This window comes from Pinus tabuliformis, chromosome X (genome assembly GCF_031772625.1).
Source record: "Pinus tabuliformis cultivar Carrire ecotype Pingquan chromosome X, CPIR1, whole genome shotgun sequence".
Lineage (NCBI taxonomy): Eukaryota > Viridiplantae > Streptophyta > Pinopsida > Pinales > Pinaceae > Pinus > Pinus tabuliformis.
In genome coordinates, this window is record NC_142308.1 from 730357002 (window position 1) to 730893902 (window position 536901).

Below are 536901 nucleotides of genomic sequence, written 5' to 3' on the forward strand. Positions count from 1 at the left end.
ACAGTTTTCCAGGTGAGCAGCTAGTTGGCTGACTGGTAACTAGCTCGGAAAACTACGCAATTTTTTGAGGGAGACAGGGATGCGCACTGGGTGTCTGTCCGGCCTGTCTGCACAATTTTCTCAGTCAGCAGAGCGAGCATTTTCTGTAGCCTCTGCATAATTTTCTCAGTCAGTGAAGCAAGCATTTTCTGCAGCCTCTGTACAATTTTTTATGGGAGTCAGTCCCGAGATGACCGCCTGGACAAACTCTCCGGTTGACTAGCAGGAGGGTTGATTGATGAGCTTGTGAGCAACGCAACTTGAAATGGTTTGTTGGATGCTTCTGCTCTGTTCTAAGTGACAGTCAGTGGAGTCGATGGCGGGGTGAAGGCCCGGTCGTTAGAGGGTGATCTGGTCGTCAGAACTTCAACAAAAATGACTAAGTGTGTGAGCGAGTGAATTTCTACATACACGACCTTGCAAACACACACTCACATGACAAGTTGCCTTAAACCATCAAGACACACATGCTCAACAATGACTGACCGACGATGCGAGCGACAAGCGCAATGCTTGTGATAAATCGTTGAACGACCACGATGACACTTGCGCGACAGTGCATACAACTTCGTGTGTGAGTGCGACAGATGTTTACATAGAAAACACAACATGTACACACAAAGTGAAGACCTTGTGCACGACTAGAACATGGTCGCAAGCGAGACATTGTTACCAACATGCAAAAGTTATCCGTTGAATGGTCAAGCAAGGTGGGTGAAAATACTCAACACGAGCCCACGGGGTGTGTTATCTCAAAATCAAGCCCTGATAGACTGCTGGTCAGGTTGACTCTAAGTAACTATTTCAAACCTACTTTAGGCTGAGGCTTAGCCTCCTCAACCTGAGAGGGCTCCCTCTTGATGGGTTAATGATTTTGATTAAAGATAAGATGGCTAACTCTTATAGAACAACTGTGAAAAATATGAATGGTGGAAACACATTAAACAACTATCCATTGGGCTTATGGAGTCAACAACACCTCAATATAACGATGAACTCAACCTTACATGGAAGTCAGGGCATTCAGCATTTAAACATTCAGAACATAAACTCATATGGGACCACACAGTTTATAAATGTATACAGGAATTCAGAGCACATTCAGTGAATTCTGAGTGATTATACATCCATACCACTGTAAAAATTAAGAAAAGGACAACATCACATATTCTGAACATAACAAATCCTTCATGAATCCTGAGAAGTAAAGTCAAGCATGTATTACTGAAAATGAGTCTTTACATAGGCCAAATACAAGTTTTTCATAAAATTTCCAACCCTGATTACATTGTTGTTTCAGCTATATATAGAGCTCTTATTCTAACTGATCGAGATTCCTCCTCCAGCATGAGGGGAATTCGAAAACTACTTCTATTACTGACATCTGTTTAGCTTTCAACTACCTATACTGCCTATTTAATGTAACAAACTTCCACTAGACCTGTCTAGACATCTAAATCAAGTAGGACTCTAATTCCATAACAGCCTTGGTCTATAATCATCCTCATTCTTTGACATCTGGTTCCCTTCTAGTTTAGCTGTGATGAGTCTTCAAGGTTCCATGTTTGTCTTCAATGTCACATGTTTTCCAATGCCCTGAAACATAGGAAACTACCCCTGTTTACTGGTCTTTAGTTTTCCTCAAAATATTTGAATCCAAAGAAGCATGTCCTTTATCCTTTAATTACCCAAAATGGAGCAGACTGCCACATCCTTGATGTGTTGTCCACCGTTTTCATGTACCTGTGTGATGACGAAACCTTTCAAAAATATTTGTCGCTTTGTCAATCATAATTGATTACTGAATTGTAACATGCAGTTACAGCAGTTTCGTAGCGCGCTACGAAACTGCTGTGTAATTTCAAAAACACAGTCTTAGACTCTACTCTGTTTGTATACCTTATCTTCAATTTCATTTCCTAAAAAAGGAGCACCAGATTTGTCTTGTCTTTTAATATCTGAATCAGAAGTGACACAGCTACCATTGCCAAAAACCTGTTCAAGTAGATTGAAAAGGTCCTTATCATGCTTGTTGAATTCTTGGATATCACTCTGCTTAATACTCAAGTAACTGTACTTCATGCTCCTAAACTTTTGAAACAGCTTATCTGTTGATAGATAGTGCCCAATCTCCTCTTTAAATTTTCTAGTCACTTCAGTCCAAAACGCTTGATGCTTGGAAAAAGACATTGCATCTTTTAAAGATGTCACACCATGTGCACCACGATTTATACCATCTTGTACAGCAGAAGCAATACAAATTTCATCTTTCAATCCCCACTTTACCCTCTTAACACGCCGCTTTACTGTCTTGACACCTGAACGAAGCACTAAATTATCCACATTAGCCTTACGTTCACACTTCTGGTCTTCACTCTGCCCCTTTACTCTCTTTCTGTCTTTTGCTGGAGACCTAACAGGTGAAAAACATGTGTTCAATAACATGTTGTGCCCTCCATTTTTAGAACAATCCTTTCCACCCTCTTGTATTGGAGTTTGATCACCAGGAAACCTTTCATTGCAATTTTGTGCAGGCCTCACCTCATTTAGATTTCTCAAATCAGTGCCAGTGGAAGGCTGAGATGGATAAGCTACAGTCGAGGGTTCCAATGATTTTCTTTCTGTAGATAACATTGTATCTACCAAAAGTGTGTCACCACCTGATGCTTCTCCCTTAACATCTGAACCAGTAGAGCCATGGTGGCCTGATCTTTGTTTCACATCATTGCCAAACATTTGCTCAAGTATGCCAAAAAGCTCCTTATCATGCTGGTTTAGCTGTTGAAGATAACTCTGCTTACCTACAACGTATTTACTCTTTATGCACTTGAACTTGGTAAACAATTTTACTGCTGAATTGTTTCTTTTTTTTTATATATATCATCCATTAACGCTGACCAGTCATTTGACTGCTTCAGTGCTGCAATCTGGTGTTCGTTTTGACTTTTGTTGAAAATGATTTGCTCAAACGAGAGCGCTTTAGCCAGCCGCAGCAGAGTAATCCCGCAATGACATATATGACACCACATGCAAGCAACATGTAGCTTGCAATCTCACGCAAAAGAATGATATATTTTTTACTCACTGTTCCTTCAGACAAAGCTCTTGTCATGACAGCAACAAATATTTGAAGCATTCCTCTTTCCACCCAATACTCCAGAATTCGCCAAAACTTCTGAATCCACTTCCATTCAGTCTCTGCGACCACCACAAATAACGCAATGAACACTGTATAACCCCGGAGGATGCCATCAAAGACATCTTCACCATTTTTGAATGAATGGCTGAGAGCACGTTTATAACAACGCAGAGGAGCGCGCTAAGGATGGTAACGACGCTGAAGCATCTGCAGACGACCAAGAAGGGATCCGTGTGGTTCACATTCTGAGAGTTTTAAATGCAGTTTTAGGCTCCATGAGCACCTGAACAAGTTGGTCTTCAGTCAATGTTGAGAGGCTAACAAGAACAGGAAATCGTCCAGTGGACTCTGGTATTAAACCATATGCAATAAGATCACTACTCTCAACCGACTCTAGCAAGGATGATGTCACCGCAGCATTTGTCAGGCCACTAGTCCTCATATTAGCTCGTATAGGCGTTCCAAAGCCAATAGAAGAATCTTGCCGTCTCTCAGAAATCGTTTTCTCTAGATCCACGAAAACCCTACCACATATAAAGGGAATATCCTTTGTATCGATCTGAATATGATCGCCACGAGGATGTTTGCGAGCTCCCTTTTCTGGAACATGTACAACTGTTCCTTCTAGCAATTTAAGTAATGCCTATTGAACAGCTTTAACATTGAAATCAGCGACCATGAGTAGTTTATACAAAATAGACTACACATCCTCCCCTTCATATGCTGCATGTGTTAAAGTTGTTGCATTTGCGATAACAAAGGGCACATTCACACAAACCTAAATAGGGTTTATGCACTGTGATCTTTGAAATGAGCTTCGACATACTAAAGCAGAGAATTGACCTTTTTAGACATACCAACAATACTCTTAACAAGACTCCTATTTAAACTGTTTAGACTCTAAAACCAGATGAAAAGACTGGACCCAAAATTGACACCAACCCTTTGACAAACAAAAAATTGATGTTCAGAATTTAAAATATTTTCCTTGAGTGATAACAGGGTGAACCAGAGTGTGTGCAAACATCAAGTAAAACTCTCAAAGGAGGCTCCGAAATTGGATGCGAGCCAAAATTTTGGAGGGTGTTGCAGCCACTACAACACTTGGCGACACACTGGTAGAACTCTAGCTTCTCTATTTAGGTTCATTGACAGCACAGGACCTTGGTCTTTTGGGGAGTATTGAATCATTGTGCGAGTTTCTTTGGTTTCCCCACTTACCCCATGGACATACATGATTCACCATTTGCCAACTCAGTCAAACACAACAAAAATTTCAGCTTGATCATAATGTTTCGAAATCGGGGAGGGTAGTTTGGATCACGAGTTGAAAACTTTCAGAGTATAAGTTTTCATCTCTGGTGTTTCTCTACAGGCCTGGACATTACCTCGGCAGAGTCACGTAGGAACAGACGCATTGCTCCACTGCCAGCGAGCTTGGTCAGTACCCCAGTGGAGTTGCATGCTTCACCTCTCTGCGCAAGAACCCTTTCTCTCCTTTCGCCTTTATATTTTTTCAAGAGGATTGTTCATTGGAACTTATTTGTTTTTGGGCGGAAGAGGAATCCTGACTTATTGAGAGAAGAAGAGGTTGTTCCTTCAGAGAAGCATATAAGACATATGACATAGGTTTGCTCGTTTAGATATTTCCCCTTCTCTGTTTCTACTAGTTGGATGAGCATGAATACACAGAGCAGAAGGTTGAGTACAAGCATGGAGTTTCCCAGAGTGGATACAGGATCATGGTTAGACCAAAGTTCCCCTTGCAGACGGCTTGTATTTTCCATCAAGACTTCATCAGCTAAAGGTTACAACCAAGCACAGAGAAGACGTACGCAAGACTGGCCAAGTGCTGTAGTGTCATAAGTCTCTTATATTTCAGCCACATACTCATTCAAAAGCCAGAACTCAATAGATGGCAGCACTTATTTCTGGAAAACAAAAATAGAAAGGTATTAATCAAACAAAACAAAACAAAACAAAAATAGTAAGCAAAGCCAACACAACAACAAGCAAGTAAAGCAAACAAGCAAACAAACTAAACCAAGTCAGCAAGCAAACAAACATGCAAACCACAAAGCAAAGACAAGCGAAAAAGAAAAGACTACTCCTAATCCTACGCTAAACGGTCGAGGTTACGTGAAATGAAATTTCTAGTGAAGCCACCATAGGCGTACCCGACCTGTAGTCACAAAGATACGAGCGATTAAAATAGATAAAAAATAGTGTGCAACAAAAAATGCAAAAACTTGACAAACTTGCACACGAGAGAGAAGGTATCGCCTGTGGGTGGAAGAATGTGTCACAACCACCCAACACACATGCTTACCTCTTCCATGACTACCATTTTTCAACAAACCTCGGAGGCCTCTTGCGAGTGTGTGTTGTTCTGCACCAAGTTTCTTATCAAGTGCGAGGAAGGAGTGAAGCTTGTTACATGCAAGAAAACTCGCCAAGTAAGATTGTTTCAACCATTCAGTGATTGGATCATAAAATTCATGATGGATGTTTTCAAAGATTCATGACCTTTGAGAAGATGGATTCCTGATTCGAGAGAGGGGATCATGATCAGAATCTGATACGAATAGATAGATCTGGTCATTCTCGTCGGTCATGTCAAGACAGTGAGGGCATGCCATAGCCATCAACGCAGGCCGAAGTTCCTCACTTGCTTGACAGAAGTCTAAGAAGAAAGATGTTACACGATGAATATCATAGTGCATGAAGCAACTGTCATTGGATGTACTGCTGGGAAAATGATAAACTACATGACAACCACCCAAGATAGAAGAAAAATCAGACCAGTCGGTCGAGATGTTGGATTCCCAGTTTGACATGAACAAAGAAAGTTTTTGAACAATCATACGAACGCTCTGAATGAGGGAACCAAGTTCTTTGTGCGCTAGACATGATAGAACACCCACCTACAACTGATGAAAAATTGTGTAGGAATCATGATCATCATAGAAATGTAGAAAGGATACCAGCATTGTGAATGTGTGAAACTAGTTGTGGTGTGGTGAAATGAGAGTAACGTGATTCGTGCGATAGGTTTTGTGCTCGTCACCACACAAGGTGATTTTTGGTGTGATGAGTGGGTAGATTTGATGTGAAAATTTTGTAAAAAGACTAAGGAGATGATTATGAGAGAGAACATCCAATAAGTATGATTTCGGATAAAGGTAGACTTTGAGATTATCAACTTCGTTGTCCCATGATTGCATGAGGGATGGACAATCCCAACCCGAATTGGATGTAAAAGAGGTGCATGAAAACAGACATGTTGTAACAGACTCGTGGATTCGATCATTAGTGAAAATCTGAAATTTTAAAATATCACACCTAGAATAGTAATTATGTTTTACATGAGGATCCACGTCGAGTGAAACCATGCAAATAGACGGATTGTACATGAGAAATGAGATCTAATTTGGTTTGACGGGCTTACCAGAGTCGCGAGGTCCTGACATAACCATCAACAGACGTTGAAGTGCCTCGACTCCCTGGCACGTCCCGAAACTTTCCAGAATTGAAAATTTGCATTTTGAGATGTGAATCAAATCATGCATGGGTTGAGGATGGCTGTTGTTACTGATTTCAAAACTTCTCTTAGGATGATAGCCATCTCTGTCACAGGCTTCAACAAAATTTTCAGCAAGCTGACTTAACGAGTTGTCTTCATGCAACACACAAGATGATGATGAGTGGGAAGAGTCATGTGTGTTGAGACTATTTTCATCATGGACAACCTCATTTCCTTGTGTCAATTGAGGAGATAACTCATAAGATGAAGAAGCAAGAGAACGCAGAGTATCTCCGATGCATTTTGATGTGCTGTGAATGATAGGACACACGGGCAAGTGAGGTGCAGAGGAAGCTTCGATATGGATGTTTTCTTTGACCAGTGCACATTCCAGATCTGACTTAGAGTGTACATGAGATGAAAGTAGATCATATGATGTGCTTGGGCATTTATCACAACATACGGAAGCGTGGGAGTGATGACAGCCCAAGACTAGAGGTTAATCAAAAGAATTGATTGTGCATGATGTTTCACCAAGATTCGCAGATTGAGAATCGATCAAGAATGGAAGCTCAATGTTTTGAGAGGAATTAATTGTGTCTTCACCGACCTGCTCCTCTGCTTGTATGATGAGACTTCCTTGCACATGACTGCAACTTGACCCAGCAACTCAAGAATCAAGAGAGTTCACGTAGCTATCTTGTGAAGTAGATCGCTCAAGTGAGTCATGGTGGAAGGAGTCATGGCTTGTAGATGATGGAGGATGGCAGAGATGCATATTAGACTCAAGACTTGGGTTATGAACAGTGATGTCCTCTTGCGGAATGGAGGGATGAGTTTTCGCCATAGGCTTTCTTAACCATTCTGGAATTTCCTTTGTTGGGGTGGGAGACAATTGTGCAGATGGGTTGGGAACATGCTGCGCAGATTTCTCTGCTTTGCAACCACTGCAAGGGGGTACCCGCTACGTAGATTTATTAGTTTTGCGGTCGCCGTGAGGGGGCACCCTCTTCAATACATGAGGTTTCTCATGATCCGCAAGAGTCGAGGAAGAAGGGAAATCAAGAGGTTCACCATTTCGGGAGACATGAACCAAGCATTTCAACTCTTGGCTCATGAAGTCAAGGTCCACCAACCGTTTAGGAATTTTGTGACAGAGGTGAAGGAATCAGGTAGCAAAGTCCTCAACTGATTTGTCAGGCTTCATTTTTAAACGAGATATTCTTTGACAGAAATCTTGGTGGTCACACTCATCGAAGGCTTGATGGAATTCCTTGAGGAAAGTGAGAAGGGAATGGACGGAAGCAGGTGGCAGGGTATGACACCACCGATTAGCATGACCTTCAAGAGTGAGGAAGAAGAGTATGCAAACAAGCTCATCACTATCGATTTCATGAGATTCGCAAAAATGAAGAAAATCATAAATGTGCTCGGTTATGGATGTTTTGTCCTCACCATCAAACTTTAACAAGGAAAAGTGAACGAGAAGCTCATTGGGGATTGACAATTGATTAAGGGAGAAATGAGAGAAACACCCCGGGAACATGAATTGTGTATTATTCATTGGGTAAGAGACTAAACCCAGATGTATGGGCTCATCTTGTCATCTGGCCCTCCTTCTAGCACCAAAATGTTGATGGTTCTGGACCCGCCAACATCAGGCGATATCCCTTGTATGAAATCCCAACTAGACCTCACACCATTTGGTGTACGATTCCCATCCGGTACGATGGCCCGGTTGTCATTATCTTAAAGATATGCCTTAGCTCTTGCTTGTTAGAATGTGAGAGTGGTCTGCTTTGTCTTTGAACGACGAGGTTCACGTGCCTGGTGAGTGTTAGTGTTACTTGTGTCAAGGCTCTTTCACCATAGAGAGAGAGGGCAGTAGTGAGTCTCAAGTCAGAAGGGAGGAAGTCCCAACTATGTGAGAGACACAAAACATAACAGGACATGTGTAGATTCCAGAGGATAAATCCACACGGATGCGGTAGTCACAACACACAAGGGAAGGTAGCACGTACAACACCCAGCGGACAATCCGCATGAGTGCGACGGTCGTTATAACAGGTTTATGTGAAATGTTATGTTTGATGTCCGAAGAGGTAACCAACATGAGCAGGACAACGTTAACAACTTATACAACACATTTTCATAAATATATGTATTAGAACAGCTAAATGAGTTCAACTGTTTAACACAGGTTAAAGAAACATGTATTGTAAGTGTTCAAGATAAATCTTACAAACAGTTACAATGCATGTGTGAAAATGTGTTGGCCTGTTAGCAGGCTTCTGAATTAAGCGAAAGTTCCAAGACACATTGGTACACCATTACATCACTAACCCCGTGGGTGGGGCATTGGAGCTACTGCTCGCTCCTCAAAGAAAATATTATAGGCTCTCAAGGCTATGTGGGAGGAGCCAAGGTGAAAAGTCTTTTGCATGTACAAATGAGGGTTATTTATAGCCAAGGGTAAAAATGAACCTTGTGATTGTTCAACTTCCCTCATGACTATTTGACTTTCATGACTTTTCAACTTTACATGACTCTTCAGATTACAAGTGGGTATCTTGGACTTCCACGTTACATTACATTGATTGACACATTATGGCCCACAGTAGTTATGTGTCCGAAATGACTCATGGCACGACTCGACATGACAGTGCTGGTATGTTCGTGCTGCTATTGGTGTGCATGTCAAACTGCAGTGTTGTTGAGCGGTGGATGTCCTCATGGTGTATCACAGATTCACCTCCGCATGGAAAGGTGTGCGGATTCTTCGATGGTCATTGGGTTTGCTTGATGTTGTGTTCACACATTTCTCCTTGCTTGTACTTTGGCATGCTTGACATGTTTTTCCATTCGCGAAAATTGCATGTTCATCTGTTCTTCCATCCCCGAACACATATTTGCATGATCATTCGTTTGTCTGTCCGCGAACACATCTTCGCATGGTCATCCATTTGCGAACACATTTCCTTGCATGGATCATTTGTTTGTCTATTCACGAACACGTCCTTTTGCATGTACTCTCCTTGTTCATCCCATCTGTCGTCGTGTCATGTCTATTCATGTACCTATATCTGCAATCACTCATGACGAGAAAAAATCAAATCCATAAACCTCCTAGTCTATCATGAAGCATGATCGTTTTTGGATGCAGGTGATCAGGAGAGACGACAAGGTTACGAAACCGTGTGAGGCAAGTTTCGAGCTGGGATGCGAGCTCAAGGCACTGCTGATGAAAATTGTGTAGAAGTGTGTGAGAGTGTAAATTTGTACATACGCGGCCTTGTAAACACACACTCACATGACAAGACACCTCAAACCATCAAGACACACATGCTCAACATGACTAACCGACAGTGTGAGCAACAAGCGCGACGCTTACGATAGATCATTGAATGACCGCGATGACGCTTGTGCGACAGTGCATAAAACTTCGTGTCTGAGTGCAACATATGTTTACATAGTGAACACAACATGTACACACGAAGCGAAGACCTTGTGCACGACCAGAACATGGTCGCAAGTGAGACATTGTTACCAACATGCAAAAGTTGTCTGTTGAAAGGTCAAGCAAGGTGGGTGCAAAGACTCAACACGAACCCACGGGGTGAACCCGAGTGCATGAAAACATCAAGTGAAACTCTCAAAGGAGTCTCCGAAATTGGATGCGGGCCAAAATTTTAGAGGGTGTTGCTGTAGCTACAACAATTTCATAGAACTAACACCCCGATCCTACAAAACATTATTTCCAGCCCCGGTGCATTATTGAAATTAACAACACCGATCCTTTTACAACTAACGTACTGATGCATTCATACAAACAATATGCATTGACTTTGCGAGTTTAAACAGAAGCACCGAGACTGAAATTATTTTTCTCATGCCTTGATGTCATTCCTTAAAAGAACGCCTTGGGGTTTTTTTTTATATATAAGCCCCAGGCCGATATACATTTCAGGCATTTGTGTTCTTTGCATTCAATGCCTTGGTGCTTTTAGTTATGCATGTTGCTCGGTGTGTTTATAGATTTAGTGCACCAGTGCTACTTGTTCCATGAAGCGTATCACAAAAAAAACATCTGCTAAATCCATCGACTGCCCAGATATTTTCACTTGTGATGAAGTTTTGTTATAATATCACTAAAACATATGCTATCACAAACATATATTTTAATGGATGTTTTTTTGACAATTTTTTCCAATTTTATAACACTAAAAACCTTTGTTATAACCTCTACTAGAAGGTATTTTCCTTGTAGTGTCTCCAACATAAATATCATGTGCTACCAGTAACATCTAACCTTAATTCCATACATGAAATTAGATACCAACCTCAATAGCATTGAACCCCATACCCTAAATATTTTCATTTCTCTGTGACTAAATATAAACTCATAATATTATTTCTTGTGAATGTATTCATTTTGATTGAGTCAAGTTTGTCCATAGATTGAAAATGTTTAAGACATTATCTAGGAACCAAGAAAAATTGCAAAACTAAAATAAACCTTCTACAAAAGAGAGAATGTGCTTGATCCATTAGATCTTATTTATGGAAAATACATAAGAGTAGCCCTATATATAGTAGTGGAAGAGGCCTATTATATAAGAAAGATATTTATCACACAAGGAAAAGTAGCGATGCTTACGTGAGATTACAACTAATACAAGTTGTATGCATTGGAAAATAACAACACTAACACCCCCCCTTAAGTGTGAAACATATGGAGTGAACAAAGAACATAGAAATGGGTCTCCACAATTAGGCCTATTAAGGTACCCATGTATAAACTCTCCAAAGTGGAGAAAAAGAGAAACACCAGTAGGGAAAACTCCTTCCTAAAAGAGAGAAAATAATAAAAAACAAAACAAAAAAATTGAAGGAAGAAGGACTCAAGATGACCCCACAAGGACTTCACCCTAAGAATCAATTGTAACTAAGTAAAATGAGGTGATGTCAATGATTCAATGAATATGTTTTCAACTTGCACTTCAGTAGGAAAATACTTCAAACTTAGAACACCATCCTAGGTGAGTTGCTAAATGAAGTCCATGTGGATATCAATCCATTTTTTCCTTTGTTGTTCCATTGGGTTGTGAAAAATGTGTAAGATGCTTTCATTATCTTACCAAAGTGTGGTAATATTATCTTTATGAATTCCAAACTCTTCCATCAGCCATTGAAGCCAAAACTCTTCTTAACTATCAAGAACTATAGCATGATACTTAGCTTTTGTAGAAGATAATGCAACGATTGATTACTTCTTACAAGACTAGGCAATGAGATATTATATAAGATGAAAGAAAAAGGCAGATATATGAGGACTTTTGATCATCAATTAAACCATTCCAATCAAAATCAATAAATCCCACAAACTAAGAAGCATAAGAGGTGTATTGAATGCCAAATTTTTTAGTACCCTAACTATACTTTAGAATGCACTTTGCAACCTTTTAGTGACAATCATGTAAATGTTGAGAGAATCAAAACATAAGGCCTATTGCAAAAGAGATGTCAGGATATGTATGGCTCAAATAATATAGAATCCTAACTGGTTGTTGATATAATGAAGGATTAACACGTGGTGTTAGGAAATTGGCAGAAAGGATAACACTTGAATAAAATGGAGTAAGATAAAACTTACAATTAACATACTTCAGCTGGAAAATGGAGATCCTTTCTAAATATTGGCAAACTTGCACACTGATAAAATAATGTAGAAGTCCAAGATTTATCGTATCAAACTATCCCATCAATGCTTCCTTAAGACATTGAAACATGAATGAAGAACTCCTTGAGAGAATCACATCATCCACATACAGAACTAGAATCAAGGGATCAATTCCTGTTATGAAACCAGCTCAAGAAAAGATAGAAAAGAAAGATCAACGCCTTATAATTCAGCCTCTTCGAGGGGGCAACCTCCTTTACATTACATAAATGAACAATTCTTGGATGATACAAATGACAAAACCTCCTTTCTATATATAGGAGTCTAAGGAGTCACAATATAATCCTGCCGACCTAACAATAATAATATAAAGCCACAAAAATAACAATAGAGGGATTCTATGGGGCACAGAAATAACAATATGGGGGTAATAGGGGCACAACAATATAAATAAGGGGTATAACTACAATAGTAATGGGGTAATCACTAGTATTATAGGGACCCAACATGCCCCTCTCCTTCAAAAAAGTGTTGTCCTCAACGCTTGAGCAGTTCTGGATACTTCTGCATAAAATTCTCATCCTCCCATGTGGAATCTTCAGCGGATAAGTTCTTCCACTTGATAAGATACTCTGAAATTGATCGATTTCGTAGCTGTCGAGTTCTTGTTTCTGTGACTGCTTCCGGTTCCAATATAATTTTTCCTTCCTCGTCAAGTTCTGGCAATATTGTTTGAACTGGGAGCTTGTCGCCTATAACCTTCTTTAAACATGAAACATGGAAAACTGGGTGCAATCGAGAAGCTGCAGGAAGCTCCAATTTGTATGCCATAGTACCAATCTTTTCCAACACCTTGTACGGACCATAATACTTTGGTGATAATTTATTATCCTTCTTAGCTTGCTTTAGGGACATTTGCTTATATGGTTGTAGCCGTAGGAATACCCAATCACCTACATCAAAACTTCTTTCACTGCGATGTTGATCTGCCTGTTGTTTCATTCTATTTTGTGCCAACACGAGGTTATCCTTTAAGAGTTGGAGGACTTGTTGTTGATGTTCGATGTGATGTTCCACTGCCTGAACCTTAGAATTTTCTCTTAAATATGATGTGATTGATGGTGGTTGGTACCCATAAAGTGCCATAAATGGGGTCATTTTTGTTGCTGTATGGAAGGAAGTGTTATACCACCATTCAGCCAGAGGCAACCATTTGACCCATTGTGTCTGTTTATCAGATACAAAGCAACGAAGATATCCTTCCAAACATTTGTTTACTATCTCAGTTTGCCCATCAGATTGAGGATGATAAGATGAGCTATGAGCTAACTGAGTACCAAGACAAGAAAATAATTCTGTCCAAAAATTTCCAGTGAAAATGGGATCTCTGTCACTTACAATAATCTTTGGGTTTCCATGTAGCTTTTGAACTGTTTCCATAAATGCAGTAGAAACTGTACTGGCTTTAAATGGATGTGATAATGCACAAAAGTGTGCATACTTGGTAAGTCTGTCAACTACCACCATGATGACACTCTTTCCCTCAGACTTGGGTAAACCTGTGATAAAATCCATTGAAACCTCCTCCCAACGTTGGCTTGGAATGGATAAAGGTTGTAATAGACCCGGTGTCTTAATTGTTTCAACTTTATTTTGTTGGCAAACCAAACATTCCGCCACAAACTTTTGAATATCTGATTTAAGGCCATCCCAAAAAAATTCCTTCTTAACCCTGTGGTAAGTTTTTAAAAATCCTGAGTGCCCTCCTAAGGGAGAAGTGTGCAATTCCATAAGAATCTTTTGTTTTAGCTGGGAATTCTTACAGAGGTATAAGCGATCTTTGTACCATAACGAATCATTTTGCCAGCTAAATGTATCAGAAGTACTGGAATCTTGTTGTAGCTTTCGAATAAGTGCCCACACTTCTTCGTCATTCTTCCATTCCTCCTTTGCTTCGTTTATCCAATCTGGTTGGATAATAGAAATGGCACACAACAATGCTTCCACATCCTCATCCTTTCTTGAGAGTGCATCTGCCACCACATTTTGCTTCCCTTTTTTGTAGATGATTTCAAAGTCATAACCCAACATCTTTGTGACCCACTTTTGTTGCTCTTCAGAGGATAATCTTTGTTCTAAAAAGTATTTAAGGCTATCATGATCCGTTTTTACCTTGAAGTGTCTTCCCATTAGGTAGGGTCGCCATTTCTTAAGTGCATGGAGTATTGCCAACATTTCCTTCTCATAAATAGCTTTGCTTAAAAACTTTCCCTTGATTGGACGACTTTCAAAAGCAATGGGTCTTTCATCTTGCATTAGAACAGCACCAATTCCATTTCCTGAAGCATCACATTCCACAATAAAGGTTTTTGTGAAGTCCGGTGTAGCTAAGACCGGTGCTTGGCACATTGCCTCTTTAAGATGTTTAAAGGCCTTTGTTGCTTCCGGAGTCCATGAAAATGAATCTTTCTTCAATAATGTTGTTAGAGGTGCTGCTATTCTCCCATAATTCTTAACAAACTTGCGATAATACCCTGTCAACCCAAGAAATCCTCGCAGATGCTTTATGGATGTGGGGATTTTCCATTCCTTAATGGCTTTAATTTTGCTAGGGTCTACCTTAACTCCTTCATGAGATACAATATGACCCAAATATTCCACCTCCTGGACTCCAAAGAAACATTTGGATCTTTTTGCATATAATTGTTTCTCCTCCAATAGTTGTAGCACCTTGTCAACATGTTCAACATGATCCTTCCAAGACTTGCTGTAGATTAGTATATCATCAAAAAATACTAACACAAATTTTCTAAGGAATGGTTTGAAAATTGAATTCATCAAACCTTGAAATGTTGAAGGTGCATTGGTAAGGCCAAAAGGCATGACCAAAAATTCATAATGACCCTCATGAGTTCTAAATGCCGTTTTCGGAATGTCTTCAATCTTCATTCTGATTTGATGATATCCCGAACGAAGATCCAACTTGGTGAAGTAAATTGATCCATGCAATTCATCCAGTAATTCATCAATGACAGGAATGGGGAACTTATCTTTAATAGTGAGCTTGTTGAGCTCCCTATAATCTGGACACATGCGCCATGATCCATCCTTCTTGTGCACCAATACTACTGGAGCTGAGAAAGAACTTTGACTCGGTTGAATTATACCAGCCTCTAGCATTTCTGCAACCATACGTTCAATTTCACTTTTTTGGACATATGGATATCTGTACGGCCTGATGTTTGGAGGAACACTTCCTGGAATCAGATGAATAGCATGATCATGATCACGCATAGGTGGGAGACCTTTGGGAGTCTCAAATACCTTGGAATGATTGTCCAGGACTTTTTGGAGATCTGGAGAAATAGATGATTCCAATGTGGAAACATCTAGCGAACATAATTGTGCAATTACACCTCTTTGCTCCTTTTTTAGAAGCTTTGTCATGCCATTAGAGCTGATTATCTTTCCTGGTTTCCCTGCAATACCCCTTAATTCAACTTCCTTTCCTTCCACAGAAAATTTCATGAAAAGTTCTTGAAAATTAAAAGCTATTGTACCCAAGGATTGTAGCCATTGGACTCCTAGTACAACATCAGCACCTCCCATTGGAATGGAAAGCATTGGGCTAGTCAATACATATTCTCCCATGGATAGCTTGATATTATGGCACTTTCCAGAACAATTTATTGTTCCTCCATTTGCAATCATCACTTGACACTCTGGTGCTGGATATAGGAAGCAATTCAATTCTTTTGCTACCCTACAATGAATAAAATTGTGGGTGCTTCCTGAATCAATCAACACTATTACCTTTTTCTTCTTGATTTGTCCTTCTATCTTGATGGTTTGAGGAGTGGTAATTCCCGCCAATGCATTACAAGATATGGTCGGATTTATTTGTTCTTCATCTAGGCTTTGTTCCTGGAATATATCCTCTTCTTTTGACCTTTCTTGCTCCTTTTCTTCTTCCTCTTCACAATCTATGTAGAATAATTTCTTCTCAGCACACTTATGACCTTTTGTGTATTTGCTATCACAATTGTAACAAAGCCCTTTTGCTCTTTTTTCTTCCAATTGTTGTGGTGTCAACCTTGTAGGTTGTGGAAGACTATGGGCAACAACACTTCCGTCTTTATAGTTGTGAATGGTATGCTTCCTAGTTGCCATAATTTTGCTTTCCATTTTTCTTGCTAACCTGAATGCCTTCTCTAATGAATCAGGTTCCCAAAGGCGCACATCATGTTGGATATTATCCTTTAAAGACCCTATGAACACATCAATCCTATGCTCCTCTGGAATATCTTTTACCCTTATGTTCAATTTTTGGAACTCCTCAATGTGCTCCATTATTGAACCCTTTTGTTTGAGACTTATCAATTGGCTAAAAAAAGTGTTGCTTTTTGTATCCTCATAATGTGCTATCAATTCTTCCGTAAAAATTGCCCAAGTGATAAATTGTTTACGAGAACAAAGCCATTGATACCATACAAACTGATTTGGTTCCAAATATAAAGTTGTCATACGTACCTTTTGTGTGTTTTGCACATTATTGAGATCGAAGAATTGCTCCATCTGTAATATCCATGTGGCGGGATCCTTGCCATCAAACTTCCTCATATCGATTTTTGGAACATGGTGAGTCTTCGATCCAACATTAGAGTCTATGGAATCATGATTAACATTTCTTTTGTTCTCATCATGAGTTTCCTTTAGTACTCTTTCACCCTTAGTGACCATTTCTTGTAGCAACTTATTCATATTTATCTTCAATTCTTCCATCTTATCATCCATGCCATCAATTTTAGCGTCCATGCCATTCACCTTAGCTTCCATGCCATCCATCTTAGCTTCTACGCCTTTCTTTAAACAGTCCATCTTAGCTTCTACACCTTTCTTTAAACCATCCATCTTAGCTTCTACATCTTTCTTTAAACCATCCATCTTAGATTTTGTTCCTTTTTGTGCAAGGGACAGTTGTTGCACTTGGTCTTGTAATTTTGATATATCATGTTGCATTTCTTCCTCTTCTTCATGAGTCATGCTAGAGCTTTCAGGTTCCTTACTAGGTGTTTGCATTTTCTTTCCTCGGGGCATCAGTTACCGATAATAATGCTCTACTATGCCCTTTGAATTCCTTCAAAATAAATTTTCAAACCAAGCTTAAGCAAAAAATTTAAAAAAATCTACACACCTTTTTTCACTTTGTAGGAGCTTGATATTGCCTCTGATGTATCTCTGTACTTTCCAATCATCTAGTTCTGAAATTGTGACCTATAGTAGCTCTCTCTGTCCTCTTTCCAATGCCACCAGTCTGATCCAAATTGGATTCTCCAAGAAAGAGTTATGCACAATCTCCCAAGATGACCTGATTATAGACCTTTCCTGAAGAGTGAACTTGTATGAAGTGCCACGTGTACAATTTTCGACCTTTGGTTCTGAAAAATATATAAAAGAAACTACAGTCCGTCCTCTTTCTGTACCTTCTTACGAAATTTCAATCTGATCCCCAGAGAGAAATTTATGACGATTTTCCCTAGGTCACCTGTTTTGAATGTAATTCAGGAGTCTGTAAAAAGACCAACTTCCTCAGAGCATATCTCCGCAAATATCGCGCGAAAAGATCTAAAATTCGGACCCAAGGTTCAGCGCGATTTCTTCTCAAATGGGTTTTTTTTGCGACTTCTGAAACATCACAGAAAAAAGTTATAGAGAAAATGCCACGATGACCTGTTTGGAGCAGCGAAACCCTAGAATCCAAAGCTCTGATACCAAATGTTATGAAACCAACTCAAGAAAAGATAGAAAAGAAAGATCAACGCCTTAGAATTCAGCCTCTTCGAGGGGGCAACCTCCTTTACATTACATAAATGAACAATTCTTGGATGATACAAATGACAAAACCTCCTTTCTGTATATAGGAGTCTAAGGAGTCACAATATAATCCAGTCGACCTAACAATAATAATATAAAGCCACAAAAATAACAATAGAGGGATTCTATGGGGCACAGAAATAACAATATGGGGGTAATAGGGGCACAACAATATAAATAAGGGGTATAACTACAATAGTAATGGGGTAATCACTAGTATTATAGGGACCCAACAATTCCCCACATGTGAGTGTAAACTATAGGATTATAATGAAAATGATCGAACCTTAAAGAAATAAAAAACTATCCATCTTATCATATTAAGATTGAGGAGCTTGTTTGAGACCATACAATGAATGTTGAAGTTTGTAAACAAGATAAGAATCCTACACAAAACCATGAGAATCTCCATGTATATTTCCTCATGTAGATCATTATGTGAAAAGCCACTCTTCACAACCATCCAATAGAAGAACCAACCTTGGGAGCTATCAAGATACAACAAAAAGTGTTTATAATTCATCATGGCAACATGGTCAAAGGTATACGAATAATTGATCCCTTTAATCTGTGAAAATATATTTTGCACAAGATGTGTCTTATGTTTATCAACATAGCCATTTGTTGCATATTTGGTTATGTGGATCCATTTACAACGAACCAACTTTTGTCCCTTAGGAAGAGGAATGAGATCCCATGTTTAATTCTTCATCAAGGAAGAATGATGGAAAATTTTAGGGGCTAATATTTGTAGGTGGGCTAATTTTCATGCTTTAAAAAAAAAAGATTCCCAATTTCCATTTTTTCTAAAATTGATTTGCCCAAATTTTATAGTATAAAATTATTTTACCTTAAAAATCTCCAAAGGTTTATAGATACTATATAAAATCATTATAAATTTGAATATCTTTACAAAAATATTGCTAAACATTTTATAGTTTGCATATTAGGGACTATTAATATTCGCCAAGGTTTCTAAACATTGAGATAAGTTTCCATCCTTAAAATTTTCACTGGGAAGAATACTCCTCTTTCATGGCAGCATCCCATCTAAGCAACCTAATTTCATCAAAAATATGTTTTGGATCATATGAAATGGCATGACACAAAAATAGACATTATTGGTTGGTGACTAAGTATGGAAAGGAATAAAGGCATAATAATTGAAATTAGTTTGATCATAACCACACATGTCAAGTCTCTTTTTCTTAAGAAATCTCATCCTCAAATTTTGTTCTTATTCAGGTTGCTCATGTTTTATTGGTGTCGAAGACTATTTTTCATAATTTTATCATCTTCTCATTCTACAAAAGAAAAATGTCAACAATATCTTACAATTATTAGTAGGACAATTTAGAGGAGGAGAAGGAGATAGTGTGCATCTAGAGTGCTCATCAAAATGGATAACCCTTTGAAACTAAATTTCTTTTGATATAGGATGAAATAACCTATATCCCTTCGTTTCCTCATAGTAACCAACAAATAGTAGTTCTTGGATCCTCTTCTCCATAGCTTTGTGCCTTTAATTTGGACTCAATGTCCATGCTAGGTTGCCAAATACTCTAAAGGTATGGACATCAGGCTTAACATGGCTTCATGCTTCCTCTAGATTCATTTTCAATATTTCCTTATGAGGAATCTGATTCTAAATGTAATTTGCACAATTCACTACTATAGCCCAGAAAGAACGTTCCAAGTTATTAGACTAAATCATGTAGTTTATAATTTTTAGTGTTTGGTTCTTTCTTTCAGGAATGTCATTTTTCTAAGGGTTGTATGGAATAGAGTGTTGATGTTGAATGCCATGTTTTCTACAAAAATCCTTGAATGCCTAATTGATCAACTCTTCCCAATTATTTGTGTGTAGTTTCTAGATAGAAATAGAGAGTTACTTCTCAACACAAGCTTTGAAGGCATTAAAAGTAGTGAAGACTTCATTCTTATACTTAAGAAAATACACCCAAGAATGACATGAGAATTCATCAATGAGAGTGAGTGCATACTAAGCTCCTAAAAATGAGTGAGGAAAAAATGACATGAGGTCACTATGTACCAACTTAAGAGTTACAATAGCACACAACAACTTTGAACCTTTAGGAAAAGGATATTGATATTGTTTTCCAAGAAAAAAATCTATACAAACTCCATTAGTGCAAGAAACTTTAGCAGGACCAAGTAGCAAATTTTGTTTTCTCCATTGCTACAAACAACTATAGTTAATATTGCTAGATATTTCATGCCAAAGTTTTCTCAATGATCATCAAGATCAATGAAAGAGGAAACAAAGAAAAGCTCAAAACAATCAAACCTATACCATTTAAAACCATGATCAACTCTTCCAGAAGCAACAATAATGTTTGGATTTTGTAGCTCTCGTACAACTACTACATTAGGTGAAAAATCTATTATGTTCTCTTTACCAAAATGACAAATATGATACTAATGGAGAGTAGATTGACAAAGAAGTCAAGAACGAGAAGAATATCATTGATGCACCAACCATCTAACTACATGGTGCATGATCTAAAACTTCAAGCTATGTAGAGCCTCCAATTTCAATATGTGAAATGTTATAGTCAGATGTGGAAGTTAACAACTCATGAGAATGTGTCATATGGTGTATTGCACCAAAATAAAAAATCTAGTTGTTGGAAAATGCAAATAGGGATTGACTTGATAAAACATGCCCTTTACTAGATGAACAAGCTTTGGGCATTTAAATCTTATGATATTGCACAGATTCATTCAAGGCTTCAAGTTTTTTCCAACATTTAGATTCAACATGTCCATCTATACCACAAAATCTATAGGTTTCGTTTGACTTCTTCTTTGTTGTATTCGAGCAATTTTTTTCAGATTTGGAAGATGGTGCAAAAGACTCTATTCTATGTTGAGGCTTGTAGTGAGACTCACTAGCTTAATAATATTTTTTCTTTTACTTATGTCGATTTTTATGGTTGCCCATGGAGTTTTGAGTCACAAGATCTTGATTCATAGATCTGAAAATAGAATCTAGTTGCATGTGTTTAGACTATTCCCTAGTAAGACACGCATAAAAGTTCAAAAGAGAGAATTTTAAAATCATCTCCTAGTGCATCCATAATTGAATAAAATGTAAAAGAAAATACTTGAAAAAGATATTTTAACTTGGACAAAATCAAGAAAATGCACTCTTCAATTTTTTCTTAATTTTTCCCACATCCTTTTAGCTATGCCACAAGTGACCTGAATTTGGAAAGGTAGTCTTCAATTGATACATCCTCATTAGATGCAAGTGATGGAAATTTTTATTCCAACTATAGGGCTCAAAATTCATTGGCTTTACCAAATAAGGAAGTCAACTTATTTCAACTTGCCTTTGTACTTCTATGTTCAACATTATAAAAAAATAAGTTATCATAAATGTGCAAGCAAATCACACCAATGGTTTCATCCACTTTGTTTCTATAGGAATATCTCTTAATTTCGTGAGTAAACATTGTTAAATTCTCAATTAATATCTACCAAATCCCTTTAGATTAGACTGATTGTTTTATTTTAAGTTTTCAAGTGTGATAACTATGGAGAATGAGGAGCTCAATAGTCTTTGACTCTATCATGTTATCAAAAAAATATAAATACCACTAGATCTATGTCTACTCATACCAAATTTTTTATATAGCCTCATATGTGATGTTAACATTTCAAAGAACCACTTTTATATTGTTATGTAACCAGATCACAAAACAGAAGAAGAGATAGATCAACGACTTGGAAATAAGCCTCTTCGAGGGGGAAACCTCCTTTTACATTACATAAATGAACAATTGTTGGATGATACAAATGACAAGACCTCCTTGGTATATATAGGAGTCTAAAGGGTCATAGTATAATCAGGGCCTACATAACAATAATAATGTAAGGGCACAAAAATAACAATAGTGGGCTTCTATGGGGAACAACAATAATAATATGGGGGCTACACTAGTATTATAGAGACCTAACATGCCCCTCTCCTTCAAAAAAGTGTTTCCCTCAACACTTGAGAAATTAGAGATGTTTCCGTACAAAATACTCATCCTCCCATGTGGAAGATTCAGCCAGTAAGCTCTTCTACTTAATGAGATACTCTGAAATTGATCAACTCTATAATTGTTGGGTTCTTGTTTCTGTGGCTGCTTTAGGTGCCAATATGATTTTTCCTTCCTCATCAAGTTCTAGCAATATTTTTTGAACTGGAAGCTTGTCACCTCTAACCTTCTTTAAGCATGAAACATGGAAAATTGGGTGTACTCAAGAAGATGTAGGAAGCTCCAATTTGTATGCCATAGTACGAATATGTGCAACACCTTGTAAGGACCATAGTACTTGCGTGATAATTTATTATCCTTCTTAGCTTGAATGAGGGACATTTTTTTGTATGGATGTAGTTGTAAAAATACCCAAACGCCTATGTCAAAACTTCCTTCACTCCGATGTTTATCTTCCTATTGTTTCATTCAATTCTGCACCAGATTCAAGTTATCCTTTAAGAGTTAGAGAAATTGTTGTTGATGCTCGAAGTGATCTTCCACTGCTTGAACCTTAGAATTTTCTTTAAAAAATGATGTAATGGATAGTGGATGATATCCATAAAGTGCCATAAATGGGGCCATTTTTGTTGTAGTATGGAAGGAAGTGTTATACCACCATTCTTCCGGATTTAACCACTTGACCTATTGTGTTTGTTTATTAGATACAAAGAAACAAAGATATCCTTCCAAACATTTGTTCACAATATCAGTTTTCCCATGAGATTGAGGATGATAAGATGAGCTATGAGCTAATTGAGTAACAAGACAAGAAAATAATTATGTCCAAAAATTTATAGTGAAAATGGGATATGTGTCAATTAGAATAGTCTTTGGGTTTCCATGTAGCTTTTGAACTATTTATATAAATGAAATAGCGACTGTACTAGTTTTTAAAGGATGCGATAATGCACAAAAGTGTGTATACTTGGTAAGTGTATCAACTACCACCATGATGACACTCTTTCCTTTGAACTTGGGTAAACCTGTGATAAAATCCATTGAGACCTCCTCCCAACACGGACTTGGAATGGATAAATGTTGTAACAGATATGGGGTTTTAATTCCCTCAATCTTATTTTGTTGGCAAACCAAACATCCTGCCACAAACTTCTGAATATCATATTTTAGGTCATCCCAAAAAAAATCCTTCTTGACACTATGATAAGTTCTTAAAAATTTTGAGTGCCCTCCTAAAGGAGAGGTGTGTAATTCCAAAAGAATATTTTGTTTGAGTTGGGAGTTCTTACATAGATATAAGTGATATTTGTACCATAATGAATCATTATTCTAGATAAATGTATTATATGTACTGGGATCTTGTTGCAATGTTTGAATGAGTGTCCACACCTCTTCATCATTCTTCCATTCATCCCTTGCTTCAATTATCCAATCAGGTTGTATAATATAAATGGAACAAAGTAATGCTTCCACATTCTCATCCCTTCTTGATAGTGCATCTGCAACAACATTTTGCTTCCCTTTTTTGTAGATGATTTCAAAGTCATAAACCAACATCTTTGTGACCCATTTTTGTTTCTCTTTTGAAGATAATATTTGTTTCAAACAGTACTTAAGAATATCATGATTTGTTTTTAACTTGACCTGTCTTCCCATTAGGTAAGGGCATCATTGCTTCAATACATGTAGTATTGCCAACATTTCCTTCTCATAAATACGTTTGTGTAAATACTTTCCCTTTTTTGGATGACTTTCAAAAGCATTGGATCTTCCTTCTTGCATTAAAACAACACCAATTCCATTTCCTAAGGCATCATATTCCACAATAAAGGTTTTTGTGAAGTCATGAATATCAAGTTTCTATAACGGTCCTAAGGTAGCGAAATTCCTTGTGGGGTAAGTTCCGACCCGCACGAAAGGCGTAACGATCTGGGCACTGTCTCGGAGAGAGACTCAGTGAAATAGACATGTCTGTGAAGATGCGGACTACCTGCACCTGGACAGAAAGACCCTATGAAGCTTTACTGTTCCCTGGGATTGTCTTTGGGTTCTTCTTGCGCAGCTTAGGTGGAGGGCGAAGAAGGCCCCCTTCCGGGGGGACCTGAGCCACCAGTGAGATACCTAGAACACTCGACTGTCAAGGAGAGGGACGGAGTCACTCACTATTCATATGGTGAGGGTCCTCTCCCTATGGTCGAGCCTGCTTACGCATCCTTAACAGTCGAGCACCTCTCCTCTCCTCTCCCTCTCCTCTCCTCTCCCTAATGGTCGAGCCCCCTAAAGGGTCCTCTCCTTAACAGTCGAACCTGCTTACGCATCCTAAATTGGGGGAATTTGCACCTACCCTACTTTTTCAGGGACATGCAAGAAACAATAAGAAATCTCGTCGTTAATTGAGAAAGACTTGTCATTCATTAGGGAGGATGGAGTTAATGGGAAATAATAGTCCAGGTCCAGAGATATGAGCTTTGGCGAGAAATATACGTATGTCTGGTCATAAAGCGCGTAGAGTAATTAATCCGAACCGACTGATGTTGAAAAATCAGCGGATGAGTTGTGGTTAGGGGTGAAATGCCACTCGAACCCAGAGCTAGCTGGTTCTCCCCGAAATGCGTTGAGGCGCAGCAGTTGACTGGACCATCTAGGGGTAAAGCACTGTTTTGGTACGGGCCATGAGAGCGGTACCAAATCGAGGCAAACTCTGAATACTAGATTACCCCAATAAAAGGGGGTAAGGGTCAACCAGTGAGACGAGTGGGGATTTTCCACTCTTTAATGGATTTAATTTTGTTAGGGTCTACCTTAACACCCTCATGAGATACAATATGACCCAAATATTCCACCTCCTATACCCAAAAGAAACATTTGGAGGGTTTTTCATACAATTGTTTCTCCTCCAATAATTTAAGCACCTTGTCAACATGTTGAAGATGATCATTCCAAGACTTGATGTAGATTAGTATATCATCAAAAAATACTAACACAAATTTTCTAAAAAAGGGTTTGAAAGTGGAATTCATCAAACCTTGAAATGTGAAAGGTGCATTAGTAAGGCCAAAAGGCATGACCAAAAATTCATAATGACCTTCATGAGTTCTGAATGTTGTTTTTGGAATGTCTTCCATCTTCCTCTAGCATTTATGCAACCATACGTTCAATTTCACTCTTTGGGGCATAAGGATATCTATCAGGTTTGATGTTTGGTGGAACGCTTCCTTGAATCGAGTGAATAGAATGATCATGATCACAAATAGGTGGGAGACCATTGGAAGTCTCAAATAGCTTGGAATGATTGTCTGTGACTTTTGGAGATTTGGAGAAATGGGTGATTTTGATGTTTGAAGATCGAGTGAGCATAATTGTGAAACTACGCCTTGTTGTCCTTTCTTCAAAATCTTAGTCATGCCATTAGAGCTAATTATCTTCCTTGGTTTCCCTATGATACTCTTCAATTGAATTTCCTTCCCTTCCTAGAAAAAAATCATGAAAATTTCTTGAAATTTAAAAGTTATCGCCCCCAAAGATTGTAACCATTGGACTCCTAATACAACATCAACAACACCCATTGGAATGGAAAGCAATGGATTGTTCAATATATATTCCCCCATGGTTAGCTTGATATAATGGAAGCTCCTTTAGCAATTTATAGTTCCTCCATTTTCAACCATCACTTGACACTTTGGTGCTTCCACAAGTACTAAGCCAAGATTCCTTTTTATTGGAATGTATTGAAGCGACATATATGGAAACCACATAAATTTATGTATTAAAGAATAAAATGCAATCCTATCAATCAATGAGATTGGAGCTGACAAAAGTGTCTTATAATGTTTAAAATAGAGATAACACTTCAACCATGTGTCATTTCTTGGTAGAAACTACTTGAAATAAACAACACATGGTGTGAGAAGTTGGTCCTTTAGCAAATGATAAGCTCCTTTCCAATGTATTGCTTATTATCATAATGGAGATTTACAACTATAGTCATATTAGGGGCAAGTTGGAGGTTAGGAGACCCTCCCACTAGGAGATTCATTTTGCACAAGATTGATAGTTTGATGTTTTGTCTTTGTAATGTATATTTTTAGGCAATTCATGAGGCAAGCTCTTAGGCGTTTAGTCTACTCAGTTTTCCTCCATTTCAATATAATGTTTTTCCCATTTAGATGCATGGTTCTAAAGTGCATACTTGATATAAAATGCTACAAGTGACCTCTTTCCTAAAGTTACTCACGCTCATGCTTTTTCCTTTTCTTTTAATGTCATGCTAGAACAATAATGGTGAGGGATATATTCTAGCATAATAATGAGTTTGTGCAATTAAGAGCTAGAGTGGGTCATGGTTATTGTCTTCTTGTTGTGATTCCTATGTTTTGAGAAGGAAAAAGATGTTAGGTAGGCATAACTTGTGTTCCCATAGCTACAACCACTTATTTATCTCTAAAGAATCTATATAACTAAGGGGCTCTAAGGGAGAAGGAAGAAATCATCAATATTAGGAGCAAGACCTTTTGTTACTGATTTCAATTTCTTGAGAACTAGATACCACTGCTTTAGACATTTTAGATTTTTTTGTCCAAGTAAGAGGGATATATGAGCAACTTACATATTTTTAAGATTCAAGCGGGCAATTGTAACTGGTTAGCTAGAGTAGGTAGTTGATTTTGTACATGTGCCAAGCTAAATTAATGCTCAATTCATTTTCCTATCAACTCTAGTTGCATAATAATATCCAACACTTTTTCTTATATCAAAATATTATATTGTGCTAAGGGAATTCAAAGAAGGAAACCAACAATAAGGAGACTACCTAGACTGACACATCTTAACATTACCAATGAAGCACATGTTGATGCACCCTTATTAGATTATGGCACCTACATGACCTAGCCTTCTGAGTGAACTAAAAGGGAAACTCCTATTATGCGTGCATGCCAACCTAGTAATACGTCTAGTAGCACCCACAACATTTCATCTATTTATAGCCACATCCATCTCTAGCTAAGTCCAAACCCGAGTTTTTATTTATAATAGGTGGTCTAAGGGGAAATACCACTATACATTTGTGATACATTCTAAGCTTCTACGAATTAGTGAGTCATGTTCCCATTCAACAGTGAAGATGGAGTGTAAGTTGCATAGAATGAACAAAAGCAGAGTGGGCAAAGAAAGATTGCTAAGGGATCAAGAGAGCTAGCAACAAGATTCTATGAAGGAATAGTGGGGAGGGGTTACTTTATTTTGTTCTTTGGGCAGGGGGTGGCATAGCAATCTCACAGACTAGACTAGAGCTACTTTCTTCTTTCACTCATCGAGCTTCTATCATTCATTTTTTAAGTCAATCATAGACTCGAATTCAAAAAGTTTAACCACTAGGGAAAATAGCAAAACATTGAATCGATAAAGTAAAGTGCTACAAGTTGAGAAAAAACACACTAGTTCTCTACCAAAGCATCCTTGCCAAAATTTTGGGCTTACCGATAATGTTCCTAGATGCACACACCTTGTACCAAACTAGCTGCTACACATTATTTGTGATTAGAATCCCACCTACATTCGAGGAATATGATCAATGAATCCCAAGTGTATCCATTACCATTAGATTTGCTAAAAATCTTCAATAGATAAATTAATGAATAGAAATCAAGAGAGAATATGGTTGTTTGTGTGAACATTCTTACTATTTAAAGGTGAAATCCTAAAAGCTTGGAGTTCGTTTGCTTGTTTGTATTGTTTATTTATTAAAAATGGAAAGTATAAACAAATAAGAATCATATCAATTTGTTTTTGAAAAAATAGAAACTAAAGTTTAATTCTTTTTGCCTTATTTATCGTTTCTTGTTGTGTTGTTTATTTCCCTTCCAATGCATGGCAAGACTAGTTGGGGAGGAAGGCTTATTAGATTCGAGATGAGAAAATGATTCCATCAAGATTTCCCTTATTTAGAAAGACTAGTAATTAATAGTCGTTGGATTATTATGTGTTGTGTTATGGGAATCAAGGCGAGGAGGAAGGCAAGGAGAAAGTAAGGGAAGATAGGATTGTGTTGTGGCCAGCAACAACCCCCCTTTTTATTTAGTGTTATTACTAATACTAAATAAGTGGGGACCCTTAGTCAAAATTTAAAAAATCAATTAGTGCTTGTATTTCCTTTTTCAATAAAACTTACCGTCAAAAACTTAGGAGAATACCCTTGAAAAATAAAAAAAGCCTAAGTTTTATGATAAAGTAGGATTATTCCTTAGGAAATATCGCATCGCAAAAAGAACATGGATACCTCCTTGCAAGCCGAATTCTAAGATTGTGAGATCGCGATACGGGACTACGGACATATATCGAATCGCATGCGTCAAACATCGCTTACGTTAAAAAACTTTAAACTGCCGATATGCGACGGCGCATATCGCAAATTGCATTTTGCAGGAAACAGATTAACAAAAATTGTCATATGTCACGCTCCTGCGATATTGCGATAGAGCGGCAATGCGATAGAACGATTATGCGATATTGCGGCATTGTGAGTTTGCGATATAGCGAGCAAGCGATGTCGCGATCTGTGATATTGCGAAGAAAATCGCAAAATCACTTCATCGCAGATCTTTTGGGCTCGTGGTTCGAAAAAGTATTTTCCATAAACCGAGACCTGGTTATGCGCTTTAATGCTAATTAATGAGTTTGTTGCCAGTCACTAATGGAATAGGGTTTCGTGCTTATCGAAAAGTCATTTCACGTAAGGTGGTGTATTTTATATGTCTTCGGCATTTAAAACTTTCCCGTCACCTTTCCTTATCATTATTCTCACTTCACTTGTAAATTGCAGGAACGAAGAACAGAGAAATATACGAAGCAGTACGCAGGATACTATGGGAAAGAAAGGCAAAGCCCCGAGCTCTGAAGAGAAAGAAATGGCGCCCTTGTATACAGACACCACCTGCAACCGAGACGCTGGTATTTCTACTTGGGAAGGCATGTATAATCTACTTGAAGAAGAGAATCCCAGAGTAATGGAGGTTGAGGCTACTGCAGGCTCACATGGTTCTTCTGAGGCATCCATTACAGAGCTAGCTTGTTCGTTCTTACACAGGATAGCGGCGAGGCCCAAAATTCTCCCATACACAGACATGGTTAAATGGATACTGGATAGCGCTGATATCAGGAATAGACAGTTTAAGACTCAGGGTCAAGAGCTTACGGAATCATTATTTTCACAAATTTTGAGCTTTATATCCGCTAAAATAAAAAGCACAAAAGGCGAAAAACGCACCAAGGAAGCCCGGATCAAGAAACGGAGGTAGTTTCCGATGCGCCTAGCGCTAATCGCGCATTGTTGAGAAAAACTTCTTGAAAAGGAAAGCTTCTAATTGCTTAGTCACCTGTAAGCTCAAGAATTTGTAAGAAAGCAACGATAGAGGTAAAAAGTAAGACCTGAATCCTAAAACCAGTGGTATTTGTTAGAAATATCTTCAAAATGGTATGTACATATGTACATCAACTACAAACAAACTGGAGATAGAAGGCTCAAGAAAAGGCAGAATCAATCCAAAGGTTAACCAAGTTGAATTGGGATTCTTACTAGATGTACTTGGTAAAACCACACAGCCAGTGCATGAATCTCAAGTGTATCATCAATTCTGTCGAGAAGATGGCGCCAGCTCTTGCCGATTCTGTTTTCTCAGCACAGCTAAAATCGGAAGTCGGCCAGCTGAATCTTCTCAAACAAATGCTGAACGCGTGCGATTTCAAGGAGCAGATGCAAAAATAGTTAGTTAGTAATTTTAATTTTAGATTCAGTTTTAATTTTAAATTTTGTTTTATTTTTTTCCTGAAATGAGGATGGTCATTTAAACCATATCCTACATTTTTGTAATAAGTTATTTTTAGATTTAGTTAGTAGTATTTAAACCCTTCTCATGCATTTAGAGAAGGGTCCGAAATTTGTCAAAAACTTATCCCCAGAACATGCACTTTTGTACCCTCTGAGGAGGTTTTGATGAATGAATGGAACAGGATTATTGATATCTGCATTTAATATCTGCTACTGATGTTGCACTTCTATACTCTTAGTGGATGTTGGATAAAGAAGAGATAAATCATTATCACTTGAAGCTCATGAGTAGGACTAGTTATAAATGGTACTTTTATCTCTTAACTATTTCTGCCTTTGTGTTAAAAGTGATATTCATGTTTAGTTGTTTATATATTGATGCGTGAATGCTTGAGTTATCATTTGGCACTTTTGTACGTGATAGCTATTTATTTATGCTTAATGTATGAATAGCTTATTATGCGATATGTTTTTCACAACTGTTTCGTCTAATTTTTTATACGAAGTGGTTCATCTCTATTGAATTATTTTCTCATAACTGTTGAATGATCTGTATTACAAATTGTTATTTGAAATCATTTTAGATCGCATAACAGAAGGATTACACCTTGGGTTAGTGTAGAATTAGATGTTTCTGTTTATTAGAATAAAATTTGCATGTTATTAGATTAGAGTTAGAATTAGAGCATCTCACTTAGGAACTTTTATAAAGGAAATATCAATTCTTCACACACACACACATAAATTGGGAAACTGGTCCCATATCCCCTGTCGGACCCACTATACCAAACGGAAAAGGAGCTGCCAACCAAGGTCCGGACCGGATGGGTATCCCCCTTGTTGTAGACCCGATTTTCAGGGCTTCAACATATTTGGCGCTAGAAGGAGGGCCCGAACTATGAATGGCAAGTAAGTCTAAATCTAAATACCATTCTAAGAGTAAATTGCCCTCACCATCTCCCTCGACTTCTCCATTGCATTTGGAATCTTTAAATCCAGAGTCAGAAGTCGTGAGAGCAACAGCCGCTGCTACAAACCCTGACATTTCAGAACAATCTACTATTGAACCTCCTGAAGTTGAATCTTTGATTCACAAACTTCAACGATTTTCTATATTTCCTCAAAAATCTGATAAATCTCAAGGCAACGTGACTTCACAATATAACCCTGCTCATCCTCTTACCAGATTAAAAAGTGAAAAGTTTGGTGTTAAGCCAACCGAGTTACCTCTACCTACAAGGAATAAAGCAAGGAAATCCCCTAAAGGGTCCGATAGCGAGACTCTTTCATCATCATCATCCATCTCAACCTCTCCACCGCGAAGTCAACCATCCACTCCTCCACTTCAGATCATTGTCCATCAGTCCACTGGAACTACCACATCTTCTTCTCAATCATCTAGAGTCGTAATATCCTCATCTTCTCAACCGCAGGAATCATCTTCTACACTTTCCTTTGTTAGTAGTTCAGCGATGGCCCAATCTCCATGGAATAACCCAGAGGCAGTCTTAATGCCTGCACCCTTGAGTCAATTACCGACCCATCCTGAAAAATGGTTGCCTAAGTTTAATCCTGAGGCAGGCATGCTAGCGGAAGAACATATAAATAACTTTATGCTATCCATAAATCTCAATGGAGTTACCAACGAAGACTCTGTTGTTCAACTGTTTCCTTATACTCTGCAAGGAACAGCCGGATCATGGTATTTCTCATTACCATCTGGATCTATTACTAGTTGGGATATTTTCCAAGAACAATTCCTTATTAAGTTTGGTGATGATAGGTCTACGGTGACATTGATCAACGACCTGTCTAACCTTAGGGTCGAGTCAAAAGAACCTATCAAAGATTTCAATTTACGTTTCAATAAAATCTTAAACAAAATTCCTACTGCTTCCAAGCCTAGTGAAGAAGTGCAAAGTGAATGGTACATCACTACTTTACCATCAAACATAGCAATCTTTGTTGATAGGGCTAACAAAACAACTTTAGTTGAAAATATGAAAGAAGCAATAGCAGTAGAGAAACGTATTATAGCCCTAGAAAAGAAAAACGCGATAGAAGAATGAAAATCTAAGAAGGTTACTTTCAAGGAAGATCCCAAGAAAAAACAATCGAAAGATCCATTCGATTTAGAAGGATTGAAAAAAGTTTTGAAGACCATGTCTAACGAGATGGTCGACATTAAGAAACAAGTGGTAGAAACTTCTTCTAAAAATCCATACAAACCTTTTAAAAGAAACCCTTCGACTGATTCCAAACCCCCTAACGCTATTACAAGTGCTGAATCCGAAGAAGAAGAAGAGGAAATCGCTACTAAGGACCATACCGATGAAGACGAAGTTGTAGAATTACAAGGTATGTGGGATTTCATCCTCCTAGATGAAGAGGATCAAGAGGCATCCCCGGTTAGTACTCGCAGTAGAAATCAACTTGATCCTCCTCAACCTACACCTAAGTCAAAGAGCGCAAGCTTGATGACTAAGGATAAAGTCATAGCCAAGAAAACGTCACCTAAAGCGACTCAAACCAGCCCAGTCCAAACAAACCCATCGACTCCATCTAAAACACTGATCATTTCGGATGAAATGGAGTATAATATCATAGAAGACATGAAAAAGACTAGGGCCAATATCACTTTTTACGAATTGAGCAAGTTAAAACACCAGCAAAAGGTACTTTTGAAAGAATTACATGTTGTACCAGTTGCACCTTTGCCCGTTGCTGTAATCTCTCAAGCTTCCCATGACATGGGAAGACCTCCAACTAATATGATGAATAAATTTGATCCAAACGATATCGCCTTAATGGGAGGAAGATCGAGATCTCATACTCCCCCATTTCTTCTTACTTATGAAATTTTCAATAAAAATTTGCATAATTGCTTAGTGGATTCTGGAGCTTCATCGAATATTTTACCAAAGTCAATATGTGCAAAATTGAACGTTCAACCACAAAAATCAGCTGTATGCATAGTTCAATTAGATCGATCACAATTCGAAGTGATTGGTGAATTAAATCAGGTTACCATAAGGCTGTCATCCAACCCAAAGATATGTGAAGTAATCGACATTTTAGTTGCTAATATTCCGGAATTTTATGGCTTAATTCTTAGCAGAGATTGGTCAGAAAAACTTCATGGATACTTTGCAACTGACTGGTCGCACATGTGGCTCCCTTACAAAGGTAAACCAAATCAAATAAAAGTTGAGCGAGAAAGACATCAGAGATACATAGTAACAGAACTGGAGGGAGAAAATGAACCAGTAGCATACAACAATAACATCATTGGCAACTACTCAGTAGATTCTTTCCTAGGAAATTTTAATGCTCATACCTCCCCTTACTTAGAACATTATGTTTTATCTCAAGTAGAAAATTTCTCTCAAACAGATAGTTCTAGATGTATTAATTTTATAGATAGTCCTGTAAATAAATCTTTTTTTTGGAAATTATTTTTTGATGGTTCTAAGTCTAACGAAAGAGCAGGAGCAGGATGTGTGTTAATAAGTCCAGAGGGAGATAAAACTATGTTAACTTGTAGACTCGAATTTGATTGCACCAACAATACCGCAGAATACGAGGCCTTAGTACAAGGGTTGTACAAAGCAATCAGATTAGACATCAAATACCTTCAAGTTTTCGGAGATTCTGAAATTGTAATCAGACAGGTACGTAATACTATACATTGTTTATCAGGTCATTTAAAACATTACCAATCTTTAGTTCAAGATCTGACTGAACACTTTATAGCATTTAATATTTCATCAATTCCCAGACTCCAGAATGCTAGTGCAGACCTCTTAGCTAACGTAGCTTCCAAGCTCATTCCTTCAAAAGATTTTAGCCCTGATCGATTTTCAATTGAATTAATTTTTAGACCATCTATTCCTGATAACATTACCAATTGGAGGATTTTCAACGACGATCCTGATATCGTGAGTTTCCTCACATCTGAAGGATCCTACACCAATCAAATAATTGACGAAGACCAACATGACCGACAATTGCAACAAGATAGCACTAACAATGCCATACCTAAGTCAGTAGTCAAGTTAGAAGACCTTTATGATTTGAAAGATCGGTTTAAAAGATCTACCAATTCAAAACTCCAAAGTTCAACTTTGAACTATGAATTCGTAAATCTAGGAATTGATACCAAACCACAAAATATCAATCTAGGCCTTGGTCTAGCTCCTGAAGAAAAATTAGTGTATATTCGTCTCTTGAGACAATACAAAAGTTTCTTTTCTTGGAATTACGATGAAACGAAAACATATGACACCTCCATCATCCAACATATTATTCCAATGATAGACGATGAAAAACCTGTCCAACAAAAGTTGAAAAAGATCCATCCCAATCTAGAAAACCAGATCAAATCTGAACTCAATAAGTTATTGAAAGCCAAAATAATTTTTCCTGTTCGAAATTCCAAATGGGTTTCCAATATGGTCCCTCTTAGAAAGAAAAACAGAGATATTAGAATCTGCATTGACTTTCGAAATCTTAACAAAGCCTGCCAAAAGGATAATTTTTCTTTGCCTCCCAGGGAACAAATACTGCAGGCAGTCGCGGGGTCAGAATTAATGTCATTCTTGGATGGATTCTCAGGATACAATCAAGTGTTGGTACATCCCGATGATCAATTAAAAACCACATTCATAACTAAATGGGGCACATACGCATATCAAAAGATGCCATTTGGTCTGATTAACGTTGGTGCCACATTTCAGAGAGCCATGGACATCGCATTCAAGGGGTTAGTTAATAAATCAGTGGTAATCTATTTGGATGATATAACTATATTCCAAGAAAAGAAACAATCATCTTAGAGATTTAAAACAAATCTTCCAACGATGTCAAAGGTATGGAATTTCACTTAACCCGAAAAAATCCTTTTTCGCATTAAGTGAAGGAAAACTTCTCGGATTCATAGTGTCAAAATTTGGAATTCACATTGATCTTGACAGAATCAAGGAGATTTCTGTAGTACCCCCACCTCACAACAAGAAAGCCATGCAATCTTTTCTTGGCCAGATTAACTTTGTAAAGATATTTGTTCCAGATTTTTCAAGAATCGTGTCTCCTTTACAAGCGATGATTAAAAAGAATTCAAACTTTAAATGGGGCCAAGATGAACATGAGGCATTCAATCTGATCAAACAAGCAATTGTTAATGATCCATCTTTAGCAACTCCAAATTTTTCCAATCCTTTTGTTTTATATACATTTGCCTCTGATAGATCATATGCTGCGATACTCACTCAAGCAAATCAAGAAAAGGCAGAAGCCCCAATTGCTTTTTTCAGTTCCAATTTACAAGGGGCTGAGTTGAACTATTCAGATGTGGAGAAACAAGCTTATGCTGTTTTCAAAGCAATTAAATATTTCAGACCTTTTTTACTCAAAACACATACGAAAATCATAGTGCCATTTTCGGCGGTAAGAAATCTTCTAGTACAGAAATATGTGGGTGAGAAAAGAGCCAATTGGGTTACTGTCTTACAGGGATATGATGTAGAAATCAAACCAGCAAATATTGTGAAAGGTCAAGGCTTTTTCAAAATGCTAGCCGGAGCATCGCTGATGTCCGAAATTCCATCTGCAGAGATACAAATGTACGAGGTAAGCCTAAACGATGTTGAGTCATTATATGCTGATATCATTTATTATTTAAAGAATGGATACGCTCCTTCAAACCTCAATCATACCAATAAAAGAGCTCTAAGGTTGAAAGCCAAACAATATCAGCTCGTGAACGATGTTCTTTTTAGAATAAATTATGATTTTGTTCTCCTTAGATGTCTTGAGAAATATGAAGCTAAAAAAGTCTTGCAGGAACTCCACGATGGGCCAGCAGGCGGACACTATGCTGGAGACGCTACTGCTCATAAAATCTTACGCGCAAGCTATTACTGGCCCACATTATTCAAAGACTCACATAACTACGTGAGGAAATGTCAAGTCTGTCAAATCGCTGCTGGGAGACAAAAGAAACCATCCTTTCCACTACAACCAGTTAACATTGAGCAGCCTTTCGATCAGTGGGGACTAGACGTAATAGGTGAGATCATTCCTCACTCTTCTAAACAGCATAGATATATCCTTACAGCAACAGATTACTTTACTAAATGGGTAGAAGCAGTTCCACTCAAGATGGCTAATGCTGAAAATATCATCGAGTTCATAGATCAATTCATAATCACCAGGTTTGGGTTGCCTTCTGCTTGTTTGATAATGCATCATATTTTTCTGGTAATGCAATGATTGAATTTGCACTCAAAAGAGGTTTCAAGCTTAAATGCTCTGCCAATTATTACCCACAAGGGAATGGGTTAGCTGATCTACAAATAAAAAATTAATTAGAATTATTAAGCGAACCATTGACCAAAATCATAAAAATTGGCATAAGTCTTTAATATATGCTTTATGGGCAGATCAAATAATGCAGAAAGCCTCCATCGGCACTTTTCCCTTTAATTTAGTTTATGGGAAAGAAGTGGTTCTTCCAACTCATTTGGCAATTCCCTCTTTAGCCTTGATTCAATATATTGATGAAGCACCAACTTCTTCCTTACAACTAAGGAAACTGGAAATAATTAAGTTAGAAGAACAACGAGAACAGGCTAAAATAACTCACACTCATCATCAAGCATTAGTAAAAGCCTCTTTTGATTCCAACATGATATCCAAAAAAGATTTTCAGATGGGAGATCTAGTTTTAAAATGGGACAAGGCTCATGAGGAAAAAGGGAAACATACAAAATTTCAACGAATGTGGCTTGGCCCTTTTCAAATCATAGAAGTCATAGGTCCGTCTACATTTATGTTACAGGATTTAACACGAAAAAGAGATTCTTTACCTGTTAACGGTCAGATCCTCAAAAAATATTTTCCATAGGAGATCATTCTTCTATTTTGTAGATTAGTTTTTTATTTTTTTCTTTTCATAATAAAACCAGTTGTAAATGGTTACATTCGGAATTCACGAAAAAGACATAAATTCTCTTTTAGATTTTGTTTTTTCACTTGTATAAATAGAATTCTTTTAGAAAATTGATCGTTATTATTGAAAGATACAGTTAAAGACTCTAGGCCTAGAAATGATACTAGTTTCAACTGTATAAACTTTGACAAAAAACAACTTTTAGTAAGAAATTGTTTTGTATCAATCTAATGAAAGGTATCAATAACAAAAATTAAGATTCTCTGTAGAAAAGCTCTTTCCAAAAACTCTATCACTATCGTCCAGAACTGTCTTAAGGAAACAATGACTTCCTCCCAACCTAGTAAACTACAATGTTCAGAGAATGATCCAAAGATACACTTTAACTTAAAGAGTAAGAGGTCTCATCACGAGCCGACTTATCATGATCATAGATATTATAGCTTGCTGACTTTGCCAATACTGCATACCACAACAGGGCAATGACTCAAGATTGTTGCAATCAAAAGACAAGGGGTCTCATCACGAGCCAGCTTGTTCAGCAAAGCTATAAATCAAGTGAATGACTGTGTCATAAATTGGCTACCAAACCAAGACATTGTTCTTTAAGGGTAAAAAAAAAGAAAAATAAAAGCAATAAGTGTGGATATGGATTTCTCTTTGAAAGTTGTAAATTTCTCTAAGTAGGATACAGGATCATTACTGGGTAACAGGTAACCCTATCGAGGCTATAAACGCCTGCTGGCAGCAGAGGCTCTACCTACGACAAATGAGCATATTCAAAACTGATTTATAGAGAAGGCTTTGTTTTTATCTTTATAAACCAAGTAATGACTGATGTAGATACAAGGACTAGCTTGAGGGAGTAAATAATCAAAGTTGAAAATAGAAGAAACAAAATATCATTGATAGGTAAAAGCATAATATACTTTGTCTTTCTATAATAAAGTTTAATTTCCTGGAAAATTCTTTGTTTTGGAAGTTTAGAAAATTCAAAAGAAAAGCAGAGATAACTGGTTCTTCCAAGTGAATCGCCAATTGTTGTGGTCAGCAACAACCCCCCTTTTTATTTAGTGTTATTACTAATACTAAATAAGTGGGGACCCTTAGTCAAAATTTAAAAAATCAATTAGTGCTTGTATTTCTTTTTTCAATAAAACTTACCGTCAAAAACTTAGGAGAATACCCTTGAAAAATCAAAAAAGCCTAAGTTTTATGATAAAGTAGGATTATTTCTTAGGAAATATCGCATCGCAAAAAGATCATGGATACCTCCTTGCAAGCCGAATTCTAAGATTGTGAGATCGCGATACGGGACTATGGACATATATCGCATCGCATGCGTCAAACACCGCTTACGTTAAAAAACTTTAAACTGCCGATATGCGACGACGCATATCGCAAATCGCATTTCGCAGGAAACAGATTAACAAAAATTGTCATATGTCACGCTCCTGCGATATTGCGATATTGTGATATTGCGATAGAACGATTATGCGATAATGCGATATTGCGATATTGCGACATTGTGAGTTTGCGATATAGCGAACAAGCAATGTTGTGATTCTGCGATCTTGCGATCTGCGATATTGCAAAGCAAATCGCAAAATCGCTTCATCGCAGATCTTTTGGGCTCGTGGTTTGAAAAAGTATTTTCCATAAACCGAGACCTGGTTATGCGCTTTAATACTAATTAATGAGTTAGTTGCAAGTCATTAATAGAATAGGGTTTCGTGCTTATCGAAAAGTCATTTCACATAAAGTGGTGTATTTTATATGTCTTCGGCATTTAAAACTTTCCCATCACCTTTCCTTATCATTATTCTCACTTCACTTGTAAATTGCAGGAACGAAGAACAGAGAAATATATGAAGCAGTACGCAGGATACTATGGGAAAGAAAGGAAAAGCCATGAACTCTGAAGAGAAAGAAATGGCGCCCTTATATATAGACACCACCTGCAACCGAGACGCTGGTATTTCTACTTGGGAAGGCATGTATAATCTACTTGAAGAAGAGAATCCCAGAGTAATGGAGGTTGAGGCTACCGCAGGCTCACATGGTTCTTCCGAGGCATCCATTACAGAGCTAGCTTGTTCGTTCTTACACAGGATAGCAGCGAGGCCCAAAATTCTCCCATACACAGACATGGTTAAATGGATACTGGACAGCGCTGATATCAGGAATAGACAGTTTAAGACTCAGGGTCAAGAGCTCACGGAATCATTATTTTCACAAATTTTGAGCTTTATATCCGCTAAAAGAAAAAGCGCAAAAGGCGAAAAACGCACCAAGGAAGCCCGGATCAAGAAACGGAGGCAGTTTCCGATGCGCGCCTAGCGCTAATTGCGCATCGCTGAGCAAAAATTCTTGAAAAGGAAAGCTTCTAATTGCTCAGTCACCTGTAAGCCCAAAAATTTGTAAGAAAGCAACGATAGAGGTAAAAAGTAAGACCTGAATCCTAAAACCAGTGGTATTTGTTAGAAATATCTTCAAAATGGTATGTACATATGTACATCAACTACAAACAAACTGGAGACAGAAGGCTCAAGAAAAGGCAGAATCAATCCAAAGGTTAACCAAGTTGAATTGGGATTCTTACTGGATGTACTTGGTAAAACCACACAGCCAGTGCATGACTCTCAAGTGTATCATCAATTCTGCCGAGAAGATGGCGCCAGCTCTTGCCGATTCTATTTTCTCAGCACAGCTAAAATCGGAAGTCAGCCAGTCGACTCTTCTCAAACAAATGCTGAACGCGTGCGATTTCAAGGAGCAGATGCAAAAACAGTTAGTTAGTAATTTTAATTTTAGATTCAGTTTTAGTTTTAAATTTTGTTTTATTTTTTTCCTGAAATTAGGACGGTCATTTAAACCGTATCCTACATTTTTGTAATAAGTTATTTTTAGATTTAGTTAGTAGTATTTAAACCCTTCTCATGCATTTAGAGAAGGGTCCTGAAATTTGTCAAAAACTTATCCCCAGAACATGCACTTTTATACCCTCTGAGGAGGTTTTGATGAATGAATGGAACAGGATTTATTGATATCTGCATTTAATATCTGCTAATGATGTTGCACTTCTGTACTCTTAGTGGATGTTGGATAAAGAAGAGATAAATCATTATCACTTGAAGCTCATGAGTAGGACTAGTTATAAATGGTACTTTTATCTCTTAACTATTTCTGCCTTTGTGTTAAAAGTGATATTCATGTTTAGTTGTTTATATATTGATGCGTGAATGCTTGAGTTATCATTTGGCACTTTTGTACGGTGATAGCTATTTATTTATGCTTAATGTATGAATAGATTATTATGCGATATGTTTTCACAACTGTTTCGTCTAATTTTTTATATGAAGTGGTTCATCTCTATTGAATTATTTTCTCATAACAGTTGAATGATCTTTATTACCAATTGTTATTTGAAATCATTTTAGATCGCATAACAGAAGGATTGCACCCCGGGTTAGTGTAGAATTAGATGTTTATGTTTATTAGAATAAAATTTGCATTTTATTAGATTAGAGTTAGAATTAGAGCATCTCACTTAGGAACTTTTAGAAAGGAAATATCGATTCTTCACACACGCACACATAAATTGGGAAACTAGTCCCATATCCCCAATTGGACCCACTATACCAAACGGAAAAGGAGCTGCCAACCAAGGTCCAGACCGGGTGGGTATCCCCCTTGTTGTAGACCCGATTTTCGAGGCTTCAACAGGTTGATAAGGAGTTCATAAAAGGTGGAACTAGAAAATAGTACATAAACATAAATATAGGTATGCCTCTACTTGCCCCCTAAAGGTGAGAGCACTAACTCTTGCATGGCGTTGTAAGCGGTGGCTCCATAGCAAATAGACTATATCCATAACAGATAAGTTATAAAACATGTATAAATAAAGTAAATAGAACAAATATTTAATATCATAAAATAATGGTAGACTTAATTTTAGCCAAATTACAATAATATACCTTGAGTTAATGACAAATATTAATCAAATATGCCATAGAAAATAGACTATATCCATAGCAAATGAGTTGTAAAACATGTATAAATAAAGTAAATAGAACAAATATTTAATATCATAAAATAATGGTAGACTTAATTTTAGGGAAATTACAATAATATACCTTGAGTTAATGACAAGTATTAATCAAATATGTGCTTAAAATATAGATGGAAAATATCTTGGAAAGAGGCCAAATCAAATTCCAAACTTAAAACCTAAATTAAAAAATAATATAAGTTTGCAAAATCTTTTAACTTAAAACAACAAAATATCAATTGTATACTAATTTATATATAAGATTAATACGTGAGAAACATATTTTAGACAAACAAGTACAATACAATTCATCTCTCTTGTAGGAATATTTCCATTTTAGATCAAACAACAAATTATAAATATAGATGGTCCTTACAAAAGTATTTTATAAAGGGGCTTATTTTATTATTTGTTTAGCCAAAAAATTGTAATCCATTTGTGTTGATATTTCGTCACTCTATTGGTCAATAAAGTTGACTCTTTAGATTCAAGCTTCAGGAGCGTTTTTGTCAAAAATGTTTCATTTTGCAGAGGCGGCAATAGCCTTGTTTGACGCATTAAAACTACTTTGGTAAAATCATTGTCCCTGTTTTAGGATGTTTCTGCCTTCTAGCTTTGTGAAACGTGTGCCGCATGGGACTAAACTCTATCTTGTTTAATGCATTAAAATTCCTTGGTAAGGTCGTTGTCATTGTCTTGGGATGTTGTTGCCTACTAACTCTCTGAATCCCGTGATGCATGGGATTATTCTTTTAAATAAGGCCACATAGTTGGAGACCGAGTGGTGTCCTTTCTCTTAGATTTGTCTAAGAAGCTCCAAGGTCTAGTTGTGATAGCAGCTATAGGAATTCAATTTATTTATGGCCTCCTCCGTGCAGGTGCATGAGAGGGATCACTATGAAAATGTGTTGGGAGGGAGTGAAACTATGTTACTATACACAAATTTTGCAGTAAAAAGAGCACCTGACATAAAATAGAAAGAAAGATGACCAAATGAGGAAGAGGGGTATGCATGATGATGTAACTCCGGTACCTTACAACCTTTTTGCGAAACTATCATGATCAAGCTTGAATGACAATTCCATAATAATGAATCATGATCTGTCAGCAAAGTCTTTTAGTGTTGATGTCATGTTTGCTACAGCTGGTGCTGCAATGGATGGTCGTATCTATGGTGGGCAGCTTTCTGCATAGCCTTGCCTATACAGCTTCGTTGAAAAGCCCGTCTATGATATAGAAAAGGAAGGACAGGACATCTATGGGGTTGTTGCGTCTATGAGGCTTCTTGTTTACATTAGACTATGCATTTCATAGTATGGTTGCTAGGCTCTAATGGCATATCTAGATTACGCATTTCATAGTATGGTTGTTGGGCTCTAATGGCATAGGTGATACCCCTATTGTGAGAACCCAAAGGCTAGGCCTTCTATTCTACAGTGCAATGTGAAAAGTAGCCTTAACACCTTCAATAAAGTAATGTAATGTGTGTGGGTGGGTAGTTGCATGTGGCCAAAGGGGACACTCCTTTAAGGATCTATAGTATAGTTTAGGGATGAAGGTTAAACTAAAATATGTGGGAAGGGGCGAAGGTAAAGCTAAAATATAAATGTGGGGCTGTGTGGAGAGAATTTATGCAAACTAATATTAAATAATGTGGGTTGTAAAGAGAGAATCTTTGCAAATTAACATAAAATTGTCATGTTAATAAAATTACAGTAATGTTATTAACATTTATAACTATTTTTGTAAAGCCTTGTGCTTGGTCATGACATCTTGCTAGTGCATTCCTCCTTCTAAATCATTGACTCTAAAGCATTCACTTTTTCACACAAATTTTCATCTTATTTTTTATATTTTTAAGTTGAAATTCAATGTTTGATTTAATTAAAATCATAGCTCTATCATACTTTGAAAATCACTTTAATTGCTATGCAAAAGCAATTACTAAAGTCTCTCTTTAGTTGTAGCCAGTGCACTTTCCATATTAGTATTCTTGCTCTTCAATTTCATAAAATCCTCTATATTTTATTTATGTGAAGCCATAGCTTCTATTTCATACTCTAATAACTAATTTGTTTCATGTGCAGAAGAAAGTTGCACTTGCAAAGGGTCACAAGCAAGGGAAGAAGACTAAGTGCGTGAAGGCCAAGTATCAGGACATTTCCCTTCGATTCGGTGAAGACATAAAGATGGGAGACGTGCTTGATACAAAAGACAGGGTCTTGGTTGGTTGTGTGTGTGGACGGACTTACTCAACGACCAGACTCAAATAGTGGACTTCCAAGATTTGGGGGCACATTTTGATAGACCTCCCGTTTGTTCAATCACTAGACCGACGCTAGTTCGTTGTTCGTTTTGCGAGGGTTGATTACACCACATGGATTCTATCAAAATTTTGGCATATAGAGCATACCCCATTTCTACTAAAAAGTTGGATCCCTCTATTCGATCCTGAGAGGGAGCAGCTTGGAGCAGGGCCACTATGGGTAAGACTCCCTGGTCTGCCCCTTCACTTCTGGTCTGAGGACATCTTCCGCCGTATAGGGAATGCCCTAGGAACCTATCTGGAAATATGTCTTTGGCACGGATTCTAGTACACCTTGACACCAGGGAAGGCCTAAAGGAGCATATTACTCTGCACTGGAAGCACTACATGTGCACACAGATTCTTGACTATGAGGGTATCCCATTCTGTTGTAGACATTGTCACAAGGTTGGGAATTTATTTAAGGAATGTCTACTGAACAAGAAATCCACAGCTTCGGAACACAAAACAGAGGATCCAGTCATAGAATCAGAGGTAGCTAATCATCGAGCGACCATTAGCAATGCCTTGAACAAGGTTGCCAAACAGACTCCGAAGAAGCACGACAATGCTCCCATTCGGCCTCCTTCACCTCCCATGACTAGGGCTCGGGCAGCTGCGCTCTCTTCAGGTAATTCTAACCTTTGTTCCTTTGTTTTTTCCTTTTCGTCCTGTGCATCTGCATTTGACTCATCTGGGCAGCATTTCTTTGTCTCATATGCTCCGTCTCCTCACTCCTTGGCTTGCCCTCTAAACCCTCCCCCTCCGACTATCTCCTGTACCCCTCCCTCGTTCCCTAGGCCGACCAATTCTGTTGATCAATCCACTGCTTCCAATTCTAGGAATCACTCACACCCTTACAACCTCCATTCTCTCAATTGGTCTTTGCCTTTGGACACCATAGGAATTGGGTTATTATCCCCCTCCATTCCCCCGAAACCTCCATGGGGTCGACCTTCTTCAATTTCCAAGGCCAAGATTCAGGCGGGCATGGATGTTATTGCAAGTCGTCAACTAGCCATTGACCAGGTTCTTAGAGCACAGAACACCCTGGTGTCCTCCCCCTCATGAAGCTGCTCTCTTTCAATTGCAGAGGGTTAGCTAGTCCCACTAAAAAACTAGCTTTCCGTAGGCTCTTGAACATTGAACGTGTGGATGTTATTTTCCTTCAGGAGACTCTGGGTTTAGCTGAGCCCATCTCACACCTTCTTGAATCCATGCTACCTGGATGGAATTTCCATGCCCTGGATGTTAATGGGAGGTCTGGTGGCATTGCACTGGGTTATAATCCCAGGCTGATCAAATTGATCAATATTTGGGGGGGAACAGGATTCATTGGGGCAGATTTCTTCACACCTGAACTTGGCATTGAAATCAGAATGATCAATGTTTATGGACCTTGTCAAAACCAGGTCTTTTTTTGGGATCAATTACTCAAATCCAGCCTCCTCCAAGTGGATAACCTTATTCTGGGAGGCAACCTTAATTTCTCTATTGGTTATTCAGAATCATGGGGACAAAAATGCAAATTGACTCATTATTGGACTACTTCAAGAATTTTTTGGAGGATCATGGATTAATTCATATTCCTTCGGCCAGACTCCAACCCACCTAGAGGAACAGAAGGACTGGGGATGCTATGTTTGCTAGAAGATTAGACCGTTTCCTCCTAAAATAATGATTGCTAGGACAAGGACGCATCTATCATCAGTGGGTTGGTTGGGGGGTCTATCGGACCACTCGCCCATTTACCTTGATCTCATTGGTCGAGTCAACAAGCCAAAAGCACCATTCAAGTTCAATGTTGCATGGTTAAAAGACCCAGATTACATCAAGCTTGTTATTGACTATTGGAAGACCCATCCACCTAGTGCAGGAGGAAATCTATCAGAAGGGTTTGCTCACAATTTAATCAACCTAAAGCACCTTTCCATGAGCTGGGCTCATAATAAGAGACTGAGCGATGATGAAACCCTGAGAAACATTGAAGCAGAGATTGCTAAAATGGAAGATGAACATGGGAGTGGATATCTGACTGCAAAGCACAAGGATCAACTCACATCCCTTGTCACTCAGAGGGATAATATCCTTAAAGACAAAGAAGAATCGTGGAGGCTCTGGAGTCGTGCTATTTGGCTACAAGAAGGAGACAATAATACTAAGTTCTACCATAAATTTTCTAATGGACACAAAGCAATCAATACCATATGGCAAATGACTAATGAGTAGGGCATCAGGGTACATTCCTTTCAGCATTTGGCCTCCCTCGGCACCTCACACTTCAGGAAACTCTACAAGGCCCCTCCCAATGCATCCCTTGCTGAAATCATTAGGGTTGCTCGACTTTTCCCCCGCTTTGTAAATCAGGAGGATGTTGAGGACCTCAATAAGCCTATTTCAATGGGGGAGCTAGAATCTACCCTGAAATGGTTCAAGAAGGACAAGAGTCCTGGACCAAATGGCTGGCCTGTAGAGTTCTATACCGCATTTTTTGAAATCCTTGGGGAGGACCTCCTCAAAATCATTGAAGATTGTCGCACTACAAGGCGCATGTACGAGGCCTTCAACTCCACATTCATTGCACTCATCCCTAAATCTGATAACCCAGACTCCTTCAATGATTTCCGCCCTATCTCACTTTGCAACTGTATATACAAAATCATTGCCAAAATCATTGCAAATCGCCTCTACCCCATTCTATCCTCCCACATCTCCTCTGAGAAATTTGCTTTCCTTCAGGATCATCAGATACATGAAGCTATTGGTACAACCCAGGAGGTCTTGCATTCCATCAAGACAAAAAAGCTGAAAGGTATGATCCTCAAGGTAGATCTCTCAAAAGCCTTTGATCGTGCTAGTTGGTTATATATAAGAATGCTTTTAACTCATTTAGGATTTCCTCTAGATTTCATCAATTGGATTATGTGTTGTATAACAAATGTATCTTTCAGTGTTCTCATAAATGGTTCGGCTTCTCCCTTTTTCCACTCGGAAAGGGGACTCAGACAAGGCTGCCCCCTCTCCCCTCTATTATTTCTACTAATTATGGAGGGTCTAAGTAGGCTCATCTTGGAAGATCATAGGCTGGGCCGCATACAGGGAATTAAGATCTCTAACAATTGCATACTGACTCATTTACTTTTTGTAGATGATGTCCTGCTTTTCCTTAATGGAGGTATTGGGGATCTGACTGGGCTACAATCTATCATGTCCATCTTCAGTATTGCAATGAGTATGGAGATTAACAACAATAAGTCTACCATCACTACATCGGGTTTCTCTCCTCATGAAATTCAATATGCCCTCCACAAGTTTCCCTTCACTCTACACACCCTGGATGATGGACTAAGATATCTTGGATACCAGCTAAAACCTCACTACTATAGAATTGTTGATTGGCTATGGTTGGTTGCCAAGATCGAGAGAAGACTCAGCATTTGGCATCACAAATATCTATCTAGAGTAGGTAGACTGGTCCTCATAAAAGTTGTTCTGGAGGCCACACCTGTCTACTGGATGTCCCTAGCATGGATCCCTAGGGGCATTCTCTCCAGAATACAAAACCTATGCTGCAAATTCCTTTGGAAAGGTAAACAGGAAGGAAGGATTTTTTCTTGGGCCCGATGGGATCTAATAGCTCTGCCCAAGAAGTGGGGTGGATGGGGTATTAAAAGTCTGGCACACTTCTCATCTTCTCTGGCTGCTAAATTGGGGTGGCAACTACTCACCACTTGCAACTTATGGACGAGGGTTGTCTCCATGAAATACATTCACCCCCTCAACACACTGGATTGGATCAGACACCCCACATGGAACAAAACATGTATATCTATTATATGGAAAGCAGTTCTCAACTCCTTGCCACTCATTAGGGAAGGGATTACCTGGAAAATTCACTCTGGCACTTTGGTGCGCATTGGCTTGGATCCTTGGATAGGAAGTGGCAACTTACACAGGCTCCCACAGGATTTAATCACGCTGCTCAACAACGCTGGCATCTCACATTTAGATCACATAGCGGATCCTGAGAGCACCACCCTCTTCCAACAAGCGTGGAAAACTGCTCATCAACTAAACCTTCCTCAAATATGGCATCAAAATTGGGAATCATATTTAATATCCCTCACAGAATCTCATATCAGGATCACAGACGGTGAAGATGAACTGATCTGGGCTTTGGAAAAACATGGATTGTATTCTCCCAAGGAAGGATACCTCAGCATCTTTGCAGACCATCGACCACCGGTTTTGGAGTAATGGTGGAGTTAGCTTTGGAAATTAAAGGCACCACCTAGATCGCGATTGTTCATGTGGACTGTGCTCAGGAACAAGGCCCCCACTGGGGACAATCTCATGAAACAAACTTTCCACGACCCATCATGGTGCTACTTATGCAGGAACAACACAGAATCCATAGACCACCTTTTCCTTCATTGTCTAGTCTCTGTGGATCTATAGCAATCGATCCTCTCCGCCACCCATATCCCCATCTGATGGCAGGGCATATCTGTTCGGGATGCATGGCACTCCTGGTGGGCACTAGTCAATCCGATCAAAGCCAGGAACATTCCTCTCCTCATCTGTTGGGCCATTTGGTTAGCCCAGAATCAACTCATTTTCTCGAATCATTTACCAAACTGGCACATTATCTCTGCCTGAGTATTGGCCACCTATCATCTTATCCCTGATGATGACACTTCACCTTCTTCTAGGCTTGTTATCCCTGAAGCCATAAACAAAAATTACCCTTGGGCATACTTCGACGGGTCTGCACAAGAAGGAGGTTGTGGGGGGGAGCTATCCTATACCTATCTGATACACATTTCTTTAAAATCCAAATGGGGCTGGGAATGGGTACTAATAATTTTTCTGAGCTCATTACTCTCAGACATCTACTTCAATTTGCATTAGAAAAACATTGTAGAAATATTCAAATATTTGGGGACTCAAAGATCATTATCAATTGGATCAACAATATTTCTATCTGTCATGCTTACTCACTGAGGCACATTTTGGAGGAGGCACAAAGACTCATAGCACATTTTGACTCCTTTGTTTGTCGTCATATATACAGGGAATGCAACCAGATTTTCGATCAGCTATCCAAGGAAGCTGCGATCCGGCCTAGAGGTGCATGGATGATACAGGAACAAAGGGATGGTGAACACTACCAATACTATCATAGACCATACATGGACTTCAGAGTTTAAGGGCCCGAGGGGCCTGTTTTTATATGGTTTATTTTTTGCTTATTTATCAGTACATATTTACTTGATGTATATAATGGTTGAACTAAAACTGTACTTCATGGTTGGAACATTTTTGTACTGTGATATTTTTTGATGGGCGAGTCGCCCCACCTTACAACATATGTTATATAGCATCTACAATATGTAATTTTCCTGCTATCAATGAAAATTACGATTTTTCCTTAGGGGAAAAAAGTTGCACTTGCAAGTTTGTAACATTTTTTCGAACTTAGTGAATTGGTTTTTCATGTGTTCAAGTTTCTTCCTTGTTGTAGTTGGGATAGGTTGACCTAAATTAGCTTTTTGTGTCTTCAATTGTGTAAGCTCCTCTTTTAAATCTGCATATCTACCAACAACTTCAACTTGGATTCATATACTATTTGTGTCTTCAAATGTATAAGTTCCTCTTCTAAATCTGCATATCTACATACAAGGGTCTTCAATTTGGATTCTAAATCTACATATCTACATATCTACATACACGAGTCTTCAACTTGGATTCATACGCTATTGTTTCAACTTGAATGTTGTTCAGCTTTGAAATTATGTAACAATTGTCATTTGGCATTGCTACAACATTATTTACTACAAACTTTGTTAAAGTATTCTATCCATTGACTTATATGTGAGTCACAAACTTATAAATTCTAGGGTTTTATTTATTAACTTATGTGTATTACTATAGTTTGGGTGAATTCAATTTGATATGGTTATTAATGAGTTGAGATTGAGATAAATCATAGTGTTGTCTAAAGTATTTTCATCTCATGTAAATTATTTTAAAGTTTGATAACTCCATGTAAAATGTTTTTGGCAAAAGAATAATAAATTTATTATTAGAAAATTATTTTTTAAGTAAATATTTCTAAAATAATTTATAATATCTATATCATTATTGTCTTTATATATTTCTATTTATATTTTTTTTCATAAAAAAATATAGAAATCACAATTTTCTTAGCAACCAAAGGAGAAAATAACGTGACATACAAAGTGTAATAAAACTAAAACCACTGAAGCGTTGATATTTCATGATAAAAGTAGATTGTGCAATACCAATTCCATAGTTGTACATTTTTCAGAAATGCACATCCTACTTGCTCACTTGGATGGGTTATCAAAGTTTGTATGTGCTTGGTACAAGTAAATATGTGTCCACTTATAAAAATAAATAAAACACACATGGAAAAATGCACATAGTACTTGCCTACTTGAATGGGTTATCAATCTCTTGATGTGCTTGGTACAAGTAAACATGTGTCCACTTGATTGAAAAAATTAGACATCATCTTCGCCTGACATATATTTTTCATTAAACACTTAAAAAAGATTATATTAGACAACATCTTCGCTTCACATAATCTTTTTCTTGAAACCACATAAAAATAATTTATATTAAATATAAATTTATTTTGACTTCTTATTCTAATATCACCTTCACCATAACGATTACACTGTGGGTCATTCAATTGGTTATCAAGCAAAAGGATCACATACTCCAGAGATACAATTAAAATATTTCAAAAATCCAATTCTTATACATTGCTAATTAATTAATTAACGATGCTTTCAGTGCATCCATTAGTAAGTTGATACCTTTTTACATACCATGCTCTCACCCTTTCTTTGAATTTCTAATTGCCACCCACTAAGGAATCTTCGTACAACAAAAAAACGAGACAATAGTAAGTTCGAAAAAATGCAATGCATAAACCTCATTAACCTAATTCAAAGACGTACAAACAAAAAGAAACATACAAACCATCAGATATGTATAATTTCTGCGAATAATTATAATTTAAAATAAAACTATAATTTAATTAGGATGGTTTGATGTTATTAATGTTAGATGTAGTGTATAGTAAATATTTTGGTGCTTATTATAAATTGACGTATGTTTTGATATTTAATAATAATTAATATTTATAATTTTTTATTAACAATTTAATTTATATACTTTCACTAGTTTATTAAAGTAATGAAGGTGAAGGTGAAGTTTAGGATGAGTGTGACTGCACCATATTATTGAGAATATATTTGATGGCCTCAAATCCAATGTATGGATAAATTATAATTATTTTATCATATAATAAGAGTAATATTTACAACTATACAGATAAAGTAGACTATATTTTTAAAAGGATAAAGTAAACTATTTTATCAAAATAAGAATAACATTTACGACAGCATAAGGATCGGGGACAGGATCAAGGTCAAAGAATTCACCCAAAGCCATGTGACACAATGCTATTATATTTTTGTTGAATATCAAAATGGTTGAAGAAGGAAAACCAAACTTATCCTTGTCACTTAAAAAATAGGTAACACATGCTTCCATATACAATTTAGAGAAGTGATCAAGAGAATTTACATATGTGATGAGGATGACAACAATAGTTCCATACACTAATGAGGGTCAATAAAAAGAATGATATTAAATGACTTGTACTAGGTTCTGTACGTTTTAAACCTATACAAAAATTACCTGCAAACCAATTCTTAAAACATAAAAATATACTGTGGCAAGAACATAAAACAAATATACAAAGAATTTCCCCTAGATCCCAAAACCGGGAATACCATATTGATTTTTTCATTATATCCATTTCAATGTTACAATACATATATATACATGTCGAAACAGGTATAAACCCCAATCCACTAACCCTGGATTAGAACATAATCGTAGTTCTCTTGACTGGATCTACAAATACCATGGGAAAAAAACCATTGTGCCCAAAAACCATACCAAAAACCATGCACAAAATGATGGGTAGGTCCGCCCACCATCCCGCCCATCTTTGGGTCCGCTCCCCATCGTTGGGTTCGCACAACTATTATTAGGTCCACATAAAATAAGTTTTTTCCCATGGGCGCTTCCCTGGACCCCATGACACATGGAAAGAATATAACACACACCCAATAGGTTATGTCGGAAAATTCTCATCCACAAGATTACGGGATCACATTGGTCATTCATACAAACGATCTGCCACGAGACGTTGAACAGAGAAAACGTTGATGTGTTACCTGCGGCCCTACAACCTATATGTGATCTATAAATAGGCAACAATGCCCACTGTAGAAGTCACACACAATTCTAACCCGATTTTAAACATATAGTTTTGATGTAGGCATTAAATGGAATTAATTATCACCCCTCCCAAAAGCAAAGGTTGCAGGACAAATTTTGTAATTCCCTCTAATCCATGCATGTGTCAAATCCAATTGGATAATTAATTTATAATTATTATTTTGGACACTTGGTGGTGTGAGAATTTTATTTTTATTTTTTTAAGTAATTTTAATTTCTGACAATTTAATTTAAAACCACATAAAATTAGTCCATTCATGTATATCCACCAATCAAAAAATAATAATTTGAATTTTAAAAAATCAAAATCAAATTTTAATTTTCAAAATAATAAATTTAATATTTAATTTTACAAAAACTTTAGTGGACTTTGTAAATTGTTTTTAAAAATTTACAAATTAATTAAGAGTCAATTTTTTTTACCATAAATAAAAAGGAAGGAATGTATAATAAAATATAGAAGTCCATGTTAAATGTGAAGGTGATTAAAAGGACTACGCAATGGAAGTTCATCGTTGAAAAGGTCAATTCTCAATGGATTAATGGTCATGAAAAAAAGGGTCAACAAGCAACCATGATGGATAGCGTACTTTTTCTACACAATTTATTATCTTTATATATTTTTTTAATTGTAATAATAATTAAAAGAAATTTTTATTATAAAAATTATATTTATTTTAAGTAAATATTTGGTAGTTTCTATAGTGGTGGTAGTTCATGTAATTTTGTAATAGTACCAATATAAGGCATAAATGTGTTTTCCTTAAACCTATTGTGAGAAAATTGTAATCTTAGTTCTTAAATAATAAAATATGAATACCCTATTCTTAGATGTTTTCTTGACATATTGTGAGTATTTTACCACATAAATATTTGTCTTGTTTGAATGATTTATTATCTTGTTTCATTATTTCTTTGCATCTAAATTTTATGTGGGCTCATGTATACCAACAAGTGGTATCATAGCACAAGTGAAAGGGGGTGTGAGAGGCTATAAGCGAAGCAGAGGTCGAGTGAGTGGTTGTGGCACTATCTAGGTGTTATATGGAAAATTCGCTTCTGTGGACAAAAATGAACTCCCTAGATCTAGTGGTGTGATCTAGAACAATAGAGGAAAAAATGATCTAAATTTTCCTTAGAGAGGTTAGAATATGGAAAAGAGACCTACATGTAATCCTTAGTAAGTCCTCCTCTTCTCTTTGCTTGTAAGCTCCAATCCTAGCTCCACGCACTATAAATGGAACCTGCAACAATGACTAAAACAAGCAAATGAACTACAATATCCACATAGAATAATCTAATCTCTCTATTCAATGAGTCAATGTGAAATTGAAATACATAAGCATCAACATGACACAAGTATAGGAAAACATAGTGCCTTTTGTATTAATAAATAAAGGAGAGAGTCACAACCATATATAAAAGTTGACTCTGTAGATGTATCCCCAGTTGTCTTGTCCTTTCTTGCTAGGAAAAAAATCTTCACACTCAACCCTAATGCATAAATGGATGGATTCATTAAGCTCAAAGAAGTAGCATGAGGGAACTAACAATCTCCAAAATCCAACCAAGACTCTATGGGAGGCAGTAAATTTAAAGGGTAAACATGGTAGTTTAAGATTTACCAATCTAGGCTTTAGATCCACTTATGAGGGAGGATGATCACAAGGGATAAGAGATACGATCACTAGAGTAGGATTAGATAGGAATTCAAGATCTCTATCCATGGTAAATGGTTAAAACCACCTTAGAAGCTTCTAGAAGGAGAAGATTCGAAAATATTTTTTAATTTTCCCGAAATTCTAGAATCAACGCACTTGCATAATGGAGCAGCTTGCGCTGATCAACGTTGATACTTAGTTATGAAACTTGCACCCAACACATGTGGGAAGGCATACAGGGTTCATTGGGGCTAAAACCATGACTTTTGAGCAGATAGAATCAAGAACTCAGAATTTTTGGAGAGATGATGCTTAGGAATTTTCAAAGGGATTATGACAAAGTGTTCAAGGATGTTGATTGATCTAGTTTTCAAGCCTTTTGGGTTGATGTGACAAAATATCCCGTAACAAATTCCCCCCTAAAGTACAAAGTCAAAAGCAATGGCTGAGGACTGAATTGCTTTACCTTGTGACAAGTTCGGATCAAGAACAAATTGGTTGAGATCGTCATCTGTTACAATGCATATTATCATCATGATATCATTTTTTAAGGAGGCATACCCATGCTCAACATATAAACCAATATTTCATGTAAATTGATAAAGAAGTATCATCGACTGATGATAGAGGGTGGACCCATGCTTGGATGATTGTCTATATGATCATAGCCATCACACTTTGTAATCATGTATGAATCCTAAAATCGCAGCCCGGATGGATGGAACTAGATCCGAGGTCTTCTACCTCAACACTCAATAGTACGAGTTTGACCATGCAAATGAGTAAGTTGAATTTGAACATGGTGGACACCATCTGATTACTGACCAATGATGTAATCCGTTAATAGATGCGAGAGAAACTAGTGATAATGATAATGGCTCTCAAGGTACTATAATACAATTTATGTGGTGTGAATGGATGAGTTGAAGCAGAACACCACACAAAATATTCCGGTTGAAGGCCAATGATGAGAACCTGTCACCAAGAGCAAGGAAACTTTTCATTGATGTATGAGAGCTCCAAGGTATCGAAAGGAGTTTCTAAGTCAACTTCCTGGATAATGAGCTAATGTCGACAGGAAGCGATTGTCGCAGGAGGGCCTTGATGTATCCCTCATCAACAACAAGAAATGTGTATCAAGATTTGAGACAAAATCATGTTGATGAAGAGTTGGTTTAGGAGCAGAAGACATGAATGAAGGCTTAAGAGTATCGTAGCAGATATCAATTGAAGGAATTATCTTGAACATATCAGAGACACTTTATGGAGTTGGCAGCATTGACCCAAAACTGATTATGGAGGCTTTTGACATGGTGTGATTAACCAAAGAGGAAATCATATTTCCCAACCCAATAGTCACAGAGATGAAGTGAAAGAGTGTCATGTCTAAGAGTGATTCACTGCCATTAATAGGTTAAGTACCTATTTTCCCAATTTCCCAACCATTTTTGGTCAGTACCTCTTTATTTTTGATAAGGTTGACAAGGATAACATATGCTTGATCTATAAGTGCATCCTTTATATGAATCTTTCTGAGTATTTTTAACAAACCCTAAGAAGGAGTGGTTCAGTCATGTCATATTCGATGAGTCAAATGTTGTTTGATGCTTTTACGAGTCCAACGAAGGTGTAAGTTGACTTTTTTTTCTTGTTTATAAAGTTTGAAAAAGAGGCGAATAAAAAAACTCCAAAGGTTCCTTTTCGTAAATTTAGTCTCTTGGGATTGACAAGGCATAAAATAATACTCAAGAGAACCTTTTAGCCATGTTCGACTAAAGTATTCTTTTTTCGTAAATAGTCTATCCTAGTACAGAAAAGGGTTAAACTTATACTGAGTAGATGTCTTTACATTTACTTTAAAGAGTTAAAATAGACTAGTGCTCAACAATATTTTCATGTTTAGGGAGTCTGAAAAGAGTTGAAAGAGGACTCCTCCTGGAGGAACGAGTGGTAAAAAGGGTGGCAACTGGTTCCAGTCATGATGGAACTGCTCAAAACACATAGAGGTCAAGAGGCTAGCTAATAAGACCACTCATCAAAGTGGTTCATCAGGAAAGGGTAAAACAACAAGTAAAAGCGTATGATCAACGAAGCAGATGGTGATGATGGAATGAGAAAAACAAGGCTCATATAGCAATAATAAGCTGATAAAAAATGGCAATCACGAGGGATAAGATGAGAATGGTTTCATGTTTACACAAAATTGAAACATGAGAAACTATGCTTGAAATTGGTTTCATTTTTACACAAGCTTGAGACAAGAAAAAACTATGCTTAAGAGTCGTTTCATTTTTACACAAGATTGAAACAAAGGAAAACTATGCTTGAGATTGGTTTTCATAACATAATTCTAGGCGCATGCCCCCCAAGCTTCATTTCATTCACCTAAGTAGACTATCAATTACTAATAAGCAGATGGATTGAAGGTTCATTTACGAGATGATGCTTAGGGATTTGCAAAGGGATTATGACAAAGTGTTCAAGGATGTTGATTGATATGGTTTTCAGGACTTTTGGGATAATGTGACAAAATGACTTGTAACATATTCCCCACTAAAGAACAAAGTCAGAAGAAATGGTTGAGGACCGAAGTGCTTTATCTTATGATAAGTCTGGATCAAGAACAAATTGATCGAGATCATCACCTATTACAATACATATTGTCATCATGATATCATTTTCGAGGGAGGCATATCTGTGCTCAACATATAAACCAATATTACATGTACAGTGATCAAGAAGTATCATCGACTGATGAAAGAAAGTGGACCCATGCTTGAATGACTATCTAGATTATCATAGCCATCACACTTTGTAATATTGTATGAATCCTGAAATCACAGCACAGATGGATGGAACTAGATTCGAGGTCTTCTACCTCATCACTTGATAGTACGAGTCTGTAGAAAATATTGTAGATTCACCAGCTCATGCAATGTACTAAAGCACAAGACAAGAATCTACTTCTACTTTCAACCAGCGAAAGCCAATAGATCGATGAAAACAATATGAACAAGAAGAAGATAAATCAATGGCACATAACACAAGATGTATCTGGAGAAAGCCACTACTCAAAACCCCGCTATCTGCATTGCATATATCACAAATATGAATGAATATTCAAAGCTTGTTCTCACTAGAACAATTCCACACAAGTATTCTCAACTCTCTCAACTCACAAGCTAGCTCTTGGCCAACACTTAGCCAATTATGTAGCTCTCCAAGCCCCTAATCTCTTGCGTAATTCCTAGGATGAATAGCCCATATTTAAAGGGAATTCATGCTTCCAAAATTGTGCAATCCAAACATAGGATCAATCTCTGATTGCATGCATGATATTTACAACTCAGTAAATCATACAACTGATAGTACATTATCCCTGCACTCTAGTCTCAATTGGGTCTTTCTCTGAATCGAAATGCATGAGTATCTTATGAGGGAATCTTCAGTTAACTATAGTGACACTTGTGGATGCACTAGTGCACCAACTGATTGTTAACTCTCTATTAGTTCCACAAACAGTTTGGAACTAATTTAACTAAACTTAACTTAGTAAACTGAGTGATCTAATTTCCAACATAATTTAAACTCATATCTGGATCCCTAAAATTTAGGGAGAACATATACATGACTACAGAAAGACTTCCAACTCGAAATTCCTAAGCTAATTAAGTTAATTAAACTTAATTAACTATTTACAAGTTGCTATGAGAATAAAATTTGATTTTAATTCTCTGTTTAATTCAAGGACAAATTAAACTGGAATTTCTTGTTTCCATTTCTCAATACTCCCTCTCAAAAGAAAAGGGATTATCAGCTACCCCGATCTTGTCTCTGTGAAACTCAAATTTACATATTGACAATGCCTTTGCCAAAATGTCAGCATCTTTCTCCTCCGTGGGAATGTACTCTAACAACATAATCTGCCTCAATACATAATCTCTGAGATGATGCTATCGGATATCAATATGCTTGGACCAATCATGAAAAACTAGATTTTCATAGAGTTTGATACAACTCTGATTATCGCAGTAAATCATAGTTGGATCCATCTGCTGACCAAATAAACCAACCAGGATCTTCCTCATCTCAATAGCCTCACATGTTGCCTGACTCGTAGCCATGTACTCTACCTCTTCTGAACTGAGTGAAACCGATCTTTGTTTCCTGTTGCACCAAGAAACTGTCGTTGACCCAATACTGAAGATCCCTCCTAATGTGCTCTTCTTGTCGGATGTACTCCCTACCCAATTTTCATTGGTGAAGCCTTGAAGCTTCACTCCCTCTGTCTGTCTATACCATAATTCATACTGAGAAGTACCCCTGAGGTATCTCAACACATGCTTTTTCACTTTCTAATATAGCTTGGTAGGCCCAACCATCGCTTGAATAAGTTGGTTAACTGCATAGCACATATCTGGTCATGTGTTCACCAAGTACATGAGTGAAACCACAAGCTGTTTGTAAATAGTAGCTTCCACTACTTCCCTTGAAGTAGCATCCTCCTTCCTCCAATTACCTGTTAGAGGAGTCTCCATGGGTTTGTTGCTCTCCATGCATAATCTCCTGAGTATTTCGTTGGCATACTTGCCCTGAGACACAAACAACTCCCCATCTCCCTGTCATACCTTCATACCAAGAAAGTAATGCATGATCCCCATGTCCTTCATCTCAAACTCTCTTGCAAGGTCCTCCTTGCAAGACTTTATCAATTGATCATCACATGTCAGTATGAGATCATCAACATAAAGTATAATGATCAACATTTTACCTTCCACGACTATGTGGTACAGGTTTGCATCCATTTGACTCTTCGTGAAGCCCAACCCAATGAAGTAGCTATCTATCCTGGTGTACCAAGCACGGGGTGCTTGCTTCAGCCCATACAACGCTTTCTTGAGCCGACACACATGTGACTCACGGTCAAAAGGTCTCAAAACCTTCAGGCTGCTCTATGTACACCTCTTCCTCAATCATGCCATTAAGGAAGGTTGTCTTCACATCCATCTGATCTATATTCCAACCCATATGTGTTGATAGTGCCAATATAGATATGATTGATGAGTACCTTGAAACAAGAGCAAAGGTATCATCATAGTCAATCCCCTCTACCTGCAAAAATCCACAGGCCACAAATCTAGTCTTATGCTTCTCCACACTACCATTTGCAGCTTTCTTTACCTTGTAAAGCCAACAGGAGCTCACCACTTACCTGTCCTCCAGTCTCGGTACCACATCCTAAACATTGTTACGAACTATGGAATCATACACCTCCACCATGGACTCAAACCAATTGTTGCACTGCTTCCTTAAAGGAATATGGCTCTATCACAACACATTCACCCATAAGAGCCATGTATCTAGTGTACCTCTCAGGTGACCTCCTCTACCTGCGCTGAGAAGTGGATGCTCTCACATTCTCCCATGCATCATCAAACAATCTGTCAACCTCTCTGGTGCGCTTTCTTCCCTCTCTAGAAGACTCTTCCTGAGTGGATGTCTCCACTCTTGGATCCTCAGTATATGGATGCTCCAAATCAATATGAGGATCCTAAACCTTAGTAGTTAAAATCTCATCATCTACATGTAGCTCAAGCTCCCTCTCAAGGGAAACTTGCATGGCCTTCTCCTCATCGAATCTGACATCCATGCGAACCAATGTCATCCTGCTGGTCAGAAAGTACACCCGATAGTTGTGAGGTGTATCAGTGTACCCCACAAATATCCCCAACTCTATTGTAGGCTCAAGCTTCTTCTGTGGATCTTTGGTCACATGACAATATGCCGATGACCTAAAAATCCTGAAGTGGCCAACATCTAGCCTCTTACCAAAATAAGCCTCCTCTAGTGTCTTCATCTCAAGTATCCGATGTGGGCTACGGTTCTGAACATAAATCGATGTGTTGCATGCCTCAGCCCACAAGTGTATTGGTAGGCCCTAATCATGCAACATTGCCCTCACTGCCCCTACTATGCTTTTGTTCTTCCTCTCGGCCACCCCATTTTGCTGAGAGTTATGGGGTGTTGTCAACTCCCATTTAATCCCTTCCAATGCACATAAGTTCTTAAACTCATTTGAGACATACTCACCACCATTATCAATCCATAGAGCTTTAACCTTCTTGTTCGACTCTTTCTCCACCAATTCTTTAAACTCACAAAAATTTGTGAAATTTTGATCCCTTTTCTACATGAAAAATATCTAGAATTTACGAGAATAGTCATCAACAAATATAACATAATACCTTTGTTTGGTCGTGGATGCTGTCGAGAATGGTCCACACACATCTGAATGGACTCCCTCTAGAATAGCCTCTATTCGACTGTCTCTGTCGTGAAAGGAAGGCTTGGTGTAGTTTCCCAAAGTACACCCCTTGCATGTATCAACTTACTCAAGTGTACCTTTGGGAAGACCAGTAGAGATTTGTTGCAATATCTTCAAAGCCCCATGATGCAAGTGGCCCAATCGCCTGTTCCACAATTTGCCAACATCTCAGCTCTACACCCTTTCTGCTTTATTTCTCAAAGAAACACACTCATCTACCTCTAGCTTATAGATATTTTTCACCTGAATCCCTATCTTCTTTACTTGACCCATGGCTATGTGTCGAAGGAACGTCTTTCCTTTCTATAAGATCACATCATAGCCTCTATCCTCAAGCATGGAAACAGATGCCAAGTTCTTCTTCAGCCTGGGCACATACATAAAATTCTTCAAGGTGACTGTAGCCCCATTCTCTCTCTGAAAAGTAATCGTGCCCAATCCAGTAACACTATACTTCCCGTCATCACCCATCTCGATATGCATCTGGAGATATTTCTCCTCCAGGTCACTGAATAACTATTTGTCACGAGCCATGTGGAATGAAGCTCCATTGTCTAAGTACCACACACTTCCCATCATTGATGACACCATGCATGCAATGAGGGAAAAGTCCAATTCGAATTAAGAGGCCAAAGCCTCACCCATCGCTCCTCCTAAGGACTTCTTCTTGGACTTCTTGAGTGTACAATTTGTAGCAAAATGGCCAAGCTCATGAAAATGAAAGCACTTAACTTTCGTCATGTCTTTCTTCTTACCTCCATTATAAGAATCTGATTTGGAATAGGAATCTTTCCCTTTCCCCTTTTTCACCTTAATTTCTAAGGCACAGGTCTCTTCATCATCAATCTTTGATGAAGAGCCATCCCTGGTGTTCCTCCTGCATCAAATCTGACCATAGGTGTTCCCAATCTGGTAGCTTCTCTCAACCACTAACAAAGTCTTGATAACTATGCCAACTCTTTGGGATTCAAAAAAGAGCAAGAATCACCATATCATCCTCAAAAACCATGATTCCAACACTTCCAAGTTCATCACGACATTGAGTGAACTTGGTCAAGTATTTTGGAATCATCTCGCCTTTCTCCATTTTGATTTTTTGAAGTTTGTCCTTCAGTGCCAATTTCCTTTGGTCACTATTGTTCTGATACAATTCTGTCAATGTTTTCCACATAGCATATGGAGTTTCTTTTCCATGGAGACTCGAGACAATGTGGTCTCGAACTCCCTCAAGGATTATCCGCCTCACCTTCACCACACACTTCTTCCATTCAGCCAAATTTTGTGCATCCGATGTTGTCTGCTTAGAAATTTCTTGATCAATGAATTCCTTCAATCCATTATCCTCTAGCACAGGCTCCATTTTGTCCCTCCAGGCTATAAAATTCAAGTTTCCTTCCAAGGCATACTCAAGCCGCAAACTGTAGAATGCCATCTGCCGATCCTGAAGTATGTATTGCAAATTCGAATTTCACCTGTAACCCAAAACTCAAAACTTCAAAATCTTCTCTAGTATACTATTCTCAGGTCCGATACCATGTAGAAAATCCTATAGATTGACAAGCTCATGAAATGTACTAAAGCACAAGACAAGAATCTACTTCTACTTTCAACCAGCGGAAGCCAATATATCGATGAAAACAATATGAACAAGAAAAAGATAAATAAATGGCACATAACAGAAGATGTATCTCGGGAAATCCATTGTTCAAAACCTCGCTACCTGCATTGCATATATCCGAAATATGATTGAAGATACAAAGCTTATTCTCACTAGAACAATTCTGCACAAGTATGCTCAACTCTCTTAGCTCACAAGATAGCTCTTGGCCAACACTTAGCCAATTCTACAGCTCTCCAAGCCCCTAAACTCTTGCATAATTCCTAGGATGAATAGCCCATATTTAAAGGGAATTGATGCTTCTAAAACTACACAATCCAAACATAGGATCAATCTCTGATTGCATGCATGATATTTACAGCTCAGTGAATCATACAACTGATAGTACATTGTCCTTGCACTCTAGTCTCAACTGGGTCTTTCTCAGAATCGACATGCATGAGTTTTTGATGAGGGAATATTCAGTTAACTAGAGTGACACCTGAGAATGAATAGTACACCAACTAACTGTTAACTCTCTATTAGTTCCACAAATAGTTTGTAACTAATTTAGCTGAACTTAACTCAGTAAACGGAGTGATCTAATTTCCAACTCAATTTAAACTCATAATGGACCCCTAAAATTTAGGGAGAACATATACATGACTACATAAATACTTCCAACTCAAAGTTCCTAAGCTAATTAAGTTAATTAAACTTAATTAACTATTTACAAGTTTCCATGAGAGTAGAATTCAATTTTAATTCTAAGTTTAATTCAAGGACAAATTAAACTGGAATTTCTTGTTTCCATTTCTCAATAGAGTTTGACCATGCGAATGAATGAGTTGGAGTTAAACATGGTGGACACCATCTGATTACCATCCAATGATGTAATTCAGTAATAGATGTGAGAGAAACCATCGATAATGATAATGGCTCTTAAGGTGCTATAGTACAATCTATGTGGTGTGAATGAATGAGTTGAAGCCGAACACCACACAAAATATTATGGTTGAAGGCCAATGATGAGGACTTATCACTGAGAGTGAGGAAACATTCCATTTATGTATGCAAGATCCAAGGTACCAAAAGGAGTTTCTAAGTCAACTTCCTGGATAATGAGCTAATGTCAATAGGAAGCGACCCATTGTATGAGGGCCTTGATGTATCCCTCATCAACGACACAAAACAGGTATCAAGAGTTGAGACATAATCATGTTGATGAAGAGTTGGTTAAGGAGTGGCATACATGAATGAAGGCTTAAGAGTATCATAGCAAATATCAACTGAAAGAATTCTCTTGAACATATCGGTGACACTTTATGGAGTTGGTGGCATTGACCCAACACCGATTATGGATGGTTTTGATATGGTGTGATTAACCAAAGAGGAAAGAAAATTTCCCACCCCAACAGTAACGAAGATGAAGTGAAAGAGTGTCATGTCCAAGAGTGACTCGCTGCCATTAATAGGTTAAATTACCCCATTTTCCCAATTTCCCAACCATTTCTAGTCATTACCTCTTTATTTTTGACAAGCTTGAGGAGGATAACATATGCTTGATATATGCATTCATCCTTCGGATGATTTGTTCTGAGTAATTTTAACGAACCCTATGAAGGAATGGTTCGGTGTCATCATATTCGACAATTCCAATGTTGTTTGATGCTTTTACGAGTCCAATAAAGGTGTAACTCGACCTCTTTTTCTTGTATAGAGAGTTTGAAAAATAAGCGGAAAAGAAAACTCCAAAGGTTCCTTTTCGTAAATTTGGTCTCTTGGGCCCAAAAAGGCATAAAATAATACCCAAGAGAACATTTTAATCATGATTGACTAAAGTATTCCTTTTTCCTAAATAGTTTATCCCAGTGTGGAAAAGGGTTAAACGTATACTGAGTAGATGTCTTTTCATTTACTTTAATGAGTTCGAAAAGACAAGTGCTTGACAATCTTTTCATGTCTAAGGAGTCTGAAAATAGCGGAAAGATGAATCCTCCTAGAGGAATAAGTGGTATAAAAGGTAGCAACTTTTTCCGATCAGACAGAACTACTCAAAACATGTAGAGGTCAAGAGGCTGACTAATAAGACCACTTATCATAGCGGTTCCTCAGGAAAGGGTAAAATAACAAGTGAAAGTGTATGATCAACCAAGCATATGGTGATGATGTAATGAGAAAACCAAGGCTCATCTGACAAAAATAGGATGATAAAAAATGGCAATCACGAGGGATATAATGAGAATGGTTTCATGTTTACACAAGCTTGAAACATGGGAAACTATGCTTGAAATTGGTTTCATTTTTACACAAGCTTGAAACAAGGAAAAACCATGCTTAAGAGTAGCTTCATTTTGTTGTAGTGGCTACAAAGCCCTCCAAAATTTTGGCCTGCATCTAATTTCAAAGGCTCCCTTGAGTTTTACTTGATGTTTTCAATCACTCGGGCTCACCCTATGGGCTCGATTTGAGTTTTTGCACCCTCTTTACTTGACCGTTCAATGAAAAACTTATTACATGTTGGTCACAATGTCACTCTTGCAACCATGTTCTAGTCATACACAAGTTCTTTGCTTTGTGTGTACATGTTGTGTTCGCTATGTAAACATCAGTCACACTGACACACGAAGTTGTATGCACTGCCACGTAAGCGTCATCGCGGTCGTTCAACAATCCATCACAAGTGTTGTGCTTGTCGCTCTCACCTTCGGTCCGTCATGTTGAGCATATGTTATCTTGATGGTTCGAGGCGTCTTGTTGTCAAGTTATGTTGAGTGTGTGTTCACAAGGTCGCGTATGCACAAATTCACTCGCTCACACACTTAGTCATTTTTCTGAAGTTATGACGACCGGATCACCCTCTAATAGCCAGAACTCCACCCTGCAAGCGACTTGACTGAATGTCACCCAGAACAGTGCAAAAGTGTCCAACAAGCCATTTCAATCCAGGTTGCCTGCAAGATGATCAACCAACCCTCTCACTGGTCAACCGGAGAGTTTGACTGAGCAGTGACCCCTAGATTCACTCCCATAAAAAATTGCGCAGAAGCTGTAGACCTTGCCTGCTCCGCTGACTGAGGAAACTGGATAGACAGGCCGGAAGAACACTAAGTGCCCATCCTTGTCTCCCCTAAAAAATTGTGCAGTTTTTCCAGCTAGCCACTTAGTGAGCCAACTGGTTTCTCACCCAAAAAACTACGCAGATTTCATGAGCAAGCCCCTCAACATCCCAACATCTCGCTCAGCTCAAAAACTGCACAGAGTGTTCAGCAAGTCGGCCTGCCAACAATTTCACAGTTTTTGTCTCTAGCAACCCCACAACTCGCTGCCAGCTCCCTCTAGGAATTGTGCAGTTTTTGCTACCAAGCCATCCCATAGCCTGCTGCTAGCTCCCTCCAGGAATTACACATTTTTTGTTGCCAAGCCTCCTGAAGGCCACAACCAACTCCCTCCAGGAATTGCGCAGTTTCTACTGCCACAGCCCTCTGCAGCCTGCATTGCCTCCCTCTAGAAATTGTGCAGATCTGCCCTCCAGCCGAGCTAGATCCCGTGGAGAGACACTGCTGATCCAAATTTTCCATCTCAATCTCCCAGTGACCTCTACGCAATTTTCACCAGCAATGCTCGGAGCTTGCATCCCATCTTGAAACTTTCCTTGCATAGTTTCGCAACCTTATCCTCTCTCCCAGTCACATGCATCTAAAAGCGAATGACCATGCATCATGGTAGAATAGGAGGTTTATGGATTTGATGTTGTCTTGTAATGAGTGAATGTAGATACAGGTACATGAATAGACATGACACGACAAAAAATGGGGATGAGCAAGGAGAGTACATGCAAGAGGATATGTTTATGAATGGAAGAACATGCAATTGTTGGGTTGTGTTATATTCTTTCCACGACTAGCCCATGTAGTTAACCGAGGGGTCAGAAGGGGGTCGGAGCCCCCCCTTCGTTGCACCGATTGTGTAGCGAGGGGAGTCACAGGGGGTTTGAGGGGTGCAGGTAACCCCATTCTATGGGGGGCAGACCTACCTATGGTTTTGTGCATGATTTTTCACACATGGTTTTGGACGCGATGGTTTTCGGTCCATGGTTTTGGACATGATGGTTTTCGGTCCATGATATTGGATGCTTCAGCATGTATAAATATGTATTGTAACATTGAAAGGAAAATAATGAAAAATCTAGCTGGTAGTCCCGGTTTTGGGATCCATGGGAAAATCTCTGTGTATATGTGTTTTATGTGTTATGCTCTTGCATTGTTTATTTTCTGTGTTTTAGAATTTGTATGCAGGTAATTTCTGTATGGGGTTAAAACCTACATTTGGTATTGAAGTTGTTTTGGCTTCAAGGGGATGCCTTTGTTGCTAAGGGGTTTCACTCGGGCCTGTGGTAGACCTTGTTCAGTGGGAGATCTGCGAGATCGATTCTGGTGGTGAAAGAAGATGGCGAGCAGTGGAAAGATAGAGATCAAGAAATTTAATGGTCAGAGTTTTGAGTTGTGGAAACTCAAGATGGAGGATCTGTTGGTGGATAAAGATCAGTGGATCACGGTAGATCTGGGTACTAAACCAATGAGAGTGTCCGATGAAGAATGGAAGAAGTTGGATCGGAAGGCAAAGAGAAAAATACGATTGTGTGTCTCAGATTCAGTATTGTTGAATGTGTCAGGGGAAGCTATGGCGAAGGCTTTATGGGACAAGTTAGGGACTTTGTACCAATCTAAGTCTCTGGTGAATAAACTGTTCCTACGGAAAACGCTGTATAACCTGAGGATGAAAGATGGAGACTTGGTGACAGAGCATCTGAATGCGTTTAATATTGTGGTAAGTCAGTTATCATCTATTGATATCAAAATTTCAGATGAAGATAAGTGCATTAGTTTGTTGTGTTCTCTACCAAATTCGTGGGATAGTCTAGTTATTGCAATAGGTAGCAATGCAACTGCCTTGAAGTTTGATGAAATAGTCTCATCCTTGCTAACGGAGGAGATGAGATGAAAAAATATGGAGAGTCAGAATGGTGATGCCTTGCCTATACGAGGATGGTCCTAGAACAGAAACAAAAATAAGTCATCGAGTGGGAGATCTAAATCTAGAGGGAGATCTAAATCTCCAAGAAAACCTGTAAAGGTGGTTTGCTAGAAATGTGGAAAGGAAGGGCACTACAAAAGGGACTGTAAATCTAAAGCTCCTGACAAAGGAAAGGGATCTGATGATGTTCCTTCTGCAGAGGCGAAAACCACCTCAGATGAAGGTGGGGATGTGTACTTGGCTTCTTTAAGTACACATGTAGATCATGAGGCATGGTTGATTGACTCAGGTGCATCCTTTCACTTCACTACCAATAGAGAGTTGTTTTGCGAGTATGAGAAATATGATGGTGGTGATGTCTTCTTGGGGGATGACAGGAAGGCTAGAATCATTGGTTGCTGAAAAGTAAAGTTGAAGTTGCAAGATGGAAGGGTTAGAACACTTCCGGGTGTTCTACATATTCCTGCATTGGCCAGAAATCTGATTTCCGTAAGCAAGTTGGATGATGCATGTGTAAAAACAGTGTTCGAGAAGGATACCTGCAAGATGGTTTAGGGAGCACTGGTATTGATGTGGGGAGGTAGCACTGTTGTTGATGGGTGCAACAGTTCTGTGGTTCCTGAAAGAGGAGCAGAAAATCTAGTGGTCTCTGGAGAGAAGACCATGCCATGGCATCAAAGGCTTGGACATATTAGAGAGAAGGGCCTTCGAATACTTCATGGTAAAGGTATGGTAGAAGGGATGAGTAATAGCTCTCTAGATTTTGATTTATGTGAAAATTGTGTATATGGGAAGCAGAATCGGGTGAGTTTCCCCTCTGGTGGTAAGAGGGTGAAACAGATATTAGAGCTTGTGCACAGTGATGTGTTTGGACCTGTGAAGGTTCTATCACTAGGTAAGTCTGTGTATTATGTATAATGTATAGATGACTTCTCAAGGAATACATGGATATATTTCCTTAAGAAGAAATATGAAGTCTTTGATAGGTTTAAAGAATTTAAGGCTCTGGTGGAAAACCAGACAGAGAAGAAGATAAAGGTGTTGAGGACAGATAACGGTGGAGATTTTTGCAGTAAAGCATTTGAAGAATTCTGTAAGAAGTGTGGTATAGCACGGCAGAAGACTACTCCATACAAACCTGAGCAAAATGGAGTTGCAGAAAGAATGAACAAAATGTTGATGGAAAGGGAAAGAAGCATGCTCAGTGGTGTCGAGTTAGGACAAGAATTCTGGGTAGAGGCGGTGGAGATAGCATGTTACCTGGTCAACAGATCACCTTCATCAGCGTTGGAGGATAAGACTCCACAAGAGGTATGGACTGGTAAGAAACCCTCTCTTTCACATCTGAGGGTATTTGGATGTGATGCATATGTACATGTTCCAAAGGAGAAAAGAACCAAGTTGGATAGTAAATCTGAAAAGTGCATCTTTATTGGGTATAAGGATGGTTTAAAGGGTTATAAGCTTTGGAACCCAGTAACAAGGAAGGTTGTGTACAACCAAGATGTGGTGTTCAGAGAGGTGAAAGATGTTATTAAACATGAAGTCCAACCAAAGGAACCTGAGAAGATAGAGTTTGAGCTAAACAAGGAAGAATCAGACTCTACAGCAGAGGAGGAATCAGAAGATGAAGAGCCACAAACTCCGAGTGTGAGAAGATCAATTCGAGAAAGAAGGCAGCCAGAAAGGTATAGTCCATCTGCTTTCTATTCAAATTTTGCTTCATCTATTACTGATGATGATCCCAGAACTGTGAAGGAAGCAGTATATTCAAAGGATGGAAAACTCTGGAAAGAGGCCATGGTTGATGAAATGGCATCTTTGGACAAAAATGAGGCTTGGGATCTGGTGGAGTTTCCAGCTAGAAGGAAACCCATTGGCAACAAATGGGTGTTTAAGAAGAAGACAAATGCAGAAGGAAAGGTGGAGAAATACAAAGCTCGGTTGGTAGCAAAAGGTTATTCCCAGGTGTCAGGAATTGATTTTGGTGATATTTTTTCTCTTGTTGCCAAGGTAGCTTTTATTAGATTACTTCTATTTGTTGTTGTTACTTTTGATTTTGAGGTAGAGTAGATGGATGTGAAGACAACATTTCTTCACGAGGATATGGAAGAGGAGATCTACATGAAGCAACTTGAAGGCTTTGCGGTGAAGGGTAATAAAGAACTGGTATGCAAGTTAAAGAAGTCTCCGTATGGGTTAAAATAGTCACCAAGGATGTGGTATCATAAATTTGATACATTTATATGGGGACTTGGCTTCACCAGAAGCAAAGCAAATCACTGTGTGTATTTTAAATTAATTGGTGACCGTGTTATTTATCTGGTCTTGTATGTGGATGATATGTTGCTGGTTGGAAATGACAAACAAATTATCCAGGATTTGAAGACCCATTTGTCCTCCAAATTCGACATGAAAGATCTTGTCGCTGTAATCTATATTTTGGGCATGGAAATTAAAAGAGATCGGACAAAGAGGAAGCTCTGGTTAAACCAGAGGAAGTATGTCGAGACAATATTGTAGAGGTTTAATATGCAGGATAGTAAACTGGTGAAGGTTCCTATTCCTGTAGGTGTAAAGTTATCTATTGAACAGTGTCCCAAGACACAAGAAGAGGAAGAGGACATGTCCCATGTTCCATATGCAAGTGCAGTCGGTAGCCTGATGTATGCGATGGTCTGTACTAGACTAGACATTGCACATGCAGTGGGAGTATTGAGCAGGTTTATGTCAAAACCAGTGAAGGAACACTGGACAACAATAAAGCAAGTTTTCAGGTATTTGCATGGCACTAGTGATTATGGTTTGTGCTACCAAGGAAGACCAGGATTGGACAGAGTGTTGGATATTCATGGCTTTGTTGATGCAGACTAGGCTGGAGATCTGGATCAGAGAAGATCTACAAGTGGGTATGTGTTTAACCTATTTGGAGGTTCAGTCAGTTGGATGAGTAAGAAACTATCTGTAGTGGCACTATCAACTACAGAGGCCAAATACATGGCAGCCACTCATGCAAGAAAGGAAGCAGTTTGGTTGCAGAGATTGTGTTCAAGTATGGGTGTAGTACAGGGAACTATAAGGATAGATTGTGACAGCCAACGTGCAATATTCTTGTCAAAGAACCCTGCATATCATTCAAAGACAAAGCACATTGATATTCAGTATCACTTCGTGAGGGATATGATAGAAGAAAAAAAGGTGTTGCTGGTAAAGGTGGACACTTTGAAGAATACAATGGGTGTTGCAGGGCTGGATAAATGACTAAGCTCTCTTGTGGCCCCCTGTGGAAAGAAAACAACAAGTGGGAGAATGTTGGGTTGTGTTGTATTCTTTCCACGACTAGCCCACATAGTTAACCGGGTGGTTAGAAGGGGGGCGGAGCCACCCCTTCGTTGCGCCGATTGCGTAGCAGGGGGAGTCACAGGGGGTTTGAGGGGTGTAGGTAACCCCACTTTATGGGGTCTGGGGCAGCGCCCCGGAATTATTTTTTTTTTGACTCTATATTAGGTTGGGCGGACCTACCTATGGTTTTGTGCATGATTTTTCGCACATGGGTTTGGACGCGATGGTTTTCAATCCATGGTTTTGGACATGATGGTTTTCGGTCCATGGTATTGGATGCTTCGAGATGTATAAATATGTATTGTAACATTGAAAGGAAAATAATGAAAAATCAAGCTAGTAGTCCCGGTTTTGGGATCTAGGGGAAAATCTCTGTGTATATGTGTTATGCTCTCGCATTGTTTATTTTCTGTGTTTTAGAATTCGTATGTAGGTAATTTCTGTACGGGGTTAAAACCTACAGCAATGATGTGTTCGTAGACAGACAAACAAATGAACATGCGGGGAGAAATTTTCGCGAACGGACGAACATGTCAAGCATGCCAAAATACAAGCAAAGGAGAAACGTGCACATGCAACATCAAGCGAACACCAATGACCATTGAAGACTCCGCACACCTCGCCATGTGGAGGTGAGGCTATGATACACCAAGAGGACATCCATCACTCAACAACACTGCAACTCGACATGCAGACTAGCAGCAGAATGAACATACCAGCACTGTCATGTCGAGTCGTGTCATGAGTCATGTCGTCCACATCACTATTGTGGGCCATACTATGTAAATCAATGTAATGTAACGTGGAAGTCCAAGAGACCCACATGTCATACGAAGAGTCAAATAATTCAAACAATCATGAGGGAAGTCGAATAGTCACAAGGGCCAATTTTACCCTTGGCTATAAATACCCCCTCATTTGTACATGTAATGGACTTTTCACCTTGGCTCCTCCCACATAGCCTTGAGAGTTTGTAGTATTTTCTTTGAGGAGCAAGTAGTGGCTCCAACACCCTGCCCACGAGGTTAGTGATGTATGGTGTACCGATGTGTCTTGGAACTTTTCGCTTAATTCAGATGCCTGATAACAGGCCAGCACGTTTTCACGCATGTGTTGTAACTATCTGTAAGATTAATCTTGAACACTTGTAATACATGTTGCTTTAACCTATGTTAAACATTTGAACTTATTCAGCTATTCTAATACATATATTTATGAAAATGTGTTGTATAAGTTGTTAACATTGTCCTTACGTGTTAGTTACCTCCCCAGACATCAGATAGAACCTTTCACGTAAACTTGTTATAACGACTGTCGTACTCGCGCGGACTGTCCCGTTGGGTGTTGTACATGCTATCTTCCCTTGTGTGTTGTGACTGCTGCATCTGTGTGGATTGATCCTTTAGAATATGTGCATGTCCTATTGTGTTGTGTGTCTTTGACAGAGTTGGGACTTCCTCTGTTCTGACTGGAGACTCACTCCCACCCTCTCTCTCTACTCTGCTGTGAAAGAACCTTGACACAAGTAACACTAGCACTCACTAGGAACGCAAACCTCGTTGTTCTAAGACAAAGTAGACCACTCTCTCGTGCTGACAAGCAAGAGCTAAGGAAAACATTTAATATAATGGTAACCAGACCATCATACCAGATGGGACTCATGTGCCAAACTGCGTCAGGTCTAGTTCGGACTTCATAATTTGGAGATCCCCTAAATGTTGGCGGGTCCAGCACTGTCAAAATTTATGGCGCTAGAAGGAGGGCCACCAGTTGTTTATGGTTGAATGTCCTCTCACCCCCACTCATCAATCATCTATTCAAGGCAGTAACTCGCACTCCCTTTCACCTACGCTTGACTCTGTAGTTGGTTACTCCTCACCTCCCAGGATTGTACAAGAAATTTCATATCAGTACCTTCGCTTTATCCATCCCATCACCCGATAGTTCGTGAAAGAAGTCAGACTGATCCCGGGAATACAAAATCTTCCATATGTGTCAAGAAAGCCAAAAGCCACTCCCACAGGGGTTGTTGTATAATCGGTGGAAGAAGAAGTTCTTGCCACACTTGAAGGTCTGGAAGAAGCTGTTGAGAATGGAAAGGAACATCTGGTCTTCCAACAGGGATAACAAGACACCCTCGTGATCTTGGGCTCAGACTCCGATACTGGGGGTGGAGGGGAAGGCAACAGAGGAGGTGGAGGCGGAGACCAACCAACAGACTCAAAACTAGAACCATCAGATTCTAAAGAAGAGGAGGAGGATGAAGAGAAAGAAGACACGGCTGACCAAAATCTAGAATGGTTGAATCGAGGACCATTGGCTCTCCCGGGTGCTTTGCACAAGATGTCCAAGTGGTCAGAGAGAATGAGCACAAAGTTCGACCCTGATAGCACAGTGAAGGCATAATATCATTTAAACAACTTCTACCTACAGCTGCAGACACTTGAGGTACACTACAATGATGTTGCATGTAGATTGTTCCCATGTACCTTGGATGGTCGTGCAGCTGCATGGTATCACAACCTTCCTGTCAACTCCATACATAACTAGGGTATGTTCAAATGTATGTTTCTAGAAAAATTTGCTGATGAAAAGACCCCAGTTATGATACTCAAAGAATTGGGAAGCCTAAAGGTGGAGGGGAAAGAAAAGGTAAAATATTTGAATCAAAGGTTTCTACGCATATTGAATAAGTTTGCAGCAGACATGAAACCTCATGACTCCATCATCATCGATTACTACACTTCCGCGCTGCGACCAGCATTACGTAATTCGTCAAGCGAGCTGCAAATCTAACACTATTATAAAATTGTGAAGAGGAAATCACTGTTGAAAAGGACCTGCATGTGATTAGAGTCATCAAGGATGACCAACCAATAAAGGACTCCAGAGATGCAAGCAGGAAGCCACAAGCTACGACGAGCAAGGGTAGAGACAAGGAAACAAGCGATATTGAAACCCTCACTCGCCTTGTTAATAACTTGACAACAGAAGTATCCGAGCTCAAACAATGAACAATGGACACATCTGCGAGCAACCGACCACCCAGACCAAGAAGAGGAAGCATGTCATCAGGCAACAATCGTATCCCACCTAAAACTGCACAGAGCTTAGTGTTCCAGCTCAAACAGCGTTTGAACAATGAATTTTGTTCATTTCACGAAGACAAGCACCCGAAAGGGTTTTGCTTGGACTGGAAACGAGTTGCAGGCTCCGTATGCAACCAATTGACAAAAATGTTGATCAACACGCAGGGACAGCCGGAAGATATGGACGATGATGAATATGCTGCATATGATGAGACATTAAGAACTGGGAGAGTGATTATCATGTATCAGTGCATGCAAGCAGCACAGAAGACAAACATCGAGAAGCAGCCCCCCAAGCAGAATGAGCGCTACAATCTCAGAAGTAAAGGGGCTTCCCCTACAATTGGAGAAATGAAGCAGAAACTTGAACTATTGAGGAGGGTTCATCCACCAGCCATCCAAAAGTAGAAAACTCAAAGCAAGCCTGGGAAGATAGTGGCGGACAAGAGTACGTCCATGAGTAGCAAACTGCAGAACACTCCGTTGGACAACACGAATACCAGTCTCATCCCGCACACCTTGATGATTCTACCCCCTATGGATTACAACAATGTGGAAGACATGAAGAAAACTCGTGCAAACATCAGTTTGTTCGAGTTGGCCAAGATTTAGAGTCAGCGGGAGATCCTGTCGCGTGCACTGGGACAAATATCAGCAGACATTGCAACCTCTACCAGCAAGGGAGAAAGAACACCTCCTGGATCACTTTTAATTGTGCTAAACACACTCTGGATGGAAGAAGCAAAATTTGTTTGCCCTCCATTCCTACTTTCATTCGAAATATTCAACTGTAATGTTCACAACTGTTTGGTTGATTCTGGCATGGTAGCTAACGTCATGCTGCTCTCCATTGCCAAAAGGATCAATGCACAGTGGAGCAAGACATCCGCTCAGATCATCCAACTTGATCGAATGTCTATACCATCCATTGGTGAACTTCACGATGTCATCATCAGACTATCTCATGAAACCGAGTTCACCAGTGGATAGACATGGTTGTTGTTGACATACTGACAACATATGGCATACTACTCAGCAGAGACTGGTCCAGCAAGTTGAATGGATACTTTGCTATAGACTGGTCGCACATGTGGCTTCCGTACAAGGGAAAAAAAAATCAAATCCGAGTGTTATCCGAGAGATATATGAGGCACAATGTCACTCCCATCAATGGTGAAAATGAACCATTGGCCTTCGCAGAGCTCATGTTCGACAACTGCCTCTTGGAAACAATGTTGGGGTGTTAACCCGCATAACTAGCTCCAACCCCACCAAACACATATTTGGGTCTCCTTCCTTGCCCAACTGATGGAAATGAAACATGTACAGTACATTGTAATAGTAGTAGCAGTAGCAATAGTGCAAGCGCATCAAACAGTCCATGTACAGACGAGTTGTGGACCATGTACTTCGATAGATCAAAGACACAGGATGGCTCAGGAGCCGGGTGTGTCTTGATCGACCCAAACAACAAGAAACATTTAATTTTGAGCCACTTGGAGTTTGAGTGCACGAACAACATTGCTGAATACGAAGCACTCGTGTTGGGCTTGCAAAAATCCATTAGCCTCAACGTGGTCGCGCTCAAAGTGGTAGGTGATTCAGAAATAGTGGTATGATAGGTACATAACACCATTCACTGTTTATCACCGCATCTCAAAAGTTATCAGCAAGAGGTATGGTTACCTCTCTCTAATTTCAAAGCATTTAATATCACTGTTGTACCAAGAACACGTAATGCAGTTGCCAATGCTTTGGCAAACGTAGCTTCTAGAATGTCACCGCTTAGTGATACATTTACTGTTGAAATTTTGTATAGACCATTTATCTCGGATAACATAAATAATTTACATGTATTTGATGATGAAGAACAGATATTGCATTTCATGGCCAACGTTGATACCTTCAAGGATCCAGCGATAGACGAAGACGAGCACAAGCGATCTTTGCAAGCCGGAGCGGATGTCAATAAAGCCCACCTCATCCCTAGGGGTGTGGCATCTTTGGAAAATCTCTATGACTTGCAAGAACGCTTTTAGGGGCCAAGGAAAATAAAAACCCAAAACTCTACCATGATGCATGAACTGATCAACTTGGGAATAGAACAAGATCCAGAGTTCGTCAATCTCAGTATGTGTTGCACGTAGTAGGAGCAGAAAGCCTTTGTCTGCTTGTTCAAACAGTATCGGGATGTGTTCGTGTGGACATATGATGATATGAAAACTTACGACACACGAATAATCCAACACATCATTCTGATCAAAGAAGGGGTCAAGCCATATCAGTAGAAGCTGAGGAAAGTACATCTGTCACTTCAACCCCTCATACAGAAAGAGCTCACTAAGATGTTGGATGCACGGATCATATACAGAGTTCGCCATTCTACTTGGGTTTCAAATCTTGTTCCTTTACGAAAGAAGTCTGGGGAAATCCGCTTATGTGTTGATTTCTGGAACTTGAACCGCGCCTCAAACAAAGACAACTACCCCGTGCCATCTATGGAACACATTTTGCAAATAGTATATGGGGCACACATGTTTTCTCTACTTGACGGGTTTTCAGGATATAATCAGGTTCTAGTAGTTGAACCTGATAAACTTAAGAATACCTTTCGTAACAAGTGGGGTACATTCGCATACAAACAAATGCCATTCGTGCTTGTGAATGAAGGCACAACCTTTCAGCATGCCATGGACATCGCCTTCTGTAGACTCATCAGATAGAGTGTAGTGGTGTACCTCAATGATGTGACTGTGTTTTCACAAAAACAGGAAGACCACATATGCCATCTGAAGAAAAATTTTGAGCGATGTCAAAAATATAGGATTTACTTGAATCCCAAAAAGAGCATATTTGCAGTGTCTGAGGGGAACCTCCTTGGACACATCGTTGCCAAGAGGGAGATCAAGTTTGACCCATACTGGGTCCGGACTATCACACAGATCCCTCACTCAGGCAACAAGAAAGTGATGCAGTCCTTCTTGGGAAAGATAAACTTCCTCTAGAAGTTCATCTCAGATTATGCGCAGATAGTCAAACCAATGCAAGCCATGATCAAGAAGGATGTAGTTTACAAATGGGGCAAGAGGGAAAAGTACACATTCACCATCAAGCGGGCTATTGCAGAAGTTCCTGCACTCTACAACCCAGATTTCAACAAAGACTTACTGTTATACACCTTCGCCTCCGACGACTCACTCATTGCAGTACTCACTCAGAAGGATGAAATGAACAACGAATGTCCCATCTCCTTCATGAGTGCAAGCATGCAGGGTACCAAACTCAACTACCCCGCCATTGACAACCAAGCATATGCAGTATACAAGGTGGTGAAACACTTCAAACCCTACTTGCTGAAAAACCATTGCATAGTATATGTGCCTCACCCAACAGTCCGCTCACTGCTTGTACAGCAAGAGATGGGTGAACGACGTGCAAACTGGATGACATGCTTGCAAGAGTATGATCTTGACATCAAGCCAATTCATATTGCCAAGCATCATGGTCTCTACAGACCAGAAACTGACGCAGTACACTCACAGGGGGAAGAAGAAGAACTCGCCGATTGGGAGTAGGAAATTGAAATGTATGATGTAGTGTGAGCACCACCCACTGAAAACAGAAACTCTTGGTACATAGATGTGCACCAGTACCTTGAGCAGGGCACCATACCCTCTCACTTTTCCATCAGACAAAAGAGGGAATTACGTCTCAAAGCTTTAGCTTATCATTTGGTGCATAGAGTGCTTTACAGAAAGCACAATAACAAAATCTTTCTCAGGTGCCTGGAGGCACATGAATCAGAGAAGGTTTTATAAGATCTGCATGACGGACTCGTCAGGGGTCACTTTGCGGGAAATACCACTGTGCACAAAGTTATGCGAGCCGGTTTCTACTGGCCCACATTATTCAAGGATGCACACGCTTACGCCCGCAAGTGCCCAGTTTGTCAACGATGCGCCGACAGAACACGAAGGTCAACAGCCACACTGCACCCTTGTTGTAGTGACTGAACCGTTCCAACAATGGGGCCTAGACATCATCGGGGATATTTTCTCACATTCTTCAAAACAACACCACTACATTCTGACAACAATTGATTACTTCACGTGGTGGACAAAAGCAGCTCCGCTCAAGAAAGTGAACGACTAGGAAGTCATCAGCTTCCTCCAACAGAGCATCATCTCATGTTTTGGCATTCCGGTATCACTTGTGTTTGATAATGCAACATATTTTTCATCTTTAAATATTTATGATTTTGCATTGCAAAATGGTATTGTGCTGAAACATTCATCTACCTACTACCCGTAGGGAAACGATCTCGTAGAATCCACGAACAAAAACTTTATCCATATAATCAAAAAGATTGTTTACTCTAAACAACGTAACTGGCACTCTGCCTTGATGAATGCTTTATGGGTTGACCACGTAACACCCAAACCCTCTATGAATACCTCCCCATACTTCCTAGTATATGGTAAAGAAGCCATCCTACCACCCAACATCTCCTTGCCTGTGCTGCAGTTGTCTCTAGAATCCCAAGGAAAGCCTTGCATGCTAGTTCAACATAGGATGGATACACTTCGCAAACTGCAGGAAGAAAGGATGAAAGCAAAAGAAAATTTTACACTCCACCAGAACCGTATCAAGAGATGGTTTGAAAGAAGTCTACAGGGAAATCTAAATTCGATGTTGGTGACTTAGTTTTGAAATGGGATAAACCCCATGAAGACAAAGGAAAGCATAAGAAGTTCCAGTCCCTGTGGATTGGTCTGTACACAATCCATGAGAAGCTTGGCCCACACACATACCATCTAAAGTCGCTTGACGGGAGGATTGACAACCTTCCTGTCAACATCCAATATCTCAAACACTATTTTCAGTAGGTCGGGCTGCGCCTCGCACCATGTACATAGTCTGCTTACTACTTGTTTTTTTTGTTTTGTTTTCTTTGCTTATTATTTCATTTTCGTTTGTTTAGTTTTCTTAGTGTCCTGCTATTTTTTATCTTTTGTAAATAAGTGTTTCCCTTTACTAGATTCTGGCTTTTGAATGAGTATGTGGTTGAGATCTGAAGAGACTTGTGACACTACAACACTTGGCCTGTCCTGCGTCCGTCTTCTTTGTGCTTGGTTATAACCATTGGCCAATGAAGTATTGATGGAAAATACGAGTCGTCTGCAAGGGAAGATTTGGTCCAACCATGAACCTATGTCCACACTGGGAAACCCCATGCCTGAACTTAGTCTTCTGTTCTGTGTGATCAATCTCATCCAACTATTAGAAATGAAGAAGGGGAAAATCTAAACAAGTAAACCATTGTCAGAGGTATTACATGCTTCTCTGAAGGAACAACCTCTTCTGCTATCAATAAGTTAGGATCCCTCTTTCACCCCAAAAATAAATAAGTGCCTATGCACAGTCCTCTTTAAAAAATACAAAGGTGAAAGAAGAGAAAGGTTTCCTGCGTAGAGAGGTGAAGCATGCAACTCCACTGGGGTACTGACCAAGCTCACTGGCAGTGGAGAAATGCGTGTGTCCCTGCATGAATTTTCCGGGCTACTGTCCAGGCCTGCTGGCAACGAAGCAACACTAGAGATGAAAACTTATACTTTGAAAATTTTAAACTTACAAGACAAACTACCCTCCTAATTTCGTAACGATGTGATCAAGTTGAAACTTTTGTTGTGTTCGACTGAGTTGGGAAAAGGTGAACCATGTATTTCAATGGGGTAAGTGGGAAATCCGAAATAACCCGCATAACGATTCAATACTCCCTAAAAGACCATGGCCCTATGTTGTCAATGAACCAAAATAGAGAAGCTGGAATTCTACTAGTGTGTCTCCAAGTGTTGTAGCGACTGCAAAACCCTCCAAAATTTTGGCCTGCATCCAATTTTGGAGCCTCCCTTGAGTTTTACTTGATGTTTGCAATCACTCAAGCTCACCTCGTGGGCTCGTGATTATTTTTTACACCCTCTTTTCTTAACCGTTCAACGGACATCTTGTTGCATGTTGGTCATAATGTCATGCTTGCAACCATGTTCTGGTCGTGCACCAGACCTCCACCCTGCAATTGACTCGACCAACTGTCACCCAGAATAGCGCAGAAGTGTCCAACAATCCATTTCCATCCACGCTCCCCGCAAGCTGATCAACCAACCCTCTCGCTGGTCAACCGGAGAGTTTGACCGGGCAATGACCTTGGGACTCACTCCCCTCAAAAATTGCGCAGAAGCTGCAAACCTTGCTCGCTCTGCTAACTGAGGAAACTGCGCAGATAGGCCAGACAGACACCAAGTGCCCGTCCCTATCTCCCCTCAAAAATTGCACAGTTTTTCCAGCCAGCCACCCAGTCAGCCGACCGACTGCTCACCCAAAAAACTACGCAGATTTCATGAGCAAGCCCCTCAGCAGCCCAACATCTCTCTCAGCTCAGAAATTGTGCAAAGGTGTTTAGTAGGTCAGCCTCCAAGCAATTGCACAGTTTTTGTCTCCAGCAACTCCCCAACCTGTTGCTAGCTCCCTCTAAGAATTGTGCAGTTTTTGCTGCCAAGCCATCCCGCAGCCCGCTTCCAGCTCCCTCTAGGAATTGCGTAGTTTTTGCTGCCAAGCCTCCTAAAGGCCACAACCATATCCCTCCAAGAATTGCACAGTTTCTCCTACCAAGGCCCTTTGCAGCCTGCACTGCCTCCCTCTAGAAATTGCGCAAATCTGCCCTCCAACCAAGCTAGATCCCACGAATAGTCACTGTTGATCTGGATTGTCCATCTGAGTCTCCCAATGACCTCTGCACAATTTTCACTAGCAGTGCCCAGAGCTCGCGTCCCATCTTGAAACTTTCCTCACGCATTTTCACTGCCTTGTCCTCTCTCCCGTTCACCTACATCCGAAAGCGAATGACCATGCATCATGGTAGACTAGGAAGTTTATGGATTTGATGTCATCTCGTCATGAGTGACTGCAGATATAGGTACATGAATAGACATGACACGAGAACAGATGGGGATGAAAAAGGAGAGTACATGAAAGAGGATGTGTTCGTGAATGGACGAATGGATGAACATGCAAGGATGTGTTCATGGACAGACAGACGAACGAACATGTGAGGAGCAATTTTCGTGAATAGATGAACATGTCATGCATGCCAAAATACAAGCAAAGGAGAAACATGCACATGCAACATCAAGCGAACACCAATGAACATCGTTGCACTCACACACAAAGTTGTATGCACTATCGCATAAGCGTCATCGCGGACGTTCAACGATCCATCACAAGTGTCGCGCTTGCCGCTCACACCGTTGGTCAGTCATGTTGAGCATATGTTGTCTTGATGGTTCGAGGCATCTTGTTGTCAAGTTATGTCGAGTATGTGTTCGCAAGGTCGTCTATGCACAAATTTACTCACTCACACACTTAGTCATTTTGCTGAACTTTTGATGACCAGATCATCCTCTAACAACTAGACCTCCACCCTACAATCGACTCGACCGACTGTCACCCAGAATAGCGCAAAAGTGTCCAACAATCCATTTCAATCCACGCTTCCCGCAAGATGATCAACTAACCCTCTTGCTGGTCAACCGGAAAGTTTGACCGGGCAGTGACCTCGGGACTCACTCCCCTAAAAAATTGCACAGAAGCTGCAGACCTTTCTCGCTCTGCTAACTGAGGAAACTGTGCAGACAGGCCGGACAGACACCAAGTTCCCATCCCTGTATCCCCTCAAAAATTGCGCAGTTTTTCCAGCCAGCCACCCAGTCAACCAACTGACTGCTCACCCAAAAAACTGCGCAGATTTCATGAGCAATCCCCTCAGCAACCCAACATCCCTCTCAGCTCAGAAATTGTGTAGAGGTGTTTAGTAGGTCAGCCTCCAAGTAATTGCATGGTTTTTATCTCTAGCAACCCCGCAGCCCGTTGGCAGCTCCCTCTAGGAATTGCACAGTTTTTGCTGCCAAGCCATCCCGCAACCTGCTTTCAGCTCCCTCTAGGAATTGCGTAGATTTTGCTGCCAAGCCTCCTAAAGGCCGCAACCATATCCATCCAAGAATTTCATGGTTTCTCATGCCAAGGCCCTTTGCATCCTGCACTGCCTCCCTCTAGAAATTGCGTAGATCTGCTCTCAAGCCGAGCTAGATCCCGCAGACAGTCACTGTTGATCCGGATTGTCCATCTCACTCTCCCAGTGACCTCTGCACAATTTTCACCAGCAGTGCCCAAAGCTCGCATCCCATCTTGAAACTTTCCTCATGCATTTTCACAGCCTTGTCCTCTCTCCCGTTCACCTACATCCGAAAGCAAACGACCATGCATCATGGTAGACTAGGAGGTTTATGGATTTGATGTCGTCTCGTCATGAGTGACAACAGATATAGGTAAATGAATAGACATGACACGACAACAAATGGGGATGAAAAAGGAGAGTACATGAAAGAGGATGTATTCGCGAACGGACGAATGGACGAACATGCAAGGATGTGTTCGTGGACAGACGGATGAACGAACATGTGAGGAGCAATTTTCGTGAACGGATGAACATGTCAAGCATGCCAAAATACAAGCAAAGGAGAAACATGCACATGCAACATCAAGCGAACACCAATGACCATCGAAGACTCCACACACCTCACCATGTGGAGGTGAGGCTGTGATACACTAAGAGGGCATTCATCACTCAGCAACACTGCAAATCAACATGCACACTAGCATTGTCATGTCGATTCGTGTCATGAGTCATGTCGGCCACATCACTATTGTGGGCCATACTGTGTAAATCAATGTAATGTAACATGGAATTCCAAGAGACCCACATGTCATTTGAAGAGTCATGTAAAGTTGAAGAGTCAAATAAGTCAAACAATCATGAGGGAAGTCGAACAATCACAAGGGCCAATTTTACCCTTGGCTATAAATACCCCCTCATTTGTACATGCAATGGAATTTTCACCTTGGCTCCTCCGACATAGCCTTGAGAGTCTATAATCTTTTCTTTGAGGAACGCGTAGTGGCTCCAACGCCCCGCCCATGGGGTTAGTGATGTATGGTGTACCGATGTGTCTTGGAACTTTTCACTTAATTCAGAAGCCTGATAATAGGCCAACACATTTTCACACATGTGTTGTAACTATTTGTAAGATTAATCTTGAACAATTGTAATACATGTTGCTTTAACCTGTGTTAAAAAATTGAACTCATTCAACTGTTCTAATACATATATTTATGAAAATGTGTTTTATAAGTTGTTAACAATGTCATGCCCGTGTTGGTTACCTCCCTGGACATCAGACAAAACCTTTCATGTAAACATGCTATAACGACCGTCACACTCGAGCGGATTGTCCCACTGGGTGTTGTATGTGCTATCTTCCCTTGTGTGTTGTGACTACCACATCCATGTGGATTTCTCCTTAGAAAGTTGTGCATGTCCTGTTGTGTTGTATGTCTCTGAAAGAGTTGGGACTTCCTCCCTTCCAACTAGATACTCACTCCCACTCTCTCTCTCTACTGTGAAAGAACCTTGACACAAGTAACACTAGCACTCACCAAGCACACGAACCTCGTTGTTTGAAGACAAAGCAGACCATTCTCTCGTGCTGACAAGCAATATCTAAGGAAACATTAGACAACCAAGCCATCAAACCAGATGGGACTCCTACACCAAACGGTGTGAGGTCTATTTGGGACATCACACTGGGGAGATCCCTTGAATGTTTGCGGGTCCAACACCGTCAACACATTTTTACACGAGCTTGAAACAAAGGAAAGCTATGCTTGAGATTGGTTTTCATGCACCCACCATAATAACACAATTCTAGGCACATGCCCCCCAAGCTTCATTTCATTCACCTGAGTATCGATTACTAATAGGCGGATGGAATGAAGGTTCATTTACGATTCCAAGTGAAAGACTCGACTCAACATTTAAGAGACTCTGCTCTAGGACTTTGTTTCATTTTTTAACGAGCTTGACATAAGACAAGGAAATATTCTTAGAGATCAGATCATGGCCCCCAAAAGGCCATAGCTTCCAAGAGGTTCTCATCATATGGGAGAAACATTCTCTTGAAAGTATCCAAAGATCCAATGGAAAAATCAAATTCCAATGCCCCCTAGTAAATGATTTACCACATCACCTACTGGATCTAGGTCAATAGAAGTTGAGAAAATAGTGAAAGGCTCATCTTCATCAATAAGTATGAGCATGGGATAGGTTGCCACATAATTTACCTATGGTGGGAGATATACCACTTTCATATTTGGAGCATTTAGGGAAAGCTTATATATAGTCACTATTTTTCCATCATGCGGGAAACACATCACTCAAAAGAGTGTGGATACGACAACTTTCATAGCATAAACATATTCTCACCCCAAGGGAAAATTGAAATCCAAGGGACCCATGATTACTATAAAATCAATATATACAGTCTTTCCTCCCAAAATAATAGGAAAATGAGGAAGGATCACTACAGGTTGAATGGTTATCTTGTTAAAAGCTAATAGATTCAAAGCGGCAGACACAAGCTGTGGGGAACCCAAATATTGCCAGGTAGTGGAGGATATAATGCTAACAAAGGCACCCTCATCAATAACAATGTGAAATATGTCTATATTATAAGCCTTCATCATGACCTAGAAGGGAATGTAAGAAGGGAGATGAGGTCCTACCAATAGGCCCCAATTAAAAGCAATAAACTCATTACTTGGAGGGGGTTCCTTGAAAATTGGAGAAATGACCCCTTGTTCGGTAGAATTAGAAGACACAAGAAGAACCTGAGTGGTATGATCCTCACTCTCTATAGGGAAAGTATAATCGACTTAAAGTGGAATTATGTCAACCAATTATTCAACCGATGGTTGGTTGGGAACAGACTCATGGGGTTCACATTCAGAGAGAGTAGTATTAACTGGATATGGATTTCAGTCAATTACTTCATCAACTAGTCGATGTTTGGGAGAAATTTTTCGGTAACCAACCAAAAGTCGTGGCTAAGAACATATAGGGTTTTCCAACACTTTTGAGGCTTCATCCATATAATGAAAAAGGTGATAAGGATGATTCCCTTCACTTAACCTACACGGAAACTTAACTTTACCAATTTCCCCGTGGACCTTACTAACACTACTTGACGTTTGTCACCAACATGATCTCTAGAGGCTGACGATAAAGGTTGATGTGAGCCTGTGGACCACACTTCTAATACCTGTGGAATACCAGGGAAATATCCTTCACTTTACGGGGCTTGATGGAAATTTTCTTGACATTAGTTACATCCATAGTAATGGTTGCTTGGTTTCCCCCTACTTACTTGGCTTCTTCTTCTTCTTATCTTCCTAGTTACTTGAATCAAGACTTCCACTAGGTGAGGAGGAAGAAAGGGATGAAGAAACAATTGGTGAAGAAGGCAAAGGGTCAACTTTAGGATCAACTTGAGGTTGATGTTGTTCAGGTGGAGGACTACTTGGTTGAGAAGTAGTTTGGACATTCAAAACCAAGGAGGTAAAAAATAACCAAATTGGTAAACCAATGGTAAATCCGAGAACGGACAACGTTTCCATATAAGGAGCACCAATATTTCCAAAAGAAGGAAAAGGACTAGGATTCCTGTTAGAGGGGCTTCCTGGATTGGTAGACTCATGAACTGTTTCCATTAGTCTCAACCTAAGATCCACTAAGGAGTTGTTCCATAGAGAGGATGTTGTTCCACGGTCAATTAATTGATTTTAGAAATTAAAGACACAAATAAAAACAAAGGGGTAACTAGGAAAAAGTGTTTACCAATCCAATGTGAACTACAGAATAACGTTTCCAGTGCGTGCAAGAAATCTCCCTGAATGTTGTGTTCGGTGTATCACAGAGAACAAGGCGGATGACTTGGTTACCTATGGCAAGATAACAACCTATAAGGGACTTCCAAAATATACCCGGAGGTACATGGAAGCACAGTCTGTGGTAGTGTTGTTTAATGCATCATGTACGATAGGAAGTGTTCCGATATACTTTTCATACGTGGAGCGCTATTTGATATACCCAAGGGCATGTGGAGAACAATCTGATATACTTATGTATGTGGAATAATGACTACCCCAAGAATGTAACACATACACGTAATGACAAGTCCTATGTTTAAAGACATCGAAACACGTCTCTAGCCTAGACCTCTATGTGTGTTTTTAATGTTCCAAATACTCCTTAGATTAATTGATAAAATTTGAAATTTGATCTTCAATTATATTTCAATTTCAAGGATCACGATATGATCTCACCTGAATTCCCAATGGTGCAACTAGTATGATAACAAGAACTCTTCCATTTCAATGAAGATATATCTACGAGAAGGAAGAAATAAAAAATGATGTAACAAACAAGAGCTTCCTAACTAGATATTTCAATTTCACTATTCTAATTCAATTCAAATCCTTTAGATGATGCCAAACCACGCAATGTAATCTATGCATAATTTCCTTTCATTTTGTGAAAATGAGGATTCTAACTATGCAAATGTAATCTATACAATATAATTCTTTCAAACAAACACAAGATGATTCCAAATCAGGGAAAGAACAATATAACAAGACTACTTATGGAAGCAATACCTTGCTTCACTAATGCAATGAAAGAACCAATCAAGTGTAAAGGAAATTCCCAATGAAATCAAATGTAATATGATATTTCATTAACAAAGGACTCAAACTGAAATTGGGTGAAAATTCCAAAGATCAAAAGAGATGACACTCAAAGGCAATTAACACTCCTAGACAGTTTTATCCCCCCGTGACGATTGAGAGGGGAATTTTTTTGCAAAAATACAAGCAAAAACACTCAAAATTTGTTAAGAAATTGATTTTTCTTTTCTTTTCCTTTCTATTTTCAAATGCAATGAAAATGAAAATGAAGCTAGATTGTTGACCAAAATAACTCACACATAATACAACTGCGATATGAAAATTACTTTTATCAAATCAACAATCAAGCTCAAGTGTTTACAACCGTGATGACAAAAAGAAAGAAAAAATCAAACAAACTCTCATCAAAGGCTAACAATATCAAATGTAAATGCTATGATGGCTTTACAGAAACACGAACAAATTCAAAGACTCAAGAAAACATTCTGGACCAAAGTGGAACAAAGCACAAGGCAAAGAAATGCATTTTTTTTGCATTCTACAGGTCCCTCAGCATAGGTACATTGTGGGCACCAGAGCACATCAACACACTTCCAGAGAAGAGAGACTGCTCTACCGTGCTCTATAATAGAACAAAGAGTGTTTTGGGGCTAATTTGGTCTAAATACAACACAAGAAGTCATTTTGAAAGGTGAAAAAATGCTAAGGCCAAGGAAAACACTAAGGGAAATCTCGATCTCTAGTGGAGCTGCCAATTTTTTGTATGGAAAATTCACTTCTGTGGACAAAAATGAACTCTCTAGATCTTGTGGTCTGATCTAGAACAACAAAGGACAAAAATATCTAATTTTTCCACAGAGAGATTAGAATACAAAAAAGATACCTACCTAGAATCTGTATTAATTCCTCCTCTTCTCTTCGCTTGTAAGCTCCAATCCTAGCTCCACATGATATAAATGGAACCTGTAACAATGACTAAAACAAGCAAATGAACTACAATATCCACATAGCATAATCCAATATCTTTATTCAATGATTCAACATGGAATTGAAATACTTAAGCAGCAACATGACACAAGTATATGAAACCAGAGTGTTTTTGTATTAATAAATAAAGGAGAGAGTTACAACCATATATAGAAGTTGACTTTGTAGATGTCTCCCCAATTGTCTTGTCCTTCCTTGCCACAAAGAAAATATTCAAACACAACCCTAATGCATAAATGGATGGATTCTGTAAGCTCAAAGAAACAACATGAGGGCACCAGCAATCTCCAAAAGACAACCTAATAATCTCCAAAAGACAACCAAGACTCTATGGGAGGTAGTAAATTTATAGGGTAAACATGTTAGTTTAGGATTTACCAATCTAGGCTTTAGCTCCACTTATTAGGGAGGATAAGCTCAAGGGATAAGACATAAGATCACAAGAGTAGGATCAGATAGGAATTTGAGATCTCTATCCATGGTAAATGGTTAAAACCAACTTAAAATATTCTGGATGGAGAAGATTCGAAAATATTTTTTAATGTTCCTGAAATTATAGAATCAACACACCTATAGAATGGAGCAACCCGAGTTGATACTTGCCCATGCAACTTTCACCCAACGCAGGTGGATAGGAATACTAGGTGTGCTGGGGCTAAAAACATGGTTTTTGAGTAGATAGACTAAGAAAATAAGTCTTTTTGGAGAGATGATGCTTAGGGATTTGCAAAGGGATTATGACAAAGTGTTCAAGGATGTTGATTGATCCAGTTTTCACGCCTTTTGGGATGATGTGAAAAAATTTCTTGTAATACCAAGTATATCTAAGGAGATTTCAAGTTGAGTTTCTTTCTCCATAGAAGTAAATTTATCAAGAGATTTTCTTTTGCATGTTTTTCCCTACAATGTATAAATAAAGTTGTGGAGGTTGTAGACAACATAATCCTTTCTAAGAAAGGTGAAGCCATGGGCATGAATTTGTTCACATATGGCAAAGTATGAGAGGTTGTTTTCACATAGAAAGGAAATTGCACACTATGTGCAGAAGATATTCCATGTGGAGAAGGCGCAGATAGTTGCTTAATTTGGCAAAGCCTATTTTATTTGTTTTTCTGGAGACCACGTAGAGAATTTCCAACTCAATGAATTCCATAGACCCCACTACTTTTGAACTAGCCCACAAATCCTTCCCAATTTGGTGGAGGTATATTTTAAATTCCAAATTCCAAATTGACATCTTAAAATGAAAATGTTCAATTCGGTGGGATCCTATGTTTAGAGTCAATGGTGAATATTTTAAATCCAAAGTTCAAGGTGGAGAACTTCAATAAAAAAATAATTTTGAGTTGTGGAAGCTCAAGATATGGGATTTTTTAATGCAACAAGGATTGTACAAGGCATTGTGTGGCAAGAGAAAGAAACCCGTGGGTATGACTAATGAAGTCTCGAAAGATCCAGATGCAAAATCTCTTAGTACTATTTGATTGTGTTTGGTGGATGATGTTATTTCTAATATTGTTGAAGAGAAAATAACAACAAGATTATGGAGCAAAATAAAGACTTTTTATATGACAAAATCCTTGATTGACCAAATATACTTGAAGAGAAAACTATACAACTTATGAATGAAAAATGGTACCAAAAATGTTAATCATTTAAATGTTTTCAATACTCTTATATGCCAATTAATTAGTATGTGTGCATAAATTGATTAAGAAAATAAGGTAGTGATGTTATTGTGTTCATTACTTAAACCATGTGACCACTCAGTTACTTGTATTATCTTTAAAACAACTAACATTCTTCATATGATTCTATTGTTGGAACATTGTTGTTCGAGGAGGTGTAGAGGAAATCTCATATAGAAACCTCCACACTAAAAGCCATGTTGGCTAGGGATTGAACCAAAGAAAAAGGGGAGAAGTCGAGAAATACATCAAGATCTAAGTCAAAGGATAAAAAGGATAAACTAAAATTTTGGTATTGCAATAAATCATGCCATCTTAAGAACATTGTTGGAAGAGGCAAGAATCCAAGGAAGACTCCACAAAGGAAGAAAATTCAATTGTGACAAGTCTAGGTATGGTTGATGAAGTCTTATCTATTTTTAATCTCCAAAAATACCATGAAGAATGGTTATTAGATTCTTCTGCTTCACATCAGATGTATCCACATTGGAGTTGGCATTCATCTTATGAAGTTGTTGATGATGGTATTATTCTTATGAAAAATAATATCCTTTGTAAGATCGTTGAAGTTGGGAGCATTCAAATTAAAATGTTTGATGATAACAAACATTAACAAAGGTAATAAATGTACCTAAACTCAAAGATAATTTGATTTCCATGGGAGTTCTAGATTCTAGAGTTTATAAATTTATAGGTCAAGCTAGAGCACTAATGGTGTCAAAGGGAATTTTCGTGGTTATGAAAGCTACAAAGATTGGGAACCTTTACAAGTTGGAAGGGAGTATTCAAATACATGAAGCAACGATGGTATCTAAGGAAGAAAATGAATCTACTCATTTATGGCACTAATGATTGGGTCCTATGATTAAGAAAGGGATAAAGGTACTAATAAACTGCAATTTATTTCTAGATTTAAAATCTTTGAATCCAAAGCATTGTAGACAAAAGTTTAAAACACGTAGCTATATAAGTAAAGGTATTCTATATTATAGCCATTCAAACATGTGAGGGTTGTTACAACAAAATCTAGCACCTAGTATAAGGTATCAATGGGTGACATGGACAATAAGCAATGTGCAAGAGTGATTCCCTTGTCACCTTAGCAATGAATCCACTCTCTTTAGAGAAGGACACATTCCAACACAAGGGAGGCTTCCTTTGTATGGGTTCGGGATCAAGTAACCCAAGGATCTTAATCTAAGTGTCCCCTAAGGATCCTACAACAAAAATGGATTGGATATTGATGATGGAAAACTAGGGTTTGTAGTGGATGTAAGAGAAACTTTAAGACTCATGTTTGAAAGGCGTGTGGGTCAATATAAAGGCTAGGGTTAGGATAAGGAATCTCAAATAAATTACTTGAACATAATGTATCAAGAAAAACTCAAGTTTTCTTTAAACTAGGGTTTTAAGGTAACACATTGTAGCAAAAAAAAGTTTATAACAACAACAAATTTAGTCGTTAAAATTGTGTACAAATTATATCAAGTGAAGGATAAATTCAAGATTAAAATAAGGAAAAAATTAAAACAAAGTTTGATGGTTAATATGACATATAATAGAAACTAGTAGAAAATATTTGTGGCTAATAATTCATTCTTTATTCGAGCCTCCCTCTTGGCTTCACCCCTCCCCAATCCATTTTTCTATCGTTCTAACCTACCACTTCCTTAAATGCCCAGAAAATGTGCAAAGAGTAGACAGGGCATTGCCTGTTATTGTGAGATGGGGTCTCAGGTATAGAAAATAATAGCAAATTGTATCACTAAATTCTGGTGAAAAATCCATATTGTCTATAAGTTAGACTACGCCTATATTTATTAATAGATTAAATTAATATATTTCTTAATAAATTAAATTAATATGTAATTTTAAGAATGAGGTTAATTGGTTGAATTATTTATTAAAAGTATTTGATTTATGGAAAGTTATATATTATATATTCAAATTTAAATGATCCTTGTTAGTTGTTAGTGTGACTAGTAGTAGAGTTACCTTTTATCTAAATATTTTAGTGAAGGGGAGGACTCGTGAGGTTTTTCTTTGATAAAAAAAGAGCATCCAATTTTAAAAGCTTAGTGGTTTAACATAATTGGTTTGAATGGATTGTTTCAAGGTGGAGTTCATTCTGAGGTCTTTAGTTCTAGTTCAATTTCTCCAACATAAAGATCACGTGATTATAAGTAACATCTAACCTTAATCCCATACATGCAATTAGTGTTATAGACATTTTTGTGCCTTGCATCACTGAGCATGAAATGTCAATAATCAAGGGATCCAAAGTCCCTAAACATGTTGTTCCTACCCCTAGAGGAACAAGGCCAAGTAACCACAGCAATTCACAAAAGTTCTCCACCTGAAAACACTCAAAACAAGGCAATTCTGGATCATGTCAACTGCTCCACTGAGCATCTGCGCTGAATGTCAACTGCTCCACTGTCTACCTGTGTTGAATGTCAACTGCAAAGAAGGCTACCTGCGCTGAGCGAGTTTGGACAAGTGGCAGAGTCATTCCTCAAGGTGTCAATGCCCAGGAAGCTTCCAAAATGACACTTGGATCAGGGAATTCGACTGGTGATGAGTAAGAGGTTCCAAATCTCCAAGTGGAAGCAAGAACCTCCAAGTGGACTCAAGAACTGAAGTGGGAGAGGACACTAGTCAGCTTCATACCAGCCTCAAGCTGACTCATCCTCTCTCAAAAACTCCTATATATAGATCTCTCTCATGAGGTCTAGGGAGGCTGGAATTTGGTATTTGCAAAGAATTGCTGTTGGTTTGTGGCTAGAAATATTGGGTGTGTTATGCTTTGAAAGGAGATGAAGAAGGAATTCCATTCTGCTGGGAAGGAGATGCTGGGTTGGAGCCCTATGGGTTGTATCTCTTCCTGAATCATGTTACTTTCAATAAAGCTATCTTGATTCTTTCCTATATGCTAGTGTATTTTGTATGATTGCATTAGTATATTTGATTTACTTCTAATCCTGAATCATTTATGAATATGTATATTTGCCTTTGTATTGTGTTCTTCTCTTGTCGCAAGTAGCTGTTCTCTTGTCACAGGTAGCTGTTCTCTTGTGATCTCGTGGGATTCAAGTAGCTGTTCTCTTGATCAAGCGAGGAGGCAAGTAGCTGTGGACACACAAAGAGAAGAGGATCTAGTTTGAGGGATAACCGCAAGACAACGGTAAGTTTGCCGATCTCCTCTCTTTCATATTTCATAAAGGAAGAAATCATGATAGCTGTATTCGTTTGTTGCTAAGGCGCTGTCACACCTTAGGTGGATAGGATTGTCCTAAATAGGCATTTTTCCCCACAACAAATTGGCGACTCCACTGGGGAAGAACTTGTTTATTCATTTCATTTGTGTTTCCGTCATTTGTTTACTTCATAGACTTGACAGCAATTCTTGAACTGCATCTTTCCCGGATGCAAAGTAAAAGTTGTTGCTTTGATCCAGTATGTTGGACTTGTCTATGATCTAAACTAGATCCACAAATGATTTGATTGATCCTTGTGATAGTCTTTAGTACCTTATCAAAGCATCCCTCTGTTTATACCTTGCTTGTGTTTCTGATTTGGCCTGAAACAGTGTATTTTTGAGCATTTTGTGACCCAGAAACCAAGAGAAACGAGAGTTTCTCTCTTCAGCACAGGCACTGTGAAGGCAGTCTGCATTTCAACGCAGGTCCCGAAGGGGCTACCTGCGCTGAATGTCAAACTGACAGTGTTGGACCTGCGCTGAACCAGTGTGGCCTTGTGCAGCTGGGGTTCTTTGTCCTTTGTTGCCCTGTTTTGATCTCTGTTTTTGCAGCCTTTAATCAGCATAGGTACTAGCCTGATAACCCTTTTCTTTGCCTGAATTCCGCCCCATTTTTGTACAAAAATATTGTGAATGTTTTTATGTGTTTGTGGCGTCATTTACAGTCTTCCTTTGCATGAGTAAAGTAGTCTTTCTGTAGCCTTTGATTCAGATCTGATTGAGAGTGATCTTAGAAGAGAGTTCATTGGCTGTTTGTTCAGATTGATTATAGTTTTACTTTTGCTTATGGGTTTGAATTTGTCTCTTTCAAAGTATCAAAACAAGTCTTTATTTCGAAAATCGCAAAGTGATTGTAATCTCTTCTACCCTTGTTTATTTTGATCATTGTAAAAGCAAATTCAAAGTTGTGCAAAAGCTTTCTTTGTAGGCATTTATACTAAGAAAGTGAAAACAAACACATGCATTGTGCATTTTGCATTTGATAAGTTTGCATGTTGGATTTAGGGAAAGTGCATTAGAGTGTGCTGATTGCTCTTTGAGAAAAGATAGTTGCTCTCTTTTCCCTTAGTAGCTAGGATTTTCAAAGTTGAAAGATTGTAAAGCTTGCTTATCATCTTAGACTGCATTTAGGAATTTGTATCATACATCTCGTGGTGAACCTTGAAAGGCAAACTTTAAAAAGATCAACCTAAAATAAACTGAATGAACCTAACAACGCTTTGTAACATAACGCACAACATAGAGGTCTAGGCTAGAGACGTGTTCCGGCGTCGTTAAGCCTAGTGACTGTCGATCTCTAAGAAGGTGGGTGATTCCTCCTGAGAGACGGTAGCGCTAGTACGGATTTGTGCTCCCACGTACCGTCGCGTATATATTGGAAGACCCCTATAGGCATATATCTTTTATCCTTAGGAAACCGTGTCGGCCGTCCTACTGATCGCAATGCAGTGAACACAGCATTCACGAAGATCGACCACCCGTACCGTAAAACGTATTCTGTGGTTTTGCGAAAAGTTTGGCACACCCTCTGCCTAGATCTCCAGAGCAGTTTCTTTTGGCCTTTTTCAGACTCTATAACAGAAAAAGTCCATCCGAGCATTTGTCACTTCGGGCTCGTTAAAACATCGAAGGAGACTAGAGTCATCTTTAGCTTTTTCTCGACTCTTTAAAACTGAAAAAGCAAGTTGTGTCTAAAAAGCGTCGTTAACAATTTATTTTAAACGGAACAATCACCCTTTAATCCTGCGTTGATCTTTAGGTTGAAAAGATGGAGCACACCAACCAAGGAGTTCCCTTGGGTGGAAATCCTAGTCCCTTCTCCTCTTGGGGAGATGTTGGTGCGCCCCACATGGCCACATTGTCGCTTCCAGGACTGACAATTGGCCTGCCAGTTTGGCTCTTTTCGACCAATGTCGTTCAGAATACCACCACTCCTGAACAGTCGAGTCAACAGTTAGATCAGACAAGAGTTGCCTCCCAGCCTTCCACTTCATCTTCCTCCCCTCCTTCCTCTTCGCTTGACGGAACTGGTCGATCAAAAAATCGGGTTCCTAAGTAGAAGAAGGAGAAGAAGAAGAAAGAAAAGAAGAAGAAGGAGCCTAAGGCGATTGGGGGCAAACAAGTGTCATCTAACAAAAATCCACACACCGCACTCATAAGGCCTAAATCGCCATGCGTCATATGCAGGGGGGACCATTTCCATAGAGATTGTCCCTGTATCCCACGGATACTAAGAGACTGGTCCCCCCGTTTGCACAATTCGGGAGCATCGACCTCTGATAGCCATGTCGACTGCTCACCGTCAACTAGTGGGAGTGAAGCTCCAGGACAGAATGGGAGAGTTAAATTTCCCTGCAGACTGTGTGAAGGCGATCACGCCATCCACCGTTGTCCCTTCTTAGACGAGGCAAAAAGAGTTCTGGAAGAACGCCCGATTTTACGAGCGAATCTTCCTCCTGGATATCAAAGACTCCTGCCAAGTCCCTCACTAGTTGAGAATCCGGCTGAGCCACTTAGATGGTCAGCCGAAGCACCTGTCATTGAAGAAGAACCGTCTGGATCCATGCCTGACGAAAGTCAAAAGGTTGATACGGCAGTTGACCCGGTTTTGCCTTCAGAGGCTCCATCTTCGAATGACACCATCACAGAGGAGAATACAGACGACACCGTCCAGGTTCTCTTCCTCAGCACCGACTCTGATGATCAAGGGGGCAATGCCACCATTCCTTTGTCGCAGGAAGGAAGTTCATCAGAGCGCTATCTGGCCGTATATTCGGTCCCACCACCAAGCAACCTGGTTGTGTCCTTTGATTGGAACCAACTACGCAGACCCCGGTTGCCAGCCAATATACCGTTCAGAATTATTTGTCAAATATACAGAATGGTAATGGCTGGCACTATCATTGATGAGGAGGCATCTGTGAGTATCCTTTCCTCTATTGCTTGGAAAGCGCTTGGTTCGCCAGCGCTTTTACCTGAGATGAGAAGTCTATCAGGTTTTGATAAAGGAACCAGTCGACCTTTAGGGATCCTCCCCAATGTGCCTATAACATTGAAAGGGAAGACCGTTCAAATGAACGTGATGGTCATTCAAGGACCCTTGGATTATAGCCTACTCCTTGGACGAGACTATATATATTGCATGGGAGTTGTAGTCTCCTCACTCTTTAGAGTAATGTGTTTTCCGCATGAAGGAAGAATGGTCAAGCTCGTAGACCAACTTTCGTTTCCCGGATCACGCATCGCAAATAGTCATGTGCCATCCCTAAATGGTCTATTCATGCAAGAAGTGTCTCAACCCACGGTCCGTCCTCCTGATGAGCGCGAGTAATCCGGGAGGATATGACTGGAACCCAGGGGGCATGCATCCTGGCTTGCTTCGGCAGGGAAACTTTGGGTATAGGGTAGGTTTCCGCGGGAGAATATGACTAGTCCGTACCCCGTCCGTGGATGGAAGAGGGGTTGTTCTGGAATAAGATTCTTTTGTCAAAGTTACGTGTTTGACAAAGGTCATTCACCCTTGTCTATTTCGGTAGACATTGCTGAGGAAGTGTTTTGTTGAAAGAATAACAGGACAATCTTTGGGTAACCTGAAAGAGGTAAGCCTCTCTCGATTAAAACAATTTTTTTGGCGGAGGGTAAGTAGAGGTAACCTTGAAACTCTGTTTTATACCTGGAGGCATGCAAACCTTTTGGAGTGTACGCAAAGAGCGGTTATTTATCTGTTTTTTGGGTTAGCCGTTTCCTAACTTACATAAAGAAAGGAGAGTGAGCATAGCTTTGGTAAGGCGCAAGCTCTATAAAAAATGGGATCTTTCATGAGACACTCTTATCTTATGACTGGGTAATCGAGCAGTTTTAGCATAAAGTTCATGCTCGTTAAAAAATAAACGCAAGATCCGAGCAGTTTTGACGCGGTCTTCATGCTCGTTAAAAAATAAATATAAGCAGTGAGCAATGTTTCCTCCAGAGTTTAAGCTCATTTTTATCTAAAAAATGAACCTATCCCGGTAAATAACCACTGTGATCGTAAATTTATCAGCCATAAAAGCCTTGGTCGTGTTTGCACCTGCCACCTCCACTTGTCATTTGGCCGATCGTTCACCTCCATATGATTGTTTACCCATTTTGAGGAACAGCTGCGAAGAGTGATTTCACCTAGCCATCCTTGTGACACTGCCGTGATTGGAAAATTCCAACCTGTACCTGGAATCAGTTGCTATCCCTGTTTATCACTCGTTCCTCAAAAGACGAGTCTTCTTTAAGCTCTTTTCAACTGACTCGTAAAATATGAAAAGATTGCCGAGTTTTGGCCTTCCAGCTCGTTAAAGGACCGGAAGAGCTATCCCTCCTCTAGATTTTAATCTTTTTGGACCTGAGGGATTATTGCACAAAAAGGTCGAGCGCTTGTTTTATTCGGCTCGTTAAAGTTATCGAAAACTCATCCCTTCTGTATTGTTTTATACTTTTTCGGACTTAAGGGATTAGATGACGAAAAAGGAATTTTGGAGTTAACTTTATGTACCTTTTCAGACTCTCTAAAAATGAAAAGGACCAAGTTATCCTTGTCGTTAGACTCGTTAAAATTATTAAATAGCAACAAACTTGTCTTTAGACGAGAACGAGTTTCACTATCGCTAAGCTCGTTAAAACATAGCGATGGGCTTGCCCGAAGGGCAGGTTATAGAACAAGCATATGTTATCCTCCTCAAGCTTGACAAAAATAAAGAGTACTGGTCAGCAATGACTGGGGAAAAATTGGGAAAAATCAAGAAAACTTTGATGGTAGCAGGTCGCTCTTGAACATGACACTTTTCCTCCGTACCACAATCGGGTTGGGTTGTTTCATTCACCGGTCACATCACCATGGTCTTGCCATACCATCCATATTTGGGGTAATGCTACCAATCCATCGCATCAGTGTCGCCATATGTTCAAGAGAAGTCATTCAGAAAGAGTCAACCGGGTCCCATCCACTGCCATACATTATCCTTCATCCATTCATGACCGCCACCCTGAATCATATGTCACAGATTGTTTTCACCTCCATTAAAATCATTAGCTCCGTTCCGTGTCACTGATGTGGGATTCATTAAGGCCCTCCTTTGACGGATCGCTCCTTGTCGACATCAGCTCATTATCCAAGGAGTTGATCTAGGAACAACCCCTTCAGTACTTTGAAGCTTGCATGCCTCAATGGCAAGTTTCTCACTTCCGGCGATAGGTATACATCAATGACCTTCGACCAGAAGATTTTGCGTGGTGTTCGACGCCAAGTCCTTTATTCACACCACGTGAATTGTACTGCAGTACCTTGAGGGTCATTATCATTATCGGTGATTCCTCTCGCGCTTGTTAACGGTTTACATCATTGACCGGTAATCAAGCGATGTCTTTCCATGTTCGACTTCAGCGCAATTCTCACATGGATCGACTTGTACTTAGAGTGAAGATCGAACGAGTTTGAAGACCCCGGATCTAGTTTCATCCATCCGGGCTGCGATATATATTCAGGAAAATATAAAGACATTTGACATGTACATCATTGCAGCAGATGATCATCCTACTCAAAGGATGATAATTTCACTAAAATTATCAGTCTACCATCAGACGATCGTATGTTCTATGTACAAAAATGAATTTATAAAGCTGAGCATGGGAATGCCCGCCTCAGCTAGATCATGAAAGCAGTATGAATCATAATGTATTGTATTGTAGTTTATTACAGGTCTCCTCCCAGCAGATGGATGAACTTCAGACCCTCCTGGATAAAGCATTTCACCCGATAAACGGCCTCATACTTTAGGGGGCAACTGTTATAGACATTTTTGTGCCTTGCATCACTGAGCATGAAATGTCAATAATCAAGGGATCCAAAGTCCCTAAACATGTTGTTCCTACCCCTAGAGGAACAAGGCCAAGTAACCACAGCAATTCACAAAAGTTCTCCACCTGAAAACACTCAAAACAAGGCAATTTTGGATCATGTCAACTGCTCCACTGAGCATCTGCGCTGAATGTCAACTGCTCCACTGTCTACCTGCGTTGAATGTCAACTGCAAAGAAGGCTACCTGCACTGAGCGAGTTTGGACAAGTGGCAGAGTCATTCCTCAAGGTGTCAATGCCCAGGAAGCTTCCAAAATGACACTTGGATCAGGGAATTCGACTGGTGATGAGTAAGAGGTTCCAAATCTCCAAGTGGAAGCAAGAACCTCCAAGTGGACTCAAGAACTGAAGTGGGAGAGGACACTAGTCAGCTTCATACCAGCCTCAAGCTGACTCATCCTCTCTCCAAAACTCCTATATATAGATCTCTCTCATGAGGTCTAGGGAGGCTGGAATTTGGTATTTGCAAAGAATTGCTGTTGGTTTGTGGCTAGAAATATTGGGTGTGTTATGCTTTGAAAGGAGCTGAAGAAGGAATTCCATTCTGCTGGGAAGGAGATGCTGGGTTGGAGCCCTATGGGTTGTATCTCTTCCTGAATCCTGTTACTTTCAATAAAGCTATCTTGATTCTTTCCTATATGCTGGTGTATTTTGTATGATTGCATTAGTATATTTGATTTACTTCTAATCCTGAATCATTTATGAATATGTATATTTGCCTTTGTATTGTGTTCTTCTCTTGTCGCAAGTAGCTGTTCTCTTGTCACAGGTAGCTGTTCTCTTGTGATCTCTTGGGATTCAAGTAGTTGTTCTCTTGATCAAGCGAGGAGGCAAGTAGCTGTGGACACACAAAGAGAAGAGGATCTATTTCGAGGGACAACCGCAAGACAATGGTAAGTCTGCCGATCTCCTCTCTTTCATATTTCATAAAGGAAGAAATCATGATAGCTGTATTCGTTTGTTGCTAAGGCGCTGTCACACCTTAGGTGGATAGGATTGTCCTAAATAGGCATTTTTCCCCACAACAAATTGGCGACTCCACTGGGGAAGAACTTGTTTATTCATTTCATTTGTGTTTCCGTCATTTGTTTACTTCATAGACTTGACAGCAATTCTTGAACTGCATCTTTCCCGGATGCAAAGTAAAAGTTGCTGCTTTGATCCAGTATGTTGGACTTGTCTATGATCTAAACTAGATCCACAAATGATTTGATTGATCCTTGTGATAGTCTTTAGTACCTTATCAAAGCATCCCTCTGTTTATACCTTGCTTGTGTTTTTGATTTGGCCTGAAACAGTGTATTTTTGAGCATTTTGTGACCCAGAAACCAAGAGAAACGAGAGTTTCTCTCTTCAGCGCAGGCACTGTGAAGGCAGTCTGCATTTCAACGCAGGTCCCAAAGGGGCTACCTGCGCTGAATGTCAAACTGACAGTGTTGGACCTGCACTGAACCAGTGTGGCCTTGTGCAGCTGGGGTTCTTTGTCCTTTGTTGCCCTGTTTTGATCTCTGTTTTTGCAGCCTTTAACCAGCATAGGTACTAGCCTGATAACCCTTTTCTTTGCCTGAATTCCGCCCCATTTTTGTACAAAAAGATTGTGAATGTTTTTATGTGTTTGTGGCGTCATTTACAGTCTTCCTTTGCATGAGTAAAGTAGTCTTTCTGTAGCCTTTGATTCAGATCTGATTGAGAGTGATCTTAGAAGAGAGTTCATTGGCTGTTTGTTCAGATTGATTATAGTTTTACTTTTGCTTATGGGTTTGAATTTGTCTCTTTCAAAGTATCAAAACAAGTCTTTATTTCGAAAATCGCAAAGTGATTGTAATCTCTTCTACCCTTGTTGATTTCGAGGAAAGTGAACTTGTTTATTTTGATCATTGTAAAAGCAAATTCAAAGTTGTGCAAAAGCTTTCTTTGTAGGCATTTATACTAAGAAAGTGAAAACAAACACATGCATTGTGCATTTTGCATTTGATAAGTTTGCATGTTGGATTTAGGGAAAGTGCATTAGAGTGTGCTGATTGCTCTTTGAGAAAAGATAGTCGCTCTCTTTTCCCTTAGTAGCTAGGATTTTCAAAGTTGAAAGATTGTAAAGCTTGCTTATCATCTTAGACTGCATTTAGGAATTTGTATCATACATCTCGTGGTGAACCTTGAAAGGCAAACTTTGAAAAGATCAACCTAAAATAAACTGAATGAACCTAACAACGCTTTGTAACATAACGCACAACATAGAGGTCTAGGCTAGAGACGTGTTCCGGCGTCGTTAAGCCTAGTGACTGTCGATCTCTAAGAAGGTGGGTGATTCCTCCTGAGAGACGGTAGCGCTAGTACGGATTTGTGCTCCCACGTACCATCGCGTATATATTGGGAGACCCCTATAGGCATATATCTTTTATCCTTAGGAAACCGTGTCGCCGCCCTACTGATCGCAATGCAGTGAACACATCATTCACGAAGATCGACCACCCGTACCGTAAAACGTATTCTGTGGTTTTGCGAAAAGTTTGGCACACCCTCTGCCTAGATCTCCAGAGCAGTTTCTTTTGGCCTTTTTCAGACTCTATAACAGAAAAAGTCCATCCGAGCATTTGTCACTTCGGGCTCGTTAAAACATCGAAGGAGACTAGAGTCATCTTTAGCTTTTTCTCGACTCTTTAAAACTGAAAAAGCAAGTTGTGTCTAAAAAGCGTCGTTAACAATTTATTTTAAACGGAACAATCACCCTTTAATCCTGCGTTGATCTTTAGGTTGAAAAGATGGAGCACACCAACCAAGGAGTTCCCTTGGGTGGAAATCCTAGTCCCTTCTCCTCTTGGGGAGATGTTGGTGCGCCCCACATGGCCACATTGTCGCTTCCAGGACTGACAATTGGCCTGCCAGTTTGGCTCTTTTCGACCAATGTCGTTCAGAATACCACCACTCCTGAACAGTCGAGTCAACAGTTAGATCAGACAAGAGTTTCCTCCCAGCCTTCCACTTCATCTTCCTCCCCTCCTTCCTCTTCGCTTGACGGAACTGGTCGATCAAAAAATCGGGTTCCTAAGTAGAAGAAGGAGAAGAAGAAGAAAGAAAAGAAGAAGAAGGAGCCTAAGGCGACTGGGGGCAAACAAGTGTCATCTAACAAAAATCCACACACCGCACTCATAAGGCCTAAATCGCCATGCGTCATATGCAGGGGGGACCATTTCCATAGAGATTGTCCCTGTATCCCACGGATACTAAGAGACTGGTCCCCCCGTTTGCACAATTCGGAGCATCGACCTCTGATAGCCATGTCGACTGCTCACCGTCAACTAGTGGGAGTGAAGCTCCAGGACAGAATGGGAGAGTTAAATTTCCCTGCAGACTGTGTGAAGGCGATCACGCCATCCACCGTTGTCCCTTCTTAGACGAGGCAAAAAGAGTTCTGGAAGAACGCCCGATTTTACGAGCGAATCTTCCTCCTGGATATCAAAGACTCCTGCCAAGTCCCTCACTAGTTGAGAATCCGGCTGAGCCACTTAGATGGTCAGCCGAAGCACCTGTCATTGAAGAAGAACCGTCTGGATCCATGCCTGACGAAAGTCAAAAGGTTGATACGGCAGTTGACCCGGTTTTGCCTTCAGAGGCTCCATCTTCGAATGACACCATCACAGAGGAGAATACAGACGACACCGTCCAGGTTCTCTTCCTCAGCACCGACTCTGATGATCAAGGGGGCAATGCCACCATTCCTTTGTCGCAGGAAGGAAGTTCATCAGAGCGCTATCTGGCCGTATATTCGGTCCCACCACCAAGCAACCTGGTTGTGTCCTTTGATTGGAACCAACTACGCAGACCCCGGTTGCCAGCCAATATACCGTTCAGAATTATTTGTCAAATATACAGAATGGTAATGGCTGGCACTATCATTGATGAGGAGGCATCTGTGAGTATCCTTTCCTCTATTGCTTGGAAAGCGCTTGGTTCGCCAGCGCTTTTACCTGAGATGAGAAGTCTATCAGGTTTTGATAAAGGAACCAGTCGACCTTTAGGGATCCTCCCCAATGTGCCTATAACATTGAAAGGGAAGACCGTTCAAATGAACGTGATGGTCGTTCAAGGACCCTTGGATTATAGCCTACTCCTTGGACGAGACTATATATATTGCATGGGAGTTGTAGTCTCCTCACTCTTTAGAGTAATGTGTTTTCCGCATGAAGGAAGAATGGTCAAGCTCGTAGACCAACTTTCGTTTCCCGGATCACGCATCGCAAATAGTCATGTCCATCCCTAAATGGTCTATTCATGCAAGAAGTGTCTCAACCCACGGTCCGTCCTCCTGATGAGCGCGAGTAATCCGGGAGGATATGACTGGAACCCAGGGGGCATGCATCCTGGCCTGCTTCGGCAGGGAAACTTTGGGTATAGGGTAGGTTTCCGCGGGAGAATATGACTAGTCCGTACCCCGTCCGTGGATGGAAGAGGGGTTGTTCTGGAATAAGATTCTTTTGTCAAAGTTACGTGTTTGACAAAGGTCATTCACCCTTGTCTATTTCGGTAGACATTGCTGAGGAAGTGTTTTGTTGAAAGAATAACAGGACAATCTTTGGGTAACCTGAAAGAGGTAAGCCTCTCTCGATTAAAACAAATGTTTTGGCGGAGGGTAAGTAGAGGTAACCTTGAAACTCTGTTTTATACCTGGGGGCATGCAAACCTTTTGGAGTGTAAGCAAAGAGCGGTTATTTATCTGTTTTTTGGGTTAGCCGTTTCCTAACTTACATAAAGAAAGGAGAGTGAGCATAGCTTTGGTAAGGCGCAAGCTCTATAAAAAATGGGATCTTTCATGAGACACTCTTATCTTATGACTGGGTAATCGAGCAGTTTTAGCATAAAGTTCATGCTCGTTAAAAAATAAACGCAAGATCCGAGCAGTTTTAACGCGGTCTTCATGCTCGTTAAAAAATAAATATAAGCAGTGAGCAATGTTTCCTCCAGAGTTTAAGCTCATTTTTATCTAAAAAATGAACCTATCCCGGTAAATAACCACTGTGATCGTAAATTTATCAGCCATAAAAGCCTTGGTCGTGTTTGCACCTGCCACCTCCACTTGTCATTTGGCCGATCGTTCACCTCCATATGATTGTTTACCCATTTTGAGGAACAGCTGCGAAGAGTGATTTCACCTAGCCATCCTTGTGACACTGCCGTGATTGGAAAATTCCAACCTGTACCTGGAATCAGTTGCTATCCCTGTTTATCACTCGTTCCTCAAAAGACGAGTCTTCTTTAAGCTCTTTTCAACTGACTCGTAAAATATGAAAAGATTGCCGAGTTTTGGCCTTCCAGCTCGTTAAAGGACCGGAAGAGCTATCCCTCCTCTAGATTTTAATCTTTTTGGACCTGAGGGATTATTGCACAAAAAGGTCGAGCGCTTGTTTTATTCGGCTCGTTAAAGTTATCGAAAACTCATCCCTTCTGTATTGTTTTATACTTTTTCGGACTTAAGGGATTAGATGACGAAAAAGGAATTTTGGAGTTAACTTTATGTACCTTTTCAGACTCTCTAAAAATGAAAAGGACCGAGTTATCCTTGTCGTTAGACTCGTTAAAATTATTAAATAGCGACAAACTTGTCTTTAGACGAGAACGAGTTTCACTATCGCTAAGCTCGTTAAAACATAGCGATGGGCTTGCCCAAAGGGCAGGTTATAGAACAAGCATATGTTATCCTCCTCAAGCTTGACAAAAATAAAGAGGTACTGGTCAGCAATGACTGGGGAAAAATTGGGAAAAATCAAGAAAACTTTGATGGTAGCAGGTCGCTCTTGAACATGACACTTTTCCTCCATACCACAATCGGGTTGGGTTGTTTCATTCACCGGTCACATCACCATGGTCTTGCCATACCATCCATATTTGGGGTAATGCTACCAATCCATCGCATCAGTGTCGCCATATGTTCAAGAGAAGTCATTCAGAAAGAGTCAACCGGGTCCCATCCACTGCCATACATTATCCTTCATCCATTCATGACCGCCACCCTGAATCATATGTCACAGATTGTTTTCACCTCCATTAAAATCATTAGCTCCGTTCCGTGTCACTGATGTGGGATTCATTAAGGCCCTCCTTTGACGGATCGCTCCTTGTCGACATCAGCTCATTATCCAAGGAGTTGATCTAGGAACAACCCCTTCAGTACTTTGAAGCTTGCATGCCTCAATGGCAAGTTTCTCACTTCCGGCGATAGGTATACATCAATGACCTTCGACCAGAAGATTTTGCGTGGTGTTCGACGCCAAGTCCTTTATTCACACCACGTGAATTGTACTGCAGTACCTTGAGGGTCATTATCATTATCGGTGATTCCTCTCGCGCTTTTTAACGGTTTACATCATTGACCGGTAATCAAGCGATGTCTTTCCATGTTCGACTTCAGCGCAATTCTCACATGGATCGACTTGTACTTAGAGTGAAGATCGAACGAGTTTGAAGACCCCGGATCTAGTTTCATCCATCCGGGCTGCGATATATATTCAGGAAAATATAAAGACATTTGACATGTACATCATTGCAGCAGATGATCATCCTACTCAAAGGATGATAATTTCACTAAAATTATCAGTCTACCATCAGACGATCGTCTGTTCTATGTACAAAAATGAATTTATAAAGCTGAGCATGGGAATGCCCGCCTCAGCTAGATCATGAAAGCAGTATGAATCATAATGTATTGTATTGTAGTTTATTACAGGTCTCCTCCCAGCAGATGGATGAACTTCGGACCCTCCTGGATAAAGCATTTCACCCGATAAATGGCCTCATACTTTAGGGGGCAACTGTTATAGACATTTTTGTGCCTTGCATCACTGAGCATGAAATGTCAATAATCAAGGTATCCAAAGTCCCTAAACATGTTGTTCCTACCCCTAGAGGAACAAGGCCAAGTAACCACAGCAATTCACAAAAGTTCTCCACCTGAAAACACTCAAAACAAGGCAATTCTGGATCATGTCAACTGCTCCACTGAGCATCTGCGCTGAATGTCAACTGCTCCACTGTCTACCTGCGTTGAATGTCAACTGCAAAGAAGGCTACCTGCGCTGAGCGAGTTTGGACAAGTGGCAGAGTCATTCCTCAAGGTGTCAATGCCCAGGAAGCTTCCAAAATGACACTTGGATCAGGGAATTCGACTGGTGATGAGTAAGAGGTTCCAAATCTCCAAGTGGAAGCAAGAAACTCCAAGTGGACTCAAGAACTGAAGTGGGAGAGGACACTAGTCAGCTTCATACCAGCCTCAAGCTGACTCATCCTCTCTCCAAAACTCCTATATATAGATCTCTCTCATGAGGTCTAGGGAGGCTGGAATTTGGTATTTGCAAAGAATTGTTGTTGGTTTGTGGCTAGAAATATTGGGTGTGTTATGCTTTGAAAGGAGCTGAAGAAGGAATTCCATTCTGCTGGGAAGGAGATGCTGGGTTGGAGCCCTATGGGTTGTATCTCTTCCTGAATCCTGTTACTTTCAATAAAGCTATCTTGATTCTTTCCTATATGCTGGTGTATTTTGTATGATTGCATTAGTATATTTGATTTACTTCTAATCTTGAATCATTTATGAATATGTATATTTGCCTTTGTATTGTGTTCTTCTCTTGTCGCAAGTAGTTGTTCTCTTGTCACAGGTAGCTGTTCTCTTGTGATCTCGTGGGATTCAAGTAGCTGTTCTCTTGATCAAGCGAGGAGGCAAGTAGCTGTGGACACACAAGGAGAAGAGAATCTAGTTCGAGGGACAACAACAAGACAACGGTAAGTCTACCGATCTCCTCTCTTTCATATTTCATAAAGGAATAAATCATGATAGCTGTATTCGTTTGTTGCTAAGGCGCTGTCACACCTTAGGTGGATAGGATCGTCCTAAATAGGCATTTTTCCCCACAACAATTAGATACCCTAAATAGAAATTTAACCTCATGCCCTAGATATTTTCATTTCTCTGTGACCAAACATAAGCTCATAATAATTATTTTCTTGTTAATGTATGTATTTTGATTGAGTCAAGTTTGTCCATAGATTGAAAATGTTTAAAACATTATCTCGGAACCAAAAAAAATTGTAAAACTAAAATAAACCTTCTACGAAAGAGAGAATGTGTTTGATCTATTAGATCTACTTTATGAAAAATACATAAGAGTAGCCCTATATATAGTAGCATAAGAGGCCTATTATATAACAAAGAGATAGTTATCACATATGGAAATGTAGTGATACCTACGTGAGCTTACAACTAATACAAGTTGTATGTGTTGGAAAAAGGTGCATTGGAAAATAAAAATGCATTGGAAAGTAACAACACTGACACCCCCCCTTAAATGTGAAACATAGAGAGTGAAAAAATAGCATAGAAATGGGTCTCCACAACTAGGCTTGTTAAGGTACCCATGTATAAAATATCCTAAGTGGAGCAAAGGAGAAACACTAATAGGGAAAACTCCTACCTAAAAGAGAGAAAACAATAATAAAAAAATGAAGGAAGAAGGAATCAAGATGACCCCCCAAGGATAACATCCTTCACATCAATTGTAAACAAATAAAATGAGGTGATACCAAAGGTTTAGTGAAGATGTTTTCAACTTGCACTTCAGTAAGAAAATACTTCAAGCTTCCTCATACCAATTTAACCTTATAGAAATTTAATTTCATAACCAACACAAGGGAGGCTTCCTTGGTATGGCTTCATGATCAAGTTACCCAAGGATATTAAGCTAAGTGTCCCTTAAGGATACTACAAAACTCCACTAGATATTGATGATGAAAAATAGGGTTTGTATTGGATGCAAGAGAAACTTTGAGACTCATGTTTGAAAGGCTTGTGGACCAATATAAAGGCTAGGGTTGACATAAGGAGTCTCAAATAAGTTACTTGAACACAATGAATCAAGAAAAACTCAAGGTTTCTTTAAAATAGGGTTTTAAGGTAGTGAATTGTAGCAAAGAAAAAGTTTATAACAACAACAAATTTAGTTGTTATAACATTGTAAAAATTATATGGAGTGAAGGATAAATTCAAGAGTCAAATAAGGACAAAATTAATACAAGTTTTGATGGTTAATATGACATATAACAACTGATAAAGTATGACATAAACCTTGGAACTAGAGTATACCCTAAAACTGTTTATGATTGGGTAAGAGATCGTCTTCCTCAAACATAGGGAAACATGTTAATGACCCAAGACCCAAAGGCATATGGCAAGAGTGAAAGCCTTCCCCCTTACATGCCACCAACGAGTAATTACATGTGGCATGGTTCTCCTTGAATAACAATGATGAGTAAACCTACATTTGGGGATAACAACCAGTGATGGTTGTCCCCACTATTGGTTTTACAATTGAGTTATGATAGGTTTTCCCATTGTTTGAAAAAAAAAGTATGACGTAAACCCTAGAAAATGATCGAAAAATTCATGAAAAATTTTGAATTATTTTCTCTAATGCACTTTAAAAAAAAACTAGCCCTAGGACATACATCAATAATTCATTAAGTATTAATAACACAAGATATTGTTGTAATTTAGCCCTAATTTACCATAAGAAAAATAATTCTAGTTTTAAAAGGAATGCCACAAAAGATAAGTACTAATGCCTTATCAATCTAGGGAAATTGGAGTCTAGGATACATATTATTATAGGGTTTCTTTTGGAGTGATTCTAAATCTAGACAAAACTATGGAAAATAAAATAAATTACCCTAGGGTTTGTGATTTAGGTTCTTAATTTTATATACGATTAAGGGAAAGAAAAACCTATCTTTATTCCTTAAATACTTGGAGGAAGGGATTAGCTCAAAAAGTGATAATGAAGAAAATATCAAATAAACCAACTTAACACAAGCGCATACATCCCATGGAATATAAAACAAATATAAATAAAATAAACTAACTTACCTCACTGTGCAACATCCAAGATCCACCATAAACATCCATGAAAAAGATCACATCACATCACATCATCCCCCCAAGAAAGACACTCAACTAGGTCTCCATTGTGTACTAGAGAGAAATAACACTAATGAACAAGTGTAATAATCCAAGTGTGACAATGATGTAAGGGAAATCAACTCCCCTCTCTATATATGAGGGTGGCCAAGTTGATTTTCCATAAATTGGACTAAAAATCCCTAACAAATGAATAAATCCATGATACAAAGTGGATATGTCACAAGTTGACCCCAAAAGATAACCAATCAATGAAATCACATAAAATTAAGCAAAGAGAAAATTTGAGGTCTAAAATGGGTCTTCTAAGGAATTTTATAAAATAATAGTGGAAATAATAAAACAAGATTAGATTACCAAATCAAATTTTGGAGTGAAAAAAGAAAAAAAACTATTTTTCAATTTGTATTTTCGACTTATCTTCCTACGATTTTACTCAAATTTCGAGTAGAAACATTCGTTGGATGTAGAATTTAATTTTACATCCAAGGAGTACCCATGTTGAATACTTTCGATGGATCCCGCTACACAAAAAATGAGAAACACATGAAAAAAACGTGATTGCAATCACATTTTTCATGTATTTCTCATTTTTCATATAGTGGGCTCTATCAAAAGTATTCGACATGGGTACTCCATGGATGAAAAATTAAATTATGCATCCAATGAGAGATCCTTCTTGAAATTTGAGTATAATGTTAGGGAGATACGTTGAAAATACCAATTGAAAAAGTAGTTTTTTATTTTTATTTTTAATTTTTTTATCATTTACCTTTTTACTCCAAAAATGGTGAATCATCTCCTATGGTTGACATCCTCATATTCAATTCTATTGGTTCTTATAAAGTTGATTTTGGTTGTACATTTTTGTTTTGAAGACCATTTTTGACCTCAAAATTTCTCTAATGCCTTAGTAGGCCCACACATGTGAGTTAAATGTCCTCCAAAAGTGACATCATCATCCAAAGGAGATGTCTCCCCATAAAAAGGTGCAAAAACAAACTTAAGGGATACGTCTTATCCCCTAAGTCATGGATCTCCATCCAAATGAGGCGAAACATCACCAAAATATCCCTCCAAAACCCACATCATCCTAAAAAAGGGTTCACGTCATCCATTAAGTGTCTTATGTCATCATGTAATGGGGTTGGAGGTGATCTACAATGTGATGGAGAAACATCATTTGTTCCCTAAGGGATCCTAGATTTACCCATAATAATCATCTAACACACACTCAAGGAATCAAGTGAGACCAACATCATGTGTACAAGAACCGTAAAAGCATCAAGGTGCACCATATTCAATTTTAAATCCATCAAAGTATTTCATACAAGTCTCATATTCAAATGTACTACTAGCTTATGATTGTGTACAAGTTACCTCACTTATTTATAGGAGGGTTATTATATGAACTTATTAGGTGCTTCCAACCACAAGAGTAGGAAAAAATCCTAAGTTGCGCCTTGCAAATGATAGGTGTCAGTGACAAGAATTATGGCTTGGGTTTTACTTCATGAAATATGTCATATTCTTCTACTAGGTGATGTAAACTATTTTCCATAAGAACTTTCATAGAGGGGGAACTTAGTTGCTTTAGTTAACTTCCCTTGCCTTTATTTTTCTAAGCATAAATAATTTCCTTTTTCTTCCTTTCTTTTATATCACTTATTTAACATGATTTATAGATTTAATAATAATAATCATCAGATAATCACCCTTTCATTATGGAAAATTTATTTCTTTATGAGGGTCATGATTTTCACTAAGAGTTCCTTTCACTTTGATAGACGTGACATATATTAATACTCTTCAGGACAAGTGCCTATATAAGAGGGGGTAGAGCTCAAGATGAAATTGGCTTTTGCTTGCTTTACATCCCTTGTCATTATTTTGCATTTTAACATTTGGTTCATGCTATTTTGTTTCTTATTGCTGCATCAACATCATGTATATTCAACCCCTTATTCTCATAGGTCAAGGACAATAGGGAACTAGTATGAACAATTGACAAAAACCAATCAAATTTGGGATAACCAACATTGGGGAATGATAACAACTATTAATTATGAATAACCTGGAGAGATAATATCATCAAAGCCTCCTATTTGTGTCCCTCCTAGACAATGAAAAAAAAGACCTTGACGAAGGTCACACTAGACTAGGGACACTAAATAACCACCAAGGTGAAGTAAGGGAACAAGTACATAGCCAATAGTGTTCAATAATCCAAATTCAACTTTTGATGCAAACTAGAATGTCTTAAACATTAAATGAAAGAAATTAAATGCAAAAATGGTTAAAGTACCTCGCAATAGATGATCCACCTTTATCATATGAGTGGGCTAGATCAAATAATTCACTAACCAAAATGGATGATATGCATTTGAGGTTGGATATAAAAAAATCATAGTAGGGCTATTGGATGGCAAGCTAAAACATAGAAGATAACTTTTCTACTAGGGTTACCCATGTATATGGATGGGTAACATGGGCCATCCCCTATAGTTTCTTTTGGAGAATCATCATATTTTGTAGAATTTATAAATGATTATTCTTGAAAGGTGTAGGTCTTTGTTCTTAAAATAAAAGATAGTGTAATTAATATATTTAAAAAAATTATATTTTTGTTTGAAAGAGAATTGGTAGGTCAATCAAGTGCTTAAGAAAAAATAATGGAGGCAAATTTACATTTGGAATTTGAAAAATATTTTAAGGAAGATATGATAAAAAGGCATAAAACCACAATATACAACTCCCCAACAAAATGGTGTGGCATAATGCACGAAAAAGACTATTCTAGAGAGGGAAATGAGGATGGCCAATAATGCCGATTTGCAACCAGAGTTGTGGGTAGAAGTGGTCACTACAACTTGCTATATAGTAAATTGGTCACCATCAATTGCAATAGACTGTAAGATTCCTAAAGAGGTATGGAAAATTCATTCCCATGATTACTCAAGTTTATTTTTTTAGTTGTGAAGCTTATGCTCTTAGTCCTAAAAACTAGCATTCTAAGTTAGACCCTAAATCAAAGAAGTATATCTTTGTTGCTTATGATTATGTAGTTACGAGATATAGCTTGTGGGATCCTACTACCCAAAAAACCATCATTAATAGAGATATAGTATTTGGTGAATCCCTTCTCATAAAAGAAAAATTTGTAAAATTTGAAATGAAACAAGAATAAGTACCACAAAATCAACAAATTTAATTGGAGACCCAACCATCTACAAAAACTAGGAAGTAAGAAATGTCTAATGATTGAGAAGATATGGATGCAGAAAACATATAAGAAAATTTAGAAATGCCATAACCAACACCAAGGAGATATACACGAGATATAAATCCTCCTAAGAGGTATCAAGATTATGTTTCATCTATTGATTTTATTATTAATGATGGAGAACCTTATTATCATTAGGAAGTGATAGATAATATTGAAAGTGCTAAATATAAAATAACATTCAAAGAAATGGATTGTTAGGTCCCTATAATACTAGTGATTCCCCCATTACTAATGTCATTGTAGCCCCTTATTGTTATTATTGTGCCCCTATTGTCCCCAAAGAAGCCCACTATTGTTATTGTTGTGCCCTTATATTATTATTGTTATGTCGGACCTGATTATATTGTGACCCCTTAGACTCCTATTATAGAAAGGAGGTTTTTGTTGGGTTGTGTTATATTCTTTCCACAACTAGCTTCCCTAGTTAACCGGGGGGTTAGAGGGGGGGCGGATCCCCCCCTTTGTTGCGCCGATTGTGTAGCGGGGGGGTCACAGGGGGTTTGAGGGGGACAGTTAGCCCCCCTCTATGGGGTCCAGGGCAATGCCCTGGAGAAAACTTTTTTGGACCCTATATTAGGTGGGCAGACCTACCTATGGTTTTATGCATGGTTTTCGCACATGGTTTTTGGCACGATGGTATTTCAATCCATGGTATTGGATGATTCAACATGTATATATATGTATTGTAACATCGAAAGGAAAATAGTGAAAAATCAAGCTGGTAGTCCCGGTTTTGGGATCCAGGGGAAAATCTCTGTGTATATGTGTTTTATGTGTTATGCTCTCGCATTGTTTATTTTCTGTGTTTTAGAATTCGTATGCAGGTAATTTTTGTACGGGTTTAAAATATACATTTGGTATCAGAGTTTTTTTGGCTTCAAGGGGATGCCTTTTTCATTGAGGGGTTTCACTCAGGCCTATGGTAGACCCTGTTTAGTGGGAGATCTGCGGGATCGATTTTGGTGGTGAAAGAAGATGGCGAGCAGTGGAAAGATAGAGATCGATAAATTTAATGGTCAGGGTTTTGAGATATGGATACTCAAGATGGAGGATCTATTGGTGGATAAAGATCAGTGGATCGCAGTAGATCCGGGTACTAAACCAACGGGAGTGTCTGATGAAGAATGGAAGAAGTTGGATCAGAAGGCAAAGAGAACAATACGATTGTGTGTCTCAGATTTAGTATTGCTGAATGTATCAGGGGAAGCTACAGCTAAGGCTTTGTGGGACAAGTTAGGGACTTTGTACCAATCTAAGTCTCTGGTGAATAAACTATTCCTACAGAAAAAGTTATATAACCTGAGGATGAAAGATGGAGACTCGACGACAGAGCATCTGAACACATTTAATACGGTGGTATGTCAGTTATTATCTGTTGATATTAAAATTTCAGATGAATATAAGTGCATCATTTTGTTGTGTTCTCTACCAGATTAGTGGGAGAGTTTGGTTATTGAAATAGGTAGCAATGCATCTGTCTTGCAGTTTGATGCAATAGTCTCATCCTTACTGATGGAGGAGATGACACAGAAAAATATGGAGAGCCAGAATGGTGATGCCTTGTCTATACGAGTATGGTCCAGGAACAGAAACAAAAATAAGTCATCGAGTGGGAGATCTAAATCTAGAGGGAGATCTAAATCTCTAGGAAAAATTGTAAAGGTGTGCTGGAAATGCGGAAAGGAAGGACACTACAAAAGGGACTGTAAATCTAACGCTCTTGACAAAGGAAAGGGATTTGATGATGCTCCTTCTGCAGAGGCGAGAACCACCTCAGTTGAAGGTGGGGATGTGTACTTGGCTTCTTTAACTACACATGTAGATCATGAGGCATGGTTGATTGACTCAGGTGCATCCTTTCACTTCACTCCCCATAGAGAGTGGTTCTGCGAGTATGAGAAATATGATGGAAGTGATGTCTTATTAGAGGCTGAAAGGAACGCTAAAATCATTGGTCGCGGAAAAGTCAAGTTGAAGTTGCAAGGTGTAAGTATTAGAACACTTCCAGGTGTTCTGCATATTCCTGCATTAGCCAGAAATATGATTTCTGTAAGCAAGTTGGATGATGCAGGTGTAAAAATTGTGTTCGAGAAAGATACCTGCAAGATGGTTCGGGGAGCACTGGTATTGATGCGGGGAGTTCGGATTGGAACTCTGTACAAGCTACAAGGTAGCACTGTTGTTGATGGGTGCAACAGTTTTGTGGTTCCTGAAAGTGGAGCAGAAAATCTAGTGGTCTCTGGAGAAAATACCATGTTATGGCATCAAAGGCTTGGACATATTGGAGAGAATGGCATTCAAATACTTCGTGGTAAAGGTATGGTAGAAGGTATGAGTAATAGCTCTCTGGATTTTGATTTCTGTGAAAATTGTGTATATGGGAAGTAGAATCGGGTGAGTTTCTCCTCTGGTGGTAAGAGGACGAAACAGATATTAGAGCTTGTGAACAGTGATGTGCTTGGACCTGTGAAGGTTCCATCACTGGGTAAGTCTGTGTACTATGTATCATTTATAGATGACTTCTCAAGGAATACATGGATATATTTCCTTAAGAAGAAATCTAAATTCTTTGACATGTTTAAAGAATTTAAGGCTCTAGTGGAAAACTACACAGAGAAGAAGATAAAGGTGCTGAGGAGAGATAACGGTGGAGTGTTTTGAAAGAAGGAATATGAATAATTATGTAAGAAGTGTGGTATAGCATGGAAAAATAATACTCCATACACACCTGAGAAAAATGGAGTTGCAAAAAGAATGAACACGACGTTGATGGAAAGGGCAAGAAGCATGCTCAATGGTGCCAGGTTAGGACAGGAATTCTGGGCAGGGGTGGTGGAGACAGCATGTTACCTAGTCAATAGATCACCTTCATCAACGTTGGAGGATAAGACTCCACAAGAGGTATGGACTGGTAAGAAACCCTCTCTTTCACATATGAGGGTATTTGGATGTGATGTATATGTACATGTTCCAAAGGAGAAAAGAACAAATTTGGATAGTAAATCTGAAAAATGAATCTTTATTGGGTATAAGGATGGTTTAAAAGGGTATAAGATTTGGAACCCAGTAACAAGAAAGGTTGTTTACAACCGAGATGTGGTGTTTATAGAGGTGAAAGATGTTATTAAACATGAAGTCCCATCAAAGGAACCTGAGAAGATATAGTTTGAGCTAAAGGAGGAAGAATAAGACTCTACAGTATGAAGAGCCACAAACTCCGGTTGTGAGAAGATCAGTTCGAGAAAGAAGGCAACTAGAAAGGTATAGTCCATCTCTTTCTGTTCAAATTTTGCTTTATCTATTACTAATGATGATCCCAGAAATGTGAAGGAAGCAGTAGATTCAGAGGATGGAAAACTCTGGAAAGAGGCCATGGTCAATGAAATGGCATCTTTGCACAAAAATGAGGCTTCGGATCTGGTGGAGTTGCCGGCTGGAAGGAAACCCATTGGCAGAAAATGGGTGTTCAAGAAGAAGAGAATGCAGAAGGAAAGGTGGAGAAATAAAAAGCTCGGTTGGTAGCAAAAGGTTATTCCCAGGTGCCGGGAATTGATTTTGGTGATATTTTTTCTCCTGTTGCCAAGGTAGCTTCTATTAGATTACGTTTATCTGCTGTTGTTGCTTTTGATTTTGAGGTAGAATAGATGGACATGAAGACAACATTTCTTCATGTGGATCTAGAAGAGGAGATCTACATGAAGCAACCTGAAGGCTTTGCGGTGAAGGGTAAGAAAGAATTGGTATGCAAGTTAAAAAAGTCTCTGTATGGGTTAAAATAGTCACCAAGGATGTGGTATCAGAAATTTGATACATTTATACGGGGATTTGGCTTCACCAGAAGCAAAGCAGATCACTGAGTGTAAAATAAATTGGTGACCGTGTTATTTATCTGGTCTTATATGTGGATGATACGTTGCTGGTTGGAAATGACAAAGAAATTATCCAGGATTTGAACACCCAATTGTCCTCCAAATTCGACATGAAAGATCTTGGTGCTGCAAACTATATTTTGGGCATGGAAATTAAAAGAGATCGGGCAAAGAGGAAGCTCTAGTTAAACCAGAGGAAGTATATCGAGACAATATTGCGGAGGTTTAGTATGCATGATAGTAAATTGGTGAAGGTTCCTATTCTTGTAGGTGTGAAGTTATCTACTGAACAGTGTCCCAAGACACAAGAAGAGGAAGAGGACATGTTCCATGTTCCATATGCAAGTACAGTCGGTAGCCTGATGTATGCAATGGTCTGTACTAGACCAAACATTGCACATGCAGTGGGAGTATTGAGCAGGTTTATGTCAAAACCAGGGAAGCAGCATTGGATAGCAGTGAAGTGGGTTTTTAGGTATTTGCATGGCACTAGTGATTACAGTTTGTGCTACCAAGGAAGATCAGGATTGGACAAAGTGTTGGCTATTCATGGCTTTGTTGATACAGACTAGGCTGGAGATCTGGATCAGAGAAGATCTACAAGTGGATATGTGTTTAATCTATTTCGAGGTGCAGTTAGTTGGATGAGTAAGAAACAATCTATAGTGGCACTATCAACTACAAAGGCAGAATACATGGCAACCACTCATGCAAGAAAGGAAGCAGTTTGGTTGCAGAGATTGTGTTCAAGTATGGGGTTAGTACAGGGAGCTATAAGGATAGATTGTGGCAGCCAAAGTGAAATTTTATTGGCAAAGAACCCTGCTTATCGTTCAAAGACAAAGCACATTGATGTTCAGTATCACTTTGTGAGGGATGTGATAGAAGACAAAAATGTGTTGCTGGTAAAGGTGGACACTTTGAACAATACTACAGATGCATTGACAAAATCTGTGATCTCTGAGAAGTTCTCTTGGTGTAGAGAAACAATGGGTGTTGTAGGGCTAGATAAATTACTAAGCTCCCCTATGGAAAGAAAAAAACAAGTGGGAGAATGTTGGGTTTTGTTATATTCTTTCCACGACTAGCTTCCCTAGTTAACCGGGGGGTTAGAGGGGGGTAGAGCCCCCCCTTCGTTGTGCCGATTGGGCAACAAGGGGGGTCACAGGGGGTTTGAGGGGGGCAGATAGCCCCCCTCTATGGGGTTTGGTGCAGTGCCCTGGGGAATTGTTTTTTGGACCCTATATTAGGTGGGCGGACCTACCTATGGTTTTGTGCATGGTTTTTGCACATGGTTTTGGGCGTGATGGTATTTCGGTCTATGGTATTGGATGCTTCAGCATGTATATATATATATATATATATATATATATATATATATATATATATATATATATATATATATATTGTAACATTGAAAGGAAAATAATGAAAAATCAAGCTGGTAGTCTCGATTTTTGGATCCAGGGGAAAATCTCTGTGTATATGTGTTTTATGTGTTATGCTCTCGCATTGTTTATTTTTTGTGTTTTAGAATTCGTATGCATGTAATTTCTGTACAGGGTTAAAATCTACAGTTTTGTCATTTTAATCATCCAAAAATTGTTCATTTGTGTAATGTAAAGGAGGTTTCCCCCTCTAAGAGGCTTATTTTGAAGTCGTTGATCTATCTTTTCTTCTATTTTGTGAGCTGGTTGCATAACATTTTCTATCAGAGGTTTGGATTCTAGGGTTTCGCTACTTCAAATAGGTCATCGTGGAACTTTCACTATAATATTTTTTATATGAAGCTTCAGAAGCTGAAAAAAACTCATTTGAGATGCAATCGCGATGAACGTCGTGGCCAAATTTCAGACCGTTTCTCGCTATATTTTCAGAGATATGAACCGCGGAAGTTAGGGTTTTTTCAGGATCCTGAATTCCATCTCAAACAGGTGGCCTTGAGGAAATCGTCATAAATTTATCTCTAAGAATCATATTCAAATTTTTTAAAAAGTGATAGAAAGAGGACAGACTGTAGTTGTTTGGGTATCATTTTTAGGGCATAAGGTCGAAATAGTGACATGTGTCACTTCGTACAAGTTCACTCTACTGAACCAATCTATAATCAGGTCATTGTGGGAGATTGGGCATAACTCTTTCTTGGAAAATCCAATCTTGATCATACTTGTGGCATTGGAAAGAGGACTCAAAGGGCTACCACAGGATGAAATTTCAGACCTTGGAAATCTGAAATTACGGACATAAAAGAGATTCAATATCGAGTTCCTACAAAGTGAAAAATGGTGTGTAGTCTTTTTAAAAATTTGTATAAGTTTTGTTTGAAAAAATAGTTTGAAGTGATTAAAAGGGAATAGTGAAGAAAATTATCATTAGTTGATGCCCTGAAGAAAGAAAATGACAACACCTAGTAAGCAACCCGAAATCTCTACTATGACACATGAATAAGAAGAATAAATGCAACATGATATATCAATATTACGAGACCAAGTGCAAAAAATTTCGCTCTCACAAAAAGTAACAGAAGCTAAGATGGATGGTTTGAAGAATGAAACTAATGGTAAGAAAGACAACATTGAATATTTGAAGAAATACATGGAAGGTTGGAAATAAGGTTTGACAAAGTTGCTAGAAAGACTTCCTAATGGCGAAAAGGTAGTAGAGGAAACTCATGATGAGAACAAAAGAAATGTTAATCATGATTTGAAGAATGACAACATTGAAGATTTGAAGAAATATGTGGAAGGTTTGAATGAAGGTTTGTTTTTGGGAAAACTAGTGTCTTTTCGATCTGCTAGCCCCGCTAAGATTCGCAGCTATCCTAGAAACAAACAATCAAAGCAATTTGCTATTTCCTCTATGTATGATAGATAAGAGAGAAGAAAAGGGACCAACCTGGATCTTCTGCTTGACTCCTTGCTTGATTTCTCTCCCCCTTGATAGAGCTTGCAACTCCTCTCCTACTTGTCTCGCTAGAGAATACTTGTGGAAACAAAGTAACAAAACACCATCAAAGAATCTCGATCTATTATATCATAAACAATGCAGAATCAGAAATACATTGAACATACAATGGCATTCACAAATAACAACATTCACAAATACATGATTGTATGGAGGAAAACTCAAAGAACTTTATTAAAATAGAAGGGAGAATTACAACCCAGCTGTCTGATCCAGCATCATCCTCCCAGCATCAAAGCCCTCTTCACCTCATGAAAAGCAAGATCACCCAACAATACAATGCTCTTTCTCAAAGACAAACTATCAGCACTTCCTTACAAATTACAAAATTCCAACCTCTAGATCTCTCAGATGAGGGATCCATTTATAGATGTCTGTAAGGTTGTGAGTCATCTCTAGGTTTTTGATTAGTGTCATTCCACTTGCTTATCTTAGTTCCACTTGGAGATTTCTTGGATCTCTTACTCATCCTTGGGCAAATTTAGAGAGGTAAGTGTCATAGGAGAAGTTTTTAGAAGATTCCATGAGCATCCACTTAGCAAACTATCTCGGACATTTTTCCATTCACGCTCATCACACCCCACATAAGGCCTCTTTAGTATGCATCGCACCTGGCTAGTGTAGGAGTCAGTATGCATCGCACCCTGACAGTGGAGCAGTTAGTATGGTCCATTTTTGGCCAGTTCTGAGTGGTTTTTTAGGTGGAACTTCTGGGGAATGATGTAATCAGTTGACCCTGATCCTTTAGGGTATGAAACAACACTTTTAGGGTTAAAGAGCCCTTGGTTTATTGACATATAAGATTGGGGTTACAGTGCCCAAATATGTCTATAACAGTTGCCCCCTAAAGCATGAAGTCGTAAATCTTTTGATGTCGGGTGAAATGCTTTATCATGAGGATCCGAGGTATTCGAACTAGAAGGTGAATTGTATAAGATACAATACAATACATCATCATCATATTATTTTCATGATCTAGCTGAGGCGGGCATTCCCATGCTCAGCTTTATAAATTCCTTTTCATGTACATAGGACAGATAATCGTTTGCAGTTGCAGACTGGTGATTCTTTATGTGTAGAGTCACAATCCCTAGCTTGGGTGAACATATGTGCAGCTTCTGTGTACATCTGATGTCTTTATATTCCTGAATATATCGCAGCTCGGATGGATGAAACTAGATCCGGGGTCTTCAAACTCGTTCAATCTTCGCCCGATGTACAAGTCGATCCATGTGAAAAGATGTCCTGAAGTCGAACATGGAAAGACATCGCCTGATTACCAGCAAATAATGTAAGTTGTTAACGGGCGCGAGAGGAATCACTGATAATGATAATGACCCTCAAGTTACTACGGTACAATTCACGTGGTGTGAGATCCGATGTCGAACACCACGCAAAATCTTTCGGTCGAAGGCCGTTGATGTAAACCTATCACCGGAAGTGAGAAACTTTCCATTGAGGCATGCAAGCTTTAAAGTACTGAAAGGTTTGTTTCTAATTCAACTTCTTGGATAATGAGTTGATGTCGACAATAAGTGACCCATTGTAGGAGGTCCTTAATGTATCCCACATCTACGACACGAAATGAAGCAAATGATTTTCTGGAGGTGAAAATGATATGATGATACAAGGTTCAGGAATGGCGGTCATGAAAAATGAAGGGTGAAGGTATTGCAGTGGATGAGGCATTAACTGGACGGTGAATTCTCTGAATGACTTCTCTTGAACATATCGGTGACACTGAGATGGATTGGTAGCGTTAACCCTGAAATATGGATGGTATGGAGGACCAATGGTGATATGACCGGTGAATGGAATAACCCAACCCGACTCAAGCATGGTGATGGAGTGAAAGTGTCATGTTCAAGAGAGACCTACTACCAATAAAATTCTTCAAGTTTTCTTCCCTTTTTCCCCAGTCATTGTTGACCAGTACCTCTTTATTTTTGTCAAGCTTGAGGAGGATAACATATGCTCGTTCTATAATTTGCCCTTCGGGCAAACCTGTCGCTATGTTTTAGCGAGCTTAGTGACAGTGAAACTCGTTCTTGTCTGGGTGGACAAGTTTGTCGCTATTGTTTTAACGAGTTTAACGACAAGGATAACTTGGTCCTTTTCATGTTTAGAGAGTTTGAAAAGGGATGAAAAGGAAACTCCAGCAGTTCTTTTTGGTAGCATAAGCCCTTAAGTCCGAAAAAGGATAAAATAATACAAAAGGATGAGTTTTTGATAACTTTAGCGAGCCGAAAAGACAAGCGCTCGAAGTTTTTCATGAGATAATCCCTCAAGTCCAAAAAAGTTTAAAATATACAAGAGGGATGGCACTTCCAATCACTTTAACGAGCTGGAAAGGCCAATAGCTCGACAATCTTTTCATATTTAACGAGTCTAAAAAGAGTTTAAAGGAGACTCGTTTTTTTGAGGAACGAGTGGCGTTTAGGGTAGCAACTGGTTCTGGGTAAGCTTGGAACTTCTCAAAACATGGTGATGTGAAGAGGGTGGCTAACAGGACCACTCGTCACAGCTGTTCCTCAAAAAGGTAAACAATCAAGTGGAAGCGTATGATCGGCCAAAAGAATGGAGGTGATGGCAGGAACACAACCAAGGCTCAAAAGGCTGATATTATGGAAATCACAAAGGTTATTTACCAAAGGTGGGTTCATTTTTTAACGAGCTTGAACTCTGGGGGAACATATGCTCAGTGGTAGGTTTATTTTTTAACGAGCTTGAACCATGCGATAACATTGCTCATAGCCTGGTTCATTTTTTAATGAGCTTGAACCATGTGACAACATATGCTCAGTACAGTGGTCAAAGATGTTCAATTCACCGTTTAACACATTAGATTCTTTCATCGGTCGTTCAACCTGCTCAATCACTCCATCAAATTGATTAGAAATACATATATATGCATGAAAAATGAATTAAAAACTAACATTTTACTTCAAGTACGTGAATAGTAACATAAAAAGTAGTTTTACCCCTCATTTTTATTATTTCATTTCAAATTAGGGATTTTGGAGCTCTAGAGTGGTTTTCCCCCTCAAATTTCACTAGCTGATTTCGGGAGATCCGGTGGACTACTCTCTGCACCGTCAAGACTAGGTAGGAGCTAACCCTGAGCTCTTCATTTTCATTCCATCTTTTCTTGATTTTGAGCAAGTTTTCCTTTCTTTCTGGGCCCCTGGGGTTTGAAGAAATCGTTCCCAAACCATTGCACCTAGCCTATATCGAAAGGTGCGATGCATACTGGGCTGTACACTGGCCAGTCAGTATGCATCTCACCTTGCTCAAAGGTAGGGTGCAATGGGCGTAGAAGGGAAACTTTGCACAGTGATTTCTCATGAAATTTTTGCCTGTTTTTGCTCAAATTTGGACCCTAATTCATCTTTTGTCTGTGCCTCAAATATTTGTTGGATCAATATGGTCGTCACATGGTGTGAACGTGAACATGAAGAAGAGCACATGATTTCCTTACACGATCAGGGCACAATTACTACATTACGAAATTGTGGCTTGCTCAAATTCTTTCGTATATCTAGCATGAGGCAACAAATCAGTTGTTGCAGTATTTTCTTGATGCTTGGGATCTGATCAACCAGGTATTCTAGATTAGAGGCAAATCTATTCCATTGACAGTCGAGGATATCTACTTTCTGACGGGGTTATCGAGGCGTGGTGCCCCTCTTTCACTATCAGGATCTGCCCGTGGGGGTGAATCTGTGAGAGATTATATTCGTCAATTCTGTAGAGATGGATCTCAGCCTAGCAGAGATGGCAAGATCAATATCTGAGATGTCACTGATCGGTCCTTGAGGACCATTTTATTTACCTTTGCTAGATTGGCTAGTAGCGCGACTCTTCATTTGGAAAATAGATCTTACATGCAGTACGCCCTGGAATGCCTGGAACCAAAGGTGTTCAACTGGTGTGAGGCGATACTTCTTGTCATAAAAGAACAACTCTCCAAGGTAAAGAATGGAAGATCCAAGAATTTTGGCTATGGTTCCATATTGACTGCTTTTGCCTTGGAGAGGATTCCACTGATGCAACCTCAGAACATTTCACTGGGATTGCCAGCACCGAGGGACCCACGGATGCAGAGATGGGTTGATCTTATGGCCAGACATGTTGGTCAGTCACAGATTTCCTTCTCTGATGCCTTTTTTGAGTGGTTTGACTGTCAGGAGATGGTCTTTGCGGAGTACCCATACGTCGGGATGGATTTCCGAGGTGACCCGGATTTGGCGTTACCAACTGGCGAGCAGTGGAGTGTTATGGGTAAAATGATTCGACCACATCTTTGTTTATCAATTTTATAATGTTTTTGTGTTTTTAAAAGTTATCAAGACTAATCAAACTCATATATTTGTGCAGATATTGGGCCAGTGTGACTAGCGGCACGCCCAAGGGTGGTAGCTGACGTTCCAGCAGGAGGCTGTAGGGAGGGCCATCCTTCACGATCTAGACATAGCGGAGACCCTGGCAGTGCTACAGGATCAGATCGAGGGTCTCACTCTTGGTATTCAGGATGTGAGGACCGACGAGTTACCTCTGAGGTTACAGCGCCATACTACTGGCGTGCCGAGTCGATGGACTAGGCTCTTGCGTATGATCGCATAGGCGGTGACATGTTATCACCAGCATCATTAGTCTAGGATGCTTTTCTGCATTCATTTTTGAGTTTCTTGGTCATATGACCAATTTTGTCTTGGACATAAAACATTTTGTAAAAACTATAAACAGTTATATATTTTTGATTTTCGAAGTTTTATTTTGGTTAAGTTATGCGATCCTGATGCAAATGTTAATGTGAAATGATTTTCTTTACAAATGCTGCAAATGTCTATCTAACACATAATTTTCTAATGAATCAGTTAATGTGTTTAATTTTATGAAAATGTGTTGATATTGAATGGAATCAAATTGTCTTTCCAAAATCCTGACTCTTAGTAACTTACGATAAATAGCTGAGTTCCGAACGGAATAGACGTCAGTAAGCTGTAGAATGACAAGTTGCGAATCTAGCCTGACAACAAGTCAGCATATGCCATGCGAAATGGCATCAGAAAGAAGCGCAATCAACGCGCTATACTCAATGATGTTGTTCATTGATCGACCAATACATATCCCCCTGAAACTCACTAACTCATCGCTTGGAGCAAAAATGGCCCAGGCTGCAGAAGATAGGTTCTGCGTACTACGACTAGCTCCGTCGGCATATCCAACAAATGGTTCCAAAAAGTTCGACATCTGCAACAAATGCAAAGTGGATTACCTAACCAAAATGACAACTCTAAAAGAAAACAAAAATGTAACAAAAGCATATATACAAAGAGATTACTACACTTAATCAAGCATAGTAACGCTTAAGATACAACCCGTTTCGGGGTTGCGACAGTGGAATCCCATCATAATCCACTAGCTCGTAGGCTCCTTTTTTCAATACTCGTTTAACAATGTAGGGGCCCATCCATAATGGTTCGAACTTACCTGCTCCCAATTTGTCAGAGTCCTGATCGTAAAGCAAGACCAGGTCACCTTCTGAGAAGACATGAGGCTTGACATTTTTGTCAAATTGTGCCTTGACACATTTCTTATGTGCTTCATTAGCCAACGTGGTGTCATGACGGGTTTCATCCAAGTGGATTAGTTCCAAGAAATGAGCCTCTTCCTCTGAAGTTTCGGGAAGCAGATCAATTGCGAGCTTGAGAGATGAAATTTCACACTGAATTGGTAAGACAGCTTCCAGACCATACACCAATTGAAAGGGCGTAAATCCGGTCGCATTTCTCACCAATGTCCTATATGCCCACAGAGCTGAGTACAGGATTAAATGAAAATTCCATTTATGGACTCCAATCATTGCAACATGTGCTTAAGGACTTTGTTGATTGCCTCAACCTGTCCGTTAGCCTGCGGATAATATGGAGTAGAACTATCGTGGGATAGTCCTAATTTGGTAGTCAATTCAACCATCATGTGATTGTGAAAATGCGATCCATGATCTGTGACTATAGCCTGTGGAACACCAAATCTAGAGACTACATGATTAAAAAAGAAAAGAGCAGCCGTTTCGCCGCTGTTGTTTAATGTAGGCATCGCCTCGGCCCATTTTGTAAAATAGTCGACAGCGACTATAATATACCCATGCCCCCCGGCCGAGGTGGGGTTACATGTCATGAAATCTATGCCCCATTTAGCAAATGGCCCAACAACAACTACTGGATGCAATGGTGCAGGTGGTAATCTAGTTTTGCGATAAAAAATCTGACAAGGATGTTAACTTCTGACTACAATTATGCAATCTTTGAATATAGTGGGCTAGAAGTAACCAACTCGTAAGATCTTTTATGCAGTAGCGTAACCAAATAGATGCCCCCCACACGCACCTGAATGATAGTCATTCAGCTCTTTTTCAGCCTCCTCATGCGTGAGGCACCTTCGCAGAACTGTATCGACACCACGACGGTAAAGTGTATCACTGATGATCATGTAGTCTTTGGCTTGGTATCGAATATGCCATTGTTTAGAGCGAGTGGTGTTAGGCCTAAAGGTTTGGGTTTGGAGATAGAATAATATATCTTCGTACCACGGATCGCTTGACGATATCAGAAACAGAGTCTCATCCACGATTGACGCTTTAGATGTTAAATCGTTGGATGACGATGGAAGGTCACAAAGTAACTCCACGAAGACGAGAGACTTCTTTGATTTGTATTTGGTGAATTCCAGATCAAACTCTTGCAAAATGGCTATCCATTTGGAATATTTTGCCCCCCAGTAATTGACGCGACAGAATGTAGGTCATAGGGTTGCAATCTGACACAATGGTAGTTTTCCGAAAGAGAATATAGTGTCGAAATCTTTGTACTGCTTGAACAACTACTAAAGCCAGCTTTTCAACATAGGAGTACTTGCTTTCTATATCATTTAAGTTGCGACTTAAGTAATATATAGGGTGTTCTATTCCATCATTTTCTTGTACTAAAACCATAGCGATGGTTGTATCTGCGCCGACGAGATACATGTTAAAGTCTTTCTGATAGTCAGGAGCATACATTAATGATGCTTTTATCAGGGAATCTTTTAAAGCATCAAAGGAAGCTTGCACAACATAATCCCAGTTGAAGGGTACTTCTTTTTTCAAAAGACGCGTATAACCTTTAGCGAGTTTGGCATAATGTGGAATGAACCTCCTCAGAAAGTTAGCTTTCCCTTGGAGTTTCTGAATCTGAAGAAAATTTGAAGGTGGAGGCATGTCAAGGATTGCCTGAACCTTACATGGGTCGAGTCGAATTCTGTCCTTAGAAACTACGAAACCAAGTAATCGACCAGAACCAACACAAAACACACACTTGTGCGGATTGAGTTGTATCTTGTAGTGTCGGCAACGTAGAAATATGGCTCTCAAATGTTGCGGATGATCAATCTGCTTTCACGAATGAGCCGGTAGATCGTCGAGATACAGTTGAATGATGTGCTTGATGTCATGGAAGGCGTAGTTCATTGCCCTCTGAAAAGTTGCCCCTGCGTTCTTCAAACTGAAAGGTAGTTTACGGTATGCGAATGTGCCCCATGGACATATAAATGCAGTCTTTGACTAGTCCTGTGGGCAGATATTGATTTGGTTGTACCTGGAAAATCCATCCATGAATGAAAAGATTTCGCATCCGGCACATTCATCAATTATCTGGTCAATGAAGGGTGTAGGGTAGTTGTCCTTTGGACACGCTTGATTTACATCCCTATAATCGACGCACACTCTAATCATTCCTTGCTTTTTCATCACAAGAACAATATTCGATACCCATTCAGTGAGAGGAACAGGGTAAATGAAACCAGCATGCAAAAGTTTTTCAACTTCTGCCTTAGTGGCAACGGCTTTCTTCGGGTGAACAGGTCTAAGCCATTGTTGTACCAGTTTGAAATCTGGATACATCTTCATTTCATGTTCAACAATTCTCGAGTCAATGCCTGGCATTTCTTCATATGACCATGCAAATACATCTCTGAATTCGCGAAAGAGAGCACAGTAAATTTCCAATTCTGATGAAGAACATGATTTGCCAACATGAATATTCTCTACAACATTAGGTTTGGTCGAGATATTAATGGCGATATTTTCTTCAATATTGGATAGATTTCGCTCAGAATCCACTGTATTTACAGTATTTGATAGAAAATCAAATACTGAAGGATGATTAAGGTTGCTTGAATAATCTGCATTGTTATCTTGAAGGTGAGAACAATGGTGGTAATCTTCCCACGGTGTCTCTCCTATCATCATCGACTGAGTGATTCCTTCATTTGTAGAATGTTTGCGAGACCAAGGATCGGAAGAGGTACCATACTAACCTATCTACCCAAACACTCGCTGAGTGTTGATTTTGGTTCACCGCCCAGGCCCAAAAAATTGATTGCTAAAATGATTCTATGGGGCTTGGGGGCAACACCTCGCGATGATCCACACTATCAAAATGGTCAGAGTTCTTCTAAATCTTTGATGATGTAGAAGATAACATATGACAGGTTTCCACTGTGGCCACTTCCGCCAGGTTACTTGGAGGCGAGAGGGAAAAAGTACCCATTAAGGAAGGGTCTTTTAGGAGACCTACTCCGACATTTTGAAGTGATTGAGAACTTCCATGGATCAATGGAATGCTTCCAGTAGCTTGTGAAATGTTGGGGAAAAAGGTTAGTTGGTCAACGATTGTAATTCCGCCTTGGAAGGGAAATGCAATCTTTCTAAAATACGCAAACACAACAGTAGGCATAGCATAAATCCATGGCCTTCCCAGTGAGATATTGTAGTCAAGGTTTCCATCAATGACCTCGACTTCAATTTCTAGTGTCTTGCCCCCCAGTTCAACTTGCAAGTTACTTAAAATCCCATATGGTGGGTATGTTCTTCCATCGAATGCTTTTAATGTCGTTGATGATCGTGACAAGGGTGGTGATCCTAAAGTTTTCCAGCAACTCATTGACATAATACAGGTAGATGCCCCCTCATCAATTATTGTTCGATGAACAGTTTTATTGAGGGCTTTTACCTGTATAAGGAAAACGAGTTGGGTCGGTAATTGAGGTTCGTATCCTTTATGGTTAAAGGCCACAATATTGGAATCCGTTGGATCAATCCAAACTATTGCTGATAACAAAGCCTGTTTTTGGGAGGGGAAATTCTGCAGTACTTCAAGTGTCGACATAGCAGATGGCGATTGAGCCAGATCCTCCACTATATTATAATTTTGTGCTACTCGGGCACGAGGATTAAATGTTGATTTATGTACTACTCCCTTTGGTGGCTTTATAGTTAATTCAGGAATGATGGGTGGAACAACCTCTGGAGAAGTTGTTGTCAAACTACTGGGTTGATCTGTAGCCTTGTTGTTCGATGACTGTGGATTCCCATAATCTTTGTTCCTTGTCGATATCAAAGCATTATTTTGCTGTTTCAAGATGGATAGCATAAGCACTTGGGATGTGGAAGCATGATCGATAGCAACGAGGTTAGCTTCTAGGTTTGGAAATAGATCAGTCAACACTGCTGAGGTAGTTGATGTCTTTAAAAATTTCGCAACCTCAGCTCGATGTGGACAATATTTCGTGAAATGCTCGTTGTTACATATTAAACATGGATAACGAGGTTTCTTTTGCCCAACAGGGTTCTCAGAAGATTTTTCAGGAGATGAATTTTCCTGTTTCTTCTTATTATTTTTTTTCTTCTTGCCCCCTGGTTGCTTTGGATTCTTGCCCTTGTCAGATGACACGACATTAATCTCCGAGGCAAGAGGTTTGTCATTTGCTTTTTGATAGAAACTGCAAGGGCTTTGCAAGATGGAACCTTTGCGGTTTGCGTACTTGAGGTACCGATCACGTCGTCACCGGCGTGAGAGTCCTTATTTGATTTAGGAGGGGGAGGAATGGAAAATTCTGGTCTAGGAGCGTCAGGAATTTTGTCGTAGAGCATGCCAGACTGAGTATAGATTAAATCTAAATATTGAGCACGAGCAATGACTTGCTCTTCAGTGACAACTCCTCCCTTCACCACATCCTCAGTAACAGAAGGCAATAATGACTTAAGAAACCACTCAGCTAGAAGCTTATCAGGAACATACGTCTTTACCATTTAACGATGACGTCGCCACTCATGAATATGATCAGATATGTGAGTGGTTGTTGTCTATTTAAAGTTGGTAAGGAGTTCTATCCCCGTTTCGTACCTTATGGGTAACTAAAAGTGGGTTAGAAAAGTAGTGGCAAGGGCACTGAAGTTGTCAAATGAAGCTCTAGGCAATTCAATATACCATTTCGCTGCTGGACCAGTGAGTGTTCTCTAAAAAAGGCGAAGCCTAATCGAATCATCATTTAGGGTGTTAGATGAGCACCACAAATGAAAAGTCATTACGTGATTCGATGGATCTTCACCTGGATTTCCATTGAATTTAGGAATATCGAAGGGAAGTTTATGAGGAATCGCTGGCCACCAAGGGGCGTATGCAATTGGATCATTCGTCAGCCGGTTCAAATCTGGTAATTCTAGAGTTGCTACAAAAGGCAACTGTTGATTCAGGTTTGGTGAAGCATACCCAGGATAAGATGGGATCGCTTGAGCAGTAGGTCTTTGCATACCAACATAATGTATCTGATGCTGGTAACTTTGATAAGGTTGTTGGACATAACCATTATAGTATGGTTGTTGATAACCGTTTTGAAAATGCAGTTGTCCATTACCTACAAAGCCTTGTTGCTCAGGTCCTTTGTAAGTTTGCTGGAATTGCAGTTGTTGATATTGCACTAGCCATGGTTGTTGGACCATTTGTTGTTGCCCAATACTGGATGATTGACCAAGATGCGGAGTGATAGTACCCGTTTGAGCCTGAGTCGTTCCAGGTAAGGAAGCACTAACCTGAGGTTGTGATTGAGCCATAGAGACAAGAGGCTGTTGTATTGCAACCTGAGAGACTTGAGGTTGACACACAACAGGCAGTGCTTGTACTTGCGACACAGTCACAATAGCAGGTGTAGTGGGAATATTCAACACAGGTTGGACCGGTTGCATTATATATACAACCCTTGGTTGTTGAGGCAGTATTGGTACCCAACCATTGGATGTAATTCCAGTTTGACATGAATTTTGTTGTGAACTCTCATATGGTTGTTCTCCAGGAGGGAACAATGAAAACGCATACTGCCCTCCATATGGCGGCAATCCAGTGTTCAAAGGATATATCGGCCTTTGAAGACTAGTCTACCCAAATTGCTACTGGCATGCAAGATCAATTTGCTGAGTTTCAACATAAGAAATACCAGATGGAATTCCAGATGAACAAATAGGAACAAACCATGTCGTCGAAACAGTCCCTGAGTGGACTCTAGCTAGTGATTGATAACTAGTTGGGACAGATGGTATACCAACACATTGTAGGAATGGCAGCAGGAAGCTCTGCCGTAGCTGTATCAAATGACACGGTCCTAGATGTTGATGGTTGCTCAAACATGTTTAGTCTATCCAAAATATTTCCTAGCGATTCGACAGGAACTTACGATGAAGGATGATTAAAAGAACTAACTTCAGGAGTAGAAGGATATAAGTGGATCCCAGTCCCAAAATGTAATGGGGCACTAGATGGAAGATCCTCTACTATCTCCTCTATAGCAATCAGTCTAGGTGGAAGAGGTAGACCGTCAAGTCCGTAAAATATTTCTGGAGCCGAAGAAGGTATAGCTTCTGCAGTGACAGATACTGGAGGGGTGACACCTTCTGAATTCTGGAACTCAACTTCTAGATGTTCAGGTAAGTGAACTTCAGTCTCTGGATCAACTCTAGATGGAGTTGTTTCAGGAATAGAAGTGTCTACCGTTACACTAGGATCAATTCTAATGTCCTCTTGCAACTGCGGAACTTCTTCTGTAAAGGTAGATGTACCAGAAATGATCGGAGCAACTGTAGTCTCTGACGATGTTGAAACACAAGTTTCAAATAAATCAAGTGAATTGGACTCAGTTAAACGAGACCGTTTTGCCTGGAATGGCTTCGTTTCTGGGGTCAAAGACGATTGACTCGCTAGTCTCCACGAACGACGGTGTTTTGATTGACTTTCTTCCAGGATTGCAGATTACTTGATCAACTCAAAATTAAAGGGAAAAAATTTATTCCGAATTAATAAATTTTAATGACGCTTTGGCACAACTTTGCTTTTTCAATTTTTAAGAGTCGAGAAAAAGCTAAAGATGACTCTAGTCCCCTTCGATTTTTAATGAGCCTGAAGTGACAAGTGCTCAGATGGACCTTTTCTTTTAAGGAGTCGAAAAGGAACGAAAGTGACTACTCTGGAAATCTAGACAGAAGGATTACCAAACCAATCGCAAAACTGCAATATACACCTTGGTGATAAATTAAAGAGAAATTACCAAGAACTTATGTACGGTAGTCAATCTTCCCGAATGTTGTGTTCAGTGCATTGCAATCGATAGGGCGGCAGACATGGCTTCCTAAGGATAAAGGATATAAGCCTATTGTGGTCTCCCAATATATACTCGACGGTATCGGGAGCACAAGTCCATGCTAGCACTTGTCGTATCAAAGAGGAGGAACCACCCAACCTTCGATTAAAATGATAGTTACTAGATTTTACGACGTCGGAACACGTCTCTAGCCTAGACCTCTAGATTTGTTGCGTTAGGTTCCAAAGAGTTATTAAGTTCATTGAAATTTATTTTAGAGTTGATCTTTTTTAGAAGTTTGCCTTTCAATGGTTCACCGCGTGATGTAGATGTAAAATTCCTAAATATGCAATCTACAATGATAAACAATCGTTGTTTATTTTTAGCAATGAAAATCCTAGCTACTAAGGAAAGAAGATTACGATTCTTTCAAACAAAGAGCAAAGAGCACACACTAAATGCACTTTTCCTAAATCATTTTTCGCACACAGTCTAAATGCAAATGCAAATGCATGTATTTTTTTTTCGTTCCCCTTAATGTGAAAAATTCCAAAAAGGAAAACTAAGTATAGATCTGAAATATTTTCTTCAAAGCGACATTTCGACAATTTCTTTTTCAAAATGAAAGGAAGACTTAAACGACACTTTTCAATTTTGAATAGAAGATGCTTTTGACACTTAAAATATCAACAAATCAAATCAAATACATGGCAAAAAGTTTGATCGACTATCCAAAGAAGGAAGAGTCAATGACACTTCTCTTTTTTGACACAAAACGACAGTTACGACACTTTTGTACCAAAACAATAGATAGATTCAAGCAACTTTTCGACAAAGGATTGTAAATGATGGAGAAATACATAAAAACATTTACTAATCCTAATAAATGGACGCTGAACTATGTAAAGCAAGCAGGCTTCAACAATGATATATTGTTCATAAGCAACAAAAAACAACTAAATAGAGCTGAAAACAAAGACAAAAAACCCCAAATTTCAAGGAGAGAAATAGGATTACTCAGTCATCGCACTTTTGCTTCACAAAAACAGGGATGCATCACACTTGCTACACTTGGGAAGTGTGATGCATACTGGCTTCCAGTGACAGACAGTGCGATGGGCCAGGGAGCGCAACTGAGATGGGTTTTGGCTCAAATTTGCAGCTGATTTCAGTGAGTTAAGCTGAGCTATTATGGACAGTAAAGAGAAAAGTACAGGGGTATGATCTTGGGAGGTTACTGAGCTACCAAAAGGGCATCTAGAATGCTTGTAAGTCAGATGTTTAAATCATAAACTAAACCGAAGATTGACTGAAGCAGCATTCATCTACTTTGCAATTGCAGAGCAAGAGAAGTTCGAAGGCTGTCTGGCTAACTTCAGGCTCCGTCTATAGTTTATAAAACAAACAACAAAAAAAAAGAAAACATCTATTCGATCCCCAGTGGAGTCGCCATTTTGTTTCCGGGAAAACTAGTGTCTTTTCGATCTGCTAGCCCCACTAGGATTCGCAGCTATCCTAGAAACAAACAATCAAAGCAATTTGTGATTTCCTCTATGTATGATAGATAAGAGAGAAGCAAAGGGACCAACCTGGATCTTCCGCTTGACTCCTTGCTTGATTTCTCTCCCCCTTGATAGAGCTTGCAACTCCTCTCGTACTTGTCCTGCTTAGAGAATACCTGTGGAAACAAAGTAACAAAACACCATCAAAGAATCTCGATCTATTATATCATAAACAGTGTAGAATCATAAATACATTGAACATACAATGGCATTCACAAATAACAACATTCACAAATACACAATTGTATGGAGGAAAACTCAAAGAACTTTATTAAAATAGAAGGGAGAATTACAACCTAGCTGTCTGATCCAGCATCATCCTCCCAACATCAAAGCCCTCTTCACCTCATGAAAAGCAAGATCACCCAACAATACAATGCTCTTTCTCAAAGACAAACTATCAACACTTCCTTACAAATTACAAAATTCCAGCCTCTAGATCTCTTAGATGAGGGATCCATTTATAGATGTCTGCAAGGTTGTGAGTCATCTCTGGGTTTTTGATTAGTTTCATTCCACTTGTTGTTCTTGCTTCCACTTGGAGATTTCTTGGATCTCTTACTCATCCCTGGGCGAATTCAAAGAGGTAAGTGTCATAGGAGAAGTTTCTAGAAGATTCCATGAGCATCCACTTAGCAAACTGTCTTAGACATTTGTCCATTCTCACTCATCGCACCCCATAGAAGGCCTCTTCAGTATGCATCGCACCTAGCTAGTGTAGGAGTCAGTATGCATTGCACCTTGACAATGGAGCAGTCAGTATGGTCCAATTTTGGCCAGTTTTGAGTGGTTTTTCAGGTGGAACTTCTAGGGAATGATGTAATCAGTTGACCATGATCCTTTAGGGTATGAAACAACACTTTTAGGGGTTAAAGAGCCCTTGGTTTATCAACATATAAGATTGGGGTTGCAGTGCCCAAATATTTCTATAACAAGGTTTGACAAAGTTGCTACAAGAAAGACTTCCTAATGGCAAAAAGGTAGTAAAGGAAACTCATGATGAGAACAAAAGAAATTTTAATCATGATTTCATAGACTCTAATGTTGGAAAGAAGAGCCACCACGTTCCAAATATTAATATGAGGAACTTGATGGCAAGGATCTCGTAACATGGATACTACTGATGGAACAATATTTGGATCTCCATAATGTGTAAAACACACAAAAGGTACGCATTGCAACTTTATATTTGGAACCCAATTAGTTTGTATGGTATCGATGGCTTTTCTCTCATAAACAAATTGTCACTTGGTCAATTTTTATGGAGAAAGTGATAGCACATTATGAAGATACAAAGAGAAACACCTTCTTTAGCCAATTGATAAATCTCAAACAAAAGGGTTCAATGGTGGAGCACATTGAGGACTTCCAAAAATTGAATATAAGGGTAAATGATCATCCAGAGGAGCATATGATTGACGTGTTCATAGAGATTTTAAAGGATAACATCCAACATGAGGTTCACCTTTGGGAAACCAATTCATTGGAGAAGACATTCAGGATGGCAAGAAAAATTGAAAGAAAAATTATGGCAACAAGGAAGCCTACCACTCACAACTATAAAGATGTAAGTGTTGTTGCCCCTAGTCTTGCACAACCTACAAGGTTGACACCAAAAAAATTGGAAGAAAAAAGAGCAAAAGGGATTTGTTATAGTTGTGATAGCAAATACACTAAAGGTCAGAAGTGTGCTGAGAAGAAATTATTTTACATAGATTGTGAAGAGGAGGAAGAAAAGGAACAAGAAACGTCCAAAGAAGAGGATATACACTAGGAATTAACCCTAGAGAAAGAAGAAATGAATATGACCATATCTTGTAATGCATTGGCAGGAATTAATACTCCTAAAACTCTCAAGATAGAAGGACATATCAAGAAGAAAAAGGTAATAGTGATATTTTGATTCGAGTAGTACCCATAATTTTATTCATTGTAAGATAGCCAAGGAATTGAATTGCTTCCTATATCTAGCACCAATGTGTCAAGTGATGGTCGCAAACGAAGGAACCATAAATGTCTCTGGAAAGTGCCATATTATCAAGTTATCCATGGGAGAATATGTATTGAATAGTCCTATGATTTCTATTCTAATGGGTGGTGTTGATGTTGTACTAGGATTCTAATGGCTACAATCTTTGGGTACGATATATTTTAATTTTCAAGAACTTTTCTTGAATTTTTTTGGGAAGGAAAGGAAGTTGAATTAAGGGGTATCATAGGGAAATCGAGAAAGATAATAAACTCTAATGGCATGACAAAGCTTCTAAATAAAGAACACTAGGGCGTAATTGCACAATTATGTTCACTAGAAGTTCCCACACTGAAATCATCTATTTCTACAGATCTCCAAAAAGTCTTGGATGTTCATTCCAAGGTGTTTGAGACTCCCAAAGGCCTCCCACCTATTCATGATCATGATCATGCTATTCATTTGATTCCAGGAAGTGTTCCTCCAAACATCAAGCCTTATAGATATCCCTATGCCCAAAAGAGTTAAATTGAACGTATGGTTGTAGAAGTGCTAGAGGCTGGTATAATTCAACCTAGTCAAAGTTCTTTCTCTGCTCCAGTAGTATTGGTGCACAAGAAGGATGATCATGGTGCATGTGTTTAGATTATAGGGAGCTCAACAAGCTCACTATTAAAGATAAATTTCCCATTCCTATCATTGATGAATTATTGGATGAATTACATGAAGCAATTTACTTAACCAAGTCAGATCTTCATTCAGGATATCATCAAATCAGAATGAAGATTGAAGGCATTTCAAAAACAACATTTAGAACTCATGAGGGTCATTATGGATTTTTGTTCATGCCTTTTGGCCTTACCATTGCACCTTCTACATTTCAAGGTTTGATGAATTCCATTTTCAAACCCTTAGAAAATTTGTGTTAGTATTTTTTGATGATATACTAATCTACAACAAGTATTGGCAGGATCATGTTCAACATGTTGACAGGCTGCTCAAACTATTGGAGGAGAAACAACTATATGCAAAAACCTCCAAATGCTTCTTTGGACGATAAGAGGTGGAATATCTGGGTCATATTGTATCTCATGAAGGTGTTAAGGTAGACCCTAGAAAAATTAAATCCATTAAGGAATGGAAAATCCCCACATCCATAAAGCATTTGTGATGATTTCTCGGATTGACAGGGTATTATCGCAAGTTTGTTAAGAATTATGGGAAAATAGCAGCACCTCTAACAACATTACTGAAGAAATATGCATTTTCTTGGACTCCAGAAGCAACAAAGACCTTTGAACATCTTAAAGAGGTAATGTGCCAAGCACGGATCTTAGCTACGCTAGACTTCACAAAAACCTTTATTGTGGAATGTGATGCCTCATGAAATGGAATTGGTGTTTTTTAATGCAAGAAGGAAGACCCATTTCTTTTGAAAGTCGTCCAATCAAAGGAAAGTATTTGCACAAAGCTATTTATGAGAAGGAAATGTTGGCAATACTACATGCACTTAAGAAATGGAGACCTTACCTAACGGGAAGACACTTCAAGGTAAAAACGGATCATGATAGTCTTAAATACTTTTTAGAACAAAGACTATCTTCAGAAGAGCAAAAAAAATGGGTCACAAAGATGTTGGGTTATGACCTTGAAATCATCTACAAAAAAGGGAAGCAAAATGTTGTTGTAGATTCACTCTCAAGAAAGGATGAGGATGCAAAAGCGTTTCTTTGTGCCATCTCTATCATCCAACCATTTTGGATAAACGAAGCAAAGGATGAATGGGAGAATGACGAAGAAGTGTAGGCACTCATTCAAAAGTTGCAGCAAGATCACAATACATCTAATACATTTAGTTGGAAAAATGATTCGTTATGGTACAAAGATCTCTTATACCTCTATAAGAATTCCCAACTCAAACAAAAGATTTTTCTGGAATTGCACACCTCTCCCTTAGGAGGGCAATCAAGATTTTTAAAAACTTACCACAGGGTTAAGAAGGAATTTTTTTGGGATGGCCTTAAATATGATATTCAAACGTTTGTGGTAGAATGTTTGGCTTGCCAACAAAATAAAGTTGAGACAGTTAAGACCCTGAAATTGTTACAACCTTTATCCATTCCAAGTCAACATCGGGAGGAGGTTTCAATGGATTTTATCACAGGTATACCCAAGTTCGAAGGAAAGAGTGTCATCATGGTGGTAGTTGATAGAATTACCAAGTATGCACACTTTTGTGCATTATCTCATCCATTTAAATCCAGTACAGTTGCTATTGCATTTATGGAAACAATTCAAAAGCTACATAGAAACTCAAAGATTATTGTAAGCGACAAAGATCCCATTTTCAATGGAAATTTTTGGACCGAATTATTTTCTTGTCTGGGTACTCAGTTATCTCATAGTTCATCTTATCATCCTCAATCTGATGGGAAAACTGAGATAGTGAACAAATGTTTGGAAGGATACCTTCGTTGCTTTGTATATGATAAACAAACACAATGGGTCAAGTGGTTGCCTCTGGTTGAATGGTGGTATAACACTCCTTCCATACTACAACAAAAATGGCTCCATTTATGGCACTTTATTGATATCATCCACCATTCATCACAACATCTTTAAGAGAAAATTATAAGGTTCAAGCAGTGGAAGATCACATCGAGCATCAACAACAGGTTCTCCAACTCTTAAAGGATAACCTCACTTTGGCGCAGAATAGAATGAAACAATAAATAGATCAACATCATAGTGAAAGAAGTTTTGATCTAGGTGACTGTGTATTTCTATGACTACAACCATACAAACAAATGTCCCTCAAGCAAGCTAAGAAGGATAAGAAATTATCACCAATGTATTATGGTTCGTACAAGGTGTTGAAAAATATTAGTAGTATGGCATACAAATCGTAGCTTCCTGCATCTTCCCGAGTGCACCCAATTTTCCATGTTTCATGCTTAAAGAAGGTTATACATGACAAGTTCCCAGTTCAAACAATATTTCTAGAACTTGACAAGGAAAAATCATATTGGAACCTGAAGTAGTCATATAAACAAGAACTTGACAGCTACGAAATTGATCAATTTTAGAGTATCTCATCAAGTGGGAGACGATATCCGCTAAAGATTCCACATGGGAGCATGAGAATTTTATATAGAAGCATCCATAACTACTCAATTGTTGAGGACAACACTTTTTTGAAGGAGAGGGGCATATGGGTCCCTATAATACTAGTGATTCCCCCATTACTATTGTCATTGTAGCCCCTTATTGTTATTGTTGTGCCCTGTTGTCTCCATATTGTTATTATTGTGCCCCATAGGAGCCCACTATTGTTATTGTTGTGCCCTTATATTATTATTGTTATCTAGGCTCTCATTATATTGTGACCCCTTAGACTCCTATATATAGAAAGGAGGTTTTGTCATTTGAATGATCAAAGAATTGTTCATTTGTGTAACGTAAAGGAGGTTTCCCCCTCGAACATGCTTATCTTGAAGTCGTTGATCTAAATTTTCTTCTATTTTGTGAGTTGGTTGCATAACATGGATACCTTGGGGAAGAACAAAACATAGGACTTGACTGAACTCCCAAAGGACTAAGGAAAATTTTAGGGGCTAAATTTTGTAGATGGTAAAATTTTTCATGCTTTTCCTAAAAAGCAAAAAAAAAAAAGGAATTCACCTATTTCCATTTTTATTGAAAATGATTTGCCAACATTTTATAAGATACACATATTTACATTAAAAATTGCTAGAACTTTATAGAGATTGTATAAAATCATTATAAATTTGAATGCTTTTATCAACACATCGTCAAACATTTTCCAATTTCTGTATTAGGGACTAGTAAGATTTTCCAAGGTTTCTACAGTTTAAGATAAATTTCCATCTTAAAATTTTACTTGCAAAGGACAAAACATTGATGGGTGCAAGTGGGTCGATAGATTGAAAAAGGGTGTTGACCATAAAGTTAAAATATACAAAGCAAAAATGATAACAAAAGGGTATTCTCAAATGGAAGGTATTGGTTTCCATGAAATGTTTTCATCAATTATTATTCTTGTTTCTATTCATATAGTATTAGCACTAGTTGCTTTACTTGATCTTAAATTAGAGTAGTTAGATGTGAAAACAACATTTTTACATGGATATCTAGATGATAAAATATATATGGAAAATCCAAAATGATTTGTTCAAGATTGCAAAAGAAGATTATTTGCGAGCTCAAGAAGTCATTGTATGGCATGAAGTAGTCTCCTAAGGAATGGTGGAAGAAGTTTCATTTCTTCTTGGTCAGCCAAAATTTTACTAGAAGTGAGTATGACCATTATGTTTACTTCAAAATTTTAAATGTTATATTCATTATTTTAGAGTTATATATTGATGATATGCTTGTTTCAAGCAAAAGCATAGTTGAGATCAACATGTTAAATACTTAGTTGGCTAGGACTTTTGATATGAAGGATCTAGAAGCAAAAACCAAGTTTTGGGCATAGAGATACGTAGAGATGGAGAAATTGGTAAGATTTGGTTATCACAATAGAAGTACATGGTGAGAATACTCATGAAATTCATTATGAATAATATGAAACCTATAAATACACATCAGGCTTCATATTTTAAGTTTTCTTCAAGTTTATTTCCTAATAGTAAAGAAGAAAAGGATAATATGTCTCGCGTAGCATATGCAGTAGGAAGTTAAATGTATATGATGGTATGTACTAGAATAGATATTTCATGTGCAATTGATATTGTCACTGAATACATGGAAAATCTAGGTAAAGACCATTGGGAAGCAGTGAAATGAGTATTTTGATATCTTAGAGACACAAGTGATTATTAAAACACCTTTTGTAACATAACTATTTTTTATAATTTAGATATTTATAAAAGAGGGTATAAAAAATGGAATAAAAGAATGAAAATATGAAAATATGAAAATTGTGGAAAATATGAAAAGAAACCCCATCAAAAGAAAAATAAGTGCACAAGTGAGCAAGCTCAAATTCCACTTGAAATATATCTTGTTTGAATCATATAGTATAATTATGATCAAACATGTTTAAATTTATGTTTTAAGATTAGAAAATAATTCAACCAAATTGTTTAATCTTGGTTGAAATTAGAAGATAGGATAGATTAGAGGAAAAAGTGACCAAAGCATTTAATCTTGGTCAATTGCATTTTATGCACTAGAATAGGGTTAAGAGTTACTTTAGGAAATAAAAAGGGCATGCTTGATCAAATGCGCCTTTAGAATTATTAATCATGCTTTGATTGATTTATTTTAGTTAAAAAATAAACTAATCATGTCATTTAAACATGATTAGCGCCATGTAATAAGCATTAAACTTGAGTTTTATTTTTACGTCGGAGATGATTTGATGTTTTGTCATTTTGTAATATCCAAAGGGCACGTTTCAACGGCCATGATTTTCCCCGCCCAGATCAACGATGGGGAAACCAATTCGCACCCCCTTGTCCCATTTCACGTTAACGCCAGGGAGGGTCTGAAAAGTGGTATTGTTTTTCCCAGGCCCCATGCAACGTGGCACTCTCTCATGAATTCGCACCTCCCTCGTCCTAAACCGCTCACCATCGCTCCCCCCCCCCTGAAATCCGCTTATCGCTCCTCTGCTCCCGCTAATGGTAACTACGTCACATTCTGTGCATTTCCCTCTGCTAATCACATCTCGCCACATGTCTATCTATCATTTGCCCACATATATTCCCGTCACCATTTTCTCGTTAAACGCTTACCCGTTAACATGTTCTCATTATCCATTAATGCACCTAAATCTCGTTTGGTAACAGTTCCATCACAACGGTAATCGATCAAGGCCTATAAAAGGACCTTGACTCATTTTGCACGATTCCCCTACCCACTTTGATTACTGTTTTCAAATTGCAGGTATTTTTTTAAGTTTCCGCACTCCTACTGATCAACACCTATCAATTTCGGATATTCAGAGCCCAGATACCCTTGACAGAGATTTATGCTTATCTAAGTACCTATTCAAGCCAAATTCTGCCCTCTAACATCATTCTTTCTCAAAATCCTCAGTCATGAAACCAAAGGGAAAATCCCAATCTTCTAGTAGCAAAACAAAAGCTGATGATAATCCTAAGACCTCTGTTGCCCTAGACCTAGATCACATGCCATTATTTGACCAATACTTCAAGATTTCTCACACCGAGTGTGAATTCGACCTGTTCGAATTACATCATTGGTTTAAGAAAAATTACCTAGACCAGCAGGATGACATTAATCTTTGGGAATCCTTGTTACCTATGTTTATCTTTCCATAGACACATTATTTCCTTGATTTGGTCATATGGTGTCAAGCCAGATATAATACTCTGCAAACAACCACTATGGCTTAGAATGGAGACATTCTAATCTCCATTACACCAGAAACCATAAACTAGATGATGTTGATTCCTAAGAATGACTCCCTTAGCCATTTTTCTACAGTTGTTCTAATGGACCTATATCATAAGTTAACCTTTCCCCAAAGAGCCCAGATTTTCGAGATTTTCCTTCCAGAAGACTCTCAGCTTCCTAAGAAAATCCTCCTTATCTAGCTTCTATGTTCCTTGAGAAATCCAAGTAGATAATTGCCTTAGTTTCTTGCCTATCTTAGGTTTTCTATCAATATTCTCCAATGAGCACAAGCCAACATTCATGTACAATTTCAGCCAATTTTTGGTTGATAATATACATGAAGAGATACTGAATATTACTACAGAAGGCATATTTAATTATGCATCTATACTAGTCTACGTGTTTCTATTTTAGCAAGGAGATAAGTTTCCAATAACTCTACACAGGCAACATGATCGGGGCACCAATCAAGCAGTGACACAGTGGGCTTCGTTAGTCAGGAGAAACTCAACAGAGTTTAAGTTTGAAGAATTCATTGAAAGTTTTGTTCATACAGTTGCAAGGCTTCTTAGAAGTCAAAATGAGCCAAGGATTAGTGCATAAATTAAAATGGTTTTACATTTGAGTGATCAAACAAAGAATGGAGACTAGTATTTATACCATAATTATACAAAAATAAGAGTATATTGATGTGAGCTAGCTCCCTATAAACTGCCTAAGTATGTTCCAATGGGGATTTTCTCTCTAGAATACATAAGGCAGATGATCAATATTGTTGAAATCGATTTTGTTTCAGGGAAACGAAAATCACAATTCAAGATCAAAACTCAAGTAGGACCATTCATATGCAATACTAGAATAGCAGGAGATGAGGGAGACTCATTCCACATGTAATTCAACTTTCAGCCTAGTTTCATCCGGTCATATGATCCATTCAACATTATTTCTAAGTTAAGGGTGGAACTCAAAACCACACCTTATAATCATACCCCCAGACCAGAGATCGAAAAGTTTATGAATCAAGACCAGTGGGAGGAGAATACATTACAGGAAGCAGAAGAGTAGATTTTATCTACAACTACCCTCCACACTCCACTACCTCAATATAAACAGGGAAAAATACCAAGAGAAGAAACTTCATCTCCAGAATGTACAAAAATAAGTGCTCAAGAATTCATTATTCAACAGAAGAAGCAGAAGACACAACTCAAAGATGTCACCATTCAAAATGAGGAAGAGTAGCAAACTATTGTTATGAGTGGTTTACAATTTTCCACAGGGTCAGAAGAACACCTCCTTGACACCCCATCCTCTTCGGCCTCACAGAATCCTTCAGACAAATCACAGTCAACAGAATTGGGTGAACTTGATGATCCCAATATCTTTAGCAAGTTTTTGCAGATTAAGAAGAAAAATGAAACAATAAAGGCCAACAAATATGCTCAATTTTGGAAGCGGACTTCTACCTCCCAACACAAGTTGTTAACAACATTTGATAGTGAAAAAGGAAGAATGCAAATGACATTCTTACAGGATCAAGCACCATCTCCAAAAACTTCTACAGATTATAAGAAGACTATTTTCTCATTTGATGCAAAGTTAATACATCTCATTGATCAAATGGATATGCATAGACAGTCTAGAGAAATGATTTTCTCCACCATGAAAAATATTGCCATAGAGCTTTCAAAGTTAAGGACATCTCTCACAAATGTCCAAACTCAGTTGAAATTGGAGAAAATTTCTTCATTATCAAAGGATACCAAAATCAAAACACTAGAAGATTTGGTGATCAAGATGGGTTATGATCCCAATGATGTCAAAGAAGTGGAGGAGATCATCAAGAAGAAGAATGCAGACATTGCAACACTTATGAAATAGTTGAAGTCACCTTCAACAGAAGATCCACTGGCAAAAGAGATTAAATAAAGTGAACGACATAAAGAAGACATGCTCAAACTGATCATTGAGCAAAATATATAGATGAAATCTCAAGCATATAGAAGCACAAAAGATAAAAAAATGATTCTCTTTTGGTGGAAGAGATGCATAAAGCTCACCAACTGGCCAACAAGATTGACCAATTGGAAAATCAGTCATTAATGGCTCACACCTTGGCGCAAGCCAAGGAAAGGATCTTGGTGGATATAAATCATGCCATAACTAGAGTTTTGGCCATATATCCAGATTATATTTGAGCAAGAAGAGTTAATCGATAGATATGTAAAAACTATTGAACAGGTTAGAACAACACTGGGACAAAAACTAGTAGAGGCTACTTCCATAATCAGAGTATTGAATTCAAAGTCTAGGTCAGAGTTAGAACAGATTCAAATTGCAGATAGAACAGAGACCATCCTGGAGATCAAAAAGGTATTACAAAAAAGGAATTTAATGACCCAATTGGAGACTAAGTCTCAAGCTCTGGAAAATGTTGTCCATAGATTTCATACTAAATTCAATTTGCTGAATCAAAGAGAGCTGCCAGGACTAGTAGCATCAAATAACAGACTAATTAGCTTGGAAGATTACTGTGAGAAGCCTTACAACATTTCCACAGATACATCCAAATTTGCAGGTATCAAAGGACATATCACAGGAAAAACTTTCTGTTGTAGCGGCTACAACCACCCTCCAAAATTTTTCCTTAGCCTCTTTTGGAGCCTCCCTACCAACCTTGCATAACACTTTGTCTTGCTTTGTCAACTACCCAAGCCTCATGAGTTTTCCTCGCACAAAGGCAGCCTATCGATCACAGTTGATCCATTCCCCTCATAGGCTTCTCACCAGGACTTGGTCCGGCTGCGGGCTAAGTAGCTTCCCCTTGAAAGTTGCGCATTTCTGGAGGGAAACTAGCCTTCCCTCCAGGAATTGCACAATCCTACCAGCCAACCCTCCCAGCAGGATTTGCGCAAATTATCCCAGCAATAGGCTGTTTAGCCCAGGATTTGCACAACTTTGGGCAGCAGTCAGCTGTTCTGCCCATAAATTGCGCAAACCTCCTGGGCAATCAACCCAACTCCCAGCAAGAAATGCGCATTTTTCTCCAGCAGTCGAGAAATCTCTTGCATGTGTAGCTGAGTTGACCAGTTCCCTCCAAGACTGAGAAAAAATAACTTGCATGCATAGGCTGCTTCTCCCAAGGTAGCATGCAAAGGCATCCCTTGTTTCAATGATCTATGTTTAGCAGTTGGAGGTTACATGCAAGGATCATTTCATAAACCTCCCACCAAGTGTAGCTTCCCCTAGATTTGTGGCATGCGCGTCCCAACCTCGATGTTATCAAAACTCATCAACCAGATGCTGCAGAGCTCATTCCTCACATCAACCTTGTAGATCTGACATCCCACATCACATCTAGGAGCAATCAGCACATTCAGCTCAATTGTTTTGGGGTAATCTCACTTCCCATGCCTTGTGATGCATTTTTGTCGCTTTTTGTGTTTTCGCTTGTGGGAGTATTGTTTTCTTGATTTCTTTGAATTCTTGCTATCATTTACATGTATACTAGCTTGTCCTAGCTCTGTTTCAGTTTTCATTGCTATCTCACTATTGTCGCATGCATGAAACTATTTTGCATGGACATTCGCCCAACCGGCGAACTACCTCACCCACATGCATGTTGATATTCTTGCTGAATCTTTCATACATGTTTTGCATGCATTGTTAATCACTCCTGCTATCACTTCGTGTCACCATGCATTCATTGACTTACTTGCTTTCAGTTGTCCATCGGCGAGTCGAGCCAACCTTAGCCCGGGCTCTACTTTCACCAAGGCTGCATTGCGCAATCTGGGAAAGGAAGGCTCACCTTCCTCTCTATATTTGTGCATTCCTACCCAACACTGGCTTCCAGGACTATTTTGAGCATTTCTGGAGGAGAGTGGTTGCTTGGCCCAAGAAATTGCACAAATCTATCCCTAGGCTAGTAGTCCTTCCCAGCTGGAATTGTGCAATGCGCAATCCCACTAGTCAGCAGCTAGAATGGACTATAGATTGCGCAGTTCCAGCAGCCAGTCAGTCTCTCAGCTACCCGAATTGTGCCTTTTGCAGTCTTGGCAGTCGGTCTCCCGACCTCTCAGCCGAAATTGCGCAAACTTCATGATCATTCACCCAAGTATGTTGCAAGTCAGTTATCATGTTCATTTTGGTTTTCAACTGACATATTGCTTGCTATGAGTGTTTCCATGTCTCCAGGTATCATAGGTTTTCATCTGCCTCTCAGCAGTACTGGTATAATGGTTTCCAGAAGAGCAGAGACAAACACACCGTTTAGAGCATGCTTGGGGATGCAGTCGATTAAGTGTCTATGAGCTTTCCTACTCACAAAGACAACAAGTTGTTCGTAGACAAGGACATCAAGCAGCAACATCACAAAAAGAAACATCATGAACAGTAGCTGAAGCAAGCATACCAAATGCAGCGAATGTAGCGAACCCAACAAATTCAAGAGGAAGGTTGTTGACAACATAGAAGTGGAGAAAAGTTGCAAGATCAAGTAGATCCACTGATAACAAAAGCAACTTTGGAGACTTAGGCTATGAAGTGACAGCGTGAAATGAATATTGAGCAAAGGCAGAAGATGGAACAAATAAGGAGTTGCATATGCTGAAGAAGCAACTCAGGAAGAACATGAATCTGCATAGACAATCCAATGAGTTGCAGCAGGAACATGAACAACAGTGGGCACAACATGCACTCACGGATGAAACTGTGCCAGTACAAGTTCAGGATATATCCCAACAACTAACACAGAGCAGACATGGTGAGAAGTGTTGTTGATCGCATGCAAGGGATTAAACAACATGCATGTCATTGAGCGCACGCATGCGATCCAGCCCATTCAACACAATCACCAAGGCGAAGATAAGAAGCAAGTCCAACTAGGGTTGAACATGTACTTCGGCAAGTTGATGCACATGACCACCAGCACACATTTGAAGATCAGCACAGACACTATACATCAGTGTGTTTCTAGTTCAACCATACCCAAGAAGACCATGTGCATGTTAGCAGACGAGTTGGATGAAGGGGGTGAACCAATGCACCAGTTGCAACGGAGGAAAGAGATCACTTCAGCAAGATGTCACCATGAGGTGCATGCACACCACCACAGACGACCAAGGTTGGGATCATCTCACCACCTTCACCATCACAAGCATGTCAAAGAGTTGGTCTCACCACAGCGGACCGAGTGTCAGTGATGTCTTGCTTAGCTTGCTCAAGCCATGTTGTCTCACATGAGTACATGTGCATTGTATTGTTGAGTCCTGTCAAGTGTAAGTCAAGTGTCAATAGTTGGATGTAACAGTCATAGAGTAGGTGAAGAGTCATGAGGGTAGTTAAACTGTCACAAAGGGGAATGTCAAGGGTCACCCCACCCTTTGCTATAAATAGTCCCTCATAACTCATTGTATAGGCTTTTGGTTAGCCAAGCTTCTACTAAGACTATCTTGAAAAAGGCTTGGACAGTATTGTAACGCGCCTTGGCTTCTCCACTGCACGGAGCTAGTACATCTCTTTGGAGGAGCAAGCAGATGTGGCTGTAATGTTCCATTGTTGGGGCTAGTAGGTTTACATGGTGTATTGTATGATTGTGACTTACACTTCTTTAATAATAAGAGCCAACACATTTTCATGCATATGTTGTTATTGTAGTTGGATTGTTCTGGTTGCCTTAATGATATATGTTGTTTAACTTACGTACTTGTATATGAACTGATTTGTATGCAATTATATGAATCTTGTTGTTAATTTGTTGCATATGTTGTTAATGATGTCATTGTCCGTGTCAACTGCTCTGCCGGACATCAGACAAACCTTTCTCATGAACCTTTCTATGTCAACCATCACACTCATCTTAGACTGATCCGTGAGTGTTGTTTGTGTTATCTTACCTTGTTGTTGTGACTGTCGCATCCGAGTGGACAGCTCTGCTGGAAGCTGTGCATGTCCTTTGTGTGGTGTGTTCCTAGCCTAGTTGGGACTGATCTCTTTCAACCTGGAACTCACCTTCACCTTCCTCTCCCTTCGAAGTATTGGAACCTCTCGTACACATTCTTTGAATCTCTACATCAGTCACACCCTTGCTACTGATAGAGTTATCTTACTTGCCTCTGTGCGACATCACGGTCAAGGCATTGCCTTACGACCCACTGTTGAGACTATTCCTACACCAAACAGTCTGAGGTCTAAATGGGACTTCTTACTGGGGAGATCCCCTTGACATGTTGGCGGGTCCAACACTGTCAACATTTCTGGCACTAGAAGGAGGGCCTGATGACAAGTAGTGTCCTCTCATCTAGTTTTGAGCCTTTGCATATCTGTCATGGAGTCTTGCATTCTTCTTCCCCCGAGCGGTTTTTCGAATTGTGAAGATGTCTCCATCTCGGGGAAGCTTTTCAATCTCTTGTCCACTCACACGTATGATGGTGAAGGTGAAGTGTCCTGGCCTGAGCACTTACATAACTTTCTTTCCATGATTTATGAGGAAGATGAGTTTACTGACGAACATGCCGAGTTGCTGCTCATATACACACTTTGTGCATCTCCATTTCATTGGGTGCTCAACCTACCAGCTGACACCGTGCACTCATGTAAGCACTTCTGTGATATTATTGAAGACACGTTCTATCATTTTGATCCAGACCATCTTGATCGGAAACTGTTACAACAATGGAGGGCTTCGCATGAATCCGTTATTGATTTTTGGCAGCACTTCCGTGACTTGCAATTTCAAGCTCCGAGGAGCCAGATGAAGTTCACTTATCTCTGGGACCGATTCGAGTACTGTCTTAAGAAATATGCCCATCCCAAGAGAAATATTGATGTCAAGCCTTGCTCAACCTTCTTCATTGATGGAACTACGCAATCCCATGTGGGAGCAGGCACTGTCTCAACGGATTGTCCGCCTCCCTCTCATTCAACAGTTCCACCATTGCCCAGTGATGCTAAGGATCATGTTCGCACATATGTTCATCCTTCACACCCTCCCAACATCACTCCACTCAATTTTCGCGCAGAGTTGGTTGTGAGTCCTTCGAGTTCCCATATGCATTCTTTTCTTCAACCTTCGTCTTTGCACTTAGGTGTTCCTTTGGATGATGTTGTCTTGTGTTCATCCATTCCGGACTCTTCACTTGTTGTGAACTAGGAACAACCCACTAACGGAGTTGGTGTTGGACAACCAACATGCGCTGTCATTCATGAAGAGTACAAGTGGGACCTTGAACATCAACACTCGGCAAAGGATGACTCCCTTCTGTCTGAGTCCCCTCCATTCTTTCCTAGCTTCTTTGGTGAACCTTCCATCCATGATTTTGCATGTGTTCTTCATCCACAGATGCACCCATTGTTGATCACTCGCAGGACTCACCGGATGTTATTCCATCATTCGACAACGGAGAGGATAAGTTATTCATCAAAAATCCACTTGATCCTTCATCTGTCTTTTCTAGAAATACAGAGGATGATTTCGTTCGATTTTCATCTACGCCTCTGTTTGATTCATCTGATCATGAGGATGCCAAAGAATTCATTGGTTTTTCTAATCATGGCGGTCGTGATCCATTTTCTTCCACTTTTTATCATGATCATGAATCTATCGCAGTTGATCTTTCGAAGCCACTGGTCTATGAAGATCCATCTATCAACGAAGTCGAAACCCCATAGACCGTTGAGGCACTTCAGCCCGAGTTGATGGTTATGTCAGGCCCTCGCTGTCCTGAGGTTGGTTTCGCTCCTGATCAGGAAATTGTTCAATCACCCAAGGCTCCTCATCACTCATATGTATGCATTGAAGATCCATCTCACACACAAATCACACTTCCTCCACTCGAACTGCATGATCCCACTGCTCATGCATTGGAGGAGTCTTACATTGCGAGCACGCATACATGACGCAAGTTATCTTTCTTTATTTCGTTTGCTTTCATGTCTCAGTAAAGAGTGTGCTTATGCTTCAAAGTTGCACATAGTGTCACACAACACCACGATAAGTCCGCAGATTGCCCGTCATGCACGTGCACTCACTTATGTCCCATGGACACTTTGAAACACGAAGTTTGGTTGTCTTCATTGTTATATCTTTCTTGGTTTCTAGTCCACACAACTGGGTTACTCACATACCAAGCCTTCACCAACATGGGTCTACCAATGTGCCAGTGGCTGCATTGGAAATATCACTTCATGTGATCAGGCCCATGCACTGTTAGTGTAGGATTAGGAGTAGTGTTTACTTTCAGTTGTTTGCTTGCATGCTTGTTTGCTTACATGATTTGTTTGCTTTTTTGTTGTCTTGCTTGTTTGTTTACTTGCTTCGCTTTCATTTTTGCTTCTGATTTTGCTTTTCTTTTTTGATAGATTAGTTCATTCTCTCATTTCATTCGTAGGTTAGTTGGCATGAAACCATGTATGACTCTTGAAACGAGCTTGGTGAAGTACAAGAGGGCTTGTACAACTATCACTAATTGGTTATTTGTCATCTTGCCTCTGTATGATGAGCTTGTTACTTTTAGTGCATGATAAATTGAAGGAAAATGCATACTGTTCGAAGCAAACCTTGGTGAAAACACAATGCTTGTGTGCTAACTAGTGCCACCTTCTCTAGTCGATTATTTTTTTGGGTTAACCCTTGTCAGCTCAGTCAAGTAGAGTAAGGTGAGGGGAAAACCTTAACAAGCATGACAGAGATACAATAAATTATTTCTCTGCTGGAACAACCTCTTCTGCTCTCAATAAGTCGGGATCCCTCTCCCACCTCTGAAATGAATAAGACTGTGCTATGCACAATGAAAAATGAAAAAAATGAAAAGTCAAAAAATGAAAAATGAAAAATGAATAAGGTGAAAGAAGAGAAAGGATTTGTGCGTAGGGAGGTGATGCAAGTAACTCCTCCAGGGTACTGACTAGACTCATTGGAAGAGGAGCCATGCTTGTGTTCCTATGTGACTCCACCGGGGTACTATCCAGGCCTGCTGGCAGTGGAGCAACACCAGAGATTAAACTAAGACTCTGACGACTATACTACTTGTGCACCTATATACCACTCAACCCTAATCGAAACAAGTATGTTTCCTTGGCTTGGAATGTGTGTCAATCGACCAAGAGTTGGGCAGATGCTACAACTTACATCAGGCTAGTGTGAAGATAAGATAAGTTGAGAGTTGAACAATACTTCTAGAGGTGTTAGACTCACTTTTCATGAACAAGGTCCATTCAGAGAGCTGGTGCTCTACCAGTGTGTCACAAAGTGTTGTAGCAGCTACAACCACCCTCCAAAATTTTTCCTTAGCCTATTTTGGAGCCTCCCTACCAACCTTGCATAACACTTTGTCTTTCTTCGTCAAGTACTCAAGCTTCATGAGTTTTCCTCGCACAAAGGCAGCCTGTCGATCATAGTTGATCCATTCCCCTCACAAGATTCTCACTAGGACATGGTTTAACTACGGGCTGAGTAGCCTCCCCTTGAAAATTGCGCATTTCTGGAGGGAAACTAGCCTTCCCTCCAGGAATTGCGCAATCCTTTCTAACAGCCTCCTGGGCTCCAGGATTGCGCAATCCTGCTAGCCAACCCTCCTAGCAGGATTTGCGCAAATTTTCCCAGCAGCAAGCTGTTCAGCCTAGGATTTGCACAAATCTAGGCAGTAGTCAGTTGCTCTACCCATAAATTGTGCAAACCTCTTGGGCAGTTAGCCCAGTTCCCAGCCAGAAATGTGCATTTTTCTCCAGCAGTTGAGCAATCTCTTGCATGTGCAGCTGAGTTGACCGGTTCCCTCTTAGACCTAGAAAAACTGACTTGCATGCATGGGCTACTTCTCCCAAGGCAGCATTGAAAGGCATCCATTGTTTTAGGGATCTATGTTTAGCAGTTGGAGGTTACATGCAAGGATCATTTCATAAACCTCCCACCAAGTATCGCTTCCCCTAGATTTGTGGCATGCGTGTCCCAACCTCGATGTTATCAAAACTCATCAACCGGACATTGTAGAGCTCATTCCTCAAATCAACCTTGTAGCTCTAACATCCCACATCACATCTAGGAGCAGTCGGCACATTCAACTAAGTTTTTTTGGGGTAAGCTTGCTTCCCATGCCTTGTGCTGCATTTCTGTCGCTTTTTGTGTTTTCGCTTGTGGGTGTATTGTTTGCTTGATTTCTTTGAATACTTGTTTTCATTTACATGTATACTATCTTGTCCTAGCTCTGTTTCAATTTTCGTTGCTATCTCACTGTTGTCGCATGCATGAAACTGTTTTGCACGGATGTTCGCCCAACCGGCGAACTGCCTCACCCACATGCATGTTGATTTTCTTGTTGAATCTTTCATACATGTTTTTCATGCACTGTTAATCACTTCTGCTATCACTTCGTGTCGCCATGCATTCATTGACTTACTTGCTTTCAGTTGCCTGTCGACGAGTCGAGCTAACCTTGGCCCAAGCTCTACTTTCACCAAGGCTGCATTGCACAATCTGGGAAAGGAAGGCTCACCTTCCTCTCCAAATTTGCACATTCCTGCCCAACACTGGCCTCTAGGACTGTTTTGCGCATTTCTAGAGGACAGTGGCTGCTTGGCCCAAGAAATTGCACAAATCTGTCCTTGGGCCAGCAGTCCTTCCCAGCTGGAATTGCGTAATGCGCAATCCCAGCAGTCAACAGCCAGACTAGATTGTGCATTGCGCAGTTCCAACAGTCAATCAGTCTCTGAGTTGCCTGGACTATGCCTTGTGCAGTCTTGGCAGTCGATCTCCGACCTCCCGGACGAAATTGCACAACCTTCATGATCATTCACCTAGATATGTTGCAAGTCATTTCTCATGTTCATTTTGGTTTTCAACTGACAGATTTCTTGCTATGAGTGTTTCCATGTCTCTAAGTATCGCAGGTGTTCATCTGCCTCTCAGCAGTACAGGTACAATGGTTTCCAGGAGAGAAAATATGAAGACACCATTCAGAGCATGCTTGGGGATGCAGTCGATCAAGTGTTTATGAGCTTGCCTACTCACGAAGACATCAAGTTGTTCGTAGACAAGGACATCAAGCAGTAGCATCACAACAAACAACATCATGAATAGAAGCATACCAAATGCAGTGAACACAGCGAATGCAAGAGGAAGGTTGTTGACAACATAGAAGTGGAGCAAAGTTGCAAGATCAAGAAAATCCCCTGATAACGAAAGCAACTTTGGAGACTTAGGCTATGAAGTGACGGCGTGACATGAAGATCGCGTGAAGGCAGAAGATGGAACAAAGAAGGAGTTGTATGTGTTGAAGCAACAACTCAGGAAGAACATGAAGCTACACAGATAGTCCAACGAGTTGCAACATGAACATGAAAAACAATGGGTGCAACATGCACTCACAGATGAAACTGTGCCAGTACAAGTTAAGGATATATCCCAGCAGTTGACACAGAACAGACATGGTGAGAAGTGTTGTTGATCGCATGCAATGGATTCAGCAACATGCATGTCATTGAGTGCACACATGTGATCTAGCCCATTCAACACACTCACCAAGGCGAAGATAGGAAGCAAGTCCAACTGGGAATGAACATGTACTACGGCAAGTTGATGTGCATGACCACCAGCACATACTTGAAGATCAACACGGACACTATACATCAGTGTGTTGCTAGTTCAACCATACCCAATAAGACCACGCGCATGTTAGTAGACGAGTTGGATGAAGGGGGCGAACCAATGCACTGGTTGCAATGGAGGCAAGAGTTCGCTTCAGCAAGATGTCACCATGAGGTGCATGAACACCACCACGGACGACCAAGCTTGGCATCAGCTCACCACCTTCACCATCAAAAGCATGTCAAAGAGTTGGTCTCACTACAGCAGACCGAGTATCAGTGATGTTTTGCTTGGCTTGCTCAAGCCATGTTTTCTCACATGGGTACATGTGCATTGTAATGTTGAGTCATGTCAAGTGTAAGTCAAGTGTCAACAGTGGGATGTAACAGTCATAGAGTAGGTGAAGAGTCATGAGGGTAGTTGAACTGTCACAAAGGGGAATGTCAAGGGTCACCCCACCCTTTGCTATAAATAGTCCCTCATAACTCATTGTATAGGCTTTTGGTCAGCCAAGCTTCTACTAAGACTATCTTGAAGAAGGCTTGGACAATATTGTAACGCACCTTGGCTTCTCCACTGCATGGAGCTAGTACATCTCTTTGGAGGAGCAGGCGGATGTGGTTGTAACGTTCCACTATTGGGGCTAGCAGGTTTACATGGTGTATTGTATGATTGTGACTTATACTTCTTTAATAATAAGAGCTAGGATATTTTCATGCATATGTTGTTATTGTAGTTGGACTGTTCTAGTTGCCTTAATGATATATGTTGTTTAACTTACGTACTTGTATATGAACTGATTTGTATGCAACTATATGAATCTTGTTGTTAATGTGTTGCATATGTTGTTAATGTTATCACCGTCCGTGTTGACTGCTCTATCGAACATCAGACAGACCTTTCTCATGAACCTTGTTATATCAACTGTCACACTCATCTCAGACTGATCCATGAGTGATGTTCATGTTATCTTACCTTGTTGTTGTGATTGTCGCATCCGAGTGGACTGCTCCGCCAGAAGTTGTGCATGTCCTTTGTGTGGTGTGTTCCTAACCGAGTTGGGACTGATCCCTTTCAACCTGGAACTCACCTTCACCTCCTCTCCCTTCGAAGTGTTGGAGCCTCTCGTACACATTCCTTGACTCTCTGTATCAGTCACACCCTTGCTATTGACAGAGTTATCTTACTTGCCTCTGTGCGGAATCGAAATCAAGGCGTTACCTTATGGCCCACTACTGGGACTCCTACATCAAACGGTATGAGGTCTAATTGGGACTTCTTACCGGGGAGATCCCCTTAACATGTTGGCGGGTCCAGCACCATAAACACTTTCATAGAAGCCTTGGAATTTGATTTAATTATCAAACATGAAATAACACATATTTTTATCAACAAAACCACTTTCAAGAAGTATACAGAGGTAGATGAAGTGTATAGAAAGCTAATAAATATTTCTATATCGAATGATGAAAGGTGGGATGAGTTATGTGATACCATTGAGTAAATTTTTTTACCTCCAACAGACAGACAAAAGTATAGCATTTAGGGACCAAGTCATCAATGATTTCCTTGAATATAATACCAGCAAACTCAGTAGTTTAAGCACCCCTAGAGTTTTGTACTATTTTTGTAATTAGTTAGATGTTTCTAGAACCTTATATTTTTTGTATAAATAAGCAGTGATTCGATGTATTAAGGGTTGAACCCTTGCATGAGTTTCTCTAGAGAATAATTGTATCAGACTGAAATTACTTCACATTAATGAAAGGATTTTGGATTTGCTTCAAACAACTTGTTACTTTGTGAGTTTGTCTTAATGTTTTCACTTCATTTTTGTTATTCTACATATATTTAAGTTTTATGAAGATAATTGGGTAAGAGAAAATTGAATATTAGTCTATCTTAAAGCCCCATGAAGTTATAATCTATTTTAGGGAATAATTTTTTGGATTGTTTGTCTTTATAAGCTCCTCTACATTTATAAATTGTCAACCATCTTCATAAGGTCAAATATATTTTGTTGGGATATAAACATTGTTTACTTGCATGCTTTCTTATGATTAACTAAAAATTCAGTCTGGATATTTAGGAAATCATAGCCTCTTACAATTCTTCCTTTCATACACTTTAAATCAAATTATTGTTCAGAAGTAAAGAATTAGCCCTTTCATAATACACAGTACTAATAAGGTTTAAGAACCTGCCTTAACCTACTCATCACATTGGTCATCCAAAAAACTTTTAAAACAACAAAACATTTTATATGCTTTGGCATAATTAATTAACCTAGAATTATCTCAAAGGACAACATCAGGTTGGCGCCGTTGTCGGGGATCGAAAAATGAATTATTTTTCCCTAGGGCAACGATAGAGCTTTTCCTTTAAGGTGAATAAAGGAATAGTAGGCTAAAATATTTCACCTGACGACTTCACAAATACAAATTGGCTCCTTCAAGACACACCAAGTATCATTCTGACTCTGAAATTGTTTCTCCATTACCTGATCCAGAGAGACTGGTAAGAGAAGCCTCTTTAAGAAGAAGACTTGAAGCTTCTTCCTCTTTTTCTGTACCACTACAACCTGAGGATATTTCAGCCTCTGATCCCTTTAGGTATGTTCCATCTCCATTAGATTTTCCTGATTTAACACCTAGGGTTTTAGAAATACTATCCAAAGGAGTTGATCTGCAGTCAACTCTTTTAGTCCATTCACTGGAATAATATCAAATTCTTGAAATACCTTCAAATTCCCCTAAGTCTGAAGAAGAATTGGACATACAATTACCTGAGTTAAAACCTACTGATTTTATCTCTCCCACTCATTATACTTTTCTATCTACTTCTTCCCAACCTGAGGAAACTTTTTTTGTATATTCAAATCCTTTGTTTGAAAACAAAGAAGAAGTTGAAATAGAGGTCCAAACGTTAGTCATCAAAACACCTTTTAAAACTTTAAGAAATCCTCCACCCTCTTTTCCTCCTCCACCTACTTTTACACCTCCATCTTCACGTACAACTTCATCATCCTCTACCACATCTTTTACTGATTCATCTTCATCTTCGAGTATGGTTTCTTTTCAACCTATTGTTCAAGCTAGGTATGCTACTTTACAGCGTCCTGATATACTCAATAATTTTCCTGATGGGTATTTAAAACACCTGTTAGTGTCCAATAGTCTCGATGATCAAATGTACTCTTTCCATGTGGTTGATAGAGTCTTAGGTCAAATTATTATATTTTCAAATAAAATTTGACATCTCTCCTAGTTTTCGAAAGGTCCCAAGTCATTGTCTAAGTACCATTGCTACTCCCTCCACTTGTTTAAATTCAACATCACCCATCATGGTCATGTCATCATTCCCTGTCCTACGTCATCAAAAGAGTTAGCGGGTCATTATATAGGTCATGGTCTAGGATATACATTTGATGGTCATCATTATATCAGTCATCAATTTCAAACAAGGGAGTCATGTCATCCATATTGTCATTATCATGGGAGTTAACAATTAGGGAATAAAAATAATCAAAGTAACATTTCCTTTTGAAGCAATAATGCCACAGCCAAATCAATCAATAGTCATTTTATAAAAAAGTACACATGTTGTCATTCAACCATCAAGCCAAAAAATCGAGTTTCTAAGATATAAAGGATAAATAAAGCATTTTGAAACCTCATTTTATCCTTCCAAAAGATCCAAGAGCTCCTCTCTTCCATTGTGACACTTGCCAAGGCCATCAGATTACGAATTTCATCACCAATTTCTAGTTTCATTAGTTTGTTGTGTTTCTAGCAGGGTTGCTACGCTTTTCATTTGGTAGTTAAAGGGAGCAAGAAATGGTTCAGTTCTCATCCCACAAGCTTCAAATGATATTTGAACAAGTTGTTAAAGGATTCACCAACTCTCTAATGCAGTCTTTTCCCTCAGAAATTGATTAAGATCCCTCTCCTAGGGTTTTGCTGCATTTTTCATTTTCATGGTATTTGCTCCATTTGATGAAGAAATTCCCTATTTTCTTAGTCCACTTATCCTTGTATAGCCCCATAAAACATTCCCCAATCATTTCCCACATCAAATTCCCTAATTCTACCATTTTTATCAAAAACCCAAACTGTTGTTGTGCTTTTGTTGGATTTCTGGGTTAGGACAGTGTTTTGTCCTTTTCACCCCTCTACCCTCACTCATTTTGAGAAATTCCACCACAAAATTCTTCCTAAAATCTACCCCTACCCCCTATAATTTCATTAAAAATTTTCCTATCCTTATTCCCCTCCATTCCCTTTCCTCAAGTTGTTGCACTTTAGCTCTGTGTTGTTATCCTATAGAAATGCAACAACTATTTGCTACACCAACTTCAAGCTTGGATTTTGAACAAATGGGAAAGTATTTTTAAAACCTAGAGGTTTTTTGTGTTCATAACATACCCAAACACAATAACCTATCTCATTTTTTTAATATACTTTATGATCTGGGAGATATGCCCAAAATACAAGTTGCTACAAGAGAGTCGTTGCGCTTTTGACTCTGTTTTTGGTCATCATTTTCAAAAGCAGTTTCTGACCAAATGAAGATGAATTTTGAAAAACAGAAGGACGTTTTGTTTAGGACAAACTCAATGAAAATAACCTCCATCATCTTCTACACATGTATAATATATTGGGAGATATGCAACTTTATTGGAGGCTTATTTCAGAAAATCAAATTCTCCAATTTTCTTGGTTGTTTTAGTCATTCTTTTGTGGCATGGATTCCGAGAACATGGGAACGAATTTTAAAAAATGGAGGGAAATTTTTCTCCAAAACAAACTTATCTACGAACCCCTCTCCCAGTTTTGTAAAAAGTATTATGGTTAAAGATATATCAGTTCGTCTTTGACCCCTATTTTTCGTTGCGCTTCTAGAGAATTTGTTGTGTTTCTGTGTGAGCAATTTGTTTTTACTACATGTAAAAGGTTAAAATGAAACAAGGTTAATGTAAATGGTAAATTAGATGTTTTGATGGAATTTTAAATGTAAATATCCTATGGTTAAATTGAACATTGGATACTCTTTTAGAGATAGGATCAGTTAGCTAAAAGGAGGAAAGTATGTTCTAACTCCTCCTAGGTCTTAGCAGAGATAGGATAGGTGCATGTACCTGCTTAGTTGACTTTTTGAAGATATAATTCGAGATTATTAGGAGGAATTAAACCTCATCTCCTATATGAGGCTGAAATTTAATGTAATCAAAGGTTTGATACTTGAAGCTCAGAATCTTGAACTAGTGTACTTGACTATTTGCCTAAATATGCCAGACAGTTGCAATTACTTTTATGGGATTCTTGTGTTGTGGTTAGTGGCTCTGTTTTCTTATGTTTTATTTTATATTTGATTATTAGACCTATATATAAGCCATCTACGTTTCACCTTATGATTTATCTCATAAGTTTTAAACATAAATCATCATCTGAATGCTCTGTTTTGTTTGGGATTAGCATTTCAATGTTTTCCTTCTAGATAAGTGAATTCATGATTTGATCACTTAACTCCTACTATATCATCCTCACCACACTACAATGAAAAATCATTTTGAGTCACTCGTTGCAGCTATGTTGCCCCATATTATGACTGCAACTGACCTTTAGGAATACTTTACCTAGTTCTTAGACCTAGTGCTCTTTATCTAGCAAACCCTAATCAAACCCTACTGAGTTGATTCCTAGCCTAAAATCCACATATTCTCCAGTCACTTTCATTAGCTGTGAGGTTGTTTAAGAGAGAGCCCTCTCTGATTTGGCAGGGCTAGCTACCAAGTCAAAAGTTTTTCTGAGGTTACCTCTTTGGTTTCCTTTCTTAGCCTTGGGAAACTGAGTGCTAACATTTTGGCGCCATTACCGGGGAGCGAAAGGTCACATTTTCCCTGGGTGTGAATGACAAGGATCAGATCTAATTGCTGATGGTGGAAAATGATCAGACACATGAAGGATGAAATCATTCACCGGCGACTCCAAATCAGTTTCAAATTTAACTTAAAGACTCCACTGGAGGATGAACCTTACCAACAAAAACATGAAAAGACAATATGGAAAGATCAGGTATTCAAGTTGGAATTTCATCCAAGACATAATATGCTTTATTGTTAATTATTTCTTCTCTTTTCTTGAGAATGTCAAGAAGGTTTTCCAAAGTATATTGTATTTGAGAAAAGATCACAAACCTGCATTTGATTCCTTTCCTTTGAAAATTGTGAATCCAAATTCTCCTTACGCTTTTGATCTTGGTCAAGACCCTTCTTCTGAAACTTATGTTGATCATATTCAACTTGATGAGCCTCAAGAGATCAAGACTAATCTTACAGCTTTTGTACATACTCCTATACCTTGTAAAATTCTAGATAGATACAAGCCACTCATCTTACCTCCTATACTCCATGATTTCCCTGAAAATTATTACAAATATCTTCCCAAGTTTGATGGAGAATATGGTAACATCACTGCTGAAAAATACATTTAGAGTTTTGAAAAATTTCTCGACCTTTTTGAGGTTGAAGAAGATGATGTCAGTATCAGGATTTTTGCTTTATCTTTGCAAGGTGAAGCCAAGAAATGGTTCAAAAACTTGCTAGCTGCAAGCATTTTCGATTTCCATCAATTTGTGAAAGTATTCCTTGATAAATGGGTGATAAAGAGGAATTATTTTCTAATTTTAGAAGAATATAATCATTTGAAAAGGCAGCCAGGAGAAACAATGCAACACTTTTCAGTGAGGTTCAATCAAGTATACCATTGAATGTCGACTGATATTAAACTGCCTCCTGGTTTAGCTCTCTTACACTACCTGAATGCCTTTGATCCGGAAATGGAGTTTCAATTGACAGAAAGGAACATTACAACACTCGAAGAAATGCAGGACAGTGAAATAGCTGTGGAAGCTAATCTACTTGTCAAAAGGTAAAAGTTGAAGGCAAAAGAGAGGGAGAACATAGAGAAGGAGTACTTGACATCTTCAGAAGTGAAGCTTGACATTTTGGTAAGTACAATGGAAGAAATGATGCAAAATATCACCATGAGAGATGAATTTGTTGTTCAAAAACACCATGTCCCACTTATTGCAGAAGAAGAAGAGGTTGCTGACCCTAACCATTTTCCTACTAATCCCAGTTACCATAGATTAGAAAATGATTGTTTTTTGTATTCATTTATGGACAGTCATGAAAATGGATTTGTAGATCAACCTGTGGAGAAGAAATCTGCTGATCCAATGTGTATGCTTGATGACATTCCTTATATTGATGATTTACCCAAGTATGATCAGTATGATGATGACTATGTTGTTGAAATCGAGGCTGACTCTTCAAAGAAATCAACGACATGTTTTTGGGAGGAGGAATTTCAATTATAGCAACTCAAATATAGCACTCAAACTATGCATATCAATCATGACATCAATTAAGAAAATGCAGAAAAATTTATAGTAGGCGAAAGGTTTTTCCTTTCTGGTTTATTTCATTTCAATTATTGAGAGAAAACTTTCCTAAGATTAGAAATAAAAAATCTTTCAGTTTTGATATTGAGAACGAAAAAGACAATGAACTTCTTGATTAGGGGTCATTACCTTTCTGTTTCTCCCCATTTGAAAAAATAAGAGAAAACTATAAGGTTTCCAAGGAAGAAAATAAGCAAGTTGACAACAATTGGCAACTTTCTCCTGAAGTTGTTGAGAATGTTGTTTGTAATATAGAGCCTTTTTGCAGTTCACAATCACAGTTACCAAGCAACATTCATTTTGAAAATGCAGCTGAAAGTGTGGAACATGAAGATTTTATACAAGATCATGCAGTTTCATCGGAACCGATCCACAACAGGTTATAACAACTTTCTCATATTTGCAATGATCCAAGTGGCAATTATATGGATGATATTTGTATTCAAAATTCTCATCCTTTAGCTAGCTGTGAGTTTGAAGATAGGGTTGATAAAGATTTAGTTTGGCATCGAGCTTCATTGTCTTGTTCAGCAAGAGTCTCATTACAAAGCTCATCCGAAAATTTGCAGTCATATTAGGACAATTACAAGTTAGAATTGCACAAGAGTAAGGATGAAAATGAAAGGTTATATTCATGGTATAAAGACCACCTAGAGCAGAATTACAATCTGTTGGATGAGCTAAACCTTAGTGCACATTTTTTTGAATCCCCTATTTCCAATTTGTTGCAGCCATATGGAAAGATGACCTTTCTTGTATTTATGGATCATGAGCGCATGTTTAGTGGACACTTGGAGTTGCCTATCTTTTGTTTTTTCTACTCACTCAAGGAAAATGTGAGCAGAATTCAAATAAGTAGCCATTTTCTGGATTGGTTACACTGGAGGGATCATATCGCATGATTTTATATATATCTTCAGCAGGTGTGTGGTTATCATCAGGATTTGAAGCCCGAGGTGAAGTTCCTAAGATCTCGATGATCTACCGCCATATGTAAGTCAAGTCAAGTCAGTTTTTGTTTTTCTCAGTTTAGTTAGTCAATCATTTGAGTGTCAAGTCTTTTGTATATGACTCCATTTCCCAATGGATAAGGCTACCTGGTCTACGGTGTTCTTGACACCTCCTAAAGGAGCTGCCATCCCCAGTTGGAGCCAATGTTAGTGTCCAATATTCATAGTGATCAAATGTACTCTTTCCGTGTGGTTGATAGAGTATTAGGTCAAATTATTATATTTTCAAATAAAATTTGACATCTCTCCTAGTTGTCAAAAGGTCCCAATTCATTGTCTAGGTACCATTGCTACTCCCTCCACTTGTTTAGATTCACCATCACCCATCATGGTCATGTCAGCATTCCCTGTCCTAGGTCATCAAAAGAGTTACTGGGTCATTATATAGGTCATGTTCTAGGATATACATTTGATGGTCATCATTATATCAGTCATCAATATCAAACAAGGGAGTCATGTCATCCATCTTGGTCATCATCATGGGAGTTAACAATTATGGAATAAAAATAATCAAAGTAACATTTCGTTTTGAAGAAATAATGTTGCAACCAAATTAATCCATAGTCATTTTATCAAAAAGTACACATGATGTCATTCAACCATCAAGCCAAAAAATTGAGTTTCTAAGCTATAAAGGAGAAATAAAGAATTTTGAAACCTCATTATATCCTTCCAAAAGCTCCAAGATCTCCTCTCTTCCATTGTGACACTTTCCAAGGCGATCAGATTACGAATTTCATCACCAATTGCTAGTTTCATCAGTCTGCTGCATTTCTGGCAGGGTTGCTGTGCTTTTCATTTTCATGGTCTTTGCTCCATTTAACGAAGAAATTCCCTAGTTTCTCAATCCAATTATCCTTGTATACCCTCATAAAAAATTCCCTAATAATTTCCCACATAAAATTACCTCATTCTACCATTTTTCTCAAAAACCCAAACTGTTGCTGCACTTTTGTTGCGTTTCTCGGTTAGGACTGTGTTTTGTCCTTTTCACCCGTATGCTCTCACTAATTTTGAGAATTCCACCACCAACCTCTTCCTAACATATACACATACCCCCTATATTTTCCTTAAAAAAATTTCCTATCCTCCTTCCCCTCCATTCCCTTTCCTCAAGTTGTTGCGCTTTTAGCTCTGTGTTGCTATCCTAGAGAAACGCAACAACTATTTGTTGCACCAACTTCAAGCTTTGATTTTGAACAAATGGGAAAGTATTTTTGAAAACTTGAGGAGGATTTTGTTCATAACATACCCAAAAACAATAAACTCTCTCATTGTTTGAATATACTTTATGATCTAGGAGATATTCCCAAAATACAAGTTTCTATAAGAGAGTCGTTGCGCTTTTGGCTCTATTTTTTGTCATCCTTTTCAAAAGTGATTTCTGACCAAATGAAGATGAATTTTGGAAAACCAAAGGAAATTTTTGTTAAGGACAGACGCAATCACAATAAACTCCTTCCGTTTATACATAGGTATCATATATTTCGAGATATTCAACTTTCTTGGAGGCCTATTTCAGAACATTAAATTGTCCAATTTTTCTTGGTTGTTTTAGTCATTCTTTTGTGGCATGGATTCCGCGAAGATGGGAACGAATTTAAAAAAAATGTGAGAGGGTTTTCTCCAAAACAACCTTATATACAATAACCTATCCCATTTTTGTAAAACGTATTATGGTTAAAGAGATATCAGTTCGTATTTGAACCCTATTTTTCGCTGCACTTCTGGAGAATTTGTTGTGTTCTTGTGTGAGCAATTTTTTTTTTACTACATGTAAAATGTTAAAGTGAAACAAGGTTAATGTAAATTGTAAATTAGATGTTTTGATGGAATTTTAAATGTAAATATCCTATGGTTAAATTGAAAATTGGATACTCTTTTAGAGATAGGATCAGTTAGCTGAAAGGAGGAAAGTTTGTTCTAACTCCTCCTAAGTCTTAGCAGAGATAGGATAGGTGCATGTACCTGCTTAGTTGACTTTTTGAAGATATATTTCGACCTTCTTAGGAGTAATTCGACCTCATATCCTATATGAGGCTGAAATTTAATGTAATCAAAGGTTGGATACTTGAAGCTCAGACTCTTGAACTAGTGTACTTGATTATTTGCAGAAATATGACAGACATTTGTAGCTATTTTTATGGGATTCTTGTGTTGTGGTTAGTGGCTCTGTTTTTCTTATGTTTTATTTTATATTTTATTATTAGACCTATATAGCAGCCATATACATTTCATCTTATGCTTTATCTCATAAGTTTTAAACATAAATCATCATCTGAATGCTCTGTTTTGTTTGGGATTAGCATTTCAATGTTTTCCTTCTAGATAAGTGAATTCATGCTTTGCTCACTTAACTCCTACTATATCATCCTCACCACACTACAATGAAAAATCATTTTGAGTCACTGATTGCACCTACCTTGCCCCATATTATGACTGCAACTGACCTTTAGGAATACTTGACCTAGTTCTTAAACCTAGTGCTCTTTATCCAACAAACCCTAATCAAACCCTACTGAGATGATACCTAGCCTAAAATCCACATATTCTCCAGTCACTTTCATTGGCTGTGAGGTTGTTTTAGAGAGATCCATCTCTAACTTGGCAGGGCTAGCTATGAAGTCAAAAGTTGGTCTGAGGTTACCTCTTTGGTTTCCTTTCTCACCCTTGGGAAACTAAGGAGTGCTAACAACACCTACCTAGGTTTAATGGAGAAACTAGTTTATCTGCTAAAGACCATTTAGCTGCCTTCTTGGACTTTGCTGATAACATGAACATTGAACATGAAAATGTGTATATGAGATTGTTTGTTCAATCACTAGAAGGCAATGTCATAATTTGGTTTAGACCACTGAGACCAAATTCTATCTGATCTTGGAATGAATTAACTACAATATTTAAGAATTAACGAGGGCTTAAGAAGAATCCTGTTTATTTTCTCACATAATTTGAACTAAAAAGAAACCATGGTGAACCAGTGGTTGATTTCATAAACAGATTTAATAAACTTTATCATAAAATTCCACCTAATTGTAAACCACGGGTAGCAGTAGTCAAAGTTAGATTTTCTAAATCATTTGAAGATGATTTTGTAGTTATGCTTAAGGAAAGGACATCTCATACCCTAGAAGACATGAAAACAAATGCCATATAAGTTGAAGCCAATAGGTCAGCATCAACTAAACTTAAAGCTACGGCAAAAAAAGCTGAAAGGAAAATAAAATCCAAGGAAGAAGGCTCTTCTTCAAAAACTAAAAATGAAGATGAAAAGATAGATGAAATCACTTCATTACTTAGAAACATTTCAAATAGAATTTCAAAAATAGAAGCTCAACTAGAACAATTCAACAAACTGCTGCTAGACCTCAAACTCAATTTAGGAGAGCTTCCCAACCCCAAATTTTGCAAAGACCAAATGATAATCAACAAATTCAACCATGATTAATGATTGATGATCAGAAACTTGAAGACACTATCCCTTTGATTACTGAGGATATAAATAATCTTGATCATTCATTTGTACAAAATGTTATTGTCTCTCTTCCTTTAAATTAGTCTTCTCAGCAAGATCAAGAAGACTCACAATTTTCAAAATATCATGCCTTCTCTGAGTTTTTAATTGCAGAAATGAATAGGAGATATGACTAAAGACCAAGGTCGGGCCCTGGTAGACCTCCCAAAAATCCCATTGTAAATGAACTACAAATTAAATCTACTGAATCTCAAACAACAATAATCCAACCATTGAATCAGTCAAATGAAACAACTTTAATTGATAAAATTGTTTTAACCACTTTCAATGTTGAAAAGGAATTAGAAAGAGTAAAAATACCCATTCCTTTATCTGAACTTTCAAAGAACCCAGGATATAAAAATCAGGTTTCTAAATGGATCGAGTCATCAAGTGTTGATGTTGAAGAGATGTAATAAGCTTACAAGATGAAAAAACTTCAGTAGTCTTTGGTCTGAGCTCAGATATGATTGATGAAAATGTACCACCTTTCTATGTTACTCTAAAAGTTCATGATTTCTTATTATACAACTGCATGTTAGATTATGGATCCTCTCATAAGTTGATGCTAAAGGTAATCATGGACCAAATTCAATTAGAGGTTACCCGAACTTATCATGATCTATATACTTTTGATTCCAAGAAAGCACCCTGTCTTGGACTTATAAAGGATCTAGTGGTCACTTTAGCTCAAATCCTTGTTAAGAGTGTGGTATTAGACATTGTTGTCATTGATACCCCCACTAAATTTTGCATGTTATTATCAAGATCATGTTGTGCCAAATTAGGAGGAAGTCTTCAAATGGACATGTCTTATGCTACCATTCCTGTATATGGGGGTGGGCATCTCAGATTATATACAGAAGTAAGATTCATGAATATTGTTTGCAAATCAGATCAAGCAAGAAATCATCCCATTTATGCAATAGATCAAGACTTTGGATGTTTCAAATTATCATCTAATAACTTAAAAAACACTCATCTTAGCATTGAAAACATTGTAGAAAAACCAAATACCATTAATACTGATATTTGGAGGTTATATTTCGATGGTTCTTGCTCAAAGGAAGGAGCTGGAGCTGGTATTGTACTAGTTTCACCAGAAAAAGAGAATATAACTCAATCCTATAAGCTTGAATTTGAAGTGACAAATAATGTAGCAAAATATGAAGCTTTCCTTCTAGGATTGGAATTAGCCAAAAGTCTTAAAGTGCAAAATCTAAGTGTATTCAGTGACTCAGAGCTCATTGTTAAACAAGTAAGGAATCTTTGTCAAACAAAACATCCTAGACTTAGATCTTATAGAAATGAGGTATGGGACTCAGTGGATAATTTCTTCCAAGCATTTAACATCACTACTATTCCAAGGGATGAAAATATTCATGTAGACTCTTTAGTTGTTTCAGCTATTTCTTTTAAAATTCCTGATCAAATGCTTGTGCAATATCAAATTCAAGTTAAATATAGGCCTTCAATTCCTAACAATCTTAAACATTGGAAAATATTTGATGATGATGAGCAGTTGAAATCCTTTTTGCAAGTAATTGATGAATTTTCAGCCTTACAAATTGAAGAAGAACAACTGGATAATAATGAGTTGAATAAGGAAAATCAAACTTCACAATTTGACTCAAGAATTGGTGATCATAGTATCATTCAGTTATATAACAATTTCATTCGTAAGGGCTTGGTCCCTCTTGAAAATTTGTTTGACCACAATGATGTTCCTTAAAAACCATTATCAAATTCACTAGAAGAAGATATAGAAGAATGTAATATTGGAACTTTAGAAGAAATAAAAAAAAAAAAATTAAAATCTCTACATCCTTGCCAATGGAAGTGAAAGATAAATATTTAGCTATCCTTAAAGCTTATAAATATGTCTTTGCTTGGTCCTATAGTGAGTTGAAGACATGTGATACAATGCTCATTGAGCATAAAATCCCTTTAAAACCAAAATCTAAAACCTTTAAGAAAAAGTTAAGGAGATCTTGTCCTTCTTCCTACCATTGAGAAAGAACTTAAAAAGCTACTTGATGCCAAAATCATAGTTCCATTGAGATATTCTGATTGGATTGCTAATTTAGTTCTAGTAAGAAGGAAAAATGGTGAAATCAGACTCTATGTAGATTTCGGGAACTTAAATAAATCATCTTTGAAAGATAATTATCCATTACCCAAGATGGACCAATTACTTCAAAATTTTTATGGTGCTAATATAATTTCTATGTTAGATGTTTTTTCTGGATATAATCATATCATGGTAAGCCCAGAAGATATAGAAAAGACAACATTCACAACTCCTTGGGGTACATTTATGTGTGCAAGGATGCCTTTCAGATTAACCAACATTGGAGCTACCTTTCAAAGAGCTATGGATTTAGCATTTGTGAGTAAGAAAAATAAATTTGTTGTCATTTATCTTGATGATCTAGCTGTATTTTCTAATTCTAATAAAAAACATTTAAAGCACTTGAGGAATTTTTTTGACAGATGTAGGAAGTTTGGGATTTCAATTAATCCCAAAAAGTCTCTATTTGCAATCAAAGAAGGAAAATTGCTTGGCCATATTATTTCTAAGGAGTGGTTATTGATCCCAAAAGAGTTTCAACTATCCAAGCACTTTCATTACCAAGGAATAAGAAGGAAATTCGGGATTTTCTTGGAAAAATCAACTTTTTAAGAAGATTTATACCTAATTATGCTGAAATAGTTAAGGATATCACTGATATGTTAAGGAAAGATCATGAAGTTAAATGGAAAAATCCAACAAGATATGCTTTTGACCAGATTAAAAAGGCTATTTCAAAAGCCCCCATACTGGCCAGTCCAAACTATTCTGAACCATTTAGCATCTTTTCCATGGAAAATTTTAGGGGCTAATATTTGCAAGTGGGCTAATTTTCCATGTTTTTTTCAAAAAAAATATTAGCCAATTTCCATTTTTTTCTAAAAATGATTTGCCCAAATTTTATAGTATAAAATTATTTTACCTTAAAAATTGCCAAAATTGTATAAAAGCTATACATAAAACTATTAGAAATTTGAATGTTTTTACAAATATATTAACAAACATTTTATAATTTGTAAATTGGGGACTAGTAAGATTCGCCAAGGTTTCTAAAATTTAAGACAAATTTTCATCCTTAAAATTTTCCCTGATCTTTTCCCTTACCTTTGAAACCACCTTAGTTGTTGTTCTTTTACAAAAGAACGAAAATGGAGATGACCAGCCTATTTCCTTTTTTAGTAAAGTTATGAGAGATGTTGAACTCAAATATGATATTATTGAAAAACAAACCTATTCTTTAGTTCAAGCCCTGAAATCTTTTAGATTCTATGTCCTTCATTCTTCCATTATTGCCTATGTTCCCAATAGTGTTGTTAAAACTGTGTTAACTCAACTTGATATCGATGGAAGAAGAGGAAGATGGATTACTAAGATATTAGAATTTGATCTCATTATCAAAACTACAAAATTGGTAAAAGGTTAAGGCTTGGCTAAACTCTTAGTTGAGTCAAATTGTAAAGTCTTGGGAATAAATTATGTTTTTGAAATTTCAGCAAAGAAGAATCCACAAGAACCTTCTCAATTTTCAGCAGAGAAGAATCCACAAGAACCTTCTCAATATTCAGCAGAGCATAATCCACAAGATCCTTCATCTTCAATCCAATCAACTCCTATTCATATTGATGATTTTTTTTTACCTAAATGGTACACTAATATTGTACATTTTCTTAGAAATTTTGAGTGTTGATCTAGATTTAAACAGGAACACAACAAATTACAGAGATAACCATAACACAGAGATGCAGCAGAAATAATACTTCATTTCATTAATGTAAAATACTGAAATATGCTTACAAACAGAAATGGAAATAAACCAGCTAGGGCGATGGCAGCTTATCTCTGAGAAGAGATGTGGCGGCTACATGCCTCTAAACTGTGTTACAATGAGGCTCAAAGGCCTATTTATTATTGAGAAACAACGGAAAACCCTTAACATCCCAAAACCTAACCCTAGAAGATGAAACGCCAAATTGTGGGCCCCGTTTTGGGTAAGTTGGTACATCAACTTCCCGAGGTCGTAACTTTGGCACCCAATTTTCGTTTGACACATAGAATAGCTCGTTAGAAAGATCTATCTGAGCACTGAAACTTTGGGAAGAGCAACATCCATCCATGGACCCATGTTGCTTCCATATTTCCCACAAAATGTCGTTTAGGGCCTCAAAACGGCTCCGGAAGTTCAGGACCCGAAAAACTGCTAAAAACAGTAAATTGTGCTACAATTAAGGAAACTGAAAAACTGAGACAGTTGTGGGGGTCCAAGTGGGATAGGTGGGTGGCCACCAACATCCACCTGGATCATTCCTCCCCCCTTAGGAATCAATGGTCCCCATTGCATTGAGTTCCTCCATCTGCTGAACTTGGTCCTTGGTGAGTTGTTCTGCAATCTCTGATGTGTCCAGTAATGGTGGGAAGCATGGTAGAGGGTGTTCCACATTGAACACTCAGTGCAAGCGAAGGAATGGAGGAATGTTGTGCTCTAAAGCATTGTTTCCCACAACCTTGGTAATGTTGTAAGGACCATGTCAGAGTGGTATGAGTTTCTGATGGGCTCTTGTAAGGCGTTCTTTCTGCAGATGTAACCAAACTTTGTTGCCCACCTGAAACTTGTGTAGTGCCCCTGTGGGTGAGGAGAAGTTGTTCCTGTGTTCTTTCATGACCATATCCCTCTGTTGCTGCATGGAGGAACCCTTCACGGGGGTCATGGATGTGGTGATGATCTTCCCCTTACTTTGGGAGCGAACCAAACAGAAAATGAATTTCCTAGTCTGGGAGATGAGCTTTATGCCTTTCTTAGCAGTGATCAAAGAGGTAGCGGTAGGTGGGGCTACCTCCAGTATCTTGTGTAATGAATTACACAAACAAATAATGACAGCGCGAGGCCTTGACTCATACACAACATGTCGCCTCCACAAGTATGGCTGGCCTAATAATACATTGCAAACATCTAGAGGTGAAACATCACACAATACCTCGTCTGTGAAGGGCTTGATGTTGTAGGGAAGGTGGCACTGCTAGCGAACTCGGAGATCTCGTCCTTGGTGAAACCACCCGATATTGTACGACTACGTGTGTGGTGTAGTCGGTAGGCCCAACCGCTTCACGACCTCTGCTAAAATGAGATTCTTTTGGCTCCCACTATCAACAATGAATTGCAGCGGCGAACCCTTCACCCACATCTGTGAGTGGAAAAGACGCTCCCTCTCCTCTGGATCTTCGGGCTCATTCTTCTAGATCTTGGTGGTGGCAACAGTGGCGTTGGGCTCTGCATCAATGATCTACTTCCCTTTGCCATTCCCCTTGTCGGGTTCTGACTCAGGGTCGGAACATGCATCTGAGTCTGAAGCCTTCAACTCATCCACTAGTGAATTCTTGGTCCGACACTCACTTGTGTTATGAGTGGGGCTCTTATGGAACTCACACCACTTTCCCGTGTCCTTCTTCGACTTTGTGGTGTTTTTCTTTTCTTGCGGCTTCAACAGGTTGTATTGGGTCACCCCGCCTTGGCTTTGTCCTTTGTTCTTCGGATTTGCAGATCCAAAGTCTCGCTTTTTTTGTTTCAACTTCTACTCAATTTTGACAACGTATCGGTACATCGTGCCGAGCGAGGAGATGTTCAGGAACTCCATCTCTTCCTGGATGTATCTGTGTAGGCAGCCGCGATATTTGAGTACTAAATGTAGCTCATAATCCTTTATACCCAACTGTGTGCGAAGGGTATGAAAAATGTTTGTGAACTCCAGCACATCTTGGCCCCTTCCCTGTCGCAGCGTGATCCACTTTATGTATTTGTCCTCGTAGCTTTTGACAGGGTAATACTACTCCTTGATGGCATCCCGGAAGGAATTCCAAGTGGGTGCGGCTGAAAATAGTGAGCCCGTACTTTCATCCTTCTACTCGCATTAGGTTTCCCACTAGTCCTTGACGTGGGGGGCTGCTTTGAGAAGACCGAAAATAATCTTTTCCCGACTGGAAAAATCATTAATAGAAAAATAACCTTCTAACAGATTTAACCAATTATCGATAGCATCTGCATCTATCTGACCCTCGAATATGGGGATTTCAAAATTAACTTGTACCTTAAATGGTGTGGCGTTTCCAGAGTAGTTGTTGGAAGCCGATGCGTCACCCCTGGGTAACCGCTGAAGGATCTGGGCAAAGTTGTCCATCATCTCGTTCCTTTGTTTCTCGAGGGCTTCTTCAAGCAAGATTTTGATAGGATCTCCTGCCCCCTCGTCTTTCTTTTCATTTGCCATGGGAAGCCATCGGGATTTGCAAGGCTGGTCTTGCAAAGGTTCGACCAGTTCAAGCCCTAACTCCTTATATCCCGACCTCGTTGGGGACATTCAAAGAAAAGCAGAGAAAGAGTAGACCGCTCTGATACCACTGATATGGATTTAAACAGGAATGCAACAAATTACAGAGATAACCATAAACACAGAGATGCAGCGGAAATAATACTTCATTTCATTAATGTAAAGCATTGAAATATGCTTACAACAGGAATGGAAATAAACCAGCTAGGGCGATGGTAGCTTATCATTGAGAAGAGATGTGGCGGCTACATGCCTCTAAACTGTGTTACAATGAGGCTCGAAGGCCTATTTATTATTGAGAAACAATGGAAAACCCTTAACATCCCAAAACCTAACCCTAGTAGATGAAACGCCAAATTGTGGGCCCCGTTTTGGGTAAGTTTGTACATCAACTTCCCGGGGTCGTAACTTTGGCACCCGATTTTTTTTTTACGCATCCAATAGCTTGTTAGAAAGATCTATCCGAGCACTACAACTTTGGGAAGAGCAACATCAGTACATGGACCCATGTTGCTCCTAGATTTCCCACAAAACGTCGTTTAGGGCCTCAAAATGGCTCTGGAAGTTCAGGACCCGAAAAACTTCTAAAAATAGTAAATTGTGCTACAATTAAGGAAACTAAAAAACTGAAAGAGATAGTTGTGGGGGTCCAAGTGGGATAGGTGAGTGGCCACCAACATCCACCTGGATCAAGTGTCCATCTGAATTTACAAAGAATCAATGCAAGACACTAAAATTGAAGGCCATAAAATACTGTATCATCAATGAAAATTTGTATTGGAAGGACCTACTCAACATCCTTTTACTCTACTTGACAGAAAGAAAGACAGAAGTAATTATTGATCAATTTCATGTAGGTATTTGTGGAGGACAATATGCTTGGAGAACTACAACATATAAGATTTTAAGAGGAAGATTTTATTGGCCCACATTGTTTTCACAAGAAGGAGAAAAGGTTAGAAGTTGTACCCAATGCCAACTATTTGCTGTAAAACAAAGATTAGCAGCACTTCTTCTAGTTCCAATACTAGTTCAAGCACCTTTCCTAATGGGGATTGGATTTCATTAGGTAAATTCATCCAACATCAAGCAGCCAGCAGAAATGGATATTGACTGCCATAAATTACTAAATGGGTAGAGACAATTCCAGATAGAAATGCAACTGACACTGTAGTTATTAAATTTATTGAAGAAAATATACTATCTAGGTTTCGATGCCCCCAACAGATAGTTACAGACAATGCAACAACACTAAACAATGTCAAATGATTGAATTTTGTTAGAAATACAAAATTTTGTTACATCATTCTACCCCATAGTATCCACAAGGAAATGGACTAGCAGAGTCTTCAAACAAGAGTCTGGTTAAAGTCATTAAGAAAACATTGGAAGACCATAAAAGGAGTTGGGACAACCATCTCATATATGAAGTTTGGGAAAATAGAATATCTCCAAAGATGTCAATAGGTAAATCTCCATTTTAGCTTGTTTATGGTAAGGAAGCCATATTTGCTTGATCAAATGTGTCTTTAGAATTATTAATCATGATTTGATTGATTTATTTTAGTTAAAAAATAAACTAATCATGTCATTTAAACATGATTAGCTCCATGTAATAAGCATCAAACTTGAGGAGATGATTTGATGTTTTGTCATTTTGTAATATCCAAAGGGCATGTTTCAACAGCCATGATTTTCCCCGTCTAGATCAATGACAGGGAAACCAATTCGCACTCCCTCGTCCCATTTCACATTAACGCCAGGGGGGTCTGAAAAGCGGTATTTCTTTTCTCGGGCCCTACGCAACGTGGCACTTTCTCATGAATTCACACCCCCCTCGTCCTAAACTACTTACCATCGCTCCCCCCCTTCGAAATCTGCTTATTGATCCTCTGCTACTGCCATCGGTAACTACATCACATCCTGCACATTTCCCTCCGTTAATCACATCTTGCCACATGTCTATCTGTCATTCACCCACATATATTCCCGCTACCATTTTCCTGTTACACGCTTATCCGTTACCATGTTCCCGTTATCCATTAGTGCACCTAAATCTCATTTGGTAATGGTTCCATTGCTATGGTAATCGATCAATGCCTATAAAAGGACCTTGACTCATTTCGCGTGATTCCCCTACCCACTTTGATTACTGTTTTCAAATTGCAAGTACTGTTTTAAGTTTCCGCACTCCTACTGATCAACACCTATCAATTTCGGCAATTCAGAGCCTAGATACCCTTGACAGAGATTTATTTGCTTATCCAAGTACCTATTCAAGCCAAATTTTGTCCTCTGACATCATTCTTTCTCAAAATCCTTAATCATGGCACCAAAGGGATAAACCCAATCTTCTAGCAGCAAAACACACATTGATGATAACCCTAAGACCTCTGTTGAGCTAGACCTGGATCACATGCCATTAGCTGACCAATACTTCAAGATTGTTGACATCGAATGTGAATTTGACCTATTCGAATTACATCACTGGTTAAAGAAAAAATATCTAGACGAGCAAGATGACATTAATCTTTGGGAACTCTTGTTACCTGTGTTTATCTTTCCACAAACACATTATTTCCCTGATTTGGTCATGTGGTGTCAAGCCAGATATAATCCTCTACAAAGGACCATTGTGGCTCATAATGGAGACATTCTAATCTCCATTACACCAGAAACCATAAACCGGATGATGATGATTCCTCATAATGATTCCCTTAGCCATTTTTCTGCAGTTGTTCTAATGGACCTGTATCATAAGTTAACATTTCCCCAAAGAGCCCAGATTTTTGAGATTTTCCTTCCAGAAGACTCTCAGCTTCCTAAGAAAATCCCCCTTATCCAGCTTCTATGTTACTTGAGAAATCCAAGCGGGTAATTGCCTTAGTTTCTTTCCTCTTAGGGTATCCATTAGACCAATGGGTAGATGAGCATATATTAGGTTTTCTATCAATTTTCTCCAATGAGCACAAGCCAACATTCATGTACAATTTCAATCAATTTTTGGCTGATAATATGCATGAATAGATGATGAATATTACGACAAAAGGCATATTTAATTATGCATCTATACTAGTCTACATGTTTCTTTTTCGATAGGGAGATAAGTTTCCAATAAATCTACACAGGCAAGATGATAAGGGTTTCAATCAAGAAGTGACACAGTGGACTTCATTAGTCAGGAGAAACTCAATCGAGTTTAAGTTTGCATAATTCATTGATAGTTTTGTTCATACAGTTGCAGGGCTTCTTAGTTTTCAGAACAATCCAAGAATTAGTGCAAAAATTTAAAGGGTTTTACATTTGAGTGATCAGACAAAGACTGGAGACTAGTATTTATACTAGAATTATACATAAATAAGAGTATATGGATGTGAGCTAGCTTCGTATAAAGTGCCTAAGTATGTTCCAATGAGGATTTTCTCTTTGGAATACATAAGGCAGATGATCAACATGGATGAAATCCATTTTGTTTCAGGGAAAAGGAAATCACAATTCAAGATCAAAACTCAAGTAGGACCATTCATATGTAATACTAGAACAACAGGAGATGAGGCAGACTCAATCCTCAGGCAATTCAACTTTCAACCTAGTTTCACCTGGTCATATGATCCATTCAGAATTATTTCTAAGTTAAGGGTGGAACTCAAAACCACACCTTATAATCATACCCCCAGACCAAAGATCAAAAAGTTTATGAATCAGGACCAGTAGGAGGAGAATACATTACAGGAAGTAGAAAAGAAGATTTTGTCTACAACTACCCTCCACACTTCACTACCTCAAGATAAGCAGGGAAAAGGGCCTAGAGAAGAAACTTCATCTCCAACTTGTACAGAAATAAGTGCTCAAGAATTCATTATTCAATAGAAGAAGCAGAAGACACAACTCAAAGATGTCACCATTCAAAATGAGCAAGAGTAGCAGACTATTGTTATGAGTGGTTTACAGTTTTCCATAGGGTTAAAAGAACACCTCTCTGACACCCCATCCTCTTCGGCCTCATAGAATCCTTCAGAGCAATCACGGTCAACCGAATTGGGTGAACTTGATGATCCCAATATCTTCAACAAGTTTTTGTAGATTAAGTAGAAAATGAAACACTAAAGGCCAACACCTATGCTCAGTTTTGGAATCATACTTCTACCTCCCAGCACAGGTTGTTAACAACATTTGACAGTGAAAAAGGAAGAATGAAAATGGCATTCTTACAGGCTCAAGTACCATCTCCAAAAACTTCTGCAGATTATAAGAAGACTATTTTCTCATTTGATGCAAAGTTAATACATCCCATTGATCAAATGGATATGCATAGACAGTCTGCATAAATGATTTTCTCCACCATGACAAATACGACCATAGAGCTTTCAAAGTTAAGGACATCTCGCAAAAATTTCCAAAATCAGCTGAAATTGGAGAAAATTTCTTCATTATCAAAGGATACCAAAATCAAAACACTAGATGATTTGGTGATCAAGCTGGGTTATGTTCCCAATGATGTCAAAGAAGTGGAGGATATCATCAAGAAGAATAATGCAGACATTGCATCACTTATGAAATAGTTGAAGTTACAGAATATCCATTGACAAAAGAGATTGAAGAAAGTGAACGGCATAAAGAAGACATGCTCAAACTGATCATTGAGAAAAAATATACAGATGAAAGAGATGGAGGAACAAATTGAGAAAATCCTTAAGGAAAAAGAAAAGGTTGCACAATTAATTATAGCTCCAACGACAACCATACTAATCACAGTTGTAGACACAATAAGAGGTTCAACATCAACACCTGATGATTTAAATAAATTAGTGCAGGACTTGTCTCTTCAGAGACAAGAAACTGATAGGCTCTAGCAAAAGCTCAAGCATATAGAAGCACAAAAGATAAAAAATTATTCTCTTTTGGTGGAAGAGATGCATAAATCTCACCAACTGGCCAAGAAGATTGACCAATTGGAAAATCAGTCACTAATGGCTCACACCTTGGCCCAAGCCAAGTAAAGGATGTGGGTGGATATAAATCATGCCATAACTAAGGTTTGGCCATCTATCCTAATTATATTTGAGAAAGAAGAGTTAATCAACAGATGCAAAACAACTATTGAACAAGTCAGAACAACATTGGGACAAAAACCAGCAGAGTCTACTTCCATCATCAGAGTATTGAAATCAAAGACTAGGTCAAAGTTAGAACAGATAGCAGATAGAACAAAAAGGTATTACAGAAAAGGAATTTAATGACCCAATTGGAGACTAAGTCTTAAGCTCTGGAAAATGTTGTCCAAAGATTTCATACTAAATTCAATTTGCTTAATCAAAGAGGGCTTCCAGGGCTAGTAGAACCAAATGATAGACTAATTAGCTTGGAATATTATTGTGAGAAGCTTTACAACATTGCCACAGATACATCAAAATTTGCAGGTATCAAAGGACATATCACAGGCAAAGCTTTCATAAAAGCCTTGGAATTTGATTTAATTATCAACCATGAAATAAAGCATATTGTCATCAACAAACCCACTTTTGAGAAGTATAATGAGGTATATGAAGTGTATAGAAAGCTAATAAATATTTCTATACCGAATGATGAAAGGTGGGATGAGTTATGTGTTACCATTGAGTAAAAAGTTTTATCTCCAACATATAGACAACAGGACAACATTTTGGGGCCCAATCATCAATGATTTCCTTGAAGATAGTGCCAACAAACTCAACCATTTAAGCACCCCTACATTTTTGTACTATTTTGGTAATTAGTTAGATGTTTCTAGAACCTTATGTTTTTTGTATAAATAAGTAGTGATTCAATGTATTAAGGTTGAACCCTTGCATGGGTTTCTCTAGAGAAGAATTTTATCAGATTGAAATTACTTCACATTAATGAAAGGATTCTAGATTTGCTTCAAACAACTTGTTACTTTGTGAGTTTGTCTTAATGTTTTCACTTCATTTTTATGATTATACATATATTTAAGTTTTATGAAGATAATTGGGTAAGAGACAATTGAATATCAGTCTATCTTAAAGCCCCCTAAAGTTATAATCTATTTTAGGGAATAGTTTATTGGAATGTTTGTCTTTATAAGCTCCTCTACATTTATAAATTTTCAACCATCTTCGTAAGGTTAAATATATTTTATTGGGTTGTAAACACTATTTACTTGCATGCTTTCATATGATGAACTAAAAATTCAGTTTGAATATTTAAGAAATCATAGCCTCTTACAATTCTGCATTTCCATACACTTTAAATCAAATTATTGTTCAGAGGTAAAGAATCAACCCTTTCATAATATGCAATACTAAAAAGGTTTAAGCACACGCCTTAACCTGCTTATCACATTGGTCATCCAAAAACTTTTAAAACAACAAAACATTTTAGATGCTCTAGCATAATTAATTAACCTAGAATTATCTCAGAGGACAACACCTTTAATGGTTGTAGTGATTCAATATGTGGTGGCGTTGATTAAAATTTTGCAAGTGATTTGGACAAGAGGAGATCTACTTCAACTTATGTCTTCACTATTACAGGAGGATCTATTAGTTGGATGTCAAAGCTTCAAGAAACAATTGTTTTATCTACTACTGAGGCATAATATATAACTGTCTCACAAGCATGCAAGGAGATAATTTGGTTAAAGGGTCTATTGGATGAGTTTGGAAAAGTGAAGGACAAGGTGAATGTATTTTATGATAGTCAAAGTGTTATTCATTTAGCTACCAATTCAAGTTATCACAATAAGACCAAGCATACTAATAATAAATAGCATTTTGTTACACATGATTGATAGGGGCACAATAGCTCTTAAGAAACTCTATACTCAAGAAAACTATGCACACATGGTTATAAAGTTAGTGTTGTTAGAAAAGTTGTGGTGGTGTTTGGCTTCTCTTGACTTGAAAAAGCGTGATTGATGGGCCTGGGAAAGGTATCAAGTAAATTATTTTCAAGGTGGCTATTATTAGAATTGTGACAACAATTAAAAGAATTTTTTATTGTAAAACCTATTAACAGTGCTGGACCCTCCAACATGTAAGGGGATCTCCTCGGTAAGAATTCCCAATTAGACCTCAGACCACTTGTTGTAGGAGTCCCAGCAGTGGGTCGTACGGTAATGCCTTGACCGCGATTTCGCACAGAGGCAAGTGAGATGTCACTGTTGGTAGTAAGGGTGTGACAGCGACAGTGAGTCAAGGAAGGTGCATAAGAGGTTCTAACACACTGAGGGTGAGGTGAGTGTGCCCCTTGGAAACTTGTAATAGTACACAGCTTGGAAGAGAACACACGAGCGAAGATGCATCACAAGATTGAAAGCAAGTTAGCGAGCAATTCAAAGTGATGGTTAAACCAACAACATATTTCAGAAAGATTCATACATACTTATACAAAATAATCCATACATGCATGCGTAGCAAACAAATACATATATCATTTAGAGTAAACCAGATAACATAGAATACATTACAACATATGCATGAAACGTGTTTTCTCTGTTATATTAAGAAGTGTAAGTTCCAGTCATACAATACATCCATGTCCAACCACTAGTTCTGATAGTGGAACGTTACAGCCACAACTGCCTGCTCCTCCAAAGAGATGTACTAGCTTTGTACAATGGAGAAGCCAAGGCTCGTTACAATACTGTCCAAGCTTTCTCTAAGATACTCCTATTAAAGCTTGGCTGACCAAAATCCCTTACAATGAGTTATGAGGTTTCTATTTATAGAAAAGGGTGGGGTGACCCTTGACATTCACCTTTGTGACAGTTTGTCTACCCTCATGACTCTTCATCTACTCTATGCCTGTTACATCCAACTATCGACACTTGAACTTCCACTTGACAAGATGTTACATTACAATGCACATGTGCCCATGTGAGACAAAATGGATTGAGCAAGCCATGTAAGACATCTCTAACACTGGGTCCATTGTGATGAGACCAACACTTTGACATGCTTGTGATGGTGAAGGTGGTGAGATGATGCCAAGCTTGGTTTTCCATGATGGTGTGCATGCGCTCCATGGTGACATCTTGCTGAAGTGAACTCTTGCCTCCGTTGCATCCTGGTGCATTGGTGTGGCTCCTCCATCCAACTCGTCTGCTAACATGCGCATGGTATTCTTTGGTGTGGCCAAACCAACAAAACACTGATGCATAGTGTCCGTGTTGATCTTCCAGTGTGTGTTGGTGGTCATGCACATCAACTGTCAACTGCATCTTCATCTCTAGTTGGACTTGCTTCTTGTCTTTGCCTTGGTGAGTGTGCTGAATGGGTGGGATCGCATGAGTGCGCACAATGACATGTATGTTGCTGAATTCCCTTGCATGCGATCAACAACACTTCTCACCATGTATGCTCTATGCCAGCTTCTGGGATGGATCTATAACTTGTATGGGCACAGTTTCATCCATGAGTGCATGTTGCACCCCCTGTTATACCTGTTCTTGCTACAACCCATTCTCTCGTCGATGCAGCTCTTGTTCTTCCTTGAGTTTCTACTTCAGCACATGCAACTACTTCTTTGTTTCGTTATTTGCCTTCACGCGACCTTCATGTCACACCGTCACCTCATAGCCTGAGTCTCCCAAGTTGCTTTCATCGCAAGTGGATATGCTTGAGCTTGCAACTTTGTTCCACCTTTGTGTTGTCAACAACCTTTTTCTTACGTTCGTTTCATCTGGTATGATGCCTTCAGCTGTTGTTCATGGTGCTGCTTTCTGTGATGTTGCTACCATCATATCTTGATGTCCTTGTCTACGAACAACTAGATGTCTTCGTGGGTAGGCAAGTTCATAGACACTTGATCGACTGTATCCCCAAATGTGCTCTAAACAGTGTCTTCGAATATGCTCTCCTAGAAACCATTATACCTGCATTGCTGAGAGGAAGATGAACACCTATGATACCTGGAGACATGGCAACAGTCATGGTAAGAAATATGTTAGCCGAAAACCAAAACGAACTTGAGAACTGACTTGCAACATACCTGTGTGACTTGTTAGCCTTGTTGGCATTTGGCCCAAAAAATGGATCCAAAACACTCCTGAAGTCTTCAAGAGTTGATTAAGATCCTCCCAAGACCGAAATAATCATATGCCAAAAGCCCTTAGAAGGGCATAAATACGCTATCGGGAGGCTAAAATACTCCAAAACAGTTAAAAAAAAAGAGTATTGCAGGCGTGAACAGAGCAACGCACAGCTGCTGCTAGATCTGGTTGATCAACAACCCAGATCTAATTGGCTCAATCGCAATCGGCCAAGCTGAAGGGACAGTGAATTCGCAAGTCACATCGGCAGTCGCGGCTGTGGAAAGCATAATATATAAAGCCCTAGCGTTGAGCGATCAGCAATTGTGATCGGATCACATCATTACATCACAGCGGAACATTACCAAGGATCGGGGGGCCCACATCACATCCAAGTTTGCAATCGGCAGGAACATATGCTGTGCTATATGAAGACCGTTGGCCGGAGCGATATGCGATTGTGATCAAATCGCATCGGAATATTGCGAAGGATTAGGGCCTCTATACAGGTGGTAACGCCGATTGTGATGAGTCCCGGACCCGAAAGGGTTCGGGAATGAAATCCATAAGATTTGAAGTCCAGAGGGAGGCCAATTTTCATGTATTTATCGTGTTTTTAAGTATTTCAAAATACAAGGGGAAAAAAGGACCAGGCCGACTGCGATACATGACAGCAACCCAAGGGCAGAACCAATGAGAGAATAGGCCATGTTTAAGGAATTTTGAGGTCCGAAAAGAATAGAGAAGGGCAGGATTTACGCAGTTGTATCATTTTATGTATGTAATAGAAAACATTCATGGTTATCATTTGAAAGGGACTATTGCAGGGATTTCATAGGCCTAATAGCCACTCCATTTGCAAGATCAGGTGGCCAACCATCCTGAGAAGCGTTGTGCAGAAATGTTACATGCCAGAAGAGGAAGCCGGCCGGGATACAGCAGCCGGCGGACAGATCCCAGAAAGGGAAAGAGAGGGGCCACAGCACGCTGCAACCCGAATCAAACGAGATCATGGAGCATCGACGGTCCTACCAGCGTAGCAGCCGTCATAACAAACATGATGGGGCATCTCTGGCACGAGAGAGCTCCCAGGCATCACAGCAGGCTGCCCAAAATATCTGAATATGGTTATTCCTCTGTCAAAAGAGGAAAACCACTGAGCCATGCTTGCCTATTGAGGGAATCAAACAGTTAAGGGACAGATCAGACAAGATTAAGACTCTGAGCCTTCTAGAGAGCTCAGGGGCATTGTAAAGGGCCTATAAAAGGCAGAAAACTAGATGTAACAAGGGTTAAACTTTTGGAGATTATTCCTCCTCTATTCCTTCAAGCTTCTCATCTGCATTCTTTAATAATACAAGCTTCTTTTGCTGTTATATGTTCAATTTCCATTTCTCTTCTGTTTTATGCTTGCACTTGAACAATTTGTTTAGGTTTTCTTTGTGTTTAAAGCGAGATAACTGTCATCTTATCTTTGCTTTGATGTATTAGATTTGCAAGCTTCTTTGCTGCTTGTAGCTAGCCATTTATATGTGTTATTATATATGCATCTGCCAGTATAGTCAGTAAGTTCATTTGCTGCCTGTAGCTAGCCATTCATATATGTTCATGTATGCAATCTGTTGGTATTTTCAGTATTCTCCATCTATCCATTAAATCTAAAAACTATTGAGCATTTATGGTCTAAAGCCTTGTGTTAATTACGGTGTTCATGCATGTCTTGAGTGAGAATAGAGCTGAAATGGTTATCTGACTTGATCCAAACCATCATCCATTCCAGTAGTTCCGAGAACAATACTGAAGATTATATGTTACCAGGCATCTCCGAGCTGCAACCTAAGAGAGTTTCCTGGAGTTCTAACATAATTGGCGCCGTTGCCGGGGAGAGGAAACTGAAGCTCAGCTTCCTTCGGAAATGACACAGACCCAACTTTGATGATAAAGTAAATCTGGGCACATTTTTGGTTGTAATCATCTATCTGGCGACTCTACTGGAGGCCGAACCTCTTGGCGACTCCACTTCATAATTCTGGCTCAATTCGTGAGGCACACTCGGAGAAATCCTCAGAAATCACAAGCTGATCCAATACCTGGCCCTAGAAATACCTTCAAAGAAAGAAAGATATTGCAGAAAGGAGCATCAGGTTCAAGTAAACCTAAACAATGTTCTATATCTCTTCAATAAAATCCTACAATAGAACAAATACATGTTGAGAGTACAGATTCTAATACTAGCAGTGAAGAAAAACTCTCAGAAATTCATAGAGCTCCTTATTCTTTAGGTTCTCCTTTTTCTTTAAGCCCAAAGGAAACCTCACCTCTTATCCATCATACTCCTTTGGTCTCATCAGTCACTCCTCAGCCTTCTGTCATTCAGACTTATAGTACTCTTTTAGTCACCACAGCTATGGCAGGTCCACAAGCACCCACCAAAATGGAAAGAATCATAGCTGCTAGATATGAACCTCTAATACTACCCACTCCTTTGAATGCTATGCCCACTGGAGAATATCAGAAGTATATGCCTAAGTTCACTGGGACTAAAGGTGTTACTGCTGAAGAACACCTTGAGTCATTTTATAGCTATGCCGATAATCTGGACATTAGTGAAGATGATATGTGGATGAGAGTCTTTTTCCAAAGCCTAGATGGGGAGGCTAGAAAATGGTTCAAAGAACAAGCCCCAAGATCCATAGCAGATATTGAAGCTTTAGATGATGCATTCCTAAAACATTGGGGGGATAAGAAGGATCTCCTCTACTACCACACTGAGTTTGGGAACTTGAAGAGAGAAAATGGTGAACTGTTGTCCGATTTTAATAAGAGATTTAACCGCATGTACAACAAGATACCAGCTGAAGTAAATCCCACTACTACCTCTGCTAAACTTACCTATGCTAATGCTTTTGATTCTGACTTCTAGCTACTGTTGAGAGAGAGGCGATGTGCTACTTTGGCTGACATGCAGGATGCAGCCTTGGAAGTAGAATCAAACATCATGGCTGCAGAAAAACTCAAGGGAAATGCTGATAGAAGAAGACAGAGGGGCGAGCCTTCGTCATCCTCTGATCCCATGATAGATAAAATGACCAAAATGATCGAGTCATTAGCCTTTGAAATTTCCAAATTAAAGGTTGAACAACACCCTGCGAAAGGGAGAGTTCCCAATACCTTTGCTCCTAGAAATCCAAATCCATATAGAAGAGCTAATGAGCAGTTGCAGATTTTGCAAAGAAACAAAAATACAAATGAAGACCAAAGGGTGAAGGCTCCTTTTCAGAATGCGGTCATGGAAGAAGAGCAGTTCGAAGAAGATGATGAGATTCATTGTCTAGAAGACAAAGGCAATTCTTCCTTTTTGACCTCAGCGGCATATGAAAAGTCATTATGCAATGACCAAATCAGCCAGGAATGGGATGATGAAGCTGTTATGCAAGCTGATGATCAGTGCAGATATAATCTGCGGTCGAAGATGAATAATGCCAAGGAAACTCCTGTTCAAAGAGCTGCTAACCCTGCAGCGCTGCAAGCTAATAAGCAAAAACAATTGGCAGTTGATCCTATCATCCTCAAAGCTCTAGCTCATGAGGTAAGAGGTCTTAACAAGTCACCTTCTCCTTTCAGTTTTCAATCAGAAATTCAAAAGCTAAGAATACCTATGCCTCTGATTGAACTAGTGAAAAGCGAGTCCTTCAAAAGATCCATCCTCGAAACCCTTGAGCCTAAAGCCATCCAAGCCTCCAATGATTGTGTAAATCTGCAAGATGACAAGCCAGCAATTATCCTCAGCCCAATGATTGAAAACTGTGAAGACAGCTCCCCATCATTCTATGTCTCTCTGACTATTCATGATAAAATCCTTCACAACTGCCTTTTGGACACCGGAGCTAGCCATAACTTAATGCCCAAGGCTGTCATGGACGAGTTGGGTCTCGACATCACTAAGCCTTATCATGATTTGTTTTCTTTCGACTCTAGAAAAGTGAAATGTCTAGGATTAATCAAGGACCTAGCCATCACTTTGTCTCAGCTACCTATGAAAAGCATGATGATAGATATTGTGGTAGCAGATGTACCTCCCAAATTTGGCATGTTACTTTCTAGAGGTTGGATCAAGAGACTAGGTGGATCATTACAACATGATCTGTCCTATGCTACTGTCCCAATTTTCGAAGGTGAGAGTAAGAGATTATACAGAGAGGCACAATTGGCTTATATCATCAGTGATGAGAAGAACCCTAAGAATCATCCCATCTATGCTGTGGATACTGATTTTGGAGCATGTATTCTTCACATCGAAGAATCTCAGTTGGCCTCCACGCAGCTCAAGAAATCAGTTTTCCAAATCACAGAGGATAGAAACCCACAGATTTGGGATATGTTCTTTGATGGGGCTTGCTCTAAAGAAGCTGTAGGGGCAAGTGTGGTCCTTGTGTCCCCAACACAGGAATACATTCATTTGTCTTTCAAATTAACCTTTCAGGTCACAAACAACATAGCAGAGTATGAAGCTTTGATTCTGGGCTTAAGCGCCGCTAAAGAAATGGGTATCAAAGGCCTACAAGTGTTTGGAGATGCAGACCTCATCATTCAGCAGGTAAATAAAATGTTCCAAGCAAAGCATCCAAGGCTGAAAGCACAGCGGGATGAGGTATGGAGGCTCAAATATTCTTTCAAAGATTTCAACATTTCTTATATTCCAAGAATGAAGAACCAACTTGTTGACTCCCTTGCTGTCTCTGCTAGCACGTTTGTTCCTCCTTTGCCTCCTAAATTGACATATGAAGTTTAGGTAAAATATAGATTGTCCCTGCTAGACAATGTCAAATATTGGAGAGCTTTTGAAGATGATGAGGAGATCAATAGGTTTTTACAAGTCATTGAGGAATTTGCTTAAATGCACATCGACCAAGAAAATGAAAACATGGAAGAATTCGGCCAGTCCAAGCTAAAAAGTGAAATTGACCGAGAAAGCATCGTCCAACTGCCCAATAATCACATACCAAAGGGATTGGTGCCTCTAGAGAAGCTTTTCGATCATAATGACGTGCCCTACAAGCTGGCCAAAACAGAGAAGGAGTCTGTTGTTTTAGAACATAATATAGGGAGCCCAGCCCATTCAAAATTCATCAATATTTCTACTCATTTGTCTTCTGCCCAAAATTCCGAGTATTGCACCCTCATGAAGCAATTCACTGATATTTTTGCCTGGGAATACAGCAATCTTAAAACCTATGACCCAGACATTATTCAGCATAGGATCCCACTGGAAAAGAACACGACCCCTTTTAAGCAGAAATTAAGACCTGTCAGCCCTCTCTTACTGCCTTTGATCGAGAAAGAAATCAAGAAGCTGTTGGATGCCAAAATCATAATTCCCCTAAGGTATTCGAAATGGATAGCCAACCTTGTGGTGGTAAGGAAGAAAAATGGAGAAATCAGGCTTTGCGTCGATTTCAGAAATTTGAACAAGTGCTCTAAAAAAGATAACTATCCCCTGCCCAAGATGGAACACTTGCTGCAAAAGGTTTCAGGGGCTAGAGTCATGTCTTTCTTAGATGGATTTTCAGGTTACAATCAGATTGTTGTACATCCTGAAGATCAGGAAAAGACCGCCTTCACTACTCCTTGGGGTACTTTCATGTACTCCAAGATGCCTTTCGGACTGATGAATGCTGGGGCCATGTTTCAGAGGGCCATGGACATAGCCTTCGTGGGAGAGAAGGACAAGTTTGTCCTTATTTATCTTGATGACATAACAGTCTTCTCCAACAGCCACAAAGACCATTTACAACATTTGAAGAAGGTCTTCCTAAAGTGCAGACAGTTCGGAATCTCAGTAAACCCAAAGAAGTCACAGTTTGCTCTAGAAGAAGGCAAACTTCTGGGACATATTGTTTCCGCTGAAGGTGTGAAGATTGATCCAGCAAGGGTTCAAGCCATTCAGACATTGTCCATCCCAAGGTCGAAAAGGGGCATCCAATCCTTCCTGGGTAAGATCAACTTTGTAAGGAGGTTCATTCCAAACTTTGCAGAGTTAGTAAAGCACATCACTTCCATGCTGAAGAAAGGATCGGAGATAAAATGGACGGGTGCTTCAAGAAGCTCTTTTGAGGCCATCAAGAAAGCTATCATGGAAGATCCCACTCTAATCAGCCCAGATTACACTAAGGGGTTTTGTATCTTCTCTTTTGCCTCTTATGATACACTGGCAGAAATTTTGTTGTAGAAAAATGATGAAGGCCTAGAGCACCCTGTGGCCTTTTTCAGGAGAACTCTAAGGGATGCTGAACTAAGGTATGACCTTATTGAGAAGCAAGCTTATGCTCTCATAAAATCTTTGAAAGCATTTAGGATTTATATTCTGCATTCCAAAGTAGTTGAATATGTGCCCTCAGCCTCAGTGAAAGATGTCTTAACTCAGCCAGATATTGATGGAAAGAGGGCAAAATGGATTGCAAAATTCATAGAATTCGACATAGAGGTGAAGCCCACTAAGATTGTCAAAGGCCAGGGCTTGGCTAAACTTATGGCTGAAGAAAATTGCAGCTTGTTAGATATAAATTCCATGGGTCTAAATTCAGATTATGAGCAGGCATAGGGAGCATCAAAAGAGCAAAAGCAGAATCAGTCCTTGGCTGAAAATCTAATCGCATGCGAATGGTATTCCAGCATAGTTCATTCCTTGCAGAAGTTGGAAGTTCCTCCAGGGCTTAGTTCAAGTCAATCTCGTACCACTAGACTCAGATCAACCAAATTCTACATTGACAGAAAACTGCTTTACTGGAAAGACCCATCAGGAATCCTCTTGAGGTGTCTAGATAAAGAACAATCTGTAGAGGTCATACACCAGTTCCATTCTAGCATCTATGGTGGGCATCATTATTGGAAAACCACAGCACACAAAATATTGAGAAGTGGGTATTATTGGTCTACGTTGTTCTCTGATGTGTTTTCTTTTGTAAAAGCTTGTGACAAGTGCTAGAGGTTTGCAGGAAGACAACAGCTAAAATCTCTACCTTTGAAGCCAATACATGTCAATGGTCCCTTCCAACAGTGGGGCTTGGACTTTATAGGTGAGATTAACCCACATTCTAGTGGCCAACACAAATGGATCTTAGTAGCCACTGATTATTTCACCAAGTGGATTGAGGCTATACCCACTAAGAATGCCAATCATCAAGTTGTCATAAAGTTCTTGAATGAGAATATTTTCACTAGATTTGGTTGCCCAACCAAACTAGTCACTGATAATGCAGCAGCTTTTAAGGCAAAAGAATTGATGGACATGATTGAATCCATGGGCATTCAAGTGGTGCATTCTACCTCATATAACCCTCAAGGTAATGGCCTGGCAGAATCATCTAACAAGAGTCTGGTAAGGATAATCGAAAAACTGTTAGAGGACAACAAAAATAGTTGCCATTCCAAGTTAAAGTTTGCACTATGGGCTGACAGAGTTTCCATCAAAAAGTCCATAGGGAACTCTCCATTTAAACTGGTTTATGGCATTGATGTTGTTTTCCCTATCCAAATGATCCTCCCTATGGCTAAGTTCTTGCAAGAAGAACAAGATGAAGAAAATGACATGGTAAGAAGAATGAATAACCTAGTTGAATTACAGCAGATCAGAGAGTAGCTGGTTGAGAAGTCACAAGTCCATCAGAAGAAAATCAAAGAAACCTTTGACAGGAAGGCAAAAGTGGATAATTTCCAAGTTGGTGTTGGGTGCTAAAATGGGATGCATTGAAGGAAAAGAAAGCTAACCATGGCAAGTTCAACTCCTTATGGACAGGTCCTTTTGTCATCGCTCAAGTTCAGCACACCAATACATTCATCCTACATGATCTGGAAGGAGGAGACACTTTTGGTAGCCCGGTAAATGGGCAGTTCCTGAAACTCTATTTCATTTAAGGCATTAAAACCTTATTATTGTACATATGTTTTTCTTTCAGCTTTTATGTTTATGCTAAAAAGACTCCATGCCCAATGGAACACTAGGGGGAAGATTTAATTTTTTTTACAAGAAAGGCATTGCTCTGTGATTCTTGAAACCTCACAGGAAGGATTTCATCCCCAGAAGGAGCTAGTGTTAGCCTTGTTGGCATTTGGCCCACAAAATGGATCCAAAACACTCTTGAAGTCTTCAAGAGTTGATTAAGATCCTCCCAAGACCGAAACAATCATATGCCAAAAGCCCTTAGAAGGGCGGAAATATGCTATCGGGAGGCTAAAATACTCCAAAGCAGTTAAAAAAACAGAGTATTGCAGGCATGAACAGAGCAGCGCACAGCTGCTGCTAGATCTGGCTGATCAACGGCCTAGATCTAACCAGCTCAATCACAATCGGCCAAGCTGAAGGGACAATTAATCGGCGAGTCACATCGGCAGTCGCAGTAGTGTAAAGCATAATCTATAAAGCCCCGACGTTGAGCGATCAATTATTGCAATCGGATCGCATCGTTACATCACAGCGGAACATTACCAAGGGTTAGGGGGCCCACATCGCATTGCAAGTTCGCAATCGGTAGGAACATACGCTGTGCTATATGAAGACCGTTGGCTGGAGCGATATGTGATTGCGATCAGATCGCATCGGAATATTGCGAAGGAGCAGGGCCTCTATACAGGTGGTAATGCCGATTGCGATGAGTCCCGAACCCGAAAGGGTTCGGGAATGAAATCCATAAGATTTGAAGTTCGGAGGGAGGCCAATTTTCATGTATTTCCCGTGTTTTTAAGTATTTCAAAATACAAGGGGAACAAAGGGACCAGGCTGGCTGCGATACACAACAGCGACCCAAGGGCGGAACCAATGAGAGAATAGGCCATGTTTAAGGAATTTTGAGGTCGGAAAAGAACAGAGAAGGGCGGTATTTACATAGTTGCATCGTTTTATGTATGAAACAGAAAACATTCATGGTTATCATTTGAAAGGGACTATTGCAGGGATTTCATAGGCCCGATAACCACTCCATTTGCAAGATCAGGTGGCCAACCATACTGAGAAGTGTTGCGCAGAAATGTTACATGCCAGAAGAGGAAGCCGGCGGGGAAACAGTAGCCGGCGGACAGATCCTGGAAAGGGAAAGAGAGGGGCCACAGCACGCTGCAACCCGAATCAAACGAGATCATAGAGCATGGACGGTCCTGCTAGCATAGCAGCCGTCATAAGAAACATGATGGGGCATCTCTGGCACGAGAGAGCTCCCAGGCATCACAGCAGGCTGCCCAAAATATCTGAATATGGTTATTCCTCTGTCAGAAGAGGAAAACCACCGAGCCATGCTTGCCTATTGAGGGAATCAAACAGTTAAGGGACAGATCAGACAAGATTAAGACTCCGAGCCTTCTAGAGAGCTCAGGGGCATTGTAAAGGGCCTATAAAAGGCAGAGAACTAGATGTAACAAGGGTTCAACTTTTGGAGATTATTCCTCCTCTGTTCCTTCAAGCTTCTCATCTGCATTCTTTAGTAATACAAGCTTCTTTTGTTGTTATATGTTTAATGTTCATTTCTCTTTTGTTCTATGCTTGCAATTGAACAATTTGTTTAGGTTTTCTTTGTGTTTAAAGCCAAATAATTGTCATCTTATCTCTGCTTTGATGTATTAGATTTGCAAGCTTCTTTGCTGATTGTAGCTAGCCATTTATATGTGTTATTATATATGCATCTGCCAGTATAGTTAGTAAGTTCATTTGCTGCCTGTAGCTAGCCATTCATATATGTTCATGTATGCGATCTGTTGGTATTGTCAATATTCTCCATCTATCCATTAAATCTACAAACTATTGAGTATTTGTGGTCTAAAGCCTTGTGTTAATGAGGGTGTTCATGCATGTCTTGAGTGAGAATAGAGCTGAAATGGTTATCTGACTTGATCCAAACTATCATCCATTCCAGTAGTTCCGAGAACAATACTAAAGATTATATGTTACCAGGCATCTCCCGAGCTGCAACCTAGGAGAGTTTCCTGGAGTGCTAACATGACTAATCTTGAAGGTCGCACAATTTCCGCTGGGAGGTCGGGAGACTGACTGCCAAAACTGCGCAAGGCATAGTCCGGGCTGTCAAGAGGTTGACTGACTACTGGAACTGCGCAATGCACAGTCCAGCCTAGCCTGCTGAGGACTGAAACTGCACAATGTGAAATTTCAATCAGCAGTGACATGCAACCAGCAAACTGCATTGCGCACTTTCTGGGGTCAACATGAAACTACCTCCAAGAATTTCATAATGCAAGCCTAGAGGTCAGTGACTGGCTAGACTTGCGCAATTTCGAAAGGGAGGGCAGATTCTTTGCTTCCAGAAATGCGTAGTGTTAGCCGGGCAAGGCACGGTTCGAGCCAAGGCAACCTTGTCTGACTGACGGGTGACTGAAAACATGAGAAGTTTGAATGCATGGTGAGATGGGTGAAAACGAGAGTGAATGATCATTCATGCAAACAACAAGTGAAGGATTCGGAAAATGGGAAAGCATGCATGTGTGTGAAGCAAGTCACCGCAACAGTGACCCTCCGTGCAAAACAGTGTCATGCATGCGACAAAAATGAGATGCAAACAAAAAATGAAACGATGCTAGTACAAGTTAGTATGCATGCAAACGAAAACAAGCACTCATTGAAATCAAGCAGAAAACATTTATACGAAGCGAAACACAAAAAGCGCCAAAAACACAGTGCAAGTCATGAGCAGCGAGCTTACCCCAAGATAGTTGAGCTGAATGTGCCGAAGACTCCTAGATGCAATGTGGGATGCTAGAGCTACAAGTTCAACGTGAGGAATGAGCTCTGCAATGCCCATTTGATGAGTTTTGATAAGATCAAGGTTGTGACACACATGCCACAAATCTAAGAAATGCGACACTTGGTGAGAAGTTTCTAAGATGATCCTTGCATGTAACCTCTAGCTGCTAAAAATAGATCCCTGAATCAAGGGATAACTTTGCATGCTGCCTTGGGAAGAGTAGCCCATGCATGCAAATCAGTTTTGCTCAGTCCCGGAGGGAACCGGTCAACTCAAATGCACATGCAACAATCTACTCAGCTAGGAGGAAAAAATGTGCATTTCTAGGAGGGAGTTGGGTTGGCTTCCCGGAGGGATTGTGCAATTTCTAGGCAGAGTAGCTGACTGCTTCCTAGAATTGCACAATTTCTGGGTTGAGCAACCCTGCTGGGAGGAATTGCGCAATTTTACCAGTGAACAGTGACAGGTAGAATTGCGCAATTCTGAAGCCCAGCCGGCTGCCAGACAGAATTACACAATTTCTGGAGGGAAGGCTGGTTGCCCTATAGAATTGCGCAATTTCTTGAGGGAGATTCTCAGCCTGCAACTGGACCAAGTTCGGTGAAACAACCTATGAGGGGGATGCAAAAAGCTTTGATGGACAGGGTTTCATTCTGCAAGAAAATCACTGAAGCTTGTGTACTTGACAATACAAGACATGCTGCTGCGAAAGGTTGGTAGGGAGGCTCCAAAATAAAGCTAAGGAAAAATTTTGGAGGGTGGTTGTAGCCGCTACAACACTTGGAAAACCACTGGTAGAACTCCAGCTCTCTGAATGGACCTTGTTCGTGAAAAGTAAGTCTAACACCTCCGAAAGTATTGTTCAGTTCTCAGTTCGTCTTCTTTTCCACACTTGCTTGATTGTAAGATGTAGCATCTGCCAAGCTATTGGTCGATTGAAACACATTCCAAGCCAAGTCAACATAGTTGTTTTGATTGGGGTTGAGGGGTATATTGGTGCACAAGTAGTATAGTCGTCAAAGCCTTAGTTTCATCTTTGGTGTTGCTCTACTTTCAGCAGGCCTGGACAGTACCCTGGCGGAGTCACGCAGGAACACAAGCATCGCTCCGCCACCAATGAGCCTGGTCAATACCCTGGCAAAGTTACTTGCATCACCTCTCTACGCAGGAAGCCTTTCTCTTCTTTCACCTTATTCATTTTCATTTTTTTTCAAACTTTTTTCACTTTTTCATCTTCATAACTATGCATAGAACTTATTTGTTTTAGAGGCAAAAGAGGGATCCCAACTTATCGAGAGCATAAGAGGTTGTTCCTTCATAGAAGTAGTTTATGTATACCTCTGACGTGCTTGTTAAGGTTTTCCCCTTCACCTTACTCTACTTGACTGAGATGACAAGGATTAACCCAAAAACAACCGACTAGAGTAGGTGATACTAGTTAGCACACAAGTGTTGTGTTTTCACCAAGGTTCACTTCAAACAATATGCATTTTCCATTGATGTATCATGGACTGAAGTCAACAACTTCTTACATAAGAGAGCAGACAATAGATAACCAAATGTTGATAGTTGTACAAGTCCTCTTGTACTTTACCTAGCTTGTTTCAAGAGTCACACATGGTCCATGCGAAACTAACCTATGGATAATAACAAGCACACAAACCAAAAAGCAAAGCTAGAAGCAAAAGAAATGTGGAAGCAAAGCGAGTAAGCAATCAAACAAGCAAACACACAAAGAAAGAATCAAACATGCATGCAAGCAAAAAGCCCAAAAGAAAACACTACTCCTACTCCTAAGCTAACAATGCATGGGTCATTTCACGTGAAGTGATACTTCCAATGCAGCCACCGGCGTATTGGTTGAACCATGTTGGTGAAGGCATGGTTTGCGAACATCACAGTTGTGCAAACCAACAAGCCTAAAAGATATAACGATGAAGACGGATACACTCTGAGCTTACAGGCGACCACAGAACAAAGATGAGTTAAAGCACATGACATGCACTCTGTGGAGTTGCCATGGTGTTGTGCTACACTGCGTGCAGATGTCGAGTGCATGCATTCTCTTAACTGCGTCATGCAAGCAAACGTGAGAAAGGTAGACTACTTATGTTTTGCATGTGTGCTTTCTATGTAAGATTCCTCTAATGCATGAGCGACGGGATCATGTAGTTCGAGTGGAGGAAGCGAAATATGGGTGTTTGGTTGATCTGCAATGCAAAGCAGAGAGTGATGAGGAGCCTTTAGTGTTTCAAAAATTTCATGACCAGAAGTGAACCCAGCCTCAGGACAGCAAGGGCCTGACATAACCATCAGCTCGGGCTGAAGTGCCTCGACAGTCTACGGGGTTTCGACTTCATTGACATATAGATCATTGTAGACCAGTGTCTTAGACAGATTAAGAACGATTGAATCAACATCGTGATCGGATGAGGAAGTGGAGAGATCACGAAAACCAAGATCAGAAAATTCAAGGTGTTTGTTGGCATCCTTATGATTTGATGAATCGTGTAGAGGGGTAGATGAGAAGCAAAGATTTTCACCCTCTGTATTTTCCAAAATGACAGATGACAGATTGGACAGATTTTTGGAGGAAAAAGTGTCCTCTCCGCACTATAATGATAGATTGACATCAGGCGTGTCTTGTGAATGATCGAAAGTAGAAACATCCGGAAATGGGTTTTCACAGGGGAAATCAGCAGTGGCAGAATCACAAGGGATGTCAAGATAAAGCGGATGAGGTGCGGCTAGAAGGGAGTCATCCTTCACCGCGGGTTCTTCTTTAGATTCCCGCACACACTCATCATGAATGATGGCGCAGGTTGGCTACATAACACCAACTTCGTCGACAACTTGATCCTCGTTCACAGTAGGTGAGGAGTTCGGAATGGAAGAACACAAGACAATACAATCCGGAGGATCAACAGAACGCGGGGACGGAGGTCGAGGGAATGAATCCACGTGACAACCAACAAGATTGCAAGCCAAATTTGCGCAGATCTCAAGAGCAGGTGGGGTGGGAGGATGTGACAATTCAACAGATGTGTGTGCATGATCTCCCACATCACTCTGCGGTGGTGGAGCTGTTTGATGAGGTGAAGGCGGACAGTCACTTGTGACAACAACTGTGCCTGCCTATGATTGCACAGCTCCATCACCGAAGTGTGCTGAGCGGGGTTCAGATATGCGAAGAAGATACTCAAATCTCCCATAAAGAAATTCCCAATCAATTTCATCTTCGGGAAATCGATATGCAAGATTACAAAAGCATGTGTAAAACTGATCAACAGATTCATCGGGTGCTTTTCGTAATTTCAGAATTTCTTGATTGAGTGCTTTATGGTTAAAGTGATTGAAAGCACGGTCTATCTCTGCAACCATATGAGCAAGAGAATGAATAGATTTTTCGAGCAGTGTGGCACACCAATGCATTGGGTGCCCTCGAAGCGTGTAGACGAACAACGCGCAAGTCATGTATTCTTCAAAGATTCCATGTCTTTCGCATGAGCCTACAACGCCGACCATGTGCCTAACCAAGGCTACGTGGCCTCCACCATCGTATGTTTTATGTGACAAGTTATCCGAGAGCTCTTTCGAGATTATGAAGTTGTTTCCATAAGACATACACTCCGGAAGAGCAACTATGTAGTTAGTCATGATAGATATGTAGAGATTCAAAACAGATGTGAGGACTCAGCTTGTCATCTGGCCCTCCTTCTAGCACCAAAAATGTTGACGGTGCTGGACCCACCAACATGTAAGGGGATCTCCCCGGTAAGAAGTCCCAATTACACCTCAGACCGTTTGGTGTAGGAGTCCCAGTAGTGGGTTGTACGATAATGCCTTGACCGCGATTTCTCACAGAGGCAAGTAAGATGTCCCTGTTGGTAGCAAGGGTGTGACAGCTGCAATAAGTCAAGGAAGGTGCATGAGAGGTTCTAACACATTGAGGATGAGGTGAGTGCGCCCCTTGGAAACTTGTAATAGTACGCGGCTTGGAAGGGAACACACGAGCGAAGATGCATCACAAGCTGGAAAGCAAGTTAGCGAGAAATCCAAAGTGATGGTTAAACCAACAACACATTTAAGAAAGATTCATACATACTTATACAGAATAGTCCATACATGCATGCGTAAGCAAACAAATACATATATCATTTAGAGTAAACCAGATAGCATAGAATACAATACAACATATGCATGAAACGTGTTGGCTCTGTTATATTAAGAAGTGTAAGTTCCAGTCATACAATACATCCATGTCCAACCACTAGTTCTGATAGCGGAACGTTACAGCCATAACCGCCTACTCCTTTAAAGAGATGTACTAGCTCTGTGCAGTGGAAAAGCCAAGGCTCGTTACAATACTGTCCAAGATTTCTCTAAGATACTCCTAACGAAGCTTAGTTGACCAAAAGCCCTTACAATGAGTTATGAGGTTTCTATTTATAGCAAAGGGTGGGGTGACCCTTGACATTCCCCTTTATGACAGTGCATCTACCCTCATGACTCTTCATATGCTCTATGACTGTTACATCCAACTATCGACACTTGAACTTCCACTTGACAAGACATTACATTACAATGCACATGTGCCCATGTGAGATAAAATGGCTTGAGAAAGCCATGAAAGACATCACTGACACTCGGTCCGTTGTGATGAGACCAACTCTTTGACATGCTTGTGATGGTGAAGGTGGTGATCTGATGCCAAGCTTGGTCGTCTGTGATGGTGTGCATGCGCTCCATGGTGACATCTTGTTGAAGCGAACTCTTGCCTCTGTTGCATCCCGGTGCATTGGTGTGGCTCCTCCATCCAACTCATCTGCTAACATGCACATGGTATTCTTGGGTGCAGACAAACCGACAACACACTTATGCGTAGTGTCCATGCTGATCTTCCAGTGTGTGCTGGTGGTCATGCGCATCAACTGTCAACTGCATGTTTAGCTCCATTCAGACTTGCTTCTTGTCTTTGCCTTGGTGAGTTTGTTGAATGGGTGGGATTGCATGAGTGCGCATAATGACATGCATGTTGCTAAATTCCCTTACATGCGATCAACAACACTGCTCACCATGTCTGCTCTGTGCTAGCTGTTGGGATGGATCTATAACTTGTACGAGAGAATTTTCATCTGTGAGTGCATGTTGCCCCCCCTATTGTACCTGTTCCTGTTGCAACTCATTCTCTCATCTATGCAACTCCTTTTCTTGAGTTTCTGCTTCAGCACGTGCAACTCCTTCTCTGTTCCATTCTCTACCTTCGCACGACCTTCATGTCGCGCCTTCACCTCATAACCTGAGTCTCCAAAGTTGCTTTCATCACAAGTGCATCTGCTTGAGCTTGCAACTTTGTTCTACCTTTGTGTTGTCAACAACCTTCCTCTTGCATTCGTTGCATCCGGTATGCTGCCTTCAGTTGTTGTTCATGGTGATGCTTGCTATGATGTTGTTGCCGTCATATCTTGATGTCCTTGTCTACGAACAACTTGATGTCTTCGTGGGTAGGCAAGTTCATAGACACTTGGTCGACTGCATCCCCAAGTGTGCTCTGAACGATGTCTTCGACTCTACTCTCCTGGAAACCATTGTACTTGTAGTGTTGAGAGGCATATGAACACATGCAATACTTGGAGACATGGAAACACTCATGGCAAGCAATCTGTTAGTCATAAACCAAAACGAACTTGAGCACTGACTTGCAACATACCTGTGTCACTGATCATGATGGTCGCGCAATTTCCACCGAGAGGTGGGGAGACTGACTACCAAAATTGTGCAAGGCATAGTCCGGGCTGTCAAGAGGCTCACTGACTACTGGAACTATGCAATGCATAGTCTAGCCTGGTTTGCTAAGCACTGAAACTGCGCAATGCGCAATTTCAGTCCGCAGTGACATGCAACCAGCAAACTGCATTGCACAGTTTCTGGGGCCAACAGGACACTGCCTCCAAGAATTGCACAATGCAAGAACGGAGGTCAGTGCCTGGATAAAATTGCGCATTTTTTGGAGGGAAGGCAGAGTTTTCGCTTCTGAAAATGCGCAGTGATAACCGAGCAAGGCACGGTCTGGGCCAAGGTAGCCCAATCCGGCTGACCGGTGACTGAAAACATGAGAAGTCTGAATGCATGGTGAGATGCATGCAAACGAGAGTGAATGATCATTCATGCAAACAACAAGTGCAGGATTTGAAAAACGGGAAAGCATGCATGTGTGTGAAGCAAGTCGCCGCAACGGTGACCCTCCGTGCAAAACAGTGTCATGCATGCGACAACAGTGAGATGCAAACGAAAACTGAAACAATGCTAGTACAAGCTAGTATGCATGCAAACGACAACAAGCACTCACTGAAATCAAGCAGACAACATTCATACAAAGCGAAACACAAAAAGCGCCAAAAATGCAGCGCAAGTCATGAGCAGCGGGCTTACCCCAAGACAACTGAGTTGAATGTGCCAACGACTCCTAGATGTAATGTGGGATGCTAGAGCTACAAGGTCGATGTGAGGAATGAGCTCTGCAGCGTCCAGTTGATGAGTTTTGATAAGATCAAGGTTGTGACGCGCATGCCACAAATCTAAGAAAAACGACACTTGATGGGAGGTTTCTGAGATGATCCTTGCATGTAACCTCCAGTTGCTAAAAATAGATCCGTGAATCAAGGGATGCCTTTACATGCTGCTTTAGGAGGAGCAGCGCATGCATGCAAATCAATTTTACTCGGTCTCGAAGGGAATCGGTCGACTCAATTGCACATGCAACAGTCTGCTCAACTAGGAGGAAAAAATGTGCATTTCTGGGAGGGAGCTGGGTTGGCTACCCAGAGGGATTGCGCAATTTCTGGGTAGAGCAGCTAACTGCTGCCCAAAATTGCGCAATTTCTAGGCTGAGAAGCCCTGCTGGGAGGAATTACACAATTTTCTCAGTGAACAATGACAAATAGAATTGCACAATTCTAGAGCCCGACAGGTTGCCAGACAGAATTGCGCAATTTCTGGAGGGAAGGCTGGTTTCCCTCCAGAATTGCACAATTTCTTAAGGCAGATGCTCAGCCTGTAGCTGGACCAAGTACGGTGAAACAGCCTGTGAGGGGGATGCAACAAGCTTTGATGGACAGACTGTCATTCTACAAGAAAACCATTGAAGCTTGTGTACTTGATAAGACAAGACATGCGGTTGTGAAAGGTTGGTAGGGGGGCTCCAAAAAGAAGCTAAGGCAAAATTTTGGAGGGTGGTTGTAGCCACTACAACAAAACCATATTTACTTCAAATAAATATTTGGTAATTTGTGTAACAATAGTGGTTTACGTAATAATGGTAGTTCATGTAACTCATGTAATGACACCAAGATAATTATATATATTGATGTATCCTAAGAGACATAAGTGTGGGTTTTTGTAATCCTGGTGTGAGAATATTGTAATCTTTATTATTGACCAATAAGAATACTGATAAATTTCGTTGTGGATGTTTCCTTGACATATTTTTAGGGTTTTTACCATGTAAATATTTGTCTTGTTTGAATCCATATGTAAAATACACCCTTCATGCTATGGAACTCATCTAAGCCAAGGTACCACCAAGTCACACCAATAACATGTCTAATCCTATTCAAGTGGTGACGAGAACATCATAAGCAAAATGGAATGTTGTGAAACACTCCTCTTAATAGAAAATAAATATATCAAGTATGTCATTGTAGTGCCAAGATATAATGTCATACAAAGATTGCTCCAATATCAACCATAATGCGTTAATAATCAATTTTTGGAAACCATAATGTGCTCCAAGGGCATGAATAAAGAATGTGCAAACAACTTCTTTCCTCTAAACACCACGCAACTACCATCGAAAATGGCCAACAAGGGAATCATTGAGGAAAGTATGTGCACCTGTAATAATCCCATTGATTTGTGAAGTAATCAATTAATGTGATCGTACAAGTATTTGTCATGTGATGAAATTCACAAGGTGAAACATCATACAATATGAGGTGTAACACACCTCTATTATTTGTTATCCCTTAATATATATAAGGTTTAAATAGATGGATAATATATAGATATTTTTATAATATTGAAATCATGGAACCATGAAAGTTTTTTATAATTTTGCAAGCATTGTTTATTGAAGCCATGAAATTGATTAGGGTATGAATCCTTACCTACAACAAAACCAATAACCAATACAAATGTCTACATTGTTGGATATTTCTCACTCCTTTTTCTCATTGAATATATTTGCAGTGGGTTTATCTAGTGATCTATTGAATTTGGTATTTTTTAAATGTAATCCATTTTGCAGTCATTTCTCTACAATAAATCTATCTATAAATGGGATCTTTTGAGAGGATCTATTGAAATGTGATCTAGTCATATATCTCTCGATGGGATCTCTTGAGAAGATTTACCAAAAAATGATATATTGAATCCAAGTATTGAACATGATCCTTTTTGAAGTTGGATCTATCCTTGCACTAAATCCCTCTCTCTTCGAATTATTAAGATATTTTCAATAAACACTATCTACTTTATATATCTGAATTGGTTGATTATAACTATCTATGTGGGTATTGAATCACTTCCATCTAGTAAATAGAACATCTAATCACCCAAGCACCCCTTAAGCTTTATTTAAGGGTTCTAACTTATTATATTAATAAATTCACAACAATATCTATTTTGCAATGGAGCTTCTTCATACTCTAGATTATTGATAAACCTTGAAGTAACTCTACTCTACTTGTAAGTTTTGAGCCTTTGTAGTATAATGATGCATACATATTGTTGATAAAAAAGAAAGCAAACAATACCATCGACAGATAGTACTTTGAGTTTTATCATGGAAATTCTTAATTGAAAAAACCAACAAAACATAAAGCCACACTAACTCTAATTATATTAACTTCACCATTTAAAATACAATATATAGGATCTTGTGGCATCCGAAATTCTAACCCATTAACCCATATTATACTACATTCGTAATTCCTTAACTTGAATAAAATTACAATGGATTGAAAACCATTCATTGAAAAGCACAAAAATAGAAAAACAAGAACATTTTTTTCTTTTGGTGGCAAAGGTTATAATGGGTAAAAAACCATTGGCCAAAAACCACCAAAAATCAACCAAAAAAGGCACAATTTTTTTGTTTTTCTTTTAGGGGATTTTCCCCTAAATCCTTGAGCATGGAGACCTATATCACCCCTCAATATGCCTAGTTCAATGTACATCATGCGAGCCTATTTGTACAAAGAATATAACACATTGCCAACATTCTCCCGCTTTTTTTTTTTTTGCATACAAGGGACTAGGGTTTTACATAATCAATAATTTAGGGAAACAATGCCCATTGTTTCTCTACACCAAGGGAAATTCTCAGTATTAACTAACTTTGTTAAGGAATTTGCATCATTCTTCAAAGTCTTAACCTTCACTACCAACACCTTCTTGTCTTCAACTATATCTATCATAAAGTGGTATTCAACATCAATATCTTTCATTTAGAATGATAAGTAGGGTTCTTTGCTAGAAAGTTTACACTCTACTTGTCACAATCTAACTTGACATCTTGATGTGCAAACCCAACACTTGAAAATTATCTCTATAACCATATATTATCTTTACATGCGTGAGTGGTTTCCATGTAGTCAACTTCTATAATTGAGAGTGAAACTACAAATGGTCTCTTTCTCATCTAGTTGATTGTTCCTCCAAATAAGGTTAAAACATAACCACTTGTAGACTTTCTAAAATCCAAATCTCCATCCCAATATGGCAACAAATCCATGTGCATATAACACTTTTTCCAGTCTAGGCCTTCCTTGATAGAAAAATGCATAATCTATAGTGACATGCAAATACCTAAAAACCCTATTTACAATTGTCCAATGCTCCTTCCTTGGTTTTGACATATACTTGATTAGTAATCAATGCATTTGCAATTCTCGACCTAATGCATAGCATTGCATACATCAAACTAGCAACAACACTAGCATAGGGAACACATGGCATGCCCTCTTCCTCTTCCTATATCTTGGGACATTGATCTGCAGATAAATTTACATCTACAAGAATATGAACCTTGACCTATTTACATTCATACATATTAAATCTATGCAAAATTGTATCGATACATTTTCTCTTATTAAATTGGAGTTTCTTGTTTGCCCGATCTCTTTTAATTTCCATGCTCAAAATAAAATTTATAACACTGATATTTAATATCAAATTTAGAAGACAACTAAATTTTGACATCCTTGATGATTTCCTTGTTGTTTCCAATGAGAAAAACATCATCAACATATAAGACCGAATAAATAAAATGATCACCAACTAACTTACAATACACACAGTGATCAACTTTGCTCATTGAGAAACTAAGTCCCAATATATGTATCAAACTTTTGATACCACATCCTTGGATATTGTTTTAACCCATGTAGAGACACTTTTGGCTTTGCAAACTAGCTCTTTCTTTCCCTTCACTGCAAAACCTTCAGTGGTTTTATGTCAAATTCTTCTTCAATATCCCTAGGTAGGAATATTTTTTTCATGTCCATGTACTCTAGTTCAAGATCAAAAGTAGAAACAACAGAAAAGAGAAATATAATAGAAGTTAATTTAGCAAAAGGAGAATCTTTTTCATCAATATCAATTTCCTATACTTTGAAATATCCTTTTTCTACTAAGCAAGCTTTGTACTTCCCCACATTACCTTCCACATTCAACTTCTTATTGAACACCCATTTTCTAACAAAAAGTTTTCTTCTAACCAACAATACAACTAGATCCCAAGCTTCATTCTTATACAAAGCACCCATTTCTTCAGAAACGACCGTCGTCCACGGCTTACAACCTCAAAATCTACTTCCTCCCTAATAGTTAAGGGATCATCATTAGCAATAAATAAAGTAAAATTAGAGTGAAAATCATGTGGATTATACATTTTTGGTTTCCTTCGTTCCTAAGCCAATATTCTCAATAACAAAGTATCATCTTCTTCTTCTTCTAATTCAAATTCTTCTTATGAGTCTAATTCTCATCCTTTAAATCAAGTCCTATTATCTCTAGTTTATTTTCCCTTGGTAGGACTTCATGTTTGAGAACATATCTAACCTCTTCAAAAACGACATCTTGATTGTAAATAGTTTTCTTAGTTACTAGGCTCCAATGTTTATAACCTATTATACAAACATTATAACCAATAAAGATACATTTTTAGCTTTTTTTTTTTTCGATGTGGTTCACGGGGCACCGAGGTTACGTCCACGTAGAGCTGCACGGCCATCAGGCCTACCCCCGAGGGCGTCGAGGAGATTTGACCCCGTGACCTCTCAAACCCGGAGAGTACTATCAACGGGAACTCGACCATTTGAGCTATCCCTCGATACATTTTTAGCTTTATTATCTAGATCACTCATATTTTCCTATGAAACATGTACATATGCATCACAACCAAAAAATATGAGACGTTTAAGAGAGGGATTGTTACCATTCCATGTCTCATGTGGAATTTTGTCTACCAACACTAATGAAAGTGATTGAATTATCAAGTAACATGCAATATCCACTTCCCTCGCTCATAATTATTGTCTTTACCTGACACAACATGCATGCTCGCTTTTTCTGTCAACATCTTATTCATCCTTTCTACAACTCGATTGTGTTGAGGTGTGCACATAATAATATTTTGTTTTTATGTTCCACACTTCCTACAAAATTCCTTGAACCTATTCTTGCATAACTCTCCACCATTATTTGTCCTCAACACCTTTATTTTCTTATCTATATGATTCTCCACAAGATCTTTAAACTCTTTAAATTTACCAATGACCTCAAATTTTATTTCATTGGAAATAAATCCATGTGTTCCTTGAGATATCATTTATGAATGCAACATAGTACACGTATTTGCCTAATGAAGGAACATGCATATTTCCAAACAAATCACTATGTACTAACTCTAATATTCCCTTTGCTCTTCTAACACTAGATGAAAAGCTTACCTAGTTTTATATTCCGTAATGCAATGTTAATAGAAATCAAAATCTAGCATGCAATTAAACATACCTTCAACCACACTTTTACCATGTAATTTTCAAAGGTCTTTCTCTCTAATTTGATGCCATAATATTTTGTTTTCTTCAAATATAGTAGGGGTTATATCTTCTTTACTTCCAACCTAAGGAAAAACAAAACTATTATACCCATTAGTGATAATGTTTCCCAACGACTTGTACAAAGTTCCATTTTGAACTGCCCTCTCATCAACACCATTGTCCTCAAACCATTTCAAACGTTTCCCTTTTAAACATAGTGTGCACACTTTCATCACTCATATGACTTACATATATCAAGTTTCTATCTGGATCTATATTGTGTAAAACCCCAAGGAGTGTTTCAATCCTTCTGTCCTTGAGCAACAACTTAACTTTTTCATGTCCTATGATTATGAATATCAAGTAATCTCTTAAATATCAATTAGTTAAAGATCATGATCTACATGTGTGCTTGAAGAAGCTAAGTACACATCCCCTCTATCTAAGGAGGCCTTTTCTTCCATGGAAGGAAGATCATCAAATGTCTTCCCTTTATCAATACATTTAGATCTACAACCCTTCTTGTAATGCCAAACTTTATCACATTTCTAGCATTTCCCTAAGCATTTTCTGAGGGATATAAATCTACCCCTGGAAGAAATACTTTTATTTTGTTCTTGGGAATGAAGTCTTACACAAGTAAGGAACCAATGGCACCAATACTTTGACTACCCATGGTTTTCTACCTCATTTCTTTTGATAACAAGGATGAAACCACATCATATGACTTTAATGTGGTTGCATTACTCCTGGTAGCTACAACTAGGCTATCCTGTGAATTTGGTAAAGCACACAATAAAAAAATGCATTTATATTCATTAGAAATTTTGATATCAACAAATAACAATTTTCTTATCACATTAGTAAGGAATTTTAGATGCCCCATCACAAAGTCCCCATCATATATCCTCAAAATGTACAACTTCTTTTGATAAAAACATTTGTTTACTAGGGATTTAAGTTGATATAAATTCCCTAACTTATCCCATAATGACTTGGATATAACTTCTTCTAATACATTCAATAACACTAAATCTAAAATATAGAACCATATTATAAGTGGAAATACATAAAACAACTACTAAGGATATGAACTCAAAAACTAATAATATACACGCATTTGGCAAACTTGAGATACTTTCTTGGAATTATTAAAGTTTTTATGAAGAGTCCCAACTTGAGTTTAGGGTTACCCATCTTGAAAAAGGGAATGATAAAGACATCAAAGGTTATTAAGGAGAATCTTAAAAATTGGAGGCTCCATTCTTATCCCCTCATTCATAGGCATTCCAATATAGGAGAGAAACATGGTTTTCCAAAATCTAGCATTAAAAACTTCACTGTAACATTTTTTTTGAAAAAAGTGGTGACAATAACAACCTCTCAAATTATAATACAATTATGATTCATTCTCTTTTAGCCATGTTATATGGAATCATTATGGAAAAGAAGATTAGTTTATCATTAGAAAGCTAAGAGAAAACAACTAAAGGCCAAGCTAGTTTTAGAAGCTATCATTCAAACATGAACAACTCAATTACTCTTAGGATTATTGAAGAGGAATTTCAAAATAATAAAATCAATGTTGCTTTATTGACTTAGGAAATCTTTTGATATCGTGCTTAGAAATAACCTATGGTAGATATTAAGAGATCTAAAGTTTCATTTTTAGTGGAGTGCCATTACAATAAGGTTGGATGAGAAAGTAATTGCTAAATTCAATGATAATGATGGATGGTTATTAGAAATAATTGTATTATAGAGGTTAAAAGGTTTTACTTTCTCTTATGCCATTTATATTGACAAGTTACAGGCATGTTTAGAACAAGTAGGTGGCGTTGGCACTACTTAGGTTAGGTAGTCATCATTCTTCTGTGTTACACTTTTGATTATTGTTCTTTTTTTTGAAGTGCCCTTTTGTTCTTTGGCAAATAAAGATTTATGTAGGCTACCTTTGGTATGTCAATGAACATTGATAAGACAAAGGTCATGATCATCAAATCCAAGCATATTATTTCCCCTAATTTTGTGTATGCCCAACATAGATCATCTTAAATACAGATCTAACATGAGCTGAGAGGGATCCAATTTCTTCACGTGCAAATTTTTTTATAGGACGCCATTATTTAAATGTTTTGTATAATTTTTTTATTTTTTTAGATTTTTTTTATTTTTTATTTTATTTTGGCCGACATGACCAAAATTTCAACTTTGATGACGGACAAACACCCTTACACGTCCTACTGGGTTGTAGAATGAGTCTTTCGGTTCAACAATAACAACATATAGAAGTTATTTTATACAAGTATTGACACTAACATTATAGTGTTGAGAAAATAGTTGAGAAAATAGTTAATGGAGAATGGAAAACCTATTTTGATGCTAAAAATTGATAATCATAAAGCAACATATTTTTGATTTTGAGAAAAAACGAAAATCATGGAATATTATATAATATGATAAAATACACCATATCCTTCCTCCACTTAGGTGTTGGCTCAACCCATTATGATTAAATAATTAATGTACAAATACAAACTAATTAATATGAAGAATAATTTTTTTTTAAAGCATTGCTTCAATTTCTAGTAAATATTATTTAAGATTTAAAAGAAAGTGGTATAAAGATATTGATTCTTAATTAAATCATTGAAAACTATATAGGAAAAAAAACTCTACAAAATGGTGATAACATTAAAAGCATTATCATAATTAAATTTACAGAAATAATTATAATATTATAAACACAAAAATAGTATAATAATAAAGGAAAATTATAGTATAATAATAAAGGAAAATTGGACCAGTGCAACAGTATATATTAAATGGTTGGCATTAATGAAAAAAAAGTCATAACATTAATTAAGTTATAACTTCATTTTAAATTATTATTATTATTAATTATAAAAGAATTAGTAAATGCGTTGAACATATAATTAGTTAAAAAAACATGTAACAAAACAATAAACAATAAAAATTCAATGCTATAAATAAAAATAAAATAGAAATCCAATCTAATACTTGTGGACAAGTTTTTTTTTAATTAAATTGAAAAAAAAAATGCATAACAACCTTTGAGATAATTCTCAACCCTCTATGATAACTACTATAAAAAAAATATTCTAGAGGTTAAATTCCTACCATTTACCTAATAATTATTGATAATTAAATTAAAGTTTTGAAAACCTATTCCAAAATAAACATGTTTATTGACATAATGAAAATATTTGTTAAATTTAATAATTGAAATATAACAATACTTAAATATTTAAAGTTTTAATTTTTATTAAATTATTATTATAATTAATTATAAAAAAATTAATATATAAGTTAAACATATATACAATTAATAAAATTCTTAACTATGAAGATTCACCTCACTTTATCATGAAGATTGTTAATTTATAAATAGGTTTTGTTATAATATCATGAGCCAATACCATGACTTATCAATACTACATGCCCAAAAAACTCATTTCATATTATGGTTGTTCATATAACATTTTTTTAATTAATCAAATGGATTAAAAAAATAAAAAAACACAATTATTTTAAAAATAAATTTGAACTTTTGATTTAAGATTATTACTAAGAATATTTTAAAATATTTTATGAAAGTTAATCCCCTACCATCCACCTAATAATTATTGATAATTAAATTAAAATTCTATAAACCTTATTTTAATCATATCACCTTGAATTGATGACTTCCCATTAACAGAGCATCCCATTACCATCATTTCAAAACGCAATAAACCTGTAAACTTTGTTTTAAAATAAATAAACTTATAAAATAAATATTATAAAAAATCATTAACTTAACTTTAAACAGGTGAAAAAAAATATTTTATTATAACTAAATTGAAATTAATTTTAACATTATTAAAATAAAGACCTTTCATTATCGTCATAGCAACACTAAACATCTCAGAAACCTGAAACATCTCATACTAACCATCTAGCAAACCTGAAACATCGTATCTTACATGAAGGTGAAATATTCCACCGCAAATCTGGAGTCAACCGAATATTTTTAATTCTTTTCAATCACTGAATATTATCTGTATCTGGTTGAAAAATGTGGCGAACGTAATCATATGTACAAGCCATCTCTGATTTTGGACGGAATATATTCTTGTGACAGCAGAGAAAATGATAAGGCTGATATTGCTTCAATCTCAAATTTGATGCCTCTGATCAACATCATGCGCAGCTGATATCTATTGAAAAGGGAAATTTTAACTTCAAGATTCAAGTTACATCAATGGCTGCGTAAATCATGTAAGTTGGAAGTCCTAACGGCACAAGAATTGAATACAATTTCCTTATCTAAAATGCTTCAGCTGTCTTATCTTCATACCTCCATTCTGGCGCGTGCTTCTGCAGATAGCATCTTTTCAACATGGCTTCAGCTTTCCTCCTATCTGGGTAGTGCAACAGTCAATTTAGGAAGATTATTATCATTCAGGGAAATTAATTAGAGGCATTGATTAAAAGGTTTGATAAAAGGCACCAAAAGTTTTTCCAATAACAGACAATGATCACCTGTCTCTGTCATTGGAATAAGACATCGATCGGGAATATTGAAGGTCTCACAGTCCGAAGGGAAAGCTCCCAGCCAACGAATCTCCGGGGCTGACAGAGCTTTGGCGTCATAGGCCATTTGCTTTCACAATCAAGGAAGACAAGGCAAGGGAATGAATATTTTCATAAAATGTTTATCATCTTCTACGTCTCTAAATGCTATAAAAATCCACATACACGAACATTAAGTAGCTATCTGGTACACTAAATGCGAACGATATAATTTTGCACTTTCTAGATAATAGATACCACCTCCTGCGGTCTTTCGTTCCTATCCAATTTATATTAGTTTTTATGGTTTTCCTATCTACTTTTACATAGATGTTGTATGCTCCTTTAGTCTTCCGTTCCGTTCCTAAGATAAGATTAGATTGATAGGGTTTTAAGGGTAATTTTTCATATTTGAGTTCAAAGATCAAAGGGTCAAGAAAGGTCTTTATACACCAACAATAAAAAAATCTGAAAATTGACTTTGAAGTGTAAATCCTAATAATTTAAAAAAAAAAAAGGTAATGGAGGATACAAGATCACTGTTTTAGCTTGCAATATATTTTGGGCCATATGGCCTAAAGAAGCAACACATTTGAATAGAAATGGAGTAGATTTAGCTTCAAATACTAGGGGAGACCCACTCATGTATCCTAAAAGTTTGACCTAGGCATCTTACAATCTTCAAAGATGGGATAGCGGAGTGAGCTTCACCTAACTCCACCTAAGTCTTCTCAAAAGAGCTTGACGGAGGGTATGTCTGAGACAGACAATGATATAAAAATCCCAGCAACAGTTTGATTAACACTTAATAGCCATTAGCCATTAACATCACTGAAATGAAAAAAGACCACTTAAATTATCACGCATCTATTCAAAGATCTACAAATATTCATTAAGAAGAGAAAACTATCCACGTCAACAAAGACTCTCCAAGAGGTCACTCAACTCATCTGTACATAGCCAAAATTAAGATAAAAAAGGAAGATTTTAGACTTCTGAGGGATTTCTCCCCTAATCCAACCATGAGAAAATGAGGGAAATACCTCTCCATTTATAGGGAGAAAGGCTCAACTTTTTCTTATAACAAAATAATATTTTTCCTAAGTACAATCCCCTAATTTGGCCTATGGTGCGGGTATAAATCCTCTTTATAAATTAAATAATATTAAAAAATACTAACTAGAGCCCTTTTCAAGCCACGCGTATAATTTTACCTCAAAATTCCTCCAAAAGAGGGACACCTCATCAAAGGTGGGCTCCTACTTGTAGCATCCAGCCTCCAAAGACCCTTCTATGCTTGAATTTCTCCAATATGTCTTCGACCTACCATCACAACACTCTAGGCTCTTTCCCAAACACAGGTGCACAAGCCCGAAATGCGTAACCCTTTCCTTCAATATTTCTTCCAAGACTAGCTCTTTCATAAGCCATGCAAGAAAGATCTCATGTCTTCATTCAAGGTCATTGAGTGGGATTTCAAGTGTGATAAGTGGGTTTCGAAAAGAAATGCTCAACTTCCATAGGTTATCTCCTATGCCAATAACATCCCCAAATCCTCCTACAAAGATGAATGTAGGGGCTTGAAGTATTCGATAGTGATTAGATTCATGTCATGCCAAATTTACAACACCCCTACAATGTGGACAAATAAACTCCAATGTAGCAACAAATTCCTCTCTTCCTTTAACATGCAAAGAGTTGGCCTACTTCCAATTCACACAAACATTAAAATTATATGTTGGCCTTGTGTGCAATAGGTAGTTTTACACTGACTCCCACATGTTTACTACACACACACACATGAAAACCTCATTCCTTCAAACTGATGTACTTTAGCTTTGGTCTCTTGGGCTATTATGTCTTAGATTTAGGTCAAAGGACTACACCTAAAGTAGTTCATAATACACCACCTACTTCTTTCAAAATTCTTCGCAAGGTTATACTTTGTTCCTACACAACAACCTTGTTAGATGTTGACCTAGATAAATTTTAAATTTGATTAGGTGTCAAGATTGTTACAATTGTCTTCCAAATGTGGATATTAAGTACCAAATTAATGGAGCATTCCAGGTGTGTACACATTCTACCTTGCTATGATAATATCCTTCTCTTGAGCTTAGGTGCTCAATCTTCTTCATACCTATATAATTTATTAGACTTTAGATATGGTGGAAGAAAATGCCCAAATCATTTCTCCTTATTAAGTCTGCCAAAGGGTTCACTATAATATGCATTAAAAATGTGATTTGAACCTGAAATAATGTGCTTGAATCCTTGATCCTTCAGGGGTTTAGATAATTTTCTTAGTGAGAGCTACAAATATGCTCAAACATCACTATAAACTCTAGCAAGTAGGTCACTCCCCTTGGCCTTTAACCCTGAATGAACCTTTTTGTTTGGTTTGAGGCATGCCATTCCACATGATGGTAGTAACTCTATCCCATAGATCTAGAAACAATTTTCAACAATTGATTAATGGTGAAACATTCTCTTTGAAACTAGATTCTAGGTTGTTATAATAAATACATTTAGGCTTGCAAATTTAGCTAAAAATTAGGTTGGCTTTGCTCACTAAAACCCAAGGCATAAATGAAGGGTGACAAATTATTGGACAATGATTTTCTTTGGAAATTTCCTTTAATTTTGCTATGCAATTCCAATCTCCAAGGTCCTTTATGCTTATCCAATAAAAATAATGGGTAACAAGCCTCAAACTTGTTTCCTTACATTCTAATAAGATGAGCTCCAATAATTTCGACATAAATATGATTTGCTTGTAATCATTGCCTAAGCTACCTCCATTAAAATTATACACTTTTTCAATAATGCTTAACCTTATTCCTATGTAATATCAAATATTATCTCAAGTTATAATTTATCTTTATGTTTTTCCAAATTCACAATTACATATAATAGAAAAATAACATATCATAAAGAAAAATAGTAACATCATCTTTAACCAAAGACATTTTAAAATCTAACTAGACATGGAGATGATCTATGGAACTTTATTTATTGGTATAATAATATATTAAATATAAATGTATTTTTCATGTTTTACCACTTGTATAATTAATTAATTATTAAAACTATATAATTTTAAAATCTTATAACTTTTTTTTTGTTAAGCTTGGTAGATCCTTATTTTTCATTACAAAATAAGTAGGCAAGTTACACACATATAGATCCTGGTTAGGTGGTCTCAACTTGCCCAGCGGGAAACCAAATCTGTTGACCACCTAACCACATTATAAGTTGTCCCGTAGGAAAAAATACTTAGCCTATCTATCCAAGCTATATGAACTTGATTGTCATGTCGACAACCATATTCTAGTTGTATATATATATATATATATATATATATATATATATATATATATATATGACTGCAAATTGTAAATTAAACGCTATCCGCATGAAAACGAATAAAAAAAGGACTAAGAGTCAACATTCTATTCCTCTTGCTCAGCATAAGCCGAAGCCATCGGGGCTGGATCTTTCGCGTTAGAGCCTGGCAGCTTGGTCGGCATGAACAGGCATGGGAAATGTTTCTCTATACGATCCAAGCAACCATCCTGCTTTTGCAATTGAAATTGCAGTTTTTGAAAGTCCTGTTTATAATTTGGAAAGTCTTGGACAACAGTCGTCTAGATTTGCTCCATGGCCTTGCTCAGGAGGCATTTCATGAGCCAATACAGATAAATGGACTGTTTGTATTGTGTCTCTCGGCCTACAGTGTGTCCCGGGTTCGAAATCAGGATCTTCCAATCCTTCGTGTCCCTGCCTCCACACTCGCCTGCCAATTTATATTTTCCTCCAATTCGGATATGAGCCATTTGATTTCCCCTCTGGTGCCCCCCGCATATGCAACCACTTCTCCCTGGATCAAGTTGGCCACGGGCTTCCTGCCCCGACGTTTGTTCGTGGTGCTCGGCTTCGCCTCGACCTAGCTCCCCCGTGGTCTCTTCCCGCGGCCCTTGGTAGCCGCTGCTCAACCCATAGCATCAATACCCCTGTACCTTTCGGTCACCTTCCAACATCGTTAAGCAAAATGTCGTTCAACAACAAATCTTTGTGCTTTTCTTGGACGAGGATATTTACCTCCCAACTGACCTGTTGTCAGGCAAGAAACCATAATTTCCAAAATGTTAATTTCTGAATTGCCTTTATCCCATGGTTCTGACAATGCAACAAATCTTTCACCCATGATTTATGCACATAACTCTCGAGCATAAGGGGCCTCCACCCGAGATTCCCGAGACGCCCCTGCATGACCCCTGCCTTGCTCGCGCTGCGACCGTGGTCTTGGGGGCGAGGTGCATGGAAACCAATCAAACTTGTAACCCAGAGGTCAAGCCTGCAGGAATCACGCCCCTCATCTCCTTTGCCCCTCGCTCACTATCTCTGCCCCCATTCCCCCTGACTTAGCCACCGCTTAGCGTGGCTCGAAGCCTCCCCGCGACCTGAAATTTGAAGCCCAACACCCACAAGGCATCTTGCCCAAAGCTTGCTCACTACCCTCCTTCCCAACGAATGGCTTAAGCTGGCCTGGCCAACCTTCCCTGCGTGCCAATTCCCCCATTTCAAAAGACCTCAACTAGCGACAATCTTCCCTGGCCTGACGCTCCTTAGGGGCTTGGCGTTAGAGAATTTCAGGAATCAGATTGGTTCGACCGCAACGATAATTGCCCCATCCTTACCCTCGACTCCTAGGTTTTCCAAGCATACAAGAAACAGTAGTTCACTCGGGAATGCTCCCTCCCATCCCATGCCTATAATCCCCATGCAAGATAACATAATGCCGAACTTAAGAGACACCCGAGCAGAGCCCCTGGACCTAGGATTGTTCCCTCAGACCGCCTCCTCTAAGCTAGTTCCCCTGCTCTTGTTACTCACCCACACAAACCCCATGCCCCCATGCAAGCCCCAGTTACCATACCAGACGAAGGGAAGCATAACGGAATGTAGGTGGAGCCAGTTAACATACCTGATTATCCGCGTTTGTAGATGTTGTATCTCCTCGCCTTGCCAATGTCTCCGCTCCTCTTTCGTCGCCATCACCTTTGTGCTTACACCCTCCAAATTGTTCCCTCTTTGCAGTCAGTAAACTCCATTGCATGCAAATGCCACCTTCTCTCCTCTTGCCTGCCTTAAGCCTGTCGACGACCACCCCGCCCTGCGCATAAGTGTGTGGGAGGTGGTGGCACTATCCCTTCCTGTCCTTATCATTATGACAGCGTTAATGACTCTATCCATCGACTCACATCCCGATCAGAGATTAAATCTTATAACTTTAAAATATATTATATTTTTTATTAAACTTTTTATTTAAATAAATTTAGATTAACAATTTTCCAATATTCATATTTGGTTTAAGATATTAGTAAATTACTTTTCAAATATATTTTAATTAAATTTAAAATATATATATTAAACAAATTTTTGAATTACACTTTGCATTTGCATTTACATCATGTTACTTTATTATGCTAATGAATTCCACTCAAACAACAAAATTATTAATTTGAATAGATTATTAATATATTTTAATTTAAAATAAAGATTAAAATATTTTAAAATATATTAAATTATGATAATTATTTTGAAACCTATTTATTTTACATTAATAAATAAAAATAATGATGAAATATGAATGATGAATTTATTATAATTTTTTTCATATAATAAATAAACTTTAGAATCAATATTTTTGAAAATTATATATAAATTTTCCAATATTATTTATTTAAAATTTATTTTTTATTAATTTTAATATATATTTAAAAAATTATATATTTTATTTCATATAAATTTTAAAAGCAGTATAAGTTCTGCAACTTTGAAGACAATATTTTGGAAGAAGTTGCGGATTACAAATATCTCGGAATTGATTTCAACAAAAATCTAAGTTGGAATGGTTGTAGAAAGAAAAGAAAAGAAATTTGGGGGATTGGAAAACATTTTATGCTTTTCAAAATAGGTGTCGAGACGCTGAGTTATGGGACTGGAAAGCCACTCAAATTCTTTTTGGGCTTCTAGTGATTCCGGTGATTCTCTATGGTTGTGAACTATGGGCCAGCAATACATCCAACATGCAGTGGAGACAAATTGAGAAAATTCAAAAGAGTTTGATTACAAACAAATTTAAGATTGAACATGTAGTTCCTTATGTTATATTGTTAAGTGAAACAAGCGTTGCTCCTATTGAAGGCAATTGCTATGGTTCGAGTCATAAGGTATTTAAAAAAAATTGAGCAAATGGAAGAGGGTAGATGGCCTAAGGTTGTCTTTAATGACAGATTGTGCAAAAAAAAAAAACTTGAATGCAACAAAATATCAAATGGTTTAGTAAATGGGGTATTTGCTTGGACACGTGTCCCATAAACAACAAATAGATAAAAGCTTTTGTTATGGATAAGTTCCACAAGTGTGCTTGGGATAAGGAGCTAGGAAGAAAGAAAAAGTACTATATTGAAGTGTTTAATCCCACTCATAGTCATCAACCAAAAGCATACATAGAGGACAATATTTCTTGGAGAGCCAAAATTCTTAATGCTTAGTTAAGAAATAATTCTCATCAACTGTGTTGTGAAACAAGGCTCTGGAAAAGGCCAAAAGAAGTGTGGGAGGAAAAAGTATGCATCTTTTGTTCTTCCGGAAAAGTGGAAACAAAAAAGAATTTCATTTTAGAATGTGAGGCCTTCAAAGACAACAGGGAAAGTTATGCAGATATGCTGGCAACTAGCTCTTGGGATAATCTATTTAGCGAGGGGTTTGCCGAGAAGCTGAGAGCATTTACTGTGAAGCTGCACAGAAAAAATGTTGAATACATCAAGCAAATGAAGAAGCAATCTGTCCCATAGACTATCTTTAGCTTCGTAGATGTTAAAATAATTTCTTTCTTTCTTTCTTTTATATAAATGAAATCCATTCCATAAAAGCACAAAAAGGAATCTATTTAGCGAGGAATTTGCCGAGAAGCTGAGAGCATTTATTGTGATGCTTCACAGAAAAAAGACCAAATACATCAAGCAAATGAAGAAGCAATCTATACCATAAACTATCTTTAACTTCGTCAACATTAAAATAATTTCTTTCTCTTTTTCTTTCTTTTATATAAATAAAATCGATGGCATAAAAACACACAAACAAAATAAACCAATAGAATTTTGTATAATATGTGTCTGTGCCATATGCACACAATCATAGTATTATTGTATAATATGTATCTGTGCCATATGCACACAATCCTAATAACAAGATATCAAAGCAATGCTTAGTGTAACGAACAACTTTATGCCTGCAATAGCCTTTGACAAATTAAATATAAATATGTGTCTCTGCCCTATGCACACAATCATAATAACAAGATATCAAGGCAATGCTCAGTGTAACGAACAATTTTATCCCTGCAATAGCCTTTGACAAATTAAATATAAATATTATATTAATTATTTCACATACATATCAATGTGAGGTATGTAAAATACTTCGCTAATATGAATCTAAGTCAATTATAAGTTATAACTAGCATGCTGTATTACATAAATCGTTTTATATTTCAGGCTGCTTGTACATACTTAATGTAATCTTTGTTTCGTGCATCCCTTATGAGCATGGCCAGATATCTAAATTCTTTGGGGGCTTGTGCACTCAAAAGTTCTTTTGTTTTTTGGAACGTAATGAATATGTGGTAGGGGCTTCATCTTTAAAAGCACAACATAGACGAAGGGTTTACAAGTATAGGAGAGCCGAAACACATAAACAGAAGGGAGGGTGTTTTTAGGCACAAATAAATAGAAACAAATTTAACATAGGTTTCTTTTCTTATACTCATATATTTGTACTTGTACGTGAAAGAGAGTCAAAGTAACAACATGTTTTATTTATTCTAATTATTATTTTTTATTCGGAAATATGATATTGAATTAATATCCACTTTTTTCACCTATATGATATTGAGTTATATCATACTTAATATAAAATATATCTTATTTAATATAAAACAAAAATATTAATGAATTGGATTATATTAATATTCTTAAGTTAAAAATATTTTTTATAATTTTCTCTTTTTAAATTTATCAATTCATTTTTTATATAATTAAATTAAATTTATTTATAATTATTATTTTGAAGGTTATGAATTAATTATAAAATTATTTTAACTAAATTGTCATCAAAACATTTAAATACCTCATTTTATTTTCTTTAAATCTACTAAATCATCTAATATTATTAATCTTTTTATTAGTTTAAAAATTAAGTGTCTATTTCCTTTATGATTTAAGATTCAAAGACACTCTCTTTCATATTACTTGCAGGAGCTGTGATTGGGCTGCAGGAGCTGTAGGGAGAGCGTGGCACATTTGAAGGGTTGTTTTGCTTGTGTTAAGGGTTGTTCTTTGGCTGGGTTTGCAGGACAGAATTGGAGCTAAACCGCAGTAAGAAGAAGACCTAAAGACAGTGTGAAAGAAGCCCTAAGGGACAGCGTGGTTTCTCTGTTTGTTGTAGGTGACAGTGTGGAGGAGAAAGGACTGTTTTAAGGTGTGAATAGGGTTGTCTTAAGTGCGGATTAGGGCCAACGTGAAGGGATGTCTAGGCCAAGGACAATAGAAGGATAAACACAGTTGTTAAGGGCATTTGTGTGGGTCTGTTGTGGAGACAAAAGCTACAAGTTGCTGAGCTAGGCCACAGGCCATAGCCAACAACTTGAGGTTGTTCTAGGTGCTGCATTGAGGGTATAAAACCAACAAGGAGCAACGTGGTGGTCAAAGAGTCTCACCTTGGAGAACCGTAGCCCTAGAGGCTTGAAGTGCTAAATTTTTGTGAAGGTTAGAGGGCTGATAGGTATGCCCTATTCAGTGATGCAGTAACAACAATGCAGCAAGGTGAACAACAATGTTTTGAGGTGTATTGGGTCAAGTATTTGACCAGTTTGGATCAGATTGTCAAGCAACCTGTTGGAGCCAATTATATGACATTCCAAGCTGGAGAAAAGTCATTTTAGGTGCAGATCCAACAGTGACGAGATTGGGTGTCAAAGAGCTGGTTGGAGGGCAGCGTGTTGGCTACCCAAAGTAGCCCTAGACGAGCTATCTTGAAGGACGAAGAGCAGTTGAAGGTTGGGTGAAGGATGGTGCCAAAGTGCAACACTTTGATGGACTAAAGTTGTTGCTAGCGTGGCAGATTGGAGCTCGGGAATTGGCCAACCCAGAGAGTAGTTGATGAGCCTGTGTTCATTGTAGCAGACGTGACTTGCAACAGTGATAGGAGGCAGACCTCTTGGAGTCTCGATGTGTAGATGCCCTGATGGACTAAGGCACTACTAGTGAGCAATACAGGAGCGAAGGACCGACAGGACAAGATACGACATAGAAGTTGCGCAACGAAGTTTTTCATTGTATCTTGTAACCATAGATTGTTGTATATATCAGATTTGGATTAATATAACAAAGATTGGTGATTGTATATTATTGTACAATTCTGTTTAAAACTGTGTATATTGTGCATATGTGATTTATTGCTTTATATTTCCGCTGTGCAAAGTCGTTTATGGTTGAGAATCTTGGTTTGGTAGCTTCAGTGATTTTAAGACTCTAACCTAGACCCAAGGTCGTGGAAATTCAACACATGGTAGATCCATCAAATCGCAGGTGTCATGTGAAATAATGGTGGAATGGAGTGGGGCAAGAGGGAAGGCTCCAGGCCAGATGCCATGGTATAAGGGTAACTATGATAAAGGAGGCCCGCACCTTGGGTGTATGAATGTAGGACGGAGCGATCATGGTACATGAGTTACCCTGACCTTTGTTTTTCCACACTTCTTCATATGCCTTTTGCCTTTTACTGATTTTTCTTCCTTTTATTGCTCGAGGCTCAAGGGGATGAGAGTGAGTGCCGACCATAATGATTGGGGGGGGGGGAGCTCATGTTTGGCTTTTGCCCACGTGCTAAATTCTTTTGTCCTGGTCATCTTTTGCATTTTGTGGTACATTTCCTATTGTATGTGTCCATATTATGCTTTTACCTTTTTTTTCAGATGCATCAACCTCCGGGGCGTTGTTCCAGGCACGACCCAAAATGTGGACAAAGGAAGGGGTGGCTAACACCTTGTGGACCCAATGGACAAATGTGGACCTAGATGGGAAAATGTGAAAAAAGCGATTGTAATGAGTAGAGGGGAGTTAGATATATGGTGTTGGGAAGCGGGACCACACAACCAAAATCAAGGTTTCCCATGTAGTGCCACTCCTAAAGCTAATAGCTCATAGAGGGGATCCCACGGGACTAGGATCCAAGATTAGCACCCAAGTTGAGGTAAGGGAACAAGGGTACAAGTCAAAGCTCGTTCTTTCCGCCGAATATCCCCACTAATCCATGCCCAAATGTGCCCAAGAAAAGAAAGCGTAAACACACAATTGTTGATTTTGGTGTAGCATCGGATGTTCTCTAGCTCCGAAATTTTGTGAAGGGGCTAGAATACATAAGATCTCCAAGACCCATAAATCGTTTGGAGAAATTCCGCCCGGATTGTGAGTTATTAAAATAATTAATATTTTTAATGGGTTCCTAAGTCTAAACTTAGGAAAATAAAAATATTAATGGGTATTAATAAAAATGTTGGTGAGAAGCTTCTAAGAGGCGAGGATCAAGGCTGTTTTAATCTTAGCCATTGATTAGGGACTTAATCTCGGTCGTTGATTTATCAATAGGAAAAGTAGAAGAGGAGGCTTGAGGGTCAGTTGGAGATACACCAAGTTGATTAAATCAGTTCGATTTTTCTGGGGTGAGGTTTTCTGAGAAAATCGAACAAGTGATCTGAGTTGCAGTGAGAGGGGCAAAAGCAGAGATTTGGATGGAAAGGCCTTTCGAGCCAAAGAGTACAAAGCAGAGAGGTAGTGGTAGCATTAGAGAGGCAACACAGAGGCCTACGCAGCCCAGGAAGGGGCTCACGCAGTGCTGATGTAGGCCAAGAGCGTCTCTTGCTGTGGCAATGTAGGATATTCGTCAGAAGTTCGAGATTTTGTTGGAGAAGCGAGGTTCTGAGCCAGGAGGGCTGAACAACAGTCTTCCTCCAGCAAATCGATCCAGCAGAAGGGGTGACGCAGTCTTCTAGAGGCAAGATGTTGGCCCAAGCAGTGATTGTTTTGGTATTTTGTAGTGTTTGTTGGAGTCAGGCCACTCAGTGGATCAGTTGTGACTTGGAGAACGAGGTAAACCTATTGGAAATAATACTGAGAGGGGGGGCGAATCAGTATTATCAAATCAATAAAACTTTTTCATTTCCATACTTAGATACATATATGCTACTTCAATTAAGGGAACCCGCATGTATACGCAACTGTGTCTAATGCAACTAGCGTATATCCAGAATACTTATGATTCAGTTAATCCATTAAATGTTGATCTTTAGTTAGTGCATCAGAACTTCATTAACCATATGTACAGTAAGCAGGTGCAATAAAACAGAACAGATCATCACACACAAGAAGAACACATGAACACCATGATATAAGGTGGAAACCCAATGTGGGTGAAAACCACCTGCTGCAAGTCTTCTCTATCTTCTTTTAATAAGAAACTTCATTTTACAATAGTTTTGTATTGGTGCAGTTTTATACCAGTACGCAGGCTTCTACCTACAGAGGGCTACAACCCTCTCTCGTTTTCCAGACTCTCCTGGAAGGGAGCTACAACCCCCTTAGCTCTTGTACTAGTCGATCCATTTACTAGTACGTAGGTGCCGGCCTACTGAAATGCTCCAACCTTTACTCGTTCTCTAGCTGCTACTGGAAGGGAGCTACCACCCCCTTTGCTCTTGTACTAGATCTTGTTCTCCATCAACCGGTGAGATTCCTCCTTAGCTCAGATCAAGCAATGCATCATAAACCCATAACCTGCATACTATATCTCATGCTTCATCAGATATTCAAGACTTTTTTTCATGCCCTTGCCTAATGATCTTCTTCTCCTTTTATAGTCTTAGGCCTTACTCAATACCATAGTCCAAAACCATTGAGAACCAATACTAGGGACCCAATACCTGGGTTCAACACTTCGGACGCAATACCAAGGACCAAAACCATAGGTCTAAATACCACGGACCCAAAAATAAGCTTTCCCACATGTATGCGCTTTTCTGTGCATGAAAGTGCGTGCATACGCATACGCGACTTTTGATCAGCAATCCTGCATGTATATGCGCCTTTGTATATAGTGAACCTGCATGTATAACCTGCGTGTATACCCTACTTGGTATATAGCGAACCTGCGTATATACGCGACTTGGTACATAGTGAACCTGCGTATAACCTGTGTGTATACCCTACTTGGTATATAGTGAACCTGCGTATATACTCTGAACCTGCATATATACTCTTCTTTCTTCATTCTTTGTAGTCTGATCATCAATCTTTGCTACTGATCTGCTGCACTATCATCTGTGTGAGTTGCCATCAAGGACAACACTTGTATCATAATGCCAACAATCTCCCCCTTTGGACTTGATGGCAAAGCTAACTTGTCGTACTGAGAACTGTCATCTGATTCCTTTCTGCATCCCATGTATTCTGTCACATCTGATATCTCTTCTGTAGATTCATCTAGTTATATATAAGTGAGTTGTTTCTTCTACGAGTGGGTTGCCATCAAGTACAACACATGCATCATAATGCCAACAATCTCCCCCTTTGGACTTGATGGCAACAACACCAAATCACTCTCCCCCTTTGACATCAAGGGCAAAGGGCGGACCAAGATATTCTCTTTCTTGATATACATTCCGTTGTCCATACTCCCCCTGAGTACTTTCTAAAATCTCTGAATGAGCTCCCCCTTTGTATATGCCAAGGTGTACCAATCTGTCCATGCTCCCTCTAAGTACATGCTGAAGTCTCTGCTCTGCTGAAGTGTGTTGATCATGCTCCCCTGATTGTAAGCAAGGTCTGCAAAAAGATGTTCTACAAAAAGAACATGACTCTATACATCATAAATGACCTTCCTATCACCAGGGACTCATGCATACATCCATCTCCCATCAAAGTGGGGATATACCAAAAGTTTACATATGATAATACAAGAGTATAACATCATTCATCCCAAGCATAGTGGGGAAACCAAAGTAGGCTGTTACATGACCTTGATAATAATAAAGGATATACATAACATAGAGACGAAATATTTAAAACAAGCAGCATCTGTCAATCATCATTTAGATCAACAACCATGTTCTCCTTCTGCACCTGTTCTACCTGAAATCAAATCAAACCAACATATACGCGACTATATCCACAGAAACAAGCGTATATACGCGGATGTTCTTCATAAAACTCACGTACAACCATTTTCAGATCAGCAACCTGTAAATGTTCTGTAACAAGGTATGTCTGCATATAGATATCAACTCATCCTTTTGAACATCATCATAAAATCATTCTCATTATATCATATGTGAAAGACACCATAGTCATCTCATCATCATCAAGATCTGCATGATCTTATATACCATCCATGTAACATTACATGGGAATATCCCTTATCTGACAATCATCAATCAACATATGTGAGTATCAACCTATCATCATATAGGTAAGAACTCATCATCATCATATCTCCAACAATGCAACTCCATGTATCCAGCACTATGTATCTAGAGCTCAAGACAAGACTTCTTGATATCATCAACAGCAACAATCCTCATCCACATGAGCGCCAAGAATTATAGGAAACCTGCATCATAACTGTATTATATGATCTTTATGCATATGATGACAGCAACATATGAGTAACTCATCATCAAGTAAAGAAGATGTGTATTCAAGCTTTGTACTTCTCCTTATCCTTATGAAGATCACCATGTAAACACCATATATGCATCATCAGAGAATCAACCACAAATCTGATCTGAACATCAACTATGTAACCCCAAGAATCATATGAGATTTGTCATGGATAACTCATAACCATATCATAGCACGATATATCATTTAGCCATATAAGCATCATCACCAAGGACTACTAACCATAATGCCAACAATGCATTATTCAAAACATAAACTCCCCCTGAACCTGTGCCATCTGTTTACTGTCAGATCTGATCATGCATATATCAGCAAGAAGTATCATCATCAAGTTAGGATCAAAAACACTTCTAAACATATTATGAGTATCAAGACATTTCCACACATCATTAGCAGATTGTAACCATTATCAAACAGAGCAAATAATGGACTGAATCATATCAGACCCTTTTTCTGAGCCCGTCCCACTGCTTTTCTTTAAACTGACATATACGCAACTGTGCATTGACTAACTCGCGTATATACGTGACTTCCCTTTATGAAACTTGCGTATGAGATTTAGGACACTGAAGTTTTACACTTTCAGCTCCCTTTGAGTCTGTTATGTCTGTATATTGTGTTGTGCCACATCTTTCTGACTGTACTTCCTTCTTCTTCCATATCTTCAAGTGTGATGATGATGTTTTCTCCTTTTGGTATGGTGCCCATACTTTGTTCCTGCATTCCTTTGCTGTATGTCCAAGCTTGTTACATGCATAACATCTTACATGTTTCATATTCCTCCTATAGCAATCAGCAGCTTTGTGACCAAACATATTGCAAGAAAAACAATATCCATTAAAGTACCTGGAATGTGATGATCTTTCTGCATGACGGTCTTTAACCACTCTTCTTCTGCATCTGGATGCAACATGTCCAAGATTGTGACATACATAACATTCAACATTATTCATCGGAGGAGTAAAAGATTTTCTTTGAAGAATTTCTTTCCTTGGCTGTTGATGGGGTTGACCTCTCATCTCCTTGTTGAGAATTTCAGATTTTGCGTTAGATTCTCTTGTCTTACTTTGTGAACTAGATTCTTTTTCAACAGATTCATGAAAACCAAGACCAGCTTTGATAGCAGGAGACCTTTGACTACTAAGAATATCATCCAAGATCTTAGTACTATCTTGAAATCGTAAGAGCTTATCCTTTTCTTCTAATTTATCTTTTAGAATATTTACCTCAACCTGATGTTGCTCTTCCTTTTCAAGATATTGCTTCATGTTTTCTTCAACATTTCTTCCTTCTTCCAACTGATGTCTTAGATCGAGAACTTCATTTTCTTGGTTTTCATGAGCTTGGAGTAGTTCTTTATTCTTCTTCTTTGATTCTTCAAGATCTTCTTTTAGTGAGAGGATCGTAGCTTCAAGACTTTCATAGTAACTAGATCTTTCTCTGAGTTTCTTGATTGTTGTGCTCCTTTCATTTACTTCATTTCTTAATGATGTCACTTCATCTTGCAACTTTTGACATTTTTCCTTGAATAGCTTCCTTACCTTGTTTCCTTCCTCTAGTTGAGCTTTTAGTTTGGTAGATTCTTCTTTGAAGGCACCTTCCCTTTTGTTCAACAAATCTTGTTGATCTCTAATTTTCTCTGTAAGCCTTTTAAATTCTACCTCTATTTGATATCTTTCTTGCTCACCCATAAAAGCAAATTCAGTTGTTTCGTTATCACTTTCATCATCTTCAAATGGATAGATAACTGTATCACCAGAGGATAACAAATTCATACCTGATAGTTCTTGTTCATCTTCATTCTGAAGTGATTCTGAATCTGAAGTGCTTCTTCCACATATTCCCCAATCAATTCTCCCACTATCATAGTTCTTCTGAGATGTTTTCTTCTTCTTAGGCGCTTTCTTCTTAAGCTTCTTTCCCATTGTTCTACGGATCTCCTTTGAGCAATCAAGCTTCTACCAAAGGACCTGCTCTGATACCAATTGTTGGAAATAATACTGAGAGGGGGGGTGAATCAGTATTATCAAATCAATAAAACTTTTTCATTTCCATACTTAGATACATATACGCTACTTCAATTAAGGGAACCCGCGTGTATACGCAATTGTGTCTAATGCAACTAGCATATATCCAGAATACTTATGATTCAGTTAATCCATTAAATGTTGATCTTTAGTTAGTGCATCAAAACTTCATTAACCATATGTACAGTAAGCAGGTGCAGTAAAACAGCACAGATCATCACACACAAGAAGCACACATGAACACCATGATATAAGGTGGAAACCCAATGTGGGTGAAAACCACCTGCTGCAAGTCGTCTCTATCTTCTTTTAATAAGAAACTTCATTTTACAATAGTTCTGTACTGGTGCAGTCTTATACCAGTACGCAGGCTTCTACCTACAGAGGGCTACAACCCTCTCTCGTTTTCCAGACTCTTCTGGAAGGGAGCTACAACCCCCTTAGCTCTTGTACTAGCCGATCCATTTACTAGTACGTAGGTGCCGGCCTACTGAAATGCTCCAACCTTTACTCGTTCTCCAGCTGCTACTGGAAGGGAGCTACCACCCCCTTTGCTCTTGTACTAGCTGATGTACTAGTACGTAGGTGCCGACCTACAGAAGGCTACAACCTTCTCTTTCTTCCTCCAGGTACCACGTTTCATAAATTTTCAGATTGGATACTCATGGAACACAACATCATAATCTGAAGGCCACGTTTCATCCAATTTTCATACTGGACCCATCAACAACATTGAAGCACAAAAACAATCAATACTAGCATCATTAATCTCTGAATCACTGAAACACTGAAACCCTGTCAACAACACAGTCACCAGAACACAGAGCAAACAATAGAACTCTGCAATAACAATCAGACCCAACTGCAACTTCAAATATTATACTTCATAATGTATACACTACTACGATGAACCAAACCCGCGTACATACGCGCTTTCACCAAAGACAACCCGTGTACAAATATATAAATATTCAATCATGACTTGCAGCTATTTCAAACTTAAGTTATACCCAGTTCAGAACATTACATGCATTAGTATACAGATCTAGAATAAGCATAATCAACCATATAGAGATAATTCATTTCAAACCATTTGATCCCGATCTATCCTTAGATCTTGTTCTCCATCAACTGGTGAGATTCCTCCTTAGCTCAGATCAAGCAATGCATCATAAACCCATAACTTGCATACTGTATCTCATGCTTCATCAGATATTCAAGACTTTTTTTCATGCCCTTGCCTAATGATCTTCTTCTCCTTTTATAGTCTTAGGCCTTACTCAATACCATGGTCCAAAACCATTGAGAACCAATACTAGGGACCCAATGCCTGGGTTCAACACTTCGAACGCAATACCAAGGACCAAAACCATAGGTCTAAATACCACGGACCCAAAAATAAGCTTTCCCACATGTACGCGCTTTTCCGTGCATGAAAGTGCGTGCATACGCATACGCGACTTTTGATCAGCAATCCTGCATATATACGCGCCTTTGTATATAGTGAACCTGCGTGTATACCCTACTTGGTATATAGCAGACCTGCGTATATACACGACTTGGTACATAGTGAACCTGCGTATAACCTTTGTGTATACCCTACTTGGTATATAGTGAACCTGTGTATATACTCTGAACCTGCATATATACTCTTCTTTCTTCATTCTTTGTAGTCTGATCATCAATTCTTTGCTACTGATCTGCTGCACTATCATCTGTGTGAGTTGCCATCAAGGACAACACTTGTATCATAATGCCAACAAAACCCTCGTATGTATTTCTTACCGCTGATATTTCTCTGAAAGGTTAGCCGATGTGAGAGGCAACCTGTTGTACTCAGATTCTGCTTGCTTAATAATAAAAACCCTTAATCTGCTGCACCAGTTTTCCTGCATTGGGTTTTTCCGGGGACGTTTTGTCCAAAAATAATGGTGTCCCTGGTGTGTTTGTCTCATATATTTTCAGTTTATGATCTGTATGTCAGTGTAGTCTGTAGTAGTTTTTTCATCACTTTTTATAAATTAAATAACTTGTTGAGTGTAATAAAAAGTAGGAGATGATAAACCAGTGATTGCAATAGGATTTATGATGTGTAGATTCATAAATTTCACATGGTATCAGAGCATTGCAGATCATAGGACATTGAAGCCGTCAGCCGGGAGATCCAGCGAAACTGCTACAGAGAAGCAATTGTCCCGAGTGACAACGTTGTTTCAGAGCAAGAGGAGCAGTTGAAGGAGTGACGCAGAGCCTCACGCTGTGCCTACGTCAGCATTCTGAGCCAGTGGAGTGTGACGCAGTACCCAAGAGGAGCTCGCGCAGTGACTGCGTCAGCTCTCTAGGCCAGCACAGAGCCTGAGGGGCTTAGGTCAATCAGTGGCCGGGGTAGGAGAAGTAGTGCAGATTCGATCTGTGGTGTTGGTGGGACATTGTTGTTGTTGGTGCAGAACAGTGTCTGAGGAGACAAAGCCGAGGTAGAGGGAGTCACTACCTTAGCAAATTTCTTGCCAAAGAAATCTAGATCCGGGTTGCTGAGCAGTAGCAAAGGAGGATTGGAGAGGAGTGATTCGACATTTGGCGGAAGGATTTTCATGAAGGAAATCAAGACTCAGAGGGAGTCTGGAAAGAACTTGTTCCTTAGAGGATTTCTAGCGCCAAAGAAATCCAGATCAGAGTCTTGCTGGGGCAGTAGTAAAAGAGGGAGAAGAGAACCTGTTCTACACTTGAGTAGAGATGGCAGTCAATGGACTGAGGGATCTGCATCAAGGATTATGCCTTGAAAGTGGTGGTTGTACCTGCTGATGTTAATCCTCTCAAGAAATACGAGGAGGCTCAAGCGAAGGCAAAGTGCATGATCTTGGACTGAGTCAAGGATCATGTGATCCCACATATTGTTGAAAAGGAAACAACAAGGGAAATGTGGGAGGCCTTGACCACCTTGTACGATGGAACTTCCGTTCAACGGAAGTTGTTGCTTGTGAACCAGCTGAGATAGTATCAGATGCAGAAGGGAGAAGAAATCGATCCCTTCGTTCTCAGGTTGCAAGGGATTCAAGACCAACTGACTTCCCTGGGGTCTACACCAGATCCTGAGTTCATGGTTAGGACTGCCCTGAATGCAGTCACTAAAGACTGGGAGACCTTTGTCTAGAGCATCTTGGGCAAGGCTTCTCTCCCCAATTGGGAGGAGATGTGGGTAGCTCTTCGATAGGAAGGGATCAAGCGGTTAACCAAGTCAAGAAGTAGCGACAAAGGAGTCAGAGTCAAGAAGGAGGAAGAGGAGGATGCAGCTCTCGCATCAACGGGACAACCAGGGCAGTAGAAGAGGAAAATTAAAGACATAACCAAAGTAAGATACTTCAGGTGTGGGGAACTGGGACATTTCACCACTTAGTGCCCTTGGAAGAAGGGTAAGGAAGAGAAGTCTAACTCGAAGGCTGCTCCAACAAAAGCTGACAAGGAGGATGATGACGAGGATTGTGCCATGAGTGCTCATGCACCTCTGGAGAAGAGGTGGGATGACACAGAGCTGTAGTCGGGAGGATTACATGAAAAAGGGGCGCGATCCTTAAGGTGCCCAAACTCTTGGATCACATACGGCTACGGGAGCCCTTAACGAAAGTAGTAGAATGACAGGAGTCAGTTGGTGCGAGGGATGATGGAGAAATTGCAGAGCTAGAGTGCTAGAGTCTGAATCAACGCAGTGGAGGTTGCAGCAGTGCGAGAGGCACAAAGTAGATTGCAGCAACGTAGTAGCAGCAAAGGGTCATCACAGATTAGTGGAGGAGGTAGCTTCAGAATCACAAGGCATCCAGACTGACCATCATGTTAGAATTTTTTTTGGGTGGCTTTTCATTTGCTTACTTCTCAGCAACTGAGTTGCAATGCAACAGTTAGCAGTGGCAGTGCTATGGGTAGCATGATGCAGCATTTTGAGAGGGAGTTGTAGTACAGATGCAGCAGTGGCAGTGGCAGTGTCATGGGAAGTAGTACAAGGTGTAGCAGTGCAGTGGATGAAGGGCAACAGGCCAAGCATCAACAGTACAGAGGACCGATGTCGTAGATCAGTGTGATGCTTCTATTGGAAGTATTGTTAGAGCACATTCCTCGCTAAGAGGGAGTGTTGAGTTTGGGGTAGCATCGGATGTGCTCTAGCTCCAAAATTTTGTGGAGGGGCTAGAATACATAAGATATCCAAGACCCAGAAATCGTTTGGAGAAATTCTGCCCGGATTGTGAGTTATTAAAATAATTAATATTTTTAATGGGTTCCTAAGTCTAAACTTAGGAAAATAAAAATATTAATGGGTATTAATAAAAATATGGGTGAGAAGGTGCTAAGAGGCAAGGATCAAGTCTGTTTTAATCTTAGCCATTGATTAGAGACTTAATCTTGGTCGTTGATTCATCAACAAGAAAAGTATAAGAGGAGGCTTGAGGGTCAGTTGGAGATACACCAAGTTGATCAAATCAGTTCGATTTTTCTGGGGCGAGGTTTGCTGAGAAAATCGAACAAGTGATCTGAGTTGCAGTGAGGGGCAGAAGAAGAGATTTGGATCGGAAAGGAGTTCCCAGCCAAAGAGTACCAGGCAGAGAGGCAATAGTAGCATCAGAGAGGCAGCGCAAAGGCCTACTCAACCCAGGAAGGGGCTCACGCAGTGCTAACGCAGGCCAAGAGGGTCTCTTGTAGTGGTAGTGCAAGATATTTGTCAGAAGTTCGAGATTTTGCTGGAGAAGCAAGGTTCTGAGCCGGGAGGGCTGAACAACAGTCTTCCTCCAGCAAATCGATCCAGCAGAAGGGGTGATGCAGTCTCCTAGAGGCAAGACGCTGGCCCAAGCAGTGATTGCGTTGGGATTTCGCAGTGTTTGCCGGAGTCAGGCCACTCAGTGGATCAGTTGTGACTTGGAGAACGAGGTAAACCCTTGTATGTATTTCTTGTTGCCAATATTTCTCTGAAAGGTTAGTCGGTGTGAGAGGCAACCTATTGTACTTAGATTCTGCTTGCTTAATAATACAAACCCTCTATCTGCTGCACCGGTTTTCCCGAATTGGGTTTTTCCAGGGACGTGTTGTCCAAAAATAACGGTGTCCCTTGTGTGTTTGTCTCATATATTTTCAGTTTATGATTTGTATGTCAGTGTAGTCTGCAGTAGTGTTTTTCATCACTGTTTATAAATTAAATAACTTGTTGAATGTAATAACAAGTAGGAGATGATAAACCAGTGATTGCAGTAGGATTTATGATGTGTAGATTCAGAAATTTTCACACCAATTACATAATGAAAAGTCATACCTTCGGGGTTGGATGGCCCATCTTCAAACACACGATCATAATAGATGACTGAGGGCACACAATGGCTGACTCATGTGGCAGTGAATAGTTGCACATCAAGCTATCAGGTGGCTGCAAGGGGGTGCTAGCTGCCGGTTGAAGACAAATCTTGGAGAAAATTTCTCTTATGAGGGTCACCCATAGGTGTTAGGTAACAGGAACCAAGGAATCCCTTAACCAATTGAGACCAAAGAGACTAGGGTGAATCTTTGAACTCAAAAAAACACCAAAGGCTAGGGGCGCCGAACCAGAAGGAAGAATAAGACTAGATAAAATAGAGTCGAGAGAGCAGAAGAAAACACAAAGGATCTGGCCCTTATCAACCATAGAAAACCAAATTCAAATTGTACGCCACCCTCTCCATGCGAGGAATGAGACCATAAAAGACAAAATAAGGGTAGAAAAAAAGCCCAAAGTAGAGCCATTACCGAAATTAGGACATGACAAGCAAAAAGGAAACAATAATATAGACTGTGAGAGTACCTGGTATAGAAGCTAGGTAACTAGTAGTGGGGAGTCCTTCCCTCTCATTTCTCTGTGTGATCTCTAGAATCCTCTCCCTATCTCTATGTCCACCAACAAGCTTCGAACTGAACCCAACTGAGACCATGATGAGCCAATACTCCTTTGTTCCTATTAATTACCTTACTCTCCATCAAACTAACATAGCCATTCTCCCTCGACAATGGTCTTCAATTCTCGGGGTGGTGGCTTTGGTTATGGTGACTGCTCCTCGATTATTCCCTGAACTGATCCTATGATAGGTGGAGGGTGCCATCCCGTCCTTTACCTTTCCTATCTGACAAACCATCCTCCTCATTAATGCTGAGTTGAAACACCCACCATGGAGGAATATAACAAAAAATATTTTCAATGAAAAATAAAAAGAGAGAGACTTACTTTTAAGATTTTAAATTCGAATATAATAATAATTTTTTCAAATAATAAATAATCCAGAGAAAAAAACAATTTAAACACAAAATAAATAAATCTAATCAAAGAAAAATTATCAAATACAAAATCAAATTCTTATAAACCAAAGTAATGCGGGATTATATTTTGCTGGTCCTAAAGACGTTAAGGAATCATGACAACCTATTTATCTCATGCAATTTATAAGCTATACCTAAATATAGGATGTTTAAAACAAGATGAAAAAGGAAAATATTAGAATTTCCAAGTGCAAAATCAAGCTCTTAAAAACCAGAAAAGGAGAAAATAGTCGACTTGTAAAACTTCAAAGTGCAAAAATATAAAGCTGGCTAAATTGGACAGTCGCACAATGTTTTCTGAACATCGTTGAAAGCCTCCCTGCCGAGGGGGAGATGAAAAACCTTTTCCTAGATATAGAAGTGGAAAAACTTAAAAATATCCTTCAACCCTCAAGATTGCCTTGCAAACGCGGAACATCCAATAAAGAAAATAGTGATGATTTCATGCTGTTCTCCCTGATTGTACATTTTTGGGGTTGCTGATATAAAAAGAAAGTAAATCTGCCAAGGGACATTAGTAGTTGACAGATTTTCTCAACAAAATGATAGTTTAACAAAAACAATAGGGAATTTTATTATTATTTCACATATACTGCATGTCCTCTCCGCCACACCCATATGTGGAGGCAGCCACCAAATTCAGCTGTAGTTTTTACAAGATATAAATAGACTACTTTCAGGTGCTTTTGGATTGTGTTAAATATTTGTGCACTTCATTTTTTTCCTGAAGAACTGAAGCAGGTACGATGTGTTATTTCAACTCAAATTACAAAATGAGAGACACTTTTTCAACTTGACTCCTCACACTTGAATTCTGTATGACCATGCCAGTAAGAAAACTCATCAGAGAAGTTTCTACCTTTATTGGGATGACAATCGCTCTACTCATGGGCTTCACTCTATGTCATTGTCACTTCCCTTGAATTCTTTGTACTTCCATTCATTTCCTAAAATATAAATGGGGTCTCTAACTCTTTAGGCCTAGAGCTTTCGCATGTGCTACAAGACCTCCATCCTCACCAAGATCATCTTCATTGTGTTGCTCAAGACTCCGACTTCTTTCTTCCATTTTTTTCCTCTAGATTATTTACTTTACCTTTTCCTCCAAGTGCTTAGTCTTCATTTTTCCCTTGATTCATTCTAAATTTTCTCAAATATTGCCAACAACTTCACCCTCTTAAAGTTCAAAGTTGTGATACTGATTCAACTCCTCTCTTCTTCTTGAGCTATATCACTTTCTCTTACAGCAGTCACTTCCTCAGCCAACATGACAACCTTCCTTTGAGATCATGCTCTTGAAATATCTACGCCACAATCGATCATTAGTGCAACGAAGTCTTCTCTGCAGGAAATTTGATGCTCTATGTCCCCTGCAACTCCTTTTACTAACCTCCTTATGCAACCTCCAATGCTCTGGTTTTTTCCAGGGTGACGAGGTGAGACTAATGTCTCTCATTAAATGGAATTGTCATGATTGAGATAAGTGATCCCATAGTCACTTTATTATGATAATTGCAAGCCATTTGTGCGAAAATCAAGCCCCTTATTTTCCAGCTCATCCAACAGCTTATTAAACTTTTGAAAAAAACTAGGGTTTTCAATTTAGTCCACTAACTAAACCTGTGAATATCAATCCTCACGCTAAAATATGCAAAGTCTTCCCGCTTTCTATATTTAATTTTGAATTGATATAGAGATTTAATCTTTTGATATTATTTGTGTGTGTTGATTATATGCTTACCCAGTGCTTGCATTGTTGCCACATTATTTAAGGTATGACCCAGATTCCAAGCAAACTTTATGTTGATCTTCACTCTAGGGTCAGTGATGAGCCCCCTGCCCTTGCTCTTCCTGTGTTTCCCTTTTTCCCCGTCATAGTACAATCTACTACATAATATAGTGGCCTCTACTCTTTTGGATTCCCGATTTTTTTGGGTGGGTTTAAATATTTGCTCTTCAATGAAGATCCAATCTTCTACTTCTAGTGTTCCATCTAACATATTTGTTTTCTAGTGTGATCCCAACTCTCCTTCAATCTTGGGAAATATAAAAACGATAGTTCTGGCACAAATGACTAGTTAGTATTATATAGAAGCTAACTCTCGCAAGCTAGAGGAAAAGGAGGAAATGGTAAAGTAAAAAATTGGGGTAACATTTGGAAACCTGTGAATGCACTTGTTATGGTCAGTTGCCACTAAGTGAGATGCACTTACACAGTAACAACCTATCATGACTTCATAACTGTGACGTACATCATTTTATTTATTTGACACAAATCCACACTAATGGGTATGTGTTAATACACCACACATATGGATATTTATATGCATGACACTCTCTAACACACACAAAAAAAAATATAAAATATATTATTGATAATATCTCATAGAGATAGCAATTTTAAAATTGTAATTAAAGAAATAGTAAATACAAGGAATTGTTGATAGAGATTGGAATCTTAAACATAGATATCTATTTCAAACTTTTATCATATATATTACATATTATAAGTCAAGAATGTAAAGCCCAATGGTTTAGCTCAACTTGTTGTTTCCAATATTGTTGGGCATGTGGTTAGTTTTGTGTTAGCAAGAGCTTGCTTTGAGCGCCCCTAATTGAAGTGCACTAGTCTACATCAAATGGGTTTATAGGCGATGTCGACCAGAAATGTGAAGAGACATCCCTTGGGTTTCTCAATGAGATTTTACTTGGAGAAAAAAAATCAAGAATTTACAAATCAATTGATGTTGCTGAAAAGAATCAAAACAAGAATAGACTACTCAAATGCCACTACTAATGCCACAAGAATGACATCCTCAGCATTTGCATTGTTTAGATCATCAACAAAAACATGCTCCAAGCAATGATAGGAAATGCAAGAAGTCCATCAAGTTCTGTTTGTGCATCTACAACATAAGAATTAAAAATATTTTCCTCTTATATTTGGGAACCTCCTTTGTATCCCATGTCTTTCTAAGAAAGAAATTGAAATGTATTATAAATCCAAACTCGGTTTTCTACTTTGTCTTGTAAAAATGCTTCTAAATATCTATCAATATAAGATGTACATATAACATTTTGCAAAAAGACAAGGTGCTGGTAAAGCCATTGTGATAGAGTCATAAAGTAGCATTTAACACAAGCTTTTGAAAAACTAAAAAACCAAACCGAAGGTGGGGAATAAATTCAAAATCCCCAACTATATTAGCTATTAATTGTTTAATCATGGCCTCGAGGCCATACATAATACATACAATGCAAAAAATTAAGTCTTCACACTAGATTGGATCTACAATTTCTAAACTGGTGTATAAATTTTTGGACCAGTTTAGAAATTATGGAATTGTCATGATTGAGATAAGTAATCCCATAGTCACTTTACATTGGATCCCATAGTCTTCAAAAAATTTCTACATTGGATCGTCATAGCTACAAAGATCCAATTGGTGTAGAAATTTTGGATCTACAAAAATTAATGCAGATTTGAAATTTCACTTGCTTGAGGTTTCCGGGATCTAATAATCCATGTGTACTTTTAGCCTTAGGGCTTGTTACCCACCAAAAGTGGGTGACCCATAGGAGAAATTTTTCTCCTAGATATCTCTTTAGCCGACAACCAACAACCCCTTGCAACCACCGATGTATTGTGCCATTTAATCTCTGCTCCTTGCATCAGTCATATGTCCCCTCACCCATCTCTTGAGAACATATGTTAGAAGGTGGCCAAGCTAATATGAAAATTTCTGAATCTTTACAAACAGAAATCCTCCTGCAGTTACTGGTTTAGCATCTCCTACTTGTTATTTCATTCAACAAGTTATTTAATTTCATAAACAATGATGAAAACCCTACTGCAGACTACGCTAACATGCAGATCATAAACTGAAACAATAGATGAGACAAACACAAAAGGGACACCGTTATTTTTGGACAACACGTCCCCGAAAAACCCAATGCGGGAAAACCGGTGCAGTAGATGGAAGGTTTATATTATTAAGCAAGCAGAATCTGGGTACAACAGGTTGCCTCTCACATTGGCTAACCTTACAGAGAAATTAAGGCAGCAAGAAATACATATGAGGGTTTACCTCATTCCCCAAGTCACCGTTGATCCAATGAGCGATCTAACTCCTCCCGGCAGATATTGCGAAGTCCCTACGCAATCTCGCATGGGCCAACGTCTTGCCTTCAGGAGACTACGTCACCCCTTCTGCTGGATCGATTTGCTGAAGGAAGACTATTGTTCAGCCCTCTCGGCTCAGAACCTTGCTTCTCCAGCAAAATCTCGGACTTCTGACGAATACTCTACACTTCCACTGCAAGAGACCCTCCCGGCCTGCGTCAGCTCTGCGTGAGCCCCTCCCGGGCTGCGTAGGCCTCTACACTGCCTTTCTGATGCTTAGGCTGCCTCTCTTCCACGTACACTTTGGATTAGAACTTCCTTTATCCAAATCTCTGCTTTTGCCCCTCACTGCAACTCAGATCACTTGTTTGATTTTCTCAGCAAACCACGCCCCAGAAAAATTGAACTGAGTGATCAACTTGGTGTATCTCCAACTAACCGTCAAGCCTCCTCTTATACTTTTCCTGTTGATGAATCAACGACCGAGATTAAGTCCCTAATCAAGGGTTAAGATTAAAACAGACTTGATCCTTGTCTCTTACAAGCTTCTCACCCATATTTTTATTAGTACCGATTAATATTTTTATTTTCGTAAGTTTAGACTTAGGAACCCCATTAAAAATATTAATTATTTTAATAAAACACAAATTGGGTGGAATTTCACCAAACGATTTTTGGGTTTTTGAGATCTCATATATTCTAGCCCCTCCACAAAATTTCGGAGCTAGATCACATCCGATGGTACCCAAAATCAACACTCCCTCTTAGCGAGGAATGTGCTCTAGCAATACTTCCCAATAGAAGCATCACACTGATCCACGACATCAGTCCTTTGTGTTGTTGATGCTTGGCCTGCTGCCCTTCATCCACTGCACTGTTGCACCCTGTACTACTACCCATGACACTGCTACATTTGTACTATAGCTGCCTCTCAATATGCTGCACCATGTTGCTCATAGCACTGCCACTACTAACTGTTGCACTGCAACTCAGTTGCTAAGAAGTAAGCAACTAAAAAAGTCACCCAAAAACTGACATGTTGGTCAGTCTGGATGCCCCGTGATGCTGAAGCTACCTTTGCTGCTAATTTGTGCTGACCCTCTGATGCTACTGCGCTGCTGTTGTATCTGCTTTGTGCCACCTGCACTGCTCAACACTCTTTTGTGCTGCTTCAGACTTTAGCACTCTAGCTCTGCCATTGTCGTTCCATCATCCCTTTCACCAATTGACTCCCGTCATTCTTGTGAAAAATTTTGAATCTAACAAACCAAAAATCCTACTGCAGTAAACTGATTTGCATTACCTACTTGTGTTCTTCAATTAACAATTTATTTTCAGAAATATTCAGAAAATATTAATGCAAATACACTGCAGCCTAAACCAATATACAGATCTAGTACTGAAAAATAAATGAGACAACCATACAAAGGACACACTTATTTTTGGTCTAAACGTCCCCAGAAAAACCCAATGCGGGAAAATTGGTGCAACAACTCTGAGGATTTTCTATTATTAAGTAGTAGTTCTGAATACAAATGCTGGTTGCCCTCCCGACAAACCAGTGACAGAGAAATACAATGGCGGAAAACCTGAGTGAGTTTTACCTCACTTCACCCGGCAGATTCTGGTTGATCTGGCAGCAAAACTGGCTGGCCCCGGCTACAACTGCGTTGCCCCTTCGCAGTAACTGCGTGGAGTTCTTTGAGGCTCTATGTCAGCTCTTCTACCCACTGCATCAACTTTCCCGACTGTTTCGGCAATTCCAGCTCTCTGTGTGGAAGGCAACTTTCTCCCTCTACGCTGGCCTTTCCGGCTCTGCATCAAGGCTGCGTGGGCCTAGACTGGCCCAACGTCAGCTCTCCTGGCTACTGCGCTGCCTCCATGAGCTTCTCTCCGCCCCTCTGTCAGTATTCCCGAACTATCCCTACCCCTTAGCTACAAGATTTCCCTAATCGATTTTCCTGCTGAGGACTTCTCACCTCAGAAAATTGATTTCCTCTATTTCTCTCTGTGTGTTCTCCAATCTGACCCCAAGCCTCCATTTATACTTTTCCAATTGAGAAATCAACGGCTAAGATTAAATTAGACTTGATCCTCGTCACTTAGAAGCTTCTCACCCATATTTAACTTAGGCACCATTAAAAACAATTAACTATTTGAATAACATGCACTCTGGGTGGAATTTCTCCAAACGATTTTTGGGTCTTGGAGATCTCATGTGTTCTAGCCCCTCAACAAAATTTTGGAGCTAGAGCGCATCCGATGCTACCCAAAAATCACCACTCCCTCTTAGCGAGGAATGTGCTCTAGCAATACTTCCCAGTAAAAGTATCACACTGATCCACAGCATTGGTCCTCTGCGTTGTTGATGCTCGGCCTGCTGCCCTTCATCCACTGCGCTGCTGCAATCTGTACTGTTTCCCATGACACTGCCACTGTCACTGCTGCATCTGTACTACAACTCCCTCTCAATATGCTGCATCATGCTGCCCATAGCACTGCCACTGCTAACTGCTGCACTGCAACTCAGTTGTTGAGAAGTAAGCAACTGAAAAGCCACCCAAAAGCTGACATGCTGGTCAGTCTGGATGCCCCTTGATGTTGAAGCTACCTCTACTGCTAATCTGTGCTGACCCTCTGATGCTATTGCGCTATTGTTGTATCTGCTTTGTGCCTTCCGCACTGCTACAACACTCCACTGCACTGCTTCAGACTTTGGCGCCCTAGCTTTGCCACTGTTGCTACATCATCCCTCGCACCAACTAACTCCTGTCATTCTGCTACTGTCATTAAGGGCTCCCGTAGCCATATGTGATCCAAGAGTTAGGGCACCTCAAGAATCCTGCCACCTTTCAAAGTAGTCTTCCCGACTATAGCTCAATATCGCCCCACCTCTTGTCTAGAGGTGCATGAGCACTCATGGCGCAATCATCATCATCGCCCTCTTTGTCACTTGCACTGGAGCAGCCTTTGAGTCAAACTTCTCTTCTTTGTCCTTCTTTCGAGGGCACTGTGTGGCGAAATGACCCATTTCTCCACATCTAAAGCATATGACTTTGGATATGTCCTTTTTCTTTCTCTTCTGCTGCCCTTCCTGTCCCGCTAATGCGAGAGGTGCTTGTCTCTGATCCCTTTGCTGATGCTTCCCGTCTTGGTCAACCGTCTGATCTCTTCCTGTCAAAGAGCTACCCACATCCCCTCCCAACTGGGAAGAGAATCCCTGCCCAAGACGGTTTGGACAAAGGTTTCCCAGTCTTCAGTGAACTGCATTCAAGGCAGTCTTGACCATGAATTCGGGATCTGGTGTAGCCCCTACGAAAGTTAGCTGGTCATGGATTGTTTGCAAGCTAAGAAGGAAGGTATCGATTTCTTCTCTCTTCTGCATCTGAAACTATCTCAGCTGGCTCTCAAGCAACATCTTCCACTGAACAAAAGTTCCCTCGTACAAAGTGGTCAAGGCCTCCCACATTTCCCTTGTTGTGTCCTTCTCAGCAATATGTGGGATCACATGATCCTTGACTCTGTTAAAGATCATGCACTTCGCTTTTCCCTGAGCCTCCTCATACTTCTTGAGAGGATCACCATCAACTGGAACAACAACCGTCTTCAAGGCATAATCCTTGATGTGATTTTTGTCCAAAACTGCTAGGATCCTGGCCTTCCATATGATGAAGTTGGATGCCCCATCCAACCTATCCTAATCCCTTAGTCCATTAACGACCATCTCTGCTCAAATAAATGTCGGACTGGTTCTCTTCTCCCTCTTTCGCTGCTGCCCGCCCCAACAAAACTTGGATCTGCATTTCTTTGGCACTCGAAATCCTCTAAGGAACAAGCTCCCTCTGAATTTTGATTTCCTTCACGGAAATCCTTCTGCCAACAACTGTCGAACCACCCCTCTTTGATCTCTCTTTGTTGCTGCTCAACACTGGATCTAGATTTCTTGGTAAGAAATCTTCTGAGGAACTGATTTCCTCTACTTTGCTTCTGCCCCACTAGGTATTGTTCTGCACCAACAGAATCAACACCCCACCAGCAACTCCAGATGAAATTTGCGTTGCACCTCTAGCCACGACAACTGGAAAAACGAGACTCAACAGTCTCTGCGCTAGCCTAGTAACCACTATGCTACCCTCTGCAGCAACAATGTCACCCAATCAAGCTGACGCAGACTCTACGTGAACCTCCCTTAGTGATTGTGTCACCCTTCCTCTGCTCTCTTGGCCTGAAACCGCGCTCTCTCAGGATAGTTGTCTTCACACACAAATTTTTCTTCTATTCTTTCGACAATGGCTTTAGTCCTCCTTGATCTGCAATCACTTTGATACCATGTGAAAATTTCTGAATCTAACAAACCAGAAATCCTACTGCAGTAAACTAATTTTCATTATGTACTTATGTTCTTCAGTTAACAAGTTATTTTCATAAATATTCAGAAAATATTAATGCAAATACATTGCAACCCACACCAATAGACAGATCTAGTACTAAAAAATAAATGAGACAACCATACAAAGGACACACTTATTTTTGGACTAAACATCCCTGGAAAAATGCAATGCCGGAAAATCGGTGTAGCAGCTTTGAGGGTTTTCTATTATTAAGCAGTAGTTCTGAATACAAATGTTGGTTGCCCTCCCAGCAAACCAGTGACAGAGAAATACAATGGCGGAAAACATGAGTGAGTTTTACCTCACTTCACTTGGCAGATTCTGTCTGATCCGGCAACAAAACTGGCTGGCCCCGGCTAAAACTGCGTTGCCCCTTCGCAATAATTGCGTGGCCCTGTGTGGAGCTCTCTGAGGCTCTATGTCAGCTCTTCTGCCCACTGTGTCATTTTTCCCGGCTGTTTCGACAGTTCCCGATAGTTCCGGCTCTCTGCATGGAAGGCAACTTTCTCCCTATGCACTGGCCCTTTTGGCTTTGCGTCAAGGCTGCATGGGCCCAACCTAGCCCAGTGTCAACTCTCCTGGCTACTGCGCCACCTCCACAAGCTTTTCTCCGCCTCTATATTAGTATTCCCCAACTATCCCTGCCCCTCAGCTGCAAGATCTCCCCAATCGATTTTCCTCCTGAGAGCTTCTCACCTCAGAAAATCGATTTCCTCAATCTCTCTATGTGTGTTCTCCAACTGACCCCAAGCCTCCATTTATACTTTTCCTGTTGAGAAATCAATGGTCGTGATTTAATCTCTAATCAACGACTAAGATTAAATTAGACTTGATCCTCGTCACTTAGAAGCTTCTCACCCATATTTACATTAATTCACTTTAATTATAATTTCCTAAGTTTTAACTTAGGCACCATTAAAAATAATTAATTATTTGAATAACATGCACTCTGGGTGGAATTTCTCCAAACGATTTCTGGGTCTTGGATATCTCATGTGTTCTAGCCCCTCCACAAAATTTTGGAGCTAGAGCACATCTGATGCTACCCAAAAATCAACAATTCTACTACTGTCCTTAAGGGCTCCCGTAGCCGTATGTGATCCAAGAGTTCGGGCACCTCAAGGATCCTGCCCTTTGTGTAGTCCTCCTGACTACAACTCAATATCGCCCCACCTCTTCTCTAGAGCGGCATGTGCACTCCTGGTGCAATCGTCATCCTCGCCTTCTCCGCCAGCTTTCGCTGGAGCAGCCTTTGTGTCAGACTCTTCCTCCTTGCCCTTCTTCCGAGGGCACTAAGTGGCGAGATGTCCCAGTTCTCCACATCTGAAGCATCTAACCTTGGATATGTCTTTCTTTTTCCTCTTCTACTACCCTTGTTGTCCCGCTGATGCGAGAGCTGCATCCTCCTCTTCCTCCTTCTTGGCTCTAACTGCTTTGCTGCTACTTCCCGCCTTGGTTAACCATCTGAGCTCTTCCTGTCAAAGAGCTACCCACATCTAATCCCAACTGAGGAGAGAAGCCCTGCCCAAGATGCTCTGGACAAAGGTATCCCAGTCTCTAGTGACTGCATTCAGGGCAGTCCTGACCATGAACTTAGGATCTGGTGTAGACCCCACAGAAGTTAGCTAATCTCGAATCCCTTGCAACCTGAGAAGGAAGGGATCGATTTCTTCTCCCTTCTGCATATGATACTATCTCAGCTGGTTCTCAAGCAACATCTTCCGTTGAATGGAAGTTCCCTCATACAAGGTGGTCAAGGCCTCCCACATCTCCCTCGCTGTGTCCTTTTCAGCAATATGTGGGACCACATGATCCTTGACCCCGTCCAAAATCATGCACTTTGCCTTCGCTTGAGCCTCCTCGTATTTCTTGAGAGGATCAGCATCGACCGGAACAACAAATGTCTTCAAGGCATAATCCTTGATGCGATTCTTGTCCAAGTCTGCCAGGATCCTGGCCTTCGAGATGACAAAGTTGGATGCTCCATCCAATTTGGCCTGATCCCTCAGTCCATTAACTGCCATCTCTATGAAAATTTCTGAATCTACACATCATAAATCCTACTGCAATCACTGGTTTATCATCTCCTACCTGTTATTTACATTTAACAAGCTATTTAACTACTTAAACAACAATGAAAACACTATTGCAGCCTACACATACATATAGATCATGAACTGAAATAAACTGAGACAATCACACAAGGGACACCGTTATTTTTGGACAATCGTCCCCGGAAAAACCCAATTCGGGAAAACCGGTGCAACATATAGAGGATTTATATTATTAAGCAGATTTTCGAATACAACTAAGGTGCCAAATCCGACTCACCCAACAGAGCATAAACCTGGCAGAATTCCCTCTATCCCAAGACAGATATTTTGACAATTCCAGCAACTAGATGATCAAACCCCACAGATGACAACTGTTGTTCCCAGTGTTGGGCAATGATGGATGCTCCAAGCTCTGCGCTGGAACTGCATCACCTCCTCTAGGAGCTGCATCACCCACCCAGTGAGCCTCCCTTGCTTAGAAGTCGATATGCTTAACTGCTTCTCTCTCTGCCCCACACAAAACCCTAGCACTGCCTCTAAGGGACCGCGTCAGCCACTCTAGCTTCTGCGTCACCCTCTCTAGAGTTGCGTTGTCTCTTCTGTTGCTGCTCTACCTCTCTGCTATGTATTCTCGGCCTTGGACTGAAGTCCCTCTGCCGAACTGCCCCTCTCTCACTACAACTCAGATCACTTAGCTCGACTTTCTCAGCAAACCACGCCCCAAAAAAATCGAACTCTTTGATCTCTTGGTGTATCTCCAACTGACCCTCAAGCCTCCTCTTATACTTTTCCTGTTAATGAATCAACGGCTGTGATCTAATCCATAATCAACGGCTAATATTAAAACAGGCTTGATCCTTGTCACTTAGAACCTTCTCGCCCATATTTCTATTAATACACATTAATATTTTTATTTTCCTAAGTGTAGACTTAGGAACCCATTAAAAATATTAATTATTTTAATAACTCCTCATCCAGGTGGAATTTCTCCAAACAATTTCTGGGTTCTAGAGATCTCATGTGTTCTAGCCCCTCCACAAAATTTCAGAGCTAGAGCACATCTGATGCTATCCAAAATCAACACTCCACTCAAATGAGTATCGAACAGGTTCTCTTCTCCCTCTATCGTCGCTGCCCCAGCAAGACTCGGATCTGGATTTCTTTGGCGCTAGAAATCCTCTAAGGAACAAGTTCCTTCTAGACTCTCTCTGACTCCTAATTTCCTTCACGGAAATCCTCTCGCCAAATAATGTCAAATCACCCTTTCCCAATCCTCCTTTGCTGCTGCTCAACAACTCGGATCTAGATTTCTTTCGCAAGAACTCTATTAAGGCAGTGACTCCCACTACCTTGGTTTCGTCTCCACATACATTGTTATGCAACAACAACAACAACGTCCCACCAGCACCTCATATCTGATTTGCATTGCTCCTTCTGCCCCAACAACTGAAGAATCTGAGCTCCTTCATCTCTGCGCAGTCACTGCATGAGCTAGATCAGCTCCTCCTGGCCACTTCGTCACTCCTTCCTGGTCTAGAAAGATGACGTGGCATTACGTGAGCCTGATCCGCCCATCTCTGCTTCTGCGCTGGCCCAGAAAGTTGACGCAATCAATGTGTGGGCTCCTCCCAGCTACTGTGTCACCCTCTCCTGGCTCAGAATGCTAATGCAAGCACTGCGTGAGCCTCTGCATCACCTTTTCTGCACTGCATCACCCTTCCTCTGCATTCTCTGGCTCTGGAATAGCGTTGTCACTCGGGACAGCGACCTCTCTGCAGCAGATTTGCTGGATCTCCTGGCTAATGGATTCAGTATCCTATGATCTGCAATCCTCTGATACCATGTAAAATTTATGAATCTTTACAAACAGAAATCCTATTGCAGTTACTGGTTTAGCATCTCCTACTTGTTATTTCATTCAACAAGTTATTTAATTTCATAAACAATGATGAAAACCCTACTGCAGACTACACTAACATGCAGATCATAAATTGAAACAATAGATGAGACAAACACACAAGGGACACTGTTATTTTTGGACAACACATCCCCGAAAAAACCCAATGCGGGAAAACCAGTGTAGTCGATAGAAGGTTTATATTATTAAGCAAGCAGAATCTAGGTACAACAGGTTGCCTCTCACACCAGCTAACCTTATAGAGAAATTAAGGCAGCAAGAAATACATATGAGGGTTTACCTCATTCCCTAAGTCACCGCTGATCCAATGAGCGATCTACCTCCTCCCGGTAGATACTGCGAAGTCCCTACACAATCTCTGCGTGGGCCAACGTCTTGCCTTCAGAAGACTGCGTCACCCCTTCTACTGGATCGATTTACTGGAGGAAGACTGTTGTTCAGCCCTCTCGGCTCAGAGCCTCGCTTCTCCAGCAAAATCTCGGACTTCTAACAAATACTCTGCACTGCCACTGCAAGAGACCCTCCTAGTGTAATGATCCTAAATAGGAAATACAAGTGATAACAACAAATATTCTACGTAGCAAAATACAAAAACGAAATGTTCAGCAGACACCCATATAAAAACTGTAAATGGAGAACTTCTGAGCCATTTTATTAATTTTCTGCAAACCAAATACAATAGATGATGGAATGGTGCACCTGGTCTTGTCCCAATGAACAAGCAAGACCAACCCCAGGTGGGAAAATAGTTGAGCTGAAGGCTGCCCAGCTGCTGCACCACTTTACACTGCGCTGCCCTAGTAAACTGTTGCCCTGCTGAACTTCAACCTGCTGGAATGTGCCCAAAAACTGCGCAGAAAATTATATCCTTTCAACCCTGGATTCGTTGGACAAAACCCAGAAAAACCCAGAAGGGAATTTCACTGGTTTTGACTTTTATTTTCAGCCTCCTTGGAGCCTCTCCCCACCTACTGCTGCCAAATTCAACTTGCAGGAAACGGCCTGCAAATCCCTCTGTAAATACTTCTAAAATGTTGGTTTTACCTATGCTATCCAACTCCTTGCTCCCGAATGGCTCTTGGCCAAGATTAACTTCTCTCCCAAGCCCCATGAAATTGTTGCTATAGGCCTCTGTGCAATCCCTTTGCCCAGAAATTCGTAAAACTAATGCACTGGTCTAGCTAGATGCAAATCCAAGCGAAAATTTCCTCAACAAGCAGCCTCCTCAGCTCTCGGAACTCCCAGCAAGCAATGAACCTCCTTGTTGGCTTCCAACTCCTCCTGCGTGTTTATGGTTGTCCAGGAAATACGCTGTTCCCTCTCTGCGTTGTTGGCTGAAGTGTGTCACTATGTTTAACTCCTTGAAAACACCTGTGGAATAGCCTCCCTAGCGCGGGCACGGATGGTCCCCCGAAGAAAAGGTTGAATCTCCCGCGTGAGAGATTTGTGGCTAAACAACTAGTAGACTCGCTAAGCAGCAGAGCGTACAAAGAGTGTTTGTTTGCAAATGTTCAAGATGAAAACAAAATGAGAGTTGATCTCTCTTTATAACTCCTCGGCCCCCCTTAGCCTCATGTGGACCCCTCCATCCACCCATTTGATTTTCCCTCCAAGCATATCGAATGGCTAATTCGAACTCCTATGTGGGTGGCCCCCACATTCCACTAGCAGCGAAATAAAGTCAATTTGGCCCCTACACCCCTAAGTCAAAAGTGTGGGGCCCTCTTCCTTAGTCAAAAATGTGCAAAATTGTGTAGCAGCACCCTGTTACTAATGTGTTTGAGAAGGGACATGACAGTCCTCCCCTCCCAAATGTTGCTTGCCCTCAAGCAACCTCAAAGATGGGTACTCCAAAATATGCTCACCCTCCCAAGTGGCATCCTCATCTGGCAAGTTCTTCCAATGCACCAAACATCGCTTGTCCTCAAGCAATGCTTGAACAAACACCCTCTTTGACTGTGGACCCCCACTATCACTGCAAACTTCACCAGGGTCCCAAATGTACCATTGGATCATCCCTGATCGTTGTACTATCCTATAGTGAAGGAGTCCCTCGATACCAGGATCCCAAGCCAACCTGATTAACGTGAAGCCCCCCTTGCTCCACTCACTATCCTGCCAGATATGGGCATTAGGACCCCTGTGTCTATCACTAATAAATAGGGCTTCCTGACGATGTAAAACTCTGCCCAAATCCTCATGAAGTTGCTCTACCAAATAGTCCACCACATGCACTCTGATTGTGGGCCCTTGAAGATACAACTCAATCCCTATGCGAATGAAGCCTCTCTTGCATGAGCTCCTCCTGAAATCCTCTTGCTGGCCATCTTGCCATGTTGATGAAGTCTCCCACGCCCTTAGTGAATCACTGAAACCCGATGGAGAATCTTCATGACCCTCCCCTATAGAAACCAACTCACCCTTATGGGTATCTGAACTGCTAAGTACTATGACGCTAGGGTCCCATGCCCAATGTAGCAAGAAACTGTCTTGCTGACCCCACGACACCCTAGTCATCACTAACTGCCTAACATGCTCGTACCAGAGCCTCCTCTCGCATAGATCGGCCACAATCTATGTGATGATCGAGGTTAGGCCCAACCAGCCAAAGCAACCCAATAGTGTCAGTGCCTATCCCTCCATGGCTGGCCCCAATCTTGAGCAACAATCTACCTCGCCCTATGGTGAGGGCTTCGAACCCCACAGTAGGTATCCAATAGGTAGGCACCGAGCATCAAGAACCTGTGTTGCAAATAACCAACTGCTCCGCGATTGCCAAATCACACATCAAGATCTACTATCCCAACTCTTGATGATGTGCCCTAGTATTGTTGGAAGCCTAGGCATCATCCTGCCAACAAGGGCTACCATCTCTCACACCTCATGGTCACCTAATGTATCAAGTTGTTGAGCTGGAAAAGCACCATACAACTCCCTCTCGGTCACCTCCCCAAGTGTGAGCCTAGGGGTGGAACATATGCTACCTCGACAATCAAGCATGTTATCCATAAGCCCGTATCTGTCAACTCGTGCACCTACAAAGTGTCTCAGCTGGAGAGTCTCCTCCCAGCCCATGACACGTGGTGTCTCATCCAACTGCCTAGGGTGGGCCTCCCATGCCCTGTTCCCTGAATGGAGAGTGTCAAGGGGCAACAACCAAAAACTATGTGACTATAAGCAACACTGGAGGAGGATGAGTGGGTATGTCTCGAAGGGTATGATCAAGAGTCTGCCATAATGCTCAAGAGTAAGCCTACAGACGTCCCTGTCTCTACCTTGGATCTGTTGACAACACCCTCAAGGCCCTATCTCCGCTAAACATGGTGTCACCATATGCTCAACCATGTCCTCATCGATCCTAGGTGAGATGCATCCAATGGTACACCTACTGCCCCTATCCATAAGTCTCCTTGGCGGTAACGCTCCAAGCGCCCACTGCACTGCATCATCTACCACTGCATACCACCCAGTATCACCGCACTCATAGACATGCCACTGTATACCGCAACTTGTCTCTGTACACCATGGAATATCCCTAGCTACAGCCATACCATCCTGTATCGCCCTGTGTCCTGCCTGTGTCACTGCACTTGTCACTCCCCGCACGTCCTCAATGCGATGTGAGTCACTCCTCCTACACCACAATGTCAACCGACATGCTGTGGTATACCACCATGTATCTCCATGCTACTCTGCAGGCCACTGCTCCTTACTGCATAGCCCTGCACACCACTGGGTGATATGGCCTGGAATTGGGTCTGTATGCATCAGGCCACATCCCTTTATATAAAACTGGACGCTACGACCTGACTCTGTGCAGTCTTGTGTACCACTGCCTACTATCATACCACCCTGTAACATATGGTATCCTGCATGTGCCAAAGTGTCTGCCACTCTGATAGTGACCCCACCATGACACGCATCATGTCCCCTCATCCATCTTGGTAGACCTGAGCACCCTAACTCCACTCCTGCTAGGGGGGATATCTCTGCTGTGCCGATCCTTTGTGACCCCTAAGTCCTAAACCTCAATGGGAGAACATCGTCTCCATACAATATCCAGTCTGGTGGCATACCCATGCCACCTCCTCCAACCAACTCTTGCCAGAGAATGCTAATCATCCTGCGCCCCCATGCGCAACCAACATGCCAAAACAACCAATGGAGTCTGCTCACAAACCACCTGGCCACTAGCATCAACTGGAACTCCCCTAAGGAATGCATGCGCTCAGGCACGGGGTTGACTACCTCATCAATGCCATAGCCATCCCACATGTTTGATATCGGATAGGAAGCCTCGCCTGGATCCCAATGCCAACTTGAGCCTCTAGAACCCTTAATGTCGGAGAGCTCCCATTGAGATTTACTCCGACCTACGACCATCTCCATGAGTCTAGCCCACTCCACTGGGTACCAACTTAGAATCTCTCGCCATCCAACCCCAAGAAAGGGATCGAATGCACAAACTCTAGCACATAGAACAAGCCCTCCATCCTGCGAGTGTTGCACCCTGCGCAATTGATGTCGCCTCAACTCAGCATCCTGGTCAACACATCAAATTTGTCGGGGAGTCTCTGCATCTCTCTCTCTGTGGTGCAAAGGTAGTCTAGCAATGTTGCAAGCCCCATCTATATAAGCCCAGAGAGAGCTATTATCTAGAAGTACTGCAACTCTGTTGACGGTCTATGCATCTAACAGCTCTAAGTCAGTGGTGGGCCCCAAAGAACACTGCTCGTCCTCCTCCACCATGGGCTCAACATGAGTCACGAAATGCCCCTGCATGACTAGCTCACACCCCTCTATGTGCTCTCCATGTTGTTGTAGGTGGTTGTCATCCTGCAACTCTATCGTAGATCTGGGTGCCTCTGTACCTATCGGCTCCTCATCAAGGGTGGTGATGTCTCTCGGCACCTCGTCATCCTGTCCGTGTCTCCTAGCACCTCATCAATGGATGGTCCTATGGATGTATGCTCTACTTTCTCCCCCAAGGTGTCAACTGGTGCTATCAAAGAGGCCTCCAACAATGGTGACTCTTGTGCCACACTAGGTATACCAATGTGATCCTCACACTCTCGCATGTCCTCTGCCTCATGTTCAATCTCCTCCTTAGGCCCCTGATGTCTAAGACCAGGTCTCCACCAGCAAAATCGTCTCCTTGACTCATCCTCTAATTGTCTCTGGCCTGCCTGCTCCTTTTCAGGAGATCTCGTGCCCTAATTCTGTCGGCTTTCCCCACATAGTGTAGATGGTTGTACTCCCATGGCTTGTGCACCTCTAGTGTCTATTTTGTAAGGACAAGGACGGATCTGGTCTGACACCTTTCTCAACTGAGCCAACATCTTATCGCTCCAGCGGATTCCACCCCAGAATTCCTACATACTGAATCTCCCTTGAGCCATGGGTAGTGTACAGTGTAACTCGTCACTGTGCATACATGCCCAAATCTCCCATGATCTTACTGGTTACCCACAGCTGGGCCAAGATCATGCTCTGATACCACTGTAATGATCCTAAACAGGAAATACAAGTGATAATAACAAATATTCTACGCAGCAAAATACAAAAACGAAATGTTGAGGACACCCATATAAAAACTGTAAATGGAGAACTTCTGAGCCATTTTATTAATTTTCTGCAAACCAAATACAATAGATAATGGAATGGTGCACCTGGTCTTGTCCCAATAAGAAAGTAAGACCAACCCCAAGTGGGAAAATCGCTGAGCTGAAGGCTACCCAGCTGTTGCACCACTCTGCACTGCGCTGCCCTAGTAAATTATTGCCCTGCTGAACTTCGACCTGCTGGAATGTAACCAAAAATTGCCCAGAAAATTATATCCTTTTAGCCCCAGATTCCTTGGACAAAACCCTGAAAAACCCAGAAGGGAATTTTGCTAGTTTTGAATTTTTATTTTCGGCCTCCTTGCAGCCTCTCCCCACCTACTGCTACAAAACTCAACTTGCAGGAAACAGCCTGCAAATCCATCTATAAATACTTTTGAAATGTTGGTTTTACCTATTCTATCCAACTCCTTGCTCCCGGATGGCTCTTGGCCAAGATTAACTGCTCTCCCAAGCCCCACGAAATTGCTGCTACAGGCCTTTGCGCAATCCCTCTGCCCAGAAATTTATACAACTAATGCACTAGTCTAGCTAGCTGCAAATCCCAGCGAAAATGTCCTCAACAAGCAACTTCCTCAGCTCCCGGAACTCCCAGCAAGCAATGAACCTCCTCGCTGGCTTCCAACTCCTCCTGTGTGTTTATGGCTGCCCAGGAAATATGCAGTTCCCTCTCTGCGCTGTTGGCTGAAGTGTGTGACTTTGCTGAACTCCTGAAAACTCCTGTGGAACAGCCTCCCTAGGGTGGGCACAGATGGTCCCTTGAAGAAGAGGTTGAATCTCCCGCGTGAGAGATTCGTGGCTAAATAGCTGGTAGACTCGTTGAGCAGAAGAGTGTACAAAGAGTGTTTGTTTGCAAATGTTCAAGATGAAAACAAAATGAGAGTTGATCTCTCTTTATAACTCCTTGGGCCCCCTTAGCCTCATGTGGGCCCCTCCATCCACCCATTTGATTTTCTCTCCAAGCATATCGAATGGCTAACTAGAACTCCTATGTGGGTGGCCCCCACATTCCACTAACAGCTAAATAAAGTCGATTTGGCCCTTAAGTCCCTAAGTCGAAAGTGTGGGGCCCTCTTCCTTAGTAAAAAATGTGCAAAATTGTGTAGCAACATCCTGTTACTAATGTGTTTGAGAAGGGACATGACACCTGGCCTGTGTCAGCTCTGCGTGAGCCCCTCCTGGGCTGCGTAGGCCTCTGCGCTGCCTTTCTGATGCTCAGGTTGCCTCTCTGCCACGTCCTCTTTGGCTTGGAACTTCCTTTCCAATCCAAATCTCTGCTTCTGCCCCTCACTGCAACTTAGATCACTTGTTCGATTTTCTTAGCGAACCACGCTTAGAAAAATCGAACTGACTGGTCAACTTGGTGTATCTCCAATTGACCCTCAAGCCTCCTCTTATACTTTTCCTGTTGACGAATCAATGACCGAGATTAAGTCCATAATCAACAGCTAAGATTAAAACAAGCTTGATCCTCGTCTCTTAGAATCTTCTCACCCATATTTTTATTAATATCCATTAATATTTTTATTTTCCCAAGTTTAGACTTAGGAACCCCATTAAAAATATTAATTACTTTAATAAAACACAAACCTGGTGGAATTTCACAAAACGATTTCTGGGTTTTGGAGATCTCATTTATTTTAGCCCCTCTACAAAATTCCAAAGCTAGAGTACATCCGATGCTACCCCAAATCAACATCTAACCCAAAATATATGTTTTTCATTGTGCAATCGAGTGCTTATGTTTGTTTCTCTTGGGCATTTTGGGCAGGAACTATTGGGTGACTTGGAAGAAGGAATGGTTTTGACCGTAGTTTTGTTCCCTCACCTTAAATGGGGGGTTAATTCTCAATCCTAGTCCTATGGGATCTCCCCTATTGACCTATGGTTTCAGGGAGGCCACTACTTGAGAAACCTTGATTTTGGTAGTGTGGTCCCATTTTCCCATTCCACATTATTCACGAGATGATGCACTTGGACCAGTGTGCCTCGACCGATTTAGCATTTACCACATGGTGTGGTAGCTGATCTAAGGCCCAGAGGAGGTTTTTCTCACCCCTTGAGACATGGGAGGGCACACACCATCGTCAGAGCCTTCAATATTGGAGCATTACAGGCTATTCTATCATTAGGAGACCCATGAGAACATGATGATTTACTTGGAGAGTTAGGGGCCCTAGTTCAAGATTTATGGAGCCCTCTCACACATTTTGGAACAAAAAAGAGGGGCTCACGCCAAGAGGAGTTTGATGCCCCTCTTAAGGAATCTCTTGGGAGCCATGAAATTAAGGAGTCTTCCCAATGCCCTAAAAGGGGGTTGTGGTTCTTCCCAAGATATGATGATTATAGTCCAACTTGTTCCTTCCTTGATAATCAGGATGATGTGCTTTGGATGTGTATGAGCCATCTATCTCTTCATGCCATAAGGAGGATATGTCTGAACTTGTTCTTCATCGAAAGTTTATGAGCTTGGTCGTTGAGTTCTCCATTCTCTCGTTGCAAGAAAGGTTGCACGAGTTGGATTCCTCTTTTCCCTCCTCATCCATGATCCTTGATACATGGTCCTCATATGTTTTTGCCTCCCACCCTTACCATTCATCAAGCAAATCTTGCAATGGAAAATGTGATATTTTGGTCCCCTACCTCATGATGGTTCATAACGGAAAGTGTTTTTATATTGATCTAATCATATAGTACTTGCATAATATGGCATCCATGGTAGTGTAGGATGCATTGCATATAATTTTTTCATAGCTGCTATCGTCATATCATGTTCTCATGTTAGAGTAGATTGCATCTTAGAATACATTTTCCTTTCTGTATGATTTTATTATGTGATAAAAATATGGGCGATAAACATACGTCCAAGACACATGCTTCCAACATTGTCTATGATGTGCAGGATACATGTCTGCGGTCCCAGAGGATTGTTGATGTTCTCATGACCTCCCCATCCAAGTACATGGATTGTGCACTCTATAGAGAGCTCATGTCCTAGTTGGAGCCAGATGTTACCCACCAAAAGTGGGTGACCCCATAGGAGATATTTTTCTCCTAGATATCTCTTCAGTCGACAGCCAACAACCACCGATATAGACGATGTAGGCACTCAGCCAGGACAAAACGCCTATGAAGGGGAAAACCCAGACAAACTCTTCCACTAGTAGATTCAAATCAAATTGAGACAACCAAGACTTTTGACAACGACTTTACCCCTCCATCCATCAAGCCAACCCTCAAGAATTTTCCTTCAAACCATCAAAGAGAGGTTAACTCAAGTCAATACTTCAATTGATCCAATAGGGCTTTGTCCTTCTATACTTTTGTAAGTTTCGGTCTCTTGTTTCCTCCTTGTAGCCTTGGCTCCTGCAACACTTTAGATCTCAAGAAATTTTTTGGCTTCCTAAGATTAGATATAGGACTCCTTTAACTTTCCTTCCTTTCTTCAATTCTTTGCATTCCTTTCTTTACTTATATATTGCAGATCAACTTATTCCTTGTATCCTCTCACAATAGGTCGAATATCACTTGTATATATATACTTATCTTGTGCAAGGACGTGACCCTTCAAAGAGGTCAACTTTAAGTGCTTGAGGCTGACTTGATGGTGGAGGGATTAACATGACTAAAATAAATTTGTATCTTTGATACAATGAGCCCAAGAAGGGTCTTTTACATAATGATTTTTTCTTTGATTAAGTACAAAATCCTAGAGCACTCAATGGGTGCTTTGACCTATTGACCAATGACCCAAGCATGAAACCCATGCTTTAATAAGTCAATTTCTTTCACAATAAAAATTCCTTTTTCTTTCTTTTGACAAATACAATTATGAAGACTGACACTAGTTACATTCTTCAACACTCCCTCTTAACTAGGGAGGTATTCATAATTACATATATACATAGGTACAAGGATGATCTTAAAATGATATGTTCTATGAAGAGTCACAGCATACGTAGTGCTATAGATTAGATATTTGACTAAGGTATCTATTGGGACTAAGGTGTGTTCCAAGCTTTAGCCACTATAGGTACTATTAGGTTTCAGCTCTAACACCAAACCAGGGATCTAGGTATCGTATCCAAGGTCAGAGCTCCACAAGGCCAATGATACCCTCCCTACATGGGATCTAGACATCATCACAGGCCGGCCATATTTCCTCCCAAGCATCTTGTCGCCCCAAGATGCTTCATCTCTCCCTATCAACTAAATCAGATATATCCAACAGTCCAAGCATGCTTCAAAATGTTCAACCTTATTATGGAGTGATTTTCCTATACAATCAAAACCCCAATCCGTATCAAACTTTCAATATATATATATATATATATATATACAAACCTTCGAGGTCCTCAAATATTCTGATGCTGCTTAGGTCATCATCATATTATCCAAACACATCTCGTCGAAAGTTTCTTTCTTCAATTTCTTCATCACCAAACTTAGCTTCAACACTTCTTAATACATCCAAGTCTTGTTTGCAACTTCATTAATCACGAATAACCATCAATAGTGCTTTAGCCATTCTCCGACTATAGCTTTCACAATATGCCCTCCCTCTCAACTAGGGATTTATACATTTTAACCATGCTTCTTCTTAACTAGTGGACAAATCCATCAAAAACTTTATTCTTCTAGCCACACAGGCTCTTTCTTTTGCATCATCATGTCATTGGAGAACTTCGACCTTCCAAAACTTCACTCCTTCAGGAGCATCATTCCTTCATCTTCATCTAGTAACAAGGTCATCTTATCAATTATCAATGTTTTGAGGTTCTTATAGATCCCTTTTTCCATCATGCTCAATATCATCAATGCATCATCAAGAATGAGGTAAGCACCTTCAACATTTGGAAGACTATGTACCTACAAATCTTTAACAAATACAACCAAGTACAAACATATATGTATAGGAGCATAAAATCAATTTTATCAATATCATCACAATGGGAGCATCTCGGGTTAACAAAATAAGAAATCCAAAACCTAAACCTAGTTAGGTCAACAAGTGTTACATTTTTCATACCCTGGACTTTCACATCTATTTATGCTAGGGTTTTTGTCATAAACCCTAGATTCCATTCATCTTATATATCAACAACTATATTAGCGAAAGCATTTTATATCTAGGGTTTCATTAACAAGCCCTAGAAACTTATATAAATCTCTACTAGAGTTTTTGTCGTAAACCCTAGACACAAACATCAAAATTTCAAAGTTAGATATACAATAAGTTGACCAAGCTAGGCTTTCAATCAAGTGGAAGCATACATACCTAGGTTGTCATTCCTAGGATCTTTCATTAATTTTACAAGGGTTTTGTCACAAACCCTAAAAATCTAAGGTTTCATCAGACAACCTAGACATTAACAACAAACCCTAAAAGGTTAGGGTTTTATCATAACATTATCAAAACCCTAAACATCAAGAGAGTAGGATTTCATCATGAGTTCTAAACCCTAAGAAGACTAGGGTTTCATTATTAACATTAACATTAACTAGAATTTCATAACTAAACCCTAAGCATTTTATGCTCGACTCAAACGAACAGTCATACATACCTCATACCTTTGTCTTTTATGGAATTTACTGATCTCCTTGCAATCTGAAGACATATTGTTAGATTTGAGATATAAAGAACAAAATAATACTTACTTGACCTTTGGTGAAAACTTCAAGGCTGTTTCCACATGCTGGAGCAAAATAATTGAACAATTGTTTTACGCTGTGTTGTCGCCTGGATTGTACAGGCACCGCAACAACGCTCAGGACGGGGGTTGCCACTCTAATCTCCACCAAGTCTGTTCTAGCTGTCTCCCAACAACAGGCTATGGGGGGTAGTCCCAATGGAATGAGATGAAGGAAAACAAGTTGGAAACCAACTTGTTTGGGAGACACGGATGAGTGGCCTAGCCACTTGGTTGAATTTAAGCAAGGTTATTAATTCAATTAGATTTTAGAGCATGAGACCAGTGTCTTAATGGAGTCACAAATTTTTGCTTATAGTAAATTGGAACCAAATGATCAGATGGACACTCGCTGCTTGATATGATTGAATAACCTAAATGATATGCAAACCCTATGACCTATGTGTGATGTAGTGATCTTGGTTATTTTTAGTTATATGCCTAATCTAAATGTAAACATCCCTTAACTATTTTGAAGTTGGGATCCAAGGTAGGTTGTGGGAAGGAGTAACGATACCTTTTGTTGTGCTCCTATCACCCGACGCCTCCGGTGTTGCAGAGATTGTGGCTCTGACGACTGCAAGGTCACCGTGTTAACCACCGAAGAGTTGCCGAGGCCCCTTAAGCCAAGTGAGAAGAGTTGCACAATGTTTCTATCAACCTAGCCTATGCTAGGAGGTAAATTATTAGTGCAATCTAGACTTAGTATGCTAAATGCAATATGATGAGTGAAATTTATCTTGGATTAAGAAAGATACAATCTTAGGAAAGATAAACACTGAATGATACAAGTGCAAACTTCAACAATATTCCACGAGATGCCAAATAACCAATGAACTCAAGATGCCAAATGTTTAAGATAAACACATCAAGATGCAAAAATTCAATTAATGATTTCCACCAATTAGATACACAAATGAAACAAGTTATTTCAATACCACTTAGGAGCAATTTATGTAATTAAACCAAAGATCTGAAATGTGCTTACAGAGTGAGTTTATTAGATGTGAACAAAATTTGCAGCATATAAACTCACAAGGAAACACAATGTAAATATTAGGAATAGATAACAAAAATATAGAGCTACGACAACACTTGTGTACTTTATGATCCAGTGTACTTTATGTTCCAATGATTCTTTTATGAGCAAAAATGACTATTATGACAGCAGTAAAAGATTTTATAACAGCAGTAGGTAAATTAGCTTAGATGCCAAATTCAAAGTGCATATACTTGCCCAATGTGATGAAGAGAAACCCAACTATCAAGTACACTTAACCAACTTAAGAATTTGGATGGATTAGCCTTTCAAATGTGAAATTTACCACTGTTATATCAGACTTATTATGCAGAAATATTAGTTACCAAAACTTCAAGATTCATGCCAATCTATGATTGCCCAACTTATGCAATTTATTCCTTAGTATGTCAAGCAACTTCTAAGATGAATTTCAAGGCAAATTAGGATGTTTTCACCACTGCTATGAGTTAATTTGCTTTCTGAAATGAAACAGTGAGGAGATAAGGGTTAGCAGATCAAACCCTTAGGCCCTAGTCCTTGAAGTCTTTAGCCCGACTTGTGCAAAATTAATGACTTGATACCTGAAACACAAGCTTTCAAGCCAATTTTCTCTGTAAAACACACCCACAATCAGTCTAGAAAATTTTCAGAGATAAGCATATGTAAATTTTGGGTCAAGAGAGGGCGAGAGAAAGGCAAAAATGGAAGGGAAAAGGCTTCAATAGGCTTACATCTAGGGTAAAAGGCCTAATAGGCCTTACAGCAAGCCCAAAGAGGTTGCGGTTTGGGATAAGGAGGGTCAAAAAGGCCCTCAAGGGGCTGCGGACTAGGGTTTTAAGGCCCTTAGGCCCGAGACACCCTTGGGAGGCCACAAAAGAGGCAGCCGCAAGCCCCTTTAGGGTTGCGGCTCAAGGGAAAGAGGGGTCGGAGGGGAGTGGAGGGGCCGAGGGAGGAGGGAGGCCAAGTGGAGAGAGAGTAGAGGAGGACAAAGGCTGAGGGGGGCTGGATGGATGGCCGAGGAGGGTACGGAGGGCTTGCGGCAGGCCTAGAAGGGCTGAAGAGGAGGCCGCGAGGCCTTTTGGGCCTACGGTTAAGGAGGAGAAGGGAGGCCACAACCCTTAAGGATTACGGCCAGCCTTAGGAAGGCTGAAAACGCTGACACAAGAGGCTAGAGAGGTGAAGCTGGGGGTTTGGAGGAGAAAACTGGGGCTAGGAGCCCTGAAAACTTTGAAACCCTTGCTCAAAAATTTTATGCTTCAGCTCTTTGAAAATTCTTCGATGGAAACGCTACAAAAAATTCCAAGAGACTAGATCTTACCCTTAAGGGCCTAGATCTAACTCTTCTTCCACTTGACTCCTTGATCTAACCTGCAAAAATGAAAATAACAAACACCCAAACCCCAAATATATACAAAATAGATCTAAAAAAATCCCATTCCAAGTTAGAAAAATAATTTACAATTAATATTACAAAATTATTTTACAAAATATACATGGGTTTTAAAATAGATTTTGAGAAATAAATTTTTCATGATATTTTTCCTTGAAATAATGGCTAAAACGCTTTAGAAAAATTTATGCTCACTATAGCCCTAGCGAAGATTCAATCCACCATATAAAAACTTAGGATCCAAGCAAAGTAATCCTTGTCCATAGTCTGTGGACTTGGAGACCAAGGACTGAGTACCTGCAAACACTATGTATTATCTCAAAATAATAATATAAGGCAGTGTGGAAAAAGTCGGGATTAAATCCATAAAACACGATTTTTTTGGCTGGCCGATTATCGACTGATTTTTTGCCGATTTTTTCCCAGTTGAAAAACTTGGGATTAAATCGGGACCTTTTCCAAAAAATCGTGAATGAGGTAGTTTCTTTAAGGATTTTTTTTTTTTTTAAATCGGGATTTTATTGAAAAAGTCTGGATTTTTTAAAAAATTAATATTTTTTTTTTTTTTAATTTTTCGGACTTTTTCAAAAAACTCCCGACTTTAACAACTTTTTCAATTTCTAGATCCTTGCAGATTTAATCCCGACTTCGACTTTTTCCACATTGATATAAAGCACCACATAGGAAGCCCGTAGTCAATACGTACCACAGATCAACAAACAAGAACACCTCGAGTTACACCCCAAAGTCTTTCATTATAGTAGAAAAAATAGCTTCCAGCATGACAATAGTTTACAAAATGCTTCAGCAACAATTCTAGCCAGAGATCAAGATGACTAGATACTCAACTAACTCTCTAATTTATAGATAAATCCTCCAAATGGAAAAATAAAAGCTAGTTTTTTTATCCTTGTCAAAATAATCTTGGCCGTTGATAAACACTTCAAGATATTTTAATCTTAGCCCTTGATTTTTTAATTTGTGAGGAATTTTTAAATTTATCATTTAATTCCCTTTTAATTAGCTCAAAATTAAATATTTTGAGCTAATGTAATGTTCCAAATGAAGAAAATTTGGAACAAACCCTTCCCTTATAATTATCATTCACTTCAAACAAAAATTCCATTCAGAAACAGAAGATTGCCATGTAAAATTTTACATGCAAATAACAATGATGAGCAAAAGGAAATCTCAGCTTTATTATATCAACCAAAAACAAGATGTACATAACAATATGAAATAACTCAAAATAACTGAGAAGCTCAAAAAACTACTGCAAACTAGATCCGGCCTCAAAATGGGTTTGCTATGGCGCTAGATCTGGCCCCTCAAAATGAAACATGCAAACAATAAGAGCTCCTATGGATTCTGAATGAATGCACCAAGGGGAGATGGGTGCTCGCCCAATCTCTCTAAATCACCCGAGGGTTTTCGTCCTGGAGCTACCAATGGAGTAGAGAACCAGGTTCTCAACCTCTCATACAAGAAACAATATAAACTCCAAGATGTCCTCCAATGGCCTCCTCCTCTTCTTTTATAGATTTGATGGATCCCTTTAGAACCTCCCATTTTATTATTATTTTAACCATGGAGCACTTTTCCCTCTTTTATTTTGATTAAAATATTATTTTTAATGCGGGAAAATGGTAAATTGGCCATCCTGTCTCCCCAGGTCACTGAAACTTTCATCTAACCATCCCATCATGTAGATCTTCTCGTTTTGGTTCCAACAAGCTATTGCACTAAGGTGTTCTACCACATATTCCTCCACAAATGCCACCTTAAGCGTAATTAATTGAGTCAAGCCCACTAAAAACTCAGTTTTCTAAAAGTTGTCGGAATGCGCCAGAACGAAATGCAAACTGTGTTGATGATGGAATATACCAAGCGGATGCCATCGGGCCTCATAGAAACTCCTCAAAGCTTCCTTGAGACCCCTCATGACATAACTTGCTCCACTAACCTGGTCATCCACTGCCCTGGAAATCCACCATGGATATACTAGGAAGAAGAATAAAAATGGCGACATGACAGTCCTCCCGCCCCAAGATTGCTTGCCCTCAAGCAATCCAAATTTGTGGACCAATCTGGTGGCCCAACGCAACTGAGACCCAATGCCTGGATCCCATACGAACCACTCGTCCACGTCATGCCTCCAAGCTATCGAAACATGACTAGATCCTCCAATACCTAGATCCCATGCCATCTCTGACTCAACCTTCTATGAGTAGATCCACCTGGACCCCAATGCCACCAAGAAGGAGCATCAATGCTCCATGGCTCCTGCTGTGCTATAGCTCCGGCTATGAATGCTGCCCCACCAACTGCGTACCAGCTCATCACTTCTCTCCAATCCAATGCTTGGCATAGACAAAGGCCAATCTCATCACGTTGATGTCGTGCTGAAATACTGATGAGTGGCCAGCCTATATCCTGCTGCCAACTGAAGCATGTGATGTCCCTCACCTCTGAGGGCTCCTGCAATACAATGCTCCTGACTAAAAATGATACTCCATCAAAAGGATACCAGCTCATGATCTCCCGCCAATCTAAGTCATGGACTCTGGTGTAAGGAACAAGTCTACTATGTTGATGCTGGTCCATGTTAAACTCATGATGCTCTACCTGATTGGACAACCATATCCAACGAGAAAATCCTGCCTCTCTCCCTACAATGGGTACAAGTAGCCAAATTGTGTTGCAAGCCCCGTTTATGTACTCCCGGAGAGGGCTGCTGCCTGAAAATGTTGCAGCTCGACTGACTGCCACTATATCTGTTTGCATCTCCAATGGGTAGACCCATGGATGCACTACCATCTCCCTCGCCTGATAGGAAAATCCACGCCGCTCCAATCCACCAATCTCCTACCAAACTGTCCTGTCATACTGCAACATCTCCTGAGGACAAGTGTCAGCGAATACCGTCACCCGACCAGCTGTCTGTACATCTGTCTACTCCTCATTAATGATTGACCCTAAGGGTGGTTGTTCATCCTCCATCATCATGGGTTCAATATGAACCTCCAACTGTCCCTCCCCAGAAGGCAAACCAGTCCCTCCCCAGAAGGCTCACCATGCATACTGCGCACATCATCCTCCTCAGCAGACTCAAGGTCTACCATATACTGCTTATGTTGAATCACCACTGGTGACTCATCATCATGAATGTCTCTCCTAGGACCCATTGACTGCTCATCATATGAATCTGGCCTGCTGTCAATGACTCTACGTGACTCATGCTCCTCAGAAGCAACCTCGTACGAACCGATGGACTCTTCCGAAGAAAAATCCTCACCTTGAAAGTCAGAAGGAATCTCCTCATGCTCTACCTCTATCATCTCCCCAGCGTCACTCAAGCATGAGTGGTTAAGTCCCCAAGGTCCCTTGCAAATAAAGCAAAGTCCCTTCCTCCTCATCTCATTCTTGCTACATGATCCCCCAATCCTGAGTGGCTCCTCCCTGGTCAACTGTCTCCTGAACAGCCCAATGTTCTGCTCATCCAACCTCTTGGCTAGTTCATAAGCAGCAGGTGAGACCAACTGTTCTCTCCTCCAAACGGACAACTATCGAGACTGCAACTCTTGACAAATGGCATCACAACATCTCATACATGATGACAGGATAGACTGTATGTGTGTTATGACTATGCCAGGATGATGTTTTATAATGCTGAAGAAGCATTGGAACATTTGTAGGATCAAACCATCACATTCTAGATCTAACATGATTTCATATGTCCTAGTCATGGCCATAATTTTCAGAACCTGAAGCTTCTTCCCAAATGTAGGACCTATATTGTTGTCCAAATCCTGAAAAGTCTCTACTATCAGCTCGAAAACTCTCCTCATAACTTCATCATTGAAAGGAGGTATATGTGCAGTCAGTTTCATGATGTGACTGAGACAAGATGCAATTGGAAGCCTAACCCCTTCACAAGGTTCCCCCAAGAACTTGGTTGTATGAGAGCAAGCATAGCTCGTATTAGAGCCCAAATTAATTTCTTCCCTTCTAGCTGGCTCAATTTGGAAACAAGGGCATCTAGCTCATCAAGTTTGAAGAGAATCTTCCATGCGACCCTCATGTGCTTCAAGTCTGTCCCAAGTGCAAATATTTTGCGCCCCATTTCCTGCCCCAGTGCCTTTGGTTGTTGAAGAATGGCATAGACCTTCTTTGAGAAAGGCCTACTGTTATGTTTGGTTTTCTGGGGTATATCATCATTCATTGAGTTGATGTTGTGTTGGTTTCTGTAGTATTTTAGATGCTCCATTTTTATTGCAACAATACAAGGTTATGATAAGCAATGCAAGGCATAACCAATCACCTTACATCCATCAATAATACATTGTCCAACAATCTATGGGAATGCTAACAGCAATGATACATATCACTGACAACTTCTCCAATAATACTTGGCACTCTTTTACTGACCCAGAAATTTACACGTTGTTACATAACGATAACATTATATAGGCAACCTTGAAAGTATAAAGAGTATAGTGAATAGGAGAGAATGATGAACCTGGAATAAAAATCAGTCAAAAGAACTTGTGCTAGAGATGTCTTGAAAACCAATGTGGCCTTCACTGATGAACTGCTAAAAAGGAACACCAACTCGTCTTCTGTCAGTAAGCTGCTATTGGCATGTGATATGTGATCTTCATATCTTGGAATCCCAACGTCTGCTACAGCAAGCCCAAGTGGCCAAGGTAATACTAAATCTGTACTGCTGCAAGTACTTTGTCCACCCTCCTTTCAATAGAGAATTTGCTCTATGAGATCATTCAGTTCTGGGCACTGTAATGTATCAGCTGGACATTTCTTGGTACAATTTGCAGCCACTCTTTTGATGCCAAAATCCTTCCAACTAAGTTACAATCCTGAAGGAGGTGCTCGATAAGAGTTGTATTATTGCTCTCTAAGCATGACACTAGGATGTTCTCCACTTGATGATGCGGGTAATTGTAAAAAGGATAAATAAATAATAATAATAAACAGTTGTATAATCGTTTGGCTAGCACCCAACTTGACCAATTCCTGCTGAGCAACTTCACTGCCCATCCTCAACAGGACTACAATGAACTCCACTATCTTCAGACGATGTTTTCCAAGAGGAGGCCGGAGTTCAACATATGTAGCTGGTAATATGTTTTCATCAGAAGATACGTCCGACAACTTCAGCAAGTCACCGAGTCGCGATAGTCTCAGGATTTGCAGTCAACACAGCCTCAGTAACATGACCACGGGATACACCAGTTACTGCTGGATACATTTTCGCTCATGTCAGAGCCCACAAATTCACCGAAAATTAAATTCGAACGGCCGTCTGGGCTGCTTTACTCCGCGGACGAGTCCGTGAGCGCTGTTCCACGGATCAGTTGGCCCCTTTACGTGCTTCGTTCGCATATATGCCAGTGGTGTCGGAAATTTCAATACTGGAAGTAATTTACGTTGGCGGCCAGAGAAAAAAAAAAAAAAAAAAAAAAATCGCGGCTTCTTTCCAAGAATCAATCTCCGAGTGCCCACTAAACGCCACCCGAATCAGCTCGGTCTAGGGATCTCGGCGTCTTCGAATGTTTGCATTCTCTGCTCCGTCTCTGCGGAATAAGCTTCGGTACAAAGCAATTTGACTCTGGCTTCAACAAATACGGCTCCACAATGTGACTCAATCATTTCAACATGTGGACCGATCGACGACAATGTTGACTGCCGTGGTTTTGGTTTCACGAATAAAATGCGGCTTACAGGCTCGACTGATGATTCAGGCACGAAAAAAATATCCGCCTACCGATTCGGCCTTTCAAATACACATTACATCCAAATCCCAATTGGACATGCAGCTTCGAATTTTCAGGTGATTTGGCCCCTGTTCAATCTAACTACGTAATTCATTGGCCGCTTGGTCTCCAGGCCATAATCCATTTTTCTGATATTTGCAGCATGCCGCCAACAACTACGCACAACACTACTGATAATCAAGTCTCTGTCCAAACTCACACTGTAAAAATAATTAGGAGTTCAATGCACCAGCCAAGACCATTCCAACACATTTCAACATTATATATTGACACCGAAATTTGGCGTACCATCTGCAGCCACGTACAAATTCTAAGTACTCAGTGCAGCCGTGCGCACACACAAATTGGGCGCACAACTATTGGCAGACCATAAACTTGCATGCGGCGATCTTTCACAGTTACGTCTAACTGCATACTTTATTCCTCCGCTCATATATTCGACTACTTCAGCTCAGGGATGCAGTTCTCTTTCTCCTAGAACAAGCGAGTTTGGGTCTTCAACAGTTAACTCGACTTTCACCTAAAAAGAAATTTGGTCAGCTCTTTTGATACTGTCGTTTGATTTGGCCCTTAATGTCAATTGCAGATCGAACTCCTTGGGGGTACGATCTTCGCCTTCAAGAATGATACTAACTAATTCAACTTTTTATTCTTCAATTAATTTTGGCCCTTTGAGTTCACAAGGGTTCCAGCGCCTCCCACTGAGTTGTTCTTTGATTCAGTCATAAGAAAATTTGTAGAGTAATTAATATTCCAGAAACATTTCCCACTCAGAAATTTACCCTTCCGACTTCTTTAATAAATATGCTATGGTAATTTGGCAAGTAAACCCTCAGGCTGCAGGAAAACCAGCTTTGATACCACTGTAATGTCCCAAATGAAGAAAATTTGGAAGAAACCCTTCCCATATAATTATCATTCACTTCAAATAAAAATTCCATTAAGAAACAGAAGATTGCCATGTAAAATTTTATATGCAAATAACAATGATGTGCAAAAGGAAATCTCAGCTTTATTATATCAATCAAAAACAGGATGTACATAACAATATGAAATAGCTGGAAATCACTAAGAAGCTCAAAAAACCACTGCAAACTAGATCCGGCCTCAAAATGGGTCTGCTATGGCGCTAGATCTGGCCTTAGCGGTGAGTTTCGCTGGGTGTTTCCCACGAGATGAGGGTTCAAATCTCATTGAGTATATATTTGACCTGTTGTGTCTTGGCTAGAAGAGTAGGCGACCCCATAGTGGACGTCTCGGCTCTTGTTGAGGCATAAGTTTCCTGCTATTGTGCGGCTTGCAGGTTGTTGCACGTAGCCTAGGTTTATAGTGGCAGCCAGTTAGATTTGATCCTGGGTCTGTTTAGGATAACTCTCACCAGTTACCGATTATCCTAGATTCAAAAAAAATAGCTCCTCTGAATTCTGAATGAGTCCACCAAGGGGAGATGGGTGCTCGCCCAATCTCTCTAAATCACCCGAGGGTTTTCGGGTCTCAACCTCTCATACAAGAAACAATATCAACTCCAAGATGTCCTCCAATGGCCTCCTCCTCTTCTTTTATAGATTTGATGGATCTCTCTAGAACCTCCCATTTTATTATTACTTTAATCATGGAGCACTTTTCCCTCTTTCATTTTGATTAAAATATTCTTTTTAATGTGGGAAAATGGTAAACTAGCCATCCTATCTCCCCAAGTCACTGAAACTCTCATCTAACCATCCCATCATGTATATCTTCTTGTTCTGGTTCCAACGAGATACTACACTAAGGTGTTTTGCCACGTATTCCTCCTGAAATGCCACCGTGAGTGTAATTAATTGAGTCAAGCCCACTAATAACTCAGTTTTCTACAAGTTGTCGGAATGCGCCAGAACGAAAGGCAAACTGTGCTGATGATGGAATATATCAAGCAAATGCCATCGGACCTCATAGTAACTCCTCAAAACTTCCTCGGGACCCCTGATGACATAATCTGCTCCACTGACCGGGCCATCCATTGCCCTGGAAATCCACCGTGGCTGTACTGGGAAGAAGAATAAAAATGGGGACATGACAATCCTCTCGCCCCAAGATTGCTTTCCCCCAAGCAATCCAGATTCGTGAACCAATCTGGTGGCCCAACGCAACTGACACCCAATACTTGGATCGCATACGAACCACTCGTCCACGTCACGGCTCCAAGCTATCGAAACATGACTGGATCCTCCAATACCTGGATCCCATGCCCATCTCTGACCCAACCTGCTACTAGTAGATCCACCTAGATCCCAATGCCACCAAGAAGGAGCATCAATGCTCCATGGCTCCTGTTGTGCTATAGCTCCGACTGTGAATGTTGCCCCACCAACTGCGTACCAGCTCATCACTTCTCTCCAATCCAACCCTTGGCATAGACCAAGGCCAATCTCATCAAGCTGATGTCGTGCTGAAATAATGATGAGTGGCCAGCCTATATCCTGCTGCCAACTGAAGCATGTGATGTCCCTCACCTCTGAGCGCTCCTGCAATACAATGCTCCTGACTAAAAATGATACTCCATCAAAAGGATACCAGCTCATGATCTCCCACCAATCTAAGTCACAGACTCTGGTGTAAGGAACAAGTCTACTATGTTGATGTTGGTCCATGTTGAACTCATGCTACTCTACTTGGTTGGACAGCCATATCCAACGAGAAAATACTGCCTCTCTCCCTATAATGGGTACACGTAGCCAAACTGTGTTGCAAGCCTCGTCTATGTACTCCTCGAGAGGGATGCTGCCTGAAAATGTTGCATCTCGGCTGACTACCACTACATCTGTTTGCACCTCACCAATTCATGGACCCAATGATGGATGCACTGCCATCTCCCTTGCCTGATAGGAAAATCCATGCCCCTCCAATCCACTCCTGCCAAACTGTCATGTCATACTGCAACATCTCCTGAGGACAAGTGTCATCGAATACCATCACCCGACTAGCTGTCTGTACATATGGCTGCTCCTCATCAACGACTGACCCCAAGGGTGGCTATTCATCCTCCATCATCAAGGGTTCAATATGAACCTCCAACTGGCCCTCCCTAGAAGGCTCACCATGCATACTGCGCACATCATCCTCCTCAGCTGACTCAAGATCCACCATATATTGCTCATGTTGAATCACCACTAGTGTCTCATCATCATGAATGTATCTCCTAAGAGCCACTGACTGCTCATCATATGAATCTGGACTACTGTCAACGACTCTACATGACTCATGCTCCTCGGAAGCATCCTCGTACGAACCCATGGACTCTTCCGAAGAAGAATCCTCATCCTGAAAGTCAGAAGGAATCTCCTCCTGCTCTACCTCTGTCATCTCCCCAACGTCACTCAAGCATGAGTGGTTAAGTCCCCAAGGTCCCTTGCAGATAAAGCAAAGCCCCTTCCTCCTCATCTCATTCTTGCTACATGATCCCCCAATCCTAAGCTGCTCCTCCCTGGTCAATTGTCCCCTGAACAACCTAATGTTCTACTCAACCAACCTCTCGGCTAGTTCATAAGCAGTAGGTGAGACCAACTGTTCTCTCCTCCAAACAGAGAACAATCGAGTCTGCAACTCTCGGCAAACGGCATCACGGCCTTTCATACATGATGACAGGATGGACTGCATGTGTGTTATGACTATGTCAAGATGATGTTTTATAATGCCAAAGAAGCACTGGAACATTTGTAGGATCAAACCATCACACTCTAGATCTAACATGATTTCATATGTCCTAGTCATGGCCATAATTTTCAGAACCTGAAGCTTCTTCCCAAATGTAGGACCTATATTGTTGTCCAAATCATGAAAAGTCTCTGCTATCAGCTCGAAAACTCTTCTCATAACTTCATCATTGAAAGGAGGTATAGGTGCAGTCAGTCTCATGATGTGATTGAGACAAGATGCAACTGGAAGCCTAACCCCTTCACAAGGTCCCCCCAAGAATTTGGGTTGTATGAGAGCAAGCATAGATGGTTTTATAGTCCAAATTAATTTCTTCCCCTCTAGCCGACTCACTTTGGAAAGGAGGGCATATAGTTCATCAAGTTTGAAGAGAATCTTCCATGCGAACCTCATGCGCTTCAAGTCTGTCCCAAGTGAAAATATTTTGTGCCCCATTTCCTTTGGTTATTGAAGAATGGCATAGACCTTCTTTGAGAAAGGCCTACTGTTATGTTTGGTTTTCTGGGGTATATCATCATTCATTGAGTTGTTGTGCTGGTTTATGTAGTATTTTAGATACTCCATTTTTATTGTAACAATACAAGGTTATGATAAGAAATGCAAGGCATAACCAATCACCTTACATCCATCAATAATAAATTGTCCAACAATCTATGGGAATGCTAACGACAACGATACATATCACTGACAACTTCTCCTATAATACTCGACACTCTTTTACTGACCCAGAAATTTACACATTGTTGTTACATAACGATAACATCACACAGGCAGCCTTGAAAGTATAAAGAGTATAGTGAATAAGAGAGAATGATGAACCTGGAATAAAAATCAGTCAAAAGAACTTGTGCTAGAAATGTCTTGAAAACCAATGTGGCCTTCACTGATGAACTGCTAAAAAGGAACACCAACTCATCCTCTGTCAGTAAGCTGCTACGAGCATGTGATATGTGATCTTCAGCTCTTGGAATCCCAACATCTGCTACAAAAAGCCCAAGTGGCCAAGGTAATACTAAATCTGTACTGCTGCAAGTACTTTGTCAACCCTCCTTTCAATAGATATTTTTCTCTATGAGATCATTCAGTTCTGGGCACTGTAATGTATTAGCTGGACATTTCTTGGTACAATTTGCTGCCACTCTTTTGCTGCCAAAATCCTTCCAACTAAGTTACAATCCTGAAGGAGATGCTCGATAAGAGTTGTATTATTGCTCTCTAAGCATGACACTATGATGTTCTCCACTTGATATCTTTTAAGTTAATTTCTTCGTCCTGATGATTAATTCTGTCATCTTTTTGTTGAAGCATACCCAAACTCTGAAGAAAGACGCCCTTTGGGATGGAATCTTTAAAAGTTCAAAGACTGGGACAAACATCTTAATATTATTTATACATGCGGTCAAATCCATGTTTAAATCAGATTTGTATCTTTTGGTGGGAACCTGTTTGTTCTGATTTTGACTTTTACCCTTCCTTTGATATGTATAGCCCTTTCTTTTTGCAAGTTCTAGAACTTGCTCTTGAGTTCTAGAACTTGCTCTTGAGTAATGGGGTACTCTTTTTCATCGAAGGTGTTTATTGCAAATGTTGAAGAAATCATATTAGCGCATGGACTTTCACTTGATTCACCTTGATTTGCATTATTATTTTGTTGATATCTACTTTCCTCTAAGATCATTCTAGCAAAGGCACATGTACTTTCTTCATGAAAACTGTCACAAGGTTTGTAGAAAGGGATAGATTCATCAACTACGTTGGCAGACTCAAGAGGTGTAGGAGGCCTTTGATCGTTTGAGGAATTCATTTTTGGCCATTGATTGTTATTAATAATTATTATTGTTCCGGGGAGGCATATTTTGTATTTGCATCTTGGTATTCCTTTCCATCTGTATTAATTGATTATGCATGTCACTTATCTGCTTTGCATGTTTAATTTCCATATCCCTAACTAGTTTGGTTAATTCTTTCACCGTTTCTGACTCTTCTTTGATTTTAATAGGACCTCTCTCATAGCCAGGGATCTCAAATTTACCTGAAGCCTTTTTATCTTTTTCTAACTCTTCAACTGTGTTTTGGGCAGCAGCTAAAGTGGCAGGGTGAGCCCACCTTATCTCATATTGAACTTCTACATGGTAAGCCTCAAGATATGTTTCCAAGACTGTTTTGTCAGGAGGCTTGTAATCTTGAGTCATGTCCTTTAGTAATTTGTTGAACCTTTGGTTAAACTCTACCACTGTTTCATTTTCTTTCTTCTTAATGGTATTGAATTCCTTTACTAAGAATTTTCCTTCCCTCTTATCCCCATATTTGTCTCTGAAGGCGTTGAGGAGGGTTCTCAGAGAATCAAAGGAATTATCAGCCTTGTCGTGGAACCAATCAATCGCACTACTTTCCAATGATAAGACAAATAGTTTCATCCTGACATCTTCATGATTATAGTCCGTAGAATGAGCATATCTATGGAGGAACAAATCAAACTTCTTTATATGTTCTTCAACATTGACAACATTATTTCCTTAAAAAATCGGCAATTTGTTCATAGTTGACTCATTTGGTAGATCATGCGGATACCCTTGGATGTTGGTGAAGTTGCAAGGCCCATAGAAGTCACCCATGATATCTTGATTTGGAGGATTGATGAAAAGCAGATGGAGGTCAAGGAGAGCTTCCTGTTCGAGAAAATTTAAACAATCTCTAGAATGTAACTTGTTTAACTGAGCTCTTAGAAACTTTTCGAGATCGAGAGCAGGGTTAACCAGGCTACCAGGATTTCTTCTAGAGTACGTTCTAGTGAATGGATGAATAAGTGGAGTCACCACCCAAACAGGAAACCAACCTAAATGTCCAGGTTCTAAATGTGAGAATGAACAAGACGAGAGGATTACTGAGAGAAAAAATCATAAGGTGATGAGAAGATAAAAAATGATGAGAGATAGGTGCCAAAAAATGTTGTGCCGCTTCACAGGCTAAATGGAAAAATGAGAGAACAATAATGATAATGTCGTTAACCTTGGAAACAAAACAAGCTTGTCCTCGGAAACGACGCGAAAATATGTTGTTTCCTGGATTGTACAAGCACCGCGACAACGCTCAGGATGGGGGTTGTCACTCTAATCCCCGCCCACTCCGTTCTAGCTGTCTCCCAACAACAGGCTATGGGGGGTAGTCCCTATGGAATGAGATGAAGGAAAACAAATTGGAAACCAACTTGTTTGGAAGACACGAATGAGTGGCCTAGCCACTTGGTTGAATTTAAACAAGGTTATTAATTCGATTAGATTTTAGAGTATGAGACCAGTGCCTTAATGGAGTCACAAATTCTTGCTTATAATAAATTGGAACCAAATGACCAGATGGACACCCGCTACTTGATATGATTGACTAAATTAAATGATATGCAAACCCTATGACCTATGTGTGATGCAGTGACCTTGGTTATTTTTATTTATATGCCTAATCTAAATGTAAACTTCCCTTAACTGCTGGGCTCCAAGGTAGGTTGTGGGAAGGAGACCAACAAGAAGAAGGATAGGGCACGATTAACGATACCTTCTATTGTGCTCCTATCACCTGATGCCTCCGGCGCTGTAGAGACTGTGGCTCTGACGACAACAAGGTCACCGTGTTAACCATCGAAGAGTTGTCGAGGCTCCTCAAGCCAAGTGAGAAGGGTTGTGTAATGTCCCTTCCTAAATTATTTTGTTACAGGTTTAATTTCCCACATTTTTGGATAGTTTTGGAGGCCATGGAACCCACTCAATTTTGATAAAGGGACTTAGGGAAGAAAAGGAGGTCGTATTATTTTTTAGTGGAGTGTGGGGGGCACCCACATGAAGAAAAACGCTCTTGGCCAAGAGTTCGAATAGCCTTGGAGAGAAGTCGAATAGCAAGGTGGAGGGGCCCACGTGGGAAGGAAGGCCCACGAAATTATAAATAGGAGGAGTTCATCATCACTAAGGATCTTTTGCTAATCAAACTCACATAGTTGCTCGAGTTGCTTAGCCGGGTCACTTGCTGTTTAGCAACGAGTTTTCCGTGCGGAGAACCCACCCTTTCTTCTGGGGACTTCGAGTGCCACCCTAGAGAGGTTTTGTCACATCATTCAGGAGGAGAGTTGGGGAGATTTTAGCACCTACAGTCAGACATTCACTCAGCCATAGCGTGTTCTAGGAGGACGCAGGAGGAGCACACGTGGGGGTAATTACAGAGGTCTTCCGGGGAGCAATTACTGAGAGAATTTTGGTGAGGAATGTTCAGGGACACAGCAGGCTTGGTGTGGAGTTTGGGAGCAGGAGGAGACAACTACAGCTTGGTACGAATTTGCAGCTCCTGGGCCAGCGCAGAATCCTTTCAGTGGGTACACGTGGTAGTTGGAGGATTGTGTTGTGAGCCAGGTACTTGCCGGAAGAGATAAGGGAAACCTTTAGGGGAGTGTTTGCAGCAATGTTGGAGTACGTGGGGAAGGATTTCACTGGTGTGTAGGAAGGCCATACTTCCCAACAATTTGAGGAGGACGTGGTGCTTTGGGGGCCGAATTTCAGGGGTCAAAACCAGGCCAAACCCTTTCTGGGTTTTGGTGGGTTTTGCTTGAGGAGCTTGGGATTAATTTGGTGGAATTTTCTGAGCATCGAGGACGGGGTTTTCAGCATCATCTTCATAGGAGACAATACAATTTTGTTGGGGCAGCATAGGGCATCATTGAAATAACTGATTTTGTCATCCGGATTTGTATTCTTATCACCTGGCCTTTGCCATGCTTGTCTTTGGGGCAAGCCCAGGTGCACTCCTCCCACATTATTGTACTATTTCTCTCATAATAAAATGGCCCAGTTGCTTGTCATTTTTAGTCTATTTGCGGGTGTGCACTAAAGTTTAAAATTTTCTACTATTGAATTTGTTGTTTGCTTTGCATATCACTGTTTTTCATAGTTTGGAACATTACAGTTTGTCCTATGTTTCTATCAACCTAGCTTATGGTAGGAGGTAACATATTAGTGCAATCTAGCTATGTTGCCGGATCCGGCAAAGGAAGGAGCAGTATTGCCGGATACTCGGATCTGAACCAGATCTGGATCTGCCAAAATACTTGTCAAATACAGCGACCTGCGGATCTTGACTTTTCGGAAACGTCTAATGCTGTGAGGAAACAGATCCTGAGACAGGTTGTCGAAACTGCCCAAATGGTTTGAAGAAAAGTCACAAACCCGATTTTATTTTTAGGTTTTTGTCTTTCATAAATTGTGGTCCCTCTTCCCTTTGTCGGCACTCGGGAGTCACAAACCTGATTTTAACCGCCGAACCCCCTGATTCACACAACAACACATTCCTTTGTCGACAGTTACGCCCAGGCAGTGTTGAATATTCACCATCGGCCCCCCTGCACACAGCAACGCATACCTTTGTCTATAGTCATGCTCACACGGTGTTTAATATTCACCCTCGGCCCCCCCCCTACTTGCACTGTAATGTCCCGAATGAAAAGAATTTGGAACAAGCTCTTCACATAAAATTTATTAAACCTTTAACAGAAGATTGCCATGTAAAAATAAGCAAATAAAGCACTGTAATCTCAGAACACCAAGAATAGAAAATTCTCAGCTTTATTATATTAGAAGAATTGGGGTTTACATGCAAATACAACCCATATAGCCGAGATACAATGGCCTCAGACAGATCTACAATAATGCCGCAATCTGCCTCCAAAACAGACTGGAAAACAATAATTGCAACCTGTGAACCCAAAATGGATCCACCAAGGGAAGCGATGGGTGCTCGCCCACTCTCACTGAATCACCCGAGGGTTTCCATCCTGGGGCTACTGCAAAAGTAGAGAACTGCGTTCTCAAACCTCTCCACAAAGACAATACACAAATCCAAGATGTCCTCCAATGGTCTCCTCCTCCTCTTTTATAGATCTGATGGACCCCTCTAGAATCTTTTATTTTATTATTATTTTAATCATAGAGCACTTTTCCCTCTTTCATTTTAATTAAAATATTCTTTTTAATGCGGGAAAAGGGAGATTGGCCACCATATCTCCTCAGGTCACTGAAACCCCCATCCAAAAGTCCCATCATGTAGATTTTCTCGTTCCAGTTCCAACGAGCTATTACATTGAGGTGTTTCATCAATTAATCTCCTTGGAACGCCACCTCGAGCATAATTAATTAAGTTATGCCCAATAATAATGTTGATTTTTTAAAGTTGTCGAAATGCAACGAAACGAAAGGAAAACTGTGCTGATGGAATATGCCAAGCGAATGCCATCAAATGCCATAAAAACTCCTCAAAACTCCATTGGGACCCCTGATGACATAAACCTGTTCCACTGACCTGGCCATCCCCCATCCTGGAAATCCACCCTAGCTGTACTATGAAGAAGAATAAAAATGGGGACATGACAGACCTCCCGCCCCAAGATTGCTTGCCCTCAAGCAATCCAAATATGTGGACCAATCTAGTGGCCCCGCGCCACTGAGACCCAATGCCTGGATCCCATACGAACCACTAATCCACATCACGTTTCCAAGCTATCGAAACATGACTAGATCCTCCAATACCTGGATCCCATGTCCATCTCTGACTCAACCTACTGCTAGTAGATTCCCAATGCCACCAAGAAGGAGCGTTAATGCTACATGGCTCCTGTTGTGCTGTAGCTCTAGCTTTGAATGCTACCCTACCAACTGTGTGCCAGCTCATCACCTCTCTCCAATCCAATCCTTGGCATACCCCAAGGTCAGTCTCACCATACTGATGTTGTGCTGAGATACTGATGAGTGGTCAACCCACATTCTACTGTCGACTAGAGCATGTAATATCCCCCACCTCTAAGGGCTCCTGCAATACACTACTCCCGACTAAGAATGGTACTCCATCAATAGGATACCAATTCATGATCTCCCGCCAATCTAAGTCATGGACTCCTGTGTAAGGAACAAGTCTACTATGTTGATGTTGGTCCATGCTCAACTCATGTTGCCCTATCTGGTTGGTCAGCAATATCCATTGAGAAAGTCCTGCCTCTCTCCCTGTAATGGGTACAAGTAGCCAAATTGTGCTGCAATCCCTGTCTATGTACTCCTAGAGGGGGTTGCTGCCTGAAAATGTTGCAGCTCGGCTCGCTGCCACTACACTTGTTTGCACCTCATCAATGGGTAGACCCAAAGATGGATGCACTGCCATCCCCCTCGCTTGATAGGAAACTCCATGCTCTTCCAATCTACCAATCTCCTGCCAAATTGTCCTATCATTTTCCAACATCTCCTGAGGACAAGTTTCAGCGAGCATCGTCGCCCTGCCAGCTATTTGTACATTTGTCTGCTCCTCATCAACGACTGACCCCAAGGGTGACTACTCATCCTCCATCATCATGAGTTCAATATGAACCTCCAATTGGCTCTCCCAAAAAGGGTCGTCATGCATACTGTGCGCCTCATCCTCCTCAGCTGACTCACGCTCCATCATATGCTGCTCATGCTGACTCATCACTGGTGACACACTATCCTGAATGTCTCTCCTAGGACCCACAGACTGCTCATCATATGAATCTGGCCTGATGTCAATGACTCGCCATGACTCATGCTCCTCTATGTGCTCTCTATGCTGAATCATCAGCCGCTCATCTGCTCCTTGATCTCTTTCCCACATGGGAACAATCAGTTGCTCCTCATACTCCTCTACCACACATGGATGCATATTTGGGCTACTGTCATCAACTCCATATGACTGCTCGTGCTCCTCTAAGGTATCATCGTATGAACCCATGGACTCGTCCAACGAAGAGTCCTCATCCTGACAGACATAAAGAATATCTCCCTGCTCTATCGTTGTCATCTCCTCAGTGTCACTCAAGCATGAGTGGTCAGGTCCCCAAGGTCCTTTGTAGATGAAGCAAAGTCCCTTCCTCCTCATCTCATTCTTGTTGCATGAGCCTCGAAACCTGAGCTGCTCCTCCTTGGTCAACTGTCTCCTGAACAGCCCAATGTTCTGCTCAACCAACCTCTCAGCTAGACCATAAGAAACAGGTGAGACCAACTTCTCTCTCCTCCAAACAGACAACAATCGAGACTGCAACTCCCAACAGATGGCATCATGACCTCTCATACATGATGATAAGATGGACTGCATGTGCGCTATGACTGTGTCAGAATGATGTTTCCTAATGCTGAAGAAGCATTGGAACATTTGCAGGATCAAACCATCGCACTCAAGATCAAACATGATTTCATAAGTCCTAGTCATGGCCATAACTCCTAAAATCTCAAGCTTCTTCCCAAAGGTAGGACCTGCATTGTTGTCTAAGTCCTGAAAAGTATCCACTATCAGCTTGAAAACTCTCCTCATAACATCATCATTGTAAGGAGCTCTAGGGGCGGTTAGTCTCATGATGTGACTGAGACAAGATGCAACTGGAAGTTTAACCCCTTCACAAGGTTCCTCCAAGAACTTGTGTTGTATGAGAGCAAGCATCGCCGATTTTAGAGCCCAAATTAGTTGCTTCCCATATAACTAACTCACTTTGGAAAGGAGTGCATCTAGTTCATCAAGTTTGAAGAGAACTTTCCATGTGACCCTCATGCACTTCAAATCTGTCCCAAGCGCAAGGATTTTGTGTCCAATCTCTGGCTCCTTCTGCAAATCTCTTGGCTGCTCATGGGTAAGAATGCCATGGATCTCTTTTGAGAAAGCCCTGTCAGTCAAATTCGTTTTTTGGTCTATCTTGCAACCCATGGAGGTATTACTTTGCTGGTTCATGAGGTGTTTCAAAAACTCCATCATTTCACAACATATACAAGGCTATAACAATTCTGCATATCAACTCTAATTAACTCAGGGCAGCATACATCACTCATACGACATCACACTCAGGTTTCTGCAACATATAAACTAGTAGCCACACTACAATGGACAATGCATCAAGCTACTCTCAATACCTCGACAAGTGTCATAATGCACTCAACAGTTTATAATGACGCTGACTTTAAAGGACTCAAAAACATGACAGAAGTGGATAACCCCTGAACCTCACTTCAAATCTGAGTTTAATGGAATTTTAAGTGATAAGTGTGGAGGGTTTTGTTGTAGCGGTAATTTTGATGTTTGAATATGTGCTTCAAGTTGACACTACAAATACTCTGAATATTACAAATCTCATGCCCAGAATTTACACAATATTGACACAAGTCTGCATAGCAAAGGACTTTAAACAAACAAATATTTCATGAACTAGGTACAGAGGCAGAAGAACCTGGAACAAACCCATTATGCAGACTTCAACATCCAGACTTTGTAATGAGAGATCCTATAGTGTAATCTTCAGGCTTGAAGGCCGAAAGCTCGCCCTCCTTTTATTTGGCATGCAATCCTCGATTCGTCCCTTAGCTCCAGGAAAAGTACGTATTAACAATAAAAATCTCCTCCTGACAGAACCAGTTCTTTTGATCAGATAAAACCACTTCTCGGACAGACTGAGACAACTGAGACAGTCAACCACTGTAGGCCTGGAAATCAATCCACAGATATATATGTGGAACCGAATTTGCTAGACTTTAGTTGTCTTTCTGTATATGTCCACGATCTACCAATATTAACGGAATACATGCCCAGAAAATACAGACTACTATCACATCCTTTAATCTTTACGAACATAACTCATTCCAATGCTTCAGCCCTTGACCCATTGCTCTGGCTTATGCGCTTGGGTATAGGAGACTCACACCACGTATTGCAACTGATCTTAGATTCTAATGCAGATTTAGGTAAACTTCAATTGAACAAACCGTGCTATGTTGGGATCCCTTGCAACCAATTTGGCATTCACATCACAAGTCTGTTTGACTGACGACTCAAAATAATTTTTTCAAGCTCGAATTGAATCGTGGTGTTAATCAACCTTGGACTCAGCCTTCCCTTTTAATTAATATGCCACGACCTTTCCAACTGAAAAGCCACGCCGGATCAATGGGGCCCTCAATCCGCATATAACAGTCATTGAGATTCTGCTTTATGATTTCAACCTGGAATCTTCTGTCGCCCACGATCTGCAGCCCCCCAATAATTTGTAACTTGACTCCAATGGTCAACACCATGAGCAATCTGTGCATGCATACGATTGATCTACATCCTTTCAATGACAATTTAACGGGAATTATTCAATGTATTATTACAAGGCACACACACGATTGCTCTTTGATGTCTTGTGCAGCTCGTATCCGCTTCTTAGTTGCCAGTGCATCCGCCAATCAGCAACTCTTCTAGGTACACAGGTGTGACAAGTCCCTGTTTTGGTACAACTCAGCCAGTGCTCTGCTGCGGTCAACTAATCCCATTCTCAACTCGACAGTTACGACAGGTGAATTGGCTTTCAACGATCGAATGGCCTTCACCGATTTGTCTTTGCGCCATCACATTCTGCTACGGGTTCATTTCATTCTCATTGCAACCTCTTAAAACACTGATGGTTGACTCTTCCTCGAACTACCACAATCAACAACTTCTTTTCTAGCATGGGCTTCTAGGGCCCCGCAACCACGATCATGCATGGCGGTTGCTTTCAACGAGTGTGGCCTTTGCTTGCTGTGACTCCCCTATAGCTCGCATGCATGGCTACTTTCCACAATTTGAGCCCTCCCATGCGCTATACAGCGGCGGCGATTTGAACTTCAATTATTTTGTCCCTTCTTCCACGTCCCGATAATTCACATGGGCTCCTTAACTGGAAGAAGAAGTGTAAATTGGCCCAATCAGATGTAAATACACTCGGTGGCACGGCCCCACCATAGAAATTATTGATCTTAACAGTGATGGATGACTTTGAACAATAATTTGTCCCTCAACCAAGAACAGCCTTGGAAATGTCAATTCACTTCATAACTCGGCCATTCAATTATAATGTAGAGAGAAAATGTCCAGATCCAATAAGTATCGCAAAAATAAATTCCCGAAAAATCTGTTGCAATAAACCCTCAGGCTGGCAGGATGCACAACTCTGATACCACTGTAATGTCCTGAATGAAAAGAATTTGGAACAAGCTCTTCACATAAAATTTATTAAACCTTTAACAGAAGATTGCCATGTAAAAATAAGCAAATAAAGCACTGCAAACTCAAGACACCATGAATAGGAAATTCTCAGCGTTATTATATTAGAATAACTGGGGTTTACATGCAAATACAACCCATATAGCTAAGATACAATGACCTCGGACAAATCTACAATAATGTCAAAATCTGCATCCAAAATAGACTGAAAAACAATAACTGCAACCTGTGAACCCTGAATGGATCCACCAAGAGAAGAGATGGGTGCTCGCCCACTCTCACTAAATCACCCGAGGGTTTCCGTCTTGGGGCTACTGCTGAATTAGAGAACCGCGTTCTCAAACCTCTCCACAAATACAATACACAAATCCAAGATGTCCTCCAATGGCCTCCTCTTCCTCTTTTATAGATCTGATGGACCCCTCTAGAATCTTCTAATTTATTATTATTTTAATCATGGAGCACGTTTCCCTCTTTTATTTTAATTAAAATATTACTCTTAACGCGGGAAAATGGTAGATTGGCCACCATGTCTCCTCAGGTCACTGAAACCCCCATCCAATAGTCCCATCATGTAGATCATCTTGTTCCGGTTCCAACGAGTTATTACATTGAGGTGTTCCATCAATTAATCTCCCCAGAATGCCACCTCAAGCATAATTAATTAAGTTATGCCCAATAATAATGTTGATTTTTGAAAGTTGTCAGAATGCAACGGAACGAAAGGCAAATTGTGCTGATGATGGGATATGCCAAGCAAATGCTATCAAATCCCATAAAAACTACTCAAAACTCCATCAAGACCCCTAATGACATAAGCCTGCTCCACTGACCTGGCCATCCCCCGTCCTAGAAATCCACCCTGGTTGTACTATGAAGAAGACTAAAAATGGGGACATGACATGCACACAACAACGCAACAATTGGTTGGAAGTTGGAACATTGAACATAGCGAGGAACACATCGAGGAAGCATTAAGGTTGTCGCCGCCCAGTTGAAACACTCAGCAAGGTAGTTTACTAATTACCATTTACGGTTTAGTTTAGTTATAATGATATATCATATATGATATAATCCTTGAAAATGATGAAGAACGGGTCCCTCCTTTACTTGTTATTGTCTGTAGTCATAAATTTACTTAGTCTTATAAAAACGGGCCCTCCTTCATTAGTTTATACTTGTATATTATGTGTGTTGTATATTATGTCAATCTTTTGGCCAACTTGTCTGTCCATAATGGCCCATAAGCAGCTAATATGTAGTAGTGGTAATATTTAGTGGTAATTTAACTCTAGGGAGTGGAATATCACCACCCCTCCTCTACCAACCAGCAAAGCCCCATATGGCAGGTATATTGCTTATTATAATTATCCAAGACATTCCCTATTGACAGTATCTTAGGTGTCTTAATACTTGGGCTTTTGTGGACAATCTTTGAGCTGTATTTAAATTTAAATTTTTTATGTATTTAATTGTGTATTTTAATTTTTAATTGTTTATTGATAATATATTATAATTTGAATTTTATATGCAGTAACCAATAGAGTCTAGACCATTATCATTATGGAACCATCACAGCATGAGCATAGTGAAGGGGAAATCATCAAAACATACCCAAAATCTCCTCTATGGCAGTATGTGGAGATTATTGGAAAAAATCCTAGAGGTGATTCATTTAAATGGAAGTGCAATGAATGCCACGATCAGTGTTGCGGTGGAGCGCCCCCCCCCCCCCCCCCCCCCCCCCGCGATCCCGCTCCCAATCCCCGCTCCATGCAGGAGCGGCTAGGGAGCAGGTCGGGAGCGCGTTCCCTATAAAAAAATTTGCGCTCCCTGCCAAATCCAGGAGCGTCGCTCCTGTCGCTCCGGGAGCGGTCAAGGAGCGATTGCTCCCCTATCGCTCCCGGGCTTTAAATTTCGCTCACGGAGCGACGTGCGCAAAGGCCGGGAGCGAATTCGGCAGAAAAAAGAAAAAAATAAAAATAAAAAATTCACGCGGCTAAAAAATTGATTTTTTTTTATATAATGAGGGAGGGAGGGCTTTTATGATTCAGTGTGACTTGAGTGAGACTAAGAGCAAGGAGTGAGACTGAGAGCAAGGTGCCAAGGAGCAAGCTGCAAGCAGCAAGGAGCAAGGAGCAAGGAGTCTTGGGCGCATTTGAGGTAGGTTAGCAATTTTTTTTGTAATGTTTATTAATTTACTCCTAATTTCTAAATAAATAAACTTTTCTCTATTTCGGTTTCCCATTGGGCCATTCCCATTCCCATTCCATTTTATTAAATTTTGCAGATTCAAAACTACAAATTTCAAACATCATGGTTATATTTCTTGGCATTTTCTTCTTCTTGGTTCCTTTTCTGGTTATTATGGTGCTGGAGAGTAGGAAAAGGAGGGTTCAAAATGAAGAAGGGGATGAAGAAAGGGGACAAAGTGGATTTGATGAAAACCCCAATGAGTAGGAGCTGGAGGAGGGTGAACATGATTCAGTAGCTGAAAAAACTAAACAAGACCCAACTCCATTGTGGAAATATGTTAACAGGCCTGAAGCAGGGAAAGGGAGTGGAACCACTAAATTTCATTGCCCCCATTGCAACAATAATTACACAGGTTCATACACCCATGCCAAAAAACACCTTTGCGGGAAAATGCTATGGGATGGAGATAAACAAATAGGAATCAAAACTTGTGCAGGTGTGTCAGCACCAAATAGAGCCAAATACATAAGGGAAAAGGAGGAAGCCCAATACAAATCTAAAAAATCAAGGGGTTTCTTTGAACCAAGCTCACAATCACAAGCACAAAGAACTCCTTCAGCATCCTCCCAAGGCAATGGATATGGAGGCACAGGGTCACCAGGTTTAAGGTGTAGAACCATATCAGATTTCCTTGATGAATGGTGTAGGAATGATGTGGATTCAAAAGTTTACAGGTTTCTCTATGCATGTGGGATACCATTCAATGTTCTCCGCTCACTTTATTGGCACGAAATGGTTTCTGCCATAAATGATGCCCCTAAAGGATACAAGAGCCCTGGGTATGACAAGGCAAGAACCATTGGACTTGATCATGAAAAAGCAAAAATATCACATTCTTTGAATAAAATGACAAGTTCTTGGACTGACCATGGGGTGTCCATTGTATCTAATGGATGGACAAATGTAAAAGGCAAGCCATTGATAAGTGTTCTCGCTGTGTCTGTTAGTGGTGCCATCTTTCTAAATGCATATGATTACTCAGAGAAGTTCAAGACCGACATCAACATTGCAGAAGCATTACTTGAAACAATTGACCGTATTGAGCCATACAATGTCATCCAAGTCATCACTGATAATGCTCCTAACTGTAAGTCAGCAGGAGCAATTATTGAGGATAAAGACCCCAACATATTTTGGTCTGGGTGTTTGGTTCACATATTGAACCTTGTGATGCATGATGTTGTTAAGAACAAAAATGAACAATACAAATCGATTGGTGATTTGTACAAGAAAGGCAAACAAATGATAAAATTTATTACAAATCATAGCAATACCCATGGCCTTTTCCGCAGTCACTCAAGATTGGAGTTGTTGAAGATTGCGAGGACTAGATTTGGTAGCTATTACCTCACCTTCAGACGCCTTTTGAAGGTAAGAGAGTCATTGGCTAGCATGGTATCAAGTCCACATTGGCAGATATTAAAGGAAAGGGCTACAAATGCAACTGACAGGTGAGGTTTTGAACTGGTGGAGGAGGCCGCTCTTGATGGTATGTTTTGGGCACGTGTGAGGCAAGTATTGGATTTCACCAAGCCCATTTATCACATGATTCGGTTTGCAGATACAGATAAACCAGTGATTGGCGAGATGTATGAGCAGATGGATACCATGTTGGGGCAAATAAAAGATATTGTTCATAACAATGATCCCGACTTGTACAAACTGATTCACGATTGTGTGTGTGTATGGTGGAATAAACTTAATCTTCTACTACATTGCTTGGCGTATATCCTTACACCAAAATACTACTCTACATCTTGGTTGGGCCAACCTGCACCAAGCGGTGGGGTTAGGACCAAACCTCATATAGATGAAGAGGTATCTAAAGGATATTTGGAAGCATTAGAAAAGTTGATACTTGACAGGGAGGAATGTGCTAGTGTGTGCCTTGAAATAGGCAGATACTTCAGTGGCACAGGTTTATTTGGTACCTTCCATGCAATGGAAGACAGACAAATTTGATGCTCTCACATGGTGGGAAACATATGGCGGCCATGGAATTTTGCCAAAATTGCCAAAAAAAATTCTATCACAGGTTGTAAATACTTCTTCTGCAGAGAGCTGTTGGAGCACCTACAACTTCATACATAATGTGAAAAGAAACAAACTCAATGAAAATCGGGCAAAAAGCTTGGTTTATGTGCACTACAACTTGAGGTTGTTGAGTCATTACTGTGATCGGGCTTATGAGGATCCAACATATAAAATCTGGGACAACCACCCAAAGGATGACAATTTGGAGGATGGCACTATACATCTTGAAGAACTGGAAGAGGAACTTATAAGGGAGGAAGATGAAGCAGCAGCCATGCCACCTCCACCATCTAGTAGCAGTGCTCGAGTTCTGAGTCTTGTTCCTTTGCTGTCGCCACCTCCATCTACACCCTCACGTGGAGGGCATGTGCCTTCTAGTTCTGGTCGTCGGTCTGTGCGGGAGACTCCTAGAAGACCACCACGACCTGCTCATACATTAGACTCTCGTGGCAAGGGCCACATGCAGTAGTAGATAATAGATTTACAGTTTACTTGTCTTTTCTAGTTTCTATTAGTTTTCATAATTGTTGAGTCTTGACTCTTGACTCTTTCATATCATAATGATATTTTTTGTAAACAATATATGACTGTGACAATGAAAGTTTGAAGTTTAAAGTTGGCAATTATAACTCATTGGTAATGATTCTGAATTATTGATGCTTCGTGAAAGTTGTTTCATTTCATTTCATAATTCATTTTATAACATTTCATTTCATGTTAACAGTTAGATATTATTTCTTGTAATGGTTAAACTTAGCTTACAAGTACAACTTTGGTGATCAATGATGATAAATGTTATATATTGAATTTTCAATTTTGAAAGCTTGAAGTTGAAACTTTAAGATTGATGAATCATGATTCACGAGACTCAATATGTTGTAATATGTATGTTACTAACTTGTGGACGTGGTTGATGAAGATTATAACTTCTAGATGATTGATGTGATATGGTTCAATGATCAATCTATGTTTTTTTATGTTTTTAATATCTAATTCATCATTCTACATGTTTTTGTTGACATATATGTATCAAAATATAAAAAAATATATATATTTTTTAAAAATCGCTCCGGGATTTGCTCCCAAACCAGGAGCTTTTGAAAATGTTGCTCCCACTCCCGTTTTCGCTCCCGCTTTCACTCCCACTCCCAAGTAACATTGGCCAAGATATAAAAAATGGCTCATATACTAGAGTGAAGGCCCATCTCACTAGCCAAACTAACACAGGGGTGCAAATATGCACCGGGCCAAAAGATGTAAATGGAAAACTTGGCCAAGGTTTGAGTCCTGGAAAAATGAAATTCTATGCATCTTTGCAAGAAGCTGCTGATAGGAAGCTTGCTAAGGGAAAACACCATGTGCAAATCTCTACAACTAGGCCTCCATTGCCATCTAGGCCTGCTGCCACAACCAATAAAAGGCCCACTCTAGATTCTAGGCCCTCTTGAAGCATGTTTCAATAATCGAGGTAGATACATAGCCGATGAACATGCAACTCATTGCATCTATGCAAATGGGCTAGCATTCAATTTGGTGCGTTCCCCTTATTCACAACAAATGATTAAGACAATTAATGAAGCACCAAAAGGGTACAAAAGCCCTGGATATGAAAAGGTCCACACTACTTTGTTGGCATTAGAGAAACAAATCATGGATAGACAACTACAGGAAACTCGAGATACATGGGTAGAAACAGGGGTGTCCATCATTTCTGATGGATGGAGAGACCAAAGAAACCACCCATTAATTAATGTTGTTGCAATATGCCCCTAAGGGGAAATGTTTTTGAAGGTTGTTGTGTAATATTCCTAATTAGCCATGGCTAATTGGAATATTCGATTTTTGTCCAAAGTCACTTCCTAGGTAGCACAATATTGTGACTTAAAGGGGAGCCAAGGGGGCCAAAGGGGGATGCCGAAATGGAGCCCACGCAGACACATGGAGAGACTGCGCAACAGGGAAGAACACGTGGCAAGAGGAGAAGCACACAGGAGGAGGTGAGCCTAGGGATTGTGAGAGGTAGAGGCTATAAAATAGAGAGGAGCCCCCTCATTTTGGATCATTCAGTTATGTGCATTTGGAGCTAGTCGTTTCGACTTCTGAGCACGCTGGCTGTTTAGCTGGTCTGCAGCACTGTTTAGTGCATCGAGTGTCTCCGTTCGGAGATCTCACCCTTAGCCCCGGGGGACTTCGAGTGCCTGCTCGGGCAAGGTATTTCCATCGGTATTTCAGCAGTAGTTTTATCAGCATTTCAGCAGCAGTTTCATCAACATTTTGGAGGACTGCGCAGTACTTGGAGAGGGACGCAGTTCTTTTTGGTTGTAGTGCTGGATTGGGGTTTTGCAGGTGGATTTATGCTGGGAGATTGAGCAAGGGTCCAGCTCTTGTCTCATTGGAGGATTTTTGGCAGGTTTCAGGCAGTGTTTTCAGGCAGAGTTTAGAGGGGTTTCCTTCAGTGGCAACGCAGGGCATTGAGGAACTGCGCAGAACCCCAAGAGGGTGTTTTCCAGGGGTCGGCCATTCTAGGAAAGCTTTCTGGGTTTTTCTGGGTTTCTCGAATAGAGCCCGAATCCAGAGTTTCAGCTTTTTCTGAGGAGGGGAGCAGCCCCAAATCATCATTTGTTTCCTAGCAGCAACAACAGCACAGCAGCAACAACCACGCAGAGAGGCTATTCTTGTCATTCTGAGAGTATTTCTTCACTTGCCTTGTGCAAGTCGAAATACTATCTGTCTAATCACCTCTTGTACTCATTATATTGCTCAGTATAATAAAATGGCTTAGCATTTCTCGCTGCATTTCTTGTGTATCTGCTTACATTTCTGGTTTACATTATTATATGATGTTCCACTGTTATTTTATCACCTCTGGGTTATTATATCATTTGCATATATTTGGTTGGAGTTTTGCTGGGGTTTGAGGAATATTTTGGGTTAGGAATATTACATGTTGATTGCAGTGGAATAGAGAAAGATGCATCTTTCATATCCACATTTCTTATTGATGCAATAGAAAGTGTGGGGCTACATAATGTTGTCCAAGTCATTACGGACAACGAACAAGTTTGTAAAGTTGCAGGTTTGATTGTGGAGGGTCGATATGATTACATTTTTTGGACTCCATGTGCCAAGATTGGTGAGATTGAATGGATTAATGAAATATATGTAGCAGCAAAAGAAATCCAAATGTTCATAACCAATCATTCAATGTCCTAGACCATATATTGAGGTTTTGCAAAGTTGGAACTATTGAAGGTACTATTTTTTTAATCAATATTATTTCAAATTTGTATTGGAAATTCTTAATTTTAACTACAAATTTGTATATGATTTCTCATTTGAGATTTGACTTTTTGTCATTTTGAAACTTGTAGGTTGTTGAAACTTGTTTTGCCTCTCACACTCTTGTCATAAAGAGGCTTATGGAGGTGAGACAAGCATTACAAGCAATGGTCATTGACCCTCTTTGGGAATCATGGAGGACTTTCACTTCTGATAGAGGGCAAAAAATCAAGTCCATCATTTTTGATAATGCATGGTGGGACAAGGTCCAATACCTTCTCCGATTCAATGAACCAATCTTGACCTTGATCGGGGCATTTGACACAGATACACCTTGCTTGGGGAAAGTTTATGAAAACATTGATAGTATGTTGGAGAGCATAAGGGAAATTAATAGGGCAAGTGAAAATGACCCTTATGAAACATTCTATTATTTAGTGAAGGACATAGTTATAGAAAGGTGAAACAAAATGACCACACCATTAAAACTTTTGGTATATGCATTGCACCTTAAATATTATCATTCCAAAATTTTGTCTTTACCTGGTAGAACAATGTCAAACAAGGATTCTGAAGTGGTACAAAGATACAAGACAACTTTGAGGAAAATTTATAGAGATATGGGAGTTGCAATGGAAGTACGCCAAGAATTTGGAGGGTTTGTACAATCTACTGGTAGCTTTTCAAATCCAGTAGCCATGGATGATCGAGGGCATCTTGATCCTATTACTTGGTGGGACTTCCATGGTGGAGATAGCATTTATCTCTCTACTCTAGCCACTAGGTTGTTATGACAAGTTGCTAGTTCCTCATCAGCTGAGAGGAATTGGAATAAATATGGCTTCATCCATTCAGTGAAGAGAAACAGGCTAGGAGAGGCAAAGGCTGGGGACTTTGTGTAGGTTCATTCCAACCTCCGTCTTCTATCACATGTTGAACCAAAGTATAAAAGAGGTCCGAGCAAGATGTGGGATGTGGAGCCAGAGATCTTTGACTTGAACCTGACACTGAATGCCATGACTCACCTTAACCTACTTGAAGATATTGTTCCACCACCAGTCCAACCTACTAATGCAACTTCCTACATTCCAGGACCCCCATCCTCTATTCATGATGTATAGTTGCAATATGCAGAGGATAATGTAGATCCATTTGAGGATATGTAAATGTATTTACTATTATCATTTATGATATTATGATCATTTTTGTTACTTTGTATGAGGGAGGATGCATCATTTCAGTGTTTCAGTCCTCATATTTATAATATATCTAATGGTTTCAGTTCTAAAAGTGTTTGATGGTTTCATGGAGTATTTGATTTTTGAACTCTAAAGTGTTTTTTATAATTTAAAAAATATTGTTATATTTTATTTTTTTGTAAATGATGTATCCTTGCCGTATCCGGATCCTGGATTTTCAAAAAACTAGCGGATCCGGATCCATATCTGTATCCGAATCCTGGTAACTTAGCAATCTAGACTTAGTATGTTAAATGCAATATGAGGAGTGAAATTTATCTTGGATTAAGATTGTGTAAGTTTTTTAAGTACCTTTTCTGAATTATCTTTAAAGTAAGAGTACTCAACAATATTTATATACAATCTTAAGAAAGATAAATGTTGAATGATACAAGTGTAAACTTCAACAATATTCCACAAGATGCCAAATAACCAATGAACTGAAGATGCCAAATGCTTAATATAAACATATCAAGATGAAAAAATTCAATTAATGATTTCCGCCAATTAGATACACAAATGAAACAAGTTATTTCAATACCACTTAGGAACAATTTATGTAATTAAACCAAAGATCTGAAATGTGCTTATAGAGTGAGTTTATTAGATGTGAACAAACTTTGCAGCATATAAACTCACAAGGAAACACAATGTTAGTCACTTACACAATGTAAATATTAGGAACAAGTAACAAAAATATAGAGCTACGAAAACACTTGTGTACTTTATGTTCCAATGATTCTTTTATGAGCAATAAATGACTATTATGACAACAGTAACAGAATTTATAACAGCAGTAAGTAAATTAGCTTAGATGCCAAATTCAAGGTGCATATACTTGCCCAATGTGATGAAGATAAACCCAATTATCAAGTACACTTAACCAACTTAAGAATTTGGATGGATTAGCCTTTCAAATGTGAAATTTACCACTGTTATATCAGACTTATTATGCAGAAATATTAGTTACCAAAACTTCAAGATTCATGCCAATCTATGAATGCCCAACTTATGCAATTTATTCCTTAGTATGTCAAGAGACTTCTAAGATGAATTTCAATGCAAATTAGGATGTTTTCACCACTGCTATGAGTTAATTTGCTTGCTGAAATGAAACAGTGAGGAGATAAGGGTTAGGAGATCAAACCCTTAGGCCCTAGGCCTTGAAGTCTATTAGCCCAACTTGTGCAAAATTTTGTCCAATGACTTGATACCTGAAACACAATCTTTCAGGCCAATTTTCTCTGCAAAATACACCCACAATCAGTCTAGAAAAATTTCAGAGATAAGCATATGTCAATTTAGGGTCAAGAGAGGGCAAGAGAAAGGCCAAAATGGAAGGAAAAATGCCTCAATAGACCTGCGGCTAGGGTAAAAGGCCTAATAGGCCTTACAACAAGCCCAAAGAGGCTGCCGTTTGGGCTAAGGATGGGCCAAAAGGCCCTCAAGGGGTTGCGGCCTAGGGTTTTAAGGCCCTTAGGCCTGCGACACCCTTGGGAGGCCTCAAAAGAGGCAGCCGCAAGCCCTTTTAGGGCTGCGACTCAAGGGAAAGAGGGGTCGTAGGGGCCCAGGGAGGAGGGAGGCCGAGAAGAGAGGGAGCAGAGGAGGACGGACGCCGAGGGGAGTTGACGGAGGGCCGAGGAGGGGACGGAGGGCCTGCGACAGGCCTAGGAGGGCTTAAGAGGAGGCCGCAAGGCTTTTTGGGCCTATAGCTAGGGAGATGAAGGGAGGCTGCAACACTTAACGATCACGACCAGCTTTAGGAAGGCTGAAAAAGCTGACGCAAGAGGCCAAAGAGGTGACGTTGGGGGTTTGGAGGGGAAAATCAGGGCTAGGAGCCCTGAAAACCTTAAAATGTTTGCTCAAAATTTTTATGCTTCATCTCTTTTAGAATTCTTCCGTGGAAACACTGCAAAAATTCCAAGAGACTAGATCTTACCCTCAAGGGCCTAGATCTAGCTCTTCTTCCACTTGACTCCTTGCTTTAACCTGCAAAAATGAAAATAATAAACACCCAAACCCCAAATATATACAAAATATATCTAAAAAAAACCCAACTCAAGTTAGAAAAATAATTTACAATTAATATTACAAAATATACGAGTTTTAAAATAGATTTTGAGAAAATAATTTTTTCATGATATTTTTCCTTGAAAGAATGGCTAAAACGCTTTAGAAAAATTTATGTTCATTATAGCCCTAGCAAAGATTCAATCCACCATATAAAAACTAAGGATCCAAGAAAAGTAACCCTTATCCACAGTCTGTGAACTTGAAGACCAAGGATTGAGTACCTTCAAACACTATGTATTATCTCAAAATAATAATATAAAACACCACATAGGAATCCTGTAGTCAATACATACCACAAATCAACGAAGAAGAACACCTCGAGTTGCACCCCAAAGTCTTTTATTATAGTAGAAAAAATAGTTCCCAATGGGACAATAGTTTACAAAATGCTTCAGCAACAATTCTAGCCAGAGATTAAGATGACTAGAGTGTCAACTGACTCTCTAATTTATAGATATATCCTCCAAATGGAAAAATCTTTGTCAAAACAATCTTGATCGTTCATAAACTCTTCAAGATCTTTTAATCTTGGCCCTTGATTTTTTTATTTTTGAGGAATTTTCGAATTTATCATTTAATTTTCTTTAAATTAGCTCAAAATTAAATATTTTGAGCTAATTTCCTCAAAAATTTGACTTTGACGTAACTGCCAAGGTCCAAGGGTCCAAGTTTTCTTGAAATATACAATATTCCCTTGGTGGAGAACCTTTAAAAATTGATTTTTTTAAGACCCACGAATTTTTCCATTTGGAAAATTTATTTTCATAAGACAATTTAAATTTGACTCTAATTAATTAATTTTTTGGCTTAGGATTTAATTTTATTTTGGCAAAAAAATTAATTAATTTACACATGAAGGGATTTAATTATTTTTCCAACCCTCTAATGCATATGATTTTTTTATTTACAAGACTCAAAGAGGGAATACACATTTGACTTAGACTCTCAAGACACATAACCCATCTGCGACCCAATATGATCTAGTAAACCAAGTGATTTGTGATAAAATAATTAAGCCAACTAGCTTAAATTATTCCCAAATCACTTTTACATTAGACTCGACTAAAAACACAAGGACTCACCTAATAATTCGACAACAAATTTCACCCTAGCTTTGGGGTTTGCGCTGGAGGGAAAAAGCACTTATGATTAGCCGTGTCTAGAAACACAGGTAATCAACGAGGCGAAAAAACCTTCTAGGATGGAATTCATCATCGAAATTATAGGCTTACCTAGGTTGTTATATAGACTCAAGGTTTTACTAAGATCATTTACATTATGTAACTTGCAGAATGGGATAACCATAACACATGGACTGTTGATATGTGATCCGATACTTGTTGAAAAATGTTGGTACTTCCGCTTTGCTTGAACTTTGACAAATTGAGTGCAACTCGCTCCTTTCTTCTCTGAAACAAAAAAACTAGGTTTGATACCTCACTTATCATTGTAGTCAAGGACTTCCAGATTAGATGCATGTCCTTGCTTCAAAATAACAGAATTTGTAGGAGAAGAAGCAATTATAGATCCCAACAATTGTTGTTTCTTTCAATTTTTAAACACTGAGGGTACCTCCAAAGTCAGTTTTTAGTTCCACTGTTCAATTTTGAATTACACACACACACACACACACACATATATATTTACCACATGATTGGTTTCTTCTACCACAAGAAATTTCGGCTTCTATACCACGATACAGGCCTACATTTTTTCTCTTCAAGTATGGTGATTGTGGCTATAGCTTCACTTAAGGTCTTAGAATAGGTCAACTGGTCTTCTAAATAGTTTGTTCTTGTTTGCTTCCTTAACTGATTACAAAGGCTCCTTCTAGTTCATCAAACATACATCTCTGACTTGGTTTGATCACCCATCAATATACACAAAGTTCTGAATTAGATTTTTGAGATAGGACCAAAATTCAGATTCTTGATGGAGATTCCTTCATTCTTCTTTTCAGGCTTCTCGGTCTTGTAAAGGCTGCTTACTTAGCCCCTCGAATCTTTGGAGCAGAGCTTCTATACTCTTCAAACTACTTCTCTATTTTGCTTGGGCCTGCAGCCTACCCATCAATATACACAAAGTTCTGAATTAGATTTTTGAGATAGCACCAAAATTCAGATTCTTGATGGAGATTCCTTCATTCTTCTTTTCAGGGTTCTCGGTCTTGTAAAGGCTACTTACTTAGCCTTTCATATCTTTGGAGCAAAGCTTCTATACTCTTCAAACTACTCTTATTGTGCTTGGGCCTGCAGCCTAATCACAAGGTAATATGCTATGTAGATATGCCCAGATTGTTAACTTCTTTGCTCAAATTTTTCTTCTAGGAGCTTGGTATTGTTGTCACCCGGATTGTACAGGCACCGTGACAACGCTCAGAACATGGGTTGTCACTCTGATCTCTGCCCTGAGCATTGTCGCAGTGCCTGTACAATCCGGGTGACAACATTTTTTGGCGCCATTGCCAGGGATAAGTTTAACTTTTTCTCGGCGCTTCAACGACATCCTCTTTCATCATATCATCTTGTGATGTTTCATTCTTCATTCATTGTCTCCTCAACGCCATAACATTTGTTGGAACCTATCTCTCATCATTTTTAATTTTCTCATCACTTTATCACTTTTCTTTCACTAATCTTCTCATCTTGTTCATTCTCACATTTAGCACCTAAACATTTAGGTTGGTTTCCAGTGTGGGTGGTGACTCCACTTATTCATCCATTCACTAGAACGTACTCTAGAAGGAATCTTGGTAGCTTGGTTCACCTCGCTCCCGATCCTGAAAAGGTTCTAAGAGGTCGGTTAAACAAGTTACACTCTAGAGATCATTTAAATTTTCTCAGACAGGAAGCTCTCCTTGAGCTCCATTTTCTTTGCATCAATCCTCTGAATCAAAGCATCATAGGTGACTACTATGGTCCTTTCAATTTCACCAACATCCAGGGGTATCCGCACGATTTTCCAAATGAGCCAACTATGAACAAATTGCTAATCTTTGAGGGGGATAATGTTATCAACACTGAAGAGCATATAAAGAAGTTTAATTCTTTCCTTCATAGATATGCTCATTCTACGGACTATAATTATGAAGATGTCAAGGCAAAGTTGTTTGTCTTATCATTGGAAGGTAATGCAATTGACTGGTTTCATGACAAGGCTAATAATTCTTTCAATTCTCTAAGGACCCTCCTTGATGCTTTTCGAGACAAATACGGGGATAAGAGGGAAGGGAAGTACTTGGTAAAAGAATTCAATACCATCAAGAAGAAATAAAATGAAATGGTGGTAGAATTTAACCAGAGGTTCAACAAATTACTAAGGGACATGACTTAGGATTACAAGCCTCCTGACAAAACTGTCTTGGAAACATATCTTGAGGCTTACCATGTAGAAGTTCAATATGATATCAGGCGGCCTCACCCTACCACTTTAGCTGCTGCCCAAAACACAGTTGAAGAGTTAGAAAAAGACAAAAAGGCTTCAATTAAATCTGAAATCCCTGTTTACAAAAGAACTCCGGCTAAAATCAAAGAACATATACAATCAAAGAATTAACCAAATTGGTATGGAATATGGAAATTAAACATGCCAAGCAGATATGTGACATGCATAATCAGTTAATACAGATGGAAAGGAATGCCAAGATGCAAACACAAAGTATGTCTCCCCGAAACAATAACAACAACAAAGGAAACAATAACAACTAGTGGCCAAAAAGGAATTCCTTAAATGATCAAGGCCTCCTACACCGCTTGAGTCTATCAACGTAGTTGATGAGTCTATTCCTTTCTGTAGACCTTGTGACAGTTTTCATGAAGAAAGTACACGTGCTTTGGCTAGAAGGATCTTAGAAGAAAGTAGATATCAACGAAGTAATAACGCAAGTCAAGGCAAATCAAGTGAAAGCCCATGTGCCAATATGATTTCTTCAACCTTTTCAATAGACACCTTCGATGAAGAAAAGGATCCCATTACTTAGGCATATGGTGATAAACCAACTCAGGAATAGGTTCTGGAACTTGTAAAGAGTAAGGGTTACATGTTGATTTTTGGTAGCATCGGATGTGCTCTAAGTCTCAAAATTTGTAGAGAGGCTTAGACACATGCATTCTCCAATACCCAGAAATCGTTTTAGGAAATTCGACCCAAAGACGGTTTTATTAAAATAATTAATTATTTTTAATGGGTTCCTAAGTCTAAACTTAGGAAATTAAAATAATTAATGGGTATTAATCTAAACTGTGGGTGAAACCTCTAGAAGAAGACGGAGATCGAGTCCAACTGATCTAAGCCTTTGATTAGAATATAATCTGGGTTGTTGGTTCTCAACTGGAGGATTATAAGAAGGACATCGATGGGCACTTGGAGAACACATCGAGTGAAGATCAAAAGATCAATTTTCTGAAGTAGAGCAGCTGTCAGAAAGCATTTCGAAGTGATCTTTGGTAGTGAGGGGCAGGGATAGTTCCGATTGGAGATTTCTCCTGATCAGGGAATACTCAACAGAGGAGGCAAAGAGAGATACGGGATGGGAAATGCAGAGCCAGAAGAGGCTGATGCAAGGCCACACAGAGGCAACATACGCTGGTGCAGAGGCAGTCCGGGGCTAGTCATTCAGTGGCTAGATCAGCTAGGATTTCTAGTGATAGTGTGAGGTAATCTCAATCATCTCTCTGCCAGTGATATTCTCTATATTGGATAGCCAATAGGGCATCCAAAGATTGTATTCAGAATTACTACTGCATAATAATAAAACCCTCAGTTGCTGCACCGGTTTTCCCGCATTAGGTTTTTCTGGGGACACTTGTCCAAAAATAACTGTGTAGATGTGTTGTGTATTTCTTTCTTGTTCATTTTCTTGTTTCCACATTTTATTTAAATGGTGAAGACTACAGTGTATTAGTTTCATGTTTATTGTAGGAAACAGTAAATAATTGTGTTCAATAATTAACAAATAGAAGAAACGCAATCAGTTGTTGCAGTAGAAATTTGGGCATCCAAATTTTCACATGGTATCGGAGATGCAAGTGAAACAAGAGAACAATGTCATAATAGCCCAACGTTGAAGGAAGAAGGGAGTTCAAAATTCCTGCAAAGGCAACAATTCGAATCCCCAGAGGGATTGCGCAGTTCAGGCCAGGAGGGCAAGATTTTTGTGGTAAATATCTCTCTGAGTGAGTCGACAGAGAGGTAGGATTTCTAGGTCGAAATTTGTCAACCGCAGAGGGAGCAACGTAGCAGAAGATTTAGCGAAGAGGGGTTTCTGGTGTGACAGTTTTTTGCAGGCAGTTGCTGGGCAGAAAAACGTCAGAGGGAAAAAGGGACACTTGAGGGAATTTCTTCCAAAGAGAATTCCTAGCCAGGGAATTCGAATTCGAATTCGTTGAGCAGCAGCAGGAGAGAGGAGGTCATTCTACTTTTTCGATTGGCAGAGATGGCAGCCAGTGGGTTGAGAGATTAGGATCGGTTGGATGGTGCATCCAACTATGTGATCTGGAAGGCAAGGATGCCATGCCTTCTGGATGAACATTTTCTCAAGACCTATATTGACAGTGTGGTGATTGTGCCCGAGGATCCAAATCAGCTCAAAAAGTACAACGGAGAGATGGAAAAGACAAAGAGAATGATCCTCAACGGAGTGAAAGATCATGTGGTCTGTCACATCGTTGGCAGAGGGACTACTAAGGAGATGTGGGATGCATTGTCGATGTTGTATCAAGGATCTTCCAAGAAGCGGAAGATGTACTTAGAGCAGAAGATGAGGTCCACATAGATCCAGAAGGGGTAACACATTGATTCGTTCCTTGCAAAGCTTCAGGAGACCTGAGATGAGCTAGCAGCTGTGGGGTCTACACCTCAGTGTTCTGAGATGGTAAGACTAGCCCTTAACGCAGTTTTAGAGGAGTGGAAAATATTTGTCCAGAGCATCCTGGGCAGGGAGAACTTGTCGGACTGGGAAGGAATGTAGGCAGCTCTTAAGAAAGAGGAGCTGAGGAGAGACTTGGTCAAGTGTAAACTTGATGGAAGCAGTAGCAGTGGGTCGAAGCCCAAGGAGGAGGAAGAGAATGCAGCCCTCGCATCTAAGGGGCAACAGGGGCAGTGGAGACGGAAGAAGGACATCTCAAAGATTAAATGCTTCAAATGTGGTGAACTCGGTCACTACGCAACACAGTGTCCTCTCAGAAAGAAGGACAAAGGCAAGAAGCATGATACGAAGGCTGCACCCGAGAAGATCGACAAGGCGTTTGCCATGACAACCGAGATACCTCCAGGAGGGAGGTGGGATGATTTAGAGTTGTAGATCGAAGGGACTACAAATGGGAAGGATCCTTGAGGAGTCCACCTCTCCATCAATTCCTTGCTACGAGAGCCCAGATCAGAAGTAGCAGGATGGACCAGTGTCAGTTAATGCAGAGGAGTGCTAGGTGTGTCAGTTAATGCAGAGGAGTGCTAGGTGAGACAGTTGCAGTGGCTAGGAGCACCTAAGACAAAGCAGCGCAGAGCAGAGTTGGCAACAATGCAGTTGGCACAGAGTAGAGGTCAGCAACACGCAGAGGCTTCAGTGGGTCAGCGCAGAGACTAGTAGCAGTTAGAACTCCATCAATGAGATGCATCATACTGAACACTTGTTCAGTAATTTGGGATTCTTTTCTGTTGTTGAGGCAGTAGCAGCAACAGTTGGAAGAGGTTGTAGTGCAGATGCAGTGTTAGCAGTGGCAGGGCCAGCAACAACACGGATGCAGAATTTCAGAGGGAGTTGCAATACGGATACAGTGTTGACAGTGGCAAGGTCAGCAACAATACAGATGCAACCTTTGCACAATAGTTGGTGGGAAGTGATGTCAGACATCAACAATGCAGAGGGAGATGTTACATATTAGGGTGATGCTTCAGCAGGATGCATTGCTAGAGCACATTCCTCGCTAAAGAGGGAGTGTTGAATTCTGGTAGCATCAAATGTGCTCTAAGTCTCAAATTTGCAGAGAGGCTTAGACACATGCATTCTCCAATACTCAGAAATCGTTTTCGGAAATTCCACCTGAAGAGGGTTTTATTAAAATAATTAATTATTTTTAATGGGTTCCAAAGTCTAAACTTAAGAAATTAAAATAATTAATGGGTATCAATCTAAACTGTGGGTGAAACTTCTAGAAGAATACAGAGATCGAGTCCAATTGATCTGAGCCATTGATTAGAATCTAATCTGAGTCGTTGGTTCTCAACTAGAGGATTATAAGAAGGACATTGATGTACACTTGGAGAACACTTCGAGTGAAGATTAGAAGATCGTTTTTCTGAAGCAGAGCAGCTGCTGGAAAGAATTTCGAAGTGATCTTTTGCAGTGAGGGGTAGGGATAGTTCCAGTTGGGGATTTCTCCTATCAAGGAATACTCAGCAGAGGAGGCAAAGAGAGATCCGGGAGAGGCAACGCAGAGCCGGGAGAGGCTGACGCAGGGTCACGCAGAGGCAGTCAGGGGCTAGTCATTCAATGGTTGGATCAGCCAGGATTTCCAGTGATAGTGTGAGGTAATCTCACTCCTCTCTTTGTCAGTGACATTCTTTGTATTGGATAGCCAATAGGGCATCCAAAGATTGTATTCAGAATTACTACTACATAATAATAAAACCCTCAGCTGCTGCACTAGTTTTCCTGCATTGGGTTTTTCCGGGGACATTTGTCCAAAAATAATTGTGTAGATGTGTTGTGTATTTCTTTCTTGTTCAGTTTCTTGTTTCCGCATTTTATTTAAATGGTGAAGGCTGCAGTGTATTAGTTTCAGTGTTTACTGTAGGAAAAGTAATTAACAAATAGAAGAAACGTAATCAGTTGTTGCAGTAGAAATTTGGGCATCCAGATTTTCACACTGTTGGGTCTTGAATTGGCAAAATCTTTGAAGATTAAGTTGCTTAGCATTAAGGGGGATTCTGATTTAATTATCGTGCAACTTAAAAATAAATTCACATGTAAAAATCAAAGATTAAGAAATTATCGAAATGTTGTGTGGGATACTATGGAGCACTTTGATGCGCTTGACCTCAAAGCTATCCCAAGAGAGCAAAATAGTTTGGCAGATGAACTTGCCGTAGCTGCTACTACTTTCCAGTTATCTGATGAGCTAATTAAGGATAAGATCAAAATGGAAGTAATATTTAGACCATCTGTTCCAGATAACTCAGAGCATTGGCAAGTCTTTAATGATGAAAAGCAAGTCATTCGTTTTCTTAATAGTTTGGATGAGTTTGAGGATTTCCGGATAGATTCTGAGGAGGATGGATCTTTAAATCATGAGCATATCATAAATCCTACTCCTAGGAATGTGGTTGCCTTAGAGCAACATTTTGATTGGCATGATGCCACGAAGTTGAGAGAAGAAAATAAGATGAACCCAGGCAAATATCTCGAGATAAACATTGGTACTTCTGAAAACCCAAAGATTGTTAAAATTGGTAGAGGTACTAGTATGGAGGAAAGAAAAAAGTTAACTAATTTACTTCGCGAATATCGAGATGTTTTAGCTTTTTCTTATGATGAATTAAAGGGCTATAGGGAAGATGTCATGGAACATACTATCCCCTTAAAAGATGAAAATGCTAAACCCTTTCGCCAGAAACTTAGGAAAATTAATCCTAAATTATCCCCTTTGGTTCAGAAAGAGCTTGCGAAAATGCTTGCAGCAGGAATTATCGCTCAAACTAGGCATTCGACATGGTGTTCAAATCTGGTGATTGTTAGGAAAAAGAACGGTACGATAAGACTTTGTGTCGATTTTCGAAACCTTAATCTAGCATGCAAGAAAGATAATTACCCTTTGCCAAACATGGAGACTTTGTTGCAAAGAGTAACCGGTTCTGGGATGATGTCGTTGCTAGATGGTTTTTCTGGGTACAATCAGGTATGGGTTAAAAGGGAAGATCGTCATAAAACCACATTCACCACACCATGGGGTACCTTTGAATACATCAGAATGCCGTTTGGATTAACCAACGTTGGGGCTACATTCCAAAGGGCTATGGATTATGCCTTCAAGGGGTTAATCGGGAAATTTATAGAGATTTACCAAGATGATCTTACTGTATTTTCTAAAGATGGTATCAGTCATGTTTAGGCAGGTTTTCGATAAATGTAGGGAATACGGGATTTCTTTGAATCCAGCTAAGTCTGTTTTTGGAGTAACAGAAGGGGAATTACTTGGCCATATCATTTCTAAGGATGGAATCAAGATTGATCTTGAAAGAATTGAAGCAATCCAAAAGATTCCCCTTCCTCATAATCTTAAATCCCTTCAGTCTTTCCTTGGAAAGACAAATTTTCTTAGAAGGTTTATTCCAAATTACGCAGAAATAGCTAAGCCTATTCAAAGTCTTCTAAAGAAAGATGCAAAATTTGTTTGGCAAGAAGACGGCAAAAAGGCTTTTCAAGAAATCAAATGCGCTATTGCAAGAGCTCCTGTCTTAGTTAGTCCCGATTATTCCAAGGATTTCATGATTTTTTCTTTCGCTTCCGAAGATACCATTGCTGGTGTCCTGTTACAAAAGAATAAAGATGATCACGAGCAGCCTATTGCTTTCATGAGTAGGGCGCTTCAAAATTCTGAATTGAAGTACAATACCATGGAAAAGCAAGCTTATGCCCCGGTCAAGTCTCTTAAGCACTTCAAAACTTATGTGGGTTATTCTAAAATTGTTGCTTTCGTCCCACATTCTGCTATTAAAGATATATTAACTCAAACTGATTGCTTAGGGACTCGCGCTAGGTGGGTTACTAAAATACAAGAATATGATTTAGAGATCAGACCCACCAAGCTAGTCAAAGGCCAAGGTTTGGCTCAAATATTGACTGAAGGTAATGAAAAGACACTTGGTTTATTTTGTCTTAGCGATCTATCTTCACCTGAGTTGCAAAAATTAGGAGAGCATGAGTGGTACAAGGACATAATTTATTACTTGATGAATCTTGCATGTCCTAACCATTTAGTTGCTCATAAGAGAAGGGCTCTTAGACTAAAAGCCACTAAGTATTGCCTTATGAAGGATGGCCTTGGGTGGAGAAATCCTGAGGGCATAGTGCTTAGGTGTGTTGATAACATTGAGTCCAAGAAATTAATCTCTGAGTTTCATTCAGGATTTTGTGGTGGTCATTTTGCTGCTAGAACTACCGCCCACAAAATCCTGAGAGCTAGTTATTATTGGCCTTCAATTTTTTCTGATGTGCATAAGTTTGTTAGAAATTGTCAAGCCTGTCAACTTTTCACTGGGAAACAGAAGCTTGCTGCCCTGCCCCTACAACCTGTCATTGTAGAGGCACCTTTTCAGCATTGGGGTCTGGACTTCATAGGGAAGTTCCATGAAAATTCTAGCAATGGCTATTCATGGATTTTGACTGCTACGGATTATTTCACTAAATGGGTTGAAGCCATTCCTGCTAAGAATGCCACTGAAAAGGTTATTATGGATTTCATTGAAAATAATATCATTACTAGATTTGGCGTCCCTGCTAAGATCACTACTGATAATGCCAAGGCTTTTAGTTCTTCAGAGTTTTCATCTTTCTATTTCAAATATGGCATTATCTTATCTCATTCATCAAATTACTATCCTCAGGGTAATGGTCTGGCCGAATCAAGTAACAAGAATCTCATAACCATTATCAAAAAGATAGTAGGAGATAATAACAGACCATGGGATAGAAAAATTAAGTATGCTTTATGGGCAAATAGAATCACTAAGAAGAAAGCTACTGGTAAATCTCCCTTTGAATTAGTTTATGGCTTGGATGTAACCTTACCTGTGCACCTGAAATTGCCAGCTTATCAGCTCCTTCAGAATTTTTCTACTAATAAAGATGTTGTTCAGAATAGAATAGATTAGATTGTGGAGTTAGATGAAGCTCGTAGGACAGCTTTTGATGCTATATGTAAAAATCAATCTAACATTAAGAAAAGCTTTGATAAATTCTCTCGATATAGATCTTTGCAGGTGGGAGATATTGTACTTCTTTGGGATCGCAAGAATGAGAAACCAGGAAAACATAAGAAGTTCGACAGTTTGTGGCTAGGACCATACATCATTCGAGATATAGCTGGACCAAACTCATTCCACTTGAGCAGATTGGATGGCGAACCACTTGATCTACCTGCGAATGGCCAAATGCTCAAGCTGTTCTTCAAAGATGATATCTGATGCCATAGGGCATCCTTTGTATTGTATTTCTAACCCTACTCCTTGTTATTTCAGCATTTTATTTCTGTTTTAGGATTAGATTTACTTTCTTTGTTAATAAATGAAGAGCTTATACCTTTCATGTGCTTAAATATTATATGATGACTTTTGGATGGACGCTACTTATTTCTGTTGTGTGTTGCGTGGATGCAGATTTTGGATTCTCACATTCCTGCAGTGTAGCAACGTGTCCCCAAGTAAAGCCAGATGTTGACCACTGCGTGTCAACTTCCCATAGCAGTACACCCCCTTTTCTTCGCAAAAGGGATAGTGCTTGATTGACGTGTCCGTGCCATTCGACAGTCATCGTCGACTTGATCATATTATGTTGTAAACCCAGTCTGCATGTGTGAATTGTAAATAATCTTCGCAGAGCTTAGTCATGTATGTAAATTGCCTAGGTGGACCTAATTTTCTAGTGATAATCTACGTTCCGGAAGGTTTTTTGTCTCACCAATCCATGATCGGCAGAGCTTTCCTTCAGCCTAACCCCAAAGCCGGAATGAATTTTGTCATTAGAATATTAGAGGAATCCTAGTGTGTTAATATGCTAGATTATAGTTGTGTCGCAGAACTGGGTGGTCTATGAGGGTCTATGTCAAATGGGTTTTCCCCCTTGAAATGTAAAATTGTAAAAGTCATGATGTAAAGTGTCTTGAGGGTTAGAAAATGTTTTAATCCCCTCATAAGTCCTAAGTTTTAAGTCCTAGGTCCTAGGTGATTTTTCCAAAGGCTAAGTTCGAGGATCCATTTTAAAAAAAAAAAAAAAAAAAAATTGAAAAAAAAAACAATAAAAAAATATAAGATATAAATAATTTAAAAATAAATTAAAAAATTAAAAAATATATATAAAAAATTAAAAATAAATAAATAAATAATAAAATAATAATAGGTCAAATTTTTGAGTAAATAAATGCAGAAATTCAAATTTTTAATGCATTTAAAAATTCGATGGATGAGATTAAAAGATGTTTTGATCCTCATCGACGGTTGAGATCATTTTGACATGGATCACTCGAACTAGCCGTTGGGAATTTTTCCTTTAAATAGGGTGCTAGGGGTCATTTGAGATCATTCGATCTGTGAGTCTTGTGCTGAAGAAAGCTCTCTTGTAAACTTTTTCTGGTGCAAATAAAGAAAGACTTTGGGGTTGAAATCTTGCTGGTGTTACTCTCCTGAAGTGCTGTGAGTTGTTTTATTTTCTGCATAATTTTATTTTCAGCCATTAGTAATAGCTTGATGTAGAGTATTGTTGAACACAGGTATCTTGTTCACTTACTAGGGTTTGAATGGTATTAGAATTTCTGAAATAATGGCAGGTATCTCCATTGCATCTGGAATCTAGTACTGTTTTTTCTCTCTTTATTGATGGTTGAAGTGAGCTGTGCAGGAAACCCTTATTGAGAAAATCAGTGGGCGTTTGGGGAAGTTCTCGGCTGAACCAGCCAACTCCCGCAAAGCATTTTCTTGTAGAGCCCAGCCAGTTTCGATTCTGGGTCTGACATTTAAAGTTTATTTTTTGAATTGCATGAGAGATTTTTGAAGTATCTCATAGTAAATCTGATATTCTGATAATATTACTGTGGATTACCGACAAATCTGGCTATTGTAGAGTCACAAAGCTGTAAATAATTTTAGCTAGTTCTTAGCGTTTATAGGGTTTCATTCATTTTTATGTTTTCAGGTTCTGGCTGTTTGTTTTCATTGTTTTTCAGGTTGCAGGTACAGGTTTTCAATCTTTCTAAAGAGGGTCAGCTATCTGCCTGCTAGGGTTTCATTATTTGCAAGAAGTTTGTTCGAAAATTTTTTTATGTGCTGCCCTGGGCCTGCAATAGGCTCCCCATCAATTTCCAACGCAGCCTGTACGCTGCCATAGCTGCAAAAAATAAGTCGCTGCACACATATCCCTCTGCCGCAGTATCATCCTTTCTCTCTGTGTTTTCATTCTAGCTCTCAACATGTCAATCCTTGTAATCATTTTTCATCACCCCCGCTGCTCAGCCTTCATCTCAGCTCCACCCGTGGTTTTTCTCTTGTCCAATCATTGGTCTCTGCAGCACGCTTCTCCATCAGCACCATCACGCAGCATACTTTGCGTGGCTGCTCTCTTCAGATCCGGCCGTCGCAAAACCTGCAAGTCAAAATCCTTTACGCTGCCTTGTTCCCTTTCGCCTGCCATCCATCCAGATCTGCAACACGCCTAGGCAGCTCCACGCTGCAGTCACCACGTCTAACCTGCTGCCACAATCACATTTTCCTCCACGCAGTTTCATTCATCACAAAACAGGCCCTCGGTCTTCCTTCCCTGCCATCGAGGACCCTTACGCAGCTACCTCAGACCCATTCATCACTGCTGCAAACCCGTCAAGGTGCCATTCGCTGCTATTCATCGGGAAGCCTGCCTTTCCGCCGTCAAACTCTTAACCTGCAAAAGCAAACGTATACACTTCGATTTTTCTTACATCCTTAATGTTTGTGGCTGGGGTTCATCGTATGCAGTCATTTCTAGTTCCGATTTTAGGTTTTACGCTTGAAGCGTTTCAGTTTCATTTTCATTTTTTTGGGTGCGTATATTTCTATATAGTGTAGTTTAGAATTATCATCCTTTATATTTATTTGCTTTAGCCTTTGTTTGTTTAGATCTTATATCGTTTCATTTTATATAGATCATGTATGTTTTAGTTAGGCTTTAGTTTAGATTCTAATTTTAGTTTTATTTCATAAAATATAAAAAATCATAAAAATATATATATATATATCAAAAAGCATAAAAAATTTCCTTTACTTTCTATAGATTAGATTAGTTTTAGATTAAATTTTCTTTTTTATTTTTTTAGGTCTTGTTTCAGTTTGAGTTTAAAATTTTAAAAAATCATAAAAAATATAAAAATAAAAAATCATAAAAATTATAAAATTATAAAATGCATAAAGAGTTTCTTTTCTTTTAGTTTAGATTTTGATTAAATTTAGTTTAGATTTAATTTTGTTTAAAGTAAATTAATTAAAAATAAATAAATAAATAAAAGGTTTCTTTTAATTTAGTTTAGATTTTAATATTATTTAGATTTTTGATTTAAAGTTTCATTTAGTCTTTAGTCTTGTTTTATTTGAAAAATATAAAAATATTTTTGGAAAATTTTTGCCAGTTTCAGTCTTGGCTCAAGGCTTTGTTATGTTTGCGATATATCTTTTCTGTTGAGGCTAAAATTTTGATGTGGGAATAATATTTATCATTTCTTTATATGGTTAAACATGCTTAAATGTTCATTTGAAGATTAACTACATGAATGTGATCTCTGGTTAGCATTTTACGTGGTTGTTTAAAGCATTTTATCTTTCGAAATTTTAATTGTTGGAGTATCATTAAGCCATTGAGCATTTATTGATTATCTCACATTTGGTAAAAGTTAAACTTTGTTTGAGTTGTTTGATGGTAAACGATTGTTAATGAGTTCATATTTCTGCAGTATTTGATATAAATCGTTTAATCATTTATTTGATAAGGCACTGGTCTATTAACTTAATAAAATCAATTAAGTGCTTGTTTCCCCTCGTGTCTCCCAACCCAACTGGTCCCCAGTGGGTCATCCATCGTCCCATAGGGTCTACCCCCCTTAGCCGCGGGAGACAGGCTTAAACGGAGAGATCGGGGATCAGGGTGACAGCCCCCAGTCTGAGCGTTGTCGTGACAATCTGTGCGACAACACACACTACACATATCAAAGGAAGGGTAAGGGTCAAAGTCAGAGCAATTAGGTTCCCGCTGAAAGATACAAACCTGGTTTGAACATGGATTGGGCCGCATGCATAAATAATATTAAGATGTTTGTCCCTATGCTTGAACCTCTAAAGATTCCATCTCAAAGGGCATCTTTCTTCAAGGCTTTGGGTGTGCTTCAAAAAGATAACAGAATTAATCATTAGGACGAAGAAATCAAATTAAAGGATATCAACTGTTATATGACTAATGAAAATCATGAACCATTCTTTCTTACTTTGGACATCAATGACAGATTACTTCACAACTGCATGCTAGATTCTGGTGCATCTAAGAATGTTATGACCAAGAAGGTCATGGAACAATTAAACTTAAGAATTTCTAGATCATATCATAACATTTGTTCGATGGACTCTAGAAAGGTTGAAGTCCTTGGTGTGGTTAAAGATTTACAGGTTGCCTTAGCAAATTACCCATACAAGATAGTCACCATGGACATTGCAGTCATTGATGCGCCAGATGTATGGGGGATGCTTCTCTCCCGACAGTTTGCAGCTGATTTAGGTGGATGCATTCAGATGGATTTATCTTATGCTACTATTCCAGTAGCAGTAGGTGGCATGGTCAGGTTGTACAGGGAAGTAGAGAGAAGATACCGCGTGGAAGTTCCAAAGAAGATGGAAAATGGTGAACAGATTGTGCCACAAGAACATTCGCCTCATTTTGAATCTAAGATATGTCACTTTTTCCACCACCCATCCCCTCCGCCAAGCAGAAAAAGATGAAGGTTTTGAGATTGACAGAGATATGCAGCACGGTGATGAGCCGTTACACTGACCTAAGAGGGTCAGACTTCAGCAAGGGACATCTGGAAAGCAGCCAAGTGACCTATCAGTCAGCGGACAGATGCCCGAGATTGTTCCTCACTGATGATATCTAATGCCATGGGCATCGTTTTGTATAGTATCTCTAACCCTATTCCCTCTTTATTTCATGTTGTTGGACAATTTATTTCGTGCATTTATAATATATATTTTATATGTCAGTTTGTTAGAGTAGATTTCCTATTCCAGCGGTATTTTCTATATATGCATGATGATTTCGATGTTGAATTGATATCTATTTGATGGACTTTTGTTTCCTTGGATTCAGGATTTTGGGATTTTCACGTTACTTCTTTGAAACGACGTGTCCCCATATGGAGCCACATGTTGCACTCAAATTATCAAAGTTCCAAGGAAGCAGAAGTGCCAACTTTTTTCAACAAGGATCGGATCACATATCAACAGTCTATGTGTCATAGTCATCCCATTCTGCAGGTTATATATTGTAAATGATCTTAGTAAAACCTTGAGTCTATGTAACAACCTAGGTAAGACTATAATTTTATGAACAATACCATCCTAGGAGGTTTTTTAACCTCACTGATTACCTGTGTTTTTCGACACGGCTAATCAGAATATTTTTTTCCCTCCAACTTAAACCCCCAAAGCTAGGGTGAAATTTATTGTCGAATTATTAGGTGAGTCCTAGTGTTTTAGTCAAGTCTGATGTAAAAGTAGCTTGGGAATAATTTAAGCCATTTGGCTAAGTTATTTTATTACAAATCACTTGGTTACCTATATCATATTGAGTCGCAAATGGGTTATGTGTTTCGAGGGTCTAAGACAAATGTGTATTCCCTCTTTGAGTCTTGTAAATGAAAAATCATATGTATTAGAGGGTTGGAAAAATAATTAATTCACAAATGTGTAAATTAATTAATTTTTCTGGCAAACTAAAATTAAATTCTAAGCGAGAAAATTAATTAATTAGAGTCAAAGTTAAATTGTCTAGGAAATGTTGGGTTGTGTTATATTCTTTCCACGTAGTTAACAGGGGGTTTGAGGGGCACCTGTAACCCCACTTTATGGGGTTCAGGGCAGCGCCCTAGAAAATTTTGGTTTTGGACCCTATGTTAGGTTGGGCGGACCCACCTATGGTTTTGTGCATGATTTTCGCACATGTTTTTTGGATGCGATGGTTTTCGGTCCATGGTATTTGATGCGATGGTTTTCGGTCCATGGTATTGGATGCTTCGGCATGTATAAATATGTATTATAACATTGAAAGGAACATAATGAAAAATCAAGCTGGTAGTCCCGGTTTTGGGATCCAGGGGAAAATCTCTGTGTATATGTGTTTTATGTGTTCTGCTCTTGCATTATTTATTTTCTGTGTTTTAGAATTTGTATGCAGGTAATTTCTGTACGGGGTCAGAACCTACATTTGGTATCAGAGCAGATTTGACTTCAAGGGGACGCCTTTGTTGCTGGGGGGTTTCGCTCAGGTCTGTGGTAGACCCTATTCAGTGGGAGATCTACGAGATCGATTCTAGTGGTGAAAGAAGATGGCGAGCAGTGGAAAGATAGAGATCGAGAAATTTAATGGTCAAAGTTTTGAGTTGTGGAAACTCAAGATGGAGGATCTGTTGGTGGATAAAGATCAGTGGATCGCGGTAGATTCGGGTACTAAACCAACGGGAGTGTCCGATGAAGAATGGAAGAAGTTGGATCGGAAGGCAAAGAGCACAATACGATTGTGTGTCTCAGATTCAGTATTGCTGAATGTATCAGGGGAAGCTACAGCAAAGGCTTTGTGGGACAAGTTAGGGACTTTGTACCAATCTAAGTCTCTGGTGAATAAACTGTTCCTGCGGAAAAAGCTGTATAACCTGAGGATGAAAGATGGAGACTCGGTGACAGAGCATCTGAACGCATTTAATACTGTGGTAAGTCAGTTAGCATCTGTTGATATTAAAATTTTAGATGAAGATAAGTGCATCAGTTTGTTGTGTTCTCTACCAGATTCATGGGATAGTCTGGTTATTGCAATAGGTAGCAATGCAACTGCCTTGCAGTTTGATGAAATAGTCTCAGCCTTGCTGACAGAGGAGATGAGACGGAAAAATATGGAGAGCCAAAATGGTGATGCCTTGTCTGTACAAGGACAGTCCCAGAACAGAAACAAAAATAAGTCATCGAGTGGGAGATCTAAATCTAGAGGGAGATCTAAATCTCCAAGAAAACCTGTAAAGGTGGTGTGCTGGAAATGCGGAAAGGAAGGCCACTTCAAAAGGGACTGTAAATCTAAAGCTCCTAACAAAGGAAAGGGATCTGATGAGGCTCCTTCTACAGAGGCGAAAACCACCTCAGATGAAGGTGGGGATGTGTACTTGGCTTCTTCAAGTACACATGTAGATCATGAGGCATGGTTGATTGACTCAGGTGCATCCTTTCACTTCACTCCCCATAGAGAGTGGTTCTGTGAGTATAAGAAATATGATGGTAGTGATGTCTTCTTGGGGGATGATAGGAAGGCTAGAATCATTGGTCGTGGAAAAGTAAAGTTGAAGCTGCAAGGTGGAAGGGTTAGAACACTTCTGGTGTTCTACATATCCCTGCATTAGCCAGAAATCTGATTTTTGTTAGTAAGCTGGATGATGCAGGTGTAAAAATAGTGTTCGAGAAGGATACCTGCAAGATGGTTCAAGGAGCACTGGTATTGATGCGGGGAGTTCGGATTGGAACTCTGTACAAGCTGCAAGGTAGCACTGTTGTTGATGGGTGTAACAGTTCCGTGGTTCCTGAAAGTGGAGCAGAAAATCTATTGGTCTCTGGAGAAAAGACCATGCTATGGCATCAAAGGCTTGGACATATTGGAGAGAAGGGCCTTCGAATACTTCTGGTAAAGGTATGTTAGAAGGTATGAGTAATAGCTCTCTGGATTTTGATTTCTGTGAAAATTGTGTATACGGGAAGTAGAATCGGGTGAGTTTCCCCTCTGGTGGTAAGAGGGCGAAAGATATATTAGAGCTTGTGCACAGTGATGTGTTTGGACCTGTGAAGGTTCCATCACTGTGTACTATGTATCATTTATAGATGACTTCTCAAGGAATACATGGATATATTTCCTTAAGAAGAAATCTGAAGTCTTTGATAGGTTTAAAGAATTTAAGGCTTGTTGACCTCTTCTGGTCAACTACCCATGCAGTGCACCCCGCTTTTCTTGACAGAAAGAAGCAGCACCTGATCAGCATGTCCGTGCCATCCTGCCATCATCAACAGCTTGATCTTTTTGATTGTAAACCCAGTCTGCATGTATTAATTGTAAATAATCTTATCAGACATGAGTCATGTATGTAATTTGCCTAGGTGGACCTAACTTTCTGATGATAATCTACGTCCCGGAAGGTTTTTTGTCTCACCGATCCACGGATCGGCAGAGTTTTCCTTCAAACCTGACCCCAAAGCCGGAATTGATTTTGTCATTAGAACTTTAGGAGAATCCTAGTGTGTTGATCTGCTAGATTATCGTCGTGTCGAGGAACTGGGTGTTTTTGTGAGGGTCTGTATTAAATGGGTTTGTCCCTTAAGATGTAATTTTGTAAAAGTCATGATGTAATGTGTCCTGAGGGTCGAGAAATGTTTTAAATCCCCTCATGAGTCCTAAGTCCTAGGTCCTAGGTGATGTTTCCGAAGGCTTAGTTCAGTGATCCATTTTAAAATGAATTAAAAAATTAAAAAATGAATAAAAATAATAAAATAATAAAAAATAATAAAAAATTAAAAAATCAAGCAAAAACCCTAACTAATAAAATAATAATATTTTAAGTGAATAAATCGACGGATGAGATCAAGAGATGTCTTGATCCTCATCAACGGTCGAGATCATTTCCACATGGATCACTCGAACTAGCCGTTAGGATCATTTCCTTTATATAGGGTCTTAGGGGGTCATTTCAATTCATCTGATCTGTGAGTCTGTACTGAAAAAGCTCTCTTGTAATCTGATTTTCTGGTTAATAAAGAAGACTTTGGGGTCTAAATCGTGCTGGTGTTACTCTCTGGGATTGCTGTGAGATTGTTTTAATTTTCCGCATATTTCAGTTTTCAGCCATTAGTTATAGCTTGTTTTTAGAGTATTGTGAGCACAGGTATCTTGTTCACTTGCTAGGGTTTGAGTGTTGCTAGGGTTTCTGGGATAATGGCAGATATCTCCATTATTTCCTGAGATCTAGCAACATTCTATCTCTCTTTGCTGATGGTTGCTTGAGATGTGCAGGACAACCTTTCTGAAGGAAATCGTGGGCGTTTGGGGAAGTTCTAGGCTGAACCAGCCGACTCCCACAGGCTTTTCTTGGCAGAGCCCAGCTGATTTTGGCCCTGGGTTAATCATTAAGAGTTTTATTTCCTGTTTTACATGAGAGATTTTCTTTCTGCTTACAGCAAAGTTCAAATTTCTGTTTCTTTGAAATATTACTGCTGTTATAGCTAAATCTGGCATTTCAGGGGCCATAATCTGTAAATTATTAGGCTGACCTAGGGTTTTATTTATTTTTTTTTTTTTATTTTGTTCAGTTTTCATTAGGGTTTTGTTTTTTTGCAATTGCAGATACCGGCTTACTTCTGGGGCAGTTTCTCATTTCTTGACCAGCAGCTTAAAATGACTATTATGCGCCAATACTCCTATTTCTGATTTAGCCGTGGGGGCGTATGGAAGCCTTTCTTTGCCTGCGCACAAAGAGTTTCAACGTAACTGCAATAGTTTGATCTATCGAGAATGTGTAAATGACGGCGTGTTTCACTGTTTAGAGCCATCATTCCTGTGTGACGGCAGTGAGCATTTTTGCGTAGAAGGTATTGATAGCTGCAAGTTAAATATGTAGAGGCCGTTGGAAAAGAAATTTGTGACCCTGAAAAATCCTTAGCTGCCGTCAGAACTCTTGGCTGGTAATAAAGAGCGTGCCAAAGCCTCCGAGCAAAGGGCCTCAGCAAAATTTCGATCATAAGCCTTTCATCAGTCAGACAAACAGTGGATTTTCATTGGTGTATGATCTCCATTCACACACGGATGGGTCAAGCAAATTCACGAGGAGTGAGATAACAGATCTAATCGCTCAAAACCCTCAGATTTCTGGACAAACGATGAACATTTTTCTTTTTAAAAAACGAATGTGCCTTTATCCACGCTGTTGACCTGCGTATCAGCTATCGATTCACGCATCTTCATTCACTGTTGTCTGCTATCAACACGTCGCTGGGCAAGGTAATATCTTTCAGGAGCTTGTGTAACCTGTAATCGATTTCAAATCTTTTTTTGCCGCCGTCGCTTGCCTCTGGCTGACTGAGTATCATCGTTTCCAAGCACGCTTTTCCTGGTCGTGGGCTTATGTTTCACACACTGGAATTTTCGTTTGGCTCACGTTCAACAGTTTTGAGTTTTACGGTATATGCATTGCTGTGTAGGTTACGATGTATAGTTTTTTAAGTTTCGTTTCTTTTTTTTTTAGTTTAGACTTAGGCATCGTATGTTTAATTTAGGTTTATTGTTTTAGTTTTACTTTTTAGATTTTAAGTTTAAAATTTATAAATGTTAGATTTTATTTTTTAGATTTTTCTAATATAAAAAATAAACAAAAAATAGAAGGGCTAGCGTAGATCTTAATTAGATTTTAATTTATTGTTTTAGTTTAGTTTAAAGTTCTTTTTATTTTTTATATAGTTAGTTTTTATAAAAGATCAAAAAAATGTTTATAATTTAGGCTTAGGTTTATATTTTTGTATAGTATATAGATTTTAGTTTTTTTTTAGATTTAGCTTTAATTAGCTTTTCATTTTTGTTTTATTTTATTTATTTATTTATTTTTGAATAAAAAATAAAAAAATGAAAAAATATATTTTTAGTTTTATTTTTTAATGATTAGAATTTAGTTTTAGAATTTTAACCTTTTTTAGATTTTTAATTTCCAAAAAAAAAAAAAAAAAAAAAAAAAAAATTGAAAAAAGATTAAAAAAAAAATAAAAAATTTTGGGAAATTATTTTTGCCAGATTTCAGTTGCTTTCACGTTATATCTTTATTGCTGAGAGCTAGAGTTTTTTCAAGCCGAGATGCGAAATTGATATCTGTTTGATGGTTTATGATTTTCGTGGTGATTTAAAGCATTCATCTTTTCAAATTTTTAGCTGCTGAATATCGTTTTTGTCATTCTAAGAGCATTGTGTTTTTAGCCAATGATAGATTATTGCTATTCATGGTCCATCTTTTTATATCATTTAACAAGTAATCATTTTAATAACCATCTCTTAAGGCACTGGTCTGCTTCATTAATCAAATCCATCAAGTGCTTTTATATCGTATCTCGTGTCTCCCAACCAACTGGTCGACAGTTGGTCTTCATCATCCCACAGGGACTACCCCCCTTAGCCGCGGGAGACAGGCTTAAACGGAGGGATCGGGGATCAGAGTGACAGCCCCCGGTCTGAGCGTTGTCGTGCCAATCCGCGCGATAACAAGGCTCTAGTGGAAAACTAGACAGAGAAGAAGATAAAGGTGTTGAGGACAGATAATGGTGGAGAGTTTTGCAGTAAGGAATTTGAAGAATTCTGCAAGAAGTGTGGTATAGCACGACAGAAGACTACTCCATATACACCTCAGCAAAATGGAGTTGCAGAAAGAATGAACAAGACGTTGATGGAAAGGGCAAGAAGCATGCTCAGTGGTGCCGGGTTAGGACAGGAATTCTGGGCAGAGGCGGTGGATACTGCATGTTACCTGGTCAACAGGTCACCTTCATCAGCGTTGAAGGATAAGACTCCACAAAAGGTATGGACTGGTAAGAAACCCTCTCTTTCACATCTGAGGGTATTTGGATGTGATGCATATGTACATGTTCCAAAGGAGAAAAAAACAAAGTTGGATAGTAAATCTGAAAAATGCATCTTTATTGGGTATAAGGATGGTTTAAAGGGTTATAAGCTTTGGAACCCAGTAACAAGGAAGATTATGTACAGCCGAGATGTGGTGTTTAGAGAGGTGAAAGATGTTATTAAATATGAAGTCCAACCAAAGGAACCTGAGAAGATAGAGTTTGAGCTAAAGGAGGAAGAATTAGACTCTACAGCAGAGGAAGAATCAGAAGATGAAGAGCCACAAACTCCGGCTGTGAGAAGATCAGTTCGAGAAAGAAGGCAGCTAGAAAGGTATAGTCCATCTGCTTTCTGTTCAAATTTTGCTTTGTCTGTTACTGATGATGATCCCAGAACTGTGAAGGAAGCAGTGGATTCAGAGGATGGAAAACTCTGGAAAGAGGCCATGGTTGATGAAATGGCATCTTTGCACAAAAATGAGGCTTGGGATCTGGTGGAGTTGCCGGCTGGAAGGAAACCCATTGGCAGCAAATGGGTGTTCAAAAAGAAGACAAATGCAGAAGGAAAAGTCGAGAAATACAAAGCTCGGTTGGTAGCAAAAGGTTATTCCTAGGTGCCGGGAATTGATTTTGGTGATATTTTTTCTCCTGTTGCCAAACTAACTTCTATTAGATTACTTTTATCTGTTGCTACTGCTTTTGATTTTGAGGTAGAACAGATGGATGTGAAGACAGCATTTCTTCACGGGGATCTAGAAGAGGAGATCTACATGAAGCAACTTGAAGGCTTTGCGGTGAAGGGTAAGAAAAAACTGGTATGTAAGTTAAAGAAGTCTCTATATGGGTTAAAACAGTCACCAAGGATGTGGTATCAGAAATTTGATACATTTATACGGGGACTTGGCTTCACCAGAAGCAAAGCAGATCACTGTGTGTATTTTAAATTAATTGGTGACCGTGTTATTTATCTGGTCTTGTATGTGGATGATATGTTGTTGGTTGGAAATGACAAAGAAGTTATCTAGGATTTGAAGACCCAATTGTCCTCCAAATTCGACATGAAAGATCTTGGTGCTGCAAACTATATTTTGGACATGGAAATTAAAAGAGATCAGGCAAAGAGGAAGCTCTGGTTAAACCAGAGGAAGTATGTCAAGACAATATTGCAGAGGTTTAATATGCAGGATAGTAAACCGGTGAAGGTTCCTATTCCTGTAGGTGTGAGGTTATCTGCTGAACAGTGTCCCAAGACACAAGAAGAGGAAGAGGACATGTCCTGTGTTCCATATGCAAGTGCAGTCGGTAGCCTGATGTATGCAATGGTCTATACTAGACCAGAAATTGCACATGCAGTGAGAGTATTGAGCAGGTTTATGTGAAAACTAGGGAAGGAGCACTGGACAGCAGTGAAGCGGGTTTTCAGGTATTTGCGTGGCACTAGCGATTATGGTTTGTGCTACCAAGGAAGACCAGGATTGGACAGAGTGTTGGATATTCATGGCTTTGTTGATGCAGACTGGGCTAGAGATCTGGATCAGAGAAGATCTACAAGTGGGTATGTGTTTAACCTATTTGGAGGTGCAGTCAGTTGGATGAGTAAGAAACAATCTGTAGTGGCACTGTCAACTACAGAGGCAGAATACATGGCAGCCACTCATGCAAGCAAGGAAGAAGTTTGGTTGCAGAGATTGTGTTCAAGTATGGGGTTAGTACAGGAAGCTATAAGGATAGACTGTGACAGCCAAAGTGCAATTTTCTTGGCAAAAAACCTTGCATATCATTCAAAGACAAAGCACATTGATGTTCAATATCACTTTGTGAGGGATATGATAGAAGACAAAAAGGTGTTGCTGGTAAAGGTGGACACTTTGAAGAATACTGCAGATGCATTGACAAAATTTGTGAGCTTTGAGAAGTTCTCTTGGTGTAGAGAGACAATGGGCATTTCAGCGCTGGAAAAATGACTAAGCTCTCTTGTGGCCCCCTGTGGAAAGAAAACAAGTGAGAGAATGTTGGGTTGTGTTATATTCTTTCCACGTAGTTAACAGGGGGTTTGAGGGGCACCCGTAATCCCACTTTATGGCTTGGTTTTGGACCGTATGTTAGGTTGGGCGGACCCACCTATGGTTTTGTGCATGATTTTTGCACATGTTTTTTGGACGCGATGGTTTTCGGTCCATGGTATTGGATGCGATGGTTTTCAGTCCATGGTATTGGATGCTTCGGCATGTATAAATATGTATTATAACATTGAAAGGAACATAATGAAAAATCAAGTTGGTAGTCCCGGTTTTTGGATCCAGAGGAAAATCTCTGTGTATATGTGTTTTATGTGTTCTACTCTCGCATTATTTATTTTCTGTGTTTTAGAATTCGTATGTAGGTAATTTCTGTACGGGGTTAAAACCTATAGGAAAATAAATTCTCCAAATGGAAAAATTCGTGGGTCTTGAAAGAATCAATTTTTAAAGGTCCTCCACCAAGGGAATATTGTCTTTTTTCAAGAAAATTTGGACCCTCGGACCTCGGTGGTTAAGTCAAAGTCAGTTTTTTGAGAAAATTAGCTTTAAATAATTAATTTTGAGCTAATTAAAATGTAATTAAATGATAAATTCGAAAATTCCTCAAAAATAAGAAATCAAGGGCCAAGATTAAAATATCTTCAAATATTTATTAACGACCAAGATTATTTTGATGAGGATCAAAGAAACTAGCTGTTATATTTCCATTTGGAGGATTTATCTATAAATTAGAGCGTCATTTGAGCCTCTAGTCATGTTGATCTCTGGCTAGCACTGTTGCTGAAGCATTGTGTAAACTATTGTCCCACTGGGAACTATTTTCTCTACCATAATAAAACACTTTGGGGTGCAACTCAAGGTGTTCTTGTTTCCTTGATCTGGGTATGTATTGACTACGAGCTTCCTATGTGGTGCTTTATGATTATTATTTTGAAATAATATAGTGTTTGCAGGTACTCGATCCTTGGTCTCCAAGTTCACAGACTGTGGGCAAGGGTGTAATGTCCCAAACTTAAACAAACAGTGATATACAAAGCCAATTCAATTTATGCAAAAAAAATTAAACGATCAACAAATACTCAATACCCAACGGAAATGAGAACCCGCTGAGCCATTTTATTTCCTAATGGAACAATGTACAATAGTGTGGAAAGAGCACCTAGGCTTGCCTCAAGGGCAACCTAGACAGAACCCAGGTGTCAACAGTAATCCCAAATGCTAGAAAGCAATTGCTCCTCTAAAGCTTTGCACTGTCTCCTAGTAACGACAACTGTTGGTTGTAAAACAACTGCAAGAAACCTTGCCTTCGATGCTCGGAAGATGATGAAACTTCAACCACAAGCTCCTTGGCCAAAACCCACAAAAACCTAGAAAGGGTTTGGCCTGAAACTAACCACCCAAATTCGACCTCCTCTATGGCCTATGCCCTCCAAACAGCTCCAGCAATATGGCCTGCAAGAAATGGCCACAAATTCTTCCTCCAAGCTTTGGAAAGGGAGTAAACTTCACCCCGAATAACTCCTCCAACCTCCACGGCAAAGCTCAGCCTCAAGGGCTGATACTCTACCCACCAAGTGAGATCCCAAACACTACTTTTGCATTGGCCTAGGTAGTGTGAAAGTCACACTGCCAAGCTTGAAGCTCAATCAGCTCCCAAACTCCCCCAAAGGCTGACAATCCTCCTTAGCCTCTCCTCTGGAAAATCTCACAGCAAAACCCCACTTCTCAGCTCCACAAACAACTCAACCTCCTCTCTCATTAAGTACTCCAGAAATACGCACCACCTGGAAGGAAATGCTACCGCTGGAAATCACAATTTGAAACTCTTCCTGAAGAAATGAAGGAAACCTTCCTATGGTGGCACTCGAAGTCCTTCGAAGAAAGGGTGAGCTCTTCACCTGAAGAAATCGTGCTAAACAACCAGTGACTCAACTAAGCATCTCGAGCAACCAAGAGAAATCGATATACACTCACGAATGAATAAGAAGAGGAGAGCTGCCCTCCTTATATAGTTTTCGTGGGGGACATTTCCCTCCATTTCATCCTCCATCGTGGGGGACATTTCCCTCCATTTCATCCTCCATCGTGGGCCCCACTTAACCAACACCATGCAAAAGTTATCTCCCCTCCATGCATATCGAACTAGGGAGTGCGTAATTCCCTAATGAGGGTGCCCCCCATGTGTAACTTAACTACAAAACAAAACATCTTCTCCTAGTCTAATCTCCTAATAGCATCGAATGGGGTCCACTAACTCCAAAATTGGCCCCATAATACAAAATTAAATCTGTCCCAAAATGATTTAGGAGGGGACATGATAGTCTTCCCCTCCCAAATGTTGCTTGTCTCCAAGCAACTTCAATGCCGAATGTTGAAATTTCTAAATGTTACCCATTAGAAATCCCTATTGCATTATCTGGTTTATTTCACCTACATGTTTATTTCTTAACAAGTTATTTATTCATATAAATACTGGAAATAAACACAAATGCAGCCTTAACTCATATATAGATCAACAACTGAAATACTAGACAAACACACGAGTGACACCGTTATTTTTGGACAATTGTCCCAGAAAAACCCAATGCGGGAAAACTGGTGCAGCAGTTCTGAGGGTTTTATTATTATGCAGATTTCTTGAGTACAATTAGGGTGCCAAACTGGCTCACCCAATAGAGATTTTTACACGGCAGTAATACCTCTTCTTAGAGATAGATATTCAGCTTCTCAGCACTAGTCTGCCCCATGAAAATGCTTCTTGCACTTCTCCAAGGCTCTGTGTCAGCCCTGCTAGCCTCTGTGTAGCTCTAGAACCCTCTATGTCAGCCTTCTGCCTCTCTAGGTCAACTCTCTAGCCCTCTACGTCACCCACGCAAGTCCCTCAGCCTTTGCGCAGTCTCCTGCTGCCTCTGCGTGGCTTCTCTGTTACTGCGATGACCCTTAGGCACTATCTCTGCCTCTCTACTATGTACTCACTGGCCCTCACCGCAACTTAGATCACTTGTTCGAATTTTCTCAGCAAACCCCGCTCTAGAAAATCGAACTGATTGATCAATCTTGGTGTATCTCCAACTGACCCTCAAGCCTACTCTTATACTTTTCCTGTTGAGTCTTCAATAGCCGAGATTAAGTCCCTAATCAACGGCTCATATTAGATTTGGCTTGATCCATGTTATTTAGAACATTCTCACCTAGTTTTATATTAATACCCATTAATATTTTAATTTTCCTAAGTTTAGACTTAGGAACTCCATTAAAAATATTAATTATTTTAATATCTCTCTAACCGGGTGGAATTTCCCCAAACCATTTCTGGGTCTTGGAGATATCATGTGCTTTAGCCTCTCCACCAATTTTCATGGCTAGATCACATCCGATACTACAACAAATCAGCACTCCCTCTTAGGGAGGAATGTGCTCTAGTAATGTTCCACCATTGAACATCACACTGATCGTTCTGCACCGGTACCTGTTCTGATGCTGGGCCTGCTGCCGTACATCCACTGCACTGTTGCTTCCTGTACTGCGGCCCATGGCTCTGCCACTGCCACTGCTACATATGTACTGCAACTCCCTCTCAACATGCTGCCCATGTTGCCTATAGTATTGCCACTGCTAACTGTTGCACTGCAACTCAGTTACCGAGAAGTAAGTAACTGATCTACCCAACTACTGACATCCCTGTCAGTTCGGAAGCCTCTTGATGCTGAAGCTACCTCTGCTGCTATCCTATGCTCCCTCTGCTACCTCTGCACTGCTGCAAACATCTCTGTGCCTCTCGCACTACTGCAACCACCTATGTGCCTCTCTGCACTGCTGCAACCCCCACTGCGCTGCTAGAGACCTATGCACTCTTGCACTACATTGTCGCTCCATCACATCTTGCTTCTACCGACATCCTTCATCCTGTTAGTGTCATTTCGGGGCTCTCGTAGCCGGGTATGATCCAAGAGTTTGGGTAGCTCAAGGATCCTGCCCCTCATCTTCTGTAGTCCTCCTGACTACAGCTCGATGTCTCCCCACCTCTTCTCTGGAGGTGAATGAGCACTCATGGCACAGTCGTCATCAGTCTCGACTTCTTTCTACGCCTTAGCCAGAGTTGCCTTGGAGTCAAAAGCCTCTCCCTTGTTCTTCTTCCTGGGACACTGGGTTGCATAATGACCCAGCTCCCCACAATGGAAGCACTTCCCCTTGGAGATGTCCTTCTTCTTCCTCTTCCCTTGTTGTCCCGTAGATGCCAAAGCTGCATCCTTCTCCTCCTCTTTCTTGATTCAACCTCCTTTGCTACTACTTCCCGCCTTGGTCAACCGTCTAATCTCTTCTTTGCGAAGAGCTGCCCACATCTCTTCCCATCCCGGAAGATTAACTCTACCCAAAATGCTTTAGACAAATGTCTCCCACTCCTCAGAGACTACATTCAGGGCGGCCCTCACCATGAACTCTTGATCTGGCGTGGCCCTTATGGAAGTAAGTTGGTCCTGAATCTCTTGCAATCTGAGGAGGTATAGATCTATCTGCTCCCCCTTCTGCATCTGATACGACCGCAGTTGATTCTCTAATAGCATCTTTCGCTGCATGGAAATGCCCTAATACAATGTCATCAAAGTATCCAACATCTCCTTTGCCGTGTTCTTCTCGGCAATATGTGGTACGACATGATCCTTGACCCCATCAAGGATTATACACTTTTCCTTCGCCATTGCATCTTCATACTTCTCATTATCAGCTAGGTCACCTGGGATAGCCACGGTTCTCAAGGTGAAGCCCTTGATGCGATGTCTATCCAACACTGACAGGATCCTGGCCTTCCAGATGACAAAGTTGGAAGCCCCATCCAACCTGTTCTGATCCCTCAGTCTATTCACTGCCATCTCTGCTCCTTTTGGACTCCCTCTGAGATTCGGCTTCCCTCCTGGAAATCTCCCTCTAAGTCCTGATTTCCTAGCTGGAAATCTTTCTGCCAACTCTCGATCCGCTCCTCTTCGATCCTCTTTGCAACTGCAACTCAGATCTGGATTTCTTGGCTAGAAATCCGTCAAGGTAGTGACTCTCTCTACCTTGGTTCTGTCCCGTTAGGTATTGTTTTGCTTCGACAGCAACAACACCCCACCAGCTTCCTAATCCACAATCTGCCCACAGCTCCCTATGCCCCAGCGACTAACGAAACTGAGCCTTCCAGCTCTGCGCAATCTCGGCAAAGGTTGAATCACTCCTATGGCCAATTGCGTCAAGCCTACTTGACTAGGATGACATGGCTCTTCGCGAGCCTCTTCTGCCTCTCTCTGCCTCTGCGATGGCCCTTCTCTTTGGCTCGAAATGATGACGCAGGCCCACTGCGTCTCTCCTTCTCTGTTGCTTTCTGCTTAGGAGCAGCTCTGTCTCTTGGGATAGCTGCTACTGCTGCAAATACTTCTGATTATGCTGGTGCCTTCAGTCCTCCTATGATCTCGAACGCTCTGATACCATGTTGAAATTTCTAAATGTTACCCATTAGAAATCCCTACTGCATTATCTGGTTTATTTCACCTACTTGTTTATTTCTTAACAAGTTATTTATTCATATAAATACCGAAAATAAACACAAATGCAGCCTTAACTCATATACAGATCAACAACTGAAATACTAGACAAACACACAAGGGACATCGTTATTTTTGGACAACTGTCCCCGAAAAAACCCAATGCGGGAAAACCAGTGTAGCAGTTCTGAGGGTTTTATTATTATGCAAATTTCTTGAGTACAACTAGGGTGCCAAACTGGCTCACCCAACAGAGATTTTTACACAGCAGTAATACCTCTTCTTGGAGACAGATATTCAGCTTCTCAACACTAGTCTGCCCCACGAAAATCCTTCTTGCGCTTCTCCAAGGCTCTGCGTCAGCCCTGCTAGCCTTTGTGTAGCTCTAGAACCCTATGCGTCAGCCTTCTGCCTCTCTGCATCAGCTCTCTGGCCCTCTACGCAGTCTCTAGCTGTCTCTGCGTGGCTCCTGCTGCCTCTGCGTAGCCTCTATGTCATTGTGTTGACCCTCAGGCACTATCTCCGCCTCTCTGCTATGTACTCACTACCCCTCGCTGCAACTCAAATCACTTGTTCAAATTTTCTCAGCAAACCCCGCTCCAGAAAATCGAACTTACTGATCAATCTTGGTGTATCTCCAACTGACCCTCAAACCTCCTCTTATACTTTTCCTATTGAATCTTCAACGGCCTAGATTAAGTCCCTCATCAACGACTAAGTTTAGATTTGGCTTGATCCATGTTATTTAGAACATTCTCACCTAATTTTATATTAACAACCATTAATATTTTAATGTTCCTAAGTTTAGACTTAGGAACTCCATTAAAAATATTAATTATTTTAATATCTCTCTAACCAGGTGGAATTTCCCCAAACCATTTCTGGGTCTTGGAGATCTCATGTGCTTTAGCCTCTCCACCAATTTTCATGGCTAGAGCACATCCGATGCTACAACAAATCAACAAAAATCAACAAATGGGGTCCACTAACTCCAAAATTCGCCCCATAATACAAAATTAAATCTTGTCCGAAAATGATTTAGGAAGGGACATGATAGTCCCCCCCTCCCAAATCTTGCTTGTCTCTAAGTAACTTCAATGTCGAATGCTCTAGAATGTGCTCTCCCTCCCAAGTGGTATCCTCATCCTTTAGATTCTTCCATCGCACCAAATATTCTCTGATTATCCTACTTCTAAGCTTCCTCTCTCTGGTTTCCAAGATGGTTTCTGGTTCTAAGATCAAATGCCCCTCATCATCAAGCAGAGGAAACTCCATGACTGTTGTAACCTGCTGCCCCAACACCCTCACCCTCTTGAGGCATGACACATGAAAGATGTTATGAATCCTGCTCCCTGGTGGTAAGTCCAACTCGAAAGCCACCTCTCCAACTCTCCTACTCACTCTGTACAGCCCAAAGAATCTTGGCTGCAGCTTTTCGCCCCCCTTCTGCTTGAGTGTGTACTATCGGTACGACTGTAATCAAAGGTAGACCAAGTCACCCTCTTTTGCTGGTTCTAGGATGCCTGTAAGTTATCCTTAAGAGCCTTGAGGATATCTTGGTTCTCTAGGATCCAATCCTTGGCCTTTGGGGCCCTGCTGTCTCCAAAAACAATATCAGCAAAAGATAAAGCATCATAACCATATAAAGCACAAAAATAAGTCATACCAATGGACATATGATTGGTGGTGTTGTAACAATACTCTCCCAAGTGCAACCATCGAATCCAAGCCCTCTGCTGCCCTGTCAGATAATTCCTAAGATAGCCCCCTAACCACTAGTTCACCCTCTCTATCTGACCATCGGTCTGTGGATGATAGTTGGTGCTCAGGTGAGCTCAGTGTCGACTAGTCTGAAGAGCTCCTGCCAAAATCCGCCCATGAATTGGCTATCCCTGTCACTGACTATGGTCTTAGGGAGTCCGTGCAGACGAAAGGCCTCCCTGAAGAACAACTCTGCCACCTGTGAAAAGAAGTGTGCAAACTTGCTCAGTTGGTCAACCACTACAAAAATATAATTCTTCCCTTCCACTGAGAGAAGTCCAATAATGAAGTCCATAGAGATGCTCTCCCATTTCCCCTCAGGGATGGGAAGAAGCTACAACAATCCTGTTCGATGGGTCAACTCTCCCTTATTCCTCTGGCAAGCTTTGCACTCCTGACATCTCCCTTGAGGCCCTTCCAAGTGAAGCGATCTCTCACTGCCATATATGTCTTCCTAAACCCCTAGTGTCGAGACAAAGGAGAATCATGAGCTGCTCAAAGGACGCGCTCCCTCAACTATGATCCTGAAACCAAAAATATGCGCCCCTTATAATAAATGACCTCATCCATCACCCTGTAGCGCTCATCTGCATAGCTACCCTCCAAGATCTCGCACGCTCGACGATCCTTGGAGTACTCTACCAATCACTAAGCCTTCAGTCATGACAAATGCTCATGAGTGAAAGCCCGGCAGGTATCCTGGATAGTGCATCCGCCACTACGTTGTGCTTTCCTCGCACATACTCAATATCAAAATCATAAACCTGCACTTTGTTGACCCATCTCTGTTGTCTGCCATTGAGGCCCTGCTACCCCATGAAATGGCAAGGACTGTTGTGATCCGTCTTCACTCGAAATCGATTTCCCACCAAATACTATCTAAATTTGGCCAATGCATGCATTATGGCCAACATCTCCTTGTCGTGAATGGAATACGACACTTCATGAGGTAGAAGCTTCCCACTTTCAAAAGCAATGGGGCACCCATCTTGGGACAAGACTGTCCCGATCCCTACACCTGATGCATCACACTCCAATGTGAAAGGCTGAGAAAAATCTGGGAGTGCTAAAACCAGACAACAACTCATCACCTCCTTGAGGCGATCAAACGTTGCCTGAGCTCCCTCTGTCCACGCAAAGGCCCCTTTCTTAGTCAAATCAGTAAGGGGTGTTGCCAACTGTGAGAAGCCCTTCACGAACTTTTGATAATAGGTACAAATGCCCAAAAATCCTCTCAATGTTGTCACATCTCGGGGCTCTGGCCAATCTCAAATGGCCCGAATCTTCTCCTCATGCACCTTGACCCCATCTACACCGATGATGTGTCCCAAGTAAAGCATCTCTGTCAACCCAAACTCGCACTTAGACATCTTTGCGTAGAACTGCTGCTCCTCCAATATACGCAAGACTGTCTCCAAGTGCTATAGGTGCTCCTCCCATGTCCTGTTGTAGATCAAGATGTCATCAAAGAATACCAGTACAAACCTCCTCAGCAAACCTCGAAACACATGGTTGATGCATGACTGAAAAGTAGCCGGTGCATTGGTCAACCCAAAAGGCATGACCAAGAACTCGAAATGCCCATAATGACACGTGAAGGCTATCTTCGGAATATCCTTCTCTCTCACCTAAATCTGATGATACCCTAATCGCAGATCTATCTTAGAGAAGTACTTGGCCCCTCTAATCTCGTCCATCAACTCATCAATGCACAGAATGGGATACCTGTTCTTCAATGTCTTCTTATTGAGGGCCCTGTAGTCAATACACATGCTAAGAGTCCCGTCCTTCTTCACCAACACAATCAAAGAAGCAAATGAATTAAAACTTGGTATGATGTGACACAATGCCAACAAATCCCAGATGGCTCTCTCGATCTCATCCTTATAGGCCTTGGAATGCCTATAGGTTGTGGTGATGACCGCCTGCACACCAGGCTCCTACTCTATAGTGTGCTCAAATCCTCTGTCAGGTGGTTGCCCCAGTGGTATATCTCCACAAACTACCAGATATTTATCCAGTACAGCCTGTATGTCCGAAATCGGTGGTTTGGTCTTTCCCCCAGCCTCTGAAATCCTCATCTCTATTGCCCATGCTATGTCTCCATGCCTCAAATCGGCCTCCATCCGGTGAGCTGAAACTGTCTGAGGGGGGTATGAATGCATGCCCCTAAGAACCACCAGCTTGCCATCTAGCCCAGTAAACTCCATCACCAACTATTTCCAATCGGTGGTAACCCGACCAAGGGAATACAACCATTGGACACCCAACACCACATTGGTGTCTGGTACATCCACCACGAAAAAGTGGTCTGTCATCGAATAGTTCCCCATAGTCACTGTCAGAGCAGGAACATATCGAGTGCACTTCATAGTCTTGTCCCCTGGTATTATGACTAAAAACGCCTCAAATTATGTAGTGGTGATGCCCCTCCTCTGGACCATCTGAGTATCAATAAAATTGTGGGTGGCCCCACTATCTACCAAGACTAAGACATGCTGCCCCTGCACCGTACCTCTAATCCTCAAAGTCAAGAATTTGGGAATCCTGCACAAAGAAGCTAGGGCAACCCCTGCTGGTGCGAAGGATGCTCCTCCCTGAGGTGGTGGCGGTGGTCCTTTTCCTGCTGGCTCCTCACTGTCTCCGCCACCATACTCCAACTCCTCATCATCCTCTTGATCACTGTCTGAGAAGAACTTGATGTAATGGGTCTTGCCTACTGTGCATTGATGACCAGGTGCCCAAGGGTCACGACATGTGTTGATTTGGGGTAGCATCGAATGTGCTCTAGCCATGAAAATTGGTGGAGAGGCTAAAGCACATGAAATATCCAAGACCCAGAAATGGTTTGGGTAGATTCTACCCAGTTAAGGAGATATTAAAATAATTAATATTTTGAATTGAGTTCCTAAGTCTAAACTTAGGAAAAATAAAATATTAATGGGCATTAATATAAAATTGGGTTAGAAGGTTCTAAATGACATGGATCAAGCCAAATATAATCTTAGCCGTTGATTAGAGATGTAATCTCGGCCGTTGAAGGACCAACAGGAAAAGTATAAGAGGAGGGTTGAGGGTCAGTTGGAGAACACACCAGAGTGATCAGTCATTCGATTTTCTAGAGTGGGGTTTGCTAAGAGAAATCGAATCAGTGATCAGAGTTGCAGCAAGGGGCAGTGAGTACGACACAAAGAGGAAAAGATAGTGTCGGAAGACCAACGCAGAGGCAAAGAGGCAAACGCAGAGCCAGAGGGAGCCACGCAGAGGCTAGCAAGGACTGTGTAGAGGCCAAAAGGGCCTGCATCATCCACGCAGAGGCTACAGGAGTAACGCAAAGGGTCAGAGAGGCTGCGCAGAGCCTCAGAAGGCTGACGCAGAGGCCAAGAGGGCTGATGCTGAGCTTCAGATTGTGCTGGAGAGGGTTTCGTGGGGCAGACTTTCTGAATATCTGCTTCTGAATAGACAGGTACTACTGCCGGATTATTTTCTCTGTTGGGTGAGCCAATTTGGCACCCAGCTATACTCGGAAAGACTGCATAATAATATAACCCTCAAAATTGTTGCACGGGTTTTCCCAATTTGGGTTTTTCTGAGGACGATTGTCTAAAAATAACGGTGTCACTTGTGTGTTTGTCTATTTCTTTCAGTTTTTGATTTGTAGATGGTTGAGACTGTATTGTGTTTATTTACGTGTTTATATGGTTAAATAACTTGTTAGTAATTAAACAAGTAGGCGAAATCAACCAGAGAATACAAATAAAATTTCTAACGGGTAATACTTAGAAATTTCAACATGGTATCAGACCGTTGCAGATCATAGGAGAGCAAGGCACCAGTTGAATCAAATAATTTGCGATAGAAACAGCTGTCCCGAGTGACAGAAGTTGTTCCTAGGCAAAAAGCAACAGAGAAGGGTTGACGCAGAGGGACCGTGTCATCAGTTTGAGCCAGAGAGAGGCCAACGCAGAGGCTGAGGAGGGCAACAGAGGCTCACTAAGAGCCACGCAGAGACCAAGAGGGTTGACGCAGTTGGCTTGTGGAGCAATTCAGCTAGTGTCAGGATTGTGCAGAGCCTAGAGGCTCAGTCCTTCAGTAGATGAGGCATAGGAATTTTTGGGCAGATTGTGGGGAGTGAAGCTGGTGGGGGTGTTGTTGCTGCTGAGATAGAACAGTACCTAATGGGCCAAAACCAAGGTAGAGGGAGTCACTACCTAGGCGTATTTCTAGCCAAGGAATCCAGATCAGTGTTGCAGGTGCATAGGAGATCGGAGAGGTGTGACTCGACAGTTGGCAAGGGGATTTCCAGGAGGGAAATCAAGACTCAGAGGGAGTCTAGCAGAGAACTTCCAGGAGGGAAGTAGAGACTCCGAGGAGTCGAAAGGAAGAGCAGAGAGATGGCCATGAATGGACTGAGGGATCAGGACAGGCTGGACGGGGCGTCCAACTTTGTCATCTGGAAGGCCAGGATCCTGTCCGTTCTAGATAGACATCACATCAAGGCCTTCGCCTTGAGAACCGTGGCTATCCCAATTGACCCAGCTAAAAATGAAAGGTATGAGGATGCGATGGCCAAGGCGAAATGCATAATCCTTGATGGGGTCAAGGATCATGTGGTCCAGCATATTGCCGAGAAGGAGACGGCAAAGGAAATGTGGGACACCTTGAAGACATTGTATCAACACACTTCCGTGCAGAGGAAGATGCTACTGGAGAATCAGCTGTAGTCATACCAGATGCAGAAGGGGGAGCAGATAGATCACTTCCTCGACAGGTTGAAGGAGATCCGGGACCAACTGACTTCCATAGGGGCCACGCCGGATCAGGAGTTGATGGTGAGGACCGCTCTAAACGCAGTCTCCGAGGAGTGGGAGACATTCGTCCAAAGTATTATAGGCAGAGCAAATCTTCCAGATTGGGAAGAATTGTGGGCGGGTCTTCGCCAAGAAGAGATCAGATGGCTGACCAAGACATGAAGTAGTAGTAAAGGAGCCCGGGTCAAGACAAAGGAGGTAGAGGAGGATGACGATTGTGCCATGAGTACTCATGTGCCTCTAGAGAAGAGGTGGGGAGACATCGAGCTATAGTCAGGAGGACTATAGGCGATGAGGGGCAGGATCCTTGAGATACCCAAACTCTTGGATCATACCTGGCTACGGGAGCCCCGAAGTGAGAGTAGTAGGATGGCGGATGTCAGTAGAAATGGATGCGAATGAAGCGGCAGAGAGTGCTAGAAGTGCAGAAGTCCCATGCAACGCAGAGGGGGTTGCAGCAGTGTGAGAGGCACAGAGGAGGTTGCAGCAGTGCAAGATGGCACAGAGAGGTTTGCAGCGGTGCGAGAGGCACGGAGTTGTTGCAGCAGCGCAGAGGCAGTAGAGGGAGCACGAGATAGCGACAGAGAGAGCTTCAGCATCGAGAGCGTTTCTAGCCTGACAGGGATGTCAATAGTTGGGTGGATCAATTACTTACTTCTCAGTAACTAAGTTGCAGTGCAGTAGCATGATGCAGCATGATGAGAGAGAACTGCAGTGCAGATGCAGTGTTGGGAGAAAGGACCAGCAGCAACACAGATGCAGAGGGAGCTGTCGTACGGATGTAGCAGTGGCAGTGGCAGAGCCATGGGCAGCAGTACAAGATGCAGCAGTGCAGAGGATGTTGGGCGGGGAAGCCTTGCATCAGTGTAGGTACTGGTGCCGTATAATTAGAGTGATGCTCAGTATGGCGTATTACTAGAGCACAATCCTCACTAAGAGGGATTATTCATTTGGGGTAGCATCGGATGTGCTCTAGCCATGAAAATTAGTGGAGAGGCTAAAGCACACAAGATCTCCAAGACCCAGAATGGTTTGGGCAGATTCTACCCAGTTAAGGAGATATTAAAATAATTAATATTTTTAATGGAGTTCCTAAGTCTAAACTTAGGAAAAATAAAATATTAATGGGTATTAATATAAAACTGGGTTAGAAGGTTCTAAATGACATGGATCAAGCCAAATCTAATCTTAGCCATTGATTAGAGATGTAATCTCGGCCGTTGAAGGACCAACAGGAAAAGTATAAGAAGAGGCTTGAGGGTCAGTTGGAGAACACACCAGAGTGATCAGTCATTTGATTTTCTAGAGCGAGGTTTGCTAAGAGAAATCGAATCAGTGATCAGAGTTGCAGCGAGGGGCAGTGAGTACGAGGCAGAGAGGCAAAGATAGTGCCAGAAGACCAGCGCAGAGGCAGAGAGGCAGACGTAGAGCCAGAGGGAGCCACACAGAGGCTAGCAGGGACTGTGCAAAGGCTAGAAGGGCCTGCGTCATCCACGCAAAGGCTGCAGGAGTGACACAGAGGGTCAGAGAGGCTGCGCAGAGCCTCAGAAGGCTGATGCAGAGGGTTTCAGGCTGACGCAAAGGCCAGGAGGGTTGATGTTGATCTTTAGATTGTGCTGGAGAGGGTTTCGTGGGGTAGACTTTCCAAATATCTACTTCTGAATAGAGAGGTATTACTACCGGATTATTTTCTCTGTCGGGTGAGCCAGTTTGGCACCCAGTTGTACTCAGAAAGACTGCATAATAATATAACCCTCAGAATTGTTGCACTGATTTTCCCAAGTTGGGTTTTTCCGGGGATGATTGTCCAAAAATAACGGTGTCACTTGTGTGTTTGTCTATTTCTTTCAGCTGTTGATCTGTAGATGGTTGAGACTGTATTGTGTTTATTTCAATGTTTATATGGTTAAATAACTTGTTAGTAATTAAACAAGTAGGCGAAATAAACCAGAGAATACAGATAAAATTTCTAACGGGTAATACTTAGAAATTTCAACAACATGTAAAGCATAGCTTCTTCCTCCTGAGGTCTCTCCTGGTTTCGTCATCCAACTGACCACGCCCTTGGGTTTCTCTCTGCGTTGTGGGTGCTCGAGTGTCACTTCCCTTCTGAGGGTAGGGAGTGCGTGCAGGAAATGGAGCTCGAGCCTTGGTGATGCCCCCTGCAAATCCCGAGTGCAAGATACTGCCTCCAGAAGAGTAGATGGTTTGCAAGACTTCACCAGTCCTCTCAATGGCTCTGTCAATCCCTCCACAAATATGTATACTCTCCTCGCATCTGACAAATCAGTCACCATGACTGAGACCCTAAAGAACTCCAAGATATAATGCTCTGGATACCCTGTCTGTCGAATTTGGGTCAACTCTCTGAAGTGAGCCTTTGGATCCTTTCAATCAAAGCGCTCCACTACTCTCCGTGTGAAATCCTCATTGGAGGTCACACTGGCATGCCCCATTATGGACAAACCATGAAACCACCAATCTTGTGCCTTCCCCTCCAAGTGCAATGTGGCCATATCGATGGTTTCTACTTCTGTCATTCGATTCAGCTGTAAGTATGTATCCAACTTCTCCACCCAAGCACGTGTTGTGCACTTGGAAGTGCCATCATATATAGGGAAGTACATTTTCCCAATAGAACGATGTAGCTCATAGTTCTAACTTCTGAGTACCATAGCTTTTCCCCTTCTCATTCTGATTGAGCTTGCAAAAGTTTCTGAAGGTCAGAGCCTCTCGGAAGTCTACCCCCATAAACTGCCACTCCCGGAAATGCTCCCCCATCAACAATGGATCCTCACCTCCACCAGTCTCTCCCTGCGCTAAAGGTATAAAAGAGGGTAAAGTAGCTCGAGTTGGCTCACTCGAGGATGGCCGCTGCACAGTGGGAGAAAGATGATCGAACTGTTGAGAGGCCCCAAAAGTCTCTCCAACTATGAACTCCCGATGAGTGCTTCGCTCCCGGTTCTGCATTTTGATCTCGTCCAACATCTCCTTCTACCCCTTTGCCAAATCACTCAAAGCCTTCAAGAGGCTATCAAAGGTTATCTCTTCCCTGCTCTTGGGCTCACCCATATCTTTTGCTACTACAATCTTCCCACGGTACTCCGTGTCTGGAGTAATCTCCAACTCCGTTTCCCTACTCCGGTACCTCTTCCTTTTGTAAGTAATATTCTGTCAGTCTTCTTCACTCATAGAAAAGTTGCCCCATAGCTGAGATAGAATCTAAGCTCTGATACCACTGTAATATCCCAAACTTAAACAAACAGTGATATACAAATGCAATTTGATTTATGCACAAAAAAATTAAACAATCAGCAAATACTCAATACACAATAGAAATGAGAACCAACTGAGCCATTTTATTTCTTAATTGATCAATGTATAATAGTGTGGAAAGAGCACCTGGGCTTGCCTCAAGGGCAAGCTAGACAAAACCTAGGTGTCAACAGTAATCCCAAATTCTAGAAAGCAACGACTCCTCTAAAGCTCTGTGTTGTATCCCAGTAACGACAACTGCGGGATGGAAAGGGGATGCAAGAAACATAGTCTCCTGTGCTCGGAAAATGATGAAACTTCAACCACAAGCTCCTTGGCCAAAACCCATAGAAACCCAGAAAGGGTTTGTCCTGAAACCAACCACCCAATTCAACCTCCTCTATGGCCTACGCCCTCCAAACCGCTCCAACAATACGGCTTGCAAGAAATGGCTACAAAGTCTTCCTCCAAGCTCTGGAAAGGGAGCAAACTTCACCCCGAATAACTCCTTCAACCTCCACGGAAAAGCTCAGCCTCAAGGGCTAATACTCTACCCACAAAATGAGATCCCAACCACTACCTCTGCACTAGCCCAAGTAGTATGAAATTCACATTGCCAAGCCTGAAGCTCAATCAACTCCCCCAAAGGCTGACAATCCTCCTTAAACTCTCCTCTGGAAAATCTCACAGCAAAACTCCACTGCTCATCTCCACAAACAACTCGGCCTCCTCTCTCACTTTGTTCTCCAAAAATACGCACCACCTAGAAGGAAATGCTACTGCTGGAAATCACAATGTGAAACTCCTCTTGAAGAAATGAAGGAAACCTTCCTAGGGTGGCACTCGAAGTCCCCCGAAGAAAGGGTGAGCTCTTCACTTGAAGAAATTGTGCTAAACAACCAGTGACTCGGCAAAGCAGCTTGAGCAACCAAGAGAAATCGAAATACACTCATGAATGAATAAGAACAGGAGAGCTTCCATCCTTATATAGTTTTCGTGGGCGACTTTTCTCTCCATTTCGTCCTCCATCGTGGGCCCCACTTAACCAACACCATGCAAAAGTTATCTCCCCTCCATGCATATTAAACTAGGGAGCGCGTAATTCCCTAGTGAGGGTGGCCCCCATGTGTAACTTAACTACAAAACAAAACATCTTCTCCTAGTCTAATCTAATAGCATAGTATGGGGTCCACTACCTCCAAGATTGGCCCTGTTGTCATACAGAATGTCTAGGAACCGCAACAACAATCAGATTGGGGGCTGTCACCCTGATCCCCAATCTCTCCGTTTAAGTTGTCTCCCTATAACAGGCTAAGGGGGGTAGACCCTATGGAAAAATGGAATGAAGATGAACTAGTTGGGAACCAACCAGTTCGGGAGACACAGCGGGGCGATCAAGTACTTGATTAAGATTTAGCAAGACCTAGAATTTGATTAGATTTTAAATGGTTAATACCAGTGCCTTATGGAGTCAACGATCTTACTAGGGAAATGGAGACCAAGTAATCGATTAGCAACTGTTGCTTAAGAAACAAAGATATGAAATCTATTTATAATTTCACGATAAAATTATTTAACAATCGCTTGAAAATATTTGCAAAATGTCTAACATGTAACGAGCATTAAATAATTCAAGCAATGACGATCAATTTCACTAGATGCGCAATGTCTTAGCAATTAAATTTCAAGAGATACAAATACTTTAAACAACCACGAAATTTAAATGCTAACCAGTTTAGATCCTAAAATTTAAATGATTATGCTTAGTGACCCAAATCTAGGAAATTCACCACTTTCAAATAGTTAATCTTCAGACATAAAAATTTAAGCACATTTAACTATAGAGAAATGGCAAATACTAATACCACAAAAGTTCACCTTTAGATTTTATCCTTAGCACAAAAGACACCAAGAAGGAATTAAAAAATTGACAAATTTAGTTAGTCCTTTAGGAAATCTTTTTCAATATGCTAAGCAAAACTTAATGTGGTAAATGATTAATTAAAATCTTTTTTAAATGTGACCCAAATAAATCAAAAGGTTCAATAATTTTTTTATTTTTTTTATTTTTTAATGGGCCAGAGGCCACATAAAAAATTTAAAATATTTTAACTCTAAAAATTTACTCTTGATTTAAAAAAAAAAAAAAAATTGATTGTCTCGAAGTCACATAAAAAAAAGAAATGAAGCCTTTATTTATTTATCTATTTATTTTTTGGATTTTTTTTTAATGTTTTTGATGTTTTATAATTTTTTATTTTTTATTTATCTTTTAAGCAAAGTTGAAATCAAACAGAAATTAAATGTCACACCCAAAAAAATAAAAATGAAACAAACAAAAGGAAAAGAAATCGGATAAAAAAACAAATAAAAATGGAATTTAAAAAATACAAAAAAAGTCAAAGTCAGATAAAAAAAATAAAATTAGAATCTCTTTCCCCTTTTTTTTATGTTTTTAGATTAATAAACTGAATAAAAATGAATCACGACAAAACAAAATTCATAAACTTAAAGAAAATATCGAACCTAACCCAACAACCCAGAAAATACAAAGTTAAAAGATAAAAACAAAATGAAATCGAATGAGTTTGATGTGTTTGTTGTTGCGTGCAGGTGTGAGTGAAGATAGACAGCGGAAGAGAGAACAATTCGACGTATTGCAGGAATGGCAGCTCGATGGTGAGAGCACACAGGGAGCAACGATTCGATGACAACGAACAGTGGATGAGGGACGCGGAGTTAGCAACGAGCAGGAGGATGGACTGCGAGGTAATGTTTTCTGATTTTTGCTGTGCAGATTTGAAAGGCAACGTGGAAGAGAAGGACACAGAAAGAGCCGAAGGGAGGACTGTGTGAGGGTTTGCAGATTTGCGAAGGAGGTATCACGTAGAAGGGAAGAAAAATCACGGAGAGAGCAGTGCGGATAGGGATGACGCTGCTTTTCTTTGTGTTTGCAAGTGGAGGACGGACAGCAAGAGGAGGAAAATATGTAGGTCTGGCAGCTTATGGAGCTTCAGATCAGAGAAATGAAAGCAGACAGTGAAGAAAGGCAGCGTTTTTTGCAGGTTAAGGAAGATACGTGGGAGCTGAGAGAGATTTTCGCAGGAAGGCAAGGGTAAATGACACAAAAGAAAATCAAAATTTCCCAGAGACTGGAAACGCAACACGAATAAAACCAAGGCAACAAAACAAATCCGAAATTTTTCTTTTGAAAACCCCAGGCAGCAGAAACGATCTCAAAACGATTTCGAAAGCCTCAAGGAGACAACCCAAACTCCAGACAACCAAGCAAAAAACGAATTTCACACTTGTGCTTCAGATTTATCAACAAAACCCTCGTAAGATTGTTTCCAGATTTAAAATATTTTAAAACCCTTGGACTGCAAAAATAATGTATCTGCAAAAGCTAGTTTTGAGGCCAGATCTTACCCTCCAGGGCCTAGATCTGGCTTCAAATTAAACTTGACTTTTAGATCTGCCACCTGTACCTAAAAACACAAACACCCAGAACTCGGATACACAAAATAAATGAAACCCTAGTTAGAAAAGTAAAAAAAAATTACAAATCAATGCACAGAAAAAGCAGATCTATCAAATCTGGCGAGTGTGAGTCCAACTCCGCTCCCAGATCTGACAATCTAAGGCTCCTAAAAGCCAAATTTATCAATTTAGCATAGGAAAATTTGAAATTTTGATTTTAAACAAAGGTGCTTCACCCAAAACCCTTTATGCATCAACAATAAAATTTCTTATGATAAGCCTGGGATCCAATCAAGCTGGGCTCTTCAAAAAAAGCGAATCAGGAGTTAGCTAGTCCAACTGAAAACTTCCCCGAACGCTCGATGATCTAAAAATCAAGAATTTCCTGCACAACTCAATTCGACCATTAACGTAGAGCGAGAAAACGATAATAAAATTCAGATTTAATAGAGATACCTGCTATTATATTCAAAACTTAAATTATCATTTAAACCCCAATGATTGAGCAAGATACCTGTGCTCAAATCACTCTTCAGAAAGCTATCGTCAATGGCTAAAAGGAAATCTATGCATGAAAATAACACATCTTACAACATTTCTACGAAGAGTAACACCAATAGAAATTAACCCCAAAATCTTTCTTTATTGCTCATAAAAAGATTACAAGAGAGCTTTCACTTAGCACACGACTCAAAGATCGAATGATCTCAACTGACAACTGACCTCCTATTTAAAAATAAATCTTCCAACGGCTAGTTCGAGTGATCCTTGTCAAAGTAATCTCAACCGTTGATGAGGATCAAAATTTCTTTTAATCTCATCCATCGAAATTTTAAATATTGAGGAAATTTCGAATTTTTCAATTAAATGCATTTTAATTAATTCAAAAATTAAAATTTTGAATTAATTTCCTCAAAATTTTGACTTTGACTTAACCCCAGGGACCAAAGGCTTAAAATTTAGCAAAATAATCAATTAACCTTAGTCCCTGGACCTCTTAAAATTTATTTTTTAAAGGACCCACGAATTTTGCCTTTGGAAAATTTAAATTTACCTAGGACCTATAATTAATTAAATTTCTGGCTTAGGATTTTAATTAATTTTGTCCAGAAAATTTAATTAATTAACCTATGAGGGGATAAATTATTTTTCTAACCCTCAAGACACTTTACATCATGATTTTTACATTTTTTACATCTCAAGGGGGAAAACCCATCTGAAATAGACCCTCACAGACTACCCATTTCTGCGACACAAATATAATCCAACAGACAAAGCAATTTGTAATAAAATAACCTAACCAGATAGTTAGGATCAGTGTTTAAAATATCGGTATCGGCAAAATATCGGCAAGGGTCCAGAAAATATCTTATCGGCAATATCGGCAAGCATAAAAAATAATTTTTTCAAATTTTTAAATATAGCCGATATTTTGCCGATATTTTCCGATATTTGCCGATATTTTCTCGGCGATATATCGTTTTGCCGAAAATATCGCGATATTTTCGAATATCGCCGATATTATCAACAGTGGTTAGGATTATTACCAAATCACTTTTACACAAACTCGATCTATAACACTAGGACTCGCCTAAGATCCTGGTGACAGAATTCATTCCAGCTTTAGGGTAAGGCTGAAGGAAAACTCTGTCGACCATCCGAGAATGGATCGGTGAGACAAAAAACCTCCCAAAATGTAGATCTTTACCAGAAAATAGGTTTACCTAGGCAATTACATACATGACACATATCTACGGAGACTATTTACATCACATACATGCAGAATGGGTTTACATCATAACATGACAACCAAGCTGATGATGATAGCTGGACGACGCAGACACATCAATCAAGAGCTATCCCTTTTGCGAAAAAAGGGGTGTACTACTATGGGTCGTTGACACGTAGTGGTCAACAGGCCCCATAATACGAAATTAAATCTTGTCCCAAAATGATTTAGGAAGGGACATGACAAAGGGTTACATTGCTTGGATCTCTAGTTTTTATATGGTGGTTTTAATCTTAACTTGGCCTATAGTGATCATTAATCTTTTTGAAGCGTTTTAGCCATTCTTTCAAGTAAAAAATATAATAAAAATTATTTTCTCAAAATCCATTTGAAAACCCATGTATATTTTGTAAATAAATTTGTAAATTCAAATTGTAAATTATTTTTCTAACTTGGGTTGGGGTTTTTAGATTCATATTGTATATATTTGGGGTTTGGGTGTCTCTATTTTCATTTTAGCAGGATAGATCATGTTGAAGTTTCTAAGTCTAACTGTTAGAAACCCTTCATGTACTTTCTGATTTATTTCTGCCTACTTGTTCTGATTAATTAACAAGTTATTTACCACGTAAATACTGAAAATAAATACAAGTACATGCTCAACACATTGCAGATCATCAATTGAAGGAAACAAGCGCACAAGTGACACCGTTGTTTTTTGACCAATGTCCCCGGAAAAACCCAATGCGGGAAAACTAGTGCAGCTATCTGAGGGTTTTATTATTATGCAAATTCTTAATACAATCTGGGTGCCAAAACCGGCTCACCCAACACAGAATAATCTCGGTAGTAGTACCTCTCTACTCGGAGGCAGATATTCCGGCTGAAACCCCGATAAACACTCCGACCGGTCCCAACTACCCCATGAAAAACCCCAGTGTCTGCCTCTAGGGACTGCATCAACCCTTCCTGGCCCAATGTCAGCCCAATAACCCATGCAACAACCTTTGGAGGCACCGTGTCAGACTCTAGAGCCTCTGCATCACCCACGCTGGCTCTCTGAGGCACTGCGCAGCTCTTGGCTGCCTCTGCGTGGACCCTAGCTGGCTCTACGTGGCCTCTGGCTGCCTCTGCATCCCTCTCTCCTGGCTTCTGTGCTAATTCTCCTGGTACCCTCTCTGCCTCTCTGCTTTTGTATTCATTGCCCCTCAGCTGCAACTCTGATCACTCTTTCAACTTCCTCAGCAAACCCTGCCCCAAAAAATTGAAATCTTGATCAACTCGATGTGTTCTCCAAGTGACCCTAAAGCTTCTTCTTATACTTTTCTTGTTGACAATTCAACGGCCGAGATTAAGTCCCTAAACAACGGCTAAGATTAACTCTGGCTTGATCCATGACTTTTGGACCCTTCTAACACAGTTTTATATTAATTCACATTACTATTTTATTTTCCCTAAGTTTAGACTTAGGGACTCAATTAAAAATATTAATTATTTTAATATCTCCAAAACTGTTTAGAATCTGCCCAAACAATTTCTGGGTATTGGAGATCTCATGTGCTTTAGCCTCTCCACCAATTTTCATAGCTAGAGCACATCTGATGCTACCCCAAATCAACAGATCAAGGAGTTAAGTGGAAGAAGAGCTAGATCTAGGCCCTTGAGGGTAACATCTAGTCTCTTGGAATTTTTTGCAGGGTTTCCATGGAAGAATTTTTAGAAAATCAAAGAGCTGAAGCATAAATTTTTTTGGAGCAAGGGTTTCAAACTTTTCAAGGCTTCTAGCCCCGGTTTTGCCTTCCTTAGCCTCAGTGTCTCCTCTTCTGCTTTCTGCGTCTTGGTTTAGGTCCTCTTTTAGGCCTTGCCGTGGGGTCTTGAAGTTTCGGCCTCCCTCCTCTTCTCCTCAGCCCTCCTAGGCTTGTTGCTAGCCCCTCCTCCTCTCGGCCTCCTTCCCTTGCATCTTCCTCCTCTAGCCTTCTCAACCTCCCCTCTTTCTCTCAGCCCTCCTCCCTCGGTCCTCATCTCCTCCTCTTCCTTGGCTGCAACCCTCTAAGGGCTTGCAGCTCCCTTGTGGAGCCTTTAGGCCCTAGGCCCTAGGCCTTTGGCCTTGCCCTAAGCCCCTAAACCTTTATTTCACCAATGCTAGCCTCATTGGGCAAAGCATTGGCCCTTCTTGGTCATTGTCTTCATCCTTGTGCCCTGATCTATCATCCTAGCCCATTTATCCCTGCAAATTTGCTTCCCTTAACCTTGCTCTCCAATTATTGGCCTTTTTTGCCCCAAAATTGACCTGAAACCTTAATTTGAAGTTTTAAGGCTAAATACTTGACAATTTTGCAGGATTAAGGTCAAAAAAAAAATATTTTCGAAGCGGAAACATGCTCCCAAAGTTTCAACGATTTTCAACGATGGGATCTTTAAGGCCTAGGGCCTAGGGTTTGACCTCTAAACCCTTGTTTTGCTTCAGTTTTATTACAACAGTTAAATCATTAATATCTAAGCCCTAAAATCATATTTTAATTGGTCAATTTGCTTTTTTTTGTCGGTCAAAGAAACTTCATTATATTATCATAGCATCAAATTCAACAAAATACATCATCGCCACAACATCAAAATACATCACTACTGCCTCACAAGGCTGTGTTGCAGGCTTAAGAGCTGGCGTAGGCCTTGCTCTGAACAATATGAAGCCTGAAAAGAAGCCAAGACAACCTGTGTCATTGGTTATTGCCAATACAAAAGGAGCAAAAAAACATTTCTCAGGAATACACATTAAGGAGGGGGGTTGGGGGGAAACGCGGGAGGAGCAGCAAAGAACGCAGTTCGCTCATGCATATGATAGTCTATGTGTTCCACCCGAGTCTCCAAGGCACGGAGATGGTCGTTTGTGCGTCGGAGCTGCCGCCGAAGGCCTTCTATGGAGTCCAGGATCTCATTCTTCATATGTTGGAGGTCATTAATATAAGCCACCAGTTCATTCCTATCATCATACCTCTGCTCCCTCAGAGTTTCCATGTTGAGCTGGATGTTGTTCAGCTAGGCCACAATGGACTCCAGGGTGGTCGAAGCCTCGACGTGGCTCGGGGAGCGACCTGGGGATATGGCAATGTCTGCATCGGAATGGCGGCTCTCGGTTGACTCCGAGTCCGAGCTAGGCTTTCCATGGTGCGAATGTTCGTCCATACGATGGCCGACACCCCCCTTTGGGCGTGTCTTCTCTGTCTAGGCATGCAGTTAGCACCACCACCACTGGTCGCCCCGCCATGGGGAGAATACTGCCTGTCCTGAGAAGACCACCACACAAGTTGAATTTAAACTAAACACAATAAAACTTCACATACCGTTCCTAAGTCGGGGAGCCCTAAGAAGTGAATGCCAACTCCATCAATAGGGTACCAACCTATGTTGCCAGGAAACGTGGGTGCGGGGACGGGGACGGGGACGGCATTTTTGGAAACAGGGTGCGTGGGTTCGTCGGGTAATATAATAATATTAAATTTTAATAATTAAATTTTATAAATTATAAATTTATAATTAATAATATATATGAAATTTGAATTTGTATATTTTTGCAACTTTAAACAAGAAAACTTTAATGATAATCATTTAAACATGTTTAGTCTCTCCCATATAAAAACACAATTTTTTCATAGGAGATTCTTCTCAACCTGATAGTGGTCTAGACTTTTCTTGATGTCTAATCATCCACCTGCCCCATGCATGGTGTGCTCTGTGGTAAAGCAATTCCAAAAAGTTAAAACAGTGGCAGCCTTACCCTTCCACAAAACACACTTATTCATTTAGGCATATTTTCCTAGTTTTAATCTTAATATGATGTTATCGGAATGCTGTGAGAAATTGGCAGATTTTGATACTTAATTTAGCCATTTTCCAAAATAGCCCTTCCCCATTTAACAACATCAACTGATTACAGCTTATGGCTGGTCTCAATCCTACTTTCTATTTGACCGAAAATGTCTGAACCTGTATGTGTGCATTTACAGTTTATAATTTGATGGTTATTAACTTATTTGGCTCGGGAATGAATGTTTCATAAATTCATTCCAAATTGATTTACAAGAATCTGCAGGCTCAAATTACAGAGTAAGAGGTCTCTTTTCCAGTTCTGGTTTCGATGCCATATAATATTAAAGGCATTGAAGATCCGCAAATACAAAAGATTCATAATTTACATTGAGACTCTAACAAACCTTGGGCATAAGTTTTGAAATTGTTTTTATAAATTTATAGCATAAGACTAATGGAGAGACTGATCATAAGAGTCTCCTGCGGTAGGAAGGGACTCATGAATGTGCAAACAGCTACCCTTTTTTTTCCAACTATGGTCATCACCTTATTAAATATTTCCACAAAGCCACAGGCAATATGATATGATATTCTGCTTGTGGGATTGTACACCCATAATGTTCTTTTTATAATATTGAGATATCATAATCATATATGATTTCAGAATACTGTGTCGCTCATAAGTTTTGAAAAACTTATCACTGTTGATAAATTTTTACAATGATTCATTACCCTTGAGCAGCACGTCATGCCCACAGAGCAATGCTAAGGCATGTGAACAAAGACAGTCTTTGGAAACTGTAATCTTTGGAAATGATGGCAGAAAATTTCCTTGAGAAACATTCAGAAGACCTTACAACCATCTCTGAAGGACAATCCAGACCAATGACCATCAATGACTCCAAAAATGATATCATTCGTTTATGGCATATATTCTATATTCTATGGCATATCATTCGTTTATGACATATCATTTTTTAAATTTCAATAAAAAAAAATTATTTGAAAATTAAATTTTTAATATAGTTTTTTTATGAAGAACCCAAAGAACCCAACCCGAAGAACCCGAAGAACCCAAGAACCCAAGCACACGAAGAACCCGAAGAACCCGAAGAACCCAAGAACCCAAGCACCCAAAGAACCCAAGAACCCGTTAAAGGAAAAGAACCCAAATTTTTTTTTTGAAGAACCCGGTTCTTCTGGGTTCGTCTGGGAAGAACCCGTACCCGAATCCGGTACTTGGATGCGGGAACCTGGGACGGGTTCGAGAACCCCACTCCCGGGTGCGGGTACCCGTGCAACACAGGTACCAACTCATGATCTCTCGCCAATCCATCTGTGGGAGGGAGCAGATGCATAGGGACTTGTATTTGGGATAAGTCTCCTATGTTTGACCATGCCCAACTCATGCAACTTTGTCTGGTTGATCAACAATATCCATCGAGAAAACCATGTCTCTCTCCCTGCAATGTGTAAAAGTGGCCAAACTGTGCTGCATGTCCTGTCTATGTACTCCTGGGGAGGGTTGTTTCCTGGAAACACTGCAGCTTTGCTAGTTGCCACTGCATCTACCTGCACCTCATCAATGGGTAGGCCCAAAGATGGATGTACCACTTAATGTTGCACAAAGTAGGGACGTTTTTTTGGAAATGGGGACACGGAAGTGTCAATTTCCAAAAATTTAGGAAGCAAAGCATCTCGGAAGCGTCTACTATCTATCTATATATATATATATATATATATATATATATATATATATATATATATATATTATTGCATTATATTAAAAAAAACATCCAAAATACCAAAATAGTTGTAGAAGATACGGAAGCATGCGTACTTGTACATAAATCAATATAGATATGGCATCCATTGTACGTTAATGATTAATTATTCGAGCATCAACCATTTAGATGCATCAGCCATCTAGAATCTAGATTCTTCTCCTCTTGTCTAGCCTTTGCCTCTACCTCGATTGTCTAGGGATATTAGTCAACATTGCCCAATTTTGATCAAACTACCTAATCCAAGCCTTAAAATATGGTAGGAAAAGCTTAACATGCTTGATCGATGATTTTGACTTAATTGAAAGGTAATTTTTTGCTAAGGGCATGACAAAGGAGTTCAACAGTTAACACCACCAACACTAGGGGTACATATGGGGCTTGGTGCTCTTGATTAAATGCTAATCACATAACTCATACATGATATAATCTAATGAAAAGCCACAATCTCATTAATCCTAAATTCCTTAAAACTATTAAGTCTGCTGAATTTTGAATAGGATATTGTTGACACCTAATCATCAGGATTGGGTGAATAACTGAAATTGATGTAAATAAATAATAGAGAATATGAATAGTCACTGGGAAATGAAATAAACAGTCTCTCCCTCATGTATATAATAAAGACCAACCTGAATGAATAGTAACGAATTGTTTTTGAGGAATTACTACCTGGTCTGACATGGTATCAGAGCCAGCGCCATTTTTGGCTTCCTTCTGCTTTGTAACTCCCTATTCTGCCTATGTTCTGCATTTTTTGCAGGCTGACATCTCTATCAAATCCCTGTGAAATCTCATTCATTGTTGAAGTGCGTTACTGCATTGAAGGAGTCGATTGGAGCTAGTTGCTGCCTGGAGGTGCTGTGGAGTGAGATGGGGTCGAAACTTTGGCGCTGTGTGGGAACACCGTGAGAGTGCGTTGAACTGTGTGTTAAACTTTGGCGCTGTGTGGGAACACCGTGAGAGTGCGTTGAATATTATATGATATATCAATATGAAGATAAATGTTTGAATATCAGAGCTGGTGCTCCGGTGTACCTTGCCGCTGTTCTTGAATATCTGGCTGGTGAGGTTTTGGAACTTGCTGGTAATGCTGCTCCGTTGAATATCTGGCTAATGAGGTTTTTTGGAACTTGCTGGTAATGCTGATCAGCTGAATATCTGGCTGCTGAGGTTTTTGGAACTTGCTGGTAATGCTGCTCAGCTGAATATCATAAGCCTGCTCCGGTTTTGGTTTTAATACACTGCTTTTTTTAATACATCATTTTGATGCCTGCACGTTAACCATTTTTGAAGACCGTGTATTATACAAGCCGTGAAGTTGTGTTCCATTGAGTTCTTAAAGGGTGCATATATATAAACATCGAGTTTTTTAAAGATGACTTATGGTCATTATAAGTGGTGGCATATTTAAAGGCTCATAAGTGAAGTTTTATAATATTAAATGTTTTATGTCCAAAAAAAAAAAGAGTTTGCTGCATAAGTGAGGTTCTACATTGAGGTGTGGCTGCTGGAATGTGAGCCCAAGTCTGGTATTCTACCTCTGCTAGTGCATATGACCTCTGGTTCGTATGCGTTGAAGGGAGTAGCGTATGGTGTGATAAGCATATTTCCTTGGTGATGAAACTTCATATGGTGGATTTAAGACTGCTGGTTTTAATACACTGTTGTTTTAATTATCCCTCATTATTTTTTTTCAAAGTTAAACAGAGTTTGCCACCAGAAGTACAATTTTTTACAGTATATTGCTAGAAGTATTTTTTTACAGTACACATATTTTACAATGCATTCAATCATATCCATTGTGGGAATAGTTCTCACTGGCAAGGAGAACTATCCTGAGTGGTCCCGGATGATAAAACACACCCTCATTTTCAATGAGTTGTGGAAAGGAGTGTGTGTTGGAGACGGAGACAAAGAGCCAGAATAGCCTACCTCAGACAAAGAGTTTTCCATTTGGGAAAATAAGAACAGCAAAGCCTATGCATTAATTGCAGCATCTGTAAGTGAAGAGGTGAGTCGCCATATTTCGCCATTTTCAACTACTTTCGAAGCCTTACAAAAGCTGAAAGAACTCTATGACTCACATTCTGCACTTGAAGTTGTTCAACTCATGATTAAACTCTTCACTCTTGAATTACAAAATAATGATCCTCTTGCTCTTGCATCTGAAGTAAAATCTATAATGCATGATATCAAAGCAACTAAGGTTGAATTGGATATTCCTCTTATCGCTTTTCTCAAGGCACTTTATCCTACTTACTCCAATTATCTTGAGTCATTGCAAGCAAATGGAAATCTCAAAGATATTACCTTTGACTCTCTTGTGAAAAAATTTGCTAAAAGAGAGAAAGCTTTTGGAAAGAAGACAGCCCCTAAATCTTCTGAAGACGTTGTGTGCTTTGCTCATAAAGAAAAGAATCTTGCCCAAGATTCTTCGAGAGGAAGAGGTGGTTGGAGAGGAAGAGGAAGATATTTCAAAGGCAGGGGGGCAGACACTCTCAAGGAGAAAAGTCAGATTTGCACTGCATACGCTGCAAAAAGAATGGATCACATGATGCCTCTACATGCAGGCTACCTTGGGACAAAATTGAGCAGCAAAGAAACCAACAAAAAGGTAAAACTAATGACACAGAAAAAGGTAAAGCACCTGAATCTGCTCATTATGTTGTGGCACAATGTAATATCGGAGTAAATGAAGATTTATTTAATGCTTCACTTGCTTCTTGGAAAAATGATTGGTTGCTTGATTCAGGAGCAACTTGCCACATGACTCATAGAAAAGATTTTTTTGAAAAATTTACTGACAATGTTGATGGAGCAGTATACTTTGCATACCAATCAAAAATCAAGCCATCAGGGCTTGGCACAATCAGGCTCAAATTGCCTGGTCTTCTAGACTTTCTTCTGCATCATGTTCTATAGCTCCCACAACTGAAGAGAAACTTGCTGTCCTTGGTCCACATTCGCTAGCAAGGTCACTCCATTCATATGTTTGATGGTAATCTTGAGGTGAGAAAAGCATCTGACCACTCACTTGTCATGAGGGGAATAGAAGAAGAAAGGCTTCTCGAGATGCAAGGTACCTCTGTTCGTGCAGAACATTTCTCATACAATTCTCATTATGAAGAAGGTACACTTCCATCAAGTTTATTATGGCATGCTAGATTTGGACATTTGAACTATGACGGCCTCCGCTTGTTGAAGAAAAATGGTGTTGCTGGTTTGCCTACAATTCCTAAGAAACTTAAGCAATGTGATGCTTGTATTCTAGGAAAACATAGCAAACAATCTTTTCATGATTCACATTCAAGAACACATAGAAAACTTGAACTCATTCATTCAGATTTATGTGGTCCAATGCCTGTTCCTTCTGCAAATGGAAATAAATATATGATGACATTTATTGATGACTACACCAGAATGTGTTGGGTTTATTTATTGAAGAACAAGTCTGATGCTTTTCAAACATTCAAGAACTTTCATACATGGATTGAAAATGATGCACAATCTCATATTGGCTCTATTCGCATTGATAATGGAAAAGAATACATTTCAAATGAATTTGAAAACTATCTTCGCCAACATGGGATCAAACATCAAACAATTGTACCTTATAATCCCCAACAGAATGGTGTAGCTAAAATAATGAATAGGACAATCTTAAATATGGTACACTCCATGATGTTTTTCAAAAATGTAAAGTTGATGTTTTGGGCTGATGCAGTTCTATGTGCTGTATATATAAAGAATAGATGTCCATATAATGCTATCAGAAACAAGACTCCCTATGAAATGTGGTATGGGCACATTCCTTCGGTAAAGCATCTCAGGGTCTTTGGTTCCACCTGTTATGCCTTGATACCAAAGGTACATAGAAATAAACTTGGTGCAAGAAGTCGTAAGTGTATCTTCCTGGGCTATTCAAAGACCTCCAAAGCATACCGTCTCTATGATGCAGTTAATAAAATGTTTGTTGTATCTAGAGATGTAATCTTTTTTGAATCATCCAAAACTGACAATGTTGTTGAGCGGAAACTTGATCGCTTGGATAGATTCGCAAATGCAAAATCATTTCAAGAATTTGATAATCAGATTCCACATCTTGAAGGGGGGATTCCTATACTAGATCAACCTGTGGAATCTTGTCTGAAGCACTCTCTCCCCCGCATGAAACTTCAACAATGGATGATGATTTAAGTGATGTGATTGATAGAATTGGGAGACTCAATCTTGATTCAGTCCCAACTCAATCAACTGAGCAGCCTGGACCATCTGAGAAAGGTCCCCCAAAGTGGTTGACAAAGACACTTGAAAGTGTTCATCCTGATGAGGTTGGAAAGACAGGAACTAGAAATTCAAACCGGCAAAATGGAGGTGATGTAGATGACTCTGATTCACCTGTTGATATGGATGTTTCTTATGATTGTGAATTGAATTTGTCTATAGATTTCGAAGCAACTTCCTTCAAAGAAGTTTCTTCTCATGATGAATGGAAAGAAGCGACGCAAAAGGAGTATGATGCCCCGATAAAGAATGGCACTTGGAAGCTGGTTGATCCTCCATTAGGAACCAAACCAATTGGCTGCAAGTGGGTCTACAAGAACAAGTATAACGCTGATGGCTCACTTGACAAGCACAAAGCCAGGCTTGTGGCAAAAGGTTTTGCACAGAAGGAAGGGGTCGATTATGAGGAGACTTTTGCCCCCACAGCAAAATGGTCTACCATCCACACACTCTTTGCCCTAGCAGCTCAGAACGGTTGGAAAGTCCATCAAATGGATGTAAAAACTGTTTTCTTGAATGGAGATCTAAAAGAGAATGTTTTCATGTCCCAGCTTGAAGGATTTGCTGTGAAAGGACATGAACATAAAGTATGCAAACTTGTGAAATCCTTGTATGGCCTCAAACAAGCACCGCGAGCCTAGTATGAAAAACTAACTGAGCATCTTCTGAAACTCAATTTCAAACATTATGATCTTGATGATGCAACTTTAATTGTCCAGAAAGTTGGCAAAACAGTTGTATATCTTGTGGTATATGTAGATGATCTTTTGATGACAGGAAACAATGAAAGCTACATTGCATCCATAAAGAAGGAATTGAAGAAAGGTTTTGAAATGACTGATTTGGGCTATGTTCATTACTATCTTGGTATTGAAGTAACTCAACATCCGAAGTCCATATTCCTTTCCCAAAAGAAGTATATTGGAGATCTGTTGAATAGGTTTGGCATGACAGAATGCAATCCTCTTACTACTCCAATGGAACAAAACTTAAAGCTCACATCCATTGAAGGAAAAGAATTTGAAGATGCAACAAAGTATAGACAGCTTGTAGGAAGTCTTAACTACCTAACTACTACCAGATCAGACATTTCGTTTGTTGTTGGAATCCTCTCCAGGTTTATGCAAAAGCCTTGTGAGAGACATTGGTCTGCTGCAAAAAGAGTTCTAAGGTACCTGAAGGGAACTCAAGACTTTGGAATCAAGTATACACAGGTGGACGACTTCAGCTTGATTGGATACTCTGATTCAGACTTCGATGGAGACAAAGAAACTGGGGTATCTACTTCAGGATATGCTATGAGTCTTGGATCAGGAGCTATCTCCTGGAGATCACGCAAACAATCAGTTCCAGCAGATTCCACAACAGAAGCAGAATATGTGGCAGCAGCTGAGGCAACAAAAGAAATTGTGTGGCTCAGGAAAATTCTTGAAGATTTGCAGGTAAAACAAGTACAATCAACTCCACTCATGATTGACAATACCTCGGCAATAAAATTGGCCAAGAACCCAAAGTTCCATGATCGAACGAAGCACATCAATACTAAATATCATCTCATTCGACATCATGTTGAGGCCAAAACAATCCATCTCCGCCATTGTTCCACTAATGAGCAAATTGCAGACATCTTCACCAAAGCGCTTGGAAGAGAAAAGCTTCAAAGATTCAGAACGATGCTTGGACTCACCAACATCCCTTCAGATTAAGGGGGGGAATGTTGACACCTAATCATCAGGATTGGGTGAATAACTGAAATTGATGTAAATAAATAATAGAGAATATGAATAGTCACCGAGAGATGAAATGAACAGTCTCTCCCTCATGTATATAATAAAGACCAACCTAAATGAATAGTAACGAATTGTTTTTGAGGAGTTACTGCTTGGTCTGACAGATATGAAATTCTGTTTTCTCCATATGAAGTCTGATGAGGTTGCAACCACTCTCAAACATCCTGAGTCATTTCATGGTAATGTTAAAATTTTTTGTAAAAGGATCTTTTCATCCTTTTACTTTAAGAATTTAACATTACAATGAAGGAGCATCTAGGAATCATCTAGGGAGCATCAAGGGAGCACCTTGGGAGTGTCCGAGAAGTCCCAACCCAACTTAAGTCAAAGAAAAAATAAAAAAATATTTAGAACCCTGTGGAACCACTAATCTCCCTTCGGATCTACTAAGGATCCGTACAGATCCGTGCCCGATCCGCGGTTCAGAAATTCAGAACCGCGGATCGGGCTGATACAGTTAATTTTCAGGAACCGTCTTTGCCGGCCCGATCCGCGGTTTCGAAATTCAGAACCGCGGATCCGACGGCAGATCTGTACGGGACGCGATTCCTGGTTCGATCCTTGGGGGGGCGTTTCATGCAACATTGGTACCACTATCTCCAAACGAGTCTCCCTCATCTGAACAAAACGACCATGTTCCACAGGTCCACTTGTCACCTGCGAAACTGACCTGTCAGGTCCCAATGCCCCCTGATGACCGATATCTGCAAATACTACCTCCCTGGTGGCTGCCTGTACATCTGCCTGCTCCCCATCAATGGCTGGCCCCAAGGATGTCTGCTCATCCTCCTCCATCATGGGCTCAACATGAGCCACCAGCTGACTCTCCTCATGTTGAATGAGTACAAGTTGTTGCTCATCAATCTCCTCTACCAAACATGGTTGCATTGCTAAGCTACTGTCAACAACTCCCCCTAACTGCTCATGCTCCTCAAAGGTGTCCAAGGACTCAACTATAGAAGAAGAATCCTCATCCTGAAACTCAGAAGGAATCTCCCCCTGTCGTCTCCTTGGTGTCACCCATGCATGAGTGGTTAGGTCCCCATGGTCCCTTACAGATGAAGCAAAGACCCTTCCTCCTCAGCTCATTCTTGCTGCATGATCCACCAAACCTGAGTCGTTCCTCCGTGGTCAATTGTCCGCTGAACAACCCAATGTTATGCTCAACCAACCTTTCGACTAGTTCATAAGCAACAAGTGAGACCAGTTGTTCTCTCCTCCAAATGGACAACAATCGAGACTGCAACTCTCGGAAAATGGCATCACGACCTCTCATACATGATGACAATATGGACTGCATGTGTGTTTTGACTGAGTCAAGATGATGCCTCTTAATGCTGAAAAAGTATTGGAACATTTACAAGATCAAGTCATCACACTCTAGATCAAACATGATTTCATAATTCCTAGTCATGGCCATATTTCCAAAACCTGAAGTTTCTTCCCAAATGTAGGACCCATAGAGTTATCCAAGTCTTGTAAAGTTTCGACCATCATCTTGAAGACTCTCTTCATAACATCATCATTGTAAGGAGCTATAGGTGTGGTCAACCTCATAATGTTACTAAGGCATGATGCAATTGGAACTCTAATCCCTTCATAAGGTTCCTCCAAGAACTTGTGTTGTATGAGAGCAAACATCACCAGTTTTAGAGCCCAAATTAGTCTTTTTCCCTCTAATGGGTTCACATTGGAAATGAGTGCAGCCAATTCATCTAGTTTGAAAAGAGTTTTCACTGTGACCCTCATGTGTTTCAAATCTGTCCCAAGTGCAAAGATTTTGTGTCCTATCTCACACCCTTCCTTGGGTTGGTCTTGTTGAAGAATGGCATGGACCTCTCTAGAGAAAGGTTTGTTGTTCTGCTTGGGTTTTTGGTCCATAGAGGCATTGTGGTCTAAGGCATCAACTGTTGTACTTTTGTGCTGGTTTATAAGGTGTCTTAGGAACTCCATTGAGCAAAATCAAGAAGATGTATGCATTCTACTATGACATCAAGACCTTGAAATACACAACCTTACTTGGCATACAATACTCTGTTTGCAACATAAAAGATTCAGCTCTCCTAGCACAATTGTCACACACTCTGTTGAATTGTTAGATCCTAGTATCATCATCAATATCAAGACTTTATAGTACAATGCTTGTGACTATACATGCACTCAGCTATATAAACACTACAACAATTATGACTCAATACAAGGTTGGTTAATGAGGAATACTTTAATGTACTACTATCATAAGCAATTCTAGCACAATAAATAATGCTCAAATTTGGACAAGAACCTTAATAATGTTAAAGCACAACCTATGCATTGGACAACAATAATATGAGAAATAATTACCCAAATTATAAACACAGCAGATCATATGAAATGATGGAACCTAAGTTGTCACTGCTTGTAGCCCAATCTCTGATCAAATGGTCTTGCTTCAACACCTTAATGTAAGTGGACAAATTCAGGTCAAAATTCATTGGTTTCATTGAGCAACCCAAACATGCCTCCAAAATGCGAGCAAGGTAGGACATCTATAACTTGGCCAATAATGTCTGCAATTTGTATTATCCTCCTACTCAATATAACTCAACATCAAGGAACACTAATACAAGAGAGCCCCACAAAGAGAATATTGACACCAACGATCATGTCTTGGTCTACTAGGCTAATTTCAACAGGCGTGGCCTCTTACGCACTACTACAATGAAATAAACTTCTGCTATTCTGTGACACAAATTGTCCTTTGTCCTCAATGCCTAGATCACGCATACATTGGACCCACCACATAGTGCACAGGTGTATCGACTTTTTTGATTCTCTCTGTGATCTAGGCAAAAAATTCTGAGCCAGCAAAATTCGGCTGCCACTGATCCGAAAAACACATCCAACGTTTGATTCGAAGGCCAATTAGCCAGCTGCGATATATTCACACGACACTATGATGCTTTGGTTGTTAAAGTTTGCGACCCTTTTGTAGTGCCCTATTGCCTCTCTTCGATACACGGCCCGCTCAGGAACTAAAACAACTAGTAATCGTCCCTTCCCGAGTATGAATGCAACTGGATACGATGAACTCCAATTTGATGGCAGCTCGTCTTTAACTTCACGTAGACCATAGAACGTGCGTGCTAACATCTAGAACAATTGTTTACCTGCGCGGCCTTGAGCGCTGCTTGAAGTACTAAGTCCCTGCACTTTGGCTCTAATTACACATCACCCAACCTACAAACACTCACGGTCAATCGCTCACTCACCAATCTAAAAATTGATCAATGAATGTTCGTCCAACGCCCACCTCTTTAACAGATATCACTCTGCATCTCTAGTGTTGTTGAACCATACACGAAGCTCGTTGCACCGATTTCGTCTATGCACTAGCTGACCCGAATCAATGTTGCATTGATTTCAAAGTCGCTCCACTCCAATGAATTCGTGTAATCTGCCAAATCTATGACGACCCTTTTCCCAGGGAGCGTGCACGTGCAATTTACCCACACAGAGGCAGTTTTTAAAAGAGGACACGAGCCTGTACTATGAAAATGCGAGCTCATTCAAAGAGAAGTCCAATATTCTATTAGATGCCTTGATCTCAGGTTTTCTTGTCAAAGTTGCCCCGCGAACTCAGCAACCAATGTAAAAATTCAGTCGCCAATCAAGCATAGCAAATCTGGTTCTACAATTTATGTGATTCGAAAACGACCGCCCCCCAAAAGTTTTGGTCTTGATGCGATTGAATGGCATCTATTAGGTTCCTGTACCAATAGGAGTCATAATTTTGAATGACTAAGGTTGAGCCTTGTAATATTGTACATACCTTTGCTTTCTGCAAATGTTTTCCATATTAAAAAAATTAAAAAATGTAAAGAGGGTATGTCCTAAAAGAATAATCAAAGGACAAAAAGAATGAAAATAGGTAAAAAAAAAATGAAATATATGAACCCCAAAAGACAAAAAGAGACCATGAAAGTGTGCAAGTCAAAATGCCACTACTATTTACTTTTTATGCATAATAAATGATTGTGTGCAGCTTGTTACTTATGCCACAATCCATGATAGTCAAAATGTTTAAACTTGGCTATTTCATGCTTTAAATTTTATGTTTATAAGTAGTGAATAAATCTAACCAAACAATGTAAGCTTGGCAGATCATTAGATAGGTAGAGTGAATAAAAGGAGCTCATCAGTTTAATCTGAGCCCTTAGAGGATATAAGGTTAGAATTAGATAGTTTATTTTGTAAAAAATAGAAAAAGATTGATAAGGGTTTGTTAGTCTAAATGCACCCAAATAAAGTGAAGAAAAATGGTAGGATGAGTAAGTGGGTAAGTAGTAGAAAGGTTGCAGAAAATCATGTTATTTGATAGAAAAAACACTTATGTCATTGTTTCAAATGCATCATTTAAATATGCATAAGTGGTAAACAAAACAAAGGCATTGGTTCACAATTTGGTTTACTTAACATCCCCTCATTCATTTTAACCCCCATGACACTCACTAACCTCCCTTCCATCATAAAAATATTAATACCTATAGTTTTTAAGTCAAAAAGGCTCAAAGCATTTCTTTGACTTCTGGTGGGACCGGACCCTGGGCGTGATGACTTAAGAAGGAAAGGTGTTAAATTCCCTTATAATTCATTCATCCCCCTCACAAAACCCCTTTTTGTAAGGTTAAGTTCTTTTGCCTAGGAAAACCCCTTTATAAACATGTTTTGTGTAAAAAACCCCACCAAATACATTTATCCCAAGTACTAGGTGTATGGGAAACACACAACCTTTCATGTACCTAAATGCAATACCCCTTCCGCTCATTTCACTTCATATTAACTTTTTAATTAAATATATAAAATTCCCAAAAAACCCACTACCCCGTATATATTTAACTCCCTTATATAAAATAACCCCACCCCTTAGTTTATTTATAAACTATGTTACTACCCCTTATCCCGCAAAAAACATTAAAACCCCGCCCTCAGTCCCTAATCCCTCATTACAATCTGGCCCGATCCCCTAAACCTAGATTAGTCCTTAAACTAATCCCAAAACCACCGCAATTAAGTCCCCAGGCCCCCCATTAAATCCCATCATTCACCCCCGCGCAACTCCCATCTCCCAATCACCGTTGATCATCCCTCCTCCACATCCAACGCCTCACAAGCATATCGGGTCGGCCCGACATCCGCCCTTTACCCGCCCGATAAGGCGGTTTTCCCCCTGGCCCCTGACGCTACGTGTCAAGCGCTGAATGGAATCGGGCGACCCCTCCCGAATACCGCCCGCACCACAAAAGTGGTGCGATGGCCCTCCCAAAACCACTACCCCCTTTCAACCGAAAACTATCACTGTTCATCAATTAGTGAAACCCGTCAAAATTAACCATTTTCCCTATAAAAGCCTGTTTACCCCTCTTTTCACTCTCTTCGCGCATTTTGCCTTTGAGAACACAGAGAGTCATTGCGACCCCTGCAAACAGCAAAATTGCTCACAAACCTCCGCCATTCCCCCACAGACGCTACAGATAGCCCAGCTCATTCATCAGTCTGTACCAGTATCATACGAAGCTCTGCAGTCGCCTTCAACCACCATTTACAGTCAATTTCGCCCAAATTCCAGGTATTTAACCACGGAATTCCAGCTCCATTGTCAAACTCAGAGTCAATTCACCATCATGACACTGTTAGTTAAGTAAAAAAGATCTAATTTACTTAAATTTTAACACTGTGAGCCATAAACAACTAAAAAAACCTCCATTGCCCTAAAAACTCTGAATTACCCCCCACACTCAAATCCACAAGAACTGAGTATGGCTGCCCCAATTGCTATGGATGTAAGGCCCATCACTACACCTCATTTAGACTTGGACCACCTTCCTTTGGCAGATAAAGATTTCCAAATAAAAGATACCACTGTCCTAGAACCCCTGCTCAAAGTACATTGCCAAAGTAGGGACAAGTTCCTGAACCATGCTGATGAAATTGGCCTTTGGGAGTCAAATTTGCCCAAGTACCAGTTCCCCCAAGTCCACATTTTTCCTGAAATTGTGCATATGTGCTATGCTTGCTACGTCCCCAGTCATAGAACTGTCATGTCTCATGACCAGAAGGTCCTTTTCACCATCACTGCTGAGTCTATAAATGAAATGTTGCAGCTCCAACCAAGACCAAGCCTAACCCCACTCTCAATTGGAGACTTGTTGGACTTGTATCCCAAACTTAGCTCTGCAAAGTTGGCCCAACTGTTCCAAACCTTCATCAGAGAAGAGAAACACATCCCTAAGGACTCCCCTCCATATGTATCAGTCATTTTCTCTCCATGGGGCCAGAATATTGTGGCCATGATATCTTTTGTTTTGGGTTACTCCACTAGTGAGTACATTGATGAAATAATCCTTGCCTTCATGTCCATCTACACTCCAGGGCAGCCTCCTGCTGTCATTTATGACTATGCCCAATTTATAGCTGATAGGATGCATGAGCAATTCCTTAGAATGAACAATGAAAGGGTTTTTAAGTACTCCTCAGTTTTATACCATATGTTCTTATATTATCAATCAGAGAAGTTCCCATTCACCCTTCAAAAGCTTGACACCAAGGGTCAGCCCAGGTCAGTCATTTTTTGGACCCCATTGATCCACCAATACCAGTCTCCATACTCTTACTCTGATTTCATTGATTTATTTGTACATCCAGTCATGGCAATGTTGACTGGAAGCCCTCCTCCTAGAATCAGTCCAAAAATAAAGAGAGTCCTTCAATTGTCTAAGCAAACCAAAGTTGGTGACTGGTACCTTTACCAGAACCATACAGAAATCAAGATTTATGGTTGCATGCTGGCACCATACAAGCTACCAAGATACCTCCCAATGAGGTTGTTTGCATTAGAATACTATAGGCAAATTATCAATGCAGATGAAGTAAACTTCGTCAATGCCAAGAAGAAGGCCAATTTCAAAATAAAAGACCAACTAGGCCCCTTCATATGCAACTCTAGAGAGGTTGGCAAAGAGGCAGATTTGATATTAAGGAATATGAAGTTCCAGAGGAGTTTTGTCTGGAGATATGACCCTTTGGAATTCATCAAAAAGAAGAGACAAAAGGTCAAGCTAGGACCTTTCATCCACCATCCCATACCTAAAATAGAAGCATATGCAAATCAGACAGAATGGGTGGAGGGTACCCTAGTAGACCAAGACAGCACCAGAGTAGATGTAGAGAATGCTCTAATTGATTTAGAAAAGCAGCTTGATGACAGCTCTTTTCTGTAGGTACTAGAAGAACCAGATAGAACCGTGAGCACCCCACCAGTTATGTAGACTCCTTAGAATGAGGAGAAAGTCCCAAAAAGAAACAGAGAAGGGGCTTCCACTCTAGGAATGGCCACCTCTAATTTGCAACAGGAATCGGACAAGAGGCAAAGGCTAAATCCAGCCTCTGAGCAAGAGTATACTAAAGACTCAGCTGAGGTCACAAACACAGGAGCAGAAAGAAGTAGGCCTACCACTCCATCTGGAGGCATGCAAGAGCCTTCCACATCACAAACTCAGATGTTGGAAAGGCAGCTCAGTGTTGAAGTGTCTTCCTTCAGAATGCCTGCTGACAAAGACCAAGATATCAAGGAAAGATATAAAGAAATCAAGGCTAGAAATGAGAGGCTTAAGGCCCAAACATATGCACAGTACCTGAAGCTCACTCCTACCAATCAAACAAGGCTAATGTCAGCCTTTGACATTAAAGAGGGGAAGCTGCAGATGACCTTTGTGAAGCCTACAACCCAGCAACCAAAGACAACATCAGATTTCAAAAGGGTAGATTTTGAAGTGTTGGCAAGGGATATTCATCCCATAGACCAAATTGAACTACACAAACAGGCTGGAGAGATGATATACTCCACCCTGACAGGTAAAGCCATAGCTGCCCATCAACTACAGAACTCTCTGAACAACATATCAGCACAATTCCAGTTAGAGAAGGCCTCCTCACAGGCCAAGGATACAAGGATCAAGTCCTTAGAGGACTTAGTGATTGAATTGGGACACGATCCCAAGGATATAAAAGCTACAGAGCAGCTTATTAAGAAGAAAAATGATGATATTGCTGCACTTAAGAGGCAATTGAAAATACCCCAGCTGCAACATCCTCAAACTCTAGAAGTCATAGAGAATCAAACCAAACATGAGGAGTTGATGGACTTGGTCTTGAAATTGAATGATCAACTTAAGGAGACAGAAAAGGAATTGGATGCTCTAATCCAATTAAAACAGGCAGATGTGGCCACTTCTTCAACAAATGTTATCCCCACAGTCTCCACAGCAGTGCCATCCACACTAGAAGCATCTTTGGCACCTACAGCTCCACTTGCAACAGCCTTACCTGCAACAACAGAGTCTACATCAGCAGCAGGTACATCAAGAGAGAAAGCAACAGAACTTGCCAAATGATGCAGGAGCATCTAACCCCCCTTAATCAAAAGAGGAATCCAAAGCAGAACAAAGAGGACGACGTGGACCATCGAGCTAAACAGGGAACAAATCTGTTTAAAACAAAGTAAGTGATGGAATGGATAAAGTCTCTCGAAGACTTTATTAAATGTAATCTGCCACATATGTATGCATATAACGAGTTTTAGGGCTTTTGTTTGAGGAAATAATGGAGAGATCTAATCAGATCCTTTCAATGATCTGATCCAATATTTCTTATATATATGATGAACTTGCGTGTTCAATAGGAGATAGACAAAGAGAAACAAAGTAAATTTGTGAGAACAAAGTGATCAAAATGTAGTTGAAGGGGAGTGTGTTCCTAAGGCTGAAATGCCTTAGATCTGTAATCATATCGTGTATAATATAAAGTGTGTTTAAGTGTTGAATTGCGCATTTGTGTCTTGTTCATAGACAATTTGAATATTCCGTGTTACAGGTTTGATCGACCATCGTTCCTTGTAAGGATCGATGGCGATCCAATGATTGTATGGTGTGTTGTGTTTAAAACAGAGTATGGTAGAGCGAAACTGGATTAAAGCGCAGAATCCATCAAATGGCAGACGAATGTGAGTATGCACAGTAGCCGTCAGATCTCATAGATCGACGGACAGTAATGGCGGAAGGTGAAGGGAACCAAAAGTAGACCTAAGTCGTTGGATCTGTACTTCAACAGATCTAACGGTCATCGGGTGATGAAGGTACACGAAAGATAATTAGCGAAAAGGCAGATTTAGACACACAAGCAGTATTTCGGGCGAGGTCACAAGTGGTAAGTGGTAATTTGGGTGAGCACCCGATTCCACTAATCGAGCGACACGTAGCAGCAGAGGAGAGAGAGAAAATCGCTTTTCGGGCGGGTACTCTCCGTGCTATTTGTCCACCCGAAATCTCTGATAGCCATTGGATCTGTCGCGAGTAGATCAACAGTTGAGGTTTGTCGTGCAAGTTTTGCATCCGAAGTCCTTGCGAACCGTTGGATCAAAAGGAGGTGATCAACGGTGGAGATCAGGTCGATCGGAGATCGGAGATAATGAAGGACAGCGGGAAGGCGATGAACCGGATGAGTGGACTTGACAATAATTATGGTTGTGGGTGTATAAATAGTTGAAGTCCGGCTAAGTGTTTCGGAGCAGGGTTTTATGTGTATTTCCCGTGTATCATGTGTATCTCGATAGAGTTGAAGTCCACGGGTTTTTAAGACAAAAGTAATGTTTAAACGCTTCCGAAAGGTTTGTGGGCCATAACCCACAGGCCTCAGGATCAAATTTGTAAATGAAAGGGATTTTAGTATGCCCCAAAATCTACCTTTCATCATTTGGTATCAGAGCAGGGAAAGGTTAAGGGAAAGTTTTCCTGCGAGAAGGAAGAAAGAGTGCAAGCAGAAGGAGAAGGAGGTACAGTTGTTGAAGTATGGGGAGTTTATGGTCTTTACTGTCGTGCAGATAGCGGCAGCGGATGGTGAGAAGACTTGCAACAGCCTAGAGCGAGGAGTGCTCAAGTGGTTCCAGAGAAGAGAACCAGAAGGATGCCAAAAGACTAAAGCTCAGAGGAGAAAGCTTGGTGAGGTATCGTGTAGCAGAGAACACTGTTACTGCAGAGGTTGGTTGCAGCTCATAGAAGACCATGAAGGTAGTTCCACTGAGAAGTGGGTAGAATTGCTAAGGATAAGGAGAAGCATATGACGAGGAGGTCACAAATTTTTGTTCCTCGGGAATCTGATGCAGGAGCATCTAACCCCCCTTAATCAAAAGAGGAATCCAAAGCAAAACAAAGAGGACAACGTGGACCATCGAGCTTAACAGGGGACAAATCTCTATAAAACAGAGTAAATGATGGAATGGATAAAGTCTCTCGAAGACTTTATTAAATGTAATCTGCCACATATGTATGCATATAGCGAGCTTTAGGGCTTTTGTTAGAGGAAATCATGGAGAGATTTGATCGGATCCTTTCAGTGATCCGATCCAATATTTCTTATATATATGATGAACCTGCGTGTTCAATAGGAGATAGACAGAGAGCAACAGAGTAAATTTGTGAGAACAGAGTGATCAAAATGTAGTTGAAGGGGAGTTTGTTCCTAAGGCTGAAATGCCTTAGATCTGTAATCATATCGTGTATAATATAAAGTGTGTTTAAGTGTTGAATTGTGCGTTTGTGTGTTGTTCATAGATAGTCTGAATATTCCGTGTTGCAGGTTTGATCGACCATCGATCCCTGTAAGGATCTATGGCGATCCAATGATTGTATGGTGTGTTGTGTTTAAAATAGAGTATGGCAGAGCGAAACTAGATTAAAATGCAGAATCCATCAAATGGCAGACGAATGTGAGTATGCATAGTAGCCGTCAGATCTCATAGATCGACGGATAGTAATGGCGGAAGGTGAAGGGAACCAGAAGTAGACCTAAGTCGTCGGATCTGTACTTCAACAGATCTAACGGTCATCGGGTGATGAAGGTACACGGAAGATAATTAGCGAAAAGGCGGATTTATACACAAGCGGTATTTTGGGTGAGGTCACAAGTGGTAAGTGGTAATTTGGGTGAGCACCCGATTCCACTAATCGAGCGACACGTAGCAGCGGAGGAGAGAGAGAAAACCGCTTTTCAGGCGGTACTCCCCATGCTATTTGTCCACCCGAAATCTCTGATAATTGTTGGATCTGTCGCGAGTAGATCAACGGTTGAGGTTTGTCGTGCAAGTTGTGCATCCAAAGTCCTTGCGAACCATTGGATCAAAAGGAGGTGATAAAAGGTGGAGATCGGGCCGATCGGAGATCAGAGATAACAAAGGACAGCGGGAAGGCGATGGACCAGATGAGTGGACCCAACGATAATTATGGTTGCGGGTGTATAAATAGTTGAAGTCCGGCTAAGTGTTTCGGAGCGGGGTTTTCCGTGTATTTCCCGTGTATCCTGTGTATCCCGATAGAGTTGAAGTCCAAGGGATTCTAAGGCAAAAGCAATGTTTAAACGCTTCCGATAGGTTTGTGGGCCATAACCCACAGGCCTTAGGATCGAAATTTGTAAATGAAAGGGATTTTAGTATACCCCAAAATCTACCTTTCATCACCAAAGCCATGGAAGACATGTCTATCTAGGCTACTGAAATGAGCAGGTTTAGAGAAAAGGTTGCAAGTTTGGAAATAGACTGCAAACTTGCCGAGCTGAAACAAAAAGAAGAAGCACAAAAGGCCCAGAGAATGGGTGAGAGAATCAAAATCCTAGAGAAGGATTTAACACTGGAGAAACCACTTGCACAGACCAAAGAAACGCTGTGGGCCAATATCATTGACTCTGTCAACGATATTTGGCCATCAATCCAAGTTATTTTTGAACAAACAGAGTTGGTAAAGATAGCCACAGAAGCTATCCAGAAAGTGATGGAGGAGTTGGGAGATAAGACAGAGGATGAAAATAGACTCATCCACTTCCTCAATAGCAAGAATAGATATGAGCTCCAGGAGCTGAATATAGAAGATAGGATAGCTGCCATTTTAGAAATAAGGAAGGTCCTTTCCAAAAGGAACCTTATGCTTAATTTGGAAGAAAAGTGCCACAATATGCAGGTAGCCATTGATAGGTTCATGGATAAATTTCAGATTTTGAGGGAGAAAGGTCTGCCCAGTCCTATGGTCATCAATGACAAACTCATGACACAGCTGGACTATGGTGATAGACTCAGAAAATTGGCTAAGGAACAAGCCAGTTCTTCATCCATAAAAGCCCTGCCAACAGGCAAAGTGTTATATGACACCTTTGAAAACTTGTTTTTCCTTGAGCATGAGGTAAAACATTTGTTCCTCACCAAGCCCAATTTTGCAAAGTATACTGAGGCTGATGAAATCTACAGGAGAATGGTGAATGTGAAATTACTAGATGCAGAATGGTGGGAGAAAATGACAGATTTACTATGATAAATTTACAGCAGAAATTTACTATACAGTAAAAAACAAAGTAGCCAGGTAAAACAGGTGAAAACAGGACAAAAGGGTCAAAGAGTAGCAGGGTCAAAGAGTATCAGAGTTAAAAAGTATCATTTGAAAGATGAAATTAAAGAAGACTCCAACGTAAAACTCCACAATAGCAAGACAGCATAAAGGGCTACATTTCAACGATAAAGGCCAGCACAACCATAATAAAAGGGACAGCATGAAACAGTTCATTAGCTGTCTCTATCTTCTTGCAAGAAGATATTTGTATTTCCTAAATTTAAGCTCAAAATAGTTTGAGATATTTTGTAATAATTTTTTGTATAAATACTTCATAATTCAAAGTATGTAGGGTAGATTCTTAGACATTTCTATAGTTTTTTTTTATTAAACACTGTAAGCTATTGTATCACTGTTGGATGAATAAAGCAAAGACATTTCACTGGATTCATGTGTAGTGCGAAATACAGACAAGTATCTTCTTTTGTGTTGTCACTTTTCTTTAAAAGTTTTTCCATAATCTTAAATGTATCTGAAATCTAAATGCTATAATATGGAATGATATCTCAGAACTTGCTTCACTGCACTCTGTTTTGACTATTATGCATTTTTATGTTTTCTGCTAAATTATCTAAGTTAAGGAATTCTTGATTGCTCCTTAGTTCAGGTAGTTTCCCTCTAGTCTATAGTAAAGGATTCTTAACTGCCCTTTGCTCATGATCATCCTCTGTTCCTCCTTTTAATCCTGGTTTGAGGATTCTTAAGTGCTCTCTCACCCTGGTTAAGATCATTTCACCCATTTGACCTAAAAACCTGTGTTTCACTCTGCTAGCTTGCCCATTGAACACTCCCTTTAATGATTTAATCCCAGTTCTGCTGCCCTTCTTTGACTCCATAGCCCAATAGCCAGAGACATCATTCTATCCATCTGTTTAAGGATTCCACCATCCAACTTCCAATACAAATCCAAAACCCCCTGAACTTTAAGAACTAGCCTAAAATCTTAGCAAACAAAGCTAAATTATATAGAGAGAGCCCTCTCTGAGTCATAGGTTGGCTAGAGCCTATACTTAAAAGATTGGTTTGTAGTTACCTCAGTCTTTTCCTTCTTTTGATAACTTCTAGGGAAAATTCTGAGTGATAACATAGTGGCGACCATACTGGGGACAACCCTCAGTCCTAATAAATCTTTAAGAAATTTTTAATTCTGTATTTTGAGCCTCTTAAAGTAATTTATTAGAAGTTATTTCTCACAAAAAGAAAACAATTAAAAAAAAATTGAAATTCTAGCTTCGAGGAGAACTCATTATACTAGGGCTAACCCAGATCCAAACCCTCCCCCGGTATTTGATAATCCCAACCTGATTTCAAGAAAATCCAAAACAGAAGAAAGTTCAGCTAGTCACACACCCTTAGTTAAAGCTAATTCATGCCCTGATGAATGGTTGTTTTTAGAAGATCTTCCCTTTGATGAGCAATTCGATTTGTCACTATTTAAATCAAAGTCTGAAAGTGAAATTTGTGACACTGTCCTAGATCCTGAGTTTATTGCAGACCTTGAAGTCCAAAAAGCCAACAAATCAATTGATGAGTACATTCTGAATTCACCACAATCATCCCTTAGTACTGCCAAGATCCCTGAGCTTTCTGAACAATTGTCCACTACTCTTAGTTCACCATTATTCCCTTCAACTTCTGAAGTCCATTCCCCACCACCATTCATACCCTCACTCCCTTACCAACCTAGTACAACTCATTTTCCACTCACCAGTCCTAGTTCATCCTCCACTATTGTATCATCTTCCAGTGTTTCAACCCCACATCTTAGCCCTTCCTAGCTTATAGCCATGGCAAATAGATATGCTCCCCTTGTCTTACCTGCTCCACTTAGTGCCATGCCAACAGACTACCAAAGTAAAATCGTCCAATTTGATGGCATAGGACACTACACTGCACAACACCATGTTAATAAGATGATAGACTACTTTGAACTTCATGAAATTGATATTGTGGATGTCCAAATGAGACTATTTGCTCAGACTTTAGCTGGTGATGTTAGGAAATGGTTTAGATCACTGCCTGATAATAGTATTGATAGTTTAGAAGTATTTCAGCAGCAATTTTTAAATAGATGGGAAAAGAAAAAGAATCCACTATAGATCCTTTCAGAATATGAAAACATTAGGAGAGGACCCAATGAGACTGTTCAAGATTACTGTACCAGGTTTAACAATATATACAATGCAATTCCAGTTAATCTTAGACCCCCACCTGACTTAGCATTAATAAAGTTCCCTGATGGTTTTGACACAGACATGGCATTCTAGCTCAGGGAAAGAAACCCCCCAACCCTAGAAGATATGAAAAGTGTAGCTGTAAGTGTAGAGGCTAATTTATTAGCTAAAAGAGCTAGAGTTAGGAATGAAAGAAGAGGCTCAGCTAAAGATGAGCCTTCACCCTTTGACATTAAAATAGATAGCTTAGCGAAAGGCATGGAAAAGTTAATGGATAGAATAGAGAATATAGAGAGGAAACCCCAATGGGATAATCAACAGGCACCTCCAGTTAGAAACCCGAACTTTAGGAAAAACCAAAACCAAAACACTGGAAAAAATGGATCTGATCAGAATATTAGGCCTCCTTTTCAAGAAAACTATGCAGAAACATCCCATCTTGAAGACCCAGAGCAAGACACACAGATTAACATGATGGGATTAGATGATGAAGGCGTTGTTTTTCTGACCCAAGATGATCAGGAATTGCATATGCTATAGCAATTGCAAATCCAATCTGGAGAATCATTTGATTATAAACAAGGTTATGATTCTGCCATCTTTGAAGAACATAAGCAGTATAACCTAAGGAGTAAAAAGAATTATGATATCCCTGACCAGACCAAGAAAATAGTGCCAAATCAACCCAAGAAAATCAAAGAAGCCCCGATTTCTAAAATCCTCCAGATTCTCCCCAGACAAAACCAGAATCCTTCTGGCCCCACCATTGAAGATATAACCCCTAATCAACCTTCTGATGATCAACCCTCTACTTCAATTCCCCCTAAAAAACTAGTGGACACACCTCAAAACACTAGATTGGAAAATTCACAAAAAGAGGTCCCCAATAAAGGAAAAGAAGACCATCCCACTCAAATCCCTGCTGTGAAAATTCAAAACCCTCAAACAGAGAAAGCCCCTTGCCTTTTAATTTGGGAGCAGAGGTAGCCAAACTAAAGATTTCAGTCCCTTTGACAGAGTTAATCAAGAATGAAACCTACAAAACACAGATAAACCAGACCCTAAACATTGCTGAAAATGAAGATTCTGTTAACCTGTTTGATGACCAACCAGAACTTATATTTGGTCCAAATGTTAATGGCAAACCACTAGAAGGAGGAATACCACCTTTCTATATTAGCCTTGGCATCCATGACAAAATTCTTCATAATGCAATGTTGGATTCTGGGGCCTCCCACAACTTAATGCCCAAATCAGTAATGGAGAAATTGAACCTAGACATTACAAGGCCTTACAAGGACTTATTTTCATTTGACTCAAGTCAAGTAAAGTGTCTGGGGTTGATTAAAGACCTGTGTGTTACCTTAGTTCAATATCCTGCCAAGAGCATCCTTATGGATATTGTGGTTGCTGACATCCCACCGAAGTATGGCATGCTGTTATCCAGATCATGGGGAGCCAAACTTCAAGGATCTTTACAACTTGATATGTCATATGCAACAATTTCTGTTTTTGGACAACCTAAGAAGCTGTACCGAGAAACTTTAATGAAATACATGGTAAGTAGCTAGGATCAGCCTCAAAACTTTCCTATCTACTCTGTACATTCAGACATTGATTATTTTATCCTGTATAATGCTGATCACACACAAGAAACTCTTTTAGACAGTGTTGATGCAGAACCAAAAGAAATTGCAATTTCAAACAATGTTTTAAAACTCCGACTCCGACTCGGCCGAGGGTCGACTTTGACTCCGACTCTGACTCAGTATCAACTCGGCCGGCTCAATTTCAATGACTCTGTCATTGTAAAAAATACATTAAATATTTATTTTTTTTATAAAAAAACATAATTTTAAAGATTTTCATTCATGTTTCCAAACACACAACATTATAATATAGATAGAAGACAACATATGATCAAAGCAGGCTCATGTATATATCCATTATATCAAAAATTCAAAATGGCACCCAATGCACTGTCCAATACATACATGATGATGATATAGAGAATCGAGATCAAAACAAAAACACATAACAAATGATGCAAGATATTCTGATTATTAGAACACGGAAAATTCAATCCAAAAATTTGCACAGTAAGGATGAAATTGCCTTTTTTTAATTAAGCAGTGTCAGTCTGTTCATCCCAATGTTGCACGAAGCGGGGGCGAAGCGGAAGCGTTTTTTGGAAGCGGAAGCGTCATTTTCCAAAAATCTAGGAAGCGAAGCGTCCGCGGAAGTGTCTGCTATATATATATATATTTTATATTTTTTTGCATTTATACTCAAAACAAACATCCCAAATACCAAATTAATTGTAGAAGACATGAAAACATATTTTTGCATAAATCAAGATAGATATAACATCCATTGTACATTAATGATTAATTATTCGAGCATCAACCATTTAGATGCATCAACCATCTAGAATCTAGATTCTTCTCCTCATCTCTAGCCTTTGCCTCTACCTCGATTGTCTAAGGATATTAGTCAACATTGCCCAATTTTGATCAAACTACCTAATTCAAGACTTAAAATATGGTAGAAAAAGCTTAACATGCTTGATCGATGATTTTGACTTGATTGAAAGGTAATTTTTTGCTAAGGAAGTGCCGCGTGACAAAAGAGTTCAACAATTAACACCACCAACACTAGGGTACATATAGGGCTTGGTGCTCTTGAATGCTAATCGCATACCTTCATACTTGATATAATCTAATGAAATGCCATAATCCCATTGATCCTGAATTCCTGAAAACTGTTAAGTCTGCTGAATTTTGAATAGGATATGACATTCTATTTTCTCCATATGAAGTCCAATGAGGCTGGAACCACTCTCAAACATCCTGAGTCATTTCATGGTAATGTTAAAAATTTAAGTAAAAGGATGAAAATGAAAAATAAAGGAGAATGTCACTTTTACTTTAAGAATTTAACATTACCATGAGGGAGCATCTGCTATATTTATATTTTTTTTTTCTTTCATTCATCACCCTAACCCAAGGTGGACCCACCCCCAACAAGCAAACTCACCTAAAATAAAAAAAAATTGAAAAAAAAAACGATTTTCTAAACACTTTTCCGGAAGCGTACGGAAGTGTACGCTTCCTCCTCCAAAGCGCCACGCTTCCGACGCCCGAAGCGCCATACGAAGCGCGCTTCGGCGCTTCGGAAGCGGCGCTTCCGTACCACGCTTCCGAATTTCCAGGAAGCAGCAAAAATTTCAGAAGCAGCGCTTCCGAATTTCCAGGAAGCAACAAAAATTTCAGAAGTAGCGCTTCCGAATTTCGAAAGCGCGCTTCCGGCGAAGCTTCCTAGGCACTTCCGTACGGGATGCGCTTCGGGGCTTGGAACCGTGGGGGGGGGGGCGCTTCATGCAACATTGGTTCATCCACTTCAAGTGGCTTTATTAACTTACCCTTAATCTCCATGTTCTATTTTGGATATCCTGTTAATCCTTGAATTCTGTTTTGGAGGAAAAGGAGGATGCATAGAGAAAAACATTTCTGTGCATGGGACATAAACTGTGCCTATTGCATGATGCATCAAAGGAGTGGATGCCACATTATTCTATAAAACTTAGGCATTGTTGATGATATTTCATGGATCAGAACAACTATTGTAGAAGGTGTGGTGACAAGAAGGAGAAAATGAACAAATTATTGGATTTATAATTATATTAATTTGTACTTCATCGAACGGAGAGATTCTTCTATTACTGTAATTATGTTTGTCTCTAAATTTCCTTTAGGCTTAAAATTGACACCTTTGTGTCAATACTTTTCAAAAGAGGAGATGTGAAAGGTCGTGGTCTTTGTGAGGTCAGTGGGATTTGGTGATGTGCTATATGCAGCTAGTCAACTGACACTTCTGCAGCAAATATTGCAACTAACACTTCTGCAGCAAATATTGATGTTTGAGTTGTGTTTTAGAAACTATACATTTTGCAAGGTGAAACTCAGTTTTCTATGGGATTCAATTTCCGATTCTGTAGGCTCCTAGTCTATCATTTGTGATTCAAATAGCCAATAATCAGAAAGTTCGTTTGCATGTTAAAATGTCACAATGAATTCAGTTTTCGAAAGAACATTGAATCTTTTGATTGATGATACTTATGTTATTCCAGGCAATTCATCCGTATCGTGGGCCTCTTTTTCTCATCCGTTCCCACAGCAGCCAGAATTCATGACACCATGATCTACTCATTCTAACCTGGCCAGGCTAATGCTGGCTCGGTCGAGCCGGCCGGGTTAATACCGAGCCGGCCAAGTCGTTAGACAACTCGGTATTAACCCGGCCGGTCGAACTGAATCCAAGGCTGAGTCAATTGTTTTGGCTTGGCTTAGACCAACTCGGTCGAGTTGGTTCCGAGTCGGCCGATTTTGAAAACAGTGGTTTCAAAACAAGAGGAAACTGTCCAAACTTTAGAACTTTCCACTAAACAAGATAGTCAAGATGAGGAAAAGGTTGTGGAAACAGATGATGCGAATTATGAACATGAGATATTGTGGCATCTTGAGTTTGATGGGTTTTATCATTAGAAGCACATTAAGGTGTGATTAATGATACCCCTCCTGAAGTTCTAACATACCCGGTGCTTCCGGCGCTGCAGAGAATTGTGGCTCTAACGACTGCAAGGTCACCGTTTTAAGTACAAACAGGCTTCTCAAGAAAAGACGAATGGAGATCTTTCTATCTATCGACCAAGCTTATGCTTGGAAGCAAATTTTATTTATGCAAAGTTAACTTATATGCAAATGCACCAGAAGATGAGATGAAGTTAGACTCGAGAATGGGAAAACTCTTATGCCGTAAAAGCCCTCAATTACCCAAATGAAATGCTCACCTTTTTTTAGATGAAGACTTAGAAAATACACTCTTGAAAATACTATAGTTAAAACACCAGCTTATTTCAAATCTTCTCGATACAATTTATCTCAAAGAGAACAAAAACAACTTTGCAATTCGATATCAATGTCTACAGATGCTCAAAAAAATACTCAATTTATGAAACAAAGGATATGTATTTTATCACAATTCCATGACAGAGTACTTAATTTTCAGAAATTAATTTTTAGGACAACGGCAAGAAAAACTTTATGACAGCAGCAATATGACAATGAAAACAGTAGGCTATCAATGATATCTTTATGCCAAAAATTTACCGAAATTTTTCCAAACTTGCCCACATGAATTATCAAAAAAATTTAGCCTGTTGTGATGTGATTTCCGAAATTATATCAGATCTGATATACTTATTACAATCAGCAATTAAAACATGAAATAAGCCTAATGATGAATGACCAACTCAAGAAATTAATTCCTTAATGTATTAGATAACTTAGGAACTGATTTTAGGCTAACCCACATGAAATTTTTCCACTGTTATATTTCAGACTTCAGAAACAGAATTATTCAGAGATAACAGTGACCCAAAATGTAGATCTAGGCCAAATTCTTGATACACATCAAACATAAATGACTTATTAATGTATTTAGCAATTTTTTAGTTAATTTCAAACCACTTAGATGTGTTTTTCACCACTATTAGAAAGGTATATGACGGTTGTAGCGAACAGTGAGGAAAAAGATAGTTTAGAGATCAAACCCTTAGGCCCTAGGCCTTGAAGATCACTTGCCCAAGTTGCCAAAAAAAATTCAATATCTGAAACATAAATTTTTACCAAATTTTCTGCAAAAAACCCACCAATGATTAGCTTCAGAAAATCAAATATTCAAATCAAAAATGGAGCAAGGGGATCTAGGGCCAATGAGAGCTAGCACTAAGCCCAATAGAACTAGCGTTGGGCTAGGAGAAGGCAGATCTGGGCTTAGGAGCCCCAAAACTAGAAACCCTTGTTCTGAACAAAATTATTTTGCTTAAGATCTTCAGATTTATTGCAAAATATCTAATGGCTGGCCTTGTAAAAATATTTGGAATAAAATATTTCCCTCCGAGACCTAGATCTGTCTCAAAACCCCCAGATCTGCTTGAAAAATCTCAGATCTGAAGATTTACTTGGTTGATTTCTCATATCTATTCCTGCAAACAATCTTTGAGCCTAGATCTTGCCCTCCAGGGCATAGATCTAGCTTAGATCTAAAGACTTTCTTGGCTGATTTATCAGATCTATTCCTGCACAAGTGAAAAGAGAAAAACCCAATACCCAATATGTACAAAATAGAGAAAATCCCAAAAACCCAAGTGTTAAAATTCAAAATTATGTTACAAAATTTCAGATCTACACAAGTAAATAACAGATCTATACAAATAATTTACAGATCTATCAGATCTGAGGAGTATGAGTCCAACTCCACTCCCAGATCTAATAATCTAAGGCTTTTAATAGCTAGATCTATCAAAATTTCCACAAAATATTTAAAAGATTTTGAAATTTTAGAGAGGTACTAGCCCAAAAACACCCTGCAAAAAAAGATTATCGTTAGACAAATCTTGAGGCTTATATGAAGTAGGCTCTTCAAAAAATATGTGTTGAGAGTTGGTTGGTCCAACTGAGAACTATCTCCAAACGCTCAATGAGAACCTCAGAGATCTTCTGCAAACACTAAATCAATCATCAAATCAAGTAGAGAAATAGAACAACAATAAAATTCTAAAGAAATAGAGATACCTGCTACTTCAATCAAAATTAAAAATGTTACCCTAGATCCAACAAACTGAATGAGATACTTGTATTCAGATTATTCTAAGAGACCTATTGATTGATAGTTTTCACATAATATTAAGCAGAAATTAAAACAATGTTACCATAAATTTATGAAGAGGAACACTACAGCGCGTTGAAACCCCAAAGACTTTTGCATTAATTCAAAAAGGTATGCTTGAGAGCTTAGTACACGATCCAGAGATCGAATGATCTCAACTGACAAATGACCTCCTATTTAAAGATAAATCTTCCAATGGCTAGTTCAAGTGATCCTCGTCAAAGCAATCTCGACCGTTGATGAGGATCAAAATTTCTTTTAATCTCATCCGTTGAAATTTTAAATTATTGAGGAAATTTCGAATTTTTCAATTAAATGCATTTTAATTAATTCAAAAATTAAAATTTTGAATTAATTTCCTCAAAATTTTGACTTTGACTTAACCCGAGGGACCAAAAGCTTAAAATTTAGCAAAATAATCAATTAACCTTAGTCCCCGGACCTCTTTAAAATTTAATTTTTAAAGGACCCACAAATTTTGCCTTTCGAAAATTTAAATTTACCTAGGACCTATAATTAATTAAATTTCTGGCTTAGGATTTTAATTAATTTTGGCCATAAAATTTAATTAATTAACCTACGATGGGATAAATTGTTTTTCTAACCCTCAAGACACTTTGCATCATGATTTTTACATTTTTTACATCTCAAGGGGGAAAACCCATTTGAAATAGACCCTCACAGACTACCCATTTCTGCGACACAAATATAATACAACAGACTAAGCAATTTCTAATAAAATAACCTAACCAAATAGTTAGGATTATTCCTAAATCACTTTTACGGAGACTCGATCTATAACACTAGGACTCCCCAAAGATCCCAGTGACAAAATCCACTCCGGCTTTGGGGTAGAGCTCATTTATTGGCTTTTGCCCACGTGCTAAACGTGTTTGTCTCGACCATCTTTTGTAATTTGTGGTACATTTTCCTATTGAATGTTGCAGAATATGCTTTTATCTTTTTTTTTAGCTGCATCAATCTCCGGGGCATCATTCCAGGCTTGACCCAAGGTGTGGGCAAGGGGAAGGGGTGAGCTACCCCTATGTGCACCCAATGGAGGAATGTGGACCCAGGTGGGAGAAATGATGAATGGGGTAATAATGAATAGAAATGGGGTAATACAAACGATAAAGGAGTAGGACCACGCAACCAAAATCAGGTGAAATACCATCTCTAGAGCCAAATGGTCAATAAAAGAGATCCCACGGGACTAGAATCCAAGGTTAATATCCAAAAGGGGTCTAGGGGACAAGAGCACAGACCTAGCCCATTCTTTTCGCCGAATCCCCCCATTAATCCATGCCCATAAGTGTCCATGATAAGCAAACTACAATACTCAATTACCAAATGACAAGGCATACCTTTAGGTTCGGGAGGCCCACCTTCAAACATACGATCATAGCAAATGGGCGAGGGACCACATGGTTGGCTCAGGTGGCGGAGAAATGGCACAATGAGCTAGCTGGTGGCTGCAAGGGGCTGCTGGCTACTGGCTGAGGACCATCTTGGAGAAAAAAATTCTCTTAGGGATATCACCCAAAAAATGGTGGGTAACATCTGGCTCCAACTGGGATGTGATCTCTCGAAGAAGTGGGTGAAGTTACTCGAACGGGAGGTCACAAGAACTCCAACAATCTCTTGGTTACCGTAGACTTGTCACCTGTACATATGATAGATGAAAAACACGTGGTAACATGCTTTCGCAGCATCTCATGATTGCACATGCTATATGTTAGGCCATAAAATCAACAGAAAATAAAATATGCACATATGCATCTATCAACCATGATAAATATCATATGACATTAATTCTAATGCGGAAATGAGCATACAATGCATCCAACCCTAACATTCATATGACGAAGCTATTCTTAAGTGTAATCATAAAGCGAGTGCAACCAACATATCATCAAGTCAATATAAATATTCATGCCTATATGATTACTCACGTAGCAAGACCCAAAGCGAATGCAAACCCAAACACATAAAGGATGTTGTGGGCAGGAGGTGGGAAAATATGATGCCCATGTATGGAAGATTATGTGAGAAGAGGTAAGAAAAGGATGTAATCTAGTCCATGAGATCTTATCTTGCAACCAAAATATAGAGATGTCAACAACCAAGCTCATAAACTTTCGATGGATGACAACCTCTAGCATATCACGTCCACCATTGTCCTTATTATTTACATCGCGGATTATGGCCTTCATTGGGTTATGATTAGTGGGAATGGGAAGTCGACGAGATGGAGAAACACAAGTAGGTTGCACATGATGATTACAATGGAGAGGGGAGACTATGGAGTGATCAAAACCCTAAGGGTGTGTCCAAGGAGGAAAAGTATAATCAATGAAGGGCTTCTCCTTGAAACTATACTCGGGAGGGGGAAGCGCTCACAGTTACTTGAGATCATATGACCAGGGGTGAGGGAATAACTTGATGAAGACCTAAGATGATGACCAATAGGAAAAAGGGAGAAACATGTATTGTATTCAATGGGTTTTGCTTTCCCAAAATCATAATCTAAAGGCTCAAGTGATTTGAACATAGAATCATACTCAGGAGAAGTGGGAACCTGATCAATTTCTTTAGTATCAAAGATTGGGTCTCTCCTAAAAGGAAAATTGATCACTTCCAATTGCCCCTCTTTACGCAAAAGCAAATGAGTATACTCCTTCCTAAGGGTATCAATGGGTATGTCATCATAAATAGTGCCTGAGAGGAAGGGAAGACCAATCTCATCCTCACCCTCATTGTAGGTGTCGTAAATGGAAGCACAATCAATTTGAGGACCAACAATTTCCCATTTCTCCTTTTCAATGTGGAAATAATCTTCAATGTCATCTTGCAAGGGGCTAATGGGATCATCTTTCTCAGGGTTTTCAAAATAGGATTCATCAGGAGTAATATCCTTGAGAAAGGTAAGGTTGGTCATAATGTCACTTTCCATAAACTCGTCCTTCCCAGCACATGTGTCCTCAAATTCATTAGTTTCATTATGTGGACCCAAGGAGGACTCTTCTTCTTGTTCATTACCTAGATTCTTAATGTCTTGATGATGCTCGATGAAGGCTTCCCCTTGGATTCTTAATGCAGGGTGTACTTGAAAATGTCTACGAAAGCCATCAATGAACTCTTCAATAGATGACATACTCCTAGGTTCGTGATCATGTAGCCATGAGTTATGACCACTGACAGATCCCATGAACAATAACATAAGGACATCTTGGTGAACAACCTTCTCTCTTGAAGCATGTGCATTAAATATTTCTACGTGGTCAATTGCGGAGAGTGGATCACCATCAAACACAGGCACCCCACATACCATCCTGCGAAATGATTAGGATGCCCAGGGATGCTAGCAATGTCCAAAACAGGAAATTTATCAAAGAATGACAACCTATTTGAGGTATACATGAAAAATATGTAGGAGTCACCAAGGTGAAATTAAAGATGCCTAAAAAAATGCTTGCTTCACCCTATAAGCATCGACCTTAAAGTTCAATGAAGAACTAGGGCTTCGTTCTTCTAATGGAGTCACCAATAATGATATGTCAATGTCGTATTTGGAACAAAACACACGTTTCGTGTCCCCGTCAACGGCGGAAAAATGTTATTGCTCAAACTAGCAGGGGACCTAAGGGAAAATGCCAGACTAAGGGCAACAAATGGAGACTTAGCCCACTGTCACCTCGGCTAAGGATCCCTACTATTTATAGACTTTCACCGATGGTAGGAGACCCAGTATATTATGGAGTCACCGATGAAGGATAAATCAATGAATGAATGTGGAGTGAACCAAATAATCCCTTTCCAGAAGAGTTTGGAAGATAGAGCTTGCTTGCTTCCTAAGCAAGGTACAATGTCTTCTAGGAGAAAGAAGGGAGGATTTGAGGGTTAGGTTAATGGGATATGACTTGTGAAGGAGTTTCCCAATCCATAATTGTCATGTCTTTTCTCAAATACATTTGTAACAGGGTGCTGCTACACAATTTTGCACAATTTTGGCTAAGGAAGAGAACTCATCATTTTCAACTTAGGGACTTAGGAGGCAATTCGACTTTATTTGGTTGCTAGTGGAATGCGGGGGCCACCCACATGGGAGTTCGAATTGGCCCATTCGAATAGCTTGGACGGAAAGTCGAATAGGTGGATGGAGGGGCCTACATGAGGCTAGGGAGGCCCAAGGATTTATAAGGAGGGAGCAACTCTCATTTTGGATTCATTCTTACACCTTGCAATAAAAATTACTTGACTGTTTGCTTTGTTGTTGTTTAGCCACGAACCTCTCAAGCGGGAGATTCAACCTCTACTTCGAGGGACCATCCATGCCCGCCCTAGAGAGGCAGTTCCATAAGAATTTCAGGAGTTTCAGGAGTGTGCTACAGCACTACCATTCAACCACAACATGGAGTGCGCATTTCTGGCTAGCTGGAGAATATGCAGGCGAAGTTTGGAGCTACCAGTGATAAAGCATTTGCCGGGAGAGTTACAGGATTGGGAGAGCAGCAAAGGGCCAACATTTCTTGTGAGTTTCAGAGCCAGCAGAGCTAGCGTCCCAGTAGTTCGAATCACTGGGCTTGGGGACAGCGTAGAGGGCCACTCCAACGATTTCGTGGAGCTAAGGAACATGTGCCATAGGCCAGAAGCCCATCCCGGAAGTCGGGGGATTGATAGAAGAGATCAACCCAGCACTTTGAGTCCATTTCTGGGAGGATTTACAGGCAGATTCCAGCAAGCCGAGTTTTGTAGTTGTAGATGAAGCTGGGCTCTAAGGGGGTCGAATTTCAGAAGTCTAAACCAGCCAAATTCCCTTTTGGGTTTTTCTAGGTTTTGGGCAAGGATCACACTCCTAATTTTATAGATTTTTCTGGGCAGATCTAAGGGGTCAAACAGGGGTCCTAACTAAGCCAGCAGCTAGAGGAGCTAAGGGGAATTTGGGCCAAAATTCCGAGGTAAACATTTGGCCAATTCCTTCGTGGGTTATTCTGAGTTCAGGCCAAGCATCAAGGAGTTGAAATCTCATAATTTTTTGAACACGGGAAGCTTTGATTCCAACCCTTCGAAGTCAGCAGACAGAACGGTTTTCCGGGGCAACGCAATTCAATTTGGTGCAGCAGTTGCAATAGCCTTTAGTTCAACATTTTCTCTCTTGGGTTTTGTCATGCTTGTCCATTGAGACAAGCCCAGGTGAACCATTCTATTTTACTATTGTATTTTATCCTGAAGAGGTAATAAAATGGCTCAGCAGTTCTCTATTTCCAATGTTTCCATGGGTGCTTAATGTATATTTCGTTTTTCTAATTGTTGGATTGTTTGCATGCTTTGTATATCACTTATATTCCTGTTTAGGAACATTACAATGGTATCAAAGCCATAATCTTGGCTCAGCCTGTGGGAAAGATTAGAATGAAACAACATTGCGGTCCCTTGGAATGAGGTGGTGAGGAATCAGGATACAACAAATGATGGTTGATGTGGGGAAGAAGTTGATTCATTCCTCAGTTGGGAATCCAAACATGATTGCAACTGATGTGGAGTTATTGGGGGAGAACTGGAGGGCATACCAATCATTGGGTTATGGTATTAAGGCGTCCTTCTCTTTTTAGGAATTCTGTGAACTAAGGGGTATTTACAAACCAATGGAGATTCAGTGGGATTTTGCAAGGATGATGAGAAGTATTAAGGACAAAGATGAAAGAGTAGTTGAAGGGGCCATGGTTGGCAAGGAGACAGTTGAGCATACACCCATTGATGAGGCATCATCCATTGATGAGGTATTCGGGGTTGTGACTGAGTCCTCAAGTGATAACAATGCACCATACGTTGATGAGGTGCTAGAAGATAGCTCCACCGTTGTTGAGGAGCCAATAGGTACAGAGGCCTCTAGATCTATGACGGAGTTGCTAGACGACAGTCACCTATAGCTGACTGGTGAGCATATCATGCATATTGGGTTGTCTATGGAGGAGTAGTCGAAGGCTCATGTCGAGCCCGTGATGGAGGAGGATGTGCAACCATCCCTTGGGCTAGCCATGGATGATGGGAAACATAGAGGCCGCGCGTTGGGTTTTTAGCACAGTTCACTTCAGAGGCCCACTAGGGGTCTATAGCGTTATCAACCCACCCTTATGCGTTGGGCTGAGGGAGGTCGAGTTGTCTAGACGTACCCGAGGGGGTGGACAGGTTAGCAGGACTGAGCTGAGCATGACCACATCAACTTGGAGGGTTTGTTCCTTCCATAGAGGATTACACATTCGATCTCTCCTTTGGGATTGGATGGCGAGAGGTATTGAGTTGGTACTTGATGGAGCAGGTTAGGTGGTTGGATACATCCATGGCCACATGTCAGCGGAGGCCATGGATTACCAGAGGGACTTGAGGGCCAGACTGCTTTTCGGATCCAGGTGGGATTTTCCATCACATCATAGAGCTAGTAGGTGATGGTAGTAGCTACGTGATGGACTTGATGCTTGAGCACACCCACATTTTCACATCTCCATCAGAGCCCCAATGAGCACTAGTGACAGGATGGTTTGACAGGCGAGCAGACATATTTCATGAGTTGTCTTCGCATATTGACAGTGCGTGGAGTCATAGGGTGACTAGCTTACTCTGGCAGGAGCTGGTAGGACGAGGCGGCATCGGCAAGCTATCAAACAGAGCATGGTATGGAGAGAGTGCTCTCTTACTAACATATGGGACGCAGGGACTATTGAGGATAGGCGCAGTAGTGTCATTTCCGTTAGCATGTGGGGAGTCGGGCCACTCAGGTCTTTCAAAGCAGATGGGGGGATGTAGCCCACATCATGGAGGGTGTACTAGCAGAGAGGTGGATATTTTGGCCCATGCAGGATACTATATGTTACAGGGTGGTACGACAGTGGGCAGTGGTACACAGGACTACACAGAGTTATGTCATAGGGTCTAGTGTTATGTAGAGGGATGCAGTCTGATGCATACAGACCCAATGTTAGGCCATAGCATCCAGTGGTGTGCGGGGCTATGGAGCGAGGAGCAGGGGCTTGCAGAGGAGCATGGAGATGCAGGGTGGTGTGTCGTAGTATGTTGGACTGCGTTGTGGAGTGGGAGTGCCTCACATCGCATTGAATGCATGTGGGGAGTGACAAGTACAGCAACATAGGCGGGGCACGGGTCAATATAGGATGGCATAGCCGTATCCAGTGGTGTACAGGGGTAGGTCGCGATGTACAGTGGCATGTCCAGGAGTATTGGAATGATCGGTGGTATGCAAGGTGTATAGTGCCGCACAGCGAGGTCTTGGAGTGTTGCCTCCAGGGAGACCCTTGGACGTAAACACCGGGCATACCTTTGGGCGTAGTTCACCCAGGATTGATGGGGACACAAATGAGCGATACTTGATGGTATCCGCGGGGACTCACACGCCTGACCCTCTTCTACATCCCTCACAGGCGTAGTCGATTTTGTTGTCGACTTTCTGCACTCTGGGCATGAGCAGCGGAGGACGAGGAGCTCACCTAAGATATTTGGGTGACACTCAGCGCACTAGGGGGAGACTTTTCAGCAGTGGCATTGGGTTGGTGCGTCAATTGACAGCCACAGGTTGGGGGATGAGGTGATCATATGTAGGGGTGCCATATCGTTCATCACCGAGCCTACGTCTAGGGAGCTAGTCACGAGGGAGACATGTGTCACTCTTTTCTCAGGGCATGTCGAGATCATACATGAGCAGAGGATATCAGGTACGATTGAGGTAATTTCCCAGTATGTGTCCGGGCTCCAGACCTTATATTGGCACATTATCGAGAGGACAGATGGTAGACCCAAGGGAGATGGTTGGTAGGGATAGGAGGGATCCACATACCCTGAGTCGATTACAAGTATCGGATACCCATCTTTTGGTTGCATTCAGGGGGTAGCTCTTTGGCACACGTGGCTTCCAGCAATCATCGGTACTACACAGTGGTAGGCACAGGGAATATTAGCATGCATCAGATTAGCCCACGATATATGGAGCCTATATAGTGATCACATGCAGGGACTAGAGACAAGGGCCAGAGGGATTCCATCAGTTGACAGGGCTATGCCGCAGCAGGTTTGGCTATGGGATACAGGGATTCAGTTGATCAATAGATCACTCATGATGAGCGGAGTTGTGGCAGAGAGTGATATAGTTTGCTCTTGGGATGACACATGGGGGTTCACAGAGGGTTTCATCATATGGGGAGGCAGACATTCTCTATTGTTGCATAGGTTTGGAGTTAGATTTGGATGGGTAGGCCTTGGTGCCATGGAGATGCCTAGGCAGGATGTGTCTCACCTCTTTCAGTATTCCACCATCGAGTTCCAGGAGAGGAGGATACTGACTGCGCACGATGGGGAGTATGACATAGTCAGAGTAGCACAGCATCAGCATGGTGGCACCACTCTGGGACTAGCAGGGAACTAGGGAATACAAACTCTTCACCACTCAATAACATTTAGGGATGCGCCGACTACTACAGGGGGAGATCATACAGATCTTCCATTGGGCTTTAGTGAGTCGTTGATGGAGCAGGGGACTTTTGGTACTTTCACCGGGCAGGATAGTGAGTGGAGTGAGGGGAGCTTCATGTTGGACAAGATTGCATGGGATTCGGGTATTGAAGGATTCTTTCATATAAGGACAATGCAGAGGTCAGGCACGATCCAGTGGCACATCTAGGACCCTAGCACATTTTGCAGTGACAGTGGAGAGCAACAGTTAGAGAGGATAATTTCTCAGGCATTGCTTGAGGACAAGCGATTTTTAGTGCATTGGAGGAGCTTGCCGGATGAGGATGCCACCTAGGAGGGTGAACACATTTTGGAGCACCCAGATTTGAAGTTGCTTGAGGGCAAGCAATATTTGGGAGGGGAGGATTATCATGTCCCTTCTCAAATACATTTGTAATAGGGTGTTGCTACACAATTTTGGCTAAGAAAGAGAACCCGTCATTTCAACTTAGGGACTTAGGAGGAAATTCGACTTTATTTGGTTGCTAGTGGAATGTGGGGGCTACCCACATGGGAGTTCGAATTGGCCCATTCGAATAGCTTGGAGGGAAAGTCGAATAGGTGGATGGAGGGGCCCACATGAGGCTAGGGAGGCCCAAGGAGTTATAAGGAGGGAGTAGCTCTCATTTTGGATTCATTCTTACACCTTGCAATCAAAATTACTTGACTGTTCGCTCTGCTGTTTAGCTGAGTCAACCGTTGTTTAGCCACGAATCTCTCAAGCAGGAGATTCAACCTCTACTTCGGGGGACCATCCATGCCCGCCCTAGAGAGGCAGTTCCATAAGTATTTCAGGAGTTTCAAGAGTGTGTTACAGCACTACCATTCAGCCACAACAGGGAGTGCATATTTCTGGTAACAGGGGAATACGCAGGGGGAGTTTGGAGCTATCAATGATCAAGCATTTTCCAGGAGAGTTAAAGGATTGGGAGAGCAGCAAAGGGCCAGCCTTTCTTGTGAGTTTCGGAGCAAGCATAGCCAGCGTCCCAGCAGTTAGAATTATTGGGCTTGGGGACAGCGCAGAGGGCCAGTCCAACAATTTCGTGGAGCTAAGGAACGGGTGCCATAGGCCAAAAGCCCATCTGGGAAGTCAGAGGATTGATAGAAGAGGTTAGACCAGCACTTTGAGTCCAATTTCAGGAGGATTTACAGGCAGATTACAGCAGGCCGAGTTTTGCAGTTGCAGCTGAAGCTGGGCTCCAAGGGAGTTGAATTTTAGAAGTCTAAACCAGCCAAATTCCTCTCTGGGATTTTATGGGTTTTGGGCAAGGATCACACACCTAATTTTATAGAATTTTCCAGGCATATCTAAGAAGACAAACAGGGGTCCCAACTGAGCCAGCAGCTAGAGGAGCTAAGGGGAATTTGGGCCAAAATTCCGAGGTCAACATTTGGCCAATTCCTTCGTGAGTTTTTTTGGGTTTAGGCCAAGGAGCAAGGAGCTGAAATCTCATAATTTTCTAAGCACGGGAAGCAGTGATTCCAGCCCTTCGAAGTCAGCAAACGTAATGGTTTTCTGAGGCAACACAATTCAGTTTGTTGCAGCAATTGTAGCAGCTTTCAGTTCAGCATTTTCTCTCCTGGATTTTGTCATGCTTGTCTATTGAGACAAGCTCAGGTGCACCATTCTATTTTACTATTGTATTTTCTTCTAAAGAAGTAATAAAATGGCTCAGCAGTTCTCTATTTCTAGTGTTTCCATGGGTGCTTAATGTATATTTCGTTTTTCTAATTGTTGGGTTGTTTGCATGCTTTGTATATCACTTATAGTCCTGTTTACAAACATTACACTAATATCCTTATTGAAATTGGTATCCCGGATGGTTCTTGAAGAATTGTCTTTTCAAAGGAACAGGACCACACGGGACCAAGTGGACCTAGTCTAGGAAAGGAGGAAAGAATATGGAAACCAATGATGTTCTTACCCTAGACAAGGTGGGGGGAAAGGATCAAAGAAATAATTCTCACTTAAAGGTGTGGAATTGATCCTATGAGGCACTAGCCTTGGGGATGTTAGGGCAAAGTTTGATCTTGGATCTAGGGCTTGGCTTTTCTCACAACTCCACTGTTAGAATGGCCTCAAATTTGGAGAATATATTGAGGAGACACCAGCGCAGGAGAGGCTAGGAGTTCGAACATTTTTTAGGGATAGTTTGTCAGGAAAATTTTGACCACGACTTTCAAGTTTCAGTCGCAGCCCAGTGTCCTCGGACCTCCCAAGTCCTTTGCCGTCAACCCTCTGTCCCTGACGCTGTGTGGCTCCACCTCCAGGTAGACATTAAAGCTTGAAATCTGAACTGTTTTAATATTGTAGTTTAAAAAAAAAAATGTTGTAACAGTGAACATACAGCCTACGACCCTGCTGTAATTTTTAAAATTTTTAATTTTTTTTTTAAATTTGATATCATTTGTTTAAACTATAATTATAATGTTTTAAATTTTAATAATTTTTAAATATAAATTTTAATGAAAACTTCAAAATGCTTCAAAACACAGTGTTGACCTCTACCGGTCAACTACCCATGCAGTACACCCCCTTTTTCTTTGCAAGAAAAGGGCAGCACCTGATCAGCGTGTCCGTGCCATCCAGCAGTCATCAGCAGCTTGATCAATCTAATTGTAAACCCAGTCTGCATATATGTATTGTAAATGATCTTAGCAGACATGAGTCATGTATGTAAATTGCCTAGGTGGACCTAACTTTCTGATGGTAATCTACGTCCCGGAAGGTTTTTCGTCTCACCGATCCATGGATCGGCAGAGTTTTCCTTCAAACCTGACCCCAAAGCCGGGATGGATTTTGTCATTAGAACTTTAGGAGAATCCTAGTGTGTTGATCTGCTAGATTATAGTTGTGTCGCAGAACTGGGTGTTTTGTGAGGGTCTGTATTAAGTGGGTTTGTCCCCTTGAGATGTAAATTGTAAAAAGTCATCATGAAATGTGTCTTGAGGGTTGAAAATGTTTTAAATCCCCTCGTGAGTCCTAAGTCCTAGGTCCTAGGTGATGTTTCCAAAGGCTTAGTTCGATGATCCATTTAAAAAATGAAATAAAATAATAAAATAAATAAAAATTAAGAAATTTTAAAATTTTAAAAATGAAATAAATAAAAAATAATAAAAAAAATTTAAAAATTTAAAAAATGAAATAAATAAAAAATAATAAAAAATTCAAAAAATTTAAAAATTTTAAAAATAAAATAAAATAATATTTTAAGTGAATAAATCGACGGATGAGATCAAGAGATGTCTTGATCCTCATCAACGGTCGAGATCATTTCTACATGGATCATTCGAACTAGCCGTTGGGATCATTTCCTTTATATAGGGTCTTAGGTGGTCATTTCAGATCATTGGATCTGTGAGTCTTGTATTGAAGAAGCTCTCTTGTAAATCTGTTTCTGGTTAATAAAAGAAGACTTTGGGGTCCATATCCTGCTAGTGTTACTCTCTTGAAATGCTGTGAGATTGTTTAAATTTTCTGCATATTTTCTTTTCAGCCATTAATAATAGCTTTTTTTGTAGAGTAGTGTGGGCACAGGTATCTTGTCCACTTGCTAGGGTTTGAGTGCTGTTAGGGTTTCTGAAGTAATGGCAGGTATCTCCATTACTGTTTGAGATCTAGCAGCATTTTTGCCCTCTTTATTGACGGTTGTTTTGAGCTGTGCAGAAAACATTTTCTGAAGGAATTTTGTGGGCGTTCGGGGAAGTTCTCGGCTGAACCAGCCAACTCCCGCAAGCATTTTTTGCTGAGCCCAGTTGGATTTGATCCTGGGTCTATCATTCGGTTTATTTTTCTAAGTTGCATGAGAGATTTTCTGAAGTTCTTCACAGTGAAAATCTGAGAATCTTTATTTCTTTAAAATATTTCTGTGCCTATTGCTGAAATCTGGCTGTTAAGGGGCCAAATCTGTACATTAAATTAGCTGATCTAGGTTTTTCAAATTTTTGTTTTACACAGTCTTCATTAGGGTTTAGGGTTTTTAGTTTAGTTTCTGGTATTCTTCATTTTAGGTTCTTTTTTCTTTTGGCAGGTTACAAGTGCAGGTTCCGAAAGCATACTCTGGGGTTTTTTGGGGCAAATCGCTCCACCGGCTGATGTTTATTGTTCCAGTTACAAACACGCAGAGAGATACTATCTGATACGCCCCAGCCTCCGTCTGCGTTTCAAACATTTTACGCGGAGTCTCACGAGTTTTGCATGTATGCATTGGTATCAGCTTCCACGTAATAGAATTGCCACTGGAGGAACGTGACTGAGCCGTCCGTTCTCTTCATTATCGGGCCAGAACCTGCAATCCTTTGCTCAGAAACGTGCCCAGTATTCCTTCACGCAGACAAACAGTGGCTTAACTCCAAAATTCGTCGATGTATGATCCTCGTTCACGCATGGCATCGATTCTCATTCACGCGCGGTAACAGTTAATGTTTGCAAAGCTAGAATCGTATTTCTGTCTGCCGTCAGGTAAGTATAAAACCGGTTCACGATTTTAAGTTTGGACCATTAACGCTCATCATTCGTTAAGATTCGTGGCTAGCCGTTTGAGTCTGATCACCTCCGCCTGCAATTTAACAAAAAAAAAGGGGTCACACGGGCCAAGTGATTTACAAGTTTTGGTAAGGTGATTCATGAAATGAGTGTTCAGCTTTCTCTGCATCGAACGCCAGGTAACAAAACAAAACCCAAGCTCAGTCGAAATTTTCGTCCCCTTCAGCAAGCTTCGAATCGATTTCAATTTCTACCACCGTCACCTGCTCTCGCGGCGAAGTCCGGTTTACTCACGCGTTCAGTCTTTTCCATTTTCTGTTAAGCTAGGGTTACGATTTTATTTTTTCTTTTTCAGTGTTTGTATACATCGTAGGTTTAATTTAGTTTTCTTTTTGTGTTACGTATTTAGATTTTAAATCTTTTTTTTAAATAGTTTCATTTTTTATAAAGAATCAAATAAATAAAAAATGCGTTTGTCGTTTAGGCTTTGTTTGATTTCTGTTAGATTTTAAAAGTTTTATAATTTTAGGATTTTGTTAATTTAAATTTAGCTTTGTTTATAATTCGATCCGTTTTGATTTTATTTCATGTTAAACGCGTAGGGTTAGCATAGATTGTAAATAGTTTTTTTTAATTTATTTTAGTCTAAAAGTTTTATTTTTTTTTTTAGATTTTAAAAGCAAAAAAAAAAAAATGTTTATGGTTTTAGTCGTAGATTTTAATTAGTTTTTAGACTTAGGGTTATATTTTTGTATAGTTAAATTTTTTTTAGATTTTAGTTTTAGAATAGATTTTAAATTTTAATTTTTTAGATTTTTAATTTTCATTTTTATAATATTGAAAAATAAAAAATTGAAAAAAGATTTTAAAAATTTGAAAAAATATTAAAATTTTGTGGAAAATTAGTTTTGTCAGTTTCAGTGGTTTTTCATGTTATATCTTTCATGCTGAGATCTGAAATTTTTCAAGTCGAGATGCGAAATTGATATCTGGTTAATGGTTTATGATTCGTGGTGGTTTAAAGTATTCATTTTTTTGAAAATTCTCAACTGCTGGATATCGTTTTGGTCATTCTAAGAGCATTGTGATTTAGCTGATGATAGATGATTGCTGTTCATGGTCCATATTTTTATATCATTTAACAAGTAATCGTTTTAACCACAATCTCTTAAGGCACTGGTCTGCTAAATTAATCAAATCCATCGAGTGCTTTTTATATCGTATCTCGTGTCTCCCAACCAACTGGTCGACAGTTGGTCTCATCATCTCACAGGGACTACCCCCCTTAGCCGCGGGAGACAGGCTTAAACGGAGAGATCGGGGATCAGAGTGACAGCCCCCGGTCTGAGCGTTGTCGTGCCAATCCGCGCGCCAACATTTTTTGGCGCCGTTGCCGGGGATACTTTTTCTCGGTGTTTCAACGACAATCATCCTTCTCTTTTTTATCTTTTCATCTGGCCCGACAACGCCAACATTTTTTGGCACCGTTGCCGGGGATAGAGTTTTTCTGTCCTTGGTGTTTCAACGACTTTTTATCATTCATCGTGCATCTTTCTATCATTCGTTTGAGCCGGCAACGCCAACATTTTTTGGCGCCGTTGCCGGGGAAATTGTTTTCTCGGCGTTTCAACGACAAATCATTTTTCTCATTTCTTATCTCTTCATCTGGCCCGGCAACGCCAACATTTTTTGGCGCCGTTGCCGGGGACAGAGTTTTCCTGTTCCTGGAGTTTCATCGACATTCATCTTCTCATCTCTCATCTCTCAGTTGAGCTGGCAGATTCAATATTTTTGGCATCTTTTCATCCCATATCAGCAGCATCTCTTGGGGTTGTTTCTTGTTTGGGTGGCGACTCCATTTTCTCATTTTTCCCAGACAAGAAGCCTTCCTCATATCTGCTTGTGATTCCTTTTTGGATCTTAGAATCAGATTCATTGTTCAAGTGGCGACTCCACTTCTTTCATCTCTTGATTTTCTTGAGCAAAGATCTAGTTCTATCATTCATCTAATCCCTTATCATTCATCATGGATTATTCATTTAAGCCATGTCGTTTTACTGAACGTCTCCATGATTTTCCGGAAGATGCCATTCCTAAGTTACCTATTTTCTCGGGTGGTGATCCAATCGCTGTTAGAAGGCATCTAGTATTGTTTACTCGCATCATGATCATATACTGTAGATCCCCTCAGTTTAATCATGAAGATATCAAAATGCGCCTATTTGTCCTTTCTTTAGAAGATGATGCTTTGAATTGGTTTAACAATTTTCCAAAGGAATCTTTCACTTCTTTAGAAGACATTGTCGATGCTTTTAAAAATAGATATGGTTATCCAAACAGCTTGCCTTCTGCCTCTAAAATTGTGCAACAGAATGAAAGTAATTTGATAAGAGGTCCAGCTGAAAGATCCCAAGACGATTCATCATGTCAGAATGTGTCATCCACCGGAAATATTCCAGATCAAGTTCATGATAGTGAAAAATCAGGGACAAATGACAATGAAAGGAAAGAGCAAAAACAAATTTTACGAGATCTAATGATGCTGGTGAGAAATATGGAAATCAATCAAACTAATTATGTCAATGATGTGAAAACTTTATGCACCCACCTGGAAAAACGTAATAGGGAGATTGAAGTCACGCAAAATCAGCATGCTAAGGAAATTGAGGCCATAAAAACTAATTATGAAACAGAAATTAGAATCATGCAAAGCAGGTTGTCAGTCTTAGAGGAAAATATCGTGACCATGAAAGTTGATCATGATAGGGAAATTGACTCTATGCAAAACAATTTATTAACTATGGATGAGGAAATGACTATCATGACGTTCAATCATAACAATCAGTTGGCTAACATGCAAGTGAATCATGAAGAAGAAATAAATTTCATGCAACATTGCTTGATGGACATAAAAGAAAAGAATGATAAAGTAATAAAACACATGCAAGAGCACCATGCCATACAAATCAGTGATATAAAGGTTGAACACTCGAGACAGATGGATGCCGTTAGAATACAGGTTCAAAGGTTTCAGCAATTGGAAGATGAAAGAAACCAGGTGACATCAATAGATCAAGAGCCTTCTCATGTGCTGCAACAAGCTCCATCTTATTATGAGGAGGTTATTGATTCGATTAAAAGATGGTTAATTGAAGGTGATCCGGATAGACTTAAGAATAATAAAGATCAGATGCGGGCTGAAGAAAGACATATCACGCACACTTCATCTGATAGTTTTGAAACAGAAAGTACCAGATCATCAGTAGTTCAACCTGCCAGAAAGAAAAAGCGAAAGAGAAAGAAAATAAGAAGAAGATTTGACGCATCAGACGGCCGTGAGCAGCTTGATTTTCGGATAGGAAAGAGTCCTACCATATGCAAAATTGGACATGGCACATCCGACAAGCAGCTGACAGATTTGCCTGAAAGCAGGCAAATGCTCAGTATGCACTATATTGAACACATCTGATGCCATGGGGCATCCTTTGTATCGTATTTCTAACCCTACTCCTTGTTTTTTCCGCATTTTTATTTCTGCTTTAGATAGTCAATAAATGAAGAGCTTTTATCTTTTCCTATGCTTAATGTATATGATGATTTTTTGGATGGACGCTACTTATTTCTGTGTTGTATGGATGCAAATTCTAGATTCTCACATTCCTGCAAGCAGCAACGTGTCCCCAAGTAGAGCCAGATGTTGACCTCTACCGATCAACTACCCATGCAGTACACCCCCTTTTTCTTTGCAAGAAAAGGGCAGCACCTGAGCAGCGTGTCCGTGCCATCCAGCAGTCATCAGCAGCTTGATCAATCTAATTGTAAACCCAGTCTGCATATATGTATTGTAAATGATCTTAGCAGACATGAGTCATGTATGTAAATTGCCTAGGTGGACCTAACTTTCTGATGGTAATCTACGTCCCGGAAGGTTTTTCGTCTCACCGATCCATGGATCGGCAGAGTTTTCCTTCAAACCTGACCCCAAAGCCGGGATGGATTTTGTCATTAGAACTTTAGGAGAATCCTAGTGTGTTGATTTGCTAGATTATAGTTGTGTCGCAGAACTGGGTGTTTTGTGAGGGTCTGTATTACGTGGGTTTGTCCCCTTGAGATGTAAATTGTAAAAAGTCATCATGAAATGTGTCTTGAGGGTTGAAAATGTTTTAAATCCCCTCGTGAGTCCTAAGTCCTAGGTCCTAGGTGATGTTTCCAAAGGCTTAGTTCGATGATCCATTTAAAAAATGAAATAAAATAATAAAATAAATAAAAATTAAGAAATTTTAAAATTTTAAAAATGAAATAAATAAAAAATAATAAAAAAAATTTAAAAATTTAAAAAATGAAATAAATAAAAAATAATAAAAAATTTAAAAAATTTAAAAATTTAAAAAATAAAATAAAATAATATTTTAAGTGAATAAATCGACGGATGAGATCAAGAGATGTCTTGATCCTCATCAACGGTCGAGATCATTTCTACATGGATCATTCGAACTAGCCGTTGGGATCATTTCCTTTATATAGGGTCTTAGGTGGTCATTTCAGATCATTGGATCTGTGAGTCTTGTACTGAAGAAGCTCTCTTGTAAATCTGTTTCTGGTTAATAAAAGAAGACTTTGGGGTCCATATCCTGCTAGTGTTACTCTCTTGAAATGCTGTGAGATTGTTTAAATTTTCTGCATATTTTCTTTTCAGCCATTAATAATAGCTTTTTTTGTAGAGTAGTGTGGGCACAGGTATCTTGTCCACTTGCTAGGGTTTGAGTGCTGTTAGGGTTTCTGAAGTAATGGCAGGTATCTCCATTACTGTTTGAGATCTAGCAGCATTTTTGCCCTCTTTATTGACGGTTGTTTTGAGCTGTGCAGAAAACATTTTCTGAAGGAATTTTGTGGGCGTTCGGGGAAGTTCTCGGCTGAACCAGCCAACTCCCGCAAGCATTTTTTGCTGAGCCTAGTTGGATTTGATCCTGGGTTTATCATTCGGTTTATTTTTCTAAGTTGCATGAGAGATTTTCTGAAGTTCTTCACAGTGAAAACCTGAGAATCTTTATTTCTTTAAAATATTTCTGTGCCTATTGCTGAAATCTGGTTGTTAAGGGGCCAAATCTGTACATTAAATTAGCTGATCTAGGTTTTTCAAATTTTTTTTTTACACAGTCTTCATTAGGGTTTAGGGTTTTTAGTTTAGTTTCTGGTAGTTTTCATTTTAGGTTCTTTTTTCTTTTGGCAGGTTACAAGTGCAGGTTCCGAAAGCATACTCTAGGGTTTTTTGGGGCAAATCGCTCCACCGGCTGATGTTTATTGTTCCAGTTACAAACACGCAGAGAGATACTATCTGATACGCCCCAGCCTCCGTCTGCGTTTCAAACATTTTACGCGGAGTCTCACGAGTTTTGCATGTATGCATTGGTATCAGCTTCCACGTAATAGAATTGCCACTGGAGGAACGTGACTGAGCCGTCCGTTCTCTTCATTATCGGGCCAGAACCCGCAATCCTTTGCTCAGAAACGTGCCCAGTATCCCTTCACGCAGACAAACAGTGGCTTAACTCCAAAATTCGTCGATGTATGATCCTCGTTCACGCATGGCATCGATTCTCATTCACGCGCGGTAACAGTTAATGTTTGCAAAGCTAGAATCGTATTTCTATCTGCCGTCAGGTAAGTATAAAACCGGTTCACGATTTTAAGTTTGGACCATTAACGCTCATCATTCATTAAGATTCATGGCTAGCCGTTTGAGTCTGATCACCTCCGCTTGCAATTTAACAAAAAAAAAGGGGGTCACACGGGCCAAGTGATTTACAAGTTTTGGTAAGGTGATTCATGAAATGAGTGTTCAGCTTTCTCTGCATCGAACGCCAGGTAACAAAACAAAACCCAAGCTCAGTCGAAATTTTGGTCCCCTTCAGCAAGCTTCGAATCGATTTCAATTTCTACCACCGTCACCTGCTCTCGCGGCGAAGTCCGGTTTACTCACGCGTTCAGTCTTTTCCATTTTCTGTTAAGCTAGGGTTACGATTTTATTTTTTCTTTTTCAACGTTTGTATACATCGTAGGTTTAATTTAGTTTTCTTTTTGTGTTACGTATTTAGATTTTAAATCTTTTTTTTAAATAGTTTCATTTTTTATAAAGAATCAAATAAAAAAAAATGCGTTTGTCGTTTAGGCTTTGTTTGATTTCTGTTAGATTTTAAAAGTTTTATAATTTTAGGATTTTGTTAATTTAAATTTAGCTTTGTTTATAATTCGATCCGTTTTGATTTTATTTCATGTTAAACGCGTAGGGTTAGCATAGATTGTAAATAGTTTTTTTTAATTTATTTTAGTCTAAAAGTTTTTTTTTTTTTTAGATTTTAAAAGCAAAAAAAAAATGTTTATGGTTTTAGTCGTAGATTTTAATTAGTTTTTAGACTTAGGGTTATATTTTTGTATAGTTAAATTTTTTTTAGATTTTAGTTTTAGAATAGATTTTAAATTTTAATTTTTTAGATTTTTAATTTTCATTTTTATAATATTGAAAAATAAAAAATTGAAAAAAGATTTTAAAAATTTGAAAAAATATTAAAATTTTGTGGAAAATTAGTTTTGCCAGTTTCAGTGGTTTTTCATGTTATATCTTTCATGCTGAGATCTGAATTTTTTCAAGTCGAGATGCGAAATTGATATCTGGTTAATGGTTTATGATTCGTGGTGGTTTAAAGTATTCATTTTTTTGAAAATTCTCAATTGCTGGATATCGTTTTGGTCATTCTAAGAGCATTGTGATTTAGCTGATGATAGATGATTGCTGTTCATGGTCCATATTTTTATATCATTTAACAAGTAATCGTTTTAACCACAATCTCTTAAGGCACTGGTCTGCTAAATTAATCAAATCCATCGAGTGCTTTTTATATCGTATCTCGTGTCTCCCAACCAACTGGTCGACAGTTGGTCTCATCATCTCACAGGGACTACCCCCCTTAGCCGCGGGAGACAGGCTTAAACGGAGGGATCGGGGATCAGAGTGACAGCGCCCGGTCTGAGTGTTGTCGTGCCAATCCGCGCGACAACACACAGTCACTTGAATTTAATTTTTATTTTTTGTTTATGTTTTTGTTTTTAAATTTTAATAATTTAAATTTAATTCTACTATATTTTCATTGTAAATTTGAATTTACATGATGAATTTTTTTTTTAAACTCTTTCTGCAGGGCAGAAAACAAAAAAAAAATTGCAAAATAAATTAAAACAGTGACACAACAAGCTGCAAGCCTGCAAGTGTAAAATCGTTGATTACAACATGAGCATTATTTGAATATTTTATTATTGATTTTTATCTTTGTTTTTCGAATCTCATGGTATGTATGAATAATAATTAATTCAATAATGAGACTTGTCACTTGAGTATGTCACATGAATGATGTATGTATCAAAATGAATGATGAGGATGGATCAATGATTCAAATTTCAATTGTCTATTTAATATTTTTATGCTTTCATTATTGAACAGTGAACAATGAATATGAACTTGAATTATATATATATATATATATATATATATATATATATATATATGTACCTCGACGACTCCCCGCACCCCCGAAATTTCCCTAAAATTTGAGGGTACTCCCACACGTCCCCCCTGTGCGTCTCCCCGCACCCACGTCTCCCCACACCGAAGTCTTGGTGGAACATTGGGGATATCCCGGAAACAGGATATTACAAACATAGTGAGGGGAGTGTGTATTTCTGGGCAACCAGGAATCTCGCAGAGGGAGTTTGAGACCAGCAGGGATCTCATTTCTTGTCGGGAGGTTAGGTCGCTGAGGTAGCAGCATTGGACAGGCATTTTCGCTAGAGCTTTCAGCTACCAAAGCCAAAATACCAGCAATTCGCATTCTGGGCAGAGGGACAGCGCAAAGGTCATTTAGCAAAATTTCGTGGTGTTTGGGAGCAGCTGATCTAGGCCAAGAGTTCATCTGGGAAGTTAGGAGTTGGATAACATGGGTGAACCCAGCATTTTGGAATTTGCAGAGGGATTTGCAGGCAGTTTCCAGCAGGTCGACTTTGGCAGCCATAGCTGGGGTGAGGCTCCAAAGGAGTCGAAAAACAGAAGTCAAAACCAGCCAAATTCCCTTCTGGGTTTTTCTGGGTTTTAACCAAGGAGTTTGAGGTCGAAAGCATATAAATTTCTGGGCGGTTTTAGTGCACTTTCCAGCCATTCGAAATTCAACAGGGCGGTAGTTTTCTAGGCAACGCAGTGCAGATTGGTGCAGCAGCTAGGCAACCTTCAGCTCAGCCATTTTCCTACCTGGGTTTGGTCCTTCTTGTCCATTGAGACAAGCCCAGGTGCACCATTCCACTATCTATTGTATTTGGCTTGCAGAAATATAATAAAATGGCTCAGAAGTTCTTCATTTGCATATTTTCTGTGGGTGCTTGATGAATATTTCGTTTTTGTATTTTCCTGCGTAGAATATTTGTTGTTATCACTTGTATTTCCTATTTACTATGTTGCCAGGAAACGTGGGTGCGGGGATGGGGACAGGGACGGGGACGGCATTTTTGGAAACAGGGTGCGTGGGTTCGTCGGGTAATATAATAATATTAAATTTTAATAATTATATTTTATAAATTATAAATTTATAATTAATAATATATATGAAATTTGAATTTGTATATTTTTTCAACTTTAAACAAGAAAACTTTAATGATAATCATTTAAACATGCACATCATTGAACATTCAACATTGACATTGAAATTTCAAAATTTATCACCAAAAAACTGTTCTTTTGAATCTTTTTCGTGTAACCATGACACTGTGACAGCTATGTGAGAGAGCTCAAGGCTACTACTAAAACTGAAAATTCAAAATACATACTAGGATAAATGCTAGACTCAAATATTTTGGTGAAACTTGGGACAGATTTTGTCACACACAGGCTTTAAAATAACTATGCAGCTTAGGTTCATTTGCAAGGATGCCTATCAATGAATCAGGCTGTGGTCGTACAGACCCTTCCTCCTACACAGCCAAGGAGTGTTAGCATTTCTGCCTCCTGCTCTAATTTCAAGACAGCGTCTCTCCTTATTGAAATTGCTCATTCTGGCTGGAGCTTGAGCTTGTAACTTTGCTTTGAATGTTTAGTCTCTCCCATATAAAAACACAATTTTTTCATAGGAGATTCTTCTCAACCTGATAGTGGTCTAGAATTTTCTTGATGTCTAATCATCCACCTGCCCCATGCATGGTGTGCTCTGTGGTAAAGCAATCCCAAAAACAGTGGCAGCCTTACCCTTCCACAAGACACGCTTATCAGTCTTTGTTTCCCAATAAAATGCACAGCAGCCATCTGATGGCTTGAGGGATAGTTTGTCTTTGAGTGCGAAGCTCTGCCTGAATATTAATTATCAAAACATAAAACATCTTCACAGGTTTTAGAGATTACTTGGTGTACAAGTCTGTAGAGACCATATATGATTTAGGCATATTTTCCTAGTTTTAATCTTAACATGATGTTATCAGATTCTGTGAGAAATTGGCAGATTTTAATACTTAATTTAGCCATTGTCCAAAATAGCCCTTCGCCATTTAACAGCATCAGCTGATTACAGCTTATCGCTGGTCTCAATCCTACTTTCTATTTGACAGAAAATGTCTGAACTTGTATGTGTGCATTTACAGTTTATAATTTGATGGTTATTTGGCTCGGGAATGAATGTTTCATTCCAAATTGATTTACAAGAATTCTTAAAAAACAAGACTTGTAAAAAACTTAAAAAACCGGGTGCGGGTACCCGTGCAACACAGGTTTTGATGGTAAGGACCGTGGAAGAATGTTTCATTCCAAATTGATTTAGAAGAATTGATTTAGGGTTTTTTAGGTTTTGTTATAAGTTTTACCTTTTTATAAGTTATTTTTTAAATTTCAATAAAAAAAATTATTTGAAAATTAAATTTTTAATATAGTTTTTTTTATGAAGAACCCAAAGAACCCAACCCGAAGAACCCAAGAACCCAAGCACCCGAAGAACCCAAGAACCCAAGCACCTGTTAAAGGAAAAGAACCCAATTTTTTTTTTGAAGAACCCGGTTCTTCTGGGTTCGTCTGGGAAGAACCCGTACCCGAATCCGGTACTTGGGTGCGGGAACCCAGGACGGGTTCGAGAACCCCACCCCTGGGTGCGGGTACCCGTGCAACACAGCCTATTTAGGATCATTACACATTTTGTGATACATTTTCCTATTGAATGTGGCCAAATATGCTTTTATCTTTCTTTTTAGCTGCATCAACCTCCGGGGCATCATTCTAGGCCTGACCCAAGGTGTGGGCAAGGGGAAGGGGTGAGCTACCCCTATGTGGACCTAGTGGAGGATGTGGACCCAGGTGGGAGAAATGATGAATGGGGTAATAATGAGTGGAAAGGGGATAATACAAACGGATAAGGGAACGGGACCACACAACCAAAATCAAGGTTTCCCGTGAAATACCTTCCCTAAAGCCAAAAAGTCAATAAAGAGATCCCACAGGACTAGAACCCAAGGTTAATATCAAAAAGGGGTCTAGGGGACAGGAGCACAGACCTAGCCCATTCTTTCTGCTGAATCGCCCAATTAGTCCATGCCCAGAATTGTCCATGATAAGCAAACTATAATACTCAATTACCAAATGACAAGGCATAACTTTAGGTTCGGGAGGCCCACCTTCAAACATACAATCATGGCAGATGGGCAAGGGACCACATGGCTGGCTCAAGTGGCGGAGAAATGGCACAATGAGCTAGCTGGTGGCTGCAAGGCGCTACTGGTTGCCGGCTGAGGACCATCTTGGGGAAAAAAATCTCCTAGGGATATCACCCACACAATTGTAGGTAACAGTGCCCATGGCTCCTAACAAGTAAAACATAGTTTCTTGCTCTGGAGGTCTCTCCTGGTCTCCTCATCTAACTGCCCATGCTCTTGGATTGTTCACTGTGATGGGGGTCTAGTGTCACCTCCCTTCTGTGGGTAGGGAGTCCGTGATGGGATGCGTGCCTTGATCGTGGGGATTTCCCCCTGCAAATCTCTAGCACAAGTCGCCACCTCCTGCAAGGTAGAGGGCCTGCATGACTTCACCAGTCCACGCAATGGATCAAGCAACCCCTCTATGAATGTGTACACCCTCCTAGCATTAGATAGATCTGGCACCATAATTGAAACCATCAAAAACTCTGATATGTAATGCTTAGGGTGGCCAGTCTGTCTAAGGTGGGTCAACTCCCTGAAGTCAGCCTCTGGGTCCCTCCTATCAAACGCTCCACCACTCTTTGTGTGAAGTCCTCATAAGAGGTCACATTGGCATGCCCCAATGTGGACAAGCCATGAAACCACCACTCATGTGCTTCCCCCTCCAAGTGCAAGGTAGCCATTTTGATGGCTTCCACCTCCGTCATCTGATTAAGCTGGAAATAAGTATCCAACTTCTCCACCCAAGCTCGAGTTGTACACTTGGCAGAGCCATCATATGTGGGGAAGTACATCCTCCCAATGGTACGTTGCAACTCTGAGTTCTGTGTACTCGGTCCCCCACTGTACCTGCTCTTCTCATTCTGTTTGAGCTGGCAATAGTCTCTGAATGACAGGGCTGCTTTGAAATCTTCCCCCATGGATTGCCACTCCCTGAAGAAATCCCCCATGGGCATCTGGTCATCTGGTCCTCCATGCTCACTAGGTGCTGATGGTAGGAAAGTAGGTAGCATGGTTCTGGATGGCCCACTGAAAGCTGGTGGGTGAGTGGCTGGTGAAGGGTGGTCATACTGTTGTGAGGCCCTTGAAGTCTCTCCAAATAGGAACTCACAATGAAGGCTCTTGTCCCTATTCTGTTGTTTGATCTCCTCCAACATCTCTTTCTGTCCCTTAGCCAAATCATTCAAGGCCTTCAAGAGGCTATTGAATGCTGTTTCTTCCTTACTCCTTGGCTCCCCCATCTTGGCTACAACTACTGCCTTCCCATGTGCCTCCGTATCAGGTGTAATCTCCAAATCTCTTTCCCTGCTCCTGTACCTCTGCCTCCGGTAAGTCACGTTTTGCCTATCCTCCTCGTTCATAGGAAATTTCTCCCACGACTGAGCCAAGATCCGAGCTCTAATAGCACTGTAATGTTCCTAATTAGGAAAAATAGTGATATGCAAAAAAAATCACAAATACAACACCAGAAATCTCAAACACTCAGTAAACACCCATGTAAAATCTATAAATAAGAACCAGTCGAGCTATGTTATTAAGCAATTGGGGCAATAGTACAATAATGTGGAAGGAGTGCACCTGGGCTTGCCTCAATGGCAAGTGTGACAAAACCCAGGTGATAAAACAACAAGCCCAGATGATAGAATCAACTGCTCCAATGATGCCCTATGCTGCCCCAAAAATATGCATTGTCTACTGGAAAGAAACTGCTGAAAACCCCACCTTTGGTGCTCAGAAAATTTTGCAAAATTAATCCTAAACTCCTCACCAAAAACCCACCAAAACCCAGAAAGGGTTTGGTCTGGTTTTGACCCCCGAAATTCGGCCCCCAAATACCACCTCCTCCTCTAGCTATTGGAAAATACGGCCTGCCTGTAACTCACAGAAAAATCTCTCCAAATCAAACCAAAGGTTGAGATACTCTTCCCCAAGGTTCTCCTTATTTCCCCCAGCAATCTCCAGCTCCCCAACTCGTTCCTCAAGCTCCCACGTGTGCCCAGTGAGAGGCTTTTGTGCTAGCCCAGGAAGCTACAATTCGTGTTGCCTTCAAGCAACAACCTCTTGCTCTAAAACTCCTCCAAAATGCTGATATCCCACTGAAGTTTCAATACCAAAATTCTCCTGGCAAGTGCTACCCGAAAGACCCCTAAAATGACCTTTGCGTGCTCCCATCCTACATCCTCCTGGAACACACACTAGCTGAGAAAATGATTGAATGATAGGCTCTGAAATCCCTCCATCTCTTCTCCAAAGTGGTACGATTTGACCTCCCTAGGGTGGCACTCGAAGTCCCCCGAAGAAAGGGTGAGTTCTTCGCTTGGAAAACTCGGTGCTAAACAACAAGTGACCCGGCTAAGTAGCTCGAGCAACAAGAGTGAGTTCAATTGACAAAAGACCCCAAATGAGGTTGAGCTCCTCCTATTTATAATTAGTGAGCTTATTTTTCCCATGTGGGCCCCTCCATCTAGCTTTTCGACCTCCCTTCCTTGGCTATTCAAATTTCTCCTTAGGCAAGTGTGTTTTTCCTTGTGTGCGTGGCCCCCACTCTCCACTAACAAAGTATTTCGGCCTCCCTTTTTCCCATAAGTTTTTCTCCCAAAATTTCGTGGGTCCGATGGTTACCAAAAATGTCAAAATTGTGGAAAAATAAACTTTGGGAGAAATCTATTTAGGAAGGGACATTATAGTGACAACCCCTTCTCTTAGTTCCTTGCCACCAGCCACACCTTGTTGTGTTAAAAGCTTTTCTCACTAACTGTAGGTAGGTTTAGGCGACAGGGTGAATAGGCCCTAAGAAAATTAATTGTTTTCCTCCATGCTAGGGTTTTAAAATTTTACATTCCAGAAACATAACTTCAACTGCTAAATCCCTTAGGCTGGCAGGAACACCAACTCTAATACCATTGTAATATCCCAAATAGGATAGTTGGCTAATTTTGCAGAAAATTTAACTCAACCAAAATTTCTCCATAAAAATACCATTCAATTAAAAGAAGATTGTCATGTAAAATCTAACAAATAGAGTGCATGCAATTCAATAATATGATGAGAAGAAATAATCTCAACTTTTATTATAATAGAAACTGGGGTTTACATGCTAATACAATAAAATAGTTGAGATGTAAAACTGACCTCAAGTATCTGCTCCAATGTTGTGCTGCCCCTCCAAAACTAAACTGAAATGTCACTATTGAGCTCTCCTATGAATTTGGATGAATTCACCAAGGGGAGATGGGTGCTCGCCCAATCTCACTGAATCACTTGCGGGTTTTCATCCTACGACTACCAATGAAGAGAGAATCAAGTTCTCAACCTGTCATAAAAAGAAATATCAAATCCAAGATGTCCTCTAATGGTCTCCTCCTCTTTTAAAAAATCTGATGGAACCCTCTAGAACCTGCTATTTTATTATTATTTTAATCATTGAGCATTTTTCCCTCTTCTAATTTCAATTAAAATATTCTTTTTAATGTGAGAAAAGGGTAAATTGGCCACCATGTCTCCTCGGGTCATTGAAAATCACTTCTAACCATTCCATCCTGTAGATATCCTCGTTCTGGTTCCAACGAGCTATTACACTAAGGTGTTTCATCAATTATTCATCTCGAAATGCCACCTTAAGCATACTTAATTGAGTTAGGTCCAATAATAACCCTTTTTTTCAAAGTTGTCGGAATGCAACAAAACGAAAGGCAAGATGTGCAAATGATGGATGGAATACGCCAAACAAATGCCATTGGATCCCATAAAAACTCCTCAAAACCCCATGAAACATCTCCAAAAGCCCTTGGGCCCACTGATGAAGTAAACCTGCACCTTTGACCTGTCTGCCTCCAACCCTGAAAGTCCATCCTAACCATGCCATGAGGAACACTAGAAAAAGGAACATCAAACTACACATGGTGTCCTTGAAATTCATGTTTTGTTTTTATAATTGCTTGATGAAACAAAGATAAAAGAAGAACATAAGAAAGTTAATAAGAACATATGAGTATCACAAGTAATTATCAACATAAAAAAATATTTCTACCTTTCTGATTTTCTAACACTTCCCACACACTTGAAACAAATATTAGCTTTCAAATGGATTAGAGCAACACAATGGATGAGATAGACGAAATATTCCTCCAAAAATAAATTGGCAAGTTTACTCCTAAAATGTTACTCTAAATCAAGGATATGTGCAAGATAGCTTGCACATATCAATCCAAAATATATGGCAAATATAAGCTAACAAAATTCAAATATGCAAGAAAATTGAAACATAATAACAAAATTATGGAAGGATATCACTTCAAAATGCCAAGAGAACTCCACCAAAATTGCCCCAAAGTATTTTATTATATTCACAAATTGCAAGTACAAAATGGCAGAGTTTCCTCAAACCCAATAGCTCATAACATGAATACATAGTGAGAGCCCATAGCTCTATTATATAGAAGCTTGGGAGCCAATCCCAAGGCAAATAGGTGACAATCCCAATGCTCCTTCATGCAAATTCAAATTTCCCAAGTGGCAACTTGATTTCTTCCTTAGAGGCCCATGTTATCTTTGATGAGGGAGCTCGAATTAGATGAGAGGACATGTGGGAGAGTGAAGTGGAGTGGTAGGAGACCACTCTCCACCTCACTCAAGTAAACTCTAATCCAATCTCAAGTCAACTCATGATATCTCCTTGAAGCTCGAGTTAACTTCCTCAAATCGTGGATCTTGTCACTGGAACTTGTTGTCTTCTCCACAAAAAATTCTATTTGCTTGTTTTGTGTCTTATGTGGAGTCCACATCACTTGGTAACTCAAGTTTCACCTTTAGATGAATTTCCACTTCATTTCCATATCATTTGAGCATGTATGGATATTTATTTTTCTCCATTTATTTAATTGTTCGGCTAATTTATTGCTAAGGACAAGTGGATTTGAGGGTCTAGAACTTATTTTTTTACCCTCAAAGTGTGTCATAGTAGAAAGTCGAGGGTGAGAGGTGTAATTTTGAGCACACATACTCCATACATATTTTCTAGACATCACTTATTACATTTTACATTCAGATTTTATTCACATTTCTGCCCTGCGGGAAATTTATAAAACCAAAAAATTGACCCCTAGACTTAATCAAATTCCACAAAATTTTACGAGTGATCTAGTATGGTAATATAAAATGACTCTAGACACTAGGACTCACCCAAGGCCTCACCATCAAACCGCACTCCAGTTTTGGGGTTATGATTGGAGGAAAAAACTCAATTAATTATTAAGTCCCCGTAAGAACCTAATAATTAACCAAGTGAAAAAAACCTCCCAGAGTAGACTCAATGACAAGGTCTCAAGTTACCTAGGCCTTTTACATGACTCAAAACATCATACTAGCATCACTTTACATCATCCCTGTAGGGCTTCTAAAATTTGAGTACAACAGAAGAAGATAAGAAGAAGAAATAGAGATGAAAAACTCTGATGACATAGTGAAATTTGATGGTACATGAAGCCTTTGACATATCTTCAGGCATGGAGTCTTAAAAAAAAATTCATGTACACTTTAGTGGTCAACGCTGTGAAACACCATGTTCACTTGTGCACAACCAATCCCACAAATAGGTATACACTTGTTGGGTTGAAGGATTGAGAATTGCATTAGACTAGATCCATGATGTAGTTTACATGAATCTCTTTTGTATCAATTTAGTACAAATTTCCGTTTGCTCATAGCATAAAGAAAGAAATCTAGAATATCAAATAAAATTTTGTATAAAATGGATATTGGTGGGAAAAACCAAATATTACTCTTTAGATCAGTCTACAAGATATATCACAACTAGAATTGGATTAGGTGTAATATCCTATTTTTACTCCACAAATTTCCCAATGAAATTAATAGCGCATTAAATAAAATTTGCAGAGAAACTCGGAAATGCCACAATTGCAAAGAACACAAGAAATGGAGAATAACGCAACTTTATTTATTTACTAGAGCAATTACATACAAAGCTCTCGATAGAAATAGTTGCGGTGATGGCCACAAAATATCTACTGCAATAATGAATCGAGCCTCCAATATAGAAACTGGAAGTCAATAAGTTGGACCTGTGAATTCTGGATGAATGTGATATTCCCACTTAGCATTATTGCTAAGTGAAATATCAATTTTGGCCAATTTTGTCTTAATTCATGATTTCACTTAGCATTATTGCTAAGTGAAATATCAATTTTGGCCAATTTTGTGTTAATTTTTTATTAAAGCAAGTCCCCAAACATTAGAGATGGAAGGGAAATATCGAGCCTCTAGTGGAGAGTGGGGACCACCCATGGAGAATTGCGGCCCACAAGGGAAGTATGCATGCATTGAAGGAAATTCAGTGGGAGGAAATCGAGATGGGCCCACATGAGCAAGTTGGAGGCATTTTGACAAAAGGAAAGAAAGACACTCATTTTGTCATTCATTCATCTTTGAGAAAACTTGTCTTTGACATAGCACGCTTGAGCTAAAGCCAAGTCTACAAGTGTTGTTTAGCACACGAGTGTTTCCGAGCAGAAATCTCAACCCTTTCTTCGGTGGACTTCGAGTGCCAGCCCAAGGAAGGAGTTCCATCCATTTCCGTTCGTTCCAGTAGTGGGAGTGTGAGTTTGCGAGGAGGATTCAACAGCAACAACATAGGGACTGTGCAATGCTTGGAGGTTGACAAATCAAGGGAGTTTGCACTTGAGATTTGAGGAGGAGCCCAGGAGAGCATTTGCTTGGAGATTGCAATTGTTTAAAGGACATTTTGTAGCAGAATTGACAAGTGGGTCGAATTACCCAGTAGGGCCATAGAGGGAAAGAGGGCCGAAATTCCAAGGTCAACCATAGGCAAAATCCTTCGTGGGTTATTCTGAGTATTCCGTGGAGAGCCCGAGGTTAATTTCCTGGAATGTTTTGAGGACTAGAGGAGACCCTAGCAACAATTCTTCACAACCAACAACATATTTTCTGGGCAGTTCAGCGCAGAGCCAAGAGAGAGCAACAATAGATGTGAGAGAGATTTCCTTTTATTCACTTGGGCTTAGCTAGCTTGGCCTTGAGCAAGCCCAGGTGCACACTCCCCAACACCACACTGTACCCTCTTGATTTTATAATAAAATGGCTTAGCAATGTAGTTTCTGGTGCAAATTCATGGACTGAATAATGCGTTTGATTTTCATAGTTTTATGTCTATGTATGCTTTTTAATTTACTGTAAAAATTCCCTAAGAATATTACAATGGTATCAGAGCTCATAGACTTGTCTCAGCCTGTGGGAGCAGCGCAGTCTATGACACCAGAGGATAGGCAAAACGTGACTTACTGGAGACAGAGGTACAGGAGTAAAGAAAGGCAGTTGCAGATTACTCCAGATCCCGTGATAACTGAACTAGAGGTTGTGGAAACAAACATGGCAGAGAATGAGGGAGATAGAAGAAGTAAGGAGGAGGAGTTTGCTCATCATTTGCTGAAGGCAGTACAGGACCTGTCCAAGAGTATTGAGGAACTAAGGCAACAGAATTGTGGCAACAACAAGGGTAAGGGAATTCAAGGGGAATTCCAACTGGGTGAAGGCTCTGGTACTTCACAACACCATGCATCCCTTAACCCCAACATGCCTCTTATTCCCAACACACCACCTAGATCCACTATTCCCACGTTCTTGACATCTGGAGCTGGTGGGCAGCAAGGGCAGGAGGAGTTGCCTATGGGGGACTACTTCTTGGAGTATCAGTCCTATGGACCCGAGTTCAGGGAAGCTATCACTTTCAGGGACTTTTGCCAGCTGAAGGGCAATAATAGGCCCAAGGGACAAAGTGGGGGAAACTACACGCAGGGGACAGATTTGCAGCGTATTGTGGGGAGGTTGTTTCTCCCAACTTTTGATGGCTCTTCTAAGATCTCAGCCTGAGCATGGGTAGAGAAGATGGATGTCTACTTCCAGCTAAACTAGATGACGGAGGGGAAGGCAAAAAAAATTGCCACGCTACATTTGGAGGGTGGAGCCCATGGTTGGTGGTTCCATGGGCTAACCACAATGGGAAATGTCAGGGTGACAACCTATGAAGATTTCACCAGGAGGGTGTTGGAGCGTTTTGATAGGAAGGATCCGAAGGAGCACTCTGGGGAGCTGACAAAGCTCAAGCAGACCGGGAGCGTTGAGGCCTACATTTCGGAGTCTTTGAGGCTGTCAGTGATGGTTCCGGATCTATCAGAGTCCAAGAGGGTCTTCATGTTTATAGAGGGGATAGTAGAGCCACTAAACGGACTGGTAAAGTCCAACAAACCCACTACCTTGTAGGATGCAGTGGGGAGGGCCAGAGATTTGTAGGATGCCCTACCGAGGGTTAGAGCACCACTACCACCTAGACAGGGCTTCCAGCAGAGGGGAAGAGACACTAGAGCTCCACCACCGAGAGCCAACCAGGGGCATGGACAGTTGGATGAGGAGACCCGGAGAGACCTCCGAAGGAGGAAGTTGTGTTTTACCTGTCAAGAACCATGGGCTCCAGGCCATAGATGCACAGCGGGCAAGGCCCACTACATTGAGGTTTTCTCTGACAGTGATTTGGAGGATGATGCAGATTTGGAGATGGGTGGAGATGACAGCGCAGTGCAGGCAGAGAGGGGGCCACCACCACCACCCCCACCAAGGGGAGCTCCTTTCGCTCCATTAGGAGGGGTCCTTGCATCTCTACATGGGGTACCCAAGTTTTTGACTATGAGGATCAGGGGCACCATGTAGGGGCAGTGTGTCTCAGTTTTAGTAGACAATGGGGCTACCCACAATTTCATTGATGCACAGATGGTCCAGAGGAGGGGTATCACAACCGAGGAGTTCGAGGGTTTCTTGGTTTTGGTGCCAGGGGGCAGAACCATGCAGTTCACACGCTATGTTCCAGCCTTGACAGTGACCATGGGGAACTACTCAATGACAGATCACTTCTTCGTGGTGGATGTATCGGACACCAATGTGATTATGGGTGTGCAATGGCTCTACTCGCTTGGAAAAGTCACTACTGATTGGAGGAAGATGGAGATGGAGTTCATAGGGCCAGATGGCAAACTAGTTTTGCTATGGGGCATGCACTCTTACCTGCCACAGACTGTTTCGACCCATAGGATGGAGGCTGATCTGAGACACGGGGACATTGAGTGGGCTGTGGAGTTGAGGATTTTGGAGGTTGGGGGTCAGCCCAAGCCACTGCACCCGGATATACAAGCCATTTTGGACAGGTACCCAATGGTGTTTGGAGACATACCGTCGGGTCAACCACCTGACCGGGGATTTGAGCATACCATTGAGCTGGAGCCGGGGGTACAAGTCGTGATTACTACCCCTTACCGACATCCCAAGGCATACTGGGATGAGATAGAGAGAGTTATTCATGAGTTGTTGGCACTTGGGCACATTAGGCCTAGCTCCAACCCTTTTGCTTCATCAGTTGTTCTGGTGAAGAAGAAGGATGGGTCCCTACGCATGTGCATTGACTACAGGGCCCTTAACAAAAAGACCATGAAGAACCACTACCCCATCCCACGCATAGATGAGCTGATGGACAAGCTGAGGGGGACAAAGTTCTTCACCAAGATTGATTTACGTTCAGGGTACCACCAGATCAGGATGAGGGACCAGGATGTCCCCAAGACCGCTTTTAGGTGCCACTATGGGCACTTCAAGTTCCTAGTTATGCCTTTCAGTCTAACCAACGCACCAGTCACTTTCCAATCCTACATGAACCACGTGTTTCGTGGGCAGCTACAAAATTTGTGTTGGTGTTCTTTGATGACATCTTGATTTACAGTCGGACATGGGAGGAGCACTTGCAGCACTTAGAGACAGTGTTGCGCATTTTGGAGGAGCAGTAGTTCTATGCAAAACTGTCTAAGTGCAAGTTTGGCTTGACAGAGATGCTCTACCTAGGGCACATCATTGGGGAGGACGGTGTGAGGGTCCATGAGGAGAAGATTAGGGCCATCCGGGATTGGCCAGAGCCTCGGAATGTGACAGAGTTGAGGGGATTTGTGGGCATCTGCACTTACTATAGGAAGTTCATAAAGGGCTTCTCTTAGTTGGCAACTCCCCTCACCGATTTGACGAAGAAGGGGGCCTTTGAGTGGACAACTACAACGCAGGAGGCTTTTGATCACCTCAAATAGGTCATGAGCAGTTGTCCTGTATTGGCACTTCCAGATTTCACCCAACCCTTTGTGTTGGAGTGTGATGCATCTAGAGAGGGTGTAGGCGTAGTTTTGATGTAGGAAGGGTACCCCATAGCCTTCGGGAGTCAGAAAATACTGCCCCACAAGAGGTTGTACTCCATCTATGATGAGGAGATGCTAGCCATCATGCATGCGCTAGCCAAGCTTAGAGAATACTTGGTGGGGAATAGGTTCAGGGTCAAGGCAGACCACAACAACCTCAAATTTCTCTTCGAGTAGAAGCAGTTGCAGGAGAGGTAGCAGAAGTGGGTGAGAAAGATCCAAGCATACAACTTTGACATTGAGTATGTCAAAGGGAAGCACAACGTGGTGGCAGATGCGTTGTCTAGGAGACCGGCTACCCTTTCGCTGATGAGCATTGCCCCGGATTGGAGGGCGCAGTTACTGGTGGAGTACTCCAAGGACCGATTTGCATGTGAGGTACTTGATGGGGCTGTGACAGATGACCGGTACAGGGTGATGAACGAGGTGATTTACTTCAGAGACCGGATTTACTTGGTGCCCAACTCCCAATTGAGGGAGAAGATTTTATAGGTTGCCCATGACTCACCACTAGCAGGGCACCATGGGTTCACAAAGATGTATAGGGCCATCAGAGAGCGTTTTGCATGGAGGGTCCTTAGGGATGATGTTCTGAGGCATGTCACGGAGTGTGACACATGACAGAGGAATAAGGGTGAGCAGTCACACCCTACAGAGTTGCTACAACCTCTTCCTATCCCTGAGGGGAAATGGGAGAGTGTGTCGATGGACTTCATTACCGGGTTGCCCACAATATAGGGCAAAGAATGCATTTACATGGTGGTAAATCGGTTGACAAAGTTTGCAGATTTATTTTCCATCTCAGCCCAGTTCTCGGCCTCACAGGTGGCTGAATTGTTTTTCAGGGAGGTCCTTTGACTACATGTGTTCAATTTTCTAAGTCTATCGGTTATAAAATTAATCTGTATTCTATTGGTTTATTTCTTCTACTTGTACATTCTAAACAAGTTATTTAAAACATTTAAATACCGAAATAAACACAATAGAGTCACAACATCTACAGATCAACAGCTGAAAGAAAACAAACACACAAGTGACATTGTTATTTTTGGACAAATGTCCCCGGAAAAACCCAATCCGGGAAAACCAGTGCAGCGATTCTGAGGGTTTATTATTATGCAGTATTTCCTTGAGTACAACTGGGTGCCTAACCGGCTCCCCTGATAGAGAAAAATACATGGCAGCAATAACTCTAAATTCAAAAACAGGTATTCAGAAAACTTGTCCCACGAAACTCTCTCTGGTGACTCTGAAGCTCAACGTTGGCCCTTCTGGCCTCTACGTCAGCCTCTTGTTGACCTGCATCAGCCCCATGACCCTCTACGTCAGCCCTATAAGGCACTGCGCAACGTCTGGGACCCTCTGCGTCACTCCAGCAGCCTCTGCGTGGATGACACAGTCCCTTTGGCCTTTGCGCTGTCTCTGTTGGGCTCTATGTGGCCTGAACTGACAGCTGCTCTCGCTCTCCCTGCTTCTGCGCTGGTCTCTCAGTACTGTCTCTGCCTCTATCCAGTACTCACTGCCCCTTGCTGTTGATCACTAACTCACTTTTTCTTAGCAACCCCACTCTAGCAAAATGAATGACTGATCACTCTGGTGTATTCTCCAACTGACCCTCAAGCCTCTTCTTATACTTTTTCTCGTTGGTCCTTCAACGACCGAGATTAAATCTCTAATCAACGGCTAAGATTAGATTTGGCTTGATCCATGACTTTTGGAACCTTCTAACACAATTTTATATTAATACCCATTAATATTTTATTTTTCCTATGTTTAGACTTAGGAACTCCATTAAAAATATTATTTAATTTAATATCTCCTAAACCGGTTAGAATCTGACCAAACCATTTCTGGGTCTTGTAGATCTCATGTGCTTTAGCCTCTCCACCAATATTCATGGCTAGAGCACATCCGATACTACCCCAAAACAACACTGCCTCTTAGCGAGTACTGTTCTCTAGTAATACTCCACATTGAGCATCACCCTGATTATCCGGCACCGGTCCCTGTGCTGATGCTAGGCCTCCCCGCCCAACATCTTCTGCACTATTGCATCTTGTATTGTTGCCCATGGCCCTGCAACTGCCACTACTGCATCCGTACGGCAACTCCCTCTGCATCCGTGTTGCTGCTGGTCGTTTCTCCCAACACTGCATCTGCACTGCAACCCCCTCCATCATGCTGCATCGTGCTACTGCACTGCGACTCAGTTACTGAGAAATAAGTAACTGATACACCCAACTTCTGACATCCCTGTCAGGCTAGAAACACTCCCGATGCTGAAGCTCCCTTTGCCGCTAACAAGTGCTCCCTCTACTAACCTCTGCGTTGCTGCAACAACTCCCTGCATCTCGCACCGTTGCACACCTCTCTGTGCCATCCTGCACTGGTGCAACACTCTGTGCCTCTCGCACTGTTGCAGCCTGCTAGCCTCGCGCTGTTCAGGGACTCCTGCACTGTAGCACTCTCTGCCGCTTCATCCGCATCCGTCTCTACCGACATCCGCCAGTCCTGCTACTCCTCTTCGGGGCTCCCGTAGCAAGGTATAATCCAAGAGGTTGGGTACCTCAAGGATCCTGCCCCTCATCGCATGTAGTCCTCCTGACTACAGCTCGATGTCTCCCCACTTCTTCTCAAGTGGCACATGAGCACTCATGGCACAATCGTCATCCTCCTCGACTTCTTTCTCCGCCCTTGTTGGCGCTGCCTTTGAGTCAGAAGCCTCTCCCTTATTCTTCTTCCTCGGACACTGGTTCACATAGTGACCCAGTTCCCCATAATGGAAGCACTTGACCTTGGAGAGGTCCTTCTTCTTCCTCTTCTCCTGCTTTCCCGCAGATGCTAGAGCCGCATCCTCTTCCTCTTCCTTCTTGATCCTGACCCCTTTGCTACTACTCCCCATCTTGGTCAGTCGTCTGATCTCTTCTTGACGAAGAGTCGCCCACAGTTCTTCCCAATCTGGAAGACTCGCCCTACCTAGTATGCTCTGGACAAATGTCTCCCAATCCTCGGAGACTGCGTTAAGTGCAGTCCTTACCATCAACTCCTGATCCGGCGTGGCCCCTATGGAAGTCAATTGGTCACAGATCTCCTTCAACTGACCGAGGAAGAGATCTATCTGGTATGACCTTAGTTGATTCTCCAGGAGCATCTTCCTCTGCACGAAAGTATGCTGGTACAATGTCTTCAAAGTGTCCCACATCTCCTTTGCTGTTTCCTTCTCGGCAATATGTTGGACCACATGATCCTTGACCCCATCAAGGATGATGCACTTTGCCTTAGCCATTGCATCCTCGTACCTCTCATTAGCTATTAGGTCAACTGGGATAGCCATTACTCTCAAGGCGAAGCCCTTTGATACGATGTCTGTCTAGAATGGACAAGATCTTGGCCTTCCAGACCACAAAGTTGGACGCTCCATCCAACCTGTCTTGATCTCACAGCCCATTCACGGCCATCTCGCTGCTCTTCTCTCGACTTCTCCGAGTCTCTCTACTTCCTGCTTGGAAGTTCTTGGTTTGACTCCTGCTGAATCTCTCTACTTCCCGCCTGGAAGTTCTCGGTTTGACTCTTGTTGAGTCTCTCTACTTCCCGCCTAGAAGTTCTCTTCTGGACTCGCTCTGAGTCTCGACTTCTCTCCTGGAAATCCTTCTGCCAACCGTCAATTTTCCCCTCTCCAATCGTTTGTGCAACTGCAACACTGATCCAGATTCCTTAGCTAGAAATCCGCCTCGAAAGCAAATTCCTCTACCTTGGTATTGCCCTGTTAGGTACTGTTCTAACCACAGTACCCCACCAGCGTCGCTCTCGCAAACTTCCCACAGCTTCCTTCGCCCCAGCAACTGAAGGATTGAGCCTCTAGGCTCTGCGCAATCTTCACACCGACAAAACAGTTCCCTCATCCAACTGCGTCAACCCTCCTGGCCTCTGCATGAGCCTCTCTCTGCCCTCCTCAGCCTCTACGCTGGCTTCTCTCTGGCCCAGACTGATGACGCAATCCCTCTGCGTCAACCCTTCCTCTGTTGCTTCTGCAAGGATCAACTACTGTCACTCGGGAGAGTTGATTCTGCTGCAAATGCTCTGCTCAGTTGATGCCTTCAGCTCTCCTGTGATCTGCAACCATGCTTTGATACCATGTTGAATTTTCTAAGTCTATCAGTTAGAAAATTAATCTGTATTTTGTTGGTTTATTTCTTCTACTTTTACATTTTGAACAATTTATTTAGAACATTTAAATACCAAAATAAACACAATACAGTCACAACATCTACAGATCAACAGCTGAAAGAAAACAAACACACAAGTGACACCGTTATTTTTGGACAAATGTCCTCGGAAAATCCCAATGCGGGAAAACCGGTGCAGCTATTCTGAGGGTTTATTATTATGCAGTATTTCCTTGAGTACCACTAGGTGCCTAACCATCTCACCTGACAGAGAAAAATAGATGGCAGCAATACCTCTATATTCGGAAATAGGTATTCAGAAAACCTGTCCCACGAAACCCTCTCCAGCAACTTTGAAGCTCAGTGCTGGCCCTTCTGGCCTTTGTGTCAGCCCTAGGACCCTCTACGTCAACCCTCTAAGGCACTGCACAGCCTGTTGGACTCTCTGCATCACTCCAGCAACCTCTAGGTGGATGACGCAGTCCCTTTAGCCTTTGCGCTATCTCTGCTGGGTTCTGTGTGGCTTGAACTGACTGCTGCTCTCGCTCTCCTTGCTTCTGCGCTGGTTTCTCAGTACTGTCTCTGCCTCTGTCCAGTACTCACTGTCCCTCGCTGTTGATCACTGATTCACTTTTGCTTAGCAACCCTACGCTAGCAAAATGAATGACTGATCACTCTGGTGTATTCTCCAACTGACCCTCAAGCCTCTTCTTATACTTTTCTCGTTGGTCCTTCAACGACCGAGATTAAATATCTAATCAACGGCTAAGATTAGATTTGGCTTGATCCATGATTTTTGGAACCTTCTAACCCAATTTTATATTAATACCCAATAATATTTTATTTTTCCTAAGTTTAGACTTAGGAACTCCATTAAAAATATTAATTATTTTAATATCTCCCAAACCGGTTAGAATCTGCCCAAACCATTTGTTGGTCTTGGAGATCTCATGTGCTTTAGCCTCTCCACCAATTTTCATGGCTAGAGCACATCCGATGCTACCCCAAATCAACAACATGGTTTTCCGAAGACCATTGTTAGTGACCAGGACAACGGGTTCATGGGGGGATTTTGGCAAGAGCTATTCCGACTGGTGGGCATTGAGCTCACTCCGAGCACTAGTTATGATCCCCAGATAAACGGGAAGACATAAATAGTTAACAAATGGCTAGAGAGTTACTTGCATAACTATGTGACAAACCATCAGCAAGCATGGATACGGTGGTTACACTTGGGAGAGTACTGCTACAACACCATGTACCACATTTCCATAGGTATGTCTCCATTCCAATCTCTATACGGTTACGATGCATTGTATTTTGCTGACGTGATGTTCGTAGATAGAAAGGCCCCTAGGAACAAGGATTGGATACAGGAGAGTCAAGACATTTTGCGGGCTCTCAAAGACAACATGTGGACAACATAGAACCAATAGAAACTTTATACAAACAGGGGTAGAGTTGAGAGACAATTTGAGGTAGGGGATTTGGTCTTATTGATGCTTCCGCCGTACAAGCAGTCATCACTCAAGCAGAAGGGGGTCGAGAAGCTCAAACCTCATTTTTATGGTCCATATCAGTGTTGATAATATCGGTATCGGGAAAATATCGGCGAGGGTCCAAAAAATATCTTATCGGCAATATCAGCGAAAATATCGGCAAAATATCGGCAAATATCAGCAAGCATAAAAAATGCATAATATATTATTTTTTTTACAGATTTTTAAACATATAAAGCAATAACAACATGAAATAAACACATTGGCACATAAATATGAAGAAAACACTGATATATATGATGTCAAATAGAAATGATATATCAAAGGCGATACCAAATCCTGCTGATCCCTGATAATTGTCCATTCAAGGACTCAAATGTGGAGAACCAATACAAAATAACATCACATATATAAAAGTATCTCATCATCATGAGTTATATGTAGCATAACAAATAAAACTAGTAGCTATCTATCTGAAATCACTGCCCTCTCGCCCTTTTATGGGAAAACATGATGGGTTGTTTGCCAGGCCTGCCCCTAGTAGTAGAAGGCCCTGACCCTACCTCTGCACCTAATGTCAAATAATGAGTCCTAGGTATGGGGCTATGCTCTCCTATATCTATAGCAGATGGTGTTGATGCTGATGCTCCCGCAGTGTCCTCCTCCTCCTCCTCCTGCTCCTCCTCTAAGTGCTGCTGCTCCTCTGACTCTGAGTCCTCCTCTTGCTGCCCCTGCTCTAATGGATCATCTGCCACTGGCTCTAACCATGAAGGTGACTCCTCCAATATGGGCTCCTCAGACTCCACCCTCCACGGAGACAATACATCAATATTGTCTAAGGAAATGGCATCTGGATCCATTGGTGATTCTATTTGCCTCACTCGAAGTCGGATGTTGTAATGCACATACACCAAATCGTTGAGGCGTGCGAACTCCAACCTGTAAGAGTGTCAAAAAAAGTAATGAGTCTTGACTCTTGACTCTTGACACTTGAAGGTCATAAATTAAAAATTAAAAATTACAATAAGTGTAATTGCTCAACTGAAGGCTTGAGCTCAAAGTTATACCTGTTATGCTTTTTGGCGTGTATTTTCTCAAATACACTCCAATTGTGCTCACACCGTGAAGAGCTAAATGTTTGATTCAAGATTCGTATGGCCAATTTTTGCAAATTTGGTGCCTTGCACCATAGCTTCGCCACCAAATATCTACAACAAAATAATGAAATAAAAAATTCAAAAACTTAAAACATAATTAAGCTTTCAAATAAAAGTTACATAATTGAATTTAAAAAAAATAGAATTATAAATTTATAAGGAAGGAAATTCTAAATTGAAAATTCTAATTTCTAATGAGTGATGACTTGTCACTTACGTGGCATGAAGAGGGTCCTTTCCCTAATAGCATCATCAAAGCCAAATAGGCCAACACAATCCCGATAAGACTGTATCTCGCGATTGATTTTGCTACGAAGCTCAGGATCAAGTACCATCCTCTGAATACAGGAATGGAGCCCTTCCATCACCTCGCCATCAAAATCAAAGTTGCATTTGTATGAAAATGCGGGGTTGAGGAAGAGCGCTGCTGCATGAATGGGTCGATGAAGCATCCCTGTCCACCAACTATCGATCGCATCCCATAACATCATCTGCCTATCAAGGCCAGCAGAACCCTTGTCTGCATAATAGGAACGAATGGCCTCCTTGGCCCTATCCATGCCCTCATACAAATAAGGCATTGCAGGCTTCTCTCCATCCACCAATCTAAGAACCTTTACTATAGGTTCACTAACTGCACATGCTTCTTCTACTCCATGCCAAAATGTCTCAGAGTACACCATTTTTGCAATGGCTTTCCCATCAGGTCTCCTGTTGTATCTACAATTACGCCAATCATCAGACACAAACATTTGCTTCAACTCGAACTAACATCGAAGCAAAGACTGAAGAGTAATAAAGGTTGTGGCAAAACGTGTGATGGCAGGATGCCGCAACTCCTTGTTTCTAGTGAACCTCCTCATAAGGCTAAGAACAAAAGCATGGTTATAAATAAACTTGGGGATGCTCCTAGCCATATCAACCGCCTCCTTGATGAAGGAGAGTTTCCCCATATCCTCGAGCAACAAATCGAGACAATGCACTGCACATGAGGTCCAGAACAATGTGGGATGCCTCTCCATAAGCATTCTGCTGGCAGACACATAATTAGCTACATTGTCTGTTATGACTTGCACCACATTCTGCACACCAATCTCCCGAATGAACCCATCTAACAACTCACATATCGTTGCTGCATCTTTGATATGTTCTGATGCATCCAACGATTTAATAAACATGGTACCTTTAGGACAATGTACCAAGAAATTTAGAAGGGTCCTACCCTTCTAATCTGTCCAACCATTAGACATCACTGTGCATCCAGTAACTTCCCATGTATTTTTCAACTCCGCCAATCTAGAGTTGATGTCCTATTTTTCTGCTTGAAGAATTGGCCCCCGCAACTCCTCATGTGTGGCACTTTTGTACCATGGGCCCACAACAACAATAGCATCACACATTGGCTGCCAAAATGGATTGGTTTTGGTGATGCTGAGAGGTAAGTCGCTCCAGAAAATACACCTCCCCATGACTCTATCTGCTTCTTGCTTCTCCTTCTTTTTAACAAGCGATTTTATGCCAGGTTGTGCTCCAGCTCCTGTTCGTGGAACAAAAAATGATGACCTCGCAGTCACACTAGCAGTAGCATGTGATGGTGTGCCAGTTGTGGAGCCCCTCCCACTAGGGCCACTAGGCCCACTACCCTCAACACCAAAATCAGGAGAAGATATCCCGAAAGATCTACCTGCACGTTCAACTTTGTTTCTTTCCGCCTCTTCCTTCTTTTTGTCCTTTTCATCAATTGCCTCAAGAGCTTTTTGTATAAGCTCCGGACTAGAAACTGTACAAACCCCAACATCATGTCCACTGAGTCTAGCAAGATGGTATTTCAGTCGTGTAATCCCACCTGTCATCTTGGTCCCACACAATTTGCATGTAAGATATGCACGATTTGTCCCACCATCAGGGCTCCCATACTCCCAAAATGGGTCCAAGGTTTTTGGCATATTTGTATTTTGTAGTGGGCTAACTCAAAAGGAAACCTAGGGCACCAAAAAAAATTGGAATTAGTAACTTAATAAGTAATACAAAATTACAAATAACCACATCATTTTACAAAACAGTTTTAACTTTTTTTGCTACATTATTTGCAAATTTGCAATTTTGCAATGGGCATGAAAAAAAGAGCAGACTTAAGAGGGCAGTGAGCTTGTATCATGCAATAATTGCCACTTTAACCAAAGATGCCAAGCAATGAAAGAGCCTAACAATGCAAATGATATGCCAAGGAAATGAGGTGACTGTATATTACTTATTATATCACTGTTACGTAATTATACCACTGTTGTAGGTGCATTATCAGACCTCGGTATTCAACAAACAGTCTTCCAAAATTCACTTGTATGACACCAGTCTTTCAGACAAGGTTCCTTATGAATTAGATTTATTTCTTCATTAATTTATAGAGACTTTAGAAGCCAAATTTTACCATTGTTAACTTATTACCAGAGATCCAAATCATTCATATTAAACGCTGAAACTAGCATGTCAATCCTAAAAATTTATGAAAAAAATGCTAAACAGTGACTCACTGACTAACAAATGAATGCAAATGATTTCTCAATATATTATGGTGACTGTTAATTAGTTTTCTGGCCACTGTTTAGATGTATTATACCACTGTAAAGTTGTAAACAATGTTTCTCGAAGCTGCAAGTGAAACAGTGAGGAAGAGAGAGGGATAAGGAGGCAAACTTAAAAGTTAAAAGTTACAAATAGCAGTGCAGTATTATTTGGCAACAGATTCCACTTTCTTGCTTAATGATTTGCTATCTTATACTCAAAATAATGTTCATGTGACTCCTCTTTGGCAGGCATGGTATGATGCTAGAGTCATCTCAGATTCTCAATTGATAGGAAGCCCCATCAACTTTCCTGTGCTTGCAAGTTTTATGTGAAATTTTATAAATTTATTGTGCTTGTATAGAAGATGTGCTTGATATTGAGCACCGGCCACTAGTTGCAAGCAAGAAAACAAAACTTGGGATTGAGAAACTTAGTGTTTTGCAAGCACCATATCAGTTGAATGTGCAGCCCAATCTGACTGACAAAGTAGAGTTTTGGGGTGGAGATTCTTCATCACTACGTATGCCAGCACTTATTAATGAATCTATAAAATTAATCACTATGAATCACTATGTTTTGCAAAGAGTTTCAGTGCATCTCTCTCCTACACACTATGATGATAAATTTAAAACCCTTGCATTTTGAAATGGAAAACAAAAATCAAGCAAAATGATTGTAGGGAAGAATGAGATTGTCTCACTGTTCTTGGCACTTGCAGCTTAGAGAAATCTTCGTTGTTGGTGGCAAATTGGCAATAATGGCTATGGAACGTTCAAACCCTCCTTGGCAGCAACCACATTCCTTCTCCAGCGATCAGAAAAATAAAATGACATGAAAAAAACCAAAAACGGATTTTTATAGGCCGCGCGGAAAGTTTTGCCTGTCACCGGGCGATTTTTTCCATCGTCGCGCGATATTTTCCGAAATATCGGCGATATTTCGGAAATCGCGCGATATTTTCGAAAGCCTAAAATATCGCGATATTTTGTCGGCGATATTTCGGCTCGCCAAAAATATCGCGATATTTCCGAATATCGCCGATATCTCGGCGATATTATCAACACTGGTCCATACCGAGTCACTCGCTGAGTTGGGGAGGTAGCATATGAGCTGGAGCTACCTTAGGGAAGTTGGGTGCACAACATTTTCATGGTCTCGCCTGGAAAAAGCGTCGGGGCAGCAGGTGAAAGCAGCTACAGAGCTACCCCCTATGGATGATGAGGGGCACTTAGTTCTGGAGTCGAAGGCTATTCTAGACACCCGAGAGAGGCATTTGAGCAACAGGCTCATTAAGGAGTTTTTAATCAGATGGAGGAGCCTACCAGATGAGGATCCCACTTGGGAAGGGGAGCAGATACTTCAGTATCCTTCATTACAGTTGCTTGAATACAAGAAACGTCTTAGCGGGGAGGACTGTGATATTCCCAGTTAGTATTATTGTTAAGTGAAATATCAATTTTGGCCAATTTTGTCTTAATTCATGTTTGTACTTAGGAAATGTGGGTTTAGACTCTAGAGGCCCCACATTGATTTTTTATTAAAGCAAGTCCCCAAACATTAGAGATGGAAGGGAAATATCAAGCTTCTAGTGGAGCATGGGAGCCACCCATGGAGAATTGCGGCCCACATGGGAAGTACACATACATTGGAGGAAATTCGGTGGGAGGAAATCAAGCTGGGCCCACATGAGCATGTTGGAGGCATTTTGACAAAAGGAAGAAAAGGCACTCATTTTGTCATTCATTCATCTTTGAGAAAACTTGTCTTTGACATAGCACGCTTGCGCCGAAGCCAAGTCTGCAAGTGTTGTTTAGCACACGAGTGTTTCCGAGCAGAAATCTCAACCATTGCTTCGGTGGACTTTGAGTGCCATACCAAGGAGGGAATTCCATCCATTTCAGTTCGTTCCAGCAGTGGAGTGCGAGTTTGTGGGGAGATTTCAACAACAGCTATGCAGGGACTGTGCAGTGCTTGGAGGATGTATGCTTGGAGGTTGAGGAGTCAAGGGAGTTTGGGCCTGAGATTTGAGGAGGAGCCCGTGAGAGTGTTTGCTTGGAGATTGTAGTTGTTTAGAGGACTTTTTGCAGCAGAATTGACAAGTGGGTAGAATTACCCAGCAGTAGAGCCATAGAGGGAAAGAGGGCCGAAATTCCAAGGTCAACCGTAGGAAAAATCCTTCGTGGTTTATTCTGGGTATTTGGTGGAGAGCCCAGGGTTAATTTCTCGGAATTTTCTGAGAACCGGAGGAGGCCCTAGCAGCAGTTCTTCACAACCAGTAGCGTCTTTTCTAGGGAGTTCAGTGCAGAGCCAGGAGAGAGCAGCAACATATGTGAGAGGGATTTCTTATTATTTACAAGCCCAGGTGCACACTTTCCAGCACCACATTGTACCTTCTTGATTTTTCAACATGGACGGATTTATCTGTTTGATTTTCATGATTTTATGTTTATGTATGCTTTGTTATTTACTGGAAACGTTCCATAGGAACATTACAATGAATCAACCAATGGGAGAGATGGGTTCTCGCCCACTCTCACTAAATCACCTGAGGGTTTCCGTCTTGGGGCTACAACTGAAGCTGAGAACTCCTGGTTCTCCAAACCTCTCCACAAGAAAAATACTCGACTCCAAGATGCCCCAAATGATCTCCTCCTCCTTCTTTTAAAGGCCCAATAGATAGATCTCCAATTTTATAGAAGTGTTTTATTTTATTATTTTATTATTATTCTAGAAGCTCCTCCTTGACTTTGTCTTTAAGTGACTTTTTAATTTATTTAATCACTTTTGGCCTTTTCCCCTTAATTAATCTTTTCCCTTTTTAATTAAGTGACTAATTAAAGTCACTTTTAATTTGGGAAAATGGTAAATTGCCAACCATATTTTCTCTCGCCACTAGAAATCACTTCTTAGCATCTCATCCTATAGATCTTCTCGTTCCAGTTCCAACGATATATTACACTAAGGTGTTCTGTCAAATATTCCTCTCGGAATGCCACCTAAAGCGTAATTAATTAAGTTATGCTCAATAATAACCTTGTTTTATGGGAATTATCAGAAAGCAACAAAACCATAAATAGGCTCTGTGGAACTGCTCTTGATCATGAATATGCCAAGAAAATGTCATCAGATTGCATAAAAACTCCTCGAAAGCCCTTTGGGACCCCTTGTTGACATAATCCTACTGTCATGACCTAGCCTTCTCGTGCCTTGGAAATCCTCCCTGACTGTACTATATAGGAAAATAAAAATGGGGACATTACATTAGGTTGGTTGGTGAAAAAGCTTTCAAGGGTCTTTTTTTATATGGTGAAAAAAAAATTCAAATATTTATTCTATTTGGTTGGTTATCCAACTATAAGGATGATTGAATCATTTGAAACAAATGCTATGTTCTAGAATATTGCAAGCACCCATTTAATCCATCCTTTTAGATGCAAAGAGCATAGGAGCAACAAGGGTAAGTTTCGTAGGTAAATTACCAAAAAATATACAAACATGTTATAGATGCTAATGAAATTAAAAGATCATGATATAGTTAAAACTGGCATAAATATAAAATAAATATCTAGATAAGAGAACATGGAGTTTTCACTAAATGGGTTATAAAACATAGAGTAACCCAAAGTTTTATATTGCACTTTATATGGTCAAAGGACAATAGCTCGAGTGGCCGCTAGCGAGTTTAAGCCCCCCTCCACCTGGGTCAATTCTCTAAATACATGTTAGTTTGTGTGGAAAAAAATTTGAACATGTTGAAAATATCTCGATATTAAGGTGAATAGTGGCAACCGGTGGGTCTTTCCCAGAACAGTCATCCGATGTTACTGATTCACCAGTTACCGCTAAAAAACTATTGCACTTTATATGGAATCATCTTACAATTATAGTTCCTTAGGAATATAAAGTTATAAACATCTATTATCTGGTTCTTAATCAAGCCACTCAACTGATAACAATCAGATTTAAATGTGCACTAGAAATGACTGCTTCTGTCTTTCTATCAAAACTTTTTGGGGGATGAAAGCTTCTAAATAGTGGAGAAGGGATAAGAAAACATTGAACACAGAAAATTTTCAATTATGTCCTACGATTTCATCACCTTTATATTCAAGGTACCAAACCCACCATGACTAACGGTGGCACTAGACCATAATCAATGATGCATTTAAAAGAATAAGAAAATATAGAGTTCATAAAAAGCTTACCATTGAGCCAAAACGATATGTTGCCAAAATATCAAAACCATACGGATCAGAATCTACCAGTGCATAAGTAGGAAGTTTCAACACATCAATGAGAATCCGCAAAAACCTATTCCAAATAATAACATATTTGTGTCATTGCAAGTGACGTGAATATATCCATCATTCGTAAATAATATTAATATTGCTAATCAATTTAAGGGATTCAATGAATAAATCACTGCCCAATTGTACCTCCTTGTTGAGACATCTGGGTAGCCCCTTCCCTAATGTCAACAAGCAAGATCAGCTTTTCATGTCTGTTAGTATGGAATGTTTACAAAACCTAGATAACAAATAGAAATGCTTACCGAGAGAATTATACAATGATTCTTTTCACAAAAGCCATCATTTGACAATCTTTGAAATACTGCAATAAGACAATATGAGTGATTTAGGATAATTGGAGCTTTCAAAGTCACAAAAAACAAACAATGACCAAAATAGGTTTTACCTGTTTCCTTCTCCACAACGAGTATATATTTGGCAAGACTCATAATATCTTCAATATAGCATCAAGAAAGCCATATAAATATTATTCCACATCATCTCTTGAAAATGTAGGATACACATTTATGTAGAAATGTAAGAGTACATCTAGACTTTAAAAAAACTATCCATTAGAGCTACATTATAATATTATATAAATGTATTTTACCATAGATTTGACTGCAAAAGACAAAATAAATGTTGTGATCAGTGATTATATGTAGGATTAAAATATTTTGATGATGAACATGTTCACCAAATACAGTAACAACCTAGATTGATTCTACCACAGCTTGTTGACATCCAAACAAAAGCCAAAATTGCAAAATAGAAATCTTGGTATGATATTCATATGTTAATTAAACTATAGCATTGCTAGGCTTCGATTAATTGGTTTTCCATAGTTAAAAAGGATGTGACAAATCCTTACTGATGGGTGGGTTGTAGGAAATAATAAAGTTCGCCAAGGTATTGTTGAGGCCTCAACTAACCCAAGTCAACAAACTTGGGGTTCCCTCTTTTTCAAAATTTCCTATATGGAGATTCATCTTCAAATGTGCATTTCTTGACTGATTTACTTGTAGTGATCATCTCATTATTTGCAAAAGACTTAAAAGTACCAATTGATTGCTTCACCCATGTGTTTGAAGGGAGCTCTGCATTTTTATTATGTCTCATGATCTTGATGGGTTGCATTTGTAAGAATTTTGCTTGTGCATTCATGATAGTTCCAATTGCTTAGCTTACACATGATTTGATTTAAATTCTGTTTTATGTGCCTAACCTTGCTTTGCTTTCACATGAGATTGTCTTGGTTCATTGATGCATTGGATTGACTATTGGCTTATGTGGTTTTGAGGTGTAACATGTTCTCATGTCTCCATGAATAGGTGTTCATGCCTCATTTTCATGGGTGATAAGTTAAGACAAGTCAGGGTTAGATCCCTTCAACAAATGACAAGAGATTCAATTAACAAGTAAGACTACACCTATGTCACCTGCACATGTAAATAACATGTTGCAAGCATATGGTAGGGACGTCAAGCCATGTCTATTGAATAAATATAATAACCATGCAGCCCACAAAGTTGCATCATGTCATGTCCCTTCTCAAACACATTTGTAACAGGGTGCTGCTACACAATTTTGCACAGTTTTGACTAAGGAAGAGGACCCCACACTTTCGACTTAGGGACTTAGGAGGCAAATCGACTTTATTTGGCTGCTAGTGGAATGTGGGGGCCACCCACATGGGAGTTCGAATTAGCCCATTCGAATAGCTTGGAGGGAAAGTCGAATGGGTGGATGGAGGGGCCCACATGAGGCTAAGGAGGCCCAAGGAGTTATAAGGAGGGAGCAACTCTCATTTTGGTTTCATCTTTTGACATTTGCGAACAAAACTACTTGACTGTTCACTCTGATGTTTAGCTGAGTCAACCAGCTATTTAGCCATGAGTCTCTCAAGCAGGAGATTTAACCTCTACTTCAGGGGACCATCCATGCCTGCCCTAGGGAGGCAGTTCCACCAGGTTTTTAGGAGTTCCGGGGCAGAGACATAGCACCATTCACCGGCGCAAAACAGGGAGTGCGTATTTCTGGGAAACCAGAGAATATGCAGAGGGAGATAGAGGCCAGCAAAGATTAGATTGTTTGTCGGGGAGTTAGAGAGCCGAGGTAGCAGCAATAGACCGACACTCTTGCTGAGTTTTACAGCCAGCTAAGCCATCATTCCAGCAGTTCAAATTGTTGGGCTGTGGGGACAGTGTAGAGGCCATTCAACTATTTTTCGTGGAGCTTGGGAGCAGGTGTCTTAGGCCAAGAGCTCATCCGGGAAGTCAGGGATTGGATAGCAAGGGTCAGCCCAACACTTTGGGGGCATTTCCGGGAGGGTTTACAGGCAATTTCTAGTAGGCCAAGTTTTGCAGTTGTAACTGAGGTTGGGCTCCAAGGGGGTTGAATTTCAGAAGTCTGAACCAACCAAAACCCTTTCTGGGTTTTTTTAGGTTTAGGCCAAGGAGTCCAGGGTTAAAAGCATATAATTTTTTGGGCAGTAGAACTGCACTTTCGAACCATTCGAACTTCAGTAGAGAGGTAGTTTTCTGGGCAACGCAGTGCAGATTTGGTGCAGCAGTTGAGTAGCCTTCAGCTCAGCCATTTTCCCACCTGGTTTTGGTCATGCTTGTCCATTGAGACAAGCCCAGGTGCACCATCTTGTTATCTATTGTATCTTTCCTTCGGAAACTTAATAAAATGGCTCATCACATCCCTATTTACAACTTTTCTGTGGATGCTTAATGTGTATTTCGTTTTTATAAATTGTTGCACAGATTATTTGCTTGTTATCACTTGTATTCCTATTTAGGATCATTACAGTGGTATCAAAACCTAGTTCTTGGCTCAACTGTGGGGATTATCTCCTATGAGAGAAGGGGACCAACAAAACATCACCTACCGAAGACAAAGGTATGGGAGCAGAGAAAGGGAGTTGGAGATTACTCCAGATACGGAGGATAGAGGGAAAGCAGCAGTAGAAGAGGAGGAAATTGTAGAGCCGAAGAGCAGGAAGAGATGGCTTTTGACAGCCTCCTGAGGGCCCTGAATGACTTAGCCAAGGGTCAGAAAGACATGTTGGAAGAGATCAAGTCGCAGAACAGAGAGAGGACCACTCCTAGAGGGTTTATGTTTGGGGAAACTTCTGGGGCCTCTCAGCTATTCGACCATCCCTCACCAGCAGTGCAGTGCCCTTCAGCCAATGTGCCAACTCATGATACACTACCTTCTTTCGTGCCAGTAGCACAAATCGAGCCTGCAAGGGAGGAAGGCCCCCCTCAGATGGGAGATTACTTCATAGAGTGGCAGTCTATGGATGAAGACTTCACAGATTACTGCAAGCTCAAGCAGAGTGAGAAGAACAAGGGGTATGGAGGACAAGGGATCCAGAACTACAAGTTGCAGAGGACCATAGGGAGGATGCATTTCCCTACTTTCGATGGCACTGCCAAGTGCACAGCCAGGGCTTGGGTTGAGAAGATGGACACTTACTTCCAACTCAACCAGATGACAGAGCAGGAAGCCATTAAGATGGCCACACTGCACATGGAGGGGGAAGCCCATGATTGGTGGTTTCATGGCTTGACCACCCTAGGGCATGCCCACATGGCTTCTTATCAAGACTTCATCGGGAGGGTGGTGGAGCATTTTGATTAGAGAGATCTAGAGGCTCATTTCAGAGAACTGACCCAACTGCGCCAAACAGGCAACCCGGAGCAGTACATCTCAGATTTTCTGCGGGTGTCAGTGATGGTCCCGGATCTATCCGAGGCAAGGAGGGTGTATACCTTCATTGAGGGCTTGCTTGAGCCCCTGCATGGACTGGTGAAGTCACGTAGACCCTCCACGCTATAGGAAGCAGTCTTGTGTGCCAAAGATCTACAAGGGTCCATCCCCAAGACTAGAGCACCATTTCCTGCATGGACCCCTTTCCCACAAAAGGGGCATGAGACTAGACCTCCACCTTAGAGGACCACACAGGGGAGGGGGCAGTTAGATGAGGAGACACGAAAGGACCTCCGGAGGAGGAAGTTGTGCTTCACATGCAAGGAGCCCTGGGCACCAAGCCATCGGTGCACTGCCGGTAGAGCACACTACATTGAGGTTTTTTCTGACAGTGACCAGGAGGATGAGGTGGAGCAGGATTGTGGTGTGGCAGATGGCGAGAGTCCAGCAAACAGGGGGCCACCACCACCACCTCCACAGGGTGGGGCATCTCTTGCCCCAACCGGGGGAGTCCTTGCTTCCTTATGCGGGATTCCCAAATTTTTGACACTGAGGATCAGAGGCACTGTACAGGGGCAAAGGGTGTCAGTTCTAATTGACAGTGGGGCTACCCACAATTTCATAGATGCCGAGTTAGTCCAGAGGAGGGGCCTCACCACAACTGAGTTCGAGTGCTTTTCAGTCCTAGTACCAGGTGACCGTACCATACAGTACACGAGATATGTGCCTTCCTTGACAGTAGTTATGGGGAAGTACTTAATGACAGACCATTTCTTTGTGGTTGATGTGCCAGACACCAACGTGGTGATGGGTGTCCAGTGGCTGTATTCCCTTGGGCGAGTCACAACAGATTGGAGAAAGCCAGAGATGGAGTTCATTGGGCTGGATGGCAAACTGGTAGTTTTGAGGGGCATGCAGTCTTATCCAACTCAGACGGTTTTTGCCTACAGGATGGAGGCAAACCTACGACATGGGGACATTGCATGGGCAGTCGAGCTGAGGATCTCAGAGGCTGGGGGACAGTCTCAGCCACCACCAGCAGACATACAGGCCTTACTGGACAGATACGCAGTGGTATTTGGGGATATTCCACCAGGGCAGCCACCAGACAGGGGATTTGAGCACACTATTTAGTTGGAGACAGGTGTGCAGGCAGTAATCACCACTGCTTATAGCCATCCCAAGGCCTATAAGGATGAGATAGAGAAGGCCATCTAGGAGCTGCTAGCATTGGGCCATATCAGGCCAAGTTCTAGTCCCTTCGCTTCTTTAGTGGTACTGGTGAAGAAGAAGGATGGAACCCTTCAGATGTGCATTGACTACCGGGCCCTCAACCAGAAGACACTGAAGAACGGTACCTTATTCCCCGCATAGATGAGCTGATGGATGAGCTTAGAGGAGAGAGTACTTCTCTAAGATTAATCTGTGTTCAGGGTACCACCAGATCAGGGTGAGGGATTAGGATATCCCTAAGACCGCTTTCTGGTGCCACTATGGGCACTTTGAGTTCTTGGTCATGCCATTTGGGCTGACCAACGCTCTGGCCACCTTCCAGTCATGCATGAACCATGTCTTCTGGGGACAATTGAGGAGGTCCATGCTAGTTTTCTTCGATGACATTCTGATTTATAGCCGGACATGGGAGGAGCACCTCCAACACTTGGAGGAGGTACTGCGCATTCTAGAGGAGCAGCAGTTTTATGCCAAGCTCTCCAAGTGCAAGTTTGGGTTGACAAAGATGCTCTACCTAGTGCATATCATTGGTGTTGATGGGGGGAAGGTCCATCAGGAGAAGATTAGGGCCATCTGGGATTGGCCAGTACCCCGAGATGTGACTACGCTGAGGGGCTTCTTGGGCATTTGCACCTACTACCTGAAGTTTGTCAAAGGGTTCTCAAAACTGGTAGTGCCCTTGACCGACTTGACCAAAAGAGGGGCTTTCACATGGACTAATGGGGCATAGGTTGCCTTCGACCGCCTCAAGGAGGTGATGAGAAGTTGCCTGGTCTTTACACTTCCGGATTTTTCCCAGCCATTCACGGTGGAGTGTGATGCATCAGGGGTAGGAGTTGGAGCAATATTGTCACAGGAAGGGAATCCCATGAGCTGTCATATTCCATATATGACAATGAGACGCTGGCCATTATGCATGCATTGGCCAAGTTCCGTTAGTATTTGGTGGGCAACATGTTTCGAGTGAAGACTAATCACAACATCCTTCAAAATTTCATGCGGCAACAGGGCCTCAATGACAGGCAGCAGAGATGGGTCAGCAAGGCACAGGCCTATGACTTCGATATAGAGTATGTGCGGGGAAAGCACAATGTGGTGGCTGATGCTCTATCTCGAAGACCAGCTGGATTATCCCTAATGAGAATCTACCATGATTGTAAGGCTCAGTTGTTGGTGGAGTACTCCAAAGACAGGAGGGCATGCAAGGTATTGGAGGGTACTCATGCAGATGAGCGTTACCGAGTGATGGATGAGGTCATCTATTACAAGGGGCGCATTTTCTTAGTGCCCAACTCACAGTTGAGGGAGAGGGTGCTCCAGGCAGCACATGATTCACCACTATCCAGGCACCAGGGGTTCCAGAAGACTTATATGGTTGTCAGGGAGAGATTCACGTGGAAGGGCCTCAAGGGGGACATGCTGCAGCACGTACGGGAGTGTGAGGCTTGTTAGAGGAACAAGGGGGCACTGACCCACCCAGCAGGATTGCTACAGCCACTTCCCATCCCTGAGGGGAAATGGGAAAATATTTCGATGGATTTCATCACAGGGCTTGGTGGCCTGGGTGCAGGCGATATGGTCAAACAGTTGAGACCTGATATAATTTCTTCTATTTCTGACTGAATTCCTCTTTCGACTTCCACAGGTGTATCAGTCATCTATTGACAGCTTCATGAGTTTTCCCTCTAATACACTCCAACCTTTGTTATCGACGCAAAACATATCACAGGCCTGTTTTCCTCTATCGGAACTATAATCCCATAGGAATTTTAGTGATAAACTATCGTTGCTTTAAAACAAAGGAAATGCGTTAAAAACGCTATACACATAGGCGGAGGGCTTTCGTTCCAAAGGAACGGAAATACACTATCGGCACTTTAATTACAAGAAATGCGTTTAAGCAATTAACTCTATCGGCAGTTTAATATCAGCCCTTCCAAGCTCTTTTCTCCGATGCGATCGGAGATCGCAATCGGCGACTCCAGTGCTCCCAATGCAAGGGTCCTTCCACTCCGATTTGGCGATGCGATAACAATCGCGGACCCGATATGTTATTAAAGCCTCCCTATAATGTTTCAGCTTCGGTAGTGTTGCGCTAACGGAGTTCGGCGTTCCAACAGTTCAACTCTGTTCCGCTTCCACTCAGCGATGTGATAAAGGTTTCGGACCTGACGAGGGTATAGTCTCTGTGCAATAAAACTTCAAGTCCAGAACTCTGTTCCGGCTAAGTATTTCACGATTTCTCTGTGTAAAACAGAGTTTTACCCGCAGAACTCAACTAAAGCAATTAAAGAGCCAGGCTCGCTAATATGAATGAAAAACACAATCTAAAGGCTTCAACCAAAATATTAATTGGAAATAAGGTTAATTCATTGATATTCAGACTCAGAAGAAAGCCTTAAAATTGATACACGCATCCAATTACCATTCAACAAAGAACCATAAAATCAGATGCACAGAGAGAGGTTTTTTTTCAGATGATAATGCTTCCGGGCTCTCTAACTCAGAGCGTCCCGTTATTTCATTTTATATATAATAGATAAGCCCTCTCGGTCCTTATCCCATACAAAAGCATGCCTTTTACATAGAGCGATTTAAAGCAATTATGAATAAAGCTTGTTACAGCTTATCCATAAGCGATTATTACAACGTGATTTTATTCTTAATTCTATCCTAATCTAAAACTAGAAAAGCATGGAAATCGCTCACTAAAGGACCCCACTCCTTTGCCTGTAGATCTTTTTGGATTTTTGGGATAAGTTTGAAGATTTTCCCCTCCAAGTCTCATGATCCTGCATCAGACTCCTGAGGACAAATTTCTTCATGGGCTCCTGTCCATGAATTCATCTACAAAACTGCCCAGTTTTTGTAGCATGTCTTCTGTAACCCAAGTAGCTTCAGCGGTTGGTTGATCCTTCCATTTTACCAAATACTGGAAGTACTCTTGTCCCCTTGTCTTCTTAAACACCTTCTTGTCCAGAATTCTTTCTGGCTGCAATTCTTTTGCTGTGGGTAACTGTTTTACCCAGTCAATCTCTTGTGTCTCTTGATCTTGTGTTGTATCATCTGCAGTTTCACCTTCATACTTGTACAGGTCTGCAACATTAAAAATTGGTGATATTCCAACATCAGGGGGTAACTCAATCTCATAGGCATTTGCAGAAAATTTCCTCAACACTCTGCACAGTCCAATTTTTTTGAACTTCAATTTGTTATACTCCCTCTTTGGAAACCTCTCCTTTCTGAGATGTGCTAAAACCATATCTCCAACTTCAAAGTTCACCTCTCTTCTTCTCATGTCTGCTCTAATTTTGTACTTGATGTTGCTATCTTGCAGCTGCTGTTTCACTTGTTCATGTATTGCTTGCATTTCTAAAGCAAAATCTTCACCCTCTGCACTTCTCATCTCTTCTTTTCCCAAGTTTCTTAACTCAGATACTCCTCTTGGATGCATTCCATAAACAATATGGAATGGACTCTGTCCTGTACTCCTGTTAGGTGAGTCATTATATGCATATTCAGCTTGTGCCAACACTTGATCCCACTGCTTTGGATGTTCTGCAGTAAGGCTCCTTAAAAGATTGCCCAAACTCCTGTTCACAACTTCAGTCTGTCCATCAGTTTGTGGATGATAGGCAGAACTGAAACTTAATTTAGTTCCCAGCTTCTTCCATAATGTCCTCCAGAAATGTCCAACAAATTTGGAATCCCTATCTGAGACAATACTCTTAGGCAACCCATGCAATCTTACAACCTCCTTAAAGAACAAATTAGCAATGTGAGAAGCATCACTAGTTTTATAACATGGAATAAAGTGTGCCATTTTTGAAAATCTGTCCACTACAACAAAAATTGGATCATTACCTCTTTGATTCTTTGGTAAGCCCAAAACAAAATCCATACTTACCATATCCCAAGGCCTATCTGGAATTGGTAATGGAATATACAAACCTATGTTTTGGCTTCTTCCCTTTGCATATTGACAGATTTTGCAAGTTCTGACATATTTTTCCACATCAAATCTCAGTTTTGGCCAGAAATAAAATCTGTTCAACTGTTCAAAAGTCTTCCTATGCCAATGTCCTGCAAGTACTCCACTATGTTTTTCTTTGATTAAATTCTCCCTCATTGAACAGTTTGGTATGCACAGCTGATTTCTCTTAAACAACAGTCCATCTTGTAAGAAATAATCCAACCACTTACTCCTATCCATCAAAACAAGATTTTTACAAGCTTCAAATGCCTCTTTAAAATCTGAATCTGTCTCATATAATTCTTTAAGAAAATCAAATCCTAACACTTGAATTTGACTCTCTTGCAGTAATATATTTCTCCTACTTAAGGCATCTGCAACTTTATTTGATTGGCCATTTATATGTTTCAAAACAAAATGGAAACCTTGAAGATACTCTACCCATTTAGCATGTTTCTGGCTAAGCTTTGGTTGCTGCATAATATACTGTAGTGCATGGTTATCTAAGTAAAGGATAAATTCTTTTGACATTAGATAATGCCTCCATTTTTTTAATGACTGCACAACTGCATAGAACTCCTTATCATAAGAAGAATACTTCTTTTTGGAATCATTTAACTTTTCACTAAAATAGGCTATAGGTCTATCTTCCTGACTTAAAACACCTCCAATTGCTTCTCCGCTAGCATCACACTTCACTTGAAAAGGTTTACTAAAATCAGGTAGAACCAAAATAGGCTTTTCAGTGATTTTCTTCTTTAACAGCTAAAAATTCTTTTCTGCTTCAGCAGTCCATCTAAATGGTTATTTATCCTTCTTTATGGTCTCAATAATAGGTGCATTGATCTTACTAAAATTCTTGATGAATTTTCTATAAAAACTAGCAAGACCATGAAAACTTCTTACCTCAAAAACACTTTTAGGTGAAGGCCACTCCATGATTGCCTTGATCTTCTCTAGATCCATCTTCAGCCCTTCAACAGAAATAACAAAACCCAAATACACTGGCTCTTCTTTCATGAATGAACACTTCTTCAAATTCAGCAATAATTTTTCCTATTGTAGCTTTTGTAAGACATAATTCAGATGCCTCATGTGCTCCTCCTTAGACCTGTTGTAAACTAATATATCGTCCAGATATACTATTACAAATTTACCAATAAAATCTTTAAAAACTTCATTCATGAGTCTCATAAACGTACTTGGTGCATTTGACAACCCAAAAGGCATTACTCTCCACTCATACAATCCCTCATTTGTCTTAAAAGCGGTTTTCCACTCATCCCCTTCTCTTATCCTTATCTGATGATACCCACTTTTAAGATCTAGTTTTGAAAAATACTTTGCTCCACTCAAGCAATCCATTAAATCTTCAATTCTAGGTAAAGGAAATTTGTACCTGATTGTGATTTTATTGATGGCTCTTGAATCTGTACACATTCTCCAGCCTCCATCTTTCTTTGGACTCAACACCGTTGGTACTGCGCAAGGACTCAAGCTTTCTCTGATCAGCCCTTTGTCAAGCAATTCTTGCACCTGCTTCCTAACCTCTTCATTTTCTGTAGGAGTCATTCTGTAAGCTGCTTTGTTAGGTAGACTTGCTCCAGGAATCAAATCTATATGATGGCTAATTCTTCTAATGGGTGGTAACTCATTAGGCAAATCATCAACAATAATATCACAATAGTTCTCTAACATTTCTTGAATTTCAATGGGTAAATCAAAAATTTTAGTAGAAGTCATTATTACCTTGGGTTTGCAAATGACAGCAAAATTTACCTCATTCTCTTCAATCTACTTCATGTATTCCTTTCCTCCTAGTAACAGAGTTTTTGGATCAATCTTTTTTCCTGGTACATCTTCCTCTTGCAAAGGCAGCAACGTATGATTGACACCATCCTTTCCAAACTTGTAGGTGTTTCTTTTCCCATTATGCATGGCTCCTCTGTCATATTGCCAAGGTCTTCCAAGCAATATGTGACACACATCCATTGGCATCACATCACATACAATTTTATCTTTATACTTGCCCACCTGAAATTCCACTTCTCACTGTTCATTCACTAATAGTTGATGTCCCTTTTGTAACCATGACACCTTGTAAGGTGTTGGAAGGTTCATTGTCTTTAGCTTCAATTTTTCCACCACTTCTGTAGAGACCAAATTATCAGCGCTGCCACTATCAATGATCACCTGACAACATTTCCCTTGAACCCTACACACTGTTCTGAATAAAGTCTCTTTGTGATGGTTCAACTATCTCCTTTGTTGGCTTGAGCAAAACTTTATTAACTACCAAAGATTCTCCTCTCTCTGGTATATTTTCTTCTTCTGCTACTGTTATTGCTGGTGCTTTTCCCTCAACTGGAGCAACAATTGCATTCCTCTGGCTTGTTGCTGCATTCTCTGGGCACTCAAAAGCTCTGTGTCCCAGCTTATTACATCTGTAACATCTTATTTCTCTTCCTCTTCCTCTAGAAAACTCCCTCTGCCTCTTGCATCACCTCCTGTGAGTGCATGCGGGGTTGAGCTGTTGCTAGCTCCATCTTTAGGTGCTGTAGATCTTCCTCTACCACCTTGACTTCCCCTTCCTCAGAAAGTACCTCTCCCTCTGGTAGACTGCTTCCTCATGAGTTTTTCTTCAGCTTTCAGTGCTATCTGATAAGCTTCCTCTACTGTTTTAGGAGACAGTATACTTATCTCATCTTGAATGTCCATCCTAAGACCATTCATATATCTAGCCACCTTCTCATCTGTATCTTGGGCTTCTCTAGCTCTTATGCTTACCTTGTAGAATTCCTCTGTGTATTCTTTCACTGTCATAGACCTCTGTCTAAGATTTTGCATCTGTCTGAACAAGGTTTGCTGATAATTACTTGGTAGAAACTTACCTCTTAGCTTTGCTACCATCCTGCTCCAATTCTTGATAGGTTGCTTGCCAAGTCTCTTTCTTTCTGCCTACACACCATCCCACCAAAGCGCTGCATGGCCTTTTAACTTGGTGACGGAAAACTTTACTTTCTTCTCATCTTCTGTTTCTTCATAGTCGAAGAATTTCTCCATGCCATTAATCCAGTCTATCAATTCTTCTGGATTCAGTCCTCCTTCATATATTGAAACCTCGGTCTTTGGCCTAGCTATGGATCTCAACATTGACTAGAAGAATCTCATCTCAGGGTAATTGCTACAGCTTCCTCCTCTGCAGCTTCAACCTCAAGTTCACTAACATCTCCATCATCTATATTTCTTCCTGTTGTTAATGCATCCAATCTAGCTTGCATCTGTTGCACAACTTCCATTACTTCAGCATTTGCAACAGGCCGTCCTCTTCCACCACGTCCTCGTCCTCTTCCAACTCTGAAAGCCATATTAACTTTCCTTCTCCTGCTTCTGAGATTCAATTCAATGTCAGCTGGTTGCTCTGATACCACTAATGGTGGCCTAGGTGCAGGCGATATGGTCAAACGGCTGAGACCGGATATAACTTCTTCTATTTCTGACTGAATTCTTCTTTCAACTTCCACAGGTGTATCAGTCATCTATTGATAGCTTCATGAGTTTTCCCTCTGATACACTCCAACCTTCGTTATCGGCGCAAAACATATCACAGGCCTGTTTTCCTCTATCGAAACTATAATCCCATAGGAATTTTAGTGATAGACTATCGTTGCTTTAAAACAAAGGAAATGCATTAAAAACGCTATACACATAGGAGGAGGGCTTTCGTTCCAAAGGAACGGAAATACACTATCGGCACTTTAATTACAAGAAATGCGTTTAACGCAATTAATTCTATCGGCAATTTAATATCGGCCCTTCCAAGCTCTTTTCTCCTACGCAATCGGAGATCATAATCGGTGACTCCATTGCTCCCAATGCAAGGCTCCTTTCGCTCCGATCTGGCGATGCGATAACAATTGCGGACCCGATATGTTATTAAAGCCTCCCCATAATGTTTCGGCTCCGGTAGTGTTGCGCTATCTAAGTTCGGCGTTCCAACGGTTCAACTCTATTCCGCTTCCACTCAGCAATGCGATAAAGGTTTCAGACCCGACTAGGGTATAGTCTCTGTGCAATAAAACTTCAAGTCCAAAACTCTGTTCTGGTTAAGTAATTCACGATTTCTCTGTGTAAAATAGAGTTTTACCCGCAGAACTCAACTAAAGCAATTAAAGAGCCAGGCTCGCTGATATGAATGAAAAACACAAATCTAAAGGCTTCAACCAAAATATTAATTGGAAACAAGGTAAATTCATTGATATTCAGACTCAGGAGAAAGCCTTAAAATTGATACACGCATCCAAATTCCATTCAATAGAGAACCATAAAATTAGATGCACAGAGAGAGGTTTTTTTCAGATGATAATGCTTTCAAGCTCTCTAACTCTGAGCATCCCGTTATTTCATTTTATATATAATAGATAAGCCCTCTCAGTCTTTATCTCATACAAAAGCATGCCTTTTACATAGAGCGATTTAAATCAATTATGCATAAAGCTTGTTACAGCTTATCCATAAGCGATTATTATAGCATGACTTTATTCTTAATTCTATCCTTATCTACAACTAGAAAAGCATGGAAATTGCTGACTAAAGGACCCCACTCCTTTGCCTGTAGATTTTTTCGGATTTTTGGGATAAGTTTGAAGGATTTCCCCTCCAAGTCTAATGCTCCCGCATCAGGGCTCCCCACAGTGCAGGGGAAGGACTGCATCTATGTAGTGGTCAACAGGTTGACCAAATTTGCCCACTTTTTCGCCATCCCCACCAGGTACACAGTTGCACAAGTTGCAGAACTGTTCTTCTGGGAGATTTTCAGATTGCACAGGCTCCCCAAGAACATAGTGAACGACAGGGACAGCATATTCATGGGAGGATTTTGGCAGGAGCTCTTCAGACTAGTTGGGACTGAGCTCACTCCTAGCACCAGCTATCACCCTCAAATAGATGACCAGACCGAGAGAGTTAATCAGTGGCTGGAGGGGTACCTAAGGAACTACGTGACCGGTCATTAAAGGACTTGGATTCGGTGATTGCATTTGGGCGAGTACTGCTACAACACCACGCACCACATGTCCATCGGTATGACTCCTTTCCGTGTTCTATATGGATATGATGCATTGTCTTTTGTTGATATTGTTTTTGGAGACAGTCGGGCCCCAAAGGACAAAGACTGGGTCCAAGAGAATCAAGATATCCTCAAGGCTCTCAAGGATAGTTTGGTGACACCCCAAAATCAACAGAAAGTATATGCAGACTGGCACAGGACAGTGAGACTTTTCGAGGAGGGGGGCTTGGTATACCTCCGGCTGCAGCGTTACAAGCAGTCCACGCTGAAGCAGAAGGGGGCTGAGAAGCTACAGCCATGCTTCTATGGGCCCTACCGGGTGATTAGACAAGTTGGGGAGGTGCCCTATGAGCTAGAGTTGCCAGGGGAGCAGGATCCACAATGTTTTTCATGTCTCATGCCTTAAAAGGGTGTTGGGACAACGGTGACAGTAGCAGCTGATCTACCCCCACTAGATGATGAGGGCCACTTGGTGTTGGAACCGGAGGCCATTTTGGAGAGCAGGGAAAGGAAAATGAGGAGCAGGACCATCAGGGAGTTCTTGGTGTGTTGGAAGAACTTGCCGGATGAGGATGCCACCTGGGAGGGTGAGCACATATTGGAGTACCCAACTTTGAGGTTGCTTGAGGGAAAGCAACAATTGGGAGGGGAGGACTATCATGTCCCTTCTCAAACACATTTGTAGGAGGGTGCTGATACACAATTTTGCACAATTTTGACTAAGGAAGAGGACCCCACACTTTCGACTTAGGGACTTAGGAGGCAAATCGACTTTATTTGGCTACTAGTGGAATGTGGGGGCCACCCACATGGGAATTTGAATTAGCCCATTCGAATAGCTTGGAGGGAAAATTGAATGGGTGGATGGAGGGGCCCACATGAGGCTAAGAAGACCCAAGGAGCTACAAGGAGGGAGTTGCAGCTGAAGTTGGGATCCAAGGTTGTCGAATTTCAGAAGTCTGAACTAGCCAAAACCCTTTCTGGTTTTTTTTGGGTTTAGGCCAAGGAGTCCGAGGTTAAAAGCATATAATTTTTTGGGCAGTAGAAGTGCACTTTTTAGCCATTCAAACTTCAATAGAGAGGTAGTTTTCTGGGCAACGCAGTGTAGATTTGGTGCAGTACTCGAGCGGCCTTCAGCTCAGCCATTTTCCCACCTGGGTTTGGTCATGCTTGTCCATTGAGACAAGCCTAGGTGCACCATCTTGTTATCTATTGTATTTTGCCTTCAGAAACTTAATAAAATGGCTCAGCAGTTCCCTATTTACAACTTTTCTGTGGATGCTTAATGTGTATTTCGCTTTTATAAATTGTTGCACAGATTATTTGCTTGTTATCACTTGTATTCCTATTTAGGATCATTCCACATCATGAGATTCATGGTATTGGCTCTAGAAACACACTAACAAGCATGGCGGGAATGGCATGGCAATGTTGTCAAATGAACAAAATGGTTGAGACCACATGCATGACTAAAGTTTCCAACCTTCTCTAAGCTTACGATACTCATTCCCTATCATTGGAAGTCTCTTCGTTGAGTTCTGGATGAAAGTAATGGGTTTAACCATGTTCTCCTCATACATGAATTTAGGATCCAAAGGCGTCCTTCACTGTTTAAAACCTTTTCATGTATGAATATATTAGTAACGTTAATTACCGAAATGAAAATAACATATAGTAGGGATGAAGATCATCCAAAGAAACTTTCATTTTTGTAAAGCAATGATTTGAATAAGATACATACTATAGCCTTTAAGGGCCTTTTGTGTGTATTCTGGGTGGTACATAAAAATGAGTTTTTAAATTCCAAAAGAGGTTATCCTAACATATTCAGGGCCTATGGACTCAATGCAATCAATGGACTCTAATTCCAAGTCTCACAAGTACAAAAACATGTATTAAAAATGTTTCCATCAATGACGCCTCTTTGGCTTGCCAAATTAAGAAAGTTATCAACTCAAGGGTGTTAGTTTCTGTAGCATCGGATGTGTTCTAGCCACAAAATTTGGTGGAGAGGTTAGAAAGCATGAGATCTCCAATATCCAGAAACCTTTTATGGAAATTCCATCTAGAGATGACTTAATTAGATTATTAACCTATTTTTAATGTTTCCTAATTCTAAACTTAGGAAAATTAGTTAATTAATTAAGTCAAGGTGAGAATAGTCTAGAAACTCACACAGATCGATCCAAAAATGATCTGAACCATCGATTAAGATTTAATCTTGACCATTCGAGTCCCAACAAGAAGATATATGAATGGATTGATGTGGTGATGGAGAATACACTTGTGCAGCTCGATTTCCTTGGAAGATCGATTTCTAGAGCGCAACAACAGTTGTCGGAGAGCCAAAGATCAAAGCTAAGATAGGGAGGGGCAGAGACAATGATCTAGAAAAAGTTTTCTAGATCCAGAGAGGCAGCAACAAGGAGGCTGAGTTATTCCCAGTGAGGCAGCGCAGAGGACTGCACAATTGCTTCAAAAGAGTACCTCGATTTAGCTAGAGGAAAATTTGTTTTGAGTTCCAGAGGCCGGACAAAGGTTCCAGAGTGTCGGAGAAGTGATTTCCTTAGTAGAGACAAGCAGACGACCTCATCAAGGGCAATTCAAAGGCTAGATGTCATAGGGACTACACAAGCACTGTGCAGAGGCTGACCCAAGGGGTCTAGGGGGACGAGTTTTCTAAAGGAAAGTTGTGTCGGGGTTGCTTGTGGAAGAAGGGTAATTCCATTACATAATTTTGGCCAGATTTTCTTGCTATTTGGATTTCCAGCTGGGCATCCATAGATTGTACTCGATTTCACTATTGCATAATAATAAAACCCTCATCTACTGCACTGGTTTTCCCATGTTGGGTTTTTCCAGGGACATTTGTCCAAAAATAACTATGTAAATTTTATGTGTCTGCTAGATTTTCTCAGTTTCCATCGCTATTTTCTTTTGCAGCTTTTTTGTGAAAATCATAGTGTGAATTATCTGATACTGCATGCAGACAACAGATAAATTGTTAAATAAATTAACAACTAGGAAAATAATTTCCAGTTGTTGTGAATCGTGATAGATGAAATTTTCACATGGTATCAGAGCATGAGTGATCACCCGGGAAGCTTAGAAGCGGAGGAAAGAATTTTGCTGCTTAGAGAGAGCAATAGGCCGAAATTCCTAGAGACTGGGCAGTTCATTGATAGGCAGGTTGAATCGCTGAGGTAAGAATTTGATTTTCAGTTGCAGGGTTGCAGAAAAGTCGAGTTGCCTAGGATAGTGATTCCAACAGTCAGAGGGAGCAGCAGCGACTCTGATTGTCGCTGAGCAGATTCCTTTGTTGGACGTAGAGGGTTTTGCCGCTGTAGAACCAAAGTCAGGTGGAAGAGAAAATCACACACAACGTAGGGAAAATTTCTCTTAGGGAACTTAGAGTCTCAGAAGTTTGATTTTTCCAGGAAGATTGGTAGTAGCAGCGTCAGATCTACGCATTCCAGGAGGGAGTGCGAGTAGCATCCAAGCAAACAGAAAGAGTGAGTTTTTTACAGATTCAGAGATGGGCACTACAGGGCTTAGAGATCAGGATAGGTTGGATGGAGCTTCCAACTATGTAAAATGGAAGGCTAGGATGTCCTTCCTTCTAGATGAATATGGCCTGAAAGCCAACATAGATAATGTGGTGGTAGTTCCCCAGGATGCAGATGTTATGAAACCAACTCACAAAAAGATAGAAAAGAAAGATCAAAGCCTTAGAATTCATCCTCTTCAAGGGGGCAACCTCCTTTACATTACACAAATGAAAAATTCTTGGATGATACAAATGACAAAACCTCCTTTCTATATATAGGAGTCTAAGAGGTCACAATATAATCAAAGCCAACATAACAATAATAATATAAAGGCACAACAATAACAATAGTGGGCTTCTATGGGGCACAATAATAACAATATGGGGACAATAGGGTCACAACAATAACAATAAGGGCTACATTGACAATAGTAATGGGGGAATCACTAGTATTATAGGGACCTAACATGCCCCTCTCCTTCAAAAAAGTGTTGTCCTCAACGCTTGAGTAGTTATGGATGCTTCTATATAAAATTCTCATCCTCCCATGTGGAATCTTCAGCGGGTAAGTTCTTCCACTTGACAAGATACTCCGAAATTGATCGATTTCGCAGCTGTCGAGTTCTTGTTTCTATGACTGCTTCAGGTTCCAATATGATTTTTCCTTCCTCATCAAGTTCTGGCAATATTGTTTGAACTGGGAGCTTGTCACCAATAACCTTCTTTAAGCATGAAACATGGAAAATGGGTGCACTCAGGATGCTACAGGAAGCTCCAATTTGTATGCCATATTACCAATATTTTGCAACACCTTGTACGGACCATAATACTTTGGTGATAACTTATTATCCTTCTTAGCTTGCTTGAGGGACATTTGTTTATATGGTTGTAGTGGTAGAAATACCCAGTCACCTATATCAAAATTTCTTTCGCTACGATGTTGATCTGCCTATTGTTTCATTCTATTCTGTGCCAAAGTTAGGTTATCCTTTGAGAGTTGGAGAACTTGTTGTTGATGCTTGATGTGATCTTCCACTGCTTGAACCTTAGAATTTTCTCTTAAATATGATGTGATGGACGGTGGGTGATATCCATAAAGTGCCATAAATGGGGTCATTTTTGCTGCAGTATGGAAGGAAGTGTTATACCACCATTCAGCCAAAGGCAACCATTTGAACCATTGTGTTTATTTATCAGATACAAAGCAATGAAGATATCCTTCCAAACATTTGATTACTATCTCAGTTTTCCCATCAGATTGAGGATGATAAGATGAGCTATGAGCTAACTGAGTACCAAGACAAGAAAATAATTATGTCCAAAAATTTCCAGTGAAAATGGGATCTCTGTCACTTACAATAATCTTTGGGTTTCCATGTAGCTTTTGAATTGTTTCCATAAATGCAATGGAAACTGGATTGACTTTAAATGGATGAGATAATGCACAAAAATGTGCATACTTGGTAAGTCTGTCAACTACCACCATGATGACACTCTTTCCTTCGGACTTGGGTAAACCTATGATGAAATCCATTGAAACCTCCTCCCAACGTTGACTTGGAATGGATAAAGGTTGTAATAGACCCGGGGTCTTAATTGTTTCAACTTTATTTTGTTGGCAAACCAAACATTCTGCCACAAACTTTTGAATATCAGATTTAAGGCCATCCCAAAAAAACTCCTTCTTAACCCTGTGGTAAGTTTTTAAAAATCCTGAGTGCCCTCCTAAGGGAGAGGCATGCAATTCCATAAGAATCTTTTGTTTGAGTTGGGAATTCTGACATAAGTATAAATGATCTTTGTACCATACCGAATCATTTTTCCAGCTAAATGTATCAGATGTACTGGGATCTTGTTGTATCTTTTGAATGACCGTCCACACTTCTTCGTCATTCTTCCATTCATCCTTTGCTTCGTTTATCCAATCTGGTTGGATAATAGAAATGGCACAAAGAAATGCTTCCACATCCTCATCCTTTCTTGAGAGTGCATCTGCCACAACATTTTGCTTCCCTTTTTTGTATCTGATTTCAAAGTCATAACCCAACATCTTTGTGACCCATTTTTGTTGTTCTTCTGAAAATAATATTTGTTCTTAAAAGTATTTAAGACTATCATGATCCGTTTTTACCTTGAAGTGTCTTCCCATTAGTTAGGGTCGCCATTTCTTAAGTGCATGTAGTATTGCCAACATTTCATTCTCATAAATAGCTTTGTGTAAATACTTTCCTTTGGTTGGACGACTTTCGAAAGCAATGGGTCTTTCTTCTTGCATTTAAACAATACCAATTCCATTTCTTTAGGCATCACATTCCACAATAAAGGTTTTTGTGAAGTCTGGCGTAGCTAAGACCGGTGCTTGGCACATTGCCTCTTTAAGATGTTCAAAGGCCTTCGTTGCTTCCGGAGTCCATAAAAATGCATCTTTCTTCAATAATGTTGTTAGAGGTGCTGCTATTCTCCCAGAATTCTTAACAAACTTGCGATAATACCCTGTCAACCTGAGAAATCCTCGCAGATGCTTTATGGATGTGGGTATTTTCCATTCCTTAATGGCTTTAATTTTTCTAGGGTCTACCTTAACACCTTCATGACATACAATATGACCCAGATATTCCACCTCTTGTACTCCAAAGAAACATCTGGAGTTTTTTGCATATAATTGTTTCTCCTCCAATAGTTTGAGCACCCTGTCAACATGTTGATCATGATCCTTCCAAGACTTGCTATAGATTAGTATATCATCAAAAAATACTAACACAAATTTTCTAAGGGTGGGTTTGAAAATGGAATTCATCAAACCTTGAAATGTAGAAGGTGCTTTGGTAAGGCCAAAAGGCATGACCAAAAATTCATAATGACCCTCATGAGTTCTAAATGTTGTTTTCGGAATATCTTCAGTCTTCATTCTGATTTGATGATATCTTGAACAAAGATCCAACTTGGTGAAGTAAATTGATCCATGCAATTCATTCAATAGTTCATTAATGACAGGAATGAGAAATTTATCTTTAATAGTGAGCTTGTTGAGCTCCCTATAATCCGGACACGTGCACCATGATCCATCCTTATTGTGCACCAATACTACTGGAGCAAAGAAGGAACTTTGACTAGGTTGAATTATACCAGCCTCTAGCATTTCAACAACCATAAGTTTAATTTCACTCTTTTCGGCATAGGGATATCTGTAAGGCCTGATGTTTTGAGGAACATTTCCTGGAATCAAATGAATAGCATGATCATGATCACGAATAGGTGGGAGACCTTTGGGAGTCTCAAATATCTTGGAATGATTATCCAAGACATTTTGGAGATCTGGAGAAATAGATGATTTTGATGTGGGAACCTCTAGTGAACATAATTGTGCAATTACGCCTCGTTGTTCTTTTGAATATTTGTCATTCCATTAGAGCTGATTACCTTTCCTGGTTTCCCTGTGATACCTCTTAATTCAACTTCCTTTCCTTCCGAAGAAAATTTCATGAAAAGTTCTTGAAAATTAAAAGCTATTGTACCAAAGGATTGTAGCCATTGGACTCCTAGTACAACATCAGCACCACCCATTGGAATGGAAAGCATTGGTCTATTCAATAGATATTCTCCCATGGATAGCTTGATATTGTGGCACTTTCCAGAGCAATTTATGGTTCCTCCACTTGCAACCATCACTTGACACTCTGGTGCTGGATATAGGAAGCAATTCAATTCCTTGGCTATCTTACAATGAATAAAATTATGGGTACTTCCCGAATCAATCAACAATATTAACTTTTTCTTCTTGATATGTCCTTCTATCTTGATAGTTTGAGGAGTGGTAATTTCGGCCAATGCATTACAAGATATGGTCAGATTCACTTCTTCTTTCTCTAGGGTTAGTTATTAGTGTATACCCTCTTCTTTTGACGTTTCTTGTACCTTTTCTTCCTCCTCTTCACAATCTATGTAAAATAATTTCTTCTCAGCACACTTATGACCTTTAGTGTATTTGCTATCACAACTGTAACAAAGCCCTTTTGCTCTTTTTTCTTCCAATTGTTGGGGTGTCAACCTTGTAGATTGTGGAATGCTAGGGGAAACAACACTTCCATCCTTATAGTTGTGAGTGGTAGGCTTCCTTGTTGCCATAATTTTGCTTTCCATTTTTCCTGCCAACCTAAATGCCTTCTCCAATGAGTCAAGTTCCCAAAGGCGAACCTCATGTTGGATGTTATCCTTTAAAGTCCCTATGAACACATCAATCTTATGCTCCTCTGGAATATCTTTTACCCTTATATTCAATTTTTGAAAGTCCTCAATATACTCCATCATTCAACCCTTTTGTTTGAGGTTTAACAATTGGCTAAAAAAGAGTCTCTTTGTATCCTCATAATGTGCTATCATTTCTTTCGTAAAAATTGCCCAAGTGACAATTTGTTTACGAGAGCAAAGCCATCGATACCATACAAACTGATTTGGTTCCAAATATAAAGTTGCAATGCGTACCTTTTGTGTGTTTTGCACATTATAGAGATCGAAATATTACTCCATCTGTAGTATCCATGTTACGGGATCCTTGCCATCAAACTTCCTCATATTGATCTTTGGAACATGGTGGGTCTTCAATCCAACATTAGAGTCCAAGAAATCATGATTAACATTTCTTTTGTTCTCATCGTGAGTTTCCTTTACTACCCTTTCACCATTAGTAAGCATTTCTTGTAGCAACTTATTCAAATCTATCTTCAAATCTTCCATCTTAGCGTCCATGCCATTCATTTTAGCTTCCATGCCATCCATCTTAGCTTCCACGCCATCCATCTTAACTTGCACGCCATTCATATTAGCTTCCATGCTATTCATCTTAGCTTCGGTTACCTTTTGTGAGAGTGAAATTCGTTGCACTTGGTCTCATAATTTTGATATATCATGTTGCATTTCTTCCTCTTCTTCATGAGTCATGCTAGAGCTTTTAGGTTTCTTACTAGGTGTTTCCATTTTCTTTATTCGGGGCATCAATTAATGATAATTATGCTTCATTATGCCCTTTGAACTTCAACCTAATTTTTCAACCCAAACTTATGCAAAATTTTAAAAGGACTGCACACCTTTTTTCGCTTTGTAGAAGCTCGATATTGAATCTGTTGTATCTCTGTAATTGAGGATCTCCAAGGTCTGAAATTGCTTCCTGTGTTAGCCTCTGAGTCCTCTTTCCAATGCCACCAGTTTGATCAAAATTGGATTCTCCAAGGAAGAGTTATGCCTAATCTCCCAAGATGACCTGATTATATAATTTTTCAGTAGAACAAACTTGTATGACGTGCCACGTGTCACTGTTTCGACCTTCGGATCTGAAAAAGATACATAGAAAACTACAGTTCATCCTCTTTATGTAACTTCTTATGAAATTTCAATTTGATGCTCACAGACAAAGTTATGACGATTTTCCCAAGGTCACCTGTTTGGAAATTAAATCGGGAGTATACAAAAACCCTAACTTCCTCAGATCATATCTCCGAAAATATAGCGAGACAAGATCTAAAATTCGGACTCGAGGTTCAGAATGTGTTTTTCTCAAATGGGTTTTTTTTAGCTTCTGAAATGTCGCAGAAGAAAAGTTATAGCGAAACTTCCTTGATGACCTATTTGAAGCAGTGAAACCCTAGAATCCAAAGCTCTGATACCAAATGTTATAAAACCAGCTCACAAAAAGATAGAAAAGAAAGATCAACACCTTAAAATTCAACCTCTTCGATGGGGCAACCTCCTTTACATTACACAAATGAACAATTCTTGGATGATACAAATGACAAAACCTCCTTTCTATATATAGGAGTCTACGGGGTCACAATATAATCAAAGCTGACATAACAATAATAATATAAGGGCACAACAATAACTATAGTGGGCTTCTATGGGGCACAATAATAATAATATGGGGACAATAGGGGCACAACAATAACAATAAGGACTACAATGACAATAGTAATGCGGGAATCACTAGTATTATAGGGACCTAACAGCAGATCAGCTCAAAGAATACATGAAGGGGATGGCAAGGGTGAAGCGGTTGATCTTGGATGGAGTTCGAGATCATATAGTCTCATATCTAACAGAAAAAGGTATATCCAGAGAGATGTTGGTAGCTCTCTCCATGCCATATCAAAGTACTTTTGAGTAACAAAAGGTATTCTAGGAAGAAAAGATGAGATGCATAAGGATGCAGAAGGGAGAAGGCATAGATCACTTCCTCACCAGGATTCAGGACGTCCGAGATTCGCTTGCATTTGTTGGGGCAGCGCCTCAACCATCAGAGCTAGTGCGATTGTGTAATGTTCCAAACTTAAATAAATAGTGATATACAAAGCAAAAACAACTTACAACACAAAAATTTTAAACAATCAACAAATGCTCATAAAAACTTTGGAATTAAGAACCAGTTGAGCTATTTTATTAATCAATGGAACAAGTGTAATAGTATGGAAGAATGCACTTGGGCTTGCCTCAATGGCAAGCATGACAAAACCCAAGTGATAATACAATGATCTCAAATGATGGAAATGATTGCTCCTATAATGCTCTACGCTGCCTAGAAAACTTCACTGCTCCCTGGAAAGGGACTGCAAGAAACTCCTCCTCTGGTGCTTGGAAAATGATGAAACATCAACCACAAACTCCTTGGCCAAAACCCAGAAACGGTTTGGACCGATTTGGAATTCCCAAAATCGACCCCCAAAGGCACTAATCAATCCCCAATAATTCTACATTGGTTGTTGCAAAGATACAGGTTAAAACCCCACCACCGATGCTCAGAAAATTATGAAACTTTATATTTGGGATCCTTGTCAAAAGCCCAAAAAACCCAGAAAGGATTTTGGCTGGTTTAGACTTCTCAAATTCGACCCCTTTGGAGCCCAACCTCAGCTACAACCGCAAAACTTGGCCTGCTAGAAACTACCTATAAATCCTCCCGGAAATGCCCCTAGAGGGCTGAGCTGACCCTTGCTATCCAATCCTTGACTTACCGGGTGAGCTCTTGGCCTTAGACACCTGCTCCTAAGCTCCATAAAAAAACTGTTGAGTGGCCTCTGCACTGTCCCCTAGTCCACTAATTAGAACTGCTGGAATGCTGGTTGTAAAACTCGGTAAGAATGTTGGTCTGTTTCTGCTATCTTAGCTCTCTAACTCTCTGGCAAACAATTTGATCTCTGCTAGCCTCTATCTCCCTCTGCGTATTCTCTGGCTGCCTAGAAATACGCACTCCCTGCTGTGCGTTGGTTGGTGGTGCTATGTCACTGCCCCGAAACTCCTGAAATCCTTGTAGAACTGCCTCTATAGGGCGGGCACGGATGGCCCCCGAAGTAGAGGTTGAATCTCCTGCTTGAGAGATTTGTGTCTAAACAGTCGGTTGACTCAGCTAAATAGCAAAGAGAACAATCAAGTGATTTTGTTTGCAAGATGTATAAATGAATCCCAAAATGAAAGTTGCTCCCTCCTTATAACTCCTTGGGCCTCCCTTGCCTCATGTGGGCCCCTCCATCCATCTATTTGACTTTCCCTCCAATCTATTCGAATGGGCCAATTTCAATTCCCATGTGGGTGGCCCCCACATTCCACTAGCAACCAAATTAATTCGAATTGCCTCCTAAGTCCCTAAGTTGAAAATGATGGGTTCTCTTCCTTAGCCAAAATTGTGCAAAATTGTGTAGCAACACCTTGTTACAAATGTGTTTGAGAAGGGACATGACAGTCCTCCCCTCCCAAATGTTGCTTGCCCTCAAGCAACCTCAAAGTTGGGTGCTCCAATATGTGCTCACCCTCCCAGGTGGCATCCTCATCCGGCAAGTTCTTCCAATGCTCCAAAAATCGCTTGTCCTCAAGTAATGCCTGAATGAGCATCCTCTCTAATTGTTGCTCCCCACTGTCACTGCAACATGTGCCAGGGTCCCAGATGTGCCACTGAATTGTCCTCGACCTCAGCATTGTCCTAATACGAAAGAATCCATCAATACCAAGATCCCAAGCCATCTTGTCCAACATGAAGTTCCCCTCGCTCCACTCACTATCATGCCTGGTGCAAGTCCCAGAAGTCCCTTTCTCCATCGATGACTCGCTAAAGCCCAATGGAAGATCTGTATGATCTCCCCCTGCAGTAGCCAACGCATCCCTGAAGGTTATTGAGTTGTTAAGAGTTGTGACGCCCCAGTTCCCTGCTAGTCCCAAAGTGGTGCCACCATGTTGACATTACACTACTCTAACTATGTCATACTCCGCATCGTGCGCAGACAGTATCCTCCTCTCCTGGAACTCGATGGTGGAATACTAAAAGAGGCGAGACACATCCTGCCTGGGCATCTCCATGGCACCAAGGCCTACCCATCCAAATCTAACTCCGAACTTGTGCAGCAATAGAGAATGTCTGCCTCCCCATATGATGAAACCCTCTGTGAACCCCCATGTGTCATCCCAAGAGCGAACTATATCACTCTCTACCACGACTCCGCTCATCACGAGTGATCTATCGATCAACTGAATCCCTGCATCCCATAGGCAGACATGCTATGACATAGCCCTGACAACCGATGGAATCCCTTTGGCCGTCATCTCTAGTCCCTGCATGCCACCAATATATAGGCTCCATACATCATGAACTAATCTGAGGCATGCTAAACTGTCCGGTGCTTGCCACTGTGTAGTACTAATGACCACTAGAAACCACGTGTGCCAAATAGCTACCCCCTGAATGCAACCAATAGATGGGTATCTGATATGCGCAATCGACTTAATGTATGCGAGTCCATCCTACTCCTGCCAACCATCGCCACTGGTTCGGCTACCCGCCCCCTATAGAATGTGTCAATACAATGTCGGGAACCCGGATACATATTGGACAACTATCTCAATCGTACACAGTATCCTCTGCTCATGCATGGTCCAGACATGCCCTGTGGAAAGAGTGAAACATGTCTCCCCTGTGACCAGCTCCCTAGGCATAGGATTAGTGATGAATGATATGCCATCCCTGTCGGTGATCACCTCATCCCTTGACCTGTGGCTGTCAACTCGCGCACCGACTCAATGCCCCCATTGAGAAGTCTCCCCTCTATCGCACCAAGTGTCATCCAAATATCTTGGGTGAGCTCCCCGTCCCCTGCTGCTCGTGCCCAGAGTGTCAAAGGATAACAACCAGATCGTCCGTTCTTGTAAGTGGTGTAGAATAGGGTCAGGAGTATGAGTCCCCGTGGATAGCATCAAATATCGCTCATTTGTGTCCCCATCGATCCTGGGTGAACTACACCCAAATGTATGCCCGGTATCTCCGTCCATGGGTGTTCCTGGAGGCAACACTCCAAGACCTTGTTGTGAAGCAACATATGCCTTTGCATACCACCAATCATCCTAGTACTCCTGGACATGCCATTGTACACCGTGACCTCCCCCTGTACACTGTTGGATACCCTCGGCTACAGTTATGCCGTCCTGTACAGTCCTTCTTCCTACCTGTGTCATTGCACCTGTCACTTCCCGCATGTACTCACTGCGATGTGAGGCACTCCCACTTCGCAACGTAGTCCAACACACTATAACACACCACCATGCATCTCCATGCCCACCTGTAGACCACTGCTCAACGCTAGATGCTCCCACACATCCCTGGATATGATGGCCTAGAGCTATGTCTCTACGTGTCAGGCCACACCCAATCAGTATCATCACCTCCACCATCACATCATTATCCCCGCCGATGAATGGATCTTCCCTCCAAATCCCCCCTGAGGGATTCGAGAAGTGACTCTCCCTATGTGTCAATAGTGATGCCACCACTGCTTCGCTCCTCTGCGTCCTCTGTGCCCCGCACAAAAGTGAAGAGCCCCCAACTCCATGCAAGGCACCGTCTGGTGGCCTGCCAATGCCACCTCCTTCGACAAACTCCTGCCAGAGTATGTTGATCACCTAGTGATCCCGTGTACAAATGCCATACCAAGAAAACCAAAAGAGTTTGTCCATAAACTGGTCGGCCACTGGTGCTGACTGAGACTCCCCTAGCGAATGTGCATGCTCAACTGCTAGGTCAACTGCACCATCCCAATTGTAGTCAACCGACATACATGGGAAATGATAGGTAGTCCCTCCCAGATCCCAATGCCAGTCGGGGCTTCCAGCATCCCCAGTGCTTGGAAACTCCTGCTGAGCTCCACCTAGGTCCACTACCATCTCCATAGTCCACTCCATCGGGTACCAACTCAGAATCTCTCGCCACCCAACCCCAAGAGAGGGATCGAATGCACGAACTCCCGCACATAGAACAACCCCAGCATGCGGGTGTTGCGCCCTGTGCAACTAAGGTCGTCTCATCTCACTATCCTCGTCAATACATACAATCTGACTAGCTAGCTTTGTCTCCCTCTTTCCAATGGACCGACATAACCTAACAGTACCGCCAGCCCTGTCTATGTATGCCTAAAGAGGGCTGCTCTCACGCTCCAACGTGCACTCTAACTGCACCAGTAGGGAATCCAACTGCTCCCCAACGTGAGTCAATTTGGCCATGGACTCGGCACAAACTGCTCTCATGCCCTCCAGCTCCTTGTTCTGCTGCAGAATCGCCTCTCGCACTAACGTGGCCTTCCTTTTTCATGCTAGAAGGTCGGCCTAAAACTGTGGCACTGTCGTGGGCATCTATCACCTGTAAACTCGGCCACGGCTCCAGATACCTCAGCAACTGTTGGCATCTCGTCCAGGGATGGCGCCCCCTCAACAAATGGCTCTATGCGAGTAGGGTTCTATCCTCTCCACCAGGGTGTCAACTGGGGCTATCAAAGAGGTCTCTAATAAAGGTGACTCTTGCACCACACCGAGTATATCAATGTACTCCTTACCATCCTGTGGGCTCTCAGCATCATGCTCAACCTCTTGATATCTAAAGCCAGGTCTCCACTAGCAAAAGTACCCCCTGGTCTCATCCTCTAACCATCTTTGTCCTCTCTGCTCCTTTTCAGGAGATTTGGTGCCCTGAATTGGTCGACTTTCCCCACACGATGTAGAAGGCTGCACCCCATGACCTGCTCACCTCTAACGTCTTTGTTGTAAGGGTGAGGATGGGTTTGGTATGTCACCCTCCTCAACTGGGCCAACCTCTCATCATCCCAATGAATTCTACCCCAGAATTTTTGCATACTAGATTTCCCTTGAGCCATGGGTTTGTCTTCGGTTTCACCCGTCACTATGCACTCACACCCAAAGCTTCCATGATCTTCTGGCTAATTTCCCACAATTGGGCCAAGATCATGCTCTGATACCACTGTAATGTTCCAAACTTAAAATATGCAAAGAAAAAACGATTTACAGCACAAAAACTTTAAACAATCAGCAAATGCTCATACAAACTCTAGAATTAAGAACCAACTAAGCCATTTTATTAATCAATGGAGCAAGTACAATAGTATGGAGGAATTCACCTGGGCTTGCCTCAATGGCAAGCATGACAGAACCTAGGAAATAATACAATGATCTCAAATGCTGGAAATGACTGCTCCTCTAATGCTCTATACTGCCTAGAAAACTTCATTGCTGCCTAGAAAGGGACTGCAAGAAACTCCTCCACCTATGCTCAGAAAATGATGAAACTTCAGCTACAAACTCCTTGGCCAACAACCACAAAACCCCATAAATGGTTTGGACCGATTTGGACTTCCCAAAATCGACCCCCAAAGGCACTATTCAATCCCCAGTGTTTCTACACTGTCTGCTGCAAAAATACGGCTTAAAACCCCACCTCCGGTGCTCAGAAAATTATGAAACTTTATATTTGGGATCCTTGTCAAAAACCCATAAAGGATTTTGGCTGGTTTAGACTTCTGTAATTCGAAAGCCTTGGAGCCCAATCTCAGCTACAACTGCAAAACACGGTCTCTTGGAAACTGCCTGTAAATCCTCCCGGAACTGCCCCTAGAGTGTTGGGTTGACCCTTGCTATCCAATTCTTGACTTACCGGGTGAGCTTTTGGCCTAAGACACCTGCTCCTAAGCTCCACAAAAAAACTGTTGAGTGGCCTCTGCGCTGTCCCCTAGCCCAGCAATTCGAACTGCTGGAATGCTGGCTTTGTTGGCTGTAAAACTCGGTAAGAATGTTGTTCTATTGCTGCTATCTCAACTCTCTAACTCTTCCGCAAACAATCTGATCTCTGCTGGCCTCTATCTCCCTCTGTGTATTCTCTGGCTACCCAGAAATACGCACTCCATGTTGTGAGTTTGTTGGTGGTGCTATGTCACTGCACCGGAACTCTTGAAATCAATGTAGAACTACCTCTCTAGGGTGGGCACGGATAGTCCCCCAAAGTAGAGGTTGAATCTCCCGCTTGAGATATTCATGGCTAAACAGCCGGTTGACTCAGCTAAACAGCAGAGTGAACAGTCAAGTGATTTTGTTTGCAAGATGTATGAATGAATCCCAAAATGAGAGTTGCTCCCTCCTTATAACTCCTTGGGCCTCTCTTGCCTCATGTGGGCCCCTCCATCCACCTATTCGACTTTCCCTCCAAGCTATTCAAATGGGCCAATTTGAATTCCCATGTGGGTGGTCCCCACATTCCACTAGCAACCAAATTAAGTGGAATTGCCTCCTAAGTCCCTAAGTCGAAAATGATGGGTTCTCTTCCTTAGCCAAAATTGTGCAAAATTGTGTCACAACATCCTGTTACAAATGTGTTTGAGAAAGGACATGACAGATTGACACTAAATAGTGTCTCGGAGGATTGGCAAATGTTTGTCCAAAGTATATTGGACAGAGACAGTTTGCCAATATGGGAAGGGATGTGGGCCGATTTGCAATAGGAGGAGTTGAGGCGAGCTCTGTTAAAGAGCTCCACCAATGGCAGCAACAACAGTAGATCGAAGAGTGTGAAGGAGGAGGAGAATGTGGCCCTCACATCAATGGGTCCCAGTTAGGGGCAGGGGGAGCAAAATAAGAAGAAGGACCTATCTAAGGTCAAGTGCTTCAGGTGTGGCGAGTTTGGATACTACAGTACCTAGTGTCCTCTTAGGAAGAAGGCCAAGCAGGAGAAGCAGGACCAGGCAACAGCACATGCTGAGATAGATAGGTTGTCCTCCTGGTTGGAGGAATATTTTTCGATGTTCACAAATATACCTTCAGGAGTGAGATGGGGTGATTTGGTGTTGTAGCCCCAGAGAGCTACAGAGATGGGTATGGTCCTTGAGGACTACACCTCATGGATCATTTCCTGGCTACGGGGGGCCCACAGTATTCAAAAGCAAGATGGATCAGTGCCAATTGATGCAATCAATACCAGAGTGAGTTGCAGACTAGTAGCGGTTAGATGTTGAGGAGCACAGTGTAGTGTTAACAGTAGAGCAAGTGGCTCAGTGCAGAGTTGGCAGCAGTGCAAAGTCTTCAGTGACAGTGCAAATGCTAGTAGTAGTGAGAGACTCAGGAGTCAGATGCATCATACTGAAGAACAAATGATTCAGTATTTTCGATGCTTCTCAGTTGCAGTAGTTGCAAAAGCAACAGATGAGAATAGTTGCAATGCAGATGCAAAGTTGGAAGCAGTATGGAGTGTCAGCAATAGCACAGATGCAGCATCAGAGTTGCGTAGTGGTTGGTGGGCAGTATGGTCAGACATCAACAACATGACAAATGGTGATACAGAGACAAGGTGCTGTGGAAGGATGTGCAGCACTAGAGAGAACAGAGTCCTCGGTAAGAGGGAGCGTTAGTTTCTATAGCATTGGATCTGTTCTAGCCACAAAATTTTGGTGGAGCAGCTAGAATGCATGAGATCTCCAATACCCAGAAATTGTTTCTAGATATTCCACCTAGAGATGACTTAATTAGTTTATTAACCTATTTTTTAATGTTTCCTAAGTCTAAACATAGGAAAACTGGGTAATTAATCAAAATTAATTAAGTCAAGGTGAGAATAGTCTAGAATCTCACATGGATCAATCCAGAAATGATTTGAGCCATCGATTAAGATTTAATCTTGGCCGTTGGAGCCCCAACTAGAAGATATAAGAAGGGATCGATGTGGTGATGGAGAATACACTTGTGCAATTCAATTTCCTTGGCAGATCAATTTCCAGAGAGCATCCGCTGTTTCCAGAGAGTCAGAGATCGAACCAGAGATAGTGAGGGACGGGGACAATGATCCAAAGGAAGTTTTACAGATCTAGAGAGGCAGCAGCAAGGACGCCAAGTTATTCCCAATGAGGCAGTGTAGAGGGATGCGTAGAAGAGCAACTCAATTTAGCTGGAGGAAAAATCATTTTCAGTTCCAAAGGTCCAATGTAATATGCCTAAGGAAGATTAACAACAATAAACAAAGCATGCATAGCAAAAAAACACATAAATTTACACACAATATTAGACACCCAAAAAAACTCCAAAATCTGCGCAGAACTGAGCCATTTTATTATGATAAACAAGGGGTACAATATGAGATCGAAATGTATGCACCTGGGCTTGCCCAAGGCAAGCTAACAAGACCCAGGTGATGAAATCAGTTGCTCAACCACTAGGAACTGTCCCCCACAAAAGCTCTGCACTGGCCCCAGAAAACTGCATTGCTGGCTGCAAGAAATGGCTGCTAGGTCCTCCTTTGATGCTCAAAAAATTCTAGGAAATTAAACCTAGTCTCTCCACCAATAACCTACCAAAACCCAGAATGGGTTTGTCCAAATAACGACCTCCGAAATTCGGCCCAATTTTCTCCCACTCCTCTAGTTGCTGGGTATATCAACCCACCTAAAAATATCACTGTTGATGGTCCAGAAATGGCTGCAATGCTCTGAAAATTCCCACCTGGAATTACCCCACAAGTCTCAACCCTCGATTCCTCCTTCTCCCAAGCACCCACGTGTGGTACGAAGGTACCACTGCGCAGGCCCACGTAGTTTCTGGTGATGGTTGTTTAGAACAAAAGGCACACCAAAAGGATGTTGATTTCTGGTAGCATCGGATGTGCTCTAAGTCTCAAATTTTGCAAGGAGGTTTAGATACATGTATTCCACAATACCCAGAGACAGTTTTATTAAAATAATTAGTTATTTTTAATGGGTCCCTAAGTCTAAACTTAGGAAATTAAAATAATTAATGGGTATTAATCTAAACTATGGGTGTAACTTCTAGAAGAAGACGAAGATCGAGTCCAGATGATCTGAGCCATTGATTAGAATCTAATCTAAGCCATTGTTTCTCAGCTGGAGGATTATAAGAAGGACATCGATGGGCATTTGGAAGACACACAAGAAGCAGATACTCAATTACCTGAGTAAGTTCGATTTTCTCACTGGTCGAAGTTCTGCAAGAGAAAATTGAATCAAAGGGAGAGTTGCAGATGAGAAGGAGAGAGAGAGGGTATCAACATCAGTATGAAGGTCAGGAGCAGAAGACGTAGAGCAGAAGGAGGCCAGTGTAGAAGTTGTGACGCAAAGGACAGTGCAGAGGCAGTGTGACACTGGGATAACGTAGTTCTCATGCAGGGGCTGATACAGTGAGACATAGAGGGGGCAGCAGGTCCTCTCCTAGATCAGAAACTCGTCGAATAGCGTTTGTAAAAATTCTCATAGAGAATCCTCTTTTATTATGCTGGTTGTATCTTGTACATGAGATTTTTGCTGAAGAATAATAAAGAAACCCTCATCTGCTGCACCGGTTTTCCCGCATTGGGTTTTTCCGGGGACATTTGTCCAAAAATAACTGTCATTGTGTTGTATCTTTTCTTGTTCAATTTCTTGTTTCGACATATTAATTTTAAATAGTGAGTGTTGCATATGTATTTACCTTGATATTTACTGTAGAATACAGTAAATAACTTGTATGGTTTAACAAGTAGGAGAAGTAATATCAGTTGTTGCAGTAAGGATTTCGGGTTTAGGAATTTTCACATGGTATCAGAGCAACAAGTGAAGCAAGAACAGATCCAGAAAACCCAACGCTGAAGGAAGAAGGGAATTCGAAATTCCTGCAGAGGTAGCAATTCGAATCCCCAGAGGGTTTGTGCAGTTCAGGCTAGAGGGCTAGATTTTCGAGGGAAATCTCTCTCTGAGTGAGTCGATGGAGAGGTAAGATTGCCAGATCAAGATTTGTCAGCAGCAGAGGGAGCAGCACAGCAGAAGCTTCAACGAAGAGGTTTTTCTGGTGGGGCGCAGTTTTCTGCAGGCAATTGCTAAGGCAGGATAGCAGCAGAGATCGGTGGAAAAATAGCACAAAGATGGAGAATCAAGATGTCTTTAAATTATCTTCCAGATTAGAAGAAGAATTTGCATGCTTAGCAAGTTCAGCATCAGTAGATGTTTGGTACATTGATAGCGGGGCTTCAGCCCATATGACTGGAGTGCGAGAATATTTCTCGAGCTATCAAGAAGAACAAATGGACTTCCAGATTACTATGGGAAACAAAACAAAGTGTACTCCAGTAGGGAGAGGCACCATAGCATTTCAGACAGAAGCAGGAACCAACATCCGAGCCACCAATGTTTTGCATGTGCCTGGGTTAGGAATGAATCTGATTTCAGTGTCCCAGTTACAAGACAAGGGATACAATGTATACTTCATTGGAAAGAAAGTATATGTCAAACATCCAAGATGGAAGAAGAAGAGACAAATTGGAGCTCGAAGCAACAGACTGTATAGGTTGCAGCTCGAGTCTCCAATGGCACTGATAGGCAGCAGTCATAATGGTGAAAAGGAATTGAATGAATTATGGCATAGGCGAATGGGACACTTACACCATGGAGCACTGAGATGCTCAAAGACACTGTTACAACCGATTATTTTGATCTTGATCTGCACTTTCTTTTTCCAGCTCGGGTGTTTGATGTATACCATTTCCTTGATGAAGTAGACGTCATAGCCCTTGCCTTGTAGTTGTGACACGAAAAGTAAGTTCATCCCCAATCCTGGCACATGCAGCACATTTGTGGCACGAAACCGCTCTCCCGATTCTGTCTGAAAAACTATGGTACCCTTTCCTACTGGAGTACACTTTGCCTTGTTTCCCATGGTGATCTGAAATTTCATCTTCTCTTCTCAATATTCTGAGAAACACTCCCTGATTCTCGCCATATGCCACGAGGCTCCACTATCTATATACCATACTTCTGATGATGCAGCACTAGTCATGCACGCCACTTCTTCTTCCAACCTGGTAGCCAACATAGAGAAATCGAAATCTCTCTCTCTTGTGCAATCTTCTGAAAATCTGCATGAGTCCCATGAGGTGGATGCCTCTGCATCGTGAGTCCAATGAGATAGCACGAGGAATTGCGTGGAGAAATAAGGAGGAGCATTGTGTTTAAAAGGAGGAGAGATAGGAGAGCACAAAACCGAGATTTCCTCTATGTTGAGCAGACATATTCTCCATCAAATCCCATAAATTGCGTAGTGATCAGGTAAGAGTAGATCTCGGGGTCTTCTCAACAGTTAAAAGATTTCTAAGATTGTGTTATTCTCTCGAAAAGGGTTCAACTTAAGTTGTTGTTTAAATGTGTCATACTATGAGAGAAACATGACTTCAGTCCTAGATTAGCAATGCTCTGTCACCCTAAAAAGGCTCTGCCACCTGTAGACCAATGATTTTTCGAATTGCTAGAGACAAAGAGTTTAACTAGGACTGTATGTTTACACAGGAGCAAACAAACCTTAACAAGATAATCTCTACAAGGTTTCGACAATCATTTGCAGCTCAGGTATCGTTCCAAAAACGATTTCCTCATACATTTTTAAACACAGTTTTCCAAATTTTGCACATAAAAAAACATAGTGAGCATCCTTTTGTATACACAGTGAGCAGTTTTGTATGAAATTTTGCAAATAGAGAAGGTTTTTCATCGATTTTTATGGGCAATTTTGCAAACGAAGAGGAGTTTTAAACACAATTTTGCAAACAGTGAGATATTTTTGCAGTGGAAATATTTTTACATGGTTTTTCACACGGTGAATTTTTTTTACCCAGTTTTACAAACAAAGGATTTTTTTTTTTGAATACCATTTACAGTAGGAGACAGAGAAATTGAAGACCTAAAGGCAGAAGAAGTAATATCATTCTTTTTTTTTCAAAGCTACAGAGGTCTGGTAAGTACATTCACCATGATTTTTATCCAAATATTGCATGAATGAGAAGGTCAAATATATATATTTTGCTTGTTATATTCATGATGAGGTTATTTACTGGACAAGGCCATATTAATTGGTACACAGATCAAATGCAAATGGCAACCAAAATTGAACCTAAAGACTTCAAGATAGAAAACTGGAGTAAGGATACAATAGAGAAACTATACCAGGCAGGGCTACTGGAGTTTCTTAAAAAGTTCAATGGTCACAATGATAAAATCACACAGGAGTTCATAGAACATTTTGAACATGGACAAACCAGAGTTGGTGAACTTTCTATACCATTGAACCCAACCTTTCTTTCTCAAGCATTGGACCTTCCTTTGATAGGAGAAGAGTATCACAAGGGTCTGCATTTTAAGGAGAAGGGATGGACCTTTTTCCTAGAGAAACAAAGGAAGGGGTCCTTTGACAGGACAAAAGGGATTCTAAGAGATTGGCTCAGAGAGCCATGGTCAGAATTGGTTTTGATTATCCAGAAGTACTTCACTTGTGATAATCGGTACAGTGTGGTATACCTCTATCATATCAAATTGCTTCAACATATGAAGGGAGATTGTAAAATCAACTTACCCTACTTCTTTTCAAAAATCCTAACCAAAATGATAGAGAATGTCAAGAACAAAATAGAAGCCAAGGAAGCCAATATCTATCATCATGGGCTAATCAAGATACTTGTTGAGTATCAGGTAAGGAATAAGGGGTTTCTTTGGAAGGAGTTTTTGGCTAAACATCATTTTGAAGAACAAACAACAGGGAATGAAGAGAAGTTTGAGCAGTTGCATGTAACAAGAAGTATCATGCATTCTCCTTTGTATCCTAAGACAAGATTGAAGAAGAAGCAAGATGATATTATGATTGAAAAAGAGAAATCCTTTCTGTCCATTCCTAGGAGGCCTAGAAGAAAATCACAAGAGGAACCAAGCAACAAAGGAAAAGATCCAAAAATTGAAATTATTGGAACTGAGCCTCCACAAACATCAAAGCAGATTGATGAGATTATACAGAGATTGGAGGAGGAAGTCCAGGAAGATCCCATAGAGAAAGACTCCTATTTTGAGGATGCTTGGGTAGGAGCCACCTCATCTCACTCATATGCCAAAGAGACCAGGGAAGAATCTAAAGAACTACACAGTGAAGTATATCTTAAGAAAATAGCAGAGCTGACAAGTGAGCTGGAAGATAGCAAGATCATGGAGAGACATTTGAAAAAGGAGAAAAAAATGTATAAAGAAAATAACAACAACATAATCAAGGAGAACAAGAAATTGAGCAAGCAGATTAAAAATCTTGAGACTCAGAATATCCTCATCTCCAAACAAGCCTACAGATGGCTAAAGGAGAAAAAGTTATGGCAGTACAAATATGAGAAACAAAAAGTGAAGACTGCCATCTACAAAGAAGAGAAACATGAGGGTATTGACATTCTCCTTTAGGCTGCACAAGAAGAAGCTACAGGATCAGGAACAACAGGGGCATCATCACTCAAGAGATCCAAACGGAGGAGGCAAGCATGAGGACATGCTTGAACATCAGCAAGGGGGAGATGTTGGCCCTCAATTTTGGTCATCTTTGCCTATCCTAAATCCATTTATTTACCACCATATTCCATCCTATTTCACCTATATATGCCTCATTTTAGTTCTATTTTGCATATTCAAGTAACTAAATTAAGTTTTTCAATTTTTGGAATTTTTTGTAAAAATTGGGTTTTAAGAGTAAATTTGGACTACATTAAAAATTCCTGTAATAGCTTCATGGAAGTCATATGTGCAGGACACCTGGGCAATATCTGAGCGCATATTTGGAAAGCTTGGGAACCACGGATGAAAAAACAACTATTGGTTCAATCAAACTAAGCAAAAATAGGCCTGGTCAACATTGATCAAACTTGACCTATCATTCAAGAATTCCTAGTAAAAAGGAGTAGATTTATTATTTTGTGGTATTTTTCCTGATTTTGCGAACCAGACTCGATGAGTTCTGTCGGACACCTAATCCTCTATGGGTTGGTGTAGAATGTGAACAGCCATGAGAGTCCAAGAGACCTTGGGATGTGGAACCCAACAGTCACACGAATGTACTATAAATGTATATCATTTGTTAATAATAGATGTACTCTCCTACTTATCTTTAATATTCTGTTGCTGCCATGTGTGTGTTTAACATGGTATCAGAGTAGGCGATCTCCTGCCCTGCTCAATTGTGAGCCACTTGTTTTTGTGGCCCTTCTGTGCATGCTTGTCCTGCAGCTTTGCCCATTTTCCTGATATAGAAAAACTGACATCTTTCCCTCATACCCAGGTGCACAGGTCTCAAATTAATTTTCTGTACTGTAACTCCTATCAGATTTGTCCCTCTGTTGTGCATCTTTTGCAGACTGAAACCTCTCTCTGCCTTGAGTGCGTTACTGCATGTTGTATTCAACAATAATCTTACTGATGAAGGAGATGTATTGCTGCGTTGAGACATTGCTTTGCAAGATGGTGCGTTGGTAAATTCACTGTGTCTCCGTTGGTAAACTCCTCTTACACGCCTTCTCACTACACTATCTTTGCCATATGCGGTCCCCTTTGTCGCTGCCATACCATGCTCTTGAAAAGGAGACTCGGCTTTTGCTTTTGTTGAGGTCTCAGGCATAGAAGGTAGCAATTCGCTTTCAGGATCGACCATTGCAAGAGGCAAATCAATAGATTGTATGTAGAACAATTCATCAAATATATTTTCCTTCAAGGTTATATTCTCTGCTATTCCTTTGCCACTTCCACCAGAGGAAATGTTGTACACTTCTGCTTTTTCTTTCAGTGCCTTACTACCACCATAGGGTACATTCATGGAGGATCCTATGGAGGATTCTTTGATAGTTGTAATGCAATTGGGATTATTGGGCACAAAACCTGCTGGAAATAATCGCACAGGTCCAGGGCCAGAACTGTTCATTGATACAAGGTGACTGTATGATGCAACAAGCTCAGACAATTTTTGGTAACCAAGATGTTGAACATCAAGAAATTTTCCTGTATGCTCTTCAAATATTTGACGTAGAGTAGACATCAAGAAACCCTGTGAGAATTGACCAGTGAATACCATTTGATGTATATATTTCCTAAAGTCATCCGCCGAGGCTTTTAGCTTTAATCTTGGATCTGTTTCTGTCTTGGGTTTAGAATTTGGATTCGCCCAAAGAGTTGAAGGCCCAGGGTTGCTCTGTTTATTGGGTTTAACAACAGGGAACGCCACGTGGCAGCACTTCTTTACTTCTTTGAGCACTGCAACATCCTTGCATTCATTCACAAGATCGATTATCTTTAGAAATCCCAGTCGCTGCTCATCCAAAATCTTTCCCGTTGCTTTCTCAAAATCTTTACGAATGCCTGATATATTGTATCCATATTCTCTGCTTTCACGAAGAGTTTCCCAGGACCTTTCCTCAGGAGAAGGCACAGGTAGTGGTGACCGACCTCGCCAATCAAGAATATCAGGCTTTGCATATCGAATATGATATGGCGCATGTATATTGATATCACCACGACCCCAACTTGATTCATCAATGACAAGCTCTTCAATGCATGGAGTCCTAAATGCATTGAAGTTTGTGCGTTAAAATTCTGATAACAAAATTGTCATTGCTTATATATTGAGCAGTCCTACATATATGGGTTGCTGTGTTGAAGCTTTATTCCAACATTGTTTTTTGAGTTATTTTGAAGATAACTGCAAACAAGTTGTATGATCGTTTGGTCCTTTTTCAGAGACATTGCTGCAGATTTTGACAATCTAGAGACAATTATCCAAACCACTCTATTAATTTCTATTTTTCTAGCTTACAAAAAGCAGAGCTACTTCAATACTCTTTTGTTGTAAGTGAAAATGGCTCTAATTGGTGATGTATTAGGTTTATTAAATACCTTGATACATTCCACTATAGATGAGATGGTAAACATCACCAAGGACAATCTTTTCGACATTAAAATATGTCTGCAAAATGCACAAGACAAGATTGAATTTTTGCAGCTTGAATCTCAGCTACAGCAAGCAGAATTACAACAATGGAGTCGTCATTCTGAACCTGTTTCTGTTCAGAACAATGAAACAGACTCCCATAAACAGCAAGTCAATAATGTTACAAATTCAAATCCAGTGCCCAATGAAGCAGCAAAGTCACATGCAGATGCAGAAGTTCAGTTTGCACTTCCCAAGCCCATCATCAGACCTTGGGAAGAGCTTGTCCACAACAAGCACATAACTGGTCTTAGATATGAGAAGGACATATCCTTTCATATTCCAGACTACTCAAATCCCATCCAGTTTCAGAGTGCTGGATTCCTTCATGACAGTTCACATTCAACTGTCCCAGATTTTGCCCTTCCTCCATAGCGACAGCGACAACAACAGATTGTGAAATGCCAACACTGTGACCAAGTTGGCCATATGAAAGATCACTGTTTTGATCTTCATCCATGTAAGCACTGTCATAAAACCAATGATTCTTCAAACAGATGCTTCAGAAACAAACCTCCTGCAAGAACAAAGATTCATCTTGGATGGATCGCTTCTTGGCAATGGGCATCAACAACTAAGAAGATATTTCAGTCATATGTCTGAACTTGTTCTAGAGTATTGAACAGTCTTGCAGTTGATTTTTCTCCATCATCTCACCTTGTATCTAACAGGGGGGGAAATGATGGTCATCTACAAGCTTCAAAGCCACATCAAGCGAGCCTGAGCCACAACCTGCCATACCAGATTCAGAGTTGTAGCCAGAGACAAAGATGCCCCTGAGCATGCCTTCAGTCGGTGATACCTCTTCAAAGAATTGGGGACACTTCCTCTAGCAGAAGACTTCAGCTTCTTGCCAGTTTCGGAAGAGTTCCAGGAATTGCATTAAGCATTCCAGAGTTGTTGGTCATCCTTAAACCATCACAGGTTGAGACCTCCCTTTTCAAGTTGAGGTTCTCCCTTTTATGCGGGGTGAGACCTCCCTTTATTGGTTGAAGGTTTCCCTCTTCAAAACATCAAGAGCACTTCCTCTAGCAGAAGACCTGAGCTTCATGCCAGACTTGGAAGAGTTCTGGGAACTGCACTAAGCATTCCAGTGTTGGTGGTCATCCTTAAACCACCACCCTTTATACCAACATTTCAAAGAGCACATTCAACCTAGTGCTACCATGCATTTTTGCACGTTTTGTATTACAGCTCTCTTCTCGGACTCATACATAACCCTACGGATTAAGGGGGGAATGTTGGACACCTAATCCTCTATGGGTTGGTGTAGAATGTGAACAGCCATGAGAGTCCAAGAGACCTTGGGATGTGAAACCCAACGGTCACACGAATGTACTATAAATGTATATCATTTGTTAATAATAGATGTACTCTCCTGCTTATCTTTAATATTCTGCTGCTGCCATGTGTGTGTTTAACAAGTTCGACCTGTATAGATGGATTAGGATTGATAAGGTTGTTAGAGACATTATAGCAAAGTTTGTTTATGAGTTGCTTATTTAAACAGAGTTTATGGACCATTCAAAAAAGTGTAATTTTGTATTAAGATTATTGGAGACTTTTGATATAATTTGAAGAATCATTTCTACTGTTCTATTTGGCCGGGAGAAGTAGGAGATCACTTGGAGGGCCATTTGAGGAGGATTGTTGGATTTGGGAGAGCATAGATTGACAGGATCAGTCACAACAACAGAATTCGAAATTGGAGGAGGGCCAAGCTGTGAAGGGTCAATTTTTGAAGGTTCGAACCAACGGGAACCCTTTCTGGGTTTTTCTGCGTTTTTGGCAAGGATCACACTCTTGAATTTATTGAATTTTCTGGGTAGATCTAAGGGGTCAAACAGGGGTAACAACTCAGCCAGCAGCTAGAGGAGCTAAGGGGAATTTGGGCCAAAATTCTGAGGTCAACATTTGGCCAATTCCTTCGTGGGTTTTTCTGGGTTTAGGCCAAGGATAAAGGAACTGAAATCTCATAATTTTCTGAGCACGGGAAGCAATGATTCCATCCCTTTAAAGCCAGCAGACAGAGCAATTTTCTGGGGCAGCACATTTCAGTTTGGTGCAGCAGTTGTAGCAGCCTTCAGTTCAACGTTTTCTCACTTGGGTTTTGTCATGCTTGTCCATTGAGACAACCCCAGGTGCACCATTCTATTTTACTATTGTATTTGCTCCTGAATAAGTAATAAAATGGCTCGGTAGTTCTCTATTTCCAGTGTTTCCATGGGTGCTTAATGTATATTTCGTTTTTCCAATTGCTGGATTGTTTGCATTCTTTGTATATCACTTACATTCCTGTTTAGGAACATTACAGAGATCGTGATGCCATTTGCAGGGAGTTGTGGGCTAGATTGTTGACCATTTGGAGGAGAGAACAACAAGTTTCACTTGTTGCTTATGAACTAGCCGAAAGGTTGGCTGAGCAAAACATGGGGATGTTCAAGAGACAGTTGACTAGGGAGGAGCTGCTCAGGTTTGGTGGATCATGCAACAGGAATGAGTTGAGGAGGAAGGGTCTTTGCTTCATTTGCAAGGGACCTTGGGGGCTTGATCACTCATGCTTGAGTGACACTAAGGAGATGATAGAGGCAGAGCAGGGGAAGATTCCTTCTGACTCTCGGGGTGAGGATTCCTCTTTGGACGAGTCCATGGGTTCATTCGAGGATGCCTCTGAGGAGCATGGGTCATGTGGAGTTGTTGACAGCAGGCCAAATTTATATTCTGGTGTGTATGGTGAGTAGTTAGTGGACTCGATGGGAGACACTCAGGATGGTGTGTCACCAGTGATGAGTCAACATGAGCAACATATGGTGGAGCATGAGTCAGCTGAGGAGGAGGATGCGCACAGTATGCATGATGAGCCTTTGGGGGAGAGCCAGTTGGAGGTTCATATCGAGCCTGTGATGGAGGAGGATGGCCAGCCACCCTTGGGGTCATCCATTGATGAGGAGCAGACAGATGTACATACAGCTAGTAGGGTGGCAGTATTTGCAGACACTTGTCCTCAGGAGGTGTTGGAAATTGACAGGGTAGTTTTGCAGGAGGCTAGTAGACGACAAGAGCTGTTGGAGATGGTGGTGCATCCATCTTTGGGCCGACCCACTAATGAGGTGCGGGTAGATGCACAGGCAACTAGCAGAGCTGCAGGACTTTCAAGGAGAAACCCTCTCCAGGAGTACATAGATAGGGCTTGCAGCATAGTTTGGCTACTTGTACCCATTACAGGGAGAGAGGCAAGGCTTTCTCGATGAATATTGTTGACTGGCCAGGAAAGGTTGCATGAGTGGGGCACGGTGCAACATAGGGGATTTATCACATATACAAGTGCCTATGCATCCAATCCTACCACAGGATGGATTGGTAAGAGATCATGAGTTGGTATCCTTTTGATGGAGTATCAACCTTAGTTCGGGGCACAGTACAACAGGGGTGCTTAGATGAGAGGGTTACTACATGTCTCAGTGGACAGTGGGATGTGGACAGACAGTTCATCAGTATTTCAGTAGCACTAGCCCAACATCAGTAGAGTGGGGTTGACCTCGACCTATGCCAGAGGTGGGATTGGAGAGAGTTGATGAGCTGGTATTCTCTTTATGGAGAAACAGTTACAGTTGGAGACAGAGCACAGTCTTAGCCATGGGGCTTGGGCGATGATTGGCCATGGTGGCATTGGGATCCAGGAGGATGGGTTGATGACAGGTACAGTCAAAGATCAGTTTGGGATCCAGGCATTGACGGATCCATTCATGATGGGTTGACACAGAGGCAAAGCATCACCCAGTGGTTCGTATGGGATCCCAGCATTGGGTCTCAGTTGGGTTGGGCCACCAGAATGGTCCACAGGTTTGGATTACTTGAGGGCAAGCAATCTTGGGGTGGGAGGATTTGTGATGTTCATTTTTCTGGTGTTCCTTATGACATGGTTAGGATGGACTTTCAGATTTCGGGGCACACTGGTCACAGGGGCAGGTTGGTGTCGTCAGTGGGCCCAGGGGCTTTTGGAGGGGTATTGAGGAGTTTTTTGTGAGGTCTAATGGCATTCGCTTGGTCTATTCCCTCATCTGCACAATTTGCGTTTCGTTCCAGCATATTCCAACAACTTTCAGAAAACAGTGATTATTGGGCCTGACTGTAATATCCCCAAGGAAAATTAATAGTAAATATGCAAAGAAAAATAGACAAAAACACCATGAAACAATAACAAGCAATTATACCACAAATTGACACCCAAAAACTGCATTGTGTACTCTTTTTATTAATGGAAAGAGGTGTACAAATAGGTGCTAGAATGAGTGCACCTGGGCTTGCTCTAGGCAAGCTAGCAAAGCCCAAAAAGACAAGTGAGACACCCTCCTCCAAACTGCTGCTATGCTGCTGAAGTATAGCGCTGTAAATGCCCAGAAATAAGCTGTTGGTTGAATGGATTTGCTGCTAGCGCCCTCTTTGGTGCTCAGAAATTCTGGGAAATTAATCCCGGCGTCTCCACCAATAACCCATGAAGGAATTGGCCAATGCTTGACTTTGGAAATTCGGCCTTATTTCGCCTAGCTCCTCTAGCTGCTGCCTGAATTGGGACCCCTGTTTGACCCCTCAAATTTCCCCAGAAAATTCTAGGAATTTGGGATTGTGATCCTTGCCCAAACCCCAGAAAAACCCAGAAAGGGTTTCCCTTGGTTCCTATTGACCACTAGAGTGGCACCTGCTAATTATATGAAGGCTCCATGCCCAAGGATGATCCAGAGGACACTTGTACCATCAAATATCATCAGTGAACAAAGTTTTTTAATTCTACTTCTACTTTCTCATCATCTTTCTTGTACCAAGATTCCACACCCTACGGGGAATTGTAATAAGTGATACTAGTAATGATGAGTTTTGAGTATGTAACATGCCTAGGATGTTGGGACTCAATCAGAAAACAAGTACACCTTGGAGTGTTTTTTTTACCTGGTTAACTATCCCTTCTTTTTCAAAGGCGGATAATTTTTTGGGTTTTTTCACTCACTTTTTACCCCAAAGTTGGGGTGACAGTTTGAAGTTTAGGCCCCTAACATATCTTAGTGTTTAGAGTCGACGTATATTACCATACTAGATCACACAAAAAAATTATGGAATTTGGTTAGGTCTAGGTAGTCATTTTTAATTTTTTTAGATTTTCCGCAATGCGGAAATTACTAATAAAATTGTACTTGTAATGTAATAAGTGATATCTAGAGAAGTTGTATTGGGTATGAGTAATGAAATTTTCATCTGTCACCCCCAAATTTCTACTATGACACACTTGAGGAAATAAAATTGTGTTTTTAACCTTCAAAACCCACTTTTTCTAACTTTAGTGGGAAATGTGGGAATTAATTAATCCAGAAATAAAATAAATGGAGAAAAATAAATATCCATACATGCTAAATGTTGTGGAAATGAGGTGGAAAATTATAGGGGAGTTAAAGTGAAGTCCCAAGGTGATGTGGACTCCTAAAATCAAGGAAAGGACATGTGCTCAAATAAATCGCATTTCTGGCATTAAATGAGAAAGTTGCTTACTTGGAAATTCGAATTTATGAAGTTAATGCACATTTGGGAGGATTTGGGAGAATATTTGGTGGATATTTGTGTAGGAAAAATGCGCCCCTTATAATAGATGACATCATCCATCATTCGATACCGCTCATCTGCATTTGTACCCTCCAAGATCTTGCATGCCTTCCTGTCCTTGGAGTACTCCACCAGTAGTTGGGCCTTCCAATCATAGCAGATGCTCATGAGTGATAGACCAGCCGGTCTCCGTGATAGAGCATCGGCCACCACATTGTGCTTTCCCCGCACATCCTCTATATCGAAGTCATAGGCCTGCACCTTGCTGGCCCATCTCTGTTGCTTGTCATTGAGGCCATGCTGCCCCATGAAGTGACGAAGACTATTGTGATCAGTGTTCACCCAAAACCTGTTTCCTACCAAATACTGTCAAAATTTGGCCAATCCATGCATGATGGCCAACATCTCTTTGTCATATATGGAATATGACCGCTCATGTGGTAGGAGCTTCCGACTCTCGAAAGCAATGGGATGCCCATCCTGTGATAGAACTGCTCCAACTCCCTCCCCAAATGCATCACACTCCACGGTGAAGGGCTAGGAAAAATCTGGAAGTGCTAAGACCAGGCAACTTCTCATCACCTCCTTGAGGCGATCAAAGGCTACCTGTGCTCCATCAGTCCATGCGAAAGCCCCTCTCTTGGTCAAATCTGTCAAGGGTGCTGCCAGCTATGAAAACCCCTTGACAAACTTCCTGTAGTAGGTGCAGATACCCAAGAAACCCCTCAGCGCTATCACATCTCGGGGCACTGGCCAGTCATGGATAGCCCATATCTTCTCCTCATGGACCTTCACCCCATCAGCACCGATGATATGCCCTAAGTAGAGCATCTCTGTCAAGCCAAACTCGCACTTGGACAGTTTGGCATAAAACTGCTGCTCCTCTAGAATATGTAGCACCTCCTCCAAGTGTTGGAGATGCTCCTCCCACATCCTGCTATAAATCAAGATATCATCAAAGAAAACTAGCACAAACCTCCTCAACTGCCTTCGGAAGACATGGTTCATGCACGACTGGAAGGTAGCCGGAGCATTGGTCAGCCCAAATGGCATGACCAGGAACTTGAAGTGCCCATAATGGCACTGGAAAGTTGTCTTGGGGATGTCCTGATCCCTCACCCTGATCTGGTGGTACCCTGAACGCAGATCGATCTTAGAGAAGTACTTGGCTCCTCTAAGCTCATCCATCAACTCATCTATGCAGGGGATGGGGTACCTATTCTTCAGTGTCTTCCAGTTGAGGCCCTGATAGTCAATGCACATGCACAATGTCCCATCCTTCTTCTTCACCAGTACTACTAAAGAAGCGAAGGGACTGGAACATGGCTTGATATGGCCCAATGGCAACAGCTCCTGAATGGCCCTCTCAATCTCATCCTTATAGGCTTTAGGATGCCTATAAGGGGTAGTGATCACTCCCTGCACACCCGGCCCCAACTCAATAGTGTGCTCGAATCCCCTGTCTGGCGGCTGCCCTGGTGGAATATCCCCAAACACCATTGCATATCTGTCCAACAAGGCTTGTAAGTCTAGTGGTGGTGGCTGGGCTTGTCCCCCAACCTTCGAAATCCTCAGCTCCACTACCCATGCGATGTCCCCATGTCGCAGATCTGCCTCCATCCTATGGGCTGAGACTGTTTGGGGTGGATAGGAATGCATGCCTCTAAGAACTACTAATTTGCCATCCGGCCCAGTGAACTCCATCTCTAGTTTCTTCCAATCAGTAGTGACTCGCCCAAGGGAGTACAACCACTAGACACCCATCACCACACTAGTGTTTGGCACATCGACCACAAAGAAGTGGACTGTCATCGAGTAGTTCCCCATAACTACTGTTAAAGCAAGCACATACCAAGAGCACTGCATGGTATGGTCACCTGGTACTAGGACTGAAAAGCCCTCAAACTCAGTCATGGTGAGGCCCCTCCTCTGAACCAACTGGGCATCTATGAAGTTGTGGGTAGCCCCACTGTCAACTAGGACTGACACTCGTTGTCCCTGTATGGTGCCTCTGATCCTCAATGTCAAGAATTTGGGGACCCCGCATAAAGAAGCAAGGACTCCCCCGGATGGGGCAAAGGATGCCCCTCCCTGTGGAGGTGGTGGTGGTGGTCCCCTATCTGCCGGACTCTCACCATCTCCCACACCACACTCCTGCTCCAACTCGTCCTCCTGGTCACTGTCTAAAAAGACCTCAATATAATGTGCTTTGCCAGCAGTGCACCGATGGCCTGGTGCCCAGGGCTCCCTGCAAGTGAAGCACAACTTCCTCCTCCTGAGGTCCTTCTGTGTCTCATCATCTAGCTTCCCCCACCCCTGGGTGGTTCTCTGAGGTGGAGGTCTAGTGCCATTCCCCTTCTATGGAAAATGGGTCGTGCAGGGAAAGGCACTCTACTCTTGGGGATGGCCCCCTGTAGATCTCTAGTGCACAAAACTGCCTCCTGCAGCGTGGAGCAATGTTTTAAAACTTCGACTCGAACTCCGACTCGGCCGAGGGTTGACTCCGACTCCGACTCCAACTCGGTATCGACTCGACCGGCTTCATTTCAATGACTCAGTCGTTGTAAAAAATACATTAAATATTTTTTTTTATAAAAACACATAAATTTAAAGACTTTCATTCATGTTTCCAAACACAGCATTAGAATATAGATAGAAGACAACATATGATCAAAGTAGGCTCATGAATATATCCATTATATTAAAATGGCACCCAGTGCACTGTCCAATACATACACGATGATGATATAGAGATCAAAGCAAAAACACATAACCAAGGAGGCTAGAAATGGCCTCAACAACAAAATTCTGTGACCAGTACTACTGGCTACTGCTAGAGTTGCCAACATCATCTGGCTCAGTGTTACTTGGGAGTGGGAGCGAAAGCAGGGAGCGGGAGCAAAAATGGGAGCGGGTGCGACATTTTCGGAAGCTCCCGGTTTGGGAGTGAATCCCTAAGGAGTTCGACAACCAATGTCACTAACATCAAGCTACATAGAGGGATTGGTGCTATTGATTAAATACGAGTTCCATACCCTAATACATGACAAAATTCAATGGAAACATTGCAATCCCCCAATCCTGAAATCCTGAAAAACCGATAAGTCTGCTGGATTTTGAATGAAATCTAAAATTCTACTTTCTCCATATGAAATCCAATGAGGTCGGAACCACTCTCAAACATCCTGAGTCATTTCATGGTAATGTTAAAAATTTAAGTAAAAGGATGAAAATGAAGATTAAGGAGAATGTCACTTTTACTTTAAGAATTTAACATTACCATGAATAGCATAGCCTTAGTAGGGAAATATGATCAAATACTAGGGTTTGGGAGAGGGGAATGGACCCCAAAGACTAGCAAACTAATTCATAAACCCCTTTGGAGTCCCCCACACTTAGAAAAATAAAATAAAATAAATCAAAAAAAGGCGTGTTTTTATGGTTCACTGGCCACTGTCAGCTACCTGACCGAGTAGTTACGGATCCGGCCGAGTCGGCCAAGTTATGACTGACTCGGCCGAGTCATGCTATGACTCGGCCGGGTCAGTCATAACTCGGCCGACCGAACCGAATTTTCTGCCGGGTTGAAATTTTTTTTCCGACTCAGACCAACTCGGCCGAGTCGGTTCCGAGCCGACCGGATCTTAAAACAATGGCGTGGAGGGTCTACGTGACTTCACCAGTCCACGCAAGGGCTCAAGTAAGCCCTCAATGAAGGTATATACTGTGATAAAGGAAAGTGTTCCCTCTGCAGACAGAGGCAACCCCTCTAGCCCTAGAGTGGGTCTAGTCACAACAAAGAAAAAACAACAATCGATTCCCTTAAATAGTCATCATTTGAGGCCTACCTCAAACCGGTGGTTGATGAAGTTTCCGTTGCGCTACTCCAACTTCTGTTTCTTTTTCCTCAGTGAGCAATCAACCTGAAACACCACAAGAAAACAACAAAACACGTAACCGAGAACAACAATGATCTATTTACTTATAAAGTCGAGAAATCATAAGCTATCAAGTAAATTGTACAGAAGATATAGGAAATTATCATTGATTGTATTAAAATGAATCAAGAGCAAAGCTTACAGCCAAGTCTTGACGTCGCAAGCCTTCTCGGAGGGTCCAGCCAGTATGTTTCTTCAAGCATTCACTCTCAAGAATGGGTTTCCCAAATAGATGATATCTCTTTCTCACTCACAAGCTCTAATACAAGGTTAAGGCACTCCACAACCTCTTACCAAACTATCAGCAATCCCACACTTGTCACACTCACACCAAAGCTATCTACCTAGTTTCAAAGCAAATTCAAAACTAGCAGCTCCCAACAAAAGAACTAGCAGATCATAGCAATGGTGAGTGATTTTATAGGTGAAGGAGTCTCCATGAAATGAAGGAGAGGGAGCTTATCCTCAAGGGAGGTTGCACAAGAGGCGGAACCACCATCCTAGAGGAGGAAAAGCGACCCAAACTGACCCAACAACCAGCTCTAGAAACACCCAAAAAGCTGACAGTTTGAACAAATTCGCCAAATCTGGATCGTTGCAGGTCATGAACTAGGGCTTAGCGACGACATCGCAAGGGAGCAATGCGTTTGGACCAATCGTCGCAACAAGAATCTGGAAGACTTGCGCCGAGCCCTAAAATTCGACCGTCGCAGGAAACAGGTGTACACCTACGACGATGTCGCAACGATACAGTTCATGACAGGGAATCGTCGCAGATGTTAAGGGTTTACTAGCGACGATGCAGAAACTTAGGCAAACAGGGTCAATCTTCAGCATTAGAGAGCACTTGCTTAATCTTCTTGCATGAGTGGGAAGATATGGACATGTTTATTTGATACATGACACAGCAGAGGGACTGAGATGAGGACAGTGACAAATTACTGTGTAACAGATGCCCCCTAAAGCATGAAGCCCGAGAGAGTGGGAGGGGTGAAATGCTTTACGAAACCATGACTGAACTGGAACACCACCTTGAAGAACCTGCAGGCGCAAGTACAACTGATATCTCTGATAGTGAAATACATGTAGTCTAGGCATGGGCGCAGCCATCCAAAAGACATATGAAACTTGGTCTGTGGTATGGACACAACCACCCAATTGATAAGACCATATATAATGATAAAGGTATGGTTGCAGCCATCCATGAAGACTCAGGTATGGTCGCAGCCATCCAATCAAAGAGTCATGTATGTAATCACGAACCAATCCACGCAGCCCGAACATATGTAATCTTAGTTCGGGGTCTTGAAACCCTAACCGATCTTAGTACAAATTCTAGCATGCGAACAGATGTGCTGAAGTCGAGCATGATAGAAAGTCACTTGATTACCGGTCAATAATGAAAACCGTTAACAAGCGCGAGAGAAACCACCAATAATGCCAATGGCTCTCAAGGTACTGCCAGTACAATCCACTAAGTGTGAAAAATGGGCTGAAGTCGAACACTCGTGGAATCACCCAATCGAAGACCAATGATGAAAGTCTGTCGTCAGGTGCGAAGAACTTGCCATTGAGGCATGCAAGCTCCAAGGTACCAAAGGGGATCTCTAGATCAATCTCCTAGATAATGAGCTGGTGTCGACAGGAGACGATCCGTCACAGGAGGGCCATAATGTTTCCCCCATCAATGACGCGAGATAAGGAACAAGTGGTAGATGGTGAAACAGAGCATCAGAGGAGGAGGTAAGGGTGTGAACTGCAGAAGGATTATACTCTTGAACATATCGGCGACACGACTCCGGAATGCGGCAGCATTTTGGTACCAAGGGATCGGAGGTCTGACGGAGACAACATGGATCAGATGGAATGAGGCAAAATGGAAACCCAAAAACCCTGGAAGGCCAATGACGATGTGAGGATATCCAAACCCGACGAAAAGCAAAAGTGTCGATGTTCAAGTGTGACTAGCTGCCGTAGGTAACCAATGATGACTTCCAAATTTTCCCCCACCATTGCTGGTGAGTACCTCAATTATTTTTGAAAAACAAGCTTGAAGGGGATAGCATATGCTTGTGATATAAGTTCGACCTTCAGACGAATCCAACCTAGTGATAATTTAATGAGCCCTAGGGAAGAGAAGCTCGAGTCTCGTCATGGTGACAAGTCCAATGTCGTCAGGGTTTAACGAGTCCGACACAGGTAAAACTCGGAGTCTTTTTCATGTTTAGAGAGTTTGAAAAAGACACGGAAAAGAAAACTCCAGGGGGGTCCTTTTTTGTAGATTTGTGTCCCTCGAGCCCGAAAAAGTATAAAACAATACCCGAGAGAACCGCTTGACCATTACGATCAAGGAGTACTTTTCGTAATTAGTGGCTCCGATCCGAAAAAGTAAAAAAGCGATCGAAGACACGTCGTTCCATAACCAGTGTCAAACTCGAAACGACAAAAGTCCAGCCATCTTTTCGCATTTATACGGTCGGAAAAGCGCTGAAAGCAGACCGCCATTTTTATTCTCTTTAACGAGTCAAAAAGGGAAAAAATACTCGGCAATCTTTTCATCTTTTACGAGTCAGAAAACAGCTTAAAGGTGACTCGTCCTAGAGGAACGAGTGGTATAAAGGGTAGCAACTGGTTCCGCAATGGTGGAACTGCTCAAAACATGTAATGGTCAAGAGGCTGGCTAATAAAACCACTCATCACTGCGGTTCCTCAGGAAAGGACAAACAACCAAGTGAAAGCATACGATCGGCCAAAGAGATGGTGGTGATGGAATGAAAAAACCAAGGCTCATCTAGCAGAAATTAGCAGATAAAAACGACAATCACGAGATGTAAATCGGGTATGGGTTCATTTTTACACAAGCTTGAACCATGGAGAACTCTGCTTGGATTCGGTTTCATGTTTACACAAGCTTGAAATGAAAAACTATGCTTGTTATAAGTTCGCATGCCCCTAGCATAATGATGCAAATCGAGGTACATGCCCCCCAAGCTTCATTGCATTCAATGAGGTGGATGGAATGAAGGTTCACTTTCGAGATCTTGGAAAGACCCGACTCAGATTTTACGAGATATTAATCAAAGACCCGATTTTGGAAAAGGGAGTTGTTTCATGTTTTAATGAGGTTGACACAGGTAAAGAACTATCCTCATAACCCTTGTTTCATTTGTTAACGAGGTTGACACAAGATCAAGAACTTTCCTCGAGACCCTTGTTTCATTTTTTAACGAGGTTGACACAAGATGATAACTGTCCTCAGACACCTTGTTTCATCTTTTAACGAGGTTGACACAAGAAAAGAACTATCCTCGGACACCTTGTTTCATTTTTTAACAAGGTTGACACAAGAAAAGAACTATCCTCGAACACCTTCTTTCATGGGTCATACGAAAACATGACTCCCAAGAGGTCTTCACTGGATGGAAGAACTACACTTTGGGAGGAACACATGTCATTAGACACCAATGACAGATCAGGTTCCAATGTCCCCAGTACATGATGTATGAGACCATCTACATAATCATCAGCAGAGGCGGAGACGGAATGGGTAGCCACATAATTGACCTGTGGCAAAGAAGGTACTGCTTGCAGATAAGAACCGATGGGGGATGACGATGGTACAGGAGGCACCGGGTGACTAAAGAATGACAATTGATCAATAGTCACCATTCTTCCATCGTGCGGAAAACAAACCACACGGAAAAGTGAAGAAACAAGAGCTCCCATGGCATAAATATAATCACGGCCAAGGAGAAGACTGAAATCTAAAGCACCTTGGACAACCATCATGTCAATATAGACGGTTTTGCCTCCCAAAGTGTTATCGGGAAATCTAGTGTCTATGCAGAGCTGCTAGTCCCACTAAGGCTGGTAGCTACCTTAGAAACAAACAAACTAAAACCACTTCCGTTTTCCTTTATGAGAAGTAGATAAGAGGGGAATAAAGGAGACCAACCTCTGTCTTGCGCTTGGTTCCTTGCTTGATTCCTCTCCCTTCTGATAGATCTTTGCCACTCGCTTCCTCGTCTACCCAGCTTCAAAGAGCACCTGTGGAATCAAAGCAGCATAACACTATCCAAGAACAGAGATCTACTATCATAAACAATATAGGACCAGGTATATATTGACCACACAAATGCATATATCATCATGTTGGAAATAATACTGAGAGGGGGGGTGAATCAGTATTATCAAATTCTTTTCAATATATCTTCCTTATTTATACTTTGAATAATTCTTCAAATATTGATCATTACTTTGTATGTCAGAATCATAAAATAATGAGCAGGAACAAGAAAAGCAAATAGTCACACAAAAGAACACCAGATATAAGGTGGAAACCCAATGTGGGTGAAAACCACCTGCTGCAATATGTCTCTATCTTCTTTTAATAAGAAACTCCTTTTACAATGATTTTGTACTGGTGCAGTCCTTTACCAGTACGCAAGCTACAACCTGCAGAGAGCTACAACTCTCTCTCTCGTTTTCCAGTCTCTCCTGGAAGGGAGCTACAACCCCCTACTTCTTTTCTTTCAAGGACCACTTTTCATTAATTTTCAGACTGGATCCAAGAACATCAAAAACCCATCAACTACACTTGCATCATCAATCTCTGATTTCACCAAAGCCAACCTACATACATATCTGCAAATATTTCCTTATAACTTTGCAGTTGTTCCATACATCAGACATACCCAGATCATAACATGTGTAAAATAAAACATGCATCAATAATTCAGACCCAGATTATTAGATTTATAGATCAAGCGTATGCCACATATCACAGATCAAAATCATATAGAGATACCACTATTCCAGCCTTAAGATTTTGACCCATCAATAGAACTTATCCTTCTCCTTACGCTCAGGTTCCTTCTTCATTCAAATCCAGATCTGCACCATAACCCAATCACAATATTACAGATCTAGCACTTTATCAGATATTCAATAATTCAGAAGATGCTTTGTCAAATTATCTCCTTCCTCTTTTATAGCCTTAGTCCTTTCTCAATACCACGGTCCAAAACCATAGGATCAAAAAAACTGTTGGACTAATACCATGAACCAACCATGAAAGTGCGTGAGATCAACACTTTTGGATGCAATACCACGGGCCAAAACCATAGGATCAAAAACTGTCGAACTAATACCATGAACCAACCATGAAAGTGCGTGAGATCAACACTTTTGGATGCAATACCACGGACCAAAACCATAGGATCAAAAACTGTCGAACTAATACCATGAACCAATACTTAGGATCAACACTTCTGACGAGGTACCATGGTCCAAAACCATAGGTTCAAATACGAAGGACTAACTACTATGGACCAAAGGTAAGTTCTCCAACATATACGCGCTTTTCCTTGCATGAAAGTGCGTGAACTTTTTCTCTACATGCAATACCACAGACCAAAACCATAATAAACCAATACCACGAACCCAATACTTGGGATCAACACTTCTGACGAGGTACCATGGTCCAAAACCATAGGTTCAAATACCAAGAACTAACTACCATGGACCAAAGGTAAGTTCTCCAACATATACGCGCTTTTCCTTGCATGAAAGTGCGTGAACTTTTTTCTCTACATGAAATAAACTTTTCTCTGCATAAAAATGCGTGAACTTTTCTCTACATGAAATAAACTTTTCTCTGCATAAAAGTGCGTGAACTTTTCTCTACATGAAATAAACTTTTCTCTGCATAAAAGTGCGTGAACTTTTCTCTACATGAAATAAACTTTTCTCTGCATATAAGTGCGTGAAATTTTCTCTACATTATAATCTATTACCTGAGATGAGTGGGTTGCCATCAAGTACAACATATGTATCATAATGCCAACAATCTCCCCCTTTGGACTTGATGGCAACAACAACCAATCACTCTCCCCCTTTGACATCAAGGGCAAAGGGTTATGCTCCCCCTAAGAACATGCTCCCCCTGACTATAAACCAGATCTGCAAAAAAGAACCATAATCCATGACCATGAAAGAGATAGAGACATATTGCAGCAATATTCAGACCAGCATCCATGATCTCCTTCTGTACTTCCTCCATAATGCCAACAATGCATGATATGCTCCCCCTGAACCTGTGCCATTCGATCTTTGACCAATCCGCAACCCAGCACATGTACGCATATACTTCAGATGAACCTTGCGTACAACCAACAATCAGAAGAGATTCAACAACAAGATGATGCATCAACAACCCCTAGCTTTTGCCTGAGGTATTCAAAGGTCTCCCTAGGCAATGGTTTGGTGAGTATATTAGCAACCTGTTCCTTAGAAGGAACATACTCCAACTTGACCTTTTGTTCAAGCACTTGTTCCCGGAGAAAGTGATACTTGATTGGTATGTGCTTGGTTTTTGAATGCATGACTGGGTTCTTTGAAATGCTGATTGCACTTGTATTATCACATAAGATGGAGATGGGTGGTGTACAAGTGATTTGAAAATCCTGCAAGGTCTGCAACATCTAAAGGAGTTGAGTGCAGCAAGATGCAGCAGCAACATATTCTGCTTCAGCTGTAGACAAGGCAATCAAACTCTGTTTCTTGCTGAACCAAGATACTAATCTGGAACCCATAAAGAATGCACCACCACTTGTGCTCTTCCTGTCATCCACGCTTCCGGCCCAATCTGCATCAGTATAAGCATGAAGTGTGAGATCTGTATCTCTAGGATACCATAAGCCATAATTTTGAGTCCCTTGAAGATATTTGAAGATTCTCTTTACTGCTTGAAGATGAGTTTCCTTTGGATTTGCCTGAAATCTTCCAACTATTCCCACTGCATGCATGATGTCTGGTCGGGTACCTATCAAATAAAGTAGACTTCCAATCATAGATCTGTAGGTTGGTTGATGTACTGCTGCTGATTCATCATTTGCACTGAGGCTACATCCTGTGACCATGGGTGTACATACTGGTTTTGCATCTTCCATGCCATATTTCTTCAAAATCTGCTTGAGATACTTGGTTTGAGACAAGAAGATCCCTCCTTCCTTTTGTTGGATTTGCAGGCCCAGAAAATATGTCAATTCTCCAAGCAAGGACATTTCGAATTCTTTCTGCATCACCAAGGCAAAGCTTTGACTCATAGATTCTTCATTGCTGCCAAAGATAATGTCATCTACATACACAACAAGTATCAGCAATTTGTCATTTTCAATTTTTATATAAAGATTGCTATCTGCTGATCCTTTTGAAAAACCTTGTTGATGAAGATATTTGTCCAAACGATAGTACCAAGCCCTTGGAGCTTGTTTAAGACCATAGAGAGCCTTTTTCAATCTGCATACAAGGTTTGGATCATTTCCAAGAATGAAACCATCTGGCTGCTCAATGTATACTTCTTCTTCTAAGTCTCCATTCAGAAACGCTGATTTCACGTCCATTTGAAATACTTTGAACTTTTGAAAGCTTGAGAGAGCAAGGAACATTCGGATGGCCTCAAGTCTTGCAACAGGAGCAAAAGTTTCTTCAAAATCTATTCCTTCTTGCTGCGCATACCCTTTACAAACAAGTCTGGCCTTGTTTCTAATTACTTCCCCATTTTCATTCAACTTATTTTTGAAGACCCATTTTGTCCCTATAACATTCTTATCCTTTGGTCTAGGAACCAACTCCCAAGTGTTGTTCTTTTCGATCTGCTCAAGTTCTTCATCCATTGCTTTGACCCAACATTCATCTTTGCATGCCTCTTTTATATTTTGTGGTTCAGTGGATGAGAGTAATGCCAAATAGCTTGAAGCTTCTGCAATTGTTCTTCTTGTTTGTACACCTGCTTCTTTTTGCCCCAAAATCTGAGATTCTGGATGATTCTTCTGAACGTACCTGGATGGAGTCTTCTCTTCTACCCTTATCTGTTCCTTTGGTGCTTCTTGAGGTTCTTCTTCTTCATCATTCTGTCTTTGAGGGTAGTCTTCATCTTCTTCGATATTTTCATGATTTAGTTGCCTAGGAATGTATCCTTTTTCATCAACCACTACATCAATGCTGTCAACAATTCTTCCAAGTCTTTTATTGTAGCACTTATATGCTTTGCTGTGTGGAGAATAACCAAGAAGAATGCCTTCATCTGCTCTAGGTTCAAGTTTGCCAAGTGGCTCATCAGTATTCTTAATATAGCATTTGCTCCCAAAGATTTTGAAGTGTTTTACCGAAGGAGTCTCACCATACCAGAGTTCATGAGGAGTTTGAGTGCTGTTCACTCGGACATTTGTTTTATTGAGAATAACAACCGCAGCATATGCAGCTTCACCCCAGAAAGTTGCGGGAGTTCCGGACTCATCAAGCATAGCACGGGCCATTTGTTGGACTGTTCTGTTCATCCTTTCCACCACTCCATTTTGCTGAGGAGTTCTAGCTGTAGAGAATTCCCTTCTTATCCCATGTTCTTCACAGAAATTGAAAAATTCATTTGAGGTAAACTCCCCACCTCTGTCGGACCTGAGGCACTTAATTTTGTAACCTGATTCATTTTCAACCAAGGCTTTGAAGGATTTGAATTTTTCAAATGCTTCGTCTTTGTGCTTCAAAAGTCCTAACCAAACAAACCTGGAGAAATCGTCAATGAATAATATCAAGTATTCTTCTCCTCGAGGTGACCTCCTCCTGAAAGGACCACATACATCTGTATGGACTAGTTCAAGAGGCCTGCTGGCTGATCCTTCCTTCTCCGGGAAGTTGGTTCTGGTTTGCTTACCAAACTGACATGATTTGCATATAGTGTTGTTTGGAATTTTGATATCTGGAAGACCACGAACTGCCTGATATTTGCATGCCTTCCTTATTTGTGAAAAGCTTAGATGCCCCAACCTCCGGTGCCATAACCAATGTTCATCATCCTTGCTCAAATAGCATTGTTGTTGTCCTTCTTCAAATATGTATAGATTATTTGGAGTTCTTCTACCTTTGATCACTGTTTTCCCTGTATCAAGATCACGAACGCTACATCCATTTGATCGAAATATTACCTCGGTTCCTTGATCGCACATCTGACTGACACTCAGAAGGTTATGCTTCAAGCCATCAACATACAAAACATTTCCAGCTTTAACCTTTTCTTTTAACTGAGTTGTGCCTTTTCCTTTTATAGCTGTTGGAGTATCATTTCCAAAAGAAACTTTCTTTCCCTTTTCTAAAGCAGAATATGATTCAAGTTTTTCTTTATCACCTGTCATATGCTTCGAACATCCACTGTCGATGTACCATAAATTTTCCTATCCCTCTGCATAAAAGGCTATCCCACATCTTTTTGTTTGTGGTTCCTTTATTCTCCATGTTCTGGTGCTTGAGGCTTGTTCCTTTGTCTGCTGAAACCTGCTCCTGCATTCAGAATCTTCATGACCAAAGTTATTGCAAATAGAACATTCAACTTCATTTTCAAGAGCCGAAAAGTTGTTATAGGTCTTTTTTGTAATCCCGATCATACTTCTTTGTTTTTTAGCTTCTCTAGTCATGATTGTTTTATATGCAACACATTGAGCTGCTTTGTGACCAAAGTTATGGCAAGAGAAACATTGCCCATTGAAGAAACTTCTGCGATTATCAAATCTACCGGCCAAATGATTGTAATTTCTATTGTCATCCATTCTTGAAGCAAATTGAGAAGATTTTACCTGTGGCTGGTTGTAGCTTTTGTTCATCCTTAAGACAGATTGCCCCTGGTTTACCTGATAGTCTTTGTTCGTTCTTGATGTATTTCGTCCCTGCTTTACTTGATGATCTCCATTGTGCTTTTGCTCATTCCTTCTTGCTGCATCAAGATAACTCTTTGAGGTGGATGCTTGAGATGTTTCTCCATTATACCCCAAACCTGTCTTGCTTAGCGGAGAACGCTGTACATTGATGATCTCATCCAGAGTTTCAGATCCTTTGACAAACTTAAGATTAATAGCCTTTGTTTTCTCAATTTCTTTTCTAAGGCCAACAATTTCACCTTCTAACTTTTCAAGATATTTTTCTTTTTCATCAATTTGAAATTGTAGAGTATCAATGATCATATTCTTTTCTTCTATACATGTCTTAAGTCTAGAAATATCTTCATAAAACCTATCCACATCTATAGCATCCATGTAATCATCATCTTCAAATGCCATTAAAAGTTTATAGTCATTACCTCGTTCATCTTCATCACTATTTGATAGACCATCACTATCTTCATGAGTGTAGTAGCTTTTCTTATTTGCATTCTGTTTCTTGTTCCATCTAATAGGTTCCTTTCCCTTGTCGATCTTATCCTTATGAGGACATTTGGCAGCATAGTGACCTACTCTTCCACAAGAAAAGCATTTGAAGGGTAACTTACCTCTAAACCGTCCAGCACCCCGTTGAAGATTTCTGACAAAATTTGATTCTTCTTCTTCTTCTGACCCATGTCCTGATTCATAGTACTCTCCTTTACCTGAAGCCTTGAAGGCAGCTTCTTTCCTGTCAGATGGACCTCCTTTTCTCATTTCATAAGCAGTTAGAATTCCATGTAGTTGTGACATTTTAAGATGTTGTAGATTCTCCTTTTCTTCTATAGCAGAAACTTTAGATTCAAACCTAGGTGACAAAGATCTTAGAACTTTTTCAACCACAACAGCCTCTTTTATTTCTTCACCCAAATTTTTCATACAATTAACAATCTCATCCACATGAAGAAAATAGTTAGCCACACTTTCATCATTATACATTCTGAGATTCTCATACTGAATCCTGAGGGTTTCAAGTTTTGCACGTTTTACCTGTTCATCTCCTTCGTAGCTCAAAACAATCTTGTCCCATATTTCTTTTGCGGATTTATATTGCATAACCCTCACGAATTCAGATTGAGATAGACATCCTAGAAGAGTATTAACCGCCTTTGCATTTGTTTCATATTTCTTCTTCTCAGCTGAATCTGTAGGAGTAGCTGATGGAAAAGTATACCCTGTTTCTATAATGTCCCATACTTCTGTACCCAAAGATTGAAGATAGGCAGTAACTCTTACCTTCCAATGTACGAAGTTTGTCCCATCAAAAATCGGTGGCCTGATTGATGCTTCCCTCTCGTAGTTGCTCATGATGTTAGATCTTCCTTCAAGCGATCAAGCTTCTTCAGAAGGACCTGCTCTGATACCAATTGTTGGAAATAATACTGAGAGGGGGGGTGAATCAGTATTATCAAATTCTTTTCAATATATCTTCCTTATTTATACTTTGAATAATTCTTCAAATATTGATCATTACTTTGTATGTCAGAATCATAAAATAATGAGCAGGAACAAGAAAAGCAAATAGTCACACAAAAGAACACCAGATATAAGGTGGAAACCTAATGTGGGTGAAAACCACCTGCTGCAATATGTCTCTATCTTCTTTTAATAAGAAACTCCTTTTACAATGATTTTGTACTGGTGCAGTCCTTTACCAGTACGCAGGCTACAACCTGCAGAGAGCTACAACTCTCTCTCTCGTTTTCCAGTCTCTCCTGGAAGGGAGCTACAACCCCCTACTTCTTTTCTTTCAAGGACCATTTTTCATTAATTTTCAGACTAGATCCAAGAACATCAAAAACCCATCAACTACACTTGCATCATCAATCTCTGATTTCACCAAAGCCAACCTGCATACAGATCTGCAAATATTTCCTTATAACTTTGCAGTTGTTCCATACATCAGACATACCCAGATCATAACATGTGTAAAATAAAACATGCATCAATAATTCAGACCCAGATTATTAGATTTATAGATCAAGCATATGCCACATATCACAGATCAAAATCATATAGAGATACCACTATTCCAGCCTTAAGATTTTGACCCATCAATAGAACTTATCCTTCTCCTTACCCTCAGGTTCCTTCTTCATTCAAATCCAGATCTGCACCATAACCCAATCACAATATTACAGATCTAGCACTTTATCAGATATTCAATAATTTAGAAGATGCTTTGTCAAATGATCTCCTTCCTCTTTTATAGCCTTAGTCCTTTCTCAATACCACGGTCCAAAACCATAGGATCAAAAAAACTGTTGGACTAATACCATGAACCAACCATGAAAGTGCGTGAGATCAACACTTTTGGATGCAATACCACGGGCCAAAACCATAGGATCAAAAACTGTCGAACTAATACCGTGAACCAACCATGAAAGTGCGTGAGATCAACACTTTTGGATGCAATACCACGGGCCAAAACCATAGGATCAAAAACTGTCGAACTAATACCATGAACCAATACTTGGGATCAACACTTCTGACGAGGTACCATGGTCCAAAACCATAGGTTCAAATACCAAGGACTAAATACCATGGACCAAAGGTAAGTTCTCCAACATATACGCGCTTTTCCTTGCATGAAAGTGCGTGAACTTTTTCTCTACATGCAATACCACGAACCAAAACCATAATAAACCAATACCACGAACCCAATACTTGGGATCAACACTTCTGATGAGGTACCATGGTCCAAAACCATAGGTTCAAATACCAAGGACTAACTACCATGGACCAAAGGTAAGTTCTCCAACATATACGCGCTTTTCCTTGCATGAAAGTGCGTGAACTTTTTTCTCTACATGAAATAAACTTTTCTCTGCATAAAAGTGCGTGAACTTTTCTCTACATGAAATAAACTTTTCTCTGCATAAAAGTGCGTGAACTTTTCTCTACATGAAATAAACTTTTCTCTGCATAAAAGTGCGTGAACTTTTCTCTACATGAAATAAACTTTTCTCTGCATATAAGTGCGTGAAATTTTCTCTACATTATAATTTATTATCTGAGATGAGTGGGTTGCCATCAAGTACAACATATGTATCATAATGCCAACACATCAATCATACAAGAATGTGGAGGAAAACTTGAATAGCTTTATTAATAATCAAGAATAGCAAAGAGGATTACAACCAATTGTTCTGACCCAGCGTCATCCTCTCAGCAAGAAAGCCCTTCTTCACCTCATGAAAAGCTTAGATCACCCAACACTATGATGTTACACCAAGAAGCTAGCAGCACTTCCTTACAAGATACAAAATTCCAGCCTCTGGATCTCTGGGATGAGGGATCCATATATAGATGTTTCCAAGGGGGGTGAGTCAGCTTTTGAGATTTGATTAGTGTCCTCTCTCTGATAGTTCTTGATTCCACTTGGAGATTGATGATCTCTTACTCATCCCTGGGCAAATGCAGAGAGGCAAGTGTCACAGGAGAAGTTTCTGGAAGATTCCATGATCCTCCACCTCACAGATTGACCCTGCCATTTGTCCACTCTCGCCCATCGCACCCCATAGAAGGGCTTTTCAGTATGCATCGCACCTCCTGTGTGCATTTAGGTGGGATGCAGCACACTTTGACCATGGAGCAGGTGAGATGGTCCAGTTTTGACCAGTTCTGAGTAGTTTTTCATGGAGAACTTCTGGGAGATGATGTAATCAGCGGACCTTGTTCTTTTAGGGGTTGGAACAACACTTTTAGGGACTTAAGAGCCCTTGGTTTATGGACATTTATGATTGGGGTTGAAGTGCCCAAAAATGTCTATAACACAAAGTAACAGGGAACTTCGGAAGGCTCCCTAAAGGTTGACTGGTTCCTCCGTCAAATGCCAACAGATTCTGCGTGACCACAAGCTGTGGGGAGCCCAAAGCTTGCCAAGTAGTGAAAGGCATGAGGCTAACCGACGCACCCTCATCCAAGACAGCGCTAGGTACTGCCTTATCATAGGCATGTATTGTAATCTGGAAAGGCACATAGGATGGAAGGCGGAAAGCAATCAAGTGACTCCAGTCGAAGGAAACGATGGAACTACTTGGTGGAGGTATCATATGATTGCCCCCATGCTCTATAGGAACTGAAGAAGGACGCTCTTGATCAGTGGGGATAGGAGGGTCGTTCTTGGACTCAGGAGAATCTGATGAGACGAGAAGAACATGAGCAGTATAATCATGATGCTCATCGGGAACAGAGTGGACCACTGGTGGTGAATCCAAGTCGACACTCTTTCCGACCAATGGTTGGTCAAGAACGGGCTGAGCACAGCCAGGTTCGGGAAGAGAAGGGTGGACAAGAGAAGAATCTAAGTTAATCTCTTTGTCAACCGGGAGAGGGTCTGAAGAGAGCCTCTGATAACCAACTGGAAGTGGAGGCGAAGAAGCTGTAAGACTTTCCAAAACCGCTGAAGCTTTATCCATGAGCGGACAAAGGTGAAGGGGATGGTTGCCTTCACATAGCCTGCAGGGGAATCGAATCATCCCTTTCTTCTTACCACTGCCAATTAAGGATTGAACATCGACATGAGCTTCAGAGGACGATGAGGGACGAGCCAGATCGTGAGACCATACTTCTAAGATCCTAGGAATGCCAGGACAATCACGAAGAAGATGGTCACCCTTGCACAATTTACAAGGAAACTTAACCTTCTGCGGAGGAGCAAAAGGTGTTCCAACCTGAGATGTACTTGGGGAAATAGTTGCACGGGTGACCTCGCGCTTATCGGACTTCTTCTTATTCTTCGTCTTCTTCTTCTTCTTCTTAGTCTCCTGGTTACTAGATGTGGAACTTTCACAAAGCGAAGTAGGAGATGAAGATGAAGGAATAGGGGAAGAAGGTGCAGGCTCAACCTTGGAATCATCATGTCGTGATTCAGATGAAGGAGACGGTGGAACAGGAGTCATGACACTCGGGACCACCGAGGTTGAAAACAACCACATGGGCAAACCGATGGTTAACCCAGGCAAAGACAATGTTGCCATATATGAAGCACCAGCATTTCCAAATGGAGGAAATGGACCAGGAGTTCCATCTGGGGTAAGACCGTGGCCGGTAGACTCGGGGAAGGTTGCCCCTGGGAACGAGCCTGAAAAACACTAGTACTGTAACCAAGAACTTGAATTGTTACCAGGAATATTTCGCGGGCAGTAAATTTTATGACATAGGAACAAAACTGGACCTTTTCATGTTTCAAGAGTCGAGAAAAGGACGAAAAGGTGACTCTATCTCTTTCGAGGTTTAATGAGCCTGAAAGGACAAGTGCTCAGATGAAACTTTTCTTTTAAGGAGTCGAAAAGGAACGAAAGTGACTACTCTGGAGAACTAGGCAAAAGGTTAACCAAACAAACCGTAAAACTGCATATACACCTTGGTGATCAAATGAAAGAGAAATGACCAAGGACTTTTCGTACAACAGTCAATCTTCCCGAATGCTGTGTTCGGTGCGTTACGGTTCGCAAAGCAGCAGACACGGCTTCCTATGGATGTAGGATGATAACCTAGTGGGGTCTCCCGATATATATTCGACGGTACGGGGAGCACAAGTCCATACTAGCCGCTATTGAGTCACAGAAGGAGGAATCACCCAACCTTAAGCGAAAACAATAGTGACTAGGTTTAACGACGTCGGAGCACGTCTCTAGCCTAGACCTCTAAATAATGTGTGTTAAGTTCCAATGCGTTGTTAGGTTCATTCAATTGATTTTAGAGTTGATCTTGAATTAGGTTTCAGTGTCCAGGCCCTACCGTATGTATATCAAAAACCCTAGGATGCAACTAGAATGAGTAAATCATATTTCATTTCGATGAACACCTACTTAAAGGAGGGTAGAAAGCTCATTCCCAAGCAAACACAAAACCAAGACAAGCTAATGCAAGTGCTAAGAACACAATGCATCAACACACTAATCCTATAGTGCATCGATACTACAAATGAAAGATTTAAAGTTCGCTTTCCAATTTCTCAAACATGAAAATTTGAAATGCACATGTACTTTCACTATCGTATACTAAATGAATGCAATCCCTTAATTTTTTTTTTTTGTTTTGAATTTAAAGATATAAACAAGCAAGTGTGAACTGATTGATCCAAACAATTGTGATCTATGCTTGGTAGTGAAGAAATCGAATCAATATCAAAAATTGGTTCAATAATCAACACTAAAAATCAACCAGCAAGAAACAAGCAACGAAAAAGCCTCAAGCAAATCAATAAGACAGTTGCGGATGAACCTTGGACAGACAAGTAACCCAAGCAAACGGTTTCTCGACGAAACCTCTAAAGAGCTAGGTCACACGGTCTAAAAACACAAGACTCACTCAATGAAACCAAAGAGACAGTACCCTAACCAAAAGCAATTAAAACAAGCTGATGGGCGAGAGGAAAACAATAGGGGATAAATAAGACTGGTGAATTCAAGAGGTGAAGCTGTAAAAACAACTTACACAGGAATCGTCGTGGGTATAATAACCAACAACTAGTGACGATAAGCCAATAGTCGCAGCAACAAAGCGACGTCGTCGCGGGAGTACACCTATCTTCTGCAACGTGCCGATTTCAGGAATAGTCGCGACTGTACGACAAGATTCAGCGACGCATAGGTTTACAAAACGAAGACAGGGCGACGTCGTCGCGACTGTCAAGATTTTTTCAGCGACGAGCTCGAAAACAAGGAAAAACAAGTGAAAACTCCCAAACAAACACCAGGCTATTCTTCCAGACAGTAAGGGGAATTCCCAGATTGACCCAGGTAACCCAAAAAACTGATGGTTTAACCCCAAAATTCAAGAGACACTAAAACCAAAAAAAATCAAGGGTAAACAAGAAGAAAACATACAAAGGACTCCCCAGTGGAGTCGCCAACTTGTGATAAAGGAAAGTGTTCCCTCTGCAGACAGAGGCAACCCCTCTAGCCCTAGAGTGGGTCTAGTCACAACAAAGACAAAACAACAATCGATTCCCTTAAATAGTCATCGTTGGAGGCCTACCTCAAACCGGTGGTTGATGAAGTTTCCGTTGCGCTGCTCCAGCTTCCGTTTCTTTCTCCTCAATGAGCAATCAACCTGAAACACCACAAGAAAACAACAAAACACGTAACCGAGAACAACAATGATCTATTTACTTATAAAGTCAAGAAATCATAAGCTATCAAGTAAATTGTACACAAGATATAGGAAATCATCATTGATTGTATTAAAATGAATCAAGAGCAAAGCTTACAACCAAGTCTTGACGTCGCAAGCCTTCTCGGAGGGTCCAGCCAGTATGTTTCTTCAAGCATTCACTCTCAAGAATGGGTCTCCCAAATAGATGATATCTCTCTCTCACTCACAAGCTCTAATACAAGGTTAAGGCACTCCACAACCTCTTACCAAACTATTAGCAATCCCACACTTGTCACACTCACACCAAAGCTATCTACTTAGTTTCAAAGCAAACTCAAAACTAGCAGCTCCCAACAAAATAACTAGCAGATCATAGCAATGGTGAGTGATTTTATAGGAGAAGGAGTCTCCATGAAATGAGGGAGAGGGAGCTTATCCTCAGGGGAGGTTGCACAAGAGGCGGAACCACCATCCTAGAGGAGGAAAAGCGACCCAAACTGACCCAACAACCAGCTCTAGAAACACCCAAAAGGCTGACTGTTTGAACAAATTCGCCAAATCTGGATCGTCGCAGGTCATGAACTAGGGCTTAGCGATGACATCGCAAGGGAGCAATGCTTTTGGACCAATCGTCGCAACAAGAATCTGGAAGACTCGCGCCGAGCCCTAAAATTCGACCGTCACAGGAAATAGGTGTACACCTGCAACGACGTCGCAACGATACAGTTCATGACAGGGAATCGTCGCAGATGTTGAGGGTTTACTAGCGACGATGCAGAAACATAGGCAAACAGGGTCAATCTTCAACATTAGAGAGCACTTGCTTAATCTTCTTACATGAGTGGGAAGATATGGACATGTTTATTTGATACATGACACAGCAGAGGGACTGAGATGAGGACAGTGACAAATTATTGTGTAACATATACCCTTCGAGCCTCTGATAGATCCGAAACCATCACTGACACTCGCAGAAACTCTGAAATATACTGCTCTAGGTTGCCTGTCTGGCGTAGTTGGGTCAACTCCCTGAAATGGGCCTCCGGATCCCTCTGGTCAAAACGTTCCACCACCCTCCTGGTGAAATCCTCATAAGAAGCCACATTGGCATGCCCCAAGGTGGCCAAGCCATGAAACCACCAGTCATGGGCTTCCCCCTCCATGTGCAACGTGGCCATCTTGATGGCTTCCTGTTCTATCATCCGGTTGAGCTAGAAGTAGGTGTCCATCTTCTCAACCCAAGCCCTAGCAGTGCACTTGGCAGTGCCATCGAATGTAGGGAAGTACATCCTCCCTATGGTCCTCTACAACTCATAGTTTTGTGTACCCTGTCCTCCATAGCCCTTGCTCTTCTCATTCTGCTTGAGCTTGCAGAAATATCTAAAAGAGAGTGCTTCCCTGAAGTCTGCATCCATATATTGCCACTATTTGAAATGTTCTCCCATCTGTGTGGGGTCTTCACCCCCTGCTGGTTCGATTTGTGCCACAGGTGCGAAAGAGGGCAGTGTGGTTCAAGTTGGCCCACTAGATGATGGGTGTTGTGTTGCTGGTGAGGGGTTATCGAATGGTTGGGAGCTTCAAAAGTTTCCCCAAATAAAAACCCTTTAGGGGTGGCTCTCTCTCTATTCTGAATCTTTATCTCCTCCAACATCTCTTTCTGGCCCTTTGCTAAGTCATTCAAAGCCTTCAGGAGGCTATCGAAAGCCATCTCTTCCCTACTCTTGGGTTCCACCATGTACTCTTCTACCACTGCTTTCCCCTTGTCCTCCATGTCTGGAGTAATCTTCAGCTCTCTTTCTCTGCTCTGGTACCTTTGTCTTCTTTATGTGATGTTCTGCTGGTCCCCTTCTCTCATAGGAGAAAATCCCCACAACTGAACCAAGACCTAGGCTCTGATACCACTGTAATGTTCCTAAACATGAATACAAGTGATATACAAGCATACAAACATTTCAGCAAACAGAAAAACGAAATAGACACTAAGCACCCATGGAAATGTTGGAAATAAGGAACTGTTGAGCCATTTTATTACTTCTTCATGAGAAAAAAACAATAGTAAATAGAATGGTGCACCTGGGCTTGTCTCAACGGACAAGCATGACCAAACCCAAGTGAGCAATGGCTAAACTGAAGGCTGTTGTAACTGCTACACCAATCTGTGATTCTGCACTGCTCTGCCCAGAAAACTACTCTTTCTACTGACTTCGAAGGGCTGGAATCACTACTTCCCGTGCTCAGAAAATTATGATATTCGAGCTCCTTACACCTTGGCCTAAATCCAGAAAAAACCCACAAAGGAATTTGGATGGTTCAGAGATCTGAAATTCGACCCCCAAGGAGCCCAACTTTAGCGGCAACTGCAAAACTCGGCCTGCTCCGAAAATGCTGAGATGATCCCTCATACATATCTCCTGACTCCTCGGATGAGTTTCCGGGCTGTAGCTCTTGCCCTCAAGACCAATGAATTTGCTGAACTGGCCCTCTACGCTATCTCCCAAGCCTGGAATTTGAATTGCTGGGTTGTTGGCTTCTTTGGTTCCAAAACTCTCACTGAATGTTGGCCCAATGTTGTCCTTCAGATTTCCTTGGTTCCTCTAGCAATTGGTTGATCCAAGGTGGCTCAATCTCCCTCTACGTATTCTCACTGTGGCCCAGAAATATGCATTTCCTGAGTGTGGTTGAATGATGGTGCTGTGGAGACTCCCCAGAACTCCTGAAATGCTTGTGGAACTGCCTTCCTAGGGTGGGCACTCGAAGTCCCCCGAAGGTAAGGTTGAATCTCCCGCTTGAGAGATTCGTGGCTGAACAACCAGTTGACTCGGCTAAGCAGCTGAGAAAACAGTCAAGTAAATTCGATATGCAAGGTTGAATGAATGATCCAAATGAGAGCCTCCTCCTCCTTTTGTCTTCGTGGGCCTTCCTTGCCTCATGTGGGCCCCTCCAATCAGCATTTTGAATTCCCTCCAAGCCATTCGAATGGCCTAGTTCGAATTCCCATGTGGGTGGCCCCCACCTTCCACTAGCAATCTAATTAAGCCAAAATTTCTCCTAAGTCCCTAAGTCAAAACTGCTAGGTCCTTTTCCTTAGCCAAAAATGTGCAAAAATGTGTAGAGATAACCTGTTACAAATGTGTTTGAGAAGGGACATGACACCTTCAGTGCACAATTTCTGAAGCAAACTCTGGTAATTTCGCTGAGCAAATGAGTTCTAGAAAGACCCAACTCAACCTCTCCAAAATTGGCACAATAATTTAACCTAGTTCCCTAGAAATGCACTTCAGCTACAAGAGTATCACTTGGTTCTTGAGATCTGAAGTAATTAATCAACTTGGCCTTCTTGTAGATTTATGAAACCCTGCAATAAACACAATGAAAGATCTGAAATAATCTTCCCAATGAGCTAACTAGGGTGCACTCGAAGTCCACCAAAAATAGCTTTGAGTTTCACTTGAAACTCTTGAAACTCACTTGAGCTTCTTTTCTATGTCAAGAGATAGATAGGGATAAAATGCCTTGCCATTGAGTTCCTCCTTTTATAATTCTACATGGAGCCTCCCTCTAGTTTCTAGATCCTCCTTTTCCCTATTATTTTATTGATGGGGCCCAATTTCCACTAGGAGACTTTTCCCGCCATTTTGAATAAAATAATAATTTGTCTCATTTCTCAATAAAATATTAATTTTCCTCCCTTCTCTAATAAAATATTATTTGCCGCCATTTTCCATTAATATAATAATTTCCGCTTTCTCAACAAATTAATGTTTTCTCCATTTTAATTTAATATTACCAAAAACTGGCTAAACTCCTAAGTGGATTTTGCACTCACAAAATTTGGGAACATTACAGTGAAGCACCTTACAAAAACCACTTTTAAGTTGCATTCCAGTGAGTCAGCATAGGCAGATTTCATACTAGGGGTATGTCAGGACATGCCCCTTTTATAAGTTTTCTTTTGTCCTAGGACACTGTCAAAATCTAGTAGTTCAAAAATAATATGTTCCAATAATGGATGGTCTAGCACAAAGTAAAGAAACAACAATGTTCAAAAATATTCACCTTTTAAAAGTATTACTTGTGTATTAAAAGTGAAATTAAACTACTAACCTTTTCAGAACAGAGTTGATGTGTCAAATGCTTAGGCAGATGATATTTGTCACACTAATGTCTCTAAGGTAAAATTCAATTCTAGATCAAAATGACATTTGTATCGGATAATATCATATTTGATCTAGATATGTCTTCTGCAATTTCATCAGTAACCCTTTTTCCCACTCTTTTCAAATGAATACAAGTACATGGACCTAACATTTTGCATATGTCCTATTCAATAGGCATTAGGTTGTTTTCATCTACAATATTTGATGAAGAACAGAGATGATCTTTGTAATTTCTATGGTACTTCTCTTTTAATCTAAAGACTAATTGTACGAAATAATATGTTATGCGATCCAATAAACAAGTTTTCCCTATGTTTTCAGATGAATACAAGTGGACGTCTTACAAGGTAGACTTTGTGTTCTTTTCATCTACAACAATAAATAAAAAACAAAGCAAGGGAATAATGAAAATGATCTCTCTCAGTAACTTTGCTAGATACTTTGAAGTTCATGATGTGAGATACTCTCTACACATCTTCTAATATTTGACCTTTCACCCAACCATTCTTTGTAAGTACACAAGAGACAACAATTCAAATACCCACTAAAACCACATAAGTTAGTCAAGGATACTTTGAACTTGTTCAATTTGTACAGGAATAGGATAAGCCTGTAAGCAATAGTTTTTATCAGTCATCAAGCATCAAACATAGTAAATGTACAAACAAATATTTGAAAATATTTATTCACTTCATTTGAACTTACAGTGCTAATATTTCGTGTACAATCAATATTTCTTCCCGACTCTATGAATCGCAACCAACCCATGACCAATCTGGAACAAACCTACGAAATCATTATGTGACATAGATATATCTAATAGGAAAAGCATGTCCCTCTATGCATAATAATGAAAATGTTTTCTAATCAATTAGTTGCAAATAGATCAATAGGAACAAGAGATTGTGCAGTTTCAAATCATCTAAAAGATTAAAGAAAGGCATTCTTGTTACAAACCAGGTCCGTGCAAGGGTTTTGAGGCAATTTCTTATAAATATCAGGATAAAATTGTGTAATTAAATTTAATTATCAAATAAATTATCTTAGGTGGAAGCTTAACCTAGAAGGAAAAATCTGACAAAAAGAAGGAAGTTGACCCACAAATAGGATTTCTTTTTTCTAAATGATTTCATTAAAGTGACCTAAACAGAACCCCATATTAATGTTTTTGCACATGTATCAATGTCTTTTATGTTAAAGTTTTGGCTTATTCCTGTTACATCATGTTACCCACCAAAATGGGTAACCCCATATGATAAAACATTTTCTCCTATCTCGGATGGTCAGTGAGCCAACAACCCTACTATAATGTCCCCAATTAAATAAATTTTGCTAAGATGAATTTCTATTTTTTTCAATTGGGTGTTTGGAAATATTTTGGCATGTAAACTTAGGAAAAGTGGGTGGAGGGAGTCCCCACTTAATTTTTGGAGAGATGGAGGCCACCAACATTAGAGAAAAGGAAAGATTAAATTGGTAGTGGGATGTGGGGCCACCCAAAAAGGGGAATTTGAACCCCTTAGGAAAATCGAGCTAGGGAGAAGGAAGTCGAATTGGTGGGACCCACAAGAGGAGAAAGGGGGCAGCCAAGATAAATAGAAGGAGGAGGCATCATTTTGGGGGCTTTTGACAAATTGAATTTTTGAATTAGAGTACTCTTGAGCTGCTTAGCCAAGACTACCAGTGCTACTTAGCACAAGGAGATTTCCGGGCGGAAATCTCAACTCTTTCTTCGGTGGACTTAGAGTGCCACCCTAGGAGAAAATTTTAGAGCTTATTGGAGAGGAGATTGTTGGATATTGTGGGTTATTTCCAGCCATACTTCAGCCAGTCTGAACTTCCAGGAGGACGTAGTGGCAGAAATCGATTTGCTTGGTTGAGGGGTCTTCAAGGGAAAATTCAACTGGAGAATTTAGGAGAAAGTCCCTTGATATTGGACCATATTTTGTGGAGAGTTTCAGGGCTGGAGATTGTTGCTCCGGTGAGAAGCAAATTCAACAATCTGAGGGCCTGCACAGTCTTTTGTTGGGCAAAAGTTCGTGGAATTGTTGCTAGCCGAGTTGTGCAAGGTTGAGGAAGGGATTTCCCTCTTACCTTCCAGGAGTAATTTGTAGGGAATTTTACAACAATTCAAGGGTGGAAACAAGGCCAAATTTGCAGCGATAGCTTGAAGGGGACACGGAACCAGTAGAGGAGGGTGTAGCACCAAATTTGGGTAATTTTGGGAGATCTGAATTAGCCCAAAACATTTTTGGGTTTTGTTGGACTAGCATCCAAGAGTCTGCTCCTAATTCTGCAGAATTTTTGGAGGATTTTTGGTGCCCAAAAATAGCAGAGTTATTTGGCAACTAGTTGGGAGCTAAGTCACCTGACACGGGGATTTGGGACACGTAGGATTCGAGATTCGTGGTGTCGGATTCGGGCACGCTGACACCCCGGAACAGGACACGTTATATATTATTTTATTAAATATATATATATATATATATATATATATATATATATATATTAAAAATTAGATATTATCATATTTCTTACACAAATTTTAATTAATGATACAAATTTATTGATTTCAAACATAGATCTTCATCTATAGCTATTAGCATGCATAGTACATACAAAATTCAAATAAATGTCAGTGGTACTGGTCACATAAATGATAAATCTATTAAAAATTTAAATCATGATTCGTAATTCATAACTGAAAGACAACTTACAACTAAAAGATAGTAAGATAAACACACTTACAACTGTAGTTTTCTCATTAAGTCATCAAATCAAAATGTGTTACATAGGTAGTGTTGGTGCAATGCCAATGGCAAATAGAAATAGAAAATATAAAACAACTACAGCCTACAGGTATACAAGCCTCAAGGCATCAATCAGCATCAGAATCAGCATCCATGTCCTCGTCATCATGGTCCCCACTGCTCTCCTCTGCATCCTCCTCCTCCCCTGTATCCATAGTCACCTCTGCATCTGCTAGTATGGAGGTTGACCCCTCTAAGTCATCAAAACTAACAGGGTCTAGCACTAGATCACTGAGATCCATGTTGGCCAATGCCAACTCAACAGTGGTGTCCAGACCCATATCATCAGGAAAGACATCCCACATCTTTGTCTTTCCCCTCAACCACTCTTCCCTCTGCCTGTAAATAAGACGAAGGTTGGTGTGCACATACACCATTGTCTCTGCCCTGGACTGCTCAAGCCTGCTCTTCTTCACATTATGCAAATTCCCATATGTGCTCCAATTCCTCTCGCAACAAGAGGATGAAGTAACCTGAGAGAGGACCCTCATGGCTAACTGCTGAAGAGGAGGGCTTGTTGCCCCATGATTTGCTCACCAAGAATAGGGCTTCTTAAGCCCCCTGTCTCTAATCACATCATAACCTCCAAATCGACCAGTGCCAGTGGAAAACTCTGCAAAGGCATCCTCCACCTCAGCAAGCAATGCATTATCCTGATAAATCCGCCTGAATGCCTCTTTCCTCCCCTGTGAGATTTCACCATCCATGTGAGGAGGGAATCTGCGGGAAGGTCCACCATTCAGCCACTCATGGGTGTAGTATTTGGGGTTCAATGAGTGAGCCAAACAATGTAAAGGTGTACAATTCTTGTCCCATTTGCTGACAAGAATATCATGTATGGTATCGCAGAAGGCCTCTGGTGATGTCTCATACTCGGGGCACTCACTCTGTAGAATAATGCTCCTCACAGACTCAATCATGGAATCCCATCCCTCATAAACCTCTCATAGGATGGGTTTGTCTGTATCTGCAACTCGAAGCAAAGAAATGATAGGGTCCATGATCCGAATAATTAGATCTACCCTCTCCCACCAAGCATCATCTAGTACCGTGTCCTTCACTCTTTTAGAGGCTGCCTGATCTGTCTTTCTCCAAAAAGACCAAAACTCAGAAATAACCATGGACCCAAGAGCGGTCTTGACCTCCCTCAACCTCTTCAACATCATGAATGAAGATGAAAACCGTGTATCAGCAATCTTCAACAATGATAGATTGTTGTACTCCTTGTAAATAGTGAGGGCATTTGTATGATTTTGCACAAAGTTACGGATATGTCTTGCATCCTCAATAATGCTTCCAATCCAAAGCACATCAGAAGCAATGGATTTCAGTGCTAAGTTCAATGAATGGACAATGCAAGGTGTCCAAAACACTTGTGGATATTTAGCTTCCACAATCATGCCAGCAGCCTTGCAAACAGGTGCATTATCTGTAATGATTTGCACACAAGATTCAACACCTACATCTTCAACAACTTTAATAAATAACTCACCCATAAATTGTGCATCCTTGTATTCGCCAAGTTGTTGGGAATAATACTGAGAGGGGGGGTGAATCAGTATTATCTAATCAATAAAACTTTTCATTTTCATACTCAGATTCATATACGCTACCTCAGTTAAGTATACGCGCGTATATACGCGACTGTGTCTATTGAAACTAGCGTATGACCATTAAACTCATGATTCAGTTATGTGATCTTCAATGGATGCATCAGAACATTATTAGCCATATTAACAGTCAATAGTAGCAGTAAAACAGATAGATCAACACACATAAGCAACACACATGAACACCATGATATAAGGTGGAAACCCAATGTGGGTGAAAACCACCTGCTGCAATTCGTTTCTATCTTCCTTTATTAAGAAACTTCTTTTACAATGTACTGGTACAGTCCTTTACTAGCACGCAGGCTACAACCTGCAGAAGGCTACAACCTTCTCTCGTTCTCCAGACTCTCCTGGAAGGGAGCTCCAACCCCCTTTGCTCTTGTACTAGCTAAGATATTAGTACGTAGGCGCCTGCCTACAATCTTCTCTCCTTCGGGTACCACGTTTCATACATTTTCAGACTGGATACTCCTGAAGCACAACACTATAATCTGAAGGCCACGTTTCATCAAATTTTCATACTGGACCCATAAATATCATTGAAGCACAAAACAATCAATACTAGCCTCATCAATCTCTGAATCACTGAAACACTGAAACCCTGTCAACAACACAGTCACCAGAACACAGAGCAGAACTCTGCAATAACAATCAGAACCAACTGTACCATTAAAATCATGCATCAGACTGCATACGCTACTTGGAAGTGCCGAACCTGCGTGTATACGCAACTTCATCAAGATGAACCAGCGTATATGTCATTAATCACTTATTCATAACTTTGCTGCACTTCCTGACTTCAGACATAACCAGATCATGACATATACAAGGATAATATATGTGTTAGCACCCAGATCTAGTCCATCAGATCTCATAAATATGAGTCATTATGATCCTGATCCAATATTAGTTCTCATCCATCAATACTGAAGCTAAACACAATCAACCAAACAAGATATGCAGAATACTGACACCTTTAAACTGTCATCAGAACCCTTCAACAACCAGAACCACCTGTAACTTCAAATATCATAGCTCAAAAGGTATACGCTACTACAATGAACTCAACCTGCGTACATACGCGCTTACACCAAAGCCAACCCACGTACAGATCTATAAATATTCAATCATGACTTGCAGCGATTTCAAACTTAAGTTATACCCAGTTCAGATCATTACATGCGTCAGTATACAGATCTAGAATAAACATAATCAATCATATAGAGATAGTTCATTTCAAACCATTTGATCCCGATCTATCCTTAGATCTTGTTCTCCATCCACTGGTGAGATCCCTCCTTAGCTCAGATCAAGCAATGCATCATCAACCCATAACCTGCATACTGGATCTCATACTTCCTCAGATATTCAAGATCTTTTTTTGAATACATTTGCCTAATGATCTTCCTCTCCTTTTATAGTCTTAGGCCTTGCTCAATACCACGGACCAAAACCATAATAAAACAATACCATCGACCCAATACTTGGGATCAACACTTATGGGTGCAATACCACGGACCAAAACCATAGGTCTAAATACCACGGACCCAAAAATAAGCTTTCCGACATGTACGCACTTTTCCGTGCATGAAACTGCGTGTATACCCTACTTGGTATATAGTGAACCTGCGTATACGCGACTTGGTATATAGTGAACCTGCGTATACCTGTGTGTATACCCTACTTGGTATATAGCGAACCTGCGTATACGCGACTTGGTATATAGTGAACCTGCGTGTATACCCTACTTGGTATATAGTGAACCTGTGTATATACTCTTCTTTCTTCATTCTTTGTAGTCTGATCATCAATTCTTTGCTACTGATCTGCTGCACTATGATCTACCATCTGTGTGAGTTGCCATCAAGGACAACACTTGTCTCATAATGCCAACAATCTCCCCTTTGGACTTGATGGCAAAGCTAACTTGTCATACTTAGAACTTGATCTTCTTATTCCTTTGAGTTGTCCTGCATCCCATGCATTTAGTCACATCTGTAGATTAATCTAGTTATATGTAAGTGAGATGTTCTTCTATGAGAGGGTTGCCATCAAGTACAACACATGCATCATAATGCCAACACAAGTGTATCCACTGCTTTCATGAAAACTGGACCATTCAAGGAAGACACCATGAAGTTGATGATTGGGTGTCGTGCTGGATCTGTCCATCCATCAGAAACAATGCTAACCCCAGATGTTGGCCATGATGCCATAATAGGCTCAAGCATTTTTTGCACCTCTTTTTTTGCCTTCGTCAACTATGTGGTTCTCAGCTTCTCTAACCCAGGAGGCACATACCCTGCTGGAGCCCCTTGAGTTAGAGCTCGACACATCTCAACAAATAAAGGTGAATGTGCAACATTAAATGATATGAAGTTTTGATAGAAGAAGAAGGCAATGGTGAGATCAAGCTCTTCCCGTCTCTCTTTTTGGAAAATCTTGTCCATTGGACCAAGTGATCTTCTTTTTGATGCTTGTCCCCCAGTAGAAGTAGAACTCTCAAATGGAAATTTGGTGGTGGCTTTCCTCAAAAATGGAAGGGGGTCTTCATTCTTGGGTTTTTTTTATTTTGAAGCCAGTGCCACATGTTCCATACCAACATTGGCCTCCTTTTCCAATTCTTTTCTCTTTTGTGAAGTAATAGCTCTACAAGATCCAATCCCACAACCAGGTAAAGCCAACAAATGTGATTTCACACGGTAATATGTGCTTTTGAAAGAAATGTTACAAAAGTTGCATTTCCATTGCACATTGCCTCCTCCCTTTCCCTTGTTGTTTGGCCCATCCTCTCTTGTGACATATTTCCACAATGGATATTTATCATTGTCTTTAAGTCCTCTTCCCTCAACATTACTTGCAGCAGACTCTGATGATATTGGGGGAGGAAGGGCATCTCTACCCATGACATTCTTGCCCTTCCTTTGCCCCCTAACTGCTGCCTTTGATTGAGCCATGAACACTGTTACCTCAACCTGTAAAAAAAATGAACAAACTGCTGTAAAAAATTTAAAAATGCAAAAAAATGAACAAACTGCTGTAGAAAATGACAAACTGCTGAAACAGTGAAATGCCAGTCTTAGAACAGAGACAATACACATAAATTCAAGGTTACAATACACATAATTTCATAAATTATAATTAAATTATTAAATAGATTCCACTGTTCACCTAACAGAGGGTTGGCCTCACACATCTCATTGCTACGTTCCATTAAAATTTAAAAATAATCTGAAGAGTGAAGACTGAAGGGTTAATAAATCCTCTATGTTGCATTTAAAGTTTCAACTTTCAAGCCAACTTTCAACATGACCTTGATAGAAGAGATATCCATGGTCATTGGTGGGTATCCTTGTAAGTTGTAATATGAACACATCACTGCCAACTGGAGGGTTGGATTTCAGATTTATCATTTAAGTCATCCTCTAGTGAACTGTGAAACTGAAATAGCTTCCAGTTCCACGGTTTCTCCAACCTTCAACAGTGAACACTAATTTGAAAGTCTAGTACCAATAAACATAAATTTATGCTTTAAAAATTAAATCAAACAGCCAAGCAAGCTCCATCTCCTAAGAGTCCAACTAATGAAGTTCAACCAACTCCATGTAATCTTGTCAATGGAAGGATGGACATTGGATAGACATCTGTCATCTATGAAACTCTGAATAAACTACGTTCTTCCTTGAGATGAAATTCCAAAGATGAAGTTCAATGAAGGGCCAACGTAGAAGAATAATAAGTTGAGAAAAGCAAGGCCACATAAAGAGGTTTATCAGTTTATGTAAATATTCAAAAGAAGAGGGGGTATATTTTCAGGATAGAGATGAATGTAACTGCAAAACATTATTATTCAGGAACCCTCGTATTACTACGCACGTCAATAATCATTTCATCAAACAGTGGCACATTTCATCAAACAGTTTATAAACACACTGCTGTAGGTGCTCTTCTTGTATTTATTTCAATGTATTACACACAGTACCACAAGAATGAAGCGTGTTTGTCACTGACTCACTCCGTTTTATGAGTTACCTGTCAGTCCGTTTTATGACACTGTTCTGTTACATATACAATATTCACATGCTATTGCTAACTTAGGGTGAGAATATATGAGAAACGGATATATTATTAAGTTATTAACACATAAAATAGGCACAGCCGCACACATTATGAACTCCCAACATGTATAATACTGATACATAAGTTACGGCGTCCGTTTCAGATGTAATAGAAAGGGACATCCTTGCTGTAGCAGTGTAGCGTAATAGGTAGGTTACGTAGGTAAACAGTGAATAATACCAACTTACCTGGTGGATTGTGGACAATGCAACGGTGGTCTGAGAGTCTGCTCCTTGCTGCTACAGCACAATCGCTTGCCAATCACTTGCAAAATGAAACTATCAAGCAGCAAACACGCCCTTTTAACCCGCGCTGGGCGCTTAGCAAGTCCTGGAAACAGGACTCGTTTTTCAAAATCGTGACACGCTCAGCCAAATTGTGACACGTGCCAGGACACGACGTGTCATAAAGGGACACGACGTGTCATAAAAATTGGACATGAATCCGTACCGAATCGTGTCGGATTCGAGGGGCCTTTAGGGCGAATTCGGTTATCTAGGTTGGGAGGAGCAAGCTTAAATTTGGGGTCCTAGGTGGTCGGTAAATTTTGCCCAAACCCTTTATGGGTTTTTGTGGGTTTGCTGAGAGGAGTCCGGAGTTAATTTCGTAGAATTTTATGGGCAGTATTTCTAGCAGAAATCAGTGTTCCAGTCAGCAGCCAACAACATAAATTATTGGAGAAAGGCACAGTTAACTCTAGGACCATTTCCACCACTTGGGTCCATGAGATATTTCTGGGTTTGGTTGGGCTTATTGAGGAGAGGTGCCAGCTAAAATTTCAGAATGTTTTGAGCACATTTGAGGCATGTTCATCCATTTCCCTTCAGCAGCAACGTCTAGACTTTCCAGGGCAGCATAGAGAGAATTCCTGGGTTGAGTCATCGTAGCTTGTGGGCATCTTACTCCCACCTGGGTTTGTCATTTTTTGCTATAGCAAGCTCAAGTGCCATTGTTCCACTCATTTTGTACTCAATTTTATCTAGAATTAATAAAATGACTCAACTTTCAGTTATTTTTCCTTGTGCAGAACTGTAAGTTTGTGGATGTGTGTTAAATTTACTTCTTGTTCATAGTGCATGCTTCTGTTTACAGTTAATATTTCCATTTAGGAATGATACACCTACACATTTGCTAATCGATGATGATACATCGATTCCTCTATGTTGAAAAGTGTGCAACAAGAAATGCTAAACTTAGAAATTGCTAAAAATAGAACTGCTAAAAATAGCACTTCTAAAAATAGCAGTTTGGCCAATGAGCATTTTGGCCACCTTGGGTGAGAGGTGAAACTGCTAAAAATAGCATTTCTGGGTCCCTTCCTATTTATAGCAATCCCTGGTCTATCTATAGGAAGTAAATTCGAATTTGGTCTTACCAGCAGTTTGAAATATTAATTAATTAATTCTCCATGAGTTAATTAGTTAAGGAAAAACAAACTTGAAGTCTTTGTGAGAACATGCAATTATTTCTCCACTAATTGGGGAATGTGTCCTTGATTTGCTCCACTGATTGAGGAATTAAGGATGAGTTCTATATTGAGAGGATCAGTTGACTTAGTTTAACTTAGTCAAGTTCAGTTAAATTAATTTAACAAGTTGTTAAATTAATGAGATACAGTTTGTTGATGCTTGCATGCATGTGACAACTGTTATTTTCAGATAACTGTGTATTCACTCATGGATAACTGATGCATGTCAGTTCTATCAGAGACCCAGTTGAGATCAGAGAAGGGACAGTGTACTATCAGTTGAATGAATATTTTTCCTATAAAGGAAGCTCATCCATGATGAGGATTTATCTCCTTCAGGTTTGTGCAGTTATTTCAGAGGTCAATGTTGTGTGTGAGGTGAGAATCACACAGGTTGCAGCTGGAGGACCCAGGAAAAACTGTGCATAGAAATAGGAGGCTTGGAGGGCAGAGGAGAAGGTTTGTGAGAAGCCTTTGACTGTCTATGAGCAGCAGAGGGATTGTACTGAGAGCTGAATAGCTTCCAAGCTAAGGCTTTGTGTAATTCGGACATATTTCCACTTGTATGCTAACACAGAGATGGGGTTTTAGGCTGGTGCTTTCCTCGGTTATATCTTCTGTGTTATGTGTGTTTGATTTCTCCATATTAGTTATATGTGTTCTTATTGATCTTGCTCAATTCGATTAAGCTTCCGCTAAATTGGTTGTAGGAGTAGATCAAGTATTTTGCTTTAGTATATTGCATTATCAAGTGATCTACAGGTAAAAAATTATACATGATATCAGAGCATAGGTGATCAAGGAAGAACAGTATACTAAGAGGAGATTTCAAAGTTTTGAGTTTTGGGCCGAGAGTTTGCAGAGCAGATCTGAAAATTTATGTACAAAATTTTCAGAAACAAATAGCAGATTTGGATTCCTTGCGGAAAAATACCCAAATCAAAAAAAATCAACTGAATCGGAGTTCGGATGAGGGAGATATCGCTGATTTAAAATCAGCGCTTTTTCCAAAAAAATTCGTGACGGCGGGAAATATGAAACAGATTGGTGTGCTAGCCAAGAACCTGTATGCACTTGAGGTACAAGATGCATGCAAAGCCTTGAGGAGCAAGGCAAAGGTTAGATACTTGGTGGTTGAGAGGGAGAGTATATTACCTCTCAACATGCAGCGACAAGAAGAAGTCTCAGACAATTGTGGATGAGCCACAATTGGTGTAGCAGCTTCAGGAGGTTGTGGAGCAGCCACAATAGGGGAAGCTGAGTGGAGATCGAGTAGAGACATCTACTCATGCAGAGACCTCCAATAGGGGGAAACTTCGAGCCAGGTGGGCAGAGGGATCACATGCAGCCATACCTCCAGGTAGGAGGTGGGGCGATATAGAGTGATCGTCCCAAGGAGGAGGGGCAGGATCCTTGAGGTACCCAACCTCTTGGATGAGACCTTGCTACGGGAGCCCCGATGTGGAGTAGCAGGAACTAACTGATTGGGTAGAGACAGATGCGGATGGAGCGGCAGAGAGAGCTACAATGTAGGGAATCCCAGGACAGCACAGAGCATGCAGGCTGCAGCAATGCGAGAGGCACAAGTGTGTTGCACAGTGCAGGGTAGCACAGAGAAGGGTGCAATGGTGCAAGATGCATGGAGATGTTGCAGTAGCACAGAGGTCAGAGAGGGAGCACTTGTCAGTAGCAGGTAGAGCTTCAGCATCAGAGTATGTTTCTAGCCCAACAGAGTGGTCAGTTGGGAGTTTTTTGTTCCGAGTGTTGCTGGAGCAACCGCACTTGGTAGATGTGTTGCATGCAGAACATTCCAGAGTTACAGGATTGGGTTCGAGAGGAAGCCTTTCTTGTTGAGAGGGAGTGTTGAAAAGTGTGCAACAAGAAATGCTAAATTTAGAAATTGCTAAAAATAGAACTGCTAAAAATAGCACTTCTAAAAATAGCAGTTTGGCCAATGAGCATTTTGGCCACCTTGGGTGAGAGGTGAAACTGCTAAAAATAGCATTTCTGGGTCCCTTCCTATTTATAGCAGTCCCTGGTCTATCTATAGGAAGTAAATTCGAATTTGGTCTTACCAGCAGTTTGGAATATTAATTAATTAATTCTCCATGAGTTAATTAGTTAAGGAAAAGCAAACTTGAAGTCTTTGTGAGAACATGCAATTATTTCTCCACTAATTGGGGAATGTGTCCTTGATTTGCTCCATTGATTGAGGAATTAAGGATGAGTTCTATATTGAGAGGATCAGTTGACTTAGTTTAACTTAGTCAAGTTCAGTTAGATTAATTTAACAAGTTGTTAAATTAATGAGATACAGTTTGTTGATGCTTGCATGCATGTGACAACTATTATTTTCAGATAACTGTGTATTCACTCATAGATAACTGATGCATGTCAGTTCTGTCAGAGACTTAGTTGAGATCAGAGAAGGGACAGTGTACTATCAGTGGGATGAATATTTTTCCTATAAAGGAAGCTCATCCATGTAAGGATTTATCTCCTTCAGGTTTGTGCAATTATTTCAGAGGTCAGTGTTGTGTGTGAGGTGAGAATCACACAGGTTGCAATTGGAGGACCCAAGGAAAACTGTGCATAGAAATAGGAGGCTTGGAGGGCAGAGGAGAAGGTTTGTGAGAAGCCTTTGACTGTCTATGAGCAGTAGAGGGATTGTACTGAGAGCTGGATAGCTTCCAAGCTAAGGCTTTGTGTAATCCGGACATATTTCCACTTGTATGCTAATACAGAGATGGGGTTTTAGGCTTATGCTTTCCCCTGGTTATATCTTTTGTGTTATGTGTGTTTGATTTCTCCATATTAGTTATATGTATTCTTATTGATCTTGCTCAATTTGATTAAACTTCTGCTAAATTGGTTGTAGAAGTAGATCAAGTATTTTGCTTTAGTATATTGCATTATCAAGTGATCTACAGGTAAAAAATTCTACATGGTATCAGAGCTAGCTGATTTGTAGAAAAATTCTACAAAATTCTACACTCTACCATCTGCACTAGTCATTTACCTCTCACCATCTGGCATTCCTCTCGGATAAAGGTGGGCTACCACTCAACAGGTACTTTGATTATTTTTCAATCGAGTCTTTTTACTTAATGTTCTGGGCATTTAGTATGGATAAAGGGGTGATCTAGATGATTGACCGATCTTGACTGTAAACTTGTCCTCTCACCTTGCCAGCAGAGGTTAAACTTCAGCAGCTAGCCCTAGTCCAATGGAACCTCCCCTAAAGCTTTGGGGTTATAGGAAGGACACTACCTGGAAGACCTAGATTGAAATAGTGTGTTAATTCCCCTTTACCATACTTAACATTTTCCATATCACATCATTACCCTTTGATATCATTTCCATTCTTTGGGTTAACTGTCATTGGTTCATTGGGATTTGGCATTCTCTTATCCACGTCCTTGAGTAGGGCCGGAAAACAATGCCCTGGAGGTTGATACACCTAAAAGAATCTAAAAGCATAAGATGGCCACAATAAAAGGAAAAGAAAAGTTAAAATGTGAAAGATGGCAAGGGCATAAGTTAGCACCGTGCACGTGGGAAAAAGCATAGCATGAGCTCTACCCTCCTCATTAGCCTTCACCCAGTTCTTGAGCATTTGATGCTCCATATATCAAAAGGAACCCTTGGATGTCCCAACACTGATGAGAGATACATTGCCTCATCTCAAGGGGTAAAATAAATGCAATAGCATAAAAAGCAAGCTTTGATCCTCGAACTATGCACCAAAATACAAAGCATAATAAAAATAAGTAAAAGGCACACCAAAGGGGTGGAAAAGGCAGACCGAGCAAGGTCACTCATGCCTCAATGATTATTACCTACATTACATCTATATACTCATGATGTGGACTCCCATTAGCTAGTCCCATGACCATGGCACTTGGGCATGAAATCCTTCCCCTCCATTGTCACTTACTTAAACTAACACCTATTGATTGAAGGGTTGACCTTGGAAATGCCACCTCCACTTGGGGCTTGGAAGCACCTAATAGGGTTAACTATTTAGCCACCCCTATAAAGTTAGGGAACACTTTTACAAGACATGGTCTAGTTAAATATTTGAAGGTGATCTTGATTTGAAGTATTAATATGCCCTTAACACTTAAGTATGGTCCACTTAGATGCATTTATGGTCTTAGTCTAGAATGAATGGTTGCTTTCACTTGAATTTGAGTTGGTTTTGCCAGATGGTCCATGTTGATTTCTGGTAGCATCGGATGTGTTCTAAGTCTCAAATTTTGCAGGGAGGCTCGAGCACATGTATTCCAAAGAACCCAGAAACCATTTTGGGAAATTCCACCCAACAACTATTTTATTAAAATAATTAATTATATTTAAAGGGACCCTAAGTCTAAACTTCGGAAAATAAATTAATTAAAGGGTATTAATATAAACTATGGGTGTAACTTCTAGAAGAAGGCGAGGATCAAGCAGAAATGATCTTAGCCATTGATTAACTTCTAATCTGGGTCATTGAATGTCAACGAGGTAATTATTTAAGGAGGCTTGAGGGTCACTTGGAAAAACACAAAGAGTTCAAAAGATTGATTTTCTAAAGCAGAGCAACTGCCGGGAGAAATTCGATAGTGAATTGTTGCAGAGAGGAGCAGAGAGAGTTTTGGTTGGAGGATCTTCTCCGGAGCCACGAATACTCAGTAGAGAGGCAGAAAGACACACAGAGGGCAAAGAGGGTGTCGCAGAGCCAAAAAGGGTTCACGCAGAGTAGCGCAACAACTTCTAGCACAGAGGTCCGAATTTGTTGAAGGAGTTGTCGTTTCTGTGTCGGGAGGGCTGGAAAAGGCTCTTAAAGGTAGATCGATTCTCAGTTGGGTCGACACTGTGACTTAGAGGCTAACACAAGGGAAGCGCAAAAGTAGTCAGGGAACTCGCAGTTCAGCTGCCGGATCAGCCGAGATCAGCAATGTTGAGTGAGGTAATCTCACCAGTCTTTCTTGCCAAGTGATTTTCTCTGTAACTAGATTGTTGGGAGGGCATCCGGAGTTGTATTAAGAATACTTCTGCATAATAATAAAAACCCTCAGATTTGTTGCACCGGTTTTCCCGCATTGGGTTTTTTCGGGGACATATGTCCAAAAAATACTGTCACTTGTTTATCTTTCTCTATTGTTATGTTCATGTTTTGGGAAAATTAATTAATTAAGTGAAGACTGCAGTTGTATTAGCTTCGATATTTGTTGTAGGAAACAGTAAATAATTTGTTTCAGTAATTAACAGATAGGAAAAGTTTAATCAGTTGCTGTAGTAGTTGATTTGGGTGGGATTCTCGAATTTTCACAGTCCAGAGCAGCAGAGGCCTTGAGGGCACCTACTCCACATGATGCCCAAGGCATACATTATGTCTTCAAAGTTCAGAGTGAATGATGACTTAGCAGATGCAACATTTCCCACTTTTGGCAAAGGATTGGTCCTTTTGATGACTTGAGCAATTGATATACATCCCAGAGCACCCCCAAAAGCTAGAACATTGAGCTTCTCTTGCTTATCATGGATGATTCTTAATAATGGATAATGTACTAGTGGACATAGCATGTCCCCAGGATGACCTTGACACTACTTGATGGGCATGCCACGATCCAGGGCCCAGATGACAATTGTCATCCTTAGGATGATTGAGGGCTTGTTGCACCTTATGGAGCCGCAACACTAGAGAGAGAAGGAACCACGTTGTCTACTTGGCATCCATGCAGACGACGTGTGGCACCTAAAGCTAGATTTTTCCCTTGGAGCTGCTTTGAGGCTTGATTTGAGGATTTTCCTCAAATGGAGGATGATCATCACAATCTAGCAATTTGCATGGTTAAAAGTGCTTTCCTAGGGCTGACGTCATCAACCATAGGCAATTATAGGGCTTAAGCTTCAACTTACGGTCATTTTAAGGTATGCCATTCCATTTCTTGATTATATCTTCCAAACAAACCTTTTCTCCTTTGCTTGTATGCCTAGATATGCCATTGTTGAACTACATCTTGAAACCTTAGGCTACAACCTTATCTCATAGGTATGCTTTTCCTTATTACAAAGAATTGTGCCTTGTACCTAGTGTGAAGTACCTTGACCCTATCAACATAAAATACCCTTCGGTGACCTTATATTGGAAAGCCTCCTCCTGAGTTCTTGTAACAACCCATCTCAAATCCCGAACAGCATAGCAATATTAGCATGCATGTGAGGCATGCATATGATAGCTACATATGCATGCATCATTTACATTGCACTAGTAGAAGTATATATATATATACACATCGACTATATATCGACTATTCATGGAGAATGTCTAAAATATAAGATAAATGAATTAATTATCAAAGGTGTAACTAAATACCTAATTCTCGTAAATAGAAGAAATATACACTCACTGAGAAATATAGTTGAGTTTATTCATATGGTTACATATATATAACCCAAAAGGTGTACTAATAAAACTAAACCCATAAACCTTATGATTAGACTTAATATTTTATAAGACATAAAATAATATGTAATATTTAAATCATCATGGTTTTATACTATTTAAATTAAAGTACCATCTGTCATAAATTAAAGTGACACCATCCGATGTGTGAAGATCGGATTCTATTAAAGGCAAATATCTTGACAAAGCGGTCACCGCCTAACAAAATCTTATCCTTTCATAAAGGCGGTGAACTGGTGCGTAGAGAGGGAGGAACCTCTGCTATAAAAGGGGGGGTGTTCTATGTCATGAAAAAAAGGTTGGATTGACTGTGAGTGGAAAAACTGAACCGGGGGCTGTTGAAGGACGAAGGAGAGTGCTGAAGGAGAGGAAATTATCCATACTGCTTATAATTCAGAACTATTGAGCCTTACTTGTTTTGAAGTCTCTGGGCACGGGGAACGGTATGCTTCGGTTGAGAGGCATACTGGATTGAGTATCCAGGTATACTCGGTTCGGCTGGGTGGTTTGGTCATTCGGTAACGAGAGAAGTTCTGCAGCAGATCATCGCAACAGCCGTAGCAGATCAGGTAAGTACTCCATCAAATCCATCAAATCAATTAATACAGTTTCACAGTCTCAGTAATCTTTACAGTTTCGGTAAGGACTCTTTAACTTAGGACAGTCATTACATATGGTATCGGAGCTGGTTCAACTTTCGGACCTGTTAAGTTGTTAAAAGATTTAAATTTATCAAAATAAGGTGGTGGTAAAGCCATTTAAATCATGCATTCAATAATAAATCTGACTAAAACTGTCTGTTAGCACTCTGCAAAACGTTAGGTAGCCGGAACTGTTGAGGCCTTTACAGATGAGCAGAAAAGTACTCCATCTTCTGTTTTGAAAGAATATTTTGAAGAAATAGATGCAACTCAATCCACTGATATAACACCAGAAGTTGTTGGAAACTTTGTTGCTGAGCAGCAAAAACTTTCATCGTCAGTTATACCAGAACGTGAAGAGACAGATACAACTGAAGACACCAACACAGCACCAGAAGCTGTCGAGACCTCTGCTGATGAACAGCAGGGTATTTCATCATCAGTGTTGAATGAAAATAGTGAAGAAACAGATATAGCTGAAGCCACTGATACAGCCTCAGAAGCTTTTGAAACCTTTGGTGATGAACAGCACAAATTTTCATCTTTTGCTCTAAAGGAATGTGAAGAGACAGACACAACAGAAGCCACTGATGCAGAACCAGAAGCTGCTGATACTTCTAAATATGAACAGAAAAGTATTTCATCTTCAATGTTGAAAGAAAATTATGAAGAGACAGACATAGCTCAAGCTAGTGATACAGCAGCAGAAGTTATTGAGAACTTTTATAGAAATGAAAATGCAATGGAAGAAAAAGAAACAATGTTGATGAAGGAGCCACATAAAGAATTCAACATGACTGCTATCACAAATACAACAACAGACACAGTTGTTGAAAATGAAAGAAACTATGAAAATACAGATGCTTATAAACAGCAAGGTGTTTCATCCCCAGATTATGGATCTATTAGACAATATGTGAACGACTTTTCACGCCAAACTGCTTATATCAGATTTCAATATGCAATCTAAATAGTGATGACAGTCATTACACATAAGGTCATGGAAATTGAATCAAATGCAGTATATCTATGCTTTTTTTGTTGTTACACAGAATGAGCCTTGGGTCACTGGGTGAGTAGTTTAGGAACTCGGGTTTGTCACCTCTTGAGCTCCTCTCGCTTCAATTTGTTTTGTGCCAACATTAGGGGGTATCCCTAAGTCCTACCTGCAATTTATTCATGGGTTCAAAGAAGACAAATCAGACTGCAAAGCAGATGAAACTCACAAAATAAACGCTACCAAATTGGGATGGCTCCCAGAAACTATCACCTGGCATTGGGTCATGGAGTTAGATTGAGAATCAAGGCAAGTGGCTTGTTTGGAGATGGAATTCCAATAACCCATCCACACCTGATGAATCTCACCAGACCAATCTGTCTTAATTCCTATTATCAATGCTGGAAACGCAACCCTATCTCAGTTGCTTGAAATTAATTGGGACAACCTTCTTACTCTACAAACCGGAACCCTCAAGGTCAAGGAAGTCCAGTGAGATTTGCATATATTCTATTTAAACCAGGGAAGGAAAACCTACAAAATTTATAAATTTCACTTAACGAGAAGGCTGCAACCATCAACAACAGAATTTAATACACAAAAAAGGAAGCATGTAGACCGAGTGGTCAAGCTTCATTTATTATCTGGACTTTTGGTAATTACAAATAAACTGAGATTCAATCTCAACGAATCCAATCATTCTACATTCTATTCTGCATTATTATATAGATACGCGGCTCTTCAAGGGCTCATGCTGACGCCCGCTAAATATGGAAATGCCTATACTGTGCATGCCAGTCCGAGGTGAATGTGCAACTGTCAAGGCTCATGTCAATGGATGGATTGCGGACTTATCCGATGCCAGCTAAACTGTAGTGACCTAGCTAAATAAAGAGCCATTATTGATTTGAAGAAATACTTACCTGGCCTGCTACTGCTGTTGCGGTGAGGGTGCTTCAAAACTGCTCCCGCACTCTCATTACCGAATAACCAAAACCACCCAGCCAGATTGAGCAAACCTAGCTGCTCAATCCAGAAAACTTCACAACAGAAGCTCTCTGTCCCTCCGTGCCCAGAAACTTCAAAACAAGCAAGGCTCACAAACCAGAATGTGTAATCTTCCTCTCCTTCCTCCAACAGCACCTTCCTCCTCCTATGGCACCCGCATCGGTTTCCTTTCTACTCACAGCAAATACACTCACAAGGCTTTCCTTTCTACTCACAGCAAATACACTCACAGGGCAAGGAACACCGATGCGGGTGCCATAGGAGGAGGAAGGTGCTGTTGGAGGAAGGAGAGGAAGATTACACATTCTGGTTTGTGAGCCTTGCTTGTTTTGAAGTTTCTGGGCACGGAGGGACAGAGAGCTTCTGTTGTGAAGTTTTCTGGATTGAGCAGCTAGGTTTGCTCAATCTGGCTGGGTGGTTTTGGTTATTCGGTAATGAGAGTGCGGGAGCAGTTTTGAAGCACCCTCACCGCAACAGCAGTAGCAGGCCAGGTAAGTATTTCTTCAAATCAATAATGGCTCTTTATTTAGCTAGGTCACTACATATGGTATCAATACTTAGTGACCTAGCTCTGATACCATATGTAGTGACCTAGCTAAATAAAGAGCCATTATTGATTTGAAGAAATACTTACCTGGCCTGCTACTGCTGTTGCGGTGAGGGTGCTTCAAAACTGCTCCTGCACTCTCATTACCGAATAACCAAAACCACCCAGCCAGATTGAGCAAACCTAGCTGCTCAATCCAGAAAACTTCACAACAGAAGCTCTCTGTCCCTCCGTGCCCAGAAACTTCAAAACAAGCAAGGCTCACAAACCAGAATGTGTAATCTTCCTCTCCTTCCTCCAACAGCACCTTCCTCCTCCTATGGCACCCGCATCAGTTTCCTTTCTACTCACAGCAAATACACTCACAGGGCAAGGAACACCGATCCCCTTCTCTGCCCTCGACCTCTCCTTATGTACCCTCTATTGACGGTGGTTGCTCCCTCCACCTATGAGCCCACCGCTTCTTTTCTCAATGACCTCTCAACAGGCAGAATCGGATTTTATCTTCAAGATATTTTAACATGTGCCATTTCACTTTGATTATACTTTTTATATGTTTAATTAAAGTCTTAAGTCATATGCTTATTTGTCCTATGCTTTATTTTGACTTAGATTATCCCTTTAATAATTCATTCATATACTTTATTTTAAAATTTCTTAAATAGATAATTATATAACCTGCTTTTTTTTAAGGCTTTACATAATTCCTTACATTTATTTCCTTTATAACCCTTTTCTTTTACTTTATACTTTTAAACTTAATATCATTGGTGAGCACTCATTAATCATGAGGCATTAAGAAATATGTGCTGATGGTTAAATGCGACTTTTCTATATGAAGGGGTGAGTTAGGATATTTAATATTTTAGGTAACTTAGAATATAGTTAATAGTGCAGTGCATGCGATACATGCATATGTAGCTATCATATGCATGCATCGTATGCATGCTAATATTCTCGTGCTCTCTATTTTAATGATGGGTCATTACATAAACGATTGCGTGTTAAAATAAAGCGTGAGTTTGGTAGTTAATTGACGCGTAAAGAATTACGTGCCCCGTGGGCTCTTATGAGTCATTATACGCCGATATTTCATTAGTAATCAGGACGAACTTCGCCGACTTCCCATTTGCGACTTTTTTTAAAAAAAAATTAAGGACGAACTTCACCGACTTCCCATTTGCGACCAATTTTAAAAAAAAATTTAGGACGCATAGTTTCCTCGGGATCAAATCACTCGCAGACATGAAAAACAGAGGATTTTGTGTGGATTCGAGGTTAGAGTCTTCTAGTGCCGGCAGCGGGGTTTCTGGAGAAAACAATAAGAAAATCGTGGAAACGGATTTGTATATATTCAATACTCTGAGTAAAAAGAAAGAGTTATTTAAGCCCAGAGAGCCCGGAAAAGTGAGCATGTACGTTTGCGGAGTTACTGCTTATGATTACAGTCATATTGGCCATGCTCGAGTTTATGTTACATTCGACATTCTCTATCGGATATATTTTCATGGTCTTACTGATACGAGGGATCAATTTCATGTAATTATATGGAATATGCCCAGGTTTCATGTTTTCAAAGTTTCAGTTATTATTTTCAATCCGATAGTTATTGATCAATGATAACTAAAGCAGTAATTTGTGCGTTTTCCGATATATAAACATTTAACATGTTTATATTCATAGAGACATGATAAAAGTTAAATTTCACTCCTTTGGTAAGTAATCTCATTAAAACATCGTATGTTGACTATTCCTGCAGGATGATAAATAACCACCTCAGGAAATTATTAAGGCAGTATGCTAAGTAGTGAGCTAAAAATACAATCTGGGTAAACATAAAAAGTATTATTTCATGTTAAGGGGGAAAAACCTGTAGCTAGGACTCACGTTTGTGACAGAAGTTGAAGAACTGGGTTCCCGAAAAGTCATGGAACTTTGTCCAGGGGGCAGGGACTTGGTTGTAAACAGTAAGAATCGACATCGATATGTTAAACTGCTGGTTCAATGTCATTTTGTGATACCTGTTGCAGAGCAAATTAAATGCTTTACCCAGGGGTTTTCTGAGTTGCTTGGGGAATTCAACACTCCAACAGTTTCTTCGAGCTTTAGAACCTGAAGATCTGGATCTAATGTTGTATAGGAAGGGTACATTCCAGTCTTGTGAGAGAATCAACCTTTCCTTTGTGATCTTTATAGGACATTCAATTGTGGAAACCTTGCACTTGTGGAAGTCTTCTTGGGTCAGTATAGTCCTTGTCTTTATGTATTTTGAAGGATCTCTCTAAGAAGGATTTGGGTGGGTTTTGCCCTGGCCTTGGACCTAATTTCTGGTATCTCTTATTGTGTATTGTGATCTCTGCTTTCTCCTTACTACTGTGGTTAATTTCTGAGGTATAATTATTTGTTGATAGAAGAATAAATCTAAAAGAAGTACTGTTAACCTCACAAATAATATCTGAAGTTCAGAAAACATTGCTTGTACTACACTATATTTGGTCTTCTAACAAGGAACCCGAGCTAGGTTAAGGAAGAAAGTCGAAGATTACTTGGTTCCTAAAGTGGAAGTTGGAGTATCAATCCTTGCACTTGGAATCATCAGTGGTATTTCTCAGAAGTTTCAATCTTGGAAGGTACCAGTGAAAGAATGGTTAAAGGTATGATCACCTATCCGTTCTAACCTTTCTATACTCAGTGATCTCTAAGTAATGTATCTATGGCTCCTGAATTTGTACTGATATTATTGATCCTTTAAAAAGCCAGAGATCAAATTGAACAAAGTATTAACATCATATATCATCCTTGTTATTATACTTCTTGGCATCTTATGGGAATCCGAATTGGTTTTTATTTCGGTGATTTAACCTCTCTAAGGTATGGTCCAAATATTTATGAGTAAGAAGAATCGATATCAAGAAGTCGTGGTATTGGTTCTCTTGAATCTCTGCAGTCAAAATCAAGTCCCTTGGATCCAATAACCAAAGTCTCTCTGATGAGCTCGTATCTACCTCTGTAGCCAAGTTGTAATCTTTGTGGCATTTTAAATCTGAGGCATTTTTTTTTCTGGAAAGATCTATTGGTTGGCAAGGGCATCTCTGTTGGTTTGCAATCAAGATCATGCTACCATGAAACTTCTATCATTCTGAAGTTTTTATGACGAGTCCGACCTTTCCTTCTTATATACCTCAATTTCAACTATATTAGTGATGATCCAAGTAATAACATATCTCTAGGATAGGCATTCTGTTAATTTTAGTTATGTCCTTTGTTAGGACAATTACTTCGATGTTCCATATTATCCCAATTAACAGTTCCATTTCATTTGCAATAGCAATCACATAAACCATTATCACATTGACGGGAACTGTAGAAAGAACAAATTTGATTGGGAACTATAACGAAGAATACAAATGTAGAAGATTGTAGATTAAAAGAGAAAGGGACTCAAATACCGAGGATGCTGTGAATTGGGATGCAGTCAGATATGCTGATCTTGAAGATACTGCAGATGCCATCAAGGACCGAGGGATGAACAATGTTCTTGCAGGGAGAATAAAATGGTTCCTTGAGATGCTTCACACAGACATTGGCAGCGTTGACCTAGAGTGGTTGAAGGATATTCCACCTGATGATACAAACTGGCCTTTCCTGCCGATGATGTATGGACTTCCTGATGAGGATAATATGGACGAGATTAACTCCTTGAAGAGTTGAACGGAAAGGAGTTGACGTATTCTCTAGAGATAAGTACTTTCTTGAATATTTTGATATTATGATTTTAATTATTATTAGTCTCTTGTAATTGTAAATTTTGCTTGGATGAATTCGTTTTATTATTATTTATGCTCCAGTAACAAACAAGTGGTAATGATGTTTATATTCTTACAAACTTCTAGATATTCATTTTGTTTAGTCATCCTCCTTTATAATTACTAGGGGACTCACTCCTCAAACGGTCTTCTTCTATCTTGCATAGAAACCACAAGTTGTTGAATGGTTAGAATCTGCTCTCGCCTTTTATAATCAATGGTGCTCTGTAATGATATATTCTTCACTGTTGGATTAATGCAATTTAGGATCATCTTTAACAATTGTTTGAAGGCTAGTTCTGTTGTTACATGCCTACCTCACACATGAACAGAACCATCACATAAACCTTAAACCTCACACATTCTACTGCTGGTGCAATTGATTACAGTTAATACAGTCTTTTGTATTGGCTCCTATAGTTAATGTTCGGGACATTTCAATCTCTAAGATATTTTGCTGAGATGTGATGATAATTCTACTCTACTACAACCACGTAGATGTTCCTCCTTGATAATTGAGTTTGTATAAAGTTCTTCTATGAGACCTTTCTTCAATTTCGTATGAAAACTTCTGTAGATGTCTTCATAATAGTTTTTACCTCAGAAAATATATATATACTGTGGACAAATAACATTCAATGAGGTCTCTAAAAGAGTCAAATATAATATCTTCCTTACTCAAAATTACCCCAGCTGTTATACATAATTTAGCCATATTATTATCACTATACCACAGTAAAAGATGTAGGATTCCCTCCGGTATATTCTCTTAATTTCTGACAAATTTCTGAGTTTGTGTGAAGGATACAGTGATCCCCTTTTTCACATCGGTTGTTATCTGTAAGCTGTAGATTGTGTATCATGGCATTGCTTGAACGAAAATGGAAACAAAGGCTGATAAAGATAATCCTTGTTACAAAACCATATTGGTTCCTATTTTGTTTTAAACTGTTGAGTCCTTAAACAATTTCAAAGGCCAGTCATTTAACCCTGTTAAGGCTACTGGAATATGGATGGGGTTTGGAAAAATACCAGATATACCTAATGTTATGATAGATGAAGCAAAATCACCAATTTCATATTTCTTGATCTGCCTTTGTCAAAAGTGGCTTTGTTTGAAAGAAAGTAGAATCAGCCCCCAAATTACAAAATTGCGAAATATGGTGTTGTGTAACTTGTCCAGAGTTGACATATGCCTTCACAGGAGTGTGCCAAAGCATGAAGTTTTCTATCTGGTTAGCAGACCTACCTCAAAAATGTCTATCTTATCTGAAGTAAAGTCATGAACAAGTACAATCATAGGTGCTGCTGATGATATTCTCGAACCAAATAACATTCTAATCTACTTGCACTGTGATCCAATTATTTATACCAAGTCCAGAGATGTAAATTATACAAAATTGAGAATAGGAATTGTGCTTAAATCGCAGGAGTCAGGTTATTATTTTCTAGGGTTCTTGATGTTGTAGAGCACAGTGGACTGGCATTAATTTTTTTTGTAGCAGGACATGATTATGTGCTTATCTGGTCAACTGACATTGACAAGTGTCTGATGCTCCTAGAGATATTGTCAATAAAAAAGAGTAGGCTTCTCAAGAACGTGCAAACCCTGTTGGCCTTCCAATGGTCATGTTTACAACGATTGCCATATTTTGGAATGTTGATGGAAGCGCATGTTCTGCAAATTTTGATGGTTATTCTGTTTCACCGGACTGGTTAGCCCTTTTTCCTCTGTATCGGGTTCAGATTTTGACAGAGGTGTGGGTTCGAAGAATGTCATATCTATATCTATCGATATTCAAATATTTTCAAGGGCGTTAAAGCCATATCATGCCTTTTTATTCTGCATTTTAATGTTTTGCAACACAGTGGTCAGATATATAATAGAAGGTTAATATCAGGAATATTAGGATGCAAACAGGTTTTATTTCCATTTTGATTTGTTATATTCAAACAATCTAAAGTGACGTGTCTCAGCTTTCAATTGAACTCTGATGAGCAGTTTTTCCACTATACTTCCAGTTAAATGATAACAGAACCAGACAATTGAGCTCAAGCGGTTCTTTATACCATTCTCAATTATTCAACAAGGAATACACTACCATTAAACACCGTGTGATGAGGAACTAACTAAGAATTGCAACAGTCATTAACTCAATTATATAGAGGCATAAAAAAAAAAACAAAAAAAACAAAAAAAAAAAAAAACTGGTATAATGCATAGAACTTAAGTTTGGACCCTGGAATGTGCGCTGGCAAAAGATCTGGAAACAGTAGTTCACTTGGCATGAATATCAAGTCCTTGGTAGTGGAACAGTCAATAGGATCGGATACTACGCAACATTCAGACCTAATTTAGCAATAAGATAAGTGATGAATACAACCTGAGCAAAGGTTCCATGAGCATAAATTCAACCCATAGGGCCAAGGTATTGAAAGAGTACTACCATTTAAACATAGAGCAATGTTCGGTGTATTATTGTTAAAGGAAATGTTGAGTTCAAAATATGTTCCCCAAATATGTTGCATACCATACTTTGAGCTAGGTATTTCAATCATTATATGTAAAAGGATACACCAAATAACATTATTGTAAAAGGGAGGAATTGAGATTTGCCTTTACTAATGACTATATGCTGCATTTTGTTACCAAGTAAGACAATAACCCAGCTAGTTGTTACTGGAGCAAACACATACAGATCGATGAATGTTTGAAACATAACGATATGTGCTTGTAAGATCAAATATCAAGTGTCAGTTAGCAATCTAAAGTCATAAGTTTTATGCACAAACAATACACAAAAGAATGATTATCTTGTAAATATGAAAGCTAATGACATGAATAGATTATGGCAAGGTATGTTATACTTTAAAAGACATGTATGAAATATACATAAGCTATGTGTTTTTTTGAAAATATTAATGCACATGTTATAAATGCTGGACAAGTGTTTATGATTGCAGGTAAAATCCGTTACCAAATGACCACGTGATGACAGAAACTTCAGAACAATTAAGGCTCAAGAGATTCCATGAAAGGGTATTAACCCTGATTCTATTGGGAGGGGTGGAGGTGTTGCCCACCGTTTATCCTCTAAAACCTGGGGTCATGGGAGGATTGTGCGAGTCACGCTCCCCTAGACGTGTGATGATGATTGTCGGATGCCTACTGGGAAATCAGGTCGATATATTCGACGCTGCCATCCTTAGAGTTTATGCATGGTTAGGTCAGTATAGCTGACGCCATGGCATACTCCAGTAGAGGACGGATAGGATGGGAGCGGAAGAGATTAGAAAGGATAGGATGATTTTAGAATAGCTTGGGAACCTGGTTTGGGCAAGGCATGACTATTAAAATTGGAAATCTATCAGCGTTCAAAATCTCAAATTTTAAAGTGTCCTCACGATCATAAATGAAAATTCAATCACATAATACAATCCTTTCATACCTTAAAGGAATTATCAATATACTTTATAAACCCTTAACTTCGGGGCGAAGTTCTTTTGAAGGAGGGGTGTATGTAACAACCCATCTCAAATCCCGAACAGCATAGCAATATTAGCATGCATGTGAGGCATGCATATGATAGCTACATATGCATGCATCATTTACATTGCACTAGTATAAGTATATATATATATATACACATCGACTATATATCGACTATTCATGGAGAATGTCTAAAATATAAGATAAATGAATTAATTATCAAAGGTGTAACTAAATACCTAATTCTCGTAAATAGAAGAAATATACACTCACTGAGAAATATAGTTGAGTTTATTCATATGGTTACATATATATAACCCAAAAGGTGTACTAATAAAACTAAACCCATAAACCTTATGATTAGACTTAATATTTTATAAGACATAAAATAATATGTAATATTTAAATCATCATGGTTTTATACTATTTAAATTAAAGTACCATCTGTCATAAATTAAAGTGACACCATCCGATGTGTGAAGATCGGATTCTATTAAAGGCAAATATCTTGACAAAGCGGTCACCGCCTAACAAAATCTTATCCTTTCATAAAGCGGTGAACTGGTGCGTAGAGAGGGAGGAACCTCTGCTATAAAAGGGGGGGTGTTCTATGTCATGAAAAAAAGGTTGGATTGACTGTGAGTGGAAAAACTGAACCGGGGCTGTTGAAGGAAGAAGGAGAGTGCTGAAGGAGAGGAAATTATCCATACTGCTTATAATTCGGAACTATTGAGCCTTACTTGTTTTGAAGTCTCTGGGCACGGGGGAACGATATGCTTCGGTTGAGAGGCATACTGGATTGAGTATCCAGGTATACTCGGTTCGGCTGGGTGGTTTGGTCATTCGGTAACGAGAGAAGTTCTGCAGCAGATCATCGCAACAGCCGTAGCAGATCAGGTAAGTACTCCATCAAATCAATTAAAAAGTTTCACAGTCTCAGTAATCTTTACAGTTTCGGTAAGGACTCTTTAACTTAGGACAGTGATTACAGTTCTCTCACAAGGCCTGCGAGATTTTGAGGCAACAAACCTCATATTGCATGAGGATCACACGTGAGATTTTCATTACACATTACAAGGATTTGCAGTATGGTAAGTTCATGAGATGCGGCTTGAGTACTTTGAAGCTTGCATACGAAAAGACTCATTTCTCCTTTGTCATGGATTGCCATGGTTCCTCTATTGGTGTTTTCTTAGTGGTTTCATATCTTTGGATGATGGATCAACATTGTAATGTCCCCATTTCCAGTTTCCTCTATAGTCTAGCCAAGATGGATTTCAAGGGTATGTGATAGCTAGGCCATAGGAGGAGGATTACATCATCAAAGGAACCAGAGGGGTTTTGAGGGGTTCTATGGGATCCGACGATGTTTGCTTGGCATATTCCATCATCAGGTATAGTTCCGCACAATTTGCTTTTGGTTCCGTTGCATTTTGGTAATTCCCATAAAACAGGGTTATTATTGAGCCCAACTTAATTAATTACGCTTGGGGTGAAGTTTCGGGAGGAATATTTGATGGAACATCTTAGTGTAATAACTCATTGGAACCGGAACAAGAATATCTACGGGATCGAATGATTAGAAGTCTTTTCCAATCTCCAAAGAAAATATGGTGGGCGATTTACCATTTTTCCATATTAAAAGTAACTTTAATGAGTCACTTAATTAAATAAAAGAAGGGCAAAATGATTAATTGAAGGAAAAAGGCCAAAAGTGACTTAAGTGAAAAATAAAATAAAAATAAAAGTCACTTATATGAAGTCAAGGGGAAGCTTCTAGAATAATAATAAAATAATAAAATAAAATGCTTCTATAAGATTGGAGATCTATCTATTGGGCTTTTAAAAGGAGGAGGAGGAGATCATTTGAAGATATCTTGGATTTGTGTATTTGTATTTGTTGAGGGATGGAGAACCGATTTCTCTGCTTCAGTAGCACCAGGACGGAAACCCTTCAGTGATTTGGTGACAATGGAAGAAAACCCACCTCATCCCTTGGTGAATTCATTCAAACAAACAAATTATCACATAAGCCTCTAAATGTATTTCTTTAAAATCAATAAGAGGCGAGTAATAAATACCCTCACCAAGTATATGAGATTTTTTTTAGTTAACTCTTAGATAAGTGGTTGTCTATTGGCATGTTTCTTTCTATTCTATAGTTTTGGACCTATCAGATTGTAATGTCCCTTTCTGAGAACAAATGACAAGAGGCAATTAATTTAATTATTTCATATCATGTCTAAGGTGACATTAAGTAATTAAATTAAAAAGTGATTATTAAGAGAATTAATTAAGGAATAAAACCTTATAAAGTCCCTTTATTAAAAAAAGGAAAGAAAAAGGACCTGTGGTATTTGGATGACCCATGGTAATTTCCCACAGTTTTCTGATATCCCATGACATTAAAAAGAAGACTGGAGCTCACTCTTGGATAGATTGTATGATGAATTGGTTGATGATTTTGATAATTGATCTGAGAGATCTTGAAGGTTGAAGGTAAGGGTGTGAACTCGTGTAAGTAGGGTAGTTTCGGTGGTGCGAAATCCACCTTAGCTGATCCGACTAGATTGGTTTCGATTTTTAAAACAATACACCCTAGTCAGTCATCTAGGAGAGATCAAATCAAATCAAATCTCTCATCGTGCTTCAAAATTGGAGGAAAGTGGAGGGGTCACCCAGGCTTCTCAATAGTGCTAACAAGGAGATCGAGAGGAGAGATCAACTAGATCTCTCACTAGGGCTTAAAATTAAGGAGTATCTCTTAGATCCTTCGCTTGTAGGATAGTACTTGTGAAACAAAGTAGATATTGTGGATGTTAGTTTTTGTAGTATCGGAGGTGTTCTAGTCTCGAAACTTTGTGGATAGGATAAAACATAGGAATTGTCCATAACCCATAAATCGTTTTTAGAAATTCCACGTAGAAGTGTCTCAATTAGATTATTAGCCTATTTTTTCATATTTCCTAAGTCTACACTTAGGAATAGGGGTTAATTAATCAGTATTAATTGAGAAAGGTGTGAATCATCTAGAAACTCACATCGATCAATACAAAAAAAATCGCAGCCATCAATTATGTTTTAATCTTGGCTGTTGGAGTCCCAACTTGAGATTATTATAAGAGATCGATGGGTAGATGGAGGATACACTAATGCAGATACTTAGTTGCCCAAGTAGTTCAATTTTCCTAGTAGTAGAGATCCAACAGAGAAGATTGAGCCACAGGGTGAGTAGCAGGTGGTAGAGGAGGTCAACAAAGTTTCTGGAGGAAGTCTTCCAGTTCCAGAACAACCAGTGAAAGGGAGTGCGAAATTCCCAGAGCGTCTATTCAAGGATTGCGCAGGCATAGCAGCAGAATATTTTGATCTTGCTGGAGGAGCTAGTGATTCAGCAGCGGAGGCCGGGATTTCGGTCAGATGAGCCAGTGAGTTAGTTCCAGAGCCAGAGAAAGATAGAGCTGTGGATTTCAAATTTTTCCAGAGGTAGCTACAACAGAGCCTGCGCAAGCTCTACGCAAAGGTTGACGCAGAAGGATTTGCGTGTGGTTGGGGAGGCAGATCCAGGGACAGAAATCAACTGTGGGGTGAGGAAAAATCCTCACAATAATTTTTCTAGTATTTCTCTCAGATTGGATTGTCAGTAGAGCATCCAAATTATTGTACTCAAATTTTTGTTGCTGCATAATAAAATAAACCCTCATACTACTGCACCGATTTTCCCACATTGGGTTTTTCTGGGGACTTTTGTCCAAAATAACGGTGTCAATTTTATGTGTGTGTGCTAGCATATTTCTCAGTTCCTATTTTTGCTTCCGCAGTATTTTATTTGGTGAAGAAATTGCAGTGTGAATATTTCATTATTTTGTCGTAAACAAAATAAACTACATAATTAATTTTTCAATTAGGAGAAATATTTCCAATTGCTGCATTTCAAGGAATTTTCACATGGTATCAGAGCATATTTTACAGACAAAGGCTCAGAGTCGAAGGGAGAAAATTTCACTATTCAAAGGGAGTAGTAGGACAAAATTTTCAGAGGCTACATAGAGCCTAAGCCAGACAGTGTGAATTGCTTGGAGAATCTTTTTCAGTACAGGTTGACAGAAAATTTAGGCTTTCCAATTAAGCGATTCCAGCAGGCAGAGGGAGCAGCAGCTCAATATTTTCGCAAAGCAGATTTCTTGTCTGGGCACAGAGGGTTTGCAACAGTTTGCTAGAGCAAATTCAGTGCCAGAAGGAAGAGAAATAAACACACTAAAGTATACCTAGAATTCTCCAATATGATGTCATGTCCCTTCCCAAATACATTTGTAACAGATTTATCTCTACACAATATTGCACATTTTTGCCAAGGAAAAGGACCCAGCAGTTTCAACTTAGGGACTTAGGAGAAATTTCGGCCCAATTAGATTGCTAGTGGAAGGTGGGGACCACCCAAGTGGGAATTCGAACTAGGCCATTCGAATGTCTTAGAGGGAATTCGAATAGCTGATTGAATGTCTGCGTGGCCCTGGCTGCTACTACATCACTCTCTCTGGCTCTTGTGTTGCTCTTCCGACACTATCTCTGCCTCTTTGTTTCTCTGTACTAAATGCCCCTCTACTACAACTCCGATCACTGATTCTATCTCTCTTAGCAAACCCCGCTCTAGAGAATAGAATGACTGATCACTCTGGTGTATTCTCCAAGTGACCCTCAAGCCTCCTCTTATACTTTTCTCGTTGACATATCAACAGCCGAGATTAAGTCCCTAATCAACAGCTAAGATTAGATCTGGCTTAATCCATGTCTTTTGGACCATTCTAACATAGTTTTATATTAATCCACATTAATATTTTAATTTTCCTAAGCTTAGACTTAGGGACTCCATTAAAAATACTAATTATTTTAATATCTCCCAAATTGTTTAGAATCTGCCCAAACCCTTTCTGGGTATTGGAGATCTCATGTGCCCCAACCTCTCCACCAAATTTCATGGCTAGAGCACATCCGATGCTACCCCAAATCAACACTCCCTCTTAGCGAGGATTGTGCTCTAGCAATACTCCTCACTGAGTATTACTCTGATCATCCGGCATTGGTCCCTGTGCTGATGCTAGGCCTGCTACCCAACATCCTCTGCACTGTTGCATCCTGTACTGCTACCCATGGCCCTGCCACTGCCACTACTGCATCCGTACTGCAACTCCCTCTACATCTGTGCTGCTGCTGGTCCTTTCTCCCAACACTGCATCCGCACTGCAACTCCTCTCATCATGTTGCATCGTGCTGCCCACTGCTGCACTGCAACTCAGTTACTGAGAAGTAAGTAACTGATCTCCCAACTCTGACCTCTCTGTTGGGCTAGAGACACCTGTTGATGCTGAAGCTCCCTCTGCTGCTGACAAGTGCTCCCTCTCTGACCTCTGCGCTGCTGCAACAACTCCCTGCATCTCGCACCGTTGCACACCTCTCTATGCCATCCTGCACTAGTGCAACACTCCGTGCCTCTCACACTGCTGCAGCCTGCTAGCCTCGCGCTGTCCTGGGAATCCTGCACTGTAGCTCTCTCTGCTGCTCCATCCGCATCCATCTCTACCCACATCAGCTAGTCCTGCTACTCCTCTTCGGGGCTCCCATAGCAAGGTCTAATCCAAGAGGTTAGGTACCTCGAGGATCCTGCCCCTCATCGCTTGTAGTCCGCCTAACTACAGCTCGATGTCTTCCCACTTCCGCTCAAGTGGTGTGTGTGCACTCATGGCACAATCATCGTCTGTCTCCACTTCCTTCTCTGCCCTTGCTGGCATTGCCTTAGTCTCGGAAGACTCTCCCTTACTCTTCTTCCTTGGACACTAGGTCGCATAATGACCCAACTCCCCATAGTGGAAGCACTTGATCTTGGAGAGATCCTTCTTCTTCCTCTTTTCTTGTTGTCCTCACCATCAATTTCTGATCCGGCATGGCTTCTATAGCAGTCAACTGATCTCGGATCTCATTCAGTCCTTCGAGGAAGGTGTCAATCGGTTCTCCCTTCTTCATCTGATATGACCTCAGCTGATTCTCTAGTAACATGCCTCTTTGCACAGAAGTATGCTAGTACAATTTCTTCAAGGCCTCCCACATCTCATATGCCATTTCCTTCTCAGCAATGTGTGGTACTACATGATCCTTGACCCCGTCAAGGATGATGCTCTTGGCCCTTGCCATTGCCTCCTTGTACTTGTCGTTCTCAGCTAGGTCGACTGGGATAGCTATTGTCTTCAAGGCGAAGTGCTTAACACAATTTTTGTCAAGTACGGATAAGATTCTGGCCTTCCAGACTGCGCAGTTCGACGCTCTGTGCTGCTGGTCCTGGTCTCTTACTCCGTGTAGTGCCATGATGCTCTTCTACTTCCCTCCTGGAAGTTCTCGATCTGACTCCCTCTAAGTCTCGATTTCCCTCCTAGAAATCCTTCTGCCGATGTCGAGATGACCCCTACTCTGATCGTCCGTGCAAGTGCACCCCTGATCCGGATTTCTCGGCTAGAAACACTCGGTAGCAGTGTTACTTGGGAGCGGAAGCAAAGCGGGGAGCGGGAGCGAAAACGGGAGCGGGAGCGACATTTTCAGAAGCTCCCGGTTTGGGAGCGAATCCCGGAGCGATTTTTTAAAAATAATATATTTTTTATATTTTGAGACATATATGTCAACAAAACATGTAGAATGATGAATTAGATATAAAAAACATAGATTGATCATTGAACCATTTCACATCAATCATCTAGAAGTTATAATCTTCATCAACCACGTCCACAAGTTAGTAACATACATATTACAACTGCAACATATTGAGTCTCGTGAATCATGATTCATCAAATTCAATCTTAAAGTTTCAACTTCAAGCTTTCAAAATTGAAAATTCAATATATAACATTTATCATCATTGATCACCAAAGTTGTACTTGTAAGCTAAGTTTAACCATTACAAGAAATAATATCTAAGTTTCTAACTGTTAACATGAAATGAAATGTTATAAAATGAATTATGAAATGAAATGAAACAACTTTAGTCTTTCACGAAGCATCATATTCATAATTCACAATCATTACCAATGAGTTATAATTGCCAACTTCAAACTTCAAACTTTCATTGTCACAGTCATATATTGTTTACAAAAAATATCATTATGATATGAAAGAGTCAAGAGTCAAGAGTCAAGGACTCAAGACTCAACAGTTATGAAAACTAATAGAAACTAGAAAAGACAAGTAAACTGTAAATCTATTATCTACTACTGCATGTGGCCCTTGCCACGAGAGTCTACTGTATGAGCAGATCGTGGTGGTCTTCTAGGAGTCTCCTGCACAGATCGACGACCAGAACTAGAAGGCACATGCCCTCCACGTGAGGGTGTAAATGGAGGTGGCGACAGCAAAGGAACAAGACTCGGAACTCGAGCACTGCTACTGGATGGTGGAGGTGGCATGGCTGCTGCAGCTGCTTCATCTTCATCCCTTATAAGTTCCTCTTCTAGTTCTTCAAGATGTATAGTGCCATCCTCCAAATTGCCATCCTCTGGGTGGTTGTCCCAAATTTTATATGTTGGATCCTCATAAGCCCGATCACAGTAATGATTCAACAACCTCGAGTTGTAATGCACATAAACCAAGCTTTCTGCCCGGTTTTCATTGAGTCTGTTTCTTTTCACATTATGTATGAAGCTGTAGGTGCTCCAACACCTCTCTGCAGAAGAAGTATTTACAACCTGTGATAGAACTTTTTTTGCCAATTTTGGCAAAAGTCCCTAGCCGCCATATGATTCCCACCATGTGAGAGAATCAAATCTGTCTCTGTCTTCCATTGCATGGAAGGTACCAAACAAACCAGTGCCACTGAAGTATCTGCCTATTTCAAGGCACACACTAGCACATTCCTCCCTGTCAGGTATCAACTTTTCTAATGCATCCAAATATCCTCTAGTTACCTCTTCATCTAAATGGGGTTTGGTCCTAACCCCACCCCCTGGTGCAGGTTGGCCCAACCAAGATGTAGAGTAGTATTTTGGCGTAAGGACATACGCCAAGCAATGTAGTGGAAGATTAAGTTTATTCCACCGTACTGTAATATTCCTAACCCAGAATATTCCTCAAACCCCAGCAAAAACTCCAACCAAATATATGCAAATGATATAATAACCCAGAAGTGATAAAATAACAGTGGAACAGCACAAGAAATGCAGCGAGAAATGCTAAGCCATTTTATTATACTGAGCAATAAAATGAGTACAAGAGGTGATTAGACAGATGGCACCTCGACTTGCACAAGGCAAGTGAAGAAATACTCTCAGAATGACAAGAATGGCCTCTCTGCGTGGATGTTGTTGCTGTGCTGCTGCTGCTGCTAGGAAACAAATGATGATTTGGGGCTGCTCCCCTCCTCGGAAAAAGCTGAAACTCTGGATTTGGGCTCTACTCAAGAAACCCAGAAAAACCCAGAAAGCTTTCCTGGAATGGCTGACCCCCGAAAAACACCCTCTTGGGGTTCTGCACAGTTCCTCAATGCCCTACGCTGCCACTGAAGAAAACCCCTCTAAACTCTACCTGAAACCCTGCCAAAAATCCTCCAATGAGACAAGAGCTGGACCCCTGCTCAATCTCCCAGCATAAATCCACCTGCAAAACCCCAATCCAGCACTACAACCAAAAAGAACTGCGTCCCTCTCCAAGTGCTGCGCAGTCCTCCAAAATGTTGATGAAACTGCTGCTGAAATGCTGATAAAACTACTGCTGAAATACCGATGGAAATACCTTGCCCGAGCAGGCACTCGAAGTCCCCCGGGGCTAAGGGTGAGATCTCCGAACGGAGACACTCAATGCACTAAACAGTGCTGCAGACCAGCTAAACAACGAGCATGCTCAGAAGTCGAAACGACTAGCTCAAAATGCACATAACTGAATGATCCAAAATGAGGGGACCTCTCTATTTTATGGCCTCTGCCTCTCACAATCCCTAGGTTCACCTCCTCCTGCGTGATTTCCCTCTTGCCATGTGTTCTTCCCTCCTGCGCAGTCCCTCCATGTGTCTGCGTGGGCCCATTTCTGCGTCCCCCTTTGGCCCCTTGACTCCTCCTTAAGTCACAACGTTGTGCTACTAGGAAGTGACTTTTTGTTCTTAAAGTGAGTTATGTCCCCCGTCCTCACTTTTTTTATTTATAAATAACTATAGAAGGAAAAAACTGGGCAAAATCGAATATTCCAATTAGCCATGGCTAATTAGGAATATTACAGTCTCCCGGGAAAAATGTTGCTTGTCCTCAAGCGACTGAAGTAATGGATGCTGCAAGATCTTCTCACTCTCCCAAGTGGCATCCTCATCCAGCAAATTCTTCCACCTCACCAAGAATTCTCGGACCATCCTGCTCCGCAGCTGCCTCTCCTTGGTATCAATGATAGCCTCCGGATGCAATACCAAATGCCCTCGTCATCCATGGGTGGTAGCTCATTTGTCACTGTCACCTGCTGCCCCAATGCCTTCTTTAGGCATGATACATGAAAAATGTTATGAATCTTGCTGCCTTGGGGCAGCTCCAACTCATATGAAACCTGTCCAATCCTGCGTATCACCTTGTATGGCCCATAAAAGCGGGGCTTGAGCTTCTTAGCCCCCTTCTGCTTCAGTGACGACTGTCTGTATGGCTGTAATCGTAGGTAGACCATGTCCCCTTCCTCGAACTGCCTCTCCACCCGACCCCTGTCGGCATACAGCTTCTGCTAGTTCTGTGTTGTAGCCATGTTATCCTTGAGAGCTCGGAGGATATCCTGACTCTCTTGGATCCAAATCTTGGCTTTAGGAGCCCTGCTATCACCAAACATCACGTCAACAAAAGAAAGAGGATGATACCCATATAAGGCATAAAATGGTGACATACCAATGGACATGTGATGTGAAGTATTATAGCAGTACTCCCCCAGATGCAACCACCTCAACCATGCTCGCTGCTGCCCACTGACATAGTTACGCAAGTAGCCCTCTAGCCACTTGTTAACTATCTCTGTCTGTCCATCCGTCTGTGGGTGATAACTGGTACTCGGTGTCAACTTCGTCCCCACCAACCAGAAAAGCTCCTGCCAAAACCTGCCCATGAAACGGCTGTCCCTATCACTGACGATGGTCTTAGGAAGACCATGTAGCCTGAAGATCTCTCTGAAGAACAACTCGGCCACCTGTGCTGCTGTATAGTGTGCGGATATGGCAAAAAAATGTGCGTACTTCGTCAGTCGATCAACGACGACAAAGATACAATCCTTGCCCTGTACCATGGGCAACCTGTGATGAAGTCCATCGAAATACTCTCCCATTTCCCCTCCGGAATGGGAAGAGGCTGCAATAATCCCGCGGGATGGCTCATCTCTCCCTTGTTTCTCTGGCAAACATCGCACTCCCAGATGTGCTGGAGTACGTCCTCCTTGAGGCCCTTCCATGAGAACCTCTCCCTAATGGCCCTGTAGGTTTTGGTAAACCCCTGATGTCCTGCCAATGGTGAATCATGAGATGCCTGGAGTATCTTCTTCTTGAGCTAAGACCCCTCAGTCAAGAAGATCCGGTCCCTGTAATAGATGATCTCATCGACCACCCTGTACCTGTCATCTGCCACCTACCCATCCAGAACCTCACATGCAAACCTGTCCTTGGAGTACTCTACTAAGAGTCGAGCCCTACAGTCTGTATCCAAGCTCATAAGAGACAATGTGGCTAGTCTACGTGAAAGGGCATTTGCTACCACATTGTTCTTACCCTTGACATACTCGATGTCAAAGTCATATGCTTGGATCTTGCTGATCCACTTCTGCTGCCTCTCCTGTAGCTGCTTTTGCTCCAAAAAGAACTTGAGGCTGTTGTGATCAGTCCTCACCCTGAACCTGTTACCCACCAAATATTGTCGGTGCTTAGCCAATGCATGCATGATGGCCAGCATCTCCTTGTTGTATATGGAATACAACCTCTCATGCGGAAGGAGCTTCCGGCTCTCAAAGGCTATAGGGTGACCTCCGTGCATCAATACTGCGCCAATCCCCTCTCCTGACGCATCACACTCCAAAACAAATGGTTGTGTAAAATCTGGCAATGCAAGCACTGGGCAGCTGCTCATAACCTCCTTGATCCTATCAAAGGCTCGCTGCGCTATATTCGACCAACTGAATGCCCCCTTCCTTGTCAAATCTGTCAAGGGTGCAACAAGCTGTGAGAAACCCTTGACGAACTTCCGGTAGTAAGTACAAATGCCAATGAATCCTCGAAGTTCCGTCACGTTTCTCGGCTCCAGCCATTCTCTGATGGCCCTGATCTTCTCCTCGTGGACCCTCACTCCATCCACTCCTATGATGTGTCCCAGATACAACATCTCCATCAACCCAAACTCACACTTGGAGAGTTTGGCATAGAACTGCTGCTCCTGTAAGATACGCAATACCGTCTCAATGTGCTGGAGATGCTCCTCCCAAGTCCTGCTGTAAATGAGAATGTCATCGAAGAATACCAACACAAACTTCCTCAAGTGACTACGGAAGTGATTCATGCAGGACTGAAATGTAGCGGGGGCGTTGGGTAGCCCAAAAGGCATCACCAAGAACTAAAAGTGCCCATAGTGACACCTGAAGGCAGTCTTGGGAATGTCCTACTCCCTCACGCGAATCTGATGGTACCCAGATCTCAAATCAATCTTTGAGAAGAATCGTGCTCCCCTCAACTCGTCCATCAACTCATCGATCGTGGGTATGGGGTACCTTTTCTTCAAGGTCTTCTTGTTCAGGGCCCTATAGTCAATGCACATCCTCAATGTACATCCTCCTTCTTCACCAACACTACAGAAGAAGCAAAAGGACTCGTGCTCGGTCGAATGTGCCCAAGAGCCAGCAACCCCTGGATAGCCCGCTCAATCTCATCCCGATAGGGGGTGGTGATCACTGCCTGTATGCCCTGCTCAAGCTCGATGGTGTGCTCAAACCCCGATCTGGTGGCTGTCCTGGCGGAATCTCCCCAAAACTATGGCATATCGATCAAGGATGGACTGTATCTCTGGATGTACCATCTATCTTGTAGTCCCTGCCTCTGATGCCCACAGCTCCACTACCCACTCTATGTCTCCCTTTCGGAAGACTGCCTCCATTTGATGAGCCGACACAGTCTGAGGCGGATATGTGTGTTGTCCCCGTATCTTCTCATGCCTCCCTGTCTTCTCATCATCCCACTCCATCTCTAGGGTCTTCCAATCCGTCGTGACCTTCCCTAGAGTAATAAGCCACTGAACACCCAATATCATGTTGGTGTCCGGAATATCGACCACGAAAAAGTGGTCAGTCAATGTGTAGGTGCCCATCGTCACTGAAAGCTCTGGAACATAGCGAGCACACGTCATGGTCTGATCTCCTGGAACCAATACTGAAAACCCATCGAAGCTCTCTGTCTGAATACCTCTCCGCTCAACCATCTGTGCATCGATGAAGTTGTGGGTTGCCCCATTGTCAACCAAAACTGATACGCGCTGGCCACGTACTGTCCCTCATACGCGTAGCGTCAGATACTTGGGAACTCCTCACAACGCTGCAAGGGCCCCTCCGGTGGGTGCAAAAGATGCACCACTTGCTGGTGGTGGTGGAGGTGGCAAAGGTCCCTGTATGGCATGGCTATCTCCTGCCTCCACATCCTCCTCGTCATCCTCTTCTCCACTGCTCTCGGAGAAGACCTCAATAAAATGTGCTTTGCCAGCAGCACATCTATGTCCTGGTGCCCATGGCTCCTGACAGGTGAAGCACAACCGCTTCTTCTTCAACTCCCTCCTGGCATCGTCGTCAAGCTGTACTCATCCTGGATTCCCTTTGGAGGAGGAATCCTCACATCCTTCCCCTTAGATTGAAAAGTCTATCTCTGGGGGTAAGGTGTCCGGGTCCTGGGTAAGACATCCTGTAAGTCCCAGGTCCTGCTGATAGCGTCTTGGAGTGTGGCTGGTTTAGTGGATTGGACTAAACCCCGAAGTGGCTCTGCTAACCCCTCAACATACATATAGACCCTCCGTGCCGTAGATAGGTCTGGCACCATCACGGAGACCCTCAAGAAATCTGCAATGTAGGTCTCTGGGCTCCCTGTCTGTTTGAGCCTCGTCAGCTCAACAAAATGCTGCTTTGGATCCCTCCGATCAAATCGCTCCATCAGTCTCCTGGTAAACTCGGCATATGTCGTCACTGTGGAGTGCCCCAGTGTAACCATCCCATGAAACCACCAATCCTGGGCCTCGCCATCCAAATGCAATGTTGCCACCTTGATGGCCTCTGCCTCCGACATCTGGTTAAGCTGGAAATAAATGTCCAGCTTCTCCACCCAAGACTTTGCCGAACTGTTTGATGAACCATCAAACGTAGGCAAGTGGAATCTACTCGCTGCACGGTGGGTGTCACCATCATGGTAATGCCGGTACCCTCTGTGATGGTCGCGGGGTCTACTATCCCGCTAGAGCTGAACAAAATCTCTGAATGAGAGGCTTCCCTGAACTCCTGCCCATAGGCCTGGTACTCTGCAAAATAATCGCCCATATGTCCGGGCTCTGCCTCCTGTTGGGCTACGGCCCCCGTGTCGGCTCCTAAGAAAGTGGGCATGGTAGAGCATGTAGGGGCATGTGAGGCCACCTGCTGCGCAGTATCATGCTGCTCTGGCAAATGGTGGGATGCACCTGATCCCTCACCAACCTAGGAAACCGTGGGCTCTCACACTGTCTAGCCTCTACTGCCGTGAATCTCTGCCCCATCACCTCAATCTGTCTCGACAGATCCTGCACTGATTTGAGGAGCATATCTGCAAATCTCTTCCCGTCCTCGTCTGCCATCTGATCCTTCTGCTCTGCATCCACCACAGGCTCCTCCTATTCTGCGTCCACCATCGGAACACAGTCTCCCTCTCCGTAGGTATTCTCCAACCTACGCTCACTGTCTCTGTATTTCCTACCTCTGTAACAGATGTAGGGTTTTTCCCTGGTGTCATAGATTGCTAGCTCCACAAGCTGTGCCAGTGCCAGATCTATGCTCTGATACCACTGTAATATTCCTAACCTAGAATATTCCTCAAACCCCAGCAAAAACTCCAACCAAATATATGCAAATGATATAATAACCCAGAAGTGATAAAATAATAGTCGAACAACACAAGAAATGCAGCGAGAAATGCTAAGCCATTTTATTATACTGAGCAATAAAATGAGTACAAGAGGTGATTAGACAGATGGCACCTCGACTTGCACAAGGCAAGTGAAGAAATACTCTCAGAATGACAAGAATGGCCTCTCTGCGTGGATGTTGTTGCTGCTGCTACTGCTAGGAAACAAATGATGATTTGGGGCTGCTCCCCTCCTCGGAAAAAGCTGAAACTCTAGATTCGGGCTCTACTCAATAAACCAGAAAGCTTTCCTGGAATGGCCGACCCCGAAAAACACCCTCTTGGGGTTCTGCGCAGTTCCTCAATGCCCTGTGTTGCCACTGAAGAAACCCTCTAAACTCTGCCTGAAACACTGCCTGAAACCCTGCCAAAAATCCTCCAATGAGACAAGAGCTGGACCCCTACTCAATCTCCCAGCATAAATCCACCTACAAAACCCCAATCCAGCACTACAACCAAAAAGAACTACGTCCCTCTCCATGTGCTGCGCAGTCCTCCAAAATGCTGATGAAACTGCTGCTGAAATGCTGATAAAACTACTGCTGAAATACCGATAATACCTTGCTCGAGAGGAAATACCTTGCTCGAGCAGGCACTCGAAGTCCCCCGGGGCTAAGGGTGAGATCTCCGAATGGAGACACTCAATGCACTAAACAGTGTTGCAGACCAGCTAAACAACCAGCGTGCTCAGAAGTCGAAACGACTAGCTCAAAATGCACATAACTGAATGATCCAAAATGAGGGGGCTCCTCTCTATTTTATAGCCTCTGCCTCTCACAATCCCTAGGCTCACCTCCTCCTACGTGATTCCCCTCTTGCCATGTGTTCTTCCCTCCTGCGCAGTCCCTCCATGTGTCTGCGTGGGCCCCATTTTTGCATCCCCCTTTGGCCCCCTTGGCTCCTCCTTAAGTCACAACGTTGTGCTACTAGGAAGTGACTTTTTATTCTTAAAGTGAGTTATGTCCCCCGTCCTCACTTTTTTTATTTATAAATAACTATAGAAGGCAAAAATTGGGCAAAATCGAATATTCCAATTAGCCATGGCTAATTAGGAATATTACACGTACACACACACAATCGTGAATCAGTTTGTACAAGTCGGGATCATTGTTATGAACAATATCTTTTATTTGCCCCAACATGGTATCCATCTGCTCATACACCTCGCCAATCACTGGTTTATCTGTATCTGCAAACCGAATCATGTGATAAATGGGCTTGGTGAAATCCAATACTTGCCTCACACTTGCCCAAAACATACCATCAAGAGCGGCCTCCTCCACCAGTTCAAAACCTCGCCTGTCAGCTGCATTTGTAGCCCTTTCCTTTAATACCTGCCAGTGTGGACTTGATACCATGCTAGCCAATGACTCTCTTACCTTCAAAAGGCACCTGAAGGTGAGGTAATAGCTACCAAATCTAGTCCTCGCAATCTTCAACAACTCCAATCTTGAGTGACTGCGGAAAAGGCCATGGGTATTGCTATGATTTGTAATAAATTTTATCATTTCTTTGCCTTTCTTGTACAAATCACCAATCCATTTGTATTGTTCATTTTTGTTCTTAACAACATCATGCATCAAAAGGTTCAATGTGTGAACCAAACACCCAGACCAAAATATGTTGGGGTATTTATCCTCAATAATTGCTCCCGCTGACTTACAATTAGGAGCATTATCAGTGATGACTTGGATGACATTGTATGGCCCAATACGGTCAATTGTTTCAAGTAATGCTTCTACAATGTTGATGCCGGTCTTGAACTTCTCTGAGTAATCATATGCATTTAGAAAGATGGCACCACTAACAGACACAGCAAGAACACTTATCAATGGCTTGCCTTTTACATTTTTCCATCCATCAGATACAATGGACACCCCATGGTCAGTCCAAGAACTTGTCATTCTATTCAAAGAATGTGATATTTTTGCTTTTTCATGATCAAGTCCAACGGTTCTTGCCTTGTCATACCCAAGGCTCTTGTATCCTTTAGGGGCATCATTTATGGCAGAAACCATTTCGTGCCAATAAGGTGAGCGAAGAACATTGAATGGTATCCCACATGCATAGAGAAACCTGTAAACTTTTGAATCCACATCATTCTTACACCCTTCTTCAAGGAAATCTGATATGGTTCTACGCCTTAAAGCTGGTGACCCTATGCCTCCATATCCACTGCCTTGGGAGGATGTTGAAGGAGTTCTTTGTGCTTGTGATTGTGAGCTTGGTTCAAAGAAACCCCTTGATTTTTTAGATTTGTATTGGGCTTCCTCCTCTTCCCTTATGTATTTGGCTCTATCTGCTGCTGACACAGCTGCACAAGTTTTGATTCCTATTTGTTTATCTCCATCCCATGGCCTTTTCCCGTAGAGGTGTTTTCTGGCACGGGTGTATGAACCTGTGTAATTATTGTTGCAATGGGGGCAATGAAATTTAGTGGTTCCACCCCCTTTCCCTGCTTCAGGCCTGTTAACATATTTCCACAATGGGGTTTGGTCTTGTTTAGTTTTTTCAGCTGTTGAATCATGTTCACCCTCCTCCAGCTCCTCCTCACTGGGGTTTTCATCAAATCCACTCTATCCCCTTCTTCATCCCCCTTCTTCATCCCCCTCTTCATTTTTACCCCTCCTTTTCTACTCTCCAGCACCCATAACCAGAAAAAGAACCAAGAAGAAGAAAATGCCAAGAAATATAACCAGGTCCATGATGTTTGAAATTTGTAGTTTTGAATCTGCAAAATTTAATGGGAATGGGAATAAGAAAATTAAAAATGTATTTACTATTTATTAATTTTATTTATTTAGATTCATCATTCTAGAAATAAGTTACTAAGTTACTAACCTACAAAATTACTAAGTTACTAACCTACCTCAACAGGCTTGCTCCTTGCTCCTCAGTGCTCGCTCCTTGGCACAAGCTCCTTGGCTCTCCTCCAACTCTCTCAAGTCACAATGACTTACAAAAGCCCTCCAAGCCTTTATATAACAAAAAAAATTCTTAAAACAATTTTTTTTTAAAGCGCGGATTTTTTTTTTTTCCGCCAGTTTCGCTCCTGGCGGAAGCTCGCGTCGCTCCGGGAGCGAAAAATAAAGCTCGGGAGCGACCAGAAGCGATCGCTCCTGATCGCTCCCGGGCTTTATTTTTCGCTCCCGGAGCAACGGGAGTGACGCTCCCGAAGTCGCTCCCTGTTTTGGCAGGGAGCGCAAATTTTTTTCCCGAGAGTGCGCTCCCGAGCCGCTCCCACCCGGAGCACGGATTGAGAGCGGGTTCGGGGGGGGGGCGCTCCCCGCAACACTGCTTGGTAGCAACTCCCTCCTCATGGCCTTGCCCTATCAGGTACTGTTCTGACAACAATACCTCACCAGCTTCACTCTACAACGTTCCCACAGCCTTCTAAACCCAGCAACCTGAAGGTGGGAGCTCCTAGGCTCTGCGCAATCCCGGCACTAGCAACCCGGCCTCCTTAGCCCACTGCGTCAGCCCTCCTAGCCTCTGCATTGCCTCTTCCTGGCACACCCTTGATGATGCAGGCACTACGTCACCCTTCCTTGTTGCTACTCTGCTAGAAACAACTTCTGTCACCTCGGGACAACTGTTTTCTGCTGCTATTGCTCTGCTCAGCTGATGTCCTCAATTCTCCTGTGATCTGCAAACCACGCTCTGATACCATCTTGAAGTTTCTAAGTCTACCAGTTAGAAACCCTTCATGCAATTTACTGATTTATTCCTACCTACTTGTTCCGTTACTTAACAAGTTATTTACAATGTAAATACTGAAAGTAAACACTAGTGCATGTTCAACATATTACAGGTCAACAACTGAAGGAAAAATAAACAATCACACCAAATGACCCGTTATTTTTGGACCAATGTCCCTAGAAAAAACCCAATGCGGGGAAAACCAGTGCAGCTATATGAGGGTTTTCTTATTAAGCAATTTCAGAGTACAATCTGGGTGCCAAATCCAGCTTACCCAACAAAGAATTCCTTGGTAGTAGTACCTCTCAGTCCGAAACAAATGTCCTGACTGAAACCTCGAATAAACCTTCCGTTAGCTCCTCAGCTCCAATCTGCCCCAGAAACCCCAGTGTCTGCCTTTCTGGACTGCGTCGGCCTCTCTCTGCCCAGCGCTGGCCCTGTGTCACCTTGAATGGGCCTGCATTAGCCTCTGGAGGCCCTCTACATCAGCAACGCTGGCCTCTCTGAAGTACTGCGCAGTTCTCGGCCATTTTTGCGTGAGCCCTCGTTGCTACTGCGTCACTCTCTGGCTCCTGCGCTGCTCTTCCGGCACTATCTCTGCCTCTCTATCTCTCTGTACTCATTGCCCCTCAACTGCAACTCCGATCACTGATTCTATCTCTCTTAGCAAACCCTGCTCTAGAGAATAGAATGACTGATCACTCTGGTGTACTCCAAGTGTCTCCAGTGACCTCAAGCCTCATCTTATACTTTTCTCGTTGACATATCAACGGCCGAGATTAATTCCATAATTTAACGGCTAAGATTAGCTCTGGCTTGATCCATGTCTTTTGGACCATTCTAACACAGTTTTATATTAATCCACATTAATATTTTAATTTCCCTAAGTTTAGACTTAGGGACTCCATTAAAAATATTAATTATTTTAATATCTCCCAAACTTTTTAGAATCTGCCCAAACCTTTCTGGGTATTGGAGATCTCATGTGCCCCAACCTTTCCACCAAATTTCGTGTCTAGAGCACATCCGATGCTACCCCAAATCAACATCCTCAAGGCTCTCAAGGATAACTTAGTGATAGCACAAAAACAACAGAAGGTGTACGCAAATCGGCATCGGATCGAGAGACATTTCGAGGAGGGGGATTTGGTGTACCTCCAGTTACAGTCGTCTAGGCAGTCCACGTTGAAGCAGAAGGGGGCCGAGAAGCTACAACCCCGCTTCTATGGGCCATATCGTGTGATCAGGTGAGTTGGGGAGGTGGCCTACGAGCTGGAGCTGCCTCCGAGGAGCAGGATTCACAATATATTCCATGTCTCGTGCTTTAAAAAAGTGTTGGGGCAACACGTGACAATAGCAGTAGAGTTACCCCCATTGGATGATGAGGGCCACTTGGTTTTGGAGCCTAAGACCATCCTGGAAAGGAGGGGGAAGAAGCTGAGGAGAAGGACCATCAAGGAGTTCTTGGTAAGCTGGAAGAACTTGCCAGATGAAGATACCATCTGGGAGGGTGAGCACATTTTGGAGCACCCAGCTCGGAAGTCGCTTGAGGGCAAGCAACATTTGGGAGGGGAGGACTGTCATGTCCCTTCCCAAATACATTTGTAACAGGTTTATCTCTACACAATTTTGCACATTTTTGCCAAGGAAAAGGACCCAACAGTTTCGACTTAGGGACTTAGGAGAAATTTCAGCCAAATTAGATTGCTAGTGGAAGGTGGGGGCCACCCACGTGGGAATTCGAACTAGGCCATTCAAATGGCTTGGAGGGAATTTGAATAGCTAATTGGAGGGGCCCACATGAGGCAAAGGAAGGCCCACGAAGTTATAAGGAGAAGGAGGCTCTTACTTGGTCATTCATTCATCCTTGTACATCGAATTTACTTGACTGTTTGCTCGAGTTGCTTAGCCAAGTCAACTGGTTGTTCAGCTACGAATCTCTCAAGTGGGAGATTCAACCTTACCTGCGGGGGACTTCGAGTGCCACCCTAGGAAGGCATTTCCACAACATTTTCAGGAGTTCCAGGGAATATCTACAACACAGCCACTCAGCTATCTTCAGGGAGTGTGTATTTCTGGGCCAGCAGTGAGAACATGCAGAGGGAGATAGAGCCACCTTGGGTCAGCCATTAGTCGGAGGAGCCAAGGAACCTGAAGGACATTATTGGGCCAGCATTCAGAAAGAGTTTTGGGGTTAGAGAAGCCAACAACCCAGCAGTTCGAATTCCAGGCTTGGAGGACAACGCAGAGGGCCAGTTCAACAATTTCGTGGGTCTTGAGGGGAAGAGCTACAACCCGGAAACTCATCCAGGAAGGAAGGAGATTTGTAGGAGGGATCATCTCAGAGTTTTGGGGCACTTTTCAGGAGGATTTACAGCCTCATTCCAGTAGGCCGAGTTTTGCAGTTGCAGTTGAGGTTGGGCTCCTTGGGGGTCGAATTTCAGAAGTCTGAACCAACTCAAACCCTTCCTGGGTTTTTTTTGGGTTTGGGCCAAGGAGCAAAGAGCTGAGATCTCAGAGCACGAGAAGCAGTGATTCCAGCCCTACGAAGTCAGCAGACAATGCAGTTTCTGGGCAGCACAGTTCAGTTTGGTGCAACAGTTGAGGCAGCCTTCAGTTCAGCATTTGCTCACCTGGGTTTTGTCATGCTTGTCATGCTTGTCCATCGAGACAAGCCAAGGTGCACCATTCTATTTTGCTATTGTATTTTCCCTTGAAAAAGTAATAAAATGGCTCAGCAGTTCTCGATTTCCAGCATTTTCATGGGTGCTTGATGTCTATTTCATTTTTCAGATTGCTGGATTGTTTGCATGCTTTGAATATCACTTATATTCCAGTTTGGGAACATTACATATGACCATGGATCAATTTGGCATTCAAGAGGCCTTAGTGTTGTCCTCCAAGTAGGAGGACAAATTTTCTTGCTTATCAGGCTCAACTTCATAGGGTGTCTGGTATATAGACAGTGGAGCGTCAACTCACATGACTGGGGTTAGAGAATATTTCTCTAGCTAAAATGAGGAGCAGATAGATTTCTAGATTATGATGGAAACAGAACGAAGTTTACTCTAGTGAGGAGAGGTACCATCGCTTTTCAGAGGGAGTCAGGAGCAAGTACCAACGTTACAGATGTACTGTGTTGACCCTGCTGCCTACACCTACCTACAAGTCAGTGAGAAAGCCTTCAACCCCACAAGGTGTGGTTGGTGGCAGGGAACTAAGAGAAGGGGGTGTCAAACTAATCTCAACTCTCTCCGCTTGAGCTATCTCCTAAGTTATCTAAGGGGGGCGGTCTCTAATGAAAAGTTAAGTTAAAACGATGTGAGTTTCTAGGAGAATTGTTAGAATTAAATAGATTATTTCTTTAATATGAGCAATAACCATAAATACATAAAACAAGTATGAAATAAATAGAGAACCAGTGCCTTCAAAGTATTTCTCTTTAAGAAATGAAATTGAATTTGCTTAGAATGAAGTGAAATGCTTTCAAATGGAAAGCCAAAATAATCCTGGAAAGTGAAACAATAAATTGTTAGCACAAGATATTATAAATGCTTTCAATTTGAATAAGTCTACAAATCAAAGCATGGAAACAATCTTGCTCAAAAGAATACAAAAATAACTCAAATGTTAGACCAAGATCACAACATGCAATTAAGTTTGCAACCCAAAATAATAATACTTGAAATTGAAATCAACCATTTATGACAATAATGAAACACAAGATGAGTCAATTTCCAAGTACAAAAAAAATTAAACTTGTTGCAAAATTAAAAGGAATTACAATGCTTGCATCCAAAGTGCCTCTTGAAATAAGATTTGCATGTGAGACTTTAAACCATCAAGATAGCAAGAAATTTAAGAACTTTGCAAACAAAGCAAATATGATGGAATGAGTTCTTGGTTTATTTTATTAATTAGTGCTAAGGCAAAGTTACAATTGAACTCTAGTCCTCAGACCTCATCCTCGCCCAAATGTTTGGATCTCACAATGAGGAGTCAATAGAGGTAGAGGGTCCCTAAAAGTCTATTCAACCAACTTAAGTTGGAGGTAAGTTTTAATGAGGCTTGGGGCCTTCCTATACTAAAATGCCTAGATGAAGTGCAAATTGTGTTAATTCCCCAAATTAAACTAATGCTTCAAAGAGAAATAGTTTGCAAAACTTGAGAGCGTATGCATGTGGGAATTTAAATACAAGATTAGTAAAAATTTGCATGTGGAGTGAAATGTATTGATTTTAAGCATGCACAATATGAAATTTAAAAGCTAGAAAGCTAAGAAAAAACTAAAAGCAAGATTAGGCCACCCACAAGAATCCCTCCTCTAAATGAGGAAGGGGGATGCCATGGGAAAAATCCCAAGCTCCCTCCAACAATTTTTTTTTATCTTTTATTAGCGCTTAAACCGGGTAAAAATGCCTCTAAGAGGGCAGCCCACAATACGAGAGAGATCTTTACAAAGATGAGACTAACAAAGCTAGACTCTCTCCCAAAAAATATAACAACAACAAACTTGAAGATGGAAAAAACTCTCCAAAAGAGATTCAAAAGGCCCACGGCCTCGATGAGTTTGCAACTCTCTCCCAAGTGCTTATGGCCTCCCTAGAAATCAGTCTTTGGATAGCGTGAGGGGGTCCTGCATACACACGAGTGAGTAGTTTTCCAAAGCTTCTCCTCAAGCTCCTTGCTGCCCAATGCTCAAGCCTATGGGCTGCAAAACACAAAAAAAATACCAATTGTCAATGTAAAATTAGGAAAAATAAACCAAAACTAAACTTAGAATTTAATTTACAAAGTACTAGCTCAAGTAATGGGAGTGAACCCCCATACTTGCCTAGCTTTAAAAATGACTCTTGAATAGGAGATATAACTTTGAAAGAAATAGAATCAAAGAAGTATTTTGAATTTTAAATGGATGATCAAGTAGCTATAGATTAAGAAAACTCCTTTTTGCTCTTCGTTGGATTGAAAACTTGAAGCGAAAAAATGGCTGAGTTTTGGATCGCTGTGATTCTAGGAGTGAGTTGATCTAATTGAGATTTCTCCCACTTCCAGATAGATTCCTGCACACAATACAAAAGATCTTTCCCACACACTTGAACACGTATTAGTTTGCACAAGATTAGAGCAATATAATGAATAAGATAAACCAAACATTCCTCCTAAAATGAATTGGCAAGCTTATCCCTAGAATACTACTCTTAATCAATGTTATGTGAAAGATCGCTTGCACACATCGATCCAAGCAAGATGGAAAGCATAAACTAATATTAATTCAACAAGCGAAAGAAATTAAACACAATAGCAGTAGTATAAAAGGACATCACCTCATAAGATAACACCAGCCAGATATCCCCAAAGTCTTGATTGTATTAAGAAAGTATGCAAGTACAAAATGGCAGAGTTTCCTCAAGACCAATAGCTTATTACATGATACAATATGAGAGCCCATGGCTCTATTATATAGAGAGTTGGGAGCAAATCCCAATGAAGAATGACAATGACAAATGGCATTAGAGCCAATCCCAATGTAGAAGTGATTAAACAAGTGGCATGAGGTGACAATCCCAAAGAGAAATTCGAATTTGTTGAATGGAGTTCGATTGTCAAGTGTAAAAATCGAATTCTGAGAAGTGGACATCATTTTCTTCTTCCCTTCTGTGCCGACTTCGAATTTTATAATAGAATGACAAGTGTATATGGGCGGTAACCATGTGGGGACAATTTCCCACAAAAATCTCCACCAAATATTCTCTCAAATCCTCCCAAATGTGCATTAACTTCACAAATTCGAATTTCCAAGTAAGCAGCTTTCTCCTTTAATGCCAGAAATTCAATTTTATTTGAGCACATGTCCTTTCCTTGATTTTAGGAGTCCACATCACCTTGGGACTTCACTTTAACTCCTCCATAATTTTCCACCTCATTTCCACATTAGCATGTGTGGATATTTATTTTTCTCCATTTATTTAGTCTCTAGCTTAATTAATTGCCAAATTTCCCACTAAACCTAGCAAAAGTGGGTTTTGAGGGTTCAAAACACATTTTTAAACCCATCAAATTCTATATAGTAGAAATCTGATGGTGAGAGGTGCAAATTTCATTACTCATACCTCATACAACTTCTCTAGACATCACTTATTACATTACAAATACAATTTTTATTAGTAATTTCCACAATGCAGAAAATCTAAAAAAATAAAAAATGACTACCTAGACCTAACCAAATTCCATGAATTTGTTGTGTGATCTAGTATGGTAATATACATCGAATCTAGACACTAATATGTGTTAGGGGCTCAACTTTCAAACCGTCACCCCGGCTTTGGGGTAAAACGTGAGTAAAAAAACCCAGAAAATTATCTGCCTCTGGAAAAGAAGGGATAATTAATCAAATAAAAAAAACACTACAAGGTGTACTCATTTGCTGATAGAGTCCCAACATCCTATGCCTGTTACAGACTCAAAAACTCATCATTACTAGTATCACTTATCAATTCCCCGCAAGGTGTGGAATCTGGGTACAAGAAAGATAATGAGAAGATAGAAGTAGAGTTAAAAAACTTTGTTGACTGATTATATTTGATGGTACAAGTGTCCTCTGGATCATCCTTGGGCATGGAGCAGGGAAAATTTTAAGAACCCCCCCTAAATTTACATGTATAATAAATGGGCAAATCTCCATGTTATATAGGAAAAAAGGAAGGTGATTTTATCAATAATATGATATGTATATATAATTTTTTGGCGAATCTCTCACCAGGCATGGCGAATATTTTACTCAATTATAAAATCTTGTGTTTATTGAATACACAAATGAAATCATTGCATTTCTTTAAAATATCTTTTGAAATCAAAATTACCGAAATTACATATCGATAACCTAGTGGGTGTAGGATAAAATTCACTCGTGCCATTCACAGAAAGCATGAGAAAAAAACCTAATACTATATATAAAACCAAGAAAAATTCAAATTCATCACTTCTAGGGACCTCGTAACCACCCTGCCAATACACAAGTATGTTCCTATTTGCAATTAGAAAAATTACCCAAATTACAATCTGTTTACTCCAGCATATGTTGGAAAGTTATAGAAGGATGACTAGTGCAATCAATCCATTCCTTTTAGCCCTAGATTTGTTTCAGTTTAAAACAAAAGTATACAAAATATACTTGTCCAATGTCTATGCTTTAACCATTCACCTTAAGATGTTTTTACAATATAATTTCCTAAGTCTATTTAATATCTTCATTATCATAAAAACCAACCTATATCCATCTTAACTCCACATCTACCACTCTTAGGGGGATGAAATCTATTTATCCCTCTGAGCACTTGGTAGACCAGAATTAAGATGGATCTAAGATGATAGAATTTTCCCTTTAAATAGTCTATGCTCACATGAATACCATGGTATTACCATGGGTCAATACATGGGTTATCATAAACTTGGAACTTAAAAATTACTATTAGTAATTTATAAAAATTAATAAAATTAATAGTTGATTTTTATTTTATTTTTTATTTTAACCAAACTAAAATGTTTAACATACATTAAATTACAACATCCATTTTTACTCTTGATTGGATCAAATATTTTTTCACTCTATGCTAGTTTGCATATCACGATATTTGATACCTCTCAGGGGTTAGTAGATCCAGAGTAAAGATGGATCTATGCTGGTTTAATTCCCCCATTTAAATAGGCTACATTCCAGGTGAATACCATGGGTCAATACCATGTGCCATTTTGGTGAATACCATGGGTCAATACCATGTGCTATTTTTATTTTTATTAATACTAATATTAGGGTTAATAATGTTTTTTTTTGCATGGTATTAATAGCAATCTAGTCCATGGGATTTGTCCCATAGTATTTTGCCCATAGGTTTCACCTAAATATAACGCATTTTTTGAGTGTTCGTAAATATAAGGTGACGTATGGAGTAAAAATAAAAAAAATGTTTTATTTGTTTACCATACCTCTCGTTTATTTATATTTTTATTAATTTACCATACCTCTTGTTGTCGCGCAGATTGACACGACAACGCTCAGACTGGGGGCTGTCACTCTTATCCCGATCCCTCCGTTTAAGCTGTCTCCCGCGGCTAAGGGGGGTAGTCCCTGTGAGATGATGAGACCAACTGTCGACCAGTTGGTTGGGAGACACGAGATACGATATAAAAAACACTCGATGGATTTGATTAATTTAGCAGACCAGTGCCTTAAGAGATTGTTATTAAAACGATTACTTGTTAGATGATATAGAGAAATAAACCGTGAACAGCAATCATTTGTCATCAAAGGTATCAGCGAAATCACGATGACCAAAACGATATCCAGCAACAGAAAATTTAAAAAAATGAATGCTTTAAACCACCACGAGTCATGAACCATTAACCAGATATCATATTTCGTATCTCGACATGAAAATTTTAGATCTCAGCATGAAAGATATAACATGAAAACCACTGAATCTGGCAAAAATAATTTTCCACAAAATTTTTTATATTTTTCAAAATTTAAAAGAAAAAACGAAATTTTTTTTTTTTTGGAAATTAAAATCTAGAAGTTAATCTAAAACTTAACTAAATCTAGAATCTTATAAATAAATCTCTTTTTTTTATTTTATATCTAAATAAATTTTCTCAAATGAAAAAAATTAAACTTAGGACCAAAGCTAAAAGAAAGAAAAGAAAATTAAACTAAACTAAAATAAAAAAAATTAATCTAAAAACTAAAGCCTAACAATTAACAAACATATAAACCTAAATCTAAAAAGACTAAAAATAAAAATGAATGACTAAACATAATATACGATTTTCAAAATATCCTTTTCAAATAAATCTAAAAATCACAGCGTAATGTAAAAATCAAAACTATATCGAATGACAAATATAAAAAAAAACTAAGCTATACCTACGCCTATGCCCAAAAAAAATTAAATACGCAACCGATTTCATATGCCTGGAAAATATTACGACAAATTTTAAGGGAAAACGAAGCCATGAAAAAAAAACGAAACTGTTCAAACCTTACGCTGAAGTGGGAACGCAGGTACACTGGCAGCGGCAACAGCGTGAACGAAACATAAAACCCAATGCTATGCATCGAATAACCAAGACGAAGGCAGCAATACGCATATCAAAAGAAACACAAATCAACCATGCGTATTTTCGAATGATATGGCACAACACTATGTTCGATGGCGCAGAATCGTAATCGATTTAAGCTTGCACACGTACCTGAAGACGGCGGTAATGGTAAACAGTGCGAAACTCACCTGAAGATGCCCTTTCGATGCGTTTGTGGTTTCTTCTGTCGGCGGAAATGCTTGGCTTGCGCTTAATGCAAATCACCCGGCCTGCTAACGTATAACCTCTGAGCATCTAACAATTGCAGAAGGTTGACGTGGTGGAATGGGCAGAACGAGAGTTATGCTGGCCCGTAAAAAATTTTCTGATAAGTGGCGGTGCAAGCCAGAACTTTGACTTTTAAAAAATATTGCACGGATATATGAACGATGTGCTACAGGATGGCTCATAAGCAAACTGGCCGGACAGCGTATGTCAAAGATATTTTTCCTTTCTCTGATGCCTGCCAAAAATGATGAAATCACCCAAAAAGAATAACATGTACATAAAACCAAAATCAAAACCTAGACAGCTGATTAATTTACAGATTTGGCCCTTAACAGCCAGATTTCAGCAATAAGCACATAAAACATTTTAAGAATAAAAAATTTAGGGTTTTCACTGTGAAGAACTTCAGAAAATCTCTTATGCAACTTAGAAGAAATAAATCGAATGATAGACCCAGGATCAAATCCAATGTGCTCAGCAAAAAATGCTTGCGAGAGTTGGCTGGTTCAGCAGAGAACTTCCCCTAACGCCCACCAAATCTTCTTCAATAAGGGTTTTTTTCTGCACAGCTCAGAACAACCATCAGTAAAGAGGGAAAAAATGCTGCTAGATCTCAGAAAGTAATGGAGATACCTGCCATTACTTTAGAAACCCTAACAGCACTCAAACCCTAGCAAGTGAACAAGATACCTGTGCTCACAATACTCTACGAAAAGCTATTATTAATGGCTGAAAATAACATATGCAGAAAATGAAATGATCTCACAGC

At 40.3% G+C, this 536901-nt stretch overlaps 2 protein-coding genes and 1 pseudogene across 2 annotated transcripts; 1 reads left to right on the forward strand and 2 right to left on the reverse strand.

The window, feature by feature from the left end:
* Positions 1 to 3416: 3416 nt before the first annotated feature.
* On the reverse strand, positions 3417 to 4596 carry LOC149142006 (CLP protease regulatory subunit CLPX1, mitochondrial pseudogene; annotated as a pseudogene).
* Positions 4597 to 45072: 40476 nt separating this feature from the next.
* Positions 45073 to 45624, forward strand: LOC149142007 (uncharacterized). Its single transcript, XM_089451378.1, has one exon. The coding sequence runs from the start codon at positions 45073 to 45075 to the stop codon at positions 45622 to 45624; it is 552 nt and encodes a 183-aa protein (XP_089307504.1).
* A 159755-nt stretch (positions 45625 to 205379) lies between these two features.
* On the reverse strand, positions 205380 to 482731 carry LOC149142008 (meiotic recombination protein SPO11-1-like). The gene is made up of 9 exons (XM_089448286.1): positions 482659 to 482731; positions 482527 to 482563; positions 412169 to 412216; positions 412026 to 412084; positions 411910 to 411941; positions 411679 to 411784; positions 206067 to 206187; positions 205882 to 205945; positions 205380 to 205741 (listed from the first exon to the last, which is right to left on the reverse strand). Exons 1-9 carry the CDS (start codon positions 482719 to 482721, stop codon positions 205615 to 205617), a joined length of 657 nt encoding a protein of 218 aa, XP_089304412.1. The 5' UTR covers positions 482722 to 482731; the 3' UTR covers positions 205380 to 205614.
* Positions 482732 to 536901: the final 54170 nt, after the last annotated feature.

Bases quoted from the DNA above. Each gene is read 5' to 3' on its own strand.
- LOC149142007 (XM_089451378.1), top strand. From the start codon at position 45,073: ATGATTGCTAGGACAAGGACGCATCTATCATCAGTGGGTTGGTTGGGG.
- LOC149142008 (XM_089448286.1), bottom strand. From the start codon at position 482,721: ATGGGTTGGTTGCGATTCATAGAGTCGGGAAGAAATATTGATTGTACA. The intron at 411,942-412,025 runs GTAAGCATTTCT...TGTTGACATTAG, and splicing joins ATCATTGTATAATTCTCTCG to GGAAGGGGCTACCCAGATGT. The intron at 205,946-206,066 runs GTGATCATTGTC...TGCACTACCCAG, and splicing joins TATTCCAATGACAGAGACAG to ATAGGAGGAAAGCTGAAGCC.